This window comes from Saccopteryx leptura, chromosome 1 (assembly GCF_036850995.1).
Source record: "Saccopteryx leptura isolate mSacLep1 chromosome 1, mSacLep1_pri_phased_curated, whole genome shotgun sequence".
NCBI classification, from domain to species: Eukaryota; Metazoa; Chordata; class Mammalia; order Chiroptera; family Emballonuridae; genus Saccopteryx; species Saccopteryx leptura.
In genome coordinates, this window is record NC_089503.1 from 101,851,189 (window position 1) to 102,427,904 (window position 576,716).

At 42.4% G+C, this 576,716-nt stretch overlaps 1 protein-coding gene and 1 non-coding gene across 13 annotated transcripts; one reads left to right on the forward strand and one right to left on the reverse strand.

The window, feature by feature from the left end:
• Positions 1-44,800: 44,800 nt before the first annotated feature.
• On the reverse strand, positions 44,801-44,876 carry TRNAD-GUC (transfer RNA aspartic acid (anticodon GUC)). The gene has a single exon. It is a non-coding gene; the product is annotated as a tRNA-Asp (tRNA).
• A 41,776-nt stretch (positions 44,877-86,652) lies between these two features.
• Positions 86,653-485,441, forward strand: CADM1 (cell adhesion molecule 1). 12 transcript variants are annotated; one of them, XM_066372730.1, is made up of 13 exons: positions 86,653-86,829; positions 106,106-106,132; positions 417,099-417,245; positions 419,259-419,411; positions 426,503-426,640; positions 428,560-428,718; positions 443,016-443,115; positions 446,205-446,377; positions 450,893-450,973; positions 462,973-463,005; positions 470,172-470,225; positions 481,993-482,124; positions 484,086-485,441. In XM_066372730.1, the coding sequence occupies exons 1-13, from the start codon at positions 86,682-86,684 to the stop codon at positions 484,202-484,204; spliced, it is 1,464 nt and encodes a 487-aa protein (XP_066228827.1). In that variant the 5' UTR covers positions 86,653-86,681; the 3' UTR covers positions 484,205-485,441. The 12 variants fall into 12 exon arrangements, with proteins under 12 accessions (XP_066228827.1, XP_066228834.1, XP_066228838.1 ...); XM_066372737.1 differs by lacking the exon at positions 470,172-470,225; XM_066372741.1 differs by lacking the exon at positions 450,893-450,973.
• Positions 485,442-576,716: the final 91,275 nt, after the last annotated feature.

Below are 576,716 nucleotides of genomic sequence, written 5' to 3' on the forward strand. Positions count from 1 at the left end.
ACTAAGTCCTTTGGTGTATACTCTGTGCCTAGCACAATGCTAAACACTTCTTGAGACACAATGATGATTGCTACATGAAACCTATCATCAGCAAATTATAGTATGTTCCATGTCAAAAAGAGCACAGCATAAAACCAGGCTCACCCTCTCCCCCCATGGCTGACAGTCATTTTAGTCATCCATGTTTCTAACAGTTGGGAGGGGGTGCTTCTTCATCTTCTCCACCATTGTCCTGAATCAGAACAATCCCCAAATCCTGCTGGCTCCTCCTCCTGAGCATCCTTGTACCCATCCTCTCTGCCTCTTGGCCTCAGTGCACACACTCAGACTGTCATTCCTTCGTGCACAGGCCTCCACCATGAGACCGTACCCTACAAGCCTCTCCACACCTCCTTCTCATCTGACGGGCCTCTCAGCCCTTCCAGCTCATTCTCTGAAGATGCCAGTTCCAGGAACCCGCTCTCTGTTCACAGTTGTCTTTACCTACAGCGACTTTTACAAATTATGGAATCTCAAAGCCAGGAAAAACCATGAGGTTTTGTGTCAAAATTCCTACTTGTTGTTCTCCCTCTACAACACCCCCTCCTCTGGAATCCATCTGGCAATGGGGAGCTCATTCCATCCCAAGCGGTTTCTCCCACTGTTGCCCTAGTTGTTAGAAGAAATCCTTCTCCAGCAGCCTTGACTGTGGGTGCTATAGTTTGCACCCATTGGTTCAAATCATCTGTTTATTACTTCCTACTATCTCCTCCACCACTGTTACTCACATTCCCTAAAAATCCAGACTTCCTGTCCTCAATTTCCACTCCACTCAGTCTCCCTGCCTCCAGGAAGCTTTGGTCCTCTCTGTCTCCCTCTGCTGGGCAAAGAAAGGGAGAGAACGGGAGGCTGATTGTGACAAGGCCCTGGTCTCTGCAAGACCTGGAAGTCAAGTGCTGCCTCACCCCACCGCACCCCACTGTGTTGCATGTTCCTACACAGCTCAGGGAAGTTGGGTCCAGTTTTCTGTGTTCACCCAGTGTTTCTGGAGGATGAAATCACATGTAAGCAATGCAGATTTTTGTGTTATGCTTGAATTGTTCACAGATATACCAATCGTTTGGCAACAAATCCACCTTTAATTAGAGAAAACTTTCCAATCATTTATTGTTGCACGCACGCTCACACACACAGAGTATATGAAGAACAAAGTTAAAAAATAGACAAACAGGTAGGTTGACAAAAAAATAACGGAGAGAGTGAGCTAGTGTCTACATTGCTGTTTTTACAGTTGAATCTGCACTATTCAGTTTAGGGCAGGGGGCAGGGGGGGCAATTAACTTTGCGCCCAGGGGACAACTGGCCATGTCTAGAGACATTTTTAGTTATCCCAACTGTGGAGAGTGCTATTGGCACCTAAGGGCCAGGGATACCGCCAAAGATCCTACAAAGCCACTTTATCAGCTCAAAGTAGAAGTTACTCTAAACCAGGGGTCTCAAACTCAACTCAGCATATGGCCACAGAGCAAGATCACAGCCATTCGGTGGGCCGCACTAGGTCTACAAAAGGCAACTGTTACGCAACACTTTTCTCACTGCAGTTGAAAACAAAAAAAAATCAGTACAACAAGCACAATCGTACATACAGTTTACTCAGTGTCACAAAACGACCAGAAACTGTAGTTCGCATCACAACTGCTGTTAACTAAGCTAATATCTAGCTAGGATGCTAGAGAAATGAAAAATACAAGTAGGTCCCTAGGCTTACTTAATTTTATCCAAAATATTTTGAACTTCGTGGATTAGTCTGCGGGCTGCACAAAATTGTTCGGCGGGCCGCGAGTTTAAGACCCCTGCTCTAAACCCACTCCTCTCTTTTCATTTTCCCCCTCTGCTCACTCAGATTTGAAAGTCTGGGGGGATGGGCCAAGAGCAGGGAGTCTACCAAGGGAACGCCCATTCCCCTGTGGGCCTGGAGGTTTGTGGTGTGGCCTTCTGACAAAGCCCTGACCCCCTGTGCCCCAGGCGAGCCCAGGAAGATAATTAGGTCAGGAAAGCAGACACTTGGCTGACTACCAGCTGCTGTGTCCGGCTGAGTTTCCCCTGGGAGCGGGGATAGAGGAAGAAGAAAGAAACCAGAAGCAGGGAAGATAAACTGCAGGCAGGGAGCTGGGGGTGCCGGGTGCAAGAAGTCCAGGCAAGGACATGTGGATGAGGTGGCCTCGTTGTGGCCTGTCCAAAGGTTTTTACCTTCCATCAGCTAATGATTAAAAACATTTCTCCTCATAGCTCAGTTAAAACCTTACAGCTTACAGAGTGTTGTGTACTTGTTATCTCATTTAATTCTCACAACAACCCGGCGGCAGGGGGAGGGCAATTGTGACTGGCCTCTGTACTGAAGGGAAAACCAAGTATCAGGGAGACTCCAGGCCTCAGAGCGAGCACAACATTCAGTGGCTTCTTGAGAAATATTAAAGAGAGAAAAGGAGGAACAGAGGGTGCTAGACAGAGGAGGAAAAGAAAAGGCATGACAGAGTATATATGGAATCAGGATAAATGGACATTCTCTAACTAAGAGGTGCTCCGTGAACATTTGTGTATTCTCTCATTATGTGTCTTTAAGAAAAACTCTTGAGTTAGGAAAATGAGAACATTATCTTAACATAGTGCAAAAGAGAAAACCCTAGACTAGGACCTCACCCCCCTGAGGTATACACCCAGTTCTGCCCTGCCTGACTAGGCTCCTCTGACAATGCAGAGGTTGAGGGTCTATGATTTGGAGAGGACATTTTTCAATTCTTGAATCTCTAATCTCTTCTTTTAACTTCCCAGGTTGCTCAGCCCCAAGTTCATGGTCAAGCCATAGCCTATAGCAGCTGGGCAAGAACTGAAAGTGTTATCACTCATAACGCTCTCTCTTCCAGGCTGGCTATTCCCTCTCTCTGGGGGTCCCCACAGAAGGTCCGCATGACCCAGACCCTGTCTTTCTTTCTGACCTTATCTTCTATCATGCCTTGCTTTGTCGCTCACCCCACTGGCACTGGATCCCTCTCTGTTCCTTGAACATGCCAAGTTTGCTCGCACCATAGAGCCTTCACCCTTGCTGTCCCCTGTCTAAAGAGTTCTTTCCCCAAATGGTCATGTGGTGGCTCTTTCCCAACATTTGACTCCAGTCAAATGTCACTTTCTTAATCACTCTGGCTAAAGTAATCTTGAAGTTCCATCTCCCCAGCCCTTACCTTCTAGACTCTGATATTCTATTATTTCTTCATGGACTCAGGAGGGAACCCTGGGGGACACTGCTGATGTTTCTGTCTCTTCCATGAGAGATGTTGAGGCTCTTCCACGAGACAGACTAACACTGCCCGTCTCTCCCCCGACCCCACTTTCCTACAGGTTTAGTGTGTCTTATCTGACTTTCACTTTTAGACAAGTTGCTGAGACCATAGCTCAGTCTCTCCTTCTCTTTCTGAATTCTGCTTTCTGCGGAGAGCATGAGCCTAGTCTGCTCTAGGCCATGAAGCAGGCTTAGTGATGGAGTGTCTGCCCCTCCAGGGGGTGGCCTGTGAGGGACCCCCACTGCCTAGGACAGGATATGCGAGGCTGTCTAGTTTCAGGGTGCAGCACCCGAAGCCCACTGTTACTGCACTCCTGAGCTGCATCCTCCAACCTAGCCTTGATGAGCCATGAATCTTGTGTTTGGGTCTCCACTGTCTGACTCATATGCCTAACTCTACAGTCAGAACTCAGGCTGAGAACAGCAATGTCACTAATGGACTTCACTAAACCATAGCATTTACTTTTTCCTGAAATCATCATGTTCATTGACTGATTCATTTCTTTACCTGTCTGCTGTCTGCCCCTCCCCCACATGCACGAACCTCTCTCTTGCTACCATCCCCTGCAGGCTATAACTCCATGAGAGCAAGAAGTCTACCTCTTTTGCACATATACCAGTATCCTATGCCTGGGACACTGGTTTGGTTCAAAAGGAGTCAAACAGTATCTGTTGAATGAATAAAAGAGCCTTCTAGGTACCTTTAGCACTACATAAGACCCCTGGACCTTTCCACAGCCTTAGGGTGGGTATCCCATTAATGACTAAGTCTAAATTTTTGACTTGCTCAAAAGAACAGGAATTCATAATTGGATTCAAGTTGCTTTGTTTATTTCTTTCTTTCTTACACTCCTAGGTTGTAGGTAAGATTCATATCCATGAAGTATGATTTTCCTAAGAAAGAAACAGAGGCATAGCAAGGTTCAGTTGTGTCCTAAGGATGCCACAAGTGGCCAGTGGCAGAGCTCTGGGTTGCTGCCACTTTACTCTGTACCCTTCTCCACCTGAGTTTGCAGGGGCAAACTCAGCTCCTGCCCTCCCTTCATTTGGAGAACCACTGAATGCCGGTTTTCCCAGTCCTTGTCTTCCCTTGGGTTGCTCAGTCCTGGACAGGCTTCCATTCCATTTAGTACAGGCCCTAAGGACATTCAGTCTGCAGGCTCTGACTCTCCTCGGCTCTAAGTACAGGCTGTCCTCAGTGTGGGGCATGTGAGAGCGCCAGCCATACCAGGAGGCACAACCCGAGTTTCACTCTCCTAGACTCAGGTCTGGGGGGCCTGGGTCCCCCATATGCTCAGCACACTGCACTTGGCCCCACTCGTGATGGCCCAGGCAGTAGGATAGGCTCATGCTTGGGTTTCCTGCTGGAGTGTGGGGATGGAGAATGACCCGGTATCCTTTCCCCTTAGCCAAGCCTCCACCATCTTTCCCAGCCCTCACCAGCTTCCTCAGTCCTGAACCTGAGCCACTGCAGAAGGTTCGAGGATGAACTCCAGGAACCTCCCCAAAGCAAAGCTCTGCCTCCTGACTGATTTCAAGAATCTCTAGTCCAGGGGTCCCCAAACTTTTTACACAGGGGGCCAGTTCACTGTCCCTCAGACCATTGGAGGGCCGGACTATAAAAAAAAACTATGAACAAATCCCTATGTACACTGCACATATTTTATTTTAAAGTAAAAAACAAAACAAAACAGGAACAAATACAATATTTAAAATAAAGAACAAGTAAATTTAAATCAACAAACTGACCAGTATTTCAATGGGAACTATGCTCCTCTCATTGACCACCAATGAAAGAGGTGCTCCTTCTGGAAGTGCGGCGGGGGCCGGATAAATGGCCTCAGGGGGCCGCATGCGGCCCGCGGGCCATAGTTTGGGGACCCCTGCTCTAGTCTCTCCAAAGTCCTGCTTTGTATGTTAGATGCTTAGTCAGACTTCACCCCTTGAGAGGTGGGTCTGGGATTACTGCCCCCACCAGTTCTCAAAATGAACCCCTTTAGGTCCACCCAGTCCACCTGCCAGCCTCGTCTTCAGGCCCCCTCCTGCCTGGGGGCTCCTGCCTGGGTCTCAGCCTGGCCCTCTGCGGAGCCTCTCCCTATCAGGGCCTGTTGCTTGAGCAGCTGTAGGAGCTGCCCTCCCTCTAGGCGGGCGTCCTCTCTCAGGACTTGACTGACCATCTCCCAAGAAGGCCCTCTTCCTGAGCATGCAGGCAACCTGCCTCAATTTCTCTCTCTTCCCCAGATCCTTCCTGTAAATTTCACATTTGAAACAAATATTGATTTTCTTCACTAATGCCCCTGTCCAGGGTTGTAAGCCATAACACACACACACACACACACACACACACACACACACACACACACACACACACAACACAGAAAACAAAAAGCATGGACCCGAAATGAATGAGGTGAGAAAAGGGAAACCACAGAGAAAAAAGGTGTGCTTTCTGGGTGACCTGGGCCACTGCTATTGTTTTATGTCTCTCCCTGACCCTGACCCTGACCCTGACACTGAGGTAAGAGCTTGGGGGTTGGTGAGTGTTTATAGCAGACTGTTTTCAAATTAACAAAAAAAGTGAGGGAGGTGAGGGAAGAGCGTGCCAATTTTTCTCCCTTGTTACCAGCAATGAGAGCGAAAGGCTGGAGTCTGAGGGCCTCTGTGGCTGGACTCCCAGCCTCTTCTTCGGCCCAGGCTCTCCCTCTCCCTCTCCCGCCCCGTTCCCTTGGCTAATAAGTAATCCTGAGAAGGTCTCTGCACTTTGCTTATTGTGTTTGGCTCAGAAATACATTCTCTTTACCACCCCCAACCTCAGGCAAATGCTTTCTGTTATCCATTTGTATGCCTGAACACATAAAGCAATTGGGTTTAATGCCACTTTCTGGGTAACTGCAGGAAGCGGAAGGTCACTGAGCACGGCAAGAACTTGGCTCCTGGGCGACATAGATGCTCGAGGCCTGGTGAGCTCCTTCCTCAGGCTCAGCAACCTTCTCCCACACCCAGTGACAGGCCTTTGAAACACCTAACTAGTTTTTCACCCTGCTTCTCTGTAGGGGTGATTTCTGAATCCACCTAAAACCATGCTCACATTCACATTCACAGAATTTGCATGTAGCAGTGCAATTTACTGCAACTTTAATGGAGCAGAATAACTGACTCAGAAGTTACCTGTGTCTTGTCTTCCTCTGCAGCAGGCACAACAGAAAGACATGAAAGCTATATCCTTCTCCCCTCCTCACCCTTCCTTGTCACCCCTCTTCCCCACCTCTCCTCCCCACCCCTGCTTTCATTCCTTCCTCAGGTTTTGGTGTCCTTGAGATCTATGTTGCTTCACTTGGTTAATGACCTTTACCTCTGTTTCACAGCACAAAGGAAAAATTGCCAGGTGTCATTATTTCTGTTAAAAACTCAGGGACAATCAAGCAATTAAATAAGGTTTGCCAGCCCTGGCCAGTTGCTCAGTGAATAGAGCATCGGCCTGGCATTAAGATGTCCTGGGTTCAAGTCCCAGTCAGAGAACACATGAGAAGTGACTATCTGCTTCTCTTCCCCTCCCTCTCCTTCTCTCTCTCTTCCTCTCTCCAGCCAGTGGCTCTATTGGTTTGAACATCAGCCTCAGACAGGTGGTTGTTGGGTGGATCCCGCTTGGTGAGCATGGGGGAGTCTGTCTTTCTATCTCCCCTCCTATCACTTAAAAACAATAAGGTTTGTCATATGGGGAAGGAGCTTGGAGGCTTTGCAGTGCAAGGTCTGAAAAAAAGATCTGGCCCAGGAGGAGGGCCTGCCTCTGGTCCTGGGGAGGACAACTGGATCCCAAGAAGGGGGAGGAAGGAAAGGAAGAGGCCTATAATTTCTAGAGAGACAGGGACCTGAGCCCCAGGGAACACAGCACATCTGAGGTGCTATACTGAGCACCTGACCACCCCGCTGAGAAGAGGACTCAGGTGGGGAGAGCCGCATGGGTGCCTGTGCAGACCGAGCACCCCAGCCATGACCTTGGGAACTCTACGAAGGCCTCCTATGAGTAAGCTAGCGCAGACAGCATCAGCTCACCTGTGTGGGCCTGAGCAAGGAGGACACCTAAGTGACCCAACAGACCGAAGACTAGACTGAAGACACCTCACCTTCACCTTTTGGGAGCTAATAAGCCCAACCAATTTCTTTACTAAGTGTGAGGATGCTCTGCCTGACTGATGGTGGGGCTGTGGATAGAGTGTCAACCCAGAATACTCAGCTCCCAGTTCAAAACCCAGAGTTTGCCAGCTTGTGTGCAGGCTTGTCAGCGTGAGCACGTAGTTGCTGTCTTGAAACTGGGGTCCTGGACATGACCCCATGTGGCTGCCTTGAACTCAAAGGTCACTGGCTTGAAGCCTAAGGTTGCAATCAATAAACAACTAAAGTGAAGCAACTATAGGTACTTCTCATCTCTCTCTGCTTTCTCTCTCCCTTCCTGTCTCTTTTTGTCTCACTCTCAAAATCAAGAAAAAATTTTAAAAAACAATTTAAAAAAAGAATGTACATGTGAGGATGTCCTGAAAACATGCTGACATTGTCCACCTTGGGGTCCATTCTGGGCATGTTTTTGTCACATCTTCACCAACCCACTGGTGGGTAGTAGGCTGTTTGACTCCAGAGAACTTAGTAGCCATGGTTACCCTCTGGGGACGGGATGGGCTTTCAAGAGCCCATCCAGGCTCCCATGAGCTGCTTGCAGATGTCAGCAGTGGGGCCCGCTGGCATTTAACTGGATCTTTATTAGGCTGATGGGCCTCATCCAATTACTGAACCTTTCTCCCTGCTTCTTTCCTGACTGTCCTATTGCTTTCTCTGCTTTGCTCTTCTCTGATCCTCAGCTCATATCTGTGTCTATGACCCAGTGACCTCCCAATTAGATCTTGGTGTATTCCCTCTTGTCGCTGGTTTCAACTGACTTGTCTTTAAGATCCAGTCTATGCTTTTGGTCCTTCTTATATTAAATTGTGGGTATTCTGGTTTACAGGCTTTTGGAGCCTGGCTTCATGTTGAAACAAACAGGTATGTTCACCTCTTTTCCTCTCCTGAAACAATTGAACACATCCACCTGGGCTGCCCACTTCCCAGTCCCGCTGCAGCCTTGTGCAGGTCCTAGTCGCTGTTACAGACTCCTGTAGACCTTCGACCCCTGACTCACATGTTTCCTCCCCTCTGAACCTCTGTCATCATCCCAAATGGCATTAGTCTCCAAGTGGATGACTCACCAAACACGTTAACCTCAAAGTGTCCTGATTTTTTTTTTACTTCAACAAATTTAAGCTCCATTCCAATAAAGGACCCACTCCCACAGCGACAACCAAGAACTTGTCCTCACCTAAAGCTGCTCCACTGCCAAACTCTTGCCTTCCAAATCCTACTTTCCAAACTCAGATTCTTCTCTTTCCACCTGTAACTTCTTTGGAGGTGCTCGCTGCCCTCCTCGAGATCTCCTGTTTCTTAAACTCCTCCCATCCTCTCTCAACCAGTCTTCATGACTTTCCCTCCAGTACCTCCCAATTTAGCCTATGTTATCATTTCTCCGGTAAGAGCGGCAAACACATGGTGTTACTTGGGCAAGGCCCTATTGAAAGCTTTCTCTGTGCATTAACTTTCTTCTTCTTTGTTATCAGTTTACACATGAAGAGAATGAAGTTGGGTAACTTGTCCAGGGCTTCCCAGCCAGAGCCCACCACATAATACACAGGGTCCAGAGAAAGATGAGAATGCAGGCTTCTTGTTCAAAAATGGAGGGATGAGGTGAGGGGAAATGCTCTTAAAGTACTTCTACATAAAGCTTTTTCCTTTAAAAAATACTTTACTAGTATGTAATAGGAGAAATCATCATCCTAAGTAAAGTTAAAATTTTGCTTTTTTTCTTTTTATTTTTTCTTTTTCCAAGTGATAGGAGAGGAGATAGAGAGTCAGACCTGCATGCACCCTAACCAGGATACACACAGGAACCCCCAACTGGTACAAATGCTCTGCCCATCTGGGGCCATGCTTGCAACCAAGCTATTTTTAGCTCCTGAGGCAGAGGCTCCACAGAGCCATCCTTAGTGCCTGGAGCCAATGCACTCGAACCAATCAAGCTGTGACTGTGGGAGAGGAAGAAAGAGAGAGAAGGGGGAGGAGTGGAGAAGTAGATGGTCACTTCTCCTGTGTGCCCTGATGAGGAATCAAACCCAGGACATCCACATGCTGGGCCAATGCTCTACCACTGAGCAACTGGCCAGGGCCAAATTTTTCATTATTAGCTTAAGTCTTAATGTTCATCCTCACATTGTGCAATGCCCATCTCAAATGCGAAGGGCATTCAACTCACGTGCAGAATCCCCAGCATTTGTATTTTGTTCTTACCAGAACAGTGGAAAGGCTGCACAAAACCAGCTGTTTCCATTTCATTCTTGATGTACGCACTTTTGGTGAATGCTCCTGATCGTCAACATACTGGTGAGCAAGGAAAAGCTGAATGGAAAGGGAACTACATGTTGCCATATTTTTTTTTCTTTCCTCGCACATCATGGTTTTCAGCATGGCTGATGTGGTGCTTGGCTGATGTGGGAAAGTTACACCCATTAGACAGGCAGTGGCAGGACTTCCTGGTTTGTTGTGCTTCTTAGAATGCCCACTCTCCATTGCTCTGTATTTAAAGCAGGTCGGGCTAAAAGGGAAGTGCAGCCTGACTCGACTGTCCGTGCCCCACTGACTCGGTTATAGACATGTGAATATTAAACAGGAGCGCAGAATTTGGTGGATCCACAATGCCTGAGGGTTCAGCAAGACTCAGAGTACAAATTAAGGACATTACAGCCTCTGCATAGCTTCCTGCATGCTATATGCAAATGAGGCAGCAAGGAGTGAGGGTCACGCACACGTGCCCATTTATTTCCTCCGCTCTCACACACGCTCTGTTGTTCCATCAGGCTTCACTAAACACACATGCAAAAATAAAATGATTCAGAATTTCAAGATAGTGTCAGCAGAGCTTTGAACCAACCAGAGGACCCTTTGGAGAGCAAGACTGCCCAGGGCACTTGTCTCACACCTAGAAAGTCAGCCCTGCCCTTAGTTCTTAAGTGGCGGTGCAAGAATTTGAACTGAAGGCTTGCTTCCCGAATGGAGGCTCTGACCCACTACCGCTGCACTACTCTCTTGAGCAACAATTGTTTTTCTTCTTACCTTACTTAGGTCTTCTTCACCACTGTTTCCATGTCAAAACTACTGACAATCACATGACTCGATGATTGGGACCATCAGTGGAGCTACTCGGCATTCCTTTGGTCAGACTCCAGTAAGTTCCCTTTTCTGCTTCCATACTAAACCATTTTCAAGCCTCTTCCCTAGATTTGAGTCTCCTCATTGCCACTAAATCACAATTTTCTATGTTGATATATTGTTTTCTTAATTATCAGATGTTTTCTCCAAATGATTTATTAACTTTTACTCAGTCATTTACCCACTTAAGTTCTTTTTAACTTTTCTTTTAACACTACAACATTGTAATGAATAGCATGAGTTCTTTACTCTTACAAAATGACATTGCCTCCAATTTTACAGAAGGAATTAGAACGTAATGAATATGAAAACCCATTTTTCCCAAATTTCCCAGCTAAGTTGACACTTTTTGTCACTGCTTGGGTCCCCTAGGAAACAGTCTCTGAGAAGGGACTTAACATTCAGGAACTCCATCCGGGGCACCCTGAGAAGCAGCCCCATGTGAGAGAGAGGACATCCTACTTGGCGGTGGCACCATGTGATGGGATCTTGGCCCACCCACAAGGAGCTCTGGAGCTGGCAGGGCCTCTGCATCCTGTCTGGAGTAGAAGGTGGAGCTGGACCTTCCCGGCTGGCTGGAATTAACCAGTCTTCGGGTATCGGGTGCCCTAAAATAAGGTGTGGCCTTCCTTGAGGCAACCATTTTCAACCGAGGCAGTCCTCAAAACTGTGACAAATGCCCAGCAAGGGAGGGCAAATCCCACCATTCTAAAGGGCAGACATGGGGCCCTTAGGTAACATCCAGGATGCCTGCCATTCCCCCCAAGGAAAGAAGTGACCTCCCTCTCTTCCAGGACAGACCTCTTCATCAGCCTGCAGCCAATCCTTCCACAAAGGCTCTTCCTTTTTCTTTCCTTCTATTTTCCTTAGATCTTGTACAGTTAATCATCCCCACTTTCCCTCATCTTTTCCATTTCTTCTCCAATAACAGTTCCTTTAACTAAGGCCTAAAAAAAATACTCGTGAAGAATAAAGATGGCGACAGAATAGGAAGATGTTCCAACTGCTACTTCCCAGGACCAAATTGGATTACAACTTAATTTAAGAAAAATCATCTTGAAAAACCAACTTTGGACTAAACTAATAGGAATCTTCAACCAAGGATCACTGAAGAAGCCACACGAAGACTAGTAAGAAGAGCAGAGACAAGAAAAGGGCTGGCCTGCTCCCAGGAGCGAGCAGAAGCCCAGCAGGGTAGGTTGCCCTGAGAAGTATGGGTCCTCAGCCTCAGGACTGGAGCCCCAGCCTAGAGCCCCAGAGCATAGAAGAGGTGCCCAGACAGCATTTAGTTGTAAAAAGAGCCGGGTTTCTGTCCGTGAGAAAGAGACAAACCTCTCAGACGCAGATTCCGTTTTTTTGGGTTTTTTTAAGGTTTTTGTTGTTGTTGTTGTTGTATTTTTCTAAAGCTGGAAACGGGAAGAGACAGTCAGACAGACTCCCGCATGCGCTGGACCGGGATCCACCTGGCACGCCCACCAGGGGCGACGCTCTGCCCACCAGGGGGTGATGCTCTGCCCCTCCGGGGCGTCGCTCTGCCGCAACCAGAGCCACTCTAGCGCCTGGGGCAGAGGCCAAGGAGCCATCCCCAGCGCCCGGGCCAGCCAAGGCTCGCCTGCGGGAGGGGAAGAGAGAGACAGAGAGGAAGGAGAGGGGGAGGGGTGGAGAAGCAAATGGGCGCCTCTCCTGTGTGCCCTGGCCAGGAATTGAACCTGGGTCCCCTGCACGCCAGGCCGACGCTCTACCGCTGAGCCAACCGGCCAGGGCCGACGCAGATTCCGTTTTAAGGGCCCACGCCAAAAACCTCATTCACAGCCACTTACCCAGGGCTCTGGCGAGGGATAGCTGAGAGGACTGGAGTTGCAGGAGGAAAATATAAAGTTGGAGGCTCAGGGAGAGACACTGTGGGGGACGGCCATCAGAACCCTGTGCTGAATCATTCTCCAGTACCGCCGTCATCATCTTTTTTGGCGTAGAACAGTCCCCCCTCTGAGTGGCATCAGCCAGGAGAAAAGCAGTGGCTTCACCTTTGGGAGTCTTTCCTACCCCAGGGATGGAGACGGGTTGTTCAGAGAGGCCAGGAAACAGGGGGAGCATCAGTGACTCAGTTTTTTAGTGTTGAGACAAGAGCTCCCCCCCCCCCGCCCACCACACACACTCCTCAATCTATGACTGGTGCTTCCACCTCACAAGAGACTCAGATGAAACTGTCCAGAACAGAGGCAGAACACACCTCTGGGTCTCAGAGGCCACACCCACCGAACTCCTGGGGCCTCACCCTACTGAGGTCTGTGAAAAGAAATTGGAGAGACTGACACCTGGGGCCAAAGGGTGGAGCCACACCCACCACCCTTCCTAATGGCTGAATTGCCACATGCTCTAGACCAGTGTCTCCCAACCTTTTTTGTGCCATGCCCTACCTTAACCTTTCTAAAATTTTTATGTCCCCCTTATGTAACATACATAATTTTTAACATTAAAAAATTGTTTTGTTCACTTAATAAACATAAATGATAGGTTCTAAGAAGAAATCACTATGAAATTGTTAACAAAACACAGTAAGTAAATTTTCAAAACATATAATGAAAAACAGAAATTTAAATTCCAAATAATTTTAATACAGATTTTTCTACATTAATTTATTATTTTAATTTAGTGTGATCCTGGCGCTTGATGCTTGCTGCACAGAGATTTTATATTAGGTTCCAATTTGGTTAGCTTTAGTCTCAAGTCTCCACGTTGTGTTATATCCAGCCGATTTCTTTTTTTACCAGTAAATCATTTACAGCACTAAATCCACATTCAGCTAAAAATGAAGATGGAAATGGTAGCAATAGTTTTCTTGCACATTTGGTTGAATTTGGGTATTTGATTTCTGTTTCCTCACAAAGCCATGCCATCGCTCCTTTGATATTAAATAAAGCTTTAACTGACTCATCATTTTGCAATTCTGCTAGTTCTTCTTGATACCGCATATTTGATATATCAGACAAATCCACTAACATTGGCTGCATCATCCATGTTGGGAAATCATTTTGTTTTAAATCAGAAAATCTTTCTTTTAAATCAGCCGATAGAATATTCAAATGATTGACAATAACAAGTAAAGCAGTATCAGTTACTTCATATTTTTGGAGCCAATGAAACTGTTTAAAGTTTTTGTTGTTAATAGGTTTCTGACATAACTCAATATTGGTAATGAAACCAAATATCTTTGCTTTTGCATCGACAAGAGTTTTATTTGTTCCTTGAAGTTGCTTATTTAATATATTTAGTTTTTCAAAGATATCGGCTAAATAACTCACAAATGCTTTACCATCTATTGTTAACAAATACTTCATTTCAGGTTTGTTGCTTAAAAAAATCACTAAGAGTATCAAACAGTTCCATAAATCTTTTCAAACAGTTTCCTTTAGATAGCCATCTTACTTCAGTATGAAGTAAAAGTCTCACATGGTCTTCATTTTGTTCTTCACAAAATAGCTTGAAAAGATGCTCACATTTGGCACTAGCTTTAATAGCATTAACACACTTTATTACTGTATGTAATACTTCATTCAGAACAGGCGAGATGTTTTTAGCTACCAAGTTTTCCCTATGAATAACACAATGCACAAGAATCATTTCTGGATTCGCATCTTCATCAATTTTAAGCAGCCATTTTTCTTGCCCATCATATTGGGAGCACCATCTGCAGCACAAGATGTTATATTTTTCATTGGTATATCATTGACATCTAAGTAGTTTTTTAGCTTATTATATATATCTTTGGAGGTAGTGGTGCTTTCTAATCTTTTACAGAACAACATTTCTTCAGCAAAATGTCTTTTATCAATATATCTTACGTAAGTTATCAATACTGCCTCACTGTCTCTCAAAGTTGATTCATCCATTTGCAAGGAGAATTTTCTTGTTTTCAGCTTTTCAATAAGTTGTTTTTCAATATCCTCACTCATTTCGTCTATTCTTCTGCTAACAGAATTGTTACTGAGTGGCATAGCTTTTATATCTTTGTCATCTTTTTCAAGAACCGTTTTAAGAAATGCTGATATTGACTGTTTTATTAAATTCTCTCCTATAGTGTGATTTTCTCCAGTTTTAGCGATGAATAAAGAAATTTGATAACTAGCCTCAAGAACACGAATATTAGTTGAAGTATGAGCAGTAAATAGAGACTTTAATGTTGTTCTTTTTTCAAAACTTTTCTTTAAAGTTTTAAAGTAACTCAAATCTGAATTAATATGAGCACTATGTTTCACCTTCAAATGCGCCTCAAGACGACCTCATTTCATTGATACGTTGGTCAAGTATTGCTGGCATAAAAGACAAAAAGGAACCCGATCATCGTGAACAGCGGGTATGAACCCAAATTTTAAATATTCCTCCGAATATTGACGAGTTTTTTTCTTGCTTGCACCACTCATTTTACTATGGGCTATAATAAAAATAAGATCAATTAAAAACTAATATTAAAATATGTGTTAAAATATATTCAATGTGACATAGAGTAAACATATACTAAAAATTCATATTTATTTAAATGTATATAACACATTTACTATACTACCACCGCAAATCAAAAGGTATCTATATTTTTTCCACTTGACAAAATTTTCTGAAAGTTATGCTTCTAAAATTAAAATTGTCGTGCATGCACTATTATAGCCCCAATAATATTTATAAAATATTAGTGCTTTCTAGCCCCGATGCAAGAAGTACTTAATAAAGAGTTTAATATTGATAAAAATAAAATCAAATACTTATCAATTATATCTATACAATATATATATGTATATTTATTAAATCAACGAGCTTTTACAACAGTTTTGACTGACACTTATTTCAAATTAACACCAACTGAATGATGTGAAACACTACAGAAGTTGCGATGGGCCAATTAGGTGAGAATAACTGCGTTGGTTTTTTTTTGTTTTTTTTTTTTTCCTTCATTTTTCTCAAGCTGGAAACGGGGAGAGACAGTCAGACAGACTCCCGCATGCGCCCGACCGGGATCCACCCGGCACGCCCTCCAGGGGCGACGCTCTGCCCACCAGGGGGCGATGCTCTGCCCATCCTGGGCGTCACCATGTTGCGACCAGAGCCACTCTAGCACCTGAGGCAGAGGCCACAGAGCCATCCCCAGCGGCTGGGCCATCTTTGCTCCAATGGAGCCTTGGCTGCGGGAGGGGAAGAGAGAGACAGAGAGGAAAGCGTGGCGGAGGGGTGGAGAAGCAAATGGGCGCTTCTCCTGTGTGCCCTGGCCGGGAATCGAACCCAGGTCCTCCGCACGCTAGGCCGATGCTCTACCGCTGAGCCAACCGGCCAGGGCATAACTGCGTTGTTTAGCGAGTTTTAAAACGTCTGGGGTTCCCCGCGGCAGACGGCACGCTTCGCGGTGAACCCAGGACGAAGTTTACTTGACGACGCCAATCACCCAGTTGATATTTTGGTCTCGTCAAACGAAATTATACTTAATAATTATTTACCGCAATTATTTAAGAATTGCATTTTTTGTTAAATTTGGCACTGATATCTAGCATTGCATTTAAATGGCCCGGGGCGAAAGAGTTAAAGTCGTGTCGAGTCCATTTTCAAATTGCCCCCCTTAACTATCGAGTTGCCCCCCTGTGGGGCATGAGCCCCACGTTGGGAAACACTGCTCTAGACTCTAGCAGAGTTTTTCTCAGCAGCTAAGCCCAACAAGCAGCCAGCAAACAGGGACACTTGGCCATTTGAGCAAAATTTATCCCAGGCCCACAGTGGGTAAAAGCCAGCCTAGGTATGCAACTGGTATTTCCATGTACACCTGGGCCCAGCAAAGGCAGCCACAAACTGAATTGCTTGTAGCTCCAAGAAGGTTGCTAAGGGCCAGTCACGTGCAGTGTCTCGCACTGGTCTGCGCTGGGTTCCTATTTGGGAGGTCCAGGATTGGCACATCCAGGGGCCAGCTGTAGAAAGCATTGGTTAGGACCTAACAACCCTTGTTATACTGGTATCCTAAGAAAAAGCTACTCACACTGGGCTCAGCTGAGTCAAGTTCCACTCTGTGATCAGCACCAGCACAGTGGCTTGTGTGCACTGGATAGGATGGAGCTTCACAGTCAGCTGGCCTAAGCACTGGATATTCTGTCCTGCTAGGCCAGATTCAAAGGGGAGGGCAAGAGGCTTGAAGCATGGCCATTTAAAGTGTGGGTCCTTGTGAGTCGATTGTTGGATCTGGTCAAGGGGCTTAGCCACCTTTGGGAGGGGCACAGTCAGCCCTAGGAAAAGGCTATTTCAGTCTTTCTCGCTGAGACTGGGGTCTCACCAGCTGAAAGAACTTCTGCAAAGGTGACTGTTGGCCACTCTTGGTCTGAATCTACTGCTCACCTTGTTAGGAAGAAATAAAATTTGAGTATCCAGCAGTGGCTGATGGATCAAGCTCTAGAGTAGGGGCCATATTACCTGTACTGGGCTCCTGACTAAGATACTCCTGAAGTAGGGGGTCCCACAAAAGTTGTTTTCACAACCTCAGCTGCCCTAACTCACCAAGTGTAACCTGTAGAGGGGTTGGTTGGGTGAGGCCAGTCTGAGCCCACACTACAGTCTTACTATAGAAAACTCTGTGGGAAGACCAGGCAGCTGCAAGAAGAGGAGGAAAAGCTGAAAAGTGAAGACAAATCTTACAGAGCTTGGGCTTTACTGGAGCTGTTGTCATCTCTAAGCAGGAGGAAGATGATCCTTATACAAAGGTTGGCACCTCTCAGAGTATCCAGACACAGAAAATGCAGGCACAAACAATAAAAAGGGTTTGCAGATGCAGACTGGTAGCCCACAACAGTTACAACAACAGCTGATGCCAACCTAAGAAGAACTAGAGCCAACACTACTAGTAGTGGGTGGCAGTAAGCACCAACCCTAGAATCAACTACCTACACAAGCAGCACACCCAAAGGTAGAGTCTAGCAGACACCAGACACTGTGGAGAATAAAATGCCCAACAGGACAGACATTGCACAGTGTGTAATACACATAATCAAGGTTGATCCTTAAAGCCAGCCAGCCTAAAGGGATAAACATACCCACGAAAGGACCAACTGCATCTAATACTCACATACAACAAGAGGGAAAATAGTACCCTCAAGAAGCATTCCTAGAACAAGGATAACAAGTGGCCTAAAGAACAGTATCATTGAGCCCATCTTCTTCATAAAGACCACACAACAATTTCAAAGTCAGACAGCGCTACCTAATACACAGACAAAATGGACAGACAGAGAAATGTGACCCAAATGAATCAACAAGAGAAATCACCAAAAAAAAATAATGAGATGGAAATAATCAAAATACCAGATGCAGACCTTAAAACAATAATTTTTAGGATGCTCAAAGATCTTAGAGCAACAATGGATGGATATTGAGTACCTAAAGAGATAGCAAGCATCAAAAAGAACATTAAAATCATAAAAAAGAACCAGTCAGAAATGATAGATACAATATCAGAAATGAAAATGGCACTAGAAGAAATTAATAGCAAGCTGGATGAAGGAGAGGATTGAATCAGCAATTTAGAGGACAAGATAATGAAAGCACAGAAGCACAGCAGCAAAAAGAAAAGATGCTCAAAAACTCTGAGGAAAGTATCATATAAGAGAGCTCTGTGACAACATGAAGAGAAACAACATCCACATCATAGAAGTTTCTGGAGGAGAAGAGAACAAAAAAAGAATAGAATACCTGTTTGAAAAAATCATAGCTGAAAATTTCCCTAAACTGATGAAAGAAAAAGTCACACAAGTTCAAGAAACACAGAGAGTTTCATTAAAGAAGAACCCAAGAAGGCCTACAGCAAGACACATCATAATTAAAGTGTCAAAGTTAAGAGACAATGAAAGGATACTAAAAGCTGCAACAGAAAAGCAGTTAATTACCTACAGAGGAGCTCCCAGAAGGATGACATCTGACTTCTCTACAGAAACACTTGAGGCCAGAAGGGACTATCGATAAATATTCAAAGTGATGCAAAGCAAGAACCTACAACCAAGACTTCTTTATCCAGCAAGTTTATAGTTTAAAATTGAAGGAGAAATAAAAAGCTTTCCAGACCAAAAAAAAAAAACAACAACAACAAAACTCAAGAAATTCATTACAACCAAACCAGTACTGCAAGAAATGCTAAGGGGCCTGCTGTAAATAGAGCAAAAAAAAAAATCTAGAAAAAGGATTGTAGAGTTAAAGAATAAAATGGCAATAAACAATTACATATCAATAATAACCTTAGATGTAAATGGATTAAATGCTCCAATCAAAAGACATATGGTAGCTGCATGGATAAGAAAACAGGACCCATACATAAACTGTCTACAAGAGACCCACCTCAGACCAAAAGATACACTTAGACTAAAAGTGAAGAGATGGAAAAAAGTATTTCATGCAAATGGAAATGAAAAATCACTAGGGTAGCAATACTTATATCTGACAAAATAACCTTTAAAACAAAGGCTATAGTAAGTGATAAAGAAGGTCACTACATAATGATAAAGGGAGCAAGCCAACAGATGGATATAACCATTGTAAATATCTATGTGCCTAATATAGGAGCACCTAAATATATAAAGCAGATTTTGATGGACATGAAGGGTGAGATCAACATCAATACTATAATAATAGGGAATTTTAATATCCCACTAACATCAGTAGATAGATCCTCTAAACAGAAAAGTAACAAAGAAACAGCAGTCTTAGATGACATACTAGATCAACTGGATTTAATAGATATCTTCAGAACCTTTTACCCCAAAGCAGCAGAATATACATTCTTTTCCAGTGCTCATGGTACATTCTCTAGGATAAACCACATATTAGGACACAAAACAAGTCTCAATAAATTTAAGAAGATTGAAATCATATCAAGTATCTTCCCTGATCACAATGGCATGAAACTAGAAATCAACTACAATAGAAAAATTGAAAAACATTCAAACACTTGGAGGCTAAATAGCATGTTATAAAATAACAAATGGGTTAACAACAAGATCAAGAAAGAAATTAAGAATTTCCTTGAAAGAAATGAAAATGAATATATAACTCAAACTTTATGGGACATAGCAAAAACAGTCTTGAGAGGGAAGTTCATAGCATTACAATCATACTTTAAGAAGCAAGAAAAGCTCAAATAAACAACTTAACCCTGCATCTAAAAGAACAAGAAATAAAGCCCAGAGGAAGTAGAAGGAAGGAAATAATAAAGATCAGAGCGAAAATAAATGACATAGAGGCTAAAAAAACAATACAGAAAATCAATGAAACCAAGAGCTGGTTTTTTGAAAAGATAATATTGATGAACCTTTAACTAGATTCATCAAGAAAAAAAGAGAGAGGACTCAAATAAATAAAATTAGAAATGAAAATGGAGAAGTAACAACTGACACCACAGAAATATAAAGGATTGTAAGAAAGTACTATGAAGATCTGTATGCCAAAAAATTGGACAACCTAGGTGAAATGAATAAATTCCTAGAAACATATAATCTTTCAAAACTCAATCTGGAAGAATCAGAAAACCTAAACAGACCGATTACAACAAATGAAATTAAAACAGTTATCAAAAAAACTCCCAGCAAACAAAAGCCCTGGACCAGATGGCTTCACAGGAGAATTTTACCAAATATTCAAAGAAGAACTAACACCTATCCTTCTCAAGCTATTTCAAAAAATTCAAAAGAGAAGACTTCCAAGCTCCATTTATGAAGCAAGCATAATCTTTATTCCAAAACCAGGTTAAGACACTACAAAGAAAGAAAACTATAGGCTAATATTCCTTATGAACTTAGATACTAAATTTCTCACAAAATATTAGCAAACCAGTTCCAGCAATACATAAAAAAAAATCATAAATCGTGATCAAGTGAGATTTATTCTGGGGAGGCAAGGCTGGTACAATATTCACAAATCAATCAATGTGATTCATCATGTGAAAAAAAGGAAGAATAAAAATCATATGATAATATCAATAGATGCAGAAAAAGCATTTGATAAAATCCAGCACCAATTTTATGATCAAAACTCTCAGCAAAGTGGGAATACAGGGAACATACCTCAACTTGATAAAGGTCATCTATGACAAACCCACGGCCAACATCATACTCAATGGGCAAAAATTAAAAGCAATCCCCTTAAGATCAGGAACAAGGCCGGGATGCCCCCTTTGACCACTCTTAGTCAACATAGTTCTGGAAGTCCTAACTAAGCAATCATACAACAAGAAGAAATAAAAGGCATCCAAATTAGAAAAGAAGAAGTAAAACTATCATTATTTGCTGATGACATGATACTGTACATAGAAAACTCTAAAGTCTCAGTCAAAAAACTACTAGACCTGATAAGTGAATTTGGCAAGGTGGCAGGATATAAAATTAATATTCAGAAATCAGTGGCATTTTTATACACCAACAATAAACTGTTTGAAAGAGAAATTAAGAAAACAACCACCTTCACTATTGCAACAACAACAAAAAAGTACCTAAGAGTAAATTTAACTAAGGAAGTAAAGGACTTGTACTTGGAAAATTATAAAACATTGATAAAAGAAATCAAGGAAGATACAAACAAGTGGAAGCATATTTCATGTTCATTGATAGGAAGAATAAACATCATTAAAATGTCTATATTACCCAAAGCAATCTATAAATTCAATGCAATTCCTATTAAAATACCAATGGCATACTTCAAAGACATAGAACAAATATTCCAAAATTTTATATAGAACCAAAAAAGAACACGAATAGCCTCAGAAATCTTGAAAATGAGGAATAAAGTGGGAGGTATCACACTTCCTGATATCAAGTTATACTACAAGGCCATTGTACTCAAAACAGCCTGGTACTGGCATAAGAACAGGCATACAGATCAATGGAACAGAACAGAGAACCTAGAAATAAACCCACACCTATTTCAATTGATATTTGACAAAAGAGGTAAGAGCATACAATGTAGTAAAGTCTCTTTAATAAATGGTGTTGGGAAAATTGGATAGGTACATGCAAAAAAAAAAAAATTTAAAAAATAAATAAATAAAAAAAATTAAAACTAGACCACCAACTTACACCAGTCACAAAAATAAACTCAAAATGGATAAAAGATTTTAATGTAAGTCATGAAACCATAAACATCTTAGAAGAAAACGTAGGCAATAAACTCTCTGATATTTCTCGTAGCAATATTTTTGCTGATTTATCTCCACAGGCATGTGAAATAAAGGACAGGATGAACAAATGGGACTATATCAAAATAAAAAACTTTTGCACCACAAAAGACACCATGAACAAAATAAAAAGACAACCCACACAGTGGGAGAACATATTCATCAATACATCTGATAAGGGGTTAATAACTAAAATTTATAAAGAACTTCTAAAACTCAACACCAGGGAGGTAAACTATCTAATTAAAAAATGGGCAAAAGAACTGAAGAGACACTTCTTCAGGGAGGGCATACAAATAACCAATAGGCATATGAAAAAATGTTCAACATCACTAATCATCAGAGAAATGCAAATCAAAACCACAATGAGATACCACTTCACACCTGTCAGAATGGCACTCATTAACAAAACAACACAGAATAAGTGCTGGCGAGGGTGGGAGAAAAGGGAACCCTCCTGCACTGCTGGTGGGAATACAGACTTGTACAGCCACTGTGGAGAACTGTATGGGGTTTCTTCAAAAAATTAAAAATATAACTGCCTTTTGACCCAGCTTTCCCACTTTTAGGAATATATCCTAAGAATACCAAATCACTGATTCAAAAGAAGATATGCACCCCCATGTTTATTGCAGCATTGTTCACAATAGCCAAGATCTGGAAACAGCCAAGTGTCCATCAGTGGAGGAGTGGATTAAAAAGCGGTGGTACATATACACAATGGAATAATACGCGGCTGTGAAAAAGAAGGAAATCTTACCTTTTGCAATGGCATGGATGGACCTGGAGATTATTATGCTAAGTGGAATAAGCCAGGCAGAGAAAGAAAAATATCATATGATCTCACATATATGTGGAATCTAATGAACAAAGTGAACTGAGGAATGGAATAGAGGCAGAGGCGGGGTCACAGGGATCAGAGGGACAGCAGTCAGAGGGAAGAGGGATGACAGAATGGAATCAGAGAAGGTAAAGGGATGAGTGAAACTATATATACGTAACACAGAGATATAGATAAGAGGCCAGCTCTTAGAGAGAAGTGGGGAGGGAGTTAGGGGGAGGGGGACAAAAGGGGTATAAAAAGGGACACAGGGGTGGGGAGTGAGGGAGTTATATTCAGTGGGACACTTGAATTTATGTAAACACAATAAATTAAAAATTAATAAAAATTTTTTAAAAATACTTTTTTCCTTGTATTACAAATATCTCATTATTCAGCTCTGCTTCCCCTGAAGCTACTGTCCACTCATGTTCCTTCCCACTAGGGTCCCTCCAAGAGGAATCTCCACATAAAAATTAATAAAAAATTTTTAAAAATACTTTTTCCTTGTATTACAAATATCTCATTATTCAGCTCTGCTTCCCCTGAAGCTACTGTCCACTCATGTTCCTTCCCACCAGGTCCCTCCAAGAGGAGTCTCCACAGGCCTCCAGCTCCTCACTGCGTGCGCACCACCCAGCCCAGCAGTGTCTGGCTCCTGCCTCTTTGGCTCTCCTGAAACCCCCCCACGCAGGGTTCTTGGACCTGTGCATCTGTATGCCAAAATTGCTTGCTCTTCAACCTGACTTGTTTGTTATATACACCTCAACTGATCACTTTTTTCTGTAAGACATCTCTCCTCCTTTGATACTTGTCATGAGACACTATAGTACTTGCTCTTGTATCACCGTCATTTCTCTGCCATTGCTCATCAGGCCCCTTCAGGACTCCCCTTCATTGACTCCACAAGACTGTCATTCTCCAGGACTCAGTGCTTGGTTCTCTCTCTCTGACTGCTCTTCCTGGTTGATTTCATCCACCTTCACTTAGGAGCCAGTGACTCTCAACTCCTCAGCTTCAGTGCCCGCCTTCTCCTAACCTTTAGACTCACTCTTTTTGTAAAAATAATCTCTATCACCCACCCAAACTTCAGATTTTAAGTTACTTTTTTAAATTCATCTGTTACATAAGTAATAGACAGTCTCAACAGAAGATTGGATAAACATGTAATCAAGATGAATATAAAAAGCAAAAACTGCCTGACCTGTGGTGGCGCAGTGGATCAAGCGTCGACCTGGAATGCTGAGGTTGCCCGTTCAAAACCCTGGGCTTGCCTGGTCAAGGCACATATGGGAGTTGATGCTTCCTGCTCCTCCCTCCCCCTTCTCTCTCTCTCTCTCTCTCTCTCTCTCTCTCTCTTTCTTTCTCTCTCTCTCCTCTCTAAAAAAAGTTATTAAAAAAAGTATAAAAAAAAAAAAGCAAAAACCTAAAATTCAAATTTCCAGAGATCAACACTATCAATTCTGATGTAGACCTTTTGTACTTTTCTACTAGTCTCATACTTTATGGACTTTTCTGTGTTTAAATATTGAATTTTTTTATATAAAATTTCTTGTTTTCAAAATTTGTAATCATACTTTAATTATGATTTAGTAATCCTTTTTATTTTTTTCTCAAGTCAGTAAATCTATTTCTACAGCCTCATTTTAATGGCTGCATAGCATTCCATGGTACAACTGTATCTATTTTAAACTTTTCTTTCTACCCATGTTAGCCTTGTTTCCACAACAACCAACAACATAGCAATGAGCATCTTTGGAGCTAAATTTCTGGGAGCAAGCATATGACCATTTTTAAGGTTGTCCATAGATGTTGTCAAATTATCCTCAAACAAGATTATACCAATGTATAGTCCCATTAGCAGTGAATGAGAGTACCAGTTTCTCCAAACCCTTGCCAAGAATACATTATTTTTTCATTATGCCTATTCATTTTTCTTACCATTCCAACAGTGTTTCTTTATTTTTTCTATTTACTTATTTTCTATTTGTATATCTTTCTTTTACAATTATACCTTTGTTTTCTTTATTCTTTAAAGATTTGCAAATACTTCTAAGTATTATTTCTAAGTACCTATGAGATGACTACGACCAGATTTCCCTAGAGGACTTCAAGATCAAAATTTCCAAAGTCAAATTGATTATCCCTCCATAAACACTACTTTACCCCCTATATCCCCTCTCTCAGTTAATAGTATTATCACCATCTCCCTAACTAGCTAAGACAGAAACTTCAGATGAGCACATCACTCCCCTCCTTCTCTTCTAATCCAGCTGTATGTAAAGCCTTGTCCATTTCCTGTCAAGTACCCCCCAAGTGTGTTTCACCTTCTCTGTTCTCCCTGTCACTGTCTTAGCTTGGTGGCAGTCACAACCCCATGTCTTAATCTTATCATTTCTTGTCTGAGCATTGCAAAAGCCTCGCGGTGATAGCCTGTTACCTCCTCCTCTATTTCATCTTTATACTGACACAGAAATAATTTTCTTATTCTAATACAGAATAGCAAAGGACAAATCTGGCAGTGCCAGTCCCTTCCTTAAAACTCCACAGTGGTTCTCCATCACCTTCAGTGCATCCTGATCATCCCTCAGCCTCAGATACGATGCTCAGTGTGGTTCCGAGTTACTGTTCAAATTCGTCTACATTATTCTAGCTTTGGCACCTACAGCCGGTCTTACTGAATATTGTTCCCCAAAATGTCATGCTCTTATACAACTTTATTTCTAATCTTTTTTGCCTGAAGCTGCCTGGTTACCACTCAAGACTTATCGCACATCTAGCCCCTGGAAATCCCTAAGAAATAAGTCAAACATATAAGCTTTGGATCTTTGGCTAGCTGGGGGCTGGGATAAAAAGCTGACCCCTTATATAGCTGGAAGCTTGGCTCAGAAAAATAGCTGAAGGAGTTCTCTTCAGTACAGCATAGTACATAAAAGACAAATTGCCTAGGTTCAAATCCCAGCTCTGGATTTGCTAGTTCTGTGATCCAGGGCAAGTTACTTAACTCTTCTGTGTCTTAGTGCCTTCATCTTTGAAATGGTAATCACAGTTATGACTCCTGATAAGTTCTCATAAATTCACATATGCAAAGCACTTAGAAGAGTTAGCCATTATTCAATGTCACTTGAATAGATGATATATTTGTGTAGCTAATGTTGGTGTCAGCTGACTGTATATGTAATGGTTAATAAGATGAGATGGTGTAATGTAGATACAAGCTCTTTAGAAAACTTAAAGCAACATGGAATTGTTTGGTGTTACTATCACTCAATTTTAAACAAGGGAAATCTCTATACTTTCAAGTATATATACTGCTCACAAAAATTAGGGGATATTTAAAAATGAATATGAAGCAATAAAAGATTCCCTAATTTTTGTGAGCAGTCATGATCCAACTCATAAGATTATAAGGACTAAAGAAGATTTTTTAAAAATTATTTATTGTCCATCTCATTCCAAAGTGGTTTTGAGTAGTAATTAAAACTTACACAGAGCCAGGATGATGTAGGAGTAAAAACACTTAACAATTTTGACCTGTGGGGGTATAAATCCCGGTTCCCCCACTTATTAATATAGTGACTTCTCCAAGGATATTTGTGAAGCACTGGGAATTAAGAAATGATCATTATTATCACCTGGTTGAAAGAAGGCCGTATCAAGGCACTCTTGGCAGGAGGAAAAAGGCAGACATTAGAGGGAAGGAACGAAAGGTGACATTTAGTGAGTTCAGAAGGGCTGGAGGACAACAGCCACGATTCTCAGGTGGCCGGCTCAGCCTACCCTCCAACAGCAGCAGACCGAGTCTCCAGGCAGAAATCACTTCAAATGCTGCCGTTTAGCCCTTGTTCCATTCAGCCTTCTATCATAGTTCATTATTTCTGTGTGTATCTCCGCATTAAGTTGTATCTTCCTTGAAGTCAGTGACTTCATTGTTGTAAATGACACAATACGTGCACAGTTCTTGGCATTTGGGAACGGGCATAAATGCTTGCTGAATGAATGCAAGCAACGTGACCATCTGCCCGGTGAACTCTTAGACGTGTTAAGGCCCAGTTCTTTCTAAACGGACTGAACTTGGGAAAGAACACAGGTTTCTCTCACAGAGAAGTATGAGGGATCTGGATGGAGTTCTGAAATAATGTTTCCAGAATCATGGGGATTTAGAAAAACTCTGCCAACCTGGCCTCCGCCTGGATACCTACATTATCAACCTGTTTGTTGTTCTACACACACAAATCCCTATACAGATTGGAGGGGGTCGTCTGATGGTGGCCAGACCGTGGGGAAGCACGGCTCTGCCATGGCTGGTGTGCCCAGACCTCAGACAGCGGCAGACACAGGCAAAGCAGCAGGTACAGAGCAGGGCCGGCCCAGGGGTCTGGTCCCCCAGTCAGTCCCCAGACTACACACCATCCCCCAGCAGTCCATTTATCATTATAATGGCGATAATCTCAAGGTTACCGGATGAGTTTCAGGGCCCCAGAGTTGCCAAGGAATATTGGGTTTCTGTACTTGTGTTCGTTCCTCCAGATGCTGCCTTTCTTTTGTCTTCTATTGTAGGAAAATGGCCAGGAATTAGACTGTTACCCTGAGACAAGTCTTTGGTGTGGACTTTGGAATGCCAAGTCCTGCGGGGGCAGAACGGTGCCCCGGCAAGCACAGATAAGATTGTTTAAAGGAAGCAGCTGCTCCCTATAACCATTTCCTACATACCTGAAAGGTATTAGTTAATCATCCTTCTCTGCACCTGAATCTATTCTAGGCAAATCTGACCCAGGCTTTGCTAATTTGCTTGATGAATAAAGAAACGAATAAATATGATGAGGCTGCAGAGATCTGGGCTCTCAGTCCTAAGAGGCTGGAAGTCCTCCCTTACCCCATCTTCCTTTTATGTTGAGTCTTGTTTGGGTTTTTTCTTAAGTCCTTCAGCGCTTTCCTTTCGTGCACACCCATTGCCGACCTGGTAGAGTCACTCTACCAACCCACTCAGTCTGACACTCAGCCTCTCAAGAACTGGTCAGTGCTCAGAGGCAAAATTGCCCCAAAATAACAAAACAGTGGCTGAGCTTTCAAAAGCTTCAGACCTAGAGGAATGATAAGAGACTCCTCTCTCATCCCACCACAGCCAGAGCATTCCTCCCTGCCTGTGACACTCCGAAGCCAAGGTTGATCTAGGCCTGGAAGGGGACAACTCCAATCTCAGGAATCTAGAAGACAAGAATTCTCTAAGGTGGTGTTTTCAACCACCAGTCCACCAGAAATTCCATGCTGGTCCATGAAAGAGTCAACCCTCTAATGTTGTGTGAAGATTATAGACCCAACAATCTTAGTCGAATTCACTTATGTTCCCGATGATTTCTGCCTTAGTGGTCCCCAAAATAATTCTCCTATTTTCACTGGTCCCCAAGTATAAAAAGGTTGAAACACTCTGCTCTAGGGAGGTTCCCAGTCATTTCTAAAAGTCACATCTGCCCAGGAAGCTGGCTGGAGGTAAGGCTGGGGATAGACATGTGTACAGAAAGCAGCCTGCAGAGGCAGCTGGCCAGCCTAGGCACAACGGGGTCTGAACCCAGCATCCCATCCTGTATGTCTTCCTTTTTCTTTTCTTCTTTGTTTCTTTTCTCCCTGCAAATGTTTCTTTCTTGGACATGGGGAGTGAGAGCAACCCAGAAAATGGTTATTTCTTTCAGTATTGTAGCAACTTGTGCTCACATTAGCCCTGCTGGTTTTAATCTGAGACGTTTGCAATTCCTGAAGCAGCCGGGTTCCTTGGAATGCCAACCCCAGATAGCATCTCTGTGGTCTGCCCGGAGTGTGTCGCGGATAGATGGGGGCCAAGGAGTAGCCCCAGCGGGTGAGTGGGAGGAGGGAGTCACACACAGGGGGCTTTGTCCCCTGGACTGCTCTAAAGTAAGTACAATGTGAAATCCAAGAAGAGATAGGAGGGGGAGGCGGTGCTGTGTCCCCATGTGAAGAGAACAGACTGCTCCGGAGTTATGGGTCTCTGAATACAATGTAATTTCTTCTCAGGCAGTGCTGATAGCCAGACCAGCAGGAAGGGCTGGAAGTGTGCAAACTTGACTCAGGGAGAAAGCACAATGAGCCTGACATCACGGTTCTGGGAGCTGCACTGCACTCAGATTTCTGCAGGCTCTCATTCGGGGCAGAGACAGCGCCAGCGCCTTCATGCTGGGCTTGGGCCCAATCTCTGGCCAACTCTTTCCCAAGCCCAGTCATGCTTTCCTCCCCTTCCTCCCTGCTTTTGAATCCCAGTGACCCTTTCTCTCTTTTGTCAGAACTAACAAGGGTCCACAACGCATAGAGTTGATGTGGGCACTTGAAGTCAAAGAAAATTTCTGCCAAGGATTCTGAAATGCGTAGGGACTGGAGAGCTCAGGAGGTATCTGGTGGTTCTCTGGTTCAGGGAAGCCGTCACTCAAACCCTCTGAGAGGTACAACCCCCCTTGGTTAAGAAAGTCATCAGAGAACTATCTGTACTCATACATCCTTCTGCCTTCCATTCTACGATTTACCAACCCCCACAGAATTCTTCCCACTGCAACTGAGACCCTTCCCAGCCTCTGGTGCCGCAGGCAGGAGCGGCCTTCATGGGTAAGGTCTTCACCCCCTCCACACGCACGCACACATACATACTCTACCACCTCCCCCAGATCCCAGAAGTCTGGGGAATTCAGAATGAGCAGCATAAGGGTGGGGACAGCAATGTCTATTGTCCTGAGACACTCAGACTCGGCTGACAAGTGGTAATACAGACACAAGAGAGGTGTCACTTCAGGTATCAAGGTCATTGTGTTCAAGTTGCCTTGGCCAAAGAAGCTGCGTTTCCTTCCCTGCCGAGTCATGAGGGAGAACAGGTGGCTATATCCCGTGTTCCTCTAGGTGGACAAAGAGAGGGACTCGATTGAAACCTCTCCACCCAGAGGCCCGAGATGTGGAAGAGGTGACTGACCAGTTAGGCTATGACACTTATGTATGTCAACAAGAAGGAGGGGTGTGAACGCTTTTCAGAGATAGAGGGAAGGAGTTATGCTCATTTTCTCTTGACTTCTGTTGCCCATGAGCTCTCAGTGGGGGAAATGGCTCCAATGTGGGGTGAAGGACTGTGGGGCTGAGCTGACAAGAAACTATGAATTGGCTGTGGCCAGCCCATAATTTTTCTTAATTAGCCATGGCATCTTGCCCATCATCGAAATAAATAACAGGTGTCCCCTAAGGAGACCACATGAGAGGTGCCATTTATTGCCATTCTGAGAGAAAACTGACAACATGATGGGTGACATAGCAGAAATAATGAAGAAAAATGGTCGCAGGCAAGGAGAGGACCCATTGAAAGAGCCTGGCAATCAGTCCCCAAAGAGAAGGCCCCTGCCCGGTTCTCCCTTTGGGAAAGAAGCACCTCCCAGGGTGGCCCTCTTCTCCGGGCAAGATGTTCATCTTCCCTTAGCTCTAGGCAGGTGGCTTGTGGCAGCGTTTCAGGGTCATCAGCAGTCCCTCCTGTCTCATCATGGGTCACTAAGAATGTGGGTCAAAACCCCTGAAATGCCACTTTGAGAGTTTCATCATTTTCAATAGTTTAAGTTCAGGCAACTCTAATTTGTCTGTGTGGGTTATCTCTGCCAGATGTGTGACTGTAGGCCTCCATCTGCCACCCAACATCCTTCCCACTGTTCTCCTCCTCTGCAGCTGGTTGCTAACAGCAAAGAGCTGGCCTTCTCCTGCCAAAGGTTTATTATCTCAGAGATGCCTGAGCTTGGCATCGCATGCCCTCTGCTCCACCTGGAACTTCTCTCCGCCAGCTACCCCCCTCTTTAACCATTACATTAGACTCTCTGCATATTCCCTTCAGGACTCAAGTTACCCAAGTCTCTTCTGTTAGAAACCAAACAACCACGACCATGGACGGTTGGCTCAGTGGTAGAGACTTACCGTCCAAGGCTGTGGTTGTTTTGTTTCTTTCTTTCTTTCTTTCTTTCTTTCTTTCTTTCTTTCTTTCTTTCTTTCTTTTTTTTTTTTTTTTTTTTGTATTTTTTTTTTTTTTGTATTTTTCTGAAGCTGGAAACGGGCACAGAATCCCGCATGTGCCCGACCGGGATCCACCCGGCCCGCCCACCAGGGGGCGATGCTCTGCCCATCCGGGCATCGCTCTGTCGTGACCAGAGCCACTCTAGTGCCTGGGGCAGAGGCCAAGGAGCCATCCCCAGCGCCTGGGCCATCTTTTGCTCCAGTGGAGCCTCGGCTGCGGGAGGGGAAGAGAGAGACAGAGAGGAAGGAGAAGGGGAGGGGTGGAGAAGCAGATGGGCGCCTCTCCTGTGTGCCCTGGCCAGGAATCGAACCCGGGACTTCCGCACGCCAGGCCGACGCTCTACCACTGAGCCAACTGGCCAGGGCCAGTTGTTTTGTTTCTAACGGAAGAGACTCCAGTATGTTGATGTCCCAGATTTGATTCCCAGTCAGGGCACACATGAGAAGTGACCATCTGCTCTTCTACCCCTCCCCCTCCTCCTTCTCTCTCTCTCTCCCTCTCTTCTCCTCCTGCAGCCATGGTTTGAATGGCTTGAGCAAGTTGGCCCCAGGTGTTGATGGCTCCATAGCCTTCCTCTCAGGCACTAAGAAGAGCTTGGTTGTTGAGCAAAGAAATAGCAGCCCCAGATAGGCAGAGCATCCCCCCCTAATGGGCTTTCTGGGTAGATCCTGGTCGGGATGTATGAGGGAGTCTGTCTGTCTCCCCACCCCTCATGTAATAAAAAAATAATAATAAAAAAAGAAACGACCACGTCAGGCCTCCTCGAATCCTTCATTCAACCCCCTTCTCACCTCCTACCTTCTGAACCAACTTTTCCAAAGCATTCTCACTTCTTGCCATTGACACCATGGCCGACTTTGTGGCCTTTGCCCCAGGGCAAACACTGAAACAGCTCTTTCTAAAGTCACCAGTGACATGCTATGACTAAATCCAATCATCATTCTTCAGCCTTTATTTTACTTGTCATTTCTCTTTCTTGAAGTTCTTTTCCCTCTTGGCTTGGGACAGGTCGCTCTTCTCAAATTCTATTTCTAGTCCTTCAGTTACTTCTTTCCAGACTCCATACCCATCCCGTGAATGTTGGGAATCTGCAGGTCTCAAGCCTCCGCTCCCACCTTTATCCTACATCAGTGCTGGTCAACCTGGTCCCTACCGCCCACTAGTGGGCATTCCAGCTTTCATGGTGGGCAGTAGCAGAGCAACCAAAGTATAAATAGATAGATTTAACTATAGTAAGTTGCTTTATTAAGATTTATTCTGCCAAACTTAGCAAATAAATCCAACATAAAGTACTTGGTAAGTAATTATTATTATATGCTTTAACTTGCTGTAACTCTGCTTTATAAATTCTATAAAGTAAAGTTACTTCCCTACTTTATAAATCACCATTACTGTGGAACCAGTGGACAGTTAGAAACTTTTACTACTAACAGAGATAGAAAAGTGGGCGGTAGGTATAAAAAGGTTGACTACCCCTATCCTACATGATCTTCCCAGGCAGACAGATGGGTTCAGTGACCTCGCATGGCTTGATGCTTTCCAGATCTGAGTCTGCAGGCCAGACTTCTCCCTGGAGTTCTACTCTCATACAGTCTATCACCTACTAGAAACCTCTCTGTGGAATACTCTACAGGCACCACACATTCAAAACTAAATCGACCTTTCTCTTTCTTTTCCTCACACGCATGCACAGACATGCGAACACTCAGCCAAAACTCCTGCTCAGGAATGAAAACACCAGAACACACCATTATGAGGAAACGGTAGGGACAGGGAGCTAGCAGACACTCAGCTTTTACACATAGTCTTCAGTGCTCTGAGGACAACTGGGCAAATGTTGACGGGGACCTTGAAGTAGACCCAAAGAGTCCAGTGTGTATATGTCTGGGCAAAAGCAGACATGACTCTAAGGGAATCTAAAGATTAGAAACCAGTTACAGACAAAGGGAAGGTTACAGCATTGACTGTCTAAACACAGCAAGACTCTTGCAATAGGCAGAGGGGTGTAGAGAGATGGGCCTGCCCCAGAAAGGAAGACAAACAAGAAATCTTAGAGATCCCATCCTTGGTAAGTTTCAAGGCAGTGGTCTGAGCTGCAAGGGGTTTGGTGTACTAGACAGGGAGCTCAGAAGAGTATGAAGTGGGAGAAAATTTCAGCATGGGGTATCAGGGCACAGGTCCTGGCCTGTGCACTGAACTGTAGTAGAAGCACAGGAAATGCAGACTTCTGGGCCCCAAGGGCTTATCTAAGCACACCAAATCGTGAGTCCAAGGTCACTGGATGGTTAGACAGAAGTCAGAGGCCCGCTGAAGACTGTCTTAGAAACTAGGGAGGCTCAGAATCACCTGTAGATCCCTTTGGGAAGGTGGACAAATGGGAAAAAACTAAAGGCAGGATAACAACTTAGGGAGACTGATGGTCACGTTCTATACAATAGTTCACTTGTGTGCATTTTGCACAGTGGAGTCTGGAGGTCAACTCTGTGGCGAGCCAGGCCTTTCTCTCTCTGGGCGCAGTTCGGTTTGGTATGCTGTGTTTGGGGAATGAGCAGATCAGGGTGGCAGAGGGCACATTCCATGGGCAGCAACAGTAGCATGTTGTCCTACCAGACGTTTTGGCCTCGTACTTATTGATGAGCCAGAAGGGGTTTCTACTGTTTCAATTGAATCTATTGAAGACAACAGCAGGAAAAAATAGCCTCGGTGATGTAATAAATCTAAGAGCCAAATGCCTGCTAAGTATAGACACAACATGGACCTTTATGTGTTGACCGAGGACAAGGTCTTTTTTACAGGATGAGGCTGAACTCCAGCCTCTGAATTGGCGTTCTGGTAGTAAGTTCAAGAGGAGTCTGGACAAGGCCTCGGATGGAAAAAAAAAGTGAGAAACAGGGAAGAAAAGAGATGAGCAATTTTTTTCTTTCCCTTTGCATTTACCAAACTGCCACTGGATGTTAGGCTACTGGGCAGGTGCTAGAAGAGAGACTCTGCTCAGAAAGAGTTCATAGACATGGGGACATGAATATGTAAAAGTGATATACCAAAAGGTAGTTTATTATTTCATGCATTTAATACTTAAAATAAGAATAATAAAAGAGGGACACAAAGCTATATTATGGTATAAGAAAGAATTTTAAAATATTAGTGAAAAAAATATTAAATAATATCTGACAAAAAACAATAAAACTGTTAAGATATTTGCATATTGCTTCTTGATTGGTGTTCTCACTTGCAATTTTTTTTCACCTGTGGACAGAATGAACATTACTACGGGCGCTTAGAATACGCTGTTGCACAAAGGAATGTTACAAAACAGTAAGAAATATGAATTTGTCATTTACACATTGGCAGCTGCCCAGGCACCCACCTTAGACAGAACCCTGATTATAAGTTCCATTTTAACAATTGATTCGCCGAACTCAACATAAAACCAGGTGTCAGTTCTGCCAAACCAGTGCAAACCGGCTGAATCCCACCACTGCACATATCTGCACACAAGCCATGTGTTCCGGCCTTGGATCCTCCTTGATTTTAACACAAGCTCTGCCTGTGCAGGGAGGTACTGTATTTGGAAAAAAGGAAAGACACTAAATAGCCCTTTGCATCTCTTGGTCCCCAGCACATAATCCCAGCTCCCTCTAAAGCCCTGGTGGGCTAGGATGGCTTCGCTCCTTCCTTCTTTTCTAATTATGACAGGCCCCAGGGGGCCAGTGCAAAAAGGAGGAAGGCAAAGTGCCTACTGCAAGTGGGAAAGGAGGGCACAGGGGGAGGGAATGAGGGGCTTCCGGTGGGAGGGAGGGAGGGGCAGCTGAAGCAGATACTTTGTTCTGCGGAGAAACAGGTACATGGCCAGACACAAAGAGTGGTCACACCTCACCTTCCCTGAATCCTCAGGGAGGTGAACCCTCAGGAATTCCATGACTACACCCACTGGAGGACCAGTGCAATGCAGAAGCAAAAACCCTTTGGGTCTGAGTTTCAATAGTAGGCTGGTTTGTCTTGGAACTATAATTAAGTTTAACGTCATTTATTCCGCTGGTCCCTCCGTGAAACTGGGAGATATGCAGGTTTTGGTCATCATCACTTACATGAAGGTATCCTGAATTGATAAAACCACTGGACTAGAGCCCAGGACACAGGCCATTTTGCTCCTAGCTCAGTGCCTGCTTTACTGCTATGCCTTTGTGGGGAAAGACTGGCTTCCTCTCCTATCCTTGAAGTTTGGGTATATGGATAGTAACATCTTGCAAGTGAACAAATAGAGAGGTACAAAATAACCTGTTCCCATTTATAAAATGTTTTTTGTAGTCATTTGAGCTAATGGAACAAATGTTTACTGAGGATCCTACTATTTGCCAGGTGAGTGTGGGGTAAAGTTCTGAACTGTCCAGAGGCACTCATGGTCTAGCAGAGGAGGCTAAGTGGAGAGTGATATGCCTTGTGATTTCATGCACAGGCCTAAGGCCTCTGTTAGGCCAAGGACCATGGGAAGGAGAAAAACTGCTCATCAGCAAAAAAGAGAGAGGAGGCTGGCAAGGGGAAATTCTCCATGACATTGACTTCTGTCTTTCTCAGCAGCTTTTGGTTAATCCAGTTCCCCAGACCCCTCTTCTCCTCAAGACTTAGAATTAAGTCAAAATGTCAGACCCTCTCCAGATGATGGAATTTCCTTTCTTTCCAGATCTGTTTTGTTGTGATCCTGAAGACTGCCCAGCCAAAGATTCGGAAATAGCAACTACTCCAATTATGTAAAATGTGATTAAAAGAAATGTCCTGGCCCTTTCACTTAATTCTTGCCTTGCAACCCTTGCTCGGGCTGACAAGCATAATAGATCTACTTGATACATCTTGTGCTAAAAAAAAATGTCTAGTCAAAAGTGCTTAGAATCCCTCAAGGCTGGAGTTGGCTAATGATGTCATTACTCCACAGGGCCTGGCGTTATTTTTAGGATGGCCATTTCCTCCCACATTAAGGTTCATTAGGGTTTTTTTCTCTTGTAGTACGCTACCCACACAATGGAGGTCACACACATAGATAGGGTCCGGTCTGGGCCTGAGGCAGGCCACTTACTCTTTCTGGACAGTTGCGTTCCAAACACAGCCCCTTAAACCTGCAGGGAGCTTTTCTTTAAGAGTGGGAGACCAGACCAAGGTCAAAGACTGTCTGGGCTAGACTCATATCAACATTGCCTTTTGCAAGTTGAAATGGCCAGATTTATGTCATCTACACTCCATTTACTTCTTGTCCCTTTTTACCCCTCAGCTACCACCGGTTTAAGACAACGTTTAGCCCAGCTCAGATATTACAGCTAAAATAGCCTTGCAAATACTTCATCATCCACAAGACATATTCTCCCAACTTTTAGAGTAAGGCAACCCCTACTAGGCAAGGAAAAAACATGACTCTATTTTACCAGCGTACCCTTTGCAGTCAGATCATTCTAGCTTTAAATCCCAGGGTTGTCATTTACTGGCTGTCTAACCTGCGGCAAGGGTCCCACTGTCTCTGAGCCTTATTCTCCTCATCACTAAAAGGAGGACGAGAACACCACTGCCCAGGGCTGTTGTTAGAGAACGAGTAAGAAAATATATGTCAGGCACTCAGTGTCCCTGGCGCAAGGAAAACACTTATTAAATGCAACTGTTGCTATTATTTATCACCGTCTTCAGCTTTATTATAAATCAACAATCTGCAATTTTGAAATTGAAAGAGCTCAGAATAATGAAAGATTTTTCATAAGTCATTTGGCAGTGAAGCCTGACCTGAACTGACCCAAGTGTCTTTGCAGGCCTCCCTGACTGGTGAGGATGGATACTTGCTGTGGAAATTCAAAAGATGTTTCCTTTCAAGCTGCTTCCCTAGACCGCTAGGGATATTACACGATCTATTGTAACCGTACCATACTACTCTTCTAAAATCTAAAAATTTCAGAATTCTGAAACACATATAGCCCCAGAGGAAGGTGATAAAGGATTGTGGCCCGCATTCTTTCTTGGGCCAGACAAATCTCACAGTGCAGGACCCAAGCCACCACCATCCTTCGCTACCTACAAAAATATGAAGTGTTGACTTTCTTACTAGCTACAAGCCAGTCACCTGTCGCCTTTACATATCACAGGGAGCCCCCTGGAAGAAAAGGTGGCCTGTTTTGCCACTTATACACCAAATCTATTACTAAACCTAGGTTGTTAATTCTTGACAAATCCAAACAGAAAGGGCAACAAAAGTAGCTTAGAGTAATATTTTTCTGAAGAATTTTATGTTCCTGTATAAGTAGCATTTCTGTTTACTGAACACCTGGTATGTAAACTCTTTATAAATGCCCTAAACGTCACACCAAGAGTAAAGAAGATATTAATATCCTTATGTTATAGATTTGTAAACCAGGACATAGAGACTGTGGGGACAGACAGATTTCAATCTGATTTCAAAATCAGTGCTCTTTATTCCTTGTAGCACAGCTTGATGACTCTCATAGAACCATGGAGAAAGAACAAAAAGAAAAAAGCTTTTTTTTTTACTTTATTTTGGTTTTGTTGTTATTCTATTTTAAGTGAGTAGCATTGTTTCTTTCCAGATCCAGGCCATAAATAAGGGGTCAATTTGCAAATTTTGGAAATAATAACTTTTTTTTACTGCAGAAGAGTCTCTAATCACCAGGGTTCTCAGAAAATGACATTGACCTGTGTTACTCAGCCCTGTTTTCCTTTAATACCTTTTCAATATCCTGCAGCTCGGTTTGTAAGTGGAGCTTAAGACTGTGCTAGTGATGTAAGTGGCTAAGTCTTTGTTTTGGGGTTGTTTTTTTGTTTTGTTTTGTTTTTTTTGGAGGAGGGTGCTTTGTAGCTGTGTCCCTTGTTTGATCTGATGAGATCTTTTGAGCATGAAGACCAAGAAAGGAGATCCAGTGGCCTTGGCCCGGAGCCACCAGTGAGCATTCGGAGTGACTACAGCCCTCTAGCACACACTGTGCTAAACTGGACATGAGGCTCCAGTCATGACAACCACCTTCCGTGGAGCCAAAAGTAAAAATCAAAGGCAGCAAAAAAAAAAAAAAAAAAGATTAAAAAGCAAGTGTCCCTAACCAGAGAGAGAAACTCGCCCTCCCCCGTGGCCTACAATACACAAAACTCATGAAGGGAAGGTGTCACGCAGCCCGCAGAGTAATCTACACCGTGCCGCAGTGGCCAGAGTTGTCCTTTCCCCCATAATAGGCAGCTCAAGATGTCTCACAATGTGTGCTTCAGCCAACAAGATAGCAGGACTCGGGCAGGCGGGCGGCACACTGTTTATCGGCTACCTAGGGCTTTGGATTATGAAAAGCTGTCTGAAAGAGACTTTGTTATCTCATTGTGCTTCTGTAAGTCGCCACTCCGTTTCATGAGCTGCACTGCTCCTCTTACAATTCCTGACTTTTGATTTGAGGATGTGATTGTTGCTTAGACTGACAATAGTAGGTTTGAAACCCAAGGGTGGCCCGTGAGGCCTGTGGTCACCAGCAAAACAGAAGTACAGCCAGGGCTTCTGACAGGCCCTGGTGAACTCCGGGCAGCCTGCCAGGTGGCATGGCCATCAGTGATCTGTCAGGTCACCAAGGTATGCATCGATGTTGGCGGCGACCAAAGTTGCATCTATAATGGAGATAGTTCATGTAGCATGTCACAGGCCAATAAGAAAATGACTTGTCTTGAAGGGGTTTTTTTCTTTTTTATATATTTTTTAATCCCAGTAGCAAAGAAAGCAATCATCCAAGAAATGGAGAGTGTGAAACAGAAAGCCCTCCCTGGGCAGGAGACTCTGCAGCTCGGACATGTGGCGATGAGAATAGCATAAATTCTGGCCACTTTGTCCCAAACTATTGAATATAAGCAAACTCAGGTCCTTTACATTGTCTACCACAGATACCTAAGGCCGTCATCCTGCTCCGCCTCCTCAGTAGCTGCTCAAACACTCAGTAAAGAGTTTGTTTAATGACCACATTGTAGAGATGGGGAAACTGAGGACCAGAGGAAAAGAGGCTTTTCCAAGGTCACAGAGTACAATGTGACAAAGCCTCCTCCCCTGATTTCCAGGCTAGTGTTTTCCTAACTACTTCTCACTGAGAAACGGAGATCTTGCAATGTTCTAGTCCTAAAAAAAAAAAAAAAAAAAAACTTACACCCAAGGGAATGTTGTGTCTTAATTTACAGGCCTACTCTAGAACACTGGGGACTGCTGACCAGTGCGAGGTGGCTGGCCGCCAGCAAACGCAGTGTGGCCGTGAGAACTCGTGTGATGGTGGCAGGCAGTGCTTCATAACGTAATCCTGTGAGCAAATGAGAGGATGGGGAATACAGATTATGGAAGGTGGTGGGAAAGTCGTGTTTATTTACTCTTCGGCAACCCAATGGTCTTGCACTACACTTTCTTTATGCCCGAAGATCATGAGATTCTGTGAACCTCGGAGCTGCTCCAAAGTTGTCACAAATGCAGCTGGAGAGCCTGCCCCTGCCCTCACCGACCTCCCCGCTACACACACACCCATTGAGGGGTGGCTTCCAAAGACAGGTCTGTGTTCTTAGCAAACTGGTGCACAGTGAGGAGGTCTGGCTCTGCGGTTCTTAGCTAGTTGTCCTTTTGCTCTGGCACCCTTCCCATGGCACCTCCTCTCCCACCTTGTCATCATGTAGTGACACGTTCAATCTAGTCACTGGATGTTTGTAAAGCCCTGCGCATGGCACTGCCGGGTGCAGCGCACCAGAGCAGAGCTCCTCCGGGGTGCCACATATCTCTCAGCGGAGGCCACGGCCGGTCTCTATGCCTCCAGTAAAACCCTGCGCATCCCCACTGAGGCCCCCAGCGTCGAAGGGGGGCGGCTCCTTTGCAGGATGGCTTCTCCACGTCTGGCGCCAAGGAAGGCAAAGTTAGACTGACAACAACACTAACAAAGATTAATTCCTATGTCTGATGAGAGTTAATTCCTCTGATTAGAGGACTCTCAAAGGGGTGCAGTGACTAAATCCGGGCTGGAAATATTCACACGATAGAACAACGAGGTAGAGAAGCCTAGTCACATACCAGCGGCTTCCCCAAGACCTTCCTGAGGCCAGGCCGTCCATCGCAAGTCAGAGAACTGGGCTGCACACACAAGGGCGGGAGTCTCTGGCATTTGTGCATTCATCTATTGTATTAAATGTGTTTATTTACTATTTATTTTCCTTTCCTGGGCTTCTTGGCAGGTGTGACCTGAAACCACGTTCATTTAGAAAGATGAAATGGGGGATGTGGAGAGCGTACCTGCCTAGAGAATGTCTTCTGCTCGGATGGAGGCTGATAGCTAGCAGGGCTGCTGCAGAGACCCATCCGCCAGTCCCCCAGAAGTTTACTTTGGCTCATGAAGGAGGAATAAGCAGATGCACACTTGGAACCATCCACTACCTTTGGATTGCCGCCTTGGGGCATGTGCACACAGGGAAGACAGGTGAAGGGGGTCCTCCGTGTAGAAACATCTGACATGCAGAATGCCAGCCTCCCGCAGTGCGGGTTCAGCAGAAAAGTGGCCGGTGCTTGGGGAGGTGGGAGCTTAGAAGGCAGACTGACTAGACTTGAGTTCTGCTCCACTGTGTACATCTCTGTGACCCTGAGCAAGTCACGTCACTTCTAACGGGCTTGCTTACCTCTCCCAGAAGGAAGACCATCCTCTCTGTATGAATCCTGTGACATTCACAATTGGTAAAAGAGCCAGGCCACAAGGGTCTCTTCTTCCCCATGCCACTCCCCACCTCGGGAACCTAATAAAAAGAAGATCCCCTGGCTGCTTCTTGGAGGATGTGGAGGCTGTGAAATCTGCTACTTGTAGAGAAGTTCAGTGATTCTGAGGGAGAAATATGGTCTTCGTGCTGGCTGGGGGGGGGGGGGGGGGCAGAAGGAAGAGCTCCTTTTCTTTGTCCCCCAGGCTGTTCCTTCCACGCCTTTCCCTTCCTCCTTAGCCCTACCTGTCATTATCCATCTGTAAACATATAATGAGTGCTCACCAAGAGCCAGCATCGGGCTCGGAACTGTCCATATGTGCTGCTCCAACTCCCTTGAGCTGAAGACATCCCCCAGGCCCCTTGCCCCCGCACAAAGATGTTTACCAGTTCCATAAGCATTTACTGAGGGTCTATTTCATTCCAGCTGCCACCCTAGGCCTCCACAATAAGGAGCCGATGGCCTCTCTCCTGAGGAGCTCACAGCTTACTGATGGAAAAGGAGCTGTCTTCGGTCTGAAGGGAGAAGTGCACTCCTCGAGGGTTAGGTTGTGAGTGCCCAGCACTCCCCTCCTGAGCTGGCCTGGTCCAGATGTACAGCTGCAGTCAGCACACCGCTAATGGGGCTTTGAGAGTCTCCGCTTTATTAGGGCATCCAGGAAAGCCGATTTCAGCTGCAAATGCCTTCATTGCCTCCCCAGCAGAAATGGCTAATACCTGCTTTCTGGGACGAGCTCATCAAAAGGAGACTCTCAAAGCCCCATTAGCAGTGTGCTGACGCTGGCTGTACATCCTGAAAGGGCAAAGTCCAACAGAGTTAAAGGAGTCCAGCCTATTTGTCAACACTAGAATGCACCAGAGCTCCCCCCACCTTCCAACCCACCATTCCCAGTCTTTACTCCCTCCCTCTTACCTGTGGAACTCAGGGATTATAATTTCTCAACAGGGAACTCTATCTTCATTAGTAGTCCTACAACTCACACACTTCCCCCTCCCCCCTCTGGCTCACCATCCCTCATATCTGTTAGTCTCAATTAATTTTACAACCCTGGAGAAGCCCAAACACTAGCATAAACCTATAGAGCAAGGACTTCCCCAATCTACCATCATCTAACCATACAGAGATGCTTTTGGGTCTGCTCTCCTGATCACCTTCAGTGGTTGCCCAGGTCACCCTCTGTGGCTACTCAGGAGCTGACCCAGCCACTTTCTCCCTTGGCACCACTAACATGTGGTTACTTGGTCTAAGAGTGAGCATGACTATCACCACAGAGCCTCTGGCAGTAGACAGACCAGCACAGAAGCTGTGGGACTCTGCTAGTGCACATCGGGCTGGAAGGAGGGACTGCATCATGATCACAAGATGCTGTGAACACCTAGAAGCTGGTCTTGCCTTAAAACTTCAACAGCCAGCTCTTCCCAAAGCCCAGACTTAATGTGACCTCTGTGACTTCAATTTCCACAGTGACCCAGCTCATGTGAAAAAGATACCCAATACCAAGAAGTAATGGCCTTGCCTTCTATTTATCTCCCCAACACACACACAAAAGAAAGGACAGGACAGGAATTGAGATTCTCTCAACTTTGTTTATTGTCCCATCATTCAACAGACAAGCAGGGTGATGTAGCCCACTAAGCAACAGGAGTCATTAGAGAGTCTAGCAACAAATATAATATTTCAATAACACAATAACACTGAGCAAGCCCAGCTATGCTGCAGCATGTGCTGACCCCTGGGAATACAAGGCTGAATAATGAACTCAGTCCCTTCCATTAGGGCTCATGGTTTAGTGGGTGAAGACAGACGTAAATAGAAATTATATGTAGCCTGAAATATGCTCTATTAGACATATGAACAAATGGCGTTTTTTTATTCCTTATCTCATTTGATGTTGCTATGGCATTTATCATTGTTGACTACTACCCCTTTTTTGAAATTCTCTACTTATTTGGCTTCTGATTTCATTTTCTCCTGGGTCATCCTTTCTTCTCAGTCTCCTTTATTGCATCTTCTTCCTTTGCTTACCCCCTAAATGATGGTACTCCTTAAAGAACTTATTTCTTCCCCTTTGCCACCCATTCTGCAACTTACATTCTCCCTGGAAAATATCTTTTGCTCCAAGGAAACACCTACATACAAACAGCTCCCAAATCCATTTCTTCTACCCAGACTTTTCTTGAGGGATACCTCTGTGACATATATTTGTTAAATAAACATATCTTTAAAATACTATGCCACAGTGATATTCTAAGTGCTTTACACCTATTGATGTATTTAATTCTCCAAACAACGTAACAACTCTATGAGGTGGGCATTATTGTTATCCCGATCTTAAAGATCAGGAAACCAAGGCACACAGAAGTTAAGGTCCAAGATCACACAGCTAAGGAGCATTGAAGCTGAATTGCTAACCCGTGTGGTCCGGCCCTAGAGGGTGCCACACCATACTTCCTCTCCAACTCTGCATGTTACAGACACATGACACAGACTGTGGCAAATCAGAGCTCAGTTGTCAAGAAATTTTATAGAGTGAACTAACTTGAATATGTATTTTTTAAAACCCTGCTTAACTTCTTCACAAGTCTACTCTTTCATTTGTAAATCAAATCTTTCATTTTTGTTCATGGCATCATCATCTCCTCCGTCTCAAAGGAAGTCCGCTGCCTGACATATCAAAAATGTTCAGTGAAGGCTTCTGAATTTTATTGAATCGAACTGTTCTAAACTGAATTGAATTGAAGCATGAAAAGACATCAAAGTGAGAATGTCCACTGGAGAATTGGGGAAGATTTTAGAGGAGAGCTGACATTTACTGGCCAGGATATAACACGTTACATAGGGCATTACATATTTGCAGTGTAAGAGGCTGAGAGATCAGGCGGTTCCATGCTCTCATTTTACAAACGGTGAGTCTCAGGCAGGTAAGAGGAACCAGCAATAGAAACAATCAAGAACCCAGTGGGAGAGAAGCTGTACCGCCTTAGGAGTCACAGTGTGATCTACAGACTGGTGGGGCAGTGATGCTGGCATCATGCGCAGGCTTCTTCCCACAGACCTGCTCAGTCAGAATCTCCAAGTTAGGAAGGTCTCCAGGTGATTCACCTGCCTGCAATAGTTGGAGAAGCATTGGTCTAGGACTGTTTCTTTTCTTTCTTCATTTTTTAAAATATTGTTTTAGATAGAGGAGAGACAGAGAGAGAAAGAGAGGGGAGAAGTGGGAAGCATCAACTCGTAGTAGTTGCTTCCCCTATGTGCCTTGACCAGGCCAGCCTAGGGTTTCGAACTGGCCACCTCAGCGTTTCAGGTTAACGCTTTACCCGCTGTGCCACCACAGGTCAGGCTAGAACTGTTTCTGCACTGGCCAAGGGAACCGGATTATATAGCCAAACTCAGAATCCTCATGATTTCATTCTGTCTGGATCTTCTCTACATTTTGCGAAACACATTTCTCCTCTGGCCTGTGCCCTGTTCATGACAACCTCACGCAGTGAATCCCATAGAGATGAAGATAAATATGACTATGTGCACACAGATCTCTACGGTAGAGAGAAAGCTTTACCTTCAGCAACTCAAAGGAGACGCAGCTGAGAATGATATCAGTGAATGTTCATCAGATAGTCTTGAACAAGGGGGCACAGAAGGAAAGAGGGTGGCTTTGTCTGATTTCAAGCACTTACAGTTAATGAGGATACTGAACCTGCTACAGGTTGGTCAGACGTGCTGGAAAGGGAATGAAAGAGATACTGTTAGAACAAACTTGCTTGGTTACTGTGGTCCAGGAGGGCTGTTGGTTAAAGTTAGGGAATGTAGAAGTAAGGGTGATCTTGGCCTCAGAGTAATAATAGGACCTGGATAGAGACATGAGGCCATAGCCACTTGGCTGAGGCTCTCAGTGAAGAAGAAGCCAAGGTCCCGAGGCCTTGGTCAGCATGGAAGGTGGATACTTTTGGATGGACGGGATGATGTGCAAGGTAGAACCAACTATGAAGAGTGTCAAACAAGATCAGAATTTGGAGAACGTATAAAAGAATATGCTACATATAATAGGAAGAAAATAGCTCAAATAAAACAACCCTCAGCTGCTGTGGCTGAGGGCCATTTTTTTTTTTTTTTTTTTGTATTTTTCTGAAGCTGGAAACGGGGAGAAACAGTCAGACAGACTCCCGCATGCGCCCGACCGGGATCCACCCGGCACGCCCACCAGGGGCGACGCTCTGCCCACCAGGGGGCGATGCTCTGCCCCTCCGGGGCATCGCTCTGCTGCAACCAGAGCCACTCTAGCGCCTGGGGCAGAAGCCAAGGAGCCATCCCCAGCGCCCGGTGCCATCTTTGCTCCAATGGAGCCTTGGCTGCCGGAGGGGAAGAGAGAGACAGAGAGGAAGGAGGGGGTGGGGGTGGAGAAGCAAATGGGCGCTTCTCCTATGTGCCCTGGCCGGGAATCGAACCTGGGTCCCCTGCACGACAGGCCGACGCTCTACCACTGAGCCAACCGGCCAGGGCAACTGAGGGCCATTTGATGGTTGGACATGAAATGAAACCATAGAGGAAAGAGCTGTTAATGGAAGAGGAAGACTTCTAGGCAGCTATTCACCCCAAAGTTACTCTTTTCCTGTCTAAATCCATGGAAGAGGATAAAACTACTTCTTCAACAGCTGGGGAAGACATTCACAGACGTTTTGTAAAGGCAGTTCGTTGCAGAAGGTATTCCTGGAACAGGTTTACATTGGAAGAGAATTGCACCTCCTAAAATTTCTGCATTTGCATGCATATGTGTGGTAGCATACAGGAGCAGAAATAGCTCAAGTAGAAGAAATACAGACATCTGTATAGTCTGGAGGGAACAGTTGGAGGCCAACTACAATTCTGCAGTTGGCCTATCAGCTCTGCGATGAGAAAAGGATGGGTCCAAATTCTACTGCCAGGAGATGCAGAAGGAGACTTGTGACCAGTACTGATCCTGCAGGATAAGGGGAAAGAGTTTAGAGAGTTCCCAGGCAAAGTGTCTAGGGCAGGGGTCTCAAAGTCGCTGCCCGCCGAACAATTTTGTGCAGCCCGCAGACTAATCCACGAAGTTCAAAATATTTTGGATAAAATTAAGTAAGCCTAGGGGCCTACTTGTATTTTTCATTTCTCTAGCATCCTAGCTAGATATTAGCTTAGTTAACAGCAGTTGTGATGCGAACTACAGTTTCTGGTCGTTTTGTGACACTGAGTAAACTGCATGTACGATTGTGCTTGTTGTACTGATTTTTTTTTGTTTTCAACTGCAGTGAGAAAAGTGTTGCGTAACAGTTGCTTTTTGTAGACCTAGTGCGGCCCGCCGAACGGCTGTGATCTTGCTCTGCGGCCCACATGCTGAGTTGAGTTTGAGACCCCTGGTCTAGGGGCATCTAGTGCAGGGCCAAGCCAGTAACCTCAGGATATATATACTAGGTAGAGAGTTAACTATAATATAAATAAACCATATTATTCATTCCACAAAATGAGTCTTGAACTGATACTCCTCGTTGCTGTCCTTATAGAGTTTAAAGAACCCCTTCAAGTATTGTTTTTAGCAAGGGCGGTGGGGGGACAGACAGGAACAGACAGACAGGAAGGAAGAAAGATGGGAAACATCAACTCATAGTTGTGGCATCTTAATTGTTCATTGATTGCTTTCTCATATGTACCTTGACCAGGGGGCTCCAGCTGAGCCAGTGACCCCTTGCTCAAGCCAGCGGCCTTGGCCTTCAAGCCAGTGACCTTTGGGCTCAAGCTAGCGACCATGTGGTCATGTCTATGATCCCAAGCTCAGACCTGTAACCCCGTGCTCAAGCTGGTGAGCCTGTGATCAAGCCAGTGACCTCAGGGTTTTGAACCTGGGTCTTTAGCATCCCAGGCTGTCCCTCTATCCATTGTGCCACCACCTGATCAGGCTAGAAGCCCATCAAGTATTACTGGCAGATGGACATGCTCTCAGAGAGAGAAGCCCAAAGAGGTAGCACCTCTCAGAGACGGTACTCTATGGCTGTCCCTTTTCTTCTCTTCTCTCCTGCACAGGTCTCTAGTCTTTTTTATTTTTCACCTGCCACCATCTTCTCACCTTTTCTTGACCTTCTTCTCACTCTGCTAGCTGGCAAATAAAACTGAAGTTTATATTTTATTATATATTACAAAGAATTTTATGTTTCCTGGTCTTCATTTAGAAAATGCCCAAGTGAAAGAGTTTTATTTACTTATACATTTAAATAGACTAAATTAACTTGATTTTTATGTTTTATGCACCTACTTCTCTCACCCTTTGCCCGAAAAGAAAGCAGTGTCTGTGCCAAAATGGCATCTACCCAAGTCTGTTACTAGCACAGTACTTGCAAAGGACATTTACAGAGAGCAGTGTTGGAGATGCCTTCTGAGCCTGCCCAGGCCTTCAGAGGGTAACGTGAAACCTCTTATCTAACACAGTGAACTGAGGATAGAGCCAGGACATAAAGACAGACAAGTCAGGTAGCAATTCAACTGTGTCCACTGATTCCAGGGATATCTCTGTTTGAGGGTCACAGAATTCCTACTTGCTCACCTGGTAAATCATCGGCTTCTGTCTGAAGGTGGTGATGAAGACTCCCCACCACCATCACCAAAAAAAACACACACTAAAATAATCATCTTTCAAGGTTAACAAGGAGCTGCTTAGAAGCCCCAGCATGATTGCCGATAGCCCATCAAAGGTAGCTGTCAGGGGCTCCCCCAGCAAGGGTTTCTGTCAAGGCGAGGGAGGCCACATATGAAGGAGAACCAGCTGTTTGGCTTTCTGTGTGGAAACAAAACTGAAGGCAAAGAGGATGGCTTCTACTGTTCCCCCAAGCAGAACAGACCAGAATGGTCCCAGCAGAATGTCTGCAACCAGGGAAAACTTGCTACACTCTGGGGCTCCTTCAGTGAAATCCATTGTCCTCTCCCCACATAAGAGTTCTCAATTAAATTTCCCCTGAGGTCCTTTTTCTCCCCTAGTGATCTGTTTCTTACAAGACTCTTTACTCAGATACTGCAAGGTTGATTCAAATGAATGCTGTAATTCTAGTCTGGGCTCAGATTTATGCCATGCCATTGTCTGAACATAAGCCTCTGTTTCCTTATTTGTAAAACAAGAGCATATGCAAATACAATATATAGTAACACAATAACTCAGCCCCATGAGAATACTATCAGGATTTTTTCTTTAAAAAAAGAGAGTTATTGAGACTAATGAAAATTAAAAAGGTTTTCCTCCAGACGCCTCCATAAGCCTTCCCTTCGAGTTCAGTGCAAGAAGGGGAAGAAGGGGTGACTGACTACTTGGGGCAGGTGGCATCATGCCAATCAGTTGTAGAGAGAGAGCAGAACTCCTCAGCTCCTTATGCCTCTGCCTTCTCCACCAAGAAGACTCGTCTTCGGTCTGGGAAGGGGCAATAAACTCAGTAGGAATAGGCCGAAACCCACGATGAGTGGAAAGGTCATAAAAAAGTGTCTGTACGCGTGAGTCTGAGCTTGGAAAAATTGCCCCTCCCCCAGACAAGTGGGACTGGGAAGTGACAGCCTGTGATCCTGGAGGAAGAGTGAAAAAAGGCAAGGGGCCCAATGACGGGGGATAAGCACCTTTGTCTCAATTTTCAAAGAAAAGTAAAAGCTGCATTCTGGAAACCATTACCTGTGAGCCCTGCAAAAAAGTCCAGATTGTACTGTTAAAGAGAAGCTTGGAAGCGTTTTGTAAGGAAAAACAGGAATCGTCAGAAGCTGGCCTGCCGCCATCAACACAAAGCCATCCCAGGAAGAGTCGATCTGATATAACGCCCAGGTGAGATGAAAGCAGGATCTTTTTTTAAGTATCTTTTAATAAAGATGTATTAAAACGTTTTTTATTCATTTGTTTATTAAAAAAAAACACAAAAAACCTCTACTAGAACATAAGCTTCACACAGGCAGAGATTGTTTTATGGAAAGAGGAATTGTTCCTTCATTTAGTGCCGCACCTAAAACAATGTTTGGCGCCCAAAAGATGGTCAATAAGTATTGTTGAATGAATCAATATATGCACATAAATAAAAGACTAGAAAAAGACTCAGCAAAAGTTAACTGAAAATGATCTCTGGAAAGTTAGATGTCAAGCAGATTTAATTTTCTTTTTTATACCAGTTTTTTCCTGTTTTCTATATTTTAATAATGAACATAAATTACTTTTATAATTACAAAAATAAAATACTATTGTCTTTGAAAAACTTACTCATGGCAGATCAACCTTGTTTGATTCTCTTTGAGAGTATTACCTGTTTGTAATGTGAGTTTCTGCGAATTGTTTCCCAAAACCTCTCATGTTCTCCTCTGTCCCAGATGAAGACTTGTGGGTTCAGCGATGGCTGAACTGAGTGGATCTGTAGAATGACTAATCCCAACAGTGTTGATGAAAGGATCAATGCCATTTCCAAGAGAAGCCTCCAGTGGCTGTGACATTGGGATTGGTCTCACTCACCATGTTCTTCACAAGCTTGAATAAAGACCTTCCAATGAAGGCCTACTTACTTAAGTTATAGACAACAAGGAGCTGGGAAGCCGGGCTGACATGTGTAAGGATGGTTTGTGAAAAGGACTCAAGCAATTTATCTTGTTAGGAGTCAACAGAGGTTGTGGCTGCTCAAACAGCTGGGGCACATGGAGAGAGTCCTCATATCTAGATTTTAGGTTTGTTGCAGATGTAACACTCTACGATCTACGACAGCATTTCCCACATGTCTTTTGGCACAGAACATGTTAAGTGGTAGTCACGTATACTTAAGAATCACTGCTGGAGCTGTTGAGTTCCCCTCTGAGTGGTACACAGTTCACGTTAGTGTATTAAACATTGTGAGAAGACTTGTAAAAAACTTCCTGAATTATTTTTTAAGATTCTATTTAATGATTTTTAGAGAGAAGAGAGAGAGAGAGAGAGAGAGAGAGAAAGAAGGGGAGGTGGAAGAGCAGGAAGCATCAACTCATAGTATTTGCTTCTCGTATGTGCCTTGACCGGGCAAGCCTGGGCTTTCAAACCGGCAACCTCAGTGCTCCAGGTCGATGCTCTATCCACTGTGCCACCACAAACCAGGCATCTGAATTTTTTTTTTTATCAGAAAATGATTTGTTTTGTTTTTGCGGGATGCCGTTAGCAACCAGAGCACTTTTCAGGAAAGGCTGGTTTACCAACACTGTTCCAGGCATAAATTATCATATGTGCAGGGGTTACCAACAGTGGTCTTACAGCTGTGGGCACAAAACACAGAGTTTATTCTTGTACTATTATTTATTAGTGATTGTGTTATTTTTCATGTGAACAACTGTAAACCTATGTCTTCCCCTCCCTGTATTTTAGTCCTCTTCACAAATAACACAGGGCAGGACACACAACACGTACTCAGGATATGCTTGTTGAATGAGTAAAAAAGAACATACTAAAATACTACAGTATCACGGACTCTTCAAATCACATTATGTAAAAAGTGCACAGTCACTTGCCTTGTGTCCGAAGAAGAACAAACAGTATGGTAGACTTGGTACCTTAGTTACCAAATGGAGGCTTTGCTTAAAAAACAGGAGAGTTGATCAGAACAAAGCCCCACGGGGAGGGAGGGGCTGGAGTGAGCCTGCCTGAGATCTGGGCCTGAGCCAAGCTGCCAGCAGAGTCAGGCATCACAGGTGGTTAGCAAAGTCCCAGGGTCAAGCCTGGGCGGGAGAGTGCAGTGAAGGGCCTCGGGGTATTCTTCCCAGCATGAGACCCAGAGAGATCATGCAGTCCCGTGATTCTCAACCCTGGCTACACATATTAACCCCTTGCATAAGTTCTTTTTTTTTAAATGCCAATTCCTGGGCTTCTTTCTGGGCCTCATAGATCATAATCTCTGGGAGTTGTCCTTGGTAGTGGCAGGGCCAGGATGAGGGTGAAACAGAAATGTAAGAAGGTATCGCTTTTGGGGTCCCACAAGCTCCAGGTCGATTTCTGAGAGTGATGCTTCCCTACATTTTGCACACCAGGAGCCTGGCTTGCTTCACCCTAGTCAGTTCCTGTCCTGGGTGTCAGTGCTCCATACAGTTTCTCCTGGGTAATTCTAAGATGTGGCCGGTTTTAACAATCACTGACATACTCAAGCTCATTCGATTTATAGGCTAAGAAGCAAGGAATCAGAGGTCATGCAGGAAGTTAATGTCAAAGGCAGGACCAAAAATGGCCAGCGGAATCTGGCAGTAGACGAAGAGACAAGGGCAGGCAGAAGTCGTTGGCTTCGAACACTGGGAACTCATCCATAGAGGTGGGGTTTCGCTTCATTCCCAAGGCTTGCAAGAAAAGACAAGGCCCAAGTTCAAGGTATGGGGTCCCAAGCAGGGAGCTAAAGCAGAAATCTGGGCATTAAGAAATAAAGGTGGCCTCAGTCACAGGAGCCAGACCACAAGGCTCACTAGGTCATCATGAGCAGGTGTGGCCTGGCGTCCTGCGTGAGGTAGCACGGAAGCAGCTGCCTGTTGCCCAGCGGGCCTCTGGGCTCCTTCCCACAGCCCCGCCGCCTCGAGCAGAGCTGAGCTAGCGGGCCTCTGGGCTCCTTCCCACAGCCCCGCCGCCTTGAGCAGAGCTGAGCTAGCGGGCCTCTGGGCTCCTTCCCACAGCCCCACCGCCTTGAGCAGAGCAGAGCTGGCTGGTTAGGGCTCCGAGACACGGTGGGAAATTGTATGAAAGAGGAACCAGATTTATTCCAAGGGGTTTTGAAAACTAGGACTCAGACCAACAAGAGAAATTACAACTGGGCTCCAATGTTAAGCATTTCTACCAACAGGAGGTTTCCAGTAATGGAGGAAGGCAGTGTGAGTAGTCTGTCTGGAAGTGTTAGGGGATGTTTGCAGAGGGTGGTCTCCACAGTGGGAATACCCACTCTGCATTAAATGTTTGGCTGTTGCCTTTCAATCAAAAAAATGTTCTAAGTCCCTTGTCTTTATTTTCTTCCTTACTTCAAGGAGCTCTCCTGGGATCCCCGAAAAGCTCTACCGATCTGATATTCAAGATGGGTAGGAAGACCACTGGGGTATGTGCATACAATTAGATTATAAAAGACTGAGGTTTGAATAAATTGTGCAGTCTATTCACACACAGCTTTCAGGTTAAAATTATATCACTAGTCCTCTCATAGTCACCATCTTTTGACTTCTCTCTTCTATACCTCCTCCTGTACCTATTTTCATTGACCCAGATCAAAGCTAATCAAATCAGCCTGCATTTGTGGCATGCTTACTGTGAGCCAGGCTCTATGTTAGACACAGATCCTCACCTCGGAAGCATGTGACAGGGAAGACGAGCCCACAGAGCCAAGGTTGAGGAAGTGAAGAAATCCAGGGCTTTGGGTAGACCTCCTGAGGCCACAAGCCCTGCCTCCCCCCTACTCCTGCCCAGTGTGGAGAGGAAGGGAGCAAATATCCCTGACACACTACCTACAACTCTCATTCCACCCCCAGAGCCAAAGTCCAGGCAGGGACGGAACCTTGGAATACCAGAATGTATCTTCAGGGCTTTCATGACACAGTGCAAAAGAGGAAGTTCTCACCCTGGCCAGATAGCTCATTTGGTTAGAACACCCTCCTGATGCACAAAGGTTGTGGGTTCGATCCCTAGTCAAGGCACATATAGAAAACAAATAGGTGTTTCTCTCTCTCTCTCACTCTCTCTCTCTCCCTCCCCCCTTCCTCTTTCTCCAAAATCAACAAATAAATTTAAATATATATAAAAATTTATTTAAAAATAAAATAAAATAAGCCCTGTCCAGTTGGCTCACTGCACACAGGAGATGCACCCATCTGCTTCTCCACCCTTCCCCCTCTCCCTTCTCTCTATCTCTTCCCCTCCCCTCCCACAGCCAAGGTTCCATTGGAGCAAAGTTGGCCCGAGTGCTGAGGATGGCGCCATAGCCTTGCCTCAGGTGCTAAAATGGCTCTAGTTGCAACACAGCAAGGGCCCCAATGGGCAGAGCATCACCCCCTGGTGAGCATGCCAAGTGGATCCCGGTCGGGCACATGCGGAAGTCTGTCTCTCTGCCTCCCCACTTCTCACTTAAGAAAAATACAAAAAAAATAAAATAAGTTTTTAAAAAAGAGAGAAGGTTCTCATGCCAGAAAAGCTAGACAGTCAGGTCCTGGGTAGACAGCGTGGGCAACATCCAGTCAGGAGCTCTTGCCTGCCTCAGGACTGTGCCCCTGCTGTTCCATGGAAGCTGAAATGCTCTCCCTACACCAGCCTCCCAGAGTCCTTCACCTTGCTTCCTAAGCCCCTCCTCTGGAAAGTGTTCCATATGTGCCAGATGAAGTTGGCCATCACTCCATAGCACCTTCTAGTTTCCCTGGGTAACATTTATCACCACTGCAACCAGTAACCATTTGTGTAATTATCTTCTTTCTAGACTATAAGCTCCTTTGGAGCAGGGATCTCAAATGAATAAATGAATGAATGCTCTAAGTCAGGAGGAAAAAAGGAAAGAAAGAAAGAAACAGCAGCATCAGGTAGCTGGAAGTAGGAGAAGCAGGCTACTGAGGCACCAAAGCCGGAGGTTTGGCTAGAGCAAACAGGAAACCAGGGCAAAGCCTGGGGTCAGGCACAGGCAAGGTGAAGAAGAAGCAAGGATTGGTGGGTCAGGACTATTAGGTCAAGGCTCGGAAATGCTGGGTTCCAATAGCATCTCTTGGAGGGAAGGTTTGATCTCCCTTCCTAGATGCAAGACAAGCTTCAGGGAGGAGCGCTCTCACTGGACACCCTCACTTCCAACGTAAGGAAGATGACCTTCCCATGACAGAACTAACTATTTAGTAAAATTAGCCTGCATACAGGCTTACGGGACATCTGTCCCCAGACCACAGGAATTTGAGATCTATACTTAACAAGACTGCCATGTCTCACTTACAGCTGCCCTGGCAGTCTGTTGATTTTTTTTTTTTTTTCATCTATAGCTAAAGAGCCTCTGTCAGCCCCTCTCTCTGTGACATGGTTATCTGATGCCCTGAGTACCTTTTGCTTACCCAACTGAGACATATGGGGAAACTTAAAAGATAGAGGAAGCATAGTATGTCCCAAGGGGCAGGCAAAGTCATATTTTAAAACACAGGTGGACATGGACTGATTAAGTGCACTAGGATGAGATAGGCAGCAGGGATGCTGAGATCTAGAATTGGACCCATCTACTCAGGTAGGGCAAGCTCCGGAATCTGATAGATATGGTAACAGGCCACAAGAGTGTGGTGGCAAGAAGTCAGCTTTGGGGCTTCAGTGGAAAACATTAGGGTTCACCTGTGAGGCACAGAGATACACATAAAATATAAGTCAGATACCAAGGAAGTCCTAGGAGGCAGAAAGCCATTCCTAGACTAGAAATGTCTTTTTGCAGATAGCAAGGTCAAAGAGCAAGACACCCAAGAGAACTGGAGGCGGGCAGGACGCTTAAGCAAGGAAGGTCCTCAACCTCTGAAGGCCTGAGCACCAGGAAAATCACTAAGGCAGCAACTTAGGGACAGAGGTATGTGCCAGACTATCCACTTGGCAAAACGAGTCACGAGATTAGGGATAACAAGCAAGTTGTCAAGGTGACAAGAGCCAATCAGCACTGTTGGACCACAGCAACTTGAGTTCTTCCAGCCTGAAGCCAGAACTAACCTTGGAGCCTGGGCCAAGCTGAGCCTGCAGCTCTGGCCAGTGGATTCAGCACAGGGAGTAGAAGGGTGCAGAGTGTGGGTACCAGGCAAAGCCTGGAATGCAGAATATAAATGCTGCCAGTCCCGCTGTAGCTGTTTCTGATAGCCGACTTCTTGCTCATAGGTTCAAGAAGGACAAAGAACCAGCTGACGGACTTGCAGGGCAGCTGCATTTTGCCAGGAGGAGGAGTGGGGGACATATGTGAAGGTGAAGTTGTCAGGCCCTCTAGATGTCCTCGAGGGTGAGGGAGCCTCATCAGCTGAGAGGGGGGCTATGATTCAGTCTCAGAAGATGGACACAAGTCCTCTACCTGCAGCATGACCCTGGCTTCTCTGTGAGGATGGAGGTAGCACCTCTTGCCATTTGAAATAGTTTTATATATGGCTTTATTTTTTAAATGTGTATTTGTTTAACTTCTCTCTTCCTCATTAGGAGATGGTAAGTGTTCCTCCTGTCTTGTCCTCCTCTGTAACCTCACTGTCTACAGCAGTTAGGGACAGTAAATGTTTGTTGAATGAATGAATATCTGTTTGAAGAACCAGTGAACTGACCCATGGTTCTGCAGTCACAGTGCAGACTGCTTCTCAGGATTCCTGAAAGAAAACCTTGTGCCATGTTTCCTGGAATGTCTGGATCCCAATCAGCCTAACAAGTTTCGGAGCACTGGTCCTACAATGGATCGCCTTCCTGCTCACAGTCAGTGCAGGTGGCAGAGCCCACATCAAGATCAGGTTCTGTGTCCATGTGCGCGGACACTGTCTCCTTCCCAGGGTTCAGTGTGGGCTGTCCATGGGTGTTTGTGAGAATCTGAAGCAGCTTTGACCAACTGGGAATGACTGGCTTTTCATGGGTCCCCCTGGTCAATCGACAGAGTGTGTGCCAGCTTGCAGAATCCTAAGCAAGGGACCCAGGAACAATTTGTCAAACCCAGTCACTGAGCTAACAGAGGTAGGAGGGGGTGAGGGAGGAATGTTTACTACCTTAAGTGAAATATTTTAAGAAAAATAAAGATTAAAAACAATAATAAAGAAAAAACAAAAATCAGGGTTAGTGATGAAAATTCATTGGTTTCCCTTGTGGGTGTAAATTACTAATAGGGTGGGGAGAAGTGTAGCTACTGTTTACTGTGCTTTACCTGTTTATTGAGTGCCTGCTATGGTCCAGGTCTTTGCTGGGCACTGAGTATATAACAATGAACAAGGTGGACCCAATGCTTGGAGACACAGACATGAAAAGGCACACCTAAGAACTATAGTAGGGACACTAGAGAGTCCCGTGAAAGCACAGGAAGGAGCACCTAGATCAAACTTGAAGGGCGAGTGAAGTGAAGAAGCCTTCCTAGAAGAAATGCTCTCCAGGTTGAGACCTACATAAGGGAAAGATTTAGCAAGCAAAGAGAGAGGAAGTGAAGCCCAAGAGGAAGTGCACGCATGAGGCCCTGCGTGGAAATACAGCATGGGCATTTAGGGACGTCACCCTGGTGAGGTGTGCAGGATAGCATGCTGGGAAATGGGGCTAAGCAGAGGCCAGATTGCAAAGGACCTGATGTTTTACCTTCAGAAATGTGAGTTTATCATTTCGTCGTTGGTGGGGTGGGAACACAGGAAGATAAACTATGCCAACTGAAGGGTTTTAAGGAGAATGTGTTCTGGAATAATCTCTTTCTCTACTGGTTCTTCTTAAAGAACCTCCCTAGTAATGTTTCAGGAAGGGGTGTCTTTCCATTTTCGCCAAGCTGTTCCTAAAGCCTCCTATTCAGAGGCACTGTTTGCCACATTTCCACCCCTTGGTGCAGTGAGTGCCTGGCACACAACTGGTACTCAACACAAAGATGTCATTCCTTTCACGAGGAGTGTGGTAAGACTTCAGTGGCAGATGGGACATGTTCACTGCTGTCCTGTCCTTATCTCAGAGGGACGGAGGGAAAAGGCTGTGAGTGCGAACCAGCTGCAGGGAGCAGTCAAAGCCAAAAGGCTGCCCCAGCCTGAGCAGACACTGCTATATAGTCACTAAGTCCCACCTCCCTTCCCTCCTAGGCAGACTTTCCCATAGAGCAAGGTATCACCACGTGACTGCATTCCAAACACTGAAGCGGGCAGAAGAGACAGTCTCTACTTACTCATCTGGCCCATAAACCATCTCCCCAATAACACCAATCTCCCTTCCCTTCTTCCAGTTGAGTGAAGGGGTGTCTGAAGATCTGGAGAGGGGAAGACAGCAAGATGACAAAGGTTAGTCCCTGTATGATCACATAGAAAGCCAGCCGGTTAGGGACAGTCTCACTGAGGTATAATGTGAGAAATCCTGCTGTGTGGAGCCTCTCTGATGTAGGGGTTTATCTAGTAGAGTAGCTTGTCTCACTCATGCTAACTAACATGTAGCTTACTTTGCCCCGTTATCACCAGTTGATTCCAAGTGCCCCAAGAAGAGGCTCCAGGCAAGGCTGAGTCTCCTTTCAGATGACAGAAGGCACCGCAACTTGGAAAAGGCTCCTTTCTGTCTCTGAACAAAGTTCTCCTGCTAGAAGAACACAGACATTCCCACATGAGAGAGTTGTAATACCTCTTCTGGAACATTTTACATTGCTTGTTCTGATGACCGTTTTGGAATTCAAAATAAAATCTCTATCAGAAGTAAGCAACTGATTCACTCATTTAGTTCTGTGTTCTTGCTGCACATGTATGTTCACATGTTCACATGGACATGAACATGAAATTGTTCAGTAGAAAACACCTAGCGCCCTGGCCAGGTAGCTGAGTGAATAGAGCGTTATCCCTGCATGCCGAGCTTGCAGGTTCTATTCCTGGTCAGGGCACGTGAGAAGCAACCAATGAATGCACAACTAAGTGGAATAAGGAGTTGATACTTTTCTCTCCTTCTCTTTCTCTCTCCCTCTCTCAAATCAATGGAAAAAAAATTTTTTTAGGTGAGAGGAGGGGAGATAGACAGACTCCTTTATGCTCCAAAACTGGAATACACCCAACAACCCCAGCTGCAACCAATGCTCATACAGAGCCACTTTTAGCACTTGAGACTGACATTCTAGGACTGACGGAGTTATCCTCAGCAATCAGTGCCATGCTCAAACCAATCAAGACACTGGCTGCAGGAAGGGATGAGAGAGAGAAGGGGGAGCGAAAAGGGGAGAGAAGTGGGTGGTTACTTCTCCTGTGTGCGCTGACCAGGGATCGAAGCCCGGATGTCTAGATGCCAGGCCAACACTCTATCCACTGAATCACTGTCCAGAGCTGAAATTTTTTTTAAAAAACACCTAGAGATAAAGTAACAAAAATACATAATATTTAGTCAATGAGTTCTTTATAGTGAGGAAAACTTTTCTGGTTATAACTAAAATGAAGAGTCATTTTCTTCTTAATCTCCATCCCCCCCCCCCCCAAAATAAAAAAGTCAGGGACTATAAAGCTCCTTCCAGAGCCACACACTAGCTCAGATAGCACACACAGCAGAGAGACAGGGCACAGCTATGGACTACAAAAAAGTAATGTTCTTGAACTCCCGATATGCCAAGGGTGCAGGTTCGATCGCCAGTCAGGGCACACACAAGAATCAACCAGTGAATGCATAAGTGGAACAAAAAATTGACATTTCTCTCTCTCTCTCTCTCTCTCTCTCTCTTTCTCTCTCTCTCTCTCTCTCTCTCTCTCTCTCTCTCTCTCTTTCTCTCTCTCTCTCTCTCTCTCTCTCTCTCTCTCTCTCCTCGTCTCGTCTTCTTTCTCTAAAATCAATCAATAAATAAGAATTTTTAAAAAGATACTCTTCTTGGAGTTATAGGTAATTTCATAGAAAATTCATAGAATGAATATTCAAATGGTTCAGTACGGCATGAATTTGACAGTACCTATTATAAACATCAGTAGCTAGAGCTTCAGAAATAAAGTAAATGAAGATTCTGTACTTAGAACTTTAAGAAATTGCTATCAGAAAACTGAGAATTTTTTATAATTGGTATAAAAGGAAGCAACCATTATATATTTGGTGGACTGTCTATAATAGCAAGACAGATAGTCAAAGATATAATAATAAGATATAATAATAATAATTCAAACAGAAATAGACCTTGTTTGGCTAAAATAAAATTTAAGTTTTCACCTGACCGGGCAGTGGTTCAGCGGATAGAGCATCTGCCTGGGATGCTGAAGACCCAGGTTCAAAACCCTGAAGTCGCCGGCCTGAGTGTGGGCTCACCAGGTTGAGCACAGGGTCACCAGCTTGAGTGTGGGATCATAGATGTGACCCTATGGTCACTGGTTTGAGACCAAAGGTTCCTGGCTTGAGCCCAATGTCGCTGGCTTGAGCAAGGAGTCACTAGCTCAATGAACAACTAAGGTGCTGCAACTATGAGTTGATGCTTCTCGTCTCTCTGTCTTTCTCTTGCGCACATGCGCACGCTATAAAAAAAAAATTAAGTTCCCTAGTGAGAAGGAAACTGGAGTTAGAATCATATAAAATACGAGTCCCGATTGAGGTATGTTTACAAATTACTCCATCAGGTAACATTCAAAATGGATACATGAACCAACAGACCCTGGCTCATCAATGCAATCAAGTTTCTTGTGTCCTAGAGTGAGGAGGTCAAATCCACAGCACTCTAAAAGAATGAATTTCATAGAAAATATCTCCAGATTATCAAAACTCCACAACTAACCCTTGTGGAATTCCAGTTACATGCTTGAGCAGTAAATGTTATCTAGGCAGTGCACTTAGCAGATGTTACCTCGATTCCGAAGAAGCCATCTCTCAATCCTCACTTCCCTTGCCTTATTCTCCTTTTGTTTCCCAACCAACTCCATCTCACAGATGCCCTCTCTTCCCTCCCCGCCCTCTTTGCTAGCACAGTCATTGGCTCTCCTTGCCTAGAGCTTCTGGATTGAATGAACTTACCAGTTTGTTATCACCTTGAATATGTCCTGCCTACCTGGCCTAATTGAGTGGGATCAATCTTCTGCTGCAAGTGACAACCATCCATGGTGGCCTCCCTCCCCTTTCAGGCCTCAGCAACTGCTGGGAAAACACTTCTGCATCAAAGGGCTCAGTGTGAATACTGGCAGCAGCACGAAGGGAATTTGTCCACTATCCTAAGAGATGGAAGGAGTTGAGGGGGCAGGAGGAAAGCAGCGAAAAGGCTCAGAGACAGAGAGATGAGGAGAGGAGCCCACGTGATGGAAACTCTAAGAAGGAGCCACTTGAGATGAGCTGATGATGTGAGCTGATAGTGTCCCTCCCTCTGGACTGATAATGCACAGGGAATGCTGACCCTGCCTTTAGTAAGGCCCTATGCCAGAACCTCAAAGCATCCCTTTTTTTATATATAATTTTATTTTTTTTAATGGGGTAACATCAATAAATCAGGATACATATATTCAAAGATAACATGTCCAGGTTATCTTGTCATTCAATTATGTTGCATACCCATCACCCAAAGTCAGATTGTCCTCTGTCACCTTCTATCTAGTTTTCTTTGTGCCCCTTCCCCTCCCCCTTTCCCTTTCCCTCTCCCTCCTCCCCCCGTAACCACCACACTCTTATCAATGTCTCTTAGTCTCACTTTTATGTCCCACATATGTATGGAATAATGCAGTTCCTGGTTTTTTCTGATTTACTTATTTCACTTAGTATAATGTTATCAAGATCCCACCATTTTGCTGTAAATGATCCGATGTCATCATTTCTTATGGCTGAGTAGTATTCCATAGTGTGTATGTGCCACATCTTCTTTATCCAGTCATCTATTGAAGGGCTTTTTGGTTGTTTCCATGTCCTGGCCACTGTGAACAATGCCGCAATGAACATGGGGCTGCATGTGTCTTTACGTATCAATGTTTCTGAGTTTTGAGGGTATATACCCAGTAGAGGGATTTCTGGGTCATAAGGTAGTTCTATTTTCAGTTTCTTGAGGAACCACCATACTTTCTTCCATAATGGTTGTACTACTTTACATTCCCACCAACAGTGTATGAGGGTTCCTTTTTCTCCACAGCCTCTCCAACATTTGCTATTACCTGTCTTGTTAATAATAGCTAATCTAACAGGTGTGAGGTGGTATCTCATTGCAGTTTTGATTTGCATTTCTCTAATAACTAAAGAAGATGAGCATCTTTTCATATATCGGTTGGCCATTTGTATTTCTTCCTGGGAGAAGTGTCTGTTCATTTCCTCTTTCCATTTTTTTATTGGATTGTTTGTCAAAGCATCCCTTTAACTAATCATTATAAAGGTGGGTATTAATTGGGAGGCTGCAACAGTTCTTAATACTTGCTCTATTACCAGCATGGATAGCAACTCCAAAGAGGAAATTCAACTGTGTCCAAGGTGATTGGGGTGGTGGATAGGGGAGGTTGGAAGGAGCTGACACTAGCCCTCAGAGCATGAACAAGACAAAACAGGCAAGTTCTTATGTGCATAAGCAACATGTAGTAAAATCACTATAAACTATAAAAAACTGTAGTTGTCAACTTTCTACTCCCTCCCCCTGGCATAATACCACCTTTCCCAGCTCCTCAGAACTAATTTTGCTAAGGGAATAAGCTATACACACACACACACACACACACACACACACAAAATATTATATAATTCCATTTATATAAAGAACCTAGAATAGGCAAATTCATAGAGACAGAAAATAAAATAGAGATTCTCAGGGACTGCAGGGGGTGATTACTTAATGATTAGAGTTTCTGTTTGTGAAGAAGAAAACATAACATTTTGGAAATGAATAATGGTGATGGATGTACATTTTGAATATAATTAATGCCACTGAATCATACACATAAATTGTTTAAATGACATATTTTGTTATCTATATTTCACCACAATTTTAAAAAATTAATGCTGTAATATATCAAAGCCCGTTGAATTATACACTTTAAATAGATGAATTATATGATATGGTGAATTGTATATAAATAAAGCTGTTTAAACAAACAAAAACAAGGTCTATTAATGACCCTTACCTGCAGGCAGATTGAAGCCTGTTCTGGTCTCTTCCTGCCTCATTCACTAAGAAACTTTTATTAATCAGGTACTCTGCTAGGCATTGAGTGATAGATTGGACATGGCAGGATTTGTTTAAGTAGCTTAAGTCTCCTTCGTGCAGCCATCTGATGGCTTCAGCGTTGAGTATATCTTATGCCATTATTCAGGTTCCCTTCCTAGCGGACTACAGTGGGGCAAGCTCCAGCTTCGTTTGTGGGTCCCAGGTCCCAGCCAGCTGGCCACACCTCACAACAGCAGAAAGGTCTCCAGTTTCATCCGCCACTCTGAGTTCCTGTTCCACTAGGCTGACCAATGGCCAGGTGTTCTAGAAGGCTCTGCTTTGTACTAATAAAGTCCCTTTCTATCCACCTAAGGTCAGTGGTTCTGATTTAAACTCCATCCCATTGTAAAAGGATGGATGTTAAACTCCATCCTTCATAGAGAGACTTTACTGATGACAGCTAAATTTCTAATCACCCCACCTCAGTTCATTCTCACCATATCCTTTTCCTTCCTGGCAGGTTACTTTATAACTTTCCCACAAACATTCCTGTTAATGACTTCATATCTGCACTGCAACAGCAACAACAAAAAGCATTATTCAGGTATTCTTGCACATGGGCTGGCTCCCCTGTTAAATGTCCTAGAGAGTAGGTCCTGGCAACACTTCATTCCCTTGCCCCACTCTGTGAGCTCAGAGTAGCTGCGAGCCATGGCCATAGAACCTCAAAATATGACAGTGATACTCATTGCTCTACCAGAAACCCAAACTTGGTCTTCGCTGTGCCCAGAGATCACTCACAAATACAAATGCATCTAGAATGGGAGCTTTCAATCCTTGCTCATATGAGACTCACCTCTGGGACTTTAAAATATACTGATTCCCAGGAACTCTCCAACAGGCTACCTTCAGATTTCATGTACACCACAGGCTCTCCTGGGTCTCTAGCTTCCTGACCCATACTGCGGATTTTGAGATTGCCAGCCTGCATAATTATGTGAGCCAGTTCAAGATATATACTGAGTCCTGGACCATATCCCCAGAGATTCAGACTTAAAGGGTCTGGCATGAGTTTCATGTATGGGCATATTTTTAAAGTGCTTTGGGTGATTCTAATGTGCATCCAGGGTTAAGAGCTACAGATCTGAGAAAACTAGATAATATAGGAATACATTCCTCCATTCAGCAAGTATTTATTGAGCACTTACTATGTACCAACTACAGAGTCTAAGATGCAGTGAACTAATCAATAAAGTGTCCTGTTCTCACGGCGTTTCTGTTGGTGGGTGGGGAATGAGGAAAGAAAACAAAAAACGAAGTAAAATATACAAAGTGGATTTTTATAATATGTAAGCAGGTCTCAGGAACCTTGGCCTTAGGTTTTTAGAGGCTGTGGGTAGATTGCTAGCATAAGGGGAGTGGAGAAGCTGGTTTCCCACTAGCCTTCAGAGTTAGAATAAGGTAGGGAAGTACTCTTTCAGAGAGTAAGAAGCTCTTTCCCTATCTTTTAATGAGTTTAAACCATCCAAATGGTAGTTGAACCCGAGTGGTAGTTGAAAGACAGAAGTTGTGTTTTCATGGGGGAAAAAGCCAACAACAGAGCTCTCCTTACTACAGGGCTTTTTAAAGCAAAACAGGACAAACAGGTTTGATGGCAGCCCATGGGAGGCGGAGGGGAGTATGAGACTTCCACTTTCTTCTCTCCTACAATTGACTCCTTTTCTCTCCCTTGAAGCTGTTGAGAAGGAAACGGTATGGAGAGGGCAGGTTTTCTCAACTCATTCTCTCTCTCTCTCTCTCTCTCTCTCTCTCTCTCTCTCTCTCTCTGCAAGGCTGTGATTGGTGATTTCAGAAGACCCAGGTTGACTCCCTCCTAACCAACCCATGTGTGCACCAGATCCTGCCAGTCTGTGCTGGAATCTATGACACCAAGTCAGAATAGCAGGTAGTTGGTTCACAACAGATCATGGGGCCAGCGTCCAGCACCTCTGTGGCTGCTTTGGGGAAATTTCTGCTCTCAGGGAGCTTACATTCTGGGTAATAAAGTGTTAAACAAAGAGAATATAATGTCTTTGCAAGGATGTGAACAGAAAGTTAAATAGGGTACTATTTTAGATGCTATGTTCAAGAAAGTTCTTTCAAAGAAAGTGATATTTAGAAGAGGCCCAAGTGAAATAGAAAGAATAAACTTCAAATTGCTAATCAATAGGAAGCCTCTGGCTAGCATATGGCTCTTCCTTTTACTCATTCAAATAAAAAATCTTCCCTCCTCCAACCAGCCCCAACCTAACTCTTCCCCAGAAACTGCTTTCTGACAGTTCTGGGGTATGAGCCACCTGGATCTGGGATCCTGTTCCACGCCTTCTTCAGTAAATGTCTTCGTATAAACTATGGCCATGGTCCATAACTCCTGCTGCTGAGTTCAAGTTCCTTGTAAAGTTGTATCCCCCCAAACTGAGGCTTTCCAAGGCCTTCATATTTATAGACAGAGCTGGAAACCCCTTCCCCAGCACTCAGTTTCATCACATGTCCTGCATTTTCTGGAAGGATCTCATTCCCCAAAGGTGAGCACAGCTATCAAGATATCATCCTTGATGCTCACTGTCAGCCCTGTCGGTTAGATATGGGAGAAGATTGGGACCTCCAGAGACAGCCTCCTTCTCCCAGAGTTCAAGGCAGATGTGGTCACGGTCTCTTCTGTTCCCCACAGAATGACCATTGGAAAGTTCTTCCACATAATTTACTTCTGTCTCTTTCATTCTAACAGACCTCTTCCAACACTTTTCCTTGTGTTTCAGCAATGAGCCAGACAAGGAAGGGGCCGGTCTGGCCCAGACAAAGTTCACCCCCAAGCTTCTTCTGCTTCTTCTTTGGTGAGGAGTAGACCTCAGTAAGTGCTAGAGGAGATGACAAGGGTGGGTAGAGGCTCTGCCCACCACTCTCCCTGCAGTGATGGGGTTCGGGGCTGGTGGGCATGATGTAGACAAATTGGATAAAACTCAGGAAAGAGCAACACACGAAGAAAAAAAAAAGATGATGAAGAGGCTGGAGGGATTGAATGATGAGGAGAGATTAAAAGAACTAAATATGGACAGACTGGCTAAACGCCGATTAAAAGCAGCGGTCAGAGCTGTCTGCAGGTGTCGGAACACCAGCCGGGAGAGGGGCCGCACCAGCAGGTGCGGGATCAGGCAGGGGGAAGTGAGGTAGTCTGAGAATAAATGAAGGAAGAGGGTTAGTGGCAAACTGCTGGGTGCTGAAAGAGGCTCTATTAAGGTACGAGGTGGGACATGGGGTGGACAGAGGGGTCGTGGGCACAGAAGAGGGGGACATTTTACATAGGAATCTCCCTTTGAGCCTTCTAAATATATACTAATGATGTTAAACAAAAACCCTGTGGGGGATAGAGGGCATGCCCCAGAAGACTGTAGGTGTGTCACAGAAGCTGTGTTCTTATCTAACATCTAAAGCCATAGCAGTGATTTCCTGCAGGCCTGCATCCAGAATGGTCAGAGGCTGGGAAGAACCATCAGATGAAGCATTGGTTCAATCCAAAGATCAGACCACATGACCATCCTAATGACACTGACCTCCCATGCCCCTTATTGTTTTAAAAGTAAAATCCTGAACCAGAAACATTTCCCCTTCTGCAGAGAGATAGAGGCAGCTGGTCAGCTTGACAAGAGGAAACAGCAGCTTTCTCGTTAATGTGCAGTCCTGAAACGGTGATGTATGGCTGGTGATAGATCATGTTGGGTTTCCAGAGAGCAGGGCAGGCTAAAGCTGGAGCCTAATTCATGATGCATGAACGCATTGATCTTCCTGGCTCTGAAAATACCGTGTAATGAACCCCCGCTAACACATCATTTTTATTCTACTGCACCTTGCTAATCTAATGATTTCACCTTCTACTGTGATCAAACATAATTGTATGGGAGTTTCAACTCTGTTCTTTGATATGGGGATATCACTGCCCGGCACTGTTTTGCTCTTTACTGTGGATTGAGCACATCTGAAATTTACACATATAATGATGAGGTCCCAGACATTAGCTATCTTGTGGTCTTTTGAGGAGCCCTGTGTGTTCATGTGTGCACACACACACGTGTGTGTGTGTGTGTGTGTGTGTGTGTGTGTGTGTGTGTGTGTGTGTGTGTGTAGGTGAGCACAAGAATGTTTTCTGAATGTTGAATCAAAAGCCAATTGAAGGGAGGTAAAATTTTCAGGAGCAGACACATCTTCCCTGGGATGGATATACCCTTCCCACCAATTGGCTCTTGGGAAATGGCAATTACTTAGAATGGAGATTACATTGTAAATGTTATTTTTTTAAGAATCCCATCGGCTGATGGAAATCACTATAGTAATTTGGTTTGAAGTCCATGCAGCTTCCGGCGGGCCCCTTGCCAGCCTATCCTTGACAACATTCTTCCTGTGTGCATCTATCTCATGCTTCTCAGACAGACCTTTCAATCATATTACTCCATCTTCCATTTTCAAAAGATCTTTTTTGGAAAAAAAATTAATATTAATTTTATAATGCTAGCCGTCTGGTCTGAAGGTGGTTGGTTTTTGATGAAGGGACCAGACATTTCCAGCCCTTCTGTGGATGAGCTGAGCTCTCCTTTGTCAAGTATTGTATTTGGGGGCAAGGCACTTGGTTATGAGGCTACTTCTGATACTCACAAGCTGTGTGAGTGCGACCTTGACTAAAACGCTTAACCAGTTACCTCATCTGGGCCCCCATTTCCCCAGACAAAAGAAAATTCTTATGGTTTTCTTTGTCTGAATGCAGTTGACTGAACCAGATGATTTTTTAATGTCTCTGTAATATCTTGACACCCTCTTTTGCTCAACATAACCTTCATGCTTTTTTCTCCCTTGTGTCTGTCGAGTCTCTTCGAGACCCCTCCCCTCCCCACAGCCAGAGCTAGAGGTCAGTAAGTGATAACATCACAACTTAGATAAAGAGAGAAACCTGTACTTGTGGTGTCGTTTTTATTTTCTAGTTTTGTTTTTTTTTTTAAAAAAATGACAAAACGAGTAAATTAAGTAGAACGGCTGCCCAATTATTTAGATTCTTTAAAGAATCTGTAGCAATGTTAAGCTAATGCAAAAATCAGTTCTCAAGGTCAAGCTCCTGCACAGCTTAATAGGGACAACTCTAACCCCTGCACAGGCCTCTGTACCCTGTTCCAGGAGGAGCTGGCAGAAGGTTAATACATAAAAAGCTAGTATTCCTGAGAAATATAGTCCAGAGCTTGCGATTCAGGTCAGGGTACAGTATCTGACTGCAATCAATATGCACTTAAATGTTTAGATCATCTAAACCTCCACTTGGCACAAAGAATCTCTAGAGAGAACTTTCTTAAGAGCAGAGAAATTATTATTCCAGAGCTGACTGTGGATCTTCTTGGCCATTTGTGTTTCAAGGGAGATGCTGGTGAAAGGGGCAAGGAAAGTCCCTTTGGAATGATTGGCTGGAGAACGAATGGTCTCGGGGCTAGAGAGCCTTGTCTTTACTTGCTGGCCACCACATCCCAAAAAAACTTGGCCTAAATCCTGAATTATTGTCTCTCGCTCCCTGCTTTTGTAATGAGGATAATTATTGAGATGCGTGAACAAAATATGTCGAGACCATTGGATAGAAAGGAAATATCTTTGTTTATGCTCACAGACTTGACAGAGCTGAGAGAGTAAAAGCTTTGAACTTTCAGCCACATTGTTCCAATGTTAAAACTGCAGGGAAATGAGAAATGTCATCTCTTTATTTCTGTCTTAGCCCTCTCCAACCTTATTAATTCCAAAACTGGGTTCAAGTTCTTTATATTTTCGTCTTCAATGAGCACAGACCCAAGCTGGATTAGAACTAGAATCTTTTTCTTATTACTTTGCCAACTTCTTAAGAGACACAAGGAATGAAAGGTGAAAAAGTAGATTAACCCCAAGAAGCTTGGAATCATGACCAAGAATGGGGGCAGGGAGGCAGAGCTAAACTTGGGATGGAAGGAGGAAAGCCGTGCTGGCTTCTGCTTTGATGAGAAACAGAAAGAACTGACCTATCACAGGATGGATATATATTGTATTTATAATATACAGATGTCAATTTATATGTTTCCTTAAATGCTAAACAATAGTATAAGAAAGATCTTCAGTTTAGAGTGAAGTTTAATTATAGGCAATATCCCCATCAGAACAATGTGGGTGGGTGGTGTTTTTGAAGGGCTAGGGGTGAACAAAAAGGTTAGAGGCAAGGTCTTAACATTGTAAGGCAAGAGCTCAGAAATACACAAGACAGAGTTTATTGGTTTTGCTCAGAGATTGAAAAGCAGAACAAGCAACTTGAAGAAGCTAGAAAAATCTCCTTCCATAAGAAATTTAAAAATGTGATGCCCTCTCCTGAATGGTTTGAGTGTGTGCTCCTACCTAGAGGCTTGGTATTTGACCTGATGACTGGCAAGGTTCCTTGTAGACCTAAAGGGAAAGGAAGGCAGTCCCTGGTTTATCACATGGCTCAGTGAATTGTTTAGTAGATCTCTTTTTTTTTTTGTCCATTCATTATTTGGCTTTTACCCTGTAAGAGTATTAAGTATGTTTTTAAAAAGCATGCCAATAATGATGCAAAACCTGAGGGGAGGGTAAAGGATGTGAAGTATTTGAAAAACACTCTACAGGCATGATGTTGCTACTGAAGGGTCTAACCCCTGTCATCTAATTTGCTTTACATTTGAAATGATCCTTCATTCTCTCTCCATGTCATTGGCTCATAAAGATTGCAATCCCTTTTCTTCCAATTGTCATCAATCCAATTCAAGCTCCCTCTTGACCTGAAATTCATCACAACAACACGCAGAGGGCAACACTCCCTTGATGTGCCTCCTAGGGAGGGCGTACTGGTCTCCCTGCTGGAAGAAGATGATGTGAGACTGTTAAGTCAGTCTCTCTCTCTCTCTCTCTCTCTTTCTCTCTCTCTCTCTCTCTCTCTCTCTCTACTTTGCTCTCTCTTCCACCTCCTAAACCTCAGTATAATCTGTGAAAAGAATACTGTGTCTAAATTATAGCTGATTCCTCATTATCCAGCAGTTAAAAGGTTAGGCGAGCCAAAAAGCCAGACGGACTGCAGCTTCACATTTTATCTCTCCGCCTGGGAACAGTTCAGTTTCTCAAATCCATTTGAAAACACTTCAGCCTATTCCATCCAATCTAGGGATTTTAACCTTTTTCTTCCTTTTATTTTTTTTAACTGGCAATTTAGAATTATAACTGACCAGCCTATGGCCTGCATATCTGTCTGTCTATTGATCAGTCAAGGGTCCAGTGTCTTACAACAGGACGATGTTTGGATAACATTTGGTATTGATTCAGAGCTAAATTGGTTGGATCTTTGAAGGACTCAGTTGTACTATAGAGGTTTTTTTGAGTGATAAATCATCATCGTTAACTATAGCATTTGGTACGAACTTAGTAATCCTAAAGCCTCTGTCATCCAAAGATATTGTTTTGCCAACCAATAACCATCCTGATCTAGATGGAAAACTCGAGCTCCCAAATACTATAATTTGTTACATTAATTAATATGAACTGAAGGAAGCCAGCCCCTACTGTAGGACCTGAAGATGGGCAGAAAAGGACCAAAAAGGAATACTGGGGCTCTAGAAAGGGAGTAGCTGTAACTGGACAATGCTGTTAAGTCTATAAGCATAACCATTATTAACAAAGGAGATGCATTTCAATGACGACTTGTCTGTTATAAATATTATTACCGGAAACAGAAATACATGGGCAGTGGAGGGCTGTGTGCCAAGATACTAGTCAACAAAGATTATGACAAAAACAATATTTAATACCAACTAAAATAAAAATAGTAACTAAAATAACAAGGAATGTATCAGAAGACCTAAACTGTGCTGTTTCCCTGGGGCAAGAGGAAGGAAAAGGAAGAGGCAGAGTTAATGCTGGAGTGGGGTGGGGTTGTGGCGATTGAGGGAAGGGGAGAGAAGAGATTGAACTCCAGCGTGGTTCTCAATGTTGTCTATGCATCAGAAACATCAGAGGAGCTTTTAATGCACCATTGTTCTGCCCAGAGACTCCCAGTCAGGAGATTGGGGTAGATTCCAGGAAGAGCTCCCTCCACCAGACTTGACTGATACCCAGGGACAAGAACCATTGCACTGGCTAGACTGTACATTTCCTGAGACAAGAACAGTGTCTGGCTTGTCATTGTCTCTCCAGTGGCCAGCTTAGTGCCTGGCTCATAGTAGGTGCACATAGTGTTTATTTTCAGAACTGATCAAATAGCAGTTGGACATTTGGAATGAATGAATAAGCATTCACTAAGTGTCCCCCAGGAACAGGCTCTGCGCTGAGAGCCTTATTTATAGCATCTCCTATCATTCTGACTGCTCCCAATGAGGGAGAAGTTATTTCTTTTTCAAAATTAAGGTATCTAAGACTCAGAGGGCTAAGTAATTTGCCCAAATTCATATGCTAGACCGAAGGAAGAAGTCTAATCTCTAGTTAGGTAAGAAAGTGGGGGAAGAGGGAAGCGAGAGGATGGAACACTCACTGTTCCAGAGTTCCTATATAGAAAGGGTGCAGGGACGCCAATCTGGCTGAGTGGGGTTTGAGGGCCTGTCCTGAAATTCTATTCGCCACGTGATACATTGATTTTACCTGCATGTTTACTTGGGGAACTAGGCAGGGGGGTGGGTACAGGAAAAATGGGAGGTCCGACTCCCACCCCATCCTGTCCCATTCCCCAGCTAGTCACTGGTTTGGAGGAAAGACTTTGACAGTTCCCAGGAAGACAGAGCAGATATCCCAGGGTTCTCTTAACTTCCCCCATTTCTCTCTGTCTGCCAGCTAATTAATGCTTGAAATTATGTATGTTAATGAAGAACAAGTTTGGTTCCCATAATTAAATATGAACGACTTAAAATACAAATGGAACCCTATACTGAAACACATTCACACTAACATCAACCTACCAATCAGGGTAAGGGATGTTAGCAGACACCTTATTTTGAAAAGGAAAGAGAACACCTGAAATGTGCCACTGAGGTGGAATAAAGCACCTTCTTCTTCTTTCCTGGATGAGCCTTATTTACATTCAACTGGGACAGGAGTCATAGAAGCTGGGCTCAGAGGTATTTTTGTCCTGGGCAGCTATGAATACATGCAACTTTTCTTCAAATGATTTATGAAGGGTTTTTGTTTGCCTTTAAAATGTGGAATAAAAAGCTCCATTCCCTGAGGCTTCATTAACGGAGACCTCCGTCCCCACAGCAGCTCAGGGAATCTGCAGTGTGCTAAAACCACCCACATCAGAGTCTGGGCTTGAACTCGAGAGGGTCGGCTCTGGCCGCAGCAGGTTAGGTGCCTTGAGCAACTCCCTTCTTTGTTTAAGGCCCGGAGTAGGACTAGGGCAAGGGCATCTATGTTCATGGGGTAGTTATCAAATGTCAGAGAGGATGTAAGCGCCTTTCTTGCTTCATCTCTGTTAATCCTAGCAACAGCACCACAAAGTGCTCAATCAGAGTTTCTCCAATGTTTTAAATGAATCAGGAAACTTAAGGTGTGCTCACAGCAGTGCAACTAGTCATTGGAGTATCGGTTGTTTGTATAAGGCCTGTTGGACATGAGAGTTCACTTAGACACACTATGTTATGATGCTGCTTCACAGGAAGTTATGAGGATAAAAAACATATATCATTTTCTTCTCAAATGTAATCTCATAAATGTAAGTTTTCACAATGCAGGGTTTTTTTCCTACCATTATTCATGGGTTGACTCTCCTTTCAACAGTTCATTGGAAAGAATAAGCTCAAATATGTGTCAATGAGTAAAAATAAATACATCTTCCCTAATAAAAAGAAAGAAAGAAATAAAGAAAAGAAAAAAAATTTTGAATATATACGCTTTGGACAGTTCTATATACATGTTCACATAGATTGTCCATTTCACACTGTCCCATGCAGCCCAGATTGGTTAAATTACTTAGTTCTAAAATAGGTATATAAATCCATTTCTTGACATCAAAGATTTTCACAATGTGGAGTCCAGAGCAGCATCAGCAGCAACTGGGGACTCATTAAATATTCAAATTCTAGAGCCCTGTCCCAGGCTACTGAGTCAGAGACTCTGAAGATGGGACATAGTAATCTGTGTTTTAACAGCCCCCCCCCCAAGTGTTTTTGATGCATGTTAAAGAAGTTTAAGCCACTGAGTCCTATTGACCTAACATGGCAGAAGGTCCATTCTCAGCCAAAGATCGAACTGCAGTGCACTTAATCCATTGGGCTCCCAATGTCTTGTGGAGAAACCTGTAACTTGTCATCATGCTATTCATTTGTATTCTGGTTTTGACCCTTTATTTTTTTATTAAGTGAGAAGTGGGAAGGTAAAGAGACAGACTCCTGCATGTGCCCTGACCAGGATCCACTCAGCAAACCCTCTACCAGGTGATGCTCTGCCCTACCAGGGCTGCTGCTCCGTTGCTCAGTAACTGAGCTATTCCAGCACCTGAGGCAAGGCCATGGTGCCATCCTCAGTGCCAGGGGCCACTTGCTTGAAACACTCGAGCCATGGTTGAGGAAGGGGAAGAGAGAGAGAGAGAGAGAGAGAGAGAGAAAGAAACAAATGGTCGCTTCTCCTGCGTGTCCTGACTGGGAATCAAACCTGGGACTTCCACACACCTGGCCGATGCTCTACTGTGGAACCAACCGGCCAGGACCAGCTTTGACCCTTTATAACTAAGAAAAAAATTGCCTATAGTAGTAATGAATTTACCTTGAGGGAAAAGAGAATGAGTATTATGCTGGGTATTAAAATAAAAGATCAAAAAGTGCCTGACCTGTGGTGGCGCAGTGAATAAAGTGTCGACCTGGAAAACTGAGGTTGTCAGTTTGAAACCCTGGGCTTGCCCAGTCAAGGCACATATGGGAGTTGATGCTTCCTGCTCCTCCCTCCCCCCTTCTCTCTCTCTCTCTCTCTCTCTCTCTCTTAAAATGAATAAATTAATTAATTAAAATTGAAAAAATTTTAGAAAGATAAAAATAAGAGATCAAAGGATATTCAAAGACATGGTCCATGAAATGGAGAATTGCAGATGGGGAGATGTTTTTTATATTATGGAGGCCATGCATAATAAACATCACTGTATACTGGGACAACTGACCAACATTTCTAGAAAAAGTAGAAGAAAGAAATCAGTTCAAGGCATGTGGTGAAATGAGGGAATTTGAAGAACATTTAAGAGGCATCACAGAGGACAAGCTTTATAAGAATGATACCACAGGGTACACATGTATGTGTGTACATGTGGCTGTGTGCAACCATATTATTTACCATGTATCTGGCAATATAACATGGAGTACAGAATTAAAAAATGCTTAGGTTCAATTTCCTTACTGGATTTGCTACAATAGGACTCAGTGGTTGGTTACCTTGGGTAAACAACTCAATATTTCTAACCCACTGTTTCCTTATCTATGAATAAGAAACTGTGGATAAGAATAGCATCTCCTTATTACAGAGTACTAAATTTGATACAGCTCTTAGCATAAACACTGGCATGTGTATGATAAGTGTTCAATACATTTTTATTATTATTAATAGATATATTAGCACTATTAATATTGTTTTCTTAAGCTAGAAAGGCTTCATGTAAAAGATGAGGTTTTAGTTGAATCCTCAAGGAAAGAAAGGTGGTACCTAATCAAATCCAGTACCAGGCCCCAGAAGTTTCTACCTGAGCATGTTCATGGCTGATTATTGTCTTCTTTGTGAAAGGACATGCTTTTTTCTTTTTATAAATTTCTCTTTTTTTTCCATTTTTTAAATTTAACAATTAAATTTAATGGAGTGACATTGATCAATAAGAGTACATAAGGTTCAAGTGAACATCTCTATAGCACTTGAACTGTTGATTATGTTATATGCCTATCACCCAAAGTCAAATCATTTTCTGTCACCATATATTTGTCCCTCTTTACTCCCCTCCTCCAAACCCCTCCCCTAGTAAGAACTTCACTTTTATCTATGTCCATGAGTCTCAGTTTTATATCTCATCTGGAGGGGGTATATATTTGTACCTCTTTACTTCCCTCCCTCGTCCCTCCCCCTGTTTATTTTAAAATTTTTTTCCTTTTTTTTTTAATTTAGAAATTAAATTTAATGTGGAGGACATGCTTTTGAATCTTCTTTTTCTCCTAACCTGTGGATTGCTAAGCACGGTACCTTCTCCCCAGCTCTTTATTTGACTTACTTGAGTCACCATCTCTTTCTTCCTTTCCAGGTTCTTCTGTGTTCTTTGATTTTGTTTTGCCTCCACTCTTTGATCCCCAGATTTGGTTGTTCTCAAACATTTGGTCACTCAAGTTGAGCTGTCTCCTAGGGATTGTTTCCATGGTCTTTGGGATTCTTTTGGTGGCATCTGGGTGGGTCTGCAACAGTAGGAAGCTATCCTCTGGGAGGCCTTTTCCTTTTCCTGCAGGGAAAGCTCAGTTGGATTCCATTCCCAGCCCTTTGCTACTTGCTTATCACCCCTTCCATGAAGCTGCTGTGGCTCACTTCTCTGGCACCATGCTGAGCCTTATTATAGCACCTTGCAGTGTATATTGCAGGTGCTTAATGAATGCTTACGGTGTGCAGGTGCTTAATGAGTGCTAGCGCATGAAACAGTTTGCATTTTAATAAAGAAAGAAGAAGACATATCAGCCTGTGAAACAGCAACAGGGTCTGGACTGGAGGTGGCACGATGAAGCGGGGGATAAAGAAGCAAGAGGAAAGAGACAGAGGGCCTTTCTGACTGTTTTTCTGATGTCACAGATGATGAGCTAAAGAAGAGACTATGTATGGTCCAAGAAGACAATGCTGGACTCAGAAAACCTTTGTCCAGAGCTGACCCTGAGTAAGGCCTCCAGACCAGCATGCAGGTTGGGACTAATCTGACAGCTCCCCTGGCAAGATACCCCAGGAGAGAAGTGTTGCAATAGGCACACTTCCCAGTCTACAGAGGGAAGCAGCAGCTCTTCAGTCTTCTGCCAGTGGTGTTCCGGCAGCTGGCATCCCCTCCCACCATGCTGTGTATTTACTCAACTTCAAAGGCCAGGGCAGCCATCAAAGGGGAGAAGAGGGAAAAGAGACACAATTAACTCCTCTCCTCACTTAAGACCCCCTTCTCTATTAGAAAGTATTTTTTGCCAAAATGTTAACTAGGAGCACACACTGTCATCATCAGATATGTGCATTTGCAGCCTTAGCCAGGAAAAACTTTTCAATCTGGGGCCAAGCAGAGGTGGATTTTAGGGAAAGCACACCAAACTCGCGCCCTGGGTCTCAACTTCTGAAGGACCCCACAAAACCCCAACTTTACACTTTTTTCTAATGTAAGGGGCCTAATATTTTCTTCTGTGCTTGGGGCCTCAACCAACCTTAATCCCCCTCTGGGGCCAAGATATGATTCCCCTTGGCAGGTAGAGGCTAAGCCTATTCCATAGGGTGATTCACAGTCCCAAATCACTGTCAGGTTCCACAGCAAGAAGGAAATGGCATTTTGTTTTGTTTTCTGCGTTTTAAGTGAAGTTGGGATTGGAGCGCATGTGTTGGATTAGAAAGGAACCTGTAGAGTAGAAAGTAGGAGAGAAGTGCACTCATGTACATGTTGAAGCTGGTTACATTTCACACAAGCTGGGTTATCCTAACTTGCCACAAGAATACCTGCCAGTCAAGGAAAAGGGAAGGTGCTGGGAAAATATGGCGTGGTGTAAAGAGCATGGGCATTGGAAGTCAGATCTGTGCAAGTTACTCAACCTTTCTGAATGCACTTTTCTCACCCGTATAATGATAATAATAATACTCAGTTGTTGCAAGAATTAAATAAGATGTCTTATATAAGAGTAACTGGCTCATAGTGACCATTCAATAAACATTAGTGTACTGGTTTCTTGAGGCTGCTGTATCAAATCACCATAAACCTGGAGATTTAAAACAAGGTAAATGTATTTACTCACAGGTTTGGAGTCCTTTCAGTCAGTATCGCTGGGCTGGAATCAATGTATTGGCAGAGCCGCACTGTTCCCAGAAACTCCAAAGGAGAATCTATTCCTTGCCTCTTTCAGCTTCTGGCTGCTGCTGGTTTATCTTGGTTTGTGGCAGCATCACTCCAGACTTCAAGACCAGTATCTTTAAATCTCTCTCTGGTCTGTCTTCACATCGCCTCCTTTGTGTGCATGTCAAATCTCACCTGCTTCCCTCATAAAGATAACTGTGATTGCAATTAAGGCCCACTAGGATAATATCCTCACTTCAAGATCCTTACAGTAAGCATGTCTGCGAAGACCACTTTTCCATATAAGGTGAAGTTTCCTTGTGAAGGAACACTCACAAGTTTCAGGGATTAGGACTTAGGTGTTCTTTTGGGGGAAGGGGACATCAATCAGCTTGCTACTATGTTCTCCGTGTTTTTGAAAGGCAGGAAAGACTTGACAAAAAAGCAAGAAGGGAAAGGGCACTGCTCCATATAAAAAGAATTTATATGCAAATTTTTCATCCAGTTCTGAATCTATTTCCTCAAGAAGCAACTCAGAATAACCAGCATCAATATCAATAGGCATATCATTTGGATGTATAACTATAGTGAATGTTTTTTGGGTTTTTTTTTGCAATTTGGTTGTATTTATAATTAATTAAATAAATAATTAATTTATTGAAAGACGAACAGACAGACAGATAGGAAGGGAGAGAGATGACAAGCATCAACTCATAGTTGTGGCACCTTAGTTGTTCACTGATTGCTTTCTCATATGTGCCTTGACCAGGGGTCTTCAGCAGAGCCAGTGACCCCTTGCCCAAGCTAACAACCTTGGGGTCAAGCCAATGAAGTTGGGCTTCAAGTCAGCAACCTTTGGGCTCAAGCCAGCGACCACGGGATCATGTCTATGATCCTACACTCAAGCCAGATGAACCTGCACTCAAGCCGGGGACTGTGGGCCTTCGAACCTGGGTCCTCAGTTTCCCAAGTCGATGCTCCACCCATTGTGCCAGTGCCTGTTCAAGTGTGTTTAGAGTTAATTACATTATAAAAGGTCTTTTAGTTTTATTTGTATAAGGAACGTAAACTAGTTCTAGAAGCAACTATAGCTGTACAATAAGAAATCATTTAACAGGACTTTAATATATCTGCCTTGTTCTTTCCCTCTCCATATAGATGCTTCTTATATACTGCCTTGAATTGCTAGTTAATGTGTCACATATTTTGCCTCTTGAACTCAATTATAAACTTTTTGAGATAAGAGATCATGTCTTGTTCAACTTTGTAGCCTCCAAGTGCTAAACATAGTGTATTGGTCAATAAGTATTTGCCTCACTGATTAATTTTGAAATACCCAAGAAAGCAATTGTAAAGAAAGATGAAGGCAGAGATGTTCAACATTTGAACTTAAAGGAGAAAGATATTAGGAAAAAATATCTTAAAATTTGAGAGAAATATTGGTGCTTCTCTCTACTGTACCATATTTCTCAGCTCTGATTAACATTTGTATACCTTTGTCTAAATGCATTTTAAACTGACCAGAGAAAAATAACAATAAAGCATTTGAATGCAGATTCTATCGGTATTACTCCTTTCATCCAGTGAAGTAGTTTGACGGTCTGGATCCCCTCAGCAAAAATTTAAACAGTGACCCCTTCACCTTTTTCAGGATCAAAATAAGCCTATTTTAATTTTGCTGCCAGAAAGGGCCTTTTTATATGATATACTTATCAGTGGAGAAAGAAAAAGTAAAGTGTGTAAAAAAAAAAATACAGGCCCTGGCCGTTTGGCTCAGTGGTAGAGCATCGGCCTGGTGTGCAGGAGTCCCGGGTTCAATTCCCGGCCAGGGCACACAGGAGGGGCGCCCATCTGCTTCTCCACCCCTCCCCCTCTCCTTCCTCTCTGTCTCTCTCTTCCCCTCCCGCAGCCAAGGCTCCATTGGAGCAAAATTGGCCCGGGCGCTGAGGATGGCTCTATAGCCTCTGCCTCAGGCGCTAGAATAGCTCTAGTTGCAACAGAGCAATGCCCCGGATGGGCAGAGCATCGCCCCCTGGTGGGCATGCTGGGTGGATCCTGGTCGGGCACATGTGGGAGTCTGTCTGACTGCCTCCCTGTTTCCAACTTCAGAAAAATACAAAAAAAAAAAAAAAAGAATACATTATACATGTAAGACACACTGGCACACCTGGCGCATAGTGTCCTAAAATAATAACTTCCTCCTGTTCTCCTTTCTGTTTTTCCACCTTAATAAACAAACTTAATAGTCAACAGACTGAGCAACCTTCAGAAAAGTGGTAACTCCTTCAAGAGTAGAGGGTTTAACTAAAATGGAACATGTCTGTAAACAATGTATTTTATAGAGTTTAGAGTCCTGAAAAGACCTTCTGTCAGTACTCTGAAACATAAAGACTGGTCAGTAGCGAGCAGGGGCTATGGTAATAGTCATTCTGATGTGACTTCTTGCTTGTTCTCCTGGTGTCCTTTCAGTAACTCTGAGTTTTGCAGCCTCGCTGGAGTACTAGGGAACTAAGAATGCTGAGCTATCCTTAAGATTGAGTCTTTCCAGAAAGAAGGTGGATTCTTTTTTCTTGTGTGTGTGTGTATTTGCAGTGCCTTTCCGAGTAGAGGGGCAATATTTTGAAAATGATGAGAATATGGAATTGGCTATTATTACCTGATTCAGCAAACCAGTTCCATTTGGGTGACTTTCAGCCCGTCTCTGAGAGACAAAAAGGAGCAGGTTAGGGTGTCCCTAGGCTCCAGAGAACTGACTTGAGCTGGCGTTACGTACTCTACGTTTGTGTATTAGCTGCAGCCCTCCTGCTCTGTGAAACAGATCTCTTTTCTCAGTTATTCAAAATAAAGAAATCAACAATATAGTTTAAAAAGAGAAGGGGGGAAAAAAAACCTCCCCTCTGTTTCCATATGGAAAGTACAGTCTAAACTTCAGTGACTTAAAAGCCAATTTTAGCAAAGAGAGGGAGTCCATCTGCATGGCTCAGCAAATTAATTTTGAACATTTGAAGATAAAAAGGCTGAGTTCCTAGGAACTCACAGTCCATAGCAATCCAAGGTATTCACTAACTGTGGACTCCTCTGTTCGTTCCCAATACCCCTGTCTCGTTGGTTTTAAAAGAATAAAAGCACTGCCAATGGAGGAAAAAAGTCAGATAATGAAGAAACAATGCTACCATAATGACACACCTTTAGGTTCTCAGTAGAATTTCTTTTAAATCAAAATACTGTTTTACTAGTGCATTCAATAGAGGAGAGGGAAATGGAGGAGAGCTTTTTATTTTTTTCTTTTCCTTTTTCATCTTCATAACAAAACGCATATTTAATAAAAACAAAACAAAAAAACCCACAAAAAACAAACAAACAAACAGAAAACCTAGATGAGCCTCAATGCAAACCCAGAGGGTAGAGGAGATAATTTTCTAGGTTATAAATCAGAAATTCTATTTGCAGTAGATGCTGAACATATGTAATTTACCAGCATAACATTGGTATCTTGAATACAAGTGTGATGGATGCCTTGTAAATTTGAGAAGAGGAGAAAGTAATCTAAATATCAAGTATGATGCTTCTAGGCCTTCTAGAATTTTACCCTCCTTGGGAGACCTTTTAAGAGCAGAATGTAGACACACTGCCTGGACTCCTCCCTCAGTTTGTTTCATACTCAAATAGGAATGAAATCAGGTGAAGTAAGTTGGTGGCATTTGATAGTAAGACAATTAATTTTGCTTTACAAAGTACCTCTCTAGGAAACTAATATGCCAGAGGACTTGCCAATGTGGAATTCCTAACTTTTCTTACGTCTGAATTGACTTTATGAGGTTTTTCTCTGTCTTTGCATTAGCAAGCAAAATGTTCTCCTCAGGTTGGCTGTGTGAACTGAGAAGCCAGGTGACTGACTCTGGCCACAGGGTAGATGGCATGGCAGAGTAAGAACAATCCAACATCCTGTGGAGTAGCTCTCCGAGAAGAGGACTAGGCTCTGGGGTCCTGATCCTAGGTCACACTTCCTCATCCTGGGATGGTGAGCCACAGCTGGACACGCTCCTCACTGGCAGTGCCATTCCTGGGTCTAGGCTGCCACAGTAAGAGGAACACTTTACATGGAAGATGAATAACAATTATTAGAAATCATAAGGGCTTTTTTTAAAAAAAAATTGAAGTCATGAACTGTACTAATCGCTTCTGGAACTATATCTTATTTACTGCATTTTATTAACTGTGGTGTAAGAGAGTGTGCCTGCTCTGAGTATTGGCATCTTTATAGAGATTTTTGCATGCATGTGTTATTCATCTCAGACCAAGCCACATAAATAAAATTTATAGAGAGATATTAGTACAGTAACAAAAGTCTTCGAGAAATAACTTAACAGTGACAATGCTGTCAACAAACATGAAAGATTGAAATTAAGCCTTGCTTTTCTTCAAAACACAATCTTTAAACAAACTGAATTTCAGTTTTTCACAGTCTGGGGACAGGTAAAAGAAGATATTCAACACACCACTTAGGGTAGCTGCAAGCTGATAGAAGAGTACCCTTGGAGAGCTGAAATCACTTAAAAAAAATCTGCAAGAGTAAAATGATTATTCCTTTCCTGGAACCCTTTTGACAAACCCCTACATTTTCAAAGAGTTACGTGGGATTTAGCCAGGCATAGACTTTAATGTGAGATACATTGCTAAATTACACTCAATCCTTTGGAAATTTAGATTTTGGTGTTTGCTATAATTCAGACAATGGTTTGATTTAAGTTGACAGAGTTTGAGAAATGAATAAACATGGGCACTCTGGCATAAAAATATAAAATCTTTAAGTAGTCCACTAGTTATGCAAGGATCGCCAGAAAGAAGAAACAAAAGTAGTAAATCCAATTCAAAAAGCAGTTGACAAATCTGAGTGTCATTTGAAACCATAGGGCCATCATAAGACCCCTAGAATGGGCTTAAAAAATTTTTTTTAATGACTGATTTTAGAGAGAGAGAGAGAGAGAGGGAAATAAGGAGAGAGAGAGAGAGAGAAACATCAATCTGTTTCTGTATGTGCCTTGATTGGGGATTGAACTGGTAATCTTTGCACATCGGGAGGATGCTCTGAGCTAAAGGATGGGCTTTTGAAGTGTTCTAAAAACATTCCCTGTTTGGGACTGCAAGATAAATTATCCAGACAATTTCTATTCAGAACTTGTCCTGTTTACAACTCACATTACAAAAGGTTATATTACTATTGTCATATTTTAGCAGCATGAGTGATACAATCTCGTATTCATAATATGGCTATTTTATATTAGCAGCTTTATGAAAATCTATAGATATCAATATCTGTTTTTAATGGATCTTGCTGAAATCCTGCTGCCTGGGAAGTTGTGCTGCACTGCTGTGAAATTATCACAAAGCTAAATCTGACAATTATGATATCATATCAGAAAAATATGACTTCTAAAGTGTGGGAAAAACTTTTGCAGCATCATGACCAATCATATTTTAGTTTGGAAGTAAAAACTAAGGTCTAGATGTGATAATTAGTTGAGTTATTTCAGTTGTAACAGTCCCTCTATGCTACCCAAGGCTGTCTGTCAGTGTCAATGAAATTGAATGTCAAATTGAAAAACTCTAAAGCTATTTCTTCCATATTAGAAAATCACTAGCAAATCACATCTTCCTGCCCTACTGGCAAGATAAGCAAACTTAGCACATATCTTTTTCCTTTTTTGTCAAATTTTAATCAAACTGTTTATACCGAATGTGAGGCTGGTCACACACTGAACCTCAGAATTTTATCTCTAATGTCAACTCTTCATAATTTTTGTGAAATGTATTTATTTGACTTTTTTTGTAGCAATTGACATGGTTAATCACTACTTCTTCCTTGTTTAGCTAGCTCCATGCTCTTGACTCCCAGTTTAGTCACTTTTCTAAGTTCTAAATCAGCATTTTAGATGATTCATTGCCTGGCTGAATATTTCATAGACACCTCAAAGTCGATTTTGCCCAAAGTAAAATATTAATCTTCTTCTTGTTGTCCATCTCCCAAACAAATAATATGCAATCAAATGGACCTGCTTCATACTGCTATACATATCTTGGGTGAATGGTACCAGCATCTACTCAAATGCTGAAGGTCAAATGTAGGATTCATTTTAAAACTTTTCTCTCTCTCTCTCTTTCTTTCGTTTTCTTTTTTCTTTTTTTTTTTACCATGATATCACTTGAATAAACTTTCCAGAATGTAAATCTGACTGTGAAATTCTACTAGTTCAGTGGGTTCCTATTACCTATAATCCACAATGAAAACTTCTTAGCATGTCAATTAAGGCAATCCTTGCTGCTTATGTATTTTTTCCAACCTCTTCTCTTGCCACTTGTGACCTGGCAAGCTGTGATCCAGCCATTCTATCTGTCATTACCCCCTTTCCCTCAGTGCACCAGGCTCTCTTAAGCTTGTGAGCTATGCAAACAACCTCTCCTGTCCTCACACCTTCCCTCTCTAGCCCTGTCTACCCTGTGGAGTCTTGTTCAACTGCCAAGAATCATAAACATAAATTTTCTTTTATACACAGATATTCACACCTGCCCCTTGGGTACAGTAGTGTGCATCCTCTCTCTGTTCTCATAGAGCTATGTGCACATATTTAAAAACCTTTACCACATAAATTATTGTGGTATATGTCTGTCTCTCCTACTATACTCTGAGTTACTTGACAATAGATATGTTTTCCCATTCATCTTTGTATTCCCAGAACTTAACAGTGAGTGTTCTATTGGGGTGCTCTAATTTTTTTCTTTTACTGAATATATATATGGATCAGCCATGTATAACTAGATATATTCTTAGATATATGAAAGAAACTATGGCTTGGTCCCTATGAAAAATTTCCTTTCCATGGACATTAGCTGCTCCTTGATCCAGTCAGTGTATGTGGTTTCTGCATCCTACTTCAGTACTTCCTTTTCATTCAAATTGATATTAAACTCTTTATATGCAAAAGTTTATTATCAACTCTATAACTGTAGAAGAATAAACCTGTGGGCAAAGTGTTTAATTACTCATTTAGGAATATGGATTTAGCTGGCTTTATATTTCATAAAGATTCATAGACTGTTGCCCCCAAAGATGAGTTGCTTAGTCTTAATTGAAGTATAGACAAGCTGTCTAGTGGACAGACCAAGAGTCTACCCAGTCCAATATTCTAACGTACGACCAACTTATTTATAGAAGACTTTCTAAAAGAGCTGACATTTATTATAATCTTAACACACCTTTGACAATGGTAACTAAAGCTTAAGGATTATTTTAGTTATCTGAGTGTGCTGTAACAAAATACTGTGATCAGTGGCTTACATAGCAGACATTTTTTTCTCCCAGTTATGGAGACTGGAAGTCTGAGAGCTGGGTGCCAACATGGCTGGGTTCTGGTGAGAACACTCCTGATCGCAGAAGGCTGCCTTCTAGCTGTGTACTCACATGGCCTTCCTTCAGCGCCTTCAGGTAGAGACAGCAAGCTCTGGTGTCTGTTCTTAGGCCTAGGGAATTAATCTTATAATGGGAGCCTCATCATCATACCCACATCTCAACCTAATTATTGCTCAAAGGCCCCACTTCCAAACATTATCACATTAGAGATCAGGGCTTCAACATGTGATTTTGGGAGTAGGGTGGGGGACAAAAGCATTGAGCCTATAAATTGGTTAAACCACTTTCCTATGGACCCTCAACCCAGTAAGAAGCAGGGCAAATGCTGACTCCAAAGATTGTTTTCTTTTCCCTAATAATTGGTCTTTATTGCTTTATATACATAGGTACTCAAGTAATTAGCATTTTATTTTATTGATTTGAGAGAGAGGAATAAAGAGAGAAAGAAAGAAAGAGAGAAAGAGATCAATTTGTAGTCCCACTTATTTATGTACGCATTGGTTGATTCTTGTATGTGCCCTGACTCGGGATTGAACTTGCAGCCTTGGTATAGAACAGATGCTCTAAGCAACTGAGCTTCCCCGGCAGGTCGTAATTAGTATAATATTTTAAAAAAGCAAAATGTTACTAGTTCTCTCTGACTATCTTTGATGTATTCCCTGAAACACAAATCTCCCTTGCATGTATATTATTCATATATGTTTATCCAAATTTCTCAACGTATTAGTGAAGGCAAACAATATAGGGTCTCTTTCTCTCTCACTTTTTAAAGTTTTCCCAGGAAAAAAAACTGAACTGTGCTCTAGGTGCTCTGGCAATTTTATTCTAACACAAGCAGCACCCAGATTGTAATTCTGATAAGTATTTCAGTTTTTACTTGAAAAATTAAATTCACAAAACAATTGATTATCAGTTATAAATGGCAAAAACACCATCTGGTTTTCAAAATTGGTTAAATCCATGTAGCAAGGGGGGAAATGTTGGAATTTGTAGTTGGCCAGGAGTTCCAGTCCACAAAGCAGAAAATGACGAGCTTTACTATGAGAAAGCAAGGGTAGTCATAACTTGCATTTTGCGGCTGTGGGAATTTGATACGTTCTTCACATGTTCCATATGTTAAATCACTTGGCAAGATCTTTAGTGTGAAAGAGCTGGGGGTTGGGGAGGAGTGTGGTTAGTGGATAGGGTAGCAGCAGCTTAATCCAAAATGTGTGGCTCTTGTTCTTTCCATGGAGACACAGTGATAAAAGTGTCCCATGACCTGGGAATTTGGATGTGCAAGTTCCTTAAACTTGTGGCACAGGTGGCATTTTTTGGAGGGTGGTGGTGGAAATTTCTAAAGCTATTTGCATTCCCCTGGTGAGGTAAGTCATACAGCATTAGCATTTTCTACAAAAATGTCCCATGTTGTTCTTTGCCAACTGGAAATTTGAGTAGGTGTTCATTTGATGTGCCAAGAGAATGAAGGGATATGAAAATACTCTACATCTTCCAATGTCCCCACTCTGCGTTCCGAGTGTGGGAGGACTGGGGCCTGACTAGACTCTCTGGCAGATTCGGCTTCATAAGGAATGCTTTTCCTTAGGAGTATAATGCAATCCTGTTATTTTAAAAAATGTTTCTGAGCTGCTGGCATATTTTCACCTTATGTTAAAAATGTAGCTATGGTTATTATTCATGCATTATAATGTGAAATGTAGTCATTCACTTAACAAATATTTATTGAGGCACAGTGTAGCATAGTGGTTAATTGCAGAAGCTCCGTCTGTACCTTAGAAACTTTTACCTTGGGCCGATGACTTAATCTTTCTAACGATGTTTAAAAAATATTAAACCGGGCCCTGGCAGGTTAGCTCAGTAGAGCGGCAGCCCGGCATGTGGACATCCTGGGTTCGACCCCCTGTCAGGACACACATAAGAAGCAACCATCTGTTTCTCTTCCCCTTTCTCTCCCCCTTCTCCTTTTCCTGGCTCAATTGGCTCCAGCCTCCGCCTGGGCGCTAAGTATAGTTTCGTTGATTTGAGCATCCTTCTCAGACAGGGTTGCCATGTGGATCCCAGTTGGGGAGCATGCAGGAATCTGCCTATCTCCCCTTTTCTAATTAAATATATATATATATTAGTAGGTAATAATAATATCATGAAGATTGTTCCAAAGATTCAATGAGATTATACTTGGAAAATATTTAATAAAAACTCAATAAATGCAAAAGTAGTAATAATAACTGTGCTAGGATGCTCGAGTTCTTGACATATAGGACCTTACTTGATGGTTTACACAATAGTTTCAGAATTTACATGGCTCAAATTGTTAATTCTGATGTTGTTGGGATTCTGCTGTGTATTTGGTCTGATCCAGTTAGCTTTACTCTCCAGAGGTGGTAAGAATAGGTAGGATGTTGTAGACCGGACATTGCCTTAGTGACCATGTGGCGATGGTTTCCTGCGCGTTAGTGCTATTTGCCTGCTGCTCTCCCCATTCTTGGAGCACTGCTTGCAGTTCATGCGTGGGGCTTATAATTATAGAGCAGGCTATCCAGGGCTGTGAAGACAGGGCAGTCTTGAAATTAGTTTATGCATAATGGATAATAGGAGGCTGTTTTTAAGTGTAACTCATTTGGTGGGTTGGCAGATCTTGACGTCGTCTTTGATATGTACTATCTATCTATTTATTTATTTTTTATTTTTAGCAAGTTGGGGACAGAGGGTCTGGTCAAGTCATTTGGTGTAGCTCTACTAAACGGTAGCTCAGACATAGCAATTTACATTCAGTAATCTCTTGGTCATTTAGCCTAAGATAATTTGTCATGGTTTGTTTTAGTGTTGTGATATTGATATTTATTATGCAAATTACATTTCCTACATCTTATTGTTCTGCATACTATGAATACTTAAATTATTACAAACCTTTACACTTAATATGGCTCGTCCTTCAGTTTGATGCTTGAGCAACAGAGGGTCAGATCACACATGAGGGGAAGAAAATAAGTAATTAAAAAACAGACAAACAAGAGAGGCTGCTGGTTGGTTCGAAAGAAAGCAAAGGCAATTCCAAGGAGGGAAAGTGGGTTGGGAGAAGCGAGTATCCTCAGCCAGGAAAGCCTCTTACAGAGACTCGGTGAGCTCAGAGCACCTGTTGGTCCCCACATGCCTCCGGAGGGACTGACTGGGGGTGTACAGGCGTGGCAGTTTGAACCCTGAAGGAGGAAGATGGCAAACCCTTATCTTCACACGGGCGCCTCCTCTCCCGCCTCCGCACTCCATCCGGAAGCCTTGACAGAAGAGATGTTTTTGTAGACCGTGTGCAATCGTAAATATATAATATTACACATGATTATATATATTAAATACACACATATATATTGAAGCCAGAAAGGCTACCTTCAGCCAGCTGAGGAACCTGAGCGGAGCCTCCTCCAGCTACCTTTCCTGAAGGAATCTATCACAAAGGCACGGACCCGAAAACCCCAGAGCCCGACTCCGGCTCCTTTCTTGCAACTATGCCTAAGTCTGCCGCTAGGTTGTCGGGCGGGCTTTCCCGCTCCGCCGGACGTGCAAAGCACGCATGCACTTCTCCCAGATTGTTTTGTCAATCCGGGAACCTGCACTCTCACTCTCCACTCCCGAACAGCCTCGGTTTCCCAAAGATCTATTCCTTCGGTGCAAGGTGGGTGAGGAAAATATGCAACATCTGGTTTCTAGGCTGATGTACTCAGTGTACAGGGCAGGGGAACCTCCGAGGGAGATTCTCCAGTCGTTGGTCTGATGTAGCGATTGCTATAAACATTCTTAATAAAGGTGTACAGGAAGCTAGAGCCACCCCCTGGAGCCCAAGCCCCCACGCACCAAGCGCCCAGGAGAACACTTTTCCTACGATCCTAAGGAAGCAAAAGAGAATTTTAACATAAACATATTTGCATACGCCCCTCCCCTTGGCCCCGCCCCTAAGTGGCGCGGGCGCGTCGCCGAGCACCAACGCCAGGGGGCGAGGTGGGGGAGGGGGAATCCTTGGAGAGTCGGGTTGGGCTCTTAGCGCTGTGATTGGTCGGCCCTGGCTCCGCCTTCAGCGCATGTTATTAGCATCTCATTAGTCGTTCGCTCAGGCTCCCGAGGAAGCCACCGCCGCCAGTCTGAGGCAGGTGCCCGACATGGCGAGTGCTGTGCTGCCGAGCGGATCCCAGTGTGCGGCGGCGACGGCGGCGGCGGCGGCGGCGGCGGCGGCGGGGGCGCCGCCTCCTGGGCTCCGGCTCCGGCTTCTGCTGTTGCTTCTCTCCGCTGCGGCATTGATCCCCACAGGTAGGTGTGGGCACCAGCCGGTCGGCCCCCCAAATCTCCTAAGTCACCCCAGGAGCGGTAGCCGAGGGGTGGTGGTGGAAACGTTTCCATGACAACCGTCCCCCACTTCCTAAATTCGAAGTGGAAGGAGTGTGGAAAGGAAACTCGGGGCTAAGATGGAAGGGGCTGAGGGGATCGGTCATTCCCTTCTCCCTTGTCCAGCTGGGTGCGAATTAGAGTCCTTAGGGATGGCTGCACCCACACCTTCTTTCCCCTGCTTGACGCGAAGTGGACTGAGAATGTGGCGCTCAGGGGGGCTAGAGAATTTGGGGAAGAGGGTGGATCGTAGGCACCTCGCAGACCGTCCAAACTCGCTGTTGTCCCGGTAACTTGCAGGTTCTCGCGTCTCCCAGGGCTAACCATTCACCGGCACCTCTCCAGCGGGCCCTCCAATTCTCCATCCCTGAAGCCTCCCCATGGCTGACTGACTAGCAGCCTCCAACACGATCCCTCGCTGGTCCACAGGATATCCCCAGACTTGTGTGATCGCTCCTGCTCTCCCCGCGCTTTGCCTTTCTCCCCTGTTCCCCGAACTGCGCGCCCCTTGTGCTCCCTCCAGCCGGACACGGCCCCTCAGCCCCTCCGCCTAGCTGCGGGTCTCCTTGGCCTGGCTCCAGGCAGGGAAAGTTACCCGGCCCGGCCCCGCGGGGGGCGGTTGCTATCGCTGCCTCTGCGGGTAGGAGCCAGGAGCCCGCTGTTGGCCTGCCCCAACGGCATCCTCCGCCGCGATTTGGGAACACCGGTTTTCCAGGCTGCACGTTCTTTTAGCAGCCCGGAGGTGTTGGAGGGAGCGTTCGCGGCCTTTGCGGCCAGCTCGGCACCCTCCGGGCCTCCGGGCGCCCCCCGTGTGCTGAGCTGTCTTGGGAATTTGCCCAGGGGCGGCTCTGCACGCCCCGCGCTTTCTCTGAGGACGCTGAGCACTGGGCAGGAGCATTGGGCAGGAGCACGCTGTGTGACTTGCCCGAGTGCCGGCGCGTTGGCGCGGTCGCGAAAGAAGAGGGCAGTGTTTGCTTTTGCTAACAAAAGGGAGACGGAGCTCTTTCCTAGCGGAGAGGCCGGCGATGCTGCACCCAGCCTCCCGTTCCCGCCACCGCCGAGCTCAGCGGTCGCGCGGCGTCCCCGCGCCGTGGCCTCCTGCAGCCGACTTGGCGCGGGCAGCTGGGACCTAGAGGCACGAGGCCGCGGGGGGTGGGGGAGTGGGGAGGTGCTGGAGGGAATGCAGCAGGGCTCGGCGCCTGCATAGCCCCTCCTTGCAGCTTCGGAGCTGCAGGACCCACGAGCAACAAGTGGCGGAGGACAGCGAGAGCTCTGCCCCCACCTGCAGAGCCCCGGGCCCGGGCGGGCGCAGCGCTGGGGCCACGGTACCGCTCCCGGGGCGCCTCTCCTCTTGGGCTGTGCCTTTTGTTTACACGATAGAGGACACACAGTTACGTAAACACCGCAGGAGACACGCTGTAGGAAATGGGGATGTCTGGGATGCTAGGTTTGGATTTAGGGGATCCCGGTTTGGTTGCTTTCTTTTCCAAAACAAGCTTGCAAGAGAACTCGGCTTGGGGAGCATATTGGGAACGTACAGGGGTGGGAATCTGGCAGCAGCTTCAGTTCCAGAGCTGAGGATTTTTTCTTCCATGCCACGGTCTGTCTCTCCGGATGTTGTTTATGTGTTTTTCCTCTGAATTCTTAATTTATGAGTTACGAGATAATTGGGTTCAGCTGACGCCGGTGTGGTTACAACTTCATTTCGGGTAATGTCTCTGACTGGATGGGTTCAATAAAATGTTCCTGAAAGAGATTTTTCGTGCTGCTGCATTGTAAAAAGCGCCAGTGTCAGTTAAACGTGAGCGTGAGTAAAGGCTCGGTAACTGGCGCATAATAGAGGCAACAATAGACTTGTATTGGCTGCAAAAAAGGGGGAGGGGGAAAGTGCTGGTCGGGGATATTGCCTTTCGACTAAAAAATGGGAGCCGTGCGATGCCACTTGGCAGCAAAGTAGGATTTGATTATACCTCCTCTGTCAAGCCTGCTCATTGAAGGCAGCTAGTAGTAGCAACGCTACTATATTTGTAACTATCTCGCGGTAAAAAAGAAGTTGCCTTCCCAGCAAGAGGGATATATGCTGACTTAGAAAGGAGCGTCTGGAACTCAACCGTGCATGTCAAAGCTACAAGAAAATTCTGTTGCCAGTTACCATGGAAGCAGCTTCTTGTTCTTGTGTACAGCCCTGCTTGTACTCTGGTTATCAGATTGTGTTCAAATTAGAAAGTAATTGGGTTTGATTTGTAGTAAAGGGGGTTAGATGATTTTCTTCAAATCTTTTTTTTTATGTCTTTTTTTTTTTTTTGGTCAGTTTGAGAAAGGGGTCTTGGTCTATCTAGCCGGGATCCTAGGACTACCAGAGTAGATTTCAGGTGGGCACAGGTGACTTTTCTTCCTTAGCCCTCTTACTTTAAGTTTTGTCAGAGGCCTCCAGTTTCCGTTTCCAGGATTTAGAGAAACCTGTTGAAGCTGTCTTCTTACTTCATTAGGCTTGTTTCATTTACATCCTTGCAGGGATAGCAATCCAGGGCCATTGTGCCAGCAGGTGCTGGTTATGTCTTCCCCCTAACTGAATCCATCCATCCCTGGAGAAAATCTCCCAGCTCTCCTGTGGTGTATGGATGGATTAGATGTTAATGAAATACAGCTAAAATGGGGTTTTCTGAGTTTACCGCAGTGTAAATCATGACTGTTACATTTTAGGTGCGTACGTGATGTTTCTGATCCCCAGTGGACCAGTGGTTGGTCAGCGTCTCCTTATCTTTTTCAGCGTTACAGAGTATGGCTGATGGGTGGGAGTCTGGGGTGGTGCTGGGAAACCCAGAGGCTGAGTTTTGCTTGTTGTGGCCTGTTGGGGCTTGAATACCAGGGATAGAGACTTTCCAAAAGTGCCACCCTGCTATTGTTGCCTTTCCTTGCATCAAATTGAATAGCCACAGGAGGGACTTGCACTTGTCTGTGATAGCTTTGATAAAATATCCCTCATTAATGCCACTTTATATTTACAGTGTGTCACTGGAGACGCACAAGGCTTCATTTAGTGACTTGTGTGACGAGACAAGCTTGCATTATTTGCCTGGGACATTTTAGAGGAACAAGAGACCCATTGAGCAATCTTTTGAAATGAACAAATACGGAAAAAGGGGGGAATAAAAGAGGAGGCAGTTCTCTGGAACAAAGAGCTTTATTCATATGGATGTTGTACATGCTTTATCCAGTTTCCTCCAATGGCCCTCCCAGTGAAGGGGAACTGGACCTGGAAGAAGCCAACAGTCAGGACACTTGCACATTCTCTCTCTCTCCCTGACGTCATATTATCCGAGTTGGCCCTCAACTTCCTGACTGCTCCTCTCTCTCCATACCCCCTAAGCCCTCAGAAGGTAACAGGTTCCTGGGTCTAAAGAGTGAGATTTTGAAATCCTTTTCCCCAGCTCTGAATTTCAGCAGAAGGAAATGTTAGCTACCTTTGAAGATTGATGGTCGTTGGGGGGATATATTGGTTGAAGGGAAAGAGATGTCACCTTGCTATGACATGTGTCAGGAAGTGGGTGATAGTGAATGTCAGATTGGAAAGATGTATTGTGATTGTAATATTAACCTTATTATTTATTTTCAAAGAAATAATGTGAAAGCCAAAATCCAAAATTTTCATTGTCATTAAGGATGCTCCAGAAGTTTTTAGTGACTTTTGCCCACAATTGCCTCATACATATGTGAATTCTTATTATTCCTTAACTTATGTTGCTAATGATTTTCAGGCTTTAAAAAATTGATAATATTGCTATGACTATAAACTGTCTTATTCTCTGAGTTTCAGTATGTGACATTTTAATGCCTAATCAATCACTTAGAATTTATGTTTTAAAATAGTTTGTGTGTGTGTATATGTATTTAACAAAAGGCCCATTTTTACATGGGAGACCTTCTTAAATTGGGCCAAACTAATCGATGCTATGATTTGAATGGAAATTTACCAGCATATGAAGAAAACTTATGAGAAATAAATCCAAAGGATTCAAATGCTTTATCTCTTGGGAAGAATAGTACTGACCATTATGCTGGGCATTTTTAACTGGAAATCCAGCACTGAAAGGAGAAATCACACAGCGACATCTGTTGCAGACTTGAAAATTTGCTGCTTTGAGTTGAACGCAATTAGTCCCATATAAGCACCTAATGGTAACAGTCATTGTGTGTGCATGTGTATACTCATGCAAATATGTATATATACATACAAATATACATATATGCACAGAGAAACTCACCGAATACAATATTCATATTCACATTTAAAAAGTATTTAATAGAAAATGTATTATTTTAGCACCAAGGCTTTTTTTTTTAAATATCACCTTTTGAGGAATTAGAGATTCTTATAATTATGGAATTTTTGAAAGAAGAAGGACATTATTAGAAATCATCTGGTGAAATCCCATTACTTTGTAGTGAGGCAGCCAAAGCCCAGAGAGGGAAGATCCTTACTTACCTTTGAACTTAAAGCTAAGTTATCCGTGCATTCTGGATGGGGAGCAGGCCTAGGTCCCTTGATGTCCAGCCAGTGAGCCTTCTCTTGCACCTCCCAGCAGGGATGCTCAGTAAGGGAATATGGATCATGGGTAGACAGTATCTTGGCTAGGAATAGTTTATGTTCTGAAGGCAGCAAGATTAATTGCTGTTTTAAGTAATAAACCCATGGATCAGAGGAGTGACCTCTGGGAAGAAAGCACCAGTTCTTGATAAAGTTGTCTTTGGTATTGACAAATGATTCTGAAACCTCTGGGCTTTATTTAGTAGCCACAACCTGAGTGCCATCCATACCACCTTCATAGGGGAGAGCTCTGGATTTGTGTTGCTGTAGCAAGTCAGGTGCATGAAAACTAGGTTTCAAAATCCTCAGCTTTAGATTTTTAAGCTTTGACTTGACTTTTCAAGAGTTAATATTAAAAGTAGAACTCTTTCCACACAACTAAGGAAAAAAAGGAAGGGTCTTCAAGTAAAGAACAAGGACACATCTTGTTTTTTCTTACCAGGTACTTGTCCCTTTTTATTAAACAGAGAAAAAGCTGAGTATAATTTTCTTTTAAAGAAAAAGAAAAGTATTTTTACAAGATGACTTCTTTACATTAACCATATTTTCTTTGTTTTTCCATTTAATTATAAAAAATTTCAAATATACGCAAAAGTGAAAAGCATGCCTTAATTAACCGTGTGTACAAATAGCCTAGTTTAGTAATTATCCACCCATGGTCAGTCCATTCTTTGTACATTTTCTCTTTTTCCCAGATTCATTCAAACAAACCCTGGACATCCCATTATTTCTTCTATAATTTACCGTAGAACGAATCTCTTTAAAATATACATACATTCTCCTTTCTCCCTCACTCTCACAATCAGTATCATTAGTTGAACATACATCTTCTTAACTGACATACAGAATTTTTGCCCCAACCTTGCTTGACTGAGGAAGGTAGAGTGAAGGCTTGTTACAGTGGGTAAAGCTGAGGCAGAAATCAGAGAAGCCAGAGTTTGATTATTGCCTGTACTGTGAGGACTTTTTGTGTGGTTTGGTTTATTTTGAGCAAGATTTTTTTTGGATCCGAGAAGATGGTTTTATTGTTGTGTAAATATGGTTGTGCAAATATGTAGTAATTGTAGCTAATCCATCAACTGTGGTGTGCTATGAAAAGCACCCATGGCGAAATTGCGTTTCCAGTTCTCATAATGATGCTCTATCTGAGGACTTCTGTAGGATGGCTGTAAGTGGATAACCTCATTCGTATATTTATCTTTAAATGCCTCCGTGGTCGATAAATGCCTTTGCGATTTTTTTAGTATAAGGCTTAAAAGAAAAAATTCTTTTTCTCATTTCTAACTGGCTTAGTGCTAATTTCAGCCTGTATTGTGTAACCGAAGTGATCACAAAATGCCTTGTGCGCGGTAGGATCCCATGCAGCACGCTGTGAGATTTGGAGCCTTATCTCTAGGATAGGGCTGGGGTGTGGAGTAGGGAGAAAAAAGATGACTATTTTTACTTCTCATTGTTTGGCCCATTGATTTAAAATACACATTTTTAATTTTAGCTAGAAACGTTGGACTGCTTCAGTGTTAATTTCTGAACTTTGGTTTTGTGGAAAATTGGTTGTTTCCATTTTCCAAGGTTCCTGAAATGTGAGATTGTGTGTGTGTGTGTGTGTGTATTTTAAGAGGTTCTTTCTCAAATGTATTTAACATGGACAGTAAATCTGAAGTATTTGGATTTTTGGTTTCCAGCCAAACAAGCAATTATACACGAGATGGTTTTGAGGGGCACAAGCAGCCCTGGCCAGGTAAAAACCCTCCACCCACTCCCCTCTTTGGAGCTGGCCAAGGCACAAGAAAAGCACGAAGGAATGCTCACGTTCAAGGTTTGAGGAGCGCCATCACATTCGAATAAACAGCCTTTGTTTGGAAACCATCAGTGAAGGAAGGAACCCGCTGGAATGTTTGTAATTACAAGTGGCCCCTCCTTGTTTAAATTTCAGAAGCCATAGATTCTTTTTCAGAGATTTAAATTGCAGGCTCTAGGCAGCAGCTGCTGTTGTGGTTAATGGGCAGTTTCTCTTTGAAGATCTTCCAGTGCTGGTTCTCAAAAGCTGTGGTGCAGTTGGCCTTGAACTAAGGTTAGAAGAAAAGGACATGGAAGTATTTATATACATGTGCAGCAAAAGTGATGTGTGGCCTTTATGACTACTCAAAAGAGAAACCTGGTGGTAAGGTGGAGAGGGAAGCTCCCCTGATAAAAATCCGTTCCGGCTCGCAGGTGTCTTGAATCTCTTAAGAGAGTTGTGGGGTGAGGAAATTTTTTTTCTTTCAGTAGATGTTTTACTGGAATATAGTTGTTTGACCCAACATTTTGCAGGTATTTCAGAAATGTTAAATAGGCTTGAAATGAAAGTGCCGTGATATATATTTAAATGCTGCTTCGTGTTTGAAGTTGATATTCTAGTGACATGGGCTTTTAAAAATGCCCAGAATAAGGATCTTTGCTCTTGGCAGTCTTCCTTGGCCAGGTAGGTGCTCTGCTTCTTCTTCGGCTCTCCAGCACTGGGCTGCAATCTCAAGTTGGAATTAAGTTATGAGATCCTTGGAGGGGGCAGGGAGGAATCTGCCTAAAAACCGAGGGTTCAGCTGCTTGCTCTGCATCTTTCCCTGTCTGTACCATATCTCCACTTGGCCAGGATTCACCTAAAAGTTAACAGGTCAAAAATGGGAATTTTTATCTTCTGTCATAGGAGTCAATTTTTCTCAAAGTCTACATTATTGCATATGACATCGTCAGCCTGGTTGCTAAGGCCGCTAAATTCAGTTTTGTACCCCCCTCCTTAACTTATACTCTTGAATTGAAATAAAATGGGTTTATTGTTTCTCTACAACATTCTCTGGAAGCCTCAACATCCTTATTCTCCAGATCATGTCTTACTAGCAGAAGCTAACCCAGCCTGTCTGCTAGTTAGAATATGAGTCTATCTACTGCAATTCTAATTCTTTTTAGATTGTTCTTCCCTCAGTGGCTGTCTTACTCCTTCTCTAACTGTTCTCGTTTCTCATTACTTTCTAGCCCAATTCTGATAGGACTGAAAGACTGGCGATTCTCTGGTAAACCAGATGAAGAAGGTGGTTCCACTGATTATTCTTCAGCTAGTTGTCTTTGCGTAAAATGGCTTTCTTACCTGTTTTTCTCTTAACTCTTGGTTTACAGGTGTGGGATGACTGACTCTTTGCCTATCTTGAGAATAAACACCTTCTCTTTGCATTTTTCAGTTTAACTAACACATCTTTACCTAAAATATTCCGCAACATAGACATTTCTTTTTCTGTTTTACAGGTGTGTGTGTGTGTGTGTGTGTGTGTGTGTGTATACACATTTCTTTACAGTAGGCCAAAGTGTATAGATATTATGGCCATGATTTTATTGAAAATTTTAAACTTCAGAATGCTGAATATGCATCACACCTATTTGGTGGTACGTGTTTGAATAAGGGCAGGTTACAAGCTGGCAAAGTAAGACTTTCAGACACAAAGGCAAGTCCTTTAGGAGTAAGAAGGCTTCAGAAGGTTCAGAGTCGGATGGCCTCATCTGGACCTGCTAGCTTGTTGTAAATGTGATCCCTTCTGAAGATGGTCCAAAGTATGATCCACCTTAGAAGAGTGGGTAGTGCTCATGTTTGGGATGTCTAGTCACCAAGAAGTATCTACCTGGGGAGCCAGGAGGGAAGTCTGCTAAAATGCAGGCCTTTATTAGCCAGTGTTTTAAATTGTTTGGACTTTGTGAGTGGTGCTGCTGCCTAACTAACACATAGTCATTTCCAGCATCATGGTGGATCACATTTTATTTGATAACATCGTGGGTGAATCGTCACTGGCTTAAAAAGAAAAATGAAACCTTTGTTTCTCAGATGGACTGCTCTACCTGTTATCTTAAGGATCTTTTGAAAGTCTTTATCTGGCAGTAATATCAGCCACAGTTCATCCCTTATTTTTTCCTTGTCTGGATCCTTCTTCTGCATAGTTCAGTATTTGCTAGTAGAAGGTTATGTAGCATAGTAATTCAGCGATATGAAAACTTGATTATCATGGATTATTTGGGGACAGTCTTGGGGAAAAAGTTGTATGTCACAAGTTGGTATGTATTTGGCTCTTTGCTAAATATGCCTGTGGTATAAGCCAAGCCACCCAGACCTTACTACAACTCCAGCTTGATGGTCTCCTCTGAATAGGAAAGGAACCTTGCTTCATTTCTCTTGAAGAAACCCTTTACTTAAATAGTGAAAACTTCAAAGATAGGGAGAAAAAAACCAAGGTAATTTAGTACCAAATTACTGCGAAAATGGTTTTATCTCTTAAAAGGTTCAAAGAGAGATTAGCTTAAATGACACTGAACTTCACTTCCTTGTGCATAGTTTGTGAACACATCTTTGTGAAGAGACCTCTGTTTCTTTTAGTTTAGTTAGTAATCACATGAGTGTTAGTTGCTGTTCGTTTCCCTTTTCTGAAGCAAATCTCTGCATCTCTGGGTCAAGTTGGCTGGGGGATACCTTGTTTTGGTTACAGAATGATAAAACCCAGTGCTTTACTCATGAGTTAGAAACAGCGAAAACAACCTGCCTTACAGGATGTTCTTCAGTTTCACCATAGAAACAGCTGAGTACATCCTGAATTAATCCTATCAGCATGGTAGTTATGAAGTTTACAGTCTATTTTATTTTCAATTTTTATTTTGAAAAATTTCAAAACCACAAGAAGGTTGAAAGAAAAATACAATGAATGCTTGTATACATCTTCCCTAGATTCTGCAACTGATAACATTTTGCCCATTTTACTTTATCTCTAGGTCTTTAATGTGGACATTTTTGTTTTCCTGAACTGTGTGAAAGCACGTTGAAGAAGGCAATAACCCTTCACCCTTGATTTCATCAGTTTGTAATTCCTGAGGATAAGGGCATATACCTATGCAACCTCAGTACCATTGTTACATTCAAGAAATTTAACAGTGTTATAATAATACCTAATATCTAGTCCATATTCAAATTTCCCTGTTGTCCCAGTAATAGCCTTTATATGTTTCCTTACCTTCCTGATCTATAGAATTCATTAGAGGTCACAACATTGGATTTGGTTTCCTGTCTCTTTCTTAATCTAGAATTGTTCCCTTATTTCAGGGTTTGGGAAGCTTTTTGGCTGAGAGAGCCATGAACGCCACATATTTTAAAATGTAATTCCATGAGAGCCATACAACAACCTGTGTACATTATGCATTATCCAATAAAAATTTGGTGTTGTCCCGGAGGACAGCTGTGATTGGCTCCTGCCACCCGCAACCATGAACATGAGCGGTAGGAAATGAATGGATTATAATACATGAGAATGTTTTATATTTTTAATGTTATTATTTTTTTTTATGAAAGATTTTCTGCGAGCCAGATGCAGCCATCAAAAGAGCCACATCTGCTCACGAGCCATAGGTTCCCGACCCATGCCCTATTTGCTACCTTTTCTTTTAAGGTTTTTTAGGGGGGGCTGTCTTTCATGGTGTTGACATTTTGATGAGTCCAGACCTGCTGTTTTATAGACTGCCCCCTCCCCCCGTATTTCTGCAGATTGGTTGATTGTTTCCTCATAGTTTGAATCAGATTATAATAGTAGGCAAGGACACTGGTTCCACAGTCTCTTGCCATATCGTGGTTCACTTTTCACGGTATCACTGTGTCATGGATTTTTAAATTGTATATATCTAATTTTGTATCGTGGATTTTTCACTATTATCACAGGATTTTGCAGTACATAGGTATTTTTATATATTATTTTAATTACTTTTGTGGTAAAATAAGCATTTTTTAGCCTAAAAAATTGAAAACAATATAAAAATATAAAAATATTAATTAAAACATATTAAAAGAATATTAAATCAAAATAAAGCTTTAAAATATATATAAATAATAAAATAAATATAAGGTCACAGCTTTGTGGATTTTCGCCTATTGCGGTGGGTTTTGGAACCTAGCCCCTGCAATAGATGAGGAACCCCTTAATAGATAAGTATTGCCAATTCCCCACCTCCTTGTAGAATCACATCACAAGGGACGTAATATCAGTTTGTCACATTATTGGTGATGGTATGTTTGATCCCTTGGTTAATAAAAGTTTAGTTACTTAGTTTAGGTCGATTTACAGATTTTTCTATTTCTGTCCCTTTGTAATTAATAAGTAATTTGTGGGATATTTTGAGACTGAAGATCCTGTTCTCTAACAACACTCCACCTAGCGTTTTTTGCCAAATTGATAAATATATATATCCCACATTTTGAGAGAGAGAGGAGAGAGAGAGAAAAGGGAAGGAGCAGAAAGCATCAACTCCCATATGTGCCTTGACCTGGCAAGAATAGGGTTTTGAATCAGCAACCTCAGCATTCCAGGTCGAGGCTTTATCCACTGTGCCACCACAGGTCAGGCAGAATTGATAAATCTTGTCTGAATCAAATATTATACCAGTGGTTACAAAACTGTGTTTTTTCTAATTCTGCCATTTTACTGCATTGAGTAGAGGCCATCTTGCCTGCAGAAGAGCTTGTCTTTCCTCTTCCTTGCTCCACTTTTCTTTTTTTTTTTAAATCACAATGTACTCAGATTGAAAAAAAATGAGGTGTTATTATGTTTCATTATCATCAAATTTGGCCACTGGAAACCTCTTTAGTCTTGCTCTGTATCTTTTTGATATATTGCTGTTAATTTTTAAGAACTTTCTTATTTTATGTCATAATAAGATGTCTAAGCTAACATTGTATTTTCTCTGCCCCCAACCTTGAATCAGCTATTTCTCCAAGATGTCCTGATTTCTTTTAGTTTTTAAATACCAAAGAGGTATGCTCATTGCTATTGACTTGTCTTTGTTTCAGGGGCCAGAACTAGAACACACACACACACACACACACACACACACACACACACACTTATTTATTATAAATTGATACATTTATTACTTATTTTTATAAATTATTTATACATTTTTATTTAAATTTATTCATTTAAATCATGAATTTGTACTGATGCTTTCAATTCTAGTCTAACAGCTTAAGATTCTTTCTCTCCTATTCTTTAAAAACTTTTTATTTATTAATTTTTAGAGTGTGAGGAAGGGGGAGAGAGAGAGAGAGAGAGAGAGAAACATCAATTTGTTTTTCCACTTATATATGCATTCATTAGTTGATTCTTGTACATGCCCTGACGGGGATTGAACCCGCAACCTTGGTGCATCTGGGGGACAATCTAACCAACTGAACTACCTGGCTAGGGCTCTTCTTTATTAGTATCTTTCTTCTCCTGTACTGAGAACTTGGTTTTCTACCCACACTAGTTAATACAAAATAGTTTGGGAATTACTCCACCAAGACCACTGTAGACAACAAATCTACCAAATCTACTAAGTAAAGCTCAAGGTTCTTTGCCCCCCCCCCCCTTTTGCATTTAAATGAGATCTCACCGAGGGTAGATAGAGTACTGTACTGTGTTCACTGGTTCACAAATCAAAACTATGTAACTTCCTTGCCATACTTTCTGGCCCATGCCAACCTAACTTCCTGTAGTAGGCAATTTTATTCCTCTCTCATAGAGCCTTTCTACTTGTCCTTTTGCAAGAGGACTATGTAATATTGTTCATTTTTCCCCCATACATTCCACAAGCCATGTTAACATCTGCTTTTACTTTGTCTCTTTATTTGACAAATCCTGGGTTCTCATCCGTTTTGATGAATTGCCCCATTTGGCTTTATTTTACTTTATAAGCTTTTTTTTTCTTCTTCAACTATCTTTGTGTCTCTTCCGTTTCTTTCTTCCAAGGTGATAATTCTCTTTGGGTGCTTGGAAGAATTCTGTATATATTTTTTCATTTAAATCACTAAATTACTATGACACAGTGTGTATCTCTGATGTTTAATAATGAGGCCTTATTTTGTTTCTCATCAGTCATCTTTTACCCTTCTCCTCATTCTCTAAATTGGCAAATCTATTTCTCGAGCCTGATTGCCCCAATTCTCAATGCCCTCTCCCCCACACATTTTAAGCTGTGTTGTACTTAGTTACTGTAGAGGACACAGCCTTTTGCATCTAAACCTCTGACTAGACTCTCAAACCGTCTGTTGGACATTTAAATCCGGATGTTCTGTAGTTACCTCAAATAATATTAATGACAAAACAGCAATGATTGCTTATTTAGTGTCTTCATTCATGATTTACTGAATTCCCACTGTTACCCTGGGAGTAGTCACCCATCCTGCTTCATTTTACAGAGCAGAAAGCTGAGAGGGTGATGGATCCTGTGTCCAAGAGGCACAACTAAGAAGTACCAGATCCAGGTTTGTTTTCAAAACCCATAGTCTAAACACTTGACTCTATTTTCTAAAGTTCAAGATCTCTAATAAAGATGTTACTTCAGTAACATCTTTCCTCTCCCAAACTCGCTCTTTTCTGTATTGACTACTGCGAAATCCGTGCTTGAGCTGGGTCTCAGAAGACGTCGAGAAATGAGCCATGTAGATAAGGGTGTTTCCCGTTATACAATCTGATTTTCAGTATGGATATAGTCTCTTCTTTCTCATTTGTTATGAATCCTGGTAGTTGTGGTATAGATTTTGTACTGGGCCTGTTTATTTATAAAGTGAATTTAGTAGTTGAATCATTATCAGCTGTTAGAACTAAAATTCTTAATACAAGTTGTTTGTTCTGTCATCATAGATGAAGAGTTATCCACATGCCTGAGTTTTTCATAGCCTGAAGTGCTGACTTACCGGGTGTTTGTTCATATTTGGCTGTTCGAGAGATTTTATACCACCAGCCCAGATAAGAAAACCTTTTTTCCATTTATTTAATCACTCCAAAGTCCTGGGATGGCTAGACTTTGAGTCATGGCTAAGGCCATATTAGCAGTTTAGAATTGAAGCAACAAACCAGGAAACTTATCTCTGAGGTTGTCTGCTCCCCTTCACCTCAGTTTTCATGAGAATCTTTTAAAACAGCTGTACTCTCAGAAGAGGTATGGTGAACATACAGAAATTTAAACTGCAGGGTAACCACTTTCCTGTTCAGCTACAGAATCAGAGAATAGATAACCATAGTCAGATCAAGCATGAGAAATGCCTTGTTGCTGTGCTTTAAAAAAAGAGATGGGTAAGGCAGTGCATTTTGTGGATGCTTCCACTATTTGTGTAACTATAATATATTGGTGTTAAAAAAAAACGGCAAAATTAGGCTTATTAAGTTAATTGCTTACTACCAATTCAGTTATTTTTATTTTTTATTTTTAACTTATTGTGTTGACATGGTTTTAAGTGTCCCGTCAATCTAGTTTTAAAGAGCCTGACCAGGCAGTGATTCAGTGCATAGAATGTCAGACTGGGATGCAGAGGACCCAGGTGGGAAACCCCAAGGTCGCCAGCTTGAGCGTGGGCTTATCTGGCTTGAGCACAGCTCACCAGCTTGAACCCAAGATCGCTGGCTTGAGCAAGGGGTCACTCAGTCTGCTGTAGCCCCCTGGTCAGGGCACATATGAGAAAACAGTCAATGAATAACTAAGGTGCCTCAACGAAGAATTGATGCTTCTTATCTCTCTCCCTTCCTGTTTGTCTCTCTCTGTCTCTCTCTCTGTCTCTCTCTCTCTCTCTCTTTCTCTCTCTCTCTCTCTCACACACACACACACACACACACACACACACACACACACAAATCTAGTTTTAAAGAAAGATTTCCTGTTGGTCTTACATGAAAGATGGGAGAAATTTTATATGCAGACAAAGGGAGAGAGTTTGCGAACATTTGCCTTTTAGGAGAAGTTTGAAGTTTGTTCTTTCCTGTGAATATAGAGGTGGAACCTACTCTAACCAGAGTTTATTGCTGTAATATTTTTAAAATGCATTAGTGACACTGATATATCTGTGACCTTGTAAAGGTGTTTTTTGAGGGGAAGGGGTAGCCAGCTTTTTTTTCTCACTGTCTTAAGTGATGTCTGCTCAATAACTCTAACTTCCTGACAGTACTTGGAGAGGGAGGAGGACCTATCATAACTTGTTTTTTATGGCCTGTTTCTAAAGGGTTCCCTTCATATTCCCATCCATCCATTTAGAATTCTCTTTCCCTGCCAAAGGCATGCATCCAGCCTACACTGTGTTTGGTGCTTTAAATGCTTTGAATTATGGGGAATCATTGCATTTTATTGAAGCTTCCTTTGTAGCTGTATAGCTCTGTATCGTCTTAGGGTACATAATTTGCATTTCTTAGGCACTGTGTATGAATTATTGCAGTTAGTTGAGGTTTTCAGTGGAGTGACATATCTTCCATGTGCCATTTATCCTTTGTTGGTAGATATTTTTTTGGGGGGAGTAGCCTTTTTTAGAAATTCTTCCAAGTTAAAGGCATTAAACTCTCTTTCCCTTTCCACATAAATCTTGGTTAATATATCTTTATCAGCATGACCTACTGTCAAGTAAATGATTTGATAATGATATTCAAGAAAAATTATATTTCTGAAATACAGATTTTGTCAGTTTGTTAATGTATGATATATGATTGATTGATTTTCCCCAAGAAAAAGAAGAGATTAGTTAATCAATTTCTTCTAGAATTAGGTGAGTAATGTTTCAAGCATCCTATTTAAAAACAATTGCTTCTAGGTCCTGTTGGCAGGATTGCTTATTTCATTATTATGGTCATTTGCATGAAAACAAGTTGATGATTCTTTAAATAACCACCCCATTCAGTTTTCTTTTCCTCCTAAAATGTTATTCATCAAGTATTACATCTATTCATGCAGCAGCATGAATCAGGCCTAGAAAGTTAGAATTTAGGGGAAAGTAGTAACAACTTTCTTCACCTTTTTTAACCAAAAATATCTTCCATTTTTATTTTAATATATTTATGATTACATTCCTTTTTTTTTTTTTTTGTATTTTTTTTTGTATTTTTCTGAAGCTGGAAATGGGGAGAGACAGTCAGACAGACTCCCGCATGCTATTGTGGGCCTCAAAACTGTGCATTTCTCTCTACTATTCTCTCTCTCTCTCTCTCTCTCTTTCTCTTTTTTTTTGTGTGACAGAGACCAAGAGACAGAGAGAGGGACAGACAGGGACAGACAGACAGGAAGGGAGAGAGATGAGAGGCATCAATTTTTTGTTGTGGCATGTTAGTTGTTCATTGACTGCTTTCTCATATGTGCCTTGACCAGGGGGCAACAGCAGATCAAGTAACCCCTTGCTCAAGCCAGCGACCTTGGGCTCAGCTAGTGAGCCTTGCTTATAGCATATGAGCCCGCACTCAAGCCGGCGACCTCTGGGTTTCGCACCTGGGTCCTCTGCATCCCAGTCTGACGCTCTATCCACTGTGCCACCCCCTGGTCAGACCTTTCTACTTTTCTCTTGCTTTTCATATTTAAAAGCTTCTTGAATATCTTAATTGTTCTTTCTTCATCTGAAGAATTATCCCTTTTGGCCTTAGAGGGGTATAGCTCATCTAGTGCACAGATTAATAGCTATAGCTTTGTCCTTAGAGAGCTAAATCTTGAAGGTTACTATTATATGACTGTACTGCCTTATGCCAATTCACATTGTTATCTTTGTGTGTGTGTGTGATTCTGAAAGTGAGTGAAATGTGAAAAAAACATTATTCATTTTCAATAGTTATATGACTGCCAGGTTAATGTGATTCTTAAGCAGAGCTTCATGAGGCCTGGCTATAGTAACTGCTTTTAACTTGATTTAAAGTTCTTAAACATTCTGAATTGCTTCACCTAATCTTTTTATACTGAACGTACAATTTTCAGGCTCTTTTTTATTTTCAAATCCATAACTGACAGCTGCTCAACAGCTCATTCAAATAGTTTTGAGTTTTAGAGAAAAGTTGAGACAGACTGGATTTACTGACATCAGTTGGATTGAGATATTATGGATTTAAAGATGATAGAAAATGAGAAAGGAAAATAGGAGATAATTATTTCATGTTCACTACTTGCCCAATGACAGTGATTTGAAGTTTAATAACTAACAAAACTGAGAGGAAGCAGAAGGACACTTGAGTTAACTTTTAAAATTCACCATAAGAAAGGCACATTCCACTTGAAAACAAAACTTTGTGTTGTCTTATCTGTTTTATTACATTTTACACCATATTGATGCACTGAAATGTGTGTGTGTGTGTGTATGTGTATAAACCTTTTCTTGAAATATATGGTACAGATTTTATGAGACTGTAAGCTTCTTGAAGGAACAACTCTTTAAGGGAGTCTGTGATGTCTAGTGTTCAGCAAATATTTCTCAAGTGAAACGGACCATTTTTTAAGAGAGGTGAAGTCATAGGTCTCCCTCTACTTCTAGTGACAAAGTAAACAAACTACCTTGTGACTCAACTCAAGAAGGCTCTGTGCTGTAGTGAATATAGAGAGACTTCAGAGTGTAGTGTTTGTATAAGAGTTAAAATTAATGTGACTATAAATTTTGTTCTTTTGAGTAAATGCTGCATACAGTATCTGTCTCTCTCTTCCTCTCTCTCTCTCTCTGTATGTTTGTGGGTATGAGTATTACCGACTCTGTATTAGACACTGTCCTAAGTACTAGATTTACAGAGTTGAATTACATAGGGTCTCTTCCTTCCATGGACTTATATTTTAGATTTTTGTGTGGCAGATAATAAAAAAGCAACAATGCTGTGTGCTAAGAATCATAATACACCTAGTTTGGGAGAACTGCAGAGCACAGAAGAGGAATATCTAACTCAGTATGGAGATTTTGAGTCAGGAAAGACATTCAGGGTGTCCCTTGAGTTGGATCTGTTTTTTTTTTTTTCAATTGAATTTTATTGGGTGGAATTTTTATTTATTTATTTATTATTTATTTATTTATTTATTTACAGAGACAGAGAGTCAGAGAGAGGGATAGACAGACAGGAACGGAGAGATGAGAAGCATCAATCATTAGTTTTTCGTTGCATGTTGCAACACCTTAGTTGTTCATTGATTGCTTTCTCATATATGCCTTGACCGCGGGCCTTCAGCAGACCAAGTAACCCCTTGGCTCGAGCCAGCGACCTTGGGTCCAAGCTGGTGAGCTTTTCCTCAAACCAGATGAGCCCGCGCTCAAGCTGGCGACCTCGGGGTCTCGAACCTGGGTCTTCCGCATCCCAGTCCGACGCTCTATCCACTGCGCCATTGCCTGATCAGGCTTGAGTTAGATCTTGAAAAAATAGTTTGGTGATAGTCATACAGATGGTATTAGGAGTTTTTCTAGGTAGAGAGATAATATGTGGACAGACATGGAAGCATAAAAAGCATAGGGTATTCTGGGAACTGCAAATAGCTTGGCATTGCTGGGGTAAAGGCCTTTGTGGGAGCAGCAAAAGGTGAAGCTGGAGAAAGCACGCGGAAATCAGATCATGAAGAACAAGCCTGGTAATAGTTAGGTATGTGGGCTTTAGCCCATGAAGCGTGTCAGTATGGGGTGGGGAGAATCAGATTGGCTGTGTATGGAATGGATTGGAGATCACAGATAGGAGAACAGTTAGGGAGAAGCTGGGGAGGAGGTGCTGAGGTTGTGGGGGCCCTTCAGGTACTTGCCATGCAGTCTGGGAGGAAGTTGGTGTCACTATCTGAGGGTATAATTTAATGGGTGAATGTGAATGTAAGAGTGAGAAAAGGAGGAGTTTAGGTGAATGATCAAGTTCTGGCTTAGCCATCTAGGTGGGTGATGGCTTCACTAACCAAGATGAGGATTTTAGAAGATGGACAATGATGGGGAATTGAGTTTTAGAAATGATTTTGGCACATCCCGGAGGAGATTGAGCAGCACTCCACAGTGCTCGTTTGGAGCCATGGTCATTGAGGAGATCTCCTAAGAATGTATATATTAGGTAAGATGAGACTAGGAGATCTGGACAGGACTTGAGGGAACATCAGCAATCACAGTAGGTAGAAGAAGACAAACCAGTAAAAAGAATGAAGAAGGAACTGTCAGTGATTTGGAGCACTCTGAGGGAAGGCTTTTTATTTTGGGAGCCATGAAAGAAGAGCTTTCTATGAAAGGCCGTGAGAAACACTGTCAAATGCTACAGGGAGGTCAGATAAGATAAGGGAAGCCATTTGTGGACACAGCACGTAGGCATTTGTAAGAGACAGTATGTCTAACAGTTTCAGTGCTGTACAAGTGTGAAAACCAAATGCAGCAGATGGAGCAGATGGGAAGTGCAGGAGAGGCGCAGGGACTGTGTCATGGGTTTAAGAGGGTTGGCTGGTGAAGGTAAGGTGGGGGAGAGGAAGTGGACCTAAGGAGTGAGCTGTGGAGATAAGGCTGAGAGAGTTGATCCCTGACTGAGCAAAGGCTCTGAGGCCCATGAGGAGGCATTTGTTTGAAGAGGAGAGACTTTTTTTCTTAGATGTAGTTAAGAGGAGAGTCTTTGAGGACAAGAGTAGATGTAAGTGAAATCATGTGGTTCTTGATTTTTTCAGTCTTACTTATTTCACTTAGCATGATATTCTCAAAGTCCATCTACGGTGTCACTAACGGCATCTTTATCCAATCTCTATTAAAGTACACATTTATTTTTGTTCCATGTCTTGGCCACCTTGAATAATGCTGCAGTGAACATAGGGGTGCATATTATCTTTGCTAATAAATGTTTTCAAATTTTTCAGGTAGAAGAGGGGTTGCTGGGTCATATGGTAAGTCTGTTCTTAATTTTTTGCGCCTCTATACTGTTTTCTTTAGTGGCAGTACCAGTTTACATTCCCACCAACAGCGAAGGAGGGTTCTTTTTTACCCACGGCCTCTCCAACACTTGTTATTACCTGTCTTGATGATAAAAGCCAATCTAACAGGTGTGAGGTGGTAGTTTTGATTTGCATGTCCCTAAGAGCTAGTGAAACTGAACGTCTTTTGGCTATTTTATGTATTTTTGGGAGAAGGGTCTATTCTGGTCCTCTTCCCATTTTTTAATTGGATTGTTTGTTTGGTGTTGAGTTACATGACTTCTTTATGTAATTTGGGTTAATTTCTTGTCAGAGCTTATTTTTGCACATATCTTCTCTTATTCAGTGGTTGCCTAGTCTAAACTTTATTTATTCCATATTTTGTAAGTTACTACTAAGAGCCAGGCAATGTGATGGTGTAGTAGCACCTAATTCCCATTTCTGTCCAAATGTCTGTTGAAAATTGACTCTCGTATTATACTTTAATTCTCCATCTAGAATATCAAATTTAATATCAGTAACTTGTGTTTACCTCTTTAGGGTCTGCTATCTACATCCTTTGCCTAAACAAGAACTAAGAAGCAGATAATAGCATTTCTGTTAGATAAACATAGATTTGGCAGGAGTGATTTAGTGTGGAACAGGGGACCTTTAATTAATTATCATTGTTTATAATACATTTTTCTCTTTTAATTCCAAGAATGAGAATAATTCAGCAATATGGTTGATAAATAAAACATAAAAGGTCAGTTATGGTTGCCCTGGAAAGTATATTTTTTAGCAAGTATTTTGTTTGGCATGAAATGTGTCCTGGCTGATGTACTGGAAATCAGACTGAATGTCACAACTTTTTCTATTTGAGTTTCTTATGCACTTATTTAGGAGTGTGAATTTTGTGAGGTTTTGGGGGGTTGGATTTTGAAGCTGTATGTGTGATTGGATCCTTGTGGCTTTTTTTTTTTTTTTGGAAGGCAAACAGGAAACTGTGCTGACAGTGAGTGAGTCTATTTGAGTTAAAGAAGAATTTGTAAGTATAATGTAGGATTTAAGAATATTTGAGATATAGTATCCAAGATGGCAGTGGAGTATGGGAGCTACACTCACCTCGTCTCAGGACTAAACTGGAATTACAACTAAGTTAAAGAGCAATCATCTTGAATAATGAATACCAGCTGAAGAGAGTAGAATAACCAAGGATTTACAGAAGAAGCCACATCGAGATTGGTAGGAAGGATGGATATGCAAAAGGGGCTGGCCCTGCCCCCATGGGCAGCGGCTGAGGTTCTCCCTGAGAAGTGTGGAGGCTCAATCCCAAGCTGGGCTCCCCAGCCCAGAGCACCAGAGCCAGGAAGAGGCACCCACATAACAGCTGGCTGTGAAAAGCAGTGATTTTATGTCTGCCAGAAAGAGGCAGGACACACTCTTAAAGGGCCAACACACAAAATTTTATTTGTAGCCACTCACCCTGGGCTCTAGTGGAGGGAGGGTAGAACAGACTAGAGTCATGTGAGGAGAGTCTGGGATTTGTGTCCTTGTGGAGAGAGCTGGAAGGGCAGCTGCCAGGATCCCTGTGCTGAGTCCCATACAGCAGCTGCCATCTTTATTGGGTGGGGCATTCTCCTCCAGAGTGGCATCAGCCTGGGGGAAAACAAAAGACCCTCCCTCGGGACTTCTTCCCATCCCACCCTGTGGAGCGTATGCCCTGCTGAGGAGTCAGCAACTTGGACCGTGTGCAGAGGTCTAGGCAGACTCAGGGGGTTCAGTGACTGATTTGTATGGCTTTGGGGTAGAGGCCATTTTCCCCACTTTCTTGTGACCCTGACTGGTGTGTCCCCCACACAGGAGATCCACAGACCCCTTCCCCCCCAACTTCAGAGGCTCCACCCACTCAGCTCCTATGGGTTCCATCCTTGGTGGGGGCAAAATCTGGAACAAACTAAATTGTGTGTCTCTGGGTCAGGGGTTACGCTCTTTACCTTCCTGGAAGCATGACCAGTAGCCCTCTTTCATTGGAAATCCACTAGCCCCATGCTCCCAACTCCCGGCAGCCCCACCCTGCGGAGTTCCTTGTCCTCCCGGCAGAGTTGCCTGGTTCTAGGGCAGGGCCATTTTTCCCTCACACATCGACTGGAGCAGAGCCCACCCTTCACATGGCCAAATCTTAGTCTATTTCTGCTGGCCTCACCCTGACAACTCCCTGAGACCCTGCCCTAATGCAAAAGTGTGTGAGCACCCAGCGGGTGGCAGCTAGACTTGGAATCCCCGGGCTCATTTGCTGAGTGGCCTCAGACCCAGCACTTGCACTATTTGAATCTGTGTCAATCTGGTGAACACCACTCACCCCTACTTGGTGACTCATTTTGAACCTACCTGTTGCAACTTGAGTAACTACAAAGGCTTTTTTGGTGACTGAGCCTAACAGGCAGCCAGCAGGCGGATGCAGGCAGAGGAGGACCTTGGGGACTTTTGCTGACCTGACTGTCTGCCCAGGGCTGGTAAAAGCTCACCTCTGTGTGTAGCTCGGCCCTTCCCCTGCACACCCAGGCCTGACAGAGGCAGCCACAAACTGTGTGGATTGCTTGTGGCTCCAAATAGGTTGCCTAGGTCCAGTCATAGGCAATGTCTGACATTGACCTGTATCAGAGTCCTGCCCAAGAGGCCCAGAACCTACATCCCCAGGTGCCAGCTCCAGACAACATCAGAACAGAATCTAATAAGCTTCACAAGTGTTAAATCCTTGGCAGGCACCAGACCCTGTGGAGGTGAAGTCCGCTTCTTGTGGTCAGTACCTGCATAGCAGCTCACATGCCATGGTCAGAGTTGAGCCTCACAGTCAACCAGTCTAAAGGTCAATGATATGCACGTTGGACCAGTAAAATCAAGACTCAATTACAATACGAGGGCCCCCATAACCCATGCAAGGAACATTCTTGGAGCACCCAGGCCTAGTGATTGAGGAGAATGCACTACTGGAACCTACAGGACACCTACTATCTGAGGCCAACCTACGAAGATCAGAAGTCATAGTTGCAGTCTATCTAATATGTGAAAACAAACACAAACAGCCAAAATGGGGAGACAAACATGCCCCAACTGAAAGAACAGGAGATATCCAGAAATAGAGCTAAGTGAAATGGAGGCAAGCAGCTTATTAAATATAGAGTTCAAAGTAACTGTTATTAAGTTGCTCAACAGCATGAAAAAAAAAATAGAAATAATATAAAAGGACCAATCAGAAATGAAGAATACAGTATCTGACATCAAGAATACACTGGAAAGAATAACAGTAGTTTGGATGAAGTGGAGGATCAACACAGTGATTTGGAGACAAGGTAGAAGAAAACACCCAAACAGAACAGCAAAAAGAAAAAAATGATTAACAAGAATAAGGATAGTTTAAGGGACATTTGGGACAATGTGAAACAAACAATATCCGCATCACAGGGGTAGCAGAAGGAGAAGAGAGAGAGGAAGAGTTCAAGAATGACTAAAGAATTCTCTAACCTGATGAGGGAAAAGGACACACAAGTCCAGGAAGTACAGAGTTCCAAACAAGATGGACTCAAAGAGGCCCACAACAACACACATCATAATTAAAATGGCAAAGTTTAGAGACAAAAATATAAACTTTTCTTTCCTTTTATTTAGAAATTAAATTTAATGGGGTGATGTTGATCAATAAGAGATGGGTTTCAGGTAAACATCTCTATAGCGTTTGAACTGTTGGCTTGTGTTGTGTTCCCATCACTGAAAGTCAAATTATTTTTTTCATCACCATGTATTTGTCCCTGTTTACTCCCCTCTTCCTCCTCCTCCTTCCCCTTGGTGAGTACTTCACTTTTATCTATGTCCATGAGTCTCAGTTTTATATCCCACCTATGTGTGAAATCATATAGTTCTTAGCTTTTTCTGATTTACTTCTTTTATTTAGTATAATGTTCTCAAGGCCTATCCATGTTGTCATTAATGGCAATATATCATCATTTCTTACAGCTGAGTAGTATTCCATTGTATTATATATATGTACCACATCTTCTGTATCCAAAGAGACTTTGATTGTTTCCATGTCTTGGCCACTGTGAATAATGCTGCAACAAACACGGGGGTGCACATGTCTTTGCATACCAGTTTTTGAGTTCCTTGTGTAGATACCCAGTAGAGGGATTGCTGAGTCATATGGTAGTTCCGTTCTTAATATTTTGGTGAACCACCATACTTCCTTCCATAATGGCTGTACCAGTTTATATTTCTACCAGCAGTGAATGAGAGTTTCTTTTTCTCCACAGAAAAAAAGTGTTCTTTCCAACACTTTTTATTACCTATCTTGTTGATAACAGCCAATCTAACAGGTGTGAAGTGGGATCTCATTTAGTGTTGATTTGCATTTCTCTAATAGTGAAGATAGGCATCTTTTCATCTATCTGTTGGCCTTTTGTATGTCTTCTTGGGAGAAGTATCTCATCAGGTCTTTTCCATTTTTTAATTGGATTGTTTGCTTGCTTGTTGCTGTGCTTTGTGTGTTCATTATAAATTTTGGATAGTAACCCCTATTCGACATTGTTGTTTATAAACAGCATCTCCAGTTTTGTTGGCTATTTTTTTGTTTTGTTGTCAGTTTCTTTTGCTGTGCAGAAGCTTTTTAGTCTGATATAGTCCCATTCATTTATTTTGCATTTACTTCCCTTGCCTTTGGGGTCAAATTCATAAAATGTTCTATGGCCAAGGTCCTTAAGTTTAGTACCTATATTTTCTTCTATGTCATTTATTGTTTCAGATCTTATATTTATGTCTTTGATCCATTTTCAATTAACTTTTGTGCATTGGGACAAACTAGTCAAGTTTCACTCATTCTCTTGAATGTTTTCCAATTTTCCCAGCACTATTTATTGAAGAGGCTTTCTTTTCTCCATTGTGTATTTTTCACTCTTTTGTCAAAAATTATTTGTCCAGCCTGACCAGGCAGTGGCGCAGTGGATAGAGCGTCGGACTGGGATACGGAGGATCCAGGTTCGAGACCCTGGGGTCGCCAGCTTGAGCGCAGGCTCATTTGGCTTGAGCAAAAAGCTCACTAGCTCGGACCCAAGGTCGCTGGCTCGAGCAAGGGGTTACTTGGTCTGCTGAAGGCCTGCAGTCAAGGGACATATGCGAAAGCAATCAATGAACAACTAAGGTGTCCCAATAAAAAACTGATGATTGATGCTTCTCATCTCTCTCCGTTCCTGTCTATCTGTCCCTATCTCTCCCTCTCTCTGACTCTCTCTGTCCCTTTAAAAAAAGAAAAAAAAAAAGAAAAAAATTATTTGTTCATATAGATATGGTTTTATTTCTAAGCTTTTGATTCTGTTCCATTGGTTTTTGTGTCTGTTTTCCTTCAATACCATGCTGTTTTGTTTATTGGGGTAGGTGATTATCGTGAAGTCAGGTAGTGCGATAACTCTAGCTTCATTCTTTAGTCTCAGGATTGTTTATTATTCCTTATAAATCTGATGATTTTTTGTTCTATTTCTTTAAGAAAATGACATTGGGATTTTAATGGGGATTTCATTAAAATTGTATATTGCTTTGGATAATAAAGGCATTTTAATTATGTTGATTCTTCCAATCCATGAACATGGAATGTTTTTCCATTTTCTTATTTTTTTTTCAATTTATTTTAATAATGCTTTATAGTTTTCAGTATATAGGTCCTTCCTATCCTTTTGTTAAGTTTATATCTAGGTATTTTATTTTTTTGTTGTTGCAATTGTATAAGGAATTGAGTTTTTTCAATTCATTTTCTGAGTTTTATTGTTGGTGTATAGGAAAGCAGTAGACATTTGTATATTGATTCTGTATCTGCAACTTTACTGTATTTGTTTGTTTCTAATAGCTTTTTCAGTGAAATCTTTAGGTTTTCTTTATAAAGTATCATGTCATCTGCAAAATGTGATACCTTTACTTCTTTCCCAGTATGGATGCCTTTTATTTCTTTCTCTTACCTGATTATTCTGGCTAGGACTTCCAGTACTATGTTGAGTAAGAGTGGAGAGAGTGGCAGCCTTGTCTTGTTCCTGATTTTAGAGGAAAAGCTTTCAGTTTTTTACCACTTAGTATGATATTGGCTGGTGGTTTGTTATATATGGCCTTTATTATGTTGAAGTACTTTCCTTCTATATCCATTTTATTGAATATTTTAAACATAAATGGATGTTGTTTCTTATTGAATGCCTTTTTTGCATCTATTGATAGGATCCTATGAGTTTTGTCCTTTATTTTGTTGATGTGTATTACATTGATTGATTTACATATGCTGAACCATCCTTGCACTCCTGGAAAGAATCTTACTTGATCATGATGTATTATTTTTGTAATATATTGTAGTGTTTGATTTGCTAGTATTTTGTTTAGTATGCATAGATATTGGTTTGTAGTTTCCTTTTTTTTTTTTTTTTTTTTTTTAAATAAATTTTTATTAATGGTAATGGGATGACATTAATAAATCAGGGTACATATATTCAAAGAAAACATGTCCAGGTTATCTTGTCATTAAACTATGTTGCATACCCCTCGCCCAAAGTCAGATTGTCCTTCGCCACCCTCCATCTAGTTCTCTGTGCCCCTCCCCCTCCCCCCAACCCTCCCCCTGTCCCCCCTCCCCCCACCCCTGGTAACCACCACACTCTTGTCCATGTCTCTTAGTCTCATTTTTATGTTCCACCAATGTATGGAATCATGTAGTTCTTGTTTTTTTCTGATTTACTTATTTCACTCCTTATAATGTTGACAAGATCCCACCATTTTGCTGTAAATGATCTGATGTCATCGTTTCTTATGGCTGAGTAGTATTCCATAGTGTATATGTGCCACATCTTCTTTATCCAGTCTTCTATTGAAGGGCTTTTTGGTTGTTTCCATGTCTTGGCCACTGTGAACAGTGCTGCAATGAACATGGGGCTACATGTGTCTTCACGTATCAATGTTTCTGAGGTTTTGGGGTATATACCCAGTAGAGGGATTGCTGGGTCATAAGGTAGTTCTATTTGCAGTTTTTTGAGGAACCACCATACTTTCCTCCATAATGGTTGTACTACTTTACAGTCCCACCAACAGTGAATGAGGGTTCCTTTTTCTCCACAGCCTCTCCAACATTTGCTATTACCCGTCTTGTTGATCATAGCTAATCTAACAGGGGTGAGGTGGTATCTCATTGTAGTTTTGATTTGCATTTCCCTAATAACTAATGAAGCTGAGCATTTTTTCATATATCTGTTGGCCATTTGTATCTCTTCCTGGGAGAAGTGTCTATTCATGTCTTCTTCCCATTTTTTTATTGGATTGTTTGTTTGTTTGTTGTTGAGTTTTATGAGTTCTTTGTAAATTTTGGAAATTAGGCCCTTATCTGAGCTGTTGTTTGAAAATATCATTTCCCATTTAGTTGGCTGTCTGTTTATTTTTATATCAGTTTCTCTTGCTGAGCAAAAACTTTTTATTCTGATGTAGCCCCATTCATTTATCTTTGCCTTCACTTCTCTTGCCATTGGAGTCAAGTTCATAAAATGTTCTTTAAAACCCAGGTCCATGAGTTTAGTACCTATGTCTTCTTCTATGTACTTTATTGTTTCAGGTCTTATATTTAGGTCTTTGATCCATTTTGAATTAATTTTAGTACACGGGGACAGGCTGTAGTCGAGTTTCATTCTTTTGCATGTGGCTTTCCAGTTTTCCCAACACCATTTGTTGAAGAGGCTTTCTTTTCTCCATTGTGTGTTGTTGGCCCCTTTATCAAAGATTATTTGACCATATATATGTGGTTTTATTTCTGGGCTTTCTATTCTGTTCCATTGGTCTGAGTGTCTATTTTTCTGCCAATACCATGCTGTTTTGATTATTGTGGCCCTATAATATAGTTTAAAGTCAGGTATTGTAATGCCCCCAGCTTCATTCTTTTTCCTTAGGATTGTTTTGGCTATTCGGGGTTTTTTATAGTTCCATATAAATCTGATGATTTTTTGTTCCATTTCTTTAAAAAATCTCATAGGGATTTTGATGGGAATTGCATTAAATTTGTATATTGCTTTGGGTAATATGGCCATTTTGATTATATTTATTCTTCCTATCAAAGAACAAGGAATATTTTTCCATCTCATTGTATCTTTTTCGATTTCCCTTAACAATGCTTTGTAATTTTCATTATATAGGTCCTTTACATTTTTTGTTATGTTTATTCCTAGGTATTTTATTTTTTTTGTTGCAATCGTGAAGGGGATTATTTTTTTGAGTTCGTTTTCTAATATTTCATTGTTGGCATAGAGAAAGGCTATGGACTTCTGTATGTTAATTTTGTATCCTGCGACCTTACTGTATTGGTTTATTGTTTCTAATAATCTTTTTGTGGAGTCCTTCGGGTTTTCGATGTATAGGATCATATCATCAGCAAAAAGTGATACCTTTACTTCTTCTTTTCCAATATGGATGCCTTTTATTTCTTTGTCTTGTCTGATTGCTCTGGCCAGAACTTCTAGCACCACGTTAAATAAGAGTGGAGAGAGTGGACAACCCTGTCTTGTTCCTGATTTAAGGTAGAAAGTCCTCAGTTTTTTGCCGTTTAAAATGATGTTGGCTGATGGTTTATCATATATGGCCTTTATCATGTTGAGATATTTTCCTTCTATACCCATTTTGTTGAGAGTCTTAAACATAAAATTGTGTTGTATTTTATCAAAAGCCTTTTCTGCATCTATTGATAAGATCATGTGGTTTTTGTTCTTTGTTTTGTTGATATGGTGTATTACGTTAACCGTTTTGCGTATGTTGAACCATCCTTGAGATTCTGGGATGAATCCCACTTGATCATGATGTATTATTTTTTTAATATGTTGTTGTATTCGGTTTGCCAGTATTTTGTTTAGAATTTTAGCATCTGTATTCATTAGAGATATTGGTCTGTAGTTTTCTTTCTTTGTGCCATCCTTGCCAGGTTTTGGTATGAGGGTTATGTTGGCCTCATAAAATGTGTTTGGAAGTATTGCTTCTTCTTCAATTTTTTGGAAGACTTTGAGTAGAATAGGAACCAAGTCTTCTTTGAATGTTTGATAGAATTCACTAGTATAACCGTCTGGGCCTGGACTTTTATTTTTGGGGAGGTTTTTAATAGTTTTTTCTATTTCCTCCCTGCTGATTGGTCTGTTTAGGCTTTCTGCTTCTTCATGACTCAGTCTAGGAAGGTTGTATTGTTCTAGGAATTTATCCATTTCTTCTAGATTGTTGTATTTGGTGGCATATAATTTTTCATAGTATTCTACAATAATTCTTTGTATATCTATGATGTCTGTGGTGATCTCTCCTCTTTCATTTTGGATTTTATTTATTTGAGTCCTGTGCCTTTTTTCCTTGGTGAGTCTTGCTAAGGGTTTGTCAATTTTGTTGATCTTTTCAAAGAACCAGCTCCTTGTTTTATTGATTTTTTCTATAGTTTTTCTGTTCTCTATTTCATTTATTTCTGCTCTGATTTTTATTATCTCCTTTCTTCGGCTGGTTTTGGGTTGTCTTTGTTCTTCTTTTTCTAGTTCCTTAAGGTGTGAAGTTAAGTGGTTCACTTGGGCTCTCTCTTGTTTGTTCATATAGGCCTGAAGTGATATGAACTTTCCTCTTATTACTGCTTTTGCTGCATCCCAGAGATTCTGATATGTCGTATTTTCATTTTCATTTGTCTGTATGTATCTTTTGATCTCTGCGCTTATTTCTTCTTTGATCCATTCATTTTTTAGAAGTATGTTGTTTAGTTTCCACATTTTTGTGGGTTTTTCCCCCTCTTTTTTACAGTTGAATTCTAGTTTCAAGGCTTTATGATCAGAAAATATGCTTGGTACAATTTCAATTTTTCTAAATTTGCTGATATTGTCTTTGTGGCCCAACATATGGTCAATTCTTGAGAATGTTCCATGTACACTAGAGAAAAATGTATACTCTGTCGCTTTGGGATGAAGTGTCCTGTAGATGTCTATCATATCCAGGTGTTCTAGTATTTCGTTCAAGGCCACTATATCTTTATTGATTCTCTGTTTGGATGACCGATCTAGAGCCGTCAGCGGAGTATTGAGGTCTCCAAGTATGATTGTATTTTTGTTAGTTTTTGTTTTAAGGTCAATAAGTAGCTGTCTTATATATTTTGGTGCTCCTTGGTTTGGTGCATATATATTAAGGATTGTTATGTCTTCTTGATTCAGTGTCCCCTTAATCATTATGAAGTGACCATTTTTGTCTTTGAGTACTTTTTCTGTCTTGTAGTCAGCATTATCAGATATGAGTATTGCTACACCTGCTTTTTTTTGGGTGTTGTTTGCTTGGAGTATTGTTTTCCAGCCTTTTACTTTGAATTTGTTTTTATCCTTGTTGCTTAGATGTGTTTCTTGTAGGCAGCATATAGTTGGATTTTCTTTTTTAATCCATTCTGCTACTCTGTGTCTTTTTATTGGTAAGTTTAATCCATTTACATTTAGTGTAATTATTGACACTTGTGGGTTCCCTACTGCCATTTTATAAATTGCTTTCTGTTAGTTTTGTATCTAGTTTGATTCTTCTCTTTTGTTTTTCTATCATTTGTTTCTGTTTGTTTGTGTTCCATACTTCTTTCCTCTGTTGCTACCTTTTTTAAGTCATGTGTTTTTGTGGTGGTTTTTTCTAGGGTGGTTACCATTAAGTAATGAAAAGGGTACCTACCATATTCATTGTAGTACCCTATCTTATAAGTATTTCTGCACTTCATCGTCCTTTGCTACTGTTAATCTCCATTCTCTCCCCCCTTTTTTTTCCTTTGTTGTCACAGTTTAAGTTTGGTTTTATTGTGTTCTTGGTGGAGCTGTTACTTGTGGTGTTGTTTTCTTTTGTTCTTTGAATCTGGTTGGAAAACCCCCTTTAGTATTTCCTGGAGTGGGGGCTTTCTGGTGATAAATTCTCTCATCTTTTCTGTATTTGTGAATGTTTTTATATCTCCTTCATACTTGAAGGATAGCTTTGATGGGTATAGTATTCTTGGCTGAAAGTTCCTCTCTTTCAGGGCTTTAAATATTGGGGTCCACTCTCTTCTAGCTTGTAGAGTTTCTGCTGAGAAATCTGATGATAATCTAATAGGCCTTCCTTTATATGTTGTACTCTTCTTTTCCCTGGCTGCCTTGAGAATTTTTTCTTTGTCATTGGTTTGTGTCATCTTTATTATGATGTGCCTTGGAGTGGGTTTGTTGGGGTTAAGAAAACTCGGTGTTCTGTTTGCTTCTTGAATTTGAGGCTTTAGTTCTTTCCACAGGCTTGGGAAGTTCTCGTCTATTATTTGTTTGAGTATATTCTCCATTCCATTTTCTTTCTCTTCTCCCTCTGATATACCTATTATTCTTATGTTATTCTTTCTGATGGAGTCAGATAATTCCTGTAGGGCTTTCTCGTTTTTTATTATTTTTGAGTCTCTTTCTTCTTCTCTCTGTTGTGCCTCAAGTTGTTTGTCTTCTATTTCACTAATCCTATCTTCAATCTGGGTTGTTCTGCTAGCTAAGCTTGTTACCTCGTTTTTCAGCTCGTGAATTGAGTTTTTCATTTCTGTTTGATTTGTTTTTATAGTTTCAATTTCCTTGGTAATATATTCTTTGTGTTCATTGAGTTGTTTTCTGATCTCCCTATATTGCCTTTCCGTGTTTTCTTGTATATCTCTGAGTATTTTTAAGATTTCTATTTTAAATTCTCTGTCATTTAGCTCCAAGGCTTCCAATATGTTAAGTCTTTTCTCCATAGATTTTTCCACATCTATTTGTGTTACCTCTCTTTCTTTTGTATCCATAATATTCGATTTCCTCTTTCTTATTGGCATCTGAGGGTGGTCTTGTTGATAGCACTAATTAGAATTAATAAGGAGTAAAAAGTAAAAAACAAAAAAACAAAAAAACAACAAAAACAAAAAAACAAAAAACAAAAAACAAAAAACAAAGGGTAAAACACCCCACAAAAAAAAGCAGTAATAATTTATTATTTCCCCCTTTTTTTTTCTTTGTTCTCCTTCCCTCCTCTCCCCTCCTCAGGGAAATATCGTGCCTATAATGGAGGGCCTGGTTTGCGGTGTAGAGTTCAAGGGGGCAAAAAATAAAAAAATAAATAATAAAAAAAAAAAAAAAAGGAAGAAAATCTTAGACAAGCATAAGTTGATCTGCCTGCGGGTGACGGTCAACCAAGAGATATAATGAGAGGGACAAGAGGGAACCAGAAAAAAGGACAAAAAAAGGAATAATCAAGAAGAAAAAATAAAAATAATAAGTAAAAATACGTTGTATTAAGTGGAGCAAAGACCAAATACAATGGAGACCTTGGGTTGGGAGGACCCAAAATGCCACAAAAACAAACCAACCAGAAAAAAACAAAAACAAAACCGAAAAAGAAAAACAAAGCCAAAAAAAACCTTGAGTCCCAAATTAACTAATTTGTTCGTGATTGAGGATTAAATGGGAGGAAAGTAAAACGAGAAAAGAAAAAAACAAATAAAGGAAAAAATAAGAAAAAGAGAAAAATGAAGGAAGAAATAAAAAAGGAAGAGAAAAAAACAAAATAAGGCAAAAAAAAACAAAAGAGGAGAGAGTGAGAATTAAGTGTCCTGGAGTATAACCCCAAAGGAGGGTGAGGATGAAGAAGAGAAATAAAATGTAACACTTATGGTTAGTGTAGTTCAAGAAAAGGGAAGCATAAGATGGGCAGAGAATAGAAGGACTGAGGTGGAGGAAATAAAGGCAATAAGATAGAAGGAACAAACAACAACAACAAAAAAAAAAAAAACAAAAACAAACAAACAGTGGAACAAGCTGCAAAGTCTGTGGATTTTTCCTGATTTTGAGATGTCAACCTCTTCCTCCTTCTCCTCTCTCCCTCTTCCCGGTCGGCGACTCTGCACCCCAGGCCCTGCCCCTGCGCCACACCCAGGCAGGGACTTGCAATTGATGGGGTTCTACGGCAATGTCACACAATTGGCTTTAGTCTTGCTGGTAGTCAAGGCCTGCCGGCGTCTGCAGGGTCTACCGACGAGAGAGTTCGCCTTCGTGGATTCTCTCTCCCAGTCCCCCCTTCCCGAACCAGCAGCCTGGCGATCCAGCCACAAGGCTGCCACTGCTTCTGTCTGGGGAGTAAGAGGCTCAAAGAGCTGGGAAATCCCCACTCTATCCCCACTCAGTGCAAGGCTCTGGGAAGGGCTCTGACAGTCAGGGCCTCCAGTGTAATCAGGCGGGGGTGGGAGTCAATTGTTGTCAAGGTGATTGTTCAGCGCCTAGCATTCCGTTGGACCTCTCAACCCAGGCTTTCCACACTTTGTAGCCTGTTTTGGCCGGTAAGAAGAGGCACTCGTCTCTGCTTGCGACTAGTGTGCTATAGATCTTATTATCTGCCAAGTCCTTCTTGTTAGCGTTTATCCCTGAATATGGAGGCTCTATCAATCAGAAGTTGCCCCCGCCCCTTTAGCGAGAGGCACCAAAAAATATCAAGCCTCTTGTCTTGGGTCGGTGAACTGAGAGAGATCTTATCAATTAGAACCGAGGGTGCGCAGATTTCACGGGTTAAGTTAATTTTAGTAATTGGGTCGCAGCTGTGCTCCCGAAGGTATTTCAGGCTGCCTGCGCGCGCCCCTCCCCCAACGCTTGATTGTTAGCTTGAATGGCTGGGTGAGGTGCCCCGCCCGCGGAGAGAATCTCCCAAGTAGGGAATACCGCCCTGGGGCCTCTCCCGCTCCCCGTGCGCGGGCCGCTGGGAACGTTAGCGGTGCTCGGTCTGCAATGCTCGGTCTGCAACCAGACCGGGAGCGCGCCAGCAGCTGCTCACCGCTCGTTCTGCAACCGACCCGGGCTGGCGGCGGCAGCGGCGGCGGCGGCGGCCGGCGGCGGCTTCCGAGTGCGGGATGACTTACCACCGGCGCACTTTCTCGCGGCTTGAGTGAACGTCCCTGGGGTAGCTTCCTCCACACCCTCGTCTCTCAGATTCGAGTGATAACAGTCCTATTGCTTTCAGTTTGCTCCGAAGATAAATTTTCCTGTTTCTAGTTGATAAATTTGTTGTGATTTTGGGGAGATCTGTCGGACGCGCTGCTCACGGCGCCATTTCCGTGACGTCACTGTTTCCTTTTTTTTTGAATTGTCTTTGCCAGATTTTGGTGTCAGGGTTATGTTAGTGTCAAAATGTGTTAGGGAGTATTGCTTCTTTTATTTTTTAGAAGACTTGAGAAGGATAGGCACCATATCTTTGAATTTTTGGCAGAATTCACTAGTGTAGCCATCTGGTCCTGGACTTTTGTTTTGGGGGAGGTTTTTGATAGTTGTTTCTATTTCTTCCCAGCTTATAGGTCTATTTAAGTTTTCTACTTTTTTGCAACTCAGGCTAGGAAGGTTCTATTGTTCTAGGAACAAATCCATTTCTTCTAAGTTGTTGAATTTGATGGCATATAATCTTTTATGGTATTCTAGTATGATCCTTTGTATATTTATGATGTCTGATAATTTCTCCTTTTTCATTTTGGATTTTGTTTTATGAATCATTTCTCTTTTTTCCTTAGTTAGTGTAGCCAGGGGTTTGTCAATTTTAATCTTTTTGAAGAACAAGCTCTTTGTTGTAGTAATGTTTTCTACAGTTTTTTTGTTCTCTATTTCATGTAGTCTGCTCTAATTTTTACTACTTTTCTTCTGCTGAGTTTAGCTTGCCTTTATTGTTCTTTTTCTAGTTCTTTAAGATGTGATGTTAGACTTTTACTTGGGATCTCATATTTCTTGAGATAAGCCTGTAATGATGATTTATTACTGCTTTTGCTGCAGCCCAATTTTGATATATCATGCTGTAATTCACATTTGTCTGTATATATCTTTTGATATCTGCTTTTATTTCTTCTCTGAGCCAGTGATTTTTTACAAGTATGTTGTTTAATTTTCACATTTTTGTGGGTTTCTTCACTTCCTTTCTGCAGTTGAATTCTAATTTTAAAGCCTTATGGTCAGAGAATATGCTTGGTATAATTTTAATCTTCTTGAATTTGTTGGGGTTAGTTTTGTGTCCCAACATAAGGTCTGTCCTTGAGAACGTTCCATGCACGCTGGAAAGGAATGTGTAACTTGATGTTCTTGGATGAAATGTTCTGTAAATGTCTATTATATCCAGTTAGTCTAGTGTGTCATTTAAGGCCAATACTTCTTTATTGATTTTTCATTTGGATGATCTATCTAAAGCTGTCATTGGTGTGTTGAGATCTCCTAATGTGATTGTGTTTTTGAAAAAAACAATCTTAAAAGCAGCAAGAGACAGTTACCTAAAAGGGAGCTTCCATAAGACTATCAGCTAATTTATTGACAGAAACATTCCAAGCCAGAAGGGATTGATGTGAAATATTTAAAGTGATGAAAAACAAGGAACTGCAACTAAGACTACTTTACCCAACAAGGCTATCATTTAAAATTGAATGAGAAATAAAGAGCTTCCCAGACAGGAAAAACTAAAGGCGTCTGTTGCCACCAAACCAGTATTATAAGAAATGTTAAATGACCTGCTTTAAGAAAAGGAAAAAGAATAAAAAAACAACAGAGGAACATAGTTAAAAAAAAAAAATGACAATAAATATGTTTTTATCAGTAATCACTTTAAAATGTAAATGTCTTAAATGCTCCAATCAACAGATAAAGGGTAGCTGAATGGATAAGAAAGTAAAAACCATATACATGCTGTGCAGAAGAGACCCACCTCACAACTGAATATACAAGTTAAAAGTAAAAGGATGAAAATTATTTTATGCAAATGGAAAGAGAAAAAAGCTGTGGTTGCAATATTTATATCTGACAAATAGACTTTAAAAGGCTAGAGTGAGAGGCAAAGAAGGACACTACATAATGATAAAGGAAGCAGTCCATTAAGAGGATATGAACTTTGTTAATATTCATGCATCTAACATAAGAGCACCTAAATATATAAAGAAAATCTTGGTAAACATTAAGGGAGAGAATCCACAACATTATAGTCATAATAGGGGATTTTAACACCCCATTGACATCAGTGGATAGATCTTTCAGATGGACTATATCTAGGACATAGTGGACTTAAAGGACACATTAGTTCAGGGATTTACATTTTTTTCAAAAATTGTGTTTATTGATTTTAGAGAGAGGACAGAGAGAGAAAATTGAGGGAGAAGAGCAGGAAGCATCAACTCATACTAGTTGCTTTTGGTATATGCCTTGACCAGGCAAACCTGACTTTTTTTTTTTTTTGTATTTGTCTGAAGTGAGAAGCGGGGAGGCAGAGAGACAGACTCCTGAATGCACCCGACGGGGATCCACCTGGCATACCCACTAGGGGACGATGCTCTTCCCATCTGGGGCATTGCTCCCTTGCAACCAGAGCCATTCTAGTGCCTGAGGTGGAGGCCATGGAACCATCTTTAGCACCTGGGCCAACTTTGCTCCAATGGAGCCTTGGCTGCAGGAGCGGAAGAGAGAGACAGAAAGGAAGGATACACCACATAAACAAAATGAAGGATAAAAGCCACATGATCGTATCAATAGGTTTAGAAAAAGCATATAAAAATATAGCACCTATTTATGATAAACACTCTTTGAGTGAAGTGAGAATTGAAGGAACATACCTCAATGTAATAAAGGCCGTTTATGACAAACCCACAGACAAATTCATACTCAATGGGCAGAAACTACAAGCATTTCCCTTAATATTGGGACCTAGACAGGGATGTTTACTTTCATCACTCTTTTCTAACATAATACTGGAAGTCCTAGCCACAGAAATCAGACAAGAATAAGTAAAAGGCATTCAAATTGGAAATGAAAAGGTAAAATTGATTATCTGCAGATGTCATGGTACTGTATATAGAAACCTGAAAGACGTCACCAAAAAACTAGTAAGACTGATAAATCAATTCAGTGACATAAGAGGATACAAAGTAAATATCCAGAAATCAGTTGCATTTTTATGTATCAATAATGAACTATCAGAAAGGGAAAGTAGGAAAACAATCTCATTCACAATTGCTTAAAAAAATATAAAACACCTACAGATAAATTTAACCAAGAATGTAAAAGACCTGTGTTGGAAAATTATAGAAAAATATATCCTTTAAGTGAGAGGAGGGTTGGTAGACTCTTGCATGTGCCCCTACCAGGATCCACCTGGCAACCTCTGTCCAGGGCCAATGCTCAAATCAACTGAGCTGTTTTTAGCTCCTGAGGCTGATGCTTGGACCAACAGAACTATCCATAGTGCCTGGGGCTAACACTTGAACCAGTTGAGCTACTGGCAGCAAGAGAGGAGAAGGGAGAAAAGGGGTAAAGGGAGGGGAACAGAAGCACATTATCTTATACCATACACAAGAATAGACTCAAATTGGATTAAAGAAGTAATTGTTAAACTCTAAAACATAAAAATCCTAAATATATATACTTATATATGGTAAAATCTTGGACATTTCTTGGAGCAATTTTTTTTTTCGGATATATTTCTTTAGGCAAGCGAAACAAAAGAAAAAAATAAATGTGACTAAATTTAACTAAAAACCTTTTGCACAGCAAAGGATAGAGTGAAGAGATAGCCTACTAAATGGAAGAAGATATTTACTAATGATACATACATCTGATTAATATTCAAAATTTATAAAGAAGTTGTAGAACTCAACATCAAAAAGAGAAACAATGCAATTAAAAATGGGCAAAGGACATGAACAGACAGTTCTCCAAAGAGGATATATGGACGGTCAGTATCACTAACCATCAGAAAAGTGAAAATTAAAACCACAGTGAGATAGCTCCTCACACAGGTCAGAATGGCTGTCATCAATAAATCAACAAATAAGTGTTGGAGAAGGGTGTGAAGGAAAGGGAACCCTCCTGCCCTGTTTGTGAGAATGCAGATTTCTTCAGCCACTATAGAAAACAGTATAGAGGGGTCCTCAAATAATTAAAAATGGAAAAAAAATGGAACTGCCTTATGACCTAGAAATTCTACTTCTGGGAATATATCCGAGGAAACCCAAAACACTAATTCAAAAAATATATGCACCCATATGTTCATTGCAGTGTTATTTACAATAGCCAAGATTTAGAAGCAGCCCAAATGCCTATCTGTAGATGAATAGACTAAAAAGCTGTGGTACATTTGCACAATGGAATACTACTCGTTCATAAAAAAGAAGGAAATCTTATTCTTTGTGACAGCATGGATGGACTGGGAGAATATTATGCTAATTGAATTAAATCAGTTAGAGAAAGACATACCATATGATTAACTCAGACGTGGAATCTAATGAACAAAATGAACTACCAAACAAAATAGAAACAGACTTTAAGAACAGACTGATAGGTGTCAGATTGGAGGGGAGTTGCTGGACTGGGTGATAAAGGTGAAAAGAAAACCAAACCTCATAGTCAGACAACAGTATGGTGATTGCCAGAGGAAAAGGGGGAGGGGGAGGTAGATGAAGTTATGGGGGGACATAAATGGTGGAGACTTGACTTGGGGTGATGAACACATTATACAATATACAGATGATGTATTATATATTATAGAATTATACACCTGAAATCTATATAATTTTATTAATGTCATTCCAATAAATTTGATGAAAAATAAAGTATTGAAATTATTTTTTTGGATACATAACATTTCTTAAAACTGGAATATTTTTAGACAGAATGGAGACAAAGCGTATTTTCTAATAAGTGATCAGCAAGGAGTGTGTTAAAAGATACCTTTTGATTTAATTCTTATGTAATTAATTTTGTGTAGAATAAATTATTTTCAAAAATAGTATTAAAGATGAAAATCAAAATAATTAAGCAATTAAAGCAATTGCTACCTTGAAGAGTTCTGCTTGTGTGAATTAAAGTTAAGTGGATAATTAAAAAAACAACTTTAGTGCATTGTGTGACCCCAAGCAAAAACGCACTTCAAGGAATTCAGCTTATAGAAGTAATTACACACACACACACACACACACACACACACACACACACACACACACACGATGTAACTGTTGTATTGGTTTTAATAGGAAAAATTGGAAAAAAACTCGAAGATGTTAGTTAAATTTTTGGCTGTCCATGTAATAGAATACTTTGTAGCCATTAAGAGGAGTGATGTAGATCTATGTCTAGGTATAGAAAAAAGATTTTCAAGATAAATATCAGTAGGTTGATAAAAAGCATCTTGCCAGAATATTGTAATTGTGGAATGATCCTCTCTTTAAAAAAAGCTCAGATATTTTATGTATAATTTGCCTATAATGCATACTGTAATCAGTAAATTCACTTCAAATTTGAAGAACAGACGTAAAGATATTAACAATGCTTATCTCTGGAGAATGAGATTATGAAAGACTTTTACTTTTAAGTTATATTTGCATATTGTCTGAAATTTCTATAATGAATGTGTTAGCTTTTTAATTAGAAAAAAAGAAATGATACAAAGCCTGTTATTTAAATGGTCTAAGGAAAATCATGTGAAATGGATGCTCCTTGTACACACATAGGATTTGTAGAAACTTATTTACTGTTTATTTTTGTCTATTTACCTTGCGTTTTGAAGAAAAGTTTATGCTTCTGTCTTCTGAACTCGGTATACTGATTTTTAACTCTTTTCTAGATTTCTGCCAGCTGTTCTGTTTTCTCACATTTCATTTTTTTTCCAACATACCTTTTTCTTTAGATCATCATGTACAAGGTAAACCAAGGTAAACTGTTCTATTTCTTTTAATTAAATACTACCAATTATGCTTTGATGGACTTTACTTATTGTTCCAAGATATCTTGGTGGCCTAAATACTTGAGTTCTTCTGTTATAAAATTTTGTGAACTCTGTATTACAGAGAATTTACGAATGAAATTTGTGTTCTTCAGGATTTCTTTGGGTTGTGATTGGCTATGTCCTGACTCTGTTGTACTGAATGTATACCTGTATTTTCCCATGTATAAGATGTACCCTTTTTCTAAAAATTGGGGGTCTAAAAACTGGGTGCATCTTATACAGTGGTTGTAGATATTTTTTTTACTTGCATCTCCTGCTTTTCCACACTTGTATGAATTTAATGATGAATAAAATTTGAGTTCAATAACTTTATGTAATACTTTTTTCATATTTTGAACTCCCAAATTAAGGTGCGTCTTATACATGGGAGCGTCTTATACATGGGGAAATGTGGTAGGTTTCTCTGTGTTCGTGTACATGCATGGGTGTGTGTGTCTGTGCAGTCCAAATCTGCCTGGACCCCAACTGCAACAGCAGTCTGGAGAAGATGCTTCTCTATACAGTTTGTCTTTTGGAGAGGAGTCATTAATGCGAATAGGATTATGAAGCAAATACATAGGGGCCAGCCCTTCATTGCCACTTCAGTGTAGAAGCTTAGTTTGTTAGCACACAGAGTGGAGCAGAAAAGAGCCACTACTTCAGACCCTTGCTGTGCGTGAGCCTCACTGTTTGAATACAGTGATGCTGTCTGTTAGGATAAAGCTACATAGTGCTTAGGTCTTAGGTCACAGTGCTGACCTTGTGGGTATATTGTATGGATCTGGGGACTTAGTACAAATTTAGAAACAGCCTTATACTTTTTATTTTCTCCTCTTCTGCCTTGGTTGCATAAAGCTGGATAGGTAATTCCTTTTCTTGGAAATAACTATTGGATTCTTGTCCTTGGGAAGTGTATGAAAACAGGTTTTTAAAGAGGTTTTAGATAAGAGGTTACCATGCCATGGGTTAAGACTTAAAGCAGTGTTTTGCAAAGTCTATTTTGGCCATGACTTATGCAACCATGTATGAACAATAAATTACTTTAAGTGTGCCTTGACTTTTTTATTTCAGTATGCTTTCTTTCCCTTGTCTATCAATCAGAACTCGTCCACTGTATCCTGTCCACCTTCATCTATCCATTCATTTTGATATTCTTATCTTTCTGTATTTACTCCATTTTAGTCTATTTCATTTCACAAATGCTTGGTGGGACCCCTTCAATTTATTTTAAGACCAGCCACTTGAAAATCGTTAAGAAGGATAACAGATTGTAATAAATAAAATAAAATTGCTAAAATGTTATATTTATTTCTTGAGTGTTGTCTGTCTTTTTCTGTGGCAGTCAATGTGTTGGTAACATGCCTTTACTGTGCTTGTCTCAGGGCTTGTTCCCTGGCTTGGCAGGAGGCCAAAATTAGGCTACCTCATAATGAGATGCATCCAGTTGTTAATTTCTAAGCCATATTTTTTTTCCAGGAGAGTTTTAAATCAGGAAATCTTTATCACTCTGATTCTCTTATTGTGTAAATGTTGAGTACTCTGAATATTCAAAGATGTTAATAAAGTCTGCATTTTCTCAGTGTGGATTATACACTACAGAGTGTTTAATTCTAGGACTGCTTTCTCCTATCATCCAGCATGCTCCTGGTCCCCTCCTTCTGTCATGTACTGATATGTGCGTAGAGAATGCAAACTCATTGTAATATTGCACTAAGCCTCCAAAGTGAACTAAATCTGCCTCTGAGGTAATAAATAAATAAATAAATAAATAAAGGCGAACAAATCGCCAATCACCCCAGTATACTTCAAAACCACATCACATGAATTATCTGGCCTTCATCATCTTATTTTTTTTTTTCAAGTTTCCGAAGCTGGAAACAAGAGGCCGTCAGACTCCCGCATGCGCCCAACTGGGATCCACCTGGCATGCCCACCAGGGGGCGATGCTCTGCCCATCTAGGGTGTTGCTCTGTTGCATCCAGAGCCATTCTAGCACCTGCAGCAGAGGCCACAGAGCCATCCTCAGCACCTGGGCCATCTTTGCTCCATTGGAGCCTCGGCTGCGGGAGGAGAAGAGAGAGACAGAGAGGAAGGAGAGGGGGAGGGGTGGAGAAGCAGATGGGCGCCTCTCCTGTGTGCCCTGGCCGGGAATCAAACCCGGGACTCCTGCACGCCATGCCGATGCTCTACCACTGAGCCAACCGGCCAGGGCCCATCATCTTCTTTATAACTGAATTTTAACCTTAATTTTTAGATATATAACAAGAACATAAGTCACATTCTTGAGATTCTTGAGAGGTTAGATGCTATATGTCTTGTTTACTGTAGAAGCCAGCTCTGTGCCAGGACATAATTGATTCTTGATAAATGTATTAATTTTATTGGAATGTGAATTGCATGCTAAATGTAATACTAATAATTTAAAAATATACTGAGTGCTTACTATGAGCACATTACATTCATCATCTCATTGAGTTCTCACAATTCTTCTATAAGTACTCTTCTTCTAGTGATAATTTTGTTTGATACTTTTAGAAATTTGTTTTTAAATTTACATAAGCTAAAATTTTGAGGATATTTTCTGTAAATTTTGACAGAAGCATAAAATCCTGTAACTGCTCTCTGGTGTGTGACTACCAGTATACTGTTCCTTCATTGGCCCAAACTACCCCCAACCCCCACTTTTCTTTTGTACCTTAAACTTTTTTATGATTTAATTTAGTTTTAAGAGAGATGTTTGGTATTTTAGTGATATAATTTGTAAAATTTTGCAATGAAGTAAAGTGAGTATATAAAGGAATTATTATTAAAAAATCACATTTAACATCCAGAAGATTTGTCTATTAAAAACTTCATATACCTGTTGTTCTCATATTTTGTTTTTTATGTGGAGGGTTTAGTAAATATGCCAAGACTACAATGAAGAAAAAGATTTTTAGAAATATTCTTTGACATCTTTTGAATTGATACTTTGATTTCTGTGATTTATTTTTATGTATATCTGCATCTCTTCTCAAGAAGAAAAAAGTATCTGCTTTCTTTAGGGTTAACTTTATTCATCTAAGCTCTTTAGTATAAACTTAAAGAATACAATTTAGTCCACTTAATTTTTAATTCATGAAGCTCTGAAACAGGTACTTACCAATCTGTTCTTCATACTTAAAGTTTTGTGTCTTTTCCAGAATTTCATATAAATGATATTATACTGGGTGCAACCTTTTGAATCTGGCTTCTTTCACATAATGTATTGTGTCTGAAATTCTTTGATATTGTTGCATGGATTAGTTCATTCCTTTTTGTTGCCAAGGAGAATTCCATTGTATGGGTATACCAAGTTTATCTGTTCATTTATCAAAGGGCATTTAGGCTGTTTCCAGTTTTTGACACTCTGAGTGATGTGACTGTAAGTATTTGTGTACAGGTTTTTTGTAGACATAAATTTTCACTTCTTTTGGGTGTATGCCTGGAGGTAGGATTGTCGGGTCATTCATTAAAATATATGTCTAACTTAAACTGCTAAACTAATTTCCAGAGTGGCTGTGTTATTTTTCATTCTTGCTGTAATGTATGAGAATTTCAGTTGCTCTGCATCCTTGTCAGCACTTAATATTGTCAGTGTGTGTGTGTGTATAATTTTGATCATTTTGATAGATTTTTTTGTGGTATCTCATTATAGTTTTATTTTGTATTTTCCTAATGACTACTATTGAACATCGTTTCATGTACTTATTTGTCATCTGTATATTTTCTTTGGTAAAGTGTTGTCTATTTAAGTATTTCATCATTAAAATTTTTTTTTTTTTTTTTGCTGTTGAGTATTGAGAGTGTTGGGTGTATGTCCTTTGTAGATGTGTCATTTGCATATATGTTCTCAAAATCTGTTTAGCTGGTCTTTTCATTCTTTTAACACAGTTGACCCTTGAACAACATGGGTTTGAGTTGCATAGGTCCACTGTTATGTGGAGTTTTCCAGTAAATATATACAGTACTGTAAATGTACAGTGTGTCCGTAAAGTCATGGTGCACTTTTGACCAGTTACAGGAAAGCAGCAAAAGACGATAGAAATGTGAAATCTGCACCAAATAAAAGGAAAACTCTCCCAGTTTCATACCTATTCAGTGCAGTTCAATGTGGGCTCACACACAGATATTTTAGGTCTCCTTAAAGTAGCTATCCAGTATAGCCTCTACAGACTCGTCACTGACTGATGGCCTACCAGAATGGGGTTTCTCCACCAAACTGCCGGTTTCCTTCAACTGCATATCCCACTGAATAATGTTATTCCTATGTGGTGGCGCTTCATTATAAACATGCCGATATTCACGTTGCACTGTAGTCATGGATTCGAATTTAGTGAGCCACAGAACACACTGAACTTTCCTATGTACCATCCACATCTCGACTGGCATGGCCATGGGCTGCTCCGCTGTATACATGGTGTTACGTTGTCATCTGCGCGTGTGCACATGCTGCCACATCATCCTACAGAAACTGGGAGGGTTTTCCTTTTATTTGGTGCAGATTTCACATTTCTATCGTCTTTTGTTTCTTTCCTGTGACCGTCAAAAGTGCACCATGACTTTACGGAAATACACTGTATTTTCTGTTTATTATGAATTTATTAATATTTTTTTCTCTGGCGTATTTTAGTTTAAGAATACAGTATATAATACATAAAATATAAAAATATGTGTTAACTGTTAGGTTTATCAATGAGACTTCTGGTCAATAGTAGACTATTAAGTATTTGAGGAGTCAAAATTGGTAGGTGGATTTTCAACTGTACTACGGCTTGCCCCCCAACCCTTGTGTTGTTAAAGGGTCAACTGTAGAGTCTTTCACTGAGTTTTTACTTTTTATTAAGTCCAGTTTAACAATTTTACCTTTTATAAGTTGTGTTTTGATGAGGTAGCTAAGAGCTTATTGCTTAACCCAAGGTTATAAAGATTCTGTCCTGTTCTCTTCTACAAGTTTTATAGTTTTACATTTTGCATTTAGGTCTGTGATTCATTTTGGGTTAATTTTTGTATAAGCTAAGAGATACAGATTGAAGTTTACCTTTTTGCATATGAATGTTCCATTGATTCAGAAGTATTTGGTGAAAAGACTGTATCCTTTCTCCTTTGAATTGCCTGTGTATCTTTGCCAAAAATTAATTGGTTATGTTTGTGTGATTCATGTTTTAGACACTCTTTCTGTTTAATTGATTGATTATGTCTTTAAGCTAGTTGAGGTAGATACTTTATGGCTGAACAGTACTCAGACCAGAGGTCTGTGACTCCATAACTTATGCTCATGTGTTGAGAAGTACATGTTGGCACCAGCCCTCATCTTAGTTATTTTGCTCCTGGTTGAATATTTGTTTTTTTTGGTTTTTTTTTGTATTTTTCCGAAGCCAGAAACGGGGAGAGATAGACAGACTCCCGCATGCGCCCGACCGGGATCCACCCGGCACGCCCACCAGGGGGCCACGCTCTGCCCACCAGGGGGCGATGCTCTGCCCCTCCAGGGCATCGCTCTGCGGCGACCAGAGCCACTCTAGCGCCTGGGGCAGAGGCCAAGGAGCCACCCCAGCGCCCGGGCCATCTTTGCTCCAGTGGAGCCTCGGCTGCGGGAGGGGAAGAGAGAGACAGAGAGGAAGGAGAGGGGGAGGGGTGGAGAAGCAGATGGGCGCTTCTCCTGTGTGCCTGGGCGCTTCTCCTGTGTGCCCTGGCCGGGAATTGAACCCGGGACTTCTGCACGCCAGGCCGACGCTCTACCACTGAGCCAACCGGCCAGGGCGAATATTTGGTTTTAAGTAAATGTTCAAGCAGGGTATTTTTGGAAGAGTAGATGTGACAAGTAAATCTCATTGAATTATCTGAAATGTGTATTTGGGGTTTTCCTGCTTATTAAACTATTATCAGATGATAATTAGTTGTCAATATCTTTAACTAGGTATAACATTTTTGTCTAAATCCAGAGAGCTGTACGGAATTTTTTTCTATTGTAAAGGGAACAGTAGAAATATATGTTGCTTGTATGGCAAGAAAAGAATGTTTAGGATTTGTGAATGTGAGAACACAGATGGGCTAAGAATGGCTTGCATCCAGATGGCTTATGCAAGGAACTTGCTGAGAGGTGAGAGAGTGATGCTAATGTGTCAGAGAATAATAAATTAACGTTTCAGTGTTGGCAAATTGAGGAATTTTGAAGATTGTTGTATTTAGTTAACTTATGATTTTCAAATCCTAAGCTTGAATTTTGATAGGTTAATAACTGTGTACACAAACACACGTGTACACACGCGTGTGTGTAACATTTATTTATTTTGAGAGTCACCTTTAGTGACTTCAGCCTAGGAATTTTAAAAAGAAATTCTTTTGAGGTATAACTAACATACATTGTTAGTTTCAGTTTTTATAACATAATGATTTGATACTTGTATACATTGTGAAATGATCATCCCCATAAATCTAGTTAACATCTGTCACCACACATAATTATTAAATTTTATTTGTGTGTGTTTAGGACTTTTAATATGGCACTCTGTTGATGCTTTTTCTTTTGAGAACCCATTTATTCACTTTTTTCAAGAGACAAATGACTCCCAAACCCCTATCTACATTCCATTGTTAAGCTTAACTTTACTCTGTGGGCTCTGATGTCTACTTACCTATAGGATACAAGTACTAGAATGACCTTTAAAAATTTTTGTTTATTATTTATAAACAAAACAATAGTTAGTTATTTTTAAATTAGAGTTGACAGACCCTGGCCAGTTGGCTCAGTGGTAGAGTGTCGGCCTGGCATGTAGGAGTCACAGGTTCGATTCCTGGCCAGGGCACACAGGAGAGGTGCCCATCTGCTTCTCCACCCCTCCCTCTCTCCTTTCTCTCTGTCTCTCTCTTCCCCTCCCGCAGCCAAGGCTCCATTGGAGCAAAGTTTGCCCGGGCGCTGAGGATGGCTCTATGGCCTCTGCCTCAGGTGCTAGAATGGCTCTGGTTGCAACAGAGTGACGCCTCAGATGGGCAGAGCATCGCCCCCTGGCGGGCATGCCGGTGGTTCCTGGTCAGGCACATGTGGGAGTCTGTCTGACTGCCTCCCTGTTTCCAACTTCAGAAAAATATAAAGATAAAAAATAAAAATAAAATAAAAAAAATTAGAGTTGACATACAATATTATATTAGTTTCAGGTGTACAACACAGTGATTAGGCATTTATATAACTTATGAAGTTATCACTGTCATAAGTCTAGTTACCCACCTGATCCCACATACATAATTATTGTAATATTATTGACCATATTCCCTATGCCAGTGGTTTTCAACCACTGGTCAGGCCAGTCTCTGTTTTGTTTATTTATTTAATTCCACATGTAAGTGAAATCATATGGTATTTGTCTTTCTCTGTCTGATTTACTCACTTAGCATAATACTCTTTTAAGTCCATTAATGTTGTTGTATATGGCAAGATTTCATTTTTTTATGGCTGAGTAATATCCCATTGTATATGTGTACCACATCTTTTCATCCATTTGTCTGTTGATGGACACTGTATCTTGGCTGTTGTAAATAATGCCGCGATGAACATAGGGGTGCGTAGTATCTTTTCTGAATTAGTGTTTTTATTATTATTTTTGGATAGACACTCAGAAGTAGCATTGCTGGCTCATATGGTAGTTCTGTTTTTAATTTGTGGAGGAATCATATCTGTTCCGTTTTCTATAGAGTCTGTACCAGTTTCCAGTCTCACCAACAGTATAAGCGGGTTCTTTTTTCCCACATTTTCCCCCCAATTTTTTATTTGTTGACTTTTTGGTAATAGTCGTTCTGACAGGCGTGAGATAATATCTCTGTGGGGTTGTTTTGCATTCCCCTGATGAATAGTGATGTTGAGTATCTTTTCATGTGTTTTTTGGCCATCTGTATGTCCTCTCTGGAGAAAAGTTCTCTTTGGAGAAATGCCTGTTCAGGTCCTCTGTCTTTTTTAAAATTGGATTATTTGGGTTTTTTAAAATGTGGAGTTGTATGAGTTCTTTATATTTTGGGGTTAACCCTTTGTCAGATATATCATTTGCAAATATCTTCTTTCATTCAATGCATTGCAGTTTTGTTTGTCAATGTTTTCCTTCATGGTGCAAAAGCTTTTTAGTTTGATGTAGTCCATTTTTTTTTTTTAACTTTTGCTTTTGTTGTCTTTGCCCAAGAATATATGGGATGGCCTTTTGTTACTGGAAACACACACAAAACTGAACTCTTTCTCTTCATCCTCACAAATAACCAACCATGTTCAATTTCCTCTTTATTTTCTATAATATAGACTGATTGTTGGAACCTCAGGGTCATTTTTGACCTCCTTTCTCTGGCCCTGGCATGACCAAGTTCATAGCTGATTTCTGATTGTTTCTACATGGTTGCATTGGACGTAGCTCATGTCACTTCTTAGAGTGTCTCCCTCTTCCTTCCTCCTGGATTTCCAACCATCAGCTTAATTCAGTGCTTTACCAGCTCTTGTAATTGAACCGCATGCATACTAAACCAAATCTTTCTTGTTTTATTAACACTGTCCATGATATTCATTCCACCCAGAATGCTTCCCTTCTCCTCTAGTAACAGCAGGTTGAAAATGAGGGAATAACTCTACTCTTATCTCATTTTTGAAACTTCCTCTCTGATCTCCTGAAATACAGCCCACAAGGTGCCCAGGCCAGCAGCATTAGCATGGCCTGGGAACTTGTTACAGACGCAAATTCTCAGGCCCCACTGCAGACCTAGGAATTGGAAACCAAATGGGGAAGGGCAGCACCCATCTGTGTTTAACAAGCTCTTCAGGTCCTTTTGATGCTTGCTTGCTTGGTAACCACTGCCCTATATATTCCCAAATCTACCTGCTCAGTCCCAAGGCTCAGGAGTCATACCCAGCTTTTTAGCCCACTTCTATTTCTCAGCATCTGTAATTTCTACATTTGAATACCCACTTCTCTATTTTGCAGCTACTTCTAATTCCTCATTTAAAATATCAGACTCAGAATTCACTTCCTTGTCAAAAAGATCAGATTGCTCTGAGTGATGGGTGTTCAGTTTACACTGTGCTCACTTCTCCTTGTTGGTTACACTACTCTGTGAAGACTTGGGTTCATTGCTTTATGTATGTGCTTTCTTTTTAACAGGTAGGGTGGTAAAATGTGTTCATCTAAATTGGCATAGGATATATTTTGTACATATTTTGGTATCCCAATTTTACTAAAATATTTGAGAAACAAGCAAATATTGTCAAATCAATAAATATATATTACCTCGAGAATGCAAAATGTGCATGGATTTTCAAGGTTAATGGATGTTCACCTTGTATTCAGGTAACTTTAGGTATTTATTAGTACCCTCTACTCTGATCTTAGAAGTGTGTTGGTTAAAAGTCTGTTGACACTTGGGATGACACGAAGCAAAGGGAATGTGCACTGGAGACAGTAGGGCTGGTATTGATTTCTGAATTCTTGTTACAGTAATTTTTTTTTCTGGGTCTTACAGTTTTTCTATTCTTCTTTTTCAATTTTTATTAATTTTTAATTTATTGTATTTACATGGATTCAGGTGTCCCACTGAATATAACTTCCTCACCCCCTATCCATGTCCCTTTTTATACCCCCTTTCTCCCCTCCCCCTAACTCCCTTCCCCCTTCTCTCTAGGATTTGCTGTCCTCTTATCTATGTCTCTGTGTTACATATATATAGTTTCACTAATCCCTTAACCTTCTCTGATCCCATCCTCTTATCCCCCTTCCCTCTGACAGCTGTCCCTCTGCTCCCTGTGACCCTGCCTCTGCCTCTATTCCATTGCTCAGTTCACTTTTATTCATGAGATTCCACATATAAGTGAGATCATATGATATTTTTCTTTCCCTGCCTGGCTTATTTCACTTAGCATAATAATCTTCAGATCCATCTATGCTGTCACAAAAGGTAAGGTTTCCTTCTTTTTCACAGCCACATAGTATTCCATTATGTATATGTACAACAGCTTTTTAATCTACTCGTCCACTAACAGACACTTGGGTTGTTTCCAGATCTTGGCTATTGTAAACAATGCTGTAATAAACATGGGGGTGCATATCTTCTTTTGAATCAGTGATTTGGTATTTTAGGGTATATTCCTAAAAGTAGGATAGCTGGGTCAAAAGGCAGTCCCATTTTTAATTTTTTGAGGAAACCCTATACAGTTCTGCACAGTGGCTGCACCAGTCTGCATTCCCACCAGCAGTGCAGGAGGGTTCCCTTTTCTCCACACTCTCACCAGCACTTATTCTGTGTTGTTTTGTTGATGAGCGCCATTCTGACTGGTGTGAGGTGGTATCTCATTGTGGTTTTAATTTGCATTTCTCTGATGATTAGTGACATTGAACATTTTTTCGTATGCCTGTTGGCCATTTGTATATCCTCTTTGGACAAGTGTCTGTTCAGTTCTTTTGCCCGTTTTTTTAGTTAGATAGTTTACCACCCTGGTGTTGAGTTTTAGAAGTTCTTTGTAAATTTTGGTTATTAACCCTTTATCAGATGTATTGATGAATATGTTCTCCCATTATGTGGGTTGTCTTTTTATTTTGTTCATGGTGTCTTTTGCTGTGTAAAAGCCTTTTAGTTTGATATAGTCCTATTTGTTCATCCTGTCCTTTATTTCACTTGCCTGTAGAGATAAATCAGCAAAGATATTGCTATGAGAAATATTGGAGAGTTTACTGCCTATGTTTTCTTCCAAGATGTTTATGGTTTCACGACTTACATTAAAAGCTTTTATCAATTTTGAGTTTATTTTTGTGAATGGTGTAAGTTGGTGGTCTAGTTTTAGAGAGGAGAGAGAGAGAGAAGGGGAGGAGCAGGAAGCATCAACTCCCATATGTACTTTGACCAGGCAAGCCCAGGGGTTTGAACCGGCGACCTCAGCGTTCCAGGTTGATGCTTTATCTATTGCGCCACCACAAGTCAGGGTGGTCTAGTTTTATTTTTTGAATGTACTTGTCCAATTTTCCCAGCACCATTTATTAGAGAGACTGTCTTTACTCCATTGTATGCTCTTACCTCCTTTGTCAAACATCAATTGAAATGGGACTATATTAAACTAAAAAGCTTCTGCACAGCTAAAGACAATAAGAACAGAATAAAAAGACGAACTACGCAATGGGAGAATATATTTGACAATACGTCTGATAAGGGGTTAATAACCAAAATTTATAAAGAACTTGTAAAGCTCAATACCAGGAAGACACACAGTCCAATAAAAAAATGAGTGAAACAAATGAATAGACACTTCTCCAAAGAGGACATACAGATGGCCAATAGGCATATGAAAAAATGCTCAATATCACTAATCATTAGAAAAATGCAATTAAAACCACAATGAGATATCACCTCACACCAGTCATAATGGTGCTCATCAACAAAACAACACAGAATAAGTACTGGCGAGGATGTGGAGAAAAGGGAACCCTCCTGCACTGCTGGTGGGAATGCAGACTGGTGCAGCCACTGTGGAAAACAGTATGGAGATTCCTCAAGAAATTAAAAATCGACTGCCTTTTGACCCAGCTATATCACTTTTAGCAATATACCGCAAGAACACCATAGCACTGTTTGAAAAGAAGAAATGCACCCCTATGTTTATGGCAGCATTGTTCACAATAGTGACGATCTGGAAACAGCCCAAGTGTCCCTCAGTAGATAAGTGGATTAAAAAGCTATGGTACATACATACTATGGAATACTACTCAACTATAAGAAATGATGACATTGGATCATTTACAACAACATGGATGGACCTTGATAACATTATACTGAGCGAAATAAGTAAATCAGAAAAAACTAAGAACTGTATGATTCCATACAGAGGTGGGACATAAAAATGAGACTCAGAGACATGGACAAGAGTGTGGGGGGTTACAGAGTGGGGGGGGGAGAGGAGGGGGGAGGGGAGGGGGCACAAAGAAAACCAGTTAGAAGGTGAGGGAAGATAATTGGACTTTGGGTGATGGGAATGCAGCATAATCAAATGTCAAAATAACCTAGGGATGATTTCTCTGAACATGTGTACCCTGATTTATCAGTGTCACCCAATTAAAATTAATTTAAAAAAACCCAACAAAACATCAATTGACCATAAAGGTGTGGGATTATTTCTTGGTTCTTTGTTCTGTTCCATTGATCTGTATGCCTGTTCTTATGCCAGTACCAGGCTGTTTTGAGTACAATGGCCTTGTAGTATAACTTGATATCAGGAAGTGTGATACCTCCCACTTTATTCCTCATTTTCAAGATTGCTGAGGCTATTGTGTTCTTTTTTGGTTTCATATAAATTTTTGGCATATTTGTTCTATATCTTTGAAGTATGTCATTGGTATTTTAATAGGAATTGCATTGAGTTTTTAGATTGCTTTGGGTAATATAGACATTTTAATGATGTTTATTCTTCCTATCCATGAGCATGGTATATGCTTCCACTTTTTTGTATCTTGCTTGATTTCTTTTATCAATGTTTTATAATTTTCCGAGTACAAGTCCTTTACCTCTTTGGCTATATTTACTTCTAGGTACTTTATTATTATTATTTTTTGCAATAGTGAAGGGGATTGTTTCCTTAATTTCTCTTTCAGACAGTTTATTGTTGGTGTATAAAAATGCCACTGATTTCTGGATATTAATTTTATATCCTGCCACCTTGCCAAATTCACTTATCAGGTTTAATACTGTTTTGACTGAGACTTTAGGGTTTTCTATGTACAGTATCATGTCATCAGCAAATAATGATAGTTTTACTTCTTTTTTTCTAATTTGGATGCCTTTATTTCTTCTTGTCTGATTGCTGTGGCTAGGACTTCCAGAACTATGTTGAATAAGAGTGGTGAAAGGGGGCACCCCTGCCTTGTTCCTGATCTTGCCCGTTGATTATGATGTTGGCTGTGGGTTTGTCATAGATGGCCTTTATCATGTTGAGGTATGTTCCCTGTATTTCCACTTTGCTATGAGTTTTGATCATAAATGGGTGCTGGATTTTTTTTTCAAATTTTTTATTTATTTATTTATTCATTTTAGAGAGGAGAGGGAGAGAAAGAGAGAGAGAGAGAGAGAGAGAGAGAGAGAGAGGAGAGGGGGAGGAGCTGGAAGCATCAACTCCCATATGTGCCTTGACCAGGCAAGCCCAGGGTTTCGAACTGGCGACCTCAGCATTTCCAGGTCGACGCTTTATCCACTGCGCCACCACAGGCCAGGCTGGGGGTGCTGGATTTTATCAAATGCTTTTTCTTTTTTTTTTTTTTTTACAGAGACAGAGAGAGAGAGAGAGGGTTAGATAGGGACAGATAGACAGGAACGGAGAGAGATGAGAAGCATCAATCATCAGTTTTTCATTGCGACACCTTAGTTGTTCATTGATTGCTTTCTCATATGTGCCTTGACTGTGGGCCTTCAGCAGACTGAGTAACCCCTTCCTCCAGCCAGCCACCTTGGGTCCAAGCTGGTGAGCTTTGCTCAAACCAAATGAGCACACACTCAAACCGGGGACCTCTGGGTCTCACACCTGCATCCTTGGCTTCCCAGTCCAACGCTCTATCCACTGCGCCACCGCCTGGTCAGGCTCAAGTGCTTTTTCTGCTTCTATTGATATAATCATGTGATTTTTATTCTTCCTTTTGTTTACATGATGAATCACATTGATTGATTTTTGAATATTGTACTAGCCTTGCCTCCTCAGAATAAATCTCACTTGATCACGATGTATGATTTTTTTCATGTATTACTGGAACTGGTTTGCTAATATTTTGTTGAGAATTTTAGCATCTAAGTTCATGAGGGATATTGGCCTATAGTTTTCTTTTTTTGTAGTGTCTTTACCTGGTTTTAGAATGAGGATTATGCTTGCCTCATAAATGGAACTTGGAAGTCGTCTCTCCTGTTGAATTTTTTGAAATAGCTTGAGAAGGATAGGTGTAGTTCTTTGAATATTTGGTAAAATTCGCCCTGACACCATCTGGTCCAGGACGTTTGTTTGCTGGGAGTTTTTTGATAACTGTTTCAATTTCATTTGTTGTAATCTGTCTGTTTTGGTTTTTTGATTCTTCCAGATTGAGTTTTGAAAGATTATATGTTTCTAGAAATTTATCCATTTCGCCTAGGTTGTCCAATTTTTATATACAGATATTCATACTATTTTCTTACAATCCTTTGTATTTCTGCAGTGTTATTACTTCTCCACTTTCACTTTTTCTCTCTCTCTTTTTTTTTTTTTTTGTATTTTTCCGAAGCTGGAAACGGGGAGGCAGTCAGACAGACTCCCACATGCGCCCGACAGGGATCCACCCGGCATGCCCACCAGGGGGCGATGCTCTGCCCATCTTGGAGCGTTGCTCTGCCGCAATCAGAGCCATTCTAGCGCCTGAGGCAGAGGCCACAGAGCCCTCCCCAGCGCCCGGGCAAACTTTACTTCAGTGGAGCCTCGGCTGGCTGCGGGAGGGGAAGAGAGAGACAGAGAGGAAGGAGAGGGGGAGGGGGGGGGAGAAGCAGATGGGCACCTCTCCTGTGTGCCCTGGCCTGGAATCAAACCCGGGACTCCTGCACGCCAGGCCGATGCTCTACCACTGAGCCAACCGGTCAGGGCCCACTTTCAGTTTTAATTTTATTTTTTTGAGTCCTCTTTTTTTCTTGATGAGTCTGGTTAAAGGTTCATCAATCTTGTTTACCTTTTCAAAAAACCAGCTCTTGGTTTCATTGATCTGTATTGTTTTTTTAGCCTCTGTCATTTATTTCCTCTCTGTTCTTTATTATTTCCTTCCTTCTTCTTTTCCTAGGCCCGTGATGGTGAACCTTTTCATAAACTTGCCCACTTTTGCAGTGCTGGTCAACCTGGCCCCTCCTGCCCACTAGTAGGCGTTCCAGCTTTCATGGTGGGCCAGTTGCAGCACGGTTTGTTTGCTCTGCTAGTGCCACCACCTACTCTGTAGGTAATTAACTGCTTTTCTCTTGTAGCTTTTTGTATCCTTTCTTAGACTCTTTGACACTTTGATTATGATATGTCTTGCTGTAGGCCTCCTTGGGTTTCTTTTTAATGGAATTCTGTGCTTCTTGAACTTGTGTTACTTTTTCCTTCATCAATTTAGAGAAATTTTCAGCTATGATTTCTTCAAACATGTTCTCTATTCCTTGTTTTTTCTCTTCTCCTTCAGGAACCCTATGATGCGTATATTGTTTCTATTTATATTATCACAGAGCTCTCTTAGAGTTTCCTCAGACTTTTTGAGCCTCTTTTTTTTTTTTTTTTTTTTTGCTGCTGTGCTTGCATGCTTTTGTTTATCTTGTCCTCTAAATCACTTATTTGATCCTGCTTCATCCAGCCTGATATTAAGTCCTTCTAGCGCAGTCTCTGTTTCTGATATTGTATTTGTAATTTCTGACTCGTTCTTTTTTATGATTTCAATGTTCTTTTTGATGCTTGCTATCTCCTTATTTAAATGCTCATTATGTCCATCTGTTGTTGGTCTAAGATTTTTGAGCATCCTAATAATCATTGTTTTAAAGTCTGATCTGATATTTTGGTTATTTCCATCTCATTCATTTCTTTTTCTGATGATTTCTCTTGTTGATTCATTTGGGTCGCATTTCTCTGCCCGTTTTGTCTGTGTATTATGTAATGCTGTCTGACTTTGAAATTGTTGTGTGGTCTTTATGAAGAAGATGGGCTTGGTGGTACTGTCCTCTAGGCCACCTATTTTCCTTGTTCTAGGAATGCTTCTTGAGGGTACTATTTTCCCTCTTGTTGTATATGAGTATTAGATGCAGTTTTTTTTTTCATGGGTACATTTATCCCTTCAGGCTGGCTGGCTCTAAGGGTCAACCTTGATTGTATGTATTATACACTGTGCAATGTTTGTCCTGTTGGGCATATTTATGCTCCACTGTGTCTGGTGCCTGCTAGATTCTGTTTTTTTTTTTTTTTTTTTTTTGCATTTTCTTTTGCATTTTTCTGAAGCTGGAAACAGGGAGAGACAGTCAGACAGACTCCCGCATGCGCCCGACCGGGATCCACCCAGCACGCCCACCATGGGGCGACGCTCTGCCCACCAGGGGGTGATGCTCTGCCCATCCTGGGCGTCGCCATGTTGCGACCAGAGCCACTCTGGCGCCTGAGGCAGAGGCCACAGAGCCATCCCCAGTGCCCGGGCCATTTTTGCTCCAATGGAGCCTTGGCTGCGGGTGGGGAAGAGAGAGACAGAGAGGAAGGTGCGGCGGAGTGGTGGAGAAGCAAATGGGCACTTCTCCTGTGTGCCCCGGCCAGGAATCGAACCCGGGTCCTCCGCACGCTAGGCTGACGCTCTACCGCTGAGCCAACCGGCCAGGGCTAGATTCTGTCTTTTGATGTGCTGCTTGTGTAAGTAGTTGAGTCTAGGGTTGGTGCTGCTTGCCACCCACTGCTAGCAGTGTTGGCTCCAGTTCTTCTTGGGTTGTCATCAGCTGTAGTTTTTAACCTGCTGTGGGCTACCAGTCTGCATCTACTGCACTTTTCATTGTTTGTGTCTGCATTTTCTGTGTCTGGATACTCTGAGAGGGGCCAACCTTTGTATAAGGATCATCTTCTTCCTGTTTAGAGACAACAGCAGCTCCATAAAAGCCCCAAGCTCTGTAAGAATTGTTTCCACTTTTCAGCTTCTCCTCCTCCACTTGCAGCTGCCTGGTCTTCCCACACAGTCTTCTGTACTAAGATTCTAGTGTGGGCTCAGCTTGGCCTCACCCAACCAACCCCAAGGTTGCACACTAGGTGGGTTTGGGCATCTGAGTTTGTGAAAACAACGTTTGTGGGACCCCCTACTTCAGGAGTCTCTTGGTCAGGAGCTCAGTACAGAGAATGTGGTCCCTCTACTCCAGAGCTTGATCCCTCAGCCACTGCTGGATACTCAGATTTTGTTTCTCCTCAACAAGGTGATTAGTAGGTTCAGACTGAGTGTGGACAACAGTTCCCTCTGCAGAAGTTCTGTCAGATGTTGAGAGCCCGTTTTCAGTGAGGAAGACAGAGAGTCCTCTCCTGGGGCCTACTATGTCCCTTCCGAAAGTGGCTAAGCCCCTCGACCAGATCCAAGAATAGACTCACAGAGACCCACATGTTAAATGTCCATGCTCCAAGCCTCTCTCCCATCTCCCTGTAGAATCTAGCCCTGCAGGTCAGGATATCCGGTGCCCAGGCCAGTTGACTGTGAAGCTCCACCTTTTCCAATGCACAGGAGTTGCTTTGTCGGTGCTGATCACATAGAGTGGAACTTTCCTTGGCTGGGCCCAGTGTGAGGATCTTTTCCTTACGATACCATTCTAGCAAGGGTTGTTAGGTAACTGATGCTCTCTGCAGCTGGCCCCTGGATGTGCCAGCCCTGGGCCTCTCTAGCAGGTGCCCAGTGCAGACCAGTGGGAGACACTGCCCAAGATTGGCCCTCAGCAACCTTAGTGGTTCTACAGGCAATCCAGAGTTTGTGACTGCCTCTGCTTGGCTCAGGCGCACATGGAAATACCCAGCTGCACTCCTAGGCTGACTTTTACCCACTCTGGTCCTGGGGAAAAGTCCACTCAAAAGGCCAAGTTTCTCTGAATACCACCTCTTGCAGCCTCTATCTGCTGGCTGCTTGTTAGGCTCAGCCGCTGAAAAAGCCTCTACTAGACAGTCTCCAGCCTGTGGCAATTCAGGGATTAGGAAGGGTGGTGAGTGTGGCTTCACCCCTGAGCCCCAGGTGTCAGTATGTCCAGACATTTTTCACAGATTTCAGTAGGGTGTGGCTCCAGGACTCTCTGGACAGATTCAACTGAGTCTTCAGTGATGTGGAATCATCAGTCATAGTCTCAGGAGAGTGTGGGGGTGTTCTGTTCTCAACACCGTAACACTGAGTCACTGACGCGCCTTCTGCTTCCTGGCCTCTCAGAATGATCTGTCACCATGTCTGGGGTAGGAGAGACTCCCAAGGGCAGAGCAGCTGCTTTTCCCCAGGCTGATGCCACTCAGAGGGGATTGCTCCACCCAAGAAAGATGGCGACTGCAGTACTGGGGAAGTACTCAGCACAGGGGTTCTCGTGGCTGTCCTGCACAGTGTCTGTCCCTTGGCCTCCAGCTTTACACTCTCCTCTGCAACTCCAGTCCTCTCAGCTCTCCCCCGCCAGAACCCCGGGTAAGTGGCTGTGAATGACGTTTTCTGCGTGGGCTCTTGGAAACGTAATCTGCATCTGAGAGGTGTGTCTCTTTCTTGTGGACAGAAACCTGGCTCTTTTCACAGCTACCTTCTGTCTGGGCACCTCTTCTAGGCTCTGGGGCTCTAGGCTGGGGCTCTGGGCCTGGGGTTGAGGACCCACACCTCTCAGGGCAATGCACCACGTTGTGAGTGTCCCTTTGGGCTGCCGCTGGCTCCTGGGAGAGGGCAGCCCTTTACGTGTCTCCGCCCTTGCTACAGTCTTGGTGTTGTTTCTTCTGTGATCCTTGGTTATAGATTTCTCTTAGTTTAGTCTAAAGTTGGTTTTTCAAGATGATTGTTTTTAAATTAAGTTGTAATCCAATTTGGTCCTGGGAGGTGGCTGTTGGAATGTCCGCCTACCACATTGCTGTCTTTTCTTGTTATAGTGGTTGATTCACCAGTTTGGCCTTAGTTTTCTCATTTGAAAAATTCACATAATACTGCCTACTTCATAAGATAGCTTTATTGCAAGGATTAAGTGAGATTTGTAGGTGATGTTCTCGTATAATCCCTGACCCACATTAGGGGTTTTAGAAATGGTACTTTTTTTTTTTTAAATTAATTCAACCAGGACAGGATATTTTTAAAAAAACAATTGTTGCACAGAAGCAGTTCTGTTCTCTGCACAGTAGGCACTAACTAAATATATTTACTAATGTATGTGGCATTTTCTGATTCTGTCTGTGCAGGCAATCTAATTTTGTATGGGGCTTTGAAGTTTTAGTGCTTTATAATCGTTAATGAATAGTAAGAAATATTACTTGACTTTTTGACAAATCTATTGCATTTCTTAAAATTTTTTCATTCAACTTTAATTTTAATGGATTATAGCTTACTTTCTAATAGTACCTGAAAGGTTTTTACGATTTTTCTAGAAGAATAAATTAGGCTAGCTAAATGGGCTTTTAGACACAATGCCCTACCAAGAATGTTGTCTTATTGTCCATGCCTAGTTTAATCAGTATTATTTGAAGACAGTTTCAGACTCCTCTGATACTTGGTTTTCTATTTAGTTTTTATTCTTTTCCTAGCACTTCCTATTCACAGAACTGTTAAGTGGTCTAAAATGGAGAAGGTGGTCAGATGACAGGAAAAGTTGAATTATAATAGTGGCATTTCAGACAAATGTTATAGTGTCATGGTTTATAAATAACATTAATATGCATTGTATCCTAGCTCCTAATATCATATGAATTAGGGATTTTTATATTTACTGATAAGAAAGCTGATGCTCAGGTTGATGATGTTTCCAAGATTGAAGAGCCAGGAGGTAAAAAGCAGAAGCTTTAGAAAATGAAATATGTCTATGATCAGCAGTTCCAGTTTCTCAGGGGTTAAAACATGGTTATCATGAATGGTTTCATGCTATCTAGAAACGCTGTCGTACCATTTATTCATGTGGCGCAGGAGTCAGACAACCTGAGTTTCAAGTACTGGCTGTAGTTTTCTGTTTGACCTTAGGCACGTCATTTAACCTCTCTTTATTTTTCTCATTTGTCAAATAGGGAGAATAAATGATCATATCCACCTCACAGAATTGTTGTATTAAACTAAGTTCATAAATATAAAACTATTAGAAAAGTCCCTGGGACATAGTAGTAAGCACTATGTGTTAGCCATTATTATTATTATTTATTATTATTATTATTATTATTATTATAGTGGGTTGGTTATTGTGCCTATGTGAAAGAGACTTAGGCATAACTACAATTTATAGACATTGGAATCAGAGCTTCTATAAGAGTTTGTTCTGGCAAAAACTACAGTGTTACCTTGAGATATGAACAGACCAACATATGATTTTTTTTTTAAAGATACGAGCTGCAACTCAGTCCGTATTTTTGTTCAAGATCTGAGCAAAATTCCGAGATATGAGTTGTGATTGAGGAAGCTGCCGCTAGTTGGTGCGTTGGAACACGGGTCCAGTATCAGCAGTTTGATATACGAGTTGACTGACCTACGAGCTCGGTTACAGAATTAATTAAATTTGTATCTCAAGTAACCACTGTATTTAATTGTTAAGCCAGCCTCTATGCACAAGTTTTGTGCCTTTTAGGTAGGTAGCATACCCTTGTCTGGATTGTCCTATAGGCTTTCAAGTTCATTTGGAGCACCTGATTTCTCTTTCCAAAAGCTCAAAAGTTCCATGAGAATTACAAGGTGCCTCCCCCACCTCCATACTGGCAGTCTTTTGCCGTTCGGAAAGAAACACACCCACAACACCCACGTGGATACACACACACCTCACTAAGATATAAGGTGCATTAACTATTTTCAGGATAACTAAGTTGTTAATTGTTTTCTTTAGAAATTATAGTCTTTCTTTTAGAATTTTCACAAGTGAACCAAATACCCTATTCTTAAAGTTTTTGTTTTTATTTTCTGGACTTTGCAAATTGCATGTTCTAAGAGAGCCTCTTTGTAGAGACAACCCATATCCGGCTGACTTTACCCCTTTTCCTCCCAGTCCTCCTGTCTCAGCTGACATATTATAGTGCTTGGAAGACAAGACTAACCTGGTGCTTACGGTTTTTCTTTGTAGTTTTCTAGGAGGCTTGAATTTTTTTCCAGTGAACATGTATTTGTTTTACAAAATGTGGAAAAATTCTTCAAAATCCTGGTAAATGTTGGATATATAAAATCAAAATTTGTGAGATTGCAAATAATTCTTAAAGTTTATAATTGACTTTCTATGGCTAGCATATACAGAATGTTGTTGTATTGTCTCTTTGTGTATGAAAACCAGAAGCTGAGGGTTGCACCTGGTTATGAAATGAAGTCCTTATAGAAACATACTCACTTTTAATTTATTAATGGCTATAATCAGAATGAAAAGCTTTTCTTAATGTCAAGAGAAGTGTAAACTTAAGACAACTTTATGAATAAATGACATAGAGGCTAAAGAAACAACACAGAAGATCAATGAAACCAGGAGCTGGTTCTTTGAAAAGGTAAACAAGATTGATGAACCTTTAACCAGACTCACCAGGAAAAAAGAGAGAGAGGACTCAAATAAGTAAAATTAGAAATGAGAGTGGAGAAATAACAACTGACCAACAGAAATACAAAATATCGTAAGAAAACTCTTTGAAGAACTGTATGCCAAAAAACTAAACAACCTAGATGAAATGGACAAATTCCTTGAAACATATAATCTTCCAAAAATCAATCTGGAAGAATCAGAAAACCTAAACAGACTGATTACAACAAATGAGATCGAAACAGTTATCAAAAAACTCCCAACAAAGAAAAGTCCTGGGCCTGATGGCTTCACAAGTGAATTCTACCAAATATTCAGAGAAGAATTAACTCCTGTCCTCAAGCAATTTCAAAAAATTCAAGAGGAAGGAAGACTTCCAAGCTCCTTTTATGAGGTGAGCATAATTCTGGTTCCAAAACCAGGCAAAGATAACACAAAGAAAGAAAATTATAGGCCAATATCCCTGATGAATTTAGATGCTAAAATCCTCAACAAAATATTAGCAAACTGGATCCAGCAATATGTGAAAAAAATCATACACCATGATCAAGTGGGATTTATTCTAGGGAGGCAAGGCTGGTACAATTTTTGCAAATCAATCAATGTGATTCATCACATAAACAAAAGGAAGGAGAAAAACCACATGATAATTTCAATAGATGCAGAAAAAGCATTTGATAAAATCCAGCACCCATTCATGATCAAAACTCTCAGCAAAGTGGGAATACAGGGAATATATCTCAACATGATAAAGGCTATCTATGACAAACCCACAGCCACCATCATACTGAATGGGCAGAAATTAAAAGCAATCCCCTTAAGAACAGGAACAAGGCATGCATGCCTCCTTTCACCACTCTTATTCAACCTAGTTCTGGAAGTCCTAGCCACTGCAGTCAGACAAGAAAAAGAAATAAAAGGCATCCATATTGGAAAAGAAGAAGTATGGCCCTGGCCGGTTGGCTCAGCGGTAGAGCGTCAGCCTGGCGTGCTGGGGACCCGGGTTCGATTCCCGGCCAGGGCACATAGGAGAAGCGCCCATTTGCTTCTCCACCCCCCCTCCTTCCTCTCTGTCTCTCTCTTCCCCTCCCGCAGCCGAGGCTCCGTTGGAGCAAAGATGGCCCGGGCGCTGGGGATGGCTCCTTGGCCTCTGCCCCAGGCGCTAGAGTGGCTCTGGTCGCGGCAGAGCGACGCCCAGGATGGGCAGAGCATCGCCCCCTGGTGGGCAGAGTGTCGCCCCGGTGGGTGTGCTGGGTGGATCCCGGTCAGGCGCATGTGGGAGTCTGTCTGACTGTCTCTCCCCGTTTCCAGTTTCAGAGAAATACAAAAAAAAAAAGAAAAAGAAAAAGAAAAAGAAGAAGTAAAACTATCATTATTTTTGCATATGATATGATATTGTATATAGAAAACCCTAGCCTGACCTGTGGTGGCGCAGTGGATAAAGCGTCGACCTGGAAATGCTGAGGTCGCTGGTTTGAAGCCCTGGGCTTGCCTGGTCAAGGCACATATGGGAGTTGATGCTTCCAGCTCCTCCCCCCTGTCTCTCTCTTCTCTCTCTCTCTCTCTCTCTCTCTCTCTGTCTCCCTCTCTCTCTCCTCTCTAAAATGAATAAATAATAAAAACTAAAAAAAATAAAAAAGAGTGGGTTTCTCTTAAAAAAAAAAAAAAGAAAACCCTAAAGTCTCAGTCAAAAAACTACTGGACCTAATAAATGAATTCAGCAAGTTGGCAGGATATAAAATTAATACTCAGAAATCAGAGGCATTTTTATACACCTACAATGAATTGTCAGAAAGAGAAATTAAGGAAGCAATCCCCTTCACCATTGCAACCAAAAAAATAAAGTACCTAGGAATAAATTTAACCAGGGAGATTAAAGACTTGACTCGGAAAATTATAAAACATTGGTAAAAGAAATAAGGGAAGATACAAACAAGTGGAAGCATATACCATGCTCATGGTTAGAAAGAATAAACATAATTAAAATGTCTATATTACCCAAAGCAATTTATAAATCCAATTCAATACCAATTAAAATACGAATGACTTACTTCAAAGATATAGAACACATTCCAAAAATTTATATGGAACCAAAAGAGAACATGAATAGCCTCAGCAATCTTGAAAAAGAAGAATAAAGTGGGAGGTATCACACTTCCAGATATCAAGTTATACTACAAGGCCATTGTACTCAAAACAGCCTGGTACTGGCATAAGAACAGGCATACAGATCAATGGAACAGAACTGAGAACCCAGAAATAAACCCACACTTTTATGGAGAACTGATATGTGACAAAGGAGGTAAGAGCATACAATGGAGTAAAGACAGCCTCTTCACCAAATGGTGTTGGGAAAATTGGACAGCTACCTGCAAAAAATGAAACTTGACCACCAACTTACACCACTCACAAAAATAAACTCAAAATGGATAAAAGACTTAAATGTAAGCTGTAATACCTACCATAATCATCTTAGAAGAAAACATAGGCAGTAAGATCTCTGACATCTCTCACAGCAATATATTTGCTGATTTATCTCCATGGGCAAGTGAAATAAAGGACAGGATAAACAAATGGGACTATATCAAATTAAAAAGCTTTTGCACAGCTAAAGACAATTAGAACAGAATAAAAAGACAAACTACACAATGGGAGAACATAATTGACAATACGTCTGATAAGGGGTTAATAACCAAAATTTATAAAGAATTTGTAAAACTCAATACCAGGAAGAGAAACAATCCAATCCAAAAATGGGTGAAAGAAATGAATAGACACTTCTCCAAAGAGGACATACAGATGGCCAATAGGCATATAAAAAAATGCTCAACATCACTAATCATTAGAGAAATGCAAATTAAAACCACAAAGAGATATCAGCTCACACCAGTCAGAATGGTGCTCATCAACAAAACAACAAGAATAAGTGCTGGTGAGGATGTGGAGAAAGGGGAACCCTCTTGCACTGCTGGTGGGAATGCAGACTGTTGCAGCCACTGGGAAAACAGTATGGAGATTTCTCAAGAAATTAAAAATTGAATTGCCTTTTGACCCAGCTATCCCACTTTTAGGAATATACCCAAGAACACCATAGCAGTGTTTGAAAAGAAGAAATGCACCCCCCTGTTTATGGCAGCATTGTTCACAATAGCAAAGATCTGGAAACAGCCCAAGTGTCAGTCAGTGGACGAGTGGATTAAAAAGCTTTGGTACATATATACTATGGAATACTACTCAGCCATAAGAAATGATGACATTGGATCATTTACAACAACATGGATGGACCTTGATAACATTATACTGAGCAAAATAAGTAAATCAGAAAAAACTAAGAATTATATGATTCCATACATAGGTGGGACCTAAAAATGAGACTCAGAGACTTGGAGAAGAGTGTGGGGTTTACGGGGTGGGGGGGGGGGAGGAGAGGGAGGGGGTTGGGGGAGGGGAGGGGTACGAAGAAAACCAGTTAGAAGGTGAGGGAAGACAATTGGACTTTGGGTGATGGGAATGCAGCATAATCAAATGTCAAAATAACCTGGAGATGTTTTCTCTGAACATGTGTACCCTGATTTATCAATGTCACCCCATTAAAATTAATAAAAAATAAAGAAACAAAAACGACAACTTTATGACTTCTCTCCAGAGGCTGTATAGATGTGACTGAGTTTGTGATTTAAATTTATTTTTTAGTTCCTTTGACTTTTTCCTTTTGTGTGAAGGGTCTTATGTTTCGGGCTTGGTTTGCTATAAAGTTAGGGACAAACCTAGTGAACCTTCTTTACTCTGAAAAGGATGAGAATATTTTTTATCTTTTCTCATTGAAAAAATTGTAAGATTACAAAGGTATTTGGTTCAAGTGGTCCCCATGAAGGCTCCTCTCTTTCCCATGCTTAATTCAGTCTTTGAGGAGGGGCTTGGCGACAGGCCACCTGCTTTCAGAGTGTTTATTTCTTTATGGCTTGTATGCCTACAAAAACTCAAGATGGAAATGTCCTAGAAATCGAGCTGCCTCGTAGTCGGGTGGCCTAAAAGCTTTTAGGAAGCTCTTTGTGAATCTATCTGTGGGCACCTTCTGTACTGGTTCCTGATGTGTCTACCCATTATTTGTGATCATGGCTCTTGAGGAAAGACCAGGCTTGCACCCTGAAGCTGTTCCACCTTCTTCCAGTGATTGAAGCATATTCCATTCCTTGATTGGCAGCCTTTGTGTGAGGTACCCACTCTGAAGTGTTTGATATCATTTGGAAGGTCGACGTAGTCATCAGCGATGGCAGCCTAATTTAGATTCCTAAATCAAAATTATTGTCGAAGAATGCCACTCCTCCACTACAGCCATCTTCTACACATCATGAGTGCGTTCACCGGAGTAGGAGGGCTCACCCGGTCTCACACTATAAAAGCATTTTTTAAATCCCTCTTAACAGGTGCTGCTGCAGTTTATTTATAACCAATGCATTAAAATGAAAAATACTAAAAGGGTCTTAAGTGGAAGTTGGCTATTGAAATATCACAGTATTTAAATTATAGTATTTTATCAGGCTGATTTGTGGACAGGGCGAGTCAATGTTGGCTGGTAAGTGATGTACTCAGCTTCCTGTAAGTTTGGAAGGTGCATATCAGTGAGTTGTGCAAAACCCGTGTCTAGCAATCGAATTGATTGCCCCCTTGCATCTTCTTAATCATATTCGTATTTGGTTAGCTTTCATGCTCTGACATTTCTGATCTTTACGAAGCATGACATGCGTTAGAACTCTGCTGGCCTTCATTTAAACCCTTCTCTTCCTGGTCCAAGTTTGATCTCGCACACAGGAAAGGTAAATGAACACTTTCACATTGGTGCAACATCTCGGTATGAAGAAACGCTGAGCCTTAGAAATTCTTGATTTACATTTTCATCACATTCTCTCTTTCCTGAAACATCTCACCAGAGACTGAAGTAGTTGGGTTGTATTAATGTATGTTTATGTTGTCCTGTAACAGCTGGTTTTGCTAATTTGTTTTTATAGGGCATTCGTAGTAAATGAATGGCATGCTGAATATTTTACTGAGATTTTGGATTATCTAAAGAATATTTTCAGGTTTACTAATTGGTAGATAATACTGGCAGGTACATTGATGTTGACATGAGCAAATGAATTTAAAATGATTTGGAGTGAGCTTTATTAAAAGATGCTGCTCTACTCACAGTCAGCAAGAAATGTCACTCATTCTGCCTTCATTCACTCTGGTGGACCAGGAACCCTTGAAGACTTAGGGTGCTGTAAGTCTTTATGGCTCTGGTTTTAGAGTGGTCCAGGATGTGGGTAATGATGGAGGCTTTTTCATAGGTTTTCTTTGGCTCTTAAAGTTTTTTCCAGAAAGTAAACAACACATGAATTATTAATTATCTGTATGGTTAAATGAACATTCTCTAAACATTGTGGTTGTGTTGCGGGAGTCCCATAATGTATTATGAATTGGATATGTGGAAGTCATGTGTGTTGCCCACTCTGTCCTGGAAGGCAGTAAATTACTTGGTACCTATTCCAGCAGAAATCTCTCTATTCTAGAATTAATGCTAATGTGCTCATCAAAAACATCAAGAAAAATCTGGCCAATGCATTGTATATTCCCAGTTTAAAACTTGCAGCACTTGTTCTACTTTTCATTTCTATAAACAGTTTTAGAGACTGATCGAAATTGACCACTTGGGAACAAAAATCTGAGGATATCAAATACAGTCAGTAAATATAACAGTGAAGGTAGATTTCTGGAGGAAGACCTTTCAGGATTCAAATCTCACTTTCCAACTGAGTGATCTGTGCAAGTAACTAAATCTGTCTAAGCCCTGGTTTTATCTGTGAAATGGGCATAAGAAGATCTCCCTTGTGAGGTTGTAGGAATGTCTGCCTGGGTCTATGTTTATATTTATAGCTATAAAATATTTACCACAGTACACAGCACTTAGTAAGGGCTCATCCAATGTTAGTTAATTGTGATGGAAGGAAATTTATTTTCTATTTTAGGTACCTGTGGGTTTCATATGCCAAGGTATTAGCCAAACATCTTATTTCCTACTGATTTTAAATTTATAAAAACCTCTCCTGTCACTCAGAACATAGCTGCTTAGAGCCATTAAAGGGTTCCTGATGAGGATCTGATATTGTGATGGTGAGCCGACGCCGAAGTTCATGCAATAGGTTATTGGTGATGTTTGCTGCTTTTCTCTTGGCCAGCAAAATGCCGTTTTTTCAAGCCCTGACCCAGTATGCTGAAGCAGTAGTGCTCCTAGGCAGAGATCAAGGGCTTTAATTACTTCTCAGTAAAAATAAATGGTGCTGGAGTCTGTATAATGCTAATAAAATCTAGGTACATGGCAAGCAACCAGTTCTTTTGTTACTTGTTAACGTCAAAGTCCCCCTGCTAAGTAGTCTTCCATGCAGATATCTTCCTGGGGTCAGCTGATGAAACATTGTAAGGAAAGCCCATGCTTGCTTGACAGGAGTGCCTCCTGATGATCTCTTTAAAGTGCCCTGTTAGATAAGGAGATTGATAGAATATGTTGATACTGGGTTAGACTGGTCTGATTCACACAAGCAATATGCCTGAGTGACTTCATGTTGTTGGTTCTAAGCTTCTGGCAGTATTGTGTATGAATTTGGCTTAAGTAGAAATTGTCTGGCTCATTCACCCAGGGCTCTGCAGGGCAGAGGTGAGCCCGTCACCCTACCTCCTCTGAATGCCACACTGTGTTTTTAAAAGGGGTGGAGGGAACACCAAAACAAAACCACCTTGGAATGACCCTATTTGCTTTTCACTGTTTCCTGTAAACTGTGCTGGGAATGTAATAGTCTATGATGACTTTGAGAGGAGGACACGGCCTCTGTTGACAACACCAAATGTAAGAAATGTCTCACTGGACTGCAGATGTGGCTTGTGGGGTAGTGCGGGTTTCCCTCATCAGTGGGAAACGGGGCTAAGTCAGGCTTAGAAAATGAGAAAAATGCTTAAGGGACGTGACTAATGTCTCCAATGTGCACTACGCTACATAAACCCATTATATGCTTTAATTTAATGTTCTCTATAAAGATTCAGGACCTGTCAGGAATAAGAAAGAAACAGGCAATCAATCTTTAGTGAATTGTGAATAGATTTTTATATTTCTTAAAATACGCATTCACTGAAAACATACTTTTTCCTCCATTCAATTTTTTCCAGGTCTGATGCATTCCCTATCTTGCATCGCCACTGCTGAACCTGCTTGTGAATTGTGTTGTTCAGTGAAATAAAACAAATGTGTTAAATATTTAACATTGCTAATTGATTCAATGCAAAGGAAAAGGAAATATATGTAGAGTGCCCTGAGTCTCTGTCAGCCTACCTGAGCAAACAAGGCTGCAGAAGTCTGGACTAAAGATGATTCATCTCAGAGCTGGAGGCATGCAGACAAAATAGCATTTCTTGCAATTGGTGGTGGGGCAGGAATGGGGGGAAAATTAACTCGCACCTGGTGGCCAGACAGCCCAGTATGTCTTTCTGTAGAATCATGGCTCTTCTTTTTGCTGTTGTTTTCCTCAAAACTTATTGTGCTCAGGCTTCAGGTAGAGATTAGGAGATGACCAGGTAGGTGTGGTATTTCAGGAGTGTCATCTCCTTTGCATATTGGGAACATTTAAACACCTACCTGTACTTCACTAAAGGAAGCTGAAATTTGCAGATGATTTTAATTGATGAGTGAGGAAGTAGAAAACCCAGTGGGGTCAATGAGGATTTTTCCGTTATAAAAACATAACCTTTCAGAAGGTAGTACCCAGTGTCTGGGAAATGTCAGGCTCCCAGACTCCACAAAGGAAAGGAAGACAGACCTGTATTAAATTTTCTGTAATGTGATTATGCAACATGAATGTGTATATAGCCCTCATTCTCTTTTGAAGTTGTTTTGTTGGCTGCAATGTGTAGGTGAGAATATTTATGACAGTGATTAGTGGTTTTCTTTGAATTGATTCTCTTTTTTTAAACCAGAGAAGGCTAATGACATGTCAATAAATGACTTAAAACCAGGAAATGTAAATACGGTAGCAAATGTTGACATTAGGAGTTAGTCTCAGCTATTTTTTTTTTCTGAAGAAGAAATGTTAGGAAACTGAGGCAGAAATGACCTTGTCGAATAACCTTGTTTGAATGGTTGCGGTCAGAAGTATAGGTGCCTAAAAAGTAAGTTTGGTGAGATAAAGCATAGGGCTTCCCTGTGGGATCTGTGAGACATCTCAGGAGGTCTATGGGTGGCTTTGGGGGGGGGGGCGTGTCTGCAAGTCTCCTGAATTAATGTCATGTTCTGTGTGTATTTTTCTGAAAGAATCCATGTTTTCAATGATCTTTTAAATGGTTAAAAAGAGCACCCTGAAATGAAGCTACTCTTGCCAGCTATCCTCAGTGCCTCCTTTCCAGGTTAATACGAATTTGTTTCATGTTCTTCTTCCCCTTCCCTCCCTGTCTGTCTCCCTTCTGCAGGTCACACTGATGTCCCCTGCCCTGTCCCCTTCCTCCCCCCTTTATCCTTTACCCCACAGTCTCTTGTGTGTGAAGCGTTCAGAAAAGGATGCTGTGGGTGCTATCTGTATTGACCAACACACCAACTTGAAGGGTCTTCCTTAACCCTGCCTTACTTTCAAGTCCAGTTGACAGACTCGCCGGCTCCGCTGGGACAGAACAGTGGGGCCCTGTTTGATTTTACCCCTTACCTTGCTGGTTCCCAGATACCTTCCTACAAAATGATGGTTTTCTAACATTGTTCCTTTCCAACTTTTCTCTCCTTCACATAAAAAGAAATTACTTGTAGAATATTTAATAGGTTCATGGAGCTCTGCTCCCGTGTTACCTGTTTTTTATTGTGTGTAAGTCGAGATGCGGCACTTGTCAGGAGAGGCCCCTGATGGTGTCAGCCCGCCTTGCTGGGCGCAGGTCACGGCGGCCAGCAGACCTGCACTGGGTGCTTCAGCGTCGGGAGCGTTGGGCTGCGGGCTGCAGAGCGGGAGGGCGGGCGGTGGGCGCGGTCCCCTGGGCCACAAGGCTGCCCCTCGGGTACTGCAGCCCCTCTGCCTGCTGGCAACGCCCAATGGAGCTGCTGCCCCTCCGCTGTACTGAAGGGGCACTTCTGAAGGTCAACACTAGCGGTGTTCTAGATCATTCCTTCAGTCCACAGCTTCAAGAGCTGCTTTTCTCTCCCTGTGGCCTTTTTTTTTTTTTTTTTTTTAATTCCTGAACTGCATTGTCAACTCCTTACTGTTCTTGCTGCCCTTTGGAGTCCCACTGCCCCCTCCAACTTTTCTTTTTAAAAACTGAACTTATCTCTACCCGTTCCCCATCTCAGTTACCAAATAGACAAATATACCAGAAAGACCAAACCCCCAGTCGGAAACGCAGCCTCCACAAACTAGCACAAAAGCAGCCAGCGCCTAGTGGGTCTCTTTGTTTACCTCTGTTCTCTGTCTGTTCTTTCATTGCCCGCATCCCTGCAGACGTCCCCATCTTCCTTCCGGGCTTCATGTGTAGGTAGTCCCTGGGTTCTCTTGACCTTTTTTAATAAAACATGTCTTCTACCAGACTTCCCATTGCTGTGGTTCAGGGTCCACTATCTGTTCCGTTGTGGCTCTGTCTGTCCCACCTACCGCCGGCCGATCTACCCTCCCTGAACACTGTTCAGATCCCTACCTGACTCCAAAGCCTTCAGTGTTTTAAAAGCAAAATTCTATGGCCTGCTGGGCTCACCGCCTGCTCCCCTGTGGTAGTCTGTTGTCCAGTTGGCTATCATCTGTAGTTTACAGTTTCTCACTATTAAGAATTTTTTTCATATTTATCTTTTATAGCCATTAACATTCTTATATAGCCACTAACCACCAGTGTGCCCTGGCAAACTTTGCACTGCAAGAATTGTTACAACACTCACTGCCTGGCAGTGTTTTCAGGGGCACTGGCCTCTTTTCCCTTAGGTTGACTGATTAAAAAAGGACAACAGTTGATACAATATTAGCTGTCTTGTGTGAATGAATCAAAATTATACCTATTATTAGTTTTTAGTCAGGCCATAAAAAAAATTTTTTTTGCTCTACTGTGGAATTTTAGTAATTCGTTTGTATGCCATGAGATGAAAAAGGTTGAAAATCACTGTTTATACGGAGATATTGTTTACCCTTTACATTTCTATGTGAAGATGACTTTAATGATCACTGAGGCTTTATCTGAACCACTATTGTTCTTATTTAGGAGCATGCAAATATATATAATATATATTTATATATATAAAACTTTTTAAAATTTTGTGTGCTACCTAGCACACACCCATCTTCATGTTAGGGGACCAGTAGAGATTTATTGAATGAATTAATGAACTCCTACACTGAAATTCTACTTCAGGTTAGCAGCCTAACCCGAAATTAATAAAGATCTCTTCCTACTAAAGGTCCCTCGTCTAAGTGTTTTTGGAGCCTTTCCTCTCAGCCATGCAATTTAGCTTATGGGTTCATATGCTGAAGACGTGAAATAAATTAATCTATACTTGGGAGAAATCTGGCTGTGGCTAGATGAGGATTGTAGTAAAAGAAAAATGGGGAATGGAGAGCCAGTGACCAGTTGTCAATATAGATGATGTGCTTTTCTTTTTCCATTTTTTTTTTCTGGGACATGGACAGTAAAAGGTGGCTTTTACCCAGGCAGTACCACCGCAGTACAGTTAGTTGCAAGAGCAAAGACAGAGAACACAATACGTGAGGGAACACGTGTGCAGTTCCTGTGCTTAGTGGTAACTTCATTATAATGATTATTGCTGTTACCATTCTGTTTTCACCATTTATTAAAAGAAAAGAGCAAATTTCCAGAACCCAGTAATGCAAGGCTAATGCATGGTTTTGGGGGCTTCAGATGTGTTTTTCTGGCACTTGAATAATTGTGGGAGAGTATTTTGTTAAATTTCCGAGGTGAAGCTGTATGTAGCTTCAGTTCTGTTGTTTAGGGCTATCTGTAAACATTGTATCGTGTGACACACTTCCAGCACTCGGACAGCCTGGCCTTTGGGACAGAGCTTAAGAGCTGTTTAAAGTTGTAGCAGACATGTACCCATGGCCGAAGGTTGCTTGGGCAGTCAACTTGAGTGAAAAAGACAGTGCATCTTCCCTCCCCCTATGCCAGCCGGTGTGCCATAGCGTGTGCTGCTGGGAGAGGAGTGAGACTGAGATGGGTAAGAAAACCCGAGCCTGTGGCGGCGCTTTCTCTAGAAACAGAATCTTCTTCCTGAGCCTACCTGCCAGCTGGAGGGAAAAGATGCCAGGTGTTCAGAGGCTGCTTCGCAGGTAACAAAGCCCCAAACTAAGCACATGTATGTCTCCAAAATTTAAACCCTGTTTGTGGGAAATCAGTAGATGGTTTAAAGAAGGCTAACCGCATTATTCATATGCACGCAGAAATAGTCAGGCCTGAGTGTGGAAGAGCCAGGAAGTCTCACTGTTATGGTGAAGTACTAGGAGGTAATTTATTTTTAAAATTTATTGAACCCACTGAAGCATAAGTGTGAGGATAAGAGAAACCATATGCACATATGGCACAGAATTAAACTCTTCAGATTTCTGAGATGGTTGCGACAGGCAGCTGAGCCATTTTGAATTAACTTTGTGAGTGAAAGTCTTTCCAGTTTTTAATCTCTTTAGGTTCACTAGTGGCGGGAAAACAACTGGTCAGTGCTCCCAGTAGATGGGACTCCTAGGAGGTGAGTAAGATCCTGCTTATCCTTGCTCTGAGCTGCTTTCTACCAGGGGAGAGAAACAGGGCAGGGAAGAGGAGCTCTGCATTTCTCTGCTGGAGAGAAAAGCAGGTTTGAATGAAGTTTTACTCATGGCTTTGGGTTTCTCCTGGGAAAGTATAATTGTGACATTGCAGTTATAACATTCATGTTTAAAAAGTATAAAAACTAAAAAGAGAATATACATTTTTTCATTGTAAAGTTATGCCTTTTGTGGGAGGCAGGTAGGCGAGTCCATGCTGTCGTACATTTGTACGGAGAGTAATCAGCAGTGAGATCTAATCAGAGGAAGAAGCGAAAGAAGGCAGAGCAGAGACACATCTCTGAGTGGAATACAGAAGTGCATTGTGCGGCAGCAACACTCCTTTCCATTCATTATTGCAGTTATAATTATGGAACCCAACATATTTAGTTGGCACGGTGTGCTCTTCTCCTCTGAAAAGATTGCATTGTTCGTGTTTAAAATAACCCTTATGCATCGGGAATCCGTGCACATGTTGCTTTTTGGCTCTCGAGAGATTTCTTTGTTTTAATGAGGAGTGATTAACCGAATTGTGGAGCCTTGCTATGCGTCACTCGCGAAGAGGAAGTGGAATTGGGTATTCGCTCTGCCCCAACTTTGAAGGACTTTGATTAATTTTAAAACAATGTATGAGGTCTCTGTGAGTATGTCTTAACCTAGAAATATGTAAGTGGAAATATCAGTTGAGTTTGCTATCTGGGCTAATCTTTCTATCTGATTGCAGGGACCTGTGAAAGGAAATGCTGTTTGGTAGGATGTTACTGGTGTTATGTTTGAGATTTCAGGCTTCAGAAATGGTATTCTTGAAGAGGTGTGTGAGTGAGCACAGGGCTATTTGGGGTAGTGAGAAAGGGGAACTGACAGAGGATTTGTAGGTGAATACCAGAGACTTTTTTGTGTCTGCAAGACGAGGAGCAGGCATGCACCGTCAGGGGCAGGGTATAACATCGTCATCGTCATAACAGTCAAAATTGTTATTATGACAGCTAACATTTATGAGCACATATTCCCCACCCAGCACGTGCTGAGCATTTTACTTCCACTGTCTTATTGAGTTTTCATAACCATTGTAGTGTCTGCTATTATCCCCATTCTCCTGCTGAGGAAACCTGGCCTAGGATAGATTATTTCCTTTTCCACTCTGGACAGCGCACAGATACCAAAGCTGGGACCTGGCCCGCTGCCCCTGCCTGTCTGTTGCTGCTCTTCACTGTGGGAGAACCTGGGAAGGCAGAGCTCTTTGTTTCAAAGCCTTTACAATGGTAGTTGTATTGTTCTTACATGTATATGCATTTGTATCTTTGAAAATGAATCAGAGCTTGTTGGGTGGAAGAACCTCACTGGAGATGTGGAAGGGCACCCCAGTACCCCTGGATCCTCAGCTTCTTGCTTCCCCAGCTCAGACCAAAGGGGAAAGAGGAGAGAGCACATCCTGTGAGCGCCACAGGTCCAGCTGCTCCTGGATGCTAAAGGTTTCTAGTTCAATTTCTTGCTGCAATGGACTCTTCACAAATAAGGATAATCCTTCATTTGCTGTTTACTCACATGAACTCCTTCTGTATTCCGCACTGTCCACATTGGGCTTTGCATTTTTTATATATTCTTGCCAGAATGCACTTATTCATTAACTGGCTTTATTAGTGTTACGGTTGAAATGACATTTTCCATTCTGAACTTCAGTTTTTTCTGTGGCTTTTAATTTTACAAAACAATTACCTTTCAAACTGAAACTCCTTAGGCTGGTTTTCCTCTCAGAGAGGAGGTTTGGGGGGAGGTTTTCAAGTCTGTTCCACTTTCCTTGGCAGCCTAGACATTTAGATTCATGTAAGTGCTCTTTAAATAAAGTTGCAATTGCTTAATTATTTAAATAAATGGGAGCTGACTTATTTAAGGTTTTTTTTGGCAAGACAAAAAGTTCTGTATTTTCTCTGCTACCCTTTAGAATTTTCCGTCTTGTTTTGTGTTGGCCAACTGAAAATGAATTTCTTGGTTGTATTTTGGTATGTCTGCAAATTCAGTCACTCTTTTTTCCCTTTTTCTGAGGTCTTATCTAGGCTAAGCCCATGGATTTTATCTATCTATCTATCTATCTATCTATCTATCTATCTATCTATCTATCATCTATGTATATTAAATGAGAGGCAGGAAGGCAGAGACAAACTCCCGTATGTGCCCAACTGGGATCTACCCTGCAAATCCCCTACCGGGCGATGCTCTGCCCATGTGGGGCCGCTGCTACGTTGCTTGGCAACTGAGCTATTTTAGTGCCTGAGGCAAGGCCATGGAGCCATCCTCAATGTCCGGAGCCAACTTGCTCAAACTATTTGAGCCATGGCTGTGGGAGGAGAAGAGAAAGAAGGGGGGAGGGAATGGAGGGAGAAGCAGATGGGTGCTTCTCCTGTGTGCCCTGACCGGCAATGAAACCCAAGACTTCTGTAGGCCAGGCAGATGCTCTACTGCTGAGCCAACCCGCCAGGGCTAAGCTCATGGATTTTAAATGTTTACTTTAAGTTATGCTCCTATATAACGTTATGGTTCAAATGAAGACTTTTCTCAAATTTAGCTCATTGAGCTCTTACACTGTGAGAAATGATTGTCACAGAGTGGAAGGAGTACAGTTTTGGAAAATGACAGACCTGGGTTTGGAGCCTGACCCAAGCATTGGTGTGGCGCCCTCACATTTGCAAAGTTATTGAACCTTTCTGAGTACCAGTTTCCTCTTCTGTAATTCAACTCAGAGGGTTGAGGAAATGAGTGTTAAAGCCCTCCAGAACCTAGCATCTTAGTACACTCAGCGTTCAGTAATTATAAAGTCTGTGCCATGCACTTATGGAAACTTTTAGGAATTCCAACGTGGATAGGACAGAGGTACCTATCCTTACCACACTGGTGGTCTGATAATGGCAAAGCCTTTCAAACAGAGGGAACAAATAACATGCACAGAGGTAGACTGGGAACCCTAAAAGTCCTTCAGTTATTTGGCAAATAGTTAATTTTTCAATGTGCCTAATTTTAATATTAATATAATTGGAAACATCAAATGGATATGATGCTTTTGAAGTTTATAAAACACATGACATACATTATTTCATTCAATCCTTGCAAAAACCTTATGTGACCAGGGATTACTGTCTCTGTGTTATATAGGATTTGAATGACTTACCCCAAATCATGCAGGTAATGGGCGATCTAGGATCAAAATTCAGGACTGTGCATTTCTTGTCCAGTGCTCTTTCTGCTATTACCAGTCAACTCGTTGTGCATCTTAACTGTATATACTAGTACTAACTAAGCCTTGAATTATAATTTAATGCAATTTTAAGAATGTTCTTTTTGCTTAATCATTTTTACTCAAACTCATCTGACTTAAAGTTGTGCAAAATCAAATTGAGGTTATACTTTAACCTCTATGTATGTCACTTGTGACCTTATAATTAAAAAAAAATCGTACTTGTTTTTTCCCTACCTCCAGGGCATTGTAGAGGTCAGATTTCCTCTCTGAATTTTACTTTCAGTACAAGTTCTTTTTCATAACAATATGTTTCCTAATGTCTGACCGAATGGACAGATCACTACTGACACATTCCGATTTTCTGAGTATACAATTAATAGCCACATCTACCCAGTTCTTACTATTCTTCTGCATTAATGACAAAAATACATCTTTGTAGGGAGAGATATTATCTTAAAGGGTCCACATTTGTTTCACTGTACTTGATGCAAACATGTTAGATTTATACTGAAGCTGTTAAAATTATCATTCTTTTGCCATCATTGATTTTTGAAAGCAGTGCACGAATAAGACACTACACCAGAACAGCTCCCATTTTCTCTGCTTTCTAGGAATTGTGCCACGGTGCCAGCTGTAGGATGTTCAACATGAAAGGCAGAGCATGGCTCCGAGAGTACTTGCTTGAACCCTGGAGTTGCTCCTGGATCCTGCCAGTTATTGGCATTTCCAAATAAGAATGCAGAGCATGCCTGCGCTGTCAACTTGATCTTTGAATTTCGGAGTGGCTGTGAATGCATAGAAATGTTAATGTGCCAGCGATCTGTGGAATACCTCACTGTGTTGGGCACGCAACAGATTAACAGGTTCTTTACTCTCACAAGGAAGAGCATTTGAAAGGACTGTCTTCTTTTAGTTTTGAGGGAAGATATTTTAAAGTTGTTCCCTTTCCGTCAAGGTAGAGACTACTGAGGTATGGGTGTTGCCTGCACTGATTACCAACCAGACTTGTGTGGCTTTCCTGCAACACCAAAAGGTTTTCTTAAGGGACTTGACTCCATTGGAAACTTTTCCACAGTTGAGAGTCATTGACCATTCCAAGAGCTCCATCTGAGTTCTTAATGCATTACTATTTAGAGGACATACGGGGATTTTCCCAGACACTGTATTGATTTATATTTTCCCCCCCATTTTTCCCCCTTAAAGTACTGATATTCTTAGACATAGCTTTACTGCGTCCTTCATACACCATTTTCTTCCTTTCAAATGCATTGGAAATTTGGAAAGAAGTGAGTAAATTCCTGAACATTTCAGTGGGGGTTGCTCATTAGTTTTGGAGCTTTAATGTGTAAGTCTTTTTAAGCTTCTATTTTGATTTTGCAATTGTGAAAAAAAAATGAAAAGACTAAAATGAGTAGCTGGTATGGATTTACTATATTAATAAAAAGAAAGCCCAGAAAGAGCTGACTTCCTCTCCTTTGGATCCTTTTCCACCACCGTGGAGTGGAAGGAAGGGCTGGAACTCTTTCTCCAGTACTTTCAAGCAGTTGAAAGTTTGTATTTCATGAACCTTCTTATTTTACGAACTGGTAAGAAACCTGGGAGGTGCAGGAAATGGTTTCTTCCTGCAATAGCATAAGATTGGGTGCAAGACTTGTTCCTTTAGATAGAGACAGGTAGGCAGATAGACAATATTAAGCACCACTAACTAGCATATTTTTAGGATAAGATTTGCCTAAAGGGCTGGCCTCTGACCCTCTCTTGTGATGCCTAACCTGAAACGAACTCTGTGGAAGACAGATTCTTCTCAGTTTCACAACGAGGACGTGGGCCTCGATGGTGGGCAAGGGTCTCCTGGCCGTCAGTCAGGAGTGGCTGGCAGGCGTCTTACATCCCATCTCCTGTTGGAGTTCAATGTGCTTTTTGGTGTGTCATTTTGCCAAGAGCTTTGAAGGACTTTGAAATGTGTTATGATTTAGTGTCTTTCCATTTTATGAAGTTACAGTAACACTCTTTTTCTTCACTCTATGGCAAAACCAAAAAGATTTTTTTTTTTTTGAAGAATTGGATCAAGGGATTTCCCAAATTCCTTTATATATCTTTATTTTCTTTTTGAAGATTTTAATTTAATTTAATTTATTCATTTTAGAGAGGAAAGAGAGAGAGAGGAGAGAGAGAGAGAGAAGGGGGGGGGGAGGAGCTGGAAGCATCAACTCCCATATGTGCCTTGACTAGGCAAGCCCAGGGTTTCGAACCGGCGACCCCAGCATTTCCAGGTCGACGCTTTATCCACTGCGCCACCACAGGTCAGGCTCAAAACCAAAAAGATTTTTAAGGTTTGAAAATCTTTTTCAAAAAGTATAGCGCAGATGTGAACATGGAAACACTGAAAGGGAAAAGTGTGCCTGGCAAAGTGTGATTCTGCTCTGAGAGGAGCGGTCTGCCTCTGCCTCAGTTTACCTGGCAGGAAAGTGTCTTTTGCAGGCACAACCAAAGGCTTTCCTAAATTCCTCTGCTTTGAATTGAGTCTCTGGAGCCATTCATCTTTGTCACCTGCTTTAATTCTGCTATTTTTAGCCGGGTGCCAAAGACTTACAGCTTCCTCCAGTGAAGGATAAAGAATTAAGATCTGATGTAAACAAAGGTTCATCAAGGCATTGTATTGTTGTTTTTCCCCAGTGAGAGCCTCCATCAAGTTTTCCTTCAAGTCAACTTTAATTGCTTAGAATGTGGAGGACACAGACTCTAGGAGAGAGAACTTTGTCAGTATTGCTTCCAAATCCTAAATCCTTAGAGAGGCAACCTACACCACCCCCATCCCACCCACCCTTTCTTTTTGTAAAGAACATTTTGGAAGTGTCCAACAAAGTACTGCTTCTCTTCCATCTCAATTCTTATGTCAAAATGAAAATCTATAGGTAGTCACTAAAGAAAAAAAATGAGTGGAGTACTACCTTCTAGAACCAGGAGGCCATAGTTCAGAAGAGGATCTGTTTTGGAATATACAAATACTTGTTTAGCTCAATCGGTTAATCTTGGGATTAAGGAACTAGAGTGTTTAAATTTTCATTTGTAGGCTGCTGCATGGAGGCGATACTTGCTCTGCTGATCATGAGGGCTTGCCTGTTGGACTTGTACTTGTGATGAGAAAGGGAGTTTCTTTGTAACCTCTGGTCACTTCGGGAGAGAATCTTCAGGTCTCCGGCCCTGAAGTGGGTGCCTCTCTTTCTGGGCAAATAATGTTATTGTACTTAAGTAGTTAATCCAACTAATTAACAAATGTGATTTTATCCTGCAAATGTAAGATGCTTATAGGTTTGGTTTTTATTCCTCTTAAGAAAGTGAGGCTAATTGTTTCTTTAATCTCCCAGCTTTCCCCATTAAAAAATTATTTTGGAGACTGAAATACTCTATAATAGATATTTTCCAGTAGTGATATTTCTTTTTCATGTAAACTTTGTACTTATTTAAAAAAAGAAAGAAACAGAAAGTGTCAAGTGAAATACTGTACATGTGCGTGGTCCGGAGATTGTGTTTTCTTCTATTCTTCCAAGTTGAGTTTTGTGCTGGTCTTATTTTTATCTCTCTTTGTTTGCAGGACTCTTTGTTTCCCCCAAGTGTTAGTGTAAACATGTTTTATTTTGAGACAGATTAGTTCACTTCCCTCTGGAAATCCATTCCTATAATGTGGTAAACCTCAATATAACTCTCCGGCCTGAATGACATTTCATAACTGTGTACAAATCAAACATAGTGTTGATATTAAATGACAACATTTAACGCTTATGTCAACAATTCACTTAAGTCTCATTTCATTAAAATACTCCTGATCTGTTGAGAAGCTGCTTGTCGGAACATATAAAGCACTTGACTTTCACCTCTAGTTTCCAGGTTAAAGTGTAGGTGGTGAGCCGTGATTCAGATGGATTTCATAGCTTCTGGCCAAGAGGATTGGAACCTAAATCCAGGTCACGTAATCAGAGGAAGCTTGGGTCGAGAGAGCATCAAAGCAAGGGATTTTCACTTTATTCCCTGTGTAAGGCAGCTGGTCTTTGGGGTGATTTCCCCCCAAAAGCTAAAAATGTCTTATTTCTTAAAGTTAATGTCACTTTCTTAAGGTTAAATAAGAAATTAACATGGCTGTGAGAGCCGCCAGGGCTCACTGCTGGACTCCTCCTCTCCTCTCTCCCCCTGCAGCCCTCTGCACACCCTGCACCCTCGCTCTGAGGCTGTTAGGAGAGCCTTTTTGTTTCCTTCAGCTCTTGGTTCTCAATGCTCCTGTCCTCCCTCCGAGGACCCTCTTGGTTTTTAATGTTTTCCAGAGTGTAGTCCTAATTTGTGTGCCAGTCTTTTATATACATTTACTCCCTGTTTCCCTGTAGTTAGGAAGGAAGCCCAGGCCAAGCAGGGACCCACTCTTACTAACAAGGGCAGGTGTTCCCTGCTGTTTTCTGGTCATGGCTTTGCCCCTTCGAGAATAGCCTCATTGTTGGGATTGCCGTGTCGTAAATTAAAGCTAATAAATAGTCTATAATTATAAAATATCTCTAAGGGACATTTGAATACAAAATAGTTGCTGCTGCTATGTAAATAATTCTGTAATGTGTTTGTTTCATAGAACTCAGTGAAATTTAGGGCTTGGCTGCTGATCACAGTCTGAATCCTCTTTGGGTTGCTTCTCCGGTGAGCCCTCAGCAAATACTGGATACCAGAGGGGAAGGGGGTGGGAGCTTGTGGCTGTAACTGACATCTCCAAATGGCTACAAATGGCACAACTCTGGGTTTGTGCTGATTTTTTACATACCTGTGTAAATGCAGAAAGACCCCAAGATAAATTACAACTGTCTCCATAGTGGAAGAACTGTAATGTGAAGTAAGTGGCTGTTAGGTTTCTCTCAGTTCTTGATAACTTAGGGAAGGCGGATAATTAATATCACTAAGATGACAGTGGGCTGTAATTGGCTGTGGATTATGAAGTTTAGGCATTTCCCTTCTTTTTGTCTCTGGGAGAAAGAAATGGCTCTGGCATATGTGTGTAGAAGACATAAAACTTGCTACAGCAGTATTTTTATTTCCAAATTATTCTTAAAGCCATTTAAAAGTCACCATAGAATATGCTTTACAGAAGCAATTACATGGTTCCTTTAGGTTTCTGTGTAAATCTAGATAACTGAAGTGTTAGCCCTGATTCATTATTGAAAAGGAAGGAAGAACACCAGAGCCGAGGGTGAAGTCTGGGTGCAGCATAAAGGGACTGGGGGTGCAGGGAAAGATCTCACCAGACTCTTAAGATCTTTCCAAATATTTCCTGCTGTGATTGGTTAATGTAAGGGACGTTTGAAAGACGATCATTATTTGAGAAATGTTTCTGAACTCGACACTTGCTAGCTTTGAGTCCCATTAACACTCACTGGCAATGATAGCCATTTTCCATTCCATGAGATCAATTTGGAACTTGAGCATAATTTTATTTCTGCTTTACAGTTCTTAAAATCCTGTTTGGAAATGTCATTAGGAGGATAAGGGATGTAATGAAAAATACGTTTTTTCATGTTCCAAATCAAAGTGTATGGTTACAGAGCTGGCTATCTATACTGAACAACAGTTAGCAAAATGAATTGGCTGCTTTCTGCATTTGAAGTTGCATAGTGTAAAATTCAATGAAACATTCAATAGCTGGAAAGATCACATCAGCGTCAAGAATGCATTTAGCAGGTTTCCTCCTACCATATTGCTGGAGCAGGAGTGTAGTTTAGAATCAGGAATAAAAGCTATGAATGAAGTTAAGAATTGTGGGAGGCCTGGAGGTAGAAAGATAAAAAGTGACTGTACCTGGAAACCCAAACCTGGATGCAGTGTGAAAGAAACTGACAAGAAAATGGGCCTTTGGGGACCACTATTTTATATGAATGGCGCCCTTGTCAGCATCTTCCATTGAAACCTGAAAGTTGTTTTCTGAAACTGGCACCTGTCAGACCCCTCCTTAGGGCAAAGGATCTTATTTTTAGTGGTTGAACTTGCTAGGTCAGATCGACTGCCTGCTTCTCATGGAGTATGGATAAACACAAGGTGGGGTAAAAGTAGTCTTCTTTTTATCCAAAGTTTTAACAGCCTTTTATATTTATTTGTTTATTTATTTATTTTGCAAACAGAATGCTTTGGCTGCTTTTATACTAAATCAGCAAGATTATTTTAAGTAATAATATTAAGTGATACCAGTGATTTCGTTTCCACCATGAATCAAGTGTTCAGCATACATTATATATACATTGCCTCATTATCTCCTAAACCTCTATTTTATTTTAGTTATTTCTTTTTTTGCAAATGAAGAAACCATAGTCCTGAAAAGAAAAATTACTTGTTAAAAGTTGTTTCATTCATTAGTAAATGGCAAAGCCAGAAATAAGGCCATATTTTTGTTGTTTGTCTATGGCAACTTTCAAATGGTTTCACTTACATTTTATTGTAAAGTTTTTAATAGCTTTTTATAGTGGGAAGTTATTCTATAATAATAAGTTATTCATAAATAAATGAATTAATGAATGAAAGAATATTGAAAGAAAGAAAGAAAAAGAAAAGAAAGAAAGAAATCAATGACAAAGTTTGTTTTTTCTGGATAGATTTTGTTTGCTGTAAAGAGATCTGACGTAATCTTGTTTGCCCTGGTATAAAATGAAAAATAAATAATATTAAATGTGTAATTAGGGTGTGTGTGTGTGTGTGTTTCAGTATACTCTATAATGAGATGGTTGAATTAACCAGAATGTTTCCAACTTGAAGCCTTTTGAAATATTGCTCTGTTACACATTGGCTTAGTAAATATATACATGCTTTCATATAAAACACCGAGAACATTAAGTAGTGACATTGCTAGGAAATACACCTTGCCATCTCAAGCAGTAGCTGCAGCTTTCTAGAAGGCAAATGTGAAAAACTGACACTGGAAAATTACAAGAAGCTCACATATTCTTGGATTTTCTCCATCTGAGTTTTCGGTATGGGCTGCTTCTGATTATGGTCTTTCCAGGGGGAAAAATAGGTTTACAGGACTGACCTTAAGTGCAAAATGGATAGTAATTCAAAGCCCTGAGGGGACTTAAGAAATGAAGGTGCCTTATTGGTTTTGGCAGGGAAAGGGTTGGCTGGCGAGGCCACTGAGCCCCTTAACGGAAAGTGCTGACGGGCTGAGCAGCAGGCATGTGTGTTATCCCGAGCACAATCATTATTTTCATTGGCAAAGTGTATCGCTCACAGTTTTGAGTAGTCTGTCCATTTTGTCAGTAATTTAATCGAGGTCGGCAAAGGCATGGGGTAACCACGATTGTTGAGCACCCCTGCAGGCATTCCTGGCATGTCCGTTTTAATGAGGAGCCTTGCTTTATGTTGGGGTCCTGCGATGGCTCGCAGTATCTATTCTGGGGTGCTTTCAGGTGGGGGTGAGCTCTTGAAATTGGACAAGGTGCCTGCCTAAAAGAGATGAGATCCCCCCCCCCCCCCTTTGGCCTCTGCTCCTTGTCAAATTGATAATTAGGTGAGACTGTTAGACAGAAGTAAAAATACAAATGACAAGGGGTTGTGTTGAAGGTGATAGCCTTCCTTTCAGAGGAGGAACAATTCTGAGGATGGGAAATAAAGAATTTGAAGGTAGGAAACCTATACATTTGAAGATCTTCTATATTTTTTATTAATTTCATTTCACAATATGTGACAACAATACATGACATCATGAATATTGCCTTTCTATACTCCTTTACCCAAAATTTCAGCTGGAACATTTACGGATGAGTAAGTAACATGCTGACTTTGTAACGTGATGTTTTCCTACCCCTGTTCCCTAACACACATTCATCAGTTATTCTAGGATAGGTAATGTTTCTTGTTTTCTATTGTAGGTTGTTAACTCGAGTAGAGAAATGAGGAAATAAAATGATTACTATTTAAACTTTTTAAAGTTTCTTATACTAACAGATTTGATTCTTTGGGTCACTTGGGAATCCCCTTGCTGAGAGAAAGAAGGCACGGCCACATTTTGTCACATTGTCTTTAGGTCAACCAAGGCAGTTGCAGAAAGAATTTTCGAAGTTGCTTGTCAAGTAAGGGGACAGTTAATTGTGTGGCAACCTTCATTTTTTCCCCTCATTAGATATTTGGTAGAAACTGTTGGGACATATTTTCCTAATTTATTTATTACTCTACTTATACCACATAGAAATTTTAGCAGAAATAGTCCAAATTATGGTCAAAGTAGAAAAGAAAGGGAAGGCATTGCCTTTTAAGAATAAGAAGAACTTAACTATTTCTGATTATTTAGACATGTACTGTTTATTGAACATTAACAATATCTCAGGTACTAGTCTAGGAAACATTAGTGTGGGTCCAATGAAGAGAGAGAATCCACACAGTAATTTGAACAGGGAAAGTTCAACATGACCCAGTCACTGTAACAGGATTAGGATAACAAGGGATTTGTTTGTAAAAAATAGAGAGCTCTAAAGAATATAGGAATAGCAGATTCAAGCAACAGCCACTACCCTGGGAAGAGATGGAGCTCTCCAGGAAGAGCCTGTCTCCTCCAACTCCAGGCTGAGATCCAGACGGAGTTGCAGTGGACACACCTGTCGTGGAGAAGTTGCTGTGGTGCTGTGGAACTTAGTGGAAATCTGCCCTCTAAGAACTTTCCCTTCTGGGGAAAACTGTTCATGAGAAGGTGTCTCTTTGGTGGCATCTAACACAAAATTGCCTGAGGAGGGTGCTGATGAAGCCACAAGTTCCTGGATGAGCCTGGCCTGCCATGTAGGACCTGGGGACTGGGGAATTGGCATGCACCTGTCCCTCCAGCACCCGCTATTGACAAAGTTGAACGTTGTGCTAGTGGGTAAAGGGCCCTTACTCATTTTCACAGAGCCAGCAAAAAGGGTGAATTTGAAGTTGAGAGGCAATAAACCAATAATCAGCAAGGGACTTTATGCTTCTTTAATCCTAAAGATACTAGAACTAGATATTGTTTGCCCTTTTCCCAGGTGGAGAAATTGATGTAAACTAGGAGATTAAATGACGTATTCAGGGCTGTAGAGCTAATAAATGGCAGATCCACATTTCAGGCTCAGTTTTGCAATCTTATAAAACCCGTGTGCTTCAGATACTGACAGACCATTTTAGAAATGGACTATTGTACCAAATATCCTTGTCAAGATGTTATACCAGAGATCACTATTTAGTTCACTTCCTTCTGGTCCTACACACAAGGGCAGCTATGTGGTAGATTCTCTGATTTTGAGTCTTAAAAGGAATAAGCTGTACCTACATCAGGGAGGTCCCTAGAGTCTCCTTTTACCCACATCTGAGTTGTACTCTTACCTACTTGAGTTCAGGCACCATACCTGTTTGACCATTTGATGGTTCCCAGGAGTCCCAGCTTGGGATCTCTGTTGCGTAGGGACAGAGATGAGGATTGCTCTTGGCTTTTTATATGAAATGTTACCTTCTGTCTCCCCACCTTTCTCCCCAGCATGGCCTTTTCAGGACACCCTGCTCTAGGGGTTTCCTGGCTGATACTGAATTTGCAGTCCTGCTCTTATGGAACCGCTGCAGTTTTATTAGGCTTATGTTTACCTCATTTTGGATAATGGATTAATCCCTCTGACTTTTTTTGGTAAAAGTGTCATTTTTATACTGATTTACAGTATTATTTTAAGAACCACTTTATCTTTTGACTTTGGGTGAGTTACTTAACCTCTCTGGGGCTTAGTTCTTTCATCCGTTCTTTAATCCATAAAGGGGGGATGGCCTTTCTAAAGCTTCTCTCATTTTAAAAACCCTCAGTGGCTATTTCTAGTTCAACATCTTTGGCAGCAGTTCTAAACACAGGAGCTTTCAGTTGCCCGCTCCTGTCCCTGGCAAGGAGAGGATGAATTACGAATGAGGGGCGGCCGGTGTGATACCCAGTGCTAGTGAGAATGTGGTTTTGGAGCCACCAAAACTTAGTTGTGATGAAGCCTTAGTATTTGATTTTCCTGTATAGCTTTTTACTTTGTACGGTGGGAACAATAACGTGTGGCCTACTATATTCGTGAGAAGAGATACAATATATGCGAAGCACTTTGTACAGTTGCTCGCATGTAGTAGGTGTTCTATACATGGTAGGTATTATTATTTACCCATGACATTGTCAGCTTCTCAAAGGCAGGAGCCTTGTCTCTGCCATCTTTGAACTGCTCGTTGTGTTCAGCATCCATCAGGCATTCAGTTAACATCACCGTTTTGAATTGAGATGCTTATATCTACTAAGGGAGTCTTTCCAAACTAAGTCTCTTAATGAAGGAAGTACTTTTCATATGGATAACCATCCTTGAGTTCATCTCCATGGATCCCCATCATCCTTACAGTGGTCCTAGGGGTAATTTCTCCCTCCAGTGTCCTTAATCTGCTCACTGACATGATCTTTGCTATATTTTTTAAACATGAGAAGGACAAAATTTTTTCTATTTATAATGTAAAATGTTAGTAATTTAATTGCATGTTGATAAATAGGAAAATTGAACAATGGCATATTCTGAATTATATTTTGAGGCTCCCAAATTTGTCACCTCCCCCTTCTCCTTGCTTATTTGGAGGTGGGGATCCAGGAAGCAGGGAACCTGGATGAAGCATGTGTTCAGATGCCAACAGCTTATTCCATTTCTCCCTTTACTGTAGTAACAGCATTATTTTAGCTGCTAGGGAAAAGATTGGCTGGGTATACTTTAGGAACCGCTTTAGTCAGTGTGGATAAATGAGAAAACACAAGTGATCAGCTTTCATCATGACAAATGGAAACTGTCATTTAATTTTTATCCCCAATTATACAGCTCTGGGACCAATTTTTCAGGTGGAATGTTGGAGCCATTAAAAAGAAGTAAACTATACCATATTCCATCATTTTTCTGGCAGCTAACCAATGATCTGTAGCCTTATTACATGTACGTTTTTATAGAGATATTTTTCTCTTAAATTTGTAGAAGGCTTTATTAACTCTTTACTGATTTCTTCTGGAACGCAGTTTCCCGGGTGCATTTTTTCTCTCTCAGGTTGGAATTTACCTATGATCTGGCTGGCAGCAACAATTATTTTTCATTTTTTAAATGTTTTTTGACTACTAGAATTGCATGGAGTGATATTACTTTAATTCCAACTGGAACTGTGGTTCTAGTCTTTGCTACAGACTATGTTCATTTGGATTTCAGAATGTGATTTATTAGAAATAGAACGCACATATATAAAACCCAACCAACCACCTCTTGTTTCCTAGCTTGACATGATAGGGAGAAACCTCAGTGCTCCCTTCTTTGCTCCCATGTTTGTCTGTTTTTCTGTTATAGCGCTTAATATGTCATGTTTTAATTTATCTGACATCATGGCCATGTTCCCCCAGTAATCTGAAATTTAGATATTGTGGGCATTTTACTATTTGGCTATTTTTTCTTTGCATTCCCTAACTTAGTAGAATGCTTGATACACACTAGATATGCAAAAAATATTTTTTGAAAGATAGATTAAATGCTTTCTTTTTTCTTTTGGGAGATACTTATAATTAAATAACCCACCCCTTCTTCAATAATACTGAAATCCAGTGTCTTCTGAGTACACCAAACCCTTTCATAACCATATGCTTTATTGTTTTTATTCTAGCTAGAGCAATTTTGCATGTGTCAGTCTTTGGATTTTACAGGCAAAAGAAACTGACATAAAAGATTACTAATGATTTGCCAGATATTAAGAACCCCCGAGAGAGATGTCACTGGGATTAGACCAGTGACTTCCAGTCTCTAAACCAAAAGGAGTTTGGAAAACACCCGAAGTTACCCTGCTTTGGGGTTTTGTGCTCAGATTGCACAATCTGCCATTACTTGTATTATCAAAAACAACAGTGACTTACTTTTGTTGCATAATTAATATATAAAGTGGTGGTGGGAGTGGTTGCCAGAAGGCCAGTGTATTGGCTTTTGGAGAAGCTGACTATTAGCTGCATCTATCTACATATGAATATGTTGTTTTGGTGGTCCAGTCCTTTTCCTTTCATTCACCTAATTAGTAAATCATGAGAGCCTTTGGCCTAGAGACAGAGAATGTTTGTGTCCACTTGACTTTAGCATCAGAATAGCTAAAGTTTGTTTTTTAGTAAAGGAGCTACTGGAGTATATTATGAACAATGAGGCAACATTTCCTTCGGAGGCATGCCTTAGCATATGCTTAGAGGATAAATGATACCCTCCTGTATCTACTTATAAAACTGTCATCTGGTACGGTTACCATTAGAATACTCAAGTAAGCTTATAAACATGCTGATGAAAGGACTCTTTTGGTTTGGAACCTTGTTAAGTAAAAGGTGTTAGATCATGTATTTTGTCCTCAGGGGTGCTGGACTAAACAGCTGCACTTATCGTTATTAATGCCTGTAGACTCCTAAGCAAATGGGCTTTTTATAAGAGTCTGTATAATATGAAGTTACTTTCAGACTCAGTGTTTATTGGAATAGAAACATCTTAGTCTAGTTGACAAACAGCAACAAACATAGCAGTTTGGGACTTTTTTTTAGTTTCTTTTGCCTAGTAGTTATAGGAGGAGTAAAGTCAGTGAATTAAATATATATGATTGCTGAACTGTTATAAATCTTTGCATGTGGTAGGTGTCTTTTTAAGGCTACATTAGGTCTTCCAGTGGGAGGAAGGACTCTTGGATTTGGCTAATGTACCTGCACTGATGGAGAGATGGTAATAATTCTGTCTGTTCTCTTGTATTTTAAGTGGAAACTTTTCTTGGGCTTTTTTAAGGTGTGGGGGATATTGGGATTTGGAATGGTTGAGCCCCAGAACTGCAGTGTTGGAAGAAACCTTAGAGACTGTACTCAGCAATAAATCACTGAAGTAGGTAGACCCTTTCATTTTTAGATAGCTATAATAAAATGATTTCTCACATATTATGATACCATTCTCTGTAACATCCACTCATTGGTCCCTTACTTTGCTCTCCAGAGTCTAATCCTTGTTCGTCCCTGTCCATTTAGTGTGACATCCTTGACTGTGCACTGTCTCGTTTTAAGTTTCCTTATATATCAAATGCTTTAACATCTCTACACCTCTGCCATATGCTGTGCCCTCAACCTTCCTTGTCATCCCAATCATTGAATCATTCAGAAGTCAGTGCCTCTGTACAACTATTCCTCACATTACTTCTCCACTCCTCCAATTCCCAGGCAGAATCAGTCAGTCTCCTCACTTGATCTCTGCTCCCCTTTCCCGTCTGGCCTGCCATTCCTCCACCCCCTTCTTAGCAAGCACACACCTCTTCTATGGCTGTACTTTATATATACACTATGTTATAATTTCCTATTGGTTTGCCTGGCTACATGCTGGACTGAATTCTGTGAAAGCAGGGCTCACATCTTAATGCTTAATAGAACTTTGGGTTCCTAGTACAATGCTCAGCTCTCAGTAATATGTGTTACCGAATACGCATTGTTCCTCTAGCTTAGAGTACCAGTAAGCATCACTTTTCTTGTTGTTTTTCTATAGGCTTAGCTTTTAAGATGCTGGATTACATTTTGCTCCCTGAATTTAGGACCAGTTGAAACCCTCAGGACTGTCAGAGTTGTCTAACAGAGGTTTTACATAATATTGGGGTTTGTAAAATTGCAAAAGGGTGCTGAAGGTGTCCATGGAACAACTTTTCATTGATTTCAGAGTCCATATATTTTTGAAAATATTAGCTTGCAACATCCAGGTGGGTGGTGTGAATGAGAGTCGGGATCTTGCTGATTTTCTATAAAGTTAGATCATGGTCACACATTTAATAGCACAATGAGCAATTTTCTTACACCAGAATCCCTTGCCTGGTCTTTAGTGCCACGATGAAAACTCACCTCTTGGTCCCAAGTGGCAATGTTTAATCTTCCCTCCAGTGTGTTTGCAGTTCCAGTTGGGAGTTAAAATTATTATGGTATTATTAAATATCTTGGTAGAAATGAAACTTCATTTTGGGTTTTTTAAAATCTTGTTTTTGTCTTATGGCATGTTCAATATCTGTGTAAGCCATATCCATTTTATATTTGAATGGTCAACCCCTCAAGGTGTTGAGGTACAAGTTATTTTACTGGTGTGCCCATCCATCCTGGCGGGTACAAGACAGCTGGCCCTTTCCACACGTGGGGGAAGCGCCGCCGGCCTGCACAGGTGTGAGCCTGCGGGGACAGGCTGGGAAGGCTGGTGCTTCACTCTTGGGGCCTACTCATTTGTTTTGTATTTTTTTTTGTTTGAAAAAAAAGAAGAAGACATAGTCCTATTCCATAGTTCTAAGAACAGTGACTGCTAAAATGACTTAGGTTACTGTATTTAAGGAAAGGAAGCCAAAGTATCCACAGTTTTCTCAGGAGCTCTAAAGGAATACTTTCAAACCTAGAGTGAGTTGCATTATTATTCAGATGGAGGCCTCCTGGCCCCCTTGAACCTAGTGCCTCATTTGATGGAGGACATAGTATTTCCCATATTCACCTTTGCGGTCAGAATGGAATCAACACACAGGTGCCTGTGAGCAAGGAGGAACAGGGTCTGTCTGAAGTAGTAAAGCATCCCACTGCATTTATTTTATTACTTCAGGACTTTCCTGGGGGTGTATCATTTCATTCTTTGTATAGTATTTAGCTTGGTTTTCATTCAGGACTTTTAGCGAGTATTGAGCACCTATTATGTGCCAGTCACTGGCTAGATATTGGGAAATAATGGTTAGTGGTATAGATAGGATCCCTGCCCTTCAAGAGCTCAGAGTCTAGTGAGAAGGCAGGCAGTTAAACAATCACAGTATATTATGTGTGGTAAGAGAACCTATGTCAGGAGAGGAAATGTTTGCTGTTTAGCATATAGGTATATTGATTATACATTCTGAACCAAAATTAGAGCATACAGGATTATGGGGGGAAATTATGCCAGTTGTGTGTGTGTGTGTGTGTGTGTGTGTGTGTGTGTGTGTGTGTGTGTGTGTGGAGGGGGGGGTTGGGTTTTTTTTGCCAAGACCAATTATGGATAGAAATTTTAAAAATGTACTTTGGGCATTAAAACATACGAGTGTCTGGGACACATCAGTGATTCCGAGTTCAGAGGTGTGCACTGTTTGAAGTGAGACCTGCCTTGGAAGACCTGGGACATGTGGCTGCCGTGCCGTCTTCTTTCTGCCACTGTGGAGCTGAAGTTGTGGAGCTGCTGATGTAGGAAACAGATTTTAAACAAATTTACTGGCATATAATACAGGCATAACAGAATTTATTAAAATCTGATTTACTTCAGACAAACTCTGGTATTTCGATGGGAAAAAAATTAACCAGAAAAACAAAATGAGCACTTGTTCCTGCTTTGAGTGCAGACATTCTGAGAAGGCCTGTGCTGGTGGGGCATCATGGATTCCCTCTCCCAGAACACCACCTGGCTGGACTGCGTCACTCAAGTGATCTGACAGTTCCCACAGGAACTCTGAAATGAGTCTGTGTGTATTTGTGACTTTGCATAATAATTGTGTGCCTTTAATATTGCTGATGTCAGCATGTACACATTTCTGCAAAACGTTGAAGAATCGGTTCTTTTAAGCTACAGTCTGTGAGCAGACCGCATCCTTTGAGACCACAGATAGAAATGTGTAGTGCTTTAGTGCATTCTTCACCAATCAGGGATACAACTAGGGCACATCGGGGAACTAGAACTAGAAAGCAAAGGTGTTTGAAGTAATGAAGAGTTTCTAGAAGGGAGCAGCTATCTGGTCTACGTCTTTCCTGTAGTCAGACTATACCTAAGTCCCTGGAGGTGGGCACCTACCTAGGCTTTCTAAAAAACTGTGATGGCACCAAACCTTTGGAAACCTGGCCTTGCCTGTGTCCATAATATTATCTTTCCCTCTACCACATTCCTTTACCTCTTGGCCAGTTTTCTCTTTGGTGGTAATGAACACCTGGTTCACCTTTATTATGAAATAATTTTACAGTGTACCTTGCTGAAAGTAGTGCTGGGGGCTCATAGATTGCATGTTTGAAAAGTCCTTTTGGTTTAGATAAAGTTTTGTGACAGTGTTTGCCTGGCAGGTAGAAGACCCGCTGAGGACTCTCTGTGTCCCTTTTGAGTGAGTGCTCTGCTGATCACGCTTCATCTCTAATACTGCTTGACACAGGACTCAACCACACATGCAACAGATCAATGCAGTCTGAAGCACAGATGCACTTGATCTATATTATATGTTTTCTTTTGACTGATGCAGGCAGAAGAAACCATCAGGTAGCTTCTTGGTTAATGCAGCTTTGTTCTGAAAAGGAGGCAGTGATGTATTTAAGGGTGCCTATGGCCAAGGTCTGAAATGAGGGGTGTATTTACTAGTCTGGACAATAAATAGTCAAAATCCAGCTAAACTGTGATGCAAAAGGAGCTTGGTTCTTTGGAACAAACCATTTTATATTAAAATTCTCTCATACTTTATTACTATCATTGAAAAATACAGCCCACTAAAAATCCTGAGTGATCATTTTAATGACAGCTGTGTCATTTGTGAGTGACACTTACCTATAATTTTTTTCTTTTAGAGCTGTGAAATAAATTAGACATAGGTTGATGGTTTGTTTTCCTTTCTTCTTTATTATTATTATTTTTTTTTACCCGTCCCAAATCTCTGTGAACAGTTCTGTCGGATTTGTTTCACTGTTTCCTTCCACTGCCTGTAGAACATCCGTTGGAAAATAATACTTGTCCTGTCACTTCCCAGAATCAGCAGCAAGGCAAAGTGTGTGCTCAAGGTAGATGTCAGCATTACGCTGCTCCCGCCACCAGGCTGCTGGTGAAAGACAGAATTAATCCTGAGCTGGCAAAATTCACTGTTAAAAAAAATGGTCTGGACACATCTATTCAGGAGTAGGAAGTTCATTCCTAAATGGACCAAGCAGAACACCAGCAATGATGTGATTTTTGTACCAAAGGCCCAAATACAGGATGGTTATTGCCTGTTATTTAGTGGACGATTCTTTGTTCTCAGACTAGGTTATACTGTTTTGCTGGAAGCTCACAACAGATCAATAGTAATTTTGTTACGGGCCAGATATCAGCGCAGAGGCGTGCTCTCCAGTCCCCCTGGCTTGCTCATATGATAGCTGTATGTTAACATGCATCCTCTCGGCATTTCATGTCACTCCTGCAGCTTTGAATTCTCTGTCCTGTGCAGCTTTAAAGCTATGGATTATCGGCTGAGGTCCTCCTGTTTTTGTTTTTCTTTCTCTGTTACATATTTCTTTTGCTCAAGAGTAGAAAAACCTCGTCAAACTTCCCCTTGTCTCCGCCCTCATAATGAGTTGGGTATAATATCTGCTTGGTAACTTCTGGTGACAGATATCATTTCTTATGGTAATAAATAAAATCTGTGGTAGGAAAATGGTTCTAAAGGAAAGCAAGCCTGCCGAAAGTATGTCCTTTTCTTAGTGCCTCTGTAATCTGTGACTTGGAAGTTTTCCTTTGGTTTGGTGAGGGTTTGGGAGTTGATGTTTTCTGATGAAAGGGACTTGCGTGGATGTCGACCTGCCTGTTGCTGTGGCACACTCCTGCTTCTCCCTTCCGCTTCTCTTCTGTGTAACTAACTGCTGGGCACCCAGCAGCTTTTGGATAGAATTAGGGTAGCATTCCAAGTTAAGAAAACTTCTTGCTGTGCTGATTTGTTTTTGTAGAGATGTTTAAAATAAATAAGATAGCAACAAATGGTAAACACAGTGTGGCAGTGTAACTTCAAGTGCTGTTTGTTTCTGAAGTCTAGAGAAAATTTGGCCTTGGCCTTATGTCTAGCTAGATCTTTTCTGGAAAGGAGGAGGGCCACCCCCCCCCCCCTCCAAAAAAAAAAAGCCTTTCCTTCTAAGGCTACGAAAGGATTGAACAAGCTCGGAAGTATGGTTCCATAATCTGATGGTGCTTTCCACTCCACCTCTGGTGCAGGGTCTGCGTTTGTTACCATTGCTCCTTCCTTTTGGAGAGAAAGATCTCCAGGTGGGAGGGAGCATTCCATCCAAGGATGTAAGTTCTCCTAGAACTTACTACTCTGCCAGGTTTTGTTGTGTATTAGTAGATATAATTGTTTGTGCTGCTCAGAAGATTTCTCCAACAGACATTGTACTCACAAGAAAAATTACTTGGATTCTACTGTCCTTTCCTATCTTTAGTGACCGGAGCATTGAAGCTGAAAGGGATAGAGGGAAGAGGGCGAAGTTCACCTCGGACACCGTACCTTCTGTAGCAACCCTCCAGTTTGCTGACTGGCCGCTGAAAGAGGGCCTTTCTTCAGCAAAAACCAAGTACACTGCTACTGGACTCTAGGCTCAACATAGTAAATGAGAGGGTCTACATGATAAGTCAGTCCCTCCTTTTCAGAAACTTGCAAACAAGCCATCCTATGTAGAGGCACTGCACTCATCTACTGTTAAGGTGTGGGGAAGGGTGAACTTGCATGCATCTGCCCTCATTCTCTTAGCTGGTTCTGATAACTGCATGCATAAATTGCCACACCATGGGACAGAGAAGCCCAATGGTCAAGACTCACGTGGAGGAGGGTCTAGAAATGGTGATGGATGGAGACGTGACTTGTGGGAGTGAACATACAATACAGTGCACAGAGATGTGTTGTAGAATTGGGCACCTGTATAATTATGTTAACCAGTGTCACCCCAATAAATTCAGTTAAAAAATAAAAAGTTTTGCACTCATAGAACAGAACTAACCAGTTACATTTGTTGCTATTTTTATGACCTCAGCTGTATTTAAGTCCAAAAGAGTGGAAGTAGTTGACAAAGGAATTTGAGATATAGAACAGAGCCAAGAAGAGAACACCAGTGGGTCTCTCCCCAAAACGAAATTCAATAAGTAGGTGGGGGTTGAATATGAGAAGTGCAATTATTACCTGAGAACAAAGAAGCAAAGAAACTCAAGACGGTCAATTATGTTTCCAGGAACACTTTTGGGAAAAGCTCTAACAATATTTACCTAAATTAAAAGCTCTAAATTATTTCAGAATTAGAAAAAGGAACAATGTGGTACAACCTTGTCCCTTTGTGTCACAGATCAAGTGAGCGTTCTGTTTATGTGTGGAACTTGTGCGTTTCTTTCTAATTTATTTCAGTGGGTGGTGTGGGTCAGTGAGCAGGTTCAGAGCCCCTCGCACCGTGGTGGAAGTTAGTCTAAACCTTGCTACAGAGCATCTTTGTGGGGATACTCAAGTAGTACCATGTGAGGTTTTCTAGAGGGTTTTGCAAGTTTCTTAAATGTTCACCATCATGCACTAAGCTTCTTTAAAACTAGAAGACATCAGTGCAGACCAGGAATTGGCACACTTTTTCTGTAAAGGGTCCAACAGTAAACATGTGAGGCCTTGCAGGACACACGGTTTCCGTCACAACTACTCCACTCAGATGTTGTAATGTGGAGACAGCAATGGGAAACACGTTAGCTGAAGGGTGTGGCTTTACTCCAATATAACTTTATTATGGATACGGGAAATTTGAATTTTGTATAATTTTCATGCACCATGAAATGTTGTTCCTCTTTCGGTCTTTGTCAACCATTTAAAATGTACAAACTATGTCCTCTTCGCTCTCTGGCTGACTTTGTCCCACAGGCCAGAGTTGCCAGCTTCTGCTCCAGACCCATTACTGTTTCTGCTTCCCAACCCATGATATCAATTAACTTCCAAGCTGTACTGTATTCTAATTTAATTTGGTGGCAACTATGTGGGGAAGTGAAACATTGTGATAATCCTCAGAGAATTTTTACTCTAATCAGAACTCAACTTTTCAGAAAAGCTCCTTGTAAAGGGCTGTGGTTCATTCCATTTTAATTGGGGCTAGGGTAAGGAATCTGGTTTCTCAAAGAGTGGAAGGGGGTGGTGAAAACCAGCCAATAACGGACAGTGGCGAACGAGGCCTTCTGGACACCAGCATTGTGGGAAGTTCCACATACAGGTGATCTTACTTCATTCCCACAGGGTTTTTGTTAGGGGAGGACTATTTTCACCCCCGTTTTATCTGTGAGGAAACCAGGCTGGGAAGGTTAAGAAACTTGTTGAAAGTAACGCAGTAAAATGGTGGAGCCTGGATCCAACCCAGGCTCCCTGAGGCTAAATGTGTGGTCAGAGTAGGGAGACACAAATCACTGGGCTGAGGTAGGGCACTGAGCCCAGCACCTTGCATAGAGTGGGTCCTCCTTACCAGTGACTGATTTGTCTGTGGCAGTGGGGAAGAGGGGGGCGGGAAGAGTGGGGAGGAAGTAATAAAAGCATTAGGAACTAACAAATCTGATACCTTTGTCAGAGGTTCACTTGAACCTTGCTGTCAGCCTGTATCTTGTCAAGCCAGAATATGCTTTTGGAAACCAAAGAGGAGTAATAAAAAAAAAAAGTTCAGAGAAACCTATGTGTTCAGAAACGTAGCAATCATAGACATGGAGCACCCAGTGTGAAGGGCTTTACTCCTGAGTTCACGAACTTCCATTTGATGGCTAGAGAGTCGTGTTTTAGAGAGTGAGAGGAAGTTTTTTTTGACTCTTTGCCAGTCATTTACTTAAACACAGAGGATCTTAGCATTAAAATTACTTATTTGAAGTGCTGGCAGGCTAATAAATTCAGGGGACTATTTTAAACATTGTCAATCTAACATGTAATCTTATTAAAATAATTGGGTATTTTCTGAGGGTGAATTCCCTTGTCCTTTTGTCCACCGCTCGCTAAGGAACAACATAAAAGGCATCCTAGAATATCCTCCGAACATCATTGAATCAGCCGACGTGTCTGCACAGTGTAATTATTGTTGCCAGAGAATTACTTTTGCTATACTCCTTCAAAAGGCAAAATCCCCAACATTGTGATAGGTTTATTTTAATAATGGGAAATGTGTATTTTATTTGGAATGGTAGCGTGTAGGTCCTGGGAACCTTCTTGGTTTCTTAACTTGTGCTCATTTCTCTTTGTGGTTGAAGATCCTGTGAGACTTGAAACGTATGCATGTTCTCCCTTCTTTTTCATTCCTTTGGCTCCTTTTCACCCGGCAGCTTGGGTTACCTTGAATTAAATTGGTTTATGGCCTGGCATTTTCGGTAAAAGTCTGTGGAAGGAACGGTCACCCACTCAGCGAGGCTCGCCCTTGCAGTGTATTAGTCATGCTGGGTGATGGCTGAGGAGGCTTATTGACTTTGAGCTCCCTTTGGAACCAGATCCAGAAAGCTGTGCACTTCTGCGGCACCTGGGAGACACTCAGTTGAAAAGAGCTACTGAAGAAAGCATTTCAGTTCTTGGCATTTGTCCTAATGTATTTGGTGTGTGTCTGTACCACAGGGAGAAACGAGTGGTTATTGTTGAAATATTATCTACATGGCTTTGCAGAGGAAGGAGAGAAGCCACTGCAGAACAGACGAGAGATGAGTCTCCTAGTATTGCCATGGTTTGTGGTCTTTGTGTCTTCCCCCAAACACCAGGACAGATAGGTGGCAGCCCTGTTGGACTTTACAAAACCTGTTAAGAGATGTTGAACTTGAAAAGTTGGAGATTGGTAAACATGATTGGGAATGTTTTTTATTTACTCTTTTTGTCCACCTTGTTTGACCAGGACTCTAAGCCTTGACCATTTGAGGAACTGTGCTGTGCAATTTAAGGTGGGAAATCAAACTCTCAGAAGTGCACGGGAATTAGTTTCGTTTTCCTTTTGAGCTGATAGACTCCTGTTTAAATAAAACTTTGCGTGGAGAGATTTTCATTTGCCACATGTAAGGTGGGTATGTCGCACTTGTCTAAAGGGAGCAGTTCTAAGTAGGGATGTGTACCACCTTCTGGCTGTCAGAGCACCTAGTACTGTTAACAAATCCTTCTCGTATTACAGCCTTGCAGGAAGCTTCCGTGACTGAGTCTTCTGAGCAATACGAATGCTAGGATTCTTAAGCTTTCTGAGATATGGGCAGAGCTTCTGCTTTTACATTTTATTTTGTTTTTAATTTTAGTGAGAGGAAGAGAGGCAGAAACAGACTCCCGCAGTGCCTGGACTGGGATCCACCCGGTAAGCTCACTAGGGAGTGATGCTTTGCCCATCTAGGGCTGTTGCTTCGTTGCAACTGGAGCCATTTTTTAGTGCCTGAGGCAGAGGCCATGGAGCTATCCCCAGCACCTGGGCCAACTTGCTCCAATTGAGCCATGTCTGCAGGAGGGAAGGAGAAGAGAGAGAGAAAGAGAGAGAGAAGCAAGAGGGGGAGGGGTGGAGAAGCAGATGGGTGCTTTTCCTGTGCGCCCTGACTGGCAATCGAACCCAGCACATCCACACGCCTTGCTGATGCTGTACCACTGAGCCAACTAGCCAGGGCCACTGCTTTTATATTTTAAAAACATCTGTTTAATTCTCAGCCATTCATTAAACAATTATAGAACAACTGTCTGCCAAGTGCCAGGCTCTGGGCTAGAGACTGAGGATGCCAAGATAGAAAAAAGGCAGAATCTCTGACTTCATAGTCCACTAGGGAGGCAGATCCCAAAGGCGTAACTGTAATGCAGGCATCCATTAATTGGAGATGTTTTTATGTAATTAGTTTTTATTTAATGTGCTAGGTGCCAAGATGGTCAGGGAAGGGCACAGTGGTGAGCAAAAGCAGACTTGGCCTCTGTCCTCAAACTCCTTATAGTCAAAGAACAATTATTAAATACATTTAATACAATTTTTTTATTCACCAAATAGTCACATAAATGTACAGTTATAAAGTGGTACTAAGTGTTACAGAAGAGAAACCTATAGTGCAATGGTATCATATTCTAGGACAATTTGATCAGGACTGGCTGGCCAGGGAGGGCTTCACTTCTGAAGAAGCCATGATTGAACTGGGATCTGAAGGGTTGGTGTGAGTTAACTTGGCCTGAAAGGGTAGGAAGAGCTTTCCAGAAGGAACCAGGTACATTGTAGGAGTTGAAAGAAGACCTCTGTGGCTTGTCAGAGCGGAGAGGGCAGTGGAGAGCTGAGTAGTGGCCGGAACCCTGGGGCCCTGCAGACTGTGAGAGAGATTGGTGGTTTTATTCTGAGAGGTGTTGGAAGGCACTGAGGGGTTATAGCCCGTAGTGAGGGGTAACACCACCCTAGTGGTTTTCTGGCCACAATGTGGAAGGGTCTGATGCAGATGGATACAGGTAGCTCTGGAGACTACTGTTGGACAGCAGATGTCCGTGGTTTGTGCTAGGGTGGTGGCGTTGGGGGTGTGAAGGAAAGTGGGTGGGGTTGAGTAGAATTTTGGAGGTTGAATCTGCAAGCTTGGTGATGGATTGGATATGGACTGTGAGGAAGAAGGATAATCCAGATACAATATATCATATATAGTCAGAGGCCATTTAGTGACTTTTTAGACTGGCACATTAAATAATATGAAATAAATCCTTATTTTACTTCAAGATTAAACTCTATATTTTTTTAATATTATAGTTGTCAATTTATTTTCCTTTTTTGTGTGTACTTTTTCTCTTGTTGAGAAAAGAAATTGCAGTTTCCACCCCACCTTTTTATATTATTAAGGTAGTGGAAGTACTCAGTTATGGCTCAAAAAAGAAATGCAAAAAAAGAAAAATAAATAAAATAAAATAAAAAGCGAACCCAAACCAGAAGATAAGATCTAGGTAAAATATTTCCAGCAACGTCAGCAGAGTGGAAAGATACCATCAGAAACAAACACTGGCTGCCGCCCACCTTCCCTGCCTATTTTAATTCAGAAAATGTGGATGATTTTTCTAATATCAAAAAATGAGTTAAAGTACTAGGGAGTCTTTTATTCTTCAGAAACTGAAGTTGGAGTAATTTATTTTATCTGGAGAAGAATATTAAATTAGCTGTCAGCCCTGCTCCACAGGTGGATGGTGACTTCACAATGAAATGACCAAATCTCCAGTCCTGAGACGTCCACTTTAATCTCTGCTTTCCACTGAAATAGGCAAAACATGAAATGTTGAAATAATAGTACTAAAATTCCAAGTAGTTGCCTTTGTTAGCTCAGCTCCTGTTTACTCATATTAACTACTGAAATGTGATAACCTGTTTGTTTCCCGCTCAGTGTGGCTCTGAGCACGTGGACCAGAGCTGTGCATTGGGGAGGCTCTGTCACCAGGGCAGTGCATCGGGGAGGCTCTGTCACCAGGCAGGCCTCGCACTCCGGTGCTGGCACTCGAAGGTTAATTCCCCGGGCTCAGTGTGGCTCCGAGCACGTGGGCCAGAGCTGTGAATGGGGAGGCTCTGTCACCAGGCAGGCCTCGCACTCTGGTGCTGGCACTCGAAGGTTAATTCCCTGGGCTCAGTATGTTCATAATTCAAGAAGATGTGATGTGATGTTGATGGGATTAATTTTTGAAGAATATAGGGAGGAAGAAAGCCTTTTGAAGTATAAAATGAAGTTTTAAGGTAAAGGTTAAGTAAATGAAGACTCTCAGGGTCGTCAACACCCGCTGTTAGAGATGTCTGTGGACAAGGTTTACGTGGGCAGTGCGTCTCCACTCCTGCTGGAGACAGGGGCCACGGGAAGAAGGGACATGTGGGAACTCTGGAGTCCGAGTCAGCAGCACAACTGAAGATGTCAAGTTATTGTTTTCTTCTCTTTCTATGTTTGTTTCACATTATCTTGTTTTTGTAGTAACTTTTCATTCATGGTATATTCCTTATAAATTATTTTTTCAAAGGTGACCCTACTAGGTATTTTTTAAAAATATTTAACTTAAACTATAGGTTTGTAGAAACCCTGGATTTATCATTTTTTCAACCTGCTGATTCATAAATTTCTTCAATGTCTCATTATCTCATTTATACATTCATTCCTACAGGAAGTGCTAGGTGCCAGTCACTGCTCCGGACCTTGAGGTTTAAGCACAACACAAGCCACATGAAGTCCGTTCTCTCATGAGCATGCCTGGTTTGGACATTACTATATATTATTAGTACCATCAAATATCATGTTGTTATTATTATTATTATTTTTGGTAACCTCATGACACTGTTAACTCAGCCAAGTTCAACAGACAAGCTTTATGCTTGCTATGTGATGAAAATTGTTCCCAAATATAATACACGATTCTCTGGCTTTTATAAAACAGCATATTGAATTGTTTTTGCGTAAATGAGTTGGGATGTTGTAGAATGCTAATTAATGTGCTTTGCTTAGAGGTCATTAATATGTGTGGGTTGTCCATTCTACACTCAGAGAGATCGCTGTGCTGAGTTCTCAATACTTTTTTAAAAATAATTTTTTGGTTGTCTCTTCCTTTGTGTTCAGCTTTTCTTTTCCCTTTTTAAAAATTTGGCCTGCCCTGGCCAGTTGGCTCAGTGGTAGATCGTCGGCCTGGAGTGTGGAAGTCCTGAGTTCGATTCCTGGTCAGGGCACACAGGAGAAACACCCATCTGCTTCTCCACCCTTCCCCCTCTCCTTCCTCTCTGCCTCTTTCTTCCCCTCCCGCAGCCAAGGCTCCGTTGGAGCAAAGTTGGCCCAGGCGCTGAAGATGGCTTCATGGCTTCTGTCTCAGGCGCTAGAATTAGAATGGTTCTGGTTGCAATGGAGCAATGCCCCAGATGGGCAGAGCATTGCCCCTGGTGGGCATGCCAGGTGGATCCTGGTCGGGCACATGGGGGAGTCTGCCCATCTACCTCCCTGCTTCTCGCTTCAGAAAAATACAAAATTTGTTGTTGTTTTTTTTTTGCCTGACTTGTGGTGGTGCAGCAGATAAAGCATTGACCTTGGAATGCTGAGGTTGCTGGTTTGAAACCCTGGCTTCCCTGGTCAGGGCACTTATAGGAATTTGATGCTTCCTGCTCCCCCCTTTTCTCTCTCCCTTTTCTCTCTCTCCTCTCTAAAATGAATAAATAAAATAGTTAAAAACTTTTTGTTTTGATTTTGTTGCAAGCTGGAAAACAATATAATTAAGATTGGAAGTAGATGAAAAGAGTCAGCAGAGTAAATGCTGACTTCCATCATGTTCCATTTAATAGACAGGTGTCATCATGACGTAAGGAGGTCTCTCTGCCCTTTGAGTGCTATGGTCCCCTTGGGAGCTCTGACACTCAGAAGTTGGGCTTGCTGGGTACGCAGCCTCCTAGATGAGAAATGACTAAAACCGTATTGCTCAAGACATGTTCCTGTGAAATACCTAGAGGCAATAAACTCTTAATTGTGATTAGTATAATGTTTGATAATTTTATCCTTTTTGGGTTTCTGCATGCACTTGTGCCCACACAAATGCGCACGTGCGCGCGCACACACACATACACACACACTCTGCTGGCTTTTATTTATTCTCCACAGCTAAACTTTGTTTTTTTTAAAGACTTTAACTGACATCTCTAAACTCTGTCAGTTGTATAATTAAGAATTATAATAAAGCGAGGAATAGTGAAAATGAAAATTGAGGAGCTTATAGACCATTACAAAGCTTCTAGACTGGATACTATATTACATGAACACACATATTGATTTGAAGAAAAAGCTATATATAGTTCAGATTCAAGCTATGACAGATGGGGGTTCACTAGCAACAAATTTGATGACTTCTAGGCACAATTCCAAAGTCTTAAAAAAATTCACCAGATGCAAGGACTCTTGCCATTCTTAATGGATTCACTTTTATATAAATGAGTCCCATTTATATATTTTCTCCTATGGCCAATTATCCTGAAGGCGTTATAAGAATTATTATTTTATTATTATTTTTCCACTTAACTGATGTATCACCATGTGGTAGTAGGGTAGTTATATTGTTAAAGTTGGCTCTTTTTTTTAAAGGAACCCATACATCTCTAGATATTTTAAATAAATGTCTAGATATTTTGAACTTACATAAATTCACAACCCACTGAGAACTATTTTTTCTAAACCCTTTTATCTTGTCTTGGAAAGCTTTTCAAAATTAACTCTTCCATAGGAGGCAGAACCAGTTTATCTATTTGCCTTTGATAAAATTTCTAAGACTCAGACATGTTTTCTTTAGTTCTTGACATTATTTTCCACTTAATTATAAATATTTTTTCTTTTTCTTTAATTTCTAATTAGTCAAGTAATATTTGAGATATATTTCCCTTTAAAAATATTTCCAATAAGTCTGCAGTCCCTATTGTTGACCTCCATCTATCTTAGCTTAGCTATCTTCTGCTGTCTTCTGTACTCTATGTATCTGCCTGCCCATCTATCTGTCTAGTTCCTGATGGAAACAGCACCTTGGAAACTCTATGGCTAGCATAGGTGGTGTCACACTGTACTCGTAGTTCTGCAGCTTGCTCTCCACCAGCATGGTCTTCAGAGCCTGGCCGTGTCCTTACATGCAGGAGTTGCTTGTTCTGTTTTGTGTGCTGCCTTCTATTCCATAGCTCACATACTCCTGTTTGATAGACACATGGGTGCTTGCATAGTTTTCCAGCTATAAACCGTACTTCACTGAAGATTCTGTGCATGTCTTGACGTGCTCATGTGTGAGAGTTCATGACACACACGAAGATGCTGGATTATAAAGTTTGCATATATTGAATTTTACTTGGTATCTTTTGTGTCTGGCTACTGGTCATTTTAAAGTTTTTGTCAGTAACTAGGTGATCTATTTTTTTTAAGTTTACAGAGTGAACCAAGGGATGTTCTCTCACATGGAACAGCAATAAAGAGGGTTTCGTCCTGCCCTCCCTATCTGCAGCCTTATGGAGCTTTAGGGTGGATGAGGTGAAGTCTGTGAACACGTGTACCTGGGACCATAGCAGTGTCTTCTCGGCTTTGGCCCCACCCATCACATTTCTCCTTTGTTTCATCTCTGTCTGTCCTGTGAGTGCAGATGATCCAGTCCTACCATTTCAAATGATGGTCCAAATTTTAACGACTGAAGTAGGCCAAACCATCTCAGCTGTGGGGTGACCCAGAGGGAGCAGAGGGAAAGATAGGAGGCTGAGTGAAGACAATAATTTCATGGACAAAACCAAACCTGGTGCATCAGAGCCCCAAAGACCTCTTTCTAAGTGCCATAGTGTAGAGGGGCGGTTCTCCAGCCAAATGTTTCGGACCAGGTACATCTAGGGCAGCCTGGGGTAAAGCCCAAGTAAGTGGGGGTGGGGGGGAATGATTGCTCAGCAAGCGAAGACTTCAGGTGGGGAATGAAGCTGCCTGTGAACTCCCACCTCCCACTGCTGTTGAAGAGAGCAGGCAGCCATACCTGGGCGACACGGAAGCTATGGAAACAAGTCTGGGTCGGGGAGGCTGAGGGGCAGGCCCCATGATTTGGTAGCACTCCTGGTTGTGATTCACTGCCTCCAATTTTAGATTGTACATGAGAGAGACCATTCAGCCCACTGAGGAGTTGAGATGGTGTCACATTTTGTAGCACCCACTAATCACATAGGATGAAATATTCCTGAAGCTCAAAAGAAAAGTCGTGTTTGGGAGATGCCTTGTGCTGCTTGCTCAGATGGAGTTATTTTTAAAATGTCAGTATCTGTCCGTTGCGTCTCCTGCAGGTAGGCCTCCTGCCTCCCGGTCGCCTGAGTGCTTCAGAGTCTTCGGTGGGGCTGCATCTGTTCCCGCAGAGCCTTCCCTTTCTGCAGCAGAAAGCGAGTTTGTTTGGCTGACAGATGGGGTTCCCACTCTGGCCTAGATGCGCCTAGTTAAAGGGCTTCTGTTTGAAGTCCTCAGGTGAAGCCCAACTCCATGCAGACCCCTGCTTACAAAATTCCTTTTATGGCCACGTAAAGCAGTAAGGAAGTTTTTAATTGACATTGTCTACTGTTAAGAGGGCATAGGGTGGACATCTTTCCAGAGGGTTTACTTTGCCTATGAAATACCAGGCTGTAACTTCATTGGAAAATGCAGTGGGTTTGCTTTGGGGGAAAGAGTGGAACATACTGTCATGTATCTTTTAGGATCTCTGCACATCAAAATCCCCTCAGAAACAACAATCCCCAAACCTATGTTGCAATTTAAAGCAAAGCTTAAACTGTTTGAGTGATAGGTATGGTTAGAATAACAGTATTTAATGCCTAAAGCACATCAAATTTGAGTGAAGAGGCTGCATTCTGCATAATGCCTAGAGATGTCTCGTTATGGTGTGGTTACCTAGCAACAAGTGGAAACTGTATGAAAATGAGGTGCTTATCTGTTGTTGAAGTGGGTGCAATGAAACTTATTACGCTCGCCTGTTTTGCTTGGCATGTTATTAAAATCACAGCTAATGTGGAAAGAACTGGAGCCTGTTCCCATTTGATACAGAAAGCAGTGTTAAACGCAGCTACTGTAAAATACCAGTAGTTTGGTCAGGAAAATAGAAGCTTGCAGCCTCCTTAAATACCCAACATCGAGATGTTAGAATTTGACTTATGTTATCAAATATGTCTTTAAATAAGATAAAAGCACAGACTCTTTAGGGTAATTTGAGAAACAAACAGCTGATTGTTTAGATTTCTAAAAAAATCCAGAGCCATTTATAGTTTCTATAATAATAGCTTACTAAAGTTCTGCTTCTCCTAGCAAAGTTGTATTTAAGTGTCTGCCGAGTTGACCGATGGGTTAACCACAGCCTTCTTAAGTGTGTTTTATTTACAGAACTGTGATGGACTGCCACCATCCTTTTTTTTTTTTTTTTTTTTTTTTTTTTTAATTTTTTTTAGTGAGAGAGAGAGGGACAGACGGGGAGGGAGAGAGATGAGAAGCATCAACTCATAATTGCAGCACCTTAGTTGTTCATTGATTGCTTTCTCATACGTGCCTTAATTGGGAGGGTCCAGCCAACCCAGTGACTCCTTGCTTCAAGCCAGAGACCTTTGGGGTCATGTCTATGATTCCACGCTCAAGCCAATGACCTCAAGGTTTCAAACCTAAGTCCTCAGCATCGCAGGCCGACGTTCTGTCCACTGCACCACTGCCTGGTCAGGCACACTGCCACCATCCTTAAAGGTTCGTTTTATTTAATGATTTTAAAACAAACTACATATACCATTATATATTTTGGTAAATAGACAGTTTTCTTTACTGTATCATGAATTTTGGTAAGCGTTTTAGAAAAGTGTGTTTTCCTACAGGCCTGCCAATCACTTTTTTGTATATGCTTCATATTAAAGTTTTACTTTGCATCTGTTTAAAGAATCAGTCTGAGAATGCCTACTGAAATATCCTCTTCTGAGCAGCCTGTGATCCTCACATGATACCGCACCAGTTATCCCAGGGATGAAGAAAACTTTAAGTACTTACTGTGCTCATCAAACACCTGCAATGACACAGAAATCTGGCAGACAGGACCCAGCGCTGTGCGTTGTATTCTGACATTACTTCTGGGGCTTTGGAATGTGTTTATGTGTAGCAGATGGAGCTATTAGTTAGCAGTGCTTTCTTGAAGAATTGCTTTCCCAGTTAATCAGCTCTGTTCATTTAGGATGTTGTTTCCCCACCTCAATATGTCAGCTCAAGCAGCAGGAATGATTAATCTCTGTGACTGGACAGTGCTCTAGAATCACTCGGTAAGGGGCACCATTCCCTGGTCCTCCTGTGCAGCAGGGAGTTTGGGGTGCTCTGATGCAGAGCAAACAAGATGGAAACGATGACTAGGATGCTTTCTGAAGCTTACCTGTCAGTGTATAGAGTTGCTGTGGCAACCTGAAGATTTGCAATTCAGTGGAAGAGTAGAGCGAGACAAAAACCTTAAGTCATGGCTGTCACTACAGTGGAATGGGTGCCACCAACACCTGGCAACCTCTTTTACTTCAACTTGTTTCTTTTCACGCTTGGAGGAATAAAATGCATAAAAGATTAATATGCACAGTAAACCTTTGGTAAAATATGGATGTGTTTTGCATTTCAGATGAGTAAAAACTCCGAGTTCCCCTCCATTTAAATAAATATTAGTTAATAACGTTCAAAGTGAGCTTGCCATCTTATTCTTGCTAGAATAAAACTATGATACAAGAATGAGGAACATACTGCATTCTCTTTCTAATTAAAAGATGGGATAGATTGTTGTGGATTTTAAAAATTGTTCCTCCTGGAAATGCTTGTAATGTGTTCGTCTAAATTATGCGCCCTCCCTCTCCTTGGTCCCCTCTCTTTCTTGCTTCATAGCAACAAGAAAATAAAGTTCCCGGTTTTGTTAGGTCTAAGGGAAGAGCTTTTCTCTTTCTCTTTCTTGAGTGATGGGTATGTTAAGTTTATCCAGATACAAGTACAATCCGTAGAGATGAATGTAAAAACATATTACTGAGGATTTTTTTATGTGAAAAAAAAACACACACGGAGGTTTCTAAATATGATCACATCATTTATGCATATCTGTAATTTCACCATGTAATGGAAATGTAGGCTTCCCAGCATCAAATTAATATTACAGTTGTTTTCCTTAGGGATTCCCTTGAATTGTTGGAAGTGGGTGCTACATAAATTAAAACATATTTAGTTTTAGTTGTCACTGAGGCTTAGCTTTTATTTTTGTTGTATTTAAAATGCACAAATATTCTTTTTAAAACCTGCCTGCAGCATTTTCCACATTTATATTTTAGTGTGCTTAGTAACTTTTCATTTTTTGCTGTAGAAGAAATTTTTTCCCCCAAGTATATGTTTTAAAACCATTAGCTGAACTTTGCTTGGAATTTTCTGGGGTGCAAAATCTTTTGGAAATCTGTTTCTGAATGTCAGAAAAATAAATAGTGCAATAAAACCATAGCAGTCAGTTTCCTGACAGTCACATTAAGCCTGGAATTCAATCTAAAGGGCTGATGTGTTAAAAAAAAAACCACATTAAATATTTAATCATAAAGATCAGCGTATAGTTTTTCTCTCATCTTTTTGAAGGGCAAAGCCAACTATCAATGCTGTGCTAAGCAGTTGCGCTTGTAAATGGGTCTATTCAGTTTGAACCAGGATCCAGAAATCTAGGTTATGGCTAAGAGGGCGAGAACAAATAGTGTGTGCGGCTTCCACAGCTGACTATTGCTTCGCTGCCAGGCTGTCCCTGTTGAGATGGGTGCACCTTTTGATTGGTCTGTTGTAACTGACTATACTGCATGGGGCATGTCTTCCAACCAGCAGACTGTTGTAATTGGAGATCATCTTGAAGATGGAGCCTTTATTTTCGTGGCTTTCTGGGAAGTTGTTGCAGTGCCTGTCTGCTTTTCTTTTAATCAGACCTCGGAGGGTCGCAGCTTTGGGTCATACGAGCATATATTCTCACCTGATTTTTACAGTATTTTCAGTAACCTGAGCATTATGTTTAAACAGAAAAAGCATGCTGAATCTAGTACCCTTTAGAAAATAGTCTGCCTGTGAGCAGCGTTTTCTAGCATTTGGAGAATTTGAGAGAAGACACGAGCCCTGTCGTATGTAACCCAGTTAAAAGTGGACACACTTGTGGATGAAGGAAAGGCGCTTGCTTTATGTTCAGCCGTATGGTTTTACTTGTGTGTTCGATATCCTTTAATTTATTTTCCGAGAAACTAATACCAGAAGCAAGATTTTAAAGTTAATTGCCAGATTTCAGTAAGGATTCCCATGAATGGGCTGGGAGAATTACCCGGAGGGCGTAAACCTATGCGTGGTTTTATGACAGCGTGCTAATTTGGAGTTCACATAATCGTTGCACAGAAACACTGAAGATGGGAATCTATCAAGCCTTATCGGCTGAGACGTGATCCCTTTTGTGTCTGGCAAGCCTCATGCAACAAATGTTCTTTCTTTTAAGTGATCTCTGAAGCTGTCAAGTGCATTTGAGTGAACCGTGCTTGAGGGAAACGTGTACCATTTTCTCTGGCAATGACACACTGCTGGTGACATATTTTTTAGAATTAGCTTTTACTCTCCCCCTTACCCCCACCCTTCTAGAAACTGAACTTTCATTTCAGCTCCCTGCTGGTAACATTGGAAGTAAAGTTTCCTGTGCCAATGTTTGCCCCAAACGGAAGGAAATGTTTGCATTTTGCATGCAGTGTTCATAAACTCGATGAGTCTCACAGTTTGGCACCGCTGGTGAGCACGTCTGCTCAGTTCTGCTCTGCAGGGCAGGCGGGGAGAGCGGGCGGAAGCGCAGCAGCTGCTGGGAACGGCGCGGCTCGGGCGCGCCCCCTGGAGGTCGGAGGACAGGAATTCAGAATTTCCTTTTCTAGTGGTTTTTTGAAGGTCAGGACTTAGGACAGAGATCTCCAGTTTTGTCAAGTAGTTGTCAGCAAAAAGAATCTTTCCTTTCCTTGTTCATTGGTCAAGATGAACTGAAACCCTGAGTTGATCTGACTTTTTCCAGGCAGAAATACCTTATTTTAGTAAAGCTATTTCCTTCTCTCCTTCTGAACCGTTTGCTTTTAGTTGTGAAGATTCTGCCAAACGTTAAGCAAGGTGCATTAGGGTCTTTCAACCCTTTACTCTGGAAGCAGCACCGCTTTTTAAGTATCTGTAATACATTAAAAGCAACTGTAAAAAAAATCACTGCAGTTTGATTTAATATAAGGTCAAAAACATGTTTTAATGCAGAGTTCAAAAAACAATGGATTTTTAAGAAATTCCCTACACAGGTGAGTCATTTGTGCCATCGAATGGTAAAAAGTCTGGAAAGTGTTATAGAGAATTAACTGGTAAATATATGGCAAATGACCTAGACAGGGATCCAAGGAAGAATGACTTTTTCCAAGTACCCGCATAAGACAATTTAGGAAGATGCCCTTTGGCCTCATTCTGCAGCAGCACTGAATCAGTAAAGGAAACTCGTTGACTTCACTCGCCATCAGTAAGCCAAGAAGAGCATGGCATGGATCATTAAGATTTCAAATGTAAATAATTCAGGACCCACAAATAATAATTAAAAAAAACCTGTGGCACTGTGTGGAATCAGGTTGCCTGGGCCTCCTTTGTCGGGGCGACCTCTTCCCTTATGGCTGGAGACCTGTGCATCTGGGTACAGATGGTTGTAAGAGCTCTTTAATGACCTTTCCTAATGTTGGTAAATGTGTCTTTGGACACTGTCATAACCAGTGGAGGAGATGGCTGGAAACTGCAGGTTGGAGGCAGCTGAGGAATTAAATGCCCTGAATTTGTTAGACATCTGTGGAAACATGCAATTTGTTGGGCAGGAAATTGTAAACGAAACAGACCAAGTCAATTATCAATACACCTGTGACACCCCAGGATGCCAGCTCCAATAGTATAATGGCAGCCTTCAATGTCCCTAATCCTGGGAGCAACCTGTTGAATATTCCAAAGATGTGTCAGGTTTATTGGATGCTTCCTTTGCATGGAGCCAGTGCCTGGTGGAATGCTTTCAACCAGATAAGGAGCAGGGGAAGTTCACGATCATCAGGAGGAAGTCAAGTTCTCTGCTACTGCTTGTCCTTTTGCTTATTTGGTAATCTTATATGCCTGTGACTTCTTTGTTACCTTATACCCATTGTCTAAATTCTAAGCCAGTGATGCTTAACCAGTGGTGTGTTTCAGAGTAGCTTAAGGAGCTTAAAAAATTAGCTTCTCTCTGGAGAAGCTAATTCAGTAGTTGTGGTATGAGACTCTGGGCATGTGCATTTCTTTAACGTTCCCCAGGTAATTCTCACACACACACACACCTGGTTTAGAAATATGAATGTCTCAAGGTAACACTGGAGAATGTGAAAGGTTCTGGACCAGGTCATGGGAACTCTCAAACTGAATTCATGGAGCAAGAAATTAGTTTACTATGCACATAAATATCATTAGGGGCCTGGGCACAGTTGAGGTCAAAGTGGCTAAGGACAAATATGTGTTCCCTTGACTAATCTCTGTACAAGAACCAAATGACTGACTTTGGGTTTGGATGGAAGCCACTTCCTGACTCTAGCATCTGTTCCCAGCATTAGCTCTTCCCATATAAGGTCCATTCTGTTGTCACGTTCACTCGGTTTAACTAATCAAATAACTGAATCTCAAGGGCTCATTTTTGGGTTCATGGTCAAAGATTTCTTAATTCTCTAGAGGATTCAGTTAAGTTCCTATGTTAAAAGACCAGATGGGGTATTGGCTTTATGAACCTGAAAACATAGCTTTCCTTAACAGGGTGAGTTTTGCAAACTGGAAAGCTCTGATGATTGTAAATTGTAATATTTATTATGAGCAGTTTGAGTTTTAAAAATACAAAAGGCATATGTCTGTTTGTGGTGTCTTTCTTGAAGGCAAGGAGTGGGCTTCAGAGGGAGTCCCCGATATTTTTTCACCTTGTACTGGAATTGGGGAAGGGGAGAGCAAAAGTAGAAATGTTGTTTAAAATTACTTGAGTGCTTCAGAGTGTTTATGGGTGATTAAACAGTACTGTGAGAAAGGAGAGAGGGTGGGGGTCAAAACAAAGGGGCAGTCTAACCGGAAATGGAGAAACGCACAAGGTGTGTGATTATGACAATCTAAGGACGGAATGAAAAGGGATGGGAGTTCTTCATTATAAAAATTTCAAAGGGATCTGTGTGGGAAGTATAATATAATATAAAATTGGAGACCCATATTTCTTTTTGGTAATACATTTATATTTCCACTCCTTACTGATCTTGTCTCTTGCCTTCAAAATAACCTTCATTGTGCATTCATTTATGGGCCCAGCAAACGGTGCATCTTCTTCTCTTCCCTTCTGTAATATTTGCATTCTAAATTATGACTTAATGGGTTCCTTAATCTTTTGTCTTTAGATGCTGCTGCTCTGTAGTTTCTGTAAATGTTTGTCTTGAGGTGCTTTAAGTACTCGCTCCTGTACAGTCTCACATTTGGGTTGCTTTATTGCTGTCTCTCTGTTTAAATTAAGCCCTAATCTCTTCCGTCCTATTGTCAAGTCCTCACTCTTGGAGTGAGTTTAATGGAGATAGAATTTGGTTGTTTGCTGAATGTGGTATGTTTAATTTAATTTTTCAGGTAGTGATAAACATTGAGGTTTGGGTTATAGGTTCCTTGACATAAATATGTGTAAACCCTGATCTCAAATATGGAGCAATTTAATGTGCTGCCTTGAATACATTTGCAGCAGGTTTTTATTTTTTTGCCTTATTTTTTTCAGTGCATGATATGAAATAACATTTCTGGTTCACATTCTGCTGTGGCTCTTAGCTGAAGCAAACCCCGGTGGTTCGTGCTTTCCTGAGGCTGATAGAATTGTTTGAAAGTCTGGAAGGGGTATTTATGTCCCAGCCCTCATGTGCTGTAGGATTTTTCTCAATGCAGCCATCTTGCCTGTAACTAGATCACGTGAAGCAGTAGGCTAGAGCAGGGGTCCCCAACCTTTTTTGGGCCACGGACTGGTTTAATGTCAGAAAATATTTTCACAGACCGGCCTTTAGGGTGGGATGGATAAATGTATCACATGACTGAGCCAAGCGTCAAGAGTGAGTCTTACACGGATGTAACAGAGGGAATCTGGTCATTTTAAAAAAATAAAACATCATTCAGACTTAAATATAAATAAGACGGAAATAATGTAAGTTATTTATTCTTTCTCTGCGGACCGGTACCAAATGGCCCACGGACCGGTACCAGTCCACGGCCCGAGGGTTGGGGACCACTGGGCTAGTGGACTGTCTGTTCTTGTTAAGGCTAATCATATAAACCACCAGTGTTCTACTCCCCTTACTCCCTTGGGATATAGTATTAAAGAAGTTTCATTTTCCTCTGTGCATTATCAACATATAAAGAATATAGCCATTGAGCCACAGGTGACCTTTACATTTCAGGATGGGTAAGGCAGATGTTTTTTCTCTCAGCGTCTTCATAAAAATCTTACTTGGTTGAAGAAAGACTTTTTTATATGTGAAGAGTAGGAGGTGAGGGAGAGCAAGTGTTTTTTCATGTCAAGTTGAATTCCTTCACTACTCACCAATATTGCTTCTAACCCGCTTCTGAGTAAGGTGTTAAAGAGTCAGAGCTATACTATAATTTGAGGAAGATGAATAAATGCAGCATCTCTTCACTGCTTTCCACAGACTTGATATGTTAAAATCTGAGTTATATCTGTCAGGGGTGATGTAGTTACGTTAGCACAGCAATGAATTACTTCACCACAATTTCCTTATAAACGGTGAGCTCCCTTAGTCATGTATTGCATGATTCAATTAAAAGTGTTTTGATTTGCATTTAACTTTGCAGGAATTGACTGTCAAGGTGATATAACGGTTTAATGAGCTACTGGAGGAAATTGTGTAGTCTCCAGCCAGATAGTTTTCAAGGGAATTGAAATCTGTTTTCCCCGATGGTTAAAGAAAGACGTGTGTTGAACCACATCTTCCCCTAAATGTCTCCTCCTCTCCTGTGTTTCTTTAAACACACCTACAGCTGATGTACTGGATGATTTTAAAATCTCTGTTTCTATTTAATAAGCTTCTATCTTGAAAGCCACTCAAGTCACTGAAACTGCCTTTGCTATATTGTTTTAGAAACTTCTCCTCCTCTTGTCCATACTGTCACATTAAATTGATTGTCCCTGGGCTCATAAGATTCAGTCTAAACAATTAGTTGGATAGTTTGAAAAAAAGCCCGAAGAACACCATGTAGAACATTTTCCAGTATTTTTCTATACTAGCTGATTACGTATTGTTGCTTGTCTGAATATTTAGACTGAGTGTGAAATCTACCAGTTTTGTTCTGTGTTTGTCTCTAACCCCTGCAGTTAACAGCACCGAGGGGGATGGGTCAGTGGCTTCCAGTCTCTGACAGGAGACCCAACAAGTTAGTACTGTGGCCATATGAAAATAAACCATCTAGGTTTGTATAGGACAGAACACTAGGATTCCAGGACAACAGATGAATTTAAATAGTGTAGTGTGCTTTATCTGTGGTTGTTGGTTCTGTCTCTGCTGCTTAAATACTGATAAGGCAAGCCTACAAGAATACTAGATGCGATATGTGCTACTTGAGTTTACTGTTACCCAGCAGATTTATTCCTTCCGTGTTTACAATGTGAGCAGTTTGCTTCATATCAAGGTTTAGTGGTTCTGATGGGCAAAAATAGAAATATATTGTTTCATATTTTTTTCACTCTGGAGATTTAATACAGAAAAGCAGCCGACAATTGGCTGAAGATGCACAGCTTTGAATGTGATTCCTGCTTTTTATAAAAATGTGTCTTTGATTATCTCTTCATAAATTAATGACCTGGAGCTAAAATTTTCTGTCAGTGTCTTCAGTGAAGTTGTGTATTAATGCTTTGACTTGGCATTATCAGCAGAAGAGCCCTGCCATGACAGTATTTAAGCTACGTGCCAGACATGGCAGGTGGCACAGTAGATAATAATGAATTGAAGGTCTTCACAAGCCTGTGTCGCCTTGTCACCATCATTTGTGTTTTGGAGGCTTCTTTTACAGGGACATAAAAGGAGTAGGATGAATCAAACATAGCCAGGTGGACGTAGGTCTTTCAATCTGAAGGTCACCCAGCTGCGCCTTTCTTTCATGATGCTTCTTCCAGGAAGTCTACCCTGATTATCTTATTTGGAATCAAACTGTTTTTTAGAATTTCCATTGCTTCTTGTCTTGACAATTCTAATGTCATATTACTTACCTACCTTGTATACTAATTTTATTCACATATGTATTCCCTTACAATTTTTGAAAATTCACAAAACAGACTTTTAAAAACAGATACGTGTTTTAGTTATTTCCCACAGCATCTAACATATGCAACCAGTAGTCAATTAATTGTAATATATGAATGATGAATGCTCGGTGAAATTAACTATCAACTCATAGAAATGAAGGTTGAGTTTAAAAATCAGCAACAATCCCTGGCTGGTTGGCTCAGTGGTAGAGCGTCGGCCTGGCGTGCAGAAGTCCTGGGTTCGATTCCCGGCCAGGGCACACAGGAGAAGCGCCCATCTGCTTCTCCACCCCTCCCCCTCTCCTTCCTCTCTGTCTCTCTCTTCCCCTCCCGCAGCTGAGGCTCCATTGGAGCAAAGATGGCCCGGGCGCTGGGGATGGCTCCTCGGCCTCTGCCCCAGGCGCTAGAGTGGCTCTGGTCGCAACAGAGTGATGCCCCCTGGTGGGCAGAGCATCGCCCCCTGGTGGGCGTGCCGGGTGGATCCCGGTCGGGCGCATGCGGGAGTCTGTCTGACTGTCTCTCCCCGTTTCTAGCTTCAGAAAAATACAAAAAAAAAAAAAAAAATCAACATTTGGTTAGCCATTTATCAACTAAAAGTTTTTCTCCAGGTCCTACCTCATTTTCTCTTCAAAATAGCGCCATGAGGTAGGGAATGTTCCATCTTCCAAAGGTGTGAAACTGTCTGAGACAGGTTAGGAAATTATCCAAATGCACTGCAGCAATTCAGTGTGCAGTTCAACTGGGATTTAGAGCCAGCTCCTCAGACTCAAACTCTTCCCTCTTTGGACCACTGTGCTAGAAGATATATTAGTTCTTCCTTTCCCAAGTCACAGGTGGCGAGTTCCTTTTTAGATGCAGATGTGTGCAGTCAAATGAGCTCCTCCTCATTAGAAGGTCATTGTTGACTGGAAAGGAAATGCAAGGGAATTCACTTAAAGCAGGTCCCAGGATTTCTTAGTAAATGGGAAGAGATTCGATTAAACTTTATTGTGATAGTGAAACTGAAAATTAGGAACATTGTTTTATCCTATATCTAATAACACTTGAAATATAATTATAACTCTGTAACTCAGAATGAGCAACGAATCAACTGTAGATTGTTTTTACAGTGCGGAGTTTATGATTAAGTTGGATGACACAGTGCCCTTCCCTTTGGTGCATAGCCTGTTGTCATTCTTGCAGTGTTTCCCTCCTGGTTGTTCGTTGGTCTTAGTTTGCCAGGTACTCATTGCTTCACTGTCATTGCTTTCATGAAATTCTAAATCTTTGATAAGAGTCACAATTCTGTGCTGCAGTCTGTTGTCTTTGTATATGCGGTGTAGAATCTTCCAGAGACCTTTAAAGAATATAATTCTGTGGATAGAGACAGACTGTAGTGTTAATTGGGTAAGGATTAATTTTATAAGTGGTTGGTGTTTTTTTTTTAATGTTATGATGGCTTTTGCCTGCTTAGTAACTATGGGGGCTCAAATGGTGGATATTAAGATAACTAGAACTCCCTAAACTAATAAAAATATTATATCTATCTATCTATCTATCTATCTATCTATCTATCTATCTATCTATCCTAAATATCCTAAAGCTATTCTTTTTACATGGTAGAAGTGTTGGGTTTCTTTTTTAATTTCCTAATCATATACTTTCATGAAAATAAAAGCCTATCAGGTCACAAAAATTAAACAAATGATTCTAGAAGACTTCATTTTAATGCAGCATTACTTAGTGGATTAATAAGTATGCTGTGTGTGAATATATTATTTACATAAAGGATTACTCCTTCTGAGTGTGATATCGTGAGATGGTTGGATATCAGTTTAATTTTAGCCTAGTGATCGAGAGTAATTTCTGGAGCCACACTTCCTGGAATCCTTCCCCACCTCTGTCATTAGCTAGCTGTTCTGATCATGCTCAAGTTATGCAATCTCCCTGTGCCCCATTTCCTTGTCTAGGTAATGGAGATGCTCCCAGGTCTTCCTCACAGAACTGTTTTGTGAATCAAATAGGTTAATGTTTGCAGAGTGTCTAGAATCGTGCCTGGCATACAGTAAGCTCTCAGCAAATGTTAGTAGTTGTTCTTTTACCATTATCTTAGGAGGAAACCTGAAGAAAATTGGTTTAAACTGGGCTGAGAATGTTAGGTCTCTCTTTTGTTTGTTTGTCTACAGAGTAGTAATTTTATAAATATTTGCTGAAAGAAGAAAGTTAAGTTGACTGTTGAATGATATATGAGAGCTCATGATACTTTTGAGCAAACATTTTTAGAACTTCTAAACATTTAAGTGGATAAATTTTCCCTATGCACATCCTCTCCTCCCTCACATATCTCTGCATTCTCACCACCCACCATGGGTAGAGCAGGCTTTTCTTTAAAGTTTTTACCAAGAAACTCGAAAGTGATGAATTTAATGGCTGAGTGAAATAGTTTTAATTTCTCTTCTAATATGTGAACACAGTGGAATTCAGTGAGAATTTATCTTTCCAATGATTACTTGCTTTGGGTGTGAGGCGTGAGGGTGACAGATGAACAGTCATGGAGATGTGAAAGAAATTTTGGAAACGATAAATGGTATCATTCCTTGTGGAAAACAATTGCATTCTTCCATTGTGGTGAATGGCTATTTTTTAGTTACTTTTAATGTGGAAGGACTCTTTCTACTTGTAAAATATCTATTGTGTTGAGTTGGTTGGGGGTATGTTAATGGTAAATGATGTCGTGGAAGTAGTGACCTCACTCACTGGCAATCAGGTTCCCCTAAATACAGACCTAGTACAAGACACATTTCAGCAATAAGACGTGGCTTGTCTCTTTCCCTGAAAAATGACTAACAGGAGGGCCGTGTCACTGAAATGACAACTTCACTGGTCTTCTACTGTGGAGTCAGTTAGAGACTGCATTGTTCTTCCTCATAGAGACATGGCAATTGTGAATCACTTCTAAAAGGCATATTCAGGATAATTTTTAAAATGCTCTTTTTGCTTCATAAAGCTATTTATAAAAGCAGATACAGTATTCATTTTTTAGATGGCTTAAGTCTGGGTCATAGGACTGTTTATACATGCTCTCACACCAACTTGATTTATTTGTGGGAAAAAAAGAGAGAGATATTTACTATTAAAATTGAAACTAGACTATTTCCAAACTTTATATTTAAAAATCTTGAAGTTTATCAGTTAGAGTTTTGTAAAAATTTCTGGGTTTTGTCTGGTAAGGATGTGCTTCATAAAAATCAGACAATAGTTAGAATGAAGAGACTTAATTACCATCTTAAGTACTTATTTGAGCTCAAAATATTTCCTATGTCTTAAATGACTGAGTTTTGTTTTGTTTTTTAAGTCAAACTGGTTCCATTTGGAGAAATGAAACCAGCAAATTAGGAAGTTCCAGTTTGCCAATGAGGGTATATAAAGTTTCAGGCAACAAATCATAACTGATGATTAACTTTGATTTTGTGAAATTCTTCTAGAAGAGAATACCCACTGTAGTCCACTTTTTAAAGGGATTACACTTTTTCTTGTTTATTTTAAGGGTGAAATTAAGTCAAAGACGGCTTGGGGTCTCCGATGGGGAGGCTTGTTTTGCTGTTTAGATGTCATGTGACAGTCTGGAATCAGGCTCTCCTAATTCTTAGCATATTCCAGTTTTTATTAAGTTTAAAAATGTAAGCACTTATCATGTCATAATTAAATATAATAATGGAATTTTATCTGAAGTCAAGAACATTATCCAAATCTGATTGAATGTGTGTAGGATACATGTGTGTATTTATCTAGTGGCACACAGTGTGATAAATGGGCCTGAAATACTGTCCAGGAAAGAATCGCTTTCTATTCTTCTTGACCCAGTTTGTCGTGGACATGCTGTCCTCTCCCTATCTTGTTAGCATAGTTGTTACATTTCTCATGACAAGTTTTATGCAAATATGCTAGTTTTTCTTGATTAGGTTTACACAAATACATCGCAGTTATAGACTAGATGTTATTAATATGTGCGATTAAACATGTAATTACTATGTGTGATTGCAGAGTGAGTGGTATGGTGGAGCTGAGCTCTGTGCTGACTTAGTGGATAGTTGCTGCATGTACGAAGTCGTAGTCAAGATCATACGCTCACCATTCACCCCCACTGGAGAGTGGCCATGGTTTGTCGTCAGGGGACATGCTTTACCTCTGAGTGCCGAAGTATTTTTATGGTTGTGGAAACATCTGGATTATGATGGTCTTTTGCTGTGACTATACCAAACATCCCACCAAGGAACTCACAGAAGGAAAGTTTGATATGATGTCCTGGTCCTGAGCACGTGAACACGGTGCCAGGCTACTAGCCACAACCATGAATGAGGATTTTACAGTGTTATTTTGTTTGAATTAATTAAATCTAATATTTTAAGCTTCATGTTAAACTCATCTTTTAAATAATGTCTTTCATCTCTTATATGTTTGGTTATGTCTTTGTTATCTAAATTACCCCTTTATAAATATCCAAGAACACCTCTGCTTTAATTATTCCCATCTGTGCCCATCCTAGCCTTGCTGTCATTGTCACTGCACATTTTAAAAGCTCTGTCAGCTGGCGTCATGTACCTCTGCTTCCTTTTTGGCATTTATTCTATTTGTCTTTTCCCTGTCACTCCTCCCTTCTACATCTTGATTGTATGTTTCTTGTTCTTAGAGAGGAATTCTGAATTAAACTATGTCAAGAAAAAAAGCATGGCAAGGAGACAGCATTAGTCCCCACAAAGGACTAATGGGGAGCAGAAGCAATGGAGAGTATCGCACCTTCTCGATACGAGGAAGTGACCTGGGTAACCTCGGCTAAGGAGCTTAGTTTCTAAGAGGTGTGGAATGGCAGGAGAAGGCATACTGAGGCATGACATTGTTAATGAGCAAAGTGGCCAGGTCGTTGTTGGTTGGAGTGCACTCAGACCCTTGTGGGGCATGTTTCCAGTGCTTTGGCTGGAACTGTGAATGGCCCAAGGGCCCAATAACTGGCAGCATATAATTTTGATTTGCATGGCTAAATAGATATGCTTTCTTGGAAAAAAAAAAGTGAACATTAACGGGTTGACTTGGATTCTATTTGGTGTGCTACCAAGTGGGACCTGGGAACAGATGTGTTGTCTGCTCTGAATGCATTGGGATCCATCCATGTTTTGCTTACAGACCCCCTTCTGTCTGGTGCACTCTGCCCTCTAAAAGCTTCCTGAATTGCTTTATAAACAAGGCAGCTACTACAGCTGCAACTGTTGAATTTGGACTTTTGCCAGCTTGAAATTCATCCCTGCTCTAATGCTATATATCTGGGAGCAAGAAAATTGAATATAAAAAAACCCAACCACACGGAAGCATCATTCCCTGAGGTAGATTGTTTTGAGGTTAGAGGAGCTTAGATTCCTAAAACTTGAGCATTCTCCATAGATTTGTGTCAACTTTTCCTCTTGGCAAGCAGGTCAGATTCCAGCACCTTTTATTTTCCCCTCTTACTTAGTTGGGCTACTGCTTCATTAAAAACCCATCACTCCAATGTCCTGTATCTCGGTGGCCCCTTGGGTTCAAGAGGACAGTGAGTGACTGAAGATTCTTCTTTAAGATTCCTTCCTTTGGGTGCTAATATTTAACAATGAAAGAAGAGAAAGACAAAGGAAAAAACCAGAATACAAAACAAAAAAAAAGGGATAATGTGGAGAATGCTGCTTCTTAAAACAGCTTGTTCAGGGATTAGCCCTACCTGGCTGTTCGACGTGCCGGTGGGATTTGAGGATTTCACGTTTCCTTTGTAGGCGGAGAGGCGTCGCAGTGCCCTCTTTGAGCGCCGAATGCTAGTATTCTTGCAAAAATTAAAGTTAAGCTTTGCTTTATTATATTCTATTATATTCTTGACTTGTTGATGGCTTTTCCATTTAAGCCTCTTTCTTTGTCCTTCCTTATCTAGCTTTTGAAGTCTGGCCCAGGTGGACTCCTTTATGCTGTCTCCCTAGATCAGGATTTTAAAAATGTGCGTCGTTCATCTCCTCCTACACTTTGTAACTGCCTGGGCTTCCTCCCTGACCTCTCTGAACTGATGATGTGTGACTGTGCATGGAGAGTTACTGTTTGCCAGCCTGTCTGCTTTGGGTTTGTTTCATGTGACTGGATTAGAACTAAAATCTTACTTCATTTTAGTAGCAGCAGGAAGAACAAAATCTTGAGGTTTCTGCCAATATTCTCTCTCTCTCTCTCTCTTTTTTTTTTTTGGAAACATATCAAAATGTAACTTTTTTGGGGGGGTGAAATAAGTATTTTCTGGCCAACTTTTCCTCCTGCCCCCAGTTTCTGTGTGATGAAATAACTGTTGATTTCTTTTATCTCAGGATTTTGAGGTTTTTAGGAGCCCTTCCACAATCAGAGTGATGTCTTCACTAATTTTCTTAGAGCACAGTTGATGCTGAATGTGTGTGGGAAGGAAGAGCTCCGGGACGCAACGGAGCACTGCGAATGGAGGGTTAATGAGTTTTCCCAGGACTGGAGGGAGCGTGCCCTTCCCGTGGCGCCGCGTGCTGGGTTCTAGATCCCTGGCCACGCAGCTGTGAACTCCCCACTGCTTCTGGCCACTCCTCCTCTTAGAAGAGTGCTGGCCTACAGAGTGGGTGGACGTCCAGGCCTTCCCTGATTTATTCCTTTTGGTTTCAGTCCTGGATTTTGAGCTGTGGAGGAATTTCAACTGATCAGGGACAGCCAATTTAGCTATAGCATAAAGTGAGCTATTGTACTGGGGAAATGTGTCTTTTTTTTTTTTTTAAAGATTTTTTTTTTTAATTTTTTTTTTTTTTAGAGAAGAGAGAGAAAGGGAGAGAGAGAGACAGAGAGAGAAGGTGGGGAGGAGCTGGAAGCATCAACTCCCATATGTGCCTTGACCAGGCAAGCCCAGGGTTTCGAACCGGCAACCTCACCATTTCCAGGTCGATGCTTTATCCACTGCGCCACCACAGGTCAGGCGGAAATGTGTCTTTTGAGGAGCTAAAATTAACACTTTTTTTAAGGCAAAGGCAAGTACTGTTTTGTTGTTGTGTTTTGATTTTTGCTTCATTCTTTTTTCTCAGTGTTCACATGTAAAAATAGCAGTGTGGATTTTGCTTATATTGTTGCCAATACCAACATTTACCACCTCTTTTGAAAACTTTTTTTTAAAGGACTCTGAAGATTTGCTTAGAGCTGAGAGCTAATCATTCAGTTTCTGAGCCCACAGGAAAGTTCACCCTCTCACCCGCTCCCGCCCTAACCTCTTTTAGAACAAGAACACTTGTCTGGAAATTTGATAGTTAAGGGACTTATTCGCTATTGAAAATGTTTATCCTTGTGCAATATGCAAAATCTAAAACTCAGGGTCACCCTCTGGGTGTGGGTTTGGTAAACATTCCTGGTGTCGACTGCCAGGTGTAGGTGCATGCCTTGCATGTCAGCGGCACTTGCAAGCTCACATTCTGCACTGGTGCTATGCTCTCTTCCTTTTGAGGCTGGCGGGTCTGCGTCGGACTATCTAGTGGTCCAACTTGAAAGCAGTAAGTCAAGTTTAGGGAATATAGAAAATGATCCCTTTCTTTCTTTTTTTCCATGGGAAATTATTATATGAGAGAAGTGAATTTAGGTCCCTGGCCTCCTGGTTAACATTAGCCAACAGTGCTCAAAGCCTTGGACAAGTGCTGCGAATAGGTGAATGAGGTGTTTTTAGCTTTCACTCAAATGTCTGTAGCACTTTCAATGCTAGAATGTGTTGACATTCCAGGTAATGAGTCATTGCCGCTACTCTTGGTGAAATTCAGCAGCAATAGCACATCAATACTGAATGTGAATCTAGGAAACTGCCTCTCTTGTATATATAACCAACACTAGATTATTAAATTTTTATCACGCTTCCTCAACTGCGGCGTATTTCACAATTATATATCACTTTTCAACATACAAATTGCACAGTAATGTATAACCTGACATTTATTATGGAAAATGCAATTTTATTTAGTTATTTAATCTTCACTAAAGGCATCGTAGATAATATGATTTCTTTTTTAAATAAACGTCTTCAAAACATCTTAACATCCTAAATATATTCTAGGGTCTAGCATACCCCAGAGGGACTCCGTTAAAATTTGTCTGAATAGAAATCCTTAAGCAACTGAATATATGAATAATGAGGGAGGAAGCATTTGAATATTTTTAGGGAAACAAAAGGAAGACTTAATTTTAGATTATGGGGTCTAAGATACCCTGTATGTTTTTATATCAATATAAAAATCAAGAAAAAAGAAATGTCTTATTAAAAAAAACTGTGAAACCCCCTCAAAGTAAAGCAAAATCCAATTGTAATTTGTTTAGTAAAGACCCACATTTATGTTTATTCTTTTTGAAATGACATACTTTGCATTTTTAGAAAAGCTTATAGAAAATAACAAACATTGGAAATACTCACATAGCCGTACTGAGTTTTGTCTCATCTTGTATGATGTAATACTTTGTGTGCAAACCCTTTTGTACACGGGACTCTCTCTCACCTTACCCCATCTTCCTTCCTAGAGTTAAGCTAGACTCATGAATTTAATGCTTATTACTCCCATATTATTTTTAGTCCTTTTCCTACAAGCATGTTTATAGATACTACGAAGTATTTTTGCATGTTTTTAATAATATTAAACAAGACGATATTTTTGTTTATTTTTCTATGATGCCCACAATATTAAAATAAACTTAATTAAGAAACCAATCTGCAAGTACAATTTTGTAAAAGATAAAGTTTTTTTTAATTAAAAAAAACGTTATTTATTTATTTTAGAGAGAGAGAAGAGAGAAAATAGGAGTAGGGGAGGAGTGGATATGTGCTTTGAATGGACAAGCCCAGGGTTTTGAATTGGTGAGTTTAACATTCCAGGTCAGTGCTGTATCCACTGCGCCACCACAGGTCAAGCATTTTTTTTTTTTTTTTTTAAGAACAAAGTATTTTTAAAGCCAAAGAATCTCCGTGAAAAAAATAGACACACCTTGAACATCCATTCTACCAGAGCTTTACGAGGTGAAGGGGGGAAAAACCCATAATGATATAAATATTTTTTAGCCTGCCATATTCTAAAATTTGCTTTTTACCTTCAATCTTTGTGAGATTTACTCATTTTGATGCATGTAACTCTAGTTTATTTATTATTCATTATTTCATTTTTTGACTATGACACTATTTATTTATTTAGTCATCTTTTGATGAACTTGCTAAGTCATTTCTAGTTTTTTACTCTTATCCCCAGTGCTGCGATGAACATTCTTGGACATATTTCCTTATGTCCGCCTTCTACTTTTGAACACCTTCTGAATTCCTGTAGGGCAGTGGTCGGCAAACCGTGGCACACGAGCCACATGCAGCTCTTTGGCCCCTTGAGCGTGGCTCTTCCACAAAATACCACGTCCGGGCGCAGAGGCCAGCTTCGGAGTACCCTAATTAAGTTAATAACAATGTACCTACCTATATAGTTTAAGTTTTAAAAATTTGGCTCTCAAAAGAAATTTCAATCATTGTACTGTTGATATTTGGCTCTGTTGGCTAATGAGTTTGCCGACCACTGCTGTAGGGGAATGCACCCAGAAGGGGAGTGACTCTGGACATGCCCTGCTTTCCCTGGTCAGTCTGTCCCTCTCTTAAGTGACTGTGCTCCAGCCGGCAGTCCCCCCAGGCATCCTGGGGGAGCTCCCATTTCTTTCTATCTCCTCCAGCACTGGTATTGCCAGAGGATAAAATCTCATCAAATTGATGGCGGTGAAAAGATATCTCCTTGGTTTAATTTGCATTTTCCCAACTGGTGAGGTTGAGTATCATTTCATATTTACTGGCCATCTGAGGTTTTTTCTTTCTGTCAGTTTCCGGATCAGATCTTTATCTGTTTTTCTATTAGATTGTTTTGTCTTTCTTTTTGATATGGAGAAATAATTTATATTCTGAATATGAATACTTTGTTGGTTATATACATTTTCAGATGTATACTTGTCCTTTTGCTTTATGATAATTTTTTGTTTTTAGATAATTTTGTTTTTAAATAAAATTTTTGTTGTTTTAATGTAGGCGATCTCAAAGTCATAAATCTCTTCTTTCTGCTCACATTTTTTTCCTACTTCAGCTTGGTTTCTTACTTTCAGGTAACAACAAATTTTTGTACCTGTCATGAAGCAAGGAGCTAATTTTAGTGTTTTTTCTTTCCCATATTGATATCTGTCTTAGTGCTCATTTTTAAAGCATATACTACTTTTAAAGAAGAGCTTCTTATTTAACATTTTTTGAAAACAATTTTAACTTAAATAATTTCAGACTTTCAAAAATTTTGCAAAACTGACACAGAAGAATTCCATAGACCAGGGGTCCCCAAACTTTTTACACAGGGGGCCAGTTCACTGTCCCTCAGACCACTGGAGGGCCGGACTATAAAAAAACTATGAACAAATCCCTATGCACACTGCACATATTTTATTTCAAAGTAAAAAAACAAAACGGGAACAAATACAATATTTAAAATAAAGAACAAGTAAATTTAAATCAACAAACTGACCAGTATTTCAATGGGAACTATGCTCCTCTCACTGACCACCAATGAAAGAGGTGCCCCTTCCGGAAGTGTGGTGGGGGCCGGATAAATGGCCTCAGGGGGCCGCATGCGGCCCGCAGTTTGGGGACCCCTGCCATAGACCTTTCATCCCGGTCTGGCAAATGTTACCATCTACCGCAGTCGGCGCAGGTGCACCTGCCACCTTCCTCCACAGGAAAATTACTGTTTTCCCCTTTTCAATTTTAGTATCTATTCCCCCTGGAGGTGTTTGCCAGTTGATTTTCTATTTCCATCATGTTTTTCTACATTTTTATAATTTTGGAATTCTCATAGCACTGTTTATTGAAGAGTCCATTTTTTTCGCACTGACTCATAATTTCCCCTCTGCTCTGGCTTATGAGCCCGCCTCTCTGCTGGAATCTGCCACGCCACCTTCTCTGGGGCTTTGTACCATTGGTTTTGCCTTCTCACCAGCAATATACAGAGGTCCTGGTTCCCCTCAGCACAAGTATGTTGTCAAACTCGAATTTTTGCAAATGTGATCAGTGAAAAATATATGCATGTCTTTTATTTAATAATGTTGAACCATTTTCACTTTTTTGTATATTCCCCGTTCATATATTTTGCCATGTTTTTCTTTGGAGATATTGCTATTTTTCTTTTAGACATTTTAGAAGCTCTTTCTTTGTAAGGGTCATTATGATGCATTTGTGATAAGTTGAAAATATTTTTTCAAGTATGTCTTTGTCTTTTGGCTGATGGCTTACTTTTTTTTGCTATATAAAAAACTTCTATTTTAAAAAAAATTGTTCTTTTTCTAAGAAAGATTTTATTTATTGATTTTAGAGAGAGAGAAAGGTGGTGGGGGGAGAAAGGGGAAGCATAAACTTGTACTTGTTGTTTCTCATATGTGACTTGACTGGGCAAGCCCAGGGTTATGAACCAGTGACCTCAGCACTCCAGGTCGACGCTCTGTCCACTACGCAACCACAAAAGCTCTCTTTTGTTTCATTGGTCTGTTTGTTTATGCAAAAAGCCACAGGACTTTCATTATGTTTTTTTTGTTTGTTTGTTTCATTATGCTTTCCAATATGTTGTATTATCTATTAGGGCCAGTCCAATCCCCACCCCAGTTTACAGCGTGCACGCGTGTGCACGTGCACACATGCACAGACAGACGTGCATGCACAGCATAGCTTTTCTTTTTCAGGTTTTCCTGATAATTCCTTGTTTGGTGTGTTTGTTTTTAATTTTTACAATTTTGAATTTAGACCCAGCTGGCATCCAAATAATTGTCAGTTCTTTGCTATCTGCTATCGTTGGGTACATTCTTTGCCACCTAATCTTGACCTGTTTTTTTTCCCCTAATGTGTCATGTGTTCTTAAAAAGAATGTGCCTTTTCTATTTTTTGCGTGCAAAATTTTGTACATATATCACACACATTTTAAGAATTTAAATTTTATATGGGATTCTGAAGCAATTTGAAGCATGTTCAAGATTCAGTGATGGACTCCAGTCCAGTCACATATCAGATATTCATCATACAGGGTCAGTGGGTAGACTACAAGAGGACTTTGATCCCACTGAAGCTATACGAAAGGTTCTATATATAATTTTCTGGAGAGAATTAATCAGTCTTCTAAAGATCTTTTATCATCCCCCTCAAATAAAGGCTTTTCTAGGTTAAAGCGAGAAAAGCACTGGAATTTACATAGTAACAAAAAATGTCAGGTGGCCTTGAGAAATTAAGCTATAAAGAGATAGCTTTTATAACTGTTGTGTTCAGAATACACTGAATTTGAATTATAAGTTTTTTTTAAGAAGTGCATGTCTACATTTACAATAATGGTGCTTTCTCTCATCTTTCTTTTAGGTAAGTGACAATCTTAAGCTTGGATTCATCAACTTCAGATTGGATGGATGTTTAAGGATCTGTCCCTCATCTCTGATGCTTTGGTAGTAAGTTCTTGTGTGCTCTGGTCTGGTCTGGGCAAGGGGGCTGCCTTGACAAACGATACTAGATGGTTTCCCGTAAATCCTTTGCTTCTTACTGTTAATATATGGTTTGTTAAGGACGCTTTGTATGTATCGTCTCTGAGATTACACAGAAGTATAAAAAGACAGGGCTCCTGCTTTTAAGAAGACTGGATTAAAAAAAAGACTGGATTTTTAGATAGCAGAAAGAACTTGGGTTTTTAAGTTATACTGGGTTTGAATTCCGTAATTCCCTTACTAATTGTTGAATATCTTTGTCTTCCCTGATGTCTTCATTTTTAAAGTGTGTATTATAATATCTGCTTCATCAGCTTCCTGGGAGGATTAAGTCAGGGAATTCTGTGTTTATCAAACCGTTCCAATATATATAAGTTTTCTCCCTCATTTCTTCTTTTCAACTCAAGCTTTATCCAGAAATAAAGAACAAGGTCTAGAAAGCAAGAACACAGAGATCAGCTTCCTCCTCTTATCTGAAGTGTCTCTGGCTGAGGTTCAGGAAATTGTGGAGAGAAGGTGCCAAAGGATTTTGCGAAGGAAACTGTAGTGGGTGTCAGAAAGCACTTTCCAAAGTGGCAAGCGTCCCCTTGAACTTCACAGTCATATTAGAAAAGCCTAGTTAAGTGCAGCTTAGGTATTGGTGCACAAGTGACTTTCGTTGAATCCCCATGCATATGTTAGAACATTTTGTTGGGAAAATATCCCTTTGTTTAACCTAAAATGGAATTCAAACAAATGACTAAAGAATGTAAACTGAAGTCTTTTGATCTCATAAGATTCTTTAAATAATTGTCACGTTGTATTCAAAATTAGCTATCTAGCCTATAAACAGATAAACGGTATTCATTGAGAAAGGGAAGTATACACAGTCTGGTGTGGAAATTAGATGAGAACTGTGCCTAGGTTGGAAAGTTACAAATCGGAACAGGCAGAGGGAAATGCAAGCATGTGTAGTTTTGTGTGTATGGCTCAGACACCTCTTACCCAATGTCAGTGGCCTAACTAGAAATGCCCCTCTCTAAGGTGAGGCTGGGGCCATGGGAGCCCACAGTTCATTGCACATTGAGAGATTAAAACATCTTCAGATTAGTTCCAGTGAATCATTTTAAATTACTTTAAAAGTTCTTTATATTTTAATCAAAGCCTCTTCATGACCAGTTAATTTGGATGGCACGTTCTAAAATTACTTTCCTCCAATGATGTGTTGCGCCACTGCTTTAGAATGCAGAAACTTCATGGAAGAAGGGAGGGGAGTTGGGAAGTTTGAAAGTGCCAAGGAGCTGACAATCTTTAGTCAGATGTTTACTGGTTTAAGAGTGGATTAAGATTTTTGTTCTTGCTTCCTGATTTAGGTGGTATATGTTAAAATTGCTACTTAGAGAGAGCGGATGACTCCTCAGGAGGCTGGAGGTTTAGCAATGTGCTCACTTTCCCTAATATTCAAGGAAGACAATGCTATGGCATTGCTCTAGTCCATGCTTTTATATTGGGATGTAGCCTCTGGTTTAGAGAAATTCTGCTCTAGCAGTTCTTTTCAATTTCAAAAGGGTGAACCTTCAAAAAGTTTCACCCACCATTTTCTAATCTTTTCTGCAGTGATGTTGCAGGCCTTGTTTAAAGTTCTAGCTGCTTGGAATGCTTTCTTAGTCATTATGGTAGCATCACAGAGCACGATGTCCTTTGTTGTCACTTTAGAAGAAGGAATAGAGGGCTATATAGATCTCATGTTAGTTCTAGTTAAATTCTCATGCTTCTTGCGTCGCAGTCCCATTCTCCATCTACCGCTCGACCTCTTGATGATGCGGACTTCTCATTGTGGGAGACGGCAGCACCATCTTCCTGGAACTGTTTCCTTGCATTAACTGAAGTAGAAGAGCTGTAATGTTTAATAATTCCATGCTATTCTCTTAAAAATGTTGGCTCAAGGTACCAGAATCCATCGTGAGAACTTCTGTGTCTGCAGTATTCTGCAGGAAAGAATTAAAATAGGAGAAGAAGAGATAGATGGGATGAGTTTTTAAATTATAGCACGGAGTAGCAACTGCTAGTCAAGAAATTCTTGGCACTTTGTTCGAATCTCATTTTAAAGCAATAACACACTCAGAGTTGTATTCAAACACTGAGATAAATGCATCAACCTAAATTCATGGTTTTGTTTTTTACCATGTAGCTGCTAATTATTGAACATAACGAGGCTTATTCAGAATTTCTTTTCTCCTGCTTGATAGCCACAATCCTGTATTTGTGCTGCTGTCATTCCCATGGTAACAGACTAATGTCTGAAGCATAATATTATTAAATACAGAACAGTACATTAAAAGAATGCTCAGGGCCCTGGCTGGTTGGCTCAGCTGTAGAGCGTTGGCCTGGCGTGTGGAAGTCCCAGGTTCGATTCTTGGCCAGGGCACACAGGAGAGGCGCCCATCTGCTTCTTCCCCCTTCCCCCTCTCCTTTCTTTCTCTCTTCCCTTCCCGTAGCCAAGGCTTCACTGGAGCAAAGTTGACCCAGGCGCTGAGGATGCTTCCGTGGCCTCCACCTCAGGCACTAGAATGGCTTTGATTGCAGTGAAGCAGTGCTCCAGAGGAGCCGAGCATTGCCCCCTAGTGGGCATGCCGGGTGGATCCCGGTCAGGCACATGCAGGAGTCTGTCTGTGTTATCTGTCCCCCCCCCCCCCCCCGCCCCCTTTGGAAAAATACAAAAAAAAAAAATAATAATAATGCTCAGGTTCTGACTTACAGAGAGACTTTCACACTGGGGCAAACTTCAAAAAAAGAGAACACTTATAAAAATAAAGCAACTGACTTGGCCAGTAATGTTTAGTATTCCCATAGCTATTTTGGAAGAGACTCGGGTGAATTACAGTCTCTTCCTTACCAGCCCATCATTTCCTTTGGCTTGTGGCCAAATCTTAATCTGGTGTTTATGATCCAGTCTGGTTGCCGTGGGAGTTCTTCTGTCACAGATGTATTGTGTCTTCACTGCAGGTAGAAAAAAATTTAGGATGAGAGAGAACAACTCGAAAGTTAATCTCTAGCATATCAGTTCTGCAAAGAAGTATTCCCTTCACCTTATGTGCTGTTTTTAAAAAAAAGTTAGTTGAGTGATGCTTTGTTGAAGATTGGCCCATTACAAATATTGTTAAAATCACCAAAATGCCAAAAGCCAGCACTAAAGAAAAAAATGTTATGTAGCTTGACCTTAGGTTTTTGAGAGTGGCCAGGATTTATGTTTTTAATCCTAGGCTACAGTCATGAAGCACAGCTCTGTTTGCAGTGCGTAAATTGATAAACCAGTTTTTCTGGATTTCTTCTAAGAGAACGTCATGTATCTTAAATCTAATGTGGTTGCATGCACAAGAAGGACATGCTTCTCATCTGATGCCCTTTGCTTCCACCGCTTAGCAAGTATATGTCTTTACTGTTCATGGTGATCCGTGGAAATGCTGCCAAACTTACAGTGTTTTTAAAGCACAATTTTGTAGTGCTCATAAGTATGTTAGCGTTATGGTCCCTCTGTGGTCCCTTCATCATCTGGTATCTGGGACATCCTCTGGCATTTGGATGACATAAAAATAATCTATATTATTTTCTAGGGATGAAAGATTTCCAGGTTTAAACTAAGTACACAGTGGTGCTCTGCACATGATGAACTCTGAATGTCATAAACCAGTAGTACAAGCAGAACTCGTGTACCTTTGACCATTTTTTGGTTGGAGATATAAGGGATAGAAGGAGTTGGCGGGAAAGAAAATATTGGAGTCTTTTTTTTTTAATTGGAATTACAAGGGCAGGATTTTTCTTTCCCTCCTTCTCCAGCTTTGAACTAAATAGAAAGTTTTATTGTCCTTTTCTGTACTAGAAAAACTAAGGTAGGTGAGGCTAAGCACGTTTACTTCTTCAAGCATCTCTGCAGCTGCTTCCCGTTTGTCACTAGAAAGCTGCAGTAGCCAACATGGAATCTCCGTAACCTTGTTTTGAGTTAGTAGTAAGGCACTCTCTGCTGCTCTCCCACCCAGATTGGCATGCTTAGAGGAATGGTGCAGCATGAACTCTTGTCAACATCAAGTGCCGTGCACCTTTACAGGGAATTTTCAGCATTTCGTTGAGCTGGCTTCAGTAACAGCAATGAGGATTTGTGTACACGATTTCCTGTGAAAGAAAAAACAGACAGAGATGAATGCATTGATTTAGTGCCTAGGTCGGCAAACCGCGGCTCGGGAGCCACATGTGGCTCTTTGGCCCCTTAAGTGTTTAGCAAAGGCCAGCTTAGGAGTACCTTAACTAAGTTAATAACAATGTATCTACCTGTATAGTTTAAGTTTAAAAAATTTGGCTCTCAAAAGAAATGTCAATCGTTGTACTGTTGATATTTGGCTCTGTTGACTAATGAGTTTGCCGACCACTGGTAGTGATTTTTTACTTTTCCCTCTCTCTCTCCCTCCCTCCCTCCCTCCCTCCCTCTCTCTCTCTCTTTTGTTTTTAATTCTCTGGGATGATCTCTATGGCAAATCATAAAGGAGGTAGAAGAATTTACTTGGTTTCCATATGTTGTATCAGTGGTTCCCAAGCTGGCAGAGCTTCAGAGGCCGAGGTATAATTGTTTGGGAATGTGGCATGAGCTTTGGGATTTTTAAAAGACGCCATATGATTCTAATAGACATATCTGACAACCCTCTGCTTTATATTGCAGGAAAAGCTGAAAATTGAAATATCAAGGGCAAGTCTCAGTATCACAGATGTATTTGATTTTTGTAAATCTGCTTGGCCACTCCCTATTTATGTTGATACCCTGGTCCTCTCTCACTTCCTCTTTATAAAAACACACCATGAAGATAACCCAAAAGTTCTGACCCATTTTTTTTTTTTTCTTTTTCTTCTGGAATGAGAACAATTGATCAATACTAATTACCTCTGATTGTTTTTTGAACATTCTACTTTTGTCTTTTAGAAAAATTGATTCCAGCCCTGGTAGTATATAGCCCAGTTGGTTAGACATCATCCTGAAATACAAAGGTTGATAGTTCGATCCCCGGTTAGGGCATATACAGGAACAGAGCAATGTTCCTGTCTCCCTTTCGCTCTCTCCCTTCTTCTCTTTAAAAAATCAACTAAAAAAATGTGTTTTATTTTTAGCCTAACTAGGTGGTGGCGTAATGGATAGAGTGTCAGACCGGGACTCAGATGACCCAGGTTTGAAGCCCTGAGGTCACCAGCTTGAGTGCAGGCTTACTAGCTTGAGCATAGGGTCGCTGGCTTGAGCCCAAAGGTCATTGGCTTGAACAAGGGGTCACTTGGTCTGCTGTAGCCCCTGGTCAAGGCACATATGAGAAAGCAATCAATGAACAACTAAGGAGCCAACACGAAGAATTGATGCTTCTCATCCCTCTCCCTTCCTGTCTGTCTGTCCCTATCTGTCTCTCTCTCTGTCTCTCTCTGTCTTTGTAACAAAAAAACAACAACAACAATTAAGGTAAAATAGAAATGATTCCACAATTTTAGGAGATTTAGAATTAAGACTGAGACAAACAAACAAACAAATCATGCAGGTAGTGAGGTAAAGAACAGACTTCCTGTTTTAGGAACTTGTTTAGCACTGGAAATTGAACTTCAGTTCTTGGCGTTCCACACTAGCCACCATCGTGCTCAGCCTGCCTGCAAATTGTTTTCCTGAAGCTCTTTATAAGTGATGAGATGACATTAAAAGAATAGTTTAATCATGTTTTTGTTTTTTCAATATGTAACGCTAGAGGAGAGGAGGAAAAGCAGACTTCTTCATCTTATAAAACAAAGTACTTTTGCAATAAAGTTCTGACTAAAACTTATTTAACCCAGGTTTTTCTTCATATATCTTCATTATTGCTTTTCACATGTCTTGTGGTTCTTGTAAACATGACATTCCCTCTGGATCTAGATTCAAAGCAAAGGTTATAAAGAAAAGTATTAGCTCCCAAGCATCTTAGTTCTGAGGTTTAGCCTTAAGAAATATATACATTTGAACTTAAAAGAAAAGTAATAGGTTTGCTTGCATTTTCTTACGTTTGCTTTTCATTGTAGTGCACTGCCTCTATGGATAGCCCTAAAACATGATTTAGAGAGAGACCTGATGTAATTTCATGAGCAGTGCTGTCAGATGACTGCAGAGGACGTTCACAGTTCTGTTGACGCTGTTGTAGATTTCCAGAGAGCATGTGCAGTTGTTACGTCTGTAGATCTGTATCTGTAAGCACAGCCATAGTCTTTGAAACGTTTGAGTTTGTTTTAGAATAGTCTAAATCAGGGGTAGTCGACCTTTTTATACCTACCGCCCACTTTTGTATCTCTGTTAGTAGTAAAATTTTCTAACCGCCCACCGGTTCCACAGTAATGGTGATTTATAAAGTAGGGAAGTAACTTTACTTTATAAAATTTATAAAGCAGAGTTACAGCAAGTTAAAGCATATAATAATAATTACTTACCAAGTACTTTATGTCGGATTTTCACTAAGTTTGGCAGAATAAATCTTTATAAAACAACTTACTATAGTTAAATCTATCTTTTTATTTATACTTAGGTTGCTCCAATACCGCCCACCATGAAAGCGGGAACGCCCACTAGTGGGTGGTAGAGACCAGGTTGACTACCACTGGTCTAAATGATTGCTCTCTGCCTGTACAGATAAAGAAAAAGATTTTCTATAAGAGCTTGGTTATAGTTTTTTCTTCTTAACCATCTATACAAATAAAGCTATTTTTATAAATTCAACTTTTTCTTAGCAAATTTGCTAAGAGTCACTGTGATCAGTGACTCTATATTTGGCTGATTTAATGGAAAATGCATTTATTTGCAATCATGTTAGTTTATATTTTTGGCAAAGGATAGTACTAATTCTTTGACAAAAGATGGTGCTAATTCCATACATGCTTTGTATTTTCTCTCTCTTTTTTTTTTCAGGTTTGTTCTTCTTTGGTAGCAATGTGAGTTAGGAAATAAAACTTACAAGTGTTCTTGTTTAAAAATTCCCTGTCATATTTGATAATTGAATTTTAAAAGAAACATCCTAACAATATAATTTTGGAAAGGACCCTATTTGGGTTTCTCGGGACTGTGATTTATTATTTGCTGGGTTTTTTTGTTTTTAATTGAAAAGAGTATTAAAAGTGTTCTGTTTCTTTAAAATACTATTAATACATTTTCTTGGATATTGCTAACATCTGATCTTTTTTTCCCCCCAAATTTTATTCTTCTTAATAATAGCTCAAAAGCATATTTTATCCCAACTCTTCTATGAAATCTTTCGTTCATTGAACATTTTTTGTTATAAAGGTAGAACATATTTATTTTAAAAAATAAAGAAATTTTATAAAAGTCTAGAAAATAAAATTTACTTATAGTCCTATCATTCAGATAAATACTCTTGATAATAATACCTGCTGCCTTCCTTTCATACAGCCCTGCATGGTTCAGAACAGGCACAGCTTGTTTTTATTTATTTAACATTGTATTATTCACAGTCTTTTGTCTTTTGAATTTTTTTAGCATACATTTTAAAGACTATAATAATAATTGATTTAGTATACCATAACTGAACCAATTGTACCATAGCTGAAATGTTCCAGCATTGCTAATCCTCTAGTTTGTTTCCAGAATTTTGCTATTATAAATAATGCTTTGATGAACATCTTTCTTTGTATTTGATTTTTGTCTATATTTTAGAATATTTTTTTAAAGATTTTATTTATTGATTTTAGAGAGAGTAGGGAGAGAGAGGAGGGGGGTGAGAAGCAGGAAAAATCATCTGGTAGTAGTTGCTTCCTATATGTGCCCTGAGTGGGCAAGCCTGGGACTTCAAACCAGTGACCTCAGCATTCCAGGTCAATACTTTATCCACTGCATCACCACAGGTCAGACTATATTTTAGAATATTTTTGGAATAAAGTTCCCAACTAATATGTCTAGGTCGGACATATGGACATTTTTTAACTCTAAATTCTTATTTCCAAATTACGCCTTTGAATAGTGGTTTTAATTTCACTCCTACTGGTTGTAAATGGCCATCTTACTGAACTCTCCCTGTGTCAGGGGAGTTTATTTTTAAGTCCTTTGCTGTCAGCTATACTGGACTAAATATATAGTAACTTTAAAATATTTTTTTGCTAAAAAAAAATCTTTGCTAATTACTCAGGAAAAATATTTTAGTGTTTATTTCATATTGGTGAGTTTATTTATCTCTAAATGTGTATTAAGCATTGTTCCTTTTATTTTTTTTAATTGAATTTATTGGGGTAACACTAGTTAACATAATTAAATAAGATTCAGGTGCCATACAATCTCTGTACTACTATGTATTGTGTGTCACCCCCCAAGTCAGGTCTGCTTCCATCACCACTGATCCCTCCCACCCCCCAAGTCATGTCTGCTTCCATCACCACTGATCCCTCCCACCCCCCAAGTCATGTCTGCTTCCATCACCACTGATCCCTGTCACCCCCCAAGTCAGGTCTGCTCCATCACCACTGATCCCTGTCACCCCCCAAGTCAGGTCTGCTTCCATCACCACTGATCCCTGTCACCCCCCAAGTCAGGTCTGCTTCCATCACCATTGATCCCTGTCACCCCCCAAGTCAGGTCTGCTTCCATCACCACTGATCCCTCCCACCCCCCAAGTCAGGTCTGCTTCCATCACCACTGATCCCTGTCAACCCCCAAGTCAGGTCTGCTTCCATCACCACTGATCCCTGTCACCCCCCAAGTCAGGTCTGCTTCCATCACCACTGATCCCTGTCACCCCCCCAAGTCAGGTCTGCTTCCATCACCACTGATCCCTGTCACCCCCCAAGTCAGGTCTGCTTCCATCACCACTGATCCCTGTCACCCCCCAAGTCAGGTCTGCTTCCATCACCACTGATCCCTGTCACCCGTGCCCTCTTCCACTTCCCCACCTCTGGCAGTCATGACACTGTTCTTTGTGTCCCTGATGTTTTCTCTCCCTCTCTCTCTCTTTTGTCCTTTTTTGCTCAATCTCTACTTCCCTCACTCAGCCTCCACCTACCGCCAGTGTCTGCCTGCACTGTATGTATGAGTCTTGTCTCTGTTTTGTTTGTTAGTTCATTTTGGTCATTAGATTCCACATATGAGTGAAATCATATGGTATTTGTCTTTCTCTGACTGGCTCATTTCACTTAGCATAATGCTCTCCAGGTCCTTCCATGCCATCCCAAAAAGTAAGATTTCCTTCATTTTTATGACTGCATAGTATTCCATTGTGTGAATGTACCACAGCTTTTTTTAATCCACTCACCCACCGATGGGCACTTGGGCTGCTTCCATTTCTTGGCTATTGTAAATAATGCTGCAATGAACATAGGAATGTATATATTCTTTTAAATTAATATTTTGAAAATTTTTGGTTTAAATTCCCAGAAGTGGAATTACTGAGTCATAAGGCAGTTCCATTTTTAATTTTTTGAGGTAACTCCACACTGCTTCCCACAGTGGCTGCAGCAGTTTGCATTCCCACCAGCAGTGCACGAGGGTGTCTTTCTTTCCACACCCTCACCAGCACTTGTTGTTTGTTTTTGTTAATGAGAGCCATTCTGACAGGTGTGAGGTGATACCACAAAACTGTCATTTGCAGATGACACGGTACTACAATATATATAGGGAACCCTAAAGATTCCAGCAGCCTGACCAGGTGGTGGCACAGTGGATAGAGTCTTGGACTGGGATGCAGAAGACCCAGGTTCAAAACCCCGAGATTGCTGGCTTGAGTGTGGGCTCAGCAGCTTGAGCACGGGGTCTCTGGCTTGAGCATGGGCTCATAGACATGACCCCATGGCCACTGGCTTGAGTTCAGTGTTGCTGGCTTGAGCCCAAGGTCGCTGGCTTGAACAAGGGATCACTTGCTCTGCTACAGCCCTTTCCCCCACCCCCTCCCTGGTTAAGGCACATTTGAGAAAGCAATCAGTGAGCAACTAAAGAGACTAAGGATCTGCAATAAAGAATTGATGCTTCTCATCTCTCTCCTTCCTGTCTGTCTGTCCCTATCTGTCCCTCTCTCTGTCTCTCTGTATCTGTCACACACACACAAAAAGACTTCAAGACTCACCATATCGAGCGCCACCAACTCCAAGAAGGCTTTCCCAGTAATTACTGTTAATTATGTAACCCTTCCCTCACTGGCCTACTGATTATATTTATGTGAAATACACCTTCCACTCATTTCTATTTAACTTTTCATTTGAGTATATACTACATTAAATTGCTTTCTAACAACAACAAAAGAATGTGTACATGTGGTCTTTAATCATTTGTAAATAGGCTTTTTTGTAGTAAATATAACCCTTTTTCTGCCCTGCTATTCTTTGCCTAATTTTTGCATTTTCTTCTTGAATAAGAGGAGCTTCAAGAAATCACTTAGCTTCATGAAAGTTTTATTCATTTAATAAACATTGATTGAGTATCTACTGTGTGTGAGGCACTGACATATATTAATAAACTAAGCAGACAAATATCCTACCCCCTCTAGAGCTAATATTCAAAGAGAGTCAGGGAGGGGGAAGAGTGAGAAATAAACAACATACTGAAAGAACAAAATCTCTAGTGTCTTGAGGGTGAGAACAAGTGTGGACAAAATAAATCTGGCTGAGTCGGACTGGGAGTGCAAGGGAGCTGTACAGTTTGAAGTGAGATGGCCAGGATTAGGCATAATGAGAATATGACATTTGAACTAAATTTGGATTTCTTTTGTATACTTAAGTAGGAATATTTGTTTGTAGTGGTATAGGTTTAATTCCGATTTATTGAAGTGAATAGACTTAGACATACAATTTATGCAGGTTATCGCTCTCTCTTTTCTAAGGATAGTGAACAGGAAACACCGTGGTCTATACCCTTCCAGTTACATTGCAGGAGGGTTTTGGAAGCAAGCCCTCCTGCCTGAATGCACAATACGAACTCTGCTTTTGGTCAGGCCCCACCAACTCGAGCTTCAGAGCCATCACTTTGTGGCCTCTGTGTGTCAGAATGCACATAGCTTTAAAGTTTTGTAAAAGTGAGTTGAGGGTGGAGAGATAAGAGGTAAAACTGCTGTGGTATCTATTCACCCCTGGGTAGCAATAATTTAATCTGTCCTACACTGCATCGCCCTGTTCAGTTTTGTTTCAAGGGAAAACAGGAAGAACACTGGTAGGAAGTAGTTATCACTTTCCATTATTTATGTGTTGAAAATTCAGGGGTTCCCTACCATCGTTTTTTTTTTTTCCATCTCCTATTTTTATTTCTACTCCTTCATTTTCTTTCTTAATTTAGAATGTGGTGGTGTTGCTGTGTGTTATTTATTCTCTGGCATAACCAGTTACTCTTTGGAGCTGTGTTCCAAGGACATTCATATTTTAGAATAGAGCTTTGTTATTCTGGCATTTGTCACTCGAGTCTGAAAGACATTGTTGCTGTCTTGCTGTAAAGAAACATGAATGCCAAAAAGGAAGAATGGCAAACGAGAAGCCCTGAGACTTGTGCTGTCTTGAAAAGGAACGTGGGGTCATAGAGAAGTTCTTTAGTTTTGTTCATTCGAATTGATGAATTCTTTAAATTGTATGTTTAATTGTACTCATTTTTAATTTTTTGTGGAGATAGATTATGGGATTCTAGAAGCTAATGTACATTGATTTCTTTCACAAGTTTGGATACAATTGTTGATTCATAAAACAACACGAATTTTGGGTAACTGTCAATTGTATGACTATTTTTCTTCTTTGCATTCCTATTGCCTTGCTATCGGCAGTCATTAAATTGATTGGGTTTGAAATCTGAATGACAAATTAGTGTATTCTTGTGAATGTGCCTCACATAAATTTTAAATGAAGAGTTTGACTTTTTCATCCAAATCAAGTTGGCAAAAGAATTTTAATTATTTTATTGGCTGAGTTATGAGATTCATTTGAAGTTCAAGATTACTCAAACCAGGCTATAGTAAGAAATAAATATAATTAAATGCTTTCAAATATGTATATATTAAACAGGAACTGAGCTATAATAATTGTTTAATTAAGAAACTTCCTTTTTTGTTTTGTTATACACAGTTCTCTTAATAACCCCTTATATAAAATATAGCCTGACCTTTTGGCAGTAACTTTGGGAGCCTCACGTGCTGTTAGGAAATGAGTGGCAGTGCTGTTCCATATTTCCTCTCAACATGTATATCTCCTCATTGTCACCTACTTTTCTTTTGTGATAGAGACAGAGAGAAAGACAGAGAGAGGAACAGATAGGGTCAGACAGACAGGAAGGGAGAGAGATGAGAAGCATCAATTCTTCGTTGCAGCACCCTCATTGTTCAATGATTGCTTTCTCATATGTGCTTTGACAGGGGGCTACAGCAGAGTGAGTGACCCCTTGCTCAAGCCAGCGATCTTGGGGTCATACCTATGATCCCATGCTCAAGCCAGTGAGCCCACGCTCAAGCCAATGAACCAGTGCTCAAGCTGGAAGAGCCCATGCACAAGCCAGCGATCTCCGAGCTTCGAACCTGAGTCCTCGGCGTCCCAGTTCAACACTCCACTGTGCCACCGCCTGGTCAGGCCACTGTCATCTACTTTTAAAGATCTCTGGCGTTTTCTTCCCCCTCTACCCCCTCCCTTCCTGCTTCCTCCCTCTTTTCCTCCTCCTGTCCCTCTTTTCCCTTCTTCGCCGATCCCTTCTTTCTCTCAATGATGACCTTAGTGAGCCCTATGCAGAGACAAGTTCCATGGACAGAATAACTGGGCTTGACCAGCCGCACCTGTAGAATACCAAAGTTGCTGACTAGGGTGAAGTGAAAAATCTCAGCTTGCATGTGTGCTCCTGAGCATCTAAGCAGGAGTGGTAAGTAATGAGGTCGTTGAGCTCAGCAAGGCGCAGTGCTGTGAAAATAAGCCACCGTTATGCTATGTCCTTCTCAGTGCCTTGCTTTTCTTTTTCCCTCTGAGAGGCAGTGGGAAGTATCAGGTGACCTCATTTAACTGTCTTCTGATGGCTCAGAATAAGCAGGAAGGAGGTAACTGTGGCTCATGAATGTGTGGACTCACAACTTTATTAATTTTTTATAACATTTTTTAAAAATTACTGATTTTAGAGAGAGAGGAAGAGGGTACAACATCAATTTGTTCCACTTATTGATGCATTTATTGGTTGATTCCTGTATGTGTCCTGACAGGGATTGAACTCATTACCTTGACATACTGGGAAGGCACTCTAACCAACTGCCTGTCCAGGGTCGTGGACTCATGACTGTAAGTAAGTTTTACTGAAGACTGTCTTCTAGCATGACTTTCCCTTTATTTTATTTCCCATTTTTGGAGCCAGAAGTAGTTCAGATTACATTTGATATCTGAACCTCAACAGTGTCATTTGCTTTATATAGCAGGTGTCCCTGAAAAACTCAAAGTAAATTATACTTACTTCTGTTTATTTCTATAAGTTACTATTTTAAGAATAAAGTTCATTTTATGCTCAGTAAACATAGTGAAAACATCAACAGCATAAAGAAAGGACATGAAAACCATAAAATGAACCAGTCAGAAATGAAGGACACACGAACTGAAATGAAGACTAATGTACAGGAAATCAACAGTAGAATAGATGAAGCCAATAATCAAATCAGCAATATGGAACAAAAGGAAGCAGAAAAACCAAAACCAAAACAAACCAACAAACACCCATAAGAGCAGCAAAAAAGAAGAAAAGAAAATGAAGATAGTGTAAGTAGCTTCTCGAACAACTTCAAATGTAGCAACATTCACATCATGGAGGTACTAGAAGAAGAGAGAGAACAAGAAATTGAAAATTGGCCCTGGCCGGTTGGCTCAGTGGTAGAGCGTCGGCCTGGTGTGCAGAAGTCCCGGGTTTGATTCCCGGCCAGGGCGACAGGAGAAGCGCCCATCTGCTTTTCCACCCCTCCCTCTCTCCTTCCTCTCTGTCTCTCTCTTCCCCTCCCGCAGCTAGGCTCCATTGGAGCAAAGATGGCCCGGGCGCTGGGGATGGCTCCTTGGCCTCTGCTCCAGGTGCTGGAGTGGCTCTGGTCGCAACAGAGCGACGCCCCGGAGGGGCAGAGCATCACCCCCTGGTGGGCGTGCCAGGTGGATCCCGGTCAGGCGCATGCGGGAGTCTGTCTGACTGTCTCTCCCCGTTTCCAGCTTCAGAAAAATACAAAAAAAAAAAAAAAAAAGAAATTGAAAACCTATTTGAAAAAAATAATGACAGAAAACTTTCCTAACTTGGCAAAGGAACTAGATATACAAATCCAGGAAGTGCATAGAGTCCTTAACAAGATGAACCCCAAGAGGCCCACACCAAGACACATCGTAATTAAAATACAAAAGTTTTAAGACAAAGAGAGAATCTTAAAAGTAACAAGAGAAAAGTTATACCTACAAGGGAGCTCCCATAATACTGTCAGTTGATTTCTCAAGGTAAACTTTGCAGGCCAGAGGAATTGGCACAAAATATTCAATGTGATGGAAAGCAAGGACCTACAACCAAGATTACTCTACCCAGCAAAGCTATCATTTAGAATGGAAGGACCTATAGAGAATTTCCCAGACAATAAAAAGCTAAAGGAGTTCATCACCACCAAACCAGTGTTACATGAAATGTTAAAGGGTCTACTTTAATAATAAGAAAAAAATCATTAAAAATATGAACAATACAATGGCAATAAATATCAATAACTATCAATAACTGAATATAAAAAAAACAAATTAAAAAACAAAATAAAAAAAAGAACAAAAACAATTTAGCCTGACCAGGCGATAGCGCAGTGGATAGAGCGTTGGACTGGGACATGGAGGACCCAGGTTCGAGGCTCTGAGGTCTTCAGCTTGAGTGTGGGCTCATCTGGTTTGAGCAAGGCTCACCAGCTTGAGCCCAAGGTCGCTGGCTTGAGCAAGGGGTCACTTGCTCTGCTGAGCCCCCGGGCAAGGCACATATGAGAAAGCAATCAATGAACAACTAAGGTGCCACAACAAAAAATTGGTGCTTCTCATCTCTCTCCCTTCCTGCCTGTCTGTCCCTCTCTCTGTCTCTGTCACAAAACATACACACACACACACACACACACACACACACACACACACACACACACACAGTCTTACAGATACAGATAACATTTTCATGGTCCCCGATGGGACGGATGTGGAGATTGTTGAAAAATATGGAATAGTCATGGAGATGTAAAGTATAGCATAAGGAATATAGTCAATAATATTCTAATAACTGTGGTGTCAGATGGGTACGAGATTTATAGGGATGATTACTTAGTAAGTTATAAAATATCTAATCACTTGGGTGTACACCTGTAACTAATATACACTGTATGCCAAGTGTAATTGAAAAATTTCAAATATATTTAAATAAAAGAAAAACTGTTGACTCACAGATGGAGCAGTTGCCAGACATTTTATGACATACCCCTTTATTAGCCCCTTTGTGTATCTTAATGATTAAGTTTCCTGATTTCATACACTGTTTGACTATCTTTTTTATATTTTCTCTCTCACTTCTTTCTAAGTTTACTAATGATAAGTTTTACTCATTTCTACGCTTTTAGTTGAACTTTGAAAACATCTTTAAGTGGTAGACATATCAAGTGTGTGCATTTTTCAAGAGTTAGGCTTCTGATTAAATGTCTTTAAAAAAGTATTAGAATGCTTAAAATATATTTGATTTCAATGGCTGACATATATTCCTGTTCCAAGTGGGATATGTGTGTGCTTTCCACTTTGGGTCATTGTGAAATTTATAGGTTTTCTTAGTTAAATATTTGGAATCTGTGGACTTTGCCCATGAGATACTCTTATATCTTGTTTTTATTCAAAATCACATTGAGGGTTTGTGGAATGATGGTCTCAGAACAGTTAATCCTGAATGACTAATGAACTGCCAGGTAGCTTCAGATGGAGTGGTGTTCCAGCACAGACCTCGATTTATAAAATGAAGGGCATAACAAACTTCACAATTGCTCCTTTCATTACAGCAGATAACTTCATTAGAGATAAGCCATGCAATCTTACTATCTAAATGCATTGAGTTATATTCTGTTATTATATAGGAAAACTTTCAGTGCTCAGAAAGAGATCAAGTAGCTCATACACCAAAGACATTTTAGAATTCGTGTCTAGAGGGCCGTCAGTAAGTTTGATTTGCATTTTTGGTACTGGGCAGTAGTCACTCTTGTATGTCAAAGACTTTAGTAATGGCTATGAGGGGAGCCTGCCTTTGTGCAGCCTATTAGCTGTTCTTGGAGGCCTATTTGAATGTCAAGGTTAAGGCTTTTATCTATTTATATTGGGAAAGATTTTCTGATTAACAGATGGTAAAATCTTCTTCATTAAGTTAGCCACTAGTCTAATAATATGCACCTAACTGGGGTGGGTTTTTTTCCCCCCTTCGGTCCTTCACATTTTTCTAGCTGTAAGCAGGTAATTTGCCTTTGTACTAGCTAGATGTCATTTAGGTTCATTTCAAGACAAACTTAAAATAAAAGCCATTACTTTGAATGCAGATAGAATAATTGAGATGATTGTCAAAAGTATTTCTCCTACTACTAGATTTAGATTAATGATCTGGATGGCTAGATGGAGGCATTCTTTGTACACAGCCTTTTTTAACTGTAGAGAAATGAATAGAGGGAGACCTGGACTAAAGGTACTCGTATGTAGGAAATGCTTTACAATATCTTTAGCATTTTACTCAGGAGCAGCAAATCTATTTCAACAGTTTTTATATTTTTTTAACATGACATGTTGCTCCTTTTTTTTTTCCACATGTATTTTCATTCACCCATTGTTTTTATCTTGTTCTTTTGAAATTTTGAATTGAAAAAAATGTATCCCTTCTTTTAAAAAAAAATTAAAAAAAATTAATATATGCTGTTCAGCTAGGTGATGGAAACTAAAATGAGTATGAATGTCTGTTTTCGGTACGGGTCCTGAAAGCAGTGATGGGCTCTCTCTTTAAGTTCGACTGTATAGGAAGGTTAGTGATCCATCAAAAGCACAGTCCTGGATTTGGGTCTTCTGTTTAGATTAGGAATGTTAAGAAAGATGGATGGTAAACATCTTTTAGCTGCACTGTCCCCAAAACATGAAATGAAATCTAAAGACTCTCAAAGAAGGTTTCAATTACACTGGCAAATGTTGCGAACAAGGATTGGGTAAGGGAAGGTCATGGACCAAAGGAATGCCAGTTGTGGATTTACAGTGTTTGAAATGAAAATGTTATTTCCATTAACCCTTTTTCATGAACACATTCTCTATTTATTTTCAGATTGTATGTTTGTCTTAATCATACTTGATAGAAATACCTTATCGCTAGTATGAATTGCACTGCCTGTCCATGGGTGTATTTTTTTTCCCAGTCCGATACTAAATCCAGGTTTTCATTGGGTAAATCCTCTAGAAGAGCAATATTCAACCTTTTTTTTTTTCATCTCGTGGAACAGAAACTAATTAGTAAAATTCTGCAGCCCACTAAAAAATATATATTTTGCCGATCTGATGAAAAAAATAGGTATAATTTTGATCATTTCACACCAAATGGTCGCTGCTGTGTTGGCTGTTGTCATTTTTAAATTTGACCATCTACGGGGAAAGAGGGCAGTGCCTCTGACCAAATTGTCAGGTTTTGCATGTTTTAAAAATTCTGGTGATACCCCAATAGAAAATCACTGCTCTAGAGAAATAATGGCCTCCTGTGTTTTCCAGACTTGATTTTAAAAGGTAGCAGCAGTACCTGGTTGCAAAGAAGCATTTATAAATGTTTTAATTAAAAAAGGAAGTAATGGATTGTGTTGTGGGTTTCCATGATAACTTAATCTATTGCCAAGTAACACTGTGTACCTAGTTTAGGAGGGAAAATTCTAGATGTCAGGGTGACTCTCAATAGATTTGCCCTTAACTATTGGTGTGGATTTAAGTGTGTTTTTTGTTCTTTCATTGCAAATGGAGCAAAGAGTTTGTAAGCAGAAGATAGAGTATTCTTTTAATGAGTTGGCTATACTGTGTGCTCAGAGCAGGCACTTTAAAAAAGCACCATTAATTTGAATAAAACAGGAGAAGGTAGGTACTTTGTACGTCCATAAAGCACTGAAGGGGATAAATCCAATTATCTGTTCAATATTTAATAGCCATAAAGTTAAAAATTTTAAAGGCAGTACCTTGGAGACTGCTTAGTCAATTCTGTCCATATTATTTTTGACATTCAAAAGTCAAGGTAGAACAGCCATATTGATGGCTGCACTCCTCACATTGGTCCACTGATTCAGTGGCAGTGACCCTGGGATTTGTGTTTCTCTACATAGATGAAGATCTTTTTTTTTTCTTTTTTGCAGGAACTCTTACGGAATCCTTGGGGTGTACTGAGCTTCTGACTTTTTTTTTTCTTAGTTCCTTATTGTCGGTTCTTGGTATGAAAGGTAATTACGGATAATTGACTAAAACAGAAAGCAAAAGAGCCAGAATAAAGATCAACTGTTTGCACTGATATATTGCTTTTAAAGAAAACAGGGTTTTATTTAAGCTGTTTCAAAAATTCCTATCGAAGAAACTCTGTTAGAAACTTTATTCAGTCCCAAACCTGTCCTTACAGATTTTTTTGCACTGCACATTTTTTAAAGGCAAGTTGTGAAGAAAATGATAATTTTCTAATTCTGCCACTTCTAGTCATTCTTTTATAGACTTGTGTTTAGTCAGTGATGCAAGTGGGCATTGCTCTAACCATGGTCAGAGGCAGCTGAATCCTAAAGCTTCTAAGAAAATCAATGTACTAGTGACAGTTGGAATGAATGTCAATATGACTGTGATTTTGTGATAGGGTGAAGCTTTATTCTTCTTGCCTGTTAGCTAATACAGGATCTTAATTAGCCATTAACATGCTCTCACCTTGTATGGTCCAATCTGTAGAAGCATTATCTTATATTTCAGAGAATGTCACTGGTAGTTCTCTTTTCACTTATTCTGTTTTATATATTTCTTTCCACTGGTGTACGTCTCTGCTATGGAACTAGGTGCTCCCTGGGCGTTAGATCCCTTCCCATGTGGTTTCAGTTGCCGGCAGCTTTTATTTATTTTTTATTGAAAAAATCTTTTTAAATGAATACCATGTATAGATAAATTTTTATATAATAGAGGTTTACTATTAAAGTGTTATAGAGGAATAATGCAGTAAGACAACCTCAAGAGAGATTAAAGAAGCAGAAGGTAATATATTGCATGAATTGTAAGATGATAATAAATAGGAGATTGTTTTGTTTTAAAGTACGTGAGAGTTTCGAGAAGGTCCTGCTTGCTATGAGTGCTTTTAAGGAGTCTGGTTTTCTTTGGGCATACATATAAAGTCTTTTTCTATCTTACTTTGCCACCCATTTTCCTTGAAAGGGACACTGATTTTGTTATACTGTATTTTCAAATGCAATATATATGTTTTCTAAGGATGACACTTGCTGAAATCTAAAACCATTTCGTGTTCTTGGGTTTTATAGTTTTACATAGATTGCTCTTTGTTTTGCTCCAAGTGTCTTGAGTGATTTTGGCTGTTAAACCAGCAGAAACCTTTGTTTTCTTGTAAAGAAAATAAAAGTGAGAAAATAATGATTTTCTGGATAATTCAAAGAAAAGATTTAACATATAAATCCCTAACATTGTGCTACTATGATACACAGACTCCAAATCAGCTTATGTTACAACTCAGCATGACAATTGTTAAACTCATTTATTTTTAAAGAGCTTTTATATGTAATACATGTTAAGAGAGCCAAGAAAAGAGGGATTCCTAACACCATTCCTTTTGACTATGCCTCAACTTAATTGGTTAGAGTGTGTCCTGATTCACAGAGGTTTGTAGTTTGCTCCCTGGTTAGGGCACATGCAAGAACAGATTAATGTTCCCATCTCTCTTTCTTTCTCTCTTCCTTTTTCTCTTAAAAAACAAACAAATAAATAAATAAAAATTTGTGAGGTATTCTATTTCTTTCTTTTTTTTTTTTTTTCTCTGAAGCCGGAAACGGGGAGAGACAGTCAGACAGACTCCCATATGCGCCCGACCGGGATCCACCCGGCACGCCCACCAGGGGGCGACGCTCTGCCCACCAGGGGGCGATGCTCTGCCCCTCCAGGGCGTCGCTCTGCCGCAACCAGAGCCACTCTAGCGCCTGGGGCAGAGGCCAAGGAGCCATCCCCAGCGTTCCGGCCATCTTTGCTCCAGTGGAGCCTCGGCTGCGGGAGGGGAAGAGAGAGACAGAGAGGAAGGAGAGGGGGAGGGGTGGAGAAGCAGATGGGCGCTTCTCCTGTGTGCCCTGGCCAGGAATCGAACCCGGGACTTCTGCACGCCAGGCTGACGCTCTACCACTGAGCCAACCGGCCAGGGCCTTGTGAGGTATTCTATTTGTTCACTTATGATCCACTCAGCCATAGATTGTGAACTTTTGGAGGACAGAAACTTTCTTATGTGTTTATATTCCTAAAGCATAGTGTCTCTTTCTTGTACGAATTTTCTTTTGCCATATCTTTATGTTGCCAATATTCCTTTTATAAGTTGACTTATTTTTTAATCCAGCCTCATTCAGATTGGTATTTGAAATGAAATGATAGGTTTGTTAGGCTGTATTTTATTTTAATATATGTTTAAATTAAAATCTTTATTTTATTTTATTTTTTTATTAAGTGAGAGGCAGGGAGGCAGAGACAGACTCCTGCATGAGCCCCGACTGGGATCTACCTGGCAAGCCCACTAGGGGGCGATGCTCTGCCCATCTGGGATCCTTGCTCCTTTGCTCAGCAACCAGCTCTTCTTAGCACCTGAGGCCAACTTTGCTCAAGCCATGCTGTGGGAGGGGAAGAGAGAAAGAAAGAGAGAAAGAGAGAGAGAGAGAGAGAGAGAGAGAGAGAGAGAGAGAGATGGGGAGAGAGATGGGGAGAGAGATGGGGGAGGAGTGGAGAAGCAGATGGTTGCTTTTCCTGACCAGGAATTGAACCCTGGACATCCACACGCCAGGCTGACACTCCACTGTTGAGCCAACAGGTCAGGCCTTAAATATTAAGCACCTTAGTGAAGTGAAAGTTAGTGTTTCTGTAGTTTTTTGTTTTATGTGGTCCAAATTATGTTACCCTTTACAAGATAAAATTTGAAGATGATTGATCCCATCCACTACCTCTTATCCAAAATGAATGCTTGAATCCCCTTTTCAACATACATGTGCGATCATCCAGCATTTGCTTCCTTACTTCCAATTCTGAAATCTCACTATCTGCTTTGTAACTGTTCCTAAAAATGAAAGAGAATTTGGACAAGCATAGTCCCTGCAGATTAAATTCCTAGCATTTAGGAGTTGCAAGATAGCCTAATGCTTGCCTATTCCATTTATTTATTTTGGTAGGAGAGAATTAAAAAAAAAAGTTTTAAAATTACTGTTTGCCTTTTTTTTGTGTGTGTGTGTATTTTTCTGAAGCTGGAAACGGGGAGAGATAGTCAGACAGACTCCCGCATGCGCCCGACTGGGATGCACCCGGCACGCCCACCAGGGGGCGATGCTCTGCCCCTCCGGGGTGTCGCTCTGTCGTGACCAGAGCCACTCTAGCGCCTGGGGCAGAGGCCAAGGAGCCATCCCCAGCGCCCGGGCCATCTTTGCTCCGATGGAGCCTCGCTGCGGGAGGGGAAGAGAGAGACAGAGAGGAAGGAGAGGGGGAGGGGTGGAGAAGCAGATGGGCGCTTCTCCTGTGTGCCCTGGCCGGGAATCGAACCCGGGACTTCTGCACACCAGGCCGACGCTCTACCACTGAGCCAACCGGCCAGGGCACTGTTTGCCTTTTGATAAATTCAGAAACCATTTTAAATTTCCCCTTCAATCACTTGGTTCCCATTTCAGATTGTCATGAGTGTTTCATTTCACTCAGCTTGTTGGCAGACCCCAAGTTGTCTAATATCACTTCTGCTGATGGGAGGAAGTGATATTAGATTTTTTTTTGGTTTATATTTTGAAGCTAGTACATAGTAGGGCTCTTAGGAGAATTTTCAGACTGGTGTGTGAGGCACATGCATCAGCTTGAGGTCAATGTGAGAGTTAGCATAAAAGCAGTTGTGTGGAACTTCAGGGGGTCACCGAGCATTTTATACTTTTTTTCCTTCTATTTGATTGTACTTTCCTTGCCTTTCTGTCTGAGTTATTTACCACATTTACTTTGTTTTCTAAATTGTGGGAAATGGGGAAATAGAGGAACTGTGTATCTCTCTTTCTGAGTGTAGTCTGGCTGCTCTGGTTTTGAATGGGATAGGGCTTCCTCAGCCCTAGGGATCAGTGTCTTGAGGGTTGAACTGGAGCATCTTCATAGCCCACTGCCAATGGCTTGTTTTCACTCCATTGATTTGGCCCAAATTTACTGATTTTATTATATAGTCTCTTCCGTAGGGGGTGAAGAGGCTACTGTTTTATTATCCCATCGTAAAATTAATTGGCGCTTAAAGCAAACATTATTAAAGACACTCTATTTTATAATATAGCAAGATGATTGATACAGTTTCAGTGTGGAGTTTATATCCTGTGAGTTTATGTCAGTACACTCATAACATCTGAAAGTTGAGACGAGCTAGAATTTCATTTTCAGCCTCCAATGGTAAAGTTGATCAGAAGGGGGACCACATAGTTTCCTCAGTGACTCAAACAGGCAAAGAAATCAACGTGCCCACATCCAGTTTTGCTCATTTCAAGAAACTTGATCCCCATTCCTTCCCTACTCAATGTAGACAATTTTGTGGGTTTTTTTGTTATTTTTGTGGTTGTTTTGTTTTGTTTTTTGTATTTTTCTGAAGCTGGAAACGGGGAGAGACAGTCAGACAGACTCCCGCATGCGCCCGACTGGGATCCACCCGGCACGCCCACCAGGGGCGATGCTCTGCCCACCAGGGGGCGATGCTCTGCCCCTTCGTGGCATCGCTCTGTTGCGACCAGAGGCACTCTAGCGCCTGGGGCAGAGACTGAGGAGCCATCCCCAGCGCCCGGGCCATCTTTGCTCCAATGGAGCCTCGCTGCGGGAGGGGAAGAGAGAGACGGAGAGGAAGGAGAGGGGGAGGGGTGGAGAAGCAGATGGGCGCTTCTCCTGTGTGCCCTGGCCGGGAATCGAACCCGGGACTTCTGCATGCCAGGCCAATGCTCTACCACTGAGCCAACCGGCCAGGGCTAGACAATTTTGTTTTTATGTTTTATTTTAATTTTATGGTGGTGACACTGGTTAATGGGTGCAATGATTCGGTGAAAGAGAGGGTATGGGGGATAAATGGTGATGGATGGAGACTTGACTTGGGGTGAATTATGAATTTCAGCTTTTTTGAAGCCAAAAATCGAGTACAGTGCTTTGACAGAGTATTTTGAGCTTCTGTGGTTTTCATGTTGTCCCCCCCACCCCATGAATATGTGAAATGTTGGTACCAAGAAAACCAGGCTATTTTTGGTTGTCTAAAATGTAACTCCACGTTTCCCATGCTGAACTGAATTTCTTCTTAATGTGCTGTTTCCTTCGACCTAACCTTTCTGTAGGGAGGTGTAATAAATTTATTGTCAGCATGTGGATATTTTAATGGAAGACAAATGAGTTTTCTTTTTAAATGTCTTCAATATTACATATCTTCAATTTTATTACCCTAATTTCAGTAGATTGGCAAAGCCACATAAGCTTAACAGCCCTTACCTGATTCAGCATTCATTACTGCTGCTAAATCAAATAAGACCTGGCTAACATGAATATGGCTTGTGCGGACACTATTCAAAGTAATTAGAATATTGTACACTATATGGATCTCATATGAATATACCAGACACAGAATTTTGAAATCAGTTTGGAAACTCATGCTGTATCCTCTAGCTAGAGATATTAATCATTTACTGTGAAATCTCCTCTTTTGAGGGGAAGTCTTCAAATTATTAAATAACAGGATTGCTTGGGGGTGTGGAAATGGGGCTAACTCACCTGGTAAGCTGTTGAAGTTAGGTCTTATTTCATTCTTGTAGTGGTTGGCAAACTTCATCTGGAGAGGGCAAGATAGTAAATATGTTAGCTTCATGGCCATACGGTGTTTTTCACAGCCCTCCACTCTGCCTCTGTGGTGCGAGAGTTGCCACAGACAACATGTAAAGAATGAGCGTGGCTGTGTTCCAATAAAACTTTATTTATGGACACTGCACTCTGAGTTTTGTATAATTTGCATGAATTGTGATATATTATTCTTTATTTTTAAATTTTTTTATTAATTTAAAACATTTTTTTTTTATTTCATGAAAAAAGGGGAGGCAGAGAGACAGGCTCCCACATGTGCCCAACTGGTATCCACCCGGCAAGCCCACTAGGGGGTGATGCTCTGCCCATCTGTGGCGTTGCTCTGTTGATCAGCAACCAAGCTATTTAAGTTTGTGAGGTGGAGGCCATGGAGCCATCCTCAGTGTCTGGAGCAGTTTGTCCCAACCAAGCCATGGCTGCAGGAGGGAGGGAGGGAGGGGGAGGAAGGGGGGGAGGGAAGCGAGAAGGGCAGGGGTAGAAAAGCAGATGGGCATTTCTCCTGTATGTCCTAACCAGGAATTGAACCTGGGGTATTCACATTATCCACATGCTGGGCCAATGCTTTACCACTGAGCCAACTGTTCAGGGCCATATTATTCTTTAAAAAAATATTTTCAACCATTTAAAAATCTAAAAATGATTCCTAGTTCATGGGCCATTCAAAAGCAAACCATGGATTTGATTTGAGAGCTTCGGTTTGCTGACCCCTGTGCTACTGGATCCCGTTTCTTACCCTGTTTTACTTTCACATTTCTATAATTGTGTACTTAACTATTTATCTTAGATGATTTGCCCTATGTCTTTGCTTGCTTGGTTGCCTATACTGTGAAAACTGTGAGTGAAGTGACTGTTTCTTGTCATCCCTTTACCTGCTCATCTCTGTTTGACAGGGCAGAGGAGAATCAGGTATTCAGCCTCCAGTGAGAGTAATTTGTTCCCAGTTGGTAGCTGCTGTCTAATTCTCTGGGTGCGTACAATGTGGCAGAATGGACTTATCTCATTTTCACACTCTGGGAGATGATCCTCTAGTCCCGAGGATGCTGTCAGTTTTCTGGTGTCCCTCTCCCTGCATGGTCATTAACAACAGCCGAGTCTGTAAATTGATCCCAGGTTTGAGTTGTAAGTTGTTGGCCCTGCAAACTTGGCGGACAAACTTGCCATCAGCGTCTGCATTGATGGAAATAGTCTGAAATCGGCTTCATTACTGCACCCTACCTATCGCTACTACTTGTGTCAGTACATTTTTAGGTTGTGTCATAAGAGGGTTCCTGTTCCAGAAATTTGCTACCAGTCATGCTCACCTCAAATTTTTATGAGACACTGAATCATTCAACCTTAAGGTTGGCATTATCTTTTAAAAATGGTTTTCAAGAAGGAATGGATTAATTTGTAAGATCCAGATTTTGAGAAGTTCTTTTCTTTTATAGTGAAAGTTCAATTTGCTAATAAATCAGTGAGAACTGTGTCATCTGACATTATGGATGCTTGTCTCTTTAAAAATACAGAATTAGTCATTTAAACTTGCTATTGACATGTTTTGCAGGAGTGGGCATACTCTTGTCTTTCGTTTTTGTGTGTGTGTGTGTGTGTGTGTGTGTGTGTGTGTGTTTATTGAGAGGCAGGGGGGCAGACAGACTCCTGCATGCACTCTGACTGGGATCCATCCAGCAAGGCCCCTACTAGGTGATGCTCTGTCCACCTGGGGATACTGCTCTGTTGCTTGGCAACTGAGCTCTTTTTAGTGCTTCTGAAGGGAGGCCATGGAGCCATCCTCAGTGCCTGGGGCCAACTTGCTCGAACCATTTCAGCCATAGCTGTGGGAAGGGAAGAGAGACAAAGAAAGAGAGATAGAAAGAGTGGGGGTAGGGGAGGAGTGGAGAAGCAAATGGTCGCTTCTCCTGTGTGCCCTGACCGGGAATTGAAACTGGGCTGATGCTCTACCACTGAGCCAACTGTCCAGGGCAATCTTGTCTTCCTATATCTTCCAGATTTATTCCAGAAATAAAATGTGCGTACTAGTTTCTTTCTTGAATAGTAGAACTTCAGGATGGTTGTAGATATATAAGTTAGTATTGTTTCCCATTGTGAATGATGATTTAGTGATTGTAACCTGCTTATATAAATATTTAGAATAATTTATTAAATAAGAAATTTGACTATCTCCTTTATAAGTTTAGCTAGGTCCCAATCAGATTGCCCTGTGGATTCCTGCAAAAATTTTTAGGCTTTCTTTTGTATGTCACGAAAGAAAATGTAAGTAACAAAAGATAAGCACTCACTCTAACTCATGGCATTTTTATTTATTCATTTCTTTTTTGTTTTGTGGTCTCTGTGTATAAGGTGATCAGAACACATCAAATCTCTCCAAAAAATATTCTACACTTTCCTTATCTTCAACAAACAAATTACTTATAGATGACTTGAAAGTAATTCCAAGTATTGGGGAGCTTTCCACACAACAACTGCTGGCAGTCTTGAAGGGGGTACACAGAGTTCTGTAGGTCAGCTTGAAATCATAATGCTTGCAAGGGAAAAAAAATGAAAATTGACTTCAAAGGACAACTCTGACACGGTCAATTAATAATTAAAACAGTTTTTTAATGAGCTATGCAATTACCTGTATGTCCCTGGAGACGATGGTTTATGGTATTACGGCAGTGCCCTTTCTTTAGTCATGGCGCATGACATTTGTAATTTAAAGCCGGCTAGACATTAAAGTGACAGAACTTTCATTAACCTTGTCTAAAGTTTGCTGGTGACAAATGACTTATAACACACGCTATTGTCAAAATACAGCATATATTTAAGCACCTTCAAAGTTCCGTGGGCTCTAAGAGGCTGTGTGGAGCCTCAGAGCGAGACCAGGGCCACCGGTGTCTTCAGCAATTACCTGGTGGCTGGCACTGTTTCTTCACACTCAGGTCGGTGGTACTTGCCTCAGACAAGAGCTGATGGGCTTTCCATGGCTGTGGTTCAGGTGGGCTTCCCCTGGGTTTTGTACCACATGACTTGATTCTCTCAACCAGTGGGTTTATGACTGTTGAAAAATTCCCCCTAAATCTGCTTTGGCTTGTAAACTTTAAAGTCTCAGTGCAGTTTCATTTATTTCAGCTTGAAACCATCGCAGCAGTTATGTTTTGAATCGAGCTTTTCTGGTATCTTGCTTTTACATTCTTAGCCATTCACTTGTGCTGTGCCATGCTACTAATATATCCCTCATTATTTATTTATTTTTGTTTTCTTCCTCTTATTTGAAATAAAATATTCTCTCTCCCACCCAGACCTGTGTAGGAGCATTCTCTATTTTGTAACTTTAAATATCTTTTTAGAGGACTATGTCAAAAGTATCAATACTAAAGGAGATATTAAAGAGGGATATCCTTTTATACTTATAACAGTAACACATATATAGCAATGAACATTTACTGAACAGCTAAGAGTTCTGTCTCATTTAATTTTTACAGTAACCAGAAGTGATAGTACTATTATTGCACTTACAGATGTGGAATCTAAGGTACAAAAAGATTAAGTACTTGCTTATTGCTGCACAACTTGTAGGTGAGGGTAGATTTCTGCTGATACTGTTACCAGGCAGGGACTGGGCCAGAGTGGGTCTCCTCTGGCCGGCCTGTAGTGTGTGGGTTCTTGACTTCGTGCAGGAAAGATTTCACAACATGAGTCCAGGTAGTTTTAGAGTACATTTATAAAAGCCAGGGACAGTGGAACAAAGGCGGAGTTTAGGGTAGAAGAAGCAACAGGAGAGAGCCTAGGTGGGGCTGCTTTGGCTCCTTAATAAGTTTTTGAGAAGATGTGAGCCACACTGGGCTGCATGAATTCACTGAGACATAAAGGTTACAGTAACAAGTGAGCCAAAAGTGAGCCAAGGCGGGGCTGCCAGAGAAAAGGGGGCCTTGGAGACAGGTTCAGGGGGTTAGCCTGGGACGAGCTGCCACTGCCCACTGCTCCCCTGGTTGCAAGTCTCATAGAGACCCTTAGAGTTTAGAAAAAAGAATGTAAAAAATTCATGGCTGAGAAAGGCAAGAAAAGGCATGGAGTGCTCCGGAGAGAGCCCATACTGGGTCCTTTATCTTGAGGTCCTCTATCTAGAGGAGGTCTTAGAGGAGAGTTTCAGCAGAATATTCATTAGGTTCCTAGGTGTGTTTTTTCAATATGTTGATTAATCCAGATGAGTGTAGAGAAGGGTCAGGGTCATAGTCTGATCAGTTTCATCTTTAAAGAATGTCACTGAAGAGGGACCTGGACTGCTGTGGGTCTGCCCCAACAGGGTCTGGAATATATCAGTCATTTCCTCCTAAGTGTCCTTGATTCCAGAAGATAAGACCTTGTGATCGATTCACTAGCTGGCTATAAATTAGTCAAGTTGTTTGGCCTTGTTTAATTATTTCATCTCGGTTTCACCATTCCCCTCGCCCAGGAATTTTCCTAGCTTCTTGCCATCCTGCCTCACCACCAAAGGTCTTTCTTGCAACCATATATCAACCTGGCCTCTCAACTCACTTTGACTTTTTCAAAATAAATTACATGTTTCCTTGCTATGCTTGTATTATAAAATATGCTGAGTAAATAAATGTATACGGGCTAGTATATCAGCAAATTGAACTTAACATTATAAGCTAACGTTAGTATTTGTATCTTATTTGAAAGAATAGATAAAAGAATGTATAACTACTGTTGGGCAGATAAAATATATTATACTCACTTGTTAAAGATGGTGCTGCCCACGTGGAAGCCTGTCTCCCAGGTGTTGATATTAGTTGCCCTTCCTGCTTAGGATGGGTGTGATTATATTAATATGTGTTGGGGGAGGGCTTTCATGCCAAAAGATTTTAAAAGGAAGAGAGATCATGTTGTTCTGGAGAAGAGTGATTGCGTTCTAGGAGGAGGGCAGAGAATAGGGAGGAGAGCGGAGTAAAGCCACGTGGAGGAGAGGAGAGGCAGCCAAGATGGAGTGCTGAAGAAGCCAGTTTGTGCAGAGTTTGTACAAAGAGAAGGAGATGGGGAACAGAGGTGAAAAGTCTGGTGAGCTAGAAACCTTTGATTCTAGGAAACCCGGATAAGTCAGTAGCTTTGTGAGCACTGAATGAGTGGGTTTTGGAGCCCAGTGTGTGTTTTTACTTGCCTGCTGGGTACAAGGTAGGATTAAAGATGATGGCCCACCAGTTCTTGGCTCCGTTGTTTCATTATCATTTGTCCGAATCTAATGTGAACCTGCATGGGCCAGGCAGCTGTGACAGTGGCCGTGGCTACTGGCTTTACAACTGCCTTTTAACTCAACTAACAATACATGTGAAGTAACAATACTTCATAAATATTTGCTATTATTATTATTATTATCATTATTATTATTAGCATCTTCCCTGCATTTAATACGTCCTGATTCTGTGTAGGTCTGTGTCTTATGATTAGTTTTCATAAGATTAATGGCTATGAGCCTGGCTGGGCGGTGGCACAGTGGATAGAGCATCAGACTGGGACGCAGAGGAACCAGGTTGGAAACACAGCTTGAGTGTGGACTCAATCTGGTTTGAGCAAGGCTCACCATCTTGAGCCTGGTGTCACTGGCTTGAGCAAGGGGTCACTTGGTCTGCTGTAGCCCCCCACCCCCACCCCGTCAAGGCACATATGAGAAAGCAATCAATGAACAACTAAGGTGTCGCAACAAAAAACTGATAATTGATGCTTCTCATCTCTCTCCTTTCCTGTCTGTCTGTCCCTCTGTCTGTTTCTTTCTGTCATACACACACAAAAAAAGATTAATGTCTATGATACAACATTCACAACACTTTGTCTTTTTGCTTTTGCTTTTAATTAAGGTCTATAAATTTCTTAAACACTATGAAAATGTTATATAGGTTGGAGCAAAAGTAGGTTTACAGTTTATGTGGAAAATAACAATAATGAGTAATAAGACAATAACAATAATCTCTTTTGCTTAACTCACAACTAAACCTACTTTTGCTCCACCCTGTATATTATAAAATATTAAATACTTCACATTTCCAGCCTATCGGATACATTTTCTTTGTTTATATTACCCAATACTAGGCTACTAAGTGTTTCTGCATACTAAGTTTAACTATTTTTTGGTTAAAGTATAGCACCAGAAAGTTGGCACATAATGTAAACATATAGCTCAGTAATTATCACAAAATAAACACCTGTGTAACCATCGCTCCTCTCAAGAAAGAGAATTTTGCCAGTACCACAGAGTTTTCCCTCTCGTCCTTTCAAAACTGCTACTCTTCTCTTCTTCTCAAAGATAAGACAGATTTGAACTTTAATGCCATAGTTTTGTATTTTTTATTTGCTCTTGACATTTTTAAACTTTTTATTGTGGAAAATGTCAAATATACAAAAGCAGAGGGAATAGTGTATCGGACACTCGTGTTCCCATCAGTCAGTTTCAACAATTATTAACTCATGGCTAGTGTCATTTTATCTATAATCTCACCCATTTCCGCCTCTGACCGCCAACCCAGTCATTCTAAAGCAAATTGTGGGCATTATATCATCTCATGAAGACTTAAGTATATTATCTCTAAAATACAAGACTCTTTAAAAATATAACCACAATGCTATTTTATACCTAAATGAATTAACAGTAATTCCTTTGTATCAACAATATCCCATTAGTATTTGCATTCTATAATTGTCTCATATTATTACCTTTTACAAAAACCCTTTTTCACTCTTAAAGCCAATAAAGTCCATTTTTTACAACTAGATAGTAAATGTGTCTTTTTAAACCTATAGCTTCTCCTTTCATCCTTGTAGTTCTCCCTTGAAGTTTATTATTTGAAGAAATAGAATTTTGCTTTATAGTTTCCCACCATCTGATTTTGCTAATTATAGCCTCATTTCTTTTTAAAACATATTTGTTTTAAATGTGAATACCACATTGGTGGGCACATAATGCCTCTACCTTTTTGCATGTGCGTAGTGTTAGTAACCTTTTGAATGTCACTGCTTTCATCTCTTCTTTCAAAAGAGGCTGTAAGAGGGTGATAATCGTATTCTGGCCTTCCTTCTTCATACAGAGACACTTTCATCATTTACCTTAAGGTGCAGTACATGTAGAAAGGGCAAAATAAATGATTAATTCTTTACCATTTTTTACTAATTTTCCAAATTATTCATAGGTTCTCCAGCATCCTTCAAAGGTGATCTTGGGGACTGTTTTGTTTGTCTGTTCATTAGCTTTAGTATTACTTTGAACTTGTAGCTGTAAACATACTTAAGCTCAGTCCATTGCTGTTATTCTAATAATGCTCAAATTACCCTGCTTTGCCAGTAGGTGCCTCTTTATGTTGGTTCCTGAGTCCTTTTAACATGATCCCGGAATCTTTGTTAACATCCTTCTTCCCTGTTAATGAAAAGATATTCTAGGTTTATTTATTAGTCTCCCCCCCCCCTGCCCCCACACACCTGGAATCAGCCATTTCTTGCAAGAGCTTATTCCTTTTAGTGGAAATGTTATTTAGAAATTATAATGTGATCACTAGAGGATGTTTGTTGCTTTTGGGTAGATCATTGTCTTTAGATCTTTCTGGTGTACAAAGTTGTGTTTCCCTATGTGGTCTTAAGGATAAAATGCTTAATGACTTCACCTTGAGTCTTTTGATTCAAATTTAGATCTATAAAGTTTTTACTTAATATCACAACTTTACTTAAATCATACATTTGTATTTTCATTCACTATGCTAAGAGTCCTGGTTACTAATGAGACCAACATTGGTGATTCTCAAAAGTGGGATACATCAGACACACATCATTATAGTTTCTGGAACATAAAGGTTCACATCTGCATGTTTAAGTGCAGATCAAGTGGTTTTGATGCTCACCAGAGTATGAAAACCGCTAAATCTATTTCATACACTATTTTACGCTGTGGATGTTTAAATTGTGCTTCCCATTTTCTTCTAAGAATTCCCCTTTTTTTTCTTGATTGACCATATTCTCGTTGAGCCACCTATGGACCATCCAAATACTTTTTTTGTTTGTTTAACTCTCTACACATGTAATAGAAAAGACCAGAGTTACTTCACCCCTGTGACAGTGAGGCTGCAGTTATTTTTGACCCTTTGGAATGCTAAAATATTGGTGAACCTCACAACTGAGCCTCTGCCTGAGGCGAGAGGGAGAATCATCTCTGCTTTGAACCGAATGCCTGATAGTGGAGTAGATTTGCTTACGGGCAATTGTGCATATGATAAAACATCAGAGCCATTTATGTACTTGTACCCTTGTTCCTTTTTTTCCTCTTATGGAGAAATGTTAATTGACAATCAAAGGAGTAGCAAGTGCATACCTGAATTCACAAGCCTGTGGAGGCGCATCTTAAACACTCATGTGATTCGGAGCAGGTTTGGGTCCTGCCTTCTTCCATCCATGCTCACCTGAGGGTGCCAGGGTTTTCCCTGTTCTTGTTTCTATATTGAGTTCTGAAATCTGAGTCTGGCAGGGCATTTTATTGCCGTTCTGAGAACAAACTATGTGGGTCCATTTAGCTTTTAATTTATTTAGTATTGATAACTGGAGGAAAAAGGCTTAATTATTCTGGAAATAATTATTTGGTTTTAAAAATCTAACCACATCAATTTTAATCATCCTTTACATTTTTTTAAATATTAACTTACCATTATTTGTGTTTTTAAGTTTGGAGTCTTTCACACTTTTTTAATGTTTTTGAGAAAGAGGCGAAGTGAACGCTGTTATTCCCACACTATGGTACAAAATGGAACTTCACAGCAACCTCTGTGATTTAACTGGCGTATTATAAGTGGCGGGACAAATCTTCACGTCTGATTCTTGATATTCTCTGTGTTATAAAACACAACTCTTAAAAAAAAGACTTTAAAGTAGCTTCCAAGATTACAATGCAAGTAAAATAATTTTAGGAGGGGTCAAAAACCCATTAGAAGGAAAGAGTGAGAATCTTGCTAAATGCCTGGGATGGAATTATTTTTAGGTTTTGGCACTAAATTGAGCTTTCTGATTGTTAGCCAAGACATAAAGGAAAAACTTTGGCTCCTGTTGTACTTTTCTGATTAAAGACAGCTCATGAATTCACATAGAACACAGACATTTTCCTGGCGCTGAATTTGTAAAGAATATATTGTATGATCCTGCTGAGGGATATTAGAGACAATGAAATATACCTTCACTGATGATATTGTACAAGATATAAAAATAAATTAAAATAAACAGTTTTCATACTCTTCTTAACCAGTGTCCTGTACTAGAAGTACAATGCTTATGGGAAGCATTTACACTAGGTTTTAGTGTTGGCATGATACATTTCTTTCTATCTCTTTACTTGTAACTTATTTGTGTTTTTATATTTAAAGTGTTTTGCCTTTTAATTTAGTATGAAGACCATTTATTTTTTAATGTGATTATTGATATGGTTAGGTTAATTCATCTTGCTCTTTGTTTTTTTATTTGTGCCATTTGATCTTTTTTAAAAATTCTTTTTCTGCCTTTTTTTTGGTGTTCATTGAGTACTTTTTGTGATTTTTGTTTAGTTCCTTTGTTGGCTTACTAGCTATAATTCTTTTAAAAATATTCTTATGGTTGTTTTAGGGTTTAGTATGCATCTCTATCTTGTTCTAGTCTCTCTGTGTATGACGTTACCCCACAGGTGCGTGGGGGGGGGGGCACCGTGTGTCCTTTACTTCTGTTTCCTTTTGTGCCCTATGTGCTATTTTTGTCACACATTTTACTTTTTGCCTATACTCTACCCTTCACAACACATTATTTTTGTTTGAAGAGTCAATGAATTAGCTTTTCAGATAAACAATTTAAATAAATATTTAAAGATACCTTTTTAATAATAATAGGAATTCTTATACACTTACCCATGCAGTTATCATTTTTAGTGTCCTTTATTCCTTCATGTAGACACATATTACTGTCTGATATTCTTTTCCTTTTGCCTGAAAACCTTTCTCATCATTTCTTGCAATGTGAATCTATTGATGATAGATTCTTTCAGCTTTCATAAGTCTAAAGTAGTCTTTATTTTGCTTTTGTTTTTGGAAGAACATTTTAGTGGACATTTAACTCTAAGTTGACATTTTTTTTTTGTATGTTTTAAAAATGTTTTCACTGCCTTTTTGCTTGAGTTATTTCTAATGAAAAACCTGATGTGTCTTTTTTTTTTTTCTATGTATATGACATCATTTTTCACTGAATCCTTTTAAGGTCTTCACTTTATCAGTGGTTTTAAATAGTCTTGTAATGACATGATGGGTCATTGTTAATTTTCATCATGTTTTTGTGCTTGGAGTTTATTATACTTCCTCCGTCTGTGGTTGTCTCACAGCTTAATGACATTTTTTTATTGTCTTTTTTTCTGTTTCATTTTGAGCAATTTCTATTGTTTTGTCTTTAAAACAAATCTTTTCTACTTACATGTCTAATCAGCTGTTACTCTTAACCATTGTACTTTTCATGTCACTCATTAAAGTGTATCTCTAGCAGTGTTTGAACTTTAAAAAAATGTCTTCCATATCTTTATTTTGAACACACGGAATATGGTTCTGTTATATCTTTTAAAGTCTTTGTTAATTCTATCCTTTGTGTCAGTCTTGGTTAGTTTTGACTAATTAATTTTTCTTCTCAATGTGGGTCTTAGTTTGCCGCTTCTTTGCATGTAACCTAGATTTTGGTATGTGCCTTTGAGTTTGTCCTGGTGTGGGGTTATGTTACTTGGAAATAGTTTGATCCTTTTGGTTTTAATACTTACTAGATGGAACTGGAGCAGTGTGTAGTCTAGGGCTAATTGGTCCCACTCCTGAGGCAGTACCTCTCTGAGTGAGTACTCTATCTAATGATTGGACATTATAAGGTTTTCATCCTGTCCATTGGGAACAGGTACTATTTCCAGCCCAGTGAATGTTATACACTGTTCCCTCTAACATTTCAGATAGACTCACCCCCCAGCCCTAGGTAGTTTATCGCATTCATGCAATGATTAGGTGTTCTGCTGAACACACGTCAGGGACCTTCTGCAGATCTCTGGGGTTCCCTCTCTGTAAGAGCTCTTTTCTCCTTGGACCTTAGTCCTGCAAAATCTAACTTCCTTAGTGTCTCTGGGCTCCACCTCAGTGTTCCCTCCCTACACTATGCCCTGGAAACTCTCCAGGAAGTAGGCTGGGGCAGTAGTGAGGCTCACCTCATTTGCTTTCTGTCTCTCAGGAGTCACGGTCCATGAAGCATGGTTTCAGTGTTTTGAAATCTATTGTTTCTTTCACTGTGTCTTTTGTTGTTTGTTGTTTCAGGTAGGAGGGTAAATCCAGCCCCGGTTACTCCATACTGGCTCGAAGCTTAAGTCTTCATTAGTTTTAAATGTAAGTTAAATAGCCAGTAATGAAGGCTGAATTCTTTAAGAGCTGGGTTGTAGTGGCCTTAGGTATTCACGGTGGCTGCTTCTGACTGTCCCTTCAGAGGTGATTACAAAGAGATGAGAGTGGGTAGCTGTCACACCAGAGCTGGGGGTGCAGCTGTGTTCATCAGCTTAGGCTGCTGGCACAAAAAACCATAGACTGGCTGGATTAAACAACACATTTATTTCTCACAGTTCTGAAGGCTAGGAGCAAGCTCAAGATCAAGGTGCCTGCAAAGTAGGTTTCATTCTGAGACCTTTTCTCTTGGTTGTAGTTGAGTGCCTTCCTGCTGTGTGCTCACACGACCTCTTTGTGCCCGGAGGAGGAACAAACTCTCAGGTGTCTCTTCATGTGGCTACTGATTCCTTTATGAAAGCCCCTTCTTCATGACCTCATCGAATCCTACCTACCTTCCAAAGTCACCGGCTCTAATTACTGTCACACTGGGGGTGGGGTGGGGCTTCAACAAATGAATTTTGTGGTGATACAAGCATTCATATTGTAATAGCCATGGGTGAACCTGAGTTTTTCTCTGCACAACTTACGCTGTTTGTGATGAAACCCCTTGAGCCACACATCTGCACTGCTCTTTTTCCTACTGCTCTAGAAGATTCTGTTGCAATAGAAGGATCACTTTACCCGTGATAGACTAGAGCCTTACCTGCACTTTTCTGGTATGGGGATTTTCATTCCACAGTTCTTTTCAAGTGCCAAGAACTTGCACAGTTCTGCTGGATTAAGAAGAGCAAAATGATCTGCTTGAATCAGGAGCAATTTATAAAGACAGATGAGGGCTATGAAGCCTGTTGGGAGAGCTGCCTTTATGAAGAGATGGCTTCAGCAAGGGTGTCGTATCTTAACATCTTAGTCTTAAATGACAGATTTGTTGCAAAGAAAGTGGCAGTGGATGGAATCAGTGCCCTGTCTCCGTTCCTGTGGCAGCATTTCAGAATAATGTGTTGCATCTCTATTTCTGCTTGTGCTTCTCCATTTAGTAACTGTTAGAGTCAGAAGCCCACTCAGATACAGTGCTGTTTCCTTCCTAATCAATGCTTACGGATAAGTGAAATCTATAAGGATATCAATGAAATAAAAAATCTCCTGCAAGCGAGGTGGTGGAGTTTTACATCAATTGTTAATGTTGTTTGAATGTAAATATACTTCATTTGTTACAGAGATTCCAGGATGCCAGCACGCACTTAGGCTTGTTTGGAATTTTATGTTGACGCCAGAATTTTGTGTTGACACCAGAATTTACTCTATAACTTGTTAGCTGTCTTTTTTCCTGAACATCTGAAAGAGCGTTTTCTTCCCAATTTTAATCATTAAAAAATAAAATTGTGACTATTATTTGTTAGCAAATATACCTTATGCCAGGCTTCCAGTAGCAAATGGGATTACAAAATCTTACATGTCCCGTTTGCATATTATTTATTCTGTAAGCACTCATATAGATTCCTAGGACACTTTCAAAATAAAATAATGACCTCTCTATTGTTTTGCATGTTTGGCCAAGGGTTGCAAAGAAGGTGGCATAGAAAATATATATGTGGTCTGAGAAATTATTCTTTGTTTAGTGGCTTCTTTGCAGTGTGACTGTTTTATGGTATTTAGATCCCTTTACTTAGAACAATGTGCTCCTTCTAGTGTTCCCTTGATACCCTTATTAAGGAAGTGAGGTTGCTCATCTTAGCATTATGTAACATATTACTATTATTTACCCCTCCTCCTCAAAACCCCCACAAAATAAAACAACAAAAAGCAAACAAACAAAATAAGGTTTTGTTTCCTCTTTACTATGCACTAGGGAGTTATAAGGACTGAAACACCCTTCTGTTCTTGAGCTGTACTGATATCAAATGGTTTCACCACTTGATATCACTAAATAGTATCTGCGGCTATTTAAATTTAAAGTTAACTAAAATAAAAGATTTAGTACTTCAGTCACAATAGTCACATTACAAGTGCTCGGTAGCCACATGAGGTTATGGGTCACCACGTTGACAGTATGGATAAGAACATGTGCATCACTGCAGAACATTGTGCGGGGCAGTGCTGTGCTAGAGGTTACCACATAGACTTGTTTAACCCGCGATGTAATGTTGTAGTGTTGTCAGTGTTAGATGTGGCTACAGGGGATAGACGGGAAAACACAAAAATAAATGCTGTGAGGAAGAGTACGGTGGGCTCGAGGTATCCTTGTCACTATAAGTGCTTCTAATATCAGGACTATTTCCCCCCAAAATATTATTTCTCAAAAAGTGGAATGTGTCTGTACATGTGTATGTTCTTAAAAGGGATCTTATATTATAGATCAATCTCTCAGTTACATTTTGAACATTAAAATGGCCTTTATGAATGTTTTCTTCTGATGCTTAAAGAAGTCAGTTGGCAGAGTCATAGTTTTAAAAAAGAGGGATAGGAATTCAACATAACTTTAATAATTTAGGTATCACCTCTCCATTAAAAGTGTTGGATATTATTATAAACAGGCTTTTAAGAAAACAGATAAAACAATACCGTATTGGCTCTGAAGACCACAATTACGGACCTGAAAGATGTACGAGAGACTGTCCCATGAGTGAATTGGTGCTGGTGGCAACTGTGTCACACATGAATTTCAGAAAACACTGTGTCTCAGACAGCCTCCAAGGGAAGGTGATTTGCTAAGAAAGTGTCCCTAAAAAAGTGGCTCTAGTGATCTTGAAAACACTTTTGTGCCTGGGGAGTTCTTAATGAAATGTGAGAGGAGAGAGGGAAAACAAGGCATGTTTCTAAATTAAACATGCTCTGGAATACTCCATGTGACTTTGAATATGTGCCTATTACTGAACAAAGGAAACATACCTAGACTTTTTAACCATCTCAACCTGAGCCTGAAAAGTCACTATAGTTAGTTGTAAAAAAAAAGAAAAGCTCCTTACTTGAGACGATCATTTCATATGGAAAATGGGAAATTTTCTTATATTTAGGATTCACTTAAATTCAAATATATAAAAAGTCTGCTTTACTGTTTTGTTTTCCCAAGAAACTCTTAGATTGACTTAAATTTATTAAAGCAATGAAAGTAAACTGAAGACAGCTGAGTAACGTCCTTAAAATCATGTTACAGTGTATAAATGTTTATGCCTGGAATGAAACAAAGTATTAACAGTAGTTGACCCTGGGCAATGGGATTCCTTTATACTTTTCGGTTTAATTTTCCTAGAATGAATATGCATTACTTTTATAATGAGAATAAAAAGGAAACGTAAACGATCATTTTAAAAGGACATATTAAAGAGAACTCTTGATTTGAATTATAGGTCCATACTTTGTACCTTGCCTCAAGTTACAGGAAAGAGCTTCACATGAGGACTGGTTCCACATGGAGCCAGGTGCTTTCCTTGCAGAAATGGTGCTGCTTGCCCCGCCCTCTGGTTTGTTTTCATCGTTAAGGAGATTCAGAATGTCATGCAAAAGTTAAGTCTTGGTAGTGCTTATGTAAATTATGAAGATACTGATTTCTTCAGGATATGTGAGAAACATATCATGGCCCATCCAAGGTCTGAAATATCCCAAATACCAACTGCCAGGATGCTAGGGTACTCGGAGGAAGGAGAGTCCACATGTAAAAAAGTTGAAAAGTGCTCAGTTTTTTTTCAGACCATTTCACATAAATTCCTGGTGAAATAATTTAGAAAGATTACTTTGGAGGTGAAGGTAATTTAGGCCTACATTTTTTTTCCTCATTGACTTACTATGACCTTGAGTAAGTCTAGTTCCCTCTGTATTTGATATTTTAAGGATGCTCTTTTTTTTTTTTTTTTAATTATTTTGACCTACTTGGAAGAAATGCATGTTCTAAGAAATCTGAACACAAATCTATTTTCGGAATGCTATTTTTTTCTCTTTCTCCTCCAATTCCACTTGTTACATCACCCAGATTCAGTAACAGAATGACTTAGTTCTTTGCATGTTGTCGTGATGAACGGAAGAAAGAGAAGAGAAACTTGCTGTGTTTGGAAAGGGACTTCGTCCAAGATATTCAGCAGATGTGAATTCCTAGGTGCTAGAAACTGACCTCCTTTACTGTTTGACAAAACACAGTACAGATGACCTGCGTTTAAAGTGCACTGCCCGTTAACGGCTTCGGACATCACTTGACACTAAAAAGCTATGTATTTTGTATTTTTGCATGTTAGAATCTGAGCCAGAGGAATTAAAAATAAATATTTAAGTATGTTTCTGACTTTTCCTATCAAGGAGGCACTGAGACAGGCAATTTGCTTAGCAAGTCTTTTTGTTCACCTGTTTTTGTGCTTTAGAGAAATGTAGTGTTTGCTTCTGATGATTCTAAATGCGCATGCATTATGTGATCAGAGCGGAGCAGGGTATAGAATATGCCAGTGCTTTCTGTGGAGGGCTTTGTGATAACATGTGACCCTAGAGACAGAAATAAATGTGTCTTGGCAAGAAAGAATCCATACACCTGGATGAAAATACTGCCACACAGTGTGTGGCTTAATCCTGGCACTTCCACGGCAGCAGTTCTTGTGTATGGACCTACTCTGTGCTCTCACAATGGCCAGGTCAGGGCACAGCTGTGCCCCTGTGAACTGTGGCTGTTGTGGGGCACTTGGGTAAAACCTTCCCGTGTTTATCAAGACTGAATTTCTAAATGTTTTGGTCCTTAAAATTGATTTTTGGTTTAAGCAAGATTATAAGCATGATTATTTTGCTGTATTTAGGACATGGGGCTAATACTATGTGGGGTGATTAATTGGCCAGTCAAAAAATTTCTAACAAATTACAAGTACATAATTCAACTTTATATTTTAACATTTATATCTATATTTATCATATACATATATATTTTTAATTTGCCAATGTTTGATATTAGGTGATGAAAGTTTCTTTTTAAGTTAGAATTCCCTGTTGGTTTTTTTTTTTTAAATAAATCATATCCACAATTCAGTTTCTATGATTTCCAGTCTGTGTGTGTCTGAATTCTAGTAGTAATATAAAGGGATTGTTAAGCAATCTCACTATAGAATCCTTCCAGACTTTTACTAAATTTCACCAGAAAGTTTTGTTAACTTACGTCTGATTCAGAGATAATTTTTAAATGACTCATGTTTATGAAGTCCTTTCGGACACTCTGCTTAATTTTGATAGAAATGATGGATTACCTTCTTTTTACACTTATATTTCATTGATTTACATAGTAAGATCTGTTTGATTGCATTTTGAAATTCTATTAACAAACATAACTGGAATCAACAGGTTTGGAAACAAACCCAGTGAATTCCTGGTAACCATGAACCTCAGCTGGGGAGATTCGTTATGCGCGGCCATACTAGGGAAGCCCACAGGTATGACATGCAGAACACCTGGAACATCAGTTAGTGCGTTGTGCAGGGGGAATGGAGATCATCGCTTAATCAAGCCTGTCAGGCTTTTCTGTAAACATCCACAAACATCTACAGCTAAAAAACTGTTAAAGAATTTAATTGTTACCGTTGTTTTCCTTTCTCTTTCCCAAGTTAAAAATCCAGGTGTAGGTAAGTAAGTAGAATGAAACTGTTGTTAAATGTCAACATTGATGTAAGGTCTGAGTTGGGTATTTTACTACTTTGAGTATTTATTTATATATGTAGTATATTAATTGATTGGTATGTGATGCTATTCAAAAATTTCAAGAGTAGAAAGTGATATGCTGCCAAATGTAAAAGAATTGGAGAGGTGCAACAGTCAAGGACTCAGCGCTAATGATGACAGGATTATAGCGGCATCATAGACACCCATAGACCATGTCAGAAGTATTCCCAGAATGGACCTGACCTCTCCCAAACTATGTAGTTGAATAAGAGGCTTTCTTTTTCTTCTCCTCTTTCTCCTCTTCCTCCTCTGCCTCCCTCTTGCTTTATATTTTACTCCACTGTCGACAATGCCTGGGGAACGTTTCGATGAAACATTTATGATTGTGAGAGATGTGTGCTTCTACCAGACCAAGTCCAGGTGTTTACATTGACGGTACCAGGAAGTCATTCAATTAAACAAATGTTTATTTAAAGAGAAGAGGAGTGGAAGAAAGATCTGAGAGCATGTTAATTGGGAAGGTTTCAAGTGTAAAAGACCTATAATGATGGATGTAAATGTAAATGTTAGGACACTTCTGAGAAGAATATATAGAAACAAATATTTTAGGAACTGTTGATTTTTAAGACTGACACACTCACTGCCAGAATTAGAATGAATATATCTTAATTTCCACAGAAACGAATTACAGATATATTTAAAGTTATAAGAAGAAACAATCCCAAGATCATCTGACCCAGGCCCCGGTAACAGCTCTAGATTACTCCAAGAAGCGTGGCCATGCCTATTAGGGAGCGAAGGACATTCTCCAGCCTTCCCTAGTTGAACTGATGCAATGACCAGTGGACCTTAAATTGAAGGAAACAAATTTCTGTTTATCTTAAACCTCCTGTATTGTGCTTTTGCATGCATTCATCTTATTCTTTCCATTATTCTTAACTTAGTCATCCAGGTTACTGCTTGAAAAGGCAAATTACCCTAAAACGGACTTGGCAAATAAACAAATCTATCACTGTCCAGGGTTTCTGACTCTTTCTTAATACATTTCTTGTAAGAAGAAAAGGAACTGTTTTCTTTAATATTGAAAAGCCATTACCTGGGCACTCCTAATCAACCTTGGTCCACAAGTTGAATGATTCAGTAGAATTTAGAGGGTTCTGACATTCAGAGAACAGCAGCCGACTGTCAAAAAGCAGTAGGAGACGGTAATAATGACCTCCATTTAAGGTCACTGGCACTTGAATGCCTGCAGCATTTTGGCACTAGCTATGCCGTGTCCTGCTGATCCTGGAACCCGTGCCAGTATTACTTGGTGGGGCCAAAAGAACTTTGCGTGGAGTGACAAGAGGCGAAAGAGCCTGAGCTCTGGGGCTGCACGCTTGACCCTTAAGAGAGATTTGCCTGGGCTGGGTGTGTCTATCTGATGTTGCTGTTGGTAGGGACTTGAAGCAGTCATTGGATGAGGTAAGCATTAAGTTCTGATCCTTTAACAGATGACAGCTTTCCTCTGTGTCCCTGTCACCTAGCACCTAGTAGGCGTTTGCTTGATTGTTGAGAGAAAGGTCAACTGAGCTACATTTTCTGGCTAAGAAACCCTGTGTAGCTAATAAAATTACTGTTTGCCTTGAATTTGCAAAAGTGGTTATGTTACTGTCCACATTTAAGCAACGAGGAGTATTTCCTTTGGGGTCATAGCAAAAAAATACTCTTTGACCTCATAGCTTTATTGATGTTTATTTGTGAAGAAGGATTAAATAGTATATGTGTCTTTTACTTTGCTTTAATCATTCATTGTTTATATAGAAGCTTAAGCCATCTGTCTCTGCCAAGAACTGCATAGATACGAAGGACTGTATTACAGAGATACTATAGAAAACACCATTATTGTACTATTATTCTCCAGGCGTTTTCCTAAAACAGTTTTAAGTAAAATTCTACTAACTAAAGTACAGATTTATCTGTTAATTAACACTATTTTTGTTGCTGAGGTCTCAATGCTCTTGAGGCCTGGGGAAAGTGTACTTAGTGATCTTTTCTCTTGAAGATAAGATAGAAAACAGGAAACCTTGTCAGGTTTAAAGGTAAAACACAAAACTGTCAAGTTTTCTGATAGCAACATACATCCTTTTGAGAGTGAACATTCCAATTGGCTAATCCAGTTAATTCTCAGTGGCACAGGGGACTGATCTTGTTTTGGCACTTGAGTTTATTTTATTTTATACCAAGTGCTTCTTAGGCAATTCTGCCTCATCAGTATTCCATAGGAGTAGCCAGCATTAACCTTAGTGAAGAGTGCATTACAAGCCATTGTTAGAACTTGTTTTTGAATAATATTACTCTATTATTTAAATGAGACAGACTATACCTATGAGCTTAAAATTGTTCAGAATATGGAAAGATAGGTTTGGGTTGCGTGTGTGTGTGTGTGTGTGTGTGTGTGTGTGTGCACGCGCGCATGCATGTGTGGATGTGAGTGCATATGTCTGAAAATACAGTGTGAATTTTTCTTGAAATGAATTTGGTTTTTAGAATTGCTTCCTTCTCAATCAGATGAGAAATATGGTGAAGAACTATAAGCCATCATAAATAATGGCTGTATGCACCATTCAGAGTCAACTTCAACAAGGCATGGGTCACTCAATATATCCAGGGACTACAGTGCTGAATCTACTCTGGGACTCTTAAAATTAAGTTTCCAGTGGGAGGTGGGTAGTCATGGGTAGAATCTGAGTTGCACACTCTGATTTCCTTTATGGGCTGTAGGTCACCTGCAGCGCTGACTACTGTCCTTACCTTGCTCAGTTCTCACCGGCAAGAGCACTACCAAGTACCCAGCTTTGCATGTTAGGAAACCTGTCAGTAGCTCTAGTTTAAAGGATTATTTGTTAATGAGGTTGCAGAAGCAAGCACTAGATATTGATGGTGATTTAATGTTGTGTGGCATATGAATGGTGTTTTGCTTAAAGGTGCTTTTTTGTTTTCCATTTCTTTAGCAAGCTCTCCTCCCCTGCCCCCCCCCCCCATTTTATAATTTGAGATCCAAGAAGTAGGGCATTCTTGATCCCATGTAGGCGTTTAACAGTGTTTTATTTAGAGGTTCTTCATCAAAATGTAAATTACAGGTTAAAACACAGCTTGCGTACTTTTAATGCTGCATACATTTTTGTACTCACAAATTACGAGTGGTTGCCGTGAGGACCACAGAGTATCAAGGTAATTTCTTCTTATTGTTGAGTTAAAATCTTAAAATGATAAATTCCTGTTGGATCTTGTGCGTGGTTTATAGGAGGCCAGTAAGACTTTTTTTTTTTTTTGTATTTTTCTGAAGTTGGAAACGGGGAGGCAGTCAGACAGACTCCCACATGCGCCCGACTGGAATCCACCCGGCACGCCCACCAGGGGGCGATGCTCTGCCCATCCGGGGCGTCGCTCTGTTGCAACCAAGGCCATTCTAGCGCCTGAGGCAGAGGCCATGGAGCCATCCTCAGTGCCTGGGCCAACTTTGCTCCAATGGAGCCCTGGCTGCGGGAGGGGAAGAGAGAGACAGAGAGGAAGGAGAGGGGGAGGGGTGGAGAAGCAGATGGGCGCTTCCCCTGTGTGCCCTGGTCGGGAATCGAACCCGGGACTCCTGCATGCCAGGCCGATGCTCTACCACTGAGCCAACTGGCCAGGGCTCCCAGTAAGACTTTTAAAGTCAGGGCATTTAGAAGGGGCTCAAGGTCACAGTCGCCACTCAAGGTCACAGTCGCCACTCTGTCTTTGAAGACATGTGAGTTGCCTCCCACACACTTTATTTTGCCTTAAGAGGGCAACTGTGTTCTGCAGAGGGTTCTGCTGACTGCAGGCTGCAAGTACAGCTTCGTTTCTGTGTTCCTGAGCATCAGCACAATCCAGATTGCAGTGTCGCTGTGCCTCGGGTTTAGTCATGGAATGTAAGGCATTTTAAACAGGAAATGTATTTGCCTTTGAACCGGTTTCATCTGCTGCACTCACTTAACCTGCCTGCCTTCTGGGTGTCAGCATTTACTTCTAGGATTTCATCTGGCTGTTGGATGTGTGGTTTCTTTTCCCCGGTTGCTTGCTTGATGCTGTTCATACACAATCCTTGTTACAATTAATAATCATGGAAGCAGGGTTAGCAGGTTTTATCAAGTGCTCCATTTTGTCTATGCCTAAGAACATAAAACTTTTATCGGCAGTATAATTTGATTTCACTGTGCGTTTTTGGTGAAAATGCAGCCAGAAGTCAGCAAAAAAGTTCAAGTTGTTTTCAGGTGGCTCCTTTGTATTGTAATTGTACTTATCTGATTTATCTGCTTTTTGAGTCTTCAATGACAAGTACAATATCAATGTCAGCCTTCAGATAAGCGATTTAAACAAAAGTAAAAAAAGCAGCTATATTATTTTATTTGCAAAGAAAGGCTTTTTTTGCCCTCCGTGTGATTAATGTTCTCAGCGAGGGCCTATAGAATCTGACAGAGCTTCTGTTGTGTAGTAGGTGCACAGTGAATAATGTAGTCATTATTGTGGTTGTTACTGAAGACTTTCAAATATGTTTTCAGTGAAGAACTCCCAGGAACTGAAATATCAAGGCTACTGTGAGGATAATTGAGGAGCATTGGCTGAAGCTTGTGCAATGTCACATTTCAGTGTATATCTTATTATTTTCAAGGCTCTCGAACTTAACTCTACTTGTAGATGAATTGCATTTAGAGCAATACAAAGTTAGCATGTGTTTGCATGAGCTATTCTCTTATATTTAAATTAAAGAAATTTAGAACGTTCAATAAAGATTGAGTTAGGATCGGTTCATCCGTAAACAAGTCTTGTTCAGTGCCAGGCACAGAGTAGACACTTAGTAAGTATTTGATGTCCAACTAGCTCAGGGCTGAATATATAGAAGATGTGCAAATTTGTGGATGACTGATTGAAAATGTAGGCTTCACTGTAATCAAGGAAGAGACCCATTCTTTAAGGAAGTTTGAATGTCCTATCTTTGTTGGCTCGGTCTCTTACCAAGGATGTTGCTCCAATGGCTGTGCTTTATTGAGGTGCCTACTATTTGATAAGCATTGTACTTGGTATTTGAGATAATCTCATTGTGATATATTAAACTAGTTAGAAATATAAGAAAGTTAGTACTGAAATAAATAATTTCTCATCTAAGTTTTATGTCCTGAAGTTACATAACAAGCTGCTAATTTCAGGATATAAAACTAGTGCCTTGCCTTCTGCACTGGTTCTCCGCCAGAGGCTCATGCCTTCAAGCTGTGCACTTGACCGCTCAGCTGGACAATTGTCAGTCTTCATAGGAATGATATTTTATATCCCAGAACATCTGTAAAGTAATTTATTTAAAATTTTCACGATTTCCTAACATGCCACACAAATATGCCTCTCATATTGTATTTTCTTAGAAATGGTAATATATATATTTATGTATACAAAGCTATTCCGAGAATCTTCTTTGATGATTGATTTAAGATTACTCATCTTGGTTTTGTGGGAAGCACAAAACATTTACACTGTTCACAAAAACTAGGGGATCAGGAAACGTGCAGATACTCCAGTACTTTCAGCCTTTTGAATAGTGCATTTTCACCAATGAAATAAAAGTTGGTTTTGCACCTCATTTGCATAATCAAAGAACTGTCTTTGACTTGTTGTTTCCTCTTCTGATGTTCTTCTTTAATAAAAAAAAATCAAATGCTTTTTTTAATCGCTTCATATTCATTTTGAAATATCCCCTAATCTTTGTGAGCAGTGTACCTTTCTGTCTGACAAGTAAAAATGGTGATCAGTGTGAAACACTCAATGGGCATGAGAAGCATTAAATAATGGGGAATTAGTATTTGGCATGTAGTGTTTGGGAAGCAAATTTTTAGAAAAGTGGTTAATTCTAGACTTACCTGTACTCTTCGGTGTTTATAGGGTTTAGTTTAGCGGGAAAGATGACTTTTGAATGAAAAGGTTTTGGTTTACATGTGGTGGACAAGATGAGATGATCTTATTGTCCATTGGGTGTCAAATCATTGATGCAGTATAGATGAATCTCAAAATAATTACTCTGGGCGAAATAAGCCAGGTAAAAAGAGTACATACTCTATGATTCCTTTTATATAAAGGTATAGGAAAAATGCAAAATAAGCTATAGTGAGAAAAAGTGGTTGAGTGACTGCTTGAGAGGTGGTAGGGGGTGGAGGAACATGAAGGTGGACTTCCGATGGCGCCAAAAAACTTTGGGGGTGGACATGTTCATTATTTGATTGTGGTGGTACTTCCCCAGCTATATACATATGTCAGATTTTACTAAGCTGTACACTTTATATAGGTGGAATTTATGGTGTATTAATTATATCTCCATAAAGCTGTTAGAAAAAGTATAATTTTTATGGCACTTACAACATTATACTCAACTAATTATTTAGCATATGCCTCATATCCGACACTGTAAGCTCCAGAAAGACAGGCTCTTTGTGTTTTGATTTTATCTGTGTTCTCAGTGTCTCACCTGTGAGCGTTACGAGCAAAGTACTCTTGTCTGTGTGATGCACGAGTCAATGTTATTTAGCTAAACCACAGGTAGTCGGTTAGTGAGTACTTGCTGTCTTCCAGGTACTGTTCTATGCTCAAAATCCATTCTTTTATTGATCTCGCAACATGTTTTCTAAGAGAGACAGTCTTATCCCCGTTTTAGGGGAAAGGAAACAGAACAGTTACGTAACATGCCCCAGAGCACTGGCTAATTAGTGGAGAGAAAGCTAAAACTGAGACTGGCTGATTTAAAGTCTGTGATGACCCCTGCACATGGGCCCTTAGGCATGTCTTTACAGTTTCTGTGGCTTTTGAGGAAGCTGTGACAGAGAAATTTACAAGAGTGTAAGACTCTGTTCCTAGCACCTCATATTAAACACTCTGGTAATTCAATAAACATTGAAAACTGATTGGATGAACCTGGTTCTTTAAGGTCTTCTTAAGGGAAAACTCTTTTCCTTTTATTTTCCCAGTAGTAATGGAGCAAGCTGTCATCGCACCCACAGGTCTGTATTGCTTAAGGCAGGGGTCCCCAAACTTTTTACACAGGGGGCCAAGTTCACTGTCCCTCAGACCGTTGGAGGGCCGGACTATAAAAAAAACTATGAACAAATCCCTATGCACACTGCACATATCTTATTTTAAAATAAAAAAACAAAACAGGAACAAATACAATATTTAAAATAAAGAACATGTAAATTTAAATCAACAAACTGACCAGTATTTCAATGGGAACTATGGGCCTGCTTTTGGCTAATGAGATGGTCAATGCCCGGTTCCATATTTGTCACTGCTAGCCATCAAGTGATATGACGTGCTTCAGGAGCTGTGATGCATGCGTCCCGCGTCACTGGAAGTAGCACTGTACGTAAGCGCCGCCGCACTTTGCGGCTCCGCTGCCACCACATACAGTACTCCAGGAGCACAGGATGTAGATATTGAACACCAATGAAAGAGGTGCCCCTTCCGGAAGTGTGGTGGGGGCCGGATAAATGGCCTCAGGGGGCCGCATGCGCGGGGCCGTTGTTTGGGAGACCCCTGGCTTAAGGGATGGGCAAGTGGGGAAAGGCCTGCAAGGGAGGGAGCGCCTTGGGTGGAGGGAACCGGGCCTGCTGGCAGACCTAGCTGGTTTCTGCAGGGCCTAAGGAACCCTTTGTCACATTTGAGGTTTTGTTTCTGATGGCGGAGAGAAACAGCATATACTTAAATTTTCTTTATAGTTGTGCTATTTGATAGGTTTCTCTAAAAGCTAGGTGATTTTTGTAAGCCAACATTAAAATTCCAGAAAGGGATTATAAACTTGTTGGCACAGTAATGTAACATGGTTGGAATACACATTCTCCCCTTTTGGTTATAAACCAATTTGTAAGAATTATAGCATACAAAGAATGGTTACTTTTCTGAATTTACATAATTTTTTTTTTTTTTAGGTAATAGCTTTCTTAAAGCTATTATAATGTCAGTTTATCTCCCCTTGTGTGTGTGTTTCTGTGTGTTTGTTTAAAATTTTTGAGTTTAGCTTAAAAGTAATAGTTTTCAAAACGTTATATTCTCATATACTACTAGGTAGAGGTCACAGTAAGATTTATGTGGACTGCTATTTTTCCCTGTGCTACTTTAAAATAAATACTAGGAATGCTTTATAGCCTCATTTCTTTAAAAAATTTTCTTGTAGGGAAGTGGAATATACCACTGACTTCATTAGACTCATCACTCATTGGCATTCTCTAATTTCTTTGTTTATTTCATTCAAAACTATTTATCAAGGCTATACCATGTACCCAGGGCTGTGTTACGTGTGGAAGGTAAATGGGGAACATTCATAATTGCCTTCTGCTTTAGTGGAGGGCGGTGTAGTTTTGCTTTTGGAGATATTAGAAGTATCAGAATTGTTAATACTTTATTACAAGCATACTTCGGAGATACCGCGGGCACAGTTCTGGGCCACGCAATAAAGTGAACAACACAACAAAGCGAGCCACACCCCGCTTTTGGTTTTAGAGTGCATATAAAAAGTCTTTACTCGGCACTGTGGTCTTTTAATGTAACAGTAGCATTAGCTGTAAAAATAGTGTACATACTTTAATTTAAAAATACACTATTGCTAAAAAAATATTAACCATCCTCGGAGCCTTCAGCAAGCCATAATCTTTTTATTGGTTGGGGGTCTTACCTTCAATTAAAAAAAAATGCAGTATCTGCGAAGTGCCACACAGTGATGCCCAGCAAAGCGAGGTGTGCCTGCATTTCCTGGGCCGCTCTGCGGGACTACAGCTCGTTTAGATCAAGTTGCCTGACCTTACTGCCCTCCTTTCTCATTTCATGAAATAGGTACAGTACCTGCTTCTCCCAATGGAATTATATGGCAAATATTGTGCTTCTGGAAGAGTTATAAAAATACACAAAGAATAAGAAAAATTCAGGAATCAACGCATTTTCTGAGTTTGTGCATATTGAGTGTGCACGCGCGCGTGCTTGTGTGTGTGTGTGTGTGTGAGAGAGAGAGAGAGAGAGAGAGAGAGAAATTTGAAGTTGAACTAAGTCTATTTAGTGTTTGATTTCTAAGTAGTTTGCCTATAACTTGATTTCTCTTGAGATGATTCTTGAATTAATTATTTTCTTATCTTTGTGTTCTGGTTTGGAAATGCTGAAGGTTTTGGATTTTGGAGCTTGATAATTTTCATTAGTGTAATTCTAGCAAATTAAACTTCTCCAAGATTGTACAGGAGTGTTTTTGTTTCAGTAGAAGGGAAATGGGCAGAGACAGGATTTATTTTAACTGGCATAGGTGGATACATTAGAGATGTTTAGGGAAATCCTCTCTATAGTGTATTGGTGAATAAAATGAATGCATAATATCTGTTAATTAAGTTAATGATCGCTAATTTGTGGAGAGTCCTTCTTTTTAATGATATCAAGGAACACTCTGGAGACTCCGTGGTGGTTATCCTTAATTTCACTATTATTTGAAAACTTAGCTATTATTGCCCTATAGTTTCCAGGGAAATTTCGTATGCACATAAAGTTGCTTTTTTCTCATGACCTCCCTGTTGCTATTTAGTCTTAAATTTATCTTGTATTGTAATTATCTGGCCACTTGCAAATCCCTTCCAGGCAAAGACCATGTCACAGGGAAGTTTGTGTCTCCAGTACTTTGATCAGGACCTGCTTCACAGTCAGCTTTGGAAATTACTGACTCATTTAACAGATGGGTTCATCACCAAGGCTCAGAAACCTCCTAGTATTTCTTGACCCTTCCCCTTAGCCTGCTTCACCCAGTTGGTTTCCAGGTCTTGAGAATAGGGTTGTGTTGACAGAAAGAGTTTGCTTGGTCCCTGACTGCAGGCAGATCCAAGCTTGCATATCTCTTACAAGTTATGTGACCTTGGGTAAGTTTCTGTCAGGTGTGGGGTTTTGATTTAATTTCTCTAGTAATTAGTGATGCTGAAAGTCTTTTCATAGGCCTGTTGGCCATCTGTATGTCTTCTTTGAAAATCTGTTTATTCAGATACTCTGCCCATTCTTAAATTGGGTTGTTTGGTTTTGTTATTGTTGAGTTGTGTGAGTTCTTTATATATTTTAGATATTGCCACCTTACCAGATGTATGATTTGCAAATATCTTCTTCCATTCAGTAGGTTACCTTTTTGTTTTGATGATGGTTTCCTTTGCTGGGCAGAAGCTTTTTAGTTTGATGCAGTTTCATTTGTTTATTTTTGGTTTTGTTTCTCTTGCCTTTGAGTTAGATCTGCAAAAACATCGCTAAGACCCATGTCAAAGAGCTCACTACCTACGTTTGCTTCTGAGAATTTTGTGGTTTCAGGTTTTATATTTAAGTCTTTAATTCATTTTGAGTTAATTTTTGTGTATTATATAAGATCATGGTCTAGTTTTATTCTTTTGCATATGGTGATCCAGTTTTCCCAACACCATTTATTGTACATTCTTGTCTCCTTTGTCATAAATTAATTGTCTGTATATGTGTGGGCTTATTTCTGGGCTCTCAATTTTGTTCCATTGATCTGTGTGTCCATTTTTAGACCAATACCGTACTATTTTTGATTACTATAACTTTGTAATATAGTTTTAAATCTAGCAGCATAATACCCTCAGCTTTTTTTCTTCTTTCTCAGCCTGGCTTTGGCTATTCGGGAACTTTTATGGTTCCATACAAATTTTAGAAAATTTGTGTTCTAGTTCTGTGAAAAATATGCCACTGGAATTTTGATAGGGATTGCAATTACTTTGTAGTTTGCTTTGGGTAGTATAGACATTTGAACAATTCTTCCAATCTATGAGCACAGGATCTTTCCATTTGTATCTTCTTCAGTTTCTTTCACAGTGTCTTGTTGCATAGTTTTCAGGGTTCAGGTCTTTCACTGCGGTGGTTAGATTTATTCCTTTGTATTTTATTCTTTTTGATGCAATCATATATGAGTTTGTCTTCTTAATTTTTTTTCCTGATAGTTTGTTATTAGTGCATAGCCACACTACAGATTTCTATATAGTATTGATTTTGTGTCCTGCAGCTTTACTGAATTCATTTGTTAGTTCTAACAGGTTTGGTTTTTTTTTGGTGGAGTCTAGAGTTTTTCTGTATATAGTGTCATGTCGTCTGCAAATAGTGACAGTTTTACTTCTTCTGTTCCAATAGGGATGCTTTTTTCTTTCTTCCCCATCCTTTTCCCTTTCCTTTCCCCTTCCCCTTCCCCTTCCCCTTCCCCTTCCCCTTCCCCTTCCCCTTCCCCTTCCCCTTCCCCTTCCCCTTCCCCTTCCCCTTCCCCTTCTCCTTCCCCCTTTCTGCTTAATTGGCATGACTAGGATTGCCAATGCTATGTTGAATAAAAGTGGCAAGAGTGGACATTTTTGTCTTTCCTAATCTTAGAGGAAAAGCTTTCAGCTTTTCCCCATTGAGTGTGATGTTAATTGTGATCTTGTCATATATACCCTTTGTTATGTTGAGGTATATTCCCTCTATAACCACTTTGTTCAGAATTTTTATCATAAATGGGTATTGAATTTTGTCATATTTTTTCTGCATCTATTGAGATGATTATGTTATTTTTATCCTTCATTTTGTTATTGTGGTGTATCACGTTGATTGCTTTGTGAACATTGAACCCATTCCACATCCTAGTCCTGGAATCTTAGTGCCTTTTGTACAACCACACTAAAGACAAACTGAGAGGAGAGAAGGAACAGATAGAGCTCATGAAAGCAAGACTGCTTCTACCTAGCTAGCTACATGGAAGGAGTCTCTCAAGAGGCTAGGCCTTGCCTGCCTCTGCTTACTGCGGGAACCCAAGAAGCAAGAAGTTCACGAGACTCCTAAAAACAGGTGCCGCACCTTGAGCAAGTACTTAGTGGTCCTGCCCACTTTTAAGCCTCAGTGCCGTTGACTCTGTGCTATCATGATAGGTTAAAAAATCGTTCTTTCTTGAAGGTGAGTTGGATGGTAGCTATGAAGGCAGTAGACAAAGAGAACAAAATAAAAGTTTTCTCCTTCCTCTGCTGTTACGTGACCTGCGATAATAATTGATAATGTTTGTGATAGTCCCTTTACATGAAATTTATTGTAGCTCAGATTAAGCTTAGAATGACTCTTAGCTTGCACTTTCTTTCTCTGTCAGCCCAAAGAAGTTTTTAAGTCATTTGCATCCATTATTGCAAATATAACTTCCATATTTGATTATAATTTTTCTTATATTTTTATTAGTTCAGTAAGCACCTATTCAATGCCTACTGCCTGTGTAGTATTGTACTCAAAAGGGATGGTATACAGCATAAATCTTGAATTTCAGTCCTTGAAAAAAATTAAGGTCTACAAGCATGTAAACAACACTACAAAGAGTTTGTTGTTTCCAAACAAAAATGAAGTGAGTGATCAGGCTAAAGACATTGACTGGCCGATTTCCTGTGGCCATGGTGTACCATCCTAGGGAACTTGGGTTTTGTCTTAGAGAACCCAGTAACAGATTTTAACCAGAAGTGTGCCCAGGTCAGACTTGACTTTTCAGAAGGTAACTCAGAATTTTTATGGAAGGTGGATTTAAAAAGGCAATATTGGAGGAAAGAAAACAAGGGCAGAATCTACTGCAAAGATCTAAATGAAATGGGGTCAAACCAGAGCAGTAATTCTGTGTATTGGTCTGAGGAACAGAAAGAAGAACAAATCAGCACACTTCAAAGATAACTTTTCAGTTTTTGTTTGAATGGGTGTTGTTGCTGTTAAAGGAAATGTGTAGCAGGTTTATGAGGGGAAATGATAAAATTTTATGGTGTCTTCTTTCCTGAGTTGTAAATTTCTTGAGAATAAGGCCCCAGCAATTGTTTATTGGTCTGTTCATCCATCCATTCATCTGTCTGTTCAACATTTATTTGGTACATACTGTGTGTCAAATGGAGGAACAAAAAGATTCTGTAGATAGTATGCGAGAATATATTTTTGTTGTCCTGTATCTGTTTATCCTCACCATAGCTTAGTATATGTCCAGTAATATTATTTACTGAAGGAATTATGTGAAAGGTTCCCTGAAGATTGTGTTTACTAAGAGATATGCCTTAGAATGAATAGTATACTTGCTATAACCTCTATCCTCCTGCAACCCACCTTACCCCTCTACACACATGTATTTTTACATGTCAGAGTTTTTTTAATACTCATATGGCACATTGAGTAGTTATTGAACTTGACTTGTGAATGCATAGAAAATTGTGAAGAGTTGATTCACAAGGAGTGACATATATAACAACTTGCATTTCATTAGCTGAACAAATTGTTTATGTTATAGAATTAAACTTAAGTATAAATAATAACATATGGCTATTTGCATTTAAACTTAAGTTAAAACTTCACTTCTACTGTTATAGCCATCACATTACAAAAGCTCAGTAGCTACAGGCCCTGGCTGGTTGGCTTAGCAGTAGAGCATTGGCCCATTGTGTGGAAGTCCCAGGTTAGATTCTCAGTCAGGGCACACAAAAGAAGCAACCATCTTCTCCACCTTTCCCCCTTTTTTCTTGCCCTCTTTCTCCTCTTCTATCTCACCCTCTCTCTTCCCCTTTCTCTCCCTCTCCCACAGCCATGGCTCATTTGAGCAAGTTGGCCCCAGGTGCTGAGGATGGCTCCATGACCTGTCTCAGGTGCTAAAAATAATAGCCCAGTTGCTGAACAACAGAGCAATGGCCCCAGATGGGTAGATGATTGCCCCTAGTGGGCTTGCTGGTTGGTTCCCAGTCAGGGCATGGATAGAAGTTTGTCTCTCTGCCTCCTTGCCTCTCAATAATAATTAAAAAAAATTAAAAGAAAAAACACTCAGTAGCTACATGTTCCCAGTGGCCTCTGTACTGGCCAGTGCAGTTGTAGACATTCCCACCATCATGGGAAGTTCTTTGGGACAGTGCTGTTACAGTGGTTTAGTGTAGGTTAAAAGATGAGGCTCTGGAGCTAAACCACTTAGCCTTATAATTGGGCTGTGCTGGGCACTAGCTGAATGGAACTTACCTCTGTCTTACCTGCAAGGTGGGGTTAATAATAACGTCTATTCTTTGTGGTAGTTGTAAAGATTAAACTACATAGTTACTGTATTTCTCCAGGTATAAAACACACCCTTTTTTGAAAAATTTGGGGTCTTAAAAACGAGGTGCGTCTTATACAGTGGTTGTGGTTTTTTATTTGCATTTCCTGCTTTTTTGCACTTGTTATCTTTGCACTCATTGTTTCGCACTTGTTACCGGTATATTACGGTTGCCACATTCTGCCCAGAAATGGCTCAGAAAATATTTTCATACAGTGCTGAATTCAAGTTAAAAGTGATCCATTGCAAAAGTGAATGGAAATCGTGCTGTTGAACGTAAGTTTGGTCCTCCTCCAACTGAGAAATCAATCTGAGACTGGCTACAGGAAGAAGAAACTCTACTGAAAACTCCACAGCAGAAGAAGATCATGAGAGGCGAGTCAGCAAAATGGCCTGATTTAGAGAGGGAATTGAAGATACAGATTGAGGAGCAAAGGGCAGTTGGAATTCCTGTGTCCACAAAGATGGTTCATTATTAGGCAAGAATAATTACTGATGAAAAAGAAGTTCTTGATTTCAAAGGAGGATACAATTGGTGCTTCAGGATCAAGAAACGGAATGCACTAAGCATGTGTACATGCACCCGACTTGCCCAAAAGATGACTGAAAACTGAGCAGAAGGTCCTTGAATTTCATCGTTTTGTCATTCAGTGTCAGAAGACACATCATTTAGAGTTGGGACAGATTGCAAATATGGATGAAGCCCCCCTTCAATTTGATGTCCCAGGTAACAGAACTGTTGATAAGAAGGGGTGAAAACTGTAACTGTGAAGACAAGTGGACATGAAAAGAGCTTGTTGTGCTGACAGAACCAAGCTACCTCCTATGCTGATTTTCAAATGCAAAACAATGCCAAAGGAAGACATTCCTCCAGGAGTGATTGTCCACGTTCATGACAAGGGTTGGATGGATCAGGATGGGATGAAGATCTGGTTTGAGAAAGTTTGGAGAAGGAGACTAGGTGGGCTCTTACGCAAATCTGCCCTGTTGGTGCTTGATCAGTTCAGAGCACACATAACAAAAAACACAAAGAAGATTGCTGCAGAGCAAAAAACAAAACTTGCCATCATACCTGGAGGCTTGACATCCTAGCTCCAACCACTTGATATCAGCATTAATAAACCCTTCAAAGCTGCCATGAGAGATGAATGGAACCGATGGATGAAGTCTTCTGGGGACTATTTGACACCAGCAGGAAGAGGGAAGAAACCAACTATAGGAGAAGTTTGTACCTGGGTGAAAAGATCCTGGGATAATAGCACGATTGAGATTGTTTTCAAGTCATTCAAGAAGTGTGACATTTCAACTGCCATAGGTGGAACTGAGGACGAGGTAATACATGAAGACAGTGATTTGTCATCAGACATAGATTAGGACAAGCTAATGGTTCAGAGTTTTGATAGTAATGACTTGTATGAATTTTATGATGAATAAAACTTTAGTTCAATAACTTTATGTAATCCTTTTTTTTTTTTCAAATTTCGGGCCCCCAAACTAAGGTGTGTCTTATACATGGGAGTGTCTTATATTGTACATGGGGAAATACGGTAATTGGTGTAAGATACTTAGAAGAGTATCTGGCACTGAACAGATAGCTGCTATGTGTTTGCTGTCACCACCTCCACCATCGTGAGCATCATCATCTTCTGTCTTCTTATTGAGAAACACACATTCCTTAATATGGAACAGAAAGGAATTCTTCACTTACCCTCTGATATTTTTTTCTAGAGATGAACTTGTAGATGGCCTCTAGAAAAAAAAAGTTTTCTCTTTTAACCAGCACTCAACATAGGCTGTAATGGTTAAATAAAAATGTCAGGTGAGTTTACTTTGGAAGAATTTTCATTATTCACTCATTCACCCATTCATTCATTCAATAAGTGTGCAGGGATTGCTTCTTAAGTCCGGGACACTCTGTTTGCTTATGCTGAGGATTAAGGAGCATCATCTGATGCTGGGTTACCCTGGACCAAAGGGATGGCTGTCTTCCTTTTGGAAAAAGTCAGGACAGGGTTTCCTTCACGGGTTTGTTGTGAGACTGTCAGCTGAGATGTTGCACTGAATGTCCTTCTGAAGATTGATACTTGTTTGGATATTTTTATGCTAACTTGGGCTGGGGGACCTTTATATTTCTTTGAATTCTTAAGACAGTGGCCTTTTGTCATTACATATGTACAATTTGTTTATTGGTGTTATTTGGAATTGCTGATGTAAAGCATTCCATGACTTTTGGGAATAAGCCTCTTAAAGTATTTCTTCAGTTAGATTCCCTGACCTGCTGTCCAGAGGTTGAGCTCTCATTATCTGAGGAAGCTTCCTATGGTTTAAGTGGTGGAGGGGAAAACCATTGTCTTCCTCATCATCTTTTGCCTATTTAATTGGCTGTTTCCCTGGGATCAGGGGCAGAACAGGACACACTATTCTAGAACTCCAGAGGAGCATTTGTACCCTAGAGAGGGAGAACTAGATAGCCAGTTAGGTTTTATATTATGATTGTGTCCATTTTTTATTTAAGCGATGTTTACTATATCTACACAGTTGAGAAGATTAATCATTTGTTTTACTCATGTGGATGGAGAATTGCTTCTCTCTGCCCCCAAGCATCAGGGTTCAGAGTGCCATATTTTATTTGCAGAAAGTTTGAAGCACTTTATTTTAGGTCTTACTGGAATGAATACAAAGATTTTAATTGTTCATTGATTTCAGCCTTACTGATATTGGGGCCTTTTTAGATCAGCTGCCAAGGATAGAAGAACCATTCTTTTTTTTATGATACTGAACCCTGTTTTTGGGACTCCAAATGGCTGTGAACTATACTACTCACAAACATTAGGGGATATTTCAAAATGATTATGAAGTGATAAAAAAAGAAGCATTGGATTTTATTTTTATTAAACAGAACATCAGAAAAGCAAAAGACAAGTCAAAGAAAAATTTTCAATTATGCCAGTGATATGCAAAACCAACTTTTATTTCATTGGTGAAAATGCACCATACAAAAGGCTGAAAGTACTGGAGTATCTGCACCTTCCCTGATCCCCTAATTTGTGAGCAGTGCACTTGGGTTTGGTACCTTATGTTATCAGCCACTGACCTGTTGTGAAATTCTTTTGTTGTCAGATTTGTAGTTGCCTTTTCAGATAAATCTGATTTTAGAGCATGAAGGTACATCCTTCATCAGTTTCTATGATGGAAAGATACTGAGGAAGAGGGAGAAAAGCCAAAATACCAGAGACTCGGCAAACTGGCAGGAAATTGCAAACATGGTGGAATTTCCAGTGTTTTCCATTTTTCGAAGTCATGGATAATTTAAAAAGTACTTGCTTTTTACTTTTGTTTGTTTCATTGCTTGCAACCATGTCTATCTGCCAACCTTTCTAAAATGTCATGATGTAATTATTTTAACAGGCACTGTATGCTCCTTTATTTGGGGGATATTAACCTTTCTAAACAAAAGGAATGTTAATATACACTGGAGACACAACTAATGGGATTTCATTTTTCTTGTTAGGCAAGAAGCTTGATTTTTTTTTCTTTTTTTTTAAACTTCTTGTAAAAGAATGCAGCAAGTGAAATAATTGCCTTAAGCTAATCCGTGGTAGCAATTTTAAACGTGACTTTCCAGATCGCTTTTATATGGCTTAGAAAGAGTAATGTGATTTTCTTGTTTTTGTTTGCTTTAGCTAAACAGTCTTGAAGGATGATATAAATTCGATGAATTGAAAACAAAGCAAATGCTAATTGCTAATGCTCTGAGTTCTTCTAAGGCATGGAATATAGTGTTTAATTCATAAGCATTGTTTAATTTTATATAGATTTAGTTGAATTTTTGGAAGTTTGTATAGGACAAACTCAGAATAAATTAGCTAGCTGGCCATTTTCTTAATCACTATGTATTCCTACTTGATGTTTAAATACATATGACCTGAATGTGTTCTTTTTATTAAAAAAAATGAGCGGCACAGGCTCTCAGCCAGCCGGGCGGGGGGGGGGGGGCACCATTCAGGCTTTGTCAGGTCCTCCTTCTCTCCTGGTTCTCTCCTGCCCCTCGCTTTCTTGAACTGTCCTTGAGTCCTCATTAGTCACCCTTTGACCAACACTGCATTTTCAATGGGATGACTAGTGTTAGAAATGGGTTGAGGCAGTGAAACAGATGAAAACTAATTCATCCATTTGAGTGTCAAGCCCATGACTTCGGCCTTGTTATTAAGGACTCTTGGTCCCTGAACTGCCCAGCCCACAGTTTTATAGACACGTGTAGTCTGAATGAAATACGCATCATTAGTCTTTTTGTTGAGGGGGAGACCTAGAACAATGGGATGGGGAGGGGAGGGAGGAGAATGCTGTTGAATTGAACTTGATCTTCTTCTCTGTTGAATTGAACTTGATCTTCTCTGCCAAACCTTGAACAGCTTTTCCTGTTAACCCACAAGGATGACACGTTTTTTTGCTATTTTGGATTAGTGAGACAGGATGAGATTGGGTCACCTTCTTTTCCAGGCAAAAATACCACCAGAGTCGGACTTTGGAATGGAAGTGCTCATTTCATCTGGTGACTTTCAGACTTGAAATATGTGCTTGAACAGGAATTGTGCATTAGTCAGCTGAGGCAGTGGAGGTTATTTTTACAGTGCTAATTATTATTTCATGACAGTGATTTAGTTTATGTTGTCTGCCTTTTATACCCCAAACTAGCCATTGTTTTGGGACCAGAATTGGTTGGGTTGTCAAAGATAAATCTTACCATTTTATGGGCATAAATACTTCCGTGCAATAAAGAAGAGAGCTGTATTGAAGAGGATCTTGCATATGAAAATAATCTGGGCAGATACAACTAATGGGTTTATGTTTTAGTCTTGATTTTTAAAGTATATTTTTGACACCCTAATTGCCTTGCTTTATCTGCATTAAACAATCTTTTTTCTGGGATACAGCTGAGTTTTTGTAACTCACACTGAATTTAGGAAGGAATGACACATATAGTTAACAAATAAATACAGAAGGAAATGTAATGTAACCCCTCGATGTGTAAAGGAAGATGAGTGGAGACAGAGTTGATTGCTTGTCTGGAAGCATATCTGCCTGATTTATGCTCTAATTTCAGTACTGAGTTTCCTTTGTAATAGTAAAATGTCACATTAGCATGTCCCCCTTTAATAATCTAATATGCTACTGGTGACAATAAATACATGCACTGAGTTTAGCTCAGGGTTTCTCAAACTTCATAGGCTTGTGACCCTTTCTGATGTAGTTAAATTGCCCGAATGACCCTCCTGTCATATATATTTTAATTGTAAAGCACTTGAAATTAATCATGTTTTATTTCTTTTTAAATAAGCACCTCAAGAGCAGTGGTGAGCAGTTTTGCTCATCGCACTTATCTACTCTTAAAATTAAAGACTGGAAAGAGCCTTGACTCTTGGTGGCAGCAAAGCCATAGATGTGGGATTGGTGGGCTTTGTGTCATACTTCTTCGCATAGTTTTGCACCTGCATACTTGGTGAGAATTGGCCTCAGCAAATATAACAGGGTTGATGCATTGTGAATTATTGCTGCACACTTTCGAGTGGTCATAACCCAAGACTTCAAGCTTCTCAGCAAAGGCCGAGCTTTTCCACAACTTGTATGGTAACAAAGTGCCTCTAATCTAAATTATACTGAGCTCATCTTTAGGAGAATGGGAACCTGCCTCTGAACTAATTACGATTTACAGAAATTGATAATTTGTCTTCTGCATGTGTCTGCAGGAAGAAATTACTATTAAATTTGATTAACAAATGACAGATTTCAGCCCAGTAATTTACCATCTTTATTAGCAAACTTAGAAAACTTCTAATAGTAATTATTTTTTAACTCACATCAACTCTATTCTGCTAAAGCTTATCTAGAAATGAGAGACGTGTGGTGTCAGGGTGGCCCACCCTACCTGGAACAGACACACCGTGTCATGGTTTTGTCTTCTCAGTCCTCTAGCTGACCTTACGGGCTCACACCGATTTCCCGTGGTCCTTGAAGCATATTAATATGTAATTAACATCTAAAAATGCTGTTTTTAAAAAATATATTCCTGAAAAATTTCCTCAAAATATATAAAGTTGTATAAAAGAAAGCAGAGGTTGACCTTATATGTACCACTTTGCCAAGTGAATGTTTTCCTTTCCCCTGAAACAGGTTGAGGTTATATGGAACAGACAGTCCTGGTGGTGGAGCTGAGTCATCATTCGTGATTGACATGGAGAACTACTTGGGGGGTGCGTGACTGGGATGGACACTGTTGCAGCGTGTCAGGGAACCGTGGGCAGTGAACTTCCTTCATGTGGGCAGCGTGGTGTGGTTTAGAAAGTGTGTCCGTGTGCACGCTTTATACAACTGGGAACAAGAATCCGTTCTCCTTAGCAGCCTTGCAGAATTGTCGTGGTGGTTAAAATGCCCTTTCACATTTTTGTCAAGAAGGGGAATCAAACTATTCTCCTTCTAAAGGCCCAGAGATAAAGTTTAATTTTTTAAATGACATGAAATAAATTTCTTTTATCTAAGCAAGAGTTCACCAGAAAAGTCTGAAATGGCCTCCTTTCTCAAGGAGGTGGCTTGTGTACGGCACTAATATTCAAATAGGCCTGCCAAATTGAGTGATGGGAGGTGCTAATAACTCCGCGTGGGCAGGCGAAAACAACATATTGCGCACACCTGCTCTCTACTTTCTGTCAGTCTCATTGCGTTTCAGAATGGGCGAGTGTAATGACGAGGGAGGAAGCAGGACGCGTGCCAGCCTGAAGCCATGTGCCCTGTGTGAGGCCAGTGCCCTGCCCTGCACTAGTGTGAGTCAGCTGGTGGCCTGAGCGCTAGGAAGTCTGCCTATTACTAAGGTGTAATCCTTGCCCTTTGACTTGAGAAGAATGCCAAAGAAGTGTAGATTGTTATTAGCAGTTACTGGTATTGCATTGACAATGTATGTTTATGTATTCATTTTGTTTAGGTACCCTCAGTTTTCTGTTCCAGCGCTTTGACTTTTTAAAAATACACAGATAGGGATTTTTTTCCTGACAATGTGTGGTATTACTATTCTTTTTAAACTGAGGCTACATGAAATCTGACTAGGGAGAAGGGATTACTTTAGCGTTTACTAGCAGTTGTTTTTAGCAATGATCACTATTATGAACTGGAATAATCTAGCAACAATCACAACAAAAACCTAGGTACTGAAAGTGGGGCAAGCCCTCCCATGGTGCATTGGGCCCTGGGGGACTCAGGAGGGTAGCCCATCCCGCTTGGCCACCCTCTAGGCCTCTCCCTCCCTGACAGCTCCTGTTTATCCCAGAAAAGCCTGGGGGAAGGATGAAGTTGGAAAAGAATCCAGTCAGTTCTCCATTATTGACTCCAACAGAAAAGAAGCTTTCTGAAATGTCTCTCAACAATGGGTTCCTAAAATTATTTTGAGTTGATTTTGCAATGTTTATAAAATTTAACCCCTATAAATTAATCTAATTCTATTTGTTTGTTTATTTTCATGTTGACATTCATTCACAGTCTTTAAGCACTTGACTTTGGAATGCAAATTGAACCCTGGCATGGGTGGTAGGTCAGTGTGGGAGTAAAAGGCTGTTGGGGATAGTGCTCAGTCACATGTGGGTATTTGAGAGGGGGCCGTGTCTGCTGTGTCCCTGTCTGGCCTGCACACTGAGGGTGTCTGGGAAGAGAATTTTTTTAAAAGTATTTATTGACTTTTTACAGAGAGAGGAGAGAGATTGGGGGAGGAATGAGAAGTTTCGACTCATAGTTGCTTCACTTTAGTTGTTGATTGATTGCTTGTTGTATGTGCTTCAATCGGGCAAACCCAGGGTTTTGAACCAGCAACCTCATTGTTCCAAGTCGACTTTCTATTCACTGTGCCACCACAGGCCAGGTGTAAGAAACTTTTTAAGATAATAGGATTCAACAAGCATAAGGGTCCATCAGAGGTAGCCTGGTTTCACTGATGATGATCAACAGATCACATACTGAATGGTTAGGCATAATGTGGGATAAAAAAGAAGGGACATCTGGAAAAGCTACGGCAGAAGATGATTTTAGCTCCTGGTTTCAGAGAAATGCCTGTACATTTTTCTTCTTAATTCAGGATTTTAAAAATCAAATTGCAATGCAAACTAATACAATTGAGTGGAGAAATACATGAACATCTGGGATGCAGAGCGGAAGGGTTGTTGGTCCTTGGTAGAAGAAGGTGCACTCTGGTTAAGCTCTGACAAACGGTGCTCCTGCCACTGGCCCCTGTCAACAGAAAGTGCTTCTTGGAAGTGAACAATAAAACAAGCATGATGTAAAACCTCAGCAACTTAAGTCCTCTCCAGGTCGGTTGTTAGGCATGAAGGTGAAGCAAAAGATAAAGACAGCTTGGCAGCACCCTGCACCATCCAGCTGGCTGCGCGCATTATGCCATGCGGTGGGACAGAATGAGGGTGTTTGAGAAAAACGGTTGCTGTGATGCAGCTGGAGGGCAGCGCCGAGCTGGGACTGTGCCAGGGGGCTTGTGCTGCTTATGTAGATAAACTTGCTGGGCCTCAGCTTTCAGGTCCCCCTGTCCCTTCTGTCAGATTCTCTTAACCTCGTCCCGTCCCTCACCGAGCACTGACATTTTTGGAGCAGAGGAAAATCATGTTAAATTTGTGTATGAGGAGGGGATGCCTGTCTGTCTAGCTGGATTCTGTTTTAATGTTTTGCCTCTTTTGATTAGCTCTGTCCTTGGTCTGTTCTGCAGTTTCAGAAGAGCTTATGAACTAGGGCTGGTTAGAGGCCTACCTTAGGTTCTGCTGGCTGGTCAGCATGGTAGCTGTCAGTCCTCTGGGGCGATTCTGCACATGAGTCTGAGCCCCTACCAAGGAGCTGGAGGGGGTCCCCACAGCTGCCAATCTGCCCAGACTTGTTTCAACCCAGACAGTGCTGTTCATGTCAGTTTCATTTATTGGGATTTTTGCCTAGAATTTCATTTGACAGAAAGAGTTTCAAAACTAAGAAATATTTGAAAAGCTACGATGTTTGGAGGATTGTGCAAGGCAGAACTGGTAAGGAAGATTTGGGCCAAACTGTAGCGGATTTGGAGCATCTGGCAGAGGAGAATGTATTCTTTTACCTGTTTATAAATCTGGAGGCCTGCACAATTATTGACCGGTAATGAGGAATCCATTGAGGATGACTGAGCAGGAGACAGACCAGTGCCAGAGTCTGGGTATAGGGCTGTCATTGTCGTCCAGCTGTAGATGGACGGATGGTTTTCATTAGGGTGACAGGAGCGATCATGGCCAGCAGCCTGCAACCCCAGCAGTGGCTGTGTGGCTCCCTGGATGCTGTGATCAGTTATGTCTGAGCTCTGTGTGGGGAGTGCTGTGATCAGTTATGTCTGAGCTCTGTGTGGGGAGTGCTGTGATCAGTTAGTGATACCTGTCATGGATGAAAGAATAGGGGACAGTGGCACGTCTTCTGTGCATAACTGTCTCTGGTGGATGTAATCCACAATGCAACAGAAGAATAATTAGGAACTAGTGACAAGCGGGAGGTGGAGAATCAGGGTGTTAGATGAATAAATAATGACGAATACTTCAGCCTGGCTGACCTGACCTAGCGAAGTGCCCGTGAAAGGAGAAACATCCAGGAAACAGAAATAAGGTTTTGAGGTTTAGGACGAAGATCAGTGCCAGGGGTTTGGACTGGGGATGACTTGCTTAGATGTGATAGCTGATTTTGCTTTTTCAGTTAGGGTGGTAGTGGGAGCAGGAGAGGACTGGGAATATATCAGCAGCAATCAACTTGAGTTGACTTGTTTATACTGCTGCTGAACTCTGAATATGGACATTTTCACATCTTGAGTCCCATTGCAAGAAGGAGACCAGGAAGTGAATTTGGCATTTGGAAGTAGGTGAGTGTTTAGGGTGCTCTTATCTGGACATTTAAATTTTATCAAAACTCCACTGGAACTTTTTGCTTAATTTAAACTCTTAAACTCTATCTTGTCTAGTATTTGGCAAATTTTAGTGTTGACACGAGCAAAATGTCTCTTCTCTTTTAACTTGAAATTATACAGAATATTGATGCTAAGAAGCTCAGCCTGAACTTCTGTTTTTTTGTGTGTGTGTGTGTTTTTTTTGTGTTTTTTAAAATTTTTCTGAAGTTAGAAACGGGGAGGCAGTCAGACAGACTCCCGCATGCGCCCTCCCGGGATCCACCTGGCATGCCCACCAGGGGGCAATGCGCTGCCCATCTGGGGCATTGCTCTGCTGCAACCAGAGCCATTCTAGCGCCTGAGGCAGAGGCCACGGAGCCATCCTCATCGCCCGGGCCAACTTTGCTCCAATGGAGCCTCAGCTGCAGGAGGGAAAGAGAGAGACAGAGAGGAAGGAGAGGGGGAGGGGTGGAGAAGCAGATGGGCGCTTCTCCTGTGTGCCCTGGCTGGGAATCGAACCCGGGACTCCTGCACGCCAGGCTGACGCTCTACCACTGAGCCAACCGGCCAGGGCCAGCCTGAACTTCTGTTATAGGAGAAAAACAAGGACCTAGCATGGTGAAGGTTTTGCATGATGTCAAGGAAAGAGATTAGTGGTGTGGGTGGGTCTGCGACTCGGGGCTGTGATTTTCTTGCCAATTGCTTTTCCCTGCCATTCTGTGCTATCTTATCTAGAAGTATGTGTGTTGCAGATTTGAACTTTATATATAAAATTTAAAAAAATCATGTGCATAATCTGATGGCGTAATTTGGAGAAACAGAGATCCTGGCAGTCCTCAGCTTTTTGCCCTTTTACATTTTGCTACTTCATTCATATATTCATAAATATAGTTACACCAGCCTGTGAATATTTAGGTCATCTCTAGTCTTGTTCTTATAAAAAGAAAAAGACGGTATAATTTAGCCTCACTACCTAGATTTAAATCCAGGATTTACCACTTCTTAACTGTGAGATCTTAGATCAGTTTCTTAGCCTTTGATCAGTTTCTTAGGGATGATAATGGTGCTAACTTCATATGGTTGTTGTGAGGGGTGGGTGAGGGTAGATGTATAAAGTACAGCACTTAGAATAATCTTTGGAACATGGCAAACTGTGTATACTAAGAGTATAGATTTTAGACTCAGCCTGGTTAGGTTCAACTTCTAGCTCCGTCTTTTACTAGTTGTTTGACCTTGGACAATGGCGTTAACATCTCTGAACTTAGATAATGTCGAACTTTTGAGAACTAAGTAAGGTAATATAGACAAAGTACTTTCACGGTACTTAATTTAAAATTAGGACATAATGCATGATTTTTTTTATTATAATCATCATAATCGTTATAATTATGGATAATGCTTTGATGAACGTCCATGAACGTAAGCCTTTGTATGTCTTCGTGAATGTTTCCTGGGGGTAAATTCTTAGGTGTGGAATTGCTGTGCTCCTCTTACCTTTTTTAAATGTCCTTGATTAAAAAAAAAAAGAAGAAAGTCTTTAATGAAGTGTTGTATATTTAAAAAATAACAAACTTTGATGGAGAACATACTAGGCACAATTTACCAATCTAGGTATAGTATGTTATAAAGGGATGAACAGTTCCTTATTTCTAATGATCTTATAATCTAGTGTGAGAATGAAGAGATAGGACTAAATAACTGATAAGTACGCACCATGACACTCATCTGTGAAAAGGGAGGAAGTTCTGTGGAAGCACATCAGCTGGAAAGATTAATTCTGGCTGAGGAAAATCAAGGAAGGCTTCACAAAACAATGACAAATTGTATATTGGTGATGTACATAGTATTTGGATAGATGGATCTAAAGGAAGGTTATTTGTGGCATGGCAAGACCTGCCATATGGCCATTTCTGTCTTCGGGGCCATAGGGTTTCAGCACATATTCTAATCATTGGCTTTGGATATTTAGAGACTTGGTAAGGAGCTTATCTTCTCTCCAATCACTGTTCCGCCACCTAGATGCTCTTTATTGTCCCTTCATCTGCTTCAGGACATAGGCAATGTTTGGGTTTCCTAGTGTTTTCTTAGAAACATGATCTTCTATGTCAGGTATTACTTAGGACTGTTTTAGGCCACAGCTCACATGCAACCCTTCTGTTCATCAGACCGGAATTCAGAATCTAGGTTCTGTATGATTACTTTAATTTGATTTCCCTGAAGAAGAGTTAATCTCTTGAAATAGTATGATGTCAGGGCTTTGCAAGTACAGGTATTTTAATGTAGTCACACTTTTTAAGTTAAAACTTTTTCAATTCTTAATGTTCAGTGACAGTTATGACACATGGCTGGCATAATTTATTTTTGCTTTGTCGATGAGCATAACTAGAGATCATATATATATATATATATATATATATATAGAGAGAGAGAGAGAGAGAGAGAGAGGGAGAGAGTAGGTATGCATTTTTTAAATGAATTTATAGATTTTTAAGTCTAGAACATATTATATGTTAAAGCACTTACGTTGGGAACCAGGGAGAAAATTGTATTCTGATCCAGTTTGTATAATAATGTGCAACCCAATTCACTTAGTTTAAATGGGTCATTTTGCATCACTATTAGACTTAAGTTACATGTATGAGAGTTGACAGTCCTTTCATCATGTGTTAGACTTGAACTTGAGAAGGTAAATAAGTTGTTACTTAATTTCTGTTCAGAAAACAGTCAAAAACAGCTGAAAAGGATTCTCATAGAATTCTTGGCCACACACTTGTAAATACAGCCTACCCAAATCAAACATTCATCAATGCTGTGAGCTATATATACTTAGGTGGCTTGTTTCCCTGAAGGTTTCGTGTGATAAATTTATAATTTTATATTTTATTTCTAAGTCAACAGTTAATGTTTTATCTCCTAAGCAGAAGCATGGTGCTTCTTTGTAATCTTTGTTATCTCACTCACTGAAAATTGCAAAACAAAGAGATTTCTAGTTCCGCATTCCGTGGTGGAAAGCTTCACCTCTTAGAGGTTACCTTATACTCTATTTAACTCCAGATTTTCTGCAGGTGAAAAAATATCCTTTATAAGACTTTTGAATCTTATTTAATTAAGGCTAGTTGTCATTCCTGATTGTTTACTAACTTTTACTTATTTTTGCTTTGCTATATAGCCCAGCAGGGGGCCACTTACATTGATCAGAATGTAAGCCTGTTCTGCTCACTAAAAATACCTAATGCCTGGCCACAGAGAAATATTCCAGAAATAGCTGTTGAATGAGTAAACGGATTATGTCTTTGACCTCGAAGGTTATAAATCTAAAAAAATAGTTTAGAATATGCAGATATCTCTATCAGTCTAAGAGCTGGTAACTTTGGACATTTTTTTTTTCTTCTATTTCAGTTGGTAGTAATTTAATTTTTTGAAGTACGATTTGTCATCAGTTCTTAGGTAGTCATGGAGTCATGGACCTCATTAATGTTTTTGAAATACGTTTTAGAGACTATACTAGTATTTTCTTTCATTTGCATAGGTTGAAATTTTTCTGTGACTTTCTGACTATAGGAAATTTGATTTTAAATAGATACCGTTATACCCATGCATTATGATCTGACTTTTTTTTATTCTTTTCATAACCCACCCTAAAATCTAATACATTTCAGCAACTGAATAAACCTCATCGTTAAAACCTCAGTTTGGTGCAGCCGAGTCTGGCTGTTTGTCAGAGTTCCTAGGAAGAAACATCTGGAAAGGGATGGTCACAAAGGCTCTGCAACCCCTCACAAGCTCACAGGAACAGTGGAGCTTGTATTTATGACAAGACTAAAGGCAGGACCCAAATGACATAAAAAAAAAAAAAAAAAGCAGCCTTAAATCTGCTTATTATTTTATCTTTATTTAACAAAAAAAATTATGTCAGATAGTGAATCTTAAGTAGTCACTATGCTCAAAATAATTTTTCAGTTCTTGAGCGTGAAGGACATGGTCAGAGTCACATAAGGAAGAACACACATGCAGTTGGCCCATAGTCAGCGTGCACCAGTTGACACTAGCCATATGACATGCGGGGTCATTTGGTATACCACCCTTACACTTGAATGGCCTGGTTTGACATTAGAGAGCAGACCCAAAAAATAGACTGATTTTTAAATATGATCCCAGGTAGTTTAGTGATCTTATTGGAAATCCAGTTAAAATTTAGAATACCTGGGTGGGGGGGTGCAGGGAGGTCAATACCTTTTTCTCTCCTTTTGAACTAAAATATTATGAACCTCATCAGCTGGGCTTGGGAGGTAGCAGAAGAAAGAGGTCTCATTGCCTGGCTTTGGTGTACTAGCTGTGTTACAGACTGAAAGGAAATTTGTTCTCTTTGTCGGGGTAAGAGACTTGCAAAATGGAAGTTGCTCAACTGGATTGTTAACTTTGGATCTAATGCTCTTTTCTCTGTTTCATATATTCTGATATTAGGTAGCAGTTTGTGTGGCCAAACATCATTAAAATAAAATATGAAAGCTAAATTCTGAATTAAGTAAAATTTGTGAAGAGACAGAAGGTAAGAATAGTTTTTCTGGATTGAGCACAACAAAAGCTCTATGAAATTGTGATTAGATTTTTGTTGGCTTGTTTAATCACAAGATATCTATTTATCTATCTATCTATCTATCTATCTATCTATCTATCTATCTATCTATCTATCTATCTATCTATTTTTCTGAAGTGAGAAGTGGGGAGGCAGAGAGACAGACTCCCACATGCGCCTGACTGGGATGCCCACTAGGGGGTGATGCTCTGCCCATCTGGGGCGTTGCTCCGCTGCAACCGGAACTATTCTAACACCTGAGGCTAAGGCCGTAATAGAGCCATCCTCAGCGCCTGGGCCAACTTGGCTGCAGGAGGGGAAGAGAGAGACAGAGAAAGGAGAGGGGGAAGGGTGGAGAAGCAGATGGGTGCCTCTCCTGTGTACCACAAGATTTTTAGCTGGTGAAAAACATGGATGAAACCTCTTTAGAAGAGAAGGTCCAGGATTTCCTGAGGCATCTAGTACTTGCTGTCTCTTTTCCCCTCTTTATCAGTTTTTTAATGTGGGAAAGATTGAAGAGTGTGGATTTGGAGAGAAGGCAGAGTGCGCTGCAGTGGCCCAGTGTTTAAGGGGAGCCAAGCTGTGGCACAGACCAGAGGCGGGATGCTGGGACCGATGGTGGCAGCAGGCAGACAGTGATGTCCGCACAGTGCGGTTTCTGTGTGTTGAAAATCTGCCTGGATTTGGTCGCTTGGAGGCTTCAAAAGGCTTAAGTGATTATGTCATATGTAAAAGCATGTTGGGTTCAAGGATTTATAATATTCTTTTAAAAGACAATAATTTCAAGATTAAATGGAGCACACTGGTGTGTGCCTAGATATCAGTAGTTTTCTTTACATCTTTCTCCAAATGGTAATTTTTCTCGAATTTGAGACATAAACACTATGTAATTTTGTGTTAGGCAAATATTTAAACAATTTAAATGAATTTATTGCATCCCAGCTCTATTACTTACTAGCTGTGCAACCTTTAGCAATTGCTTAAATTTCTGTGTCTTAATTTTCTCACATAAAGTACAGTTAACAATGGTTCCACCTATTAGGGTTTTTGTCAGTATTAAATGAGTTAAAATGTGTCAGGTGCTTAGAATAGTGTCTCACTAACAGTAACATTGTAGATGTAATTGCTATGATGATGGTGATGGTGGTGGTGGTGATGATGGTGGTACTGATGATGGTGGTGGCTGTGATGATGGTGGTGATGGTGGTTTTCATGGTGATGGTGGTGGTGGTTGTAGTAATGATGAGGTTTTCCTCCATTTTCTGATTTCTCTGCTCCTCCTTTGTCCTCTAGTATTTGTAGAGGTATGTGCTTTCTCTTAATTCAGTCATTCACTTCTTCAGAAGAACCAATCATTAGACCAATATTTTATAACCCAAGATATTACAGTGCACTCAGAGCCAATCAGTATGCCACTGGCTTTCTGCTTAGGCTATTCCCAGCCAGTCTCTTGGAAACAAGACTTAAAAATTCAGCCTCAGTTCAGTAATGGCCATTGTTTCTCTCTGGTTTTCTCTAAGATGATTTATTACTAGAAGCCCCAGTGTGGTTCTCTTATATTATAACACATTTACCTATTATATATAAGTTCCTTAAGAAATAGATTTTTAATAAATCATTATCACAGCACCATGAACTATTAATTCAATATTTATGGGTCTCTTTTATATATAGTATTGTACTACTTCTATATATATAGTATAGAAGTTACGGGCTATACAAACAGGGCAAAAAAATTACAACTTAGTTGCAAGGATACAGCAGATGCCCCTGAAAGGTTAAGTAGCATTGGGAAAAACGTCAGTGCAGAGCCAAGGGAAGTTCAGGTACAGAGAGAGAGAATACCTGGCTCCACTCTTGGGGAACTGTCAGCTGGTCCCATTCCTCAGGGGTTGCCAGCCAGAAGACACATCTGAGGTGACTTTGTTGGTAGGAACTTTACTGTGAGCCAGTAGGAACTTTCCTGTTAGCCGGCAAGCAAGGAACACACTGGGGATGGCTCCTAGAGCAGTATGTCCCCAAACAAAGCATTAGGTTCATCGCTATTCAGGGAAATCATGCCGAGACATGGGGGTGTGCTTGGTCATTGCGTGTATAGGTGGGGACATTCCTGGCATGCACAGTTAGAAAAGCATGCCTATGCATACATCACATGTTCAGAGATGGTGGAAAATCTCTGCCCTGGGATGAGATTTTAGTATGTTAATGAGGATGTAAAGAGAAAGGTTCATGAAGAGGTCAGCAAAGGGTCCTTCAGGACACTTTGGCCAGCCTCTGGCTGTTAGAGCCTGGTCAGCCCCCTTGTTCTGCAAATCATCCTGGCCTTCCTGAAAAGATAGATCTGGCATTGGTCAGTGTCAGCGAGGGCAAAGGGATGGGAGAAAGTTTAACCAAGACTCAGCCCTTCTGTTTAAACTCAGCATATTGCAGGATGTGGTAAGCATACCTTAAAACAATTAGAGTGACTTAAGTGGGTTTACAGGTTAATCTAAGCAAAGTTAGGAATTCTAAATAAAAGTTAGTCTATGTTCGGCTACGTACAAGACTGTGTGTGTGTGTATATGTACAAACCAAGTTACAGAAGACTTCACAGGAGTATAAAAGGCAGGATCTCAGCAGGCAGAGGAGCAGTGCTGGTTGAACGGGAGAGGAAGGCTGTCTCTGGTGTATTCAAAACCATCATGAGCAACCTAGTTTTACTGCGAAGGAGAGTTTGTGTTGAGGAAAACTGAATAGCAAGTGGGTAAGCTAGGAAGATATGCAATTATGTGGAAAGAGTGAAATTCCTGTTAATTGTGAGACTTAATTCCTGCAACACATCAAATTAACACATATATTAAGCATTGATTCTACCAGCTAAATCTCAGTAGGCAACTAACTAATAGGAAAATATCAAGGATCTAGCTACTGATTGATGCACGGCAGAGCCACTGGCCCTGGCAATCCCTGGAATGAAGAAGTCAGTCAAACCCAGACAGACATGGTTTTCAACTCAGCTCATCCACTTACTAGTTGTATTAGTGGACAAGTTAACTAATTCTCTGAACCTCAATTCCTTCACCTGTAAAATGGTGATAATATTAACATGGAGGTGGCATCTGAAATGTGAGGATTAAATGAGATGGATACTATATGCAAAGCTCTTACATATTCAGACATGGAGTGAGTACTTATTAATGGTAACTGATAATAACGGCAACATAGAATGTTTCAACCAGCTAGAATAATTGAGATTTTCTCATACCCCATATTGAGATGCCAGGTAAAATGTTAACTATTGAGTGTTCTACTTCTCCAAGAAAAAGCTGGGAAAACACTCCTCTATTTATTGTTTACCTCACTCCTGTGAAATGATAGTGCTTCTGTTGATTACTGTGAGAGCTAGTCATCTTTTTAAAGGGAAGAAATACCCATTAGGAAAAGACTTAAATTTGTTTATTCAGTCCATGTTTTGGTCCTAATAAATATGTTTTAAAAATTTAAAGAAGGATAGAAACCAAATGAATAGGGATAATTGATAAGTGAACAAGAAAATTTAATGAGAGTTCCTCTTAACCCAGTTTTTTAAGAGTGCAGGTTTTTCTATACGAGGAGTCCCTACTTCTTCTCATTTTTAAATGCTGACATAAACCTGTTCTAGTTTTCTATGTAGTGTAATACAATGAATGGGAAGACTACAGACAGAACAAAACCCCAAGTTGAATTTCCTCTGTGCCAAAATCTGGCTTGTGTGATCTTGAGTAAATAATTTCATATTCTTGAGCCTCACTTTTATAAAATGGAGATAGTGAGGATACCAAACTTACGTATTTCATGAAATATTTAGAATTGAATAATATACAATTAAAAAGTCTTCTATAAACTCTGAAATTTGGTTCTCAAAGTGTGTTCCATGGATCTCTGGGGTCTCTGAGACCCTTTCAGGGGATCCATGAGGTTGAAACTATTCTAATAATTTTTTAATTAATAATTTTGAAGTGTTGACATTTGCCCTGATGACACCCAGGCAGTAGTGGTGGTTACATTTGCTGGCACCATAGTCTGAACCAAGTTAGGTACCAAAATGTCCTAGTAGTCACTGTGGTTTTCACTTCCACATAGTCCTAGTAAAAAATAATGTCCTGATGTAGCGGGAAAGTCTTAAATATATTAAATCTTGATCCCGAGAACATGTATCTTTAACGCAGGGGTCCCCAAACTTTTTTCACAGGGGGCCAGTTCACTGTGCCTCAGACCGTTGGAGGGCCGGACTATAAAAAAAACTGAACAAATCCCTATGTACACTGCACATATCTTATTTTAAAGTAAAAAGACAAAACTGAAATAAATACAATATTTAAAATAAAGAACAAGTAAATTTAAATCAACAAACTGACCAGTATTTCAATGGGAACTATGCTCCTCTCACTGACCACCAATGAAAGAGGTGCCCCTTCCAGAAGTGCGGCGGGGGCCGGATAAACGGCCTCAGGGGGCCGCATGAGGCCCGTGGGCCGTAGTTTGGGGACCCCTGCTTTAACGGTCTGTGTGATGAAGGGGAGGCACACATAGAGGACTTCTGAGCATGTCACTGAACGCCACTTTTACTTGATAGACTGATGAAAAACTATAGGTATTCAGACTTGGGCATTAGGCAGGCATTTTCTCAAAAGCAAAGTGTGCCTAGAACCTGTCATTTTAAGGGAAACAAGGGACAGTGTTTGTTGTCAATGATAAAATTAGTTCAAATGAAAGGAAGACTCTCCAAAGCTTTGTATTCTGTACTGTAAACTTGACAGCTTCCCAACACTCAGACTTTTCCAGTGAGATTGATAGTGATACTAATGAATGTGATTTTTAAAAATAATAATGCCGTGTGTCAATACCTGGAAGATCTACACAACTCAGTGAACTACTTTCTGAGTGACCAGTGTGTGATATTTTAAAAATCAGGCATGGGAAAAGATTCATTCAGGTGCCGTATGGACCAATGGATTTTAATGTTGCAGACTATGGAAAGTTTTTTAATTAAATTTATTGGGGTGATGCTGGGTTAACATAGATATACAGGTTTCAGGTGCCCAATTCTCCAATACATCTCTGTATACCGTGTTGTGAAAGTTTTTGACATGGTTTCCATTTCACATTTTTACTTAGCATTCAGGAACCCCCATTTGTTGAGTTTTGGTGTAGTATCAAAGAAGACTATTCAGCCCTAGCCGGTTAGCTCAGTTGGTTAGACTGTTGTCCTATACACAAAGTTGCAAGTTCGATCCTGGTCAGGGCACAAACAGAATGAACCAATGAATGCACAACTAAATGAAACAACAAATCAATATTTTTGTCTCTCTCTCTTGTTCTCTCTCCCCCCTTCCTCTCTCTAAAATTCAATAAAATTTTCAAATAAAATTTTTAAAAAGTATTTGTAATTATCTAAAAAACTATTAAAATAATTTCCCTTCCAACCACATATTTGTGTGAGGTTGGATTTTCTTCATATACTTCAATCCAAACCTATCCCAGCAGATGCCTGAAGGAGCAGGTAAAAGAATCCAGGTGTTTTTTATTAAGCTAGACATTAAAGAGATTTGCAAAAATCTCTCACTAATTTTTTTGCTTTGGAAGTGTAATTACTTTTCCAGACATATGCTATTTATGTTAACATGTAATGGATTTATTATTTTAAGTGGATTAATAAAAATCTTTAGAATTTTAATTTCTAGTATGGTAAAAATCAATAGATATAACCTACATAAACAGAAGCTCTTTGAGGTCCTCAGTGATTCTTAAGAGTTTTAAAGGGTAACGAACATTACGATGTTTGAGAACTGCTCTTCTAAACTGATAAATGAAGACTTAACAATTTTTATGGTTTACCAATGCATGATATTGCCATCTCGTGACAAAATATAGAAATGCAGGCATTTTTGGAAGCTCAGGTTTAAGGCCCTTGCAATGATGATCGATTGATTGATTGACTGTTGATTGGTTTATAAAAGTAAACGTTCATTTGGAAAGTCACAGGTAAAAGAAGTGAGCTGTAGAGGACACGGGCTCAGGAAACAAATCACAGAGACAAAAGGTGGGTGGGGTCTGGAGCTTAGGAGAGGGGGGCTAAAGGTCAAGTTCCTATTGGAGGGTAAAGAGAGGGGCAGGAAAGGCTCAGGCGGGCTTCTGACTAGGGGCCCCTGGAGTGAGCTAGAATAACTGCTTCTTGGAAATGTATCGAGAGAAAGGAAAGACGTTCAGTTCATATTTTGAAGGGATGTGTCTTAAGGTATATGTGCCAAAACTATTAATTTTTAGAAGGCAAGCAAAGAACGGTCAATGAAGTGGCTGTTTTTGAAGGCTAACACTGTTTTATTGTTTAGCTAATCTTATGGTAAGAACACATTTAGTGTTTGCATTCAATATGTATATTTCATAATACACAGAGCCTCCTGTGTAGCGACGGGATGTGCAGTTACTGTTGTTTGATACAGTGATAAATATTTATGGTGGTGTTTTACTTTGCTGGCGTGTCATCGTCACCTGTCATTGACTTACTGTTCAATCACTGATCAGTAACACAAACTTTGATCATATTCTTCTGACAGAGAATGTATCAGTTTTTTTGTTGTTGAGGATTTTAGGCCCACACTATGGTGAAGCGTTTGGATTTGCTGCCCTTAGATATGACATCCCAGCAGTTCTGCGTCATCTGTCCTGTACAAACAGGCAGAGTAAGCATTGTCCCCTGCTTTCTCATTTCTTAAGAACTAAAATATGCAGTGTACATATGCATAAACATGTGGAAGGACATATAGACAAATAAAGCCCAGGCCAAATCATGAAAGATGCAGCTGCAAGAACCAGGCTCATGAATAATGAACATTTATGCTATGGAATAGCTTCAGTGTGCCTGTTTTTACATCGATGAGTTATGTGAAAAAGAAGGAACCTCGTTTCATTTTTATTCAGTTAGAGGAGGACTCATTGGCCAGTTTCTTCTTGACTCAATTCAGCTGATTGTTTTCAAAATAACCTGTTTTTTTTCAAGTGGTTCTGTGTGTAGGAGACAGCTGCACTCAGATGAAATTTCTTTGAGCCCTACCCTCTAACTACAGTCCTGATTTCCTGCCTGTACTCACTATGTGCCCAGTGACCCTGCTGATGAGTATTTTAGACATCTTCATGAACAACCACACTGCCCACAGGATAGCCACTTGCTTGTTTGTGAGACTGGGCACACTCTTGAGATGATGCTGACTCTAAATCTGTGTATCAACGTGAAAATATTAAGTACTTAAGTGGTTTTTTTTTAAGTACTTAAGTTCTTAATCCAATTGTCGTTGAGCACCCACGGGTGCTCTGAAACTGGTGCCAGATTTTATTGAGGAGATGTGTGTATTTGTGTGTTTGAGAAAACTCCAGACCTTTGATCAGGTTCTGCAGAGGGACTGTGACCCCAAAGAGCCTAAAAACCATTGGCCACTGCTTCATGGTTTTCAAAGCGCTTCTACATACATTTGTATTTGATCCTTTCCGAAGGAGAAACGGCAGGTTCTCCCGCTCTCTCTTTCTCTCTAGAGAAGAGCAAGCCTGGGATCTTAGTGGTTTTGCGTTCCATCTGTAGATAGGGGGCCACTGAAGATTGTCTTACCTGAGGAAGTGGTCTGAGCAGATTGTTGTTGAGCGACTGCTTCAGTGATCGTGGACGGTTCAGAGGCGTGGGGAGCTGGTTAGAAGGCCCTAAGGAAGATCAGATGAGAAATGATGACTGGCCCTGCCTACGCTGTGGCAGGCAGATCCGAAGACAGCCAGTGTATTTGCAAAGTAATTGAAATCCTTTAGATTTGCTTATTAGTTGGTGTTGGAGGAAGGGGGAAGGTAAAGGGTATGGAGGAAAAAGAAAAAAACGTTTTTGAAAATGACTTTCTGGCTTAGTTGACTAACTGAATTGAAGCAGAAAGGTTAGAAATTTAGTTTGAATGATGTTGATTTTGAAGAACTCATGGGACATACAGAAAGAAAGACCAGCATGCAGTTTGAAGTGCTTCTCTAGGACTGACGGAGTGAGTGTGACATTGCTTAGAGTGTGTTGGTTGAGAAAGTAAGGAGCACTAAGGATGGAATAGTGAGGAAACACCAAACAGTGTTCAGCTAGCTGGAGCGATGGCTTTAGGAAAGCCCAGAGAAATCCCATAGTGACTTTAAAAAAATTCTATTCCTCCATAGAGAAACAGGCATTAAATATTTCTCTACTCTTAGTTACTATCAGATTACTCCTGTTATTTACTATCAGATTACTCCTGTTATTTCTGAATGACCTTAAATTAATGAAACTTACATAAATCAGATACCACTGGACCTTCGAGTCAGTGGGCACATCAAGCCAAGGATGGGTTGATAATACAGTGTATGGCCACCATCACAGCCGCCTGGCCCATGCAGGTTCGCATTTGATTCGGACAGACAGACGGTAATGAAACAATGGAGCCAAGAACTGGTGGGCCATCATCTTTATCCTAGCTTGCACCTGTCGGGCAAGAAATATAGACAGTGGGAAAACTCTTCCCTTTCCATTCAGGGCTCCCAAAGCCACTGACTTACCGAGTTTCCTAGAATTACAGTTTTCTACCTCACCAGCCTTATTTACCTCTGTTCCCCATCTCCTTCTCTCTGCACAAACTGGCTTCTCCTTCAGCATTCTGCCATCTTGGCTGCTTCTCCTCTTCTCCACATGGCCTTTCTCTGCTCTCTCCTCTAATGCTAATCTTAGGAACTGAGAGAGAGCAAGCTCTCGGTCTGCCCCATTTTATAGTGTAGAAATCAAAACTTTTAATCCAATATACAAACAAGGAAGTCTCTGATACAAGTCACTTAGGGTGGAAAGGCTTAGTCTTAACACTAAGCCTTAGGGTATAACAACCCTGCCTGCTTACAGCCTGTCCCCCACACCCAATGCAAACTATAAGTGAGCAAACCTATATATCAGGGTTTGGAAACCTATGGCTTGTGAGTCAGATGTGGCTCTTTTGATGGCTGCATCTGGCTCGCAGACAAATCTTTAATAAAGAAAATAATGTTAAAAATATAAAACATAGTGACGTCACGGAAATGGCGCCGTGAGCAGCGCGTCCGACAGATCTCCCCAAAATCACAACAAATTTATCAACTAGAAACAGGAAAATTTATCTTCGGAGCAAACTGAAAGCAATAGGACTGTTATCACTCGAATCTGAAAGACGAGGGTGTGGAGGAAGCTACCCCAGGGACGTTCACTCAAGCCGCGAAAAAGTGCGCCTGGGGTAAGTCATCCCGCACTCGGAAGCCGCCACTGCTGCCGCCGCTGCCGCCGCCAGCCCGGGTCGGTTGCAGAACGAGCGGCGAGCAGCTGCTGGCGCGCTCCCGGTCTGGTTGCAGACCGAGCACCGCTAACGTTCCCAGCGGCCCGCGCACGGGGAGCGGGAGAGGCCCCAGGGCGGTATTCCCTACTTGGGAGATTCTCTCCGCGGGCGGGGCACCTCACCCAGCCATTCAAGCTAACAATCAAGCGTTGGGGGAGGGGCGCGCGCAGGCAGCCTGAAATACCTTCGGGAGCACAGCTGCGACCCAATTACTAAAATTAACTTAACCCGTGAAATCTGCGCACCCTCGGTTCTAATTGATAAGATCTCTCTCAGTTCACCGACCCAAGACAAGAGGCTTGATATTTTTTGGTGCCTCTCGCTAAAGGGGCGGGGGCAACTTCTGATTGATAGAGCCTCCATATTCAGGGATAAACGCTAACAAGAAGGACTTGGCAGATAATAAGATCTATAGCACACTAGTCGCAAGCAGAGACTAGTGCCTTTTCTTACCGGCCAAAACAGGCTACAAAGTGTGGAAAGCCTGGGTTGAGAGGTCCAACGGAATGCTAGGCGCTGAACAATCACCTTGACAACAATTGACTCCCACCCCCGCCTGATTACACTGGAGGCCCTGACTGTCAGAGCCCTTCCCAGAGCCTTGCACTGAGTGGGGATAGAGTGGGGATTTCCCAGCTCTTTGAGCCTCTTACTCCCCAGACAGAAGCAGTGGCAGCCTTGTGGCTGGATCGCCAGGCTGCTGGTTCGGGAAGGGGGGACTGGGAGAGAGAATCCACGAAGGCGAACTCTCTCGTCGGTAGACCCTGCAGACGCCGGCAGGCCTTGACTACCAGCAAGACTAAAGCCAATTGTGTGACATTGCCGTAGAACCCCATCAATTGCAAGTCCCTGCCTGGGTGTGGCGCAGGGGCAGGGCCTGGGGTGCAGAGTCGCCGACCGGGAAGAGGGAGAGAGGAGAAGGAGGAAGAGGTTGACATCTCAAAATCAGGAAAAATCCACAGACTTTGCAGCTTGTTCCACTGTTTGTTTGTTTTTTTTTTTTTGTTTGTTTGTTTTTTGTTGTTGTTGTTGTTTGCTCCTTCTATCTTATTGCCTTTATTTCCTCCACCTCAGTCCTTCTATTCTCTGCCCATCTTATGCTTCCCTTTTCTTGAACTACACTACCCATAAGTGTTACATTTTATTTCTCTTCTTCATCCTCACCCTCCTTTGGGGTTATACTCCAGGACACTTAATTCTCACTCTCTCCTCTTTTGTTTTTTTTTTGCCTTATTTTGTTTTTTTCTCTTCCTTTTTTATTTCTTCCTTCGTTTTTCTCTTTTTCTTATTTTTTCCTTTCTATTCGTTTTTTCTTTTCTCATTTTACTTTCCTCCCATTTAATCCTCAATCACGAACAAATTAGTTAATTTGGGACTCAAGGTTTTTTTTGGCTTTGTTTTTCTTTTTCGGTTTTGTTTTTGTTTTTTTCTGGTTGGTTTGTTTTTGTGGCATTTTGGGTCCTCCCAACCCAAGGTCTCCATTGTATTTGGTCTTTGCTCCACTTAATACAACGTATTTTTACTTATTATTTTTATTTTTTCTTCTTGATTATTCCTTTTTTTGTCCTTTTTTCTGGTTCCCTCTTGTCCCTCTCATTATATCTCTTGGTTGACCATCACCCGCAGGCAGATCAACTTATGCTTGTCTAAGATTTTCTTTTTTTTTTTTTTTTTTTTTTTTTTTATTTATTTTTTTATTTTTTGCCCCCTTGAACTCTACACCGCAAACCAGGCCCTCCATTATAGGCACGATATTTCCCTGAGGAGGGGAGAGGAGGGAAGGAGAACAAAAAAAAAAAAAAGGGGGAAATAATAAATTATTACTGCTTTTTTTTTGTGGGGTGTTTTACCCTTTGTTTTTTGGTTTTTTTTTTGTTTTTGTTTTTGTTTTTTTTGTTTTTTTGTTTTTTTTGTTTTTTTGTTTTTTACTTTTTACTCTTTATTAATTCTAATTAGTGCTATCAACAAGACCACCCTCAGATGCCAATAAGAAAGAGGAAATCGAATATTATGGATACAAAAGAAAGAGAGGTAACACAAATAGATGTGGAAAAATCTATGGAGAAAAGACTTAACATATTGGAAGCCTTGGAGCTAAATGACAGAGAATTTAAAATAGAAATCTTAAAAATACTCAGAGATATACAAGAAAACACGGAAAGGCAATATAGGGAGATCAGAAAACAACTCAATGAACACAAAGAATATATTACCAAGGAAATTGAAACTATAAAAACAAATCAAACAGAAATGAAAAACTCAATTCACGAGCTGAAAAACGAGGTAACAAGCTTAGCTAGCAGAACAACCCAGATTGAAGATAGGATTAGTGAAATAGAAGACAAACAACTTGAGGCACAACAGAGAGAAGAAGAAAGAGACTCAAAAATAATAAAAAACGAGAAAGCCCTACAGGAATTATCTGACTCCATCAGAAAGAATAACATAAGAATAATAGGTATATCAGAGGGAGAAGAGAAAGAAAATGGAATGGAGAATATACTCAAACAAATAATAGACGAGAACTTCCCAAGCCTGTGGAAAGAACTAAAGCCTCAAATTCAAGAAGCAAACAGAACACCGAGTTTTCTTAACCCCAACAAACCCACTCCAAGGCACATCATAATAAAGATGACACAAACCAATGACAAAGAAAAAATTCTCAAGGCAGCCAGGGAAAAGAAGAGTACAACATATAAAGGAAGGCCTATTAGATTATCATCAGATTTCTCAGCAGAAACTCTACAAGCTAGAAGAGAGTGGACCCCAATATTTAAAGCCCTGAAAGAGAGGAACTTTCAGCCAAGAATACTATACCCATCAAAGCTATCCTTCAAGTATGAAGGAGATATAAAAACATTCACAAATACAGAAAAGATGAGAGAATTTATCACCAGAAAGCCCCCACTCCAGGAAATACTAAAGGGGGTTTTCCAACCAGATTCAAAGAACAAAAGAAAACAACACCACAAGTAACAGCTCCACCAAGAACACAATAAAACCAAACTTAAACTGTGACAACAAAGGAAAAAAAAGGGGGGAGAGAATGGAGATTAACAGTAGCAAAGGACGATGAAGTGCAGAAATACTTATAAGATAGGGTACTACGATGAATATGGTAGGTACCCTTTTCATTACTTAATGGTAACCACCCTAGAAAAAACCACCACAAAAACACTTGACTTAAAAAAGGTAGCAACAGAGGAAAGAAGTATGGAACACAAACAAACAGAAACAAATGATAGAAAAACAAAAGAGAAGAATCAAACTAGATACAAAACTAACAGAAAGCAATTTATAAAATGGCAGTAGGGAACCCACAAGTGTCAATAATTACACTAAATGTAAATGGATTAAACTTACCAATAAAAAGACACAGAGTAGCAGAATGGATTAAAAAAGAAAATCCAACTATATGCTGCCTACAAGAAACACATCTAAGCAACAAGGATAAAAACAAATTCAAAGTGAAAGGCTGGAAAACAATACTCCAAGCAAACAACACCCAAAAAAAAGCAGGTGTAGCAATACTCATATCTGATAATGCTGACTACAAGACAGAAAAAGTACTCAAAGACAAAAATGGTCACTTCATAATGATTAAGGGGACACTGAATCAAGAAGACATAACAATCCTTAATATATATGCACCAAACCAAGGAGCACCAAAATATATAAGACAGCTACTTATTGACCTTAAAACAAAAACTAACAAAAATACAATCATACTTGGAGACCTCAATACTCCGCTGACGGCTCTAGATCGGTCATCCAAACAGAGAATCAATAAAGATATAGTGGCCTTGAACGAAATACTAGAACACCTGGATATGATAGACATCTACAGGACACTTCATCCCAAAGCGACAGAGTATACATTTTTCTCTAGTGTACATGGAACATTCTCAAGAATTGACCATATGTTGGGCCACAAAGACAATATCAGCAAATTTAGAAAAATTGAAATTGTACCAAGCATATTTTCTGATCATAAAGCCTTGAAACTAGAATTCAACTGTAAAAAAGAGGGGGAAAAACCCACAAAAATGTGGAAACTAAACAACATACTTCTAAAAAATGAATGGGTCAAAGAAGAAATAAGCGCAGAGATCAAAAGATATATACAGACAAATGAAAATGAAAATACGACATATCAGAATCTCTGGGATGCAGCAAAAGCAGTAATAAGAGGAAAGTTCATATCACTTCAGGCCTATATGAACAAACAAGAGAGAGCCGAAATAAACCACTTAACTTCACACCTTAAGGAACTAGAAAAAGAAGAACAAAGACAACCCAAAACCAGCCGAAGAAAGGAGATAATAAAAATCAGAGCAGAAATAAATGAAATAGAGAACAGAAAAACTATAGAAAAAATCAATAAAACAAGGAGCTGGTTCTTTGAAAAGATCAACAAAATTGACAAACCCTTAGCAAGACTCACCAAAGAAAAAAGGCACAGGACTCAAATAAATAAAATCCAAAATGAAAGAGGAGAGATCACCACAGACATCATAGATATACAAAGAATTATTGTAGAATACTATGAAAAATTATATGCCACCAAATACAACAATCTAGAAGAAATGGATAAATTCCTAGAACAATACAACCTTCCTAGACTGAGTCAAGAAGAAGCAGAAAGCCTAAACAGACCAATCAGCAGGGAGGAAATAGAAAAAACTATTAAAAACCTCCCCAAAAATAAAAGTCCAGGCCCAGACGGTTATACTAGTGAATTCTATCAAACATTCAAAGAAGACTTGGTTCCTATTCTACTCAAAGTCTTCCAAAAAATTGAAGAAGAAGCAATACTTCCAAACACATTTTATGAGGCCAACATAACCCTCATACCAAAACCTGGCAAGGATGGCACAAAGAAAGAAAACTACAGACCAATATCTCTAATGAATACAGATGCTAAAATTCTAAACAAAATACTGGCAAACCGAATACAACAACATATTAAAAAAATAATACATCATGATCAAGTGGGATTCATCCCAGAATCTCAAGGATGGTTCAACATACGCAAAACGGTTAACGTAATACACCATATCAACAAAACAAAGAACAAAAACCACATGATCTTATCAATAGATGCAGAAAAGGCTTTTGATAAAATACAACACAATTTTATGTTTAAGACTCTCAACAAAATGGGTATAGAAGGAAAATATCTCAACATGATAAAGGCCATATATGATAAACCATCAGCCAACATCATTTTAAACGGCAAAAAACTGAGGACTTTCTACCTTAAATCAGGAACAAGACAGGGTTGTCCACTCTCTCCACTCTTATTTAACGTGGTGCTAGAAGTTCTGGCCAGAGCAATCAGACAAGACAAAGAAATAAAAGGCATCCATATTGGAAAAGAAGAAGTAAAGGTATCACTTTTTGCTGATGATATGATCCTATACATCGAAAACCCGAAGGACTCCACAAAAAGATTATTAGAAACAATAAACCAATACAGTAAGGTCGCAGGATACAAAATTAACATACCGAAGTCCATAGCCTTTCTCTATGCCAACAATGAAATATTAGAAAACGAACTCAAAAAAATAATCCCCTTCACGATTGCAACAAAAAAAATAAAATACCTAGGAATAAACATAACAAAAAATGTAAAGGACCTATATAATGAAAATTACAAAGCATTGTTAAGGGAAATCGAAAAAGATACAATGAGATGGAAAAATATTCCTTGTTCTTGGATAGGAAGAATAAATATAATCAAAATGGCCATATTACCCAAAGCAATATACAAATTTAATGCAATTCCCATCAAAATCCCTATGAGATTTTTTAAAGAAATGGAACAAAAAATCATCAGATTTATATGGAACTATAAAAAACCCCGAATAGCCAAAACAATCCTAAGGAAAAAGAATGAAGCTGGGGGCATTACAATACCTGACTTTAAACTATATTATAGGGCCACAATAATCAAAACAGCATGGTATTGGCAGAAAAATAGACACTCAGACCAATGGAACAGAATAGAAAGCCCAGAAATAAAACCACATATATATGGTCAAATAATCTTTGATAAAGGGGCCAACAACACACAATGGAGAAAAGAAAGCCTCTTCAACAAATGGTGTTGGGAAAACTGGAAAGCCACATGCAAAAGAATGAAACTTGACTACAGCCTGTCCCCGTGTACTAAAATTAATTCAAAATGGATCAAAGACCTAAATATAAGACCTGAAACAATAAAGTACATAGAAGAAGACATAGGTACTAAAATCATGGACCTGGGTTTTAAAGAACATTTTATGAACTTGACTCCAATGGCAAGAGAAGTGAAGGCAAAGATAAATGAATGGGACTACATCAGAATAAAAAGTTTTTGCTCAGCAAGAGAAACTGATATCAAAATAAACAGACAGCCAACTAAATGGGAAATGATATTTTCAAACAACAGCTCAGATAAGGGCCTAATTTCCAAAATTTACAAAGAACTCATAAAACTCAACAACAAACAAACAAACAATCCAATAAAAAAATGGGAAGAAGACATGAATAGACACTTCTCCCAGGAAGAGATACAAATGGCCAACAGATATATGAAAAAATGCTCGGCTTCATTAGTTATTAGGGAAATGCAAATCAAAACTACAATGAGATACCACCTCACCCCTGTTAGATTAGCTATGATCAACAAGACGGGTAATAGCAAATGTTGGAGAGGCTGTGGAGAAAAAGGAACCCTCATTCACTGTTGGTGGGACTGTAAAGTAGTACAACCATTATGGAGGAAAGTATGGTGGTTCCTCAAAAAACTGCAAAGAGAATTACCTTATGACCCAGCAATCCCTCTACTGGGTATATACCCCAAAACCTCAGAAACATTGATACGTGAAGACACATGTAGCCCCATGTTCATTGCAGCACTGTTCACAGTGGCCAAGACATGGAAACAACCAAAAAGCCCTTCAATAGAAGACTGGATAAAGAAGATGTGGCACATATACACTATGGAATACTACTCAGCCATAAGAAACGATGACATCAGATCATTTACAGCAAAATGGTGGGATCTTGATAACATTATAAGGAGTGAAATAAGTAAATCAGAAAAAAACAAGAACTACATGATTCCATACATTGGTGGAACATAAAAATGAGACTAAGAGACATGGACAAGAGTGTGGTGGTTACCAGGGGTGGGGGGAGGGGGGACAGGGGGAGGGTTGGGGGGATGGGGAGGGGCACAGAGAACTAGATGGAGGGTGGCGAAGGACAATCTGACTTTGGGCGAGGGGTATGCAACATAGTTTAATGACAAGATAACCTGGACATGTTTTCTTTGAATATATGTACCCTGATTTATTAATGTCATCCCATTACCATTAATAAAAATTTATTTAAATGAAAAAAAAAATATATAAAACATTCTCATGTATTACAATCTATTCATTTCCTGCCACTCATGTTCATGGTTACGGGTGGCTGGAGCCAATCACAGCTGTCCTCTAGGACAACACCAAATTTTTATTGGATAGTGTGGAAGGTACATGGGTTGTTGTATGGCTCTCATGGAATTACATTTTAAAATATGTGGCATTCATGGCTCTCTCAGCTAAAAAGGCTCCCCACCCCTGCTATATATCATATTTACAAACTTATTTGACCAACATACAGCTTTATAATCTCTTATTTTCTTCCTCATTTTTAGATTGACAGAAATTGACCCTCTATCAACCATATGTAAATGCCATATCGATCCAGCTTTGCTACCTCCCCACTACCCTTGCCTCATCTCATCTTCCCCAGTGACAATCCTGGACCCACAATTGCTTTGCAGTAGTTTCCCCAGAGTCAGCGCTGGATGTTCACTAAGTATAGTGTTCCTTCCGATGACTGCTGATCCCCAGATCTTGCAGTTCTCCTCCCTCAACTGAGATGACCAACATCTTCATTCCACTTCAGCTGTGAGCACACATGCCACACCTAATAGACCTGCTCCACTTTAGATATTTTAAACTCTCTTAGTCTCCTTTTTGAAATAGCCTCCTAACTTCTTTCTGCCCCATCTCTCCCCCCTTTTCTCCCGAGCCTGCCTTTTCTCTTTCTTCCTCCTTCCCATCCCTTGCTCACGTCACTTACTCTGTCCTTGTTTTCCACTGGTGGCTGATGGGTGAGGGGTGGCTGGCTGCTTCCTTGGAATATCCTGCTTCATGCAGTACCCTGCTCAGAGGTAATCAGACGGTGCCGTCGTGGTTGCGCTTGCCTGGTAGCTGTTCCTGCGTAGTGTTCTTTGACAATTTCCAACTTAGCTCCGTTCCTTGTCACCTGCCCCCCCCCACCCCCTTTCTACTTTCAATGGGCAGCTGGTCATTGTTAGAAAACCTCATAATAACTGGGCCAATTGGACCAATAAATGTATGTTGCATTTTAAAAAACTATTAAATACCATCCTTCTTCTTCCATAATTACACACCTATGGGAAAACCTAGAACTATGCTAAAGAAAAATAGATCTGAATTTCATTTTAGTTTCATTTTATTGTTTCAGCTTGCTTTGCCTGTGTGGGCATTTGTAAGTGTGTGCGAATATTTGGATACTTGTCATCCATCTGATAGGTCAGAAATTTGGGGTCTTCTTCACTGTTTTTTCTTTAATTAGAAAATCAACCTTTGTACTCCATTTTTTTTCATACTGGTACAGACCAGATAAAGATCTTGATAAAAATATAAGAATTACACTGTGCAAATGCTCTTTCTTCTTTCTAAGCCATAAGTGATATTTGTTTATTTTCTTTTTGTCAGTTGGTTCCATGGTTCATGAATTCTTTATTATAGTACGAGTCATCAATTGGATGGAGAATTATCGAAATTGTAAGTTTAGGACATTACTTGAAATAACCTGAATGATGTGCTTACCTTTTGGGCCCTTAATTTAATTTAAAATTAAATGAGTCTTATGATGGCAAACATCACAGATATGGCTGCAGGGCCTTCAGAATGGAAGTGGGGGTGCCTTTTTGTTTAGGTTGGATAGGTTAGGAAATCTTCGCCTGAAAGCACTCATTGTTTAGAGCACATAAATAACAGATGTGATATTAGCTAGACGTTTCATTTGGGATGGAACCCCGCTGACTTCCAAGAACATAGCCAAGTGGTGGAAGTGCTGTGAACAATGTTTTCCTCATTTTCTTTAAAATACCCATGAAATTGTCTGAAGAAGAAACAGATCCCTAGAAGTAACCACAGTGAGTATCATCAGGTAATGAGCCATTCTAGTTCCGAGAAGTTTTTATTATTCCCTGAGGATAAAACCAGATTAAGACTTGCCCCTTCCTCAGCAACCCCTGCCCTGCCCTGATCACCTTCCTGCCCCCACCCCACCCTAGCGTTTTCTGCCTCTAGTCATGGAATCCTGCTCTCTTTATCCTGGCCTTTCCTCCTTTTGTTCATCTCTGTGCTGCAAGGTTTTTTGTGGGGTTTTCTTTGGTGGGGGGAGGCATGCAGGAGAGAGGGCAGAGACTAATGTCACTGAACAGACTCTTGGTTCCCACCCAGATGCTGGCTTGGTCTATGACCTTTGGTGCTTGGAAGTCAAGCACCAGAATTTGCACCTGCCACCCATTATCCTTTGCCCTTTGCCCCCTGCCCCCAGCCTTTTATTTGAGGGTGTGGGTTCTGTTTGTGTCCTCCATCAGTGAGCTCCATAGGCAGAGAAGGAAGACAGTGGCGGGGTGGTGGGTTCCTTCTCATTGAGTCCACAGCACCATGCTTGGTTCCTGGTACATGGTAACCATGGAAAACATTTGTTCATTCATTAATGAATCTCGATTTTTGGTAAGGTCTTTAAATCAGTCTGCAAGAGTAGTAAGCATTGAAGACCAAGGCCAACAGAAGGAGTTCAAGAATGTAATAAAGGAACCCAACCACATGCTATAGATGAATAAACACAAGTCAGCAGCTCCAAAGCAAAGTTGTAGGAACCTGCAAGAAAAATCTTTCTAAACAAACAGTTAGAAAAGCTGTGCTTTGTAAACTCAGTGAGGTGCTTAAAGTGGTCGCCTCTGAAAATGAAAACTTGAAAGGAGCAAAATAAAATGAGAACTATAACAGATAAAATAATTCATCATTGTAAATAATAAAAAGCAGGCTTTACTGAGAAAGCCCAGCCAGCAACAGAGGATAAACTTCAGGAAAATGCCAGAATGCAACAGAGAAGGCTAGAAAGACACAGATCTAACCCCAAAATGAGAGAGATTATCAAGGAAGATAAAGCAAAACAATGGGATCAACTGTGGTAATTACCGGAAGGACATTTTTTATACCCGGGAGACCTGATCCTAGGTACTGGTATACCTGCCACGTTCCAGGCTGGGTTTCTAATTACAGATCAGCACTGAGAAATATGCTGATGATTTTTTTTTTTTAAACTGGAAAACAGATATGAGTAGAGTAGGGAGAGTAAAAGTGTTAAATTACTCGTCTTGAATTAAGAAAAGAGTAACGTCATCTTTTGGAGGTTACATTAAAAGTAGATAACATGGTATTTTAAGGTTGATTAAAAGTTTTTATAATTAGTAGAAGAGATAGACTGCCTATGAAAATCAATACAGAAGACGGAATCAAACTGACACCGTAATCTCATCTAGCTACGGAAAAACAGGATAGTTGGACATTCCTTTTCTTTTTCTGTAGTCTCGCATCTATCTCATTTTCAAAGAGAGATTGAATTTGGAAATATAAATATATATACTTTCAAATAATATATAAATTAACTTTAAAAAGTTTTAATGACAGTTTACATTCAATACTATATTGTATTAGTTTCAGGTATATAGCTAGTGGTTAGACATCACATACTTCACAAAGTGTTCTGCTCGATATTTCAAGTACCCACCCGGCACCAGTATTACAAAATTATTGACTATACTCCCTGTGCTGTACTTTACATCCCTGAGACTATTTTGTAACTACCAATCCGTACTCCTTAATACCATCACCTTTTTCATCCATACCCACAACACCTCCCCCTGGCAGCCATCAATGTGTTGTCTGTGTCTATGAGTCTGTTTTTACTTTGTGTGTTTATTATGCTTTTTAGATTCCACGTGTAAGTGAAATCATATGGTATTTTATTTTGTTCATTCCTGTAGATGGTGTAGGAAGGTGGTCTAGTTTCTTTCTTTTTTCTTTTTTGTGTGTATCTGTTCCATTTTCACAACACCATTTATTGAATATACTGTCTTTAGTCCATTGTTACTGATATATATCTTGCTGCCTTTGTCAAATATTAATTGATTATATTGGCATGGGATTATTTCTGGCGTCTCTACGCTTTCATTGAGCTATGTATCTGTTTTTATGCCAGGACCGTGCTGTTTTGATTATCATAGCTTTGTAATATAGTTTGAGATCACATGGTATAATACCTCCAACTTTGTGGTTTTTTCTCAAGATTGCTGTGGTTCCTTGGGGTCTTTTGTGGTTCCATATCAATTTTTGGATTATTTGTTCTATTTCTGTGATAGGAATTGCATTGAACCTATAGATTGCTTTAAGTAGTATGAACATGTTATTATGTTAATTTTTTCTATCCACAAGCACTATATATTATTTCATTTATTTGTATCTTCTTCAGTGGCTTACAGTTTTCTGAGTTCTGGTCTTTTACATCCTTGGTTAAATTTATTCCTAGGTATTTTATTTAGTTTTTGATGAGATTCTAAATGAAATTGTTTTTGATGGTCTGATATTTTATTAGCTAAAGTAGCTTCCAGATTGTTCAATGTATTAGCATATAGTTCATAATATTTTTTTATAATTCTTCGTATTTCTGTGGTTTCAGTTGTTACTTCTCTTATTTATTTAGGTTCTCTCTCTCTCTCTTTTTGGTTTGACTCTTAAAAATCTTTAATCCTTTTAAGCAACTTTTGTGATCTAGGCAGACAACAGAATTTAGCACCAAAGATACTGTCTTGTTGCAAAAGTGTGTGATCCATCTGTTATGACACATAGTAGGCACTGAAGAAATATTTGTTAAATAAATGAATGAAAAAATATATAGCTTAACTAACTCTATATTTGGAAAATGTGATTTCATTTGTAAACAACAACTTTTTAAATAATTGCTCTGTTTCTCCCTTTTTACAAGAGAGAAAGATAGTTTTTTGGTTTGTTTTTTTTCTGAGATCTGAACTAAACATCTGTCATGATGTAAGATATGGATGGAGTGAGTGTTGAGATTATCATGCAGTAATGAACACGTTGGTAAGTTCTGGGGAAGGCTGAAATCAGAACTTAAATAAGTCCTAATTTTTAGACAGTCAAAAGGTTAATTCAGGTTGTTCTGGATGCCATCATGTCAGAAAGATTTGTCCAATCTGGTAGAAAATCAGAGGTCAACAGAAGTGATTAAGCAGCTAGAAAAATCAACTCAAAAAGAATATCTTAGTACATAATTTTGGAAAATTTGAATCTTTTAAGTCCAGAGAAACAGAAACACAATTTAGAATGATTTAGAGAGCTGTGAAGCTGATGGCATAAAATTGAGTAGAAAAAATTGTTACTGAGTGTAAGACAGTTCTTAATGGAGAAATGAAAGAACGATGTAGCATCCAAGGAAAGCAGCAGAAATGATACAGTCTGACACCCCGAGGAAAGACGGCAGCTCACATTAATTGAGTATACACTATGTGTCTGGCTCTCTCTGTGCATCATTTCACTTAATCTCAGTAATCTATGAACTAGGTACTTATATCTTCATTTTACAAATGAGGGTGTTGAGGCTTGGTCACATGGCTGGTAGTAAGTAGTTCTGTATTTTGATTTTTTTTTTTTAATTTTCCATTGATTTGGGAGGCAGGAAGGGAAGGATAGTGAAGCATCAACTCATTGTTCCATAAGTTGTGCACTCATTGATTGCCTCTCATATGTACCCTGACCAGGGGTTGAACCCATGACCTCTGACACACCAGGTCAACACTTTACCCACTGAGCCACCCAGACAGAGCAGAGCTCTGTGTTTTGAGCTTGGACTGCTGAGTACACTCCCAATGATTGCTGCTCTTCTCCTCTGTACCGCTCCAGGCCGGCCAGTTGGGTATGAACAGGTATGTTGTGCAGAGGTTTGACAGAGTGAACCAGCTGGTCTTTCACATGCTAAACAGGTGAACCCAACAAGCCATTTTAATTAAGTAAATAATAATAAAATAATAATAATCTCATGTATTCTAATCAAAGGTGCACTTTTGTTCAGTCTTCTGGATGAAGGGATCTTTGCAGAAACAAGATTTGTATTTGAGAAGGCTTTCTTAATGCAAACGTAGAATAAATAAGTATTAAACTTTTCGACCCAAGAGAGTGAGCAGTTTCCAGCAAATATCAGCCCTCTGGAGGGTTTGTATGTTCTATGTATAGAGGATTAGAGAAAGAAACCTGAGTTGGAATTCCTGTTCTAACTTTCATTTGCTTATGACCTCAAATAAGTCATCTAACCTTTCTAGGAATAACAATACCTCTTATCTCATAGAGTAGAAAATTAGATAAAATACTGTGTATGTAAAGATAGCAAGCATGAGTGAAATCAGATGGTATGTATGTAAAGATGACACGTAGATAAGAGAATGTATAATATATAAAAATAGCATATATGTATGTATATATGTATTATGTATGTATGTAATGACTATACAATTAATAGTAGCTATCATTACTATTATTTATTATTCACATACACTTCTCAAGTAAATACTCTGAAAGTACAGCCAGGTAATCCTTGTAAGGTAGTAAGTTTTTTAAAAAAAATTTAATTTTGTACAATCTTCTCAGCTGGTGTGTTTAATAGTAAAATTTCATCCTCTGTTGACCCTTTCCACAATTTTGGAGTTTACACAGGGCTTTGGTGTTTGTTTAAAGGCAGTAGTTAGTTCACTGAAAACGTAGCTTATGACAGATTCAGTTGTTGCCAAGCTCTAATATGTTAGCAGACGGAAGCATGCTTTTAATATTCATCATGCTTAAGTGCTACCAACTGCCATTCAGCAGTAAATGTGCAGACACGGGTGCGGAGCAAAACAGAGCGAAGAAGGGAACTTGCTGATTTGTATTCAAGATGAAAATCTCAAATTAGTTTGCAAGATTTTTAAGTGGATTTTTAAATGCTGGACACATAAGAGATTGCGTTTATATTAATATTTATAAGGTTTGAGAAGATATTTAGTGAAATATTTGTATAATTTAATTTTTGTCATAATCAAGTAGGAAACCATAACAACAAGGACATTTGTATTTCAGTTTGGTGACTGTTTCTTGGCTCATAGGAATACCCCGTACAACATATTCTTTAGCAGAACCCAGACATCAAGAGGGTTAGGTGGTTTTATGTTAATTTCATTTACATTAATTTTGAAATCAGTATTTTCTTTTATGTCTAATTTTTATTCTAGAATGTAAAGCTCTTTTTAAATGAAAGCATAGTTGCATACATATTAATTTTAGGTGTGCAAAATAATGGATTTTTTACATACCTTACAAAGTGATCACCACAAAAATTTCCCTCTGCATCTGTCACCATACAGTTATTGTGGTATTATTGACTGTACTCCCTATGCTGTACTTTTACATCCCTGTGACTTACACATTGTACCTCTTCATCCCTTTCACCTTTTGCCCATACCTCACTGTGCGACCTCTGGCAGCTATCAGTTTTTCTGTATCTATGAGTATTTGTTTGTTCATTTGTTTCATTTTTCAGATTACACGTAAGTGAAATGATAGTGTTTGTCTTTCTCTGACATATTTCACTTAGCATAATACCTCCTAGGTCTATCCATATTGTCACAAATGGCAAGATTTCATTCTTGTTCATGATTAATGTTCCAGTCTCTCTCTCTCTTCTCTCTCTCTCTTTCTCTCTCTCTCTCTCACTCACACACACACACACACACACACACACACACACACACACTTCTTCTTTATGCATTCATCTATTGGCAAATACCTAGGTTGCTCCCATATCTTTGCTATTGTAAATAATGTTACAATGAACATAGGGGTGCATATATCTTTTCAAATTATTGTTTTGTTTTCTTCAGATAAGCACTCAGAAATGGAATTGCTGGGTCCTTCTTTGTCTCTTGTTATAGCTGTTTTAAAGTCTGTTTTGTCTATATAAGTATTGCTATTCCAGCTTCTTCTTTGGTTTATTTGTTTTCATTTTCATTAAATATCTTTCCCATCCCTTTACTTTCAGTCTGTGTGTGTTTTTCAATCTGGAGTCTCATGTAGGCAGCATATGTAAGGATCTTATTATTTTATCCATTCAGTCAGTCACCTTATGTTTTTTTTCAAAAGAGCACTTAGTCAATTTACATTTAAAGTAATTATTGATGTTTGTACTTATTGCCATTTGAATTGATTTCATACTAGTTTTTTTTTTTTAAGTGAGAAGAGGGGAGATAGACTACCACAAGGGCCCCAACTGAGTTCTACCTGGCAACTCCTGTCTGGGGCTGATGTTTGAATCAATGGAGCTATTTTTAGCACCTGAGGCTGATGCCGTTAGACCAACCAAGCTATCCTCAATGCCTGGGGCTGATGCTTGAACCAATTGAGCCACTGGCTGTGGGAGGGGAAGAGAGAGAGAAGGGGAAGAGAAGCAGATGATTGCTTCTCTTGTGTACCCTAACCTGGAATAGAACCCAGGATGTCCATATGCTGGGCCAATGCTCTATCCACTGAACAAACTGGCCAGGGCTCATACTAGATTTTTAAGTGATTAGTCTACTATCTTTACAATGTTTTTTATTTTACTTGTGAGGTTTTTTCTTTCATGTATTTTTTATTTCTAACTTTTGCCTTTTCTTTTCCATTTAAAGAATGCCCTTTAACCTTTCTTGTAATGCTGGTTTAGAGGTCATGGACTTCTTTAGTTTTTGCTTGTCTGGGAAAATCTTGATCTCTCCTTCAATTATGAATAATAATCTTGCTGGATAGAGTATTCTTGGTTGTAGATTTTTCCCTCTCATCATATTGAATATATCATGCCACTCCCTTTTGGCCTGCAAAGTTTCTGTTGAAAAGTCAGCTGATAGTCTTATGGGCATACCCTTGTATGTAACTAGTTGTTTTTGTCTTTAAGGTTCTGTTTTTAAGGTTCTCTCTTTATCTTTAACTTTTAACAATTAAATTATAATGTGTCTTGTGTGAGTCACTTTGGTTCATCATGTTTGGGACTTTCAGTGCTTCCTGGACTTGGATGTCTATTTTCCTCACTGGGTTTGGGAAATTTTCAGCCATTATTTCTTCAAATAGGTTTTCCATCCCTGTCTCTTTCTCTTCTCCTTCTGAGACTCTATTATTAAAACGTTAGTATACTTGGTATTGTCCCAAAAGTTCCTTATACTAGTCTTACTCTTTTTAATTCTTTTTTCTTTCTGATCTTCCAGTTGGGTATTATCCACTATCCTGTCTTCCTAATTGCTGATCCATTTTTCTGCATCATCTGATCTGCTATTGATTGCCTCCCATGTATTTTTTCTTTTAGTTGTTACATTCTTTGGTTCTGCTAGGTCCATTTTAATAATTTTTATCTCTTTGTTGAAGTTCTCACTGAATTTATCCACTCCTCTGCAGAGTTTAGTGAATATCTTTATGACTACTGCTTTGAACTCATCTAGTAGACAGTTTATCTCAGTTTCATTTGGTTATTTTCCTGGGGTTTTGTCCTGTTTGTTTGTTTGGAACATATTTTTTCCTCTTTTTTCACCAGTGTCAGACCAGCTAGATTATAGGAAGAGGGAAGAAAATGGCAGATGCCAGCACCTCTCAGGAGAAAGTTCCAACAAATCTCTGTCCCTCCAGCACAGACCATTAAACTAGTCAGTGTATCTCCTTCATGTATGACCTAGGTGCTTTTTAAACTTCTGACTCTGTTCTAGGACTCAGAAAAAATCCTGGGCTTCCTACAGCCTTCTGCCTCTCCCAGATGTAAGCCCCACTGGTTTTCAAAGCCAGGTGTTATGGGTGCTCCTCTTCCTGGTGCAGGTCTCCCAGGCTAGGGCCCAGACCCCTTACTCTCCAGGGATTACCTCCACGGATGTAATATTTCTCCCTCTTGTGAGTCACCACATGGGAATGTAGGGTAGAGTAGGACCTGACTAGACTCAGTCTCTACCTCTCCTACCCATTTCCATGTGTGTGTGTGTTTTTTTTATCTGTGGTTTTAGAAAATCTGTTCCACTAATAGTCAGGTTGTTCTCAGAGATAGCTGTTCTATATGTTGTTGTAGTGAGAGGATGTGAGCTCAGGATCCTCCTACTTCACAATCTTGAACTTGAAGCCAAGACCCTTGCTCTTGAATGCCAATTTCACTTGTCCATGAAATGTTGTTCCTGTGTTTAGTGCATGGCCCTTGCAGGAAACGTGTCTCGATGATCTCACTGAGTCCAGAAATCAGTAATGATAATGGTTTTTTACAGCATTTGTTGCAGAACTCTGTATGTAATCTGGCTGCTTTTATATTCTTTACTATAAAGAACAGCTTCATTGGTTCACAGAAAACCTGCTTCCTGTAGTTTTGCTTAGGGCTAATTTAGTATAATGTAGTTTTGTGTGCAGAAGGTATTGACTTGTGCATAGTATTTAATTTGTGTAAATATGTGTGTATGTAATGTTTTGCCCCTCTGAGTTTTATTTTAAATGTAACCCTTGAAACTGGGATAATAGAAATTCTTAGCTTAGGCCTTCTAGCAATTGCAGGTGCCAACGGTTTAAACTGCTGTAGAAATACAATTATGAGCAGCCAAGAGCAAATCTTGTTTTAAGGTCCATGTGTAATGAATGCCTGTTAGTATCATAGAATACAATTAAAAAGAGGTTTACCTCTCCTAAGCTGTGATTGGTTCTTTCTGATGGAACTGTAGAGTCCCTCGAGTAGAATGTGTATTCAGCTCTCGGTGATTTAGACACCAGTGAGCCTGGCATACTGCAGGCTTGGATAAATTCAGGGCAGTTATAGTCAGGCAGAGATGGAGAAGGACTGAAAGATTAATGAGGGAGCTTAAACAAAGCTCCAAAAATGAGAGCAGTGCACTGCTCAGTCTTATGTAATTGTGCCGAATGCAAGTCAGTCTTGGCCACTGTTTAAAAATTTTAGGAGGTTGGCAGGAAATGTCTGTTTGCTATAGAAATCGGATCTAGAGAATAAAAGTGAGAACTTGGGACGAAACATCTACTCATGTGCCCGTCTATGCTCTCAGAGACACATGCTCCTTTTACTGACTTGACCAGCCCTCCTGTTGCCCCGTTGCCCCTCACAGCCCCCCGCTGCTTCTTTCTGGCAAGGACCTTTCTGAGGGCTTACTGAGATTGATCCTCAGCAGGGATGAATGTCTGAGATGCATTTCTAGAAATTGACACCTTTACCACAAGGCCTGAAAGATCTGGAGCAAATATAGGGTGTGAGAGCCCTCTGTGAATGGAATCCAAGTTATTGCTGGTTACCAGGGCTAGTGTGGGTACCAGAAACAGGGTTATTTGCAGTAGATGGTTGTAAATAGCAGTTTTGTACCATTTCTTCCTACAGATCTTAACTTTTAAGGGGTCCTAAATGGCTTTAAATGCTATTTTAACTTTGAAAAATGTTTTAATAGTTGCTGTAATGAACCTTCCATTTGTCTGATGGACACAGTTGGTCCGTGCAGGGAAGCTGGACACATAAGTTAACGTGAGGCTGAGCACTGAGAGGGGGGAAAAGCAGCTCACAAATAATGTGACGTGGGTGAGTGCCTTTGAAATTTAAAGCTTGTCCATGCCAGCAAAAGAGAAATTGCCAACTCACAAGCAAATCCTTTAGCTCTTTGATATAGACACACACTAGCCTTTTAACGCTGCTTGTTTCTTCTTCAAGGTGTTTGGCGCCACCTACAGAAAGCAGGAAGCGCAGAAAGCAGTCCAGCCTCTCCATTGCACCTGGGTTCTCCTCTTGGTCTTCCCTTACATTTAGTTTTTATCAGTTTGATCACTTGCTCATCATACAGTGTTTATCAAGCTTCTTGTTGGCACTGGAATAAAGCTAAGCTCTGTGGAAAAGTTACATCTGTTCCAGCTGTTTGGCAGGAGATTCCTTAATTGCTTTTTAAGTCTCTTGTCTCTTTCCGCTGTCATACACTTTGTCCACGGACACACAACAAGAAAAAACAGAGTTATCGATTAGAGGCCCATGGCATATCCCATGTCAAGGAAAGGTACTGCTGACTCCTTCACAGTTTTAACCTTCTTTTGTTTCTTGCTCAAAATGTGGCATTCAAAGCACCATGTTTATTGTGGGTATTGTTTTGCTTGTTTTGTTTTTATTTTTCTTAGTTGGAGAGAAATGGCGCAAATTTTTAAAACCTGCACCGCAAAGAAAGATGAAGGTGTGTGCAGTTCAGTTCAGTCTAAAGGGAGACGTATGAATACTTTTACAGGTGCAGTAAGTAGGATCAATTATCTTCATTCATCAGTATCTCATAGGTTTATCACAGAATTAAATTCCCCATTGTTTCAAACTAGAATGAGTAGACTTGAAAGGAGTCGAGAAAAATGTCAGGCTTTTCTCCTTGTTGAGCGAACTGGCTGCAGCTCTTTTCTTTTCCCGGGAGCATCTCTGCCCCAGACCCTCTTCTGAGCTCCATCTCGCTGGGTTCTGTGCTTGGCTCTCTCCTCTTCTGCCCTGGAACAGCAACTCACATGTCCCAGACCAAATCCACTGTGGCCCAGACTGAATCAGTACCATTATTCTTCTATTTTACAAATCTTTCCTCTTAAAAGGGGCAACAAAACCCACTACCACATAACTATCCCTCTTTCAGTGGGTCTACATTCTGTTGTGTCCCCCCCCCCCCTCTTCTTCTGGGCTAATGACATTGTAGTTCATTCACTTACCTGAAAAGTAACCTTTAGTTATCTTCAAAACCTCTCCACTATTGAAGTTCAAATCATTCGAGTTTTGTTGCTTGTTCTATAACATTCTTTTTTTTTTTTTTAAATTTGACTTTAGAGAGATGAAGGAGGGAGAAGAGAAACATCGATTTGTTGTTCCACTTATTTATGTACTCATTGGTTGATTCTTGTTTGTACCGTGACTGGGGATCGAACCTGCAACCTTGGCGTGTTGGAATAATGTTTTAATCGAGTTACCCAGCTGGAGCCTTGCACTGTAACGTTCTTGAATTTCCTTGTTTTGAAACTGAATTTGTGCTTTATTCTTTCCACCGTCATCTCATCCTCTTGAATTTTCCATAACTCATCCACTTTCAAGTCACTTATCTTCTTTGAAAATGCTTATTAGTTGGATTTCCAGTAGATTTAGGAAATGGGCTATTGGCTAGAAAGAATTAATTAGTGACATTTCACCCATACATTCACAAATCTCCCCCCATTAGCTTATGCTGTGGGATTTCAATACTTCTCTGTATTTGGACGTTTGTGTTAATGAATTTAAACATCAAAAGCAACATTTGGGTAAGAAAGTATATCAGTGGTTTGATGGAAAATATCACACCTTGGTGTTGAAAGACTTCCTATATTTCTACCAAATGGTTGATTAAAAGTTGTTCAAAATATATAATGCATCTCTTCAAAACATATATAAATGCCCAATAGGCATGTGAAAGAATACTCAACATTATTAGTCACTAGAGGAAACAAATCAAAGCCAGAACTAGATATTCATATTTACTAGGAGAGCTAAAATATAAAAAAGGCAGACAATAATAAATGTTGGCTAAGGGTATAAAGATGTGGAGAAATTGACACCTTCATACATAGTTGGTAGTAATGTAAAATAGTGTACTCAATTTGGAAAACAGCTTGGCAGTTCCTCAAAATTTAAACATAGAGTTACCATATGACCCAGCAATTCCACTCACTCTTAGATATGTGCTCAGGAGAAGTAAGGCATATATATGTCCACACAAAAACATGAACATGAATGTTTTTAGTGGCATTATTCGCAATAACCAAAAAAACAAACAAAAAAACAAGGAAACAGCTCAAATGCCCATCAACTGATGGATGGATAAACAAAACGTAGTGTATCCATACAAGGAAATATTATTCAGCAACAAAAAAAGAGTGAGGTATTGATACATGCTGTGATGTGGATGAACCTTGGAAATGTTATGCCCCATGAAAGAAGCCCAAAGGCACCATATTATCTGATTTCATTCATGTGAAATGTTCTGAGTAGGCTAAGCTCTAGAGGCAGAAGGTAGATTAGTGGCTTGCTGGGGGCTGAGGAAAGAGCAGAGCAGGAATGGCTGCTAAAGGATGTCAAAGTATTTTTGGTATAACGACAATGTTCTGAAATTAGTGATGATAGTTGCACAGCTCTGAATGTATAAAAAATCATTGAATCATACACTTTAAGTGAGTGGATTGTTTGACATAGGAATTACATCTCAATAAAGCTAACACACACACACACACACACACACGCATATTGGGGTCATTAGCAAGTAGGTGTATGCACTTAAAAGTCTGAGTCTGATTCATTTTTGTATCTTCCATAGTACTTAACCACATGCCTTACCTAAGAAAATCCATGAAAATCCATGAAAAATGGTTGAGAAAGAAAGGGAGGGAGGGAGGAAGCAGAGGCGGATTTAATGGTGGGCGCATAGAGTGCGCACCCTGGGCCCCGACATCTGAAGGGCCCCACAAAACCCCAACTTTACACTTTTTTCTAATGACACCAAGTTTGGTTTCATATGTTCAATTTTAACATTAATAGTACATAATATTTTTTATTTATTTAAAAATATAATTAACATGTATTTTTATTTTCCCCGTGTCTTTTGTTTTTTGGGGTTTTTTTGTTGTTGTTGTTTTGTTTTTGTATTTTTCTGAAGTTGGAAACGGGGAGGGAGTCAGACAGACTCCCGCATGTGCCCGACCGGGATCCACCTAACATGCCCACCAGGGGGCGGTGCTCTGCCCATCTGGGGTGTCACTCTGTTGCGACCAGAGCCATTCTAGTGCCTGAGGCAGAGGCCACAGAGCCATCCTCAGTGCCCGGGCCATCTTTGCTCCAATGGAGCCTTGGCTGCAGGAGGGGAAGAGAGAGACAGAGAGGAAGGAGAGGGGGAGGGGTGGAGAAGCAGATGGGCGCCTCTCCTGTGTGCCCTGACCGGGAATCAAACCTGGGACTCCTGCACGCCAGGCCAACGCTCTACCACTGAGCCAACCGGCCAGGGCCCTCTCTTTTGTTTTTTGAGGGGCCCAATATTTTCTTCTGTGCCTGGGGCCTCAACTGACCTTAATTCGCCTCTGGAAGGAAGGAAAAGAGGGAGGGAGGGAGGGAGGGAGGGAGGGAAATAGATGGACATAAAACAAACAAACTTCTGAGTGGTCTTATATTGTGTAGGAGAATTATTTTGCCAAGTGCTATAGGAAAGAAGTAAAGAGCAATGGCCAAGAACTGACCACTGTTCACTCAGTTCAGCCCTCCTGTCATTGAGCTGATATTGTACTGATGGAATTGTGCTATACTTTGACATCAACTAGACATCTGTATTTCTTTTTTTCTTTCTTTTGAGTGATAGGTTGGCAAAACACACTTTAACAACTGTGTGTTATTGTGGATGATGCATGATGCTAATACTCTGTTGTGACCTTTATTTTTATGAGCTGTGAGAATTAAGAACCTACCAGTTTTAGTTTAATTAAGCAGTAAGACACAGCAGATGGTGTGTTTGTGGGTGGTGATTGCATTCCTCTGATTCCCTCAGCCATGCTCTAACCCTATGGAATCCCTTGCCTAGAGTGTCGCACCACTGTTGTGAAATTGCTAGGAAGACAGGCATGTGGTCTTAATGTAGTCAGAAAATCAGAGGACAGTTTACAGCGGGACTTGCCTACTACGGGAAGTCCTGGTAGTTGAGTTAGGAAGAGGAATTGGTGACATTATACCGTTGTAGTCGTTTACTGCCTATCTTTATTCTTCAATACTTGCAAGTAAAGCCTGTGACGATTTTTATTACCCTGGTATTCTTTTGTGTAATTTGGGTCCAGCATTAAGAATGCACTGGAATATGATTTGCATGTTTTAAAGCACTCAGAGAAGAACAGGTAAATGGAGAAGCACTGAATTTATGGCAGGTTGTTTTATTATGTTTGCTTTTTGTCGCTATGGAGAGCCTAGAGAATATACTGCACTATGCATTTCCCCCCAAGTGCTATGTGCCTACTGCCGGCCTCTTGACTCCAGAGGATGCACTAAAAACATACCCGGGCAGAGACTATGCAATCAGTCCTGTGCTTCTCACTGGTCGTGCAGCTATTCGGGGAGAAAACCAAATGGTTAAGGTGAATTATTTTCTCTCCTTGTTAAAGAAGAGAGTATCTGTCTAGCTCAGATCCCTTTCCTTTCACTATCTTTGAAACTCTGAATTACTTGAAAGCTGGCATAAAACTTGTAATTACACAATATTTTAGATCCTAAGATAATAGACCTCAATTTTTCTCATTAATGCAATATATGAAATCATCAAAATGAAATACATTCACTTACTGGCTGTAATGTTGTTACAAGCATGAACTATGTGAATATGTTAAGATATAGCCACCATTGCTTTGGGTAGGAGAATCCATTTGTCTCATCTCTGCTACAGAGACTAGATTCGGAATTGTAGTTAAATCATGAACCTCAAAAACAATATTTTAACTAAGAGGGTATAATTTCTCTTTGGGAAAACCCACATTTTATATTGAATTTTTTCCAGATTATATAAAGAAATTATTTCCTTTGTTTTTAAAGGTTTGTCAGCACAGACCTGTAACTCCGTCCTCCTACCAGGTATCCTTTTTGGAGACCTTTATTAAGGAAAGCATTTCTTTTCTGGACTCCTACGAAATCCAGTCCACTTGAGCATTGGGGATATAAAACTGAAGGTACAAACACTCCTTTGCAATTCTGCTTGTAGGAATAAAAGATTGTTAAACTTTCAGTTAACACCCACCAATGTGTATTAGAGGGAAAGATATATATATATATTAATATATATATATTAATATATATATATTACCCTATAAATTATTAATGATTTTGACAGGAGAAATTGCAAATTATTCTTATATGGAAAATAATTTGCAATACTTTATTGCAAAATCATTGGTATTTCATTTTCTGCAGTACTAGATTTTCATCTAATTAACATTTAGAAAACAAGGAACTAGATGATTTCCAATTCACTCAGTATATAGGTACCTTTACAATTTTTTTGTAGCTCTGTTTAATCAAAACATCCTAATAGACCCCAAAATGAGACTTCAACAGGAAGATTAAATTATGCCTTAGAATTTTTAAAATGTTAGAATTATTTATTTAGTTCTCTAAAATAGGCAACATGTTAATTATCACCCAGCTTGCTTACCTAATGATAATACTTCCTTTTTACAACGATGCCGAATATTTTACTTTATTTTCTTATTAGAGGAAGTAAGAAAGCCTTTCAAAATGTGCATACATCAGCGATTTTCAACCAATGTTCTGCTAGAAAAAAAACTCTTTTTTGGTGGGGGGGAGGCAGGGAGAGACAGGAACATTGAGCTGCTCCTGTATGTGCTCTGACTTGGGGAACCACACCGGCAACATCCACGCTCCTGGACAGTGCTCCAACCAACCACGCTATCTGGCCAGGGCTTATTATTATTTTTTTAATTTATTGATTAGTTTTTAAAGGGAGAGAGGGAAGGGGGAACTGAAGCATTCGTTTGTTGTTCCACTCAGCCGTGCAGTTCATGTGTGCCTTGACTAGGGATCAAACCTGCAACATTGTTATTTTGGGATGATGCTCTTAATCAACTGAGCTAACTGGCCAAGGTCTGGGAGAATTTTTAAAACATGCAATACCTGAATATTTAGTCATGGACACTGACTTCTTTTTCCTTAGATTATCGAATTAAAAAATGACAACAGCCAACATAACAATAGCTGCCTGGTGTGAACGAATCAAAATTATACCTATTTTTTTTTGTGTGTGTCAGATCAGGGAAAAAAAATCTGTTCTTTGTGTGCTGCAGAATTTTACTGATTACTTTACGTGCCATGAGATGAAAAAGGTTGAAAATCGCTGGTCTACACCCATAACTGACAGTCTTCACCCGCAGCTGCAACCTGTCCTGAGTGGTCTATCCCTGTTGTTGAGTATAGAATTTAGAATCAGGAAGACTTGCCTTCAAATCCTTATTGTGCTACTTACTAGTTGTGTGGCTGTATCATTTAGGAATTTCTTTTGGCTCTAAAAGAAACCCCCCAAACAGCGGTGTAAATACTGGTTTGTTTTGTCGCCTAAAGTCAGACTGGAGACCTGCCATTTAGGGTCTCCACCCAGTCTTCAGGAGCTCAGCCTCCTTCACCATCCCAGTTGGTGACTTTTATCCTAGAGGTCACCTGCTCATCCAGGATGCCTGCTGGAACTTTAGCTGGAGCTGCTGCCTCCTGGACAGCAGGGAAAAAGAAGAGCTCCGGGGCCTCAGGCAGCTTCTCTCCCAGCCCATACAGCACTTCTGCTTAGAGCGCATGACCCAGATATGGGGGAGGGAGAATTGGTGTCTTTACCATGAACAGCTAAAAACAAAGGCTTCTGTTACCAAGGAGGAAGGGAAGAATAGAAATTTGCTAAGCAACTAGCATTCTTGGCCATAGTGACCTTGAGTCATTTACTATCATTGAGCCTCAGCTTCTTTGTCTCTAACAGTGATCGTAAAAATAGGAGCCAATTCACAGATACTTCTGTTTTTTGAGCATCGAGTGAGTTAATATATCTAATGCATTTAGCTCATTGCCTGATATAGAATAAGTAAGCAATAAATGCTCATTATTCTTTCTAGCTATCTATAATATCTCTAGGTTAATATGCCATAGATTCTTAAAACTAAAAATGCTCAAATATATTCTTTTTTGCATTCCCGAGCCCACCACTTAACCTGTTCTTACAAGCTAGGAATTCCAGAGCCAGTTCTCTTAATTTTCATTGAATTTATGGGATGACATTGGCTAATAAAATTACATGTTTTAGGTATACATTCTATAATACACTGTTTGTATATTGTATTGTGTGTTCACCAGTCCAAGTCAAGTCTCCTTCCGTCACCATTCACCCCTCTCTGTCACCCCTTTTCCTCTGGCAATCACCATTCTGTTGTCTGTGTCTATGAGTATTTTTTTCTTTGTTTAATCCTGTCAACATTTTCACCCAGTCCCTCAATCTCTTTCCCCTCTGACAGCTGTCAGTTTGTCTCTATCTATGATCTGTTTCTGTTTTGCTTGTTATCTTACTTTGTTCATCAGGTTCCACATATGAGTGAGATCACATGGTACTTGTCTTTGTCATATTTCACTTAGCTTAATACTCTCCAGGTCCATTCATGCTGTCGCAAAAAGTAATACGTATTTTCTTTCTTTTTATGGCCAAGTAGTATTCCATTCTGCAAATGTACCACAGCATTTTTATCCACTCCTCTACAGATGGGCATTTGAACTCTTTCCAAATCTTGGCTATTGTAAATAATGTTTCAGTGAACATATGGGTTCACATATTTTTTGAAATAGTGTTCCAGGTTTCTTAAGATATACTCCTAAGTGGAATTGCTGGGTCAGTAATGCAATCCCATTTCTTTTCCCTTTTTCTTTTTATTTAGAAAATTAAATTTATTTGGGTGACATTGATCAATAAGAGTACATAGATTTCAGGTAAACATTTTTATAGCTTTTGAACTGTTGATTGTGTTGTGTGCCCATCACCTGAAGTCACCTCATTTTCTGTCACCATATATTTGTACTGGTTTACTTCCCTTCCCCCCACCCACCTCCTTCCACTTTTATCTATGTCCATGAGTCTCAGTTTTATATCCCATATATGTGTGAAATCATATAGTTCTCAGCTTCTTCTGATTTACTTATTTCTCTTAGTATAATGTTTTCATGGTACATCCATGTTGTCATAAAAGGCTCTGTGTCATCATTTCTTATGGTTGAGTAGTATTCCATTGTATATATGTACCACATCTTCTTTATCCAAAGATGCTTTGGTTGTTTCCATGTCTTGGCCACTGTGAATAATGCTGCAGTGAACATGGGAGTGCATGTGTCTTTATGTACCAATATTTTTTAGTTATTTTGGGTAGATACCCAACACAGGGTAGCTCTATTCTTAACTTTTTGAGGAACCGCTATACTTTTTCCATAATGGCTGCACCAGTTTACACTCCCACCAGGAGTGAATGAAGGTTCCTTTTTCTCCACAGCCTCTCCAACACTTGTTATTACCTGTTAACAGCTGGTGAAGATGAGCATCTTTTAATCTTACTTATTTGTTGTTTGTATGTCTTCTTGAAAGAAGTATCTGTTCAGGTCCTCTCCTCATTTTTTTGGTTATTTTTCTAGCAAGAGAGACAGAGAGGGACAGATATGGACAGACAGGAAGGGAGAGAGATGAGATGAGAAGAGAAGCATCAATTCTTTGTTGCGACTCCTTAGTTCATTGATTACTTTCTCATATATGCCTTGACCAGGGAACTCCAGCTAAGCCAGTGACCCCTTGATCAAGCCCACAACCTTGGGCTCAAGCCAGAGACCATGGGGTCATGTCAATGATCCTATGCTCAAGCCAGTGATCCCACACTCAAGCAGGATGACCCCGCACTCAAGCTGGTGATCTCAGGGTTTTGAACTGGCTCTTCTGCATCCCGGGCTGACGCTCTATCTACTGTACCACCACCCGGTCAGGCCATTTTTTAATTGCATTGTTTGCTTATTTGTTGCTGAGCTTTGTGAGTTCTTTGCATATTTTGGATATTAACGCCTTATTGGAACTTGTTGTTTGTGAATATTATCTCCCATTTGGATGATTGCCCTTTTGTTTTGTTGTCAGTTTCTTTTGTTGTGCAGAAACATTTTAGTTTGATATAGTCTCATTCATTGATTGTTGCCTTTACTTTCCTTGCCTTTGGGGTCAAATTCATAAATTGTTCCCTACTGCCAAGGTTCATAAATTTAGTACCTATGTTTTCTTCTGTGTAATTTATTGTTTCAGATCTTCTATTTAGGTCTTTGATTTATTTTGAATTAATTTTTGTGCATGAGGTCAAGGTATAGTTTTATTCTTTGCATGTGGCTTTCCAGTTTTCCCAGTACCATTTATCAAAGAGGCTTTCTTTTCTCCATTGTGTGTTTTTGGTTCCTTTGTTGAAGATTATTTGTTCAAAAAAAATCACATTAGGATTTTAATGGAGATTGCATTGAATTTATATATTGCTTAGGGTAATATGGCCATTTTTACTATGTTGATTCTTCTGATCCATGAACATGGAATATTTTTCCATTTCATTGTGTCTTTAATTTTTTTCAGTAATGGTTTGTGGTTTTCAGTATATAGGTCCTTCTCATCCTTTGTTAAGTTTATTCCTAGGTATTTTATTTTTTTAGTTACAGTTATAAGATGAATTGTTTTTTCAGTTCATTTTCTGAAGTTTCATTTTTGGCATATAGGACAGCAATAGACTTTTGTATATTGATTTTGTATCGTGCAACTTTACTGTATTAGTTTATTGTTTCTAATAGTTTTTTTATGGAGTCTTGGGGGTTTCCTATACACAGGATCATGTCATCTTCAAAATGTGATGCTTTTACTTCTTTCCTGATATGAATACTTTTTTATTTCTTTCTCTTGTCTGATTGCTCTGGCTAAGACTTCCAGTACTATGTTGAATAAGAGTGCAGAGAGTGGTAGCCTTGCTTTGTTTCCGATTTTAGAGGAAAAACCTTCAGTTTTTTACCATTTAATATAATGTTGGCTGATGGTTTGTCATATTTGGCCATTATTATGTTGAGGTACCTCTATACCTATTTTATTGAGTGTTTTACACATAAATGGATATTGTATCTTATCAAATGTCTTTTGTGCATCTATTGATAGAATCATGTGATATTTGCCCTTTGTTTTGTTGATGTGGTATATTACATTGATTGATTTACATATGTTGAACCCATCCTGTGCTCTTGGAATGAATGCCATTTGATCGTGATGTATTATTTTTTTAATGTATTGTATTCAATTGGCTAGTACTTTGTTTAGGGTTTTTGCATCTGTATTCATTAAAGATATTGGTCTATAGTGGGTTTTTTTGTGTGTTGCCCTTGCGAGGTTTTGGTTTCAGGGTTATGTTGACCTCATAAAATGTGTTAGGGAATATTGCTTCTTTTATATTTTGGAAGACTTTGAGGAGGATAGATACCAAATCTTCTTTGATCATTCGGTCTAATTCACTAGTGTAGCCATCTGGCCCTGCACTTTTATTTTAGGGGATGTTTTTGATAGTTGTTTGTATATCTGTGATGTCTGTGATAATTTCTCCTCTTTCATTTCAAATTTTGTTGATCTGAGTCATTTCCCTTTTTTCATTAGTCTAGCAAGGAATTTTTCAATTGTATTGATCTTTTCAAAGAACCAGCTCTTTGTTGTATTAATTTTTTCTGTAGTTTTTTGTTGTTGTTGTTGTTCTCTATTTCACTTAGTTCTGCTCTAATTTTTACTATTTCTTTCTACTGCTGACTTTGGGTTGCCTTTGTTCTTCTTTTTCTAGTTCTTTCAGATGTAATATTAGGTTTTTTATTTGAGATCTCTCTTGTTTCTTGGCATATGCCTTTATGATATAAACTTCCCTTTTATTACTGCTTTCACTGCATCCAGAAGTTTTGATATGTCGTATTGTCATTCTCGTTTGTTTTTATATTTTTTGATCTGGCAGTCTCATTTTTAATTATTTTAGGAAAAATATTTAAGTATTTTCCACAAGGGCTGCACCAACCTGCATTCCTGCCAACAGTTCACCAGGGTTAACTTTTCTCCACACACTCACAGCACTTTCTGTTTGTTGATTTATTGATGGGAGCCATTCTGCCAGGTGTGAGGTGATATTTCATTGTGGTTTTAATTTGCATTTCTCTGATAATTAGTGACAGTGAGCATCTTTTCAAATGTTTGTTGGCCATCTGTATGTCCTCTTTGGAGAAGTGTCTATTCATGTCCTTTACCCATTTTTAATTGGATCGTTTGTCTTCCTGGTGTTAAATTATATGACTTCTTTATATATATTGGATATTAATGCCTTATCAGATATATCATTGCTGAATTTGCTCTCTCATTCAGTGGGTTGTCTTTTCATCTTGTTGATGGTTTCCTTTGCTGGGCAAAAAGTGTTTTTGATGTAATCCTATTTGTTTATTTTTTCTTGTGTTTGCCTTGCTCAAGGAGATATATTAAAAAAATATATTGCTGAGAGAAATGTCAGAGATTTTACTGCCTATATTTTCTTCTAGGACTTTTGTGGTTTCTAGTCTAACACTTAAATCTTAATCCATTTGAGTGTTTGCTTGTGTATGGTGTAAGAAGGTGGTCTGGTTTCTCTTCCTTTTTCTTTCTTTCTTTTTTTTTCTTGCATGTATCTGTCCAATTTCCCCAACACTATTTATTGAATAGACCAGTTGATAGTCAACCTGGTCCCTACTGCCCACTAGTGGGTGTTCCAGCTTTCATAGTGGGCGGTAGCGGAGCAACCAAAGTATAAATAAAAAGATAGATTTAACTATAATAAGTTGTTTTATAAAGATTTATTCTGCCAGACTTAGCAAAAATCTGACATAAAGTACTTGGTAAGTAATTATTATTATATGCTTTAACTTGCTGTAACTCTGCTTTATAAATTTTATAAAGTAAAGTTACTTCCCTACTTTATAAATTACTGTGGAACCGGTGGGTGATTAGAAAATTTTACTACTAACAAAGACACAAAAGTGGGCGGTAGGTATAAAAAGGTTGACTACCCCTGGAATAGACTATCTACCCCATTGTATCTTTTTACCTTCTTTGTCAAATATTAATTGATTATAAAGACCTGGGTTTACTTCTGGGCCTCTATGTTTTTCTACTGATTTGCATCTCTTTTTTTTTTTTATTTTTATGCCAGTACCATACTGTTTTGATTACTATGGCCTTGTTGTATAGTTTGATATCAGGTGATACCTCCAACTTTGTTTTTCTTTCTCAAGATTTTTGTGGCTATTTGGGGTCTTTTGTGGTTCCATATAAATTTTTGGAATATTTGTTTTATTTCTGTGAAATATACCATTATTACCTTGATAAGAATTGCATTGAATCTCTAGGTTTCTTTGGGTGACATGGACATTTTACTGATGTTCATTCTTCCTATCCATGAAACTGATATATGCTTCCACTTATTTGTATCTTCTTCAATTTCTTTCTTTAGTGTCTTACAATTTTTGAAGCACAAGTCTTTTACATCCTTGGTAAATTTAGCCCCAGGTATTTTTTTATGCCATTGTACATGGGATTTTCTTAGTTTCCCTTTCCGATAGTTCATTATTAGTGTATAAAAATGCAACTGGCCTGACCAGGTGGTGGCACAGTGGATAGAGCGTCGGACTGGGATGTGGAGGACCGAGGTTCGAGACCCTGAGGTCACCAGCTTGAGTGCAGGTTCATCTGGTTTGAGCAAAGCTCACCAGCTTGGACCCAAGGTCACTGGCTAGAGCAAGGGGTTACTCGGTCTGCTGAAGGCCCACGGTCAAGGCACATATGAGAAAGCAATCAATGAACAACTAAGGTGTCGCAATGAGAAAGTGATGATTGATGCTTCTCATCTCTCTTCGGTCCTGTCTGTTCCTATCTATCCCTCTCTCTCTGACTTTCTCTCTATCTCTGTAAAAAAACAAAAAAAAAACCCACAAAAAAACAAAACAAAATAAAATGCAACTGATATCTGGATATTTATTTTGTATCCTGCTACTTTATTGAATTTATCTCTCAGTTCTAACAGTTTTTTTGGTGGAATCTTTAGGATTTTCTATTTACAGTATTATGTCATCTGCAAATAATGACAATTTTACTCTTTTCTAGAACAGTCTCTGAATAGTTCTTTATTGCTGCCTGTAGCTAACAGTCACCAAAGCACAGTTCCTCCTGCAGAATCTGTTCACGGGTTTCTCAGCCCTTTCTCTCCATGTCCATTGCCAGCGTCTGAACTAGAGCTGCCTTCCTCCCTTGCTTGCCTCAGGACTTTGCTTTCTATCAGATAACATCCACATGCTGTAGAATGCTATTTCAGTCTTTATACAATCTGACTGCTGTAGTAACAAGTTTATCTTATTTCTGCTACACCTCCTTAGCTTCTCCAAATCACATGTTTCTTTTTTCTTGACTTAATTGAAAATTCACTATTCTCCAAACAGGTCATTGTGACTCTAGTTTCATCTTCAGAATAAATATAGAAAAATTCTCAAGTTGGAACACAAGGAAACTAAACAGATATATTTCAGTTTATAATTTTGAACACCAAGGTGTGATTTCTAGAAACCCCTTAATGACTTTATGAGACCAACAGATAGACATACTAGCATTCCCTATCATAGCTGATATCTAAGTGTATAAATATGAACATACAGAGGGCTCTTGAGTGAATGGAACAGGTGGGGGGAAGTTGAGGTCTCTCTAATGGATGGGTTAGTGTGTTAGTAATTCTCAAGGTATATAGATTTAGACCTAGAAACTCATTATTTTTACTTTCCTAGACAATAGCATTAGTTTAGCTACTTAATGTGAATGTTATGCATTTTGTTTTCAAATTAAAATAAAGAGGTGCAGAAGAGGTTAACTTTATTGCTGTGTGAGTGTGTATGTGTGTATGGAATGCATAATGGGATGTATAATATAATTTCAGAGCCCTTTGATGCCATATTTTGAAACTAAGTTTGTAGTACAATTAACACATATCTTTGGTTATAGATTACTTGGCCTTTTGCCATTTTCATACACAGTGTCCTACTTAAATAGCCTGGATTGGCTGAGAAAAATAATTGCTGCTATGAAATAATTTTGCAATTACCGCTGTAATTAAGGGCAGTTTGTTAATGAAAGTGCTTGGTGAATAATGACTGCAGGGCACTCCATCTTGCAGCTTCATGCCAGATGATTGGCTCATGTGGTGGAGGCAGTTAGGGAATTAGTGACACAGCTGTCATGGTTACAGGATGGATGTAAATATCCTTTGCAGTTGATGATGAAGAACAGCCATTAGCCTCCTGCCCCTTGGGAACTGGTCAGAGAACAAAAATAAAGTTAACACACAATGGTAAAAAGCCTTTCCTTGTGTCTCCTTTTCTTCAGTTATAACAATTAACATTCTCATGGAAGCTGCAGAGCATGTGGACAGCCCTCTCCTCTTCCTGGGCATGTTAGTGTGATGAATGTTCCTCCTGGTAGGGCACTGGTTGTTCACAGTTTATAACTGCTCTTATTAGTGTGCAGGCCAGTTAAAAACCGCTCTTTGCAGACCCATGGGCCCCATTTAGATTTTTCTTGTTCATCTCCAGGTGTTTTGTATTCAGTCCAACCCTTTGAAGAGTGCCCACGGATGGTTTTGGACATGCTCTTTGCATGCTGAAGGGGCAACTGAAGACCGGCCTTCCATGGCCTGGCTTATTCGCCTGTGTAAACTATGTACTGTTATGAGGAGACCTGCGTGCTTATCTGGTCTTGCTTTGTAATTTGAAAAAAGTCATTGTATGAAGGTTGAATATCCATATTTTTTTCTTTTTAAGACATTCTAGGTGTTGCTTCATATTTATATTCATTCCATTTCCTTGGTGTTTTGATGTGTTTTTTTTTTTGTAAATTTGCTTAAGTAATCTTTTGTAGAGTAATTGCATTACATGCGCATGCTGTGGTTTTCCATTGAGATGCTCATGGTCTGTAACTCATTAACTTTGGCCAACAAGGAGTCAGTATAGCGTGTGGCATTTTTTTCTTGTTTTATCTTGCTATGTAATCAAGTTTTATTCCTTGTAAGAGATGATAATAGGACACTTCCAAGGAAGGTAAGCATGGCTTCTCTGATGTCCAGTGTACTAAATCTCCTCTTGAGGTCCCTAAGGATAGATGATTGGGATTTGTGTCTTTATATCACAATCAAACAGATATCCTTGCAAAAGGGAAATAACAGTTTTCTGGGTTTTTAATCTCACCATTCTGTTCATGGCAACACCACATTTGAAGGATGAGGCTGTTGCTCCACATGTCTGGATAGCACTTCCTACATTTGCTTAGTGCTGCTTCTGTGCCCGAGACTCCTCTTGGCTCTTGGAAGAGAAGGTGCAAGATGGAAGGGGTCGGCATTCTGCCTCAGAGGTGTCACTTGCTATGGCCTGGACCTCTGCCTCTTCCTTTCCCTGTCACAGAGGGAATGAAAAACATCAACAGGCTCAGGTGTGACAAGGAGCCTCGTTCTGATGCTGAAATGATCCCTTGGCTACTGAGCCATTGACTCTCTTTCTTATTACCCGTAGATAAGTCACTGATCTTCCTAGCTAACCTAATTGCAAGCAGACACTCTAGGACAAAGTTAACTTGCTTGTCTCAAATGGTAGGGGTAAGTCTCCGAAAGCCCAATAATTTGAAAAGTCTTTGGAAGAAGAAGGGTATTTTGAGTGTATGTGAAATACACCCGAATGCTTTCCAGTCATTCTCTTTCCAGGATATCTGAGTGCTGGTGTGGCTTGGCAGTAAATCAACATTGGAAGCAGGTGGAGGGACTTGTGCTTGGAAACTCCCTCCCTATGAAAACTGCATTGTGTTATTCCTTTTTCTGTTTTTTGCTAGAGTATGGGCTTTTGTGGTAGGTCAAGATAACTAAAATAGGAAAGAAAAAAATTGTGTTTTTAATTGGAACTGGGGAACTTTTTTCTCAGTCAGAAGAGATATAACACGCTGTGGTATTTAGATATTCAGTGTGTGTTCTCGTTTCTGTTTTGTTTGGTAGCATTTTGAATTTTATTTTTCTTTATTTTTATTTTTTGGCTAAACCTATGAGACTTGAGTTTAATTGAATTTCCAAGCCAAATTCATAGGCACCATCCCTAAACTGTATTTAAAGCGGCACTGCAGATTCTCAGGTGGGGTGGCCGTGTGGATGTAGCAATCAGCAAAAGGGTGCGGAACAGTTTGAGTTTGGATACATAGCTGAAATCCCTAGTTAAAAGAGAATCTCTTCTCATGCAGTTTTCTGGGCTAGTTTGGGCAAAGGTTGGAGTCTCCCGTTTCACATCATAGATCTTATCCGGGTCCCCTCAGTTCCCTGTGACACGTCAAACATGTTGTAGCTCTCCACAGTGAAAATGGACCGCGTCCCATCCTATCCCATCGCCATCCTTTCTATCAAAACAATGCTAATTATAAAAACTGACCGTGAATTTGTACCGTTTAATTGTTTGGGTTTCATTTTGCCTCAGTGGGAAGACGTTTGATTTAAACAATGCTTTTTGTTTTCTCGTCCTCCCCCTTTTTCTTTTGTCAGAACAGTTAGTAAAGGCATAGGAAATTGATTTTAGTGTCACGAAGGACATTTCTGACAGGAATGTACTTTTGAAACGACTCAGACATCTGTTTCTCTTGCATTTGTGCCCAGCACTGCTGAGAACGGCCTAAAGGAAACTGTTTAACGTGTCAGCTCTGAATCAAATCACAATTTACATCCCAGTTGCTTGGGTGTAATTTTTAACATTTTAGGAACTTCCTCCCCTAATTTACTAAACAAGTTCTCACTCAAAGTGACCATTTGTTCTAGATGCCAATATGTCATGGTCAAAATTGATGCAGCATTAAGAGTTATCATTTTATGTGTGGTCACTTCACTTGTGGAAGGAAACCCTCTCTGCAGTCTCTGTTGCTCCTGGCGGGTTTGTGGGGGATGGCTTGGGGGTTTCATCACTGTCCGCCTCTCTGCGGTGCTGTGTCTAACAGATGTGCTGTTCATAGTCCCCAAGCACAGGAGTCATGTGCTTCTGCTTCCTACCATGCCACCCTCAGAGCACCTGGGAGGCACTTAAAATCGTTCTTTCATAAGTGAATGGGGAGTGAACACTTTCCACAGGATCGTATATTGTCTTGGACACTTGTTCTCCAGGGCTCACTTGTCCACCACCACTCATGTTTCTTAGAAACAGGCTCACTTCCACCGATTATGGTGAGGTATGTCCTTTGATGTTGAAGGGCAGGGGCAATTATTTTATGTGCATGAACTTTTTACATTCATATGATAGAAGAAATAATTTACTGGGGATGAAAAGGGAAAGTGCCCATGTTGATGCATAATAGGCACCTGAGCTCATTAACTTAATTACTTAGTGGTTCCTGACAGTTCTCTTCTCCCCACTTGCCCTTACACGGTATTTGCCAGTGCACTTTGATTAGAGATGTGCGAGGAAAATGGCTTCTTCTCTTGCCCTTCCCCAGGCTTACAAGTTCACAGCCAAATAAGATGGTGGTGATGTTTGCATAGGGATATTCTAGGGCACTGGTGCCCCAGTGGAACTCAGCTGGTTGACCTTGAAGATTAGTCACTCACAATGAGCCAGTTGATACCATTATTCATAATGTTGGTATCAATACTTTGCATCTATCTCTATCTATTAGTAGTTCTCAGACTATATTAGTGAGGATAGAAGGCTTCAGATTTGCAATGACTTGAATATTTAAAAGTTTTATTTCTTATCCTTAAGAGTGTAGGGTATATATTTCAGGTCTGTGGATAGCCCATCTCCCCTGAGCCATTCAGTGACCAAGGCTGATGACTATGGCACAGCTGCACCTAGAGTCTGATGTCGTTCTGGTCTTCCAACTTAGCTCTTGGAATGGGGAAAGAGATGGCAGAGGAGGAACACCTGCTTTTTAGGCCCTCATCATGTCTGCTCACATGGGGAAGAATGTAGTCACCTGGCCAGCCTAGCTGCAGGGAAGGCTGGAAAAGGCAGAGTAGCAGGCCAGCCCTGTGCCAGGCTGCGGGAAGAAGGGGATAATAGATTAGTGGACAGGTAGCAGTCTTTTGGACCTTAGGCTCTTCCTAACTAATAGCTGTCCATCAGCTTTATTTTGCAAAGTCCCAAGATTGCTCTTGGACTTAAACAGTGGCTAATGTGATCTCTGATGGTCATTCCCATCATTAGTTTCTTGGGGCCCAAGTTATTTATAAAAATGACTATAATAACTGGTTAGAGAATCTAACTCACCTCTTCCTAGTTAATATCAAGGGCTCAGTCCTTTATACACACATATATTCACACTTTAAAATCACAGTGTAAATCTATCTGACAAATACAGGGTTATGATACAGTCCTGTTCCTATGACAGTGACATAACCCACATTTTAGTGTAAGTTGAAACACACCCTAGCGTAACACAAACAGCTGAACACTTGCACTTTTAACAGTTCAAAATGGCGTAGGTAAGTGTACTGGGGGACACTAACTTCCTCACTCATATGCCTCATTACTGCGTATTCTTCCATTGCACGCAACCAAACTAATTCACCCACGTAGTCCAGAAGTACATACGACGCTATCGGCGTACACCAAAACACTCACATCTCAATTTTTTAAAGTTTTTGTGGGAGTGAGTGTCGTAAACTCAAAATGTCATGTCTAGACTGACGTAACCCGAGGACCCCCTGTACATGGTATTTTGCAACTATTTAAGCATTTCTTTTTTTCTTTCTACTTTTTTTGTTTCTGGGAAGCATGGTAGGATAGGTATATTTTAATAGATTTGCAATTCCTTTTTCTTCATTGGGGTAATTGTACAGATGCTAATCATTACTCAGGAAAACCCAACAGGCATAACACTATTTTCTACATATGGTCACTGCCTAATGTAAAACTAGGTTTCCATTCAGGGTCCTTGGCTTTTCTAGTAGTATATTTCCTGCAAGTATCTTCAGCAACTTTCCCCTGCTTCAATTAGATTTTAGAGACAATGTCTGATTTTCTGCTCCCATTGTTCAGAGAAATTATGTTCCCAACCATCTCTTGATACTTGAGGATGAAATATGTCGAGGTCCTCGAGACAGTTCAACCTGTGTTGAGATGGACTTTAGTCTCCTCTGCTGCTCTCCCACAAGTAAGGAATCGTCAGAGTTCTTGCTGCGCCACAAATGTTATTTTTCAGCTAGGATTAGATGATAGTCGTCTGGCTTTCTTAAGTATTAGCACACCAGACAATTTTGGGTTTGTGCTGACACAAATCACCTTGAGTTTTATTTTAGTTTTGGTGAGAGGAGGGCAAGAATTGTCAGATGTGTTCTAAGCCAGGGTCAATATCTGTTGTTTATTTTATGTAAGAAGGTAGTCTTATTTGAAACTTACTGTTCTTTGATCTTCTTCCTCAAGTATTGATATTGCACACAGTAGGAGTAGATACTTTTTGAAGTGTTTTCTGAGTATGATTTCCTGTGAGTTCATAGTCCTGTGATTTCAGCAATAGTGAGGCTGCTATGAATGGTTTAGTACATTTCAGCAGCATATTTATATACGTATGCTTCCTCGTCTATCGCAGGGTTTTAGGTTCCAGAACCCCCCCGCGATAGGCAAAAATTCGCAAAGTATCGACCTTATATTTATTTTATTATTTATAAATATTTTAAGGGTTTATAAACCCTCCCCACACTCTTGTAAATCTTTCCCACACTCATAAACACTTTCTATGCTCTTAAACACTTTCTATGTATTTTATTTCGATTTAATATTCTTTTAATATGTTTTAATTAATATTTTTATATTGTTTTCATTTTTAGGCTAGAAAATGCTTATTTTACTGCAAAAATAATTAAAGTAATAAATATATTAAAATACCTATATACCGCAAAATCTTGCGACATAGCAAAAAATCCGCGATACAAAATTAGATATATACAATTTAAAAATCTGCGATACAGTGAGACTTCGGAAAGGGAACCGCGATATGGAAAGGATGGCTAGTATCCTACATCCCAGTGCTCAAAACATGAGGTTCCGTGTAGAATTGCTTGCTAAAGGTGACGGGGAGAGAAACACACCTATCTCTCTAGTCGTGATGTTAGTCTGTTTTCAATGTCTTGGGAATGTGTTTAATGTCTATAAGGCATGTTAAATTGAGGTTTTCCAAAAATAGTGTCCCTGAAATTTAAATGAAGTAACATCAGAGCAAGAAAAAAATCATTTTTTTCCCTGATAGTTAACCAATTACTGCCTTACGTCTCTCACTTGGTACAGCGTCTCACGCATCTGTCCTTTCGCTGTTACCGCACATCTTTCCCTAACTCTGTCTTTCATTTCTGTCTTTTGTACCGACTGTGAGCTTCCTGCAGGAAGGGCCTGTGTTCCGGGCAGGGCCACACGGCAAGGCTGCTGCGTCAGTGGGTGATGGCAGTACAAGGTGGGAGTAAATCTCTCACAATAGGAAAGCTTATCTCTATGCCAGTGAGTGGAAACTGATCTAAAGACACTGCCTCCAAGTTTATGTTTTCGATATAGGGAATGTTTTTTTGTTGTTGTTGCCCTTCTCTCCCCATTTAATTACTTTGGCTTTTCTTAAAAATCAAGAAACAATACCCAGGTATATTAGTTGAAAATGGTAAAATGTTTCATTCACCGCCTTGTAAAAACAACTTTTCCATGAGAAAAGGGAGGGTATTCTTCCATCATGTGTCTGAGCTCACCAGCAAGCCTCTTGCCTCCCTCCGTACCCTAGTTTACTCCTCTGAAACTGAAGGGCTCCCCGCCCTACCTCATCAGATGCTGGGAGGGCTGAGGGCTGGCCCGGATTCAGCCCAGGGGCTTGCAGGCAGTCAGCTCCCAGCGAGTGTTACCCCTGAAGATGATGAGTAACGTTGGTCTTCACTGACTCAATACTTCAAAAAGTTTCTGATACGTCTTTATTGTTGTTTTGCTTCATTATGACCTTAAATAGAACTGTTTTCACAAAGCACCAGTGGCATTCTCTCCATCACTATGGATCATGAAAGGAAAGGATCGGGAAAGTTAGGTATAGCCAACGCTATGTAGTCCTGGGAAATGGATGTAAGAAAGATCCTTTTTGTTCCTGCCTTCTAGATGGGTCATAGCATGAATTGTTGCACTATGTAAAGCGGCGCTTGTTTATTGTTGCCGTGCATGATGTATGGGATTAACAGAACCCCTTGCTGTGAGATGATTTTGAAAGTTTGCTCAAAGCACAGTAGAATGATAAGATACCACAGACTTTTGTGTTCCCTGCAAACATCATTTTAAAGAAGAGATTTCTAGGTCAGAAAGTGAAATGTTTGTTTAAGGACACCCTCCAGCCCCCCCCCCCCCCCCACACACACACCCTTTCATTGAAGACAATACTTTTTACTCTTTCTAAGATCTGTTAATGTAGTGCAGTACCACCCCACTGGAACACAGCCGAGGGGGAGAGAGTAAACCAAAAGGGCTTCTGGAACTGCCATAAAAGATAATACAAAGTATTTGCATTAAAATTTATGCAGATTATGCAAAGAACACCCCCGTGTGTTTCACCAAGACCATTTATTAGTAATTTTACAATCCTGTAGAACTTGTACAAAATCTTACCTTAGTTACCTTTGCTCCACTCCCCACACATGGGAGCCAGAAAACGTGAGTGAGGTCTGCGAGGTACAGAGGGGCATTGCCAGACACAGGCAGCCTCAGGTAGCAGGAGGAGTTCGTGGATAAAGCTGAGCAGGATGCCTGTGTGACCTGAGTCAAGAATGGGGTGAGATTTTTTTTTTCTTTTATTTTACTCTGTTTAAGAGGGCAGGGGCTGTGTAAACTTTCAGAACATTGTGATTAATATAATTTGAGTGAGAAAGGAACTGTGATTTTTATAGAAAGTTTTCACAATGATTCCAAATAAACTGAGCATTCCCTTTTCCCTGGGATTTTTCTGCTTGGCATGGAGTTCCTCCTAGGGCATAAGTGTTGGCTTTTGATTTTTCACTGTTTCCTCTTTTGCCTTTCATGATTGTGCACATATGATTCTCCCCTGTTTTTTTCCCTTAAAAGAACTTAAATAAACATTTAGGGGTAGTAGAGAAAATGAAAGTGTCTTGAATATTGAATTGACCAAAATTTGTTTTATTAGTTTTAAGCATCCCACTCTGCATTGATTCTGTCACCCAAATACTTAACAATAACAACAGCCACAGGACAACTGCATCAGTATCTACTTCCCTCCATGCCGACATTCAGAGGCGTGGGGTTAGGAATTATTCTCCAGAGGTCACTGGAATTTAGCACCATGCCATGCACACAGAAAGTGCCAGTACCCCTCGAAGCAACAATTGTTAGAGATGAATACTGTTTCATCCGGTTTACAGCTGAGGCTGTGCAAGTTCACAGATGTTTGGTGGCTCTCCTCCAGGCACAGTGCTGGATGGAGCCGGGGGCTGTCCTCCATGTTGCCAGCTCCGTATTAGCTTTAAGGCTCTGTGCCAGCTTTAGGAGGAACTTGGTATTCCTGGACTCACCATTTTCATTCTCCATAACTTAGAAGAACTGAGCTCCTAATTGACAAAGAGTAAGAAATAAAAAGCGACTGATTGAAATCTATTATTAAACTTCTCTGGTTGATTGAATTGACGTAACTGCCTAGCTCAAAGAAAATGAACAATTTTAAAAGCACTGATATTTCAGGCACCCCCACCCCCAGTCACCTACTCTTTTCTTTTCTTTTTTACTTTGACAGAATTCTTGGGTTGTAAACTGAAAAGCCCATGGGCTAGAGCTAATCTGAGAATTTAAAATTAGGCATTGATAATCCTTCTTTTGGTTTCGGTTTTTTCATGTTTTTAGAGGGTTGACAACTTTAAGGAAATGGTATGTTCCTTTAACCTCAAGAACATTTTATTTAAATTTAGTTACTAGTTTGGAGAAAGAATAAACAGAACCTTCAATTAAATGTTCCCATGTCTTAGAAGAATGAATGGGTAGTGATATGATTTATGACTGGTATGAGAAATAGGAAGATAAAAGAAAATTGAAACCCAAAATTATTGGTTTCAGCAGAGCATTTCTGATTTAATTCTAAATTGTGAGTAAGGTTTACGCCTTACTTAAACGTTTCTTGCCGGGTTGTGGAAGCAAATCTCTACCTTTTGTGTCACACAGAGCTTAATTCAATGCTCATTGGCTATGTAGATAATTTTAAGTGAAGAGAGATAAATGATCTCCATAGTCATCTCTAGAACAGTGCTTCAATAAATAGTTGTTGATTAAATAAATATATGAATGAATGAATGAATTTCATTCAAAAGTAAAAGATTGATGTATTCACATTTATACTAGGTTGTAACAGTTATATTTTATGAAAGTAAATGGTGAAAGGAATAATGCAGACTACAAAAAGATTTTTAGTACCATTGGCAGTTGTAGTTTGCTACAAGAAAACCAAAGTATGAAAAATGGCATAGGGGACTTTGTTTAAAAAATTTACTCTAAGATTCTAATTTTTTATAGGGGCCCCAAAAGTCAGCCTTGTACTGAATGGAAATGGTCTTCATTTAAAAGCTTTTAAATATACAGTGTGGGCCCTGGCCGGTTGGCTCAGCGGTAGAGCGTCGGCCTGGCGTGCGGGGGACCCGGGTTCGATTCCCGGCCAGGGCACACAGGAGAAGCGCCCATTTGCTTCTCCACCCCTACTCCCTCCTTCCTCTCTGTCTCTCTCTTCCCCTCCCGCAGCCAAGGCTCCATTGGAGCAAAGATGGCCCGGGCGCTGGGGATGGCTCCTTGACCTCTGCCCCAGGCGCTAGAGTGGCTCTGGTCGCGACAGAGCGACACCCCCTGGTGGGCAGAGCATCACCCCTGGTGGGCGAGCCGGGTGGATCCCTGTCGGGCACATGCGGGAGTCTGTCTGACTGTCTCTCCCTGTTTCCAGCTTCAGAAAAGTACTAAATAAATAAATAAATAAATAAATAAATAAATAAATAAATAGACAGTGTGTCCGTAAAGTCATGGTGCACTTTTGACCAGTCACAGGAAAGCAACAAAAGATGATAGAAATGTGAAATCTGCATCAGACAAAAAGAAAACTCTCCCAGTTTCATACCTATTCAGTGCAGTTTGATGTGGGCTCACACACAGATTTTTTAGGGCTCCTTATGTGGCTATCCCTTATAGCCTCTACAGACTCGTCACTGACTGATGGCTTCCAGAATGGGGTTTCTCCACCAAACTGCCGGTTTCCTTCAACTGTTTATCCCACCGAGTAATGTTATTCCTATGTGGTGGCGCTTTGTTATAAACATGCCGATATTCACGTTGCACTTTGGTCACGGATTCTAATTTAGCGAGCCACAGAACACACTGAACTTTCCTCTGTACCGTCTACATCTCAACTGGCATGGCTGTGGGCTGCTCCGCTGTATACACGGTGTTATGTCATCATCTGTACATGCACACATGCTGCCACATCATCCTACAGAAACTGGGAGGGTTTTCCTTTTATTTGGTGCAGATTTCACATTTCTATCGTCTTTTGTTGCTTTCCTGTGACTGGTCAAAAGTGCACCATGACTTTACGGACACACTGTACTTAGTGAATAAAAACAGATTTAGAAATAATAGTGGTTACAATTTCTGTTTGTATGAGTGCATCTATTCTGTCTGTGACCTACTTTTTTCTTGGGTCTGAACTTCAACCATGGGTTTCCCAAAAATTACTTCTAGAAAAGTATTAGATTTTGTGACCTGGTACTCAAATGGTTTGTTCCAGTGTTGACGTCTTCTGATCTTCTTCTGTGATGTTGAAAACTTTCACCTGTTAAAATCTTCTTACAGATAAAAACAAACAAGCAAACAAATATGTGTGTATTTGTGTGTGAGTGTGTACTTTATGTCTTTTACAATAATCATTTTACGTTACACAAACCTATTTCATTGAGGCTGCCATTGAGCAAAATCCTTTTTCTATTTTATGACTTTTATTTGAATTATGTGAATAGACCCAGCAATAGCTTATTTTCATCCATTGGGGTAATTTGATTAATTTGGAAACAGGCCTACAGTAATTTGGAATCAGGTTATTAAGATGGGCATTGGGCTTACAGTCAAGATGGTGGGGTAGATAAACACAATACTCACATCCTCCCACAACATCAAAAATAAAAATAAAATACAACCCCCCCCCCCCTAAAACTGCCTGAAATCTAGCTGAACCGAAATCCTATAACTAAGACTATAAAGTAGACTATAAAGCCACACTATGAGACTGGTAGGAGGAGCAGAGACCCACATAAGGCTGGTCCCACACCCATGTGTGGTGGTTAAAAATTTGGAAGGGTATCTCAGCTGCAGAAGTGCTCCCTGAAGAGAGAGGGGTCCCAGCCCCATGCCAGTTTCCCCAGCACAGGTTCCAGTGCCAGGAAGAGAAGTCCTTATAACCTCTGGCCGTGAAAACCAGCAGGGATGTGCTGAGTGATCCCCAGGCATTCCTCTTAAAGGGTCCATGCATGGACTTAACACTCACTCTCTCTGAAGTCCAGTAGGGGAGTCAGATCTAAAGGAACCAGGGATATATGAGAAGAAACTGAATTGTCTGGAATTAGGATGAGGGCTGAAGGGGCAGATTTCTTCCAGGCAGAAGTACTGCCAGAAACTATAGTTTCATTTCTGAACACCGCCCCACACACACACACACAGACAGAGCCAGCAAGTGGGCACCATATCTGAGTTTCCATCAACCTGACTCACACTATTCACCTTACTCATGTGATTTCCTGAGACCCTGCCCCACCCAACTTGCAGGCCCATCCAAGCCCTTTCCACTGTTTTTTTTTTTTTTTTTTTTTTTTGTACAAATGGCCTGTCTTGACTCATGCTTTGGACTTCCCTAAAATCTCTCAAACAAGCAGCATCTGGGCTTGGCATGCCCAGTACTTCTAGCTAGGTGGCCCAAGGCCTGGCACTAGTGGCAGTAGGCCTTGGTATGCAACTTGGCATCTCCAGGGCAGCTGCAAGCCCATCACAAGTGGCAGCCATCTGCTGATCACTTTTCAGCTCTTGTCGGATGGCCCTAAGCAGGGCACAGGCAGTGGCTGATCTTGGCTTGCACCTCCTGGGAGGTCCCAGAGCCAGTGCACTGGATGGACAGCTTCAGACCACACAGATGCACCACCCAATCACTCCACAAGTGACACACTCTAGAGGCAAACTCAGCAGGCACCAGAGCCCCACTGATGCAAGTCGTGCTCCCTGGGGTTTGCCTTGCACAGCTGATCTTCCATGTTGGTTGCAGCCAGTCCAACCAGCTGCCTGGCTTAGGGGTAAACCCCTCCCATTGATGTGCCTCCAGCAATCAAGGCTCAACTATAACAGGAGGGTCCATTTTGGGTAACGAGGGATGCTGAGCCACTGGGCCCTACAAGACTCTTACTACATAAAGACCTCTCTACCAGGACTGGGAGGCATAGCAGCTCTACCTAATACATAGAAAGAAAATGAGGGAGGCAGCCAAAATAAGAAGACAAAGAAACATGTTCCAAATGAAAGAACAGAACAAAATAATAGAAAAGAACTAAACAAAATGGAAACAATCTACCACATGCAGAGTTCAAAACACTGGCTGTAAGGATGCTCAACAAACTTAGAAGAGTATAGGAACTTGGTGAGAATGTCAACAGAGAGATAGGAAACATAAAAATGGGGATAAAAAGCATAAAAAGAACCAGTCAGGAATGCAGTATACAATAACTGAAATGAAGAATACATTACCAGTAATCAACTGTGGAGTAGATGAAGTGGAGGATGGAATCAATGACTAGGAAGATAAGGAAGCAGGAAAAAAATTAAAACAGCAAAAAGGAAAAAGAATTTAAAAAATGAAGATAGTTTAAGGAGCCTGTGGGACAGCATCAAGTGTACCAACATTCATATCATGGCAGTACTGGAAGGAGAAAAGAGAGAGCAAGAAATTCAAAACTTATTTGTAACAATGGTGCTGGAAAACTTCCCTAACCTGGTGAAGGAAATAGAAATCCAAGTCCAGGAAGCACAGAGAATCCCAAACAAGGTGAATCCAAAGAGGCCCGCACCAAGACACAGCATAATTAAAATGTCAAATGTTAAACACAAAGAATCTTAAAAGCAGCAACAGAAAAGTAGTTACCTACAAGAGTATTCCCATAAGACTATTAGCTGATTTCTCAACAGAAACTTTGCAGACCAGAAGGAATTGGCATGAAATATTCAAAGTGATAAAAAGCAAGTGCCTATAATCAAGACTACTCTACCCAGCAAAGCTGTCATTTAGAACAGTGGTCCCCAATCCCCAGGCCGCAGACTGGTACCAGTCCGCAGAGAAAGAATAAATAACTTACATTATTTCTGTTTTATTTATATTTAAGCCTGAACGATGTTTTATTTTTAAAAAATGACCAGATTCCCTCTGTTACATCCGTCTAAGATTCTTGACGCTTGTCTCGGTCACGTGATACATTTATCTGTCCCACCCTAAAGGCTGGTCCGTGAAAATATTATTTTTTCTGACATTAAACCGGTCCGTGGCCCAAAAAAGGTTGGGAACCACTGATTTAGAATCAAACGACAGATAAAGAGCTTCCCAGACAAGAAAAAGTTAAAGGAGTTCATCACCACCAAATCAGTATCATCTGATATGTTAAAGGGTCTTCTTTAGGAAAAAGAAAAAAATTAAAAATATGAATAATGAGATGCCAATAAATATATATTCACAATTAATTTAAATTCACATAGATTAACTACCCATCAAAAGACACAGGATGGCTGAATGGAAGAGAAAACGACTTTTGCATACAGTGCTTACAGTAGACTCACTTTAGATGGAATGACACACGTGGCCTGAAATTATAGGGATGGAGAAAGATTTTTGGGTTTTGTACAGAGACAGAGAGAGTCAGAGAGAGGGATAAATAGGGACAGACAGACAGGAACGGAGAGATGAGAAGCATCAATCATTAGTTTTTCGTTGGGACACCTTAGTTGTTCATTGATTGCTTTCTCATATGTGCCTTGACCACGGGCCTTCAGCAGACTGAGTTACCCCCCTTGCTCGAGCCAGCGACCTTGGGTCCAAGCTGGTGAGCTTTGCTGAAACCAGATGAGCCCACACTCAAGCTGGCGACCTCGGGGTCTCAAACCTGGGTCCTCTGCATCCCAGTTCGACACACTATCCTCTGCGCCACTGCCTGGCCAGGCAAGAAAGATATTTTTTTGCAAATAAAAAAACAACAACAAAAAAATCTGTGGTGGCAATACTTATACCAGACAAAATAAACTTTAGAACAAAAATATCAGTTAACAAAGGAGGACCCATCACTTCTGGGTATTTTTCTGGAGTAACCCAAAACACTAAATCAAAAACACACCTGCATCCTTATGTTCACTAGAGCATTATTTACAGTAACCAAGATATGGAAGCAACCGAAGCCTCCATCAGTAGATGAATGGATAAGAAGAAGTGTTGCATATATATAATGGACTATGACTCAGCCATAAGAAGGAATGAAACCTTGCCATTTGCAACAACATGGATGTACCTAGAGGGTATTGTGTTTAGTGAAATCAGACAGGAAAAGCCAGCACCGTATGATTTCACATATATGTGGAATCTGAAAAACAAAATATCGATAAATGAACAAGCAGAGGAGAAAGAGACTCACAGATACAGAGAATGTTTTGACTGTTGCCAGGGGGAAAAGGTTCAGAGGGTTGGGTGAAAAGGGTAAGGGATTGAGAAATACAGATTGGTAGGTAGTTACTGAATAGTCATGGGAATGTAAAGTACAGCATAGGGAATAGAGTCAGTAATACTGTAATAACTATATATGGTGTTCGGCGGGTACTAGATTTAATGGGTGATCACTTTGTAAGTTATATAAACATCTAATCACTGGGTTGTACAACTGGAACTAAGTGGACATTGTAATTGTGGCTTAAAAGAGAAAGCTTCAATATCACTATTCACTTAAAACAATAGGGCATAGGTGGGATGCACAGACTCATGGAATGGAAGGGTAGGTGGAGTGATTGAGGCCTTTTAATGCAACTGTTTTTTAGTTTGTTTTGTTTTTCCTGAAGTGAGAAGTGGGGAGTCAGAGAGACAGACTCCTGCATAAGCCCAACTGGGATCCACCTGGAATGCCCACCAGGGGGCAATGCTCTGCCCATCTGGGGCGTTGCTCCATTGCAACGGAGCCATTCTAGCATCTGAGGCAGAGGCCATGGACCCATCCTCAGTGTCTGGGCCAACTTTGCTCCAATGGAGCCTTGGCTGCGGGAGGGGAAGAAAGAGACAGAGAGAAAGTAGAGGGAGAAGTAGTGGAAAAGCAGATGGGAGCTTCTCCTGTGTGCCCTGGCAGAGAATTAAACCCAGGACTTCCACACGCCGGGCCAACACTCTACCACTGAGCTAGCTGGCCAGGACCTAAGGCAACTGTTTTGAAGTCTATTAAGTCCACTGATTTTTTTCTTGAAAGTCTTAACCTCATAAGTTAAAGTCTCACTACATGCAGACTTAGAGACTGGTGTGTAGCACTGGGACAGCAGAAGCAGGGTTTTTGTTTTTGTTTTTAAAGTGAGAGGCGGGGAGGCAGGGAGACAGACTCCCCACATGCGCCCTGACCGGGATCCACCCAGCAAGCCCCCTACTGGGGTAATGCTCTGCCCATCTGAATCCATTGCTCTGTTGCTTGGCAACCGAGCTATTTTTAGTGCCTGAGATGAGGCCATGGTGCCACCCTCAGTGCCCCAGGCCAACTTGCTTCAACTGAGCCATGGCTGCAGGAGGGAAAGAGAGAGATAGAGAGAAGGAAGAGGGGGAAGGTTGGAGAAGCAGATGGTTGCTTCTCCTGTGTGTGCTGATCAGGAATCAAACCTGGGACTTCTGCATGCTGGGCTGAGGCTATACCACTGAGCCAATAAGTCAGGTCACTTAGGACCTAAGTGCCCCTAAAGAACCAAATGGGAATCTGAGGACCTACTTCATTGCCAGCAGTAGGTGATGGTAGTGATTAGGCTTCTGCATGTTTTTTTTGTTTGGTTGATTGGTTTTTCCTGGCTTAAATAGTTAAAAATCCATTTGAAAATGTTCTTCTGACTATATTCTTTTGTGTTTATATTCTTTGCCTTCTTGTCTCATTGAAAACAGTAACTGTTTCTGGCCTTCCTGTTTTCTGATTTGCTGAATCTGGCTGGCCATCTGGGGCATTTTACTTTTTCAAGTTGCTTTTTGTGAATTATGTTGTCAAAAATTGTTTTTTGTTTTGTTTTGTCTTTAGAGAGAGCGAGGTGGGGAAAGGAACAGACAGACAGGAAGGGAGATCAGAAGCATCAACTCACAGTGTGGCACCTTAGTTGTTCATTGATTGCTTTCTTATATATACCTTGACCAGGCGATTCCAGCCAAGCAAGTGACCTTCCTCAAACCAGCAACCATGGGCTCAAGCCTGCGGCCTTGGGCTTCAAGCCAGCAACTTTGGGCTTCAAGCCAGCAACCTTGTGCTCAAACTGGATGAGCCCATGCTCAAGCCAGCAACCTCAGGGTTTCAAACCTGTCCTCAGCGTCCCCGGCCGACACTCTATCCCCTGTGCCACTGCCTGATCAGGCAAAAAAAATTGTTTAGGCTTTAGTTATCCATGCTTCCTTTTGCTTGAAGTTTTTACCAAGCAAGCATGACCAACAAATATGTCTAATGGGTTAGCAGTGTATCTATAACAAATATCTCTACAATGTCGGAAATTAAAATTGCCCTCAAGTATGGGAATCTAGATCAACAGAAATAACAGCAGTTAAAATATACTTAATAAATACCTTGCTGCAAGGGTTTGATTGGCCTGAAATGCTTTCTTTAACTGTTTTAATGCAACAATGTGATGCCAGCTCTGACAGCCTGACCGTATCACTCCCTAGCTCGCCCCCACCCACTCACTCAATCGATCCTGGCTGCTGCTCTGCAGAAAGTATTGATGGACAACTTAAATACTTCTCATTTTGAAAAGTGAAGCATGAGTAATTAAGCGATGCATCTCGAAGTTGGACACCAGGTTTTTTACTGAGCCCTATAATGAATAAAAAAGTGCATTAACCAAATTAAAACTCTTGCATGTCTATGTATTGGCTATTGATGTGTCCTTGTGCATTTCATTATCGTATGAGATGGGAGTCTTGTTTGTCAAAGAGCTTCCCAGAAATTTCCCTTGTATATTAAAGCTTTTTGTTTACTTCTAAATTGGTTAGGAGAGATAATCCCGTGACAGTTCATTTTTCTCACTAATTTATGTAAGATAAACCTAATTTTCAGTGGCTCAGAAATGTAGAGGACATGTACAGGCCCTTTCTCTTCAACTGTGTTCAGTATACAAGTAAAAGTTTTCTCTGATTCTGTTCTATAGCAGTGACTATGGGAATCTCTAAGGTAGTGTACTGCTAAAATGAATGAGTGTCTATTAATCTTAGCAAGTGATATGTATATATGTATGTATATGTCTGTATGTCAGTGTATGTCCCCCACAAATATACCTTAACTAAAGTTTTCAGGTTAAATGATGCTATCACTGAAAGTGCTTTGATGCATAGAAAAACGTGTCAGAATTGCCTGTGGTAGAAATTAGATATTATACTGCCTGAAAGTTTACATTATATCTTCTTTTATTTCTGTCTTGTAACAGAATTTGATTAGAGCTAAACATCATGAAATGAATAACCGGTCTGTTTCCAGCTCTAACATGAGCCACTAATAAACCATCCAGGGCATCCTTGGTGGTTCACCTCTTTGGATGTTTTGGAATTGGGCTGTTGCTCATCCAAAAAACCCTGAAGTCAAGATGCCAGTTCCCGATTAGCTGTAGAAAATACAAAAGGGAGGGAGCCAGTGGTGGTGGAAGGAACTAGGTTTTAATAGGACTTGAAAGAATCCCTCTTCCATTGTGGCCTGCCAGTGCTCTGTTTATCCTTTCCTGCTTTGTGCTGTGACTCTCCGAGCTAGAGAGGAAAGAAAAGATTAAGAATCAAAGTGTGGATATGAAGCAGAGACCAAAAGAACAAAAAAGCAAAAACTGACTAGAGGAGGCAGAGGACTGCAAACACAGAAATGAGAGGAATTTCAAAGACAGAATTGGGTGCATACATGTTGAAACCAGTAAGAGAGAAAACTTCTCTCTGATAATGCCTTCCGGGTTATGGTCTGTGTATGTCATCGGAGACTTGTCTGAGCGAGAAGGAACCCATAAGCACTGGTCCAAATAATCTTCTGGCCCTTTTTGGGGGTGGGGATGGCAGGTGAGGCTAGAATCTAATCTTTTTTTCTATCTCAACATCATCTCCATTAAAGCATTTGTCAAGCAGTGACTTGAGGGCTCCAAGTGATTTGGATTCCAGCGTAGCTCAGAAGTCAGATTTCTCAGTCAGCTCAGTGAGTTTCTGTTCCCTGAATGGTGAGGCAGCCTGCAGGCTCATACTGTAGTGCTAGGTAGCAAGAGTGGTCATTTCTCTACTCTCCACCACTGAGCAGAGAGCAGGTTGATAGGCTTTTCCCCATTGTTTACAAAATTACTGTGCACAGTGATAAACACAAAGGCAGTGATCTCATATTATCAGGTAGCTTGACTACTCAAAAAAAGGGGACAAAATCTGACAAAAACTTGTAAGATAGAGCTGTCATTTGGTTTTGTTTTCCTTATTTGAGTTCTGAATTTAAACTTATTTGTTATCCATTTTATTAATATTTATATGTGTATGTAATAAGGTTTTATCTTAGGCGGTTTTAATTCTTTGTGCTCCTCTGCACCTGTTTGAAGTGTGATTTCCAATCAGATTATTTCTTTGATAATTCTAAGGTGAAATGCATGGGTAGCAGATATATCATTTTTAGCATAATGTCTCTATTTAAGTTTTCTTTGAAGCCAGGAAGTTTGAACATAAGCTGTTTACTATGCCACGGTTATATCTCATCTTAAAGAAAACCACATTGTATTAACTTCTGCATAGTGTATTTCTATCAAAGCATTTGATCCTTGTTTCTCTGAGATAATCCTGGGAACTTTTTATTTTGAGAATAGAAAACTATGATGGATTTAATTCATAAAGGGAAGCTGCTACAAGGAATGTAAATGTAAGCACTTGATAAGGTAGGATTTCCTCGTTGCCATGACAACCTTTGGGTCATGGGCCTGAGAAAACATAACATCAGTCCTGAGGCTGTGAGGATGATTATAAAATTTAACTGTCATTCTTCATTTAGGGTTGATGGCAAACATTATTTACTTAAGTTTATCTCAAGGCAAGCGAGGGCCTGTTTTTAAAAATCTGAGACTCAGATCACAAATGAATCTGTGTTGCCCATGTCTAACATTATGAAGCACACGCAGCATTTATTATTCTAACCAGACTATTTGTACATAATATCCCTGTAGATTTGGTCACCTTCCTATGGAAGCCAACACTTTTCATCTCCTGAATTCTTAATGAAAACTAGAATGCAGCTGTATACATTGAAGTAATTTTGCAAAACTGTGTGTGCTTCCCATGCCAAAAAGAAAGCCTAGGGGACTGTGTGGGAAGGAGGCCTTTGTGCCTTCCTTTCAGGTTCAAATATAAATAAACTGTTTAGGGTGGACCAGTGCCAGGAAAAGATGTTAATACCGTTGTATATTTTCAAAATACATCACAACCTGGAAATTAAAGAGATGGGTTAAAATCTCTTTCATTCATGTTTCCTCCCTCCCTGCCAGGGGATAATGGTAGTGAAATCCCCCTTCTACTATGGAAGAATGAATTGAATACAAGGTGTCAAATTTCTAAATTGAAATATAGGTGTTTAACCGGGCACCATGACATAGCATCATTTTTTTCTTGCTCTATTTTTTACAGAATGCTGTTAATTTGCACTAATAACCTAGAGACCCATTGTAAATTATCCAATCTTGCAAATTTGTGAGTGTGTACAAACACTATAAAACTATTATATACCACATCAAACAAATGTATTATAGTTTATTGTATGAAGAAAAATACACTTGCATGTTGATAAGGAACACATTTTTTACAACCAGATAAGTGCTTTCTTGTCATCTGCTTGCCCATCGGGGAGGGTCAACACATTATATGGTCTGTGGCAGCCAGTGGCTTACTGGCTCTTTAGCAAAAACATCACTTTAAAAAATGCAGGCTTAGAAAACTCTTGTGATTACATGCATACTAATATCTGGTATTGAATTTTTTCCCCGTATTCTTTGCCTTCTTAAAATAAATTCCTCTTTCCAACTTTGTATGCTGAACCTTTACATTAAAAAAGAGAGCAGAATTTAAGGTTATTAAGAATAAAATGTGTACTTGGCTAGCTTTCCTGTACCGCACCCATTTGGGTCTGAACCTGTGGGCTTGATTATTCATCCCCTCCCATCTGGAAGATGAGGTGGAGTCCAGCCCACAGACCCAGCAGCCTGCACTGCTCATCAAAGCACTCTTCTCAGTTGGTTTGTTTTCATGTCTAGCAGCAGAAATAACTGCTCTTTTTCTTTTCTGTTTTCTTCCGGCATCTTATAATTGCAACCGGTAATATGTCTTCTTCCTGACCTGGGAGCAACACAAGGGTGGCAGCGTGCCTCCCCCAGCAGCCCAGCCCCCGCTGGGACCCAGTGATGAGCTGGCATGGCGCCTCTCCCTTTCCTGACTCCACCCCGCTTCATCCTCAGACTTTGTCTGGGTCTACCAGTCCCCCCCTTTATTTTGTCATCACCCTGTATCTGCGTGTTCTACCTGACTTACTAATAACCACAACAGCCCCCTCAGCAGCATAAACCGTATCCGCAGTGAGCATTTTTAAATGCTTTTTATGTGCTGGGCACTATGATAAGTCCTGTGTTGTTTATTTGAGTTAACTGAATGCTTTACCCACTACATACATACATACATACATACATATTTTTAAATTATGTAACATAATTTTCATGTCTTTTTGGTGCAGTTATATACATTTTAACAAGTGTATATATGTTACCAACATATAGAACAGTTCCATCCCTCCAATATTCCCCCATGTTACATGATAAGCATTTTGAATTTATTTGCTATCAATCCTTATAATGTTAATGGATCTCTCTTTTTTACCATTTTATTTTATTTTACTTTATTTTATTTTGATGAGGAAAGTGAGACTTGGGGAAGTTAAGTAACTTAGTCAAGGTTGTACACCTAATAAACAATGACCCGGGTTTGGACGAGTCCCAGAACTTAGGTGTCTGTGCACTGTTCCTCACTGCCACTCATAAAGGTGGCTCGGGACTCTATTATCAGTGTAATGCAAAGGTCTGCATGTCGGTTTTAAATGATATAATGTGATGTTGCATCTTGAAAAGGATCACAGATACTTCTATGTGACGCACTGTCAGAAGAGCTTAGCAGACCTAGGGGTTTTTGTTGTTGTGCATTTGTTTGTTTGTTTTGAGTTCAGGTGAGACTTGGAGGAAGCCTGAACCAAACATGTTCTTGGTCCACCAGGAACCATGAATCATTAATGCTTTTTGGGCTACACTTTCCAACATTGGCATCTTACTGCTGTCACGCTTCTCCATCTACAGCCCCCCCCCCCCCCCCCCCCCCGGCTGTTTCATACCGCTGCGCATAGAAACCAAAGCTGGGCTTTTCCATTAGCCTTGGTCAGCTCACACTATCCTATCTCTCTTTTCAAAAGTGAAACTCATTTCAGTAGCTGTGGGCTCTTCTGGGAGAGGGAGTCAGCTTTAGGAGTAATAACCAGAATCTTTCATCCACGCTTTCACGCTAATGTGCTGATGCTCAAATCACCCTTAAATATCAATACAGAATTTCGCTTTAGACTGGGGATTCTTCTGCTATCATTCAGTATAAATCCCTTAAAGTGCAAAAGAAACTATGAGCAATAAAGGAAGTGCTAAAGTTCTATTTGTAGTTAAAAAAATGGAGGGGGATGGGTAAAATGCTTTGTTCAGGGAGAATGTAGAACTTCATAGATGGTTAGAGAAACTCCCCACTCAAAACTTTTGCAGTCTGGAGTGCCACCTTAAATTGAACTTGCCAAGGATAAATGTGATTTTATGACCAGAGCCTACATTGCATATTTAACAGATTTAAATAACGGTGGCCATAATCAGTGATGATCATGGAGACCCTGAGAGGAACAATCCTACATCTTCTCCTTTTCTTTTTCCTATTTCCTTCTCGTAGTTTTGCTTCTAATATAGTCAGGTCCAGGCTGTTAAGATACATTGTGAATAAAAGATGTGACCATTTCCTTTGTACAAGTTCAGGACTATTAGTCCTGAAAATTTTGTTTGAGGAGTTCTTCTTCAGGACAGATTTGGGGTGGTACTTGTTCTGTGTAATGTACTTATTTGTGCTAGGGAGATAAGATCACCCTTTGTATTGGAATGAAAAGAGGAAGGGAATCAGCTATCAATGTGAAATTGCATTTTGGATTGTTTGATACCTTAATTTGATTCTTCTCAAAGCAGCATCTCAAACCTTACCATCTGTTAGAGAAGACATTCCTGTCTAAAGACAGATGGCAGCTCTGTTTTTAAGGTAAAAATGTGGGTATTAAAAACCTAAAAGCCAGGAAGAGTTTCTTGTATTTGTAACACTATTTATGATGAAGAGACTAGGAATTATTGCCATAATTTAGCTGGGGGAGCCCCCTGAAAATTCTTAGCTTGCAGTAACTAGTCTCGAGGGCTGTTACTTGTGATTATCACTGAGCATCTAACAGCGCTGTGAGTTTTATGTATCTATTTAGGGAGTTTTTACAAAAATTTTACTATTTGACTTCCCTATTTGTAGCCTAATTTAGACAGGATCAACTGAAAAAAATCTTTCGCATTTGCCTTTAATAATACAATTAGAGTAGCTAATCTGAAAGCAGTATTCAATCAGAAAGGAATGTGGAATGCTTTTATGGATAGAGTGCTACAAAGTTTTCTTTTCTTTTTTCTAATTTAGATTCCCTGAGTACACTTTGTTAATGTTTGAACATTGAATCAAACAGTGAATTTCTTTCATTTTTAAACATTGCCAATTCAAGGCAGGGACCTCCGCCTCTGCCTCCACATGAGCGAGAACACCGTTTTAAGGGAAAATGGCGGCTGAAGTGTCAGCGCTCTGTGTCACCTCTATCAGAGAGACTGATTACAATGTTGATGGTGATTTTCAAGGCCATTTTCAAGTCTTGCTTCTGCTTCTTAAGAATGTGCGATGCAGCCCAACCTTAAGACAAATAGGTCAAACTAAAAAACTCTGCAGGAATATAAGAATGAGTTTCAAAATAATGAAGCAGGCCAACTTTGAGCTTCTCTAGACTGTACAAATATCTCCTCATGTAGAGGAAATGCCGTTTAATGGCTTTTTCATGATGTGATATGAACTGGTATCTAGGCTTGCCGTTCTTTCTCATTTTCAGCCATTGTTTCCAGAACTTATTAAGAGTTACTGATGTTTAATTTTCAAGGATAATTAAGGGGCTGCCATGTATATCCACATTGTTCACCAGCTTTTGCTGCTAAGAACTCCTAGAAAAGATTTGTTCTCCTGTGGGAAAAAATACTTTTGAGAACATCTCTCTGCAGACAGCATGAGTGGCCAACTCTGGACCCGTCAAAGATGAAGACAAATGCAGGTCAGATGTGTTAAACACTGTGCTTGGGCGTAGGGAGAGTGCGCTTGTTTTACTTCAGTTGTCTGCCCAGCCCGTGCCCATCTAGCACTGATGTAGCAGTGAACTTCACAGGCAGGCAAGCCTACTCTTTTTTTTATGTCCTTTCAGTTGAATTGAAAATAGTTTTTTTTTTTTTGTGGTTTTGTTTGGAAAAGAATTATGAAAAAAGCAATTTGAGTTAGTGATATCTTGGAAGAGAAGCCAATTTAAAATTACCTTTAGTTGGTCATTGTTACCTACCCTAGGCAGATGTCATGGAAATCTTCGTAATATTAATATTCTGAGAGAGAGTCTGACCTGGCAGTGTTCAGGTGACATCAGAGATCAGGCTGTAACGCTGAGCTCCCCTCCGGTGGCGCGCAGGGCTGCTCCCGGTGTGGAGAGAACCCCACCCCCACCACTGCCGAGCGCAGCAGCCTCGTCCTGCTCCTGCCCCTGCTCCTGCTCCTGCACCTGCTGTGGGAATCCTTCTGTATTTAGCCAAAGCCACGTGACATTGAGTGGCTAATTCAAGTGTGGTGAAAAGGGGCTTTGTATCTGTAACATGTAGAGAAGGAAATGGGTGTCTTCTCTGATTTTCTGGTCTGTAACTTAAACTGTTGAATCTCTGCGTTCTGCGGTGAAGACCTCCATGCTGGTACAATGCAATTAGAGCTCTCGGCGTTGTACCGTGAACGTTGTAATACGATCAGTGGTTCATGAACATACGGAGCTGAAGTGTTTCACACGATGAAGTGATGACTCTAGAAGGAAAAGTTGTTAAAGAGGGGACCATCTGTCTTTGAGAGTGGGACTTACTGGGGCATTCACATTTCCCCCAACCTGTAAAGATGGGTCTAGTGGCTGGAGCTCTTCCTCTTTCTGCCTTTTTCCCTTTTCTCCTCCCCTTCTTCCTTCTCTTCACCCTAAGCCTAGAGCCAGAATCAGTCAACAAACTGTAAGAAATGATATCATAAGCCATACAACAATATACTAACATCTTTCTTGTACTCCATAAATCCTTCCCTCACAAGGAACAAATGTCCCGATCATCTGCGTATCAGGGTAGGAATCCCGGACAAGGAGCTGAGTTGGTATGCCAGGCACGGAGGAGCAGCAGTGTCAGTGCTGAGGCTTGGGCTCTGGGCGCTACTCTGTGGATTATTCACAGCCCAAAGATCCCGAATGACCAGCTGGTGTGTGATCAGGGAGTCTACTCTCATCTTAAACAACTGTGTTGAAAATACGCCAGTGCGCTAGTGAGGGACGGTGCGGCTCATACCAGAGGCAAAGGGAGTGACATTCAGCTCTGCCGTTTTGGCTGGTCCACGTGAGTGTGGCTCTCCCTTCATCTCAGTAACCAAGAGCTAGTTCTTCTTAAGCTCCAGTGTCCTGCCTACCAGTTCTCAATTTACCCTCACTTTCAAAATTTATCATTCTGTAGTTTGTTTGGCTTTTAAATCCATTTTGCTGCTTACAGTTTGAGTCATGTTCTTGGCCCTTAGGGATGTTTTGGATCACATAGGATACTGTACTGAATATATTTATATATCTCAGCAGAGTAATGGATGCTGAAATATTTCAGAAAGATGTATTCTGTAAAGATTTACGAACTGCATCCTCTGCCTGTGTCAGAAGCACAACATGTATGATTTTATTTGTGGCTTAATCAACAGGAAAAAATGCCAAGCAGCTTTGACTGGCTGGCAGTGGGTCTGTTTGTGTTTGCCTTATTTTCCCTCTAAGACACCTGCTGGAGATGAGAGCCGGCAGAAACACCGAGAAGGTATCCGTGGCTTCGTACGGCAGCATCTCAAGTGATCAAAGAAGCCTTTTTATACGATCTTGTTCCTGATCATGCAGCCGAACAGCTGTCTACCTGTCTGTCCACCTTTTAATTGCATCATCCAGATCTCTCTGATCCTAGTCGGCTCTGTCAGTGTAGCTCTGCTTTCTACAATTTCTGATCACAGTTAACACACAATTTTCTGTGAAGAAAATCAGTAAAACGGAGAGCTTCCTCATAAACTTGAATTAAACCATTTTATGAGAAGTTAATTTTCTATTGCATATCTAGTGAAGCCCTTGTGCTAATTTATTCTTCAAAGCCAAATACGATGTACCAAGGAGGGGAGTGTGCTGTAGGAAGTCTTGAAGCATTATATTTATTGGATACAAAAGGAACTTGTTCTTCCTAGATGCTTCAATCTACTAAACACTGATTTCTTTAAAAAAAATTGGCAGTAGTAAGTCAGGAGTTTAATTCACCGATTTATTCATTAATTCATTTGTCAAATACTTATTAAGACAAACCCATTATGTGTAGGTTTCTGTGTATTCAAAAGTGAGATACTGTTCCCACTCTGAAAAGTATGGATTAATAAGGAAACATTTCATATTGATTTTGATATGGAAATGCTCAGAAGTGGCACAGCACCCCAGTGGAGGAAGAACTCACTTCTAATTGGACCAGTCAGAAATGGCTTGCTGAAAGGAGGAAGCCTCAATTTGGGAATCGACAACTGGGGAAAATGTGTGCCATGTAAGAACATAGCAGACGTCAGGAACCCCCGAGCCATGTTGAGCGAGTGGTGGTGTGTTGTAGGCTGGTTGACTGAACCCTGAGAAGAGCAATTATGAGAAATATTGTTGGGAAAGTGGGTTGTAGGAGGACCTTCAGAGATTTCAGTATCATGGTAGGAATTTGGATTTTCTTCAGTAGAAGCAAGAAGCCATTAAAGACATTTGAGAAGAGAAAATAGCAGAAGTATGTATAGATCGCAGAAGGGAGTGTGGATGGTAGAGAGGAGAGACTAAAGATTTTGAGATCACAGTAGCCCAGGCAGGACGTAAGAAGAATTTTCACTGAGGTGGACATGAAGACCTCCCGGATGTAGAATGCACAAAGCCAGGGCAATTAATGGCAAATAAGTGGTGTCAACACGATTAGAAGGGATGCTCTTAACAGCGATGGAGGGGCCAGGGGAAGGAGCAGCTAGATGGATCAATGCCATAGATTTTGTGGTGGACTTATCAAATACTCATTGATCCAGGGAGAAATGTCCAGGACTCTGTTGTCAGTATGAACATTGGAGTGGATGAAGTGTGTTAGGGTGTTGGAGAGAGATTTAGGAGTCTTCTGTATGCAATGAATTAGTTGAATTGATAGCAAATTTGTGATAGAAATGAGTCAGCAAATTATATGTATTAAGTAATAGGCGTTTGTGTTGTGTCTCACTGAGCTGATAAAAATCTATGCAGGAGTTGGGAGTTTTACCACAAGTACTTTTTCAAAGTGTTACAATAGCCCCAGACTCCTCTCTCCACTTTATGACTTACAAGGACCCTCAGAGGAATGAACACATTGAGTGGGCATGAGGATCGGAAGAATGGGGAAGGGTATAGAAACTAGAAAAGAAGGCCAGGATAATGCTGTCTCCTGAAGTTGAAGGGCGGAGTTTTGAGTGGGACTTAGGCCAGCACAGTGGCACATACTGGAAGAGATTAAGGTGGATGAGAACAGACTGTTGGATGCAGAACCCAGGAAGAAACTGTTTCGAGAGACTAGCTTCCACAGTGTAGAGATGGTAAAATTGTAAGAGTTGAGGGACAGGATGTTTGGTGATGAAGAGGAAGCAATGAGTATGGGCAGCAGTAATGGGATGAAGGCTAGAATCCCCAGTATATAAGCTGAGGCCTCTTCTCCCAAATGCCCAACTTGAGGGGTGGCTCATTCCATTGAGCAACCTCCGGTGGGGTGTGTGTGATGGGTGCTGCCTTGAGGCTGAATCTGAAGGGGCAGGCGGTTTTGATTACGTCCCCAGCAGTCATAGGAGCACTGCCCTGGCTGTTCCCTGCATTGCAGGACACCTGATGCCACACCACCTGGTACTCTAAACTGAACTCTGGTTGACATTGGGAAGCCACTGTACCTCCTCAATACCCGGATCTCTTATTTGGGCTTGTGAAATGACTTAGGCGGCGCTGTCTTGATTTTCTTATTTACCATTCTTGACAATAGAGTCGAACCCAAAAAATGGCTCATGAGAAATAACTGGCCTGATTTAAAAATTTTTTTTATTTGTTGATATTTAGAGAGAGGGGAGAGAGAGAAAGAGAGAGAGAGAGGTGAGAGGAGGAGTGGGGAAGCATCCACTCATAGTTGTTTCTCCTTTATGCCTTGACCAGGCATGCAAGGGGTTTTGAACCGGGACCTCAGCATTCCAGGTCAAGTCAAAGCTTTATCCACTATACTACTACAGGGCAGGCCTGACCTGATGGTTTTGAAGAAGTGTTTGCTTTTCATTCTGTTCTGTTGCCTGAAATTAGGACTTAAATTAAAATATGCTGATTACTAATTGAAATCTGCCAAATCCTGGCCTGTTTCTTAGTTTAAGCAGCACAGCAGAACTACTCATGGTCATAATACTGAGTCTTTCAGACAAACAATACTGTGGTGGCTGCGTCCAGCAATTCTGGCTGCAGAGTAGTACAGTACAACATTTATTGGTTTGCTTCAGTAAATGGTGTGGATGAGCTGAGATTGTCCGTTAGAAACTTGATAGTTAATTTTTGTTGTTTATGTGGTGTGGAATGAAGAACAAGAAGCCTTGAGATCTTTCAAGGAGTTTTTGGAGTCTCTGTAGGACAGAATAGTTATAGTTAATATTTTAGCAATAGAGATGTCATTGAAAATTTTTATTTTTCTGCTCATTTCCCTTTTTCAATGTTACTCCTTCACAGTAATTTAAATGACAGCTAATTGTGCTGCCGCATTCGGTCCATGTTATGTATCCCACTTTTCTAAAAGCGGTGAAGTGATATAAGCATGTGCCTTCTTTTTTTCAGAAGATCTATGCAGTCACTATCCTGAAGGCTATTCTAACATGCAGATAGATAGCAAGGGGGTCCTTGTCTACTTAGAACATCAATATTGATTCAGCATGTGCCAAAAGGAAACAGTATTTCTGACCAAATGTTAAATCTTGCTTCAGGAAGGTAGAAGTAACAGTGGATGTCGAGATTTGATGAGAGTTTGAGTTCTAACTTCCCTGATGAGCGGTCTTTCATGCGTCATTGCTGGACCCCTGCCCCTCCTTACATTCTCCTCATCTCCAGGTGAACATTCTAATGTCTGTCCTGCTCACGCACAGGTTCCTGGAAGGATCAAATGTGTCCGTGTACTCAGCACACCACAATGTGCTGCACAAGTGTCGATTATTATTATTTCAGAAGAAACTTTGTCATCTCTGAATTATTAATTATCACTAATTTAAAATGTATTAAGCATCTGATTTGCTCTGGCTTCCGCAGAGAATTTAAATTGCCTTGGATAAAAGGCGCTGTGTGGTTCCATTCTTTCATGTTCGGGAAACTGAGGCATGTAGAAATAAAACTGACTGCTTTTTATTTCCCATTTAAATGATTTTCCCTTGCATGTTATTAATGAAAGTAATACATTTGGTATAAATTAAATTCAGATTGCCTGAAATTACTGTAGGAAACTACAAAAAGAAAAAAGGATTTCTGAAAATGAAACGATACAGTGTTACAGTTGCCTGCTGTTTTAATGTAAACAGGACTGCCTGCATTTCCATTGAATACTTCTATGGTGCATTTGGAGTCATTTGACATCAGACTCGAACAAGGTTGTCAGTAGCTGTTCAGAAATAAGTGTTTCTGCTGTCACACCAGGTCACTGACCCCTCCAGCTGTTATTTTTGTGGGTGGTAAGAAAGGAAGACAAGCCCCTCCTTATCACTACTCTCCGACATGAAATATTTCCCCCCAGTGTGTGTTCCGTAGTTCCCAATGCAGATAGATTACTTCCTTGTGTCACTCAGATCCCGCGTGCTGAGCCACGCCCAGGAAAGGCCGCTCTGCTCTGCTCAGTGTTCTCTCAGGGTTCTTCTCTCAGCTGGGTTTGTCAGGCCCAGTTTGGAAGAGCAACAACACACAACGAAATATTCATTTTTATTTTTTTTATTCACTTATTGTTCTAAATGACAGGTTTTTATAAGGTTTCTCTGACTCTGTGGTACTGTATACTGAATTGTTTATTATTATTATTAAATACATATTTATTTTTTAGACCCCAGTGGTTGTGAGAGAGGTTTGGCTGGACATTTTGGGAGTGTAATGCTAATGTCCAGGTCCTTTCAGGAGAATATTATGGAAGTGTGTGATGGTGATATCAGAACTGCATTTCCCTCCTGAAGAGGAAGGGAGGCTAGCACACGAGAGACAAATCCGCTGTTCTCTTTGTAAGGGAAAGGTCACGCCACTGCGTGCGGCAGGTGGATTGGTGAGAAACGAGCTCCCGTTTGCGAGGAATTAGAATGAGTCTATCTGATTTTCCTTCACTTGTGACCTTTAAAGATGCAGCTTTTAGATTGATAAGCAGGTGGGTGCTTTGAGTAACCTGATGCAGAATTTGTTTCATATAAAAAGACTATCTTCCAGACACTGGAGATATTGCTTCCACAAAGGGTGTTGTTTTTTTTTCCCCTCCAAAACCTCTGGAGAAAGAAATTCAACAATTTTATCTGTCACACGAAAAAGAAAATTCAGAATTACAGTATGTTCAATTAAACCCCCCCCCCCCCCAAGCAGTGATCATTTTCTGGAACATACATCACCCTTCAGTCAGGATCTCCAGGAAGGGTGGACAGTGTGGGCACTCCTTGTGGCTGTCCCCTCTGGCTCTTCCAGCTCCGCCCAATGGAGCCTCCTCCATGGAGATGAAAGAGCTTCCTAGGTTGCTATAGTGATCCTTTCATGTTGGGCCCTGTGCTCTCGAAGCATCTGATGAGAACAAGGACTGGGGAGCTGTACAGGGAATGTCACGCAGCTGAAGGTGATCTACGCCTTTGTGTGTGTGGCAATGTGGTTTGCTGAAGACAGGACGCAGGTCGATGCAAACCTCCAACCCGCCGAGGGCCCAGGTTGATGTTTGGATATTTAAATGGAGAATTGTCTATGATGTATGTAAACTTGCAACAGTCCTTACTTTCTATTAAAAAGGTTGAAGTTACCTGACTTCCCCTGGCTGACACACTCGACTTGCTCTTCTTCTCCACTTGTTCTCAATTCCTAATTACATCATCCATCTTATTTGTTCTAATTTCCTCCTTTTATTTTTCTTATCCCTTCAGCCATCAGTAACGCAGGTCCATCAGCGCCGCTCTACTTTTGTTGGATGTTGGTGTTTTATTGGGCCGCTGTGCTGTTTCTGTTTACCATCTGATATTCCTACCAGATAGTGCACTCTTTATAAAGCAGATACATCGGGCTTTTTTCCTCTTTCTGTGTATAGTTTTTAATTTCCTACTGAAAGTCACAAATGAAACTAAAATACTGACTCCTCCCACACAGTCTGCTGGACTTTTGAGATTTTTCAGGACAAGTAGAGGAATTAGCTGAGTGACTTCCATCCTGTCTTATTTCCTGCAGCAGTCAAGAGCAAGAATGGTCAGCTCGGAAGAGTCAGCTTTCACGTCACAGGAATTCTACTTGAAAAATACTCTGTTTTAAAAAACAGACACATACACAGTAGTGTGTTCAGGAGTCCACATGGAAAAATATCTCCATCAGGAGTGTCTCAGAACTTAAGAGCTACCACATATAGAAAGTGCTGGCCCTGGCCGGTGGCTCAGTGGGTAGAGCATCACCCTGACATATGGTTGTCCATGTTTGATCTCCGGTCAGGGAAAACAGGAGAAATAACCATCTGCTTCTCCCTCTCCTACCCCCTTCTATGTCTCTTCTCCTCCTGCAGTCAGTGGCTAGATTGGTTTGACCATGGCCCTGGGTGCTGAGGATAACTGCGTTGAAGTGCAAAAGCCTCAGGCACTAAAAATAGCTCAGTACTCAAGCATCAGTCCTAGACAGGTTGCCAGATGGATTCCAGTCAGGGTGCATTTGGAAGTCACTCTCACTATCTCCCCTCCTCTCACCTTAAAAAAAAAAAAGAAAGAAAGAAAGATAAAAGAAAAAAAAAAAGAAAATGCCAGCATGTCCACAGGGAACAGGACCCAGCCTCTGCAAGCTCTGGCCTCACCTTCCCCACCCACTCCCATTTGTTCACGTGTGCATGTGCCAGCCCACACACAATCATTGCAAACCTCTCTGCCTCTGTTCTGCATGGTGAGCATGGCCAACCAGGCTCTAGCCTCATGGAACTCTCATTCAAGTCACTTTTGACCTGTCAGAGGAGAGGGACGCCGTGATAAGAGGCTCTGGGCCTGCGTTGTGTATCACAGAAGCCACTTGGCTCCATGTGGCTTTTTGAATTTAAGCCAAGCAGAAGTGAAAACAATGAAAATTTCAGTTCTTCAGTAGCTCCTGTCACAATGCAAGTGCTGTCACTTCCTGTGTCCACTGGGCACCCTACTGGACAGTGCAGATACAGAGCATTCCCATCTTCATAGAACTTATACCATGCAGTGCTGCTCTGAAGCATCTCCGCTCTTAAGGGTAAACAGTTATTAAAGAGGCAGGCGTGTAAATAAATAACACTCATCTCCCGAAATGTTTAAGCTTCTCTGGAGTTCTCAATTCTTCCTGAGATCCCGTCAGCCTGAAAAGCCATGCTTAAGCAAATTTAACACGCTGCTCATTCTAAGCCAGGGGTAGTGTGAGGGAAACAGGCACAGGACAAGGAGGGGAGGCAGATCGGGGGATGAGGCTGCATTGTTTGAGTCAGCTACTTCCGGGGGGAGTAAGAGAGGAAGGTCAAGGTTGGGAAAATGAGTGCCTGTCCAACTTTTCATTCTTCCATTCCACAAACTTTTTCTTAGGTATTGAGAGTAGTGAATAAATAAAAGCTTTTTGACTCTAGGGGAAGGAGGCAAGGGACAAATGTGACAGGGCAGCATGATGAGAGCCATGACACTGGAGTGCATGTGAGACTGTGTGAACACGGCGACATGAACCAGACTTCCTAGGGATGTGGGGAGGAGGAGGAGAAGGGAGGGAAGTATCTGGGGGGCATCCCATGTTGTGCGTGCGTGTAGTGTTTGTTTGTTTTATCTTCAGTGGTATTCTTTTCGGAATAATCTAGGTTATAGAGTGACAGGTTGGTAATCGTCGATTATGTAAAATGCAATCAATTATAAAATTCTTCAATTAGCAAACCGTGGTAGTTTCATTTGAAATTTTTGATGTGAAATGTCATTTTTCTCCTGGTATTCTGGAAAGGAAGTATTGTTTTATTTCGTTCTCTGTGGGGCGTTCCTAGTCCTGGCTTTTCCTCTTGGCGATGCCGGCTTCCTTGCTGTTTCTGGGATACACCGAGCCCATTCTCCCCGTATGGCCTTTGCTTTACTGCTCCATTTGCCTGGAACTAAAAGATGTGTCCTCCCACAGACGCTTTGGCTCTCTCCCACATGTCCTCCAGACTCTGCTCAAATGTCACTTTATCACACAGGCCTTCCTGACCTCCCTATATCAGCCTCCCACACATGGTGCATTGCATCTCCTCTCCGCCTGCTGTGTTTTTCAAAGCACCTTCGATCATCCCCGATATACCGGGTGGGCAAAAGTAGGTTTACAGTTGTGAGCCCGTGAAACACAGTCTGTTCTTGTATTATTATTTGTTATTACATTTGTGCACTTTTTGCCCCACCATGCATTATATATTGTATCTTCGTGGTCTGACTTCCATCTTTAGAATGTAAGCGCCACGAAGATGGGGACCTAGACTTACTCATGGTCATATACGTCCAACACCCACAAAACTTCCAGCATATAGTTGGTCCTGATAAATATATATTGAGTGAAAAAATTCTATCTTGATATATGTTACAAATTCCAAAGGGGTTGGTTAGGTTAACCATTCCTCCCAGTTCTCTCTTTATTTCTTCTGTAAAAATAACTGAGATTTATGTTTTGGAGCAGTTCATAAATTCAGTCAATCTCTGCGGCCACTTTCACTGGACCCGGTAACCATTTGACAGAAAGCTCATGCTGTGTGTTATGTGTCAGATGCCCAGGTAACTCCTGCACGCTTTCGTTGTTCAAGGACAGCTCACTGTGCTGCCACACCTCTCCCCAGCATGTGGCTAGCGTGCAGGCAGTGCGGCTCAACATGTTTGCGCAGCCGCAGCACAGCCATCTCAAAGGTTCACCCCGTATTTCTGACCTTAAATAGTGTGTCTGGGCTTGCCTCTATTTCCTCTCCCTGCCCTTCCTTCCATCGTACCTTTCGATAGAATACCAACAACTAATAATAAAATAATCTCCCTGGTGGCATTTGTTAATCACAGTCCCAAGAATCTTGTCAGTGCTGTTGTTACCAGTGTAGAAACTTGAGAAGAAAACCTTCAGTGAGCGATACACAGCCCCTCTCCTTGCGTAAAATGCCATTCTTAATGGAGAGAACACAGTGTGTTCTTGCTTCACTTTGGATACTTGGCCCTAACTCTAAACAGGAGAGAAGGGACAGGCAGGGTTAGGACAGGGGTTGGAGAGAACTGCTTTTCCTCTATTGATTTTTGTGAAATTGTTTAAAGAATGGTTCAGCATTTGGGGGTATAAAAGTAAGAACTTCGGGTTGCTTCTCAATTAGGTGAATGTTCTTCGACTGAAAGGTTCTCTTGTTCTTGAAGTGCGCTTTCCTCCTGTTCTCTCAGAGTCCCTGTGATCAGCAGCTATGTGGCAGGAGGTGTGGCAGCCCTCCCGGCACCCCTGCTTCCTCCCTCCCCTCTCTCTTAGTGAGGCTGAGTCTGAGTCACCAGGAACACAGATTGGCAAAATTGTTCCCTAACTGGGGAGAAAGGCAGCTCTACAAAGACGGGCGCTCTCCAGAACACAACCAACCGAACCATCAAAACGCATGTCTACCCTGGGTAGGTTTAGTTTCAACTAGAAGTCCTAAGCAGCCCAGGATTGGGTTTGAAACAGGCATTTATTTTAACATTGAAATATTATTCAGGCTAAACTTTTTATGTTTTTACTTAAAGCATGGTAATGAGAATTCTGTTTCATTATTGTTCCCATTGTCAGGTCACTGCATTTAAGATTCCGTTTGAAATGCACATGGAAATGAGTTGGTTTAGAAGCTGAACACCCTGGGCTTTACAAAATGGCTAATGGTTTTTTTGTGGCCCAAGAAAAATGAACTTCTTTTGATTTCCTTTCTTGTTTCTTTCTTTGTTTTAGGGTGTATATGTTTGTGTCTGTGTGTGACTATGGGGAAAAAGGGAATTATAATGTAGCATTACATTACCCCTTGTGGATTGTTTATTGCAATGGGTGATACATGTTTGTTCTACCTGCAAAATAAACTTTAGAGGGTACAGGGCTAGTTACAGTTTTAGGTTTGCTAATTTTTAAAAAACCATTAGTTATGCACACTTAAGATACCACTTTGATTGGGCTTATTATTGTCTGTGTTTGTACAATATGTGTGTGTCTGTAGCTTTCGGAATATCCATGAAGCTGCCCTAGAAGTTATTGTGTAAATATGTGAGGTGATGGTTGTGGTAATTAACCCAGTCATGGCAATCATTTCACAACGTGTACATATCATAAGTAATCACGTAGTACACCTTACAAAAATCGTGTGTACTACCCAAATAGAAAAGTCTCCCTCCCGTCTGTGGTTTCCCGTTCCACAATTTCAGTTATCTACAGTTAATTGCAGTCCAAAAATATTAAATGGAACATTTCAGTAACATACACTTCATAAGTTCTAAATTGTGTGCTGTTCCTGAGCAGCTGATAAAATGTCACACCCTCCCAACCCCTTCCGCGCGGGGCATGAGTCATCCCTCCCTCCGGCGTGCCCGCACTGTACACACTCCCTGCCCATCTTGGTCAGCAGACCCACTGTTGCGGTAGCGCCGTTCTTGTGCTCACACTGTCCTATTTTACTTAATCACGGCTCTGAGCTCAAGAGCAATGATGCTGGCACTTCGGATATGCCTAACAGAAGCTATCAAGTGCTTCCCTTAAGTGAAAATGTGGAAGTTCTCAACTTAATAAAGAAAGAAAAAAAAGTTGTGTGCTGAGTGAGCTTTCTAAGATCTACAACAAGAACAAATCTTCCATTCGTGAAATTGTGAAAAAGGAAAAAGAAATTCATGCCAGTTTTGCTGTTGCAGCTCAAATGGCACAAAAAAAAAAAAAAAAAAAAGGCCACGATACATGGTAAGAGCCTACATAAGATGGAAAAAGCATTATATTTGTGGGTGGAAGATGGACAGAAAACGTGGCTTGATTAACGGCAACATGTGTTGCCAGAAAGCATTGGGCCCATACAAACATTTCAGCAGGGGGTTCCCTGAATGCATGACACCAACCATTTACGGCAAGTAAAGACCGGCTACACAGGTTCACAATAGGTATGGACTGAAAAATGTAGAGGTCATGAGCTTTGAGTTCAGCCACAACCACCTGTGCGCTCCTGGACAAATTACTTAATTTCTCTGCTTGCTCATCTATCAAAACGAGGTTACTAATACCCACTTTGTGTTAGGATGGAATGATGGATGTGAAAGCACTTAACAGTCATTCAGTGAATGTTCATTTTTCTTCATACGTCTAGTTAAAGTCTGATGTTTTCCCTTATTTATGCCTATAAACCTCTCTCAAAGGTCCCAGACTTCCACACTTCCTACCTGGGCAACCTTGAACCAGTCGTGATCCCTCTGTGCCTCAGTGTCCTCATTTATAAAATGGGGATAAGGGTACAACTGCCCTGGGTTTATGCCGAGGACAGATAAGCTTAATGCACCTGAGGTCCACAGTTGCCATCACAGAATGAGTGTTTGACAAATGTTAGATGGTATGAGCTATAATATTAGCCTTCTTCAAATTATAAATTGCATTCACAAGTGTTTTTTATTGTGAATGCATCTATTAAAATAGGTTAGTAAGTTTTAAAGTGTTTGATCTGACTTGAAACTTGAGTCCTTGGACTGCATAAATCAGGGGTTGGCAGTTTGGTTTCTGATTCCTTGGCATTGACTGATCAACATTTGGTTCATTGGTGAGCATTTAAGAACCACCAGTGAGAGCATGAGAAATTAGCAATCCTTCATACTGTCAAGACACATTGAGATTGAGCCGTCAGAGGTCGGGGAGGGAATGCTTCATTGCATGGAGCCACGAAACCAGTTGGGTTCTTTGTCTTCCATGGCAGTCTTGGATGGAGTCCATTTAACTAGGAAGCAAAGACTTTGGTCAGTTCATTTAATAGGAACAACCTTTGAAAATCCTGCGTTAACCACTTAGACATATTAAAAACAGGAGAACATTAGTTATTGAGCTAAATGCCTTTGAAAATAAATCCAGGACATGTGAAGGCACAATATAACACATAACCTGTGACTTTAATATACAGCCTAACCTTATACCTTGAAAGCAATTTGAAAAAGTTTATTTGTAAAATATTCATCAGTGTGACCATTTTGACTGAATGCTGGGGAGTAGCGGTGAGAAATTGGAAAGGAAAAACTGCATTTGGCGTCTTGCTTGGCAACAGACTCTAAACTGACATGAATTGCTTTCTTCTTTTTTGAAGATGATCTTCCTTTATGTTTTCCTTTAAAAAACAAACAAACAAAAAGAACCTTACCTGACTGACTCTAACCTTTAAATAATTGGTAAGTGGTAGCAGGGAAACTGACATTAAAAACTATTGAAGAGAAATGGAGGGAGGGGGTATTTCTCCAGGAAGGGGCTGGCCAGCCTGGGGTCCCCCCATCTTGTGATGGGGTTGGGAGTGACTTCTGCTGGCAAGGGGCAGCATGGGCAGTGGTGATATTTAAATAATTTTTATCTATTTCTGTTAGTGATAATGTAATAATGAATCTTCTCTAGGCCTTGAAAATGGACTCATTTCTAGAAGTAGGAAATTTTAAACTGCCAGAGTTCCCCGTGCAGCCCCGGCCTGCCCACCCTCTCTCCCCGCTGCTGCGCTGCACACGGTCTGTGCTGGTAAGCCTCCACCCTGCTTCCTGCAGGTCCCCCTGCCTGGAAAACCTATTTCGGCCTCAATAATTTTATCATCTTTTAGGAGCTAGTCCAAGACCCAGCCCCTTTGAGAGCTTTCCCTCGTCGTTCTTCTCTGGGTAGTATATAATTCCAGAGATGTTATTGCGTGCGGGGCACTGGAGACCCCTCTCTGAACAAGGTGGGCATGGCCTCTGCTCTCAGAACTTACGGAGCAGGAGGTGCAACAAGTTGGCATGGGCAGCAGGTGGTAGGTGCCCACAGGGGTACAGGGTATTGTGGGAGCTCAGATGGGGTGTCTGACCCAGACCTGGGCCAGCCTTTCTCTCAGATCTCACCTCACCCTGAATGTCTCGCGTGGCCATCGTAACTTCCAGGAAAACGGGCATTTAATTTCATGTGTTCTCATTCCCGTCTGTGCTCTCCCCAGCGGAATGGTAACTGCCATGAGGGTAATGGCTTTTATTTTATTTATTTTATTTTATTTCACTTTATTTTATTTTTTATGCTGCATGTTAAAACTCTATTGGGCCTTGCATAACACTCAGTGGATGGAAATGCAGTGAACGCTTAGGTTGATTTGGAACCTCTTCCTTCCTCCTCTTCTGACTTGCATAGGAACTGCTTCCCCTTGCCGTATTGTTTCGGCTGTTGTCTGTCATTCGAAAATGGCTGGCTTCTGAACCTTGTTTGCTTCTGAGTAGTGGACCCCCGCTGCTTACAGTCCCTGTCTTCTGTGCGGTTCCTAGGCAGCAACATGTCTTCTCTTCCCCACCACATCCTGGCTCCATCGTGCCCCTCAGTTTAATTAGAGTTCAGGCCCTTCGGGCACAGCTCCTATCACGGCCTCGTTTGCATGGCCTCTAAGATGCTTTCCTCTTTCTGGGGCTGTTTTCCTAATGAGGGTGGAGCATAATTTAGAGGCTTAATTTTAGAAAACTATGAAGCTGCAGACCCATAAAATGTTATGATTCACAACCACTTTTTTTGTTCTCATAAGGCAACCTGAACTCAGAGGCCATTCATCAAGGCTGTACAAGCCACCCCTGGCTGCCTTCAGTGTGTGTGTGGGAGTAACTCTGCCACAGGGAGGGTGGGAGGGACTCCTGGGCTTGTTGCTGTGCGCAGGCACGGGCGTGCGCGCACATGTGTGCATGTGTGTGTGTGTTAAAGCCCAGTGATTTCTCCTCTGTGGAAGACTCTTTTTATTCTAAACTCTGGGTTATTTTCTAACCCCCTTAGCTTTTCTCTTCATTTTATTACCAATGTATCCTCCTGTATTGGCTCTTCTTCCCCTGTAAGTGATTGCCGAGACCTGACTGTCCCTCCTCCACAGCCTGTTTGCTACCTTCTCTTGTTGAGTAGATTGGCATATGAAGGTTCATTGGCCAGACACCAAAGCACAGCCTCGATGGAGAGTCACCTTGGTCACTTGTCACTATAACAATCCTTAAGAGAACCCTTGGTCCCCCCTCACAACTCCCCAGAGGGCAAATAACCAACATTTTCCTAGAAACGGATGAGAACAAAGCCCCGGGCGCTGTGGGGGGTGTTTTTCCAGTGTTATGATAGAAGCTCAGTGGTGACTGTTAACCCAGATTGCTGACAGTAGCATCTTCAATACAACTCAGGACACCCCTTGTATTGTGACTCATGTTTGAATGCTGAGGCTAGGTGCATTGTCTGACCTTTCATGTTTTTTTATGATCATGTATCTAGGTCATCACACTTGAAAAATTACACAGGAAATAATATCTGGGAAGTTAGATGACACTGGGTTTAAACCCTGGCTTTGGCACCTGTTTGGCCATGCTCCTTAGGCTGTGTCCTCATCTGCCAAATGAGGTTAATCACTTCCCCTTACCTGTCCTGTAGGATTACTGTGAAGCCAGCATGAGATAGCCCTTATGAAGTATCAGCACAGTACTTCACGTGCAGTGATCAACAATACTGATGTATTGATTCTTTTATTAAAAGCCTACCAAGAAATAATAATTTGAAGGTAGATGAGGAAGTAGAAGGAACTTACCCAAGCCAGAAAGACTACACAGTGTTAATTAAACTCTCAAAAGGAGGGTTTGTATATCTTTGATACATGTTATACTTTGTAAAAGCCTGTTTAGGTTATGTTGTAAATAGAAGTACACTCAGAACATGCACCGACTGTTTAATTCCATGATGAAATATCAGTGGTGTGGTGTCTTTTCTCTTCAGTCAGCGATTAAATATAGTGTAATGGCTTTTAACTTACTTTTTTTTTGCATATCAGGTGTTTAGCTGAAAAGTAAATTATTTTTTTATCTGAGGAAGTAAGCTTTCTTTGAAAACTGCTGTAGTTATAGACAGCTCGTGTACTTCTGCTTAAGGTGCACCTTGTACTGCATATTTGCCCTGGATAGGAAGATCTGTCTTTTATAGCAGAGTCCTTTTAAACGCTCACAGAACTAAAATGATTTTCTTGAAGAACAAGTTTCATTATTTGGCAGATGAAACTGGCGGAGGCCATTCTGAATCTTAAATTGTGTAACAATGATTTTCAAAAGCCCAACAACTTTGAAATAAGTTTTTGTATAGTATAAATATGAAATTGGTTTTAAAAAATGAGAATTGTTTTGAAAATAGTTTTGTCCCCCCTTTTAAAAATCTGTTCCCTCTAAGAGGTAGAGGTAGCATTTACCTTGGTGTCCTCATTAAGCTCAAGTGTTGAGGGGGGAGATGCCCTAGAGCCAAAATCTTGATGTTGGCTAAGTTAATAAACTCCCATTTATTAATCTTTGTTCTTATTGGGAGTTCTTGGGGCTTCCCTGTGGCTCAAAAGAGTCTGCTTCCTATGCTCTGGAGGAGTTGGTAGTTTCTTCAGAATGGTTTAGCATAACTGTGGTCAAAAATCTCCTGTTACCATGGCTTTAGGAAGACTCAGGCAAAAAGACATAGCTGGCCTGTTTCTTCGCCCTTTTTCTTAATGAGGGAGACAGATTCTGCCTTGTACTTGGGTGGGTTTCCCAATTTCTGGGGAGTCCAGTTCATTTACAGCTAACATTAGGTCAAGGCCAGGGGACTGTGGCCCTCACAGTTGTCATTATTGTGCCCTTAATTCTGTTCCGTTGAGAAGCTGACATTGGCCAACTGTCCAGGGAGCTAGCTGTTCAGCTCTTTTGCTGCCTGTTTTTGAGTGGGATGCGTTAAGGATAAGTCACTTGTCATAGCAGAATTCCTCATCATTAATCACGCAGAGACCACATTCCTAGGGAAATCAGTGTAATAAAGCCATGTCTCAGTAGGCAATGTAATTTTTGATGTCCTCTTGTCTGTGGGCCTGGTCAGCAATGTGGCTGCACACCCGGAGTACGCGGCCTTATTTCATTTTGATAGTGGCGACCGTCTGCGGTCTGTGAGCATCGGAGCCGGAGCTGCCGTCCGAGACCTGCTTTGATTTGTACACAACATGAACAACCATCTCTACATTAAGCATGTAGTAATTTTTCATCTTTCGTGCCTCTGGGGACTGTATTACCTTCTCAGGGTAAAGTTCATTCTGTAGGACTGGTAATTAATCCCCTGTTCTTTCTGTTTTCTGCCTTTTTTATCTGGTGCTGTGTTATATATAAATTCCAGCATTTTTTATCACTATCCCAAATAAAGCAATTTGGAGATGCGAGCAAGAAAAAGCTTATTTTTAAGACCCCTCTAGAAAGAAAACTGCTCGGATTCCATTTTAGTTTGGAGGGGGAAGGCATTCCATTCTGTGGTCACGTTTACACCTCCTCCCCTCACCACGGGCTGGAAGAGTCGGGTAACAGCAGCAAATGATGGTCCCCTGCAGTGTCCCAGAATGGCAGTCAGTCTGTCTGCAGTATTCCCGCTGCCAGCGGGGTCCCTGTTTGGTCTACACTCTGCTCTTGCTTGCACTTTGCAACCTTTAGAGCACAGAAATGAGAGAGTCAGGAGAGGGTTATTAACTCTAGATTCACATCCTCAACTGGACAGTGAATGCCTGACTAATTGAGGCTGGTGTTTAACGGGATTGAATCCGGTGCCTTTATGTGAGCATGCAGTGCGGCCAAGTCTGTTGTTGTCCTTTATGAGAAGGGGCTTAGCTTTGTACAGAAAACACAGCATGCTGGTCACGCCACGATTTCACTTGGGGACAGGGGAACATGGCAGCATGATTCGCTGGGTAGCAGCTAAGTATTTCAGATGTAGGGAGGAATATTGTTCTAATTAAACTGAATTTGGTGCCCGTGGCAAAATGTGTGCTTTAATATATTGCGGGATGTGTGAAAAATTACATGTATTTTCATGTCAGTTTTCTCCTCTCTCACTCTCGCTGAAGGGCTTCTGTTTTTGGTACTATTTACCCAAGAGGAGTCATTTTATTACTGACACTGGACTGCACCGTAACATCTGGAGCATCCTGACATTTACCCTAACCCTGAAATGTTTCTCTTTGGAAGAATAGGGAAGAGTTACTTCAGCAGTCTTCTCCTATGAGTCAGAAAACAAAAGAAAAAAATTATTCGACATTATCTAATACAGGATATCTGTTACAGACAGATCCCTGGGTCCGCAACTGTTTTTAGTTTAGAAAACAAAAGTAATTTTAGCATAAAGTAGATCTTGGATATGCAGGAGAAATTCAAGGCTGAGCACAGAATTCCCCCTTCTTAGCCTGACACGTTTCTCTCAGGTGGTTGTAGTAAACTTATTTGATGTGAGGGGTCAGAAATGTTAAATTTGTCTGATTCCACTTGCTAATCCATTGGTATGCATTGACTGTATTGACTATGACCGATCCCCCCCCCCCTTTTTTGCAGCCTTGGAATGTCGATTTAATGATACGGTAATTAGAAGTCAGTTCTAATGTGTCCAGTTTTCTGATCTGTGGGTTGTTCCAAGTGCCTCCCCAAGAAGAGCCGAGTGGGAGGTGGGTTTGGAAGAGATGGCATTCTCAGGCTGTATTGACTGATCTGGGAATTTGCCTACTTTCCAGTGATCTTTGAGGATCTGATTCAAGATGTCATCTTGATTTAGATGGTCCCCAAATCTGCGTTTCTTTACTCTTGAGCTCACTTGATGAAATGTAGAGCTGCACATTTGAATGCATCATCTGCACTGCGCTACCCCCATCCTCCAGGCTTCCCGTGCTAACTCACAAGTCCTCGCCCTCCAGGTTCACTCTTGACATTGCCTTCATTCCCTCTGCCTTCTCCCACACATCCATTTAGAGATCTACCAGGCTGTGTAAACTGCTCCTTTATAATTCTAGGAATCTGATCTTTCCTGTTTATGACTGTTATTCTTCTCACCCTGCTGCAGGCCGGCATCAGCTTGCCTGGCAGTGATCCAGCGACCTCTGAGCGAGTCTCTTCTCTTCTGTGGTTCCTCCACTTCCCACCCTCATCACAAATGCAACATTCAATCCATCTCACAAGCCTCTGTAGAGTTCTTCTTCCTGGAGGAAAGTGTGATGCTGACACCTCTTTGCTGCATTCCCTTCATACTCAGACTTTAAACCACCTTCAGCCACTTTTCAGCATCCACAGGTTAGAGTGTTTCTTTTTCTGACATACAAAGCCCACTATAGTAACCACAAAGTAAGTTCCTCTTTCTTCCATCTTTTTTTTTTTTTTTTTTTTTGTATTTTTCTGAAGCTGGAAACGGGGAGAGACAGACAGACTCCCGCATGCGCCCGACCGGGATCCACTCTGCACGCCCACTAGGGGCCACGCTCTGCCCACCAGGGGGCGATGCTCTGCCCCTCCGGGGCGTCGCTCTGTCGCGACCAGAGCCACTCCAGCGCCTGGGGCAGAGGCCAAGGAGCCATCCCCAGTGCCTGGGCCATCTTTGCTCCAATGGAGCCTCGGCTGCGGGAGGGGAAGAGAGAGACAGAGCGGAAGGAGAGGGGGAGGGGTGGAGAAGCAGATGGGCGCTTCTCCTGTGTGCCCTGGCCGGGAATCGAACCCAGGACTTCTGCATGCCGGCCAACGCTCTACCACTGAGCCAACCGGCCAGGGCCCTCTTTCTTCCATCTTAACTCCTACATGTTTCTAAGACATTCATCAGATCATTATCAAATCTTCTCCATCATTCTAGTTATAAAAATACTTATCTATGCTCCTAAATTCTGAGTTGTTAGAGGACAAGTTCTTTTTCTTAAAGCACTTATATCTACCACATACAATTATAATAAATTATGATCAATAATAATTCTAGGTAACATTTACTGAGCATACACTATGTATGCTCTGGTTACTGTTCTAAGGGGTTGATGTAGTTTTCTCATTTTAGTGCATGAAGCAGGTATCATTACTTTTCTACTTATAGCAGAACACATGGAATTCAAAGAGGCACAAAAGGTCCCTCCCTTCTATTCACCATGATCAGGTCAGGCTTCATGGCAGTCCACGGGGCACAGTAAGAAGGGAGTTGATTGTACAGATCACAGGCAGCCATGGAAAGGGGGATTGGGAATGTGATTGGGACAGGCAACAACTGCAGGGTAGGTAGAGAGATACATGATCACCCAAAGTGTGATGTCAGGGTTGAACGAAACGGGTGCTGGGAGGGAACATTGTACACTGGCAAGCAGTAAGGAAAGGAGTCTCCAGAGCTTAGTGCCCACAAGCTGCCTCGGTGTGTAACGCAGCTGGCTTGATACTCTTCTCCTTTTTATCGGCCCATGCTGTTTCTGTATCTACACCTTAAGGTCGTTAAGGAAGAGGGAAATAGCTTATTTGTGTTTGTAGTTTCAACATTTAGTGTTAAATAAACACACAGTCACTGTCATTTAATGATTGTGGAGTAAAAAATTAAAACATCACAACAGACAGTCTTCCCTCCTTTTAACAGAAGTCTTCTTCCTACGACCCAGGCAGGAGGTGAGTGCGTAAACCTGCACACGGGTGCTTCATGAAGTGTCTCAGGACTTTTCACTCTCCCTTCTTTACAGCTTGACCATCTAATATTACTGCTTTAATCTCTGTCATCAAAAGGGATGCAATGGGATGATTATAGCTAGCATTCCACCTGGTTAAGTTCTACTTCGATCTTGGCATTCTGTGGAACAGTCACCAGCATGCCAGTGGACATGGAACTCCTGCTGCTGTTGTTGCCACAGTGGTGTTCTGCACATTCTGGGTTACTGCATTATGAAGAACTCACAGCTCGCTCTTTAGCATGCACATCAGGGGGCTGTAAGCCCAGTGTGTTTGGCTGGGCATGCTCTTCGCAAGTCTGTAGCAGCGTTGCAGCGTGGTGGCTGGCTGTGAGCCTCTGGGCTGTCCGTGCTGGACTGTAATACTAACCAGGTGAAACAAAACAAAGCCTGAGCCTAGCAAGAGATGTTTCTCCAGCTGACTTTGTGGTGGGCATGGTACTGCTGGTCAGCGATATATTCTTGTCTACTCAGACTGGCTGCTGGCTACCGACTGTGAGATGCTCCCTTGCTGACAAGCCTCCCCCACTCTGTGCTTTGCCCTCGGGCTCACAATTTACTGGATGCAATCTCGTTGAGAAAATATGGTCTTTATTAGTGTTCCACACAAATCGACTTTTCTTTGTCCACTTCTGCAAAACTACTGGGATGGTTAGTGCAGGGAAGAAAACGGGGGGACAGATGACAGTATGAGGACAGGAGAATGGTAATTTTCAGGGGCTCAAACCCAGCATGTTGTCTTTAGTAGAGAGAAGATTTGAGTGTATAAAGTAGAAATAGCTCATTTGCACGCCCAGTAGCTTTTGCAGCATTCTAATGAATGACTAATTATCAAAGAAATATACTTGTCAATAAAAACAGAGCTAGTTCCTAAATACATGAAAAATGAAGAAATTTATATGTAAAAGACAGTTCTTCCCCTCCAAATGTTTATGACGTAATGAGAATATAAAACTAAAGTGTGTGTTGCTATCCTCCACACCACTGTGGAATTGTGTGACTTAATGCGGGATGTTTTATTTTTCATCGCAAGGCTGTATGAGCATATCCCTGTGTGTATTTCTCTGTTGGCCTGCACTTAGCTTTGTCTGTTGACTTGGCTGTGTTTTATTGGTCTAATGTATTCCACAAAGAGACTGTGAGTGGCATGTTGTGGCGACGTCCCTTCTCCCATATGCTGGCTCTTTAACTAATGCCCACACAGGAGACTTTTTTCTGTTCTAACCCTGATGTTGCCTATTGTTTTAAATAGTACCTCTATTTATAGGTGGTCCTGAGTAGCTTTTTAAGCACAAATACAAATGCTTTGTGAGTAGAAATTAAATGCCAGAGAATCTGTAAAAAATATATTATATAAATTATAGTCATTTAAAATAGTCCATTCCACAAAGAGCTGTAGAAATGTGAAATTAATAAATACTAGCATAAGCGTTAAATATTCACTGCCTTTCACTTCTGAAACAGTACAGCAGCATCCTTTTTAATGATGGGTAATGATAAAACACATTGATTTTAAATAACCTGTTTTCCCCTTCCCTCTTTCTGAAGCTACGAGTTGGCAAGCTTGAAATTAAATACAAGTAGGTAATAACTAAGCTTCTGCTAACTTTACCCATGGAGTAGATACTTCTCTATGTTTCCTGGGTATTCTGTGGCTATTTGAGAAAAAAACTGGTAAGTTGATCATTGGTGCTGATGGGATCAGATTAAATTTAAAAGAAAAAATATATCTCTGTTAGTGGTAAGCAGAAAATGTAGAACCTCAAATAGCAAGTGTGCCATTATCTCCTAATACAGTTTTATTTGTCACCTTATTAAGGCTTACTGGCTTTCCTTAAAATATTGTAGTTAAAATGAACTTTTAACTAAAATACTCCTTCCCCTCCAATCCCCTCTAACATTTCTTTCAAAACACCATTTCATCTTTAGTTATGCATCAGTTTTTCTTTAATACATTACTTGCAAAGTCCAAGAATAGGATCAAGGAGCAAACAATTATGATATCTTGAATGCTTAAGTTATTTTGCTACCAAGGAACTGTAAATACCTTTTATTTTCAATCCTATAAGGCACACAAATTTAATTGACAGATTTATCTCTCCATTATGGACAAGAAGGGAACACTGAAGCATCTGCTTCTAAGATCAAGTTGTAAAGCAATTTAAGGGCTTATAAGTTCTCAGATGGGGAAGCACAAGGGGCTGTGGGGTCCTGAAAGGGATCCTGGGTCTGTCTTGGGAGGTGGAGTCAGATCGGGCGTCATGTCGGGTCTGAGCTAAGGTCCGAACAAGGACTTGGAGTTAAGGAGGCAGCAGAGGGCTGAGCAGGAAGTGGGAGAGAGTGGAGGTCCCTTTTGAGACACGTGGAGAAGCAGTTGTATCCCCGCAACCATGGTGAAGCTGTGGATGGACCTGATTCTGGGCAGTGATGCAAAGTGGGGAAGTAGTTTTGTGGGATTTTCCAAGTGTGTGGGTCATTCTCGGATGACTGTGTAGAGTGGTTGAAATCTTGATTGAAGGGGGAAAAAATACCTCAGTTACCTCAGCTGAAAAGGACCGTGGCGGGGGTGGGATGGGGTCCAAGGGGAACCAGGGCGTGGGGGAAGGTCACAATGGGACAAAAGGGAAGAAGCACTTGTGGTCCGACAAGCCCAGGTCAGGTAGGAGACACACAATCTGGACTTCTGTCGCAGTTGCTGGGTTTCTGGGAAGCTATTCCACCCAAGAAATACTGGTATAGTATTTATAGCTCTCTGGAGCATCTAGCCTATACAGGAAAGGCATAATGAAGTTATTAACAGCATGAGGGCTATATAAATCCACATCTTGCCTTCAGATCAACTTCCTTTATGGCGTGTTTAAGGCTGGTTATTATTCCTCCCGCCTTCTCCCGCCTTTTGTTGCTGTCGCTGCCGTCGGCTCCCCCGGTTTGTAGGCTCCAAGATGCACAGGACAGGCATGGTCTGGCAGAAACATCGCCGGTGGCATTATCACCCAGGACTGTTGTCAAGGTTTTATATTAACAATTTGTGTGTAACTGAAATGGGGACAACAGGGGGAAAAGTGGGCTTTTTTTAAAGCCCAGCCATTTTGTTTTTCAAGGGACAAATCTCCCCGGGTGATAACTACCAGATTCTCGGATGGAAAAATGGCTCTCAGGTAGGGGAACTGTTAGCACAGAGTGCAGCAGGCTGGGGCTTGCGCTTAAGCACCTGTGCCTTTCCGTGACTCAGAGCAAGAAACGTGAAACTGACCCCTGTTGTCTGAGGGGACTTAGCGGGAATAGTCCCTGGGTTTCCATCTGAACAAAATGCCATTAAGGGATTACTAACTAAGAAGCAAAGGTTTGTGGTTGAATAAGCGATTGAAATCAAACCCTGAAGCTCATCTAGATGAATTCACATGTCTCTCTACCTACAGAAGTTGGCCGGCATTACACATGCCTTATGTTGATGTTTAGAAGCATGGAGTAGGGAGGTATGATTTGGGGGAAGGAAAATAGATCCGAAATCCCACCGAAATACATTGAGGTTAGGGGACATTTCTGGAGAGAACAGAATTTCTGTTACATGCGTATGAAGATCACTACTTTAGTATGCCTGTGTGTGTTTTCTTGATGATACTCCTTTGTCATGTGTTTTCAAAGATGGCATTGACCCTGACCAGGCGGTGGGGCAGTGGATAGTGTCGGACTGGGATGCAGAGAACCCAGGTTCAAAACCCCGAGGTCTCTGGCTTCGGTGTGGGCTCATCTGGTTTGAGCACAGCTCACCAGCTTGAACCCAATGTTGCTGGCTTGAGCAAGGGGTCACTCGGTCTGCGGTAGCCCCCTGGTCAGGGCACATATGAGAAAGCAATAAATGAACAACTAAGAAACTGCAACGAAGAATTTGATGCTTCTCATCTCTCTCCCATCCTGTCTGTCTGTCCCTATCTGTCTCCCTCTCCCTCTCTCTCTCTTTCTCTGTCACACACACACAAAAAAGATGGCATTGAATTTGTCACTAGCTGTAGCCATCTCGTTCTTTCTCCAGGCAATGTTTTGATAAATGTTGATGAGTTTGTAACTGTAAAACCAAATGACATTTCTAGTCTGATACATGCTTTACCCATCGCATAATTATATCTAATGGCTTTGCGTGTGGAAAGGCATTTACTGTTTACTTTTGTGTAAAATGACAATCTAGGCCCTCAGGCCTAAATTTCTTTCTTACACAAAGATAAAGACTTAATTAAAAGCCAAACACAATTTGTTTTTGTATCTGGCATTTAAGGTGCCTTGTTCTTTGGTTAAATATGTGATAGAAACCATGATGCTTCCTAGTTACAGAGATCAGTGCTTTTCATTTTTCCCCCCCTCTGTCTTGGAAACATTGGTGAACTCATTTAATTATCAAGCCAATATCTGGTATGATTTCTTGTTTCTCGTTTCTAGTTTAAAGAGCTATTTTGAAATTTAGCACAGAATTGAAAAATGCATTTAGTTAATGAGGAACATTTAAGTGATGTCTCTAAATTTAATGTGATAGCAAAAATAATAAACTGCCACAGTAGTACAGACATACTTTTTTAGGTGATGATGCCTCAGGCTTGCAGGTTTTGAGTCAAGTGGGTATTTATTTATTTATTTTGATTTTGAAATCTAGCATAGAGGTAAACCATTTTTAAGCCTTTTAGACTGATTATGACCATAACGTTAGAGACTCCGTAGAGCAAAAAAAGTTTTGTTCTTTAGCCTTCATCTCAGAAATACAGCTTTTAGTCTCTTTTCGGGATATCTACCTCGTGTTCATGAGCAGACAACTGAGGAGCTTTCTGGGAAGCCGGCCTACTGTTGCACTGGTTGATTTTTCCAGCCCTCTGTTGGCGCTCCTGATCTTGATGTGAAGGCCTCTGAGCTGCTCCCCAGTGGGCAGAAGGGGAAGTTATTCTCTTTCCACCTTCCCAGCCTAGAAACTCATGTTGCTTTCTTTCTTCAGGAGGTAAAACAGAATCAAGACGGGCCTCTTTGCAAGTGTTTGTTCATAGGAATATTTTTGTGTTTGAATGTCCATACTTCTGAAAATCAGGTACTAACTTGTTTGTGACTATCATGAAGTGTGTCCTCTTCTTCATATTTCATATTGGATTGGGTTGAAGAATGAAGTTTCATGGAACACTGGAGAGCTAAAGGGTTCTGTCACATTAAAGTCCCAGCGATCTAGTCATTCATTCTAAGTGATTTTATAATGAATTGTGTTCTATTTTTCTTTTGCATATTAAAACAGGAGCCCAGTTGTTTATGTGCACCTGGGTAATGTGAAGCCCAAGTAAGCTATTTGATAATAAGCAAAAACAGTCTGTTTATAATGAGTGTACTCAAAAGCTAACTGATTTCTGAGCTGGGATGCAACACTTGAAAAAGCTGTTGCCGTTGGGCGTAATCCTTTGGCTGGGAAGTGTAATAGCAATGAGAAGTTGGCTGGTACTCTTGCTTGTGTCTCAGGTCAGGATTTTAATAACATCTTTGACCTGACCAGGCGGTGGTTCAGTGGATAGAGCATCGGCCTGGGATGCAGAGAACCCAGGTTCAAAACCCTGAGATCACTGGCTTGAGCATGGGTTCATCTGTGGCTCACCAGGCTTGAGCACCGTCACACCAAGCAGGGTTGCCACTTGAGTGTGAGATCATAGACATGACCCCATAGTCACTGAATTGAGCTCAAGGAGCTCCCCCCCCCCTCCGTCAAGACATATATAAGAAAGCAATCAATGAACAACTAAAGTACCACAATGAGTTGATGCTTCTCATCTCTACCTTTCTGTCTGTCTGTCCCCCCCACCTAAGAATAAAAGTAACAATATCTTTGACCTGTTTTCTTTGCCTTCAACAAAATCATGAGCCAATAGTCTTTGCAAGTTCCTAAAAAAAATCTTTAAGAAGAAAAGTGATGTTAAACCAACATTTAAGGTCCTGGAGAGCCTTCAGAATGTATTGGAAGAAGGAACAGAGCACTTTTCTGTGGAAGAGTGCTTACAAAGAACCATTTTCATGCTCTTAGTCTGGGACAGGTGGTATATAGATTAATGTTGAATACATACAAAATCTATTGAGACTAATTAAATATGCACATCCACATGGAACACCACATCTCTGTGGATCTTGGCAGCCTATCCAGCAAGCACATATAGTGTTTATACCAAGCATTTTCAAATATAGCCAACAACGGTATTAGTGCAAGTTCTGAAACGGCCTGAAAAATCTTTAGTCTCTTTGTATTGCAGAGTTTCTCTCTTAAGAATCTTCATCTCTAAGAAGTACTTCTGACAGTTGAAAGGATGATAACCTGTGTTCACATATAATGGGTACAAGTATACAGCAAGACAAAGAGTAAACAGGTGACTGACTGTATACCTAGCCCTAAATCTTATATGTAGAAGAAATTCAATTTAATTATTTGGCAATGGCTATAATAGTGTATCTCGGCCCTTTACTTCCTGGGAGGGCATCCATTTCTAACTGGACGCCTAGCCCAGGGAAGAGGAAGCTGTACTAAAGGTCTCTTGTGTTTAACCCTGGAGAGTGAATTCACACATCGGTTCCTAAGCCTCTGTCCCTCATCCAGGTTGGTTTCATACCCTGTGGTGACATGACACCTGCTAATGAACAGCTCACTTTGACACTGGAGACAAACACAGGCTGCTGATTGTGTTCAGATGGCTGATTGTGTTCAGATGTTTCTCATAACTTGCTAATGAATAAACCCCCAGAGCTTCATAGGAAGGCAGGCAAGCAACTGGAGGAAGCAGTGACTTGGGGCGGACCCCACATTGATGGATGTGTTAACTGTGTCTTAAATCCAGCAAACAGGATTTTGGAGAAAGTGGGAGTGTTTTGTTTTAATTCAAGGGTCCAAGTAAGAAGAATCTGTTTTAAATAAAGCAATGTCATCATCTGAGGTGGGACTCTGTACTGAAGGTTTTATTGGGAGTAAGGGTGAGAGTAGGGAGGACATACAGGCAGATAACAGGGCCTGGGTATCAGTTGGCCAGAGAGGTATCACCATCTGTCCACAAAGCCGCCTTTTCAGTTAACGTTGAATTGGAGCTTTGCTGGGCTGTCCACCACCCAGTTAGTAATGGTTTCAAAAAGGCAACCCTTTCCAGTCCTTGTAAGATTTAAACTGACAAAGCAAGTCCTGTAGACGCAGCAAGGATAAGGGTGGGGTGGGGGACGTCCCGGAAGAAAAGGGGGAGGGGGCCAAGAACGGATGGCAAGTAGATTAATATTTATAGATATCAGCATCGGTCTCTTACCGACATTTATAACTTCAGCAGTGGCAGGTTGAGGGCTGAATCAACATTTCCCCCTCAGTAAAATAATAAAGATAGTAAAGTAGCTCTCAAAACCGCCTTTATCTTAGGGATAAATCAGGACAGTTTGTGTTGCAGGAGAGACTTAAAACTTATAAATATGTTGCCCTTTAGGCTACTATTCATCAGAGAGCCTGATATGAAATCTAGACTAAAGGCGTTTGTTATTGTGTATCTGCTTCTTCTCTTTTAGAAGGATAAATTGGAAAGAGTGCTGTCATTTCTGGTCATTCTGGCCTGCTGTGCTACTTAAAGGCATGTCCCTTTTGGGGTGTATTTGAGGAGGAAATAGTGGGAGTCGACTGCTGCACATTTTTACACAAATCCTCTTCCATCGCCTAAACCTTCCTTTGCAGAAGGCGTAATTTCCAGCAGGAAAAATACAGCACATAACTGTTTGACAAATGACCTATTTTGGTGCAGTCAAATTTCTTTCTAAGATACTAGAGCAGAGAAGTTGTTCCTTAAAAGCCTCGTAAAACCCAGAGGGACCTAACTTTCCCTCTCAGGGCTCCTACTCAAAGCTGTGTGAAAGGGCGTGACTAACTCTACCTTCCCCGCTGTTGTAGAGAGACAGCGTGCCGAGCTGGTGACATGCTTTAAATTACACGACTTGATAGGTAAGATCGTGTAAGAAAGCTCACACTATTTTGTACAACTGGACTCTGAATCACTTGGCTTCTGTGATTGGGAGTCGAGAGTGGAGGCTCCAGCTCTGCCCTCTGCTCCCCTCGGTGCCTTTGGATGTTGAATCACATATGGTGTGTGTGATCACCTGCCATTTGGAGGTCCCACAGAGGATGTAGTAAGCAGTTTTCCTTTTTTAATGTGTAGTACAGCTTCTAGTTTTCAAGGATAATGAATTGGGAGAATAAACCTCACTTTGTCCTTGAATGCTTTGCAGTTGAAGAGACCCGAATAACGGAACTCAAGGGCCCACCCAGAGGGCACTGCAGGTGTCGCGATGTGACCATTGCCCACTTGGCGTGGGTCAGCTGCTGGGCCACCATTGCCCTGGAATGCAATGACAAACTCTCTCAGGTCCGTGGATTGTTTCTGATGGTGCTGTGGGGGAATTTGGGGCTGGGGAGCTCTCACTGACCACTTGGGGTCTGTATGCTGCCTGCCGTACCACTTCACTGCAGTAAAATGTGGGCCGCTTGGTTTGTTTGAATGCCAGCATGTCAAAGGTTCTTAAATTAGCATGTGGAATTTCACCAGGCTATGTCCCCGCATGGGGATAGCTTGGGGTTTCAGTCTAGAAGCCACATTAAGGTAGAGAAATATTTTGAACAGGGGACTCCAAAAATACCAGTGTCTGTCTGCCACCCAGGTTCACCCTCGTGCGAATCCGTGCTGCCAGCCCGCACGGGCAGTGCTGTGACTCGGGCTCAGCCCTCAGGAGGGGCTGAGAGAGTGCGCTCTGCGACCCCTCTGTTCTGTTGGGCAGGTGGCAGCCTGACATGCCGAGGCAGATTCCACATAGTCTCTGTGAGTCGGCGCCCAGGCTCATCACCAGTAACTGACTCTGAAGAGGGCTCAGGACGGAAGAGCACCGGTTTTCTCTTTATCAGATGCCTTTAGAGCCGCTTTGCCGCATGTCCCTGTGATCGCTAACACCATTATGAAGATTGACAGTTTCATCAGGAAAGCAAAGGAGGAAATGTGCAGACAATAAATAGGGCAGTTCTGGGCCCTGCTCCCGTTACTGCAGTGTCACCTCAGAGCACAGAGCTGGGGACAGGGTAGGGGGAGGGACCTTTCCTCCTCTAAGTCCTGTGGCTCTTAAACTGAGCACAGACACCATAGCCTTTCGCGGCCTCTTCCCAGCACTGCTAGGTAACTGTTAGACCAGAGGAGAGAGAGGCTTGCTGATGGCGCTGATGAGGGTTCTGTTTTCTTTGCACGAAGAGGGTGGCAGAGAGCAAGCACTTAGAATTTTCCACCACCATCTTCCACCCCCTCAAGCTGAAATACATGTCCCTAAGTCTGCAGACATTTTAGTACAGTGACCAAATCAGAGATGCTTAGGGTAAAACTCCAGAATGTCTTCTAAGGACGTGGACTGTCCCTGACTCGGCAGTTATCTAGAGCTCATAATTCAAGGCTGAGCTCCACCCGGCCAGCTGCCTGGCAAGTTGGTGGGCAGCTGTGGGCCCACGGGCAAATGAGCAATGCCAGCCCTCTGGTACTGCCACTGCTGCCGGAAACAATCTCAGTGAGGAGCACTGAGGGTGACAGAGAAACCGGCCAGCGGAGGAGCAGCTGTGTGAGAGCGCAGCTTCTCGGAGTTTTACGTGCGTTAGTGGTGCAGCCTCAGGAGTGAATAACCCTTTTGCTAACAGGAGGAACCACACTCAGTTTTGTCCCCTTGGGGTCTGAATTCAGCCCAATGACTGTGTCATGAATATGATTCTGACCTCCGAGGGGTCTGTTCCTAAATCTTACTACTTTTGAGAGTGTCCTTCTCAAAGGTTAAAAATTTCCACCTAGCTCTCTTGCCTTATAATCATCACATTCTTTAAAGGAATCGAAGGGGTTAATTGTCTTTGCTCAGCAAGGAGACTTCTGCGAAGGAAGCAGTTTTGGGCTGGCTGTGTAGTAGTAGCTGGGGAATGCACCGAACGGGTGAGGTCTGCTTCTGCTGCAGAGATAACCTACATACCGCTCTGCAAATGCGTGATTTCCAGCGTGTGCTAAAATAAGTGCTTGTTTGATTTATCTCCCACAACGGTGTGGCTTTCTCTTCTTAAGTGGCATTTCATTCGCAAGCCAGGCACTGTAAATTTGAACTGAATATGTAAGTAAATATCCCTCCAGGAGACAGCATGCTGGCGGACCTCATCGTCAGAGACTGCACCGCTCAAAACCAAGCGCTTGGCTTTTGGAAGAGGCTCAGCACCTGCAATGCATTTGCTTCTGAAAGGGGGGGGTGGGGCAAACAAGCGGGAAGTCACTCTGTGCCCTAATGATGGAAACTCACCCTCACACAAAGTACTACTCAGGTTGCCTCTCCTACGTTCACCCTCACACACTTAGAATCAGTGTGTCTGAGCTTGGCTTTGAACGGTCTTGTTTGGGCACATTGCCCCACCTCTGTGCACGGCAGCTTGGTACATTATAGCTTTTCCGATAGCACCTTCACATGGCAGAGACAAAGAGGGTGACAGTGTTTTATCAAGCCCTAATAAGATTGCCTCTATGCATAACTGTTAAACTAAAGTGCTGTTGGTCCACTGATGTAGAATAGGCAAGAAGCTTAAAAAATGGAGAAAACCCGTCATCACAAAGTAACTTGTATTCTGATTTATTATTTATTGCATCGTGGTTAAAACAATTTTTTTCCAGTTTTGTGATTTTTAATATTATTTTGACATTGAATTTTCACCTGATGCAAAGGCAGGTTTCAGACACTTTTTAAACATTTAATATATTCAGGTAGTTAAGGGGGGGGGGGGTCATCACTTTTTTATTAAGATACAGAATGCATGCTTATCAAAATTCATCTCAGATTCCACTTAGAAATATAGATATGTTGTGTTTGAAAGAGCTGACTGAACTACAAAGAATGACAGATATTACTGACAGAACAAAGTTATGAATGATGAAAGAACCCAGGGAGCACTTATACTCATGTGGCTATAAATTAGCTAGTAGTAGAAGAAAGAGGGCTATTTGTTGGTATTTGCACAGAGCAGGCATCGAGTTGGTAAATATAGAAGGTAACACACTGCATGTCTAGCTTTGCTTCGACCTTCTTGTGGCCCAGCCCTGCATGTCGATGTGGGTGAGCCCACTGTGCCTTGGAGTTTTCACCAGATGAAGGGTGTGGGCATCAGGGCAACGCTCATCCCCTAGAGGTCATTGACAGGAGGCGGCAGGCAGCACACGGGAGTGCGGTAAGCCCTGTGCAGAGATCCCAGCTGAGAACCTGGAAAGCGGGGAGTTGCAAATGTTAGTTATAGCTCTGTGTTACATTTTGAGGCTGTGAGCAGCATCTGTCAGCCACTCTAAGGAATAGTTGCCTAATAATGTTATGCTCCTCTTAAGCCTACTAACCGATTCGCTGGGATAACTGGTGTGCTCTGGGCCCTTGCAAATCCTGCTGGCTGGTGCTCAGAGCACACTGAACATAGGCGGAGGCTGCCCAGCTGCTCGCACCTGCCCGCCTCAGTGCTCACCACAGTGCTTCTCGGACTTCAGGACACATCAGAGTCACCTGGAGGCAGTTTAGAACAGAATGCGGGCCCCAGCCCTAGAGTTACTGCTTCTCTGGGTGTGGATGGGGACCTGAGAATTTATATTTCTAACACATTTTTCTCTGTGACGCGAGGCTGTGGTCCAGGGACCAAAATATAAGCACTACTGTCCTACTGGCTGAGTTTTATATTCTTACAAGAATCAACTTCATTGGTGCATAAACCACCTCAAGGGAAAGTCATGGACTTGGCACCAAGAGATTAGTCAGTGAATGTACAGCTGTATATTTTAAAGTAAGATAAGATGTTTACAACATGTGCTTTCTTATGGTTCCCCAGTAGAAGTCATTTTTCTGATTAGCCCAGTGAGCTGCTATTCCCAAATACATCTGATAAGACAACTGGCACGTAGGAAAGTGTTTATGCTTATGGCGAGGTAGGTGTGTTCAATGGCGGAGATGAGGAAATCTCTTCCACAATTTTATGATGGGTTGAGTGTTGAGGCATGTAAGAAGATAAGAATACCTATAGAAAAGCTTCTTCCAATGGATAGAAACAGACAGCTCAATGTCTTCTGTGAGGAGTGATGGAAATGTAAGAGCTTAAAAAAGACACGGCAGGAATGCATCAGCCAAGGTGCTTGGGTCAGTCATGGACCATTCTGTTTCTAAGACACGAGAGGCCCAGGAAGGTGACGAGGCAGGCACTCTTCCAGGCTCTGGGAATGCAGATTCCTTCCCAAGGAGTTTATTTTAGACTCGCTTTTTTTTTTAATGAGAAAAGAGGAAAGTTTAGTGTTAGTATTGGATCCTTTAAAACAGGATGTTAGGATTCTGTTCTTTTAAACACTGGCAGAACATTGTCTTCCAAATATAAGTGTGTGTAGTATTTAGGAAGGGGAGGGAGAGTGTGGAAGGTTGGAGGCAGTCTAGTGTCCTTTGTCTCAAGTGCAAACAGGATCTAATGAATGAATGCATAAAATGTTTGGAATTGCTGACTGGCTTTTCATTACCAACGTAATGGTTTCCTCGCAAAGATATGAAGAAATACAATTGTTCACTTACCTCTGTGGCATTCCTGTTTGGTAACAGGTCACCCTGCTCCAGCTTCTTCTCGTTTTTAAGTATAGAAATGAGAATAGGAAGAGAATCCTCATCACCATTACCACGTACTAGCTGGTATTTATTGAACCCTTCTAATCTCAGGCCCTCGGCACAGGCATCATCTCATTGTGTCTTCACATCAGTCTTCTGTGCTGGCTCTTAATAAGTTTTTCCAGTTTCTATGTGACAGAATGGAGCTTAGGTTAAATATCGTACTCTCAAGGTCACAGAGTTTATATACATGGAAACAGGATAAGATCCTAGATGCATGTGACTCCATGATCATTAGTACAGATATCCTTGTGCAGGTACTTTCATTGTGTTCATGGAGAAACTAGGTCTATTAAAACTGAATTTTGCACAGAATGTTTTCCTGTGGTGTCGAGATAGGGTATACTTATTCATGATCGCTACAATAGATAACAGAGATGGAAGTGACTATTTAGGACTGAATGTGCCATCTGTATTAGCCCATAGTGGGGAGCCATTTATGAATGTTTGTTTTTTCTAATTGTATGTTAGGTAAAGTGATTGGACAAACAGTTCTCTCCCACCTGCTAATCTGCTATAAATCAACCTTCAGATGTTAATAAAACAAGTCAAGGCTGACAAAGGAAGTTCCATTTGTATTTTAAACTCTCAACTCATCAGGGTCTCCTCCTTTAGATCTTCTGTGAGTGTGTCCGTGGTCTTAATGTAGCTGGAAGATAAAATGCAGATAAAAGAGCCATTGTCTCAGAAGAGCATTAATAAAAAATGAGTGTTGATCCTAATTGAGTAGTATTTAAACATACAGGGCGGAGGCGGTTGTCTACAGGGAGCATCTGGGCCTGTTAGAATTTGACTCTGTCATCTTCCTCTTATTACAGTACCCTCACCACCCAGCTGCCTCACAATGTAAACTGTCACACTGGAATTAGAAGAGATCCAGATAGGCATATTACTATAGCAGAGTTCCCAATCTCCTCCTATTGTTCTTATTTTGAAACAGTGTTACTATTCCTCTCTCTATCTCTTCTAAAATCTATAAAATGTTGCTTACTTTCTTCCTTTTCATTGTTTTTGCTTGTTTCCACTGGTCCCTGATATGGCAGTTTTAAAATTCTCCCTAATTTTAGTATATGTGCTGCCGAAGCGAGCACCAGCCTGGTGTGCAGGAGTCCTGGGTTCAATTCCCGACCAGGGCACACAGGAGAAGCGCCCATCTGCTTCTCTACCCCTACCCCTCTCCTTCCTCTCTGTCTCTCTCTTCCCCTCCCACAGCCAAGGCTCCATTGGAGCAAAGTTAGCTCGGGCGCTGAGGATGGCTCTGTGGCCTCTGCCTCAGGCACTAGAATGACTCTGGTTGCAACAGAGCAACACCGCAGATGGGCAGAGCATCGCCCCCTGGTGGGCGTGCTGGGTGGATCCCAGTCGGGCGCATACAGGAGTCTGACTGCCTCCTCATTTCCAACTTCAGAAAAATACAAAAAAAAATCTCCCTAATTGTGTTATGCAGGACGTAACAGAGCTCCCAATGGCCAAAGGTGGGACAATCTAAACAGTCAAAGTAATAATGATAGTATTGGACTATAAATCAAAGAATAAAATAAACACCCATGAGTCCATTTACAGATATAAGTGACTGGATAAAAAAAATTAATAAATAGGAAAAAAGAGAGAGCTCTTCTCTACAAAAATATTTTAATTACAGTGGTGAGAGAAATAAAAAAAATTACCTCTTGGATATCATAGTAACTGCTGCAGGCAAGATCCACCAATGACTGTCAAAATTAATGAGCAAAAGTATAGCGAGGAAACAAGACAGTGGCATAGCCTCAAAAGTAGCTCCTCCCTAAATGTTTATTAATTGCTTTGGCAGTTCTAACACATACATACACCCACACATTCTTTGACACTTCCCCCTCAAGGAGATGGAGCAGAACCCCTATTTCCATGAGTATGAGCTGGACTTCAGTGACTCTGATTCTAAGGAGTGGAGACGGGAATGTAGGAATCTCCCTGTGGGGAAACCCGATGCAAAGCTCCCGAACCAGGGGCTCAAGGTCAACAGTATTGGCAGAGGACACTGATGTCATGGATCCTTTTGACATGATTTGAGGAGAAGGGTATATCTCTGTGGTGTCCTTCCCCCAAATCTATCTCAATCTAATCACAAGAAAACATCAAATTCAAATCAAGGGACATCCTACAGATTAGCTCACCTGCACGCTTCAAACTCTCAGGGCGATACAGTAGTATTATGCACTGTGAGTGTCTTCATTTTGATGATCACGCCATGATTAAGTAAGATGTTTAATTTGGGGGAAGCTGGGTGGTGAAATTCATGAGAACTTTACATTTTTACAACTTTTCTGTAAGTCTTAAAGTATTTCAAAATAAAAGGTTAAAAAAAAAAAGATACCCTGAAGTATAGGAAAGCTTAGGTAAAGATATTATAGAATTTTTTTATTTGCCCATTCATTTATTCACTCATTCATTTGTTTAGCAACAATTTGTCCCCGGCACTGCCCGGCATGCCAAGGGTATGGTGGTGGGGGAGACAGGCTGTGCCCGTCCTTTGCAAAGCTGGGTGTGCAGGGCCCGGTTCAGAGGAAATAATTGGTTATCACTTGCTTCTGTTAGTATCACAGCCTAACGGGAGAGTGTGGAGGTTTAAACAAAGGCTGAAATAAGACAAGTGGGGTGCTATGGAAACATAGGACTGACACTTAACCCAGTTATGAGAGACCACAAGGGTTCCCTGATCACCCTTTGTAATATGAGCAAATCCATTGTTTAGTCTTTCATTTGAAATGTGTTCAGTGTTTTCAGTAGGAATGCCATACTTTTTACTTAAATTCTGAAATTGATTTTCTCCTCTTGGATTCTAAATGCCTTAAAAGAATAGTGTTGTAACTATTTTTATGTGTACTTCATGTCAGAGGGAATGCTAGAGTTTTTTGTAGGGGGTAAGCATACTCAAAATGTTTTAGGTTGGAGTCTTTATTATTGTAAGTTTTATTTAGCAATTAAAAATACATAACATACCTGACCGGTGGTGATGCAGTGTATAGAGCATCGGACTGGGATGCTGAGGACCCAGATGTGAAACCTCGAGGTCACCAGCTTGAGCACGGGGTCACCAGCTTGAGTTCAGGGTCACTGGCTTGGCTGGAGTCCCCCGGTCAAGACACTTATGAGAAGCAATCAATGAACAACTAAAGTACCACAACTACGAGTTGATGCTTCTCATCTCTCTCCCTTCCTTTCTGTCTCTATTTCTCTCTCTCTTGCTTAAAAAAATATGTAACACAATATATAGAAGTGGCTATGATTTCTTAATTGGATAACAAAAATATATTGGACTACATGACATTTTTGAGTAAAAAGTTCTCAAAATATGTTGAAATCAAATGGATTTTCATTGAATAATAAAACTTGCATTTCTTAGAATAATAAAATTTGAAAACAATCTAAATATATAACAAGTGGATGGCTAAGGGACTTTTTTGGTTTAACAATGTGTTGTACTATAATACGTTAATTATTTTATGCACACACACACACACACCCTACACTGAATATGGAAAGGAAAAGGAATACACTAAAATATCAATAATAATGACCTCAATTCAAGGATTTTCTGGTTTTGTTTTACATTTTCTTTCTTTTTTTTTTTTCTTTTTTATATTTCTCTGAAGTTGGAAATGGGGGAGGCAGTCAGACAGACTCCCACATGCTCCCGACTGGGATCCACCCGGCATGCCCACCAGGGGCGATGCTCTGCCCATCTTGGGGCGTTGCTCTGCCACAATCAGAGCCATTCTAGCACCTGAGGCAGAGGCCCCAGAGCCATCCTCAGCACCCGGGCAAACGCTGCTCCAGTGGAGCCTTGGCTGCGGGAGGGGAAGAGAGAGACAGAGAGGAAGCAGAGGGGGAGGGGTGGAGAAGCAGATGGGTGCTTCTCCTTTGTGCCCTGGCCGGGAATCGAACCCGGGACTCCTGCACGCCAGGCTGATGCTCTACCACTGAGCCAATTGTTTTACATTTTCTTCCATGAGTATGTATAACTTTTTTATGTTTTAGTGAGAGAGACAAACAGGAAGAGAGAGAGATGAGAAGCATCAACTCACAGTTGTAGCACCTTAGTTGTTCATTGATTGCTTTCTTATATGTGCCTTAACTGGGGCTCCAGCTGAGTCAGTGACCCCTTTCAAGTCAGTAACCTAGGGCTCAAGCCAGTGACCTTGAGCTCAAGCCAGTGACCTTTGGGCTCAAGCCAGTGGCCATGGGGTTATGTCTATGATTCTGTGCTTAAGCTGGTGGGCCTGTGCTCAAGCTGGTGAGCCAGCAACCTCGGGATTTCAAACCTGGGTTCTCAGTGTCCCAGTTTGATGCTCTATGTATAACTGGTTAGGCGTGAGTATGTATAACTTTAATCATTAAAATAAAAATAAAAATGTTAAGAAAAATATTTATTCTTAAAAGTAGTCGTTAGAGGTCCCAGGACTTCTAATGGGGTACTTTCAGGAAGATGAGAGTTCTTCCAGAGCTTGGGAAGCTAGCCTAAATCTTCTTGTGTAGCATGTATAATGCTTTCATATTAACTTTATTTTTGTGTGCCATTTCTCAGTATGCTTTTAAATGATGTGTTTGTGTAGGGAAAAAGCATGTTCATAATAGGTATACACCTCATGGTTCCACTCTCAGCTTATAAGTCTTAAGTGTTTTAAAAAAAAATGTACTTAGCCTGTGTAGCAAGTGGGTGAATTCTACATTGCAAATTCTGAAAAGGTACTGATAGCCTCATTAGAAGCATTTGGAAATCTTTGTCTCAAAATTGATTACAGCATGGTAAACAAGCACAGCCCCTCATCAGTCCATGTCAGTCATTGTCATTTTGCTGTTTGACCTATTGTCAGCAACTACAGCCATCATTATTCTGGAAACTTTAGTCTGACCTTGGGTACTCTGGCCATCCAACGTGCACAAGGATAGAGGCCCGCTGACCACACTTGGAGCTTCTGACACAACAGAGTAGGTTACAGACCAAGGAGGGGGCAGTTGTTAGGACGCTGAGTCCCATCTGCCTGGGCTTATTCTGTGCACATAGATCATTAGCCTATCCCAACAGCACGCTGAGAAGGCAGTCCATGCACATTCAAAGCAGAGGGCAAAGACGGTGGATGAAGGCACCAGAGCTTGCAATGGGACTGAGCAAATGGCAGGTTGGGACCAGGGTGAAATGAGGCAGGGACAGGCGTTGAGCCAGGAGGAGGAGACGAAGGCGATGGTACAGAAGAGTGCAGGAAGCCTGGATGACGGCAAGATTTCTACTGTGTTTGTTTGTTTGTTTTTAATTTTTTCCACTGATATGAGGAGGGGGGAAGGAAGAGAGACAGGAGGAGAGAGAGAGAAGCAGTGACTCGTTCCACTTAGTTGTATTTAGTTGTGCCCTCATCAGCTGCTTTTTGTGTGTACCTTGACCAGGGATCAAACACACAACCCTAGAGCTTTGGGACAGCGCTCTGTCCCTTGAGCCAGATGGCCAGCGCCCACCTGTAGTGCTTTGAGGAGCCATTCCTTTAGCTCCACTTGGGCTGTATGGCAGTGTAAAGGGGCAGGTTTCCAACGGGTAGACGGGGACCCTAGACTGCTATTTTCTATAGATAAAGCAACTACCATTTGATTGTCTCATTGTGTCAAACTACAGCATCTAAAACATTGAAGACTGTGCTTTTTACTCTTTATTTTCCCTCAAAGTAGTACTCCTCCTATTGAAAGATGGAGCATGAAAATGAAAAGTTGATGTGAACTTATCATATCTCCTTAGGGTTAACTGAGCCTTTGCTTCCAAAGAACTCAAATATGTTCATGATCTTGGTTATGTGTTATAACAAAAGTAGTTTCAGCCTCAGCCTCAGCTCCCAGTGTCCATGACAAGGGCCACCAGAGATGGCCTTGGGCCCAGGGCCCAGTTGGAGCACCGCTATGTAGTATGGCCTGCACCTTAAGCAGGTAGCTGAGATCCGATGCTGGGTTCTAGAGCAGCAGGGAAACAAAAGGGGGTGGTGGCGAGTCTCACAGTCGCTCTGTGACCCACTCACGGGCCTCTCACCGAGGCTTGTTCACCACGCTTTTTTTGTGGTTTGTGACAGATAAGAGCTGTATTGATTCCTGGCATCTGTTGGCAGTAACCTTTGAAAGGGCAGGCAATGCATCACTACAGAATTTTATCTATCAATATCGGAGTAATAGAAAGACAGGGATGACATCTAATCACAATGCTGCTGGCAAATCGTAAATCTGAGCTGATACGGGACTAGTCATGGGCAGTAGAAAAGGGAAACGGATTAACATTCAGATAAAGTCAAAGGGACATTGAGATGGGAAGGACATGAGAAAGATCTGACCATGAGGAAATGCCTAATGGGAATGATTACCCTCACGGAGACCTGGCGAAGTTAAGAATCTTGCCCAAGTTTGTATAGCGAGATAGTGGTAGAACCCCTGTATAAGCCGTGGTTCCCTTATTATAGTGTCCTCACAGACATGGTGAAGGGGTCAATAAGATTATGTGTGCCCATTCTAAGAGTGTGATCCATGGATCAGCAGCAGCAGCGTCACTTGGGAACTTATCAGAAATGCCAATCCTCAGGCCCTACCCCAGCCTGCGGGCTGGAACCCAGCACACCAGCCCCTCTGGGTGACCCCGAGCCACAGGTGTGTGCAAAACTACCAACACAGTGCCTGGCACAGAGCTAGGGTCCAAGGAAACAGCATTTAATTGGTGTTTTTATTAATATTCTTTTTTTAATTGATTTTAATTTATTGTGTGTAGACAAGGGGTGAGGACGACAGAGACACAGAGACCCGACTCTGGGGACCAGGTTCAGTGATGCAGATCCACTTTATTCAGGAAGTAAGCTAGCTTATATACACAGGTTCAGCCTATACGGTGTTACAGCGTGTTCTTCAAAGCCAGTGGCTAAAAAGGTCAGGCAGTTGCCTGGTTGGCACTGAGTCACTTCTTTATAGTGGACGAGCTCCCTCCCAGGTATGCCTAGGAGGGTTTCAGGTGCTGGACTGTTCTCACAGCATTGCATCAGCCACAGCTGCTAGGAATGCACTCTGCGCTCCACTCACATTTTCCCCTTCTCTTTTAATTAGGGCCAGTTGGACTTGATGAATGACAGCTTGCTGCTGTTGTTTCTACGGGCAGGATAATGCCAGGGTGAGGAAAAGCAACCCAGACGTGGGGGTCCACCTGCGTTTGGGAGTTAGTGGTTATTATAGCACACATAAGCAGGAACAGAGTACCAGGGTCTGAGGGCCCCTCAGGGGCCATTTTCTGGTGTTGCTCTGCTAACGCCTTCATATCCCCCCAGGTGATGGAGTGCACACGTTGGCCATGAGGTCTTCTTTTGTAGACTCACCATCTCCTGGGTTGGGGGTTCGTCGGAGGGGTCATCTTGGGACACTGGGACAGGCCTTATGTTTCATCCTGGGATCCAAACTGGCCAAGAGCTGTTCTCTGGAAAGACACAAGCATAACCTCTCCCTTGCATTAGAAAGGGGTATGGACCCCGCCACTGTGCCATGGCTGGGTACTTCCAGCGTACCACCGGTAAAGGGGTTCGGGAGAGCAATTCGGTTGCTTTCATTTTTGCGCGCTCAGCCGTGAGTGTGTTAAACTCGGAGGCTAAGCCACTTTCCTCCTCAGTGGAGGGGGGCGAATAGGGAGGTAGGGGCTCCTCAGGGAGAGGGATAGCCTGTAATATTTTTGGAATGGGGGAGGGTCCTCGGCGGGAGATGGCTAGTAGGGCAGGAGTGAGACCGAGGGGGAATGTTTGCCCTTCACGTACTTTCGCTGAATGGACACACCAGAGAGCTCAGGCCCAAGTATCAGGGTCCCAAAGAGGCGTGTCCCAAAGCCAAGGGTTGAAACCTGAGAGGATTTCCTAGTAGGAACAAAGATTCTTTTCATTAACTTTAATTAACTTGCCTACTCTGCAATAGGGCATGGGGGGCTCAAGCTTGCAGGGCTCGGGAGTGAGGGAGAAGGTTTCCCATTGCAGAGGGTCACTCACCGATCCCTTGGATGCAGGTTGGGTCCCTGTCCAGGCGCCAGAATATGGACAAGGCCCACCCGGGAGTGAGGACAACAGAGACGCTGAGACCCAACTCTGGGGACCAGGTTCAGTGATGCAGATCCACTTTATTCAGGAAGTAAGCTAGCTTATATACACAGGTTCAGCCTATACGGTGTTACAGCGTGTCCTTCATAGCCAATGGCTGAAAAGGTCAGGGAGTTGCCTGGGTGACCCTGAGCCTGAGTCACTTCCTTATAGCGGGCGAGCTCCCTCCTGGGTGTGCCTAGGAGGGCTTCAGGTGCTAGAGTGTTCTCACAGCATTGCATCAGCCACAGCTGTTAGGAATGCACTCTGCACTCTACCTATAATTGTGTTTACATAGATTCTAGTGTTTCCCCGAATGTATCCCCCCGCCCCTATATTCCCCTGAATATCTCCCTTTCCCCCCTCCCAATAGCACCCTTCCCCCCCTTCCCTTGAGGTTTATTCCATCCTATCATCCCCCTTCCCTCTGTCCTCTTTTCCTCTGGTCTCTTTGATCCCTCTGTCTCAATTCTGTTCCTCAGTTCACATTGTTCTTTGGATTCCTCAAATGAGTGAGGTCATATGATATTTTTCTTTTTCGGCCTAGCTTATTTCACTTAACATAATAGTTTCCAGATCCATTCATGTTGTCACAAATGGTAAGATTTCCTTCTTTTTCATGACCCCATGGTATTCCATTGTATATATGTACCATAGCTCTGTAATCCACTTGTCCACTGATGGACACTTGGGTAGTTTCCAGATCTTCACTATTGTGAACAATGCTGCCATAAACATGGGGGTGCATTTCTCCTTTTGAAACAGTGCTATGGTGTTCTTGGGGTATATTGCTAAAAGTGGGATAGCTAGGTCAAAAGGCAGTTCAATTTTTAATTTTTTGAGGAATCTCCATACTGTTTTCCATAGTGGCTGCACCAGTCTGCACTCCCACCAGCAGTGCAGGAGGGTTCCCTTTTCTCCACATCTTCACCAGCACTTATTCTGTGTTGTTTTGTTGATGAGCGCCATCTGACTGGTGTGAGGTGATATCTCATTGTGGTTTTAATTTGCATTTCTCTAATGATTAGTGATATTGGGTGTTTTTTCATATGCCTATTGGCCATCTGTATGTCCTTTTTGGAGAAGTGTCCATTCATTTCTCTTGCCCATTTTTTGATTGGATTGTTTATCTTCCTGGTGTTGAGTTTTAAAAGTTCTTTATAAATTTTAATTATTAACCCGTTATCAGACATATTGTCAAATATGTTCTCCCATTATGTAGTTTGTCTTTTTATTCTGTTCTTATTGTCTTTATCTGTGCAAAGCTTTTTTAGTTTGATATAGTCCCATTTGTTTATCCTGTCTTTTATTTCACTTGCCCGTGGAGATAAATCAGCAAATATATTGCTGCAAGAGATGTCAGAGAGCTTACTGCCTGTGTTTTCTTCTAAGATGTTTATAGTTTCACAGCTTACATTTAAGTCTTTTATCCATTTTGAGTTATTTTTGTGAATGGTGTAAGTTGGTGGTCTAGTTTCATTATTTGCAGGTAGCTGTCCAATTCTCCCAATACCATTTGTTGAAGAGGCTGTCTTTACTCCATTATATACTCTTACCTCCTTTGTCAAGTATCAGTTGTCCATAAAGGTGCGGGTTTATTTCTGGGTTCTCTGTTCTGTTCCATTGATCTATATGCCTGTTCTTATGCCAGTACCAAGCTGTTTTGAGTACAATGGCCTTGTAGTATAATTTGATATTAGGAAGTGTGATACCTCCCACTTTATTCTTCCTTTTCAAGATTGCTGAGGCTATTCATGTTCTTTTTTGGTTCCATATAAATTTTTGGAATATGTGTTCTATATTTTTGAAGTATGTTATTGGTACTTTAATTGATATTGCATTGAATTTATAAATTGCTTTGGGTAATATAGACATTTTAATGATGTTTATTCTTCCTAACCATGAGCATGGTATATGCTTCCACTCATTTGTATCTTCTTTGATTTCTTTTATCAATGTTTTATAATTTTCCGAGTACAAGTCCTTAATCTCCTTGATTAAATTTACTCCTAGGTACTTTTTTGTTGTTGTTGTTGCAATGTGAAGGGGGGATTGTTTCCTTAATTTCTCTTTCTAACTGTTCATTGTTGGTGTATAAAAATGCTTCTGATTTCTGAGTATTAATTTTATATCCTGCCACCTTGCTGAATTCATTTATCAGGTTCAGTAGTTCTTTGACTAAGACTTTAGGGTTTTCTATATACAATATTGTATCATCTGCAAATAATGATAGTTTTACTTCTTCTTTTCCAATTTGGATGCCTTTTATTTCTTCTTCTTGTCTGATTGCTGTGGGTAGGACTTCCAGAACTATATTGACTAAGAGTGGTGAAAGGGGGCACCCTTGCCTTGTTCCTGATCTTAAGGGAATTGCTTTTAATTTTTGCTCATTGAGTATGATGTTGGCCGTGGGTTTGTCATAGATGGCCTTTATCAAGTTGAGGTATGTTCCCTTAATTCCCACTTTGCTGAGAGTTTTGATCATGAATGGGTGCTGGATTTTATCAAATGCTTTATCTACATCTATTGAAATTATTATGTGGTTTTTCTCCTTCCTTTTGTTTGTGTGATGAATCACATTGATTGATTTGTGAATATTGTACCAGCCTTGCCTCCCCAGAATAAATCCCACTTGATCATGGTGTATGGTTTTTTTTCCATATATTGCTAGATCCAGTTTGCTAATATTTTGTTGAGGATTTTAGCATCTAAATTCATCAGGAATATTGGCCTATAATTTTCTTTCTTTGTGTTGTCTTTGCCTGGTTTTGTAATCATAATTATGCTTGCCTCATAAAAGGAGCTTGGAAGTCTTCCTTCCTTTTGAATTTTTTGAAATAGCTTGAGAAGGATAGGAGTTAGTTCTTCTTTGAATATTTGGGAGAATTCACTTGTGAAGCCATCAGGCCCAGGACTTTTCTTTGTGTGGAGTTTTTTGATAACTGTTTCTATCTCATTTGTTGTAATCAGTCTGTTTAGATTTTCTGATTCTTTTAGATTAATTTTTGGAAGATTATATGTTTCAAGGAATTTGTTAATTTCATCTAGGTTGTCTAATTTTTTTACACACAGTTCTTCATAGTGTTTTCTTACAATATTTGTATTTCTGTTGTGTCAGTTGTTATTTCTCTACTCTCATTTCTAGTTTTATTTATTTGAGTCCTCTCTCTTTTTTTCTTGGTGAGTCTGGTTAAAGGTTCATCGATCTTGTTTACCTTTTCAAAGAACAAGCTCCTGGTTTCATTGATCCTCTGTATTGTTTCTTTAGCTTCTATGTCATTTATTTCTGCTCTGATCTTTATTATTTCCTTTCTTCTATTACCTCTGGGTTTTAGTTCTTGTTCTTTTTCTAGTTCTTTTCGATGCAGGGTTAAGTTGTTTATTTGAGCTTTTTGTAGCTTCTTAAGGTATGCCTGTAATGCTATGAACTTCCCTCTCAGTACTGCTTTTGCTTTGTCCCATCAATTTTGAGTTGTATGCTCATTATTGTTCGTTTTTAGGAAATATTTTATTTCTTCTTTGATCTCATTGTTAACCCTTTCATTATTTAATAACATGCTATTTAGTTTCCAAGTGTGAGTATTTGTAGTTTTTCTGTTGTGGTTGATTTCTAGTTTCATGCCATTGTGATCAGAGAAACTGCTTGATATGAGTTAAATCTTAAATTTGTTGAGACCGCTTCTGTGCTCTAACATATGGTCTATCCTAGAGAATGTACCATGAGCACTTGAAAAGATTGTATATTCTGTTGCTTTAGGGTGAAAGGTTCTGAAGATATCTATTAAATCGAGTTGATCTAGTGTGTCCTTTAAGGCTGCTATTTCTTTGTTAATTTTCTTTCTTGAGGATCTATTAGTAATGTTAGTGGGGTAGTATTGAAATTCCCTACTATTATGGTATTGCTGTTGATCTCACCCTTCATATCCATCAAAGTCTGCTTTATATATTTAGGTGCTCCTATATTAGATGTGTAGATTTTATAATGGTTATATCTTCCTGTTGGATTGCTCCCTTTATCAGTATGTGGTGACCTTCTTTATCTCTTACTATAGCCTTTGTTTTAAAGTCCATTTTGTCTGATATAAGTATTGCTACCCCAGTTTTTTTTTCATTTCCATTTGCATGAAATGTTTTTTTTCCATCCTTTTACCTTCAGGCTATGTGCATCTTTTGTTTTAAGGTGTGTCTCTTATAGACAGCATATGTACGGGTCCTGTTTTCTTACCCATGCAGCTTCCCTATATCTTTTGATTGGATCATTTAATTCATATACATTCTATGCTTATTATTGATATATAGTTGTTTATTGCCATTTTGTTCTTTAAAGCTGTATTTTTCTTTTTCCATATTCTTTCCCCTTTGATCTGTTTACAACAGGCCCCTTAACATTTCTTGCAGCATTGGTTTGGTTGTAATGAGTTCCTTGGGTATTTTTTTTATCTAGAAGCTTTTTATTTCTCCTTCAATTTTAAATGATATCCTTACTGGAAAGAGAAGTCTTGGTTGTAGGTTCTTGTTCTGCATTACTTTGAATATTTCTTGTCATTCCTTTCTAGCCTCAAGTGTTTCTGTTGAGAAGTTGGATGTCATCCTTATGGGGGCTCCTTTGTAGATGATAGCCTTTTTTTCTCTAGCAGCTTTTAATATTTTCTCTTTATCTCTTAGGTTTGGTATTTTAATTATGATGTGTCTTGGTGTAGATTTCTTTGGGTTTCTCTTTAATGAAATTCTCTGTACTTCTTGAACTTGTGTGACTTTTTCCTGCATTAATTTAAGGAAGTTTTCAGCTATGATTTGATTGAACAAAGTCTCTATCCCTTGTTCTTTCTCTTCTTCTTCAGGAACCCCTATGATGTGGATGTTATTTCTCTTCATGTTGTCACAGAGCTCTCTTAGAATTTCCTCAGACTTTTTGAGTCTGTTTTGTTTTTGCTGTTCTCCTTCCGTGCCTTTGTTTATCTTGTCCTCTAACTTGCTGATTTGATCCTCTGCTTCATCCATCCTGCTTTTAATTCCTTCCATTGTGGTAATTTCTGATATTATATTTGTGACTTCTGACTCTTTTTTATTATTTCAATGTCCTTTTTTGTACTTGCTATCTCTTTATTTAGGTGTTCATTATATCCATCTATTGTTGTTCTAAGATCTTTGAGCATCCTAACAATTATTATTTTAAACTCTGCATCTGGTAATTTGGTTATATCTGACTCATTCAAGTCCTTTTCTGGGGATTTCTCTTGATTCATTTGTGTTGCATTTCTCTGCCTTCCCATTTTGTCTGTGTATAAGAAGTTTTTAGCCTCTAGAGTCCAATGAGTATGGCCTCTGTTCCCTAGGTGTGGTCTGTCTGCAGGCCTGCTACCCCATATTCTGCTGCCTCAGGCATTCGGGTATGGGCATTGCCGGGGCTGGCCCATTGCAGCTGTTGCTGTTGTTTCCGCCTCTCTTCCACAAGCAGGGCTGTTTACATGCCTGGGTCTACAAGCCTCACGGGTCTTGGCCTTCACCCCACCCCCATCGGTGGGGCTGTGAGCCACGCCCGGGGCTGCAAGCCTTGGCACCTCAGGCAGGGCTCTGCACCTATGCTCAGCTGCTGGTCTCCGCCTGTTTCCAGGCTTTCACCCCGCCCCCACTGGCAGAGCTGTGCTTACGTGTGGGGCTGCAAGCCCCGGCTCTGCTGGCTGGGCGGTGCTGCGCCCTGCATTCAGCCATGGGTCTCTGCAGTTCACAGGCTTTTGCCTTTGCCCTGCAGGTGGGTTTGCAGGCAGGCCACTCTTGCTTGCCAGGCCCTGCAGCCAGGTGGGACCGCTTTTGTGTGCTTTCTTTGCCCCCGCTGGGCGGGACTGAGCTCATGCCAGGCCTCAGTCATGGCTGGCCCGGCTTCCGCCCCCACTGATGGGATCGTACTTCTATGTCCCGCCGCTGCCTGCCCTCCGGCGAACCCTCAGCAGTGTGGGTGGTGGTGCTGCATCTCAGACCCTAGCACTCAATACTGTATTCCTGAGGGCTCCCTCCTTCTAAGTGACTCTGCTCTGAATGCCGTGGGAGAGCTTGTTTTGCTGGTGTCCTGCTTCCCTTTGCTGGTATTACTGGTTCCAGGGGAAATATTCACTTTAGATTTGGGGGTGTGACTCAGCCCAAAGGTTAGGGTGGTTGTCCCTCAAAGTGTTTCTCCCTGTGCCTCCTAGATTACACTCTCTTACTGCTACTCTGGTCCTTTCATCTCTCCCCTTACCCCACAGCCCCGGGTGAGTGGTTGTGAAAGGGGTTTTATGCACTGTCCCTTTAAGAAGAATCCTGCGTCTGAGAAATCTGTCTCTTTCTCACAACCAGTATCCTGACTTGTTTTGAAGCTAAATATTGTCCATATGCCTCTTTTAGGCTTTAGGGCTGCAGGCTGGGCTTTGTTCCTGGTGCCCAGGACCCTCCCCTCTCTTCTAAACTCACTTCCCGCCACATGAGTCTCTCCCTGCTGCCGTTCGCTCCTGATAGCTGGGCAGCCCTCTCCGCATTTCTGCTTTTCCTACCAGTCTCATTGTGGCTTCTTTGGTGTTCCTTGGTTAAAAAGTCCTCTTAGTTTAGTCCAAAGTTGGTTTTTCCAGTTGATGATTCTTAAAATTAAGTTGTAATCCACTTTGGTTCTGCGAGGTGGAAGTTGGTATGTCTGCCTACTCCATCACCATCTTGCCACCTCTTATTGATATTCTTTAGTCCTGCCATTATTATTAGCTGAATTAGTGGTAAAAAATGAAACATTTTTGAAGTAGAAACATTTATGACATGTAAACAATGTCATAGAACTGGATCTATAATTTGCACACTCTTCTGATTTACCAGGCTAGAGGATCTCAGCATTTTAAAGATTAATGTTCTAGTGTGTGCTGGGGACACATTAGTGTGCTCTTGACGTGTCGGGAAGCTCCAGCCTTGCCAGTGAATAGTGCTACAATTTAATAACATAAATGGAGTCAGTCTGATTCTGCAAATAAACGGCCGTCCTCAGGGCCCAGAATATACAGTTCCTTCTGCGGTTACACTCACGGTATTTTTAATCATTTTATGTTTTCATTATATCCCAAGTACAAGGTGCTACAAAGAGTCCCTGGTGCTGACAGTCACTCAGAAATTGACGAATCTTAAAAGTGAATAGAACAGCAAGTAGCCCATTAGGGGTATTCTTTTTTCTTTTCCTTTATTTAAAAAAAAATACTTCTTTAAAAAAAAATTACCTTATAATGCTGAGAGGGTTGATTTTGGCATCTTATACAAGTAGTGGTAATAAAGTTCCCCCATTGTTGGCCTTCTTTTCCTGCAAAAATTATGGCTGTTCACAACTGGGGGTTTAACTGTGTTTCCACAAAGTACGTAATTCACACTCTAAATGTGACAAGCATGACTGCCCATAAACCTAACGACTTTTTTAAGAGACCGGAATTCAGAACATTAGTCTCTCTGAAACTGCACTTTAGGAACCCAGCAGAAAGCCATTCGTGGGCCCGCTCCCACCGCAGTCACAGCATCTGGGCACACCAGTGCTGAGACCGCCGCGCCTCCGCTCAGGGACACATCCATCAGAGAAATGAAGTGCGAACCCTTGCAATTCGCCGTATGCCAAGGAACAGGAAGAACAGAAACTAAAATGTGGCCAGTGACCATTTTGCGGTTCCATCCTCCTCTTCCTCTCACCAAAAGAAGAAATAGTAATAATAATATAAAAGTTTATTAGGAAACTGATTGACCTGCGATGGCGCAGTGGATAAAGCGTTGACCTGGAGTGCTGAGGTCACAGGTTTGAAACCCTGGGCTTGCCTGGTCGAGGCACATATGGGAGTTGAGTCTTTCTGTTCCTTCTCCCCATGTCTGTCTCTCTCCCCCCCACCCCTTTCTCTTGCTCTCACTCTCTCTTCTCTCTAGAATGAATAAATAAAGTCTTTAAAATTAAAAAAAAGAAAGAAACTGATAAGAGTGGTTGAAATTGTAGGTATATAAAGTTTCAGGGTGATAGGAAAGATCCTCCCCATGTTGAAGTTCCTGCTCGTCAGTAGAACCTTTGGCCCTTCGCTCCGAAGGTCAGAATCATTTCCTCCTCCTGTGAACAGCCACTAAGCGTGCTGTTAGTCTGCACCTAGAGAGAGCACAGTCACTCCAGCCTCCAAAAACAAGGTCTGTGTTCCAGGCTGGTCCGTGGACATTCATTAAGAGGCCAAGGAAAAGAGAAACCTCTGCGTCCCTTTTCTTTCCCTGAGCATTCATTGAGGCTCTTCCCTTGCCTGCCTCTTTCCACTTCCAGCATAAGACTCTTATGACTTCTCTTAAACTGCGGCTTAGTTGTTACACTTGAATTTGTGCAGCAGACTTTATGTGCTAGACACAGAGCGTAAACGCCTGCTGTCATGGGTAGCACAGCTTTATTTTCCTTCCCCTTCAGGTCACGTAGTCAGATTTCATCACTCGGTAACACACCTGGGCAGCCTCTTTTCAGCTTTCATTTTTTACCACTGGCCCCATTTCCCTGTTTGTTGTTGTGTCTTTGGGAGCTCAGCATGTACAAGCGTGAAACGTGCAGTCATGGTATAACCATAGACGCAGACACGAGCAGGTACTGTGTGCAAACTGACAAGCCCTCGGAGTGGGAGCATGCTGGCTAGAAGCAGTCATCTTTGCAGCTAAGTGCAGAATAATCTGTCTGCTTTGGTCATAGTCAGCTGGCTGCCTTGGGAGAGGCGATTTCCTTCATGTAAGGGTGGTTATATGAAACTTGGGGAAGGATACTAGATTCTAATTCCTATGAGCTTTACAAATGACCCATATGATGCAAACTTCAGTTTTTAAGTCTATTTTTGAGTAAGGAGAAGCTGCTGACGTCATGCTGCCCCCTGGAGACTGATCTCATTTGGTGGTGAGGATGCATGGTCTTCTTTCTCCCTTGGTTCTCTGGCTCCCCTGAGACCAGTTGTCTGGCAACACTCCTCCCTTCTAAGATCTTCCTCAGCGAAGCCAGTTGTCTCATGTTTATGTTCAAGGTATCAGGAGGCCATTAGAAAGATGGTGCTCCAGGCCAGAGCTCCTCCAACTGTAATGAGCATGGGAATGAGCGGAGTCTCTCGTTAGAACATAGACTCGGACTCAGTGGGTCTGGTGTGACTTTGAGAGTCTGCAGTTTTAATACTCTTCCAGGGATCTTCAAAACTGTGCTCCCCCACACTGACCAGCAAGGCTCTGGTGGGGATGGGCAGGCGGGGAGATGCCCAGGTTGCCTAACTATATTTTTGGTACAAGTGAGCTCTACAAAAACCCATTTCAGTAGCGAACAACAGAAGGAGGACAATGTACATGTAGCTTGTCTTCTAACTCTCTTTTTTTTTTTTTTTTTTGTATTTTTCTGAAGCTGGAAAGGGGCATAGACAGTCAGACAGACTCCCGCATGCGCCCGACCGGGATCCACCTGGCACGCCCACCAGGGGCGATGCTCTGCCCACCAGGGGACGATGCTCTGCCCCTCCGGGGCGTCGCTCTGTCGCAACCAGAGCCACTCCAGTGCCTGGGGCAGAGGCCAAGGAGCCATCCCCAGCGCCTGGGCCATCTGTGCTCCAATGGAGCCTCGCTGCAGGAAGGGAAGAGAGAGACAGAGAGGAAGGAGAGGAGGAGGGGTGGAGAAGCAGATGGGCGCCTCTCCTGTGTGCCCTGGTCTGGAATCGAACCCGGGACTTCTGCACGCCAGGCCGACGCTCTACCACTGAGCGAACCAGCCAGGGCTTTCTAACTCTTTTTTGTTTGTTTGCTTTCTGCTGGTCTTAGAAGGCCACTAAACAGGAACTGGAAGTTAGTAGAGATGACTGAGGAGCCCTGAGGGCCTCCATTTAGAATAGAAAACCTGATACCAAAGCCATGTGCCTCACCACGAAGTGTTCTTACCTACTCCCCACTGTCCTGCCCCCAGCCTGAGCTCTGCTGTCTTCTCCCTGTTTTCCCTGACCTGCTCCTGTCAGCTGTGAGTGACCTGTGGCAGAGTCTCTCCACTGATCTTCTTGGCTACAGCCTTTTCCTAACTCCAATCCTTCCTCCCTGTCCCACAGACGTTATCTTCCAAAGCACAGGTGCGATCATATCAGTCCCTGGATTAAAGTCACTTAATGGCTCCCTATTAATTACAAGATAAAGTGCAAATTCCCTAGCCTGGCATAGAGTGTCCTTCAATATCAGGACCTAATGACCTTTCTAGGAAGAGGACCTCCTGTCACTCTGCAGAGTACTCTGTACTTTCTTTTGTTGCGAACACACCATGATCCTTCTTTCCAATTTCTCCTCTTCCCCTCTCTAGAGTCTGCGCCCCATCCCAACGGAGTTCCTCCCTCCATCAGGGTTCCCATAATGCATTAGCATACTTGCAATTCTGAGTTCTTGTCACACAGTGTCGTCATTGTGTGTCCATCTGTCTGTCCCCTCACAGCGCTGGGGCCGTTTTCTCCCTTGAGCACTGGAGGCACAATATAAGGGTCTGGTTCTTTTCATGAGCCGTGTGGAAATGTGTGGGCCACTGAAAAAGAAGTGTTTGACTTTAAAATAAAATGTACAATGGAAATTTATAATTTCAAAAGCAAAGTCATAAAAATGCTTTGAAGTTCTTAATTCAAAATAATATATAGTTAATGTGGGATATGGGTACAGCTTAATGTTTTGATGCTAATAGACTTGTTATCTCCAAAAATGAGGGTGCATAGGCCCTATGAAGGTATTAGAACAGCCCTTCATTTAGTAACTTTTTTCAACAAGCATTTATTAAACACTTGCTTTATAGCCGACACTGCATTATGCTTCGGGAATACGAAGATGAAGAAGATAATAGACTTCTCAAGGAGCAAAAATAATTATAATAATATTAATAAATATTTTGGGGGGCAAAACATCCTCATGTGCCAGCTCTCATACAGTCCAAATACACTGATGATCCCATTTGGTTTGCAACCTACCCTAGCAAGAGATATGTTTTATACCCATTTCACATGTGGGAAACCTGAGGCCTGCAGAGCTTGTGTAACTTTCCAAGGTCTAGCTAATAACTGGCAGTGCTACCACTGAACCCTGATCAAAATCAAGAGAAGGAATAACCAATAAATGAGTGACCATGGGACGACCTGTGTTGTGAGTGCCAAGATTAAGACTCGTTCACCCGCCCCGAGTCAGAAGCCAGAAAACCCGAGTGGCATCAGAGCCTCAGAAAGAGAGAGCTGACTAAAGCTGGACCCCAAAGGATTACTAGGACTTCCTCCATGGGCAGTGCCATGCCTTTATAAGTAGACTATAACAGGTAGGTTAGATACACAAAAATAACAGTCCTGCTGGTCACCAGTTTTTTTTGTTTGTTTTTTTGTTTTTATTTGCTTGCTGCATTCAGAGGTATACTTTACCTAAGAACATATCTACTGCTGTCCAGGTATGTAATTGTCCAGCTAAAACCAAATATTATTTATTTTTTATTCATTTGTATTTTTTTTTTATTCAGTGAGAGGAAGAGAGTCAGAGACAGACTCCCACATGGGCCCCGACCAGGATCCACTGGCATGCCCACTAGGGGCGATGCTCTGCCCATCTGGGGCCTTTGCTCTATTGCAGTCAGAGCCATTCTAGTGCCTGAGGCAGAGGCCATAGAGCCATCCTCAGCACCCGGGGCCAGCTTGCTCTAATCAGGCCTTGGCTGCAGGAGGGGAGGAGAAGAGAGAAAGAGAGAGAGAGAAGCAAGAAGGGGGAGGGGTGGAGAAACAGGTGAGCATTTCTCCTGTGTGCCCTGACTGGCAATCAAACCCAGACTTCTGCAGGCCAGGCTGATGCTCTACCACTGAACCAACCAGCATGGTTAAAACTAAATATTAATTAAATTTTGTTTGTGCTTTTCTCTTGTCTGGTGTCACATGAAAGCAGAAAATTACACCCTTGGTCCCTGCGCCACAATAGCACACCACTTAGTGAAGGTTAGGTTTCTAGAGACCTCAGACACCCTGGACATACCCAGGAGCTCGTTAGGAAGGTGGAAAGGTTGTAACACCTTTCTCTGGGCTCTAGCACTTCATAATAAAGGAAGGAGTCATCTGTGGGAAGTGACAGCCAGCACTGGAGGGACGCTGCAGAGAACACTAGCCTCACAGGCTGAGTTTGTTCAGAGAAGGGCCACATAGTCCTAACATATTTCATCAACTCATGGGATCCTTCCTGCACAGGAGTGCGTGACAAAGAAAGTAGAGAAGTCAGTAAGCTTTGTGGGAATTACTTTTGTTTCATTCATTTCATGTTCACGCTGGCCTTGAGATCAGTTATAAAGAAGCCTCCCTTTCATGGACGCACACTCCCTCCTGATGCTGGGTGGGTGTCTGCGGTGGTGCTGGTGAGGTTTCCCAGTGAGGATGGTGTCTTACATTATTAGCCGAGTACTGGTGATGCATCCTTACAGCATGGAGATTATTCTCTGAACTAATTATTCATTATGGCCCTGTATTTAAAGGAGGGAACATAACTTACGTTTTAATGCTATAGAATGAACCTAATTTCAAGTATCCAGTTCTCTGCCTTTATCTGCTGTTCACCTTATTCTTTTCAAGGTTATGAGGGTTTTAATTTACAGTTTAAGATGAGTGGTGAAGACATTCTGAAATACTCTGTGATTTTTAGTTAGCTTTGGAATAAACGAATAGTAACTAAAGCTCTGATATTGAAACATTCCAGCACCTTTTGGAAGCTCACAGGAAGGTCAGAAGCTGTATGTAGACAGTGATGATGTTGAAGAAACTGAAGGAAGAGATGTCTCTGTCCTTTATTTAAGCATTGTTGGAGCTTCAAAAAATACCACTACATACATTTCCTCACTTGACTCCATGGTAAGCCTCGGAGGAGAGCTACCATTCACCTTTCAAAAAATAAAAACAGATTGAGGTGTTCAGTGTTCCCAATTTCACACCAGTCAGCTCAGAACTGCAGCCCAAACTCCGGTACTCCAAGTCTGATGGTCTTGTTTCCCCTCTGATGCCCTCTTATAAGTGGAAAACAAGGCACCAGCAGTGTCCTTATCACACATTTCTAATGTCAGTGATAATTCATCAGCAACCCACACTCAGGCGGTACTAACCAAGTTACGTTTGTAGTGGCACCAATGTAGATAGAACGGTGCACATCTGACTGACATGGTCTTTGCAACTGGGACTTGGGCAATCGTGAAAGTCGAATCTGGAATCTCCCTTGGACACTGTCCACATGCAATGCCTTCAAACTCTGGCTTGGGAAGAGCTTTTCAACTCTTGTGTTCCATCCCAGACTCAGCTGTGAGCAGCAACTCAAGAGCCCAGAGGTTAAAAAACCACCTTTTGCTCTATGACTGATGGATGATAGAGGCAATAACTCACCAAAATAAGGGCCTTAGTCATGGGCCCCAATTTTATAGCTAAGAAGTTGTCATATAATAGTCTACAGCTCCGTGGCTTCCTGGTAGGAGATGGGAGTTGGATGGCATAGCGTTATTCAGTGTGATGATTCTCGTGGCTTTACAGCTCTTTTTTGTACAAACTAGATTACACACACTTGGGATGCTCTCTAGAATAAGCATATGAAACATCTCTCCTCCCTCGTTTCCCCACTTTGTTTCTGTAGTTATGTTACTTGAAGCTGCCATTCATTCTGAGTCCATATCTGATGTACTCCAGCTGATATTCTTACTTCTTTGTCCTGTTGGCTCTAAGCTTTAAATCGGGAAGGTTTTCGATGGCTCTTGTTGGCAGGATAAATGAACAAGGACATGTAGAGAGAGACGGCTATCACAGTCGCATCGATTGTCAATACTAATGAACGCCCTTGAAGCAGGTACTGTAAATGCCTGAAGTTGGAGTTGAGTGGCCTTTTGAGTCTGGATCATTTGGCAGAACATCTTTTCTCTAAATACCAAAGGCCAGAATTTAGACTCTGAGTATAGAGCTAATTTTATCAGTGGTCCATATTGAGACACTGATAGGCTTCAAACTCCTTTAAATGCTAAGAGTATGACTTTAGTTTTATTCCTAAGTCATAGAATGAGATACAGTAGATTCTTTCCTTAGTTCCTCTCTGTCCTTTTAGCATTTTAAAGCCTCATTAATATAGTAAGATTGTTAATAGCACCAGATCTAGACTTAAAGAGACACAGGTTCAGATATTGATTCCAACCACAGATTTAACCTTCTTTAAATCTCAGTTTTCTCAACTATATAATCGGTACGATGATAAAATATTGAACCACATGGGATTGTTGTGAGGATTAAGTGAGCTGACACAAAAAATGAAGGGTAGTTCTTGGCACAAAGAAAGCGTTTTAAAAATATGTAGCTCTGCAGCTATTGTTCTCATGCAGATAATTAAAATAACGCCTCCTCAGGAAACAGTGGGTTTTTTGTTTGTTTGTTTTTGATACTAAGGAAATTAAAATAATAATGAACACTTTGGAAAAGAAATAATTTGTTTCCCTTGCCTCTGTGGGCAAAAAAAAGCAGTCACTTCCCCTTTCCTCCCTGTGTGTAGTGATTATTCTTACATACTATATAGCCTTGTGACTTTAAATATTTTATATTTCTGGTCTGCAAACTGCAGCTCACGAGCCACATGTGGCTCTTTGGTCCCTTGAGTGTTTAGCAAAGGCCAGCTTAGGAGTACTCTAAGTTAGTAACAATGTACCTCCCTATATAGTTTAAGTTTAAAAAATTTGGCTCTCAAAAGAAATTTCAATGGTTATAGTGTTGATATTTGTCTCTGTTGACTAATGAGTTTGCTGACCACTGTCTTATACTAATTGTTAGTTTTGTAACACTCTGGAGGCAAATGCAAAGGAAAAATAAATCAGCTTTTAGTAAGTTGAAACAAAAAGTAAACCAAGTTTAACTATGGTACTTCTTGTCAAAGGGAAAAGGGTATGAGTAGTTAAAAGCAGGGTATAAAAAAATAAGGGAAGTACACATGCAATTTCCACTGAGTCTCGGGGTTGGGGTTGTAAGGTAATTCAATTAAAAAAAACTGTAGAGGAGCAGTTGGTAACAGCAAGTATTGTAAACGGTCTGCATCTCCTGTAGGCCCATGTCTCAGGGGAATTGAGAAGAATTAGTTAAGTCCCAGTGACCTCTTCAACCTTCTCCAAAGCTGTGAAAGCCAATTTTTTTTCTTTTCTCATTTGGTTAGAAAAAAGGCAGCCTTATATTTTCTTACGGAATGAGAGCTCAGCAGAGGGCAGTGGCAGTGTATATATAATAAATGATTTGGCTACTTAAGATCTCTTCTGGGGTTAGAGAGAAGTCCAAGTTCCTTTAAGGAACTTTTAAATTCTTTTATAGGAATTAAAGAACCTAATATTTGTGATTTACCTTTGTGGTTTTCAAATATTCTCATATGTATTTTGAGCTATAATCATGTACACTTTTTTGTTTTCGTTATTAATAGCTTGTGGTTTGGGAAACATAAATATCTTGATCTATGGATTAAAATTGTCAACTCCCATTATGCCAGGCTTAAGCTAACTGGGACCCACGACCCCTACACTGGATGGAGTGAGAGTCTGTTCATTGTCAGCCACCCGCTTCCAGCAACACAGTTCATCCCTTTCAGAAGATGAACTGCTTCCCCAGTAGCCCATACTCACAGACAGCAAAATTTTGTACTGCTGGGTTTCACTGTGCAAAGTAGTCATTGAATACATCCCAGAGAATAATAGTATTACATTATCAGTTCGTTAGCCAGGTGGTTGATGGAGAAGATCAACACTTAGCCTTCAGCACATTTTGTCTGAAAGAAACAATATATTTTGAAATCCTGGAACACCACCTAGCCTTTGAATTGCCACCAAAGCAGCTCAATTGAAAACTGTTCCTTTCTTCTTCTTGTGCCGTGAGCGAGCATCACAGAGTCAAACCGCTGAGAAGACGCTACTTGCTTTGCCAACACAATTAGTTTTTGTAAGAATCCTCTGTCTTCAGATTGTTCTCCTCCAAAGTCCAAGATGGAGAACTGTGGTTCTTTTTTAATTAATACTTTTAAAAAGTCCCCTTTCTCCCATGAGCCTCGAAGCAGATTTAAAGGTTTAAAATGACTCTCTCACAAGGTGATTTCAATGCCATCTCACAAGCAAATAAAACATGACTTTTCTGGTTTTGAAGGGGCTCTATTTTTTTCCTCTCCCTTTTAATTCTCATAAAGCCTGTCCACTGGAGGGAGTTTTTCTTCAGGGTTAGGCTAGCTTCTCTCCACAAAAAAAGATGCTATCTTTTTGATGAACAAAAAAGCTGTGAAACCTGTCCAGCTATGAAAAGGAGTGAGAGGAGAAAGAAATCTGGGGGTTTTTACCTTTCAGTATGAAGAGCAAACGGATTTAGTGATTATTATTATCTTCACGGTTTATTTTTATATATTCCTGTTTCTCTAATTGCCCTTCGCTTGTTTGATAAGTGAATTTTAATGGAAAAACTAATTCAGCTCTTGTTTAGTGGGTGGGTATCACTCCCTGCAAACATTCTCCCGCTGGGACTGAACCTCTGCATTTTATGGGATCATGCAGCTCAGACGTTAAGCATTGTAATTATCTGGCCCCTTTAGTAAGTACTTACTAAAGGGGCCAGATTAAGAAAACCTATTGAGCTCAGAGTCTTTTATAAGGAAAGAAGCTAATGTGATGATTAAAATGGAAATAGCAGAGATGCAGATGCTATAACAACTTGCTTTTGTCACAGTCTTCCTTGCAAAGAGTTTTCACACACCTAATCAATGTTTTCTTGCACAAAAGAGATACTCATCCTGTATGTAAATACAAGCTGGACTGTGCTTGACCTCAGTTCCTCAGCCTCCGTGTTGAAAACCAACGGGCACAAAGGTTAAAACAGCTTGATGCTTATTCGTCTTTAAAGTGAACACTCGGGTCACCTTTGGCTTGGCATGGAATAAGGGATCATTCTCTTGGAAGAGAAAAGAAACAAGCTCCTCTTGCCAATAAAGTAGTGTAAGATTAAAATATTTCATGGGGACAAGAGAAACTTAACATCATTCTTTATAATAACTTTTCTCCTGTTTTCAAACCTGACTTTTCTAGTTTATAAGTGGAATTAACAAAAATCTATTCACTATTTAAGTTTTGTTGACCTCAGATCTATAAAAAACTAGGTATGAGAACTGTGAAGGCAAAACCTGGCTGTGCTGTTTCATAACTATGGTATATCCTTCCAAAGGAGCTGCAAATATAAGGGATATTGCAAAACATGATATTTGTAGAACCTGGACCTTTGTATGACTTGGTGTGGTTGATGTTTAGGCAGACCCTGATTGAGCCACCACGGTAGGCATCAATATTCTTGGCTGTTCTCCTGCCATGTGCATTTTGGAGTTAAAGGTGAAATTCCATCTTTAACCCCCTTGTGGTTGTCTGAACAGTGATTAATGAACAAGATGTGATTCCCCACAAACCTTTTAAAGAGTGGATGAAGGATGGAATTTCAGTTATTTTAAAGAAAAAAAAGGCCTATTGCTTAATACTGCTTTTAAAATTAATGTCCTTTTTTGAATGCCAAGAAAACAAAGGGAATTTCTCAAAAGTGTATGCAGCTTGACACAATAGGTTTTAATTGGTGTCAAGAAGATGCGAGGATGAATGGGAAAATGTCCATTTAGCTAAGACTGAAAAGTGGAGCCTTGTTATGAGCTGTCATCTCAACGTGTATTTAAACTATAGCAAGACTGAAACATATTTGCCATATAGATCATAATGACTCCAAAGGAGCTATTATGCTCTATTATGTAATTACACAATCAAAGCATGCATAGAAATCAGCTTTTGGAATTCAGTGCTAATCAAACATACCTATAGTATGTGTTTAAGCTAAAATAGAGAACGTTAATTTGCCATTAGTCAACTAAACAAGAATGTGTATACAGAATATTCATGAATAGCTTAATGTTGTGTCAGACAGATTTTTTTTGTTTTATATTCAGAGGACATCAACAATTTTAATTGAAGAGAAAGCCAGCATGGAGGCATTACTCTTTAACTTGCCATTCAAAAATTTGCCCCACCTTTTACTGATTATAAAAGGAGATTAGATTAAATTTATTATTTTTTTCTGTCCCTGAGCTTAAGTGACACAACATTAATCACAATACAGGAGACACTTATGAGGTCCTGACTATCTCCATGCCATAGTGTTACAAATAGTACATATAAAACAAAGTTTAAAAAAAAACTTGAACATATATTGCTTTTGTAATTAGAAACAAATCAATAAATGTTGCTTAGAAGTAGCCAAGAATAGAAATACTGTGATGACCCACCAGGAGAAGTGGCCCTTACTCCTGGCTGTGCTCCCACTTGCCATGTGATTTCAGACACATCTCCTCCCTGGGTTCCCGTAAGCATTTTATAAAAAATGAGGTGACAGAAATGTTTTGGTCAGTGTCACATACTCTTGCCCAATCAAGTTATTTGTCCAGTTGGTTTAGTATTTTCACTCTAAGCTTATGAGCTTTATGATTTGCATTTATTATTTTGACCATGAAATAGACACTTCTTAGAGTGGACAATCCCATACTCAACTTTACATTTTGGGATAGCAGAACATGGATAAAGATCAAACATAACAGACAGATGAAGTGCTTTTGATTTTAAGTAAATATTCAACTATTCACGAAGGCTGAAGCATTGCATCCTTTGAAATAAAGAGATGTCTTTATGTTGGAGAGGTCTCAGCCTTAACCTTAATCCACCATTGATGGACTCTTCTCTTTTGGACACTGGTTTTCACTGTATCTCGTCTGCGCCTTAGATGACTAAAAATATTATTGTAATACTTAAATGGGACTAAATTCTTTCATCAAAAGCTTTCGTGACTTGAACTTCAAATAATTTATTTTCAAATTACTTTTACTGTAATTCTTATTAATTCAAATAGGTTTCTGATTTGATATAAAACTCTGTAAATGCAAGGAACAGTTTAATGAATTGAAAGCAAGGATTGAGTCTTTTAAAGGAAATGTGCAAAATATGCTGACAATAATTGCTTAGATAGAAATCAGATCTTAATGGCTTTGTTAATGATTTGTAGTGAACGTTGTCTTTACGTTTACTTGAGGGAACACAGGCAGTCTGAAAGATTTTTCCCTCTGGGTTTCAACAGAATCTTAATTCCCCCCCACCCCCTTGAAATGTATTCAATTCTAGAGCTAGCTCTCTGGAACCTTAGCAGAAATTACAGCACCTCTATCGCTGATGGTTTGATTTGGGTGAGGTTTTTCTTTCAAGTTGGGGCTATAACTAGTAATGGTTGTAAAAGCGGAATCCAACAGAAATGAGAATGGGTCAACAGCCATTTGAAGTGTGAAGACACAGAGGAGAAAATAAGGTTTTCGAAAACATGCAAGGTTTTTTTTTTAACCCTGTAAAGTCTTAACTTAGAGATCTCTTGGAGGAGAAATGTTAATAATCCCGACCCTTTAATTGGTGCAAAATTTTAGGAATTCTTGTGGCTTTTAAAAATTCAGGAGGATAATTTGGGGGCGGGGGAGAATCTGTATTTTGGGTTTGACATTTTGCCTATTTAGACAACCTGACTGTACTGACTTAATGTAAGGTTCAGACTTCCATACAACAGAGAGAGGAAGGAGAAAAAAGGTTTCTCTAATATGATTTTTCTACTGAAGGAGTAGGTCAGGGGACTTTGTTTGCTCTTTCTCTGGGCAAACTGTCTTCCCCGTTCAGAGTCAGGGTGCGCCTCAGTGTCAGGAAGAGTTTACAGAGTTGCCGCAGCGAAAACCTAACAGTGTTCTGACTACGACTCGCCCTGTTATTATTACACACGTTACTGGAGAGAGTCCCTGGAGTAGATGAAGTACCTGCTTTATTAGCCGCCAGGCGGTGGGGCCCCGCGCTCCACACACACGGGTAATAAAGCCATTCTCTGGGGCAGAGTGTGCAAGTGCAGGAGGAAGGCAGTGGCAGCGAACGAAGTGTTTTACATTCAGAACAGTTTCTCTCTCATCTTGAAGTGTGTAATTGTGTTCTGGGTAAATTATGGAAATAAAAAAAAAATCAGAAGTTGCTCATAGGGAAATCACCCTCTTTAAAAACAAGTAAATTTTCCAAAGGCAGAGCCAACAGCACCTTGGCAACAACTCCTGATGTTAGCTGGTTAGGAAGTGCAGCCTTTACGGGCTGGAGGAGCTGATAGAACCGGGTTCAAACACAAGCTTGGCCACTTAGCTGAATTACATTAGGCGGCTTATTAAAATGTCTCTGTGTCTTGAGTTCTTCGTCTTTAAAGTGGTGATATCGAAGACTGCAGGAGTTGGAGAGGAAAAAGAGCAGCTAGCCCAGAGCCTAATGCTGGATAAACGTCTGTTCCCTTCCTCCCTGCCCTGCATGACAATGCTGTTTCTCGTTTTGGCTCTGACTGTAAGTTTTGCCCTGTCACCCCCTTCTGGGAGTCACCCCCTTCCGGTAGCCATGTTGTTGATTGAATCAATTCCAATCAAAGCTCACATTTTGTATACTATCATTTAAATAGAGTTTATAACCAAATGGTATTTAAGCACAGAATCCATGAGTTAAACCAATTGAAGATTAAATTAATAGGGATCTGTGAGCCAACTACACCCCCAACCTCAATTCGGTCCTAACCAACTCAGCTTGAAGTGGTCCTTTGTAATCATCAAAATAAATTTTGCTCTTTTTTTAAGATAGCATGCTGTCTCTTCCCTGTAATGAATGCCCCAGCAACTTCTAATTTACCGTGGGAGACTTATCTGTGAGTGCGTGTGCTCTCCAGTGCCAGAGCTTTACTTTTAGAAATGGTGGGGCAGGTAGGGAATTTATAGGGAACACAGCGGGCAATATAAATTAAAATTGAGCTTGATTCTGTCTGCTAAACCTCGCCCGTAGGTACCAATTAGCACTCAAAAATGTCTCTACCTGTTGGACATTGTTCCACCCTTAAAATAAACTACCTTGCTGTAAAGTCTTATTTAATGGCTATGGTATGTTGTGCCTGCTTGCTTTCCTTTGCCCAGAACATGTGCTGTTCCCGATTTGACAGTGCATCTGTTAATTAAGTGTTAGGACATCACAACAGTTTTTAGAATGGATTGCTTAAGAAAAGGCATCAGAGTTGCCTGTTTGTACCCTCTGCTGCACATCAGATTGTGTTTCGTAACAACCTAATCGTCATGATGTCTATTTCAAGGGGACATTTATCAAGTCACAGTACACTCTTCTGTTTGGAAGAAATATTTGAGGATGTGAGCAGAAATTATTTTTACATAGAGGCTTCAGGCATTTAGGAGCACTGACATACATTTATTTTCATCACTGTCATTCACTTCCTTTGCTTCAAATAAATAGGTCATTATTCCGTTTCAGCCATCGTGCGGCGCCTCAAAGTATGGAGCCCTGTTTAATAGAACTGCTGTCCAGCTGATCCACATAATTTATTGGTGATTTTTCCAGAGTGACATCCTTGGGCCACTATCATCAGCCAAGGCCATTAGATATCTTTCAGCAGAATACTTGATTATCACTTGTAATTTTTTTAGCATTAGTATTATAACCATGTAACATAGCTAGAAATCATCATTTTCTGAGACACAGGATTTCAGATCAGCCTTAGAAATTAAAAATAATAATAATAATAAAGTAATAATGATGATAGCCCAAGGGCCAGAAGGGAACAGACCTAAGTGATCTGTCCATAATGACATGTGAAGGTGAGCTGCTCTTATGTTGCATAATTACAAGTAATAATTGAGAATGTTCAGACTTTTTTTTTCTTTTCCAAAATGAGAAGTGGGGGGAGGCAAGCAGACAGACTCCCATTTGTGCCCAACTGGGATCCACCTGGCATGCCCACCAGGGAGCAATGCTCTGTCCATCAGGGGTGTTGCTCCGCTGTAACCAGAGCCATTCTAGCATGTGAGGCAGAGGCCATGCAGCCATCCTCAGTGCCCGGGCCAACTTTACTCCAATGGAGGCTTGGCTGCGGGAGGGGAAGAGAGAGATAGAGAGAAAGGGGGGGGGGAAGGGTGGAGAAGCAGATGTGCACTTCTCCTGTGTGCCCTGGCCGGGAATTGAACCCAGGACTTCCACACGCCGAGCCGACTGGCCAGGACCAGAATGTTCAGACTTATGGCCCTGGCCGGTTGGCTCAGCAGTGGAGCGTCGGCCTGGCGTGAGGGGGACCCTGGTTCGATTCCCGGCCAGGGCACATGGGAGAAGCTCCCATTTGCTTCTCCACCCCCTCCCCCTCCTTCCTCTCTGTCTCTCTCTTCCCCTCCCGCAGCCAAGGCTCCGGAGCAAGGATGGCCCGGGCGCTGGGGATGGCTCCTTGGCCTCTGCCCCAGGCGCTGGAGTGGCTCTGGTCGCGGCAGAGCGACGCCCCGGAGGGGCAGAGCATCACCCCCTGGTGGGCAGAGCATCGCCCCTGGTGGGAGTGCCAGGTGGATCCCGGTCGGGCGCATGCGGGAGTCTGTCTGACTGTCTCTCCCTGTTTCCAGCTTCAGAAAAATACAAAAAAAAAAAAAAGAATGTTCAGACTTTTTAAAGAAATACACCAAAAATCCCTTTGAATTAAAAACACAAAATCATAGTCAACTCCTCTCTGCCCTCATCTCCTGCGCAAATGTTTTGTAGCCAGAATGTGAATAGAGGATCCTTCTCAGAATATGCTAATATTCCACGTGAAGACTAAAAGTATATATTTATCTCCCCAGAACTATTCTAATAAGATCATATTTTTTTGCAACTGGCTTTGAGTCACTGTAGGTGCAAGGCAGCAGTGACTGTAGAGCCTTGGTTTACTTACATTGCAGGGATCAAGGCCCGTCACCCTGTGCCCCTTTTACAAATGGAAGATTCTCGTTTGTGTGCTAATAAACTTCCTTTAGATGGAAGGAATCTCTCTCCCAGCCCAGTAAGCCCAGTTTGGCATTCTAATCTCCTCAAGGCAAGTCCCATGACTTGAGACACTTGTAGCATTTGAATCATGCAGTTTAATTTTTTCTTTCATTTTCTTCCTAGATTGGGTTACCCCTGAGGAAATAAGGGTATTGTCCTTTCTGTACACACTTTTAACCAGGGAAGCAACACCACCTTGAAAAGCTTGCTTGATTAGCAGGAATTTACTTTTCCTTATTCTCTTCCCAACTCTGGGAATAAACAGCTCCCTTTATCCGGGTTCTGATTCTATTGTGTCACAGTAATCTGAGAAAAATAAGCATCCCTTGAGTGTGTGTGTGTGTGTGTGTGTGTGTGTGTGTGTGCGCGCGCGCACGCGCGCGCATGTTGGATCTCTTTTTCCCTTTGTCTTTATGCTATAATACTGTTCAGCCCACTGAGCTCTCACTGTTGGATGAACTAGGGCAGAGTCCCCCTTCCACCTCCTGCAGGCCTAGTGAGCCTGTGTTCTCACACCCACATTAATTCCCTGCATTGGAGACCTCGAGATTGGGTTTCATTTTTGGTTGATTCCTCAAGCAACAAGAATTGTTGTTTATCTGTGGCTCTGATCATTTCTAACTTATCCTTGTAGTTTTTCTTTTCTAACCCTGTACTAGAGGCTGGTTTTTTCCTAGGTGGGTTTGGCTGAAAGCCATCTTAGGCATCCCTTCTCACACTTCCCCACTGTGCCTTACCAAAAAGGATCCTTCAGCAGAAATGTGATAGCAGGTGGAAATCCTTCATTTACTCTAATTGCATCTCTATTTATGCTCTCTCATTTTTTTTATAGAATGTATTTATCTTTGACCTTTGTTTCTTAATGTGACAGTTTTTTTAAGAGAGTGTATCAGCCGTGCTGAGTTGATACATAGTCACACAGGGAGCTCTGTGAGAGCAGGGAATCTGAGGCTTTGTTTCTGTAGCCAACCGACTCCCAACACATAAGAGCTGCTTAATCAATGTTTGGGTGTGCCATCCAGAGAAATGATTGTGGTGAGGATAATAGCAGCTACATTTTTTCAGTTTCATGAGCGGCGGGACACAGTGCTAAATGCTTTATATTTGTCTATATTAATCCCCCCAACAGCTATAAGATAGCTTTTAATTACTCTCCCCATTTTGCAGATGAGAAACTGACCCAAGGTCTTTAAAAGGCTTACCTGAGATCACACAGCTCAAAAGCACCCTCTCTTTTCCTCTTCCTGATAAGCTGTTACTCCTGTTGCCTGTTGTACTACAATCTTTGTTCTGTATGTGGGAATGAGGTATTGGTTCCCATCCACATTGCAGCTTTTTAAAAACCAGAACAGGATTATGTTCATCTAAATATCCCACTCTGCCGGGTGCACAACTGGACTCTTGACAACTGCTTCCTCTCTTGCTTTGGAATTGACCTCTTCTCTCCTCTTCCATGAGCTGTGGAATCTTTAGGACATTTATGAGTTTACTGGCCCTCATCACTAAGGTTGAAAGGAACAAACTGAGGCAGATCTGCAGATAAGCTTCTCTCAGTGGAGCTGGGGGCCCTGACTTTCTGACTTTCTGACACGGTCTGAAAAAAGTTTTCTAAAGGGCATGTCCAGGACTGCCTGAGACTTCGGGCAAATCAGGAAGGTGTGAGCTTCTGAGAGCAGAGGAAGAAACCCAACTGGAAGCCTTCCCAGGGTTTTATCGAGGTTCCAAAGAATTATGGTTGGGTAGGTTCTCATTCCCACACAATAAATAACAGAACTGCCTCTAGAGTAGATTCTACTTATCCATGGCTTCACTTTCCACAGTTTCAGTTACTCACGGTCAGAAAATATTAAATGGAAAATTCCAGAAATAAGCCATCCATAAGTTTTAAATTGTGAGCGGTTCTGATAAGCACAATGAAGCCTCATGTTGTCCCGCTCTGCCCCACATGGACATGAATCATCCCTTTGTCTAGCGTATCCACACTGTATGCTCCCTGCCTGGTCGTCACTTGGTCACCCTCTCAGCCATCAGATGAACTGTGCAGTATCAACACCACTGCCCTTGTTCAAGTCACCTGTATTTCACTTACTAATGGCCCAAAGCACAAGAGCAGAGAGATGCTGGCAATCCAGATATACCCAGGAGAAGTCAAAAGTGCCTCCTTTAAAGCAAAAAGGTGAAAGTTCTTGATTTAATAAGGAATGGGGAAAAATTCTATGCTAAGGTTGCTAAGGTCTACAGTAAGGACAAATTTCCTATTGGTGAAATTATGAAGAAGGATGAAGAAATTCATGCTAGTTTTGCTGTTGCAGCTCAAATTACAAAAGTTATGGCCACGGTGCATAACAAGTGCTCAGTTAAGATAGAAAAGGCATTAAATTTGGGGGTGGAAGATGTGAACAGAAAACTTGTTCTGATTGATGGCCATATGTTGTGCCAGAAAGCATTGAGCCAATCAGCAAGGGATCCCTTGAAATGAGTGACACCACAGCACTGACTGCAAGTGGGTGGGTGCGGGGAGTCACACAGATTCAGGACTAGGTTTGGACTGAAAAATGTAACAATTATGAGAGAAGGAATGAGAGGCAGAGAGACCACAGTCATATAACTTTAATTAAGGTATAGCTGACCCTTGAACAACATGGGTTTAAACTATGTGGGACCACTTATTCATGATTTTTTTTTTCAATAAATACGTACAGTACTGTAGATGTATTTTCTCTTCTTTATGATTTTCTTCATTGCATTTTTTCTCTAATTTACTTTATTATAAGAATTCAGTATATAATATGTATATAAATACATAGAACATACAAAATATATGTTACTAGATAGTTTATGTTATTGGTAAGGCTCCTGGATGACAGTGACTATGAGTGTGGTTAAGTTTGGGGGGAGTCAAATGTCATACACAGAGTTTTAAGTGTGTGGAAAGTTGGTGCCTCTGGTCCCATGTTGTTCACGAACCAATGAAATATAGTTATTGTATTTTATTATTGTTGTTGTTAATCTCTTACTGTGACCAATTTATAAGTGAAACTATATTATAGTTATGTAGGTATAGGAGAGAACATAGTCTAGTTAGGATTCGGTACTATCTGTGGTTTCAGGTATCCACCGGGGTTTTGGAACATACTCCCTGTGGATAAGGGGGGGACCACTCTACCTAGGGAATCCCAACATCCGCTAACAAGACAAGCTTGTTTACTGGTCTGTCCTACCTACTTCCATTAAGTAGTCCCTTGAGTTTTCTGTGAGGGGACCAAATAGCTTAGCTCAAGGGCGTGTAAGCTGAAGTTGAGTGTACATATCGCCTCTGCACCACTTGTGACAGCTGCAGCTCCTCATAAAAGCCAGTAGTCTGACCTTTCTATATCTCTCCAACATGCTGCTCAGCTAGCACAAAATATTGGAGGCCGGAACATTAGCACCACAGCTTTTGAGAGCACGTGGATGCCAGGCTCGGCTATACTTTGTCCCTAGATTGATCTTGGATTTAAGAGACTCGTTTCATGGGCTACAGAGAGAGGGATGTGAGCCTCGCCAAATGTTGTGACTGGTTTCCTTTTTCTAATATTCTTCCTGTTTCTCATTTTTATTGATGGAAATTTTTTTTCTCACCCCTTTTCTCCTTTCTTGAAGGTGATGGACAGAATTTGTTTACGAAAGACGTGACAGTTATTGAGGGAGAAGTCGCAACCATCAGCTGCCAAGTCAATAAGAGTGACGATTCTGTGATTCAACTACTGAATCCCAACCGGCAGACCATTTATTTCAGGGACTTCCGGCGTAAGTGTCAACTTTTTTTCCCTACATGTTTTCTTGATAAAGAGATAGCCAACATTTTTTTTTAATTTAATATCAGATGCTTCAAGTTTAGTCAGTTCTCCAGAGGGACAAAGAGACATGCAATCATAATCTTTCTGCTTAATAGAAACCTTGAATGATCCTTTTAAAAGGAAGGAGTCTTACTTTGCAATAGAAATTGATTGTAGTAATTCAAGGTGAATTGCAATTGAGTCCCAAACACTTAGTTGACACAAACAACTCAAATACGCTGGGCAAGGAAAATGCAGTGTTCTGAAAGGTAATCTGTTTGATTTGAAGATTGAAAATTTCAAGGCAATCTGTACCTACAAAGACAAAACCCAATCTCCTGTCCCCATAGCACCTCTGGTATATGGAAGTGTCCCTGTCTTTCCAAATGTAGTATCACAAAAGTGAATAATTGAAACTTAATTGCCTATCACAGTAATGGTTCAAATTGGTGTCAGGGCTTGTCAAGAACAAGAATCAGGTCTTTTTTAAATTGCTCTGGGAGTATTGGTGCCAGACCAAAACAGGTGTCAAGCATGTCCCTTTGGCCTTCTTGTCCCCCTTCTCACCTCAGTATAGTCATGACCTGTAGACGCTGATGAATCTAAAGAATGGGACAAAAGGAGAGAAGCCAGTTTCACATTCTTAGAGTCAGTTTTTGTCATTATGGACCAAGATAGCCTTTGCCAAAATTAATATGAGGACTTTAAAAATGAACATTTGGTGTAAATAAATAAGTCCACACATATCACCTCTGTAGTGACCCTGACCCCAGAGCGGAGGACAGGGCAGGCCTTGCCAGCCCTCCGCCCTGCAGTCTGGGCATTTCCACCTCAAATCCTATCAGACAATATCAAATACAAAGACATGTCCACGTTCAGTTGGACTTTTTTCATAAACCTTTCTCATGATTTTTATATTGACTTGAAATTACTAATGACTTTTTTGTTTTCTCTCATAATTTGGAACCACTGTGTTTGTAAAGGACTTAGATTTTGAGAGAAAATTTAAAACCCTGGAAGCCCTGCTCCCTGAACTTCTGGTGCCTAAAGGGGAGTCATGGCCTCCTTTCCCTTCTGTTCATTTTACCGTTCTTCAGCGATGGGTTCAAATACTTCAACAACGGCTCTCTGCCCCAATGACTTAAAAAACAAACAAACGATATACCAAAAGGTAGTTTATTATTTCATTCATTTAATACTTAAATAAGAACAGTAAAAGAGGTACACAAAACTAGATTATGTTATAAGAAAGTTTTAAAATACTAATGAAAAAATATTTAGTATAAATATTAAATATTAAATACCTGACCAAAAGAACAATAAAACTGTTATTTAAGATATTTCCATATTGCTTCTTGATTGGCGTCCTCACTTGCAACTTTTTTCACCTGTGGACACAATGAACATTACTATAGGTGCTTAGAATACGCTGTTGCACAGATGAACGTTAAAAAAGAGTAAGGAATGTAAATTTGTGATTTCCACATTGTGTGACTGCCCAGGCACCCACCTTAGAGAGAACTCTGATTACAAGCGCCATTTTAACAACCAGTTTGCCAAACTCAACCAAAAATTAGGTATCGGTTATGCCAAACCAGCGTGAACCAGCTGAATCCCACCACTTCCTGTCTGATAGAAAACCAAAAGCCATTTATGAATCAGGGCTGAACACTGACAGCACTCGGAATTGTGGCAGAGGATGTGTGCGTGTGCGTGTGCACACATGTATGTGCGCACATGCACGTGCACCCGTGGGCGTGAGTTTCCTTTGGACGGGTAGGTTTGTCTACATGTGGTTACTACAGAAGCCCAAAATAGTGATTCAGGAAGTACAAAGGTCCTTACTAACAGGCGCAGAACATCTCAGTCATCGTGTCCACTCTGTAACTGCCTTCCTGGCCCCCTGACGTTCTCCCTTCCTGGGTAAGGACAGTAGACGGCCCGCTGCCTTCCTCACAGTCACAGGCTGTGTTTTGTTCCACAGCTTTGAAGGACAGCAGGTTTCAGTTGCTGAATTTTTCTAGCAGTGAACTCAAAGTGTCGCTGACAAATGTCTCCATTTCTGATGAAGGAAGATACTTCTGCCAGCTCTACACGGACCCCCCCCAGGAAAGCTACACCACAATCACAGTGCTGGGTAAGAAATGCACAGCTCACCCTGGGGAACAGAGTAGGGGTGGCTCTCACACCACCAGATGGCTTCCAGCAGCAGAGAAAAGGTTAATGGTAAATTTTACTTTGGGAACTTGTTTTAGAAAGAATCACCGCCCATCTTGCTGGATTTTTAAAATAGCCTATTTTCCCAAACAGTCTAAGGAATGGCAATCAGCAGTCTTTATAGTTTCCACCTGCTCTTGGGTTTCAACCCTCAAGCTTCAGAAGCAAAGATCAAGAGAATTTAGAACCCTCGAATGAATCACTCACCATGTGAAATGTCATTGCTTCTCACTACGAGGATGGTTTTTCCTTCTGTGCTGGAGAAGGGAAGGGAGGCGGCCCCACCACTGTACTCTGTGGCAGAGCTCTGTTATGAAACCCACTTAATGATTTTTTTTTCTTCTGAGTTACATCTCGTTTAATATTGTCAATCTCCTTTTCTTTAGCTTTACTTGTTGCCTTATTTATTGCTCATATGTTAGACTATGCTGTAAAATCGTGTCTCGTGAACACATACTTTGCCACAAATTGCAGCCATTGGATATGACAGAACTAAGAGCTTCTAGGGAGAGAAGGCTAATAATGAGAAAGGACTGTGGACAGACTGCTAAGACCACCTCCAGAGAGCTGAGCGTCTTCATTTGTGATCACCAGATTGTGACTTCTAGCAAAATCATGGTAGCCAAGTTTGCATGTGTGTATTTTGAGATAGCAGATATCCCTGTGTGGAAGGTGGTCTGAATTTAGTCCCTTTCTAGACACGCTTATACTCCACTGCATAACACCGGCTGATTGGGATGTTAGAAACCGAGTTTTCAAGAAGGTACACTGCAGTGAGAGGCAAGGTCTCTGATTTACACCTTTAGGAAGATGGTGACTCAGAGTCTATCTGAGGCGGCAGACTGCAGCTTTTCAGTGCAATGATACAAAGATGAAAGAGGAAGGGTAAATATAAAGGACGATTTTGTTTGGTTTGTGACCATCTATGCATTTATGGGTGCATGTGTTGAGCTACTGCCTCATTACTTCCTTTAAACACAGCTGTGAAAGGGAAAATATATTTTATTCATTAAACTAAAACACCTCTCTGATGCTTACATATATGTTCTTGATAACAGGAATACTGAGCTTCAAAAGTCATGTTTCAAGTCTATCCATGCAATTTCTAATGGGATCTGTGTTTAATGGTGGACAGCTTTCAGGCATTTGTGTTTGTCTGATTTTGGCTTTAGTCCATATAGACCGGCAGACATAGTAAGCATGCAAGGTTTGCTATGATGACGGTTTCAGTATTTTACAAATATGCAAAATATCATCAGTATGTATTTAACATTATCTCTACATCTACTTGTATAGAAGTATTTGAAATGCTGTTTGTTTACTGAAGTCATCAGCTGCATAGACTTCAACTTAATCATCCATCCACTCATCGACCCACCATTGTTTATGGCTTTTCTACAAAAGTGACAGCAACAAAACTGAATATACTTATGGAATTTTGAGTTTTCAGAACGTTTTATTACATACACCTTTACATAAGAATATCTTTATTTCAAAGAAAGAAATGGCAACAACAGAGGGCCATCATCCAGTTCAGTTACCAAGCACACAGTAATAATCAAGAATCATAGACCTCGAGAGAGACCTTAGTACTCTATCTTATAACCTTTGCATCTTCTAGTCTTAGGTGATTTTTAATAAAATCCTGAACAAGCTGCTGTTTCAAGACTTTTTCTCCTGAAGGTGCACATCTTTTGTTTTCAGGAGTCTACCTGGCTATTGGCAAGCAGTTACTACCTGTCAGTTTCCCGTGTCTGGTACATTTGTTCTCAGACCCACTAGATTGGGCCAGTTTGACTGAGTATACCCAGTGCTCAGGAGTCAGCATGGCAGTCCCGGGCTTTTGAGAGACATGACACCTGTAATCCTTTTGGAGGTCTAATCATTCTAGAAGTACTAGCTTCCTTCCTGCATTGTATAGAAGCATTAACTTAAATATACTTGAAAGTAATACTAGCAGATGCTCTATTTGCAGATATTATACATTCATTTAATATTCTTTCTATTGAGTTTACTGTAGGATTTCTTGATGGAGTAAAATTGTTGTCATCAGTGTTTGAGCCTTTCTTATTCCAATATCTGACAACTTCCACCGATGCTAGGCTAGTCAACCCTTCTTCCTAAGGTTTAGAATTTTTAGATACTATAATGAATGAAGAGTGATATATTAACATCTTTATTTTTATCTACAATTCTCGGTAAAAGGACTCTATATGTACCCACACAGCTGTCCTACTTCCTGATAAGTTGATTGTGCTCATTTTAGTGCATGTGTCTATTAGTTGTTTGAAGCATGCAGCCAAAAATTCAGCCCAATTATAAGACATAGAGATATTTATTTGCTATTATTCTTATTTTCTTACCTATGTAAAACTGAAAAATTGCCTACAATATTTGCATGCATTTCTCTCTCCAGTTCACCGTGTAGGACTCTTTCTGCTGCAGTTCATCAGCGGAGATGAACGAGGGAGACGTACGCTGCTTTAAGATTAATATATATATGTGTGTGTGTGTGTGTGTGTGTATATATATATATATATAGATATATATATATATATATAGTTGCTGATAATAGTAGCTAATGTTATACTGTCATCCTTCCAAGATTAGTGTTCACTCTTCAGATTCCAGGAACGGGAGAAACTAATTATTTTAAAGGGTCTTCGAGTAAGATTTCTCACACTTATCAGCTTTAGACTCTTTTGTTGTAATTAAGGTGACTCATCTTGATATTGCTGATTTTTTTTAAATGCTGTAGGTGTAATGTTTATAATTAGCACTCTTATAGATTTGAGGTTGGCTAAAAAGAGCCTTGACATTTCTTTGCTGTTTTCTCATATTTCCTTCTATGCGATTTCCATTCAGGTTTCCATCTACATTTACTCCCTTAGAGGTGTCTTTGATTTTTTTCATTAATGGCTGCATGCAGTTTTTGTTAAATGTGAATGTTTAGTGGACCATGTATATATAAGTGCATTCTCTGGTTACTAGCAGTTTTAATTCATTTTTCATAAATGGATTTTTATACTTTACTAACCTCTTTTGTATTAAAGCGGGCATTATGAAGTTAAAGGGAAAATAGGGTAGAATTAATAGTCCAAAATAAACTCTTAAGATTTTTCTTGTTCCCCCTTTTCAGAAAAGTATACTTAAATCACTACATTTGTACTTTTCAAAGCTTTCCTGCTTTAAGAAAAAACTGAGAGAAGCTAACTTTATAATTGGTATCAATATGAACCATTGGTACTCACATTATCAGATTTTATTTATATTTGTAAACCAAATAACTCCAAGTATATTTGACTCTTTTCTCTGTGAATCGTAGTAAAGATTAGAACTACTGATCACAGTCTTGAGAAAACCATGGTGGACTTGGGAGAAATTACTCAACGACTTCTTAGGATGCTCTTCTCAACAATAAACAAGTCCTTTATTTTTCTACATTGGTCATCTTTTCTTTTGAAGTTTTCCACGTGTTTACCTTAGCTGCAAAGTTAAAGATGATCTCAGCTATTCAAAAAGATAGTCCTAGGAATTAGCATTGTTACAGGAATCACTCTGGATGTTGGGGAACTTAGACTACAGTTGATTGACCCTTGAACAACACAGGAGTTGGAAACACCGACCCCCCACACAGTCAAAAATAGAACTTTCAGCTCCCCTCAAACTTAACTACTAATAGCCTATTGTTGACCAATAACAGTTTATTTACACACATTTTTACATTATATGTATTATATGTGGTATTACAGTAGTCTTACAATAAGGTAAGCCAGAGAAAAGAAAATATTGTTATGAAAATCGTAAGGAAGAGAAAATATATTTACTGTATTTATTGAAAAAAAATGGGGCCCTGGCCAAGTGGCTCAGTGGAGAGAGCATCATCCTGGCACACCAAGATTACAGATTTGATCCCTGGTCGGGGCACATACGAGAAGCAACCAATGAGTACACAACTAAGTGGAACAACCAGTTCATGCTTCTCTCTCTCTCTCTCTCTCTCTCTCTCTCTCTCTTTCTCTCTCCTCCTCCCTTTTTCTCCCTCCCACTTCCTCCTCTCTCTCTCAAATTAATAGAAAAAAATAAAAATTAAAAAAAACAAAACAAAACATGAAAACCATCTGTGATAAGTGGGCCCATACAGTTCAAACTTGTGATGTTCAAGGGTCAACTGTATAGCTGTTAGAAAACAGGAAGCATTACTATGGAGAACAGACCTGAACATTAGGTAATCCAGATGAGGACTGTTTGCCGCCAGTCCCTGTGTCAGCCCTCAAACAAAGGCTAAGCGACATTGGTACATTTTCCTCTGGCCTTATTTCAGTCTACCCCTTTCTAATGCCTTTGCTAATACCTTTGAACTGGCAGACAATATCGATAATGTGGAAAGAACATGCCATCATCCTTATGACCATGTCCATCTCATGGAGAGAATACTGGTGGAGGTGATGAGGAAGGCTCTTTCCACTAAGAAATACTGGTGGAGGTGATGAGGAAGGCTAAGGTACCTTCAGGCTCAGTGTGGAAAAAGGAAAGACTGAAGGAAAAATACACACAGGAAGCAAATATCTGACAAAGACTGTGTTTGAGACTAAATGCCGCTGAGACAAGACAGTGGTCCGTGCTGGAACCTCTTAACAACTAACTCCTCATTCTATTCTCACCAAGAAGGTTCCCAGGTTACCATGAAGTAACCTTCAGTGCATTTTTCCCAGGGTTAGTTATGCATGCAAACTGGAATCTGATCTACTCCATTCTGTATGTTTTTCAGGAAAGTGAGCTTTGTGTGATATCATAGCTTTAGCTTTTGGCCCTCTTCATCATAGCTGAAGGGAGCCCACCTTCCTTGCATATCCTGTACTCAATTTGAGTTCCCTTACATTGAGTAGTGTCCCATCAATTATATTCTCCATTGGGAATCATTGCATGTGTCAACATCAGAAATTATTTCCATCGCTGTATTTTTGCCTGGATATTGTTTGACTCTCAGTCCTACATCTGTGGGGAGAATGTTCCCAGGTTTCTACTCTGTAGCTGTTTCCCTTTTATTCTCTCTTAGTTCTGTTTTTTGTAGGTCACTGAGATCTTATTATCTTTAGGCTTGAACAATGTTTTCCTCTGACATTTGCTTAAACAATAGCTTTTTTCCCCCCTCAATATTCCTATTATACTGCACTGTTAATTCAGTAGTACTTGCTGGTCCTCAGCATCTTGTCTTTCTGTATTCCCTAGCCACTCTCTAGGCAGGTGTGATGAAAATCTATGACCTACCCTGTTGTTACCCAGTGAGGCCAAACTGTTCAGGAAACAGCTCGCCAAGGCTGCCTGGTTTATCTTTCTGTGTGTCCTGAAAATGCCGGCAGCTGTGCACCTCCACACTGGGCACTAGGTTCTCGCTCTTCATACATAAGTTTTCTTAAAGCGAGCTGGCGTAGTTCTTTCTTATATTCAAGTACTCATTCGGGCCATATCCCTTCAGCAATGCATCCAGTCGAGCGAATGTGCAGGTCCTCTCTTTCGGGAAGACAAAGACGAGGCCTGTTTTTTCTGTAGCAGTCACCACCCCACCAGCACCCCCACCCCCCATCCCTACCACCACCGGCATCCCCACACCCACACCCCTCCCTCTCCCCCACCACCCCTGCCACCCCCCCTACCACCCCCACCACCACACCCCCACCACCCCTCCACCACCACCCCCATCACACTTGCTGTGAAACAGGTTCTGCAAGTCATTTCACTTCTACTTTTCCATCGTTCTCTGCAGGTATTTTCACCTGCCTTAATTCAGTATAAAAGTCTTCCTGTGAGCCGAATTTTCACTTTGGACTAGCAGTTGGAAACCCCAAATATGTGGTTTAATCCCATAATTTATTGAAACAGTATCGGATTTATTATTCAACTTGATCATCAGGGTGGCATGTTTATACATATTTAATTTCTTGTTTCTCTTGTGAGCTAAGGCACTTATTAATCGTAAGTCTCAGAACTGTCTGTGCTCGTTCCTGGTGGTCAGGGCACGTAGTCTTAGATTCACTTGACTGAGTTCAGTCTTCTTACTGATTTTCATTTCAGGAAGCTCCGTCGTGAGGTAAGCTAGCACCTTATGTGAAGTCTCATTGTCACCTCAGCCTCATAAGAGGTAAGGTGCTTTCTTCCCCGTCCCCCTGTACACTCTCAACTTGATAGTCATCATTTTAGCCCCAAAATACTTTATTGGATTTTATTATATATATGTTTACCAAGCTTAGAGAAGGATGGTCTTAATTCTGATACATAAGACTACTTGCAACCACATAATAGTCTTTTTACCGTTGATTTCCAAAATCTGGAGCATTCAATTTTGAATATGGGAAGTGGCTGGGAATCAGTGGGCACTCCTATCTCTCCGCACCGTCACTGCAGCGCCATCTACTGGCGGTCCTGGCGGCATTCTGGACCTCTGTGGATAGTTTTAATTGAATGGAACTTGTTCTGGGTCACAAGTTTTCTGTGTATGTTCATGGTGAGTGATTCCTTTAAGGGACTCCCAAGTGTTTGATCTTTGCTGGTTGACTCTGGAATCTTTCATATGAAGATTGAAATCCAAAGGTTGAGTTTGAGGAGAACTATTTCTCTCAGAGACTTCCGGGTAAGGATGATAATTGGAATTGTGTGCACTCCTCTTATTTTTACATTTACTTTCTGGTCAGTTTTTTTAATGACTGATTTTTAAGTAACCTAAAGTCAATATTGTTATAACTTGGTCACTGATAACTTAGGCATGGAAGACCGGTCAGTTTGTAAGACACTTTAGGAAAGAAATTCTGATAGAAGGATTGTGCATAATTCACTTTATTTGATGATGATGTTGTATTTTTCCCCCTCTGGTGGCAGTTTTGTGTTCAGATCCCATTAGAAATATCCAATGTTTGTCTCTGACTTTGATAGCAATGGTGCTAGTTTTTAATGAATGGGAGAATATGCCCGGAAGTAGATTCTGTGTTTGAAAAGCGCACGTTTTGTTTGTAGTCCCGCCGCGTAACCTGATGATCGACATTCAGAAGGACACCGCCGTGGAGGGCGAGGAGATTGAAGTCAACTGCACGGCCATGGCCAGCAAGCCAGCCACAACCATCCGATGGTTCAAAGGGAACAAGGAGCTAAAAGGTGAGGTGACCTTGTCTGGACTGACATATTCTGTCCACACCTGGGCCCAGCAGATACATGTTTGTGGAAATGCAAGGCCAATGCAGCTCATGCCCCGAAACAAAACTTACTCATCTTGCTGTGGTTTATCGTCACTTCTAAATGCATATGAGGCTAAAGCATAACAGCATTTTCTTCTGGTTCACGTCCTCATTCTGTGGTTGGAAGGTTCTGGTGGTCAGTGTCACCAGATTATTACTCAGATGGTCAGAAGGAGCTGGACCTGCAGATAGGAACTCTTCAGACCAGGAGAATTACTGTTAGAGTTGTCCCCTGAGCCCTGGTTGTCCATGTTGTTCCCTCACTTCTCATTGTTTTTACCTATGACTCGAGGTAGGTCAGAACTCACATTGTCATTTTGTACGTCTGTCTCCACCGTGGTGCACTCCCGGCCAGGCTGATGTCGTTGCACTGCCAGCTGTGTTGACGGTGTGCTTTCCGATAGCAGTGCCCGTGCAAAGCAGACCGGGCTTTCTTTCTTGACTGTGAATTTGCAGGCACCAACTTTCCTGTGAGGCCTGTAGGCCAGTTGCCCATTTCACTAGCTTGTTCTTTTGCAGAGTTTCTGAGGGCAGTACAGGCAGCTCCTGTGGCTGTCCCCTGCTGGACCCTCTGTCCGTTACCCTCAGTCCTCCTACAAGGCAGCAATCCTGTTCTTTTTTTCTGAGGTGACCTTGCAAGTAGCACCCAGCACAAAGGACTTAGGGACTGACATCCTCCAGTCATGTGATGGAAATGCTAGCTGTGTTCCTCAGTTTCTTCTAGCACGAGGATATTAATATTATACACAGTAGGTGATTCTTACAAAGATGAAATGAGTATTTGTCAAGCATGTAGCAAGTTTCTGGACCAAAGTAACTGCTCTGTATGTGCTTTTAAATAAATAAAGAGTGCCAGGAAGAAGAGAATCTTTTCAGAAAGGGGATATAAAAATATTTATCTAAAAACAGGTAAATCTGTATATATAACATCTCAAGTTCCGAAGAGCTTGCTCTGTCTTAATCTCCTAGTTCCTAGGTATGGTTTTGGAAGGAAAGACTTCCTCATTTCCCCTCTGCTTTTCTGTCTGAGTGAATCAAGCCATTAAATGTGGACCGATAAGTACAAAACATTAAAAGAAAGTTAATGGTGCGTCTTGTCCCAGGGAGCGCCAAGCTCAGGAAAGGAGCTGCCTCGGTCTATTCATTTCATCCGGAAGCCTCCTCCTCCCCCCTTCTCTGGGTGTTCTTGGACATGGCTCCCATCTGGCCTGAAGCCTGTAGCTCACTTTGCCCGCCACCACTGCAGTTTTCTGTGGTCGTTCAAAGTCTCACAGTTTAAACATTTCAGTTACAATTTCAATTATGTAAATCCATTTTGTTACTTTCTCGCTTAATTGATGCTGATGGGGGTGGGGTAAAGGAGGTTGTTTATGCCTCTTTTCCTGATTAAATTACTTAGGGGATTTGGATGATGTCCTGGAATTTTTAAACCGAATGACAGCCTAGTAGACGTTTCCAGATGCAGATGATTGTAGGGGGGTGGGAAGCTCTCTTCCCCCCCCCCCCATGCCTTGAGCAGTCATGTGTCAAAAAGGTTCAACTTTCCGCTGCCTTTTTGTGGGCGATTTTAAGCTAGAAGGAACATACGTAATATATTTAAATAAAAATGTTGATATATATTATATGCGGTTGAAATGTATCTTAAATACTACCCTACAAGTTTGAAAAGTAGGAAATTACCATTTTCTCAACCATCTACCCACAGGTAATCCTCATCCCAAGTGACTCCCATCATTTTTGCTAAGACAGCAATGTTGGGACAGGAGTGGGGGGGAGATATAAAGACTGTGATAGAAGTTCATTCCACTCTGATTCCTTGGTCTGTTTCGCCCCCGCCAGGCAAGTCGGAGGTGGAAGAGTGGTCAGACATGTACACTGTGACGAGTCAGCTGATGCTGAAGGTGCACAAGGAGGACGACGGGGTCCCGGTGATCTGCCAGGTGGAGCACCCTGCCGTCACCGGAAACCTGCAGACCCAGCGGTACTTAGAAGTACAGTGTGAGTACCTGGCCTGGGCCACTCTGGCTGTTGCCAGTCACGGACTCAGTCACTGAGTTGCTCATAAACAACAGGAGCATGTTTCTCGCAGTCCTGGAGGCCGGCAAGTCTAAGTTCAGGGCACGGTCCTGGGCATGTTCTCCTGAGAGCTCTCCTCTGCTCCAAAGGGGCCCGTCTCACTGTGTCCTCAGGCGAAGCAGCCGAGGGGCTCTCTGGAACCTCTTTCCTAGATAACTAATCTCACTCTGGAGGGCTCCACCCTTGTGACCTAAGCACCTCTCTCCCAAAAGCCCTATCTCTTAACACTATCACATAGGCCCTTGGGGTTTCAACATGTGAATTGGAGGGAGGGGAAAAACATTTAAACCAGGGGTCTCAAACTCGCGGCCCGCCGAACAATTTTGTGCGGACCGCAGACTAATCCACGAAGTTCAAAATATTTTGGATAAAATTAAGTAAGCCTAGGGGCCTACTTGTATTTTTCATTTCTCTAGCATCCTAGCTAGATATTAGCTTAGTTAACAGCAGTTGTGATGCGAACTACAGTTTCTGGTCGTTTTGTGACACTGAGTAAACTGCATGTACGATTGTGCTTGTTGTACTGATTTTTTTTTGTTTTCAACTGCAGTGAGAAAAGTGTTGCGTAACAGTTGCCTTTTGTAGACCTAGTGCAGCCCGCCGAACGGCTGTGATCTTGCTCTGCGGCCCACATGCTGAGTTGAGTTTGAGACCCCTGATTTAAACTATAGCAGCACCCAAGCAATCTATTTGAGGGCACAGAGTAGCAGTTGCTTAAAACATATCAGAAGCCATTTATTGAAGACATATGGTTTTAGATAGCAGAGGTAGAATTTTTTTTATTATTTCTTGGTAGAAAAAATAAGCAAAGGATTGTTTTACTGAAACACTGCCATATTACTGTCAGTGAGGATTTTGAAAATACTAGATTGAACCTAAATATAAAACTTTAAAATGACTCCAATCTGCTCTAGCACATGACTTAATTAAATTGTGTGAGTATTGACTAATCGTTTCTATGTCAACTTCAAAATCTAGGACAATTCCCCCTCCCCCCTCTATTAACCTCATCATAAGTATTAACTTTTTCTTATAGAAGAGATTTTATTTCTATTCTACATCAGCATTTTGTTTTAAGTTGCACATTTCTTCTGTTTTGGCTTAAATTAGACCAGTGAGTTTAAAGGGGGACTCTTTGGGATTAGTGCCATTGTCTTGATGGCTTCATCAATAAAAGCTCTCTCGTGCTGAGCGAGGCTGTCTCCGCACTGTGCCCCATGGACAAAAGATGTTCTCTTCCTCTCCTCTTCTGGGCTCTCCTAGAATAAAGAAATATATATATCTGTTTTCTGCACAAAGCCATCCTTGCGCCAAGGTTGTGTCTGAGCAGTCCCTTCCATAACTTGACCTCCGCTGAGTTCCAGGGGACATTTGAGCGCGCACAGTGAAACGTTACAGGAGTTTGGTTGGATGGCGATGGCTAGATATCTGGTAAAGGAACAGCATTGCCCTCCGTGAATTTCTCCGTTAGTTCCTGGACTGCTGTAGTAGGTTACCACAAGCTTGGTGGCTTCAAATAGCAGAAATGTATTTTCTCACAGTGCTGGGAGGCAGAGGTCTGAAATCAAGGTGTTGCCTGAGCCACATGCCCTCTGAAAACTCTAGGAGAGGATCCTTCCTTGCCTTTTCTGACTCTCAGGGGCTCCAGGGGCTCCGTGGACACTGACCACATCACTCCCATCTCTGTCTCCATCTGATGGGGTGGGGTAAAAGAGGTTGTTTATGCCTCTTTTCCTGATTAAATTACTTAGGGGATTTGGATGATTTCCTGGAAGTTTTAAACCAAATGACAGCCTAGTAGACGTTTCCAGATTCATATGATTGTAGAGGGGTGGGAAGCTCTCTTTCCTCCCCCCTATGCCTTGAGCAGTCACGTGACCTTCTCCTTTTCCGTTTGTCTCTTATCAAGACACTTGTCATTGACTTAGGTCCCATCCACATGAATCCACAGTGTTCTGATTTCAAAATCCTCAACACCATCACATATGCAAAGACCCCTTTTCCAAATAAGGCCAGGGATTAGGCACCAAAGGTTAGGAAGTAGACTTGTCTGGGAAGTGAGGCCACCATTTAACCCACTACAGTGTTTATCATAGGTTTCAAATTGAGCAAAACAAAGGGTAAGGAAAGTCATGAAAAGTTTCTTCTGAAAGACCATCATCCCATTCCAAGCCGTTCACTCTGTGATCTCGGCTCAATTTAACATTATATAATGCAGGTTTTTCTCGTTAATTCATTTTATCGACTTCATTATGTAGCTTCATTATGAGCATCATGCTTATAATTTTCATAGCACGAAAACTATTGTGGTGTAATGTCCCTATAATGGGAAAACATAAATGATCAGATATTATCTAAATTGGCAGATAGTAGATTTTTTTTTTACTTTGTTAATATGTAATTCATTTAAGCAAACTTAATATCCATTAACTTCCCTTGTAGGGGCCCATTAGCTTTAATAATACATTAGCTTCTTTGTGAGACCTGAGTAGATATTTACTCAGTGCCCACCCTAAACTCTTTTAGTAGCTTACCAGAGTATTCTCTACATAGAAGGTAACCCTGCCCACCTACAAAGTTACACTCACTCCCAGATGCAAAATATTTCAAACACTATGCCTCCTACCCTTTGAGAAACTTGATAATGGTATTTATAAGCATGTCTTGCGTATTCTGTAGATTCGAGCGACATTTGTCCCTTAAGAAAAGGAGTAAGGCACCATATCTGAATCCATTGTACTTCAATCTTACAAAGTACTGCTGGCCCTTAACTGCTAGAAAATGATTCTAATGCCTTCCAAAAATGAAGGCACCCTTATTGATCTTTTTATTTTTTAAGTGAGAAGAGGGGAGATAGAGAGACAGACTCCTACATGCGTCCTGACTGGGATCTACCCAGCAACTCCTATCTGGGGCTGATCAACCAAGCTATCCTCAGCGCCCGGGGCTGACGCTCAAACCAGTTGAGCCACTGGCTGCAGGAGGAGAAGAGGGAGGGAAGAGGGAGAGGGAGAGAAGCAGATGGTTGCTTCTGCTGTGTGCCCTGACCTGAGATCAAACCTGGAACATCCACATCCCAGGCCAGTGCTCTATCCACTGAGCACTGAGCAAACTGGCCAGGGCCCCATTGATCATTTTTAACTCTAGCATGGCATCTTTTTTGGGAGACTCTGTTTTCTTAATCCCCTATAAGCCACACAAACATTTTATCCTTGATACTCCATATCTTGGAATGTATGTAAAGAAAAAAACTCTTTTTGCATAAAAGAGGGTGAGGAGTCATACACTGATCTTGATGGAATTTAGAGCCTGGTGTGGCATCCTGAACAAGACCCTGTGCTCAAGGAAGTTGCCTGCAGGCTCACCAACCTCTGTTCCTGTGTCACTACTGAGGACTCCTCTGAGTCAGCGGAACGTCCTCAAGCAGCTTCTTCAGACACAGTTGGAATTCTCTATATCAGGGGCTTTCGATCTTTTTACACTTGGGGACTAATGAAAATAGGAGAATTATTTCTGGGACCACTGAGGCCGAAATCACTCTGAGCATAAATGAATTCAGCGAAGGTCATCCGGTCTGTCATCTTCATGCAACATCAGGATGGGTAACTCTTTCGGGGACTGGCACCTGTCTGTGGACTGGCATTTGACTAGCACAGCATCATCACCTACCAGCTTTACTCTTCAACAAAAAGCCCTGTGCCTCAGACGCTTTTGTTCAGTCATCGGACACCAAAGCTTTATCAGTTATTGGCCTGTGGTGTTGGGGGTTCAGCTCCAGTCTTCCCATAGAAGTCTTCGCTCTGCAGGCAAGCCATGCCCTGTCTCGATGGTCACGAGAGAAAAGCTACTTTGATGCGCAAGATTCATTAGACAGTCTGCACAATGTTGATTATTGTGGATACCCTGTGTGGAGTATTGACATTAGATCCTGACTTATTAATTGGCTCAAACCCTGGGGTCAGCAGTTCTTAACCTTTCTGGGATCATTGACCCCTTTAAAAATCCTTTGATAGCTATAAACCTGGGAAAGATAAACAAAATTACATATCTGCTACACTTTGCTCACAATTTAAGAAGTCTCTTCACTCTAGAGAATTTTCCTAACTTCAGTTATTTGAGGGCCACTTTCTCAAGTTCTATTGTATCAACAGGTTATATGTAGTCTCATCCCATTTAGAATTTATCTTGAAGTCACTTTATTGCTTTAGCCTACCCAAAACCTATGTAAAAAGCCTATGAAATTATGAGTTTTATTTCATAAGTATATCTAATAGATATTAGTTAAATGAATATACTATTTAAAATACAGGAGGTCCTTGGGTTACGACAGTCTTGACATACGACATTTCAAGTTTACAACGCTCACTCCCATAAAAACTTAAAGAAATTGAGACGTGAGTGTTTTGGCTTACAGTGTTAGCATCATACTTACAGACTACGTGGGCAGACTAGTTTGGTTGCACACCGCAGAAGAATACACAGTAATGAGGTTATGGGTGAGGGAGTTGGCGTCCCCCAGTAGCTTACCTATGCCATTTTGGGCTGTTAAAAGTGCAAGTGTTTCGTTTGTGTTGCTTTTGCAACTTTTTGGCCCTTATCATGGCTCCTATATTTATGTCCTTTTCTTTTTTCTGTGGCTTAGTTGTGTTTTTATGTTATTTAGATTACGATTTTACAACTGTATTAGGATAGGTAAGTGACTTAGGCTAGGGTGTATTTCGACTTACACCAGAATTCTGGTTACGTCACTGTTGTAGGAACAGAACTGTGTCATAACCTGAGGACCCCTTGTAAATGTACAATGATTATATTTTAAATATTTTTTTCCTTTGCCACCTAAAATGATTGCTTATATTTATATGATCAGTGATAAATATTACCTTACTGCCAGGAAAAGACCGAGTTCATCCATGAACCTCACATGAAGAATTGCTCTACTCTGGGTGGATAAGATGACCTTGGAGGCAAATCTCACCCAACAGGATCAGTCTCAAGTATTACTCGCTTGGTTCAACCTGGCCCATGTTGTCACATGAAGACGTATGGGAACCTCTCTCTCCTCCAAGATGATGTGAACAGGGTTAAATGACACATAATGGACATGAAGTCTATATAAATTGTGTCCTCGTAAAAAAATACTGTTTTTAAAAAGGAAATGAAATAATGAAAATTGACGGTGTATACCATTAACTGTCTTACTTCAGACGTGGCAGGGAAAGGAGGGAAGTAGCGAGCACAAGGCTACTGTGCCACGCAGAAGACAAGGCCTGCACCACAGCTTGGAATTGCTTTTGTCTGTGGATTTAATTCCTAATTAATTGAACACGGAATATTGTAGTATTTGTTGTTGTTGTTGTTGTCAAGACTTTTATTTGTGGCACCAAGAGAAATTGTTGTGCCCAATTATGTGAAAAATCAGCCAGATGTGTATGCTGTCATACTTTTAACAATCCTTAAATTTTTTTAGTGAGTACAGATATTAATTATGTAGTATGCATTGAAGTGATTAATATCAATGTAATTTATCATCTGGAGATTTCAGAACATAAATAAAGGAGTTGTTTTGTTCAGCAAGGTGTTGACCCCTTCAGAATTAGTAAATTAAAGTCACCCCTCCCCCCCTTTTTTATTATAAATATGAAAGGCAACCACAGTCAGCCAAGTGTTCAGTTATTTGATTTTCTGGGGCATTAGCTGCTCTTGTTTGTGACATTTCCCTGTTGGGTGCTCGTTTGCAAGCTCATTAATAAGGTTTTCTCATAGGAGCATTGCTGGGAACGGAGATCGTGCAGAAGGGCTCCCAGTTTCCGAGCTTTCATTCTGAGACTCAGCAAGGAAACAGCAGCAGCGTGCCATTAAATGTTTAAAACAAAAAATAATTATGCTCGCAAGCTGAAATTCAAAGCTGCCTTTCCTTAGCTGTTAGGCAGGAACCGTTTTGCTCTGAATATTCCAAGCTATGTGACCCAAAGTTCTTCCCTGAATGTTTTTTTTCTCCCAAATGTCTGAGAACATAGCATTGCTCAAATTTACAACATGGTTGATTATAGCAGAGCGTGATACCATTGTAACCTAGTTAACAGAGCTTCATATCTGAGGGAACACACTCTTGTCAAATAAAAGCCTGTTTAAACAATAGCAGTTCACCGTCTGTGCATAAAAAGAAAACTGTCTAAATATCATCAAGGTTGCAACACATAGCACCATAGCTGGGAATTCAAAGGAAAACTGTAACCCTCAGTGTGGAATTCAAATCGCAATGCAGAGGGGGAAGCCTTCCTGTGGACGGAGGGGATTCTGAGCGCTTGAATTACTACTGTGTGTCTTTGGGTTTCTCCCACGGTAGCCTTGCCTTTTAAATGTTCTTGCCAAACGCTTTGTCTTGTGAAAGTTTTGCACATGTGCATATTTGTAAAAAAAAAACAAAAAATTAAGAGATGAGTTTTGAAAGGGAGCATGAAAACAAAGAATTCAGAAGTGCGTGTTTGAACGCCTTCCCAGCTCTGACCGTCATCGGACAACCACGGACATGGGCATCATTTTCAAAGTGCGTTTTATTGACTCGTGAAATCAGGTGTTTTGTAAATCCATGTTCTTGTTCATCCAAGGTGCAGGGAAGGCTAAAGTTTTTCTTTCATTCCCTCAATTGCGGGGAAATTGGGCGTTGAGGAGACGATCAGACCTGTTTGCCTATGCCAAAATAAGTGTTTCTCCAGCACCGACAGTGCCCTCCAGTGAGGGAGGGAGGAAAACCTCCCCTGTTTTGAGTGGCTATGGACGGTGCGACACTTTCCGAGAGCAGCTCCTGTGTCTCTCCGCTCCCCCGTCGGTTCTGTCCGTAGTCGGTGTTCTTCAAAGCGTAACGGCCGCGTGTTCTGACCTGGCCCGCTGCCCTCCGCTCTCCAGTCTCACCCTCTCTTTTAAAAACACTCTTGCTGCCACTCTCCCTTTCTTTTATTTTATTTTTTAAAGGAGTGAATTGAGTTTCAGGGAAGTTATTTCAGTATTTATTATTCCTCATAAGAAAGAAGACACAGAGTCACCCTGATTCAAACGAATGTTTTAGCCTATAATTTTTTTACATTAACACAGAGTAGTAGTATGGTGGGCCTGAGTTCCTGCTATTAACTGTACGGTTGTTAGCCATGCATTCTGCAGTGCCAGCATGGGCAGGAGGCTGAGTAACCGACACTCACATGCAAAATGTAAATGTTTTGGCCAGATACATTATGAGTAAGACTTGAACTACCCTTAAGGAAAGAGCCTCTGCCCCATCCCTGCCTTCTGAGGACACACCCTGTGGAAAGAGGCCTCTTACTACTTCTGTCTTCCTGTGTCCTATTGTCTTACCTAGTGAATTATTAAAAGATGTAGGCCCTGACTGGTTTGCTCAGTGGACAGAGTGTCAGCTCGGCATGTGGAAGTCCCTGATTGAATCCTTGGTCAGGGCACCCAGAAGAAGTGACTCTTCCCTTCCCTCTCCCTTTTCTCTCTCTCTCTTCCCCTCTCGCAGCCAGTGGCTTGATTGGTTATAGCATCGGCCCCAGACCAGAGATTGCCAGGTGGATTCCAGTTGGGGCGTACACGGGAGTTTGTCTATCTCCCCTCCTCTCACTTAAAAAAAAAAGACAAGCCTGACCAGGCGGTGACACAGTGAATAGAGCATCAGATTGAGATGCAGAGGACTCAGGTTCGAAACCCCAAGGTCGCCAGTTTGAGTGCAGGCTCATCTGGTTTGAGCAGGGCTCACCAGCTTGAGCCCAAGGTCACTGGCCTGAGCAAAGGGTCACTCGGTCTGCTGTAGCCCCCCCCCCCATCAAGGCACATAAGAGAAAGCAGTCAATGAACAACTAAGGTGCCACAACGAAGAATTGATGCTCTTCATCTCTCTCCCTGTCTGTCTGTCCCTCTCTCTGTCTCTCTGTCTCTGTCACAAAAAAAAGACCAAAGAAAAAAGTATCTCTCTTTGGCTGTGGACATTGAATAGTTACCTGGTGAAATTAGTCCTTTAATGTGTGCTCTTCACTTTATGGTTTTTAACTCAAGGTCAAATTTTGATTCTGTGAAAGGTTAAATGATTGTGAAGCTGGCATCTAAAAATCTAACAAGAATGATCAAACAACATCTTTTATGATTTCCCTCAAGATGCCAACCGGAGTTACACCAGAAATGCTAAATAAATATGTAAGGAAGTGGGAGTATGTAAATCAGAATACCTAAGCTGAACTTCACATTTTTGGGGAGCTGGATTGACCTTCCAAAAGAGAAATACAATTCTGTTTTATGATCAGGACTGTTAAAGTCATTAAACAAGGAAGCCTTTTATACCAGTGCCTTGGTAGCCTATCAAACCAAAGCCAAAGTCAGTTCACTCCCAAGAAAATGAAACGTAAGCACAGCCAATCACAAACAGCCAACGAAGCGGTCCAAATAAGGCAACTGGTAAAGCTCTGGCCAATCAAATAATGCTCTTGCTTTGCTTCTGCCTCATCTCTTTAAAAACCCTTCCCCTTGCTCCTGTCAGTAGGGGGCTTTGAGTTTTGTGTTGCTCTTTCAAGTTCATGCATGCTTAAATAAACTTTTTTTTTTTAATTCAGTGTGAGGCAGGGAGACAGAAACAGACTCCCACACATGCCCCTACTGGAGTCCACTCGACAAGCCCCATATGGGGGCGGTGCTCTGCCCATCTGCGGCCACGCTCAGCAACCGAGCCATTTCTAGTATCCGAAGCGGAGGCCATGAAGCCATCCTCAACACCCGGGCCAATGCACTTGAACCAATCGAGCCATGGCTGCAGGAGGAGCAGAGAGAGAGAGAAGGAGGAGGGGTGGAGAAGCTTCTCTTTTGTGCCTTGAATAGGAATCCAACCTCAGACATCCACATGCAGGGCCAATACTCTACTACTGAGCCAACCTTTAAAATTGCAATGTGCCTAGTTTATCTTACAACAGGACTAAGATGGATCCATGGTCTGATTTTGTGTTTGTTTATTTTGTTTCTTTCTTACTCACAGGGCTAGGAATAGAAGCCTGTGCCCTAACATTTCTGTACTTTCCCATTCATTCATTTGGCAAGTATGTTCTGAACGCCTCCTGCATGCCATCAGAGATACAAAATGAATGAATGAATGAATGAATGAACGAACGAACTTTTCTTCTTACAGAGCTAACATTCTTGTGCAGAAAATCTTGCTATAAGGGTTTTCTTGCCCAGTATTCACTTCAAATTTTGAAGAGTTCTCTGAGCTAGGGAAGAGCACTCTGTAAGTGCACATCCCAGTTAAAAAGCACCGGAAACATCACTTGCCACAACATCTCAATATGATTTGATTCTGTTGGGTAAACAGTAATCTCAATATCTACAAAACTACTTGCAAGTTGTGACCCAAGGAAATTGCATTCTGCTATGGCCACGTGGCGCATGCCCTGCTTCCAGGTACGCCCAGCAGCTCCTCCTCAAGCAGTGCCCTCACACGCTCTGATCCAGACACAGGTGTAACAGCTGGAGGTCCTTCATTTTGCAAAGAAGACATTCGTGAATGTATTATGACCACAGGAAGCAAACCTTTTGCAAGGAGTTCTCTTTAACGCCTCTGAAAGCTTAGTGTGACACTGCTTCCCAACCAGTTCCCATCACCTTGTGTTACTAGATGATGCCCTCCTTCAGTGCAGAGACATCCTTTCCCAGCAGTTCCAGCAGCACAGGTAACCACCATTACTCACCAGATCTCAGGCAAATCTTTGCATTGGCACACTGGTCCAGACTGCGGAGTCCCCAGGGTTGGCAGAGACTCTTCAGTCAGTGCTTCCCCACCTGAAGGCACAGCACTGACCCAGATCCTCTCTGACCAAGCCGACACAGCCGGACCCTGGAGTTCTGATACTCTGTCCTCGTTGTCCCTGGTGGGCCCTGACACAGTTAGCAGTCTTCACCGGCATCCAATCCCACTTTCCCTGCCATCCCAGAATACTGGATGAAACCCAAGTAAGGGACATGAAGAGCCTGCTTCCCAACTGCAGTGGCAGAAGCAGGTCTGCACTCAAGCCCTTAGGCCTAGTTGCAGTCAGCACATCACAGAAGCTTCGATGTCCTCGTTGCTGAGTTAGAAATTTCAGGACGGGAGGGCAAGTGTCGGAGTACCTGCAAGAACAAGACTTCTGGGATGTGAGGGAGACCTCTCACTTGCTCTGCTCCCTTCTGGTCTGGCATGAAAATGAGGACATCCCAGGCAAAGGGGAATCACAGGGTACCTTCTTTAAATAAAACATTGTGGAGATCCCATACGTTAGTATTGTGATCTGAGGAGGAGCCTGTGACTTCAGTTACGTAGCCTCGTGGAATACAAGTTACAGAGTCTCAGTTTCATCTTCTGAAAAGATCACAGAATGTGATGCTAGGTCAGACTGGCACGAAATCAATGTTAATCTGCCAGCAAACTATTCCAGCTTCTTAAAGGCTGTGTGTGTGTGTGTGTGTGTGTGTGTGTGTGTGTGTGTGTGTATGTGTGTATTTCCCTTTATAAAGGAAGCAAAGTACATTTAAAGAAAGTCTCATCAAGTCAGAATAGTTTTTTAATTGACTGCCTCTGTAGTGTGACCTAAAGCCTCTGGTATTTAACCCTCTGTGCAACTTTGACTGATGAACAAATTTTTGACTGCTGTGGTAGTCTTGCTAACCATCTTTTATGGGGTTTAAAAAAATCACAGTGTTTGATGAAAACCTCAGATTCCTCGACCTGATTGATTGGCTGTTGGTGATGCCATCTCTATAACTGTAATGTTCCATAAGTAAATGGACCTAACTATTTTTCTTATTTTTATATAGCAGCTCCATTATAAAATGACATTAAGCCATTCTGTGCATTACATTTCTGGACAGTTATAGCTCTTGGATAGAAAGTGTCATCTGGCTTTTAGCCTGTGCCTTACAACACCAACTGAGGCGTAAAGTGATCGCCCAGAAAATGTACACTGGACCTTACCTCATTACTTAGAAATAAATCTTGGAGTCTGGTTCTGTTTCAGAAAAGATTTGTTGGGTTATATAATTTGATTTATGAACACAATTAAAATATAAATGATGAGCTCTGAGCTGTTCAATCAGATGCCTGGACTGTTCAGTATTTTGACATACTCATATTGTAGTCAGGATCTTCCTGGGAAATTTTAGCATCCCTGAGTTCCAGAGGTGCCAGTAGCATGAATCCCAGGGTTTCTAATCCACCTGCTAAGAATAACGTAAGCTCCTCTTTCAGCAAAAAGGACAGGGAACAGGATTTATCTGTGAGTTAGTTTCCTTTCCTCCAGAAACCTAAAGTATAAATTAGGAAAATCACTTATCAAAAATGAAGGTACAGCCTGACCAGGCGGTGGCACAGTGGATAGAGCATCAGACTGGGGCACAGAGAACCCAGGTTCGAAACCCCAAGGTCACCAGCTTGAGGCCAAGGTCGCTGGCTTGAGCAAGGAATCACTTGGTCTGCTGTAGCCCCCCAGTCAAGGCACATATGAGAAAGCAATCAATGAGGAACTAAGGTGCCGCAATGAAGAATTGATGCTTCTCATCTCTCTCCCTTCTGGTCTGTCTGTCCCTCTCTCTGTCTCTCTCTGTCTCTGTCACAAAAAAAGGGTGCATTTTCTATGGTTTAGTATATAATTTATTTTTTAAACATAAGTTCCAGGTAGAGCAAATTTGTAATTTGTTCTTCCTAATTTATATGAGTGATTGACAACAGGTAAACAGCCATTAGTAACATAAAACCCATTTAACTAAAACAAACTCAGTCTTACTGGAAAGGTAGAGTGGATTAGATTTTCAACACTCTTTATTATTATTAATGGAAGTTGAGCATGCATACCCTTAGTGCACTGTGCTGAAAAAATGTGTCCTCTCGGTTTGCTTGTAAATCACATGAGGGAGAGAAAAACAAAAAGCCTTCCACAGAGGTCAGCAAGCACCCTGCTTCTCCTTAATTAATGGGCTAAAGTCCGCAGTGCATGGGAAACATAGCCCTTCTGTGAATCAGAGATTAAGCTATAAGCAAATGTTACATTTCTGCCCAAATTTTGGGCTTCAAGTTGAGCCTCACCTGGAATGGTTCAAGGGTATTCTGACAGAGGTTCCCTCACCAGAAACTCTTACAGATACTGTTTCTAAGAATGAACTCTCAGGGAGCAGGTCCCTTGTTGCCCATGTTTGCGTTGTTGTGTATTGTGTTTGTTTTGAATAAACTTCATCAGCGAGCTCTGTGTGTGTTACACCAAAGAGAACAGACCTCCACAGCCACCCTATGCTGTTGTTTAGCCGAAGATGCAGTCTGTGGCTATCAGGATGAGAGCACCCAGGAGCGTGCTTCCCGTTGTCAGTCCTGCAAGGTCATCCTGGCGATCCCGTATTTCTGTCCTTTCATGACTACCGTCCTACCCAGTTATCAGTATCTGGAAATCTCCACACCATTTTACTTATAAACATTTTTTTTTTTTTTTTTTGCCAGCAAGTCTAAGAATAGAGCCTCATTACTTGCAAAGGGTCATCCGGAGTTCTGGTCCTGTTAACTTAACGTTCTCTGCCAAGTGACTCAGCTTCCTAGAAAGCATCCCCAACTCAGTGCATGTAGTGCACGTGGATGTACAAGACGTCTCTCTTGAAAGGTTGTGAGTGCTGCGTGATTTTCAGAGACACAAGAGAAAGATCTCTGTTAGGAACAAAGACTTTCAGAACGGACGCGGAGAGCAGCCATCCCTGGACAAGACTTCCTGTGCCGCTTATTCAGCTGGGCCCAGGCTGAGAGGGCTGAGCCCTGCCGCACTCCCATTTACTCCCCTGTTCCCTAGGATGAATGTTAATGAGCTGACCACTGCTTGTAAAAGGCCAAGGGGCTGTTGTTTAGGTGGTGAGATTGTCCGACAACATGAAGTTATGGAAATTGTTTTGACCTTCCATCCAATGGGTGTCTCGCCCTCTCACATTTATTACTCTTGGATCCATTTTTTAAAATATACAGAATTAAATGAGAAACTGATTTAGGGATTAATAGCTCGTTAGTTTGGAATAGAAAAAAAATTAAGCTGCCAATTTCATCTAGGTTTTATTTGTAAATATATTTTTCGTGTATTTAACTCCAATCTATCCCATTTTCCTCCCTGCTCCCTACACCTCCCTCACTGAGCTCTCGCACTCCACAAATTCGCAGTTTTTAAGTAGCTAGTGGAAATAAGAATACCTAGTTCACCTGCCTACCTGAATACTTCACTGCATTAGGAAGGTACCCTAGGTTTCAATAATGCGTCGCAATTGAAAAACATGGTTTTGAGTCAAATTTCTCCCAACGTGCATTTCATGGGGCTGTCAGGTTTATCTCTACTTCATTCTCAGCACCAGTGTTCTCGTCCCCAAAACTGGGGTTATTTCACCACCAATTACTGTTCCCATAATAGTAGGCTCTCAATAGATTGTCAGTGTCCTTCCTTTTTTTCCTTTTTAAAACTTTTCTGTTGATTTGAGAGAGGAGGGAGGCATCAACTTGTTTCATTTAGTTGTGTGTTCATTGGTTGCCTCTTGTAGATGCCCTGACCAGGGATCGAACCCATGACCTTGCTGAGCCAGGATGACATTCTATCCACTGAGCCACCTGGCCAGGGCCCTTCTTTCTTATTTATATGTTTACGTTTGAGAAATCAAAGGTTAATTGGGGTCCCTGAAACCTTCCAAGTTCTTTATTTGTGAAGCTATTTGAGTAGAATGCAGAAGTCTTGCCTTTCCTATTTGGAAACAAGAGCACAGAAGAGGCAGACTTATTAATATGCAGTGTCATAACATATTGTCACATAGTAATATATGATATATGATAAAATGTATCAATTCCAAGCACCACAAATATCTGTGGCTTCACCTCAGCATGAAAGCAAATGAGTTTCCTTTAGCTTGAGTGAGTTTGGAGATAAACTTCAATGTAACAAAATGTATTTCATAGGAACTGTTTGATGTGGCGCAGTTGGCTTATGAATCTCTTATCTATTCGCAGTTCACTCCTTAGAGTTATTAGTCAATTTAATTTGAGCAAATGCCAGGATTACTAACTAATTAGAGGATGTTACTGAAGGCAGAAGGATGGAGAGAGAGTGAATGCTGGTACTATGGGGTTTGCGGCAGTATGCAAGTCTGATTCTGCCTGATGATATCATTTGCTAAACATTATGCTTTGTGTTGTTGTCATACAGATAAGCCTCAAGTGCATATTCAGATGACTTACCCTCTACAAGGCCTAACCCGGGAAGGGGACGCGCTTGAGTTAACATGTGAAGCCATCGGGAAGCCCCAGTAAGTTTGAAGGCCAAGTTTGGCAGAGGGTCATGAGCATTAAATGTCACAACACAGAGATGTGCATTCACAACTCATGGGCCTGTCACCTGTCTCCTGTTGTAAAGAATGGACTATCTTGCAGCAAGTAAAAGACAGTGCAGTGGAATAAATAACTATGGTTCTTATACCAGCTCTAGATTGAAATCTCAGCTGATTCTATTTTATTATCATCAGCATGACTGTCAGAATTGTGTTCTCTCCCACATAAAAAATAATCCTAATAGATTTTTAGTATGGCCTCAATTTAATGATATGTCTGCTACCTCTGTGTTAATGTCTAAGCAGCTGGAAAGATAGAGCTTTTAGACATAAATTAAGCTGCTGTTTTAGGACCAGCCGTAGACAAATGAACTAACCCTACCTTTAATTTTGCTTCTCTTTCCCTTAAAGTGACTCCTAGAAATATTTCTGTTAATAAGGAATGATTCAGGAACTTTTCTTAAGCTACATACATATGTGAAAAGAACCAATGGAAACACTCTTATTTGATTGAAAGTGTAAAGAAGTCACTTTACTTGCCCCTGCTAAAGGAATGAAGGCAAGTTAGAGAAACTATGTATCATCCCCAATACAGACAAAAAGCCATGTGGTGGTGCCCCTTAGATGTTACACAGTTTAGTGTGGGGAGGAGGAAGGAACCTTTCTTTCCTCTTAGGTAGAGTGAAGGTTAGTCTTAGCTGTTTCTTAGGGAAAGGCGGTCCATAGGATGATTAAATGGTGAAACAGGTCAGTGTTGGGGTTGGCACTCAAACTTTTAGAGGTCCCCAACAAGAAACGGCATTGAGCTCCCTCTGCTTTCCCTGCGCTATGAATTTTTTTTTCTTTTTTACCTCTCAGAGTTTTGCTAACCAGCATCATTATCACCAGTTTCATATAAGGAACTTAGAACATCTTTGATAAAGCTTCCCCAAAAGCTCTGGGAAGAATTTTCCCCATTACAGCCAAGGAATGACTAGGTCAGACTGGAGAGCCGGAGGCGACCGACTGCTGCACCCTCTCCTCACTCCAGCCGTCCCTGGTGTTCACCTCTCCAAGGATGAGAAATGGCTCCTCTCCGTCCTGGCCACTTGGAGTTCTAAAGACGACCTGTAGGAAGCAGGAGGTTGTCTTGGTCAGCGTTGCTTTCCTTCTTGTGTTTTCAGGTTATTTGTTTTTAAACGCTTCAAGCTTTGGCAGGGTGTGATCTTATCTCTTTGAACACTGCAAAAGATCCAGATCTTTCTTTTTGAAAATTGGTTGAATTATGCCCATGTCAGCAGCTTACCTCACCTCCAAAACAACCCAGAGGAGAAGAAAACATTCCCATGGGCCTCTTGCCACCTGCAATACCTGTATTCAGCCACATTAACCACATCTGTAGTCTATGGCTTGCTAACCTGTACCTTGTTTCTCCGTTTGTTTGTTTGTTTGTTTTCTCCCGAAGAAGGTACCGTATTCAGTTGAATGTGCCACGGGGACAGTAAATGACATGTTTCCTCCGGGACATTTATGCCCAAGAGGGTGTGGGTGTCTGTCCTCCCCTCTCACACAGGAGTGGTGTGCAGCCAGGGGAGCGAGCCCGCACACTCTGCCGCTACCCCCGCTGACGTGTCACCTATTTATTTTCTCGAGAAATTGCATACAATAAAAATGGTAATTTAACTTGCCATTAAATGTGGTGCCTATTCTCAGCACTTCCCCTCACTGATTGTTTCAGCTGTCAAGCAGCAGGACATTAGGCCTGCTCCCAGGGCAGACCCATTTGCATTGCCTGCAAGGGGGACCTACGCAGTGCTAATTTTTAAATAATTCACTGGGTCATGATGACAAGCCCATGTGTAATTAAAGAGAAATTGCAGCTTTGCATCCCATCTGAAAATCGGGATGCTGCTCAGCAAGGCTTTGTTGGGGGCACTCGTCATGAGCCGGGTCTCGTGTCAGCTGTGCTCCCAGAGATGGCGCAGGGAGCTGAGGGGCGTCGGCTCTGCCCTGAGTCTGTGCTGCCCTTCCTGTCAAGTGCAAGTGTCCAGGTGGCATCCCAAGCGTGGCCTTGGGCTCAGAGGAAGGCGAAGGAGCTGCCTTGAGGAACAGGTGTAGTGTCACTGCGTTTGGAAGACTCGTGTATGAGCAAATGTTGACTCTGGAGCATCTTGGGAAATTTGCTTTTTCCTAATGGACACAAGCATGGTTCTTGAACCACTAAAACAAACTTGTCTCTGATGAGTAAGAGCCATCAGACCAAGGAGTCCACATGGTGATGCCCCATGCTCCGCAGTAGTTAACACGAGAGTGTCCCCCTCACGCCGCGAGGCCCGCAGTGCACACACGGCAGGGAGAGCGTGCCAGTGTGTGGTCCTTGGGGAGCCCGCAAGGAAGGCATTTCGCCAAGGAGCACCTGGGTCAGATGGACGGGGCAGCAGGAGGCGCACTGGCGTGTTGGGTTGGAGGAGGGCAGACTGTGGGCAGGCCTTCAGGGAGGAACTGACTTCATCTTTCCAAGTGAGAAGAGATGATTTTTCAAACAGCAAAGCCCAAAAGACAGTGAGTGCTGTTCACAAAAAGCACTTTTTTGGGGGGAAACTTGAAATCCATTTAAATATCAGAAGTGTCTTCTCAGCAGGTGTGTTGGTGTATCAGTAACCATCAGGTTAATGCATGTGTCACTAGCCAAGAATTTGATTTTTTCCCCCTAATTAATGAGATGACTAACCATGGATGAGCTATGTCCTATCTGGACCCGTGTGAAACCCCCCATCAGGCCCTACAAATGGGGCATGTTGCTTATTTGCCAATTTTTTGAAGATAAATTAGAAATAACAAGACTCCAATTGGTGGTGTGTCGAAAGTTTTTTAACACTTAGGTCATGTTTAAAGAAAGTTATGTTTCCAAACAAATTTTTTGAAGACTTCACAGTTGTAATTCTGTGAACTTTAAACTATCTCCAGTGGGCCTCTCTAATTGTGACACCTGGCATGTGACACATTGTAATGCGTGGGCAAGAAGTTTGATGCAGACATCCCAGTAGGACACAGGAGTGCAGCCTGTCTCTCTCCCCTTCCCCCGGCAGGCCCGTGATGGTAACCTGGGTGAGAGTCGATGACGAGATGCCCCAGCACGCCGTGCTATCCGGACCCAACCTGTTCATCAACAACCTGAACAAAACAGACAATGGCACCTACCGCTGCGAGGCATCGAACGTGGTGGGGAAAGCTCACTCGGACTACATGCTGTATGTATACGGTACGTATGAGGGCCTCTCTCATTAGACACGTGTGTGTGAAGCTGCTCCTTGTGACTGCACTCCCAGAGCTTCTGATCAAGTTGAAAACCAAAAACCCTGGTTGTTCCCTTTAAGAACTTAAAGTCTGGCCTGAGGTGGACCTTGGTGTCTGCAGGAGGAGGGCAGCGGCCCTCCTTCTCCCCTCGCATCGGGGGATTGCCCACCAGGTCGCACGCGCTGGTCATTGCTGTGTGGGGACGCTGTGTCCTCAGGCACAAAGTATGGAGATTATGTTAGAAATAATGGCTGCAAAATTCAACATTACGAATTAATGGTTTTTTAGCTTAGATAGTTTGTTCCCAGTGGTATTTTCCTGTGATACCTGAGCCAGCCTTTCTCCTGCTTTGATGAGAAGAATGATCCTATTTTCACCTTGAAGCTATTACTTCCCATGAAGATGTGGCAAGCCAGTAACTACTTGGAACAAATATAAGGTCTTTGGTAGCTGCCTTAGTGATCAAAAGATACCACTTTAGAGACATTGTTTTTTAATTTGTCTGCTTTCTTAATATTCTTTTTACACAATTGTTAAAGCATGTTTTATTCTCTAATCAACAAATATTAAGCAGCTACCATGTGCCAGAGATTTTAATCTTTTTCCCCGTTTACATCTTATTGTAAATTTTGTGTATGGTGAATATTCTCTACTTAGTGGAAGAGATCACTGCTCCTCTGGTCATACAGTGACAAATTCAATCTCTTCTTTTCAACCGAAGTGTCTTGGTTAGTTTCATACCAAAAAAAAAATAGTCATAAACTGGCATGACACAAAATGAGTAACCATGGGCATGAAAATTCCAGTGTCTTGTAAATATATGAACATGTGATCACATTTCTTTCTTCATGTTGGCAGTGTAAATAACCCTACCATAAATGCTTACAGGTACACACATATGTACACATAAACATATATGGGGAATATTTATTTACACCATACTGTCCTAGCACCTGCTACTTTTCTTACGAGGAAAATAGGAACCACGTCCTTCTGATGAAATGGAAGCCTGCTTTATACCGTATCTACATGGATATTAAAATGTAATCTTTAACCTGTACTCGAGGATTTTTTTTTCCATAGTATAATGCATATTTAAAGGATCACATCTAATTACCTTATCGGTAGGCTTCTGAGGAATGTTTTCTTTGCACACTGCCTGTGCTGTCTGTGGTCTGCACATAAGGGCATTAAGTTCCTCCCTTAGTTACGGAGATGAAAGTGAAGGAAATGGCTTTTCCGTGTAGGTGTGAGGGGATGCCCCGTGTCCAGCTGACAATCCTCAGGGCCCCCCTGTTCCTCGGGCTGCTCACAGGCTGCTGGTGGAAGGGGTGGAAGGGAAACCCTTCCCTTTGCTTCTACCCGCCCTCTGCTCTCCGTGCATCAGGGTATGAGCCTCATGCTAGTCCCTACATCCTTGTTCCCCAGCTTTATAGACTTGTGTTCAGCTCTTCTTTTAAACTGCAGATTTTAAAAAGCAGGGACAAGTTTCCAACTAGTCTGTTCTATGCTACTTTGATTCAGAAGAGTAAAGTATCTAGAAAAACCAGGTTGATTCATTGCATCTACCTTCCTACACCTCGAGATGAGACATGTCTATGGATCTGATGTTCAGGTATATTTGAATAATTTTGGATACTAGCTTGTGGCTAGTACTTATCGAATGCTCACTTCTTTCCACGCCTGGAATGACTGGCTGTCTTACATGCACTGTCACCTCTGATCTCCACAGTATCATCTTGAGGTAAGCATTGATATTGCTCCATTTTACAGATGATACAATGAAGCTTAGAAAGGTCACACAACTTGTCCAAGTTCAGAAGATCACTAAATCAGAACCATGATATGCCGACTCCAAAGTCTACAGTGAAATTTATATCTTTCATGTGCAGTTCCTTTTATTTTCGCTGCTTTCTAATAGAACAGTTCCCTCCAGGATAATACTGCTCTCTGGGAATCGACTCCCTGGGCCAGAGTGCGTTACCTGAAAGCCCGGTGACATAGTGATGTACCTGTTAGGCAGGCACGTCTACATACACACATGGCCCCGGCCCTGCCATCCCCCAGACTGGACGGGGGTCTGCTGCACCTGCCGTGTTCTGCCGCCCTCCCTTAACTCATCCTCTTGGCGAGCCTGGCAGTGGCAGGCTGGAATACTAACTTGAGGTGTTGCTAGTCTGTTAATAGAATGTTCTACCTTTCATAGCACTTTATGAACAAAGAGTTAACACACACCTATACAACGTCTAATGCCCTGGAAGGGACATCTGCACCTCAGGACTCCAGCTGCTTAGTGCCTGAGCCCGACGACTTTTCTTCTTCGGCCACCGTGTGTCAGACCTGGCCCCTCAGCTTCAACTATGGAAAAAAAACAAAACAAACATTAGCTAGGGTCCTCCTACTGCTGTTATCGTTAGAAATGACCCGAGCATTGAGGTTTTACTGGTTAATAGAATCTATTTCATTTAGGTCACTTGAGCTGGATGTGAAGGACAACACAACCCCGGTAGTGATGGAAATAATTGAAGATGTGTGATTTTTCCACAGAGTGAAAAGAACTGGTGGCCTGAAGTCTCTGCCCATATTAGTCTGGCCCAGTCCTTGCTTATAATCACATTTTCAGGTCCTTTTTCGTGGTATCATGGACTTCACATATTTTGTACCAATACTTTTGCACAAGGGTACCAAACAGCATTAGAGTCTATTGGGGGAGTCTCCCAGGCACAGGCTCTCCTCGTCAGTGGTAGATATTGTAACTGAGCCTGCACAGAAAGGCCACATTAGCTGTCCGCATGCTGGGCGCCTCTTGGAGCAGCGCTGAGCCACCTACTGGAGGGAGCTGGAGGTCTCCAGTGCTCTGCGCAGGGGCCAGCGCGCCTCACTCACGGCACCTGCCCCTCAGCAGGGGGCGGTTGCATTCACGGGATGGGCAGCTCACAGGTGCTTCCCCGCTCATGTCTCCATGAGATAGGGTCTGAGGAGCAAGGCCAGCCATTCTGCCTGTTCTTCTTAAAAGGTAGTTTGAAATAGCTAATTTAATAATTTCTTCTTGGAGGAGAGTGAGGGTTTCTGTTTTTTGTTTTTACTAGATTCCTTCCTTCTAGAATCGCGTGAGGCTGTTTTAAACAATAGCTTTTAAACTTCTTGTGTCCCCAACTTAGATGAATGTCTTTCACAAAGTGCAACAATTTGCTGTTAATTCTTCACTGTCAAGTTTGTACATTTGTATATGTGTGAGAGAAGAAGTCTGTGAGGGACAGTAAAACCTCAGATTATTGGTAAATAGTAGGGATCATTTTAAGCAGACCTCACAACCAGCAACCAAGTTGTTTCCATAAACTTTCAGGAAGTTATACGAAACCAAGTAAAGGTGCAGTATATAATTAAAGTTTTGATGCATTAATTAGAAATCTGAGAGCTCACGTGGAGATAAAAGGACACCAGATGTGTCAGGGAGAAAAAAAATTGGCATGCTTTAGATAAAATTTAAAATCAAAAGCCTTCAAATCGTCTTGTGCTCCATTATAGCGGAATGATCGCTTAGTTCAAAGTCTTGCTGATAATCTAACACATTCAGTTTGATCATTGGGGCTTAGAAATTTTTTTCTTCTTTCATATTTGCCCTTCCTTTTCCCCCCAAATAATTTTTGAGGTGGTAGAGGAATATACAGTTATCAAACATCCAACAGGATTGATTCCCTTTGGGATTCCTGATTTTGAGGGATAAGACTCATTCAAACTCAGTTCTTTTGTTTGCAAGATGGAAAAACAATCTTTCCATTTTATCATTGTCATCCATTCAGGTCAAGCTCTTAATGTGAGCAAAGGCAACTAACTTATTAATATTAGAAGCTGTAAAATTTTTCAGACTTTTAAAATGTAAAATCTCCATAAAAACTTCCCATGCCTGGAACTTGATTATTTCATGGTGACAGGCTCTCTTCTTTGTATGGAAGTCTGCAGAGTATAGAAGTTGTGTTATTCCCTCCTGGGATGTACTGACAGAAGATGATGAGGTTAACACTCAAGGGAGCAAGGGAGCAGGAGCACAGTCATCCTTGGCCGATAAGAGCCCTTCAGATAGAGCGGCGCCATCTCCTCCTTCCATCTGTAAAAGTATACAGTGAAACGACAACCACTGGACCCTCTTGGGTGCTGAGTTCGTTTAACTTCACCTTTGAAGCTGGGCTGGGGTGGGGGGTGTCATGTGTTTTGATTTTTCCTCCTTTTTCTACTTCACATGTCTTCAGTCCTAATTCACTTCGTTAATACGAATCTTTTTGCTTCTTTCCTTAGTTCTTCCAACTAAGGCTTTGGGATATGATTAGAAGACATAAGTCTTTGGAGGGGGGAGCCTTTGGTTTTAAAAGGGGAAGTCATCAAACAAACATCTCAGTGTCCTCATACCTTTGTTTTGTCATTACTGATCATCGTTATGTTCAGCATTGTGGGTTTGATTTTCCTTTTTTTTTTTATCCAGATCCCCCCACAACTATCCCTCCTCCCACAACAACCACCACCACCACCACCACCACCACCACCATCCTTACCATCATCACAGGTATGGTACCTTCATTACCACTGAAAATGTCCTGAATGTATATTGTCTTTCTGGTGTATATAAAAAAGAACCCTAAAAGTTCCCTTGAAATCCTTGGGACCTAATTGTTCCTTTATTTTGGAACTTCAAAGACTGTGTTCTTAGGTTGAATCTTAAGGACCTCAGAAAATCTTTATCATTCAAGCATTTAACAGTAGATCAAATATTTTGCAGCTCACCCATGAGAGAATTCTTTTCTAAGCATCATTACTCAAAGCCAGTGCTAGGGAACATGGCGATCTGGCTCTTAGTGGACACGCCAGTAGCTTCCGCTTAGTCGTGGTTGATGAGATGGTAAGTATTCTGGCTTTGGAGCTTCTCCTGGCCTCGATGTCCTCTCAGTCCATGTGAAGGAAAATGTACTTCCTCTACCATGTCTGCGTGGGCCATGTTCCCAAGTGCGTCATCATCCTTCTGCCCCCGGAGGGCACCTGCTGGCCGTGGTGCTGCCTGTTCGTGTTGCCTGGGTGGTCACCAGGGATCAGAGGGAGCCCCTGTCTTTTCCATGCCAGGAACCCACATACCCCTTGCTGCCCTCAGTTACATGTCGGAGGGGTGGGAGAGGCACCACAGCTGTTGGAACTCCGTGGCTTTATGTCTTTGGATTATCTGAATCTCTTATTCAAAATGAGATGCACTGTCCATCATTGCTGATTGCCACTGAGGGTGCAGTGTGCCATCCACCCCTTCCTGGGTGCAGGGTTCTCATACTGTTTGATGGTGCTTGTCTGGAGCCTTGGTGTGTCCTCTGTCCACCAAGGCAGGAAGGGCTCTGACTGTACCATGTCACCTAGACATGCGGGATCTCCTTAGGTGAGGCTTTCACCACGCATTGTTTGCACAGAAACACATACACATAATTAATCTATGAGAAAAAGACCTCTCTAAAAAATAACTTTTCTGTTGTTCGGTGAGGTTACAAGGTCTCTCTAAAGCTGTGGGGCCAGGTATATAATCCTAACACTGGACTTTCTTAAAAACACTGACCGGTCTACTCTTCATTCTTCACGTGTGAGTCCTCTTTACTACCCTAGACATGTCCCCATCATCTACGTTGATTTTCTGGGGACATTTCTAGTTTTCACAGGAGCAAGTGAGACAGATAATGATAAAAATTCAAAGTCTTCAGTGAAGGAACAGACCTCGTCCATTTATGAAATACAACAGCAGATTGTCTAAACTGTTCTCTTTACGTTTCTAACGGTGCAGTGGAACAAAGGGGACTTGAAGCCACTAGTGAAGATTTTTTGGAACATTGTTGATAAAAACATCAATGCCTTAATTTAAAACCTGAAAACCCATCGACTGGTTTTCATGTCTCACTCTGAACCTCTGCTCTAGCAGGCTGCTTCCTCAATTCTTGTCTATGTGTATTTATTTCTGCTTAGCTTTTTTGTAGTTCTTCTCCTCAAGTCAACTCAGATTGTCGGTATAGTGAACAGAGTCCTCCCACGTCTTGGGTCATTAAGTACCATAAGGACATCCTTTCTGGCTCTGATTCTCAGAGCAGCCATACTCTCAGTTTGCCATCCTATCAACTAGGTCTTTCAGCTTGGCTCATTTCTTACCTCTTCCCCAGGTGGTATATATACCCAGTCAGGAGTGAGCTCTGTGTCACCAGGTTCCCAAAGTCCCCTAGTAGCTGCCCTTTGGCTGCCTGTGTCAATGATGTCACCCCTTCCCCGCTGTCCCACATGCAGGACCTTTCGGGGCACCCTGCAGTGGCCCACGTCATCTTTGTACAGGTCGCCCAGCTGTGCCCTGCCAGCCCTGACGACTGCCGGTTGTAGGGGGTCCGTGCAGAGCTGGGCAGGCTCGCTGCTGCAGGCACCCGGGGCCTTCCTCACTCTGCGAACACCACGGCTCTCTCTGTGTGGAATGACACTTTGCGTCCGGTGGCTGGCCTCTCACAAGCATGGGCTTTGTTTTTGAAGACCCTTCTCTGCGCTCCCTGGGCCTCCCTCACTGACAGTCTCAGAGCTGCCAGAGGTGCCTCAGGGCCCGACTCCGGGTCCCTTGCTCCGGCTCTTCTCACGGCCTCATGCAGCCACAGCTCAGTAGCCCCAGTTCTTACTGCAGAGACTTCATTTAGGAGGAAATTTAAAATAAATAAACAATGCTATATTTTTCTCCACATCAGAGGAACCTTTAACAGGGCCTATCTTGGTTTCTCTCTCTCTCTCTCTCTCTCTGCTCCTGGCCTCTAAGTTCAAGGTAATGTAAGATGATCCCTCATAGGCTAGGCGCACTTTAGCCTCCTGATGTTAGCAGTTGAACCCTCTCTACACACAAAATGCATTTGTGGTAATGAAGTCCCAGACTCTCACTGGCATAGCCAAGGGTAGTTCAACTTAAATTGCCACTAAGACTATAGTGCAGAACCTGTTGTCTTAATGGATTGTCTCTTACAGGCTTACTGTGTCTTTTTTTTTTTTTTTTTTTTTTGTATTTTTCTGAAGCTGGAAACGGGGAGAGACAGTCAGACAGACTCCCGCATGTGCCCGACTGAGATCCACCTGGCACGCCCACCAGGGGGCGACGCTCTGCCCACCAGGGGGCAGTGCTCTGCCCCTCTGGGGCGTTGCTCTGTTGCGACCAGAGCCACTCTAGCGCCTGGGGCAGAGGCCAAGGAGCCATCCCCAGCGCCTGGGCCATCTTTGCTCCAATGGAGCCTCGCTGCAGGAGGGGAAGAGAGAGACAGAGAGGAAGGAGAGGGGGAGGGGTGGAGAAGCAGATAGGCGCTTCTCCTGTGTACCCCGTCCGGGATTCGAACCCGGGACTTCTGCACGCCAGGCCGACGCTCTACCACTGAGCCAACCGGCCAGGGCCAGGCTTACTGTGTCTTAACATGCAGTCTTGTATATATTTATCTTGCCCAGAAAGTACACCTGTGGCATTTAACATGTGCTCCTTTTCTCAAACAGATTAAAGGTTATGGAGCTGAATGATTCCGGACCCATCTTAAAAGTCCAGGCTATCCCCAAGATTTAGATTGCTTCCTAAAGAAAAGTTCCAAATGGAACCTTGACAAATGGGTTGCTAAATTAATTTCCACTCCTCTCTTGCACTATTTGGTGTGTTACAGCCACCATTAGCCTTAAAAGCTTCAACAGCTACATCCAATGACAGTAACATAAAAACCCAAGCTTACAAAAGAAGAGGAGGAAGAAGCCCACAGTCCTCTTTATTTCTTCCCATTCAACAACTGAAACCCATTTCCCAGGTCAGAGTTTCATTACAAGAAAATGCACCACATGCAATAGAAAAATATTTTTAAACTGAAAAGGTCATAGTTGACTTCTGCTTCCCCTGAAAGGAAATATTGCATTGTTATCTTTTATCTTCTGTGACGAGAATAATCAAATGTTTCCCCTTGTTAGGGAGGCAGACTGTCACTGAGTTCCCAGTCACCCAGCTCCCTCTAACTTCACCCTGGAGACCTGCGGGAGAGGACTTTTAAACCCACTCAGTGTCACAGACTTGGTGGACAGGGGCAACGGGGCGTCTCTGTCCTCCTCTGTCCTACATGGAGCAGGTGTTCTGCCTAGGAGTAGTGGCACCCTTCTGTGGAGGATTATTTGCAGGCTTTGGAGTACCGAAAGGACTATTTGGTGTCTTTTGCCATGTCAGTATTGTTGTGGCTTTACAAGCATAAAAAGCCACTAATATCATTGGAATCTCTTTCCAAATAAAAGTATGCGCACGCGCACACACACACACACACACACACACACACACACACACACACCCTCACACACACACCCTCTACCTGCGAGGGATAGATAGCATTGGGATGGGAGCCATGCAGAGGTTAGATTCTTTGGTGTCTTGTTACCTTACATGTACTTTGATATCCTGACCGTATATTTATGTTCAACGATTATTGTTGGCAGGCCCCTACCCCCCCCCCTGTCATTTTAATCACGTCAAGTTGTCTGTGTGGTTTCATTCATGAAGATATATACTATAATGCGGAAGAGCAAACTGCATAATTTACATTGCCCCTGAGTGCTGTGTTAAAACAGAGACAGCGAGCTGTTACAGGGGTGAGAAGCTTTCATGCAGATTCCTCTCTGAAACCAGAACCAAAGGAAAGCCTAAAAGCTGCCGGGCTTGGGGGTTTGGAACTGTCTTTGAAGTTCGTTGAGTTTGTGTATCAGGTGTGCATAGAATGACCTGTTTCCACATTTGGTGATAGCTTTCGCCCCTGTCTGCCATGTTGATCAAGCTTTTTCCTTTAATCGCCTTAGGAAAATAGTTTGGGCTTCCCTCTGTCCTTAAAGCACACCTTGTCGTTTCTGTCTGTTGCCTTCTGCGTGAAGGTGCTTGCTGGGGAGGAGCTGGGAAACACTGAGCACTCCGTCTGAACACCCGCAGCAGCACACAGGTAGAACCCAGGCCAGGGGGGGTTCCCCCTGCAGGTCATGCTCTCCAGACTGCCATGAGTCAAAAAAGTGAAAGCACCTTAGAATAATAAATGTGTAGCTATGGGGCCAGATTCAGAAGCACATTTAATAACCCTTTATGAAAATGAAGTAGGGCATTTCTAAATGAGTTTTTCTCTCTTTTTTAAAGTACATATTCATTAAATGCTTTTTGTTGTTGTTTCTAGAAAAGGAAAATGGCAAGGTTTTTCATATTGGTATTTAAGAACTCAAACCCCGGTTTTACCTTGGAGAAAGTGAGTCCTGCCCTAGGGCTCACATTATTATCATTATTATTATTTGGCTTTTTTTTTTTTTTGTATTTTTCTGAAGCTGGAAACGGGGAGAGACAGTCAGACAGACTCCCGCATGCGCCCAACTGGGATCCACCCGGCACGCCCACCAGGGGCGACGCTCTGCCCACCAGGGGGCGATGCTCTGCCGCGACCAGAGCCACTCTAGCGCCTGGGGCAGAGGCCAAGGAGCCATCCCCAGCGCCCGGGCCATCTTTGCTCCAATGGAGCCTTGGCTGCGGGAGGGGAAGAGAGAGACAGAGAGGAAGGGGGGGGGGGTGGAGAAGCAAATGGGCGCTTCTCCTATGTGCCCTGGCCGGGAATCGAACCCGGGTCCCCTGCACGCCAGGCCAACTCTCTACTGCTGAGCCAACCGGCCAGGGCCTATTATTTGGCTTTCATAGTCTAATATCATAAGCTTTTTCTAAGTGTAATGTGGGTCAGATCACATAAATAAATAAGGTGAGGATGGCCCTTCTCCTGCAGCAGTATTTGTAGAATGTGCCAAGTCAGGGGCCTGCGACAGCGCAGCACATTCTCAGTGTCTTCCACAGGAAGGAACAGTACGCCCGAACCAGAGACGGACTCTAAAGTGACCATGGAAATGACCGTACAGAGCTTCCCTCAGTGGAGAGCTGTTAGCTGTCCAGGGTCCTGGCTACTGATTCTTATTCCGTGCTCTTGATGTTGACGTGGTGTACAGGCTGCATGTGTGTCCGCTTTTAGGGACACATGCAGTGCAGATCGAACCCCCATGATGTGTATAGACTATGTAGTGCTACGGAGCCAGCAAAGTCCTTGAACTACTTACAGCATGGCTGAGGAAGGAATTGGTTATCCACACTGGAACTCACTAACAGGAGACACTGTGGTTAGGGCTGATTTGATGGCATGGGCAGAGGCCCGAGGAGAGTGCCGGAGGGGAAGTCAAATTTGGTCTGTGCTGTCAAAGGATGGCAGGGGCTCCCCCTCGCCTTTCAGGGCCTCATGGGCGAGCCTTTCCTCTAGTCTGTAATCATCCCAGTAAGACCCTGGGTCTCCTTCCCCTAGAGTAGTGCCTCCCAGTCAAGGGCCCCTGACCTCGAGGGATGCTGGGCAGTTTCTGGAGACATTCTTTTAGTTGTCACAGCCAGGGGTACTGATGGCATCTACTGGGTAGAGATCAGGGACACTGCTAAATATCCTCTAAGGCACAGGACAGACCGCACAAGAAAGAATTATCTGGCCCAAAATGCTGAGATTAAGAAATCCACCCTACAGGGAACCAGATTTGAATTTTGTTAGGGACCTCAGTGACAGTCTCATTCTGGTGAAGAAAAAACCTTTTCTTATAGAGACTTTGGGAAATAAGAAGTCAGAGAGAAAGAGCAAGATTGGCAAGCACAGTGAAGGAGGGATGGTAGAAAGAAAAAACATAAGAAAAGAAAGAATGGCATTTTAGAAATTGAGCCCGAAGGCCTATCTTTACTTCAAGCATCTGTCTTCAGTGTGCATGTGTGTATTGTGTGTGTTATGTGTGTGTGTGTGTCCCAGGCGTATGTTAACCATTGTCACTAGAAAATACTCATCTTTCATCCGAGAATGTTCACGGAATTGCCTCTCCTCCGGAGTTGGCATCCACTCCATTAAGATGAGTTTTTACTCACCATTTATCGAGTACTTACTGAGCGTCACTGACGTGCCAGCAAGCACAGCGACAAGAATGTTCTCAGGACACCAGACACGCTCATGGGCCACACTTTTCTGTAATGAGCCACCTTTTCTAGTTTTCCTCCAAAGTCCACAACCATTTTGTTCATACCGTCTTAAGTGTATGCATTTTTATTTTACTGATGATTATAACCCCACTGCAGATAGCATCACAGCCAATCATTCTTTGATCCACAGCGATTTATGACGGAATAGGAGAAATTAGAATACTATGGTGATGAAGCTCATCTGATTCCTTTCACCTTTTAAAAAAAGAAAAGAATAGAAAGTGAGATTTTTTTCTAATGATACTATCATAATTTCCATACTTTTCTGCTCCTTGCTTAAAGATAATTCAATAGATAAAGATTTGACATGGTTCCATACTGAAGATGTATCAACAGTGCAAAAATTACTATCAATACAGGTTTCTCAGGTTGAGAGAGTGATAGTTGGAGCTATCTCAGTCCTGGGTGATAAGGACTTGGCACAAAGGCCCCAGACCTCCAGTGTCTAACAGGAGGTGAAGATTAGCTGTGGCCACCCCTTGCCTCCCTCCGCCACCCTGCTCACAACGCCCTCTTCTCCTCCCCCCTTGTCCTCCCCCTCCTGCGCCCCACCTGACACAGGAATTGTCTTTCCTGTTAAATGAAACCATCATACAGATTCCTAGTATTTTCAGAACATCTGGTTTTCAAATCAAAGGCTCTCAGGGGCACAGCGGCACTAGTGAACAATTCTGAAGAAGCCTTTGACAAACTTGAAATTGCTTAACCCCGGCTCCCAAAAGCCCACTCCCTTCTTGCTGCTGGTCTGCAACACAGTTTCTTCACTCAGAGGGCCGAGGACATGAGGGGCAGAGAGAGCTTCGTTGTAGCCCTCCGACCTGGACCTTGTCACTTGGGTTTTGTTCTTGTCCACTTCCCCCACCCTGGAGAAACGGGAGTTTCATTAAAGCATAACATAGATGGAAAGAATTAACCAGGAAACCAGTAGAAAATAAGTTTCGAAGTTTAATTTTTCCAGCACGTATTTTTGCTTCCATAAGGTTTTGAATAAGTCAAAATAAATAAAGGTAAAAAACCACTATATGTAATATATATATTGGCCGGCAGAGCACGACGATAAAAATAGAATTGTCAGGGGGCTTCCTTGCCTGCCCTAGTGTCTAGATTTAAAGCAGTTCTATAACACAGACTGAAGGGGAATTCAATTAAGAAAACCCATTGGCTCCTTATTGACTTTCGTTAAGGAAATAAACTGGGGGAAACTGTATTAAAATATGTATGGACTGCTTCGTATGCTTTCATTTAAGCTTATGACAGTTGGAATGGAGGAATTTAAATTCTTTACAATTAAGCTCTGCTCCGAGCAGATTGGGTCCTCTGGGTTATTACACTGCGTGTTTTCTACCATACACCCTACTCACACCCTGCCCTTGCCCCCTGCAAATGCAGCCTCACGGTGAGTTTGTGCGTTGCAAAGCAGGAGCGCCACAGAGCCATCAGAGAAGAAAAAGTATTTAAGGTTGTGAATTTAATTTTGCTCTAGGATTTTCATTTTCATTTATGGCCCCTGTTGTGTTTGAGACCACGGACTAATTTATGGATTAGTTTTAAAGCCCCAGCCTGTCACACTCAATGAACAATTCTAAGTTGGAGAGAATCCATACAAAAGGATTAGAATGTGCCACAGCGGAGCTCACACAGGACTCAGCCGCGTATTGCCCAGCTGCCTCTCAGGCAGTAATTTTTTTCCTACTTGGTTAAATGGCTAGTGTCTCTAATCTCATGCATTGTCAGCGCCTTTTCCTTTTGTAAATTTCATGTACCACAACATGGAATATAGGCGGTATTTAATTTCATCAAGATAGAGTCCCATTAACTGTATGGCCAGGAGACTAAGAAGAAAAGTCAGTATTTAGAGAAACATGTATCTTTCCAATAGCAGTGAGGGGGTCTACCCCTGGACACCTGGTTTGCTTATACTCATGAAACAGCTACAGAGCGACTACTGAGAATATACACACTTCCTGGGCTGTCAGGAATATGAGTTATTGTTTTGTGTCAACCATGTAACATAAATGTACAATAAATTTGCCCTCCTTGTAATGAAAATTAAACTAGAGAACATAGGTCGGCAAAACTTTGTTATTATTATTATTATTATTATTTAATTTGTTAGCAAGAGAGAGGGAGAGACAGATAGGAAGGGAGAGAGATGAGAAGCATCAATTCGTATTTGAGGCACTTTAGTTATTCATTGATTACATTTCATATGTGCATTGACTAGGGGGCTCCAGCTGAGCTAGTGACCCCTTGCTCAAGCCAGGGCCCTTGGGCTTCAAGCCAGCGACCATGGGCTCGTGTCTATGATCCCACACTGAAGCCGGCAATCCTGTGCTCCAGCCAGTGACCTTGGGGTTTTCAAACCTGGGACCTAAGCATCCCAGGTCAACACTCGACCCACTGCTCCACCACCCTTCAGGCTAGGTGAAGCCTTTTTAATTTTTAACCTTATACCACCAGCTCTAACTCTGTGGCCAGTCTTTCTCAGGGACCTCACTCAAAGGGGATTCTTTAAAGGCAGCAGCAAAAGGAAGTTTGTAAAAGCCTTTGTTAAGCAGTTAGGCGCTCTTATTTTTCAAGCTAATTAATTACAGCATATCTAACTTATATGGGAATTTTACTATTTGCATGTCGCCTGTCGTACACTTAGAATGTTATAGAGTGATATAGTGACTCCACAAATTGATGCACAGGGTGGGTTTGCACATGTCTCCCTTGTTCTGATTAAGATATCCTTATCCACCCTCAGTCACAGAGGGCGCTCCCCAGAGAGCTGGGGACTGTGGTTTCCGCGTGAAGTCAGTGCAGTTGTGAAGGAGAATCAGATTCCGTCCCAGCGCTCTCCTGCTGGGAGCACAAAGTCACTTCTAAAGAATTTATTTTTAATTCTTTACTTGAAATAGCCTCTGTTCAGCTAGCAAACCTGAGGCTTTTAGAGCCATGGAATCGGTGACCCTGGGGTATGCCCTCAGTCTCGTTCTAAACCTGCAGCCACCTGTGTTTCTGCCGCCGTCCACTCCTCCAGACCGCTCGCTGCGGTCTGCTGTTGCCAGCTGCAGGAACTGTGGTGTGACTTGAGTGCGTGTTTGCCTTCTCCTGCGTTTCCTTCTCAACATCCCTTTCCCCTCCCCTTTTGGATGCAATTGATGGATTCCACCCCCAGAATGGAGAAGCAGGCTGCCCTGTGAGTTTTCCATCCCCTGTGTCCTCGTACCACTCGAAGCTGATGTCCGGCTGCACCTCCTTTAATTTCATCATCAAGCCAATGAAATGGTGTGACAGGAAAACAGGAGATTGGGGATCGCTGTGAGTGCTGAGCTATTGTATCTAAGGATGCTGACCTTTAGGTTTTACTCGTCCACCGTCTTTCATTTTACACTAACGATTTATCTGTAAAAATAAAGCATATTAGAAGTGCTACTACAAAAATAATGAGCCGAAGTGTGTGTTTGATTTTTAATTTTGGAAAGGAGCCATTGCCTAACTACAAAATGTGTTAACATGCATTTCAGTGTTTCAGTACAAACATACATTTGATTTTGCCTTTCACATTGAAAGCACCTCAAACTTAAGCCTTGACTTGGATGTTCAAAGTAAGAAGTGTTCACTGTGTCCTGAGAAAGCCGGTGTAGAGATGTTCCAACTGTACAATTTTCTATGTTTTTTTATTTTCATTGCTATTTTATGCACACAGGCTTTACTTGTAAGTATCATGTTGCTATGTGGTGTATTTTATGCTTTTCCTTCCTTCATCTGTTCTTCAAAAACCCAGCTAAATGTTAAATGAAGCTACAGTGGCCTCTCAGACTTCTGGTAAAGTCTCCCTCCTTAGGAGGGGCTCTAAAACTGTGGTGGTATTGGGTCCTACAGAAAGTATGCCAACTGAAGGGGAACACTGGTGTGGTTCACGTGTCATAGTTATAACTAAGAAGCACCAGGCTCATTTGACCAAAAAAAAAAAAAAAAGTTGTGTTTAGCATATACCAGTGCGTTTAAACATTGCCTATGTTGAGTCCAAAAGAGTCTTTTGAAATCTCCAAAACTCATGACAATAATTACCAGCTAAATGGCTGCACTGCAGAACAAGGACAGGCAACGGCTCGCAGCTGCAGCCAGACCCCACTGCAGCTCAGGATGCCAGCTCACACCAGAGCCACCTCTCCCTCGCGGCTGAGGGAAAGGCAAGAGACATGCTTGGGAGGCGTAGCCTGAGAGTTGAAGCCTAGCCAGGTGGATAGACAGTGCTATGAAGTTGGCAAGAAGAGCGGTGTCAAAATGACTCCAGAAAAAGAATTTCATCGTGCATTTTGTTAGATATTTATTCCACTTCTCCTCTAGCCAAAAGTAAAGATATTTATTGAGCCCGTTAAGGAATGTCCTGTGAAGAGGAGTGAGTAAGGCAGGCCGGGTTCTGAAGCCCGGTGGAAGAAGGAGAAAGCTTGAGCAGTGCCAGAACTAGGAGGAGACAAACCACATTTCACTCCATAGCAGGTGCATTTGTCAGTGAAAACAAGTCATGTTCCCTCCTCACACAGCCACGAAGGCAGAACTCCTGACAGCTCACAGCAGTGAATGTGGGTCTGAACTGTGAGTCAAGGGTTGGCTGGACACTTGACTTTTTGGAGTGTCACATGATCAGAAGTGGCATTTGGCAAATTGTGTTGACTTGGGTGTTTCCAGGACAGACTCCTGCTCTTAGATTGTAACATAGTAAGATGTGCAGAGTAAAGAATGGATTAATGGGTTGTCTGTGTTCATGCCTGCACGTGCGTGTGTGTGCGCGCGTGCATGTGTGTGCGTGCGCACGCGCATATGTGTCTATCTATAGAAACCAACCTGGAAAACTTTAATATGTTCATTCCCATGGCCGCCTCATTAATTGAACTTTCCAGCCAAATTCTGCGGAAAGAACACACCAGACAGAATCCGTGAACCCATACATTCACCCACGGGCATCTGAGCATAAGCCATAAAGGATCCATAGTGTGCAATCGATTCAGTGAAGCCTGATTGGCAGTCAGGACCCTGCGTGCCTGGGTGGGTTGAGTTAAAACAGAGGCAATGTTTGAATGTCTGAATCCGTGGTTGAGCCAGCTTCTGACCGAGCTATTCTGTCATGGGGCTGAGCCCTGATGCGTGAAGAGCCGTCTTCCAGTCACTGAGTTTGCACTGGTGTTTCCCATCACTTTGCATGTCCCCCCTGACTACTGACTAGCAAGTAGATGTGTACTGGCAAGACCCCCCAGAACCAAAGAATTTACTGTGTTCCTCACTGGCTCGCAGCTTTGAGCTGAAGGCATGTCTTGAAAAACAGTGCAACTCACTTCAAATGCTTTTTGCTTTTCATTTTATTATTGCTTGTCACGCGATGTTCTTTGAAAGCTTGCTCATATATTATCTGTTCCATTTTTTTTCCATTTTCCCTTTTTTTGCATGCCGTTCCTCCTGTTTCTTCCCTTCCTCCAATCCTCTGTTCCCGTCTGTAGACACAACGGCGACGACAGAACCAGCAGTTCACGGTTGGTATCACATTCCTGTTTATCTACTTTCTCAGCACGGCTGAGAGGCAAGGCAAGCCTGGGAAAAAGAGAAATGTAGTCTTCAAGGGCAAACGTGTTTCGAGTGGACTGATCTCAGACATATACTGTATTTTTTAAAGCCTTGAAAGATGTTGAGTCTTGTCATTTCTGTTGTGAGTTCAGTAGCCAATCCGAGCTTCCGTTGCAAGCTGCTGTGAGGCCTCCCCCTCCCTGGCTGGCTGGCTGGCTGACTGGCTGGCAGGCAGGAGTTTCATTGGCAGGTACTCTTTAGTTATATAACCCACCAGACACTGAAATACAAGGGACTTACAGATACTAAAATTTACCTAAAAATTGTAGCATCTCAATTAAAGGCCCAGATGCTTTCATTGTATAGTCTAGAGTCCTGGGTACCTTTTGAAGAGGAGTCACTTGTATCTCTTAGTAGTTGAGACTGGAGGTCAAGGAGGGAGGGTTGCTATGAAATTCATGAGGTGGTGGTGGGGAAGACCACTGCTCTCCTTTTAATGAAGCCCTTGATCATGTTTACCTCCACAGCCCTGTCCTGGTTCACCCTTAATCTCTGTGTGTCCATAAAAGTTTGTGCTAACATTTGGTAGGAAACAGCTCCAAACCTAGGAGGATACCATATGTGTATTTTAACAGCCTAAACTGGGGCTTTTAAAAAAATCATTTGTGTAGAGGTATGCTGTAAGAAAAATATTAAAAAGTTAGTTAAGATGTTAAAAAGTAAAGCTCAGAATGGGGCATGGGAAAGCCTTCTCCTAATTTCACCACTGAATTATTAGGTTGGAATAAGTCTATTAACTTTTTATGTCTCTCCAATCAGAAAATTAGAAACATGTTTCATCTATAGATTACTTTATTACTTAGCTCAAATCTAACCGTGCCGATATTGTGCTTGGAGACAGATGTGCTAGTTTAAAAAATTGGCTGAATTTTAATAATTGAATCCGAGGGAATTATTTGGTAAAGGGCCTTCTTAAATCACTTTGCATGTTGTGCAGGGTTGAAATTTATCATTTAAATGACAAGAAATGATCAGGCAGCCCTGAACCGTTTATTCAACTTTTAGAGAAACATCTCTTCCTAGCACAGACCGGCTTTCCTAAATAGACCCGAGGATTTACCCATTGGAAATCTCTAAGCAAAGCCTGTTCTATGTGAGCTAGCCTTGAAGGTCAGGCCTTGATGCTTGGCTGGTCACCCCCATATTTAGACTTGCTGATGAGGAATTCTAAGAAAGCAAAACACACTTAGGTATGGAACAATATAGCCCTCCTCCCCACCCACAACTCCTAGCTCACCCTGCCCTTTCCTGTCATTTGCACAAAGGGAAAAGTTCATAAAATAAGTTCAAGGGCCAAATACACTGACAATCATGAGAAATCAATTAGGTGTGAAAGTTCCACTTTCTAAGGTTAATGCCCCATAGTGCTTGTTACGTCTTGGGCATTGCACTCCATTAAGTTTAGTTATTTGTAGGTTTCATCATTAATTGAGTACTTCTGACTTTTATCGATTATTCTCAGAGCTTTAAGGCTATTTTAATGTAGTTCAAGAGATTTTGTTCTATTCTTTTTAAGATGCTTTAAGTTCTGAGATTCCTATAATTAAGTCCAGGGTCAAACGTACCATAAGATTCCTGAATTCTGCGAAATCTTGGAAGAAATATTGATCATTTATCTCCTAAGGCTCCAGAGTTCTATTTTCTAGGTCCCTTCAATAAAATCCATGTACTGAGGTAACTCTAAATGGATGTAGGCCTTGGAGGTGAGTGGGGTGTTCAGAGTAGGAAGTATGTTCCTGTCCTAAAAAAGAAGTTTACTTAGGGGCCAATCCTGATTTTAGGACATGGTTTTTGGTCAGGCTTTTCTCTCTGAAGGGAAAGGGAAGGTGACCTCCGTGTGTGGGATAATAAAGAGACACTTGGAACCAGGCTGTATAGCATCCCGCTGGCAGGAAACTGGTCTGTGTCCTATGAGCAGCACCACTGTGACTAGTTCAGTGACAGCATGTTAACCAGCGGTGCCTCTGGGATCTTACTGACTGGCAAGGCCTGAGACCTATATCTAGAACCAAGAAATATGGGGAGAAAAAAGAAAGAAAGAAAGAATGACCATACTATATCATCATAGTAAGATATATTATAATCATACACATGATTTCTTAACAGCAGGAGGAGAGAAGCAATAACCAAGATGGTCTTCCTGTAATACTTTTATGAATACATTCTGCCACTTGTCTAAATTCCTGTAGCATCCTCTCAAAGAGGCAGACCACTGTTTTGAAGAGCATCTCTACAGCCCGCAGCGAAGAGCTTTAATGAAAGCCAAACTAAAATTTAGAATTTTACTTGACAGAGGGGAAAAAGTCTTTCAGGTCAGTTGTCAGGATAGAAACAGTCACAGGAATATGGTAGAAATTCCAAAGTAGGGGCTCAATTTCCAAAGAAATGAAGATACAGAGCTGATTTCTTTAAGTGAATTATGGCTAAAACCCAATGTTTTCTGTGCAGCAACTAATTTGACCTAGATTCATTTGAGAATCATCTTGTGATGTTCACTATGGCGATCTGGGACTAAAAAATATATATATATATATAGTGGTTTGAAAACTTGGCAACGTAAATGACAAGACTTACTAGGTCAGCCAGTTGTGACCATTTTATTGATCTTAAAAATTTTTATACTGGATTTTCTTCCATATTTCTCTTTTATAAAAGGAAAAAGAAAACTAATTATAAAAAAAGCTCTCCCTTTGAAGACTCATTAAAATATTTTATTCAAGCTTGTGTTGCTAGAGTATGTATGAAGTATACCAGTTGTTAATATATGTTGACCATTTGTTCTTACCAGTATCTGATTGGGATAATAAGCATGTGTTGGAAGGTTAGAAGTGCATGGGCATGATTAAAAATCAAATGGATTTTCTCCAAAAAGAAACCAAACAATTCAGCCACAGTGTGTTTTTAAGGAGCTAAAGATAAATATGAGTGTAAAAATGCGATTTTTAGACTAGAGTGACCGAAAGGATTTTCTCTAAATAAGTGTCTTGAGCATTTGTGTTTTTGGAGCTCATCCTTGAGGCCTGGACAGGAAGAATCCTGTGTCATGTGTGCATGTTGAGCAATGCAAAAACACTGCCCAATCCTGGTACCTCCTGGTCTGAACTTGAAAGCAGAAATGATGCATGAGTGACTTAAAGCACGGGTGGTATTGTCGTCACTATGGTTATTGGTGTGTGGGTGCGTGTGATGGTTTTTGTTTGTTCAAACGTGGGCTTCTCTGTAAGTGTCTCGTGCCTTGTTTTTTTCTGCCCTGTGTGTTCCCTCCCCCACCCTCACCCACCTCCCTGTGTGAGGTTTTGGGTGACAGCATGTCCATGGTCTGGAATAGTGCTTGTGCTTTTGCTGCACTGCAGTCAGCTGGCTTCCTCGGGGTTGGAGAACTCTCTCTCTCTCTCTCCCTCCCTCCCTCCCTGGCTCTCTCTCTCTCTCTCTCTCTCTCGCACCCCCTCCCTCCCTCCTATATAATTATTTTAAAATCTAACTGTCATTTTGCTTTCTACCTCTTGATACATTAGATGCTGATGACCTCATGAACTTAGATCTCCCAGATGAGTTTTTAAATAGCTTTTAATTCAGTGTGTAATTATGGTAAGACTCAAACTTGGAACCCTTCTCAAATGATCTTTCACTTTTCACTTTCACTTTTGGTTTCAAAATGTTTATACCCCAGTCTAGTGCCCTTAGGTCACTATCCCTGGTATCCCCCTTTCCCTGATTTCTTTATAAGCAGTGCAAGCCATGATAGAATTCTGAAAGCATGTGAAATTCTCACCTTACTCTCCAATTGTGGGGAAATTCAGAAGCCCATTTTGTAAAGAAAGAGAGCCAGCAGTGCGCATTATTACAACCTCTATGTCCGCCATCTGTGTATGCACCTCTGTGCACACCGCTCTGTGTGAACACACAACAGTGGCATTCAAAGGCTGTCATTCAGTCCTGGGACTCTGCAGACATTGTGTGTCCTACTCAAGAACAAAGCTAAAGAGGTTTACGAATGGCTGCAGGACCTGAAGATTGCGTTTCAGCCTTGAATTGCAGTTTGGAAACAATGTGGTTAACAGCGTGAACCAAATTTCTGCTAATGGGAAGAAGGGGAGAACTCTCCACAAAAGCTGACAAAGCAGGAAGAACAGGATGACTGAGCTTTTAGATTAAAACTACCGGGGCTGTCTGAAATCTCTTATGGCTGGTGATGGAAGTAACAGTTTCCATAATATGGCCAAGTGAGCTGATGTATGCCGATTAGGTAAGAGAGAGACCATCTCCTACTTTTTTTTTTATAGTGGAAATGGTTGTAGGGCCAGTAGGCTAAGTTACTGTTTCCTAGAGGTTTTATGTGATCATTCTCTTTTGAAAATTTATTTTAAAAAAAGAAAAAGGATTAAAAAAAGAAATCCTGATGAACTGAACCCACAAATATTCAAATTTTATGTGACCTTGAATTTATTTAAATATATCTAGGCTTTCTTACTGTTTCTGATTTTTGAAGTTTTCCTTAACTTGGTTTAAAATCACACCACTTTTTTAAGCCAGTGATCTACATTGCAAGGGAGCAGTGACAGGTGCCTAAGTGCCATCTGAAGGGACTTAAATCACATGCAGCACATGGTAGCACCATGGAGCAAAACACATAGTGCATATAGTAAATTATGGTGTTTGCACCTTAGGACTTGACTAATTGCTCAAAAAAAATCCCACCACGTGGACCCAAAGTAAACTTTCATTTGTTTAACAATATTTAAAGAAATTTGTTGAGTACATTCTACTTAGAAATGACGAAAGGGCTTTAATGGATGATGTGAATGTTTAGAGAAAACTCAAGAAGTGCTTTTCTACTTTTAAGTTGTGAAGGTTCCTTTCAAAGCATATTCTCTGCTTTATAAAATGCATTCTGTCTTTTTCTTTGAGAAAATGAAAGGTGTACCATTTTTAACATGGAAGAAAACTACTTAGGTCAAAGCAGTTTTAGAAGGTAAATTTTGCATGTCGTCACTTGTACACTCAATGCTTCAGTAAACTCTTCCTAATTATATTTATTCAGAAATTATCCATCTTGAGCAGAGCACTCTAGATTCATAAAATACAGTCGTGCAAAAACAAATTTAACACCACTAATATAAATGGCTTCCTACTTTCAGATATAATCTGAGCAGTAATTCCAGATGACTTGGTATATTTTAAAGTTTATGCCATTAAAAATGACAGTTTTGTCTTTAATGAGATGCATATCAACTGTCTATTGTTTTTAATGGGAAACTGCATATCAATGATATTTCATAAACATATTTGTCTTTATTTTTTAAAATTAGCTTTCTAATGCTCTCTCCAAGGAGACAAGCCTTGAGCAGCAAAGCTGCCTACTTGAAACATCCTTGTTTAATACGGTTCAGTGGGCGCCGAGCACGTATGTAGAATGCTTTGATATTTATTGGGCCACGCAGAAGTGAGGGATTAGCCTTCTGAGAACTGCAAATTCATAATTAACTACAGAGAAGTACTTTATGTTTCCCATTTATAACAATTATTCAAATAATTGTATTCATCAGTCTTTATACAATGAATAAAGCCAATTGGAGATAGGAACACTTTCAACCAATCAGATTTCAGAACAAATGGGTAGCATCCCTACTCAGTTACCTCTACAATTTATTGCATTACTCACTGCTTTCCCTTTAGTTTCCTAAAGTCATAGTTTGGGAACATTCATGGTTTTAATTGGCACTTGCCCTGGGATATTGGCATCCCAGGGTCTTGAGGGAGGTCCTCTTCAAGAGCTGATGGTGTCACCACTTCCTTCCCCAGCACCAACCTTAGTTATAGTATTCATTTGGCTTGTTTATAAAACAACTTAGAAAAATATAAGCTTTTACCGACCATTTCTACATGAGTATTACCTGTTCATTTGCTGTTTTGTTTTTTTTTTAAAAAATAGTGCGATCAGTGTGACTTTCTTATCTCCAGAGCATTTGTTCTGGTTGCTTTTATGCTCTGGTTGGTAGTTTACTATGTGATGCTCCCAAATCATTAATTCAGCAAATACGTACTGAGGATACACTTTGTGCTTGGCTAAGAGAAGGGAAAGATGAAAAAATAAACAAGATGTTTCCCTTCTCTTCAAAGACCTTGCAGTTTAACGGGTCCACTGTTAGCTTCAAAAGTGACAAATCCCATTAGAGAAATAGTAGTGAGTTGTGCAAATTAAGAGGACCTGGAGCAATCAGATAGGATTTTGAGCAAAACAGCGAAGTAGAGGCCTCCTTGGTGGTCCGGCACTTGGTGGTGTTTAATAAACATAAGGCGTGGGGAAGCAGCAGCCCTCACCCGCTCAGCCCCGCACTCCTGCTCTGCTCCTCTCCTCACCGCTTTGGGCTCAGCGCAGCCGGCCAGCACTGGCCGTGACTGGCATGTAGGCCTGTCAAACCCTGAACTGATTCTCTCCTGACCTAACTGCTTTTTCAGCTTTGAGGGTTTTATTTGTCAGGAATACCTCTGATTTTTGAAATTTTCTTCTTTTAAAAAAAACCATTTTGCAAATCAGATTTTCCTGATGAAGGCATAACCTGCAGTCTGCCATGAGCAGATGCTGTAACCATTTTGAAACAAGTGATACAAGATCGTCATAAATTGATCATAAACTGCATTTTCAAGTATTGGCAAAGAATTTCAATTTACCGTGAAATGTGAAATCAAACCTATATCTGTGTGTAACATCTGAATATGTTTGTGTTTAAGAGGTATATCAGAGCATCAACAGCCAACAATGAGGCTTTATTTCTTTTTCTTTCCTGCATGCTGTTATGAATGAGTGATTTTAAACATTCACCTTCATGTTTCATGTGCTTTGAAAGTGGAGACTGAGGACTCTTTCTGCCTTGACTGTGTGTCAATAACAAAATTACATGATTGGAGAAATTTTCTTACCTGTTGATACATTCAAGTTATCCAAAAAAGAAAAAAGAAAGAGATAGCAAGAGATTTGGCTCATGTTTTTTAAGAAATTCATCCTCAGTTCTTAAGTGTTTTGTTTATGTCCCTTGAGGAATGAAAAGAAAAACGATTTGTTTTTACTTGTAAGGCCTTACTCAGTTGCCCAATTCCGCAGAAGAACTGGACAGTGAGGACCTCTCAGGTAAGGGCTAGTCATTAGGTAAGGCACTGCAGTATCCAACCTGTGGGGGCTCTGTCCACTTCTACAGAATGGCCACTTGGTTTGTTGAGCAACTGATTATTAGCGATTGTGAATTTGAAACTAAAGAGAAATAAATTTTTATTAACATGTTCTTCCCACCCACCTCTCTTCTCTGTGGCAGTGCTGTGTATAGTTCAGATAGGGGCTGACGCTGCTGGTGCAGTGAAGGTCAAGTCACCTTGGGGATTGTAGGAAAGCCACTTTGTTCAGTAGCCTAATGGAATTTTGTATCCTAGATATATAATGGTTCAGGAGAAACGGAAAAATTTTGTTGCATTATAAAACAATTTAAAGATGTTGGATTATGAGACAAGATCTTTATTAAAAAAAAAACCAACTCATTGACCATTTACCATTGTGAAGTACACTAGAAAAGCCATGTCATAGAGATCTTAGAAGTGGGGGTGGGGGTGCAGGAAGAAAGGGGGCAATTGCTTTGTCACACACCATGATGCAGTCTAATTACCCACCGCAGGCCTTGTTCACAGCACACTGAGCTCTTGCAGAAGTAGGTTTCATGCTTGATTCCAGGATTGAGGTGTTACTAATCCAGAATGAGAAGCATATCCCGAAGGGGGGGTGTAAAATGGTCAGAGTTGAACAATTACATGAGCTCCCACAATGAAGGACTCACTGCCAACCAGCCATAGCATTTTACACAGTTTGATCAGTCACTTCTCAGTAAATCAGTAAGGAATGCCCCCTCCTCATCACTGGGATGGAGAGGCCAAAGCATAGGATTGTAGATGCTTACTCCAGTTTTTCGGAAGGAAGGGTTGTACATCATCCCATCTTAAAGAGAATTCATTGCAGCTCCCTTGAACAGTTGGTTGTTGAGATAAAGTAATAAATACAGGTTGTACCCAGTGGGAGAGGAAGATAGTACCTACCACCCAGTCTTTCAAAATGCATTAGATTTGTTGCCTATGTTATGCTTCTGTCAAACCCCAGGGACGCCTTTATTTCTGTTACGCAACATGTCCCAGGTTGAGCGTAGCTGTTGGGTCTTCCTAGTGGGGAAACTCCAGGAGGGTGTGCTGGTTTTGTTCACTGCTTTACACCTGTTGCCTAGCGAGCACACAGTTAGCACTTGGGTGAATAAATGAATTCCAAAGCTCAGTGAATTTATGTAGATAGATAAGTAGAAGGTTGGAAAGATAGGCACTTTCAGAGAAGTGTTTCCATTTTTACCTCCTAGTTGTGGTTGATTTGGAGACATTGCAAAGATATTAGCCCGATTTTATTTTCAAATAAGAGCAAGCAAGTCCTTCTCCCTGTGTGGGACGTCCTGCCAGGCCCACATAGTCTCTGCTCTCCATCCTGATACCCTGAACAAGCCCACTCTAACACAGTGGCCATGGTCGTTGGATCTTCTCAAAGATCCTAAGAAAGAACCACAATCCCATTAGCCCTGATCCCTCTTGGCATATTAACCACAGGAGGACCACTCAGATCTGCAGAAGTAATCCTTCTCCTCGCTGGGAAAATGGGCTGAAAGCAGCCGTCCGCCTCCACCCGGCATCATCAATTAAGCAACGCTCCGGGTCTCGCGCTCTGTGCCACATTGTCAGACGCGGCCCTCCGCAGGACTATCCATCACCCAAGTCAAGAGCAATAAACCAACAACTGTTTGTGTTCATCATAATTCGGTTAAATTAATAATTACGTTGTCCCCCTCCCCCACGCCCTCCAGGAACGCTGCAGTCATATCGCTCAGGAGCCATAAGTCTTGTTGAACACTGATGCTCTGTCAGCCTGGCCCAGGCTGCCTTTGCATCTGGTTTGATGAACTAATCAAAAACTGATTAGCACCTTTGTTCAAAGGGGATGCTGATTAATCAGTTGCTATTGATTGTGAGCTTGACTTCGCTCAGCAGCAGAAAGACATCTGAAGGAGGGGAAAAAAGCAACCAATAAAAATTGAGCAGCTGTCATAGTGTTTAAATTTATTAAAACAAAATACATTATTTTTTATGAAGCTGTCTTGAAATGGGTCACTGAAGAGGAGCATATTGATTGAGAAAGGATGAACTTCTCAAATTTCTGTAGCCTGGAGACTGAATTCAATTATAATACAAGACAAACAGGTTAACACCCGTCTTAAACAGTCCATCAATAAATTAGAGCAGGTGTTGCGCATTTAATGTTAAACTGTGGTAATGAATAATATTACCATTCATTCCCACGCTGTCTGGGTGGAAATTTCATCCTTTTCTTATGATGGATAAATGTTATATTCTGCATTTCCTTCGATGTCATGACAGTCTGTCTTCTACTCAGCCCTATTTCCCCCACGTCCCACTTGTCCCACAGTCACCACTGCTGCCTCAGCTAAGGACAATTTCATAAGCAACATATGGTGTTCCCTCCTCACCCAGCAAAACACGTTGCCCAGCGGGTCCTCCTCTTTAATCTGCATTAGAAATTATGCTTGTGTTCTGTTTAGGGACTTAATCATTGGCAGACCTGAGTAGCATGTCCAGTTTGACTTTGACCCCTCTCATTCACTTTTTGGGTGTTAACTTTATTGATTATAGATCCACCAGAGTTTTTAGTTGTTTTATCAACGCATCTGCTATTTCCTGGCGACAGCTGCCACCTGGCCTGGTTACTGCTACCCATGTGTAATAGAATAAATAGCTTTAAGCATACCTATCCTTCTATTTTATTTTAAAACCGTTTTTTTTAAATGTCTCCAATGGCCTTAGCAATGGGAGAGCCGAGGGAACTGTTTAACGGAGTGCAGTGGTAAATATCCCGTGCACGGAGACTGGCCCTCCGGCACAGCAAAGCAGTCCACCCATCTTCTGCTTTTAGCAAAGGCACGGACAGGAAGCTCCAGAGCCGTTATGCTCTCCCCAAAGCATGCTCTCAGCTCTTGCCCTACAAATGAGAAAGTGACCTGGAAAAATCCTACACTGTCTCGCTCAGACTTCATAGGACAGTACGAGTGGAGGGCGAACTCTGAACAGCTTTGATACTTCATGCCAGGTGTTCAGAAAGACTTCAGCGAGGTGAGCCAACTCTGGCTGGGCCCATAAATGGATTACAAAAGAAAACATGGGCTAAACATAGAGCCTGAATTTAGATAATGGAAGCACTTAAAGGTCTTTAGAGCCAGGTGATCAGTTCCAGGGTAGGATGTGTGACCATCTGGTTGTTGTGAGTGTCCTCAATATTTGTGAGACACTGTTGGTAGACAGCACCTTGAGAGACTCTTTTCCTAACTACCCCTACCTAACACGTGGCTCAGATTTAGCAAATAGGCTATTTCATTTCTTTGGTAGACTGATGATGATGATGATAAAACAAAAGCCAGTCATGCTTGGGCTGTGTAGACGCATTCAAAGCATGGCCCATAATAGTCAAGTGGTGTTACCATATTTCCCTGAGTATAAGATGTTCCCGTATATAAGATGCACGGCCTGAAATTTGAAAAAAAAAAAGAAGTATTACATAAAGTATTGAACTCAAGTATTATTCATCATAAAATTTCTACAACTCATCATTGTCAAAACTCCTATCCATTAGGTTGTCCTCATCTGTGTCTGATGACAAATCACTGTCTTCATATATTGCCTTGTTTTTAGTTCCATCTATGGCATTTGAAATGCCACTACCACCGTATAAGATGCACCCAGTTTTTAGACCCCAAATTTTTTAGGAAAAAGTGCATCTCATATGTGGGAAAATACAGTATTTACTCATGTGTATGTAGTACTCGCAGCTTAGAAAGCTCTCTCACACATGTTAATGATCTCATTTGACCTTCATGTTCACTCAACATAGTTGTTTGAGCTCCTCACCCATGCCAGGCTCTGGGCTGGGCCCCAGGGCTGCAGCAGTGAACAGGACCAGCCAGTCACTGGAGATGCAGTAGAGTCTACTCTCCAGCCCCCCCCCCCATATAGTTACTATACATTCCCATGGGGGAGACAGGCTCAGAACAGGCACGGGTTGGACAGTGACAAAAAGAGACCTGGGTAAAATGAGAGTGATGGGCTGGGAAGAAATGGAGGCTGGTTTAGGAAAGCTCACCAGGGGCAGGGAGACCGACGGACGAGAGCCAGCCAGGCATGGGAAGACTTTGGTGAAAGTCCTGTGAGTTGGTTCAGGGAAGGTTGTCGATCTCAGTTTACAGACGTCAGAACAGGGGCCCCCAGGGGTTAAATGATTAATTCAGGAGACAAAACTTGAATCCATGGGCCTTCCTGACTCCAGGAGATAGAGACTTTGGTTTTAAAGTGGGTATTCCCCTGCGTAAACCATAATCCTTTGCTCTGGGGTCCTGGGAATCCTTTTCCTCTCGGACCCTTTTAGCTACAGCGTGTGCATCTGGGGACAGAGGAGGAAAGCCGCTCTCCAGAGCCCACCGGTTAGAGTCGCATGCTCACTGACCTGGGCAGCTCTCTCACAGCTTTAAATCAAGCGTTTCCTTTCCTGAAGGGAAGACCTTAAATTCTGCTCAGATGTTTGCAATGCCATTGTTCTCCTGACTCTTACATTGCGGAAATAGCTACCCACTGAGATGGCTCTAAATGCCAGGGGAAACTTGGGTTACAGAGGTTAAACATGTAGATTCCCTTATTTTTAAGAATTTATGTAGTACAAGGCACTCCGGCAGATCACACTGGGCCCATGATGCCAGCTTGGCCATGATGTTCTCACTATGTGACTTTGAACTTCATATTGCCAATCTTTCCATAATCCAACATGCTACCGTTTCCCCTAATGGGGAGGAAGGAGACCATCAAATAAGAACTTTTCCTCCAAATTAAAAGGGTTGGTGGGCTACAAGGCAAGATGTGAACTCCAGTTCTACAGGTTGGACACTGCTTTTGGGGTGACTTCATCATATTCATTAATCCATCATCATACCCCCAAATGCCTGAGGCTCACTGAAGTGTCTTTCTCTAGAGAGAGATTCTAGTGGGAAATGTGTGCTTGAAAATACTTTACAATCTGGTCCTCTATCAGATGTATACTCCTTTAAGGACAACTCTGGAATGGTCCTCAGCGCTTTCCTGGTGCTCATAATGGAAAAGCCCTTACTCTTGTTAGACAGAGAGGTCTCCCCAGTTATGCCAAAGTCTCAGCAGGGTTGCATTCTGATGCATGAAGTCATTTCCACAGTTGGTTAAATTAACTAAATCAGTTAACTTGAGAATCCAGGGAAATTAACATCAAAAAAAGCACTTTTCCTTATATTTAGGCTATGAGAAGTATTTAATATACTGATACTCAAATGGCATGTCTGAAGTATAACTTGGAATTAGGGGGCCTTCTGCTCTGACCAGATACAGGACAGGTGGGCCATTCTGCACAAGGAAGGCCTTGATTTATGGGACCTCTCACCATCAGACAACAATGCTGAGTGTGCAGTGCAGCCCTAACCCCAAAGCACTGATAAGTATTTGCCTTGACTCAATGATAAGAACTGGATTGAGGCCCTCCTCGGGCTTTAGTATAACAGATTTAAATTTGGCAAGCATTTCTAGGGTTTCTATGTTATGCCAAGCCCTGGGCCAAAGAGGCATCTTTATATTCAGCAACACGTTGACCACTCCGCATGACCCTGTGAAAATGTATGAATGTGCTCAGTGGCTCCGAGTAGCTGACTGACCTGCCCAAAGTTTCAGGGAACAGTAGCGAAGCCCCGCTTCCCCTTCCATCCTCGTGGCGAGTCCAGTGCACTTGCCCATGGGCCCCACGGGAGAGGAGATCCTAAGTCTTCCTGCACCTCCTGTCGGGGCCCGTTTCTGGAGGAGGGTGTCAGCAGTTAGAGCTGATGAGAGCCAAGTCCTGATGGACGAGCAGCAGCAGTGTCCATGCAGCCATAGCCTGTGCAGTACTTCCGGGTTAGATGAACGCACGCTGGGCTCCGGGCGCCGTGACAATGACGGCTGCAGTTTCCCCTCAAGTAGCTTAACATCGATCCTTTGGAAAGCCGGGGTCACCATAGTTGCACTGTGGCCATGAGGTGCCGCTGAAGGGGGTGTGGGGTGCCTGGGGTGCTGTGGAGGGTTCTCCGTGATGTCCCTGCCTTACCTTTGTTCCCTCCCATTCCCTTTCTAAGAAGGCAGAGAAGGAAGGTTTCCCTGCACAGAGGTTAGTGTGCTCCAATGTATATTGTCATCTTAATGGGAACATGTGGGTGTGCTGTATACATTTACTGCCCACTGGAAAGAGCGAATGAAATGTCAGAGGGATTCGTAGCATCTGTAATTGAACTGGTGCTGAGAAAAGCAAATCTTAAAGAAGAATAACATACTAGGATTAGCAAATAATGTGGTGGCATGTTGTCAGCGCGTGCCATTCAACCTGTTCCCCTTCAGTAATACAAAGTTGTGCTTTTCTCAAACGCACACTTACCATTGTTGCCATGACGAGAGCCACTGCAGGTGATGAGAATGAGCCAGCCACATTATTTGGAGGGCACCAGGGTTTTGGGGTTGGTTCAGTGTTGTCTTCAAGGTCAGATTTTGTTTTTGCCTGATATTTGGGGAAAAAAAACACTGTCAGGCTTTTTCTTTCTTCCCAGTGAGAGAAGTAAGTATCAAGTGACACCATGATCATTAAGCTGCTACGGAGATAGACTAATCCCTCCTTGCACCCCTAGGAAGCTGGAGGCAGCAATTCCATGATACACTCCGACTCTAAGAGTTTTTAAGTCATCTGACCTGTCCAGCAAGACTTTAGTGCAGCAAAGGGACCAGATCTAAACCAAGTGACAGAGCTGCTGCAGGAAGTCCATGATTCTAACTTTTTTCCAGTCACCTGTAGCTGAGGAAATTGCGGAAGGTGGAGTCTCTGAATTACTCAATAAGTAGACATAGCAGGCTGACACCATTGAACCTCCCTATGACCAATTTTTTTTTAAGACAAGATCTAAGGTAGTGTGTCACCCGTGAAAAGAACAGATATGAGCATTTCAGGAGAGTATCTGGCTCTCCCCAAGTTTTTAAATGTGCCTGATACTCCAAGCCAACAAATTTTGAAATGTGAAGGAAGAGCAACACAGGGTGGTTGCCACACCCGGTGCCGTCTATTGTACTGTATCCTAATGATTGCATTGTACTTTGGCTCTTCAGAGGTAGGAAACTTGGCATCTTTTTGGCAAAAAGTCTGGCCTCAAACTGCAGCCTGGCTGCAATGTAGACAGTGTGCAGCTACAGTGTGTCCTGCCCAGTGCCCTCCTGCCACACCCCGCTGTGCCAGGAGCTCATCTAGGATGCCCTGGCCACGCCCTGGCTCCCCATGGGGCCCTGCCTTTGGCATCAGTGCTTTCTAGGCTTATCACAAACCGCTGATGCGGGCACTTGCACAGCGGTGTATGTTTCACGTGCCCTGCTAGGTGGCTAAGTAGCCATAGAAACAGGGACCTGACGCAGAGACCAGGAGCACTGTGTGGGGGTGACTCTGGGGATCCCCCAGAGGGTGGGGCAGGGAGCTGACATTCACTAGCAGCCACAGATCTTGTCAGGCCGCGGGGAACTACTTCCGCCTTTGGAACAGCCTGGTCCTAGTGTCCACAGGGATGGATGGAGCCAGGTCACCCGGCCCAAGGTAAAGAAACCTGAGTAGTTTGGGCCATTACTCTTAGGAGTTTCTCTGTCCTGTCCTTGTGGTTTCTATGATGCTAACGTGAGCCCAAGGGCTTGAGGCTGCAACCCATGCTGTAGTCGCCAACCTAACATTCAACAAGCGACTTGCGAATGCTCACCAGGAGCTGAGTTGTTTCAGCTTTTTGCCAAAAGGGAAGCTAACGGAGGAATACTAAACAGTCCATGATTGATCTGTCCCTAAGAGACTCCTTTCACACGTGGAGCCACAGACGTGGCTGCAGGAAGGGGCGGCACAGGCGGGAAGGACGGCGCCACAACTCCTGAGTCGTCATGGCACTTCCCAACATTCACTGAGTGCGACAAGTCAGACTCAGGAACGACTAGGCCTAAGGGACTGGGGCCACACGGGAATGATTGGTGGGCCTCCGCACGGCCGTTGGGCGGGTCACACACACATGCTTGGCTCTTCACAGTTGGGTTGGCCATTTTGCCATACGCACACCAAGCATGAATGGGACTTGACTCTTCAGGGTGGTGGGGCACCAGTTAGTCCCAGAAATGGGAGCACTCTCACGCTTGTCACTAAACAAGAGAAACAGCTATATAGTCTGCCAGAGAACAAGAAAACACGGCCTTCCTAACTGGAGAGAGGTCCGTCTGCCTATCGGGTATTTTATAAAGTGTACTTACTGTCCAGTGTGAAAGCTGAGACAGCTGCAGGGTCTGCCTCTTTGGTTTTTCTCTTTGCCTTGTTGAGAGAAGGGGCCAGAGATCTGGAGAGGGCGCCCCCCAGAGAGCTCGTGGGGCCTGGGGACAGGGTCTATACCCCAGAAGGAACAGAATCTCTGGGTGACAACAAGAGTCACAGACATACCCAAGTTTTTCACTTGGAAGTAGTTCCTCAAGGAATAGCCAGAGCTCTCGCTTGGTGGGCAGATCGCGAAAGGCCAAGCAGCCATTGCCCCTCTGGTGGTCGACAGTCCCTTGGGCTCCAGTGCCCACCCTGAGCCATCAGTCCGGTGCCCTCCGAGTAACCGCGGTGCTGCTGCTCCACTCCATGAATGAGGCACAGCCGCAGGTGCTTACCTGGTAACAGGTAGCCAGCTTTTACCCTGATCCTCCACCACCTGGGCCATTCAGTAGCACCGTGAAAACTCTCCTCTTAGCCCCATGCACGAAAAAAAAAAAAAAGAGTGAGATGAGTCTGGAAACAGCGCTGCTCTTCTCAGGGGGGCGCCAGGCCGTGACAGGTGCTAGTGAACTGCCTCGGCTCTCAATACCCCCAGCAAGAACCCGGCTGCGGTGGGGTAGGAAGCGAGGGGGACAAGCTCACAGCCTGCAGTGTCCCTGTGAATTGACATCACTCACTTGCATCTGCAGTAGTTGAAGGCAGGAAAAATGTCTCTGTGATTAACTGATAGTATCAAACCTTCTGACCAAAGTACGGTAAGTATCAGAAGATAGCAGGAGAGATTCCCCTTATGAATAAGTGTTCAGGATGGAGAGAATAACTAGAACCCAGGGTTTTAATGTGGGCAAAGCGCAGGGGAGAACAGCAGCACTGAGCTCTAGCTTTGAGGTTCGTGGGAGCAATGGTCAAATGAATTGTAGAAATTAACCCCACAGATACTGGCCTGTGAAGTTTGGTTTTGTTTTTTCTTGATCACAGAGCTTCCTTTCTCTCTCTCTCTCTCTCTCTCTCTCTCTCTCTCTCTCTCTCTCTCTCATCTACCTCTCTCCCTCTCCTCCCCCTCTCTCTCTTTCTCCCCTCAGGCTTGTAGAGTGTCCCTGTGTCTAAGCATAGAGGAGGCAGTCAAATTTTAACTGTGGACATGAAGGAGCCTTCATCCAGATGGGTTAGGGCTGTGCCTGGGAAAGCTTCTCCAAGCTCATCTCTGCTCTCAGTTTCCCCAGGACGTGGCCTGTCTTCACTTCCTGACTCAAAACCTAACATCCGCCTCCTCAGTGGCTGATAGCATTTTGCTCTCCTTACCCAATTCTAAGACACGGAGGTCACTGAAAGACCCTTGTGTTTCAATAGGCCTGAAGTTCATAGTGTTGGAGATGAGTTCACTCTCATTTCCACAAGACAGCTAGCTCCCTAAGGAAATTACAGCTCACTGGAGTTTCTGTGGTTTTCGTGTCCCTGTGAGCAATACTGAGTCTGTGCAGTTGGAGTCAGAGTCTCCAGTGTGTATAACACTGCCCTCCAGCAGATACCCTGCACTCAGGGCCACGCTGAGAGGAACGCTCCCCTTCAGCAAGCTCTGTCGTCGCCTAAAGAAAAAAAAAATGTTTCCATGGCTGATTCTTGCCTCATTGAAATGACCTTCCAGACACCGAGCTGTTGCATCTGCAACAGGCAACACTTTTGGCCAAGGAAGGAGGTTCCTCTCCACCACATTTCAAGCCGAGCTGGTTGGACATGTTGCTGGAGGGGCCCCGTCCAGAGCGGGCTAATTGGCTGTGGTGCACTCTGACTCCAACCACCCCCATTCTCCAATTAAACTCCCATCGTCCTGCTGTCCCCACGCCCTGCGGCTGCCCCCGATCTGCTGTTTCTGTTCGGGTTCGGAACTCGGGGGGTTCTGTCGTTCTTTTGAATGTAACTTAATGCAACACGTTAAATACTTCATTTTAGAATGTGAACTCTTTTAATTAAAGCCCTTTTCATGGACCCCCTCGGTCACGAGTTATTTCCCCACACATCCTTCATACTTAATCTCAGAGCAGAATTGGGAATATCGATGGAAAGTGTAAATCACAGCCCCCTGCTGATAGCGTTGTATCAGGTTTCGGCTCAAAAGAGCACCATTACCTTTAGCTGTCACGGAGCTGTACACTTGATCGATAAACTTCAAATATTATTAGAGGTGCAGGCTTCAGAGATCTGCTCTGTTCTTTGGAGAGAGACAGAGATAAATCTTTCTTAAAAATTGACTTGAATTTGCACTCTCAGTCTTCCTGGTGAAATGCATTTCTCTCGGGCATCCAGCAGCTGCGAGGGGACAGATTTATAGGCCGTGTGCTCCTTGTACTGAAAGATTTAAATGGTAAATCCTTCACATGTGACTTCACAAATCATGTAAAGTTAAAAGATTTTTACCGTTTCTGTTGCTGCTGTGCTTAAATTGTAAGGTACAGCTAGTAAATCATTTTAATGGAGGTGTCGTACTTGACTCAATAAAAAAAAAAAAAGACAATGGTTTAGGTTCCACTCCAAAATGTTAATGTATTAATCAACGGGAGAATAATTGTTTTTTACTACATTATAAATCCTAGGTGCCATTAGGATTTCAGCAAGGGGTGATGTAGCCACGGTCCTAAATTAAAATTGTTTACACCGCCATACATCCATTCTGCATCGCCGTAGCTCATTCTGGGTTCACTTTGGAGTTGTTCCCAAGCCAAACCTGTCATTCCTCAGTCAGAAAAAGACATCTTGAGGGAGTGATGCTTATAAAAGAAAATTAATTGCATTGTGAAGTGTTAAATAAATAAAATAAATAAAAAACCGTCTGGTGGCAATGGACAATTATTCCTTGCTGTCTTTTCTGAAGTAAGTTTTCAGGTTTTGGATGGAGGCTTAATCCCTCATACTTCCTAAAGGCAGCAGGCACGACACTGGTCCTTAGTCTCATGATCCTCGTGTCATCTCTAGGCAGCTGGGGCTCTAGCGCTCCTTACTTTCCCTGTGCACATGCCTAGCGGAGAATAAGCCCCCGGACAGCTCGCCTCCTTTCCAACGGCCTGTTACTGCCTGAAGGTGCCAAACTGGATGCCCTTTGCGAGGTCGGCCTCCTTCATAGAACCTGTGACTGGAGACAGTGAATGCTAGAACCGGTCAGGGCGGATGGACTCTCTTTCTTCCCTCCCTGCTCCCTAAGCTTGTTCCACATGCATTGGTGCTCCTATGCCACTTATAATGAAATGGCCTGTGGCGGGGGTGGGGGGTGGCTCAGGTCAGCACCGGACAGGTTAGGCTGTTCCCTTGGTGCATACCTTTCCATCTCTAGATTGGTCTTTCTGACTCCTCCATTAAAATAAAAGAAGGTGCCCTTGGGCCCTGGAGGCGGAGTCGCCGGGGATTCTGGTGTCTCGCAATGAGCTCTACATCCCTGTTCCTCTTCTGATCCCAACAGATTCTCGAGCAGGTGAAGAAGGCTCGATAAGGGCAGTGGACCACGCCGTGATTGGCGGTGTCGTGGCCGTGGTGGTGTTTGCCATGCTGTGCTTGCTCATCATTCTGGGACGCTATTTTGCCAGACATAAAGGTAAGCAAGGTGCTTTAGCTGGCAGGAGGCCTCATGTTACCACTGCCCGCCCCTGATTCCGGGACTTTACAAGGTTGTCCTTGATAGACAGTTTGCTTTATATGGCCGCATGGCCTCTTTGATTCCTGAAACATGGAGGGGGGAAAAACAGAAATGTTAGCAGCTGCTGATTAGGACTCTGAGAGTTGATGATTAGCGAGCACTGCTTGGTTTGGGGTTTTCTCTAAACACAAAGCCTTACAGATTGTTATTCTACAACCCATAACTGGGGGTAAAGTAAAAAGTCACAGCGTTGGAGCTGGTGTACGGGGGTGGGGGGTGTGTGAACACTACTTAAACTTGGGGAGAAAACCCCCTGGAACTGACCACTTTCTAGCTCTGCTCCCTGGCCCCAAACACCAGGTAAGCCTGTCCCAGTGGCTAGAACACTTTCTCGGTTTGATGTGCCCAAAAAGCCACATAAATATGTATTTTTAAAATTATCAGTGCAATTGATTTAAATTGCCATTAATCACACAGCACAGACTGGGTAGGCAATCATCTTTCCCAGCGCTGCCCCCCCTGCCCCTGCTACTCTGCACGTGCCCCCCCCAGGTGATTTAGTCATCCTTTTCCCTGTCGGCCTTGTTCCTGGTCATTTCTCTCAAGCTGTGCTGTGCCGTGAGCTTGCAGGCTTCCTGCAGCATGAGCTCAGCACTCACCTACTGCTTGGCTGTAGAACGTGGGTCTGGGGGCAGTCCCATAAGCACAGTCATGGAGGTCTAAGCTACTTGAAAACTACCTTTAAGACCTAAAACGCCAGTCTCAAGCGTACCCCAGCTAGGCGAGCTTCACCCTCTGCCCACACCCAGGGGCAGACTGGCCAAAAGTACAGCCTCCTGGGGTGAGCCTGACACGCCAGGCAGTGCGGCCAGGGCAGGGCTGTGGAGGGCCCGGGAGAGGGGAGACATGCTCCTCCACGGAGGAGAGAGGGGCTTGGGGAGCACACTGACGCCTGCCTTCTCATATCTGTCTCTCTGAAACATTGAAAACACAAGAATATCAGCTGGTTTTACTTAGAGTCTTCAAGAACAGTGTCTCGTGGGAAGAGGGTTATTTGATTATGACAGGCAGTGTGAGCGTTACCTGTACATCACATTGAGCTGCAGTCCTTGTCCTTCTTCATATAAACTGTTGGGACTTGGTGATAAGTGTGTCACCAACTTTGTGCTGCTCTCTCCATTGTCATTATAAAGTAGCTGTGTGCCAATTAGCAAATCCATGAGTCCAGGTCCGGCTAGAGTTACAGTGTGAGGGAGGATCACTTGTTGCTTGAGGCAGACCCCAAGCCTCGGTGACGGCTGTCATAACATCCATCATTTGTCCGTCTGGAGCCCCACTCTGAAACAGAAGGCAGGAAAAAACCAAACATGCTCGTGCCAGCCAGAGCCCGTCTCAGCTCGTGGGCGGGCGGTAACGATTCGTGGAGACAGGAGACGAGGGTTCGGACAGTGACTTGAGATGACACTGGGACGTCGTCAGGCCCTAATTCATTTATCGGCTAATTGCTCTTTCTTGCTTTGGTCTTTAACCATGTGTGTGTGCACGTCTGGCCATCGGTCCCAGGTGCTCACCGCTAGCACGCTAGTCAGCAGCTCTCCAGCCCTCTGCGTCCTGAGCTCCCACCCATGTCTTCCTCTGCTGACATCTGTGGTCATCATCACCGCCCTAATGTCTCATTTGCTGAATTATATCGCAGCGGTTCGGCTGGAGTGGTGCCTTTGGAACCCCCACCCCACCCCGGATTCCCCCTCTGTCTCCCCCCCACCCCCGCCTTGCTCTCTTCTTCCGATTGTTTCTCCCCTCTGCCGCGCCCGCCCACACGCACCTCGGCTGACGATGGCCACAAAGCACGTTGCTATCTCTGCGCCGCGCACAGAGGCCGTCAGACAGTCACGGTGCTTTACCCCTTCATCTTTCAGGTACATACTTCACTCATGAAGCTAAAGGAGCTGATGACGCAGCAGACGCAGACACAGCTATAATCAATGCAGAAGGCGGACAGAACAACTCGGAAGAAAAGAAAGAGTACTTCATCTAGATCAGCCCTTTTGTTCCCATGAGGTGTCCAGCTGGCCCTGTTAGATGATAAAGAGACAGTGATACTGGAACGTGCGAGAAACGCGTGTGGTTTTTTTGTTTTGTTTTGTTTGCTTTTTTATTAACGAATGGGTGGAAAGGTGCTAGACTGGGAAGGCATGGGATTCGCTGTATCAAAAAACTGTCCTTTGGAAAGTACACTCTGCTGTTTGACACCTCTTTCTGTTTGTTTGTTTAATTTTTATTTCTTTCTACCAAGTCAAACTTGGATGCTTGGATTTAGTTCGGATAGATTGCAGAAAATTCTGTGCCTTGTTTTGTTGTTTGTTTGTTGCATTCCTTTTATTGTTTTTCTCTGTGTGCATTTATGTTTTTTCCCAAAAGTTTTTGATTTTTTTTTTTTCCAAAATTTCCCATTTTGGAATTTGCCTGCTGGGATTCCTTAGAATCTTCCCCCCCCCCCCATTTTGCGATTGTTTTTACTTTTTTGTTTTTTTTTTATTGTTGTTGAAGTAACTGCTTTCTGTTCAAAAATTCAGTTTCATAAAAGGAGAACCAGCACAGCTTAGATTTCATAGTTCAGAATTTAGTGTATCCATATTGCATTTCTTCTCTGTTGTTGTAAAGATTTGGGTGAACAATGAGTACTCTTTGCTGCTGCCATGTTTCAAATACTTAGAGCAGTGAAGACTAGAAACTTAGACTGTGATTCAGAAAATGTTCTGTTTGCTGTGGAACTACATTACTGTACAGGGTTATCTGCAAGTGAGGTGTGTCACAATGAGGTTGAATCTGTCTTTAATTCTGTAACTGTAGACGGCTCAGTGTAGATACCCCACGCTGTCCAGAAAGGTTTGGGGTGGAAAGGGCTCCTCCTTTTTCAGTGCCCTGAACAGACCTGACAGTGAGGGCTGTTCCTTTTATACAAGTGGACAAATTTGAGTTGCCGTGAGGGAAAGTAGGGAGGGGGGAAAGACAGTCCTGCTCTGGTTATTTCTGTTCCAAATGATTCCATCCTACCTTTCCCAATCGGCCTTACTTCTCACTAATTTGTAGGAAAAAGCACGTGGCAGTGCCGTGGGCGAGCGACTGAATGGGATGGGTTCCCTCTGTGCTTAGTCAGGAAGGCAGGAGGATGTGGCCTGCATGTACTGTATATTACAGATATTTGTCATGCCGGGGTTTCCAACTCGAATCCTTGTGAAACCTTCCTTCCTTCAGATCTGGCTCAACAAAGGCAGGAGGCGCCAAAGGGAGGGGCCCGTATTGTTCTCACGCTGGTCTGCCGCCTCCCTCAGTTCTCAAAAGGTCAGAGCAGAGGTTGGAGAGACAGCAGGAAGGGGGTTTTCAGTTACTTAATCAAAACTCAAATGTTGAGTGTTTTTATCTTTTTACCTTTTCATACACTAGCCTTGGCCTCTTTCCTCAGCCTTAAGAACCATCTGCCAAAAAATAAAAACTACCGGCCCTCGCATGACGGCAGCCATAGTGCATAGCTACTCAAGTAAGTTACCTTGAACATATCTTAGATGGGGAGCCCTGGGGAAAGGTAGAGAGGAGTCATGTGACTATTTACATTTTTTTTTTTAAAGAAATGTACGTCTAGGAAATCTATAAGTAGTCCTGAAGGACGAGAGCTTAAATTCTTACCATATGTTTTGGTAAGGCTCCAGACTCCAGACACAGTCCCTATGGAAAGAAGGCATCAAAAAAAAAAAAAAAAGATAGATCTATATATATATAAATATATATTATATAACATTTTCAGTGAGTAATTTTGAATTTTGCAAGGTGCGTTTTTACTCTTGTTACATTATGTGGAAAATTTACCACTGATTTATTTAAAGGGGGGGGAGTGTCAACTCTTTGTTATTCAAAAGCGTGTTTATTTTTTTCTCGTCTTTGCTTTAACCTTTGGTAGAACCATTTGCAATATGGGGCCTTTTGGGAACGGACTGGTACGGGCAAGAACGCCCATAGGAGCAGCATTCTGTTTTCCCCTCTCCTCCCCCGAGGCACTTGACCAAGACAAAAAGCCACAACACGAACATCCCTTTTTCAGAGACTTTTGTAACGTGCAGCTCTCTTCGGAGCCCTTCGCACCCATTCCGACCATAGTGTGGCCATAGCAAAGGGTGAGAACCATCATCCAGCATGTTGTTGACAGGACTATTTTTTTTTTCAGTTGTTTTCTTTAGGAAATAAAACAAAAAACGGAACCTACCATGGCTCACAGAATTGGCATCTCATTTTTGGGACCTCCCATCCTTCTGTTTTGAAAAGTGTACAGTAGTGCAGTGTTCCTGATGTAACTTTATATGGCTTACAATGTTGACATGTCTCAGGTTCATGTGTTTCGATTGGTGTTTTCCGTCTCAGGTAGATTGCAAAGTGTAGGCCCCACACATTGGAAAAAAAAATGAAATAAAACAACGCAAAAACAGGAAAATTATGGATTTTAGTTGTATATCGGTTTATGTATTTTTTAAGTATACAGTGCACTGTTTGAAATGTATTGTTGAGTATTAATTTGTACAGGTTGATCACTTTTTTTAGAGTGAAGAAAGAACAAACTTGTTTTTTTGTGTTTTTTAAAGGAATATAAAATAATGAAGGATGTATAATTGATGCCAAATAAGCTTGTTCTTTAGTCACGCTGACGTCTTATTTTTCCCGTTAGGCCAGTTCTGTTTTTAAGGTGTACATGAACAATGTTACTGTGTAAGAAACTCCATATCCACATGTTCCCATTCGCATTTTGTATTGGTTCATGTATACCATTTTTACAAAAGAAAAAAGAAAAAAAAAGAAGTACTATAAAATATCTGTCTTCTTAATAAAAAAAAATTAATGTTACAAAGTGATCCTTTAATCTCATTATGGACTCCTTACGGACACCTCGGCAGAGAGAAGAGGGGGTCCTCCCTGTTGGCTCCGCCCTCGCCCAGGACCTTGCCCGGGACGAGCGCACAGCGGACATAGTAGGTGCTGCCGCTGCATCTCTGATCTGACCTCTCTCCTCTTCCACCCCTCCTTCCTGTCCTTGTTCTCTTCTCCCCTCCCAGTGGCCAGGTGGGCCAGGTGCCTTGGCTGCGTGGACTCAGCGATTTGTGCAGGTGTGCAGGATGCGGAGGTGGGCCGGCTGGGCAGCCCCTCCCGTGGACTCGGTTCCTGCCCCTCCCCCTCGTGTTACCCCCACACCACCACCACCACCACCACCACCACCACCACCAATTTTCCTGTGTTGGCTGCTCCACCTGTCTCTTACTTTGGGATTTCGTGTCTTAACGATTCATTCCGCCTTCTTCATTCCAAGTTATCTCTCCTTTAACTGAAAGAAGACTTGCTATGCGGAGGCCCTGGCTCGGCACCAATGGAAAACTGTTTTCACTTGCTGTTTAGGCTGCGGAGGCTCCCAGGCCAGGGTGTTCTGCGGGATTCAATCCGTCCCCGTCCTCCTTGCCTTGCAGGCCTGAGTGCGAATTAAGGAGATCTCCCGGTGACCAGTCTTACAAATGCGCGGTGATAGCGGCGCTGCCCCAAAGTGCCCTTCCCTCCACTCACCCAGCCATAGCTGAGTGTCCCCTTCTCTCTTGGTCAGGGAAGGGGGAGAAACTCAGTGGTGGAAGACCAGGTAAGCTCTAGAAAGCCACAGGCTGTATGTCTCATTTCAGCCTGTTCCATCTGGCCGGGTTCTCGCCTGTCTCGGTGAAAATCAGTTAGTAGATGTGCAGTTACTGAGTGCCCACTGGGTATCCAGCATCATGAGAGCCACAGAGAGCGTAAGGTGGCCCCTGGAAGCTGACCCACATCAGATCTACCACGTGACAAACAAAGAGGTTGTTTGCCTTGGGGACCCAGCTGGCACAGTGAGGGAGGCCAGAAAGTGCTGTGGGAATTTCTTGGAGAAGAGAACTCAGTGAAGACTGGGGGACTGAGACAGCTTTCTGGAGGGGCTGGGACCCCAGCTCCATCTCCAGGGCTGATGTAGAGTCTGGGAGTATGAGTCGGAAATTGAGACAGCTTTCTGGAGGGGCTGAGACCCCAGCTCGATCTCCAGGGCTAATGTAGGGTCTGGGAGTATGAGTCGGAAACTGAGACAGCTTTCTGGAGGGGCTGAGACCCCAGCTCGATCTCCAAGGCTGATGTAGAGTCTGGGAGTATGAGTCGGAAACTGAGACAGCTTTCTGGAGGGGCTGGGACCCCAGCTCGATCTCCAAGGCTGATGTAGGGTCTGGGAGTATGAGTCTGAGGGCCACAGAGCAGTAAGACCACCAGTCCGCTGACTTGTGGGGAGAATAAAGCAGTGAAGGGTGGGGTCAGCCTTGCAGTCCAGGTGCAGCAGTCAGGGTTTGAGGGGCCTGTCCTGGCTCTGGCAGTGGGCAGAGAGTGGGGGTGGGACTGCTGCACCGTGCAGTGTGCAGAGTCCACTGGTAGAGACGCTCCAAGGCAGAGATGAGGATGTGGACTAGGAGTGCCCGCTGGTTCCAGTGCCTCTGCCGCTTGTTAGCACTGAGACCACAGGCCGTGGACACATCATATCCTCGTGGAGCTTCCCTTAGAATGCTTGATAATCCTTTTCTCATCACCATTCACTGGTAGTTATTCCAGGCCACACATCACAGTACGTTCAGTGACCTCTCCCCTCTCCCCTTGTCTGTAACACGAGGTGCCAGCTTCAGCTGTAGCCTGCGGAGGACAGACCCAGGAAGTTCAGTGAACTGAGGCAGATGTGCAGTGGAGACTGGCCGCACGGGAGCCTCTGAGTTGCACAGGGCATGCAGATGAGAAAGTGCCAGGCTCAGTCTGGTTAGTGGGAGCTTGATAAGTTGTCTAGGCCTTCACTGAGTCTAGGAGGGAACATGTCCCTTGTTTCCTCCAGAGAGTTTTCCAATGTTTTGGCCTGTTTGCATTCTCCAAATTCACCCACTGGAACCCCGAGGTGATATGCGGGTGTTAATTGGTACGATCATTCACTGTTCTCTATCTACTTGAACTGTGGGCTTACTCCATGAAGAAATTTTGATTCTGTCATCCAGGACCCTAAAGCAGCCATGTATTCACCATGCGGCAGGTAGAAAGACTGAGTAATTGAAGGCACTTTGTTTAGATAAAATTCTGCCCAAGACAAACAGACACACCTTTTGGCCAAGATTCAAGTCCACAGCCCTTAGTTGTGAGTAACCGGCAGCCAGGGTCTTCCGGGGGGAATCTGCACCCACAACCACACATGTGTAGTTTGGAAATATTTCTATAGGAAGCACTGGGATGTCCTGACTCCTGTGCAGGGCCAGATAAAGGGGACTCCTGGCCATCATCCAAATGACGTTGTGAGCAATATATTAAGTCAGTGGTAGACACTAACTGACACTGAGCAAGGAGTATTGATTAAAGGGAGACCAACCAACCAAGAACCTGATTGCCCAAAGCTTACTTTGTCCTTAGTCACCAATTTCGTATCTCACACCCTGACATGTATTATGGGTCCATCTTCAACACAGGTAGCCTCCAGGTTGGTGTTGAAGGGATCAGCCAGCCAGGCCTGAGTTTAGTGCTGATAGCCGCATCACCCTCGAGGACCCTCCAGGACGGAGTATCTGTTCTCCCTGCAGGAACCACACATTGAGTAATGGCTGCGCAAAGCCTTATCATTTGCTTGTCGCGTGTTGGGAGGGTCCTTCAAAATGAGGTGTGGCATGTTAGAAAAATCAAACCATATTTCTTACCTTATTTGTGTTTATCTCAAAATTGTGAAATATGCTTCTCATAGGAGCCACCTACATCATTTAATACACCCCCCACAGTACATGTGCCAGAAATCAGAGCATTCAGCCCAGGGCTGATGCGAGCACCCCAAAATTTGAGACTTGAAAGCAGGAACTTTCTGTTTTCAAGTATCTGATCCTCAGCTTCCAGGTTCTTTTTCTACACAGGAAATAGTTGTGTGTGTGTGTGTGTGTGTGTGTGTGTGTGTGTGTTTCTATTTTTCATTCCAAAATGAACATAACATGTCTACTGCCCCTACTGGTCAGTGTCAGGAAATGCAGCTCAGGCTTCACTTAAATATGGAAATAATTCCAAACAAGGAACCTGACTTAAAGTCCGCTCCTTTTTCTGTTTCCCACATGCACATCCACCCTCGACAACCATTTAATTCCTTCCTAATCCTCTGAGGTGTTGAGCTATAAGGTGGTGATTCCAAGGAAAGTGCAGACTACTCCTGAGAGTCAAATCCATGCATGTTCTGTGCCCAGCCTTCTGCAACCGCCCTCCACATCTGCCCTGGCTTAGTCATACTTCAGACGTGATCGCCTTGAATCTTCCTTAAGTGCTGTCTTCTTCACGTTCATTAATCACCAAGTTTAAACTTGCTGCTACCAGCAGGAAGTCCATCCTGAAGTCAGCAGTGTTACCGCGGGCATGTTCTAATACTGTTTATCCTGCATTAGTGTTTACTTAGGGGGAAAATTGATCCGTAATTGATATTTCAGCCTTCCAGAGCTGGTGTGTTGGAAGAGCCTAATGCAAGCCTTTAATAGCAAGCAGATATTTAAATCCCCTCCAATGGTTGCTGAATATTGAAATGTGTGACTTGATTACCCCTTTCAGTTTGTTTTCTCTGTAGTCGTGTATTTATTCCATCGTTTAAACTTGCACTGGGTGCCGGCTGGCCCCAGGTCTAGCTGATCCACAAAAGCCATTTGCCAGACACAGCAGACCTGATTAAAAGTATTACTATGGAAGGGAAGTCTTCGCACAAATCAGTATTTGTTAGCTAGTGACGGAATGACTATCCATTTCTCTCTCTCTTTCTCTCTCTCTCTTTTTTCTCTCCCTTTCTCTAGGCCTGTTTTCTCTAACCTCCTCTCCCAGAATAAAGTGATGGGGGCAGCTCTAGCGCTGCAATTAGGAGCATGAATCTTTTATCATTTGGACAAGGAAGGGAGAAATACCATTACTGTCAACTGAACCATCCTCCTTGGGTGCCTTTTTTTATTTTTTATTTTTTTATTTTTTTGCTCCTACTTCCCTGCCAAAAGCTCATGCTGCTGCTGAACGCATGTACCAGTCACAGCTGTTTTTGATGGCTTGATTCTTAACGCAGCCAGAAATGTAGCCCGGGAGAGGCGTCAGACAGTTCATGGAAAAATAATAGATTTCCTTGCAGAGACACCAGTGCATCAAGAAGGGCGTTGAGTCACGTTAGACCCAGCCAAGATCACCAATTTTCTCCCTTTCTGGCTTTGGTGGCAAAGGCTATTTATTGCTTAAGGGGGGAGGGGGGGAACACAGGCCCTCTTGAATCCTCTGTGTGTTCCTGGTTGGTTTCTGTCGGTACCCACGCGTCTCTGGCTGGGATGGCCGTTATTGTACTACTCACCTCCAGCAGCCAGGCGATCGGAAGGAAGTAGAGGATGCTCCAGAGTGAGGAAGAAGGGTCCCCGGGAAAGCCCACGATGAGACCTGAGACCAGGTCCACCAAGCCTGGGGGCTCCAGAGACAGAGGTGGCTGTGCTGATGGCCACTACCATCCTAGCAAAAGGGCAAGGTCCTTCCCTCTGTGGCCTCTCCATGTGACCATGAGGAATGCTAAGAAGTGGTGTATCTAGTTCGGCTAGCTTCAGCTATGCCTCCGTCTGCCCCATCACCGTGCTGCCTCTCAGACCGCCCTTAGTTAGGAACCACTGAGAATGAAAGCCCCTCTGGCGGGTCAACAGGGAGTAGCTGCTTAGTCTCAATGTTTGGAAGAAGCAAGCATGAGACAGCAAACAGCACGTCCCAAGGTTGCAGCTTTCAGAGTGTTTCTGCAAATGTGTTTCCAAAGCCATGTGGTCCTTCGTCCCCCAGTGCCTCCCAAGCCATGCCAGGGAGGAAAAGTAGAGGGCGAGGCTGACGGGCCCTGGCCGCACCCCTCTCGCGTCCTCCCTAGTCACAGCCGCAAACGCCCCCAGCCCAGTCGCCGCTTCTCCCCCACCGTTTTCATCCTCGGCTTCTCCTAAATGGAAACCATTAATCATACTAAAAATTGTGCAATGATTCCACGATAGGGAGGATGCTGATGGCAAAAATTATTCTCCTTTGTTGTGCCAGGCAGGCAAAAGGCAGAAGTGTTAACATGCTGCCGTGCCTGGCTTCTTGCAAATGCTGACCGTGTGTGTGCAGTGCATGCGGCTCATCTTAGCACTGGTCTGAGGCTTTCCGCCTGTTGACAGAAAACGAGGAGCTCAACTCGTCTTCCTCACTGTAAGGACTGCCACTGGGACATGTAGCTCTGGGCACTCCCTAAAGTCTTTCCCATCTCAAGGGCCCAGGTCAGGGGGAGAGGTGCCGTGAGACTCGAGAGAGAAACCCAAGAGAGAGACCCGAGGAAGCCTCTAGCAGGGCCGTCCGGTAGGAGAAGCTGTGCCCCACACGCTTCTGCCAGCTGAACTCCAGGAGAAGCCAGGTGTGGCACCACGGAGGCTTTCTGCCTTTCAGAATTTGATGTCTGCTTCGCTGTCGACAAGCTGCTTTGTAAGCTACCCCTTCTGAATTAGAATCATTTTCCAAAAGCTCTTAAGCTCTGATTAATGCTGGGGCTGTTTTTTTTTTTTTTTTTAACAATCATCCTGCCAGTCTTAAGCTGTAGTCATTTTCAATAATTTGGAGTGCTCAAAGGCAAGCCAGGAGTTTGTTGACAACAAAAACCCATAAGAGCACAGCCAGGCGACCACAAAAGATGGAAAAGCAAAGGGACCATTTGGGCTTCTCTGGCTTCCTACCCCCAGAGTCTCACCGGTAAAAGTCTGATTGAACGCTCACAATTCGTTAAGGATCCGACAGCGAACACGGCTGGGCGGTGGGGCTGCCAGCCCGGCTTTGTGCGAACAAACGAGCAGCGTGTTGGGAGAGCTCCTGGTTTATTGACGGACATGTGTGCCTCATTCATGCTGTCCCCAAACCAGAGAGCCCTCATTTGTCTTCCTGTCGCCAACATCCAAGACTGCAAAGGACATGCGCTAGCTTTGCTCCGGGGCCATTTACTCCCCATGGACACGGAGCAAGTCCAGGGCCAGGATGTTGGGATCCAGCTCCACCGCGGCTGTGGCCGTGTCCCCAGCCACGTGTATTAAACTAGCATTCTCTCTCTAATCTTGACAACACTGTGCTCGAGTATCTTTCTGGTTTGAAAGCCCAGTCTGAAGGTCTGGCTCACAATGTCAGTGATCACAGATTTCCCTAAACTCAGCTTCCAACAACTCTTACTCCTAGCTCATGACTTCCTCCTGTAGGGAAGGGTCAGCTCTGGGGGACGGGAGTTTGACCCAATGAATTTGGTGGGATTGATAGGCATCTGGGTCTCAATCCAGCCCTGCCGCTGCACTAGCTATTACATAGGTTCCATCACCAGCCAGGTAGAATACAGGCTTCTGGGTACAGCTTGGAGCTTTCATTAGCTAACGTCCAACAAACTCCTTCAACCCTGAATCACAACAGGAGCACCCAGCCCAGTGCTCAGCATGGCCTTAGAAGGCATCTGTTATCTTCCCTTCCTTCCGAGGCTGAGTGAATTGACTTCTAGTGCTGGGTTTCTGGGTCGTGTTTCTGTCTTGGCCAGAAGTGCCCAAAGGAGAAACTCATAATGGACCAGTGATCTTCCACATTCCCACTCTACCCAACTTGTACAGACTTTGCCAGGTTTTCAAGGGCCTCAGTCAGACACTATCCCCTCTAGCACTGCACCTGCCTTAGGATCACGAGGCTTTGGGGAAATGAGAAGTTTCTTCAAACCTGCTCCTGTCCTTATATTCCTTTGGACATAAGGAACAGCCTCATCGGTCACTCAAACTGGAAACCTGGGAGTCACTCTAGATTTCTCCCTCTACCTCATCTCCCACTTCCACTGGCTCCCGTTCCTGCCCACCACCCCCTACATGCTTCTCCAGCTTGAACCAACCTCACCATGTCCATATCCCTGGCCCGGTCCAGGCTCTTCGCCTTCAACCCCAGAGACGTCCCAGCCTGTCCTCTGCCTTCCAGCACCTCTGCCCCCGCATCAGCCTCGACCACAGTGAGTCAGCAGGGCCCCGGCCCTTCTTGGGAGTGCTCTAGGCTGACCTGTGACTACAGGGGAAACCCACTCTGCCATCAAGTCAGTCTCTGAGGGGACCCTCCACCATCAGACCCCTCTGCCCCTCCTCCAGATCCTGAAGTTCCTTCTCATTACCATTCACACCTCTGTGCCTTTGGACGTTCCAGAAGCGTCCTTCTCCCTTAGGTGACTTCTCTGAACTCTCCCGACCTGCCTTTCACGCTCTCCTCAATTTGTGTCCTTATCGCCTATTTGAGCCGTGTGTTTGCCTTTCTGTCTCCCTCAATAAAGCAGTGAATTCATTGAGAGTAGAGACGGTCTCAGACCTGAATCTGAATTTCCAAATCCAAGCAGGGTATCTGGGCCTGGGCTCCATAAGTTACTGGAAAATAGAAGAATCTTTTCATTTTTCATCTGTGGTTGAATTGGTCTTTCAACTCTCCGTCCCTTTCCTGGAAATAACCTGGTAAGCCTGCTTGCTTGCTCCTTTCTGACCAGCAGCTTCTGTAGTTTTCAGAACTCCCTCTGTCTGCGTTGTTAATCTCTGTTTCCATTTAGCTTTGACTCAGTGTCTTACTGTCCTGGTCACACCACATCTCCCATTTCTCCTTCTGTCTCTCTGGGCCATTTTGTCCATTAAGGTCCACACGCACAGTGCCTGCGTCCTATAAACTTTCCAAGGACCTGTAAACCTGTTTGAGACCTGGAGAAAATAAATATATGAGCTCTGAAATAGAAGAAAACTATAAAAGCAAAATCATTAAATGATTAATTAAATATCTACAAAACCATAACATTTTCAACCAGCAAACTGCAGCCAAACCAAACCGGTAAATGCTCCGTGTTGTAAATGGTGTTCCGTGTGGGTTTGTGTGTATCTGATACAATGCGGAACAGAGCCTGTCAGAGGTCCTAGAGCCTGCAGAGGTTTACAGTGGTCTCACCTCTCTTTTCTTTCCCTCTTTCTCTTTGCCCCTCTTACCTTCTCTTCCCTCTCTTTCTCTGGGTCTTGCGCCCCAATCCTGAGCAAACAGACAAGGTTCAGGAGGGAGCCAGCCCAGGAAAGGCCCATGTGGGCAGAGCACAACTGTTGTGTGGGCCATCAAGCCCTCTTGGAAGGCTGATCCTTGGGGAGAATCTGATGAATACCCTCAGGGAGGGGTTGAGGGAGGGAAGCAGAGCTGGCCTAGACAAGCAAAGAGTTCTGTACTTTCATTAGTAACCGATTCTCCCGGTTTCGGCCATGGGAGCCTAGAGAGAGAGCTGACTTGCACACCCAGCTTCCAATCTGTGTAGCGCAGGGTCGGTGTGGACGCGCTGGGTTCAGAGGGCAGCCCTGCCCAGGGCAGCTGTCCTCAGGGTCTGGGGTTTCCATCTGGTGTATGTGGGAGGGGGAGGCCAGAGGTGATGAGCTGTGCTTCCAGCTGATTCAACCCGTGACCTTGGACCAACCAATTCCTCCCTGGGCCCTGCTCCTCATCTATAAAGAATCTCAGTCTCCAATTGCTTAGTTATTTGTTTGTGAAGTATCTTGACATCTCAGATCCAACGCATGGGAAAGAGCAAAACTGCTGCTGTTGTCAGGATGTGTTTTTAAACCCCAAATAAAATGTGCTGCCAGCTTTTGAGTTGAAAATTAAGAAGCTGTGATAACTGATGACTAATTCTGCTGTTGCTTTATGGTATCCTCGTGATGCTGAGAGCATCCAATTCTGCCCTTTGTATTTAAAAATAAATAAATAAATAAATAAAGGCTCCTTTGTGAAGAACGAATTTCATTTAGTAAATAATTTTGACTCGTGATTACTTCTGTGACTTTTTCTTAACCGCTCAGCTTAGCTGAGCAAAGCCTCCCCCCGCCCCCAACCGCAGCCTCCTTCCCGTCCTCCGGCGCCGTTCTCCATATTTTAAGTTGGGAGTCATTCGACTTTGACTCCCTGCTTGCTGAAGTGGGTGAGCCAGCCTGTTATTAAAAAAACAATTATGCTGTTAAAAAATCAGGAGCTCCACAAGCGAAGAGCATCGATTGGCAAGAGCCTGTCAGTTATCACCAGAAGGTCCTGACAACACACTAATAGGTTTTTCTGAAGATCCAATCAAACTTTCACGGCAGAGGCTCGAGGTGTTCCACATGGGATAATGCTTGTCCTGGCTGGCATTGATTCCAGCGCTCTCTTCCCCTCTCACTGGCTATAACACTCCTCTGCCACTTTTACTTTATTTATTTATTTTTTGGTAATAAAGACCTGAGCTTTGTATTGCATGTTAACAGTTCGATGAGGGAGGGGACACGTCGAAGGCTCTCCCGCCCTTGCCAGGGCCTCTTTGCACTCTCTCCTCTCTGGCTCTGTCCTTAAAATGTGTCCTTAAGACACAGCACCACTGCTTCCCATGTGCTTCTCCCCGACCTTGCCCTTTGGTTTTATTCCCAGCGCTGCCTCCAGCCCAGCCAGCAGCCCCTTTTAGAAAACATGTGGGTATAGAAAGCTTGCTGGGAAGGAGCCATGAAGTGGTTTACAGTCACAGAGGTTTCCCGGCCCCCTCCAGGGAAGTGAACTGGGCAAGGAGAGGGTGTTGGTCTGCAGGTGAGTGAGTGAGTGTGGGGTGTGTGTGTCCAAGCTGTCAAGTACAATGTACAGAGTGTTTACTTGACAAGAGCATCAGATCAGGGGAGAATACGGGACAAGGATGCATCTTACCCTCTGTGAGCCTGGCTTGGTGCCCTGATGCCCAGCTGCATCTGTTTGGAGGAACTTACGCCATCTTTCCCACGTACACAAAGATGTTTTATGGCCCATCAGTGGCCTGGAGAGAGGGGCGGAGACCCAGAGCCTCTAGGGTCCAGAGTAGTTTGCTCATGGGCACTGCTCTGTCTGGGCCCTGGCCCCTTCCCACAAGCACCCCCTAATGCCCAGGTTAGCAATATCAAACACTCTCACGGCCATTCCACAGCCATTGGTATTCCAATTGTACTCAGACTCCTCAGGGAGGCTTCTTGGATTTAATGAGTTGGCATACATCCATCCCCTCAGCGTCTTCTACCAAGTCACCTTGCCCAGGTCCCTCAGGTGGCCAAGGCAGGGGGCACTCTGCAGGTCTTTGCTTATACCTTTTCTTTTTTTTTTTCTTAAGTTGGAAACGGGGAGGCAGTCAGACAGAATCCCGCATGCGCCCGACAGGGATCCACCCGACATGCCCACCAGGGGGCGATGTTCTGCCCATCTAGGGCGTTCCTCTGCTGCAATCAGAGCCATTCTAGCGCCTGAGGCAGAGGCCACAGAGCCATCCTCAGCGCCCGGGCCAACTTTGCTCCAATGGAGCCTCGGCTTCGGGAGGGGAAGAGAGAGACAGAGAGGAAGGAGAGGGGGAGGGGTGGAGAAGCAGATGGGTGCTTCTCCTGTGTGCCCTGGCCGGGAATCGAACTGGGGACTCCTGCATACCAGGCTGATGCTCTACCACTGAGCCAACCGGCCAGGGCCTGCTTATACCTTTTCTCTTGTTCCTTCTACTCAACCTTTGGAAGAACACAGGCTTTGTTATCAGCAGACTCGGGTTCAAATCCTAACTTCTTCACTTAATAAAAGTTGACATTTGACAAGTCTCTGAGTGTGTTTCTTCATCCTTAAAATACCCACCTCACAGCAGGTTGTGGGGATAATGTAGGTAAATACGCTGGGCTGCTACATAAATTCTAGTTATGGGTTGGTGTCAAATGTCAAGGCTCCAAGAAGCAGTCTTCACACCTAAGGCTTCCTAGACCCTGCCTGTAGCCCCTAAATGGGCTCACGCCAATTAGCACTGGGTTATAATCTGCCAGTTTCCTCTTGTCTCCACACCAGGCTGGCAGTGCCTATGCTTCAGGTCATCTCTCACACTGGCTCTCAGGTCCCCAGATCCCTGCACTACACTGTGACACAGCTACTCAACAATTCTCCGACTTCCTGGGCATTTATTGTGACACCTAGGAAGAGACTGAAATGGGATCAGCAGCTTTGGCTCAGTTCACCCAGACACAGAACACGAATGTCAGGGCTGCAGAGCGCCTCAGTGCCGGTCCAGTCCAACCCTCTCACTTTGCACACTTCGACTGCAGGCAGCCTCGCGGGGCAGTGCCTGGTACCAGCCGTGAGGTGAGGTCTTGTGTGACTGGTCCCCACCTTCCCCAGCCGAGATCCTCCCAGCCAAGTTAAAGACGAGTATGCCCCTCACCACTCACTCACCCACTCACACGGCAGGGCAGCTGTGGCCCGGCAACTTGGAAACACATGGAGCTCATTGAAAATGCCAATATCAGCCCTGGCAGGGTAGCTCAGTTCCTTAGAGTGTCACCTCAATATTGCGAAGGCTGTGGTTCCATCTCCTGTCGGGACATAGGCAGGAATCCACAGTGAATGCATGAGTAAGTGGAGCAATAAATCTATGTCTCTCTCTCTCTCTCTCTCTCTCTCTAAAATAATGTTTTCAGTGCTGATTTCAGACTCCACTCATATCTACAGCCTAGAAGTCCGCAGGTCAGGGAGTCCCCCGAGTGATTCCCATGCACCCTCCTGTGTGAGCGCCACTGGCTCCTCCAGGAGAAAGGGTGTCGGGCTTACAGCCGGCAAACCTGCATTTGAATCTGGGCACTACTCTTGAGCACCAGTGTCTGTGCAAAGCTGCAAACTGTGCTCTCCTCACCTGGCGTTCGTGCACACTAGCAAGGATGACACTCTTGGCAAGCACATAGTAGGCACTTAAGAAACGTTCGCAGAATCTGAATTGCCACTTGTCTTGGGTGAGTGGCTGGATGGCTGATTGCAAGGCTGATTGAAGGACACGCAACTTTCATCAGTTCATCAGGAAAAACAAGTCTATTAAGGGCCTAAGTGCTGATACTTTGTTCTCCACACATGGAGACAAGCCTCACATACACCTGCGGAAACAAAGGGGAGAGTGAGAAGGACAAAGGATTTGAAAGGGGTCAGAAGCCCAGCAACAGAGCCGTGTGCTCACGGGGAGGTCTTGACTGAATTGCTCTGACATACTCATTGTTTCCACAGATATTAGGGGGCTCCGGCCACATGCCAAGCAAGGTGCTAGGCGTGGAGGATGTTCAAGGGGACAAGTTGGATAAGGTCGCTGTGCCAGATGAAATATTCCATTTGCTCCCCTATTTGTCCCAACCCCCTAGTACTGGGGCAGAGGATGTGAAACTGAGCAGCAGGACGTGCTCACATATGATCCTCTCGTCTCTTTTCCCTGGCTGTGGACACCGGGAAGCCTGGTGTGGCAGAAGGTACAGCCACAGGTGCCGAAGCTCCTGCTGTCCTGGCTCTCTGTGACGTGTGTACCATGATGAGCCCAGCCTTTCCCAACCCACACAGCTCCTGCCCATGAGTCTTGCACTCCGTCAGGCAAACACCTCTCACACGGCTGAAGATTTAGTTACAGTTTTAAGAGATGCCAGGAAGGAGACTTAGAGGTTGTTATCAAGGCATGTATTAGTGGGACCTTAACAAGTCTGAGGGATCCCAGGAAGGCTCCCCTGAAGCAGTGCAAATTGAGGCCTATGGAATGACTAGGAATTATTTCAGAAAAGAGAAAGGGAGGTCAAGTCCAGGAAGAAGACACAGTCTCTGCAAAGGCCCCAAAGCAGACAGGTATGTGATGTGGATGGAGAACAGGGCGCGGAGGGAGGAGAGCCAGATGGGAGCATAGGAGGGAGGCGGAGTGCGCAGGAGGGAGACCGAGGGGGCTTTTATGGGCTGCATCAAGGATTTGGGATTTTATCTTAAAACAAATGATAAACTAAAAGTTTTAAACAAGGTAGTAACAGAAAATCTGCTTCTTAAAATGCTTTGAGCCTTACCTTCCTCATCTGTGCAATGGGCATAATAATATATATGCTTCAAGACCTGTGAAATGGAATGCAATAACCCATGTAAAACATGGTGCCAAGCACAGCTCTCACTTAAAAGGATCCAGCCCATATCTGACCAGGCAGTGGCGCAGTGGATAGAGCATCAGCCTGGGACACTGAGGACCCATGTTCAAAACCCCAAGGTTGCCAGCTTGAGCACAGGATCATAGATCATAAACATGACTCCATGGTCGCTGGCTTGAGCAAAAGGCCACTTGCTCTGGTTTAGCTTCCCCCCCTCAAGGCGCATATGAGAAAGCAATCAATGAACAACTAAGGTGCTGCAACTAAGAGTTGATGCTTCTCATCTCTCTCCCTGTCTCTCTGTCCCTGTCTGTCTGTCCCTCTCTCACTAAAAAAACAAACAGAAAGGATCCAGCCCCATTTATTTCACATCTAGCACAAGCACTCTGGTGTGTTCTTCATGGGAAACACGAGATCTGTAGGAACAGACCCGAATTACCTTTGCAATGAAATAAGAGCTAGTATTTATTGAACAGTTACTGCATGCTGGGTAATGTTCTCAGTGCTAACTCCCTGCCCTATGGGATGTGTACTATTATTTTTACAAATGGGAAAACCTGGACCCAGAGTATTTCAACTACTTGCTCAGGATTACATAATATCAAGACAGGACTTAACCCAGACACTCTGACTCTAGGGTTCTCACTCTATTCACTACTATTCACTGCCACATGGCGGGGAAATGGGATTTTTAGGGACACCAATGATCAGAGACCGAAAAGGGTGAGTGGAAGAGACGGAACCAGCTTGTGACACCGAGTAGACTGCCTGTGAAGATGGTAGGCAGGCCATTCCACGTTACAGACCGTCTGCCCCCACAGAACCTCACTACTGACCCAGGCGTGGCCAGGACTCCACACCTCCCTGGGCTGGAGAGCGAAGCATGTTCTCTGTCACCGCCATCAGCCTCCACACGGCCCCTTCTAGACATGACCGCAGCCAGAGCAGGCCCACAACACACGGTTCCCTGCTCCAGGTGGGGCCCTCGGAGGCACACCGACGCACCAGCAGGGCCCCCTCCCCTGCCGAGAGGACACTTGGGCCTGGCGTGGGTCTGTGGGAGCGTGCCTGAGGCATACAGTGTCATCTTTGCAGAAGGCTGGCCTCACTGGGCTCCGAGGCAGGCGGCAGGCAGGACAGCTACCTGACTCTTGCCACCCTCGCCGGTCAACCAAAAAGTCAGAAAGCGTGCTTAGCCACCAGTGGGGCAGATTGCCGAGAAAATTATGTGTGTACACTACTTATGAAATGTGCACCAGGCAGACCTGCGGCCGAGACGCCCGTCCCAGGCAGACAGATGCAGCCCTACTTGATGAACGAGACTGTAATTGGGGATGTTCCAATTTACTAACCGTTTGCAAAAGATTATAGACCTCTCACACATTATCCTCTCCTAATCTTACTTTAATGAACATTACTCTAGCTGTACGTACAATTCCAGGGCGGGGGTGAGGGTGGGGGGAGAAAACAATTTCCAGCCTAGAAGGCAAAACTGTAGCTCATATATTAACATCCAAATGAGGAAGAGGGAGCGTCATTGTGAGATCTGTAGCTAAAGACACTCAAAGCCTCCCTCCCCTTCCATGTGGAGGAGGCAGTTCTTGTTACAGCCAGCCACTCGGAAGTAAGCACTGAGGACTTCCCTTCCAGCATGCGGCCTCACCTGGACTACAGCACTGCAGAGGGAACCCCATGGAGTGTGGTTCTCAGCAGCGCTTCCCTGCTGGAAACAAGCCATTCTTGTATTAGAAGGGAAGCGAGTTAGACTAATAGAAGAACTTCCAGGGAGTAAAGACTTGCTCAGCACACCTTCCTTAAAAATGTAATGCTAAAAGGGATCCTTAGGAGTGAGCTACTGAGCCATCCTCTCCCGGAATTTCATCATCTATAAAACGGGTAATAGGGTGGGATAATAATGCTGCCTAATTCAGGCCTTTATTCAACAATTTTTATTGAGACCTACTATGTGCTTGGCACTCTTCTAGGTGCTGTGGAAACAGGACTTTTAAAAAATGAACGTTTCATCCTGGCCGGTTGGCTCAGCAGTAGAGCATCGGCCAGGCATGTGGGAGTCCCAGGTTCGATTCCTGGTCTGGCACACAGGAGAAGCAACCATCTGCTTCTCTACCCCTCCCCCTCCCTTTCCTGCTCCTCTCTCTTTCTCTCTCTATCTCTCTGTTCCCTTCCTGCAGCCATGGCTCAAACAACAATTTAAGCAAGTTGGCCCAGGTGCTGAGGATGGCTCCATGGCCTCACCTCAGGTGCTAAAATAGCTCGTTGCCCAGCAACAGAGCAGCAGCCCCAGATAGGCAGAGCATCACTCAGTAAGGGTCTTGCTGGGTAGATCTGGTTGGGCACATGCGGGAGTCTGTCTCTGCCTCCTCACCTTTCGCTTAATAAAAAAATAAAAATAAAAAAATAAAAGAATGTTTCCTGCTTTCATGAAGTTTGCATTTTCATGAGGAAGGAAAAATGAGTAAGTAATTGGTGTGTTAAGTGATGGAACAAGGACAGGCTCCCCACACCCAGAGGATGCACAGCGAGCCCGCACTCTTTCAGGGTAAAACACTGACTTCCCAGACCTTGGACCTGGGAAAGTCCTCCTAGCCGCTTTCCTGCTTGAGAGGATGGCCCAGCACTGAGAAACCCTCCCCAGCCTACTGGTTCCCTCCCTGAGGAGTAGTTTGCTTTTGATGTTTGAGTGACATTGCAGGCTTGCAGGAGGTAGCAGCTGCCCCGCTTCTGCTCCAGGATGAGGTAGGCATAGGGCAGATTACCAGCACAAGGGGCGCTCTCCTGCCTGGGCTCTGCCCCTGCCTGATGGAGAGCCCTGTCACCATGGCAGTCTGGGAAAGTTTCAAGAGGCCCAAAGAAGTCAGAGAGCACACCAGGGCGAGACAACATTTGCAATCCTGGACACACCCCTCTGCAATCCCTTCCCTGGTTCCTGGCTGCAATAGACTGTAGGGGAGAGACACCCAAATGCGCTTGGTCCTATTTCTTACGGCACAAGTCCCCATGAGAGCGGTGAGATTGAGGATAGGGGCATGAACCACAGCAAAGACCTGGTCATCAGGGACAGAATCCCTGCTGTGCACCTACTGTATGCAGGGGAGGGGCCGTCCCACTAGAGCTTTGCTGGCTGCAGCCCAGCATCCTAGGTCAGACATGTACTGGCACAGCGGCAAATCTCTGGCCCCAGGAATGGCAGAGAAAGGTGATAGCCAAAGCCCTGGGACCCACCTGTTTAGAGCCTTCTCCTAGCACTTCCTCCTTGCCCTCCCACTCCTGTTCTCCCTTCCACCATCACTTAATTGCCTCTCTAAACTATTTTGAGAGCTCTGTTCACAGATCTTGTCAATCAGACCTGCCCGCTTATGGCTTGTGTGCCCCCCCCCCCCCGCCTGCTCTTCCCCCACTCCAGGCCCCTGCTTGCTCTCCAGTCTCCTCTCTTCTCTTAGACACACATGCACACCTGGACAGCAAGGACTGGGCCACCTCACAGGCCAGGAGAGGGTTTATGAAGGTCACAGGCATTGAAACTCATGTTGGGAGGAAGGGGGTGTGGGCTGGAGGGTTCTAGCTCCTCTCCACCCTCCCTCCACCAGCTCAGCCACCTCAGGGAGCCCCGAGGGAGTTGGGACTTAGTGAAAACAATTTGCCTCCCTTCTCCCTAGTACAAAGAACCTTTTGTATTAATCAGCAACAAATTTGAACTGGGCCTTCTTCCAGACTTCAGGCTCTGCCTGGTAATTTGACAGGCTTCTCCCCAGTCTACTAATAGCTGGCTCTGGTCTCCGTCTTTGTGTGTGTGCACATGCGCGTGCAAATGTCTGCCAGGTAAGCACATCAAGTGGGAAATAAAGGAGAATCTAGGCTAAATAAGTAAAATAAGAGAAGGAAGGAAGGAAGGAAGGAAGGAAGGAAGGAAGGAAGGAAGGAAGGAAGGAAGGAAGGAAGGAAGGAAGGGAAGAGGGAGAGACAGTGGGAGGGAGGAAAGGGAGGGAGGAGAAGGAAGGAAGGAAAGAAAGGGAAAAGGAGAGAAGGAGGAGAGGCAGGAAGAAAGGAGACAGGCTTGGAGGGAGGGAGGGAGGCTCCCCATGCAGTATATACTAAGCACCTGCACAGGTGACTGACTGTGGCCCCACTGCTGTCTTCTCCGAGGTGCCTGCTGATGCAGGATGACCCTGCACCTAGCCTGCCCGGGGCGTTTTCAGTGCCAAAACCTGGATCACTTGGTGGCCCTTGTCCACTCAGTTCTGTCTCCCTGCAGCCTGTGATTTAGAGCCAGGCTGAGTTAGCCCAGATGGAGCCTGGTTCTGGGGTGGTGGTAAGGGACCATATGAGAAAGAAAAGCGGCCTCTTCTTGTTTCTCCGGCTCCCGCGTTTGTACGGCTTCCTCCACTCCCTTTTCAGAAGAGTGGTTCTGAAGTAGCAGGAGAGGGGGTGATGTAACCACAACAGTCACAGTTAACACCGACCCGGGCTGATGATGTGGCAGGCACAGCTTCAAATACGTCCGATGTACCAACTCATTTAACCTTCCTAACAACCCTTGGCAGCTGTTCCTGTTGTGGCCCTTGACAGATCAGGAAACTGGGCATTAAAAACATCCCATGCCCAAGCCATTCGTTGGCGGGTGGGGATTCGCCCCTTGTGATCCATCTCTGATTGGCCTGTCCCCTTGCTTAGCCACAGCCATGCCTCTGAGTCCTGGGCCTGAGGTCCCGTTCAGCACCCACAGGATTTCAGTCCTGTGTTCTCATGGGAACCAGTGGGTTGAAGGAAGCAGGGGCGGTAAGGCTTCTTTTTCAGACAATTGTGTTACCCAGGAGTTCACGTGGCGGGGTGTGGACTTGGGTCCCTGCAGCCACTGAAGCACTGGGAGCTCCTAGGGTCGGTAATGGGGTCTGGGGCTGCCCAGGGGCCCACCCACCCCTCCCAGTCCTTCCAGGCCCTCTGGCCCCTTCCCTCTCCCAGGAGTTAATGGCCTGCTCCTCCATGCCGTCAACATCGCATGCCCTTGCAGCAGCAATTCTTCAAGCCCGGAAAAGGAAGAAAAAGAATATTTGATCACAGGCGGCTGCCATCAGCCTGCCGTCTCTGAAGTCCTGGGCTGGGTACTTCCTGCCCGCTGGGCCCTCCTCCCTGTCCACCTCTGCAAATTGAGGACGCAGGACCTGCCTCTCAGATGTCACCCCTCCTTCACCACCGGGGTGGTTCTTTCGACAGAGCGGTGAGCAGTGGGTTCTCATCTGAGGCTCTGTGGACGTGCCCTTGGGCCCTCTCTGCCCACCTCCCCTGCCTCCTCTTCCTAGCAGAGAGCCCGTGTGCCTCGGAAAGGATATGTCTTTTGAAACCAGCCGGACTTAGATTCAGATTCAACTCCCATGTGCATCTAGTGGTGGCCGTGGCAAAGCCTGAGGGAACTGGTGGATGGAAGGTATAATCAGGTTGGGTGGGGATGCTCGGGAGAATTGGGGCCCAGCCACCCCCACCTCCCAGGAGGCACACACGCAGTCTCCCCCAGACTAATGAGTGAGACAGCTCTTTCATGTTCCAGAGACACTTCCTGTTGTGGCCACGTTCATGGTTTAGCTCCCCTTTGTGATCATTCTTCCGTAGGTCCAACCTGAGCTCCTCAAGCTGCACCTCAAGTTTATTTTCTTTTGTCTCTGTTTTAGAAGAGACTGGGAGGCACCCGGCCTCCTTGTACGTTTCTTCAGGGGCATAAAGACCTGCCCTGCAGGTTGGGAAGCAGGGAGTCCTCTGCCCACTGGGTCCTTGCCTATTCTGAGGTGCCCGGGGCCCAGACTCACACAGAGGAATCCTGACAGGGGCAGGGACCAAGACCCAGTTCCTCTGATTCCCTGAGTCCAGCTCCTAGAATCCCACCTGCTTTGCCTTCTCTGAATTATCTGCATTCTAGAACTTTCTTTGATAATTTTCTTGTATTAAAAGAAGAATGGAGATGAAATAAAGGGAAAAAGAAGGACTTAATGTGTCCCCATTTGGGAAAGAGCCTTGTGACTCCAGCTGCAGTTTCAGAGGGGCGGGGGGGGGGGGGGACGAGAACGCTGGGACCAGCAAGGATGCCCAGGGCCATAGGCTTTCCTTGTGCGTGGGACGCGCATCCCCACACCCTTCGCCGGCTCACCCGTAGGTGCTGGCGGCACTTCATGACCACTTGCCATCTCATAACCAGCTCTGTTATCTCTGCACAATTGCCCCTCTCCCGGCAGCGCAGCCTGCACTGGGAGCCTGAGGATGGGCCAGGGTCTCTGGGCCTCTGGGCCTCCAGGGAGGGGCCATGTGACTGTGACTGCAAATGAGAAACTAAGGACTGGTCTGCCTTCTTCTCAGCTTGCCTGGCACTTAGTAAATCTATAATGCATTTAATCTCTAAAAGCCACTGTGCTTGGCTTTAAATGCTTAATGTGCTATTGAGAGCACCTGCAATTGTTTGCCTTGGTCGTTGAACGAGACTTTTGTCAGTCCATTCTGCTGGGCTCCCCTCAGGGAGGAGCACAGGGCCTGCACCTCTGACCCCCTGTGGAGGGCGGCTGGGGGCTGACTGTCCCACACCCCTCAGCAGGTGCCCCTCCTCATCCCCATCCCTGTATCCTGCCTGTTCTGCACACACAGGGAACCAGTTCTTCTTTAAGAAACTCGAGCCGTTGTTGGGAGACAATCCCATAAATGAATAATTGTTACATATGGATGGGAGGGTTACCAGAGTGTGTATAAAGTGCTGGAAGACACTGGCAGGGGAAGTGCCTTGTGTCCTCTCGGAAAGCCAAGGAGAGCTTCCGCAGCCAGCAGGGTGAGCAGAAGGCTGTGCGGTGGGCAGGCCCATACAAGGCACTCCTAGGACCAACCGCATGTGCCACTGCAGGACCTGTTTGGGGGATGGCAAGGGGTGATGTGGGAGCTGTGCTGGGAGGAGCGCTGGAGTGGTGGGGACTGAGGAGGAAAGGAGAACCCACACTCCAGGGTTACGATCCTGCTCTGTGACCCTAGAGATGAAAAGAGGATTTTGTGCAAGACCATGCATACCTGGGTAGAGTCCTAGATGCAAAGACACATAGACACACACATGTATCTATACACACACATGCACATGTAGCATGTATATGCATGTATTTTAAAGGATGTTTTTACTTCTACATTTATATAGCTATTATATAATTTAGTTTATATGATATATTGTATGTGTTTGCTAGGACTGCCATGACAAAGAGCCGCACATGGGGGAGGCTTACACAACGCAAGTTTATTTTTCAAGTTCAGGAGGCTGGAAATCCAAGACGAAGGTGTCTTTTGAAACCTCTCTCCTTGTTTTGAAGATGGCCATCTTCTCCCTGTGTCTTCACTGGGGTCCCCTCTGTGTGTGTTTGTGTCCTTTCCTCTCCTAGGGACATCAGGAGTATTGGACGAGGGCCCACTCGTATGACCTCATTTTACTGGAACAATCAATTTAATGGGCCTGTCTCCAAATGCAGTCACATTCTGATGTACTGGGTGTTACAGTTTCCATATATAAACTTGGAGGTAGGGGACACAATTCAACCTGTAACATGTATGAATTCACATTTACAGACTTATTCATGAAAAATTTCCTTCCGGTAGTTCCCCAGTCCTGCCCTTTCCAGAGGTGCCTTGGTGGGAGAGGCAAGGGCACCACTGTAGACCCCCCGTGTAGACCCACTGCCCCCCCCAGGGCAGCAGAGAGATGTCTTGCCATCTGAGGGAGGGAAGGGCTACTCACAACCAACGCCTGGGCTTTTATACTGTTTAGCCCTGTTGTTCCAGCTGCCCCGGAAGTGGCCTCTGTTTGAGGCGCAGCTCAGGCAGCCTCTCAGGTCAGAGGAGCGGGGACCTCCAGAAACGCCTGGCCGGTGGTGGCGTTGCCTGGAAGGGAGATCTCACCTTGAAAGTGGCTCACCTTCCACCAGGATGGGGGCTGAAGCTGACACCTGGGCTTCTCAACCCCTCTACTTCTGCTCTTTCTTATATCAGTTAATGCTTTTACTGGATGCAAGTGACAGACCGCAAGACTCAAATATTCTTACAATCAAGAGAAGGCTCTGCCGGCACATGCGCCTGGAAAGTGCTGAGGGCAGAGACAGGTTTCAGGAATGGCCGCACTCGGGGCTGAGTGACATTTCCATCCACAGCTCTGCTCTCTTCGACGTCAGCTTCTTCCTCAGGCAGGATTTAGGGGTGATGGCAAGAGGAGCAGCCTCAGAGCCAAGCCTGCATTGGGCCAAGGCCAAGTCCAATGTCACAGAAAGAGAATTCTCAATAGACTTGTTAAAAATTTTCATTTTAATGTCGTTTGTCTCGTTGGTTCTGTCTAGGTCACAGGAACATCTCTACCACCATCAAGGTAGCCAGGGAAGTGGTTAACCTTTTGAGGGGGACGTGATACCTGCCCCGAGGCCATGGAGCCAGCTATATCCAGAGGAGAGGTGATTCCCCAGAGAGAAATGGGAGTTCTTTCCCCTAAACAAGGCGGAAGGGCTGCTGGTTGGTAGGAGCACCTTTGCCTCCACCATGGGCCCATAGACCCTAGAGAAGAGGCTTGTGAACAGAAGTGCAACAAGGAGCGTGAGGGCCTGTCGGCCGTGTCCCCCGCGGCCCGCCTGGCTCAAGGGGAGCATCGGCTTTCATTGTGTGAGAGGTTTCCTGCCTCTTACCTAAGTGAATGATATTTCTGTGAAGTGAACTATTGTTTCTAAGAGAAGGAAAGAAATACTTTCCTTAAGTAGTTAAAAAAAGAAAAAAAGTGGAGCGTGGTGGTTCAGTAAGATCCTCCTCACTGGATACCGTCTGCGCCGCTTCTCAGACCGGTGATGCAGAGAAAGTTCCCTAACCCTTCGGGGGTTCGTGAAAGCCTCCTCTTGTTAGGAGCATTAAATGAGATGATGTACCCAGAGGTGGGATTCAGTCAGTTTGCACCGGTTTGGCAGAACCGATACCTAATTTTTTGTTGAGTTCGGGGAACTCGTTGTTAAAATGGCACTTGTGATCAGGGTTCTCTCTAAGATGGGTGCCTGGGCAGCCGCCCAGTGTGGAAACCACACATTTACATTCCTTATTCCTTATTAACATCCGTCTGTGCAATAGCATATTCTAAGCGCCCGTACTAATGTTAAAATAACAGTTTTATTGTTTTCTGTCAAGTATTATTTAATATTTTCTCATTAATATTTTAAAACTCTTATAATCTAGTTTTGTTGTTCTTATTATTGTTTTATTATGTATTTTGTATTATTATGTATTATGTATCTTTTATTGTTCTTATTATGTATTAAGTGCATGAAATAATAAACGACTTTTCGGTATATCATTTTTCTATACTTAAAATGGTCATTAGGACAGAGAACCGGTTGTTAAATTATTTGAATCCCTCTACTGGATGTATACAAAGCACTCAGTATGTAGAGCTGGCTCGGTAAATATTAGCTGTGATTTTTCGGTGAGAGGCTGTCAGAAGTCAGACTCACTGCGTTGGGCCTGGAAGAGTGTTTAGCAGAAGCACAACACTTTTCAGTGGAGAAATCTGGAGCAAAAACAAAGACTAAGCCTCACTGCCCGGTGGAGCCAGCAGCTCTCTCTGCGTGTTGGACATGCAGTCTTCTACACAGTCGGGGACAATGACCTTGATCCCAGGACATGGGACTCAGCAGCCTGGAGTCTCTATGAGCTTCTGCCCAGAGAGGAGCTGAACCTTGACCTTTGCAAAGATGCTTGTATGGTGATGGGAGAGCCTGCATGCCTGACACTCAGAAGCCTGGCCTCTGTGCAAGAGTGTGAGCACGTGCTTGTGCTCTGCCCCACTGGTGGACCCAAGCTCCCTAAGGAGGCAGCCGTGCTGAGAAGCAGGAGCAGCTGCTTGCCTCGCCCTGAACCTCTCTCCTGCCCAATGCCATACGTGCCCCGTGGTTTCAGGCCCCAAAGAGGTGAGGCCCCAAAGAAGTGAGTCCACTTCACAGGGTTGCAGAAGGTGATAAGAGGCTGTTCTCCCGTAAACAGGCAAGAGCTTGAATGCACCTGTGACTCTTGTCCTCTTGAGAGAGGGCACAGGATTTTCCCCTTACACCAACCTCTGACCCTGATGAACCGGGGCCTCCAGGCTGCAGAGCGCTTTTGTTCTGAGCCCTGCTCTCTGAGTGCCGGCACACGTCTTTGGAGAACATGCAGCACTCAGGGTCAGGCCCCATCCTACCTCATCCTCACCTGTCATGTGTCCTTTCTGAGCCTGTTCCCCCACCTGTGAAATGAAGACACGGCAGCTTCCCTACAGACACTGTCTCAGTCCACTCAGCTGCTATAACAAAACACAGCAGGCCGGCTGGCTCGTAAATGACAGACATTTATTTCTCTTGGTTCTGGAGGCTGGGAGTCCAAGGTCAAGGTGTCGGCAGATTCAGTGTGGTGAGGACTTATTTTCTGGTTCATAGATGAATCTTTTTGTTGTGTCTTCACATAGCTGAAGGGGTGTGGGAGTTTCCTGAGGCCCCTTTTAAGGCACTCACCACATTCATGAGGGCTTCACCCTCGTGAACTAGGCACCTCCCAAAGTCTCTACTTCCTAGTACCATCACAATGGGGGTAGGATTTCAAGCTTTGGGGGGACCCACACACGTCAGTCCATAGCAGATGCCATAAAGATGAAATAAAAAGATGTGTGTGAAAATGATCTTGTAAACCCTGAGGTGCTCAATGATTCTGTGGCTGGAATTAGATATTAAACATTGTGACCAAGGTGAGGACTGGGCCTGATCCAGGGGGAGGCGTCACAAACAGGTGACTAAGCTGGGGTGACAAAGGGGCAATGAAGCAGGTCAGGGAGGCCACGGTGCCCCATAGAGATGTGGGACAAGGAGGGGTCAGTGTCCTGCTACATTTGTTTTGGTCAGTCCCCTTCCCCTATTACACACACACACACACACACACACACACTCACACACACACACTCACACACTCACACACTCTCACACACACTCACACACACACACTCATACTCACACACACACACTCACACTCACACACACACACTCACACACTCACACACACACACCACACACTCACACACTCACACACACACACACTCACACACACACTCACACACTCACACACTCACACACACACACCACACACTCACACACTCTCACACACACACACACACACACACTCACACACACACTCACACACTCACACACTGACACACTCTCACACACACTCACACACACACTCACACACTCACACACTCACACACTCACACACTCACACACTCACATACTCACACACTCACACCAGCTTTAGCCAGATGCCATGGTGGAAAGGACCCAGACGGCTAATCACAACGCCACGGCACCTCCACCTCACCCACGTGTTACCCCAGAGAAGTGGGCACGAAGGCAGCAGAGGCAGCAGTGGGGCAGTTCTGCGAGAGAGAAAGCCTCCAAGTGCCGTCATACGGGCCACCAATTCTCAAACCTACTGGCATATCACAATCATTTAGGGAGTTTTTAAAAAAACAACAAAAATGACCACACAGATCTGCGGGTCCTGCCAGTCTCTTGCAGACCAAGACATCATCTGAAGGCAGCCCTGGGAATTTAGATTTTTATAAAGTGCCCCAAATGATGATTCTGGTGCACAGCTAGGCTTGGAATCCCTAAAGGAGTGATTGCTAACTCACGAAGCCCCTGTTCCTCCTGAGTGTCCCAGCCTTTCCTTACAAATCACCTCTCCCAAGCCCCTGTGTCAACTGCTTCTGAAAACAGTAATCGGCCTTCTCCAAGATGTATGTGGCTCCTGGCAGGCTGGGCTGCCAAGTCCCTGGAAAGGCTGGCGTGGGTGGTGGCAGCTCCCCACCCCCACTGGACAGCTGGAGCAGGCAGGGTTCCTGGAGCAGGCATGCCTGCTGGGGCTGGGGCTTCTGCCTGCAGATGCTCATGTTTACCCAGGGTGGGCTGGAGGGACCTGGATGCTGAGCCCGGCTCTCAGGAATTTGGACAGCTGTCCCTGGACAGCCACCAAGGCTCTGCCTTCCAGACTGAGATAGAGTGCTGGGCGTGTGGCAGCAGCGCATGCTACAGGTAAGTCACTTGGTCTGCCTGGTGTTTCCTGCCCAACTGGCATCTGTCACCTTACATTACTGTCATCTTCCAGTTAGGTCTCTGCCTTGCAATTCTTTTTAAGATAATGATAATTTTAAAAAGGCAAGCAAAGCAATCTGTGGCTAGGTGCCAAGCTTCTCTTAATTGCGAATCCCCTTAAGCACGCTTCCCTGGAGCTGCAGGCCCTCTTAGTGAGGAAAGACTGCAGAAAAAGGGGAGACAGAGAGAGAGAGAGAGAGAGAGAGAGAGAGAGAGATAAGAGGAGGGAGGGGAGAGGAACAGGTGACTAAAATCGAGTGCTGGGGTATTAGCATCCTCAAGTTGGACTGAAGTGGCAGCGGTAGGACTCTGAGTTGGTCAGGTATCAAAATCTGTATGGATTAGCTGTCCTAGGTCCACATCCACTGTCCATGTTCCGGCCCTCCCTGGGACCATGAAGCGGTGTCACTGGGCATCAGGGCTGCGGCCATCAGCATTTGTTCTGCTGGATGGAGAACAATGGGGGTATGTTTTGCTTTTTCTCTCGGGGGTGATGGAAAAGAGTGGGGAAAAAGTAGATGCGGCCATCAGTAGGCAGCACCCCTATCAAGTAACGGTTGTGCGACTGTTCCTGTCTTGGGGACACGGCCTCATCTCCTCTGCAGTAAGAGCGTTTGAAAGCAATGCAGGTGTACTGTCAAAGGTCTCAGAGCCAGGAGACATCACCCTAATAGAGCGGGGCTTGGAGTGGGTCAGGCTCCTGGCTGAACGGAGCTGGATCTGGGTGTCACCTGCCACTGCTTCCTGCAGCTGGGGTAGGTGGTGTCAGAGGAGAGGAAGCCCTGAAAACGCCTTGGTAGAGTTAATATAAGAGATCGCAGAATGGATGCAAAACTTGTCAAATTGCCCTGGTGTTCCAGGTAATAGTTGCACAGTCATGCAGAAGGAGTGAGGCAGGAGATGGGTACTGTGCTTGACAGTCTCTTCTTCCCTGACCCAGTAACCCTCTCTGCCAGTGACTTGGTCTGTACGAGCTCTGTACAGTGACCAGGGATGAAGAGCAGGCTCTTGGCTGGTCTGTGGAGTCACCAGGCAGCTGTCGGCCCGAGGGAGGGGCGTGGCCAGTGCAGTGGGTGGAGCTAGGAGGGTCACGAACCCAGTCCCCCCACCTCTGCCCTCAGAGCTGCCCCCGCATTAGCCTGTGGGTTTATTGACCCAATATGAAGATGACAATACCTTCTCTTCATAGGAATAGTGTGCAAAATGGACAGGAGAGTGCTCAGAGGAGGGAAACTTGATTTATTACAGACCACACTGGACATTTGTGTCTGCCTCTCTTACCAGACAGCAAGCAGGCTTCATCTCAGAATGCTCAGTGGCCAGCACCGGGTGTGGCACCAAGCAGGTACTCAATCAGTATTTGTTGATCTGTACTAAATTATTGTTTAGGATGAGGGTGATTTTTACTGCCCTAAGGCATATTGCCTGCCTGCCCACCTTAGGTTCACTTAGAATCCTAAATGTCAAAATGCACTTGAAGTTACCCTCTCTGCCCCTTGGACCAGGAACTCCATTTCCCTCATAATACATATGTGGAAAGAACAGCGCCCTTGAGGAAGATGAGGCCAGTGGACTGGGCTGTGTCTGGGCTGCGATGGTGGTCAGTGCGTATCGTGTCCCATGTGAACAGTGCTCCCTGGATTTGTGCCACCCGGATGGCCCGCAGCTGGTTAATGGTGGAGCAGAAGAGGCATGCAGACGACGGTGAGAAGCACTCCCACTAAACACTTTGGCATCATAGTCCTGCCACCTGGTGACCACACAGACCAGAGAGTCAGGGCCCTGGAGGCTGGCTGGACCACTGCCGTTGCTTGAGGGCGAGAGTGGACAGTGCTGCCCCCGCCCTTTTAGCCCCCCCACACAAATCCATTTAAAGCTCAGTTTCTAAGGCTCAAACCAAGAGGGGAAGCTCTACCTAAAACCCAGTGACACTTAATCCATCTCCCATCCCCCTAAGGCTTTCTACAAATCATCTCTGTTAGAGAGAAAATGCAGTTGGGAGTCACACATAATTGGGACCACTGCTTTGAAGCCGCAGACTCTCAACCTCACTGAGTCCCAGTTGCCTGATCTGTAAAAATGGGGTCACGCGCGTGCCCACAGCCAGAGTGGGGAGGAGTCAATGCTCTAGATAAAGAATTCACACAGTGCTGGTGTCCAGGCCACTGTGAGAGCCCAGTCCCCGCACCTCCCCTCTTCTCTGTTTCGCTCATGCCTCGTGGTCACTAATTCCTGAATCCCAGCCTCCATTCTCTGAAGTGTGGATAACAATGCCCACCTCACGGGGCTGTTGGGAGAGGTGAGTGAGTCATGGATGTACAGTGCCAGACCCACGGTAGGCCGGAGACAGATGGGTGTTCCCTCCCCCCTCATCTTCTGTGCCCCAGGTACCCCCTTCCGCTCAAGCATGCGTTGAGTCTAGAGAGGACATTCTGGTTGTTTGGGTTTCTGGGTGTGTGCTCAGTCTGCACGAGTTTCTGAAACCACGACCTGCCCCAGGCTCAAGGAACACTGGCTCCATCTGCTGACTTTTGGCTCCTCTCTCCACCCGTATTCTGTGGCAGTAATGCCTGACCTTGCTCCTCCCTGGTACCTCTTTCCTTTGGGGTCTCAAAGCCCCATGCCAGCCAATAATCCTGGCTCCTGGCTGCCCCACGCCAAAGACAGATGGTGTTGAGTAATGGGGCTTCTCCCTCGGTTGGATAGGCCAGCGTCAGCAGAGCTGACTTCAGCATCGGCCTGGCACACAATGTTGGAGCTTAGCACTTTCTCCTCTTCGCTGTCTGGGTGTGGGAGGGAGGGAAGCAGGGATGACTGTTTTGGGAGTTTTTCCTGAAGCCAGGGTATCTGTGGGCAGATTGCATTCTGAGCCTTCAAACTTCCCTGCCACTGAACCTCTCTGAAGAGATCTCTCTCTTTCTCTTTCTCTCTCTCTGTTTGCCTGTGTTTCATTCTATTTCTATTGGTGTCTAAAGGGCGTCTTCCACTTGTTTTTATATATTCATTTGAAATAACTCCTCCAATATTTCATCTTTATCAGGACTTGGAAGCCTGGTGTTTATTTTGCAGGTCAGTTGCTCATCCATTTTCCCTAAGGCCTCTGGCAGGAGGCTGGGGAGCCCAACAACCTCCGGGGGGGACTGCCATCAGCATTTGTCCTGGTGACAGGAGGACAAATCAAAGTGCTGCAGGCTACTAGTGAGAAGATAAATCTGGTGAAAGGCTAATGAACAAACTGTGGCTGTAGCAGAAGAGGGCTTTCAAGAGTCTCCAGGCCTTCTGGTTGTAGGGCCTAGGTCTCTTCTGGGGTCAGCAGTGAGAGGGCACATGGTAGGTATGAGATGGGTTTTCCCAAAATGAGGAGCTGGGCACCAGAGTTTAAAGTTTGGGGCAGTGGCAAAGGGCATGAGGAAGCAGACCTTCACTTCTCAAAGCATATGGCTTTTATCTTTTGGGGGGGAGAAACCAGGAATGTACTTACACTGCAACATGAATGATTTGGTTTAGACATGTTAAAGATTTTTTTAAGTGGGAGAAAGGGACAGATGGAGACAGACAGACAGGAAGGGAGAGAGATGAGAAGCATCAACTTGTAGTTGCAGCATTTTAGTTATTCATTGGTTGTTTTTGTTGTATGTGCCTTGACTGGGGGGTCTAGTCGAGCCAGTGACCCCTTGCTCAAATCAGCAACCTTGGGCTCAAGTCATGACCATGAGGTCATGTCTATGATCCCATGCTGAAGCTGGATGAGCTCGTGCTCAATCTGGCTACCTCGGGGTTTTAAACGGGGGTCCACAGTGTTCCAGGTCGAAGCTGTATTTATTGCACCACCACCTGATCAGGTAAGAATTTTTAAGAGGGTAAGCCTTGACCATATACCTATGGAAAGTTGTGGAATAGCTTTCCCTGATAGGTTCAGGGGTGGTTTTGAATGCACACTAAGATGTCTAGGCAGGGGGATAATCATCTATTTCATTTCCAGACACACAGTGAACACCTATCTTATATGGGGCGTTGAACCTTCTGCTTGGAATATAAAGGGAGTGTTTGATTGCAAGAACTTGCTGGGGGAAACCAGAGAACCAGGATGGCAGACAGATGTCTATCTCCTAGTCAATTCCTTTTGACTGGAAGTGGCTGCTTGGAGGCTTGTATTAAGAGAAATAGGAAAGCTTCATCTGGGTTTAGGGGAAAAGGAATGTAGAAGTCATTCAGTGATGTCTGCACTGGTGTAGCATCTGCTGGTCCACCTGCCGTGGGACTGGTGCATATGTGATTCAGCAAAGATGTTTCCAGAAGCTACCCTGTGCCTAGTCCTGTGCTAGGAACTTGGGAGGGAGCTGAGAATGAGTCTTTAAGCAGAATTCATCTAGTTGGGAAAATACAGGGGATGGATATGAAGCACTAATCATCATTTGTTTAAAATCCTCAAGGAGGGGAGCTGGAGTTTGTGGACAGGAGAGGAAGGGAGTGCTGGAGGTCTCCGGGATGCCCCCTGGAGTGGCAAGGAAGACAGGAACCCAGCCAGGGGCAGACGAGTCACCCGGAACATCAGTGTTCCACCCTCGAAAGCTGTTCGTGGAGAGCAGGTGAGAAAGAAGGGACTGAGGAGGACAATAAAGCCCAAGTGAGCCAGTTTGTTCTTTTTTCCTTTCAAGTTTCTCTGCCCCCTTTTCTAAGGAGCCCCGCCTGCAGAGGAGGGGCACTCTGTGATGGGTGCCCCACCTGCCTGCCCAGGCTGGTGCATTTCAAAGAGCTACCTGGGTTCAGAAGCTATTCCTGGGGAAGCAGTGTTGACCCTGCTCCTGCAAGCATGTGATGAATTTTTCATAGCCCAGATGCAATCCCGTCCACGATTTTCTCTCATTCTCCTTGCCAGCACCCTGCTTCTCATAGTCCTCCACCTCCACCCTAGCCCCAGTCTCCCCACCGTTCCCAAGTCAGGGAAATCAGTCAAAACATTTATCAGGAATCGGTATGAACCAGCCAAGCGCTGTGAAGAGCTAATCTGTGCAAAGCTAATAAGAATGAACAAAGTCACCACAGACTTCGCCACGGGCATCGCTGATAAGGATTTGTCAGAAGAATTGCAGGTAAAATCTGAACAGCCCTGGGAAGTAGGATGCAAATGTGTCTGTCCCTCTACCAAGCCGCCTGGGAGCAGACCAGAGCCCTCAGGACAGAGTGGAAAACTTACCCAGTAGGGGGCAGGCCAGGAGGACAGCAGGGACAGGAGGTGCAGCATTGTGCAGCAAGCTCAGCTGAGCCAGGCAAGCCCAAGTAGGCGGGTGACTGCGCTGGTGGCTGGAGAATGGAGGATGGGGGGGAGGGAGCAAGCAAGGAAGAACTCCCCTTCTCTATCTTTGGCAAAGTGGACATGGTGTGTGGGCAACAATGAAGAACGTGCTGTAATTAGATACAAGAAGTAAGATCCCAGACACCTGAGCGCTGCTGAGGATAGGAAGAGAGTTTCTAAATTGCCGGCCTGGAAGCCCAGCACTTTAGCGTGCCCATCAGAGCGGGGCTGTGGAGTCAGACAGACATGGCTGTATATCCCAGTTTTAACGGTTTCTAGCTGTGGAGCCCTTACGGAAGTTGCTAAACTTCCCGAGCCTCAGTTTTCTCACCTGTACAGTTAATATTACTGACTGCATAGGCATCACACTGCACCTGATTCACAGGAAGGCCCCGAAATGTTACCTATTATTTTGTTATTAATTTTATGGGTCGTTTTTTTGCCTAAAGACAACCTCTAACCTAATGGTGTAATGATTCAGATGCTGGTAAACTTTATCTATCAAGGATAATATAGTAAATCTTTTAGGCAGTCAGGCCATCTAGTCTCAGTCCCAACTCATGAGCTCTCCTGATTATAGCATCAACAGCAGCCCTAGATGGCATGAGCCTGGCCGTGATCCAATAAAGCTTATTCATGAGAACAAGAAAGCCAGCTGAATTTGGTCTGTGGTCCATGTTTTCCAGCCCTGGTGTGATTGGTCTTAGATCTTATAGGGACTTTAAAAGGAGGCCAGCCTGACCAGGTGATGGCGCAGTGGATAGAACATAGAACTGGAACGCGGAGGATCCAGGTTCAAAACCCCGAGGTTGCCAGCTTGAGTGCAGGCTCATCCAGCTTGAGTGCGGGGTCACTGGCTTGAGCATGGCATCATAGACATGATGCCATGATTGCTGGCTTGAGCCCAATGTCTCTGGCTTGAGCAAGGGGTCATTTGCTCTGCTGTAGCCCCCCAATCAAGGCATATATGAGAAAGCAATCAATGAACAAGCAATCAACGGACAACTAAGATGCTGCAATGAAGAACTGATGCTTCTCATCTCTCTTCCTTCCTGTCTATCTGTCCCTCTCTCTGACTCTCTTTCTCTCTGTTAAAAAAAAGAGAGAGAGAAAATAAAAAAGGAGGCCAAAGGAAGTCAGGCTGCTTCTGAGCTCACAGGCTCCCTGCAGAGAGGCTGGATGTGGCCGGAGAGGCATAGTCCCAGAGGCTCTGCTGTAGGCCTGCGGAGGGACAAATTCTAATGAGGCTCTGAGAGCATTCCCTATAAATGAGACATTACTGCCCCAACTGCGCTATATGTTTCCTCTCTGGACGTCTTCACTGCCAAGTTTATTGTGGGGGCTGATGCGTTTTTACTGCGTCTCCTAAAAGTAGACACATTTTCATCTTTCTCTTGAAATACATATCGTTAAATCTCTCTTCCAATTCCTTCTGGCTTATTGGACTTGGAAGCAAGCTGTGAAAGATGATTTGTTTCCAGGCCACAGAGCCACCCCAAGACAGGCCTCTGTCATACCCCTCCGGCCGCAGGGGAGAGTGGTGGCAGGGAGAGCAGGAGGCTTTGGTGTGGGGTGTAAATGAGGTTTCTGAATAGCATAGGTTTTCTATTCCCCTGTATGTTTTAGAATCTGATCATTTTCTCAAGTGCTGAACTTGTTGCTCTCCCAGGGCAATAATACCATCTTGCATTTGTGTGGGGCTTTGCAGCTTAGAAAATGCTCTTGGTATATATGATACATACCTCTCAGTCTCCACCACTGCGCTGCGCGGAAGTTTGTCAGATGAGAAAAAATCATCATCCCTGGACTACAGAAGCGATAATGGAGACTCAGGGAGGTGGCTCCAGGATACCTGGACACTCATTCAAGATCAGAAGACGTATTGAGGGGTGAGGCAGTAAGAGAAGAGGCCCCCACAAAGATATCAGGTCTTTTAACCTTGAAAGCCTGTGACTGTTTCCTTGTTTGGAAAAGAGGGATCTTTGCAAATACAATTAAGTGAAGGCAGGCCAGTGAAGCAGGAACTGAGAAGCCAGCCCTGTCCGTGGGGAGGGAGACTCAGGTCTCCCCCTCCAGCTCAGTCGTGCTTCTGGTCGGCCAGGGACAGAGCTGCTGACTCAGAGAGAGGATCAGGTTGGTGGACTTGAGGCTGAGCTCAGCCAACTACTCAAACTAGACTTCACTACGATGCTTGGAATTGTTGGCTTAATGGAGAGTTAGAAGCTATGACCCATGACCTTAGGATATCTGCAGGCTGTCTGGGGAAGCACTATATGCACAGCATGAGACAATCAGCAAAGGGACAGAGCAGTGCTTGATGGAGTGCTGTTGGTATAAGGTCGGTAGATAATGGGGGATAGACACTTGGGAAACTCAGACCCACGAACTTTGGCTAGGACCGCCCACAACCAAGTGCGCCAAAGGAGGCTTCACAGGAACCATTTGGAAAAAAGCAACCGTCTACCAGCCAGTGGGATTTCACCACATCATGTTAGCTCTACTTCCCTAGAGGGACCCCTTTAAATATCTCCCATGCGGTTTAATCTGGGCAACTTCCCTGGCCTCCATCTTATCTCGGGGCCAGGGAACCTTGCCGGGCAGGATGCGTGCTCTGTACTCAATAAAGCCTTTTGTTATTCCACACTTCATGGCTCTGAGCCCCGTTCCTTCCTTCTTGGCAGGGAAAAATACCTTACATTTTGGTGCCGAAAACCCGGGAGGAGTAGAAGTCCGCAAGGACCGCTTCTCTTCCTCATCCCCTCTGAGAAAGAACCAGGAGAAAGAACCAGGATCTCCGACCTTCCACCCACTTCAGCGCACGGTGCGGTAAGTCCCCTGCCTCCTACCTCCCCTCAGTTCTTTCTGCGGAGACTCCCTGTCTGAAACCGTAGCTACGTCAGGAAAGTTTTTTCCGTCCGTCTGAGTGCGTGTGTGCCCGCGGAGACGTCCTGAGCATATCCACTTTACCTTTTACGTCCATGGCCAGACCTTGAGATTTAGGACGCTAATACTCAAATCTGACCACTCTGAGGACTGAGGGCGGCTGTGGGGGCACAGGAATCTCCCTCCCTAAAGAAGAAGAAACTGTTCTTCTTTTCTGCTGTGGCCAGGCCACAGAACCCACTGAATTAGCCTCCTGAAGGGACTTTCGGTATTAACACCCTCACCAATTTAACTATCGCCAAAAAGGCTGGGAACTGATTGGAGATCTCTTACATACACGGCTTCTAATTATTCATGCACCTGTCCTTAATCTCTGTGCTGCCTGTTCCACTGCGCAGGTCTTTTTCTGACCAGAGAAACCTCACCTAAAACCTCCACTCCTAATCTTTCCTTCTCCGTGGACTCCCAAATCTCTCTCTCCCTCCTGCCTGACCCCCGGGGGCACCCCCTCTCGGGACTTTTCTCTGGTCCCTCTGCGGACCTCTTTTGTGCTCAGGTCTCTTCCCTCTGAGAGCCCCCTCCCCTCCCTTTACAAAAACCTGTTTCTTATTCACCACTACCGTTCTCTTTCTCCTCCCCTGCTGGCCAGGGGCCCCTCCCTTCACTGTGTTTTTTAACCCCTCCTCTGTCAGGCCATTCTCAGCCTGGCATTGGCTCTTACACTGGTTTTCAGGACGTCCAACCCAATTTTCTTGCAGGAAGTTCTGGCCCTGTCTTGCCTTTGGCTCCAGCGTTTCCTGTGGGATCTGGGTGCCGGGCCCCCCTCCTCTTATTCCCAACCCCCCAAGCCCTTATCCAGAACCTGTGAACACAGCATTTAAAGTTTTTAATGGTCCCAGCTAGTAGAAACAGGCCAAGGCCGTTTGCCAGGCCCGCATGCAGCAGAAGGTAACGCTCTAAACCCCGGCTCTTGTGGCAACCCTGAGACCAGCAGAGCCACCAGCAGCTTGCTTTAAGTGTGGCAAGCAGGATCATTGGTCCTGGCAGGGCCCCTGCCAGCGGCTGCCCACTGAGCCCTGCCCTGACTGCAAGCAGCCCAGTCACTGGCAGAGTGCTTGCCCCTTTGGGCAACAGGCTTCTTCTCAGCGCCTCTACATGGAGGACAAGCCGCCCAAATGGGAAGGCCAATCCAGCCAGGTGGGTGCATCACTCAAACTCCTAGGACACGGCCTGGACACGGAGAACCCAGGGTATGCTGCAACGAGTGGGTAAGTCCATCCCATTTCTTGTGGACATGGGGGCTGCCTTCTCTGTTTTTGCCATCACACTCTGGACCTCTAATTCCCTCACAGGTCTCGGTTATGGGAATGAATGGGACTCTCTTCCTTTCCCCTTTTTTACGCCACTCCTGATGTGCAGTTCTGCCTCAAGCTTGCCTCCTTACAGGACCACTGGCAGTCGGAACCACTGGACTCCATCCATCTCCAGCTCACCAAAAGGCTGGACCCTGCAAATCCCCCTATTACTCCTCTTTTTTTTTAAAATCCTTACAGGACCGCATCCACGAAATTTCTCTAGTCACAGCCAAACAAATGTTCCTCCTGACACCCCTCAAAGCCACCACCTTCCGATCTCCCCCTCCCCATGATGCCCCTATTCAGCAGGAAGTAGCCAGACGAATAAACGGCACCCCTTTTTCTATTTAACAGAAAAGGTCAGAATGTAAGGTCGGTGGATAATGGGGGATGGTCACTTGGGAAACTCAGACCTGCGAACTTTGGCTAGACCACCCACAACCAAGCGCGCCAAAAGAAGCTTCACAGGAACCTTTGGAAAAAAGCGACCGTCTACCAGCCAGTGGGATTTCACCACATCATGTTAGCTCTACTTCCCTAGAGGGACCGCGTTAAATATCTCCCACGCGGTTTAATCGGGGCAACTTCTCTGGCCTCCATCTTACCTCGGGGCCAGGGAACCTTGCCGGGCGGGATGTGTGCTCTATACTCAATAAAGCCTTTTGTTATTCCACACTTTGTGGCTCTGAGCCCCGTTCCTTCCTTCTCAGCAGGGAAAAATACCTTACAGTTGGGTAAACAAATGTTTTTTAAGTTTGCTTGCTTATATTGGGGCAGCATCCTGGGTGTATAGTCTATGGAAGGCTATGGGTGCTCGCAGCCCAGGGCAGCAGATTGTAAATTGCAGATGCCTTCCTGCTTGGGAAGGGCGATTGTTTGCTACTGTTTGCTGGAGAAGGGGTTTTTCCCCCAGCCTGTTTGGCTGGGAAGTGCTGCTGTGACTCAGGAGGGTGGTCCAGAGAATGAGTCTGGGCTGTGGAACTGCAGACTGAGTCGAGGCTTGGGAACCCTGATTTTGGCCCAGCTTGTTTGGCTGGGAAGGGCTGTTTTGCTTGTGGGGGCCTGTGAGTGCAGGATCCAGAGTGAGAAAGGGAAGCGGTCTTCCCTACCTGTTTGCTCATCGCTGTTACGAGACTTTAATAAACGTAATGGCCCACCATCCTCTGGCTCCACAGTTCCTTTACATTCTGCCCCAGTCCAATGAGAACCTGCATAGCCGTAGCAGTGGCTCCTGTGAAATAGGCCCCTTAGTTCCTGGGTTTGTTGAGCACAGGCTAAAAATGCCATGAAAATTCTCTGCAGGAGGTCCCGGAAGAGGACCTAATGAGCACGGATCCTGTGTTTCCCCAGGGACTCTGAGGCCCTTCCTTTTCAGCATAGTATTGGTATGAGAGCCCTTTATCACACAAGCACTTCCCTCCTGTCATCATGAGAATAAAAGAGGCCGTGTCCAGACAGGACAGGCAACTACATGCCAGAGGTCTAAGTCTGGGCTTCACCCCATAGAGGGGATGGGGACAGTGACAGTAGATGTTATCTTGAAAAGAAACTGGGGGGGGGGGGAATTAAAACAGAATTGATTTCTTATGTCTCTGAGAGTTTTCCTTTTCTTGTGTTTTTTTTTTTCTTCCTTCTGAAGCAGCATTGGGCCTATGTGGTGCATGTAATAAGTCTGAAGCTGCCCCCAGGAGTTGGAGCAGTGGACAGGGTGGGAGTGGGGGTCAGCTTCATTTGAATTTTCCCCAGAGCTAGCAAGTTCAGGTATTCTAAGGAGGGGTTCACTCTTGCCCAGCCTAAGGCCACCCTCATTTCCAACCAGTTGATGCAGCCTAACCCTCCAACCCACCTACCACCACCGGGAAAGTGGGCATACATTTGGGTCAGATCTAAAATGTAAATATCCTAATTCACATTATTAGCGTAAGTATTGTTATGGAACGGAAGTCTCCCAGTCCCCCACTAAGTAGTCTTTGGCTGCAGAAAGCTGGGAGGCTCCTGTTCACTGTATGAATGGGGCCAGGGCTCCAAGTGGGCTGTGGATGAGTGACAGTGCTGCAGGGTCTTTGAGCAGGAGAACCCTGTCCTGCGGTGGGGTGGGAGGGTCCATACTCTGGGTGTGCCATGGTAGTGATTGCAGGGAAGAGGCAGATTAAGGTTGGTTGAGGCCCCAGGTGCAGAAGAAAATATTGGCAGAAGAGAGAGACAGGGAAAATAGCAATAAAAATGTTAACCATATTTTTAAATAAATAAAAAGTATTATGTACTTTTTTTTTTTTCTGAAGTTGGAAACGGGAAGGCAGTCAGACAGACTCCCGCATGCGAACGACCACATGGGATCCACTGGGCATGCCCACCAGGGGGTGATGCTCTGCCCATCTGGGGCATTGCTCTGTTGCGACCAGAGCCATTCTAGCACCTGAGGCAGAGGCCATAGAGCCATTCTCAGCGCCCGGGCCAACTTTGCTCCAATGGAGCCTCGGCTGTGGGAGGGGGAGAGATAGAGAGGAAGGAGAGGGGGAGGGGTGGAGAAGCAGATGGGCGCTTCTCCTGTGTGCTCTGGCCGGGAATCGAACCTGGGACTCCCGCATGCCAGGCTGATGCTCTACCCCTGAGCCAACTGGCCAGGGCCAAAAGTATTATGTACTATTAATGTTAAAATTGCACATATGAAACCAAACTTGGTGTCATTAGAAAAAAGTGTAAAGTTGGAGTTTTATGGGGCCCTTCAGAAGTCGGAGCCCAAGACACCATGCCTGGTGCACCTGCCATTAAATCTGCCTCTGGTGCAGAGTAAAGGCTCAGGAGAGGGAAGTGTGCCTGCCTTTGGGCCAACAACCCATGTGCTGCCTGGAGAAGACCACCGTGGAGTGAGGACATTGCTGGGGGCAGGCTCTTGTTGGGAAAACAGATGTTTTTAGGTTTGCTTGCTTATACAGTGGTACCTTGACACATGAGTTTAATTCGTTTCGTGGCCGAGCTCGTGACTCAGTTTGCTTGTATGTCAAATCGAATTTCCCCATTTAAATTAATGGGAATGCAATTAATCCATTCCAGCTCCCAAAAACCACACAAATTTGTTGTTTTATATGCTTATTTAAAAGAAAATGTACTTTATAAATAACAAATTCACACACACACACACACACACACACACACACACACACACACATATATATATATATAATAAGAGAGAATGTAAAGAAATAAACTGGTTTATGAAGTGTATTTACCTTCAAGGTCAAGCAAAGATGCTGGCAGAGGGGGAGGAGACATTAGCATAACAATATCTTTACCTTTCCAAGCAGCAAGGTAATTAGCAATTTCACAGATAGCTGCCAATGCCATTTTTAACAATAAAAGTGAGCAAACTCAAAAAACACAAGTTTTACAAACTCATTTGCCCAACATTTTCCTTTTGCTCATTCTCCAGTCCACACCAAAGGCATTCCTGTGCAAGAAATTAGGCTCAACACATAAAAAAATTTACAGCAACCGCATAAGTCATACAATTTCAACCAGACCTGCTACCCCCTCCATCAGGGCCTCTCATATTGTCAAAAAGCCGTATGTCCATCCAACAAAGGAGCTGGTTCCCCCTCTGGTTTCAGTCCAAGAGTCAGTCCACTCACATTGGGCCTCAGGCCTCCCCTTTCACCCCTGCCATCCTGGCAGCTCTTAAGACTCTGCCCTGAGGGGGAGCACATGGCAGTGGTGGCCAACATTTCCACCTCTGTTCCAGAGAGCGTGCTGCCATCCACCCCTATGTCCCATAATCGTAGCAAACCTACCAGGGGCTTAGTAGGTACCTTTTGCTGCTGGGCTTTTACCTTCTGGATTATTTGGATGGCAACTTCAGCCTTAGTCTCTTCATCCTCAGAATAGGAGCTGGAAATGCCTGCTCCCGCTGACTTCTGAGTCACTCCACCAGCATGGCTCTAGCTTAGGCACCCGTGGCTGCTGGCTCTCCACAACTTCCAGGGCAAACTGCAACTCATGAACCTGTAATTCCTTCTCCAGAGATGGCTTCGTTTCCAGGTGAAACTTGCAAACCTGGTCGGCCTCCTTCTCCAGCACATGCTCGAGTTCCAGGACCTGCATCTCTTTCTCCCATGACCATCCCAACTCCTTCCGCTCCTCGGTTTACAGGCCTTGGGCAGCCTCTTCCAAGGAGCTCTTGGTTTCCTCTCTCAGGGCTGTAAAAATTAGCCAGCCTGTGGTCTTCAAAAGGATAGCCATGGGGAATCATAACAACAACCAGTCCTCTAATCCGTGGTCCCTAACCCCCAGGCCGCAGACTGGTACCAGTCCGTGGGCCCCTTGGTAGCGGTCCGCAGAGAAAGAATAAATAACTTACATTATTTCCGTTTTATTTATATTTAAGTCTGAATGATGTTTTATTTTTTAAAAATGACCAGATTCTCTCTGTTACATCCATTTAAGACTCACTCTTGACGCTTGTCTCGGTCACGTGATACATTTATCCGTCCCACCCTAAAGGCCGGTCTGTGAAAATATTTTCTGACATTAAACCAGTCCGTGGCCCAAAAAAGGTTGGGGACCACTGCTCTATCCCACCACTCAAGGGTGGCAGTGGCTCCATATCAATCTGATCTGAATCCTGCCACAAACTATGCCAAATATATGGCCAGTAGTTGTGGCCATAGTGGCCATACACATGCAGGTTCCCATTAGATTTGGGCAGACAGTAAAGAAACAGTGAAGCCAAAAAATGGTGGGCCATTCCTTTATTAAAGTCTCATACTGGCCAACGAGCAAAAACACACAGAGCTCCCAAAGCCACTTATACATTTTCTGGTTCTACAATGAGGAGAATCTTCTCCAGGTTTTCCTAGAATCAAAGGCCCCACCAGTCTCAGTCACCTCTGGTTCCCCATCTGCACACCTTCTCCCTTCTCTCTGCACAAACTGGCTTCTCCTTCAGCACCCTGCCATCTTGGCCCCACTCTCTCTCCCTGCCATCTTGGCCTCTCTCTCTATCTCCCTGCCATCTTGGCCTCTCTCTCTCTCCCTGCCATCTTGGCCTCTCTCTCTCCCCCTGCCATCTTGGCCCCTCTCTCTCTCCCTGCCATCTTGGCCTCTCTCTCTCTCCCTGCCATCTTGGCCCCTCTCTCTCTCCCCCTGCCATCTTGGCCTCTCTCTCTCTCTCCCCCTGCCATCTTGGCCTCTCTCTCTCTCCCTGCCATCTTTGCTCCTCTCTCTCCCCCCTGCCATCTTGGCCCCCCTCTCTCTCCCTGCCATCTTGGCCTCTCTCTCTCTCTCTCTGCCATCTTGGCCCCTCTCTCTCTCCCTGCCATCTTGGCCCCTCTCTCTCTCCCTGCCATCTTGGCCTCTCTCTCTCTCTCTGCCATCTTGGCCTCTCTCTCTCTCCCTGCCATCTTGGCTCCTCTCTCTCCCTGCCATCTTGGCTCCTCTCTCTCCCCCTGCCATCTTGGCTCCTCTCTCTCTCCCTGCCATCTTGGCCTCTCTCTCTCTCCCTGCCATCTTGGCTCCTCTCTCTCCCTGCCATCTTGGCTCCTCTCTCTCCCCCTGCCATCTTGGCTCCTCTCTCTCTCCCTGCCATCTTGGCTCCTCTCTCTCTCCCTGCCATCTTGGCTCCTCTCTCTCTCTCCCTGCCATCTTGGCTCCTCTCTCTCTCCCTGCCATCTTGGCTCCTCTCTCTCTCTCCCTGCCATCTTGGCTCCTCTCTCTCTCCCTGCCATCTTGGCTCCTCTCTCTCCCCCTGCCATCTTGGCTCCTCTCTCTCTCTCTCTGCCATCTTGGCCTCTCTCTCTCTCCCTGCCATCTTGGCTCCTCTCTCTCTCTCCCTGCCATCTTGGCTCCTCTCTCTCTCCCTGCCATCTTGGCTCCTCTCTCTCTTTCCCTGCCATCTTGGCTCCTCTCTCTCTTTCCCTGCCATCTTGGCTCCTCTCTCTCTCTCCCTGCCATCTTGGCCTCTCTCTCTGTGCCATCTTGGCCTCTCTCTCTCTCTCCCTGCCATCTTGGCCCCTCTCTCTCTCCCTGCCATCTTGGCTCCTCTCTCTCCCTGCCATCTTGGCTCCTCTCTCTCCCCCTGCCATCTTGGCTCCTTTCTCTCCCCCTGCCATCTTGGCCTCTCTCTCTCTCCCTGCCATCTTGGCCTCTCTCTCTCTCTCCCCCTGCCATCTTGGCTCCTCTCTCTCCCCCTGCCATCTTGGCCTCTCTCTCTCTCCCTGCCATCTTGGCCCCTCTCTCTCTCCCTGCCATCTTGGCCTCTCTCTCTCTCTCTGCCATCTTGGCCCCTCTCTCTCTCCCTGCCATCTTGGCCCCTCTCTCTCTCTCTGCCATCTTGGCCTCTCTCTCTCTCCCTGCCATCTTGGCTCCTCTCTCTCTCTCCCTGCCATCTTGGCTCCTCTCTCTCCCCCTGCCATCTTGGCTCCTCTCTCTCTCCCTGCCATCTTGGCTCCTCTCTCTCTCCCTGCCATCTTGGCTCCTCTCTCTCTCTCCCTGCCATCTTGGCTCCTCTCTCTCTCCCTGCCATCTTGGCTCCTCTCTCTCTCTCCCTGCCATCTTGGCTCCTCTCTCTCTCCCTGCCATCTTGGCTCCTCTCTCTCCCCCTGCCATCTTGGCTCCTCTCTCTCTCTCTCTGCCATCTTGGCCTCTCTCTCTCTCCCTGCCATCTTGGCTCCTCTCTCTCTCTCCCTGCCATCTTGGCTCCTCTCTCTCTCCCTGCCATCTTGGCTCCTCTCTCTCTTTCCCTGCCATCTTGGCTCCTCTCTCTCTCTCCCTGCCATCTTGGCCTCTCTCTCTGTGCCATCTTGGCCTCTCTCTCTCTCTCCCTGCCATCTTGGCCCCTCTCTCTCTCCCTGCCATCTTGGCTCCTCTCTCTCCCTGCCATCTTGGCTCCTCTCTCTCCCCCTGCCATCTTGGCTCCTTTCTCTCCCCCTGCCATCTTGGCCTCTCTCTCTCTCCCTGCCATCTTGGCCTCTCTCTCTCTCTCCCCCTGCCATCTTGGCTCCTCTCTCTCTCTCCCTGCCATCTTGGCCTCTCTCTCTCTCTCCCCCTGCCATCTTGGCTCCTCTCTCTCCCCCTGCCATCTTGGCCTCTCTCTCTCTCCCTGCCATCTTGGCCTCTCTCTCTCTCCCTGCCATCTTGGCTCCTCTCTCTCTCTCCCTGCCATCTTGGCTCCTCTCTCTCTCTCCCTGCCATCTTGGCTCCTCTCTCTCCCTGCCATCTTGGCTCCTCTCTCTCTCCCTGCCATCTTGGCCTCTCTCTCTCTCCCTGCCATCTTGGCCTCTCTCTCTGTGCCATCTTGGCCTCTCTCTCTCTCCCTGCCATCTTGGCCCCTCTCTCTCTCCCTGCCATCTTGGCCTCTCTCTCTCTCCCTGCCATCTTGGCCCCTCTCTCTCTCTCCCTGCCATCTTGGCCTCTCTCTCTCTCCCTGCCATCTTGGCCCCTCTCTCTCTCTCCCTGCCATCTTGGCTCCTCTCTCTCTCTCCCTGCCATCTTGGCTTCTCTCTCTCTCCCTGCCATCTTGGCCCCTCTCTCTCTCTCCTTGCCATCTTGGCTCCTCTCTCTCTCTCCCTGCCATCTTGGCTCCTCTCTCTCTCTCCCTGCCATCTTGGCCCCTCTCTTTCCCCTTGCCATCTTGGCCTCTCTCTCTCTCCCTGCCATCTTGGCCTCTCTCTCTCTCCCTGCCATCTTGGCTCCTCTCTCTCTCTCCCTGCCATCTTGGCTCCTCTCTCTCTCTCCCTGCCATCTTGGCTCCTCTCTCTCCCTGCCATCTTGGCTCCTCTCTCTCTCCCTGCCATCTTGGCCTCTCTCTCTCTCCCTGCCATCTTGGCCTCTCTCTCTGTGCCATCTTGGCCTCTCTCTCTCTCCCTGCCATCTTGGCCCCTCTCTCTCTCCCTGCCATCTTGGCCTCTCTCTCTCTCCCTGCCATCTTGGCCCCTCTCTCTCTCTCCCTGCCATCTTGGCCTCTCTCTCTCTCCCTGCCATCTTGGCCCCTCTCTCTCTCTCCCTGCCATCTTGGCTCCTCTCTCTCTCTCCCTGCCATCTTGGCTTCTCTCTCTCTCCCTGCCATCTTGGCCCCTCTCTCTCTCTCCTTGCCATCTTGGCTCCTCTCTCTCTCTCCCTGCCATCTTGGCTCCTCTCTCTCTCTCCCTGCCATCTTGGCCCCTCTCTTTCCCCTTGCCATCTTGGCCTCTCTCTCTCTCCCTGCCATCTTGGCTTCTCTCTCTCCCCCTGCCATCTTGGTCTCTCTCTCTCCCCCTGCCATCTTGGTCTCTCTCTCTCCCCCTGCCATCTTGGCTCCTCCTTCAGCACTCTGCATCCTCTCTGCTCTTACTCTGCCATCATCGCTTCTTCTCTTCCTCCTTCTTCTTCTCTCCTTTTAAAAACTTTTCTGGTGCCAAACCCCCTCCTCCAGAAAACATTAGCATAACAATGGCCCTTCCTGAGCAGGAAGGTAATCCACAATTTGCAATCAACTGCCCTGCTCTGAGGGCAAGCACACACATGGCTGCCCAGCGCCATTTTTAATAATAAAAGTGAACAAACTCAAAAAACACAAATTTTACAAACTCATCTGTCCAACACTCTTGATTCAAATATCCGCTTGTGACTTAAAGCAAAAAATCCTATGAGTGACTGTTTGTGATTTAAAGTGCTCGGGTGTCAAGGTACCACTGCATTTTGCCTAAATTGGTGCATTAGCATGGGGCAGTGCCATGTGTGTGTGGTCTGTGGAAGACTGTGGGTGCTTGCTCTCAGGGTGGCAGATTGAAAATTGCGGACTGCCTTCCTGCTTGGGAAGGGAGATTGTTGCTATTGTTTGCTGGAAAAGGGTTTTTTTCTCCCAGCCTGTTTTGCTGGGGAGTGCAGAGAAAAGGGGGGGGGGGTGTGGGGAGAAGGAGAGAGAAAGAGAGAAGGCGAGGGGGAGGGAGAGAGAGAGAGAGAGGAAGAGAGAGAGAGTGAGAGCTGAGGAGCTTGGGAGCCCTGATGAGGCTGGTGGGGGCCTATGAGCCCAGGTGAGTCCAGAGGGAGAAAAGGAAGCGGTCTTCCCTGCCTGCTTGCTTGTCCGCTGTTATGAGACTTTAATAAATGGAATGACCCACCATTTTCTGGTTTCATAGTTCCTTTACCATCTGCCAGAATCCAATGAGAACCTGCATGACCACAGTGATGGCCACTGGCCTTGTAGCTGTGCTGACCATTTATTGTGGGGTTTTTTCCCCTTTTGTGGAGTACACTATGGTGTCTGAGCCTCCTTACCAGCAGTACAGGAATTTCCCATGGTTTAAGTCTTGGTGAGAAGAGAAGCATGCTTTCTTGTATAGGAATGGAAAATTCCAACTCCCTGCTTTGGAAGCAGGGCCAGCACATGCCCCAGGCTCGGCCTATCTGGCTCTCCTACCCTCGCTGACCTACCCAAGAGGCAGGGAAAGAACACTGGACAAGGGAGCCTTGTTTCCTTGGCCAGCAGCAGCAGCTGACCCCTGCACCAGGTGCTGGTGGAGTCCGTGGAGCCACCCAGGGAGGACAGCAGTGCCCTCAAGGGCCAGTTCTGTGGCCTGCTATGACTGTGCTCTTGGCTGCCGTCTGTCTTCCCTTCATCCATTTTCCTAGCCTAGTTTCCTGACAATCTTCCTGATAACTAGGAACCACAGGACACCTCTTAAATAAACTTATTTTCTGCTTTAGTTTGCTAGAGTCAGTCCTATTGCTTGGAACTAATACCCTTGATGATAACAATACATTTCACTGGACAGAACAGGAGGCAAGGAGGAATTTTTTGATTTCTGGAGAGACTCGCATGGGCTGGGTTCTGTTATTGCTCCATTTGGTTTTCACAAAATCCTATGAAATGCTGTAGGGCCAGTGGCTGCCACTCTGGCCATGCAGGTTCTCGGTGGATTCGGACAGACGGTAAAGAAACTGTGGAGCCAGAAGATGGTGGGCCAGTGTGTTTATTCAAGTCTCATAATGGTGGACAAGCAAACAGGCAGGGAAGACCGCTTTCCTTTCTCTCAGATCTCCCAAACCTCGACTTGGTCTCCATTTCCACGACCTGGACTTATTCTCCGGACTCACCTTCTGGACTCCTGGGGCCCCCAGAAGCCTCAGCAGGGTTCCCAAACCCCTCAGCACCCTCTCTCTGCACTCTCCAGCCAAAACAGGCAGGGGGTAAAAACCCCTTCTCCAGCAAACTATAGCAAACAATGGCCCCTCCCAAGCAGGAACACGTCTGCAATTTGCAATCTGCCGCCCTGAGTGCAAGCACCCACAGCCTTAAGACTATACACACATGGCGCTGCCCCAAGACAAACAAGCAAACTTTAAAAAACATCTGTTTACCCAACAAATGCCTTACAAGTTATTCCATTCACTTGACAGTTGAGGAAGCTACGGGCTCAGAGAGTTGGCTTGTCGACAGGAGGCAGAGCTGGGTTTGAGCTGTTCTTGCACGATGCTGCCACTGGGGGGACCTGCCTGAGCAGAGTTGGTGTTGCCCTTTGGAGCACCCCCTTCTCCACCTGGATGACCCCTCTCATCCTGCAAGGCTAGGCATTCACTTTTTCTTGGGAAGTTCTTCAAGATTCCATGCCCCTCCTCTTGGCTCCCACAGTGACTAGAAGGAGTCTTTTCCTACCACTAACCCTGCATGCCTGTTTGTCCATAACCCTGGATGTTTGTCTTCTCTTCCAGAGACTCTAAGAGGTCACCAGTGAAGCTTTTGTCTCACCGGGTCTTCTAACTTCAGCCTCTGACACAATACTTCATACCTTTTTTTTTTTTTTGGTGCTTAATTCATGCCGATCAAATTAAAAAAATAATCCATGTCTGAGCAGTATATTTAGATAAAACTGGCCTGACCAGGTGGTGGCACAGTAGACAGAGCATCAGACTGGGACACAGAAGACCCAGGTTTGAAACCCCAAGGTCGTTGGCTTGAGCGCGAGCTCATCTGGTTTGAGCAAGGCTCACCAGCTTGCGCCCAAGGTAGCTGGCTTGAACAAGGGGTCACTCACTCTGCTGTAGCCCCCTAGTCAAGGCACATATGAGAAAGCAATCAATGAACAACTAAAGTGCAGCAACAAAGAATTGATGCTTCTCATCCCTCTCCCTTTCTGTCTGTTCCTCTCTCTGTGTTACTGTCACAAAAAAAAAAAAAAAAAAGATAGATAAAACTGAATACTTGAATTTTCCATTCCAGAAGATACTATCTGATCCCACAGTGGGAATCCCTTTTACCTTTAAATGATAGAACCCTGAGGCAGAAGTTGTCAGGCTCTGTACAGACCTCTTTCCTAATTAAGTTAAAAACGGTCCACGGATGCATCCAAGGCTCAAGGTCTTATCTGTGCCACCTTTGGCCTCGGGGCTCATCAGCAGCAAGACCTGCTGAAGGGCTGAGGTGGTGTGTGGATGCTTGGCTCTACCTGAGGGTCAAGGATTGTTGTACACCCCCATGTCGCCAGTTTCTCACTAACAATGCACCTTTGTAGAATGACCTAGATCTGAAATTTTTTTCTGAAATATTGGTTTTAAGAAAGTATACTAGGGAAAAAGATAAGCAGCTTGAGGGATGGTGAAAGTGTTACTGTAGGCAGGTAGCTAGATATTGATGGGGAGGGAGAGCAAAAGGAGTTAGACAGTATGCGTAGTAGAACTTGGAAAGCCTGCTTCAGTAAGACGTTTCAGCATTCCATTCAGCTTAATCTGTTCAACTGTACGTTTCAGGGATCCACCGTGCCCTCAGAGATCATGGTGCCGTTGAGTCACAGACAGAGCCCATTAAGGGAAGACCGGGCCTTTCCAGCCCCACAGGGTAAAACCAGTTCATACCCAAACCATGGGGGAAGGCACTGCTGTGCTTCCAATTTAAGACATTCTCAGTGGAAGTCGGAATTGGTGACCACAGAAGCCTGTCAGTCTAGCCTAGTGGAATAATCTGATTGATTAGTGGGAGGAACCAACATGAGCCTGAGAAATTTTAAAGAAACTAATTACTATAGTTAGTGTAAGGACAGTTAGTCCTTCTGTTATAGTAATATAATGTTATAGTAATTAAATATATATAGAAATATAGAAAAATATGGAAGATATATAGAGATAAGTTAAGATATACCATATTTTTAGCTCTATAAAATGCACTTTTCCCCCCCAAAAGTGGAGGGGAAAATGCCCATGCGTCTAATGGAGCAAAAAATATGGTAATATTAAAAGCCATTAAGGCAGGTGAATAAGGATATGCCTTCTGGGTAGGAACTAATATAATGTGTACAGATATGCTAGGCAGACTATGCCTTTCCGGCAGGGCCCAGTTAGTGTGTGTGAAGTTATAGATAGATAAAAAGTGGCTTGACGTGATAACTCGGTAGGTTAACATAAACAAGAAGCTTCCCTAGGAACACCTTTAAAGTGACTTGACGTGACATTTCAGTAAATTAACATAAAAAGGGCTCCGGGTTAAGAACTCCCCAAAAGATGGTTTGAGGTGATAATCCTGTAGATTGACACCTGTTAGAAGGTATAGGCCAGAAAAGGTACTAAAGCTAAGGGGTCCCCCTGCTGTGGTTAGTCGACCGGGCTCCAATGTTGAACATAGACTGTCTCCACGCCGCTCTAAGGACAACCGAGAGGAGCACGCCAACGGGGCCCCCTTACGCTGTACCCAGGCATGCCAAAAGAATTCATGAGTAATAAACTGCCTGTGTGATTCTTGCCACTAACTTGTATGTCGGTCATGTCTTTCCTCTGGTGGGAGTTGGTCTCAGCACTTATAGGTAGAATGCTCAGAGCTGCCTCAAGAGTAGTTTCCGAGAGGCTGCCAGCCCTGCTGTTCAGCAGGAGTGTCCCACTGTGCGGGGAAATAGAGTCAGGGACGCCTGATCAAGGTAAGGCTCGGGCTGTACTGGGACACCTTCCCAACCCAAAAATGTGAACACAGGCTTTATAGAGGTCTGGCCCTTTTTATCCTTCTTGCCCTTCTCCCTCCCTTCCTGCTGAGAGAAATGCACTGGCCATGCTGCAACCACGCTGATGGCTGGGTGGTTTCCCAACTACAGGCTGTGAGCAGTGCCTGCACTGGACTGAGCTCTGATATGGGCGGAACCATGGTGAAGAGTGTCTGGATTTTCATTTTTGTACTGGACATAATGAAGACAAGACTGGATGTTTTCCTTAGTCAGACAGACAGAGATGAGACGCTGAAAATCTGGAGACAACTTTCCAGTTTACCCCTGAATAAATCTTACTGCAACAGTCTAAGCTTCTCCAAATGCGGGTTGTTTGAAATTTCTTTCTCTCTACACTGCAACAAACCACCTCAGAACCGATATCAAAGGATGTAGGGGTGCTTCCCATTCTGTCCGCTGGGTTCCCAATCCCCATGTCAACAAAATGCTGACTGCAAGGGACATCTTGCCTGCTTGCAGCTTCTTGCTTCCTGGAGGCCATGTTTGTATTCAGAACAACTTGATTCAGGCGAATGCTCCATAAACATGACCCAAAAGACCATCCTGGGCCACTTGCTCTGCATCAAGAGGTGGCCTTGGGAGGTTGGGAGGCAGCTCTTGTTTGAAGAGCTTCTCTCCATATTATTACAAAACTCCACTTCCTGTGGCCCAAGGTCCCCACTGCCTGGAGCTCAGCTGCCTGGGGGCAGCAAAGACTGTCCTTGGGTTGTTCTCATCGCTAAATAATTTCTAGCCAATTCCAAGGGAGCTCTGGAGCCCCGTGAAGTGTTGTCTGGAGAAATCTTGCCCAGATATAACATTGAGACAACATTTAAAACTTCATTTAAGTGAACACAAAGAGAGGGCTCCTGGGTAAACGAGACTTAATTAATCTCGTTTCTGTGTAGATACTTTTAATTAAATGTAGCTCCGCATTCCTTCCAAGTAGGTTGGAAGGGCCAGGCAGTCTTGCTACTTGGTGGGGCTGACTGGAGAGAGGCCAGCAGCGGACTCAGGCTGTCAGAGACCCCGGAAAGGGCACGGCCAGCCGGGGCTGGATACCTGGGAGGTGCCCGCCTCCCCCCTCCTTCCATCTCCCAGCTGTGCCTCAGTCTAAGCCTATCTTCCCATCGTCTCTTGGATGCCTTCTTCTCTCTTGACTTCACAAGCTCAGCTCCAGTTCTAGTCCTTGACATCTCTCCCCTAGATGATGAGAATAATCCCCTAATTGTTCTCCCTGTTCCCCAATCTTAAATCTCTTCAGTAGTTCTAACTCATTCAGAATCAGACTTTTTAAGAACCCTATCTTTATTGCGGTGTTACTCCTCTGGTCAATAACTCAAAAAGTAGGTTACATTTTTCTGCTGAAATGGAGGTTCTTTCTCATCTTGGAATAGGTAGAGTGTGGTCTCTTGGAAGGGTGTCAAGCTTAAGGAGTGGCTGTGGTTTCTGGAGAAGAACATGAAGTGGGGTGTATCTACAAAGAAGTTTCCTGGAGCGACGCTAACCAGAGTCAGGCAGGCGTAGAGGGGAAATTAGGGTCTGAGGCAATGGAAACTATGGAAGTGAGAAGAGTGTCAGAATCCCTACTGCAGGACAAACCTAGAGAAATTTCATGAGCCCATGAGGAATTAGCCACAGGGAATTTCTATAGGGTAACCTGCTTGGGCAGAGGAGGGACCAATATGGTATAGACATAGATAGAGTTTCACCACTCCTGTGGCAAAGACTGGCTCCTCACTAATACTTGTGTTTCCTTCTCAGTCCTGGCACACAAGAAACCTACATTTTTTTTTACCCTCCCTGGCCCATTTGCAGATAAATGGGGCCATTAACCTGAGTTTTGGCCAATAAAATATGAGTAAAAAAGATGCATAACATTCCTAGACTCAGCCCCTAAAGTCTCCCCAGAGGTCTTCTATACTGTCTCTTTTGTTCAATGCCTGTCTGGGGAAGTGGGCCAAGGGGAAGATTCGATGGCTGTAGAGAATGACGAAGACATCGTGATTGATGGATCCTGAGTCTCTGAATGACTGCGTGGAGCTGAGACTCTCCTTCTTACTTGATTTCCATTACAGATTGTGACATGTGTAAGAAATAAACATTCACTATTCAAGCACCTGAGATTTGGGGATTGTTTGAGATAGTAGTTGCCCTCTCCTGACTAATACGTTAGGTGTCCTGCCATGGGGGACACCTAGGAGAAAAAAGAACCACATTCAGTCCCTACAGGAAGGTCTGTAAAAATTGCTCTACAAGGGTAGAGCCACCCTTCAGCCTAATCGGTGTCTCTTGGCTTTTCCTCCCTTGTTCTTCTGTAATGTTAAGGATGCCCCAATGACCAGGAGAAGAGCCCTGACACAGGCCTTGCCTTGGGTGGGGGGAGGGTGGAAGGCTGGAGTATCGTATTTGTCAATAAACCTGCAAGACTACAAGTTTGCAAGACAAGTAAGTATATTTGTAATCACAGTTCTGCTTGTTGATAAGGGTGGAGCTCTGCCTCAGGATGAGGACTGCGTTTAAAGCTGCTCCATGTGTCTCTGATTCCAGGATTGGCAGCCCCATGGCTGACGGCAAAGACACAATCCACCAAACCAAACCACGCAAGCACAGTGAGCTCCTGCTGATAGCATGTCCACTAAAATTCCATTAATCAAAACAAGCCTAGAGCCAACAAAAAGGTGGGGATGTAGACTGCAGACTGTGAGCCACGGCAGAGTAAAAAAGGAAGAATTGTGGGCACATTGTATGAGAGACCATGTATACCATCTTAAACAAGGTGGTGAACTGCCTAAATTTCAGTATCCCTGGGCCAATAGGACTATGAGTGAGCAATGTAAGTAACGTCAGAGAGCTGCAAGGAGTGACCAGCATGTTTTGAGCAATGGGAAATGAAATCAGAGTCTGACGTCTTAGTTTCTTGTCCTGCTGCTAAGTGACCATGGACCTTTGGCAAGTCATTTCTCTCTGGGACACAATTTAATTCTCTGGGACATAAGAGAGGTTGGCAAGGAGATTTGTAACATCCTTTCAAGCTCCTACTTCTGAAGATGCTGAGAAACCTAACTGTATGATCCTGTGCCAAGATTGGTGAGATCCTCCTGTCTGTAAGCCAGGCAAACCGGCGGTGTGTGCCCTTGTGCCCCAGCAGAGATGTGGGAGGGGACAGTCTCTGCAGGCCCCTTCCTGGAGGGACAGGGGCAAAGGGAGAGCAACTTGCGAGAAGACTCAAGTATATTTTTCTGCGCACATCTAGAAGCCCTTAAATCAGGCTGCTCGGGGCCTGATAATTTTTCCATTAAGAAGAAATAATTTTCTGGGTCTGTTTTGGTTGTATTTATCTGCAGTTGACAGCATCATCTGCCACAGCCGTGACATGCCGCCTGTCTGCCGGACCAGGCATGTGCTTGTGGGGGAAAGGAGAGGGGAAGAGGTCTCAGCATCTTCAGGCCTGAACAGAGGGCCAGGCAGCTACAACATGACCCTGGTATCTATCTTGTACGACCTAGTTCTGACCTCAGGTACCTCCCACTCCATTTTCTTCCCTAAAAAAAGAAATGTAAACAATAATCCAACCAAGAAACCCAGGGCTGTGCACTCTCTGCCCCAGCCCCCACCTCCTGCCTATCGCTTCTTCTAAGCCAGCTTGACAATAACCATTCATCACGAAAAAGAAAACAAAGTACGGAGAAACAAAAACCAATCTAAGGCCGCAAATTGACGTCAAACTTTGAAAAATGGACTGTGAGATGGTTGTGCGGTGAGCTCCTTCTGCTTTCTGGAGCAGATGGGGCTGAGCGCCTCCTGTCACAAACCCCCGTGCCCCAAGTTCAGCCTGGAGGTGACTACAGTTCGGGGAGCAGATTGACTTTCAAAGGTGACATTGTGGTGCGAAGGGGTAGGAAAGTCTGGTGCGAGTCTGGTACAAGGAGAAGCACCTCGTGTGCTGGGAATATGCCCACCTGGGGTGAGGGTCTTGAGTGGACCTGGCCAGGCCCAGGAGAAGGTGATGCTGGCTCCATGCCATCACTCTGGATTCGTGTCCTTATGGAGTTGGAATATAGGCTTCTCGCAGGTATGTCCTCAGGAGAGATTGAAGAAGGAAGAAATCATAGAATTCTGACTCTTTGAATTTGGATGTATAAAGGGTTCTACTAAGCTCAAAGCATTTTTTTTCCTTTTTATTGAATTTATTAGGGAGACACTGGTTAACAAAATTATACAGGTTTCAGGAGCCCAATTCTACAACACATCTCTGTACACTGTATTGTGTGCTCACCACCCCAAGTCAAGTCTCCTTCCAACACCATCTGTCCCCCCTTACCCTCCTCCACCTTTCCCCTCCATAATCACCACACTGCAGTCCTTGTCCAGGAGGTTTTTCTTTTTCTTTTTCTTATTTGCTCCATCCCACCACCTTCCCCAGCTCCCCACCCCTTGCAGCTGTCAGCCTGCTCTCTATGTATGAGTCTGTCTCTATTTTGCTTGTTAGTTCATATTGTTCATCAGAATCCACATATGAGTGAAATCATATGGTACTTGTCTTTCCCTGACTGGTTTATTTCACTTAGCATAATGCTCTTCAGGTCCATCCATGCCATCGCAAAAGAGTAACATTTCCTTCTTCTGTTTTGTTTTTTTGTTTACGACTGAGCACAATTCCACAGTGTAAATGTACCACAGCTTTTGCATCCACTCATCTACTCATGGGCACTTGGGTTGCTTCCAAATCTTGACTATTGTAAACAAAGCTGCACTGAAAATAGGGAGACATATGTTCTTTAGAATTAGTGGTTCCAGTTTCTTTGAATAAATTCCCAGAAGTGCAATCACTGGGTCATAAGGCAGTTTCATTTTTAATTTTTTGAGATGACTCTATACTACTTTCCACAGTGGCTGCACAAATCTGTATTCTCACCAACAGTGCATAGGGTTCTCTTTTCTTTATATTTTTATTTTTTTTTTGAGAGAGACAGAGACAGGAAGAGAGAGATGAGAAGCATCAACTTGTAGTTGTGGCACTTCAGTTGTTCACTGAAAGCTTCTTATATGTGCCTTGACTGGCTGGCTCAAGTCAACCTGTGACCCCTTGCTCAAACCAGCAACAACCTTGGGCTTAACCCAGTGACCTTGGGATAATGTTGATGATCACATGCTAAAGCTGGATAAGCCCATGCTGAAGCCGGTGACCTCAGGCTTTTGAGCCTGGGACCTTAGTGTCCCAGGTTGACACTCTAGCCACTGTGCCACCACTGGTCAGGCAATGGGGTTCCCTTTTTTCCACATCCTTACCAACACTTGTAGTTTGTTGATTTATTGATGATAGCCATTTTGACAGGTGTGAGGTGATATTTCACTGTGGTTTTAATATGCATTTCTCTGAAGATCAGTGATGTTGAGCATCTTTTCATATGTCTATTGGCCATCTGTATGTTCTCTTTGTAGCAGTATCTATTCTGGTCTTTTCCCATTTTTAGTTGAATTTTTTTGGTGTTGAGTTTTATATGTTCTTTATAAATTATATTAACCCCTTATCAGATGTATCATTGGCAAATATATTTTTTTCCATTCAGTGGGTTGTCTTTTCATTTTGTTGATGGTTTTCTTTGCTGTGCAAAAACTTTTTAGTTTGTTGTAGTCCCATTTTTTAATTTTTTTCTATTGTCTACTTGCCTAAAGAGATATATCAGAAAAAATATTACTACCAAAAATGTTCAAGATTTTACTACCTATGTTTTCTTCTAGGATTTTTATGGTTTTAAGTCTAAACTTTAAGTCTTTAGTCCATGTTGAGTATATCCTTGTGTATGGTGTAAGAAGGTGGTCTAATTTTATTTTTGCACATAACTGTCCAGTTTTTCTAACATCATTTATTCAGTAAACTATCATTTCCCCACTGCATGTGATAATTGATGATAAAGGTGTGGGTTTATTTTGGGCTCTCTATTCTGTTCCATTGATCTATATGTCTGTTTTTATGCCAGTACCATGCAGGGATTTTGGTTACTAAGGCTGTGTAGTATAGTTTGATATCAGGTGGCATGATTTCTCCAACTTTCCTTTCTCAAGATTGGTGTGGCTATATAGGGTATTTGTTGTTCCATATAAATTTTTGGAATATTTGTTCTAATTCTGTTAAATATACTATTGTTATCTTGCTAGAAATTGTGTTGAATTTATAGATTGCTTTGGGTAATATGAACATAATAATTATATTGAATCTTCCTGTCCATGAACACAGTGTATGCTTCCACTTATTTGCATCTTTTCAATGTCTTATAATTTTCCAAGTACAGGTCTTTTACATTCTCTTAGGTATTTTACATTTTTTTTTATGCAATTGTGAATGGTATTGTTTTCTTAGTTTCCTTTCTGATAGTTCATTATTAGTGTATAAAAATGCAACTGATTTATGGGTATTTATTTTGTATCCTGCTACTTTACTGATTTTATTTATCAGTTCTAGTAGTTTATTTTAATCTTATACAATATTGTATAAGATTGCAAATAATGACAATTTTACTTCTTCCTTTTTAATTCAGATGCCTTTTATTTCTTCTTATTGTCTTATTGCTGTGGATAGGACTTTCAGTACTATGTTAAATAAGAGTGGTGAAAGCAGACATACTTGTCCTGTTCCCAATCTTGAGGAAACACTTGTAGTTTTTGAACCATCAAGTATGATGTAGACTGTAGGTTTGTCATAAATGGTCTTTATTACATTGATGTATGTTCCACTGATTTCAACATTGTTTAAACTTTTCATCATAAATCAGATTTTAGCTAACTCTTTTTCTGTATCGATTGATATGAACATATAGTTTTTATCCTTCATTTTGGTTATGTGGTGCAATATGTTTATTGATTTGCTGATATTAACCTAACATCTACAGAATAAATCTCATTTAATCATGGTGTATGATCTTACTAATGTTTTGCTGGATCCATTTTATTAATATTTTGTTGAGGTTTTTAGCATCTGTATTCATCAGGGATATTGCCCTAAAATTTTCTTTCTTTGTAGTGTCTTTATCTGGTTTTGGAATTAGTATAATTCTGGCCTCCTAAAATAATTTTGTGAGTCTTTTTACCTCTTGAAGTTATTGGAATAGTTTGATACAGATAGGTGTTAGTTCTTTTTTGAGTGTTTGGTAAAATTCACCTGTGAAGCCATCTGGTCCAGGACTTTTGATGTTGGGAGTTTTTTGATTACTGCTTGAAATCCACTAGTTTTAATCTGTCTACTCAGATTCTCTGATTCTTCCTATGTGTGTGAGACTGACTTCTAGTTTTATACCTTTATGATCAGAGAAGATGTGTCATATGGTTTCAGTGTTCTTAAATTTATTAAGATTTGTTTTGTCTCCTAACACGTGGTATATTTTAGGAAATGTTCCAGGTGCACTTGGAAAGAATGTGTATTCTGATGCTTTGGGGTGAAATGCTCTGAAGACATCAATTAAATCCATCAGATCTAATGTGTCATTTAACACCACCATTTCCTTGTTGATTTACTGCCTGGAAGATTTATCCATTGATGTCAGTGGAGTGTTTAAAATCCCCTACAATGATTGTATTACTGTAAATCTCTCCCTCTATGTCTATCAAGATGTGCTTTACAAATTTAGGTGTCCCTATGTTGGTTGCATAAATGTTTACCAGTGTTAGCTCCTATTGTTGGATTGCTCCTTTTAGCACTCTGTACTGTTGTTCTTTGTCTCTTACTATAGCCTTTGTTTTAAAGTTCATTTTGTCAGATATAAGTATTGCAAACTCAGCTTTTGTTTTTACTTCCATTTGCATGAAATATCTTCTTTCATCCTTTAATTTTGAGTCTGTGCGTATCTTTCCTTCTGAGATGGGTCTCTTGTAGACAGCATATATGTGGGTCTTGCTTTCTTATCCATTCAATTATCCTATGTCTTTTTTAAAATAAGATTTTATTAACTGATTTTACAGAGAGAGGATAGAGGGGGAAGTGAGAAGTATCAACTCATAGTTGCTTCACTTTCAGTTTTCATTGTTTGGTGTTTGGAGCAGTCTTGATGTGGCTTCTTCACTAAATTTTTTATTATAAGACCTCTATTCAGCTAGTCTTCAGTTGGTTATTCAAGATAATTGTTATATAATTTAGTTTTAATTTCAGTTTGTCCCTGAGAGGTGGTGAGTTAGTTTACACCTACTTTGCCATCATATTGGATCTGTGGGTAGCTGATCTTATTCCATTAATATCTGATTCTGAAGCAGAGGGGACACATCACTTCATGAGGCCACACACAGGGAAGCATCCATAAGGAGGCAGGGCAATTCAAAGCATTTTTATAGGTATAATCTTACTCCCAGTAAGCCTAGGATATGAGAAGAGCAGCTTATCTCACTGGACAGCTGAATAAAGTGAGGTGTGAAGATATTCTATGACTCACCCAGAGTCACACAACATGTAAGTGATAAGGATGGACTTGAACACAGGTCCTTCTGGACCCAGAGCTGATGATCTTTCTATTTGGGACACTTTGAGCTAATGGGAGTCTAAGGCATCATCAACAATACCATTAAATGCCTACCCTTTCCAAAAGGAGGATTTCAAAACCAGAGAGGAGAGGTGACTTAGCTGAGGTTCTATAGTCAGTAGATTGGGACACCAGGTTCAGGACCAGAGGTTCCTGATTTCCAGCCAGGTAGAAATGATGTGTCCACAAAGTTCTAGTGAAGACCCTGAATCCTGCTGTGGAATTCCCAGGAGAAGTGGCTGAGACTGCAATTGGTGGGAGCCAGATGGCACTTTTGTCTTCTGGGCTTTGTCTGTGGACATGGTACTTGTTTGTCTACTACACCAGGCCTGAGTCAACCATAGGGTAATGGAAATCTCAGAGCAATGGTGATTGACTCTTAGATAATAATGTGTGAAGAAAGTTTGTTCTGTCTCCTCAGGAAACTACATTTTTCCTTCCCTTCTCCTCATCTTGCAGTCATATAACTTCTCTCCATGTTGCTCACCCAGTGCCCCTGACCTGTCTCCATATGCTCAGGACTCCATAAGGCCTTCACCTAGGTTTTATCTGGCCAAGGAGTAGCAGATACTGTGGATACCCCAACTCCTCTCTGCCCACCAGCAGACTGACCTCTTCTATGACCCATTTCCCCAGAACCTGCCCTCTGTAAGAAAATCCAGCTTATATGACAGGCTCAGTGAAGGTGGACTGCAAGGTTCAAATCCAGGTTCTACCACACATTAGCCCTGCATACTTGGGCAAGTTAAGTAACTTCTCTCAGCTTCAGTTTTCTTATTTGAGAAATAAGAATAATAACACTTACTTCGCAGGGTTATTAGGAGTTGTAAGTGAATTTATGTAAGAAACTTACCACAATGCCTGAAGCATAAGACACATTCAACAGACATAAGTTATTTTTAGTTTTTAAACCTATTCATGCTCCTGTCTTGATGGAGGCTAATGACTCACTGCAAAGTTAAAGTAGACGTGTTTTTACAGAGATCTAATTGAAGAACAGCCTTATTAGAAGGGCACAGAGATTTTATTTTGAGGAGGGAGAGTCCCTTTGAATAGTGGGGTCTCCAGCTAACCCCTCAGAGCACATTGCAGGCCCCAGACATAGATCATGACTTGGGCATTTGGGTCTCTCTGCCTAGACTCTCATTTAAACTAGAACTCACATCCCTCAAGCAACCCATGGAGCAAGAGGTTTTAGAACTATGGCCAGGTGATGAAGGGAACACAGGTGGGAAGTAAAATGTAAAGAGGTTGAAGGACTCTGTGGCCCTAGCAGGGTGGTGGGACACATCCGGGCTTGGCAGTCCAGTGAGTGAAATTCCAGGACCGCACCCCATTCCAGCCCCACCACATACACATACCTATTAATGGTGTGCTCTTGGAGAAGGTGTTTAAATTTCTCTAGACTTCTGTCTTCTCACTGGGATAAGACTGATATAGATAATGTAGATTTAAAAAAACCACTTTATAAGTAATATACTAAGGTATTATTTTCTTTGTTTGCATAGTTTTCACTTGAAGTCAAATAACCTCAGATTTGGTAAATCTGAACTTTAATACCCATGAATCTTGTGGCCTTGTTCTTGCCAGAGTCGTGGTTGTATGGGGCAGAGATCCTTTAGGGACACTCGAGTGTGTATGGAGAAAAGGGGAGAGGTTGCTGAGGAAACAGGCATCTCACAGGTGCCCTAGAGCAAGGGCTGTGGAGCTCCAAGGCTGCGCTGGAAACGAAAGTGAAGTGGGGAGGCACATCCATGGTAGCCTTTGACAACTGCTCCTTCATCTCTCCAGCAGCCTGGTTTTTTTCTCTTTCAGCATTTTGGCCTCTCTCTGCCTCTGTGCTGCCCTCACTCCATTCAGTCAGCATATACTGTTTACTCATCACCTCTACTCACCTACAATTTCAAGTTCTTTGTGCCCATGGCCTCCCGAGCCCCGTCTCTGCAGAGACTTTCTGTTCCAGAAAGTCACAAACCCCAATGGCAGTTTTCCTCTCAATGTTTGTGCTCAAGCCCCAGAAAGAACCTGATCTTTTTTCACCGTTGGCCCATAGATTATAATGGGTCATTTTCTCTTAAATCCATAGCTCACCCCTTATTGTGTCATCTGAGGCTGGAAGAGCCACGCCCTGTGCTCCTTAGGCTGGGGGATTTGAGGGTGAGGTATGTTTCCTTAGAGCTAGCTGTAGCAGCAGTGAGATTCAAATAATTTAACAACTGGTTCTCTGCCCTAATGACTCTTTTAAGTATAAAAAAATATATACTAAGAGGTAGTTTATGGAAAGCCACATGCAAAAGAATGAAACTGGACTACAGTCTCTCCCCCTGTACAAAAATTAACTCAAAATGGATCAAAGATCTAAACATAAGACCTGAAACAATTAAGTACATAGAAGAAGACATAGGTACTCAACTCAGGGACCTGGGTTTTAAAGAGCATTTTATGAATTTGACTCCAATGGCAAGAGAAGTGAAGGCAAAAATTAATGAATGGGACTACATCAGACTAAGAAGTTTTTGCTCAGCAAGAGAAACTGATAACAAAATAAACAGAAAGCCAACTAAATGGGAAATGATTTTTTCAAACGACAGCTCAGATAAGGGCCTAATATCCAAAATATACAAAGAACTCATAAAACTCAACAACAAACAAACAAACAATCCAATAAAAAAATGGGAAGAGGATATGAATAGACACTTCTCCCAGGAAGAAATACAAATGGCCAACAGATATATGAAAAGATGCTCATCTTCTTTAGCTATTAGAGAAATGCAAATCAAAACGGCAATGAGATACCACCTCACACCTGTTCGATTAGCTGTTATTAGCAAGTCAGGTAACAGCAAATGTTGGAGAGGCTGTGGAGAAAAAGGAACCCTCATACACTGTTGGTGGGAATGTAAAGTAGTACAACCATTATGGAAGAAAGTATGGTGGTTCCTCAAAAAACTGAAAATAGAACTACCTTATGACCCAGCAATCCCTCTACTGGGTATATATCCCAAAAACTCAGAAACATTGATACGTAAAGACACATGCAGCCCCATGTTTATTGCAGCATTGTTCACAGTGGCCAGGACATGGAAACAACCAAAAAGCCCATCAATAGATGACTGGATAAAGAAGATGTGGCACATATACACTATGGAATACTACTCAGCCATAAGAAATGATGACATCAGAACATTTACAGCAAAATGGTGGGATCTTGATAACATGATACAAAGCGAAATAAGTAAATCAGAAAAAAACAGGAACTGTATTATTCCATACGTAGGTGGGACATAATAGTGAAACTAAGAGACATTTATAAGAGTGTGGTGGTTACGGGGGGGAGGGGGGAATGGGAGAGGGATAGGGGGTGGGGAGGGGCACAAAGAAAACAAGATAGAAGGTGACAGAGGACAATCTGACTTTGGGTGGTGGGTATGCAACATAATTGAACGACAAGATAACCTGGACTTGTTATCTTTGAATATATGTATCCTGATTTATTGATGTCACCCCATTAAAAAAATAAAATTATATAAAAAAAAAAAAAAAAAAGAGGTAGTTTATTATTCCATGCATTTAATAAATAAGAACAATAAAAGAGGTACATAAAATTACATTATGTTATAAGAAAGAGTTTCAAAGTATTAACAAAAAAATATTAAATACAAAGAGCAATAAAACTGTTATTTAAGACATTTCCATATTGCTTCTTGATTGGTGTGCTCACTTGCAATTTTTTCACCTATGGACAGAATGAACATTACTATGGGCACTTAGAATATGCTGTTGTGCTGAAGAACATTAAAAAAGAGTAAGGAATGTAAATGTGATTTCCACATTGGGTGGCTGTCCAGGCGCCCATCTTAGAACCCTGCTTACAAGTGCCATTTAAAAAAAATGTTTATTAATTTTAATTTATTGTGTTAACATGAATTCAAGTGTCCCACTGAATATAACACCCTCACCACCCAATCCCATGTCCTTATTTATACCCCCTTTGCCCAGCTCCCCTTATTTCTCTCCCCCCTTCCCTCTGGGATTTGCCGTCCTGTTATCTGTATCTCTGTGTTATGTACATATGATTTCACTAATACCTTCACCTTCTCTGATCCCATCCCCTTATCCCTATTCCCTATGAATGCTGTCCCTCTGGTCCCCATGATCCCATCTCTGCTTCTATTCTGTTCCTCAGTTCACTTTGTTTATTAGATGCCACATATATGTAAGATTATATGATATTTATCTTTCTCTGTTTGGCTTATTTCACTTAGCTTAATAATCTCCAGGTCCACCCATGCCTTCACATAAGGTAAGATTTTCTTCTTTTTCACAGCCACATAATATTCCATTTTGTATATTTATCACAGCTTTCTAATCCACTTATCCACTGATGGACACCTGGGCTGTTTCCAGATCTTGGCTATTGTAAACAATGCTGCAATGAACATGGGGGTGCATATCTTCTTTTGAATCAGTGATTTGATATTCTGTGGATATATTCCTACAAGTGGGATAGCTGGGTCAAAGGGCAGTTCCATTTTTAATTTTTTGAGGAAACACCATTCTATTTTCCACAGTGGCTGCACAAGTCTGCATTCCCACCAGCAGTGCAGGAAAATTTCCTTTTCTCCACACCCTCACCAGCACTTATTATGTGTTGATTTGTTAATGAGCACCATTCTGACAGGAGTGAGGTGATATCTCATTGTGGTTTTAATTTGCATTTCTCTGATGATTAATGACGTTGAACATTTTTTCATATGCCTATTGACCATCAGTATGTCCTCTTTGGAGAAGTGTCTATTTAGTTCTATTGCCCATTTTTAATTGGATTATTTACCTTCTTGGTTTTGAGTTTTAGAAGTTCTTTATAAATTTTGGTTATTAACCCCTTATCAGACATATTGGCGAATACATTCTCACATTGTGTGGGTTGTCTTTTTATTTTGTTAATGGTGTCTTTTGCTGTGCAAAAGCTTTTTAGTTTGACGTAGTCTCATTTATTTATCTTTTCCTTTATTTCACTTGCCTGTGGAGATAAATCGGCAAAAATATTTCTACGAGAGATATCGGAGAGTTTACTGCTCATGTTTTCTTCCAAGACGTTTTCAGTTTCGTGAATTACATTTGTCTTTTATCCATTTTGAGTTTATTTTTGTGAATGGTGTAAGTTGGTGGTCTAGTTTCATTTTTTTGCAGGTACCTGTCTAATTTTCTCAACACCATTTATTAAAGAGACTGTCTTTACTCCATTGTATGCTCTTTCCTCCTTTGTCAAATATCAATTGACCATAAAGGCGTTTGTTTATTTCTGGGTTCTCTGTTCTGTTCCATTGATCTGTATGCCTGTTCTTTTGCCAGTACCAAGCTGTTTTGAGTACAAAGACCTTATAGTATAACTTGATATCAGGAAGTGTGATACTTCCCACTTTATTCTTTATTTTCAAGATTGCTGAGGCTACTCGTGTTCTTTTTTGGTTCCATATAAATTTTTGGAATATTTGTTTTATTTCTTTGAAATATGCCATTGGTATTTTAATAGGAATTGCATTGAATTTATAGATTGTTTTGGTTAATATAGACATTTAATGATATTTATTCTTCCTATCCATGAACACAGTATATGATTCCAATTGTTTGTATATTTCTTGATTTCTTTCTACAATATGTTATAATTTTCTGAGTACAAGTCTTTTCACTCCTTGGTTAAATTTACTCCTAGGTACTTTTGTTGTTGTTGTTGTTGCAATAGTGAAGGGGATTGTTTCCTTAATTTCTCTTTCAGACAGTGTATTGTTAGTGTATAAAAATGCCTCTGATTTCTGAATATTAATTTTATATCCTGCCACTTTGCTAAATTTGTTTATCAGGTCTAGTAGTTTTTGATTGCTACTTTTGGGTTTCTATATACAGTATCACGTCATCAGCAAATAATGATAGTTTTACTTCTTCTCTTCCAATTTTGATGCCTTTTATTTCTTCTTCTTGTCTGATTGCTGTGGTTAGGACTTCCAGAACTATGTTGAATAAGAGTGGTGAAAGGGGGCACCCTGCCTTGTTCCTGATCTTAAGGGGATTGCTTTTAATTTTTGTACATGGAATATGATGTTGGCTGTGGGTTTGTCATAGATGGCCTTTATCAGGTTGAGGTATGTTCCCTGTATTCCCACTTTGCTGAGAGTTTTGATCATGAATGGGTGCTGGATTTTATCAAATGCTTTTCTGCATCTATTGATATAATAATGCGAATTTTATCCTTCCTTCTGTTTATGTGATGATTCGGATTTATTGATTTGTGAATATTGTACCAGCCTTGACTCCCAGGGATAAATGTTATTTGATCATGATGTATGATTTTTTTTAAAGTATTGCTGGATCCAGTTTGCTAATACTTTTTTGAGAACTTTAGCATCTATGTTCATCATGGATATTGGCCTATAGTTTTCTTTCTTTGTAGTGTCTTTACCTAGTTTTGGAACGAGGATAATGCTTGCCTCATAAATGGAGCTTGGAAGCCTTCCCTCCCCTTGAATTTTTTGAAATGGTTTGAGCAGGATAGGTGTTAGTTCTTTGAATGTTTGGTAAAATTTGCCTGTGAAGCCATCTACTCCAGGACTTTTGTTTGCTGGGAGTTTTTTTATAACTGTTCCAATTTTATTTGTTGTAATCAGTCAGTTTAGGTTTTCTGATTCTTCCAGATTGAGTTTTAGAAGCTTGTATGTTTCTAGGAATTTATCCATTTTACTTAGGTTGTCCAATTTTTTGTCATATAGATCTTCATAGTATTTTCTCATAGTCCTTTGTATTTCTGGGGTGTTAGTTGTTACTTCACTTTCATTTCTAATTTTAATTATTTCAGTTCTCTCTCTCTCTCTCTCTCTCTTATTTTTTTTTGATGAGTCTGGTTAAAGGTTCATCAATCTTGTTGAACTTTCCAAATAAGCAGTTCCTGGTTTCATTGATCTTTTGTATTGTTTTTTTTTTTAACCCCTATGCCATTTATTTCCTCTCTGATATTTATTATTTTCTTCCTTCTACTTCCTCTGGGCTATATTTGTTGTTCTTTTTCTAGTTCTTTTAGATGCAGGATTAAGTTGTTTATTTAAGCTTTTTCTTGCTTCTTAAGGTATATGCCTGTAATGCTATGAACTTTTCTCTCAGTACTGATTTTGCTGTGTTCTCTAAATTTTGAGTTGTTGTATGTTCCTTTTCATTTGTTTCAAGGAAATTTTTTATTTCTTCCTTGATCTCATTGTTAACCCATTCATTATTTAATAACATGCTAATTAGCTTCCAAGTGTTTGAATGTTTTTCAGTTTTCCTATGGTAGTTGATTTTTAGTTTCATGCCATTGTGATCAGAGAAGATGTTTGATATGATTTCAATCTTCTTAAATTTATTGAGATTTGGTTTGTATTCTAACATGTGGTCTATCCTAGAGAATGTACCATGAGCATCTGAAAAGAATGTATATTCTGCTGCTTTGGGGTGAAAGGTCCTGAAGATATCAATTAAATCCAGTTGATCTAGTGTGTCATTTAAGGCCCCCGTTTCTTTGTTAATATTTTGTCTGGAGGATCTATCCATTAATGTTAGTGGGTTATTAGAATCCCCTACTATTATAGTATTGCTGTTTATCTTGCCCTTTATGTCCATCAAAATGTGGTTTATGTATTTAGGTGCTTCTATATTAGGCCTCATAAATATTCACAATGGTTATATCCTCCTGTAGGATTGTCCCTTTATCATTATGTGGTGACCTTCTTTATCCCTTACAAAAGCCTTTGTTTTAAAGTCTATTTTGTCAGATATAAGTATTGCTATCTCAACTTTTCTTTCATTTCCATTTGCATAAAATACTTTTTTCCATTCCTTCACTTTCAGTCTATATGTATCTTTTTTTCTGAGTTGGGTCTCTTGTTGACAGCATATGTACAGGTTCTGTTTTCTTATCCATGCAGCCACCCTATGTCTTTTGATTGAAGTATTTAACTCATTTACATTTAAGGTTATTATTTACATGTACTTATTTATTGCCATTTTAGTCTTTAAATCTACAATCCTCTTTCTCTCTATTTTTTTTTCCTTTGCTCTTTTTATAGCAAGCCCCTTAGCACTTCTTGCATTCCTGGTTTGGTTGTAATATATTCCTTTAGTCTTTTTTTTTTTTTTTTTTTTTTTTTGGTCTGGAAAGCTTTTCATTTCTCCATCAATTTTAAAAGATGCTGGATATAGTACTCTTAGTTGTAGGTTCTTATTTTGCTTTACTTTGGATATTCCTTGCTAATCCATTGTTAGGCTCAAGAGTTTCTGTTGAGAAGTCAGATGTTGTCCTTATGGGAGCTCCTCTGTAGGTAATTAACTGTTTTTCTCTTGCAGCTTTTAGTATTCTCTGTCTCTTAACTTTAGCATTTTAATTATAATGTGTCTTGGTGTAGGCCTCCTTGGGTTCCTTTTTATGGGATTCCCTGTGCTTCCTGAACTTGTGTAACTTTTCTTTCATCAATTAAGAGAAGTTTTCTGCTATGATTTCTTTGAACAGGTTTTCTATCCCTTGTTCATTCTCTTCCCCTTCAGAAACCCCTATGATGTGCATGTTGTTTCTCTTCATGTTGTCACAGAGCTTTCTTAGAGCTTTCTCAGTCTTTTTGAGCCTCTTTTCTTTTTGCTGCTTGGCTTCTGTGCTTTCATTCATCTTGTCCTCTAAATCACTGATTCAGTATTCTGCTTCATCCAGCCCACTGTTGATTACTTCTAGTGCAGTCTTCATTTCTGATATTGTATTTGTTATTTCTGACTGGTTCTTTTTTATGATTTCAATGTCTTTTTTGATGCTTGTGAGCTCTTTGTTTAAGTTCTCATTGTGACCATCTATTATTGCTCTAAGATCCTTGAGCATACTAAAAATCACTATTATTATTTTTTAATTTTTACTTTATTTATTCATTTCTGAGAGGAGAGAGAGAGAGAGAGAGAGAGAGAGAGAGAGAGAGAGAAAATGTGGGAGGAGCAGGAAGCATCAACTTCCATATGTGCCTTGACCATGCAAGCCCAGGGTTTCAAACTGGCAACCTCAGCATTCCAGGTCGACACTTTATCCACTCGCCACCACAGGTCAGGCTAAAAATCATTATTTTAAACTCTGTCTCTGGTAGTTTGGTTACTTCCATTTCAGTTAGTTCTTTTTCTGGGGATTTCTCTTGTTGATTCATTTTGGTTGTATTTCTTTGTCTGCCCATTTTGTCTGTGTATTAGGTAGTGCTGTCTGACTTTGAAATTTGTTGTGGTGTCTTTATGAGGAAGATAGGTTTGGTAGTACTGACCTCCAGGCCACCTGATATTCTTGCTCTAGGAATGCTTCTTGAGGGTACTATTTTCCCTCCTGTTATATGTGAGCATTGAATTCAGTTGACCCTTTCAGGGGAATGGTTATCCCTTCAGGCTGGCTGGCTCTAAGGGTCAACCTTGATCATGTGTATTACACACTGTGCAGTGCCTGTCCTGTTGGGTGTATTTATTCTTCACAGTGTCTTGTGCCTGCTGGACTCCTCCTTAGGGCATACTGCTTGTGTAGTTAGATGAGTCTAGTGTTGGTGCTGTCTGCCACCCACTACTGGTTGTGTTGGTTCTAGGTCTTATTGGGTTGGCATCTGCCATTATTTGTAACCTGCTGTGGGCTACCTGTCTGGAACTACTGCTCAGTTTGCTGTCTGTGTCTGCATTTCCTGTGCCTGGGTAGTGTGGGAGGGGTCTACCTGTGTATAAGGATCAGTTTCCTCCTGCTAAGAGATGACAGCAACTCCGTAAAACCAAGCTCCATGAGATTTTCCTCTACTTTTAGCTGTTCTATCTCCTCTTGCAGCTTCTACAGAGTCTTCTATAGAAAGACTATAGTGTGGGCTCAGACTGGTCTCTCCCAATCAACCCCTCTATAGGTTGCAAGCTTGGTGGGTTAGGGCAGCTGAGGTTGGGAATACAACATTAATAGGACCCTCTATTTCAGTGATCTCTTGGTCAGAGCTCAGTACAGGGAAAGTGGCCTCTACTCCAGAGCCTAATCCCTCAGCCACTGCTGTATAACTCAAATTTTATTTCTCACCAGCAGATTAGCAACAGGTTTAAATTGAGTGGAGCCAACAGCCCCCTCTCCAGAAGTTCTTCCAGCTGGTGAGACGCTGGTATCAGGAAACTGAGAGTCCTCTCCTGGGCTGACTGTACCCCCCAACAGAAAGTGGCTAGGACCCTCAACCAGACCCAACAATAGGCTTATGAGGACCCACACTTTTAATGTCTATGCTCCAAGCCTCTCTCTACCTTTCCCCTGTGAAATCTAGCCCAACAGGTCAGGATATTCAGCTCCCAGGCTGGCTATCCTGACTGTGAAGCTCCACCCTATTCAATACACATGAGCTGCTGTGCCAGATGCTGATCACAGGGAGCAGAACTTGCCTCAGCTGGGCCAGGTGTGAGGAGTCCTTCCTTAGGATACCACTCTAGAAGGGTTGTTAGGCCTTGAACTTATGCTTTCCACAACTGGCCCCTAGATGTGCCTGCCCTGGGCCTCCCTGGCAGGAACCTGGTACAGATCAGTGGGAGACACTGCCTGTGACTGGCCCTCAGCAACCTTTTTGGAACTATAAGAAATCCAGAGTTTGTAGCTGCCTCTGCTGGGCCCAGGTGCACATGGAAATACCAGCTGCATACCTAGGCTGGCTTTTACCCACATTGGGCCTGGGGGAAAGTCCACTTAAAAGGCCAAGTTTCCCTGAGTCCTGCCTCTTGCAGTCTCTGTCTGTTGTCTACTTGTTGGGCTCAGCTGCTGAAAAAATGTCTGCTAGAGTCTAGCACCTGCAGCAATTCAGGGATTAGGAAGGGTGGTGGGTGTGGCTCCACCCCCTGGCCCCATGTGTCAGTCTGTCCAGACTTTTTTCACAGACCTCAGTAAGGTAAGGCCCCAGGAGACTGGTGGGTGTGACCTCTGAGACCCAGAGGTGTGATCTGACTGCAGTTCTGACTGTTTCTACTGAGTCTCCTGTGAGGTGGAAGCACCCATCTTAGACTCAGGAGTGTGTGAGGGGGAGCTACAACCCCAACACCAGAAAACTGAGTCAGTGATGTGCTCCCTGATTCCTGGCCTCTCAGAATGACCCATCACCATGACTAGGGGAGGAGAGACTCCTGAAGGTGGAGCAGTTGCTTTTCCCCAGGCTGATGCTGCATAAAGGGGATGCTCTGCCCAATAAAGATGGTGACTATAGTACTGGAGAATGATTCAGCACAGGGGTTCTGGTTGCTTTCCCCCACAGTGTCTCTACCTGGGCCTCCAACTTTACACTCTCCTCACGCAACTACAGTCCTCTCAGCTCTCCTTTCCCCTGAGCCCCGGGTTAGTGGCTGTGAACAAGATTTTCTGTGCATGCCCTTTAAAACAGAGCCTGTGTCTCTGAGAGTTTTATCTCTTTCTTGCAGACAGAAACTCTGCTCTTTTCACCACCAAATGCTGTCTAGGCACCTCTTCTGGGCTCTGGGGCTCTAGGATGGGGCTCCAGGCTGGGGCTCCAGGCCTGCAGCTGAGCATCCATACCTCTTAGGGCAAACCAGCCTGCTGAGAGAGTCCCTCTGGGCCACCACTCACTCCTGGGAGCGGGGCAGCCCTTTCCACGTCTCTGCCCTTCCTACCAGTCTCGGTGTGGCTTCTTCTGTGATCCTTGGTTATAGACTCCTTTTCGTTTAGTCCAAAGTTAGTTTTTCAAGATGATTGTTCCTAAATTAAGTTGTAATTCAATTTGGTTCTGGAAGGTGGCAGTTGGAATGTCTGCTTACTCCGTCACCATCTTGGGATCTTACAAGTGCCATTTTAACAACCAGTTCACTGAACTCAACAAAAAATTTCATACTGGTTCTGCTGAATCGTTCATTGCAAATTGGCTGAAACCCCCGCTGGGCTATAGATGGGTTTAGAAGTGATTGGTGCCTTGGCCAGTTGGCTCAGTGGTAGAGCATCGGCCCGGTGTGCAGAAGTCCCAGGTTCGATTCCCGGCCAGGGCACACAGGAGATGCGCCCATCTGCTTCTCCACCCCTCCCCCTCTCCTTCCTCTCTGTCTCTCTCTTACCCTTCTGCAGTCAAGGCTCCATTGGAGCAAAGATGGCCCGGGCACTGGGGATGGCTCCATGGCTTCTGCCTCAGGCGCTAGACTGGCTCTAGTCGCAACAGAGCGATGCCCTGGAGGGGCAGAGCATCGCCCCCTGGTGGACAGAGCGTCACCCCTGGTGGGCGTGCCGGGTGGATCCCGGTCGGGCACATGCGGGAGTCTGTCTGACTGTCTCTCCCCGTTTCCAGCTTCAGAAAAAATACACAAAAAAAAAAAAAAAAGAAAAAAAGAAGTGATTGGCAACCCTAGGACATCCAGGCGAGTGGTGGCATCTTAATAGCAAACTCTCTAGGTTCTTTATCTGGAGAGCAAATTAACATGTAGATTAAATGAGTCAGTTGGTGAAAGTGATCTGACCCCCACTGCTACTGACTTAATCCAGGCCTTATCACGTCTCACCTGAACCAATGCAAATGTTGCCCACTGGACTCTGAGCCTTCAATCTTGCCCCTCCCCCTATTGAACCAAACCAAGTTTTCACAGAATTGCCATAGTGAGCTTTCTAAAACATAAACTTGAAGAGCTACAAGATCAAGTGCTGGTGAGGATATGATAAAACAGTCATCTTACATTTTACTGATGGGTCTGTAATGTTGTGACAATTTTAGTTACTAGTAAGCTAGCATTATCTAGTAACATTACAAATACCATCCACTTTGATTTCGCATTTTCACTTTTGACACATTAGCCTGTGAAAATAAAGCACCTGTGTGGCACACTTACCTGTGTGGGTAATGCGATTTAGTGTAGTATTATTTTAGGTGTCAACCTAATTAAATAAATAAATTTACTTAAATAATATCCTGAATATTCATCAGTAAGTGGTTGAATAAATTTTACTACATTCATGCACTGAAAACTGCACACATTTAAAAAACGAGTTAGTTCCACATCTATTGACTATGAGGTACATCATCATATGAGATAATCTGCTAGCTTAGTAAAGGGTATGATGTATTTTTTTGAGAAAGAAAACAATGAGTGCAAACAGTGACATATTTATGTGTGTGTAGGTTCCCATTTGCTGGATGAGCATGGAAACGTGTGGGCATTATTGGATGTGGATTCTTAGCCTTAGTAAGCACCAGGGTCTCTGGCAGGGCTTGTAGTAGATGGCATCCCCTCCCCCCGCCCCGATATTTTTATTGAGCTACAATTGACATGTAACGTGACAGTAGTTTCAGGTATACAACATAATGATTCAATATTTGTATATATCACAAAATGAGAAGTCTAGGTAACCATAAGTCTAGGTAGCAGCCATCACCACATACAGTCACTTTTTTTTTCTTGTGATGAGGACTTTTATGCTCTACTCTCTTGGCAACTGTCAAATGCATGGTACACTGTTAACTGTAACCAGATGGCAGTTCTAACATGCTCCCAGCTGATGCTAATGCTCCTGTTTCAGAAGCACACACAGAGGACCGTGGAGTAGAGGGGAATAGATATGGGATGGAAGAAATTATGAAAGTGTTCTTTCTATAGTTTGACACTCTCTCATCAGGTTTAGTACACTTGTGGAAGAGTTACTAATTTTGAAGAAGAATAAAGTAAAAGAGAGGGAAAGATCCAAAAAAAAAGAAAAGGAAATCTGTGAGCCCACATCACTCCCCTTTCTAACCTCGTCAGGGGCTCATGTCGCACTCTGGATAAAGTCTAAACTCATCAGCGTGGGGGTCAAGGCCTGTTGGGCCACTGCCTTTGACCGCTTCATCCCCATTTTGTACAGCAGTACGTGGTCAATCTGCCTTGCAGCTGCCTGCCACTCCCAGATGTGCTCCTGGTCTCACACAGCCTGGCCTTGCTCACGTAGCTGCCTGTGTGAGTTCCTCAGAGTCGCTTGTTTCCCAGCACCATGTGTGGTTCTGTACAGATATAGTAGGCACTCAATGAATCTTGGTGGATGGAGGAACAGTGGCACCCAAAGGGAGCTGCTGACTTTAAACCTCTTATCCAGCTTCAGTCTTATTCTACCAAGCATTTTCTGCAAGGGGTGTGGGTTGCTGCTAATGTTCCCAGGTGCCTGTGTGTCAAGGAAATGCAAAGAGACCCAAGTGCCAGGCAGGACGGGCAGGTGTGGTTTGAGGAGTCTGCTCCAGATCCACCTGCTTCTCCTCAAAGCTCTTCAGCCCCTCCTCAATATTTCTGAACCCACTCAGTCTAAGTGGGTAATGGCATAGGGAGGATGGAGGACGCAGGGAGGTCCCAGCATGTGATTTCGCAGAGGGCTGCCTCATTATGCTAATTTCTCCTTGGAGCAAGAGATTTTTATGAATGAATGGGTGCCTATGGATATGGATGTGTGGGCATGTGCATGCTCATCTATAATTAATGATAAAGCCTCATCTGTGTGGACTTCACAGTTTATAAAGCATTTCACATCCATTATCCCATTAAGTCCTCATGAAACCCCATAATTTATACAGAGTGAGTATTGTCATTTCCATTTTCTGATTTAAAAAAATAAGGCATGGAGAGTTTAAGTGACTTGCTCAGGATTACACTCTGGGGGCACCCACCTAGATAAGGAACAATGGCATTACCTGGTTCTGTTTCCAGGTTTGAGGATGGAGGATGTCAGCAATCTTCAGGGACCCATTTCAGGTGGTCCTCCTTCCTTAGGACCCAGTCACCCCTCCTGAAGATGGCATGCCTCACATCCTCATGCCCAATTAGCCAGCTCTTCACTCATCAGACAGCTATTAAATTCTGTGATAAGAAATATATATTGCTCTTTGATCCTTGTTCTAGAACGGAGCTTTTAAGTCCTCTGGAATTACCTGGGTGATAAGAGTGTATTTTTGTATGCTAATGAGATGACTGGGGGCAAGGAGTCCCTACATAGCTTCAGCATGGGGACTGGTCACTGGAAAGATCAAGACATGATTAGAAGCTTGGCATTTTCAACAAAACAACAACAGCAATACTAATTATTCTAGGTGACCGCAGCATGGGAGAGGTCACAGAAAAGGGGCCTCTTTCACTGAGTCTCACTGGGTCTGACTGAGCCTCAGGGACCCCAGTAGCTCATTCAGATGTTTGGAGATGTTCATAAAACTGACCAGTCCAGCCTACTTTTCTTTGGAGATTAGTCTCTGATGTGTATACGTCCACCCTTCATAGCACCTTGAGCATGGAGGACAGGACAACCCTCTGAGAAGAACGGCCTCCTACGGGAACTGGGGTAACTGGGGGGGAGGATGGAAGATGAGCTCAGAGGTGGGGTGCAGAGTGATGTAGTCAGGTGGGAAGTGCAGGACTCAGCCCAGCTGCTGTTGTTGAAGAGGAGGAGTGGGAGAGGTTTAGCTGGGAGTGGCAGTCCTCTTCAAAGCTGGAGAATAGGGCCTACCATGAATGTCCCACCCCATATCTACTCATCAATCTTTCATACTCTGACACTTTTTTGTTAGTACCTACTATGGTCTGAATATGTCCTCACAAAATTTTTATATTGAATTCTAACCCCCATGGTGATGATGGTGTTAGGAGGTGGAGTCTTTGGGAAGGAATCAGATCATGAGGGTGGAGCCCTCATGAATGTAATTGATGCCATTATAAAAGGGGCCCAAGAAAGCTCCCCTGTCCTTTCTACCATGTGAGGATACAGCAAAAAAGATACCATTTATGAACCAGGAAGAGGACTGTAACCAGTCACTAAATCTTCTGTTGCCTTGATATTAGACTTGCTAGACTCCAAAACTGTGAGAAATACATTTCTTTCTTTCTTTTTTTTCTTTTCTTTTTTCTGAAGCTGGAAACGGGGAGGCAGTCAGACAGACTCCCACATGCGCCCGACTGGGATCCACCCAGCATGCCCACCAGGGGGCGATGTTCTGCCCCTCTGGGGCGTCGCTCTGTTGCATCCAGAGCCATTCTAGCGCCTGAGGCAGAGGCCACAGAGCCATCCCCAGCGCCCGGGCCATCTTTGCTCCAATGGAGCCTCGGCTGCCGGAGGGGAAGAGAGAGACAGAGAGGAAGGTGAGGGGCAGGGGTGGAGAAGCAGATGGGCGCTTCTCCTGTGTGCCCTGGCCGGGAATCGAACCCGGGACTCCTGCACGCCAGGCCGACGCTCTACCGCTGAGCCAGGGCGAGAAATACATTTCTGTTGTTTATCAGCCATTCAGTATATGTTATTTTGCTATAGCAGCCCCAATAAACTAAGACACTGTTATTTCCCTTTGTCTTACAATCTCTGGTTCTTTAGACGTGGCACTGGAAAAAGCAAGGGATTTAAATCCAGGTCATCTGATTGGACCGTGCCTTCACTATTTACTAGCTGTGTAATCTTAGACAAGTCCCTTAACTTCTCTGGGTTCCGTTCGCCTCTTTCAGTGAAATGTGGATGGTAGTAACAGTACCAAACTCACAAGTTCATTGTGAGGACCAAGTGAAATAATGCCCATGGAAGCTAGCTCCTTTCCCTATTGATCATGGCTTTCCTTTCCCCTCTTCTCACCCGATATTAGAATGGCTGTCCACCCACAGAATGCCAAAGTACTGCACCTGTGAGAATATACACTGCTCACAAAAATTAGGAGATATTTCAAAATGAATACAAAGTGATAAAAAAGGAGCATTTGATTTTTTTAATTTATTTTTAAATTAATTAATTAATTAATTTTTTTTTTTTTACAGTGACAAAGAGTCAGAGAGAGGAACAGATAGGGACAGACAGGCAGGAACAAAGAGAGATGCGAAACATCAATCATCAGTTTTTCGTTACGACACCTTAGTTGTTCATTGATTGCTTTCTCATATGTGCCTTGACCGGAGGCCTTCAGCAGACCAAGTAACCCCTTGCTCAAGCCAGCGACCTTGGGTCCAAGCTGTTGAGCTCTGCTCAAACCAGATGAGCCTGCGCTCAAACTGGCGACCTTGGGGTCTCGAACCTGGGCCCTCCGCATCCCAGTTCGATGCTCTATCCACTGCGCTACTGCCTGGTCAGGCTGGTTTTTTTTATTAAACAAGAACATTAGGAAAGCAAATGACAAATCAAAGAAAGTTGATTATGCAAATGAGATGCAAAACCAACTTTTATTTCATTGGTGAAAATGCACTATGCAAAAGGCTGAAAGTACTGGAGTATCTGCACATTCCCTAGTCACCTATATAATTTTTGTGAGCAGTGTGTATTTTTCTTTCCTTTTAAAAATATGTAGAGAACTAAATCTAGGTCAGAGCAGCACTCTCCCAGGGAAAATTCTGGTTGCGGTGGCAGGGATGAGACCACCTTTGGGATATGCTAGAATTGGTGGTGGAAGTCAGGGAACAGAAGCAACAGACACCTTATCTATTGCCAATGCCCATCTAAGAGATTATTCTAGATCCTTTAAAATCATCTTTGACTCCTTTTCTCCCAGATTCAATTTGTTATTCTTCCTACAAATATTTTTTGAGTGCCTACTATGTACTAGACATTAGTCTACACCCTTCACTTCTACTTTATTTTTTAAATTAAATTTATCGGGGTGACAGTGGTTAACAGAATTATACAAGTTTCAGCTGTCCAATTCTCCAATGCATCTCTGTACATTATATTGTGTGTTTACCACCCCCAAGCTAAGTCTTTGTGTAGCATCATTTATTTCGTGTCACTCACTTCTCCTTTAAACACATCCCACCTATGATTTTGCCTGAAGGTAGACCATTGTTTGTTGAATGTCTACAACACAAAACATTGGTAGACACTGGTAGACACCCATATGTATTGGGTGGTTGATAATGCTCTCAGTTATTCCTCATCACAACCATGAGGGAGGTGTTATCTAGTATCCTCATTTTACAAACAGGGGTCCTGGGGTCACTGAGGCTAAAGACTTGCCCAACATCCCATGGTGAGGGGGAGGCAGGATTCATACCCAGGTTATCTGATTCCAGAAGTCTGGTTCTGCTGCTCTATCTCAGCTTTGTTTCTTGCCATGGTGTCCCCACGCTTCCCAGCCCCAAGCCTTCCTCCAGGCCACCATGAAGATGACTAAAGTTCGAGCAGTTTAGTGACCTTTCCGAGCCCTTCTCATGCCTTCCTCAAATACCTGTACACCTGGTCCTCCAGTGCTCTCCTTCTGGGCCCCCAACTGAAGCCACCGCCTTGAGCTGGCACATGTCTCTGCAGCTCTGCTTCACCCTTGCCATTCTCATGTCCTTCTCTGAACAGCCTGACCAACACTCACCACCCCCTTGAAGCATCTCTTGATCCTCCACGGAGAATCAATGGTTCTACCCTGTGTTCCCACACCACTCGCCTCAGATCACCATAGAGCTCCTACTTATGGTATATTATAATTTTTTTTTGTATTCCTGGTTGAGTCTTATTATTCTTGTATTCCTAGCATCTGTACGGCCAGTGCACGGCACATAAACATATTCTAGATGCTTTTGTTGAGCTGAGTTAAAGTCAGATTGGCCGAGCTATCTATGCACACTCACTTGAGGCTGCTGCCTGCACTCTATCCGTGCCCACCAATGCCCCTCAAAACTTCTCCTGGGTCTCATTCTTTCAGGAGCTTTTGACAGAGAGTCAAACGCATGCCCAAAGCCCAGGCACCACTATCGCTTCACTGTGCCATGAGACTGGGTCTCTGGCCTCCTGGAGTCCTTGCTGCCTGGCCACACCTCCCTTCCAGCACCTCACTACCAGTACAAGAAAGTATACTGACCCCCAGGAATCCCTGTGTAATGAGACAAGATGGGAATTGTTCAAGTGGATTAATGCTGGCACATGTGGAGAGAAGAATTAGCACTGTCCTATGGGTGAGAAGTAAGTCCCAAGGAACAGGACAGAGCCCCACAAAGTGAGCAAGGCTTTGTGTCTCCTCCAGGAAGACTGCAGGCCTTCTCCAGACTCTGGGGTGGGAAGAAGAACCCTTGGCTCATGTGGTCCTGCCACACTGCGGAGAGAAAGGGGGGCTTCTCCTGACCTTATAAACACCATTATGATGAACCTTCACAAACCCCAAGGTGGTCACATTACCCTCATTATCCTGAAGAGGAAACATCCACACTCAGCAGAGAGCAAACCGGGGAAGGTGAGACTTGAATCTCTCTCTGAGGAAAGGCCTAGGGCAGAACAGCCTCTTGCATGTCTGACGTGACTTCCAATAGTGCTGGCCACTAAGATCCCGGAGTCCAGCCTAAACCCAATGCAGGAAACCCTGATAGATTCACTCAGTCTCAGAGATTTGCTCTATAGTCATAAAGTACTTCCTAACTGGTTGTCTGTTGAGTGCTGCCTGATTTTGCCCCCAAACACATACCTCTTCCCATTCAGCCCTCACCTCTGCTCTGCTGTTGGGGGAGAAAACAGCACCAGGTGTCAGACCTGGGGAGTCAGACTGGCCTCCATTCAGCATCCTCGGAACTTGAGTTATGGCCAAGAAAGAATTCTGATCCAAGACTCAGACTATAAGAGAAAGCTTATTTAGAGAGTCACAGAGGTTGAAGAGTCACCAAAGAAGAAATGGGCTCAGAAAACAAGTTACAGAGGCAAAAGAAGGGCCGTTGGAGCTCAAGAGAAAGAGAGGCAAGGAGAACATGCATGGTGGGGTGAGAGTGAAGGGGAGGCTCTGGTGTGCTACATAGAGAGAGCCCTTCAGCTTGAGGGTATTTATCTGAGGTCTTTGTGTGTATGGGGTCCTAATAGAATATTCATCAGCTTTCCTTGTGTGACCTTTCAGGGTCCTGTTCTCTACTGATTGGTCAGCACCAGGGCAGGGGGTCCTTAGTGCAGCTGGTCCTGAAATCAACCACGGGGTCACTTGTCTGGTTTTGCTGTTTTTCTAGGCCTGGCGCGGAGACACAACTGAGGCCCAGATGTTATCTCTGAGGGTTGATGCTTAAGAGCTATTTTCTGGCCCCCTTATTTGTTCCTCATCTAAGGGGCTCTGATCCACATGACTGGCAGCATACCAGGGAAGGAAAGGTCACGGGAGAATCTGAACCACATGACCAGCCATGTGAAATTAGAGGGTCTAATGTGCATGACCAGCAACATGCTAGGCACCTTCTCTGCCTGACTTCATCATTCTGGCTCTGCTCCTGTCTGTCTAACTGCCTCCCACCCTCCCACCTATAGTCTCCAGCTCCTTTCCAGTGATTGCTGAGAAACCTCTCCTAACCAAACTGTAGTCTGCCTCCTCTGAGCCCTCTTCTCTACTGGGCCATGGTCTTGGGCTTCCTAGTCTGTCCTAGCAGAGTCCAATTTTAGCAAGGATCTTGCTAAGCCAGTTTAGAGAGAATCCCTCCGTGCGTGTGCGTGTGTGTGTTAGAGAGAGAGAGAGGGAGAGACAGACAGATAGACAGGAGGGGAAAGAGATGAGAAGCATCAACTCATAGTTGCATCATTTTAGTTGTTCATTAATTGTTTCTCATATGTGCCTTGATCGGGGGTCTCCAGCTGAGCCAGTGACTCCTTGCTCAAGCCAGCAAGCTTGGGCTCAAGTCAGTGACCATGGGACCCGACCCTCAAGCCAGTGACCCTGTACTCAACCCGATGAGCCTGTGCTCAAGTCAGCAACCTCAGGGTTTTGAACCTGGGACCTCAGCATCCCAGGTTGGTGCTCTACCCACTGTGCCACTACCAGTCAGGCGTCCACTCTTATTATGTGATCATCATGCCTGCCCTCAGCAACAATCCTCATCCCCTTGATGTCTTCTATTGGTAAAATTTCATCCACTGGCCCCCTTGCTCTACTTCTAGGCCATAAATCTCCACTTGTTTTTGCTGGATTCAAGGTTGAGCCCCATCTCTGTCCCATATTGCAAAGGTCCCGAATAAAGTCCTTCTCCCTGTTTCAACAAGTGTCAGGACAGTTTTTCCTTTAGCACTGCTTCCACATCCTGAGCTTGGACAGAGACTGAGACAAGCAAGAGCAAGTGAGTCATCTGATACCCTTACACAAGGGGTCCAAACTACAGCCTGCGGGCCGCATGTGGCCCCCTGAGGCCATTTATCCGGCCCCCGCCGCACTTCTGGAAGGGGCACCTCTTTCATTGGTGGTCAGTGAGAGGAGCATAGTTCCCATTGAAATAGTGGTCTGTTTGTTGATTTAAATTTTACTTGTTCTTTATTTTAAATATTGTACCCGTTTTGATTTTTTACTTTAAAATAAGATATGTGCAGTGTGCATAGGGATTTGTTCATAGTTTTTTTATATTCCGGCCCTCCAATGGTCTGAGGGACAGTGAACTGGCCCCCTGTGTAAAAAGTTTGGGGACCCCTGGTTTACACCCTCGCACTCCCATCAGCCTTCAGTCTGACTGGCACCATGAGTGGCAGCTGCTGCAGGAACCAGAGTGGGGCCTCTGTACTCCAGACTCAGCGGGCAGGACAAGGGTTGGCTGACCCTGAAGAATGGGCTGCCTCAGTGATGTTTCTCTGGTAACTGGAGCTGCCAGTCTGGATTTTTACCATGTACTCTGGTGCACAAGACTGTCATGCTGCTACTCGGTTTACTTTTTATTTTATTTATTTATTTATTTTACAGAGACAGAGAGAGAGCAGAGAGAGAGACAGATAAGGACAGAGAGACAGGAACAGAGAGAGATGAGAAGCATCAATCATCAGTTTTTCCTTGCGACACCTTAGTTGTTTATTGATTGCTTTCTCATATGTGCCTTGCTGTGAGCCTTCAACAGACCGAGGAACCCCTTGCTCAAGCCAGGAACCTTGGGTCCAAGCTGGTGAGTTTTTGCTCAAACCAGATGAGCCCGCACTCAAACTGGTGACCTGGGGTCTCGAACCTGGGTCCTCCGCATCTCAGTCCGACAGTCTATCCCAGGGATCAGGAAACTTTTTGGCTGAGAGAGCCATGAACACCACATATTTTAAAATGTAATTCTGTGAGAGCCTTACAATGACCGTGTACATTACACATTATCCAATAAAAATTTGGTGTTGTCCCAGAGGACAGCTGTGATTGGCTCCAGCCACCCGCAACCATGGACATGAGCAGTAGGAAATGAATGGATTGTAATACATGAGAATGTTTTATATTTTTAACGTTATTATTTTTTTATTAAGATTTGTCTGTGAGCCAGATGCAGCCATCAAAAGAGCCACATCTGGCTCGCTAACCATAGGTTCCCAACCCCTGCTCTATCCACTGCACCACTGCCCAGTCAGGCTCGGTTTACTTTTTAAAGTGAATGAAATCTGATGTGGGGCTCCCATCCCCCCAGGTCATCGGAGACTTTTCCCTCTGCTTCCCCGTGGGCCAGGGTGTGTCCCCACTGATGTACTTCCTTCCTGCACAGACCTGGCTCTGCTGCTTTCCTACCAGCTTTGGAAAGAAGGAACTCTTGCTGAGGCTCCTTGGATGCACCAATAAGACATTCGCTCCAGGACCCTCTCCCTGACTAACCTCGGAAGTCCTCTATACGTCAGAATGCACTTGGCACTCTTCCTTCCCTCTCTGGATGGCAGACATAGCCCATCCAAGAGACACCTAGGACAGGACAGAAGCTGTCTTCCTGTGACCCCTGCTTCAGGAAATGGTACGCTTCCTTCTTGGAGAGGGAGAGACAGCTACTTTCAGAATAAAACAATAAATAATCCTGCCTGTGCTTGGCTTCACTAGGAGGAAGTGGAGGTGTATTTATGCCCCAGGTTGGGAAGAGCAGGTAGCGATTGGCCGGGAGCAAGCCTAGGAGGGGACCAGGGAATTTTCATAAAAGGCGAGCGCTGCGTATGACCCCTCGTACCCCAGTGCCCAGAACCACTAACTCCCACACTTCCTGGAAGGGGAACAGGGTGGCTTACCACTCCTCAGAACTTGGCCTAGGTCTAACGACAAGTGTTTGTTGATAGAATTTGAAATGGAGGAAGGAAGGGTCCAGAGAGAAGAGTGAGAATAATAAAACTCCTTCTGAAAGGACCAGCTAGAGCTGAGAGAAGGCTTCTGTTCCTCTGCTGGTCCTGGAGTCCAGGCGTGCACCTTCCTGCAGTGAGCTGCGGAGCGGGCCCTGACCTCTGGACGATGGGGAGGTGGTGGGTGTGTGTGCGTGTGTGCGTGTGCGTGTGCGCGCGGGCCTGCTCTTAGGCTGTGATAGGAGCCAAGGGCCAGAGGGAGCGGCTGCGTGCCCGCCCACCTGGAACGCACTCTGCTCCGGAGGAGGCATCACAATGCCGCTCCCCCAGGGCCCGAGGCTGGGATCACAGCTCCATTAACGCACTCCTGGAGTGCATTGTGATTGGCATCGCTACAATAAACAATAAATGAGTGAATAATAATTGGCCATCTATTTGAAAGTGTTGCTGGTGTTGCCATGGCAATCACACCTTTTATTAAGCTTTATTAAGCGGCAGCTGCGGGGAAGGAGGTGGTGGGAGCCGGGCCTCCCTGGGCACCCCGTAGCACAGTGGGTCTGATTGGCCCACCGACCTTTCCCAAGAGCTCTGGAGGTGGAGGCCTGGTGGGGGCAGGCTGCTTTCGTTCTTTTCTTTTCTTTTTCCTTTTCTTTTCTTTTCTCTCCTTTTCTTTTCTTTTCTTCTCTTTCTCTGTCTTGTCTTCTTTTCTCTTCTCTTTTTTTTTAACCATTCACTTTCTCAGGGGCATTTGAAAGGAGTTGTTAAAATCCTAACTAGAAAAGGTTTCTCTCTGGTTTCCCCCCTTCCTCAAGCTCGTGAGGAATGGGAATGAGGAACAATGTTCTTTTATTTCTCAATGAGTATTTCCCCTGATCAATGGTAAAAATTAACATTTGAAAAATAAAATTCACTTTAGGATAAAAAAATATACACATTTTAATTTAGAATGATGACTAAAATCTGTCAAATAGGATTCTATGATCCTGTCTTTATCAGTCCCCTCCCTCCCCATCCTCTACCAATGAATTCTAAATCCTCTATGCAAGAAGAAAAGGATTTTTAATGTGAAACTACCTAGAATACCAGATCATTGTAATCCCTGTCCACCAGGAACAAGCAGTATACAGTACCATTCTCTCTGGCAGGAGAATGACACACATTACACCCCCCCATACACACATGCACACACACACACACACACATGCACACGCAGAACAGAGATTAGGAACTACTTTATCTGCTTGTGGGTCTGCTCTTGCTGAATGCTGATCTCAGGGTCAGTGGATATGTTCACAGACATTGAAGAATTGTCAGTGAAGGACCACAGAGAGAAGCAGAACAGCCCTTTGCTTCTGTGAGTTTTAAAACAAGTACCTTATTGTTGTACTTGCTTAGAACTGCCTGTCTTCAGCTGCGTAAAGAGTCAAACTTGAAAATGTTCACCATCAAATCAGGGAAACATTCACTTAAAATATTTTTTCCTACAAAGGAATAATTTATTTGATGTGTAGTTTATTTCAAAATACTTCAGTACAGTGTAGTGTGTGAGTGGAGTTGCCAAATATAGCAAATTAAAATACAGAACACATTTAAATGTGAATTGTAGATAAATACCAAATAATTTATTAGTACAGGTATGTCCCAAATATTATGTATATTTTACCTGGCAACCCTACTGTGAAATACTCTTTTAATCCAAATTCTAGGGGGCAATTAGTTAATATGTGAAGAATCCTAATTGGGAATACTGCGGCCTCTCAGCATCTGCGGTAATTGGCTCAGGACCCTTGAGGATACTTCACTCCTCGATGTTCAAGTCTCTTATATAAAATAGTGTAGTATTTGCATATAACCTATGCAACCCTCCAGTATACTTTACTTTAAAAAATGTTTTTAACTGATTTTAGAGAGAGGGAGAGGGGGGAGAGAGAGAGAGGGAAAAAAAATCTATGTTTCTGTATGTGCCCTGATCAGGGATCAAACCAGCAACCTTTGCGTATCAGAACAATACTCTAACCAACCGAACTATACAGCCAGGATTCTCCAATATACTTTAAATCAAATACAATGTAAATGATAAGTATATAGCTGTTATACTGTATTGTTTAGGGAATAATAAAGACAAGAAAAAAAGAAGTCTATATATATTCAGTCCAGACACACCCATTGTAGGCCTCCCCACATAGGACACATCTGCAGCAACGCAGAAGTTTTTCCCAAATATTTTTGATACATGGTTAGTTGAATCGTGGAAGTGGTTAGTTGAATCGTGGATGTGAAACCCACGGAGAAGGAGGGTTGTTGTGAGTAAAAATCTGAAAGGCTCTAAGCAGAAGCCTCCCACATTCCCTGGGCAAGACTTTCAGCTATTATTATCTGCTGTCAACACAGGAGGCTTTGCTAATTAGCATAACAGAACGGATGTAGGAGATGGATTTCTTTGGTGAGACAAATAGAGTTTAAGATGAACATTGGACCTGACCAGGAGGTGGCGCAGTCGCTAGAGCATCAGACTGGGATGCGGAGGACCCAGGTTCGAGACCCCGAGGTCACCAGCTTGAGCACAGGCTCATCTGGTTTGAGCAAAAGCTCACCAGCTTGGACCCAAGGTCGCACCCTTGAGCATGGGGTTACTCGGTCTGCTGTAGCCTCATGGTCAAGGCACATATGAGAAAGCAATGAATGAACAACTAAGGTGTTGTAAAAAAACAGATGATTGATGCTTCTCATCTCTCTCGTTCCTGTCTGTCTGTCCCTATCTATCCCTCTCTCTGACTCTCTGTCTCTGTAAAAAAAAAAAAAAAGAAAAAAAAAAAAGAACATTGGCCAGAAGTATCATGCAGGAGGGAGCTCTCCCCACCCTGTATGGGAGAGATGTATACATTTTTGAGTCCCTTGGCAACATATGCTTTTTAGATGGCACCCTAAGATTATAATAGTTCTATTTATAGCCGCTAATAAGATAATGTCAAAGCCTGACCCCTAACTCACTGCTAGAACATTGCCACATCTTCATGCCCTGTGTTGTCGCATGATCTCAAAAGTCAGAAGATAGGGGCTTCCTTAAATTTACTGGTATGAATCCATCTTGCTAATATGCATTTGTATGCATGGGGTAATCCAGCCTGTGTCTTGTTTTTCTTGTCATTGACCACCTAGGAGTGAGAGTATGTCCTCAAATCTATGCAGAAAGATCCAAATTGATTTAGGTTGGCTTACAACAGAAGAGAAGCTCACAGTAACCAAGGCAAAGCTGTAATCCTCAGAAGTGTGTGAACTAGAAAAGATGGAGGATTGGGAAGAAGCAAAATATGCCAAAGAACTATATTCTTTGAATAATTATATTCAAGAAATCATTTCTTTTAAACAAAATGACATTTTAATCACTTTTTAAAGTGTATGGTGCAGTGGCATCAAGCACATTCACAATGTTGTGCAACCATCACCAATATTATTTTCAGAACTTTTTAAAATCACCCCAGACTGGAATCCTACACCATTAAACAAAAACTGTGCGTCACCCCTTCCCTAGCACCTGGCAAACACCAATTACCTTCATTCTTGAGAATTTGCCTTCTATGTATTTACTTCATACGAACGGACTCATACAATACTGTATTTGACCTTCGCTGTCGGGCTTATTTCACATAGCAGGTTTTCAGGTTTCACGTGTGTTACAACATGTATTAGAATTTTATTTGCTGTCAATGCTGAACAATATTGCTTTGTATGTATACCCACATCTCATCAATCCATTCATCTGCTGATGGACATTGGTCAGTGAAATTTTCTGACAGGGAGTGAGCACGGGGTTTGGGGTCGGAAGACTGGCCTGTGCCATGCCGTTCCTGTGTGACCTCGAGCAAGTCACTTGCTTCTCTGGAGTTCCATTTTTTAAAAATTGTTTTTAAATCCACACACCTTTCTTTTTCTACTTAGGCTATTGTAAAAATCAAATAAGGTAATCTATATAAAGAAACCTTATAAAGAATCGTATCACGTGTTATTTTGTTTTTGTCCCTATTACGAGCACTAGAAAACACCAACAAATAAAACCTTTTTTCCTCTCATTTCAGTCTAAAGCTGGTGATTTCTTCTGTTCTCTCTCTCTGCCTATTTCTCAAATACCATTGACTATAGACACCTCAAGGCTTAGTATCTTGTGGTTCTATTTACTACAAAAACTTTGAAATATTTAAAGGTAAATGCAATTAGTAAAAGTGTGATTACTGCCTACATAAATTATACTTTATATTTTATTATGCCAAAGAGGATCTTTTTGATGAGCAGAACAAGCTCCATGTTATCCATTTTTTAATTCTCCTAAAGTTACAAAGTGACGTGTGGTCCGTAAAAGACACAAGATCATCATTGCACTCATTCTCACAGCCCTCAGCCAGGGTGAACCCATTGGATTTGAGGGCTTCAATGTGCCCCACATTTCGCATGTTTAATCACCGTCATTTTCTTCTAGGTTAACTATTGCGACTTAGCTAGCTGGGAGAGAGGAGTTGCGAGGGGCCAGACCCCAGAGTTCAACGGGGAAGGAAAAGGAAGACGTTTGCAAAGAAGCTGCACTTTAGTGCTGAGTCACTGCCCGCAACACAGGTGGAATGCCTCTGCTGAGCCTTGGGGCCCAGCCCGGCCTGTGTCAGGTTGGTCCCGGGTTTGGAGTCTCGTAAGCATCTGCCTCCCTCAGAGTGCTCAGGGGTTCAGCTCTGCGGGACGGAGCAGGTGGGGCAGGGGTGGACTCTGCCGCAGCCTCTATTTCCCAGCCAATACCCAGGCCTCGGGCACTGCTGACGCCCTTGAACCTGTGCCAAAAGGACACAGAAAGGCAAAAGGGGAGGGAAAAGATGAAGTGCATGTTCATAAAGCAGCCTCACCCTGACCCATCCATACTGTCTAATTTCCCGCTGGGCTTCCAGCTCACGGCAGACGTGAGGCCTCGCGTTGGCCAAGTGCTCTCACCCACCGCTTCCCAGACACTTGGAAGGCCAGTAATTACCCAGCAATTACCCTGCTTATTGCCTCGTTACGGATGACCACCTTTTGGCAGGCATTTCCCTGGGAAGGTCTCTTCCCAGCACAGGTTTCTCAGCGCTAGGAAGGGAGCAGGCAGGCCTGCTGGGCCCTGTTGCTGCCACTGTGCTGAGCTGTGCTCCCCGTGCGCCCCTCACCCCACCATGTGCCCCTCACCCCACCATGCTGAACTGTGCTCCCCATGCGCCCCTCACCTCACCATGCGCCCCTCACCCCACCATGCGCCCCTCACCCCACCATGCTGAACTGCACTCCCCATGCGCCCCTCACCCCCCCACCACGTGCCACCCTCGGCTCTGCACCAAGCCCTCCTCCTCTGCAGGCACTGATGACTACCTGGGCCTGCGGGTCACACTAGAGCTGTTCCCTCCCATTTAACACCGGTCTATCCACATCTCCTGCCTCTGTCACAATGAAGCAGGCCCCACCCGGAGTCTCCTTACCATCTGACTCTTCCCTGGGACCATCCCTGATCCCCAACTTTGCGCACACATGCTGTGGCTGCAAGTTCAAAGGGCCCATCCAGGGTTCTTTAGACGCCAGACACCTTGACATTGCCTCATCTAACAGCTTCACCTCCTCTTCCTGGGACCTGGAGAAGCAATTTGGAACACATGTCACACCCTAGTGAGCAGCCTGCATGAGCTTGCAGGGTGAGGTGTGGGCAGTTAGGATGGAGGCTGCTGTCTTCTAAGCAAGTTACATGTAATATTGAGCTGGTCGGAAAAGAATGGAGCCAAAGAAAAGAACTTGTGCTTCATTTATTGGCTCCCCCACCCCAGAATACAAACAAGTAAATCCTTTTTATGGGCTGGTATGGGAATTTTGCTGGCATTCATGGCCAAGAGCTCTGAAGGGAGTTTGGAGATCACCTTGTCCATTCCCTAATTTTATAGAAAAGAATAAATAAAGCCTGGGGCCAAGTGGCAACAGTGTGCACCAGACCATCCCCAGGACCCCGTTTTGCACTTCCCAGTTAATTGTCTGTGTATTTGTCTTGGCCTTCCTTACTATGGTCATTCTGAGTTCATCCATTTGTTTAATTATGGTGTGGAAGGACCCTAGAGCTCTCCTTTGACCACCAGCCTGGGCCTCACCCAATGATTGAAATAGGGCTTTTCTTGGATGCTTCCAGGACCTTCCCACTCTCAGCTTTCCCCTTGCTGCTGAGCCTGGGGCTCCAAAGGCCTCCTATTCTCGCACAGTCCCTCGGGGCTGGCCGGACATCAGGAGCATCCTGCCGGTCCACCTCTTCGAGCACATGGTGCTTGTCACACTTCCAGGAAGATCACCCTTGCCTACTAAACATACTCCTTATTCCCAGCCTGAGCTACTTTGAGCCAGGCCTGCTTCTGGGGGTGTGACAGAGCCGGAAGGGGCCCAGGTACAGAAGGGGATTCCTGCATGCCCACATTCTGCTCTCAAATGCAGAGGGCGGGGCAGCGCCTAATCTGCTTGTCTGCAGCTTCGTTGCTATAGAAGCACTCGTTGCTAAGTTACCGTAGCCCCTTGCACACAGTCTTTATTGCTGAGGAAAGGGAGAGGCATACATGGCACCAGACTCCCATGCAAGTGGCACTTCAGACCTGTGGCCAGCAGCCTTTGTTTAGGAGGAGGACTTTCTACCACCCATCTATCTACCCATCTGTCCATCCATCCCATAGATATTTACTAAACACTTCCTCTGTGCTAGGCCCCATGCCAGGCTCCAGTCTTGCCTGGCAACCCACCCTACTCTTCATCCCTGAGCTCCTGCTACCCAGCCCCCTGAGACAATGATGACACGGGGCACCATTTGGTGGTTGATCCTCACAATTATCTCATGACGCGGTGCTTCTATTAGTTGCTTCATTTTGCTAAAGAAACTGAGGCACAGGGAAGGTGCCAACAATTTACTTATCAACAGTTTGTCATGGCAGAGCTGGGAATAAATCCAGCACATGTTTTTTGTTTTTTTTAGAGAGAGGGACAGACAGACAGGAAGGGAGAGATATGAGAAGCATCAACTCATAATTATGGCACCTTAGTTGTTCATTGATTGCTTCTCATATGTGCCTTGACGGGGGGACTCCAGCTGAGGCAATGACTCCTTGCTCAAGCCAGCGACTTTGGGGTCATTTCTATGATCCCACGCTCAAGCTGGAGAGCCCACGTTCAAGCTGGTGAGCCCATGCTCAAGCTGAATGAACCAGTGCTCAAACCGGCGACCTCGGGGTTTCGAACCTGGCTCTTCAGTGTTCCAGGCTGACACTCTATCCACTGCTAGCATATGTAGTTCTCGGCTATGTCCTTTATACCATACTGCTGAGATTAGTCTTTATCCAGAGCAGTAGGAATGAATAGAAGATTTTAATCAGGAGGTTAACATGATCAGAAGACTTAGAAGACCCGGCTATCATATAGGAAGTAGCTTGGAGCAGCACAAGGGTAGATGAAGATGGGTCTGTAAGGAGGTTTTTTTCAGCGCTCCGGTGAGTGATGCTGGAGTGAACCATAGTGAAGTAGTGGGGTCAGGATGAGTTGGACCAATACACAAATGCTGTCAATGTTTATAAACACGGTATAAACTCGTAGTTTCTGGTGTCTGCTTTCAACTATACGTCTTTGCTGCCCTTTGACAACTTGGGCAGAGACTCTTTACTTTTTATGGTCACCTTTGCTATTAGAAAAACACAGTTCACTCAAGTTTAAAATTCAAATCCCAAATCAGACTCAAACTTCATCTGATCCACTCTTCCCAGCCCTAACCAGGCTTTGGATTTGGAGCAGAAATGATGTATGGTCTTATCTTTCATACTCTTCCCACTTCAGTGACTCTCTCAAAGTGGAGCTGGTAAGCTTGGTCTGGGTCAGGCTCCATCTCCTCCTCCTCGCCCCTTCTGAGTTTGTTCCATCCGTGTTACAGCTGGGAGGGAAGGCAGAGCCACTGTTAGACCAGAAGATGCCTTGCTGATAATAGTCCCCAGCCACAGAAGGCGCTCACAAATATGTAGACTAAATGGATGAATAAGGGAGCTTAAAATGAACAAATGAATTTATGACCCTGTAGGTAATGTGATAATGTCTGCTCTGAAATAAGAATTCACAAGGGACAGGTATTGTGTGTGTGTGTGTGTGTGTGTGTGTGTGTGTGTGTAGATAGATAGATAGATAGATAGATAGATAGATAGATAGATAGATAGATAGATAGAAGATAGATAGACACATACTTTCTCTATGCTTTGCTCCATTTGGTGTCTGGGACCGCAGTATACTTTAAAGTGATTTTTGATAATGACGACTTTGGAGCTCTGTGCCCTATTGTCCAAACCACCTTTGCAATTTTAACTCCTTTGCACAATTTTTTTTCTGCCTCAGTAACAGTTACTGCTTCCTAGTTATGTTTGATATCCTTTTTGATGTTTGCTTGTGTGTGGAGGCCGAAGTGAGGCATCTCCCAGGCATCTGTAGATAAGGGGACAGGAATTGTCTGCCCAGAAGTAAGCTTGGAGATCTGTACAGAGCAGAGATATGCAAAGTCACCTTCAGGAGACAGAATGGCTCCCTGGGCAGTAGGACTTGACAGTAACCTGATTGAATGTATTAACACACCTACAGGAAGCATGTGTTAAGCAGAAGGGACACTGCTTAGCCATACTGCATAAAGAAGAGAGGCACCAAAGCAATGAGCACACAAAGGAGATGGAATTTGGGCCACCAGACTTGCAGTCTTATGGCTGGCCCTGTTATTGTGGTGGAAGCAGGCATTGTGACCTTTGTACTTCAGGTGTTTCCATCTCACCAGCCGGGCCAGCTCTGCTGGGGAGATGGACGCCTCAGCTCGTTTTGGGGTGATACCGTTATACACTCAATTGTTCAGATAATGCTTCGCATGTGCACTGCAGAGTCAGAGCTCAATGAACACACACCATTATTGTTATTATTATTATTATTATTATTATTATTATTATTATTATTATTTTGGGTTGGCTTTCTACATAAGGAGAGGATGCATCAGTCGATTCAACAGAACTATTCTGTCTTGGGATAATATAGTTCTTGGTAAAAAAAAAAAGAATAAAAGCGCATTCCAAGTTTATATATGCTAAATGTAAATATTAGATAACCTTTAAAATATGACTCTTTTCTTGGTGAGCTAAGAAAATCAAGTGCTCCAGCCTGCAAGATTGACAGCCAAACCCCAGAGGGGTGAATTCTTGAAGCGCATGAAAGCCGCTTGGAGCAGCTTTTGGGAGACCACTGCTGGGAGGGGAGCTGGCCTGCGTCAGACTCCATGGCCCAGCTTCTTCCTCCATCTGAAGCCAGCTATGTTTAGAAAGCTCGGCTTGGCCACACTCCAAGCTGAGGCTGACAGTGTGTGCTCCCTCATCGAAGTCCTTAGCACATGCTCTGCACCCCATGGAGCATGCTTATATGGGAAGAAGGAAACTATGGGAGTCTACGTTATGGGCTTATGAGTGACGGGGCTCTGCACTTAACCTAGCTGTGTTATTTTGGACAAGCGACTTACCTCTCTGTACTTTAGTTTCCTTCTATGTGAGATGGGTATAGAAACCGTGTTGGCTTCAGAGGAGTATTGCAAAGCTACGTGAACTAAGGCATGTAGAGCCCTTAGCCGCTCTGCCTCTTACATAGGACATGCTCAATAAATGTTAGTCCTTGTGAGTTGTTGCTTATCTTTCTAAGAACATGTCTCCTCTCTGCACCTCATTTGTGAATTCCTGAAGGTGGAGACTGTGTCTACGATCTTTAGTTCCTCCATTTACACAATGGGTAATACGTGAGATAACAAGCAGATAGAGGCCATTGGTACTTGGACATAATATGTGTTCAGTAAATTCTTTTTGTTGTCATTGTTACTTAGAATAATTACACTTGGACTTATTCATAGGCCCTCTGGTTAGTGTAGGCCTTGAGCAGAGTTGGTTCAGAGGTATCTGTGGTTGTGCGGCGGCGACAGAGGTCCTCTCACATGGAAACAGAACGAGGTGGTTAGAGCTGATAGGCACACGTGCTGACTACTTGATTCCCACAGAATTTGAACACTGCTATGGGGGAAATGATGCATGCTGTCCACTGACGTGGGCCAAGTTCTTGTCCACTGCTCTGCCTTTGACTGTGCCTCTCCCTTTATCTGAGATGCCTCCCTCCTCATCCTCAAGCCCAATCAAAGGGTATTTCCTTTGCCATTCCTGACATGACCCCTCCAGGGCACATCCCCTTACCTCTAACGGTTCCTTCTTTCTGGTGCTTAGTGCTTGTGTCATATGGCATGAATCAGACCTCATCACTCATTTATTTATTGATCTATTCATATCCATACACGCATACATGCATATTCAAGACAGGGGTCGGCAAAAGTTGGTTTACAG

Bases quoted from the DNA above. Each gene is read 5' to 3' on its own strand.
- CADM1 (XM_066372730.1), top strand. From the start codon at position 86,682: ATGGCGAGTGCTGTGCTGCCGAGCGGATCCCAGTGTGCGGCGGCGACG. The intron at 443,116-446,204 runs GTAAGTTTGAAG...TTCCCCCGGCAG, and splicing joins GAAGCCATCGGGAAGCCCCA to GCCCGTGATGGTAACCTGGG. The intron at 446,378-450,892 runs GTACGTATGAGG...TTTTTTATCCAG, and splicing joins CTACATGCTGTATGTATACG to ATCCCCCCACAACTATCCCT.